The sequence below is a fragment of the Hemiscyllium ocellatum genome, chromosome 42 (assembly GCF_020745735.1).
Source record: "Hemiscyllium ocellatum isolate sHemOce1 chromosome 42, sHemOce1.pat.X.cur, whole genome shotgun sequence".
In the NCBI taxonomy this organism is placed as follows: domain Eukaryota; kingdom Metazoa; phylum Chordata; class Chondrichthyes; order Orectolobiformes; family Hemiscylliidae; genus Hemiscyllium; species Hemiscyllium ocellatum.
The window spans coordinates 21,764,636-22,341,351 of NC_083442.1; the positions used below are offsets into that span (position 1 = coordinate 21,764,636).

The 576,716-nt window shown below is 42.8% G+C and overlaps 2 protein-coding genes across 6 annotated transcripts; one reads left to right on the top strand and one right to left on the bottom strand.

The window, feature by feature from the left end:
- Nucleotides 1-1,742: 1,742 nt before the first annotated feature.
- On the bottom strand, nucleotides 1,743-84,547 carry LOC132834644 (neuroplastin-like). Its single transcript, XM_060853545.1, has 8 exons — nucleotides 84,356-84,547; nucleotides 40,834-41,008; nucleotides 34,342-34,436; nucleotides 28,092-28,225; nucleotides 26,551-26,824; nucleotides 8,503-8,527; nucleotides 4,585-4,659; nucleotides 1,743-2,875 (listed from the first exon to the last, which is right to left on the bottom strand). Exons 1-7 carry the CDS (start codon nucleotides 84,447-84,449, stop codon nucleotides 4,599-4,601), a joined length of 858 nt encoding a protein of 285 aa, XP_060709528.1. The 5' UTR covers nucleotides 84,450-84,547; the 3' UTR covers nucleotides 1,743-2,875; nucleotides 4,585-4,598.
- A 23,855-nt stretch (nucleotides 84,548-108,402) lies between these two features.
- Nucleotides 108,403-455,050, top strand: cd276 (CD276 molecule). Of its 5 annotated transcripts, XM_060853772.1 has the most exons (9): nucleotides 108,404-108,742; nucleotides 114,027-114,128; nucleotides 177,301-177,476; nucleotides 243,356-243,697; nucleotides 245,564-245,860; nucleotides 355,964-356,098; nucleotides 400,525-400,560; nucleotides 412,208-412,243; nucleotides 454,045-455,050. In XM_060853772.1, the coding sequence occupies exons 3-9, from the start codon at nucleotides 177,389-177,391 to the stop codon at nucleotides 454,065-454,067; spliced, it is 957 nt and encodes a 318-aa protein (XP_060709755.1). In that variant the 5' UTR covers nucleotides 108,404-108,742; nucleotides 114,027-114,128; nucleotides 177,301-177,388; the 3' UTR covers nucleotides 454,068-455,050. The 5 variants fall into 5 exon arrangements, with proteins under 5 accessions (XP_060709758.1, XP_060709755.1, XP_060709754.1 ...); XM_060853775.1 differs by lacking the exons at nucleotides 114,027-114,128; nucleotides 412,208-412,243 and adding an exon at nucleotides 413,754-413,789 and having other exon boundaries at nucleotides 108,403-108,742; XM_060853771.1 differs by lacking the exon at nucleotides 114,027-114,128.
- Nucleotides 455,051-576,716: the final 121,666 nt, after the last annotated feature.

Sequence of the window (576,716 nt, forward strand, 5' to 3'; positions counted from 1 at the left end):
TTGTGGATGAGTGCCATGCCTCTAGGAATTCCCTGGCTGTTCTCTGTCTGGCTTGCCCTATGATAGTAGTGTTTTCCCAGTCGAATTCATGTTGCTTGTTGTCTGAGTGTGTGGCTACTAGGGATAGCTGGTCGTGTCGTTTCGTGGCTAGTTGGTGTTCATGTATGCGGATTGTTAGCTGTCTTCCTGTTTGTTCTATATAGTGTTTTGTGCAGTCCTTGCATGGTATTTTATAAACTACATTAGTTTTGCTCATGTTGGGTATTGGCTCCTTTGTTCTAGTAAGTTGTTGTCTGGTCGTGGCTGTTGGTTTGTGTGCCGTTATGAGTCCTAGGGGTCGCAGTAGTCTGGCTGTCAGTTCTGAAACGCCACAAACGAAGCTGCATCAGGACACTATTCAAAAGAGCTACAACACACTGCAGTACACCAGAACTGCGAAAAGAGGAAGAGGAACACCTATACAAGGTATTCGCCAAAAACGGATACCCGCGCAACTTTATCAACAGATGCCTAAGAGATAGACCACGGAACGAGGACATGCCACAACCAAAAGGACTAGCCACACTACCATACATCAGGAGCGTTTCAGAACTGACAGCCAGACTACTGCGACCTCTAGGACTCATAACAGCACACAAAGCAACAGCCACGCTCAGACAACAACTTACTAGAACAAAAGGAGCCAATACCCAACATGAGCAAAACTAAATGTAGTTTATAAAATACCATGCAAGGACTGCACAAAACACTATATAGGACAAACAGGAAGACAGCTAACAATCCGCATACATGAACACCAACTAGCCACGAAACGACACGACCAGCTATCCCTAGTAGCCACACACTCAGACAACAAGCAACATGAATTCGACTGGAAAAACACTACTATCATAGGGCAAGCCAGACAGAGAACAGCCAGGGAATTCCTAGAGGCATGGCATTCATCCACAAACTCCATCAACAGACACATCAACCTGGACCCAATATACCAATCACTACAGCTGACAGCTGAAACTGACACCCGGAAGCGGCAAGGACAGACCACTATAAATGCCGGAAGAAACATCAAAGAAGCGCTTCGCAGGAGGCTCCACAGCACTGATGATGTCTCCTAGCCAGGGGACGAAACGTTTGCAACAAAAACTTCCAGCTCGGCGAACAGAACCACGACAACAAGCACCCGAGCTGCAAATCTTCACACAAACTTTGAACATTTAACTACAATGTCCTCATTTTAGCAGTTGACTAGTTTCATGCAAATAACCTAATTTTCAACACCATTGTTAAACACAGTAGGTCAACTGATTTTCACAGATCAACACATGAATCAGACAAGTAACCAGCGAATTTGTTTTTTGCGATTTTGATTGAGAGATAAATATTGACCAGACCAGTGAAGAGAATTCCTCGAAATAGTCCCTTGGGATCATTTACATTCATCAGAGGACAGATGTGTCCTTGATTCGGCATACCATCTGACAGACAACATCTCAAATGCTGCTGCAATCTAGATTATACCAAATCCCTGAAGTGGGGAATTAATGCACAACCTTCTATTTCAGAAGCGAATGTTGCCAATGGAATGAGGAGGAAAGATGGCTCAAAACAGCCAATCGCTAGTTTATGGTTTATAAACACAAACATTTCTAGGTTAGATACAGGGGAAGTACACTGAACAAATTACTTGACCACAGAATTTCTTTCCCTGCATGTATCAAGAATAAAAAACTCAGAAGATTAAATTCTAGTATTGGCTGAAGATATTTAATGATACTTTCAGGAAATTGTGGCTACTTCAGGCCAAGGCCAAATGTTACACTGCATACTGGGGACATTAGGGTTTAATCAAGACGTCAGTGTCCAGACTAGCTGGTTATCAAAGAGCATTCCCTGAAGATTCCTCCCCAATCTCTTCTCAAAAGGCAGCACCACACAATTAAATGCAATGTCCTCATTTCAACCCTTGACAAATGTCATGCAAATAACCCAGTTTTCAATGTCATTGTTTATTTTTAAAAATCAGTGGGTCAACATACTGTACATGGAGTTAGATTAATGATTATAATAACCACAGGTAAATGTGCAATCTCATGCATTTACACACCCAAAATTACTTTGGAAAGGAAGTCACAACATTAAAGCTTTATTAGTGTCCAAACAAAACGCAGGGTGGATTTCAGAACAGTACTTTGAAAGGAAAACAAAAGAGATGGTTAATAAATTACTTGTTCAAGCTTGCATAGGACACTACCATGCAATGACTGTGCTAGAATGTAACACCAAGAATAGGGCTTATGAAATGGCAGTGGAAGAGAGATATATATTTTAGCCTTAAATTTCTATCAAATCAGTGCAATAGGACTATACATTTCTTTATATGCTTCTGATTTGCCGGACACTAATATTTGCAATATATACAAATTCAAATCAAATGTCATGTGAGTGACAGTTATTTAGCAAGTGTTCCAGTACAGAGTGAAAGGAATCATGGAGTTAGGGAGCGCCACATGATGAGTAATGTATGAATGAGCACACAGGAAATAATAAACACTGCATGCATCCACATAAACAGAATCGCAGGAAGTGAAAGGAGTGGCGAAGGGGGTGGGGGAAGACATTCAAGCATCAATAAATAGCATATCAAGCGCCCAAAGTACACTCTATCAATTTGAAATAATCAGAAATAAATTTGCGAAGCAATCTTCTTAATACTTTATTCTTCAGAGATTGAATAAGGCAAAACATGCTTCACACAGCCATCTTATTCCTGCTGAGACAGCGGGAAGATCGAAACCCATCCATTCAGACCAACAATCTCCAGAGTCCTTGACTGATAGCCATGCTATTTGATAATGACCTTCAGAAATTCAAAGTTCTGTAAAGATGCATAAATAAACCAGTTACTTCTTAGAATGCTCACCACACTGAATGACTTTATGCACAAAAACTTACTGGTTTAAGCTAGTTAAAAACCTCAAAAGTAATTGACAGCATAAACAAGCAGTCTCATCAGGGCAAGACTGGCTGTAAGCCATTAACTGCCTTGTCTGACCAGCATCAATACTTTGTAAATTTAAGAACTGGCAGTGGTGGATTAATATCACAGTTTACAGGAAACACTACGGTAATAAGCAGCACTTAGGGCAGGTGATAAGGCTTGGTGCAAAAACTGATTACTTAGGGTTTCAATTGTGACTGTTGATTCCTGCAGGAACTACTCAGATTTAGTAATTGACTGTCCAAATAAAGTACAAACAGACTGCCGCAAGAACTGCTCCTCTGTTAATGTTGCATCGTATCACGAAGCAATGGTCTCAAGAATGTTGTATTTCAGAAAGAAATGTAAGCAGCGGGGCAGAAAGCACTCACCCCCAAGAGGCAAATACAGATTCCTTTTACCACCAGCCATATTTAGCAATACAATAAATATGGGCATTCACATTCATTAACAGTCAAAAAATAAAATAGGCACTGTTTTGATCAGTGATCAAAAAAATCAGGGTTCAGATAACTACTGTAAAATGATGCTTAGTAAAGGCATTGCCTCCAACACAAAATCTTGATAATTTCAATGTTCTCAACTCACCAGTACCTTTGTACAAAAATACAACTGGCAGTTGTGATCTCACTTCTTTTAATTCAATAAACTCTACCTTATTACTTACAGAAGAGCCCCAAAACCAGAGATTAAATCAATGGATTGGGTTATGCCTCTGTCCAAAGGGAGAGCAACAGAGGCTCAAAGAAATTAGATAGATTATTCAGGAAGGATCATGATGCAGCGAGGAATCTTTCAGACAGGAATCAAATATGAAGATAAATCAGTCAAAGAATAATACCCTGGAAACTAGAATTCAACAGATTGCAGATTGGCAAACAGTTCTCATGGTGAAGGTACACACAGCAACCAATCAAAATTGTTTACCCTAAAGTAATTTGATCTACTAAGTCCAACTGAATAACAGCTTTTAAAAAAAAAATCACTGATGCAATTCTGTGTCACAAACAAAACATTATCTGTAGATTTCAAGTGGCTACAGTAAAATTATGAAATGAGTTCATTATGAAATCAACCAATTCCGAAAGAGGTCAAGAGAAATTGAGGTTTAGAGTCTTGGACCTCATGATGTAATCAGAAGTACAAGAGAAATCTGTAGCTTGTGAAAATCCCTCATTGTCACTTTTCAATTAAGAGTCTGTTCTCATTCCATGCTTTCAATTCCAGAATTCTGAAATATTGATTTGCCCCTTCTTTCACTTTCCGTGCTCTCCCATGGTTGCCTCACCAGTCAAAACAGTTCTACACAGTGGAATGTAAAGATTTAAAACAGTCATGTAGTAAGCTGCAGAAATTGCTAAAGTAGCTCAGCATCTATGAACAGATAACACACTGAATCTAGTGACCTTTCTAGAAACATTAACTCCCTGCTCCGGAGAGAGTTAATCCCTTTTTTTCAAAAAAAAAGTGACTGGAAAGCAAAGATAAAGTGTACAATTTGCTCTCTGCTAATGTTAAACCCAACAAATGTCAAATAACGTCAGATACAAGATCTAAGAAAAATTCATGTGACAGAAGGAGCATACCTGATAACCAAGGATTAGTTGGTGTTTCTCTGACGCAGGTTCTTGTCTTTATGATTGTTTGTGGAATTGGTTTTCCTGTTGGAAGTTACATAAAAGTTAACAGGTATTTACTGTACTCATTATACTTAGCACAGATCAGTCTTTGCTGGAGATGATGCAATGTAGGGAGACGGCAAGATAGTGGTAAAGTTGCTAATTCAGAATTCCAGGCTAATATTCTGGGGTGAGGAGATTTTAAGTCATTAAAAATCTAAAATAAACTAAAGCTGGCCTAATGACAGCCATCTAGCCACTGTTTTTTAAAATGGCAATAAACAATCTGGTCCACTAGTGTCTGGCATCTGCTATCCTTACCTGGTCTGGCCTACATGCCACCTAAAGATCCACAGCAATGTGGTTGACTCTAGCCCTCTGAATAATTAGGAATGAACAATAAATGATAATGCAGTCACTCAGTGACACCCACATCCATGAATGATATTTAAAAAGCTATTTTTAAATTCAAAGACTTGTTTACTTTCAGATCTTTAAGAACGTTGTTCAAAACTCAAAATGTTCTTGTGCATTTTGAGGGGAAAAAAAAATCAGCTGAAAGTACAGATAGGAATGAAGATGAAGCAAGGACATTTTATGGTTACTGGATGATTGGATTTGGACAAGTCTGCATTCAACCACTCTCCCAGAGTGGTCAGAGAGGTCAGAGTTACAATAAGTTACTAGATGCACCAAATTTTTATTACCTGTAATCAAAATTTGCGAGAGTGAAATTTTTTTTTTTAAAAAGAAGTGCCAATCACTTGCAGTGTCCAGGTAATGCTTTCTTAAAACTAATAACAGTAACTTGTAAATCTGAAATTGGTTTAGATTTTGTGATGAAATTTAAAACTTGATTCAGTTTCACTTATTGCACTTGAACAAAGACATAGCGTGTGAAGTGACTGTTTGTGGATTTGACAACTTGGAGTTTATTTTTAAAGAAGCTAAACTAAAGCTTGTGGCATCAGCCTGGACTTCAAATGCTGTGCCTTAATGAAGGGGCACATCGGCTGGCTGGTTTTGCAATGCAGAGTGATGCCAGCAGCGTGGGTTCAATTCCCATGAGTTGAAGTCACCATGAAGGTGGCACCTTGACCTCACCTACCACCTAGGTTGTGGAAACAGGGTCAACTCACCAGTTCTCGCTGATAAGACAGCATCTGGACAATGGTGACTTTCACCCTGCTGTTTTGACCCACAAATGCCCAGTTGCTTCTCTCCTATCAACCCCTCAAAGAAAGCAGCACCTCATTTTTAGTCCAGAATAAAAAAAAGCCCCCGAATCAGCATTCTTGATTAGCAACTTCACCTATTCCACAAGCATTGTGGATAGCAAAATATTTCATGATATAAGTTAGTAACAATTTAAAAATTAAGTCTAAATTCCAACATTTTCAAATTCAATAATTTCAGATAATGGATGATCAAGTATTGCTGAACTTTGAACGGGTCAGTTTATGCTCATGATCAGCATAAGATTTACTATTTTCCCCTCCACAACTGAAGTAGTGGACAATCTGTGGTCAGGTTGTTATTGCTCAGATTGCTGCAGCCCAGGAAAAACTTGGGCTCAAATCTTCCACGTACCTCGTTCCACCATCAGTTCAATGTTTGGCCTCACTCCACATCTTACATGTGCAGTTTCTTAAGATCTAGCCTACGTTTTTTTTAAAAATAATGAATTAAAGAACATTAGGTTGATTGCAACGACAATGCTAATCCAACAATCCTTCCCAATATAGTGACCAAAACTGCTTACCAACAACTTATTGTGTAAAAGTATGGTGGTTGACTGGAGTGACCAATAAGAAACAAAGAATTACAAGAAGATGGAGTACTGGGCTAATGGTCGGATACTTGGTAGTGTGGAAGAGCAGAGGGATCTTGGTGTCCATGTGCACAGATCTCTGAAAGTTGCCATCCAGGTAAATAGTGCTGTGAAGGCAGTATATGGCGTACTGGCTTTTATTGGTAGAGGAATTGAGTTCTGGAGTCCTGAGGTCATGTTGCAGTTGTAGAAGACTCTGGTGCGGCCACGTCTGGAGTAGCGTGCAGTTTTAGTCGCCATACTATAGGAAGGATGTGGAGGCACTGGAACGAATGCAGAGGTGGTATACCAGGATGTTGCCTGGTATGGTAGGACGATCGTATGAGGAAAGGCTGAGGCACTTGGGGCTGTTTTCATTGGAGAAAAGGTTTAGGGGTGACTTGATAGAGGTGTACAAGATGATTAGGGGTTTAGATAGGGTTGATCATGAGAACCTTTTTCCACATATGCAGTCAGATATTACGAGAGTGCACAGCTTTACATTAAGGGGTGGTAGGTATAGGACAGATGTTAGGGGTAGATTCTTTACTCAGCGAGTCGTGAGTTTATGCAATGCCCTGCCAGTAACAGTGGTGGACTCTCCCTCTTTATGGGCATTGGATAGGCATATGGAGGATAGTGGGCTAGTGTAGGTTAGGTGGGCTTGGATCGGCGCAACATCGAGGGCCGAAGGGACTGTACTGCGCTGTATTTTTCTATGACGTAGTGACTAGGCTATAGCAGTGCTTCAAATGCATCGTCAGGTTTTGATGAAGAGCTACTGAATGCAATGCAGTTTATTTTTCAATTTATATACAAAGTGGAGAACAGACCAGGCTTGGAATGTGCTTTTATTGTTTAAGACATTTAAAAAAAAAAGCACAATTCTAGTAAGAAACATTTGTTTGCCTATTTGCTGATGAGACATTCAGCAATTTTCTAGAAAAAAGGCAATTCTATGAATGTACAAGGCCAGTCATGTTAATAGAAAACTTTTATAGGATAAAGCAAAACTGAACCAGCATATACCATAAAAGATAAAATCTAAAGCATCCTGCAGAAAAACGTGAAGATTGAAAGAACTTAGGCAAAAGATGCACATGACAAAAACAGTAACAGCAAACTATTTCTCAATAGCAGCAAACAAATCTGAAGAAATATGGTATGCATGTTCTATTATAAAATCTGTAAAAATATTACACTGGGGGATCATGAGAATGTTGATCAAAGTTTTGCTGAGGCCAGCATAAACAGTCAAGATGATAGGCTTACAAACTCCTGAAGGAGTTCCCCAGTGTGCAAGTTACTTGGTAATCTGCATCGCAGACCTTGCATCTAAGCGGTTGGGTTTTAAAATATAATTGACATGAGAATGAGTTAACCAGGCATCTTTAGCCTTTGTTTTTTTATTTTGCTTGAGAGTTGGGGATGGGGTTGGTTGGGGAGGATGCCCATTACTTCAGTTGGCTGGTTTGCGATAGTGTGATTAACACAGTTGGTTCCAACTCCTGCACAGGCTCAGCTTATTTTGAAGCCCTCTTCTTCTCAATCTTTTCCCTCACTGGACAGGTGGTGACTCTCAGGTTAAACAACCAATCATTTCTCTACACCGAGGGGACGGCCCTATGGTACGAAGGACCAGGATGACTTTACTAGAGTCTTAAAAAACCCAACAATTCCACAAGTTTTCCTACTGACCACGTGAAAACGTGCAACAAATCAACTACGAAAGCAAGTGTGATAAAAGCACAATCTTGGCCAGGCAGTTTGGGTTTAAATTCCAACTCAGACTAAGAAGTGAACAATTCAGTATTCTTTGGGAAAGAAAGGCAAGAAATCTCAACTAGGTGCCTAATGGGCACAATACAACTGCTCCCAATAAAACCAGCAGTGAACTGGCATCCTCACTTGCTGAAAAGTGAGGTGCATTGATGAGACGAGATGGAGGAAGGTCTATTCAACTTGTAACCCACACTGAACCTGACCCGAGTGTGCCCATTGCAGCTGGTGCTGGACAGCAATGTCACTTTATAAAAAGTACCTTATTTAAATAAGGTTATAAATTTTATACTCACATTGGTCCAGAAACTGGCTCATCATCTGCCTCAGTCAGATAGTCAGGACACAGGTGACAGGGAAGGTAAAGAAAAAAGGAAACAAAAAAGGAGCTATTAGAGATTAGCACAAAAACCCATCTGTAAACTGCTAGCACCAGTTGGCTTGACTTTGTCAGCTCAGATAAACTTCAACGATGTAATTGTTCATGGAGTTAGTCTCTAAATCATTACATTCAATGGCAAAAAAATGTTATTACATGGTTGGTTAACACTTTGAGGCTTGTCATGAAATACTGCAACTATAGTGGACAGATTGTGTAAGGTACATGTTCATCTTGTCCCCAAGTTCCAGTGGTTCACTCTCATAGACCAATGAGAAGACGTAAACCAACAACTGATTGTGAAATCCTGTTCAATACTTTTTTTCCCTCTAGATTTTGTTGACCTGAACAAAAATGTGTTTTATTTATAGGGTGCAAAGATTGAGATAGTATACAAGGGCTTTGCAGTGAGACCAAATCAGAGACAGAACCTAGTTGCCACTAGACTAAAAATGACATCAAATTTAAACAGTGACCAAGAGGGGTGTTGGGGATAAATATTCTGATCTTATGTATAGCTGAAGGAAGCTCAATGCTTTAAAAGGCAATAACAGAGTTTGCATCTGTGTGCAATACCACTCTACAAGGGCAAAAACGGAACGGAAAGGGATGGATGGATCAAATACATCCTAGCTTGGAGCATGTTTTGATCACCAATTCTACTAAACTGTCCACACAGATATAGGACAAAAAGCGTTTAAGTACAAGTACAGAATGGAGGATCAAAACATTTCAGATCATAAGATTACAATCTATCATTTAAGGATAAGATAAAAGGGCTGTAAACACATATTCCAGGATTGAGGGCTCACACTACTAAGGTAGTGCAATACCCTGGACAGTGTATGGTATTAGCAAAGATATAGTTAAATAGTCTTCTCCAGAGCAAGGGACACTTTATTTAAGTGGGCCAAAGCTAATATTTCCCCTTTAATAGAGGGCTGAAGAAATAAGAAATTTCAAGCTGCGTCTGTAATGAGTAGTGTTAATTTGATCATTTGCATTTATGCTAATATTATAATGAATTTTGACAAGGCACTAGAACCAAATGACTGAGATGAGATTCCTTTGGCTCAGGTAATCCAAAGTTACTCAAATCTTTGATGCATTGATTTCATATACAATAAGTGCAGAAATCAAAGGTAGGATAAGACATACATGAGTGAACCATGAGATGTTTTACTTGTACTGGAATCAGAATGATGCATTGCATTGGAACACATTCTTGATTGAAAGGTATGATGTTGCAATTAAAAACCTGAACACACACACACACACACACACACACACACAGTGGATCATGTGGTACTGTATCTCAAAGACCTGATGATTCATACATGGTTACAACTGCATGCATGTGCTCTGATGTTTAAAAGTAATAAGTCAGGTTAGAAGAAAAAAACAATTCAATATCCTAGAACTTGGTATTTGAATGCACCACAACACTTAGACAAGTTTTAGTGAATTTTTTTTAAAAAGTGGCAGGTCGTGTAGTGTTAGTTATTTTGCTAAAATCAGAAATAAACAAATTTCATTTTTATTTATCAGATGGGTAATGCAATAAGGTCTTTATTTTTCTTCCCAATCTCTTATCTAACCAACTTATGGGAGCACTTGTATTCTTTAAAAATAATGATCTTGCATTTTTTCAAACTTACTGAGGGAGGAGAAAGAATTTGATTTTATCCTTCAAAAACCCTGGCTTTAATAACTTCAAACAACATTTAAAATGGCAAAAAAAAGGTTTTATTTTGGAAGGAAAGGTCAGACAGTTAACAAAGGGCCTTTGATAATGGATGTTTCAAGTTTCTTGGGTTCAAAGAAATTATGTGGCATAGACTTGGTTAGGCAACAAAGACCTACAAAATCTTTTTTTGTTGGACAAGCCCTGTGTTATGTCCACTAGGTTAAGCAGGATTCCACAAGGTGTCTGGTATACATGAAGCAAGTATGGAAATTTATCGCAACGCAGCCACCTGACAGCACGCACCAGGAGTAATGGCAACATTTCCAGGGCTACGAAAGTGCCATTACTCCATCTGTACCTTGAGGCACGGAGAGAAGCCACCGCCAGCGCACAAGTGACTGGGAAGACCAAAAAAAGTCAAATCACAAACCAACAGCTCACAGCCGCGAAACACCAGCAACACACCAGTGACCACAGGTCTCAGTCACTGGCAAGGACGTATTTATAAAACAGTGTACAAAGAAAACTAAGACCAGTCAGACAACCAGACGTCAGTGCCGCAGAGAATACTGAAATTATATACACTGTTTATGTATATCAAGAGATGCATCAGGAATTGAAACAAGTACACAGACTATATAGTTAGTTTCTCCCCTCTACCACTTGTTTCTTAAACCCAGAGTTTATAAGTAGATTCTAAATTAACAAAGAACTATATGACTTTTGATAGGACAAGGCAATTTTCTGTATCAGAAGATTTTCATAGCAAATTAAAAAGCTGCTTTATCACTCAGGAAAACTGACTTTATGATAGTGAAATGGAGAGATTTTAAGCTCTGAGGGAGGGAGTCAAGGCATATATAGTATGATACTTCAGCAAAAAGAAATAAGTGAGCTAATTAGGTTATTAAATTTGGTTATTTCCAATCCAAGTTGAGGGCTTGTATAAGCATTGCCACCAATCTAAGCTCCCAATAAATGCACAGTTGCAATGTGGATCTTTAAAAAGATAGCATATTTTTAAGGCAATCTACTAAATCACAAGTGCCCCCAACTCTTACAATGGGAAACCTCCAGCACTTTGCACACGATCAGATTGTGCTGTGGCAGAGCTCAGCTCATCCACTGAGACTTGGCATTAAAATCAGTTAAGTGTTAGTAAGGATACTATTAATATGGGCAAAACTACATCTATCCAAATTAAACCAAAATATCATTCCCACCTCAAGAAAGGGCAACTGTATAATAAATGGAAAAACATACAAACCCATTAATATACACTAGATAAAAATATCTGAACATTATACTTTCACTAAACCCCAACATCTTGCTTTGAACTAAGGGCTCCTGCTGTGGCTGACAATTAACTTTAGGACTTTTTGAATGAATCCACTTCAAGAATGGCTGTTAAATTTAACAGGCTTATATAGGGAGTTCCATTAAGAGAGCTATTTTGAATGACATGCAACATAGTTTTTTTTTTATATAAGGCAATTTGCACAAAAGGAACTGGTCACATTTGAGAGATCACCATCGGGCACTCCAATTTTCAAAATTGGAATGATAAGTAAACAGAATTCATTCTCTCTCTTCCCCCCCGCCCCCCAATAGAGGAAATAAACATGCATGCATGAAACATCAGGAAAAGATCATTTTGGGTATGAAGCAATTCTTAAAATTGGGATCTACGCTAATGAGAATTAAAAACTGGGAAGACCAGAGAAAAGAACACTCATTTCAATAATGCATCGATTAGAATGGTTTCCCCCATTTTCATTCCTGTTGAATTTGCTCCTAGTTCAGTACTTACAACAGCCATCTGCCATGGGACATGAGATCCATCAATAACCCTGATACAGACTAATGTAGCAAGTGTCTTCATCATAAGTCATATAGTTGCAGAAAGGAGAGCTAGTTCAAACCTAAAGAGAAATCAGTTTGCCAGCCAGAGTTCTGGCCAACTCCTACAACAACCCAAGTAGAGAAACAGAACAGACTAAACCCAAAAAACGCAGATTTTGAAAACAAAACGACTACAAATCCAGAAACGGCAGCAGGAAAAACTGAATGGAAGATACGAAAAAAGTTGCGAACGTGGATGAGGACTTGGAAAAAAGTTTTAACATCATGAACTGATGCACTTCAGACTTGAAGCTGAGAAAAACAAACTCGAGCATGCAATTCTCTCACTTACCACCAGTTTTAGGGTATGATGCAATTGAGAGGGAAAGAAAAGAAGTCACAATAACCGACAAATATCAATATTAACCATAGTTCTAACCTAGAAAGTTAGTTTGAAGTGGGTTTATGTGGAGACCATCCAACCCCGTAGAAACAGTTACTGGGAAAATTGCCTGTACATCTGAATGAGATCACCATGTAATTTGGAGTAGAAGTGATTGGAGAGAGCCTGTATATAACAAGGCTTCTCTTTGAAAAGCGTATGCATAAAAGTTTAAAATCCTTGCTTTATTTCCCACAAAGAACTACGCAGGCTTATTTGAGAGAACATATTTTAAAAGCATAACTTTTTTTGTTTCAACTTAATTGGTAAGCCTATAGCTTTGAACTTTGAATTAGAAATCAAAACAATTTGGTCAAAAAATTGTCTTCATAAGTGTGCCTGTCCTGCCCAAATAGAAGAATAAATACAAAATTGTGAATTCTTCTATAGCCTATTAAGTGTAAATCCTAACCAAAGCTGTGCATTTGCAGCTCTTCACAGTTACAATCCACTTCCAAGAAATCCACCTTGATGCCAAAATATTATATACTGAAACACGGGAAGTTAAAATGGTAATTTAGTAGTCATCGTTCACTTGGAATTTGATGAGCCTCAAACCAAGTCTGAAAAATATTAAACTATGCCATGTAGCTGCAGTGAAATAGAAAAACCTAGTAATACTCAGCTGGTCTAACAGTATGCATGGAAAGGGAGGTCAAGTTAATAGTTCATCAGAAAGAATTCTGGAAGGGCAGAGACCCAAAATGTTAAACCTGTTTCTCTGTACACAGATACTGTCAGACCTTTCCATTATTTCTAACATGTTCTGTTTTTATTACAGACTACCATCAGCCATAATATCTTGCTTTTGCTTTATCTGCAATCTCCTTTGTAAAAGCAAAATAATGTGCATTCTGGGAACCTGAAATAAAAACCAAAAATGCTGAAAAGTGCTCAACAGCTCAGGGAGCAGTGGAGAGAAACAGGTCATTGAGCCAAAATGTTAATTCTTTCATCAGAAAAATCAATTGTTAGTGTTACCACTCTGACCTTGAAGGAGTCATGAATTAATAATTCAGCCACAGTTGCAAACACAAATGCACATATTTTAAATGCTCTGCTATTAGTGTGCTTTCAATCCCTCGAGATGTACTGCATTAGTTCTGCCATAAAAGCAAAAAAAAAGTCCTTAAAATTTAATTTAAGGAATTATTGCAAATAAAGTTCTCCAGATTTCTCCATTTCCGCTTTAATGCTTGGCATGAATTATTATTTTTAAAAACCAATAGGCAATTCACATTTTATAAAGATTGTCAAAAAGGAGGAGATTTAATGCCCAGGATTGCAATCTGTTACTTTTAATGAATTGAATCAAGCAAGCAAATGTAGAGGAGTAACTCATTATATTCAAATCTAGAAAAACATGATTTAAAAATTACTCCAAGTAATGTTTGAGCGCAAACCTGGATCCACAACTCCTAAATTAGTTACCTTGAAATAACGAAGTGGCAGGACAGAGAGGAAATGGTCCAGATGTTTCTGAAAATGGTTTATGGGAACATAGGACTCTGGATTAGGCCAGTGTGCCCTTTCACTGTGCTCTGCCATTCACGAAGATCACAGCTGATTGAAGTTGAAATTACAATCCACTTTGCTGCCCTCTCCCCCTGCAGTCCTATATGACAATTATTCCCTTGTCCACTAACAATCAAAACAACTCCGTTTTGAACAAATTCAATAACCTAGCTCCTGCTGCTTTCTCAAGATGACAATTTCATAGACTAAACGATTCTCAAGAGAAAGGCAGCTTCTCATCTCATTCTTAAAAGGGTGATCTCAAGATTAAAACAAATTCCTTAATTCTAAACCCTTCCATAAAAGTAAATATCCACCTGGTATTCCCCTGATCAAGTTCCCTCAGGATATCATGTTTCAATAAGACTACCTTTCATTCTTCTATACTCCAATGGGTACAGGTTCAATCCTTTTCTTCGTAAGAATTGCTTCTTTTCTAGGAGTTGAATGAACTACAGGAAACATTTCTCCCTCCAAAAATAGATTAAATCTATACAAAACAACATGCCAGATGACATCTCAAATATCCTTTAAGGTGCAACAAAATTCCCTAGTTTTAGAACGCCTTCCTCTTGAAATGAGCAAGATTCTATTTGCCTTCCTAATCACTTGCTGTACCAGCATGCCAATATTTTGCATGTACCAGAACATCCAGATGCCTTTGTAAAGCCAAGCTCGACAATCCCCTTTTGAATAACAATGTGGTATTCCATTCTTCCTCCCAAAATGGAGGAATTTGCATTTGCCCACATAGGGCCCTTCATTGTTTTGCACACCCACTTAACCAAATCCCCTGTATACCCTCTTCCTCCTTACCAAAAAAAACTTTCCTACCTATCTTAAGATCATCAGCACCTTTAACTATTACATTCATTTATACATCTCATTGATACAGATCGCAAACTGTTAAGACCCAGTACTGACTCCTGTGTTGCTGCACTGGTTATAATTTGCCAGCCCAAAACATCCACTTATCCCTACTCTATTCCTCATTAGTTAATAATCCTTGATCCATGCGAATGTTTCCTCTTGCACTATTTGCTTTGATGTAGTACTAATTGAATGCCTTTTGGAAGTCCCAGCAAACATCTACAAGCTCCCACGATCCACCTTGCTTGTTACTTTAATTAATTTCAGATTTTTTTTTGATAAACATAATATGGCTTTGTCAAGTGAAATTAAGTTTCCTTGATAACATGATTTTTGAAGTGCCCATCCATAATGTCCTTAATTATGAATCCTAGAAACTTTGTGATAAATATTACAAGATGAAAAGATCTCACATTTTACCGTTCGCAAAGAAACCTCACTTTTAAGCAAGGTGACAGCATCCAGGCTCTATGCAGATTGGTTAAAGAAAATGCAGGCTTTACTGGGTCAGATGGGAAAACTGATGGCTTCAAGTTGAAGTGCTCTATCTGTATAGTAGGCTGTGCTTTCTGTAATAAGTCTGGAGTCATTTTGATTAGAGTGTTTGGATAATGGTACAAAATAAAAAGGTACTTGGCTGTAGGATTTTGAAACATGAATTGATTTGCTCTAAAACAAAAAAGCTTCCCAGAAGATTAATAAAAACTGATGAGATTGTGTGAAATATTGCTAAAAATGGTCCTTCTTGCCCTAATTTCTTCAAGTATACTTTCCTGAATTTTGATAATTTATAAGTTTAATTTCTAAAAGTTCAAATTTATATTCTATAATTCCTTCAATAATTAAAATGACTTCATTTGTCTTGTTTTTTGGTGTTTGAAATTGATCTAGTTATAATATCTTTCAGTGTTTGAGTGTATCCCAGAGAAGTCATTGCACTATGCAAGAACACTGATGTGGCAGGAATGTGACCTTTTCCACACTTGAACTTAAAAGTTACCAAGATGAGTATTATTTTAATATCCTCTTAGTTCCCTTTAAATGCAGCTCCTCGGTAACCATTTTGATAGGGTCACTGAAAATTCTGAGGGAAAGGAATCAGTTTTCTGTTGATAATCCAGTCTAGAATAACTAGATGCAACAACTCAAAAAAAATAACATTCTTGCTGAAGAAAATGAAATGAACAAGCTTTCAGATGAAAATAGAAATATTTTGTCACTATCAGATCATCATATTCCAAAACATAAAAATTCAAAGTAACAATATTAATAAGTGTTCAAAATACTCTATGAATGCACTATAATCTTTGGCTTATAAATAAGAGATTTGGCCAATCTATTTTGGTTTTGTTGCAATAATGTAAAATCCATCAAAACTGCGCAACCTGGAACATAACATCAAGCCTTCATTATCTCAATATAAAATTTTGTTCAAAGGACAAATAAAGCAACTTGCACCCATTAAAAAGGGTATGAATTAAATTTCTTATTCCACATTCTCTTACGATGGCCATCCAAGATGTCTGAGAAATGGAAGCAGGAAGTCCAGAGATCTGTGCTGTTCACATAAAAGTTGGTTAATGCAATGTCAGGAAATAATCAAGAGTACAAGCACGGAAGCTCATGTTTTTCCACACAAGATTTTAACTAGAGAATAAACTAGCTTTAACAACATAGGGTGTGGAGTAGGCATTCAGCCGCTCAAGCTTGTGATGTCCTTCAGATGGATTAAGGCTGATTTATAACTGAGCCCCATTTACTTGCATTGGTTGTTAGACCATGACCTAACAAAAAAAAATGTAATTACTCTCAGTTTTAATTTTTCAATTAAGTCTGCCTCAACAGCTTGCTTTTTTGAGGAGATAGATGTTTCAGATTTATGAAAAAGTGCTTCATGCTTTCACTTCTGAATTACCTAGTTTTAATCTTAAGATTACGTTTCCTTGCCCTGGACTTCAGAGAAGTGCTTCTGACCTTTTTCTCACTGACACTTCCATTCACTGCCTGAAAATTGTCACAACTCCTTGGAAAGCGGTTGGGTTAGCTTTTCGGTTTACTTCGGGGTGGCTGTGGCAGTGGAGGAGAGAGAAAGAGACAAAGAGAGACAAACACAGAGACAAACAGAGAGGGATGAGAGGACGGAGGAGAGATTCAGAGAAAAAGACAGTGAGCGTAATCGGTTTAGTTTGGTGGGAGGGGGCCAGTCACTGCAGCCTCAGAACACATGATGCCATTTAGGGTCCCACACTGGTATCTTGTAAAATCATAGATAGTGAATCATAGAATCCATACAGTGTGAAAACAGGCTCTATGGCCCAACAAGTCCACATGATATTAGTTTTGCTGGTAGTACCTAATGGATCCATTAGGTTCATTAGTCACTGTTTAAGGGTGTTGGTAGGTTTGTGGGCTACCATGATGCTAATGGGTTGGAGTAGTCTGGAAGTCAGTTCTGATATGTCTTTCATGTAACGTGACTATAGTTTTTGGTTGTATTGTCTGATTGTTTGGGTTTGTTTCTGAGAAAGTCGGCAGATTGTGTTCATTGGGTACCTGTTTTTCTTGATATTTTTCTTCTGCTTCTAGTTCTTGGGTGCTGCAGTATGATGTAACTCCTTCAAATAATGTCTTGATACAGGTTGGTTTGAGGGTGTTGGGATGATTGCTTCTGAAGTTAAGTATTTGGTCTGTGTTTGTTGGTTTTTCTGTAGATGCTGGTTTGAAGCTCTCCAATAACTGTACGTTCAAACTGTCACATCAAGGAATGGAAGGCTGTTGTCATTCTCCTCCTCTTTTGTGAATTTTACGCCTGTCAGGATATTGTTAGGGCATTGTACGTTTCCTCTAATTTGTTCCATTTTGTGATGACAAAGTTGTCATCTACGTATGGACCCAAAGTTAGGGTTAGATAGATTGGAGGGCAGCCTGTTCTAGTCCCTGCATTACAGCTTCCATAACAGCGCTGCATCAAGACATTATTTCAGTGAGTTACATCATGCTGCAGGACCCAAAAATTACAAAAACCAAGAAGAAAAATATCTATACAGCATTTTCAAGAAAAACAGGTACCCAATAAACACAATCCACTGATTTCTCAGAAACAAAATCAAACAGGCAATGCAACCAAAACCTATAGCCACATATGCGTTTGATGTAAGGTAATCAGAAATGACTTCCAGACTACTCCGACCCCTTGGCATCATGGTAGCCCACAAACCTACCAACACACTTACTTATACAGCGACTAATGAACCTAATGGATCCATTAATACTACCAGCAAAACTAAATGCCATTTACAATATACCATGAAAGAACTGAAAAACACTAACATCGGACAAATTAGTAGGAAACTGGCCACGAGGATACACAAACACCAACTGGTCAACAAAAGACATGACACACTAGTTTCCCTACATACAGAAGGAAGGACACCACTTTGACTGGGACAACACACATATCCTAGGACAGGCGAAACAAATACATGCTTGAGAATTCTGACAGACATGGCATTCTAACCAAACCTCCATCAAAAGACACATTTAGATCCCACCTTCTTTCCCTTGGGAAAAAAAACCCAGAAGTGACAGCACAAACTCTAGAAACCAAGACCTATAAGTAGAGAGGGGTGGGACATACCACCAGCGCTTCACCAGAGACTCTTACTAACAATATCTAGTGGATGTAGGTTTGATCGCTGAGCTAGTTTTCAGATGTTTGTCACCATTCTAGGTAACATCAGTGAACCCCTGGATAAGACACTGGTGGTATGGCCCACTTTCTATTTGCATTTGGATTTTCTTGGGTTGGTGATGTCATCATTTCCTGTTCTTTTTCTCAGGGGTGGTAAATTGGTTCCAAATCAATGTATTTGTTGATAGAGTCTCAGTTAGAATGCCATGCATCTAGGAATTCTCGTGTGTATCTCCATTTGGCTTCTCCTAGAATGGGATGTGTTGTCCTTCCTCATTGGTATGTAAGGATACTAGTGATAGTGCATCATGTCTTTTTGTGGCTAGTTCACGTTCATGTATCCTGATGGCTAGTTTTCTGCCTGTTTGTCTCATGTAGTATTTGTTACAGTTCTTGCAAGGTATTTTGCAAATGACATTAGTTTTGCTTGTTGTCTGTATAGGGTCTTTCAAGTTCATTAGCTGCTGTTTTAGTGGATTTGTGGGTTACCATGATGCAAAGAGGTCTGAGTAGTCTGGCAATCATTTCTGAGGTGCCTTTGATGTAGGGGAGTGTGGCTAGGATTTCTAGATGCATTTTCATCTGTTTGGGTTTGCTGCTGTGAAATCAGCAGACTGTGTTCATTGGATACCCGTTCCTTTTGAATACATTGTGTAGGTGAATTTCCTCTGCGCTGCAGTGTGTGATGGCCTGTTGAAATAATGTACAAATGCAGCTTGATTTGTGGATGTTATGCTGATTACTTCTGTAGTTCAGCATATGGTTGGTATCTGTTGTTTTCCTATAGATGCTGGTTTGAAGTTCCTTATTAGCTGTTTTCTCTACTGTGATGTCTAGGAATAGCAGTTTGTTGTTGTTTTCCTCCTCTTCAGTGAATTTTATGCCAGTAAAGGTATTATGAGACATAGGAGTGGAAGACAGACCATTCAGCCCATCAAGTTCACTCTGCCATTCAATCATGGCTGATGGGTATTTCAACGCTACTTACCCGCACTCTCCCCAGATCCCTTAATTCCTTGAGAGATTAAGAATTTATCAATCTCTGCCTTGAAGGCATTTAACATCCCAACCTTCACTGCACTCCATGCAGTTAATTCCACAAGCCTACCACACTCTGACTAAAGAAACGTCTCCTAATTTCCATTCTAAAGTGACCCCCTCTAATTCTAAGGCTGTGCCCACAGGTCCTAGTACCCCCACTTGACGGAAACAATTTCCCAACATCCACTCTTTCTAGTCCATGCATTATGTTGTAAATTTCTATTAGATTCCCCCTCAACCTTCTGAACACTAAACAATCCCAGGATCCTCAGCTGTTCATCATTTGTTAGACCTACCATTTTAGGGATCATCGTGAATCTCCACTGGACACACTCCAGGGCCAATATGTCCTTCCTGAGGTATGGAGCCCAAAACTGGATACTATTCAAAATGGGGCCTAACTAGAGCTTCATAAAGTCTTAGTAGCACCTCACTGCTTTTACATTCCAATCCTCTTGAAATAAATGACAACATTAACCACAGACTCAACCTGCAAGCAAACCATTCGACAATCCTGTATTAGCACTCCCAGATCCCTTTGTACTTTGGTTTTCATGAATTTTCTCACCGTTTAGAAAATAGTCCTTGCCTGTATTTTTTTCCCCAAAGTGCAAGACCTCACATTTGCTCATATTGGATTTCCCCAGTCATTTCTTGGACTATTCTCCTAAACTGTCTAAATCTCAATTATTGATGGCTTTAGAAGGTATTAGTGATAGTCTTGAAGGTTTCTTCTAATTTTTTTCATTTCGTGATGACAAAGGTGTCATCCACACAGCTGAACCAAAGTTTGGGTTGGATGGTTGGCAGAGCTGTTTGTTTGACTTGCTGCATTACTGCCTGTGCTAAGAACCCGGATATTGGAGATCCCATGTGTGTCCAATTGGTTTTTCTGTAGATTTTGTTGAAGGTGAAGTGGGTGGTAAGGCTCCACTGGCTTGACAATACTGTCCTTGCTGATGAACTTGGTGGTATATTTGGTGCATCCTTACATTTAGATAAGGAAGGACATCACTTCGACTGGGACAACACATCCAACCTAGACTGAGCCAAACAAAGACACACGAGAATTCTTAGAAGTATGGCATTCCAACTGGTGGTGATGTCATTTCCTGTTCATTTTTTCCAGAGGGTGGTAAATTGGGATCCACGTTAACATTCCAACCGGAATGCCATCAAACAAACACGTTACCATGGATCCCATTTAGCACCCACTGGGAAAACGAAAAAAGAATATCACTACAGGAAAATGACATCACCAATCCAAGGAAACAAAAACAGAAAATGGGCCACACTACCAGTGCATCATCCGGAGGCTCACAGATGCTATCTAGTATGGTGACAAAAACGTCTGAAAACGAACCTTCCAGCTCAGCGAGGAAACCCATATCCAGAACCTCAACCTGAGCTACAAATCTTCTCAAAAATCGCTAGCTCAATAGTTTGCTACCTTTTGCAAACTGTATTGTTAACTCCTCTTAAAAATGATGCATCGTCCAAATTTTCCCCCACTAGCATTAAATCCTGTACTTAGGAAATAAAAAAAAATCCTCTCCAGTTGTGTGAACATGTTTCAGGATGCATGTTAGTTAATATGGAAAATAAAGAATAAGTACATTCTTTAAATAATTCTGATCAGAACTAACAGATTTGTTCATGACAATGAAGAAATTTCATTAATGAATTCATGGTGAAAGGAAGAAGGCAGATGCCATTTAGATATCCAATTACTGCATTTTATATCAGTTACAATTTAGAAAAACAATGACCAACCAAATGGACAGCAACTAACAAATCTTCATTTCTTCATAAAATAGAATCGATGATGAATGCAGGGTTGAATATAAATTTGCTTTCAGGAATTAGGTTAATAACTACAAAATATCTTTCTCCAAACCCATTTACATAAAATTACAATGACCTATATTGGATGTTTAAAATTATTTCCCATCTATCAACTCCACACTCCTGTCTGACCTATCACCTTCTCCCTCACCATCTACCTATTGCATGCTCAGCTACCTTCCCTGCAAACCCACATCCCTCCCATTTACCTCTCAGCCCCCCAGGCCCACAAGCCTCATTCCTGCTGAAGGGCTTAGGCCAGAAACCTCTATTCTCCTGCTCCTCGGATGCTGCCCGACCTGCTGTGCTTTTCCAGCACCATACTCTTGGCTCTCATCTCCAGCATCTGCAGTCCTCACTTTCTCCCGCTTGATACAATTTTCAAAACAAATTTATACAAATGGTTCAGTTAAAATGATCAAATACTGCATTTTATGGTCTGACAAAGTTAACATTAACTATTGTAGCAAAATGAATGTTACTGTGTCATTATTGAATGGTACAGCTTTTTCATTTTAAAAAAAAAGTGTTTTACTGGCAGAGAATGGTTCATTTGTATCACAGTTCCTTAACTTTCTGATGCAAATAACAGTTGTTAAGCATTTTCTATCAGATGCACAGACTTTAAGGGAGACATTCTCAATGTAACAAGTCAATCCACTCAAGGCTCTTCAATAACTAGGATGTTTAAGTCGACAGAAACATAATAAAACCACACAAGTTTACACCTTTTTGCCAACTAGAGAAAGTGAACATTTAATCTCAACCTTCAATGCAAGTGAATCACTATTTAACAGCTAGATTTCAAATCTGTTTTCTAAATTGAGGACTTTGCGAACAACATTACACAATGGAATAAGACCAGTTTTTGTTATCTGAATAATATTAATTTTTGTGTCTGATATATTTGGATCTTCAGAATATAACATGAAAAACCTTCCAATGTAATCATTAGTTTAGCAAAGAAACTTGCTAGTATTTCTAATATTGTAGGAAGTTTAGGAGTTTGCTGGTCATTCAACCAGCTTCACTTGAGCTTCCAATACCAAATTATGACTAATTACATCTGTAGATTTGCAAGGATTGTAATAGCTTTGCCCCAGTATTAAAACCGGTGTGAACATCAGAGGATATGAAAACTTTTCAATCATAAAAGTTACTTTAAAAATGAACTACGTAAAACTCCATACCAAAATTCAATGCCTGGAGTCAGGGAGGGTGCCAGAGGACTGGAAAATGGTTAACGTGACATGCTGTTTAAAAAAGGAGGGAGTCAAAAGACAGGAAGCTATAGGCTGGCTAGCCTGACCTCAGCTGTTGGTAAGATTTGAGAGTCTATTTTTAAGGATGAGATTACAAGTACTTGGAATAGCACGGTAAAACAGGGCTGATTTAACACTGCTGCGCCAAGGGGAGGTCACGTCTGACAAATCGGTTGGAATTTTGTGGTGGTGATAAGAAAGCAGGACAAAAAGAGAGCTAGTGGATATAATCTATTTGGACTTTCAGAAGGCTTTTGATAAGGTGCCACAAAAGGAGGCTGCTAAATAAGATGAACGCTCAGGGTGTTAAACAGCAAGGTACTGGCACGGACAGAGGATTGGATGACTGGCAGAAAAGAGTGTAGGGATAAAAAGGTAGCTTCTTCAGGATGGCAGCCTATGACTAACATGGTTCTGTAAGGGTCCATTACATATTAAATATGGATCAAGGAACTAAAGCCATCATTGCTAAGTTTACAAATGATACAAAAATAGATGGAGGGACAAGCAGTGTTAAGGAATTGGTAAGGCTGTAGAAGGGCATCCATTGGCTAGGAGAGTGAGCAAAGTAGTGACAGATGGAATACTATGTGGGAAAGAGAGATTATGCAGTTTGATAGGAATAGTAGTGTAGAATATTTTCTAAACAGGGAAAGGCTTCAGAAATCAGAAGCACAAAGGGATTTGGGAGTCCTAGTTCAGTATTCTCTTAAGGTTAATACAGGTTTAGATGGCAGTTAGGAAGGCAAGTACAAAGCTAGCATTCATTTTAAGACGGTGAGAATACAAGAGCAGAGATGTACTGTTGAGGCTGTAAAAGGCTCATCAGATCACATTTGAAATATTGTGAACAGCTTTGGGTCCTGTATCAAAGGAAGGATGTTCTTGTATTGGAGGGGGTTCATTGCCATCTTTCTATATTTCAAAAGCTTGAACCAACTGGTCTCTTCCTGCCACATATTTTTACTGTACTTGATCCTCTTCCAAGTCTGCCACTAATTTCCTTTATTCACAAATTGCTAAACCTAAAGTTCTTAAAATGGACATCCAAAAAGGGTTCATTCATTTTTTAGTTCAATTAATACTAATTTGTTTTTCACAGTAATGCAGTTTGTTTTACTATAATCACAAAGCGACACAAAACAGTGAGGCTGCACACAAATTGCATATCTTTTGTCCAATTAACTGGATACTTAATTATTTTATCCAAACATTGCAAAATATCCCCAACTACAGATTTCTCCAAAATTGGAGATTATGCAAATAAATTCTCACGATTCAAAACTTTATATTACATTGTTAAAGCAAAAAATGAACTGATACATAAAATAGGTCCGACTATGATTTGAAATGCTCTGTGAATTTAGACAGACCTCCTATACCTTTCAAATTAACCCACTTGTTTATACAAAGTAGAGATTCAAATTCTGTTGGATAGTATTTCCTTGAGCAAAATTAAAATACTTTCCAAGGGATTAATATTTGATGCTACAAAAAGTATCAGCTTTAACCAAACACCTAGGAGGTATGGTTTGCAAGTGTACAGATGACACCAAAATTGAAATGTAGTAGACAATGAAGGTCACCTCAGAGTATAAAAGGATCTTGATCAGGTGGGCCGAGGATTGGCAGATAGAGATCAGTTTAGATAAATGCAAAGTCCTGCATTTTGGAAAGACTACTCAAGTCAGGACTTATACACTTAAATGGTAAGGTCCTGTGGAGTGTTGCTGAACAAAAAGACCTTGGAGTGCAGGTTCGTAGTTCCTTGAAAGGGGAGATGCAACTACATAGGATAGTGGAGGTGGAGTTTGATATGCTTTATATTGGACAAAGCATGGAGTATAGGAGTTGGCTGGTCATATTGTGGCTATATAGGACATTAGTTAGGTCACGGAGTTCAATCAGTATTCAGTTCTGGTTTCCCCGCTATAGATGTTGTGAAACTTGAATGGGTTCAGAAAAGATTTAAGGACATTGCCAAGGTTGGAGAGAGGCTGAATAGGCTGAGGCTATTTTCTGAGCATTGGAGGTGGAGACTTGACCTTATATAGAGGTTTATAAAATCTGAGGGGCATGGATAGGATGAATAGCCAAGGTCAGTTCGGTGGGGTAGGGAAAACTAGAGGGATTAAGTTTAAGGTGAGAGGGGAAAGATTTAAAAGTGACTAAGTAGCAACTTTGTCCCAGAGGGAAAGGTGTGTATGAATAAGCTGCCAGAGGAAGCAGTGGAAGCTGGTACAATTGAAAAGGTACAAAATTTAAAAAGGCAGCTGGATAGCTATATGAATAGGAAGTGTTTGGAGGAATATGGGAAAAATGCTGGCAAAATGGGACTAGAGTAACTGGACAAGTTGGACTGAAAGGTCTGTTTCCATGCCTTCTCTGTGACTCTATGACCTAACAAGAGAAAACAAAACAACCCAAGTAGAGCACATAACTAAAATATCATATGGTTTCATTCATTAGCTACACAAGCAATTCTTAATCTTTTAATTTAATTGCCCCAAGGTAGATTTGCTATTTTTCTCCATGTCTTCACACTGCCTTTTTATAGCAGGTCTCTTCAACGATTTCACTGGTTACTACATTTAGCCTATACTTTTGAGATTGTACCTTTATGGAGATGCATCCAAATTGCAAGTCAGACCAACGTTCTGTGTTGACAGGAACAAAATAACAACCCAGAATGACAATATTCACTTCAATGTCACGTTTTGCATTATTCACACAGTTGAACGAGACAATGAGCAATGCTGCCTTCTATCCTGTATGTTTTGCAACTTAGCCAAAGTATTATCAGACAGCATTCTCGGTGCAACAATACATCTGTATTTTAAAGGGTGCAATGCTCAAGAGTGTAACGTTCTAAGTGAGATCTGCAGTATTAATTAGCTAAATAGTCTGAATATTCCACAAAACAAGGCAATCAAATGTATTTGCCTCAATGAAAGCTTCGATTTTTGCTATCTTAAGTACAATGCAATAATGACAGACACGTATATACCTTAATAAAAAGAAGTGAAAAGAGCATTTAGAAGCATACAGGTGGATCAGCCACATAAGTATTTATATAGTATTGTTAACTTGGAAAAACATGCCAAGATGCTTTACAGGATCAGAGGGAGAAGGCATAACAGGCAGAAAAGGAAGTGGGTCTTAAATAACAAACCTAAACTCAGACGCAAAAAAAAGGCATCAAGTTTCATCTAGTATGACCATATTTTCAAACCAACCTTGAAAACTGCCCTGTGAAATACTTGGATCAATTTTTCAAATTAGTTGAGACTGACTAGTGATCAGGATGCTTCATTTTTGAAAATCCAGTATTCCAGACTACAATACTTAAATGGAATTAAGTCTCAATCCATTCATATAAATAAATACATTGTGACAGCACATAGAATCTTCTTTGTACTAAAGACTCATTCCTGAAAAATGTTCAAAAAACTTAGTGTCCATTTTGTTTCCTGTTGAAAATCTAAAATTATTGGTTAGTGAAATGACCCAAATTTGAATAGACATTGGGTAAAATTCAAAAAGGTAAAGTTAACTATAGTATACTCACTAAATTGAAAATAAAATCTCAAGAAAGGAAGAAGCTTTTAAAATTGTAAATGGATTACGTACTTTTGTTCTCTAATTAACCCATTTAATACTAGAGACAGCAATGAAAAGTAAAGTATTTAAAGCACACTAGATTATGTTAGTATCAAATGGGTTAAGTGCTCAAAAATAAAGCAAAACTGTATTTGAAGAAAGGGACTTACCATCAGGGACTTCATCTGGTCGCTTTCGTTTCTCATATATGACAATGATGATGACCAGAATTAAGATTTCTGCAACAACCCCTAGGAAGGGCCACAGTGGTGCCAGATGGCTACGAACTCGCAAAATAGTGACAACAAAAGAGTGTCCAATGTAATTAGAAGCGTTACACAAGTATTCGCCTGGATCATCCTGAATGTGCAGGTTCTCAATGATCAGCTCTGAGTAGTTGCCCTTGTTTGTGATGAAATAGCGACCAGTAGCATTATTCAGTTCCTACAAGGGATGATGAGAAATGAAATTAAAGTTGACTAAATCGCTCTTTTTTTTAAAAACTTGGGAGTTTTGCATTTTAAAGAATATCAGTTCCAGTACATTGCAGAAAGAATTGATCCTCATGTGCATGGCTTGCAAACAATTCAGTATCACTGTGTGCTAGGAAAACTCAACATTTATTACAATTAAACTTATTGAAAAAAAATGTGAAATGGAGGAGAAGAGTAGAAGAATAAAAGGGATGCCAAGTGTGTTTATCCAACAGGCAAAAAGGCCTCCTAGCCAATCACAGTTGATGGCTGCAGATCTTGAGTCAATGCTTTCCAGACTCTGCCCTAAACAACGTTTGCCTCTGTGAATCCTGAATTCTGGTTGGTTACGTGGCTGCACGCATCACCTATATACCGTCACTGATAAATGCCCATGTATATAAACCCAAAAGGGTTGAATGACTTCCTTCTGTGCCATAACACCTTCATGATTCTCTCAGAGATACCAAAGACCATTTGTCCCTTGTTTATCCCATCTTAAAAATGTTTTCACGCTGGTTTTCTGTAAAACTAAATCAATCAATCATTTGCCTGTTTTCAATTATGTGCTAATCCCTACATTGAGGCATCATGGTGGCACAAGATTGCAAACTGCTGCCTCAGTGCCAGGGACCTGGATTTGATTCTAGCCTCAGGGTGATTGTGTGTGGAGTTTGCATGTTAGGTTGATTAGTCATGCTAAATTGCCCAGAATGTCCAGAAATGTGCAGGCTAGGTGTGGATTATCTATGGAAAAGACAGGTTATGGGGTAGGGTTGGAGCCTGGGTGCAATGGTCTTCAGAGAATCAATGTGGACTGGATGGGCCAAATGGCCTGCTTCCACACACTATGGATTCTATAATTCTATGATCTCTATTATTGAGCTCACCATCTGAATGTTAAGTGGTATGCACACAAAAGTGAAGCACATTTTCTGAGTCATTCAACTAAACCCAAAGACTTGTGACTGTTTCTATCCTTAGTCTATGTACAACTTAACAAGATCCAGCAGTTTCTCCCCCACATACTGCAAAAGCATTCACTTTTACACATGTAAGCACTGCCTTCTCCCTCACTTTCCCAATACCTAACTGCACAGTATTCAACTTATTATGACTTCTCTTAAAGAGAAATACAACTAGTCTGATTACACTACCATTATCCAGTGAAGGTTTTGAATTCAAGAAAGCAAAACAGTAAAAACACTAACCTTAGTGAAATTTAACAGTGAGCTTACCATAATTTCATTGTCCACTTTCTTGTGCCAGGTCCAGACAGGATATGGATATCCTACAGACTTGCAATACATGAGAGCACTTTGACCCTCATTCTTATTCTCACTCCTTTTATGACCAACAATTTCAGGAAGTGCTGGAACAGAAACGAGTGATAATTAGGACATTTTTAACGGAAGAGGTTAGCATTAAAAAGGGAAATTTAGAGAAAGGAAGGAAACCAAGAAGAAAATCTTAGCACCAACTAATGATGCAATTTCACTGCCAACATTTTTTTGAGGAGTAGAGAGACATCAGTTTGCAATCTTGTCACATTGTAAGTTAAACATACATTTCAGTTGTTTATGTAACTTAATCTCAGAAATATGACTTTATCCTCCCAACTGGCCACAGACTGTGCAAGTTAAGCCAAGAGGCGATAAAAAAATGGTTGAACACAACTTCAAATATGCCACTCAGTACGTAGCAAGAGAAATGTTATTTTCCATATTTGGAAAACTGAACAGCAACTTGTGGGCTTAACATCAGCTTACGTCTCCATCTGGATATACAGTCCCTTTATTCCTCAGTTTTACTAATGGTCCTCTATGATCTGTTGCAGTGTTCCCTTCTACCCATCAGTAAAATTCCTTGTTAAAAGAACAAAATTTCTGATCAAATGAATGATGAGCATCTTCCAGGTCAAGCACAGATCTGAACAGGACAGAATCACTTGCAATGCTAAGACATCCAAGGCTATGGGCTAAATGCAGGGATTACAATAATTAGGTGGTTGTTTTTGACCACAAATGTGATGGACTAATGAGCCTTTTCCTGTATAGATCTTCATGATTCTATGATGAATTTGAAGTGACATAATTCAAATTATGTTAGTTCAATTTGGTGTAGTTTTCCTTCAACTGCTTAATTTACCAATTTTTTTTCCTTTCCTTCCCATAAGGGAATAAGACAAACACTAACAGCAGGACATTTTAAAAGTCAACAATTAAATGCTACTGTCATGGTTCAGCTTTCTTTCCTGCACTAACTGTTCTCAGAACCAACTGTTAGCAACATTTAATTATGGTTTCTTCAATATTCCTCAAAACAGCCAAGGGAATATCAATAGATTATGCGCTAAAATTCCTTGCATGTTATTTACAACCTACAGCATAGCAAGACAGAATACAACACTGCTCGTTTCTTGGGAGAACTTACAGTTGCAAGCTTGTAAATAAGACAAATCTCAACTGAAATCAGATTTCCTGCCAGATTGCGAGAAATACCTAGTCTAAAAGCCTCAAATCATAGGTATGAGACACCCAAGCATAAAGAGAGTCATGTGAACTGCAACATACAGAATTATGTAGAGCATAGATTCCCATACAGTCTGGTTTCAGAGGACCTGTTACTACCATAACTATTGTTTAATTAATACTGCTTAGTCTGCCTCAATACAACTTTACATCAAGTTTGCAGACATACACGTGTCTGTCCTTTCCTCCCACCCCTTCAAAATCATACTTCATACTTCCATGACCTGATAAATTTCTCAAAAGGTTGCAAAAGCTTTTTCTCTCTCCATCAGCTCATCAAAAGCTATTGATCCCATTTTAATTTACATAAACATTAAATAATCAGGCCGCATGCTGTATATTGTTTGTCACATCCTACCTAGTACCTTTTTTTAAATTTTACATGTTTATTTGATTTCCTAATGAAATGTACTATTCTACCAGACATTCTGGCAATGAAATTTCACCTGAGGTCCATATTGGATTTATGAATGACTTTCATAAATATGGCTCCTAGTTGTAGACATGCAAAGGTTAACTGTGTCTTATTTGCATCTACCCTCTCAATACTGAATGCGATCTTTAAGATTTAAACTCCCATATTGTTATCACCCAGTCTTCAAATATCTTGCAGACTAGCATGTTCTCTTCAACATTCTCCAAACTGGTTTTAAAATCTCTTCACGCCTTTTCCCCCACTCAACATGTGTCATCCTCCAGCCTTCCACCGCAGCCATCAATGACAAATCCAGCTATTGATTTGTTATCGCTCATGACCTCTATTCCTGTGATGGCAGTCATGTCAATCAACTACGAAATCCTGAGTTTTACAACAGACGAACTGCTTTCAGGATTTTAAATAATGTTTTCAAACATTTAACAGAAAAACCTCACTGCAACATTTCATTATAATTTATTACTAGCACGAATATGCATGAAGTTCCCAATTTCAAATAAGTGCTACTCATCTATCGTTGCTAAAGTATCTTTGTGAACTTTATTTCTTTTAGCAGTATTTGCACCACTGGGGCAACAGCACCATGTTGTCTGAGCAGTAGAGTGGATGGGCAACTGGAGAGGAAAATGGGGAAGGAGGAACGAAAGCAAATAACGATATAGCTTGTAGTATAGAAGCCAGAAGAATAATAATGCAGCATTACTACACAGAGAGAAAGGCCACATGATCCTTTGCTGCTTTAATGTAAAAATAATCTCACTGTCTCAACTTTCCCAGAGAGACCCACATCTGGGTCTGTCAATCATCTCGAAGATAAAACTATTACTTGTCTCAAATCAAATCACTGTGTTGAAGACTAATATGCTCCATGAGCCTCAAATAAAGAAATTTCTCTTAACATCTGAGGAACAATGTTTAACGAGCAACATTGTCACTGACTCTCTAATTTACTGCAGCATTCAATAGCAGAGGTAAGCACAATTCCAGGTAACAATTTTTAAAATGACTGCTTTTGGGATGTGTATAACACTGGAATATAATGGTCATTAATCAGAATTAATTTCATCAATGGAGTCGAATGTGACTAGTTATCTTCCCTGAAGAGCATTAGCAAACTTGTCCAATAGCTTTCACAGCCTCTTTTCTCCCCCAGTATTGGCCCATATTGAATGAGCTGAGTTACAAACAGCTGTGATGGGATCTGAACACAAATCACTGGATTACTTGTACAATAATGATTTGACTGCAGTTATATCAGTTAATACATGGTGACAATGAATCAATGTTTGAGGGCTACAACATTTATGAAGGAAGAGGATACCATTAAATTATGAAGCAGTCATGAGCTAACATTTAATAAAAACCACCAAATTAAAAGATGCAATTTTTAAAGTAATATAATAATCACTAGATATGCAACTACAAACAGCAAAATTAACATAAACCCAGACACCAGAAAGAAACCAGCATGAAATATTCTTGAATTGATGGAACACCTCACTTCTGTTAAGCCAAATCACAAAAATCACTAGTTTTTAAATATTAAAAATAACCAAGCAGTGAACATGCCCTTGTTCATATATACATTGGCCCCACTTAGAGAGCCCTTGTCCCAATTGATATTTTCTTAGTGGTTTCGCTTGACAGAAAAAGGAGCATAGAATACGTGCGTCTCCCATCCTTCAGTCAAGGAGGGAGTATTTCAGAATCTGCAAGCCAGATGCAGCCCTTGCAAGCCTCTATTGCAGCTTTTAAATGATTGAATACATTTTTGTCCTTTGCATTTTGCTTTGCTTAAAAGACAAGAATAGAAACCAGTGTTGCACAATTTGACACAGTAGTGAGTTACTTAAAGCAACACCAAAAAGATTAAAATGGCATGTGCTATGTTCCTCATTCGTGCACGTCAGAAAGCGGATTCAACAGCTTAGCTATCCACATCATTATGCAATGGCCATCTGTCACTGAAGGCTTCCAAATACAAGCAAAGGATTCAAAGAGCATTCAAAAGTCGGACTGGGCATGTTTGTTTCAAAGCTAAAATTGCTGCAGTTTTTAAACCCACGCATAGAAGAGTATCAATTTTTTGCTATCAATGATGATGCCAATCAGTTAAGGTTTTATAAATTTTAAAAAATTACTTCAATGATCTTACCCCTTACAGCAAGAACAGTCTCACAAAAATACCTATCATTAAAATGTGCAGAAGCAGGCCATTTGACCTTCCTGGTCAATGTCAGTATTTATGCTCCAAATGAGGCTACTTTCACTTTACATTAATAAGTTCAGGTGAAGTAACCTTCAAGTCTTTCCTCTCAGATGGATCGAGCTTCTTTTGTATATAGGAGGAAAATTCCAATTTACTTGAGGCACTGAATTAATGCAAGATTTAGATATACGCATTATTATAATCATTTGCGATTGATTTGCCATCAATATCTTGCTTCATATTATTTATTTCCTTGGCTCTCATCCAAGTAAGTGTAGATAGCTGAAGCAGAATTCACAGTAACTTGCCAAAAGCAAGCCCACTCACACTGCAGCATGCAAATGACCAACCAAGCAGCACAAAGGAACCTGTTTGCTGAAAACCTGTGAGCTGTAAATGTTTATTACACAAGATCACTTCCCCAAAATCACTAAATACTTATTCCAGTACACAAGTCAAGTTTTTTTGGGGGGTGGGGTGGGGGAGATAAGAAATCCTTGAAATATTTTTGATAAAGTTCTTGCTTCACATTCAATTTCATAAAGTTAAAACATTGCTTCCAAATAGATGAAGGGATGAAAAAAGGAAGGGGTGGAGGTAAGTTAAGCTTCACCCACAGACCAAATTTAAATTAGGTCCAACATTTACAGAAATTGCAAATGAGGGGTATAAACAGTGGAAATAAAATCAATCAATCATGCATTTTAACATAGACAGGTGCAACATGATCAACTTGGGTTTCATGTACAAATATGTAAGATTCTGTTCTCAAGAAAGTTGAACAAAAGAAAAACAAAGAACTGTGGATGCAGGAAAAGCTCATTAGCTCTGGCAACATCTGTGAAGAGGGATCAGAATTAAAGGTTCTGGGTGCGGTAACTCTTCCTTAGTTCTAAGCTTTTCCAGCAACTTCTATTTTTGTTTTGTGCATGGGAAATAATGTCTCACTAACTTGATTGAGGTTTTTGAAGTAGTAACGAAGAGGAATGATGAGGGCAGGACAGTGAATGTGATCTGCATGGACTTCAGTGATGCATTCAACAAAGTTCCTCATGATAAATTGGTTAGCAAGGTTGGAGCACATGGAATACAGGAAGAACTAGCTTGAAGATACATGACAGAGGGTGGTGGTGGAAGGGTTGCCTTTCAGACTGGAGGCCTGTGACCAGCGGTATGCCACAAAGATTGGTGCTGGGTCCACTGCTTTTCACCACTTATATAAAATGATTTGGATGTGAATATAGGAGGTATAGTAAGTTTGCAGATGACAAAAATTGGAGATGCATTGGACAGTGAAGAAGATTACCTCAGAGTACAATGGAATCTTGATCTGGCTGAGGAGTGGCAGATGGAGTTTAATTTAGATAAATGTGAAGTGCACATTTTGGAAAGGCAAATCAGAGCAGGACTTGTACACTTAAATGTTAAGGTCCTGGGTAGTGTTGCTGAAACAAAAGAGAGACACCTTGGAGTACAGATTCATAGTTCCTGGAAAGTGGAGTAGCAGGTACGTAGGATAGTGAAGGCGGCGTTTGGTACAGCTTTCTTTCATTGGTCAGAGAATAGACTATAGGAGCTGGAAGGCCATGTTGCAGCTGTACAGGACGTTGGTTACCGTGAGAAATTCTTGTCTCCCTTCTACTAGAAGGATGTTGTGAAACTTGAAAGGGTTCAGCAAAGACTTACAAAAATGTTGCCAGGTTGGAGGATTTGAGCTACAGGGAGAGGGTGAATAGGCTGGGGCTGTTTTCTGAGAGGTCGAGGGATGACCTTATAGATGTGTATAAGATCATAAGGGGCATGGATAGGGAAAATAAACAAGGCCTTTTCCCAATGATGGGAGAGTCCAAAACTAGAGACCCTGGGTTTGGGGTGAAGAGGGAAAAATTTAAAAAAGGGACCCGAGGGGCAACTTTTTCATGCAGAGTTACATGTATGGAAAGAGCTGCCAGATGAAATGGTGGAGGTTAGTACAATTACAACATTTAAAAAAGGCATCTGTATGGGTAGATGAATAGAAAAAAGGTTTAAAGAGTACCAGCAAATGGAACTAGATTTATTTAGGATATCTCATCGGCATAGACAAGCTGGACCCCAGGGTCTGGTCCCGTGCTGCATAGCTCTATGACTCTAGTAGCTGTAGGACTGGACGAGGGAGAGATCGGGGAGAGCAAGACCACAAAAGGAACTTGATAGCAAGGATGTGAATATACAGCTAAGACATTGGTGGGCTGGAAGCCAGTGGTTTGTTAACTAGTGCAGAGATAAATGTGAGAGTATGTCGTGTTTCCTACAAAGAGTACATAGCTTACCTTTGACTTCAATGGAGACATTGGCTGAAGGCGAGTTTTCAAACATGAAGATGCAGTGATACTCTCCAGAGCTCTCAGTTTTAGGTTTGTTTATCCTGAATTTCAAAACCAAGATTTTAAAAAAAGCTGAATTATTTTTGTACAGATACTGTAATAGTATTCAAGTTACATATTTCAATCATGGTAAACAAGACACTGAAAAATTGCAAAATCTCATAAAACATATTTAGCATGTGAATAAATATATCATAGTTATCAGCAATGCTACTTTATTTTAAAACTCTCAAATATAAGATCGTGCAAAATTAGAAGCCACATCAGAATATGGCTCATGTTGAAAAACATAAGTGCTGTTCCTATTTTAAAATCAAAACTGTTAACGAGGCCACTCGTCTGCTTAGAAGTAGTCCCGAAATAGATGCACTGAAGACCCAACAAGTTTCCAATTTTAGTTTAACCCACAAAGGATTTTTTGAGGCTTGATGAGTGTCACATGAGATTTTCCAGATTTGAGCAGTTACAGGGTTGGGTCTTTTGTCTTACAATGGAGTTGACAGTCAACTTTCAAGACAGCAAAAATTGTTCCTACTGCAAGAAAAAAAAAACCACCAAATTATCTGCTGCCTCCTTAAAACCTGCCCATTTTATGCAGCCTTTTCAGAGATTTTGAAGGTCTTAGCTGCAAACCACATCCACAGAGAAGTTCTGAAGTCAAGGATCACTGGAAAATTGCATTTCCTTCCACACAATATGTATGGAGGACACTTATGGAGTTTGGAAGCTCAAAAAAACAAAACTATCTAATTTATGAGAAGTCCATGAGCATTGTGCTGGGTCTATTGAGACGTGAAGATCATTACAACAGGGAGGTGCAAAATGATTTGACGCCTCCAAGCATCTTTACCAGATGCTGTACTCTAACCTTTTACTGCAATCATTCATAACAGGGTTCTGTTCTGCAAAGAACAGTTGACCACTGCATTGACCAGAATTGTCTAAATGCGGATGATGGATTACATTACCTTTTCCATTGGAGAAAGTGCCATAATGCATTCAAAATGGTCAAGTGTTAGGAAATCCTATATTTGGTACTGTGAATTAAATATACAAAGTACTCTGATACTGGAAAGAAAATTACCTGATTGTTGGATTTTAAATTATCTGTCCCCTATATTAACTGACAATTGGTTTTAAAATGGAAACCCAAGTTTTTGTTCATTCAGTTTCGGGATTTTACGGTTGCAAACCAATGTTTTGACCACCAAGATATTATAAGCGTTTGCCAAAAATAATTTCAAGGAGGTGGTCAATAAGTGTTCTATTGACACAGCTGCTCAATGGAAGGATAGACAGTTTTACAATGTTATTATAACAATCAGCCTTTGACATGGTTTAATTAAATGGATATTTGTGTATACAACTTAGAAGCCATTTGTAGAATTAAAATTTCTATGGGCAAGCAGTCTTTTTTTTAAAATTGAACTAAAAAGTTTTGATTGTCACAAGTTTACTTTTTCCACTTGCATTAAAATAATTTCTATTGTCATTGCACAATTCCAAAGGAAAGTACACCGTGCTGACTGGGCAGGTGACATGTGGGATATGTGGGCTATGGAGGGATTGTTAAGGGTTCAATGGTGTTCTGGGGTATACTTTTTAAAATTTCACCTGTGGAATATGGGTATCGCTGGTTGGCCAGCATTTATTGCCCATCCCTAGTTATCCTTGAACTGCTGCAGTCCACATGCTGTAGGTTGACCTACAAAGGTCTTCAGGAGGGAATTTTGACCATGAAGGAATGGCAAAACATTTCCAAGTCAGGAATGAGAGTTGCTTGGAGGGGAATGTATAGGTGATTGTGTTCCCATGTAGCCGCTGCCCTTGTCCATCTAGATGGAAGTGGCCATGGGCTTGAAAGGAGCTGGCCAAGAATCTTTGATGAATTTCTGCAGTGCATTTTGTATATAGTATACACTGCTGGTGGAGGGAGTGAATGTTTGTGAGGCTGGTGCCAATCAAGAGGGCTGCTTTGTCCTGAATAGTGTCAAGCTGCGAGGGTTGTTGGAGATGCACCCATCTCGGCAAGTAGGGAGTATTCCATCACAATGTTGACTTGTGCCTTGTAGATTGTGAACAACTTTTGGGGAGTCAGGTGGTGAGTTATTCACTGCAGTGTTCCCAGTCTCTGATCTGCTCTTATAGCTAGTGTGGTTCTATTCAACTAAGAGAAAGTGAGGACTGCAGATGCTGGAGATCAGAGTCAAGAATGAGGTGCTGGAAATACACAGCAGGTCAGGCAGCATTCGAGCAGAAGAATCGACATTTTGGGCAAGAGCCCTTCATCATACCTGAAGAGGAGCTCTTGGCTGAAATATCGATTCTCCTGCTCGAGTGCTGTCTGACTTGCTGTGCTTTTTCAGCACCCCCCTCTCATCTAGTATGGTTATATGGCAAGTCCAATAGAGTTTATAGTCAATGGTAACCCCTGGGATATTAATAATGGGGGGAAAAAAAAAATCAGTGAATGTCAAGGGGCAGTGGTTAGGCACACCAAAAATAATAGGAGCTAAGCTGCTGTCTAAGAACTGGGATGAATCTACTTGCCTCCACCCTCCCCTCTTGCACTCCTGAAATCGACTGCTGTTCCAAAATGCATCACAAATCTAAATCCTGGGTGGAAGAACAAAAATCCAGGCAAACTCAGTCAAATGCAAGGAGAGTTTTTTTGGAAGTTCGTAAAGTGCCCAATTTACGTTGCACTCAACTGATACAAAACTCCAGCCTCGTGTATGAAAATACCAGAAATGATCCTAAATGGTCAGACAGTAACAATTCTGTGGTACAACGTCACATGCCCAGAAGGCCACATTTTACATCCTATCCTTGTACTTCTGAGGAAAGGTCACCAAACCTGAAATGGTAACTAATTCCGCTTCACAAATGGACCAGACTTGCTGAACTTTCCCAGTAATGTTTCTCTACCCTTAAAATAAAATGCTCAATGGTAGCGCAACCACAGAATTTGGGGAGAGGATGTTGGACAGGTGTGGGCATCACTCTCTCTGAAGTATGCACGGCAGCAAGAACGACTGTTTTGGGACGTGTGCGTGTGCATGTAGAGGGTTTGGAAGGAGGCTACAAAAAGCTATTGGGTTTCAGAATCACGACTGTTAGGAATTGACCTTCAACTAGATATCAAGGAAGCACAATTTAGCTATGGGAGCAATCATTTTAAACACCTCTATGTCCAGGGAAAAGGCATATATTCTCGCTCTCTCTCTCTCTGAATACTGAAATTCAGACACTGTGGAAAGGAATCAGAACAGAAGAATATTTTCCAACTGCAAAACTAAGAACATCAAAATTGACTACTTAACTGCCAATTTCAAAACTACCAGTGCCAACTGTTCTTGGTGAATAGTTCACCAGACTAATTCACCTTTTGATAAACCTTTTATCTTGGACTCTCATTTCTATTATGTTGTTTTACGTTTACTGCTCTAGCTGAAACACTTTTTGCTAATTTGAGAAATAGCGATTATATTCACTCCTTTTAAAACAAATACATTTAGCTCATGGAGAAATGTAAGCAAAGGGAATGTTTAAAAGTTAACTGGTGATCAAAGGCGGGGGGGGGGGGGGGGGGGGGGGGGTGCAGGTGAAAAACTGCCAGTTCATCCCTTCTCAGCCAGGAGCTTTACAATTTGGGGCACCCTGCCTGAATTATATCATTTTGGGAACCTCTCAAGGTCTGGTCAGAATACCAAACATGGTTGAAGAGTATTGTTGAAAGAACATTTAGTGGAAGCACTTATTAGGACAATTCACAATACCACCAATGAAAGGGAAACCTCCCCCCCCCCCCCCAATATTTATACCATACGAGAAAAGACCATGAATTGGTTGGACTCTGATCAGTATACACATTAACTGCTACAGTCTCCATGGCAATGCTGACCAGCTGTAAACTGCCAAGCTTACACGTGACAACAAATAAATCAAGTCAATTCAGGAGTGTTTCCACCGATTGGTCAGGTCATCACCCTGAGAAATAAAGCAGTCGATGACAAGTTTATTCTGTCCGCAAAGAAAGCTTTTGCAACCTGAAGCAGTCCATCAACAAGGCAGCAAGATCTGGAACACATTCAGGCTTGGCTCCTAGTTACATTTGTGTTAGGAAGTGACAACTGTCAACAAGAGATACAGTCAAAGAGTAAAATTATGTTGATATTCTAGGGCATGCCAATATCAAGGAAGAGTGTGTTGGGTGTCTTGAACATTAAGATAACTAGATTCCCGGATCTTACAAGATATGACCCAAGATACTGAGGGAGCCAAGTGAGGAGAGTGCTGGTGCCTTGACAGAGTTCTTTGTATTCACTTTAGCCTCAAGTGAGGTCCAAGAAGACTGGAGTGTAACCAATGAATGAATGATGTTGCTTTATTTAAAGGAGGGCAACATAGATTATCCTGAAAATTTAAAATTTGTTGAGCTTTATACTAGTGATAGGCAAATTATTGGAAAAGATACTTAGAAATAGGGTTTACTCACTTTTGAAAAGAATGGACTTATTAGGGACAGCCAGCATGGTTGTGTGCATGGGAGGTCTTCCCTCACAAACCTGATTGAGTTTCTTGAGTAAGACAAAAAAAGATGATTGAGAGGGTAGGACAGTGGATGTTGTTTTCACAGATTTTACTAAAACGTTTGATAAGGTCCTACATGGTAAGCTGGTCATATATGACTAAGTCATTGAGATCCACAGTGAGTTGGTAAATTGGCTACAAAGCTGCCTGGTCATAGAAGACAGAGCATAGTTTTGGATTGGAGGTCTGTGACCATTGTTGTCCTGCAAGAATCAGTGCAGAGATGTGTTTTCAGAGAAAATGATTTAGAGATGAATAAGTTGGTGAACTGATTACAAAGTTTGCACACAAGAATATTGATGGACTTGTTTATAGTGAGGAAGGTTGTCAAAGGATACAGCAGGATATACATCATTTGGATACAGAAATAGCAGATAGAATTTAATCTGACGGGTAAAGCATTTTAGGGCATCAAATGCAAAAGGAAAGTATATAGTAAATGACCAGACCCTTAGGAGTTTTGATATTCAAAGGGATCTCCGTGAGCTATGGACATGTATCCTGAGAGCGGCAACACAACTGGATAAGGAGGCATACGGCATGCTCCTTTTGGTCAGGGCACTAAATATAAAAAAGTTGGCAAGTTATGCTGCAGCTTTAGAATGCTGAAATTAGGATATATTTGGAGCACGGTGTACAGTTCTGGTCACCACACTACAGGAAAGATGTAGAGGCTTTGGAGAGAATGTTGCAGGATTGGAGTGTACTGATTACAAGGAAAGGTTGCACAAATTTGGATTGTGGTCATGAAAAAGTGTCAGAGCCTAATGTGAGCTGGCGAAAGTACATAAAATTACCAGACATGGATGGGGTGCATAGTCGGAGTTTCTTTCCCAGGGTAGAAAGATCAAATACCAGGGGCCATCAATTTGAAGTTTTTTGGGGGGCAGGGGACACGTTTAGAGATGTCCAAGGAAAGCTTTTTTTTGAAAACCCACAGATGGCAGTGGGTACATGGAATGTGCTGCCAGGGGAGATGGTAGAAGCAAAGATGATAGCAATGTTTCAGAGGCATTTAGAGAGAGAGAGACACACATGAACAGGCAGGGAATCAAGTGAAACAGACGATATGCCTGCAGATGGGATCAATTTAGAATGGGGTAGTGGCTGGTGGAGACAGACCAAGAGGCCTGTTCTTGTGCTATACTGTTTTATGTTCTAACTTTCAACAGCATAGTCATCACTGAAGGTTCCATCTTTATGACCCTAGGGATTACCATTGACCAGAAATGGAGTTGGTCTAACCATGTAAATACTGTGGTTACAAAAGCAACTCAGACTGCAAACTCTGGTGAGGGCCTTTGCTTCCCACTTCCCAAAACCTGTGCAACATTTAGAAGACAATCCAAGAGCGTTATGGAATACTTGTCTTGCTTGGCTGATGCAAATCCAACTCAATAAATTCAACACCATGTGGATCAAAGCAATCAACCTATTTAGCACCCTCCATTACATGAAATTTTGACTTAGTCAACAACAGCACAGCCTGTTGCATCAACAAGATGTATTGCAGCAACTTGTCAACCTCCTCTGACAACAACTTCCAAACCAAGGCCTTCTACCAGTTAGATGGGCAAGGAGATCCCCTTGATGTAACACACCATCCACAGACAGATAACAATGCAGACCTGAAACTTAAAAATGCTTGCATTCAAGTCCATTCTCTCAGACTCTACAAAACACATCCTTACCATAGAAACTACTACATCTCTAGTTAATGCATCAGAATTTATCCCCAACTTCTTTGATTTAGAGATATGAAAAAAATGTTTAGTTATTTATTCATGCCTTAGTTTCAAAATTCCACCACAACTGTTTACATAAAACTGAAGTCTTAATCCTCACTTGTACTCTGTGCTGTTTGCACCGGAAGAATTCCTGGTCCCAGCAATCTCTTCTCCATCTTTTATCCAATAACTGCCATTGCTGGGAATTGGTGCGAAGGTTAGGTTACAATATAGGATGATAGGTGAACTTGAGGGTTTTAAAACAACGTCTTCAGATGGTGAGATCTTTGGCTCTAAAATACAGACCGAAATAAAAGCTGTTAGTGAACATAAAATTGGTGTCAGGCAGACAACAAATACAGCCAACTCCAGCCACTTGAAAACACAACATTCTTCAAAATGGACTGCATTATTTGTTTCTTACATAACCATTATGAAGGTTTTGCCTGTCAATCAGTTGATAAATAACCATTACTAAAGCCAGAAAATGTACAGCATGGAAACAGACCGTTCAGTCCAACTTGTCCATACCAACCAGTTACCCTAAATTAATCTAGGCCCATTTACTAACATTTGGCCCATATCCCTCTAAATCCTTCCTGTTCATATTGCCAACCAGATGCCTTCTAAATGTTCTAATTGTACCAGACACCAAGCTAAATTTTTTGCTGCATAAACAAACTATTCACTATTAAGTGCAGTGTTGGATAGAGCTCAATGTAATGAAGCGTTTGCAAATAGTTAAGTTCAGGACAGATTTGCTGCTCGCAGTTAGGGTGAGACTGAGAAAGCGGACACTTCAGGGCTACTTTCTATCTACAAAGCTAGAGAAAAAAAAATTGTTACCAAAAACAAACCATGGTGAAAACCAGCAATAGCACATCATTCATGTCACACTGGCTTTCCTGAAAGTCAAGTCTTCACTTACTAATAATGAAATGAGATTGCAAAAAAACAACAGACTATTGATGGATTTTAATAGCACTCAGGCCAACAATGAATTAATCCCCGAGCAGAGAATGAGCAATTTCATAATGAAAAAATATACATTAATAAGATTTACCGTCTCTTTGTAGCAAACAGATTTTTTTTTTTTAACTTTTAATTTGCCTATTCCAATATAGTTGCAAAGACCCTCTGTTCCCAAAAGTGTTAAATAAAATTTTAAACAAAATTTGTCTGGTATCGATTGGGAACTTTGGAGGTGGATTTCATAGAGTATTGTTCAAGGAACTGGCTTACAAAAAGTTGACAGCAGATGAAGTTTTAATTGTAATAAGAGTTATGATGCCAACAGTTTTAAAAAAAAGAGGAATATGGATAGAAAGTGCACTCAAATGATCACTACCTCATCAGCAATTTGTATTCAACCAAGCAGGCAAATAGTATCAAAATCTTATTTATAAAATTAGGAACTGCCTGCAAACAATCTACAAGAATGGTCCTCAGCTCCAGGTGCAGTGGAATTAGGAAAGGTAAGCAAGCAGATTCATCCAGCTTAACAAATGTAAAAAAAAAGGGTTTTGCCAAGTCTGACCATCAGGGCTGCTCATGGGATGATCTGGGGTCTGCAGTAGATTTTTGTTACTCATCTGACATACTCCTGCAGGTAGAGCTGTACTTTAAAGTCAAGTACCCATTGCAAATTAAATTCTTCAGGTGAAAAGTTCCAAAAAGAAGTGAATTGGTCTTAAACGTTAACTGTTCCCACCTTCAAAAGATACTGCCAGACCGGTTGCTTTCCTAGCAAATTCTATTTCCATTTCAGATTTTCAGCTTCGAGTTGTTCATTTTTATCCTCAGTTATGGGTTAGTCAACTTTACGATCGAGGTCAGTAACGAGCTTACCAAACTACATTTATCTTTTAAGAAAAGTGATGGGTATGAACCAAGTTCCAGACATTTCACACAATAACGAAACTCCCATGCAATTTAAATAGTCAATGGCAAGACCCATAAACCATTAAATGGGCATTATTCTTCCGAATTGAGGCTGAGAGACTAAAATAGTTACTAACAGTTGTGATTGAAAGCTCAGCTGGAAACAAATAAGAGTGCAACCCTGTACCAACTGTTGTGACCATCCACTTGTGCAAATTAGGAGTAGGAATAGATCATTCACCCATCAAGCATACTTCACTATTTAGAAAAATCACAGTTGAATAAATTGCTGAACTGTTTCTCTTTACCACTAAACCCTTTGACTCCCTTATCAATCAAGGACCTATTCATCTCTTCCTCATAGGATGATCTGGGGTTTGCTGTAGGTTTTAGTTGTTAACCTGACATGCTTCTGCAGGTATAGCTGTTAGAATATACCCCGTCACAGTCTAACTTCCCCCACTGTTAAAATTAAAACCCTTGTGTTATGACTGATCAGAACACAGTGCTAGCACAGTTTTTCCCACCTTTTCCCTGTACTGGTGTCAATGTTCCATCAATTGAAATCCACTTCTCATGCACCAAATTTTGAGACACCTGTTTACCTCCACACCCATAAGAAATAGGAACAGGTACAAGCAGTTTGGTCCCTTGAGTATATCTACTATCAAAAGGATCATGGCTAAACCAACACTCCTCACGTCCACTTTCCTAACCTTACACCTTAACCTTTTTTTCATCCCAATCATCCTTGACTTGATTGATTGATATTGGCTCCTAATTTCTCAATATTACATTTTTGAAGTTCTCACTATAAAGTTTAAATTGCTCTAACTTTTACAACACGATTAACACTCCCACTCTCAACCTTTCTATGCCTACCCTCTGAAATCATAGTTCCTCCACCTGCCTCCTCTTGACCTTGCTCTCTGCAAGGGAGTCTTCCCTGCATAAATCTCTCTGCCATCTTTTTATCCTTACTGCTCTTCACAGACCCATTTCCTTGCTCGAGCACAATCAGTCTGCAAATGTACTTCCTTTAAGTGCCCATCCCAATTTCTTTTTCAAAGAAGTTGCTTTCATTTCTGTCACCACCATGGGCAGTGGGTTCCAAGTCATTACCAGTTGCATTTTTAAAAGTTTCTTCTCATCCCATCCGCACAGTATTTGACCAAAACTTTGCCTGAGAACCCAAAGTTTTTGCACCATCACCTTTTATTGATGTTATTGAAACCAATCAACTCTTTGTTATAAGTGGGTTTTCCCTTCGGATTGCCCAGAATCCGAAGTAACAGATTCCAGAAATAAACATGCTTTATGTCTCATTACCAAGAAAATTCAATTTATTCACACAAATACAAGTTCTACACCCTGTTCCGTTGTCATGATTAATATTTGTTTCTAAACATTTTTTTAATCCTTTTTTCTGACATGATTAGCAATTTCTTATGATTGAACTGCACAATCAAAATATAGTTCATCATTATGCTAAGAAAATCACTAAGTTTAACAGTGGAAGTTATCCTTTTATATTAGCATTTGTATACTTGATCTCTCAATATAGTTGTAACCTCGAGTTGCACTGCAGAGAGATCACTGATGAATACACTAATTAAGAGGCAGAATCTCTTCATAATTTAGCTAAACCCTGCGTACATTAGTTTTACGTTGGACCCAACTAATTTCAATCCAATTTCACTCTCTGCCCAACTCATCACTATTCTTGCCTTATAAATTGAAGTGTAGAGCAAGTCTTCATCCAATTTCTTCCTAATATTAATAGTCTGTATTTTTAAATTCTCTTGTGGGAAGTGGGCATTGCTGGTTCACCAGCATTTATCACTCGGCCTTAGCTATGTTATTAACGCATTTTAAAACATTCATTAGCCTTTGTGCGAAAAATATTTTGAATTGCATTCCCATTTACTTCATTGAAAGTTTTTAATTGTTTTTCAGAAATAAAACAGAAAGTGGTAATCTTCTTTTCAATCAGTAAATTAAACACTGAATTTGATGCATCTGGACAGAAGAAAATTGGATGGGCAAAATTCTGAAAACACCAACAACTCAAAACTGTAGTCATGTCACAGGTCAAAGTTAACCAAATCATTTGGTTATTTGTTTCCTGTAAACCTACATGAAATGCTTAAAAATAAACATGTTTAAACTTATGCAAAATAATTTCCAAGTAATTTAGCAGCTTTATAATTTACTTCACTTTTTCTATATATTGGATCACATGACAGGCATCATAACGGACTGCAAAGTAGAGGGAACACACGTTCCAATTCTGACCATTTATTTTGAGATCAAAAACATGTTATTTGTCCATAACGAGCTGAGCTTCGAGTGTATGGAAGGTAAACCACTTTTTTTTTGGCCTTTACGGAGTCTTCAAAAGTTAGGTCAACTTTGCAAACACAATAGTTCAAAATTTTTTGTCTTTCCACTGATCTTTTAAAGTTTCCAATGCAACCCAAAGTGGAATGGGCAGTACAGGATCATAATCTCATTCATGCCCATATTATATGAAGAAATGTCTTTATCAGTTGCAGAACTGTATGCTTTTTGATACTTGTCTACTTATTAAAAAAAATGACTCAGCATTCTTTTTCCACACAGGAAAAAGGTCACAGAAATGTCAATATTTGAACTGGAACTTCACACTGAATAATTCATATTTGCCACTGTGGTATTTCTTAATTTAAAAAGCTTCAACTTCTGGCAGGTCAGCAGAAATTAACCTTTTCTAGATTTCTGAATCGCAGCCACAATTGAGTGAATGGGGATACTGCATGTATTTCAAGAACTATTTTTAAAAATCAAAACAAATTATGGACATTGTAAAGAAGTGATCCTTTAAAATTCAGATGAGAAACACTGACACCAAATGTGATACTAGTGCAGAAAACAAATCTAAAAAGAATGATTACTTGGAATACAAGAGATGAATGGGTGTTGTCAGTACACATTCTAATCGTTAGGATAGGAAAGCAAGTGAAAACAGAGGTGGAGTTGTGGTGGTGTGTTTGTTAGTTATAGGAGAAACGAAAGAATGGGAAAAAGAGGATAGGAAGGACAATTTTCAACAGGATCATTACTTTCAATGCCTACTCACCACTCCGAATGGCTATTCTCCTCACTATTTTTGATAGCATTAATTTATCAATACTACTGAAAAATTAATGCAAGCTGCAAACATAAACGCAATTACTTTGAAATATAACTTTTGCTTAAAAAACCAAAATCATAATTGGCAATATTAGCAGAGAAGTATTTAATGGATTTCTATGACATCTGTCCGTTCATCATTTTAAATGCAGATATTAATCTGCAAGTTTTCCATGTTGAAAAGTACAAAACTTGTAGCGAAACAGCCCAATTCTGTGCTTTTAAAAGCAAATTAAGCTCAATGGTCTACAGCACAGAAGTTTCACATTGTAGCATGAACTTCAGTTACATTGAAGTTTTAATTATAGGCAATCATTTTCTAAACTAGTACTCTTATCTACTTCCAGAATGCTCTGTTCAGAGAAGTGAATTTTTAGTCTTATTACAGTTAAAACTGTATGAGGAGCAAATGGAAACAGTTCAACTCTTAGATATCTCACTTTACAGTACCTAAAATTGCTCGACTCAGGCTTGCACATTTTGCATTAGTATGCATTCCAAAGACCTGCATATCAACATGAAAGTGGTGAACAATTCGAAAAAAATGAAAGTTTCTGAAAAGGGCTTCTTGGTAGAACTCCAATCATTTTCATGGAATCACTCAAGACATTTGATTGCTGAACCCAATCACTAATATAAATAGTGCTACCAGATTATGAAGAGACCAGACTACAGCTGCTATAAGCTAAAGCAGAATACATATGTCCAAAGATGCACGGGTCAGGTGAATTGGCCATGCTAAATTGCCCGTAGTGTTAGGTAAGGGATAAAATGTCAGGGTATGGGTGGGTTGCGCTTCGGTGTGGACTTGTTGGCCGAAGGGCCTGTTTCCAAGTAATCTAATCTAAAAAAAGCTCTCTTAGGAAACCTCAGCACGATAAATACAGAGTAGCACTTTAGTTTTACAAACAAATAAACAGCAGCCCTTATTTTTCCTTGAAGTACAAGAATATCTATACCCTTGGTAAACATCAACGTTAAGTTTCATTGGTAATATTATGAGTTACTGTGGCTATTAGCTTAAAAGGGCTTATAAAGTTAGTTATCCCCAATGTTATTAATTCAGAAACAATGCATGTTGGCTTTTAATTCCTAGCCCCCTCTACCTCAGGAACTAGGATGAAGTCCTCTGCATTCGCTTTAAACAAAATGACATTAAATACAAAAAAAAAGGTGAGAGAACATTATTCTCCCTAAAATTTACTTCTGAAAGTCAAAAAGTCAAGTCAAAAGAACAGCAGTTATAAAAAGGGAGAAGAACAGAGTAAGGAAGCACATGGTGTGGTCAGTAGAAGAAAGGAGGGGGGAGGGAAGGAGGGAAAAAAAAAGGGGGCGGGGAGAACCTACACAGTTAATGCCTTTGCTGTTTGGAATTCATGTAAAGCTGAACATCGGAGTGCATCTGGGAAAATTAACAAACAGTGAAATTGACAACTGATCTTGGAGGAACTGTTTGGGCAGAGTTCATAGCACAGAAGCAGATAAAAACAATACTTAAGTGGGACCTACAGAAAGTCTGCAGGAGTGAGTAGAGTGGGTACTTTCTTGATTATATGCTTTATGAGATATGCCCCTTGATTAAATTTAAATATAAGCCATAACTATTTAACCTGGGACAGTGTTTTGTTGAGGAATAGGTATTATGTTCTGGGTCTGTAGATTGTGAAAGAGCAAAAATGGCCTTTAGTAGAGAGTGATATGTGCGAGTTTAAAGAGAGTTTAATGGTTAGTGAGGATTATATCTGCCATCAATGCTGATGGTTGCAAATCTCATCAGATCGATTGGATTGGTTGGAGAGACAGTTAGAAGCAATGAGGAATTTGCAATAGCAACAGTATGTGATGATGGCAGTTATAGGAAGGGGTTTTGGGAGGGGAAAGAGAATGGAGTCTCAGATAACCCGTCTATGTGACTGTGTAACTCCAGGAAAGATAAGAGGTCGGCATCTGGTGCAGGAGCCTTCTGTGGCTATACCCATTTCAAACAGGTATGCTGTTTTGGAAAGTGTAGGGGGTGATGGATTCAAGGGGAATGTAGCACAAACAGCCAAGTTTCTGGTATTGAGACTGGCTCTAATGCAACGAGGAGTACGTTGGGTTCCAAGAAATCAATTGTGTTAGGGGACTCTAGTCCAAGGTACAGACAGACGTTTCTGAGGACAGCAGCAAAAAAAAAAATCAGAATGGTGTATTGCTTCCCTGGTGCCAGGATCAAGGATGTCTCAGAGGGTGCAGAATGTTCTCACAGGGAAAGAGGGGCCAGGAAGAGGTCATTGTCCAATTTGGAACCAAGATATAGGAAGGGAAAAGGTTGCGATTCTGGAGAGAGATTACAGAGAGAGAGTTAGGCAGGAATTTTTAAAAAAAGGAGGTCCTCGAGAGTAGTAATATCTGGATTACACCTAGTGCTATAAGCTAGTGAGGACAGGAATAGGAGGATAGAGCAGATGAATGCATGGCTGAGGAGCTAGTGTATGGAAGAAGGATTCACATTTTTGGACCAATGGAATATCTTCGGAGATAGAAGAGACCTGTACAAGAAGAATGGTTTGCACCTAAATTGGAAGGGGAATAATATACTAGCAGGGAAATTTGCCAAGGTGGGGAGAGATGGTATCCAGGGAGATAGTGTGGAAAAAGATCAATTTGAGACACAGTTTCCCAAACAAACCAAATCAGAGCAGGCAGGGACAAGGTAGGACTAATATGTTAAACTGCATTTATTTCAATGCAAGGGGCCTAACAGGGAAGGCAAATGAACTGAGGGCATGGTTAGGAACATGGAACTGGGATATCATAGCAGTTACAGAAACATGACTCAAGGATGGGCAGAACTGGCAGCTTAATGTTCTAGGATACAAATGCTACAGGAAGGATAGAAAGGGAGGCAAGAGAGGAGGGGGAGTGACACTTTTGATAAGGGATAGTATTACAGCTGTGCTGAGGGAGGATATTCCTGGAAATACATGCAGGCGAGTTATTTGGGTGAAACGGAGAAATAAGAAAGGGATGATCATTTATTGGGATTGTATTGAAGACCAGCTAATAGTTAGAGGGAAATTGAGAAACAAACTTGTAAGGAGATCTTGGCTATCTGTAAGAATAATAGGGTAGTTATGGTAGGGGATTTTAACTTTCCAAACATCAACTGGGACTGCCATAGTGTTAAAGGTTTAGATGGAGAGGAATTTGTTAAGTGTGTACAAGACAATTTTCTGATTCAGTATGTGGATGTACCTACTAGAGAAGGTGCAAAACCTGACCTACTCTTGGGAAATAAGGCAGGGCAGGTGACTGAGGTGTCAGTGGGGGAGCATTTGGGGCCAGTGATCATAATTCTATTTGTTTTAAAATAGTGAAGGAAAAGGATAGACCAGATCTAAAAGTTGAAGACCTAAACAGGAGAAAAGCCAATTTTGACAGTAATTGGCAAGAAATTTCAAAAGCTGATTGGGGGCAGATGTTTGCAGGTAAAGGGACGGCTGGAAAATGGGAAGCCTTCAGGAATGAGATAACAAGAATCCAGAGAAATATTTCAGCGAGGGTAAAAGGAAAAGGCTGGTAGGTATAGGGAATGCTGGATGACTAAAGAAATTGAGGGTTTGGTTAAGAAAAAAAAAGGAAGCATATGCCAGGTATAGACAGGATAGATCGAGTGAATCCTGAGAACAGTATAAAGGAAGTAGGAGTATACTTAAGAGGGAAATCAGGAGGCCGAAAAGGGGACATGAGATAGCGTTGGCAAATTGGATTCTCCTTAATTCTAAGTGTTTTTACAAATACATTAAAGTCAAATAGCTAAGGAGGGAAGAGAATAGGGCCCCTCAAAAGGTCAGCAAAGCAGCCTTCGTGTGGAGCTGCAGAAAACTGGAGAGATACTAAACGAGTATTTTGAATCAGTATTTACTGTGAAAAAGGATATGGAAGATATAGAAAGTAGCAAAAAAGATAGTGGCACCTTGCAAAATGTCCATGTTACAGAGGAGGAAGTGCTGGATATCTTGAAACACAAAGGCGGATAAATCCCCAGGGCCTGATCAGGTGTACCCGAGAACTCTGTGGGAAGAGGCGATTGCTGGGCCTCTTGCTAAGATATTTGTATCATCAATAGTCACAGGTGAGGTCCAGAAGACTGGAGATTGGCCAACAGGGTGCCACTGTTTAAGAAGGGTAGTAAGGACCAGCCAAGGAACTATAGACCGGTGAGCCTGACCTCGGTGGTGGGCAAGTTGTTGGAGGGAATCCTGAGGGACAGGATGGACATGTATTTGGAAAGGCAAAGACTGATTAGGGTTAGTCAACATGGCTTTGTGAGTGGGAAATTATGTCTCACAAACTTGATTTTTTTTTGAAGTAGTAACAGAGGATGGATGAGGGCAGAGCAGTGGATGTGATCTATACGGACTTCAGTAAGGCTTTTGATAAGATTCCCTATGGGAAACTAGCTAGCAAGGTTAGGTTTCACAGAATAAAGGGAGAACTAGCCATTTGGATACAGAACTGGTTCAAAAGGTGGAAGTCAGAGGGTGGTGGTGGAGGTGGAGGGTTGTTTTGACTGGAGGCCTGTGACCAGTGGAGTGCCACAAGGATCGGTGCTAGGTCCTCTACTTTCTGTCATTTACATCAATGATTTGTATGGGAGCAAAAGAGGTACAGTTAGTAAATTTGCAGACGACACCAAAATTGGTGGCGTAGTGGACAGCAAAGAAGGTTACCTCAGATTACAACAGGGTCTGGACCAGATGGGCCAATGGGCCAAGAGGTAGCAGATGAAGTTTAATTCAGATAAATGCGAGGTGCTGCATTTTGGGAAAGCAAATCTTAGCAGGATTTGTACACTTAAATGGTAAGGTCCAAGGGAATGTTGCTGAACAAAGAGACCTTGGAGTGCAGGTTCATAGCTCCTTGAAAGTGGAGTCGCAGGTAGATAGGATAGTGAAGGCGGTGTTTGGTATGCTTTCTTTTATTGGTCAGAGTATTGTGTACAGGAGTTGGGAGGTCATGTTGTGGCTGCAAGGACATTGGTTAGGCCGCCTTTGTAATACAGCGTGCAATTCTGGTCTCCTTCCTGCCAGAAAGATGTTGTGAAATTTGAAAGGGTTCAGAAAAGATTTACAAGGATGTTGCCAGGGTTGGAATATTTGAGCTATAGGGAGAGGCTGAACAGGCTGGGGCTGTTTCCCTGGAGCGGAGGCTGAGAGGTGACCTTAGAGGTCTACAAAAGGTATGAGGGGCATGGATAGGATAAATAGACAAAGCCATTTCTCTGGGATCGGGGAGTTCAGAACTAGAGTGCATAGGTTTAGGGTGAGAGGCGAAGAGATATAAGAGAGACCTAAGGGGCAACGTTTTATGCAGAGGGTGGTACATGTATGGAATGAGCTGCCAGAGGATGTGGTGAAGGCTGGTACAATTACAACATTTAAGAGGCATTTGGAGGGTATATGAATAGGAAGGGTTTGAAGGGATATGGGCAGGGTGCTGGCAGGTGGGACTAGATTGGGTTGGGATAACTGGCCAGCATGGACGGGTTGGACTGAAGGGTCTGTTTCCACGCTGTACATCTTTATGACTCTATAAAGAGATGCACCTTCGACTGGAAGCCAGCAGTTTTGAATCTATTCAGTTATGCCAGTTCAGCAAGTATGCAAATTTACTTGTCCTTCTTTCCAAAAGAAACTACACTGACATGACATTAAAGCAGCACTTTACATGGCAGATTAGTTGAAAGCTTTCAACAAATAAAACAAAAAGTAAACAACCTACTGCTTTTAGCACATTAAATATACACTAGCCAAAATACACTACTTTCTATAATGTAGAATACAACTTTCCAGCACAGACTCTTTAAAATGAGATTTTGGAATTTGCTGGTTAGACCAGTCAGACTTTAAAAATAGTTCAACCTCAAACTCTTACTGACGTCTTATGCATTCTGCCCTAGAAAAAAAAAGAGCAGATCAAATTTAAGAATTCATGAAGCTAATTTTATTGACAGTATCACCATTGAGCCTATTAGAATATTAAATATTTCACATTTAGCTTGACTTGGATTAAATATGAAAGGTCGATAAGTTCAGTTCCTTAGCCATTTTTAGAATGGTTTTCAGGATTGTGTCACTGCATCATTTTTTTCCTACCCATGCAGCCACGGAAACCAATTAGCATTCAGAGCACCTCCCTTTGCAGTTCGTTGTGTCGTCTGTCCCACATCCAACACATTACGTAAGAATAAAGCTCGCTCACACACACACAAACACATCAGTACTTTCATGGCTGGCCATGGCTGCTTTGAAAGAAAACCAATCTGATTAGGTTTGCATCTCAAGCACACTCAAAGACTCATTACAAAGACTGATGATAACAAAACTGCTCAAGCTATTGTTCATGGGCAAATGGGAAGGTGGAATATTAAGCAGGTAAGGAACTTGTGGGACAAACACATTACAATGGTTAACGTAGGCAGAGTAAAGTGACTTGAATACCAGGATTTTTTGAACAGTAAAGTTACACAACTAGAGGCATCATGAGGAAAGGTAAGACAAAGGGCATTATCCAAGGCATTTCTAGACTACTAAGGGGAGTGCAGGTCTACAACATCATAAAATGGAGAAGGTGGTGGGAAAAATCTTTTTTAAAAAAAACGACAACAGGAAAAGGAGCAAGGTCTTGTTGACCAGCAGGAACTGCTATGGTACCACTATATGTAGTACTCACTTGGTAGGATGACAACAGTGGCTTGGGCTCGTATCCAGGTAATGGCTGGATTTTGTCGGAGATCGTTCCGCCTGGGATCGTTGCTGGCCCTGCACTCGTAGGTCCCCGTATCTTCCAGGGCCAACCTAGTGACACGCAGCACACTCACTCCATTGCTGCCGTAAGCTGTGTTTATTGAAACCCTCCGTTTCCGAGCACCATCCCATAGCTGTATGAACGAGTCGCCCCTGTTGACCTCAGCGTACCACCACTGGATCTCTGGTGTGGGGTTCCCTACTACATCACAGTACAGCTCAATGGTGTCGCCTGTCAGCTTAGTTTCTGACAAGGGTGACTTGACAAACCCAGCTGGAGGGATGGCAGTAGAAATGTAGTGATAGAGCAATCAAAGAAACCCTAAACTCTGAAAATATTGTTAACTCTAGACAACTTCAAACAAAAAATGGTTTAATTCTAAATTAGCTTAGAGAACAAAAGAAGAAAACAGCATATAATTTAACGAGAACAAGTCACAATGTTAGGTACAAAAATGGATAAAGGGTACATAAGAAATGTGGAGTATGAAAGTAGTAATTAGTTTTATAGTTAAGGCTTCCTTGGTGAAAAGAATAATTGTTGGCACTCAGAAGGAAGAATATCCAACAGATTACATAGGACAAAATATTACCAAACAGAAAAGAGGATAATAACCTTTTTGAAAATTTGTGAAGTGCACAGGCTCAAGTATAAAAGAAACCAGGACAATGATGCTTGCGGTGTTTGTAACTGGCCACATGAAGACATTTTGAAATTTGTAGTTTAAAAATGACCAGCAGCTGACATGGTTCTTTACTAAATCACTACATGTAATGGTTGGCTTTTGAGGATGAATTACCTTAAGTAGACTGGAAAAGTATCCAGAGCAGAAAAATTCAGCAACTTCCCCAACAGTGTTCTTTTTAACTCCACGAAATATACCCAACTCCATTATACCTCAACATCAAGAACAGACAAACAAACCACTTGATTCATTTTATTGCACTGGGAAATCTAACTAGAGGTATCCCATCTCCTTCCGAGTATCGAAGAATTGGGAAACAACGATGTGATAAAAGCTTTTTGGAGAAGCAAATTCAGATATTCTACACAATTGTTAACCTGACCAATTATATCTCTACACATACTGTATTGCTTGCAACATTCACTGTACTGGAGCGTACAAAGCACAGTCACAAGTAAAGAGAAACCAAAGAAAGGTTTTACAAAATCAAAATTAAGGTTACAATAACTTTGTCAATAAATTATAGTATTGTGCATACAGACTGACTACGCCCAATTTTTGATCAGTTTTTTTGAGCACATTCTAATGGAAATCTAAACTACAATAAGTAAAAATGATGTGTAGGGTCTGGCCAATAGATGGTAGATTAGAGCAAGTTCCTAAATTCTGGTCTGTGACCCTTGGTACCCACTCTTACAAAGAAAAAAAAAGCTATGAACTGAAATTTACTAGCCGAAAGATATTTTCAATTAGGGGGGGTGTAGATGGAGGCCATTTCACCTGTGACTGCACCAGCATTGTTTATTTTAAAAAAAAACATTCCTGCCTTTCTCCCATTATCCTACAGTTTAATAAATGATCCAAATAGCCTCTTGAATGGCTACACTGAACCTGCCTCAAACAAGCAGAGTATTCTACACCCTAAGAGAAAAAGCTTCTCAACCCATATTTGCTTCTTTTGCAAAAAAAAACAAACTATGCTCAATAGTCCTCAATCCTTTCGAGTGAAGACAGCTTCTTTCCATCTATTTTGCTCAATTTTGAAAGTGTCTGTCAAATCTGCTTTTACTCTTCTCTGAGAAACAGTCCCAACTTCTCCATTTTTTTTCCATAATGGAAGTCCTTCATCCCTAGAACTATTCTCATAAAGCTCCTCTGTACTCTAATGCATTCTCATCTTTTTGTAGATCATGATGATTATAACAGTATGCAGAACTCCAGCTGTGATCTAATCACTGTCCTATAATAATTTCAACATAATCTTCTTGCTCTTGTCCTTTTATGTCCCATTAATGAAATCTACAAAATTATATACTTTATTAACAGCTCTATGTGTCCTGCCACCTTTAATGACTTATCCACATTTACAACTAGATCTTTCTGCTCCTGTACACAATTCAAAATAGTACTTGCTTTTAAAGACAAAAAAAGTTTCTCAAGGCTAAGATCACGTTTTGAGATGATACAAGCCAACACAATTTCGTATTTCCATTCCTAATAAGTCACCAATTTTTGTACTATAAGCCTGGTTCTAGGTCATTTTCGAAACATCTGAAAAGTTAAAAGTAAAAGAACCTCAGTGAACAGCTACACTTGTATTTTCTGCTTTAAAGTCTTTGTATTCAAGTGCTCAAATGACAAGGGTTAGATTGGGGCTGAGTTCAGCAGCATTGGAATTTTAATTTTTTTTTCTTCTCAGGTTACAAGACAAGTTGATGAGGGTCAAGTGGTGGATGTTGTGTAAATGGACTTCAGTAAGGCATTTGATAAGGTTCCCCATGGTAGGCTCGTTCAGAAGGTCAGGAGGAATGGGATACAGGGAAATTTAGCTGTCTGGATACAGAATTGGCTGGTCGATAGAAGACACCAAGTGGTAGTGGAAGGAAAATATTCTGCCTGGAAGTCCGTGGTGAGTGGTGTTCCACAGGGCTCTGTTCTTGGGCCTCTACTCTTTTTATGAATGACTTGGAGGAGGGGATTGAAGGATGGGTCAGCAAGTTTGCAGATGACACAAAGTTTGGAGGTGTCGTTGACAGTATAGAGGACTGTTGTAGGCTGCAGTGGGACATTGACACAATGCAGAGATGGACTGAGAGGTAGCAGATGGAGTTCAACCTGGATAAATGTGAGGTGATGCATTTTGGAAGGTTGAACTTGAAAGTGGAGTACAGGATTAAAGACAGGATTCATGGCAGTGTGGAGGAACAGCAGGATCTTGGTATGCAAGTACATAGATCCCTTAAAATGCCACCCAGGTGGACAGGGTTGTTAAGAAAGCATATGGTGTTTTGGCTTTCATTAACCGGGGGGGACGGAGTTTAAGAGCTGTGAGATCTTGTTGCAGCTCTATAAAACTTTGGTTAGACCGCACTTGGAACACTGCGTCCAGTTCTGGTCACCCTATTATAGGAAAGATGTGGATACTTTGGAGAGGGTTCAGAGGAGGTTTACCAGGATGCTGCCTGGAACGGAGGGCTTATCTTATGAAGAAAGGTTGACTGCGCTCGGACTTTTTTCTTTGGAAAAAAGAGGAGGAAGAGAGGGAACCTAATTGAGGTGTACAAGATAATGAGAGGCATAGAGTTGATAGTCAGAAGCTTTTTCCCCAGGGCAGAAATTGTTAACATGAGGTTAAGATGTTTGGCGGAAAGTATAGAAGAGATGTCAGAGACGGGTTCTTTACACAGAGATGAGAGAGCATGGAATGCGTTGCCAGCAGCAGTTGTGGAAGAGAAGTCATTGGGGATATTTAAGAGACTGCTGGACATGCATATGGTCACAGAAATTTGAGGGTTTGTATATTAAGTTTATCTCGCATGAGGATCAATGGTTGGCACAACATCATGGGCTGAAGGGCCTGTTCTGTGCTGTACTGTTCTATGTTCAAGTCTGTTCATGGACTAATTTCTCCCATCTCTAACCTCCCCAGACCCACAATCTTCAGCGGTTTTACTGCTCCTCCAACTCTGGGCATCTTTGCTTCTTTCATTTTAATTAATATCTGGATAACCATTAAACCAGCATTTTTAAGTCAACAAAATATCTGGAAAACATCAAGATGAATAGTTATACACTAAAACCTGGTTGGGCTTAAACGCAAGATTCAACCTCTGTTTAAACTTCCAACACACCCATGAAAAATTTGCTCATGAACATAATTACAAAGTCAGTCTGAAAAGGAGGGACTGTTTTGTCAAAATCTCAATATGAAGACAAAAACATAAGATGACGGCAAAGCATCACCTCAAATAACTGATTTACTAGGAGGGAATAAACAGGTACCATTAATCTCTTTTATGCCTGTAATGCCCTCAGGTCGAGGTCATCCAATGACAGTGTAGGCTTCACATTCAATTTGTTTCCCCTAATTGCTGACGCTAATATAGAAAACCCCCCAAAAAAAATTGCAATAAGATACACAGGGTGACATTTTTGAAATCCTATTCTAACAGGTGGATTTAATATTCCATTCCTTCAAATCCAGAATATAGGATCTAAGGATCCCATATCCAAATCCTGCAATTGCTTGGCATGAATCTGCAATACAATATTGTCCTCGACAAGGCATTATTTAGCAAAGTAATTCCAACGCTACGGCTCAACTATGGTGGTAACAGGTAGAAAGAAAACAGTACCTGAGTGCAATAAACTGAATGCTCATCCGAGACTAGGCGGAAAAGAGGACTTTAATCTGCAATTTGATAGGTTTGGAGCTACTTTTAAAACAGCAATAAACTGAATTCCAGTTTGTTAATGAAAGTGATGGGCTGGAGTAACAGATTCAAACTTCAGGGAACACCAGCTGGGCTTGCTTAGCTGGAGGATACTCATCTGCTCAGTCATGTAATTATTTATGGGAAGGAGCACGATGTTTGAAACTGAAAACATGGACAAAAAAAAACAGACAGGTTCCGTCAAACAAGAATCCATCCAAGCAAGGGACCTATTTGGAGTGATCAATAGATTGACCAGAGGGCATGTACCAACCATGGTCAATATGCAACTGAAGTTCCCTGGCCTCAGATCAGTTAGAAAAGTGCACTTACCTTGTGATTGGCTATACTTCAGAAAACTGACTTCTTCAGAATGCTGGCTGGATTGAAAGGAACAGCTTTGCAGTGAATAAATTCACTAAGCAATGGGCTGAAGGGGTTGCTTCCACACTCTAGGGAATTCTATAATTCTAACATATGGTCCAAAGTTCATTATGTTGCTTTAAACTGATCTTACTCGTACATTTTTCCTATCTATTATAACATTGCTTTCAATCCATTTCTTGGTTACCGTTTTATGGAAATCTGAAAACTTAATCACTTCAAGTGCAAAATTTTGCTATCTACACAACCCAAATGACACTGACATCACTATGCAACAGCTAGAATGGAGCAGTTGAAACCACCATATTTTATCTCCACGAAATAAATCAGTTGCCTTGACTCTGCTTTTTCTTGTCAACTCTTAACATCAGTGCATGGATTAAAAATTTAAAACAAGCAAGTAAACCAAATGAACCAGGTCTACAAAACCCTTCCTGGGTTCAACACAGATGGGAGAAATACTAAGTGAATATTTTGCATCAGTTTTTATTGTGGAGAAAGAAATGGAGGCTAGAGGATAAACTTTGATGCTTTAAAAACAGTGTACATTCCAGATGTAGCAGCTCAGGAGGTCAGAGAATATAAAAAGGTGGATAAATCTCCAGGACCTCATCTAATGTATCACAGAATGTTGTGAGAAGTAAGGAAGAAAATTCCCCTTGCAGAAATATTTGCATCTATAAACTACTGGTGAGGTGTTTGATGACCGGAGGATGACTAATGTTGATTCTTTGTTTCAGCAAGGTTAAGGAGAAACCGGGGACCACAAAGCAGAGAGTCTGACTTTGGTTGTGGGTAAGTTGTTGCACGTGATTATACAAGACAGGACAGGATTTTATGATCATTTCACTAGGAAAAAATTAATTAGGGGTAGACAGCATGGTTTAGTGCAAGGAAAATCTTGTCTCTCAAACTTGATTAAGTTTGAGGAAGTTATCAAAAAAGGTTATTGATGGCAGAGCAGTAGACATTGTTCATTTGAATTTTATTAAAGTCTTTGACAAGATTCCACATGATAGACTAATTAGCAAAGTTAGGTTACATGGGATTCAGAGTCAGCTTGCCCATTAGATACATATTGGGTTATGTAGGAGACAGTAATGGTGGAGTGTTGCTTTTCAGAATGGAGGCCTGTGACCAGCAGTGCTCCACAAGGATAGATTCTGGATCCTCTTTTGCTTGTCATTTATATAAATGATTTGAATGAGAATAGAAGGCATGGTTAGTAAGCTTGCAAATTACAAAGTGATCTTGATCAGATGAGTCAAAGGTCTGAAAAAAAAAAATCAGATGGAGTTCAATCTGAATAAATACGAGGTATGCATTTTGATGCAACAAACAAGGATAGGCCTTGTGCAATTAATGGTTGGGCCTTGGGTAGTGTTGTACATCAGAAAGTGGAGGTGCATAATTCTTTAAAAAGTTTGTGACACATCTAGACAGGGTGGTTAAAAAGGCATTTGGCACACTTGCCTTCATTGCTCAGTCCTTTGCGTATCAGAGTTGGGACGTTATATTAAGGTTGTACAGTTCATTGGTGACGCCTCTTCTGGAATACAGTATCCAGTTCTAGTGGCCCAGTTATAGGAAGGATAGTATTAAGTTGCAGAGGGTTGAGAAGAGATTTAGCAGGATCTTCTGGGACATTTTTCCACTGGGGTCTAAGAGATTAACAGGGTGACCTCAAAAGTTTATAAAAGTAATGAGAGGTATTGACAGTTGATGGTAGTTGTTTTTCCCTCCGATGGGGAATTTCCAGATGAGGGGGTACATTTTTAATGTGAGAAAACAGATTTAGAAAAGGCATAAGAAGCTTTTTTTTAAAAAAAAACAGAGGGTGATTCGAGTGTAGAATGAACCTCCTGAGGAAGTGTAGAATTACAACATTTAAAAGGCATTTGGAGGAGTACATGAATAGGAAAGATTTGGAGGGAAATGGGCCAGGAGCAGTCAGGTGGGACTAGTTTAGTTTGGGATAACATTTGGCATGGACTGGATGGACCGAACGGTCTGTTTCCATGCTGTATGGCTCCATGATTCGATAACTATGACTCTACAACCTGATAGGTAACTATTCACGCAGTAGGTGGTGTGTGTGTGTATATGGAACGAGCAGTCAGAGGAAGCGGTGAAGTAGCTACAATTACATATTAAAAGTATCTGGATAGGTACATGTTGGCAAGTGGAATTCGGTCAGGTCGGTATGTCTGGTCGCAGATGAACTGGACCAAAGGGCCTGTTTCTGTGATGTACGACCCTATGACTCAAACTCTAGGGATACAAGCAATTATGATGAGACTCAGGAGAAAAACTTCAGACAAGATGGAATGAGTGTGATGAGGGACAACAATTAGATTCCCTGTTGGAGATAATCACTGCCTGTCAGTTAGGTGGTACAACTGTGACTTGCCACTTGGCAGCCAAACTCTGAATTATTGTTCAGGTGTTGCTGCAGTTGAACATTGACTGTTTCAGTATCAGAATTGAAACCGATCATCATAGTGGCCACGAAGCCACTGTCAATTGTTGCAAAAGCCCATCTGGTTCACTAATGTCCTTTTGGAAAGAAAGTCTGCCATCATTACTTGATCTAGCCAAGATGAGACTCAGCAATTCATCTGGCTCTCCACTTCCCTCTGAAGCCAATCAGAATTTTTTTTATTCCTTTCAAAAAATGCATCCTCAGGATCTGGACATTAGTTCTGAAGTCAATATTTATTATGCAGCCCTAATCGTCAGTGGACCATGCAAAACAAATAAAACGTTGCTAAAGACAGCCAGTGAGAATCATGGCCAGAGTAACTGAACAAGAACAGATTCTTCAATCGGATGCACGTTTACTCCCTGATAAGAATTTGGTCCAAGTAAATATGCATTATAAAAATATACATTAAAAAACTACTTGGGCAACATGCCAAAAACTAAATTTCAGTAATGATACACCTTACCCAAAATTATACCAATTCGTACTGAATTTGCATTTTTATTCTGTTAATTTCCTATCAATATTGTTACTTATTCTTCACAACTCTGTTGGCACTCTATCAGAGAGTAACGACAGCACACATGACACTGAGGTTCTAACTGTACGGAATAATCAACAGGCAAAAAAAAACAAACACTTTCTGCAAATCAGGTTTCAAGTGATCTGAAATTACAGCTCAAAACTCCTTTTAAAATTTGACTCAAATGGAATAGAGGAAAAAAATATTCCACAAGGTTTTTGTTCCCTCAATTTCTCTGATTCTTTCTAACAGGCTACAAATTCTCACTCTGAGGCTGGTCTGTTTGTAGAACTTCTCTTGAATGGACTTTGTGTTAGTAATATTAGTGATTCCACCTGCAGGAGTACAGGGGTACAATCTCAGAATGGATCACATTGGGATTTTGAAACTAAATCAGTCTCAGCCACTAAATTACTTTGATTTCGGTCCTAATCGATGGCTTCCATGGAATGTTCAGAAATTGCTTCCATGGAAGAGTTATTCACTAGTTTATACTCAAAGTATGTCGCAAATGAAGATTTAACCCCTACATTCCTGACTGTTCTGAGCAGAGAAGTGGCTAAACAATTCCCCTCCAGGACACTTACCACCTTGACTTTGAAATGTTCCTTCAGTACTACTGGGTCAGAATCCTGGATTCTCTTCCTGTCTGTATTGCGACTTTACTATAGCACATGGACTGCAGCAGTTCTAGACGGTAGCTCACCACCTTCTCAATGGGAATTAGGGACAGGCAACAAATGCTGATCCAGTCAGCGCACCCCATGTCCCATGAGTGAATTTTAAAAAGTCAATCTGTAATATTTCCAATCAGGCTGGGTGCAAATATAAAAAAAAACACTACCCACATGGGCAGCCTTTAATAGCTCTAGATCAGATATAAAGAACAAGGACAGGAAAAAGGGCTAGTCACAAAATCAGAAATTACTGGAAAAACTCAGCAGATCGAGCAGCATCTGTGGAGAAAGTAGAGTTAATTCTTCAGTAAACGTGACCCTTCTTCAGAACTTCAGAAAGGGTTAGTCATCTCCGATCAAGGAAGCCTAAAAATTGCTGAGATAGTCACCCAAATTAGAGTTGCCCATATATAGTGGGTTTCATGGTCTTAAAACATCAGTGTTCTTTGCAGCCAATTAAGCATTTTTATTAAATGAAGTCTCCAGTGCAATTTAGGAGACATGACAGCCAATATGTGCACAACAAATTCCCACAAACAAATGTGAAACCGATCAGATAAAATGTTTCTGCTTACTGTTCCAAGTGAAAAATATTAGCTAGAACACAACTGAACTTGTGGCATATTATCTTACACATTGCCGAGAGAACGGACAAGTTTGAGTTTGATGTCTCATCCAAAACGCAGCAACAATAACGCATACTCTCTCAGCACTGCACTGAATGGTCAGTCTAGACTTGTGCACTCAACTCTCTGCAACGACATGAAACCACAAGCTTCTTCTAATGACATATGGTTAGAAATATAGGTTTGATAAAGAAGTGTAATCAATAAAGGGTATGGCACACATGAATATTAACAATATTTAAAGATACAGACATTAAACATTAAGAACCCCATTGCACTTAGCAGGAAAAGCATATCGTCAAAAAGTGGACTTGGAGGCAAAAACATGTACTGTATGCTATTAATTAAAATGTTCAGCACAGACAATAAATACAAACAATAGTCTAAATCACTAAATTTGAAAATTGAAAAGACTTAGCAATATCACACCAGTGACAAAGTAAAATGCTAATTTCAGAAGGAACACAGCAACCATTCAACTGATAAAATAATAAAAAGGAATGATCACATGACAATACCTTTCAGAAATGGATAGATTACACAGAAAAAAAAATCCATACTGATAAGTTAGATAAAATTTTGCTTTAAACATGATGAGTATTCTATCCTAAGGGTTGCTAGACTTTTATTGTTACTTATTCTTTGACACTCCCAGACATTTTCAGATATTCTTGAATAATTATAAATAGGGAATGTTCAGATGAATCTCACTTTTGTTCAGTATATTGTACTTGAATTTTGATCATACTTCTGTGTAACATTTGTTACCTAGTACATTAACAAAATAGGATGCTCAGGAAGGCACCTCAATCAATTGACACTCTCGATATGCCATTCTTCCTCAAAAAAAATCTTTGCAAATGAACTCCACTTAACCCCAGCTTTTGTTTTTTATTCCAAGATTGAAGTAAGGACAAGAGGAAAGGAATATACAGATACAAAAATGAAACATTTTTGCTGATAAACATTTAATGATGATTCTTCAAAAATTGAACGAATAGGAGAGATGAAACAATATAAAAATGAAATAGATGAATGCTCACAAATTCATAAAGCAATCTTCACCAAATAATTAAGAAATAATACATCACATGAAAATGGCAGGAAGCATTAGAGTTGGCATCCACATTTGAAAAGCAGGAGGAATAAAATTATAATAAAAACAAGTCTTCACTGAAATTTCAAAAATAAATTTTCTCCCATTTTCTTTGTAATTGTGGATAAAATTTAACGTAAAACTTTGCTTTAAACATTATTGGTATTCTATCCTTAAAAATATTGCTAGACTTTTATTGCCACTTCTGCTTTGACATTCAGACGTTTTCAGATATTCTTGAATAGTTATAAAATAACACCAAACTAGAATCTACTATATTGTATTACAACTGACTTTAACACAGCAGCTCACCTGTTCACTTAAAAATGGATCACTTGTCAAGTTCTGTAATAACTCAGACAATGCTAATTTTAATTTTTTCCTGTTACAACTGAAATGAATCTGATCTTTTACACACTTTTCTACTTGAAGTGTATCTTCTGAAAAAATCCCACACCCTTAAAATATCTAGGGCATGCGTAGCACAGCTAAGGCTTCTTAAAATTAAAGAAGCTATTGGAAGATGATTATATTCTGCTGAAGCTTTTTCTCCTGAGGGATAATTATGTTAATCTTGCAAGCCTAAAACTCTATACATTTGTGAAACTGACTAGTTTCAAACTCAGGAGACATATGTTATCAAGGAAAATGCGTGATTCAAGTTAGAAGTTAAAAACTATAACCCCATACATCCTGATTCAAAAGTGCTACCAAGGGATCCATAGCCACAATAAGCTGAGTCTGTTATTCAAAAAAAAAATACTGCCATGAAACGTTTGTTACGTAGTACAGTAACAAAACAGGAGCTGTGGGAGGCATCTCAATCAATTAACACACTCTAAATGCTGTTCCTCCTCAAATAAGAGAACTCCACTTAACCCCAGGTTTTGTTTTCAGAATATATTAAATATCACTGCCCATTTATGGTAGCTTGAGGTAGCAACACTTCTGACACTGGCTTGTATACACTGCCTGAAGTTCTGAAGCATGAGGCAGGTCTGAAGTGACAAATACCAGGTTCAACACAGTAAAATTAGCTTAATCTGAGTTTCAGCAACAAGTGTACATGTCTTCCAAGCACCTTTGATAGTTAAATATATCTGGATTTAACAAAAAACTATTCTCAAATTGTCAAAAAAATCAAAAGGTCTTTCCTTTCTATTGTACGTTGAGTCTTAAAATTTTTATAGTACTTTAACCAAAACTTGTGAAACAAGCACAGTTACAATTGCGAACTTTTGTGCTGAAGTTAGTTTGAATATCCAGGTACTGAATAATTTCTTCCTCCCAAACTACCAGTTCAAATAACTGCATTGATGTACATCATTATAGCATGGCTTGACTGAAGAGAAATCTGGATAAACATAAGGAAAGGAAAAAAGATTAAAACAAAAGATGGGAGGAAGGTCGACGTGCTGCATAAACACAGGTGTCGACTTAAAGCAAAATCTAAAGACTTAGGGGTCTGGACCAAGTAATATTTCAAGAATTTCTATTTTTATTTCGTGTTTCTAGCGACTTCAGGTTTATGCCTGTATATAACAAATGAATCCCTTCCCATCTCTTAATTTAATCCTATTAACACAACTTATTGATTACGAGCATGGACTAGATGGGATGAACGCCCTATTTCTGCATTGTACACACACATAGCTTCTTATTTAAGAGAGACTAAATTGGTACAATCAGCTAGCTGAGTTCAAACATACCACTCTCTGAGAAGGTATGTAAAGAAATTTTATGATCACTTACAAATGGAAAAACATTAGGAAAATTTTAGGGTGATTAAGATGATCAGAAAAGTAGCCTATTCAGCCCTCGTAGTATTTCAATCAATTTTCAAAATAAATTGCAGCCCAAAATCCCTTATAATTGGTGTGCAAAGTTTACTGCCTCTTATTTATTGTTATAGTCATAGAGTCAAAGAGATGTACAGCATGGAAACAGACCCCTTGGTCCAACTCGTCCATGCCAACCAGATATCCCAACCCAATCTAGTCCCACCTACCAGCACCCGACCCACATTCCTCCAAACCCTTCCTATTAATATACCCATCCAAATGCCTTTCAAGTGTTGCAATTGTACCAGCCTCCACCACTTCCTCTGGCAACTCATTCCATACACATACTACCATATGCGTGAAAACGTTGTCCCTTAGGTCTCTTATTTCTTTCCCCTCTCACCCTAAACCTATGCCTTCTAGTTCTGGACTCCCTGACCCCAGGGAAATGACTGTCTTTTTACCCTATCCATGTCCCTCATGATTTTATAAATCTTTATAAAAGGTCACTCCTCAGCCACTGACGCTCCAGGGAAAACAACCCCAGCCTGTTCAGCCTCTCCCTATAGCTCAAATCCTCCAACCTGGCACCATCCTTGTAAAATATCTTTTCAGAACCCTTTCAAGTTTCGCAACATTTTGATTGGAAGAAGGAGACCAGGAGCGCACGCAATATTCCAACAGTGGCCTAACCAATGTCCTGCACAGCTGCAACATGACCTCCCAACTCCTGTACCCAATACTCTGACCGATAAAGCATACCAAACGCCTTCTTCACGATCCTATCTACCTGCGACTCCACTTTCAAGGAACTATGAACCTGCACCCTAAGATCTCTTTGTTCAGCAACACTCCCTCAGTCCTTACCATTAAGTGTATAAGTCCTGCTAAGATTTGCTTTCCCAAAATGCAGCACCTCGCATTTATCAAATTAAATTCCATCTGCAATTCTCAGCCCGTTGGCCCATCTGGTCCAGATCCTGTTGTAATCCGAGGTAACCCTCTTCACTGTCCACTACACCTCCAATTTTGGGGTCATCTGAAAACTTACTAACTGTACCTCTTATGCTCGCATCCAAATCATTTATATAGATGATAAAAAGTAGAGGACCCAGCACCGATCCTTGTGGCACTCCACTGGTCACAGGCCTCCAGTCTGAAAAACAACCCTCTACTGTCTATCTTTGAGCCAGTTCTGTATCCAAATGGCTAGTTCTCCCTGTATTCCATGAGATCTAACCTTGCTAATCAGTCTCCCATGGGGAACTTTGTCGAACACCTTACTGAAGTCCATATAGATTACATCTACTGCTCTGCTCTCAATCTTCTTTGTTACTTCTTCAAAAAACTCAATCAAGTTTGAGAGACATGATTTCCCACACACAGCCATGTTGACTATCCCTGATCAGTCCTTGCCTTTCCAAATACATGTACATCCTGTCCCTCAGGATTCTCTCCAACAACTTGCCCACCTCTGAGGTCAGGCTCACCAATCTATAGTTCCCTGGCTGGTCCTTACCACCCTTTTTAAACAGTGGCACCACATTAGCCAGCCTCCAGTCTACCGCCACCTCACCTGTGACTATCGATGATACAAATATCTCAGCAAGAGGCCCAGCAATCTCTTCTCTAGCTTCCCAGAGTTCTCGGGTACACCTGATCAGGTCCTGGGGATTTTTCCACCTTCACCCATTTCAAGACATCCAGTACTTCCTCCTCTGTAATATGGACATTTTGCAAGATATCACCATCTACTTCCCTATAGTCTATATCTTCCATATTCTTTTCCACAGTAAGTACTGATGCAAAATACTCATTTAGTATCTCCCCCCCCATTTTCTGCAGCTCCACACAAAGACCACCTTGCTGATCTTGGAAAGGCCCTTAATGTATTTGTAAAAACTCATTGGATTCTCCTTAATTCTACTTGCCAAAGCTATTTCATGTCTCCTTTTTGCCCTCTTAAGTATACTCCTACTGCCTTTCTACATTCAGAATTCACTCGATCTACCCTGTCTGTAACCTTACATATGCTTCTGTCTTTTTCTTAACCAAACCCTCAATTTCTTTAGTCATCCAGCATTCCCTGTACCTACCAGCCTTACCTTTCACCCTAGCAGGAATATACTATCTCTGGATTCTTGTTATCTCATTCCTGAAGACTTCACATTTTCTAGCCGTCCCTTCACTTGCGAACATCTGCCCCCAATCAGCTATCACAAGTTCTTGCCTAATACCATCAAAATTGGCCTTTCTCCAATTTAGAACTTCAACTTTTATTATTATTTTAAAATCTAATAGAATTATGGTTGCTGGCCCCAAAGTGCTCCCCCACTGACACCTCAGTCACCTGCCCTGCCTTATTTCCCAAGAGTAGGTCAAGTTTTGCACCTTCTCTAGTAGGTACATCCACATACTGAATCAGAAAATTGTCTTGTACACACTTAACAAATTCCTCTCCATTTAAACCCTTAACATTATGGCAGTCCCAGTCGATGTTTTGAAAGTTAAAATCCCCTATCATAACCACCCTATTATTCATACAGATAGCAGAGATCTCCTTACAAGTCTATTTCTCAATTTCCCTCTGACTATTTGTGGGTCTATAATAAAATTCCAATAAGGTGATCATCCCTTTCTTATTTCTCAGTTCCACCCAAATAACTGCCCTGAATGTATTTCCGGGAATATCCTCCCTTAGCACAGGCTGTAATGCTCTTATCAAAAATGCCATCCCCCACCTCCTCCTCTTCCACTCTTGCCTCCCATTCTATCCTTTCTGTAGCATTTGTATCCTGGAACATTAAGCCGTCAGCCCTGCCTATCCCAGATTATGGACCAGACTGAATGCCCTCAAAATATATTAAGATAGTCTAGACCCTAACTTTTTCTTATTTTAAAGGTAAGTTGAGATAGTGTTCCAGATGCAATTTGATTGATTAAACTACCCAGCATTAAGCAAAACATTAATTGTTAAAATACAGACAAAACAAAAATAAATAAGAATTGGCTTAATGGTAGCTCTATACATATATCAACTACTACTGATTAAATGTTTCAATATAGTAGCACTCCATAAACACACTCTGGGCAAAGGTAAATTCAGAAAGAGAGGTTGTCTCTCACGCAATTCTATGGTCCAGTAGGGATAAAAAACCCAGAAAACAGTAGCAGGCAGAGGCCACTGCAGCTTCCAAACACAGCTTCAAGATCCCACTGCTACTTAAAAACTAAAACTAAAACTCCTGGTTCTGTGGGAACTTGACCCCACCCATGATTAAAAAATAAAGCAAAGGAACAGCAATGTACTGCCAAGTCAGGGTGGTGTATCGTTTGGAGTGAAACTTGCAGGTGGTGGTCTTTCCATCAGCTGCTGTCTTTGGCCTTTAGTTTCGGAGTCTTTGGGATAGGAAAGTGCCTTGGAGAGTTGTCATGCATTTTATAGATGATACACATTGTCTCCACTGACCACAATGACAGCAACGAACATTAAAAGGAGAGAGATGGTTCATAAATAGAAGCATTGAACAAAAAAGCTGGGAAGAATGCTGATTTTTTTTTAAGCTGGTTAGATTCTAACCAGCTCCAGTTCTGGTTAAAATACATTAAGAAGGTCCTTAGAGAAACAGGAGATTTATCAGAAAGGCTCAGTGGAAAGTAAAAATTAAAGTTGGAAAGTCTGAATTGTTCTCACTGAAGAAAAGGATATTTGAGGGAAGATTTGACCAATGAACAAGATCATTTATGAACAGATTTGGCCAAGAAAATGAAGGAATCCTTACCATTAGTTAATACATCTGTGACATCTAGTACTTGCACTGAGGTTTTGGGTAAGAAAGGCAGGAGTGAAAGGAATGTTTTTGCAGAGTACAGTAATGATCTGAATTTCACAGTCCAAGAAATGGTGGAAGCAAAAAGTCAATGACATGAAAGCCACTTTAGATGGGCGCAAGAAAGAATACATCACAAGGGCTAAGAATAAGCAGAAAAAGTGACTTGATCAGAGCACGCTGTGGAGAGTTGATATGAATTTGTTGGGCAAAGTAGCCTCCTCCTGTGCCACACAAAGCGACCTCCTCCTGCTGTCCATATCTGTCAAGGACAGAAACCCTCATTTCCACTATTCAGTTCAATTCTTTTGATAACATTTAGACAACGGATGTAACAAGGTCAAGAGCCAGTTGGCCTGATGGATCCCAAAGAGAGCATCAGTGAGTTGGCTACTGCTGAGTAATTGCTCTTGATTGCACCGTCAAGAAGACCTTCCATTATTTTGCAAATGATTAAGGGTAGACTGATGGGACAATAACTGGTCAGATTGGATTTGAATTTACAGAGGTTAAAGCATGGAGAAAAAAAAGTTAGAGGATGGTTTGTTCATGGTAGTAAAAGGTAAAGTATTATTGGGATTCACAACTCAGCCTCACGGGGATTAGATTAGATTCCCTATTGTATGGAAACAGGCCCTTCAGCCCAACAAGTCCACACCAACCCTCCAAAGAGTAACCCATCAAGACCCATTTCCCTCTGACTAATGTACCTAACACTATGGGCAATTGAGCATGACCAATTCACCTGACCTGCACATCTTTGGATTGTGGGAGGAAACCCAACAGACAAGGGGAGAATGTGCAAACTACAGACAGAGAGACGCAGGAATTGAACCCAGGTCCCTGGCACTATGAGGTTTCTCAATTCTTAGCTAGATTGCTTATTAATGCTGAACTAATTCACAGTACTGTCTTAAGGTCAGGTGAAAAAATGAATGACATGCAGGACTAACATTACACTGAGATATTCGTGTCAATTGCTGTTATTACAGAATCAACAGCATTCAATCCTGTATCACTTCAAATAATAAACTGTGGGGGTGGCAATGATGACTTTCAAACAAATAAAGTATTATAAATCTAAACAGTTGTGTATTTTTAAAAACCTGCACAGGATTAACCAAAAGCACGAAGCTGCCATAAAACAAAAAAAAGAGTCAAGCTCAACATTGCTATACAATTAATTTCTATTTAGCTGCTTACTTTGCTTGCTTGCTCAGAATCCTGCAGTTTCATGTTACTGAAAAGACATTTTCTAATCAGTCAGTAATTGCTTTGTGAGCACAGAGGGAAAACTAAGAAACCGAGTAAATATTTCATGTGATATTGGAGCTCAGCAGAGGCTCTCTACACATTTCTCTCCTCTGAATCATTTTATTTTGTTGGTGCTTTTCCTGATGGCTTGCGTAACACTTCATATAATTCAATTTGCTAAAAATTACAAACTGCCAATAAACAGGCATTTATAAAAATTTCTAAGAGAAATTTTTTTCACAGAAGACAGAAAGCCAGCATAATTTTTCAATACAGGATCAATGTTTTTAATTACTTGGAGTTAAAACCACTATGTGTTAATTGGTATTTTTAGAATTTCACTCAAGCTGTTCTTCCAGATGCTCAAAAGGCACCCTGGGCAGAATCAAATGAATGGATGCAAAAAAAAATCTTCATGTCCTCAAGTCCAAAAGGATTTCTTTAAACTGCAAGGGGAAAATATTGGATATGACATTGATTAATGAGGGTTAACCCCATAAAAATGAGGACGAATAATAAAAGCTTAAAGTGGGGTTAAGTACATTAGAAATCAATAGGGAAATCTAGTTAATAAAGACCATTTATAGAACCAGTTAATTTATTCCGATTCAAGAAAGCTAGTTTGTTACAGGAAACTATTAACACAGAGGCAAGGTTGAAATGCTGGTGAGGTGGACTCAATCCTGCAAAAGGTGTGACACGATTAGACTAGCAATAACCTTTTTGAGTGTTTTTTTTTCTAAAGCAGAAGTGTTAACGTCTTTGTATCATGTCAGGTAAAGTACCACCAGAGAAAGCTCTAGGGATCTCAAGGCTGTGAAACTAGTGCAGGCTTGAGAAAGGAGGTCAGTGAGTTTCTGTGAAAATGGTCTTAATGTCTCGAGGAATTAAGGGCTATGGAGAGAATGCGGGTAAGGAGTTCAAATGCCCAACCATGATTGAATGGCGGAATGGACTCGATGGGCCGAAAGGTCTTACTTCCACTCCTATGTCTTATGGACAAAGGGATAAGACAAGGGATGTTAGACACCTCTGCCATTTTGGAACGTGTAAAACGATGTATTTGACTAAAAAGACCATTTTTACCATGGAGTAATATACTGGCCATGCAGTGTACAATGGACTAATATCTGAGATTTCTTGCTGAGGACAAAGTTCTTTGAAGTCCTCTCTGGGGTGGTGGTCTTCCAAAGTATTGGCAAAATAAATGATCTTAAACTTGCACCCGAGATTGTTGTAATCTACCTCAACAAAATCAATTCAAATGAATTAATATTTCAAATACCCCACCAGTATGTTCCCTAGCACTCAGCCTCTAGAATACTCTCTCTATTCCTTGCTGCTCCTTTAGACACTCTTTAAAACCTATTACTTGACCAATAACTATGCTCATGTGAAGTATCCTATGCAACTTATTCCATTAAACCCATTACAAAGTAAAATCAGAAATGAAAGCAGTATGAATAAATGAAATCACGCTCATACTTTCTCTGCTTGAAACCTCAGTAAAATGCAAGTTAACCCCTTACTAAAAAGTTTTTTTTAAAATAAAAACTGTATGGGGGCAGCTAGAAAATGAAATTGGCTCCACTTGCAGGAGATATTTTACATGAATTTACAGAATTAAGCAAGACAGACAGATGAATACATGAATAAATTTCTCTCTGCAATGATCCAGGGCCTGGAGCATGGTTTCTGCCATTTACAGCACTGAATGGGAATCTATACTAAATGCAAACAATTAAAATGTTAAATGATTGTTCAATATAAACTTAGATAAATCCAGCACATTGTAAATCTACATTTTCAAACAAAGCAAACACCAACCTGTGTAGATTATATTTGCATACTGTATGCTACCTCAGACTTCAAACATGTAAAAAAAGTGAAAGGCAGAGGTCAAACACTTGCAAGATTTCAAAGCAGTCAAGATAATATGAAGGCAGGCCTAAAATGCAAGTATATTTGCTCATTATTGCAGAGCAATTTGTCAGAATACTCTTGGCTGTTGGGGCTCAGAGGACAATATAGAATTTCTAATGTTTCTCCCACTCTCTGCAAGCTGACATATCAAATTAAAGTTGAAGTTGCAATTTCTAAAGTAAAGTAATTTCTAAACTATTTGCCTTATCCAGTTTAATCACAAAATTGAAGCTGAGGTTTTAAATTAAACGCTACTTTCTGTATCCCAAGTAATGATTTAAAAGCCATTCTGAGCCATGAGACATATTCTGTTTCAAAAATGTTGTAGTTAAAGAGCATACACAAAAAGGTTCCGATTTTTCTGAAAACAACATTTTAAGAATAATAAGTTGTTAATTGAGCACAAAAGCAGCCAGAAGGCTGTAAAAAAAAGTTATGAATTATGAATCGCCACAAGCTGTGGCAATTTCAACGTCTCTGCCGATAACATCACAAAAAGACCATCTCTTTCTTCACTTCCCCTTGAGTTTCATTACATTGCTATTAAGTTTACCACAAAGTTAAGTCTAGTAATTATCAGTATACATCACTGTTGTTAATAACTGGTAAACAACCTCTTGTCCAGTAAATAAGCAATAAGTGTATTTTATCCTTACAGGTTGCAAATTGTTTTGTTTGGAAAAACTTTTTTTTTCCAAATTCTTAGGTTTTCCCACTCACTTTCTGCATGCGATGTGACATTAAATTAAAAGAAAAATTGGCAAATTCACCCTTCTCTTTAACCTTTTTGGTTAGAGGTCATATACTGGTTGCCCCAATGTTCGCCTACATTGCCAATAACCTAGTAGCAGGCACTTGCAGAAATTCATGAACAAAATTTTTTGAAATCCAAATTTGCAATGGGCAGTCTAACAGGGAACATACCCATTCACCAATTAAAATCTAATCCTTGATGGCGAACTGTGAGCAAAACCATTCAGTATATAATACTTCAATCAAGTTTGGGTGCGAGAAATACTCGAGAGCCAGAAAAGTATCAACAATGGGCTTATTCAGCAATGTGGAAGCAATAGAAAGAAACAAATGACAATAAGTCAGTCAAGCGGCAGAATATTACTCCTGTGATTGAGAGTTCAAAACTTATGTTAGTCTACATTTGAGAGAACAAAAGCTAGAACTGCACTGCAAGAAGTTTCATTTTTGCTCAAATAGAAACAAGGCAAAACTTCACATCCACATTATTTCACTCTGCAGAAATGTTTAAAAGACTATTACAGTATTTTATTACCTAGAAGTACAAACAACTATGCTGGAACCGTTGGTTGCAAAACATCAGTTATCAATGAATGCTTGTTCTTGATCACTTCTGCAAAACTCGAAGACAACTAGATGAAACACTGCTTCAATACTTAAGGATTAGTGCTGTATCAAAACAAAACTCCATCACTTTTGTAATCTAATAGATTCCCCGCTCCACCCACACACCTAAGAAACATTTTCAAATTTGATCAGTTATTAGGTTGTTCCATCATTGGGGAAAAGATTGAATTTTGCCATAAAGTATAGTCGGTTACTCCTGAAGCATGTCAACTATAATTTTTATTAAAATCACCCGCCGATTCTAGCCAGTGCTGTATTTTGCGAAATTTAAAAAAAAAAGGCAACATTTACTAAAAGCTGTAAATGAAAATAAACTAAATATAACTACAGTATGTGAAAGCCTTAGCTATGACTAGGGAATAAGGCAAAATACTGCAATAAATTTAAAATGAATCAAGTTGTACTTTGGATAATACTGTACCTGTTTACTTATCCTCAAAATAGATTTACCACAAAATGAAAGGATTTGTACATATAGATTAAAACAAAAATCATTTTTATGAAACGCTGTAACTGTTACATAACAATGACCAGAGTGATTCAGAAACATTGCACTGATCGATTCTACAATATAACAAAGCACCAGTGAAATATTTCACAATGTTACTGGACAGATAGAATGTTAACATTTAAGTACAAACATTTCACTGTTTCTTTTCAAAATAACTGCAATAGCATTGTGTGCTGTGTTTACATGGTACCCAATGCAATTTTACACTTCAAAATTACAAACTATGAATCAGTGATTCCACAAATTGGCATGCTCCAAACAGTCAGATTCAAACCCCTTGCTGTTTTTTGCTCTCACTGTATCACCCAGCTCCTACACTACACTATTTTGGTTCATCAAACACACAAAATCTAGCTCTGCTGCTTTGCTACCAGCACAACATACCTTTGGCTCATCAGCGAGACCAAATGGAGTGCAATCAAAACAAAAATACCTCCAATATATTAAATTAGCTTCCATCAGCATAAGTGCAATGAAACTTCAAGTCTGTACTACCAACAGCACAGTCAGCAATTATTTTTAATTATAAGTTACTGTTAAATTAAAGAGTCGTTTTCTAAAAAAATTTGGATGCTAAAAGCACCATAATTTAGCTGGCACAAACAGCGAATTAAACCAGCAGCAATTCTGGTTACAGGGAGTGAAGATGAAAGGGCTATACAAAAATGGACATGTTACAGAAAATATTGAATTGTGAAAATTCACTCATTCATCTTCCAATCTTTGAAAACCACAGGCTCCAGCTGGCTTATCATTAGATGCAAAATCCACAGCCATCTGTGGGATTCAACTGGCCATTTCTCACACCAGCCTGCCTAGCAAGAGTGCATAACCTTGAAACTTAATTTGGTTTTCAGTGTCTTTATACATAAATGATTCAAAAGTAAGGCAGCATATCCATCGTAAGCAAGATTTCTGGCTGATATTTTGCACCAGTCTGGCTGCATTCTAACTGCTCCCCCAGGTGAGGTTTACTGCTTGAGAATTTGAGCTTTATAGACTGTATGGTTCAATATGTCAGATGCAATGAGACCAGAAAAAAGGAGCCATTCAGGACTTTTAGTTAAACATGTTCTCAAACCCCCTCCACCCCACTACCTCAAATGATTGCCTACTTAGCAGCCACAAGCAGTGCTATTGTTACCCTGTCGTCCCTTTAAGGAGAGCAAAAAGCCTGAAGTGATTCAAATTGCCGCTCTTAAACAACATAATTTTGTAGCTTTGATACAGCTCGTGCCAATTCTGATCAAAACCCCCTCTCTCTCAGGCTGTGCAGCCAACATTTGAAGGCCAAGCTAGACTTTTAGAGAGGGTACCACATAAACAGAGCAAAAACATTCAGCTTTCATCTCAAAAATGCAAACTTCAAATGTGAGTCAGGTTCCCATTGCTGGAAAGATAAGATATAAAACTAAAAAAAGAAAAACAAGCATGGTAAATCCTCCCCCAATGAGACAGACGAAAGGCCGGACCATTGGGTGCTGCAGTCCTGAATCATACATGCAGAGCAGTGACCAGGAGGACCAGAATTTTACTCAGGGAGGGAAACAGTTGGGTTTTCCAACTATACACTGTCCAGCATTAGATGAAATTATAAGCAAGAGTTCATCTATATATGGACATTAGGGAAAGACAGACAAGGTTTGGTTTTAAAGTCTCTCATAACCACCTTGTAAACATTCTTCATTCAACACCATCCATCAATTGTAAGCTGCTGGAGAAATGTATTACATATGGAGGGATGCACACACAAGCATCACTATACTTAAGATAGAAAATGCCAAAAGCAAAATAATTAGAGAAACAATACTTCTGTTGAAGTACCAGGAATTGTAGCAAATACATTGTGCATTTTTTTCAAACTCTAAATATAAACTAAAAACTGAATATGGAGGAGAAAGTGAGGTCTGCAGATGCTGGAGATCAGAGCTGAAAATGTGTTGCTGGAAAAGCGCAGATCAGGCAGCATCCAAGGAACAGGAAATTCGACATTTCGGGCATAACGTCAGGCATTCCTGATGAAGGGCTTATGCCCGAAACGTCGAATTTCCTGTTCCTTCAATGCTGCCTGACCTGCTGCGCTTTTCCAGCAACACATTTTCAGCTAAAAACTGAATATGCGCAACTATCTGATGTGCAGTAAGTTAGGTGAATGGTTAATGTTTGCCTGAAATGGCCAAATTACATTGGTATTATAACCACAATAATACCAATGAATTAGGGTGAGGGGTTTAGCACCTTAAAGGAATTGCTGCATTGCTATGCAGGTGGTGAATATCTTTGAACCACAAGACTAGATTTCAAAGTCATCATGACAGATAGAAATCATCACCAAAATAATTTTTCAAAAATGGCATTACAATGCCTATCAGGATTCAGATGAACAGCTTGGCTTGGAATGAGAGATGGAACTGATCAGTAAATCTGTTGTTAAAGTGTTTAAAAACTCTGAATTTCCTCAAGTACTAACTGAATAACCATCCAGTATATTTTATATCAACATCCAGTCACAGCTTCAAACATGAGTTATATACTTTTAGAATACCAAACTTGTTTTTCCCTTTGTAGAAAATCTCATCTATGAAAAAATTAACTGGCTTGGAAAGTGAATAAAATACTAGTTCCTTTGGAAATAAATTGCCTCCGTTGAAGTAGTAAGTATGAACAGCTGTAGCTACCCAGACAATTTGACTGTCAAAATGGAGTATAATGACAGAGCTCTTTTGTGCAACTGGCTGAAATACTCTAAAATCCAAAACATTACAGAGGTATGCACAACTGTGGAGCAGCCCCACAAAGGGAGAGAATTTTTTTTAAGTGTACTCAAAGGACCATGCACATTAATTGATCTGACCATTTCAGCCTTTACAGCTATTGGTTGGGTTTTTTTAGTTCACTCTTGGGACATGGATTTCACTGACTGAATAAACATTTATTACCAGATCCTAGTTGCCCTCAACATGGTGGTGGTGGTGGTGGTGAGCTGCCTTCTTGACACTCTCCAGTCCAAGTGCTGTAGATTCACACAGGGAGGGAATTTCAAGATATGGTGAGGTGACTGGATGTGGTGCTCAATGAGCTGATTTGACCTGGATGGTGTCAAGCTTCAACTGCTGTGAACTACACCCATTCAGGCACCTGAGGAGTATTCAGCACACTCCTGTCATGTGCTCTGGAGATGATGGGCAGGCTTTAGGAAGTCAGGTGGTGAGTTACTTGCTGCAGGATTGACCTGCTCTTGTAGCCACTGTCTTAATGTGGTGAATCCAATTCAGGTTGTGGTCAATGGTCACTCTCAGGATGTTGTCAGTAAGGAATTCAGTGATGGTAACACTATTGAATGTCATGGGGCTCTGATTAGATTCCCTCTTACTGGAGATGGTCATTTCCAATGAAAAAAAACAATCTAACCATTTTAGCTCATTGAACATTTCTTCTGTTTTTAAAATCTAATTTAGTTTGTGCTGTTTCCAGTACCTTGGTTTAAAAAAAAAACCCACCAAATTCCACAAAAGAAACAATAGACATCATATTTCATAGAGAATCCCTAGTGTGGAAACAGGCTATTTGGCCCAACAAATCCACACTATCCCTGCAAAGATTATCCTACCCAGACCCTTTCCACTACTCTACATTTACCTTGACTAATGCATCTAGCCTACACATCCCTGAACACTATAACCATGCTAAATTGCCCAATTTACCTAAACTGCACATCTTTGGATTGTGGGAGGAAAGTGGAGAACCCGGAGAAAACCCATGCAGACATGGGGAGAATGCGCAAACCCAACACAGACAGACAGTTCCCAGAGGCTGGAATTGAACCTGGATTCTTGGTGCTGTGAGGCTGCAGTGCTAACCCAGCTGCCCTGTAAAATGTCATTTACAATGACATTTTTAATTAACCAAAAATGGCAATAAATATTCTAAAGTTTGCAATGTTATAGAGAACATTAAAAATCTCATGGGTTAAAACATTGAGATTTCCTTAATCCTGTTGAAACTGACAAAATAAACTTATTTTGTTAAAAAGAAAAACCTTCCCTAACACAAACCATTCAGTCATGTAACAAAATGAAAAGTCAACAATTTTCATGATATCAAAATAGGTTTACATGGGAAATAAAGAATTAATTTTGCTAAGTTTAAAAGATTTGGCTTTTCAACTCAGATGATTTCCTTTCCATTCTAACAAATACGATGGGAAAAATATCATACTGAATTAGTATTTTCACATTTTTAAATTCATCTCTGCATCTCTAGATCCAACTATAATTTTGCTGAAATGGTTATCAGACAACACTAACATGGTCTCATTTTTCTTTGTCATAATGAAACGTCTGTCAAAGGAACAGGAGAAACAAAGTATGTGACCTTCTGCTTTTCAAAATCATGGTTTACCTTCAACCTAAAGTTCAGTTTCCCAACCTCTGACCGTATCCCTAAGTGCCTAAAAACCAATTGCAGCCTTGAATATACTCAAAGACTGAGCATCCATCATCCACCTAAAATAGAAATTTCCTATCATTCTCAATTTCCCTTGAAGAACTAGCCCCTCATCTCAATTCTAAATGATCAACCCTTAGATTGTGCAAAGCTCGTTGATTCAAAAATCAGAGAAAAAAAGAGATCACATCCTGAGAGCGAGACAAGGCCCGAGTGTATAGTTTGGAGAATTTCAAAACAACGTGGGAATTCTGAAGGGAGGTGCTCGTTTTCTTTCCAGCTCATAGTTTGCAAGTTTGTTTTAAAAAAAAAGAGCTGGATAAACTGAAGCCCAGAATCTGGGGCCCAGCACGAGAGCAACATCACAGGTAAACCATCAATTCACTGGTTGTTGAAGCTACTAATTTGACTATTACAGAGGCTACTTTCAGATTGAACGTAAATAGGAGAAATATTTATAGGTTAGAAATGAAAAGACCAGTATGAAAAATCAAATCAAGAATTAGGTAATTAAAAGAGAGATGCCAGGTGAGGCGATGCGTTGTAACCGTACAATGTGGGAGTTGGTGGACCCCATTTTGATTCAGAGAGACCACACCTGTCGCAAGTGTTGGTTGCTTGAGCAACCTTGGCACAGAGTGGATGAACTGGAGTATAATCTTTGAGTTGTAATTATAATCTTAGAATCAGGATGGGAGAGTTACCTGGATGCTGTATTTCACAAGGCAGTCACACCCCTTAGATTAACTACCTTGAAAGTGGTCAGGGACTGGAGAATGTGACTAGCAACAAGGCATGTAGATGACCCAGGAGTAACTGCTGAAGGAACCTCAGCTTTTAAGCTTGTCTAACAGCTTTGAGATTCCTGCTCCCTGGTGAGAGTGGCACTGAAGGGAGGACAAGTTAACTGACCATAGCACCGTGGCATAGAGAGCCATTCAAGGGGGGGGGGGGGTGAAAAAAAAAAGAGAAATGTAGTTGTAATTAGGGATAGTTTAATCAGGGAAATGGGCAGGACAGAGTCCTGAAGGCTGTATTGCTTGTTTGGCTTCAGGATCTCAATGAAGCTGCAGAGGCTCTTGAGAGTGGAAGGGGTAAGAACGAGTTGTTGCAGTCCATGTAGGTACCAACACGGGTCGAAAGAGATACTGCTGAGCAGCTAGGGATTAAACTAAAAAGCAGAACCAAAAAGGGTAATAATCCTGGATTACTACCAGAATCATGAGCAAATTGGCACAGTCAGTAAGAAGAAAGAGGTATACATGTGGCACAAAGATTGGAGTGGGACAAATAGGTTTGAATTCAATGGACATTGCCAACAGGACAGTGGAAGGAGGGAGTTGGTCCTGGTGAATTGCATAACTCTGGTTGGAAGCAGTTTTCAGTTGCATGGAAAATTATGGAATTTGTTCCAGGATGGAGGGAGGGCTCAGAGGTTATTAAAGTTTCCAGAACAAGTAATAGAACATAAAGTATAGAAAGAGTCAGAATTCTAATTTCCGGCACAGCAGATAAAGGACAACTATGAGAAGGGGCAGGGTTGAGGATGTTGTAATTAAAAGCATGTAGCATATGAAATGGGGGTTGGGGGTGTGCATGTGCATCTGTGTGCGCATGTGGGGGAGGGGTCCACATGATGCAACCAAGGCTGACAAGACAGGTAGCATAAAACCGTACAATGTCGAGAAGACTAGTGAGAAGCCAGAGGATTGGGACACCTTTAAAAACTAGCAGAGATAACTAATAAAAGAATGGCAGGGTGGAGAGAGGAAAACACATAAGAGTAAGCCAGCTAGCAGTATTAAAGAAGAGCTTTTTTCTAAGCCAGCTAAATTGTTAGAGACAGGCAAGAGTTGAAGAGTGGACATTAGAATGCTAGAAAACATGGCTGACGAAGTAGTAAAGGGAAACAAATGGTGGAGGAATTGAACAGATACTTTGCATCAGTTTTCAATGGAAGACATCAACAAGGTACCAAGACTTCAAGAGGGTCGGGGTCAGTGGTGAGTGTAGTGGCAAACACTAAGGAGATGGTGCGGGGAAGCCTAGAAGTCTGATGGTGGGTAATTTACCTGGATCAGTGTTCTGAAGGAGATAGAGGAGTTTGGTGGAATTACTACAGTAAGGGAAGATGCCAGAAGACTGGAAAGTGACTAACGTAACCCCTATTATTTAGGAAGGGAGGCACATGCAGAAAGCCAAAGGCTGGTTAGCCTAATCATTGTTAAGGTTTAGAGTGAATTAATAAGGATAAGACTGCCTTATTTTCCATGCACATCTGCAAAGTCAGCACAACTTCTTCAAAAGGAGATCACGCCTGACAAAATTAATAAATTCTTCGGGGCTGTGACAAGCAGGTTAGACAATGGAGAGCTACTAGACATTATCTATTTGGATTTCCAGATAACATTGACAAGGTGCTAAATACGTTAAGAGCTCATGGTGTTAGGGACAAGGTATAGTATGGATAGAAGATTGGTTGACTGGCAAAAGGCAGATGTTAGGGATAAAGGAGTCTTTCAGAACGGCAGCCAGTGACGAGTGGCATTCTACAAGGGTTCATGTTTGAACTATAACTGTTCACGATATACATTAGTATCTGGATGAAGAAACTGTGGGAATTGTCACTGTGTTTTGAGATGACACAAAGATAGGTGGAGGGCAGGCAATGTTGAAGTAGTGAGAAAGCTGCAGGATTGGGAGAGGCTAGGAGAGAAGCAAAAGAAGTGACAGATGTGGGACAAGTGAGGTCGTGCACTTTGGCAAGAAGAATAGAGTTGTAGACTATTTTCTAAATGGGTACTGTTTTGGAAATCTGAAGCACAGAGTTGGGAGTCCAGGATTCTCTCAAGGTTATCATGCAGGTTCAGTTGGCAGTTAGGAAAGCAAATACAATGTTAGCATTCATTTCAAGAGGGCTCGAGTACAAGGGCAGAGATATACTCTGAAGCTATGAGGGACTTTGCTCAAACTTGATTTGAAATATTGTGAGCGGTTTTGGATTTCTATCAAAGAAATGATGTGATGGCATTGAAGAGAGTCCAGAGGATATTTACTAGAATGATCCCAAGGATAAACGGCTTGTCATATGAGAGCAGAGGACTTTCGGTCTGTATTGGGAGTTCGGGGGAGGGGGGTGGAGGAGGAGGAAGATCTGATAGTATTCTGTAATTTTTAAAGGGACTTTGATGGAGTTGACATGGAGATGATGTTTCAACTTGTAGGAGAAAGCTAGAACCTGAGGGCACAATGGGAAGGATTGACCATTTAAAATAAAATGAGGAGGAATTTCTACCGCCAGAAGGTGGTTAATCTGTGAAGCTTGTTGCTGCAGAGTGGAGGCCAAGTCATTGAGTATTTAAGACAGATTGATAGGCTCTTGATTGGTAAGGGGATCAAGGATTATGGGAAAAGACAGGAAGATGGCATTGAGAAAAGCATCAGCCATGACAGAATGGCAGATCAGCATCAATGGGCCAAACAACCTAATAATGCTTCTGTATCTTAGCCTGACAATGCCAGTCTAGAGAAACAGCCTCATGTACCCAATCGGGCCTCATGGAATCTTATTAATTTCAATTAGGATAAAATTTTCATTGTCACATGTTAAGACTGGAAACCCCCAAACTGTGCTATGCTAATCTCTATGCCATATACACAACAGGAGTTTAAAGGATCAGCTCACTACCACCTTGAGCAACAAATCTTTGCCGTGCAAGAATCCATGCATTCCAAGAATTTATTTTTTTAAATATTATATTAAAACATTACTAAAAAGGTGTTTTTAAATTTTAAAATAAAAATTTACTGCATAACTCCTTTAAATTCAAAAAAGTTTGCTATCCATTTATAACTAGGCATAATGATTCACGTGGACTGTCAAACTTTGTTTTTATTTCAGGAAATGATTTTCAATGTTCCACGATACCTTTCTTTTCACCCAGGAAGACTGTATATAAATAGCCTTGGTGACATCTCTAAGACATACAGGCTTAACATCCCCTGGTCAAAACATCCTGGATCGTTTTCAGGATCACTTTGACCTTGCAATGCCTCCACTGTCTTCCTGAAGATGATGCTGAATTACATGAATTAACATCCTCTTCAAGCCCAAGAGACAAAACTGACAAGATAGAGGAAGGTAGTGGAAACGAATGAATCCGTCGTGCTTCTTAAAAAAAGTACTCCGAGTCAGCCTATAGAATTTTCTCAATTTACATACTGCATTTGAGATGATTAAACCGTGAATCTGCACCATGATTTAAAGGATAATGTATTTGCAGGACAAATATCTAGTAAATCCTTTACAGTTAGTTTCATATAATTTCTACTGGTACTATTCAATTACTTCCAGTGTATTTGCTACCTTTCCTTAAGTTGCATAAAAAGCAGTAAATTGTTGACTTGACATAACTTTATTGATATCTCAAGCATTTTAAAAATAAATTTCCTTCATTTCACATCTCCAAATTTTAAGTCCCTCAATTGCAGCAATGAACAAATGTCAAAAGGGAAATTATGAGAGCTTTTGTTCCCTTTAGTAATGTATTGCATTCACCACTTACAACTCAGGCACAGCATTCTGCAAGACAAGCTCAAAATGGAAAACAAACAAGCAAAAAAAATTAAAAAGAAACACCATGTTATTACAAACTGTCCCCTTCAGAAACACCTGGTACTGAAGCATAATTTAAAAATAAAACAGCTGGGTCATTAAAGATGGGGGTGGAAAGGAAGGATTTTAGAGCAAATACAGCACTAAGTTTGCATTTGTTTGAGCTGGTAAACATAAATAATATTAAACATGTATTAACAGTTAACAGTCACTGCAAAAATAAAGAGCAATTTTCAATAATTTAGAATGATTGGCAACGTAATTAACTTGAGCATTCCCAGTTAGAAAACTTAAGCAAAGTAATTCAAAATGCAGTTGAATTGAATGTACTAAACACTGACCAACGGTATACCTTAATCCTTTGCTTCTATGACCACCCCTCATTTTCCCCCCATGGAAACTGGCTTTGACTGTTAAAGAATAAAGACTCTATTCTTCCTCTCCTCACTTCCCTCCTCCAAGGAAGGGGACACAGATATTGCTCTTACCAACTCCACCCCCAGAAAAAAAACCAAGTCAAGCCCAGCCCTTACAGCAGGGAGGACGAGGGTCAGAGATTCTGCTCTTACACACTTGGGAGCAGGGACACTGGAACTGTCCTAGCCCGAAGAACACCATCTTTACTCCCATCCTGTGCTTGAGAGCATCTGCTCTTTCCTTACACCCACAGGAGAGGGGTACAAATCCCCCTTAAACATCCTAGGGAGAGGTAACACTAGCACAGTTCTACAAAGGGCAGCCACCTAATGTGTCAGGGCACTGGCCAACTTATACCCTAGGGAAAAAGGCAGACATGGGCCCCTACAATTTCCCCCACACCCTCAAATTCTGAGGATGGGGCACTGGATCTACACTTATCCCCTGAAGAGATGGGGCCAGAATCTGTTATTACTTGATGGGGGCAGCACAGTGACTCAGCGGTTAGCACTGTTGCCTCAGAATCAGGAACCTAGATTCAATTCCATCCCCATGCAACTGTCTTATATAGAGTCTGCAGTCTCCCTGCATCTGGGTGGGTTTCCTCCAGGTGCCCTAACTTCCTCCCTAAGTCCAAAGATGTGCAGGTTAGGTGGCTTGGCCATGATAAATTGCCCACAGTGTCCAGGGACGTGCAGGTTAGGAGGATTAGCCATGGGAAATGTGGGGATGGGGGATGCAGGTCTGGGTGGGATGCTAGGGTCAATGTGGACTCGATAGCCTGCTTCCACACAGTAGGGATTCTATAATTACTGTCCCAGGAAGGTCCTGCTCACACACCATAGGGATAGGGGGCACTGGCCCCACTCCTACCAGGCAGAGGGGGCACAGGAGCCCTTTTTACTCCCCAGGAGGGTAGGGGAGACAATACAGGGTACAAGGCCCTCTTTTATCCCCAGGAAGGGAGGGGAGAGGAGGGGAGACATGGTACAGTGCCCCCTCATAACCCCAGCAGGGGAGACAGGTTACAGTGCCCCCTCAAAACCCCAGCAGGGGAGACAGGTTACAGTGCCCCCTCAAACCCCCAGCAGGGGAGGAGAGGGGAGAGGAGACAGGGTACAGGAATCCCCCCCTTACCCCTAGGAGGGGAGGGGAGGGGAGACAGGGTACAGGAATCCCCCCCTTACCCCTAGGAGGGGAGGGGAGGGGAGACAGAGTATAGTGCCCCCCCTTACCCCCAGGAGGGGAGGGGAGACAGAGTATAGTGCCCCCCCTTACCCCCAGGAGGGGAGGGGAGACAGGGTACAGGACCCCCCCTCCTTACCCCCAGGAGGGGAGGGGAGACAGGGTACAGGACCCCCCCTCCTTACCCCCAGGAGGGGACGGGAAGAGAGTGAGAGTGAGAGTACAGGCGCCTCCCCCCCATCATTCCACCCCGGGCCCGGACACTCACCGTTCTGTCCGCGGGCGGGTGTCAAGCTGAGGCTAAGCCAGAGCAGGGCGGACACAGCGGCTCCGAGCCAGGCTGGGCCCCGGGCCGTTGCCATGGTAATGCTGCTCGCCGTTCACTCCACCGCCACCCTCCTCCCTACTCGGTCCGCACCGAATGCGGTTCCCCCTCCCCCACCTGCTGATTCTAGATGAACCTGCTCTCGCGAGAGTCAGCACTAGAATGCGCGCGCAACCAGCGAACCTCCGACTGCGACGTTTAAATGGGGAGCGGGTCTCAGACCCGACCATTGGAGGCGCAGCGGAGCAGGTTTCCACACCCAGCCGCAAGAAGGTGCAACGGAGCAGGTACCATTCACGGCCACAGGAGGCGCTGTAAAGCACATCCCAGACCCACCCACAAGAGGCGCAGTGGAGTTGGTTCCACACGTGGCCATAGGAGGCGCAGTGGAGCAGGTCACAGGACATAGCCTTAGGAGATACACTGGAGCACATCCCAGACTCGGCCACATGAGGCGCAGTGGAGTACATCCCAGGCTCAGCCACATGAGGCGCAGTGGAGATGGTTCCACACGTGGCCATAGGAGGCGCAGTGGAGCTGGTTCCACACATGGCCATAGGAGGCGCAGTGGAGCAGATCACAGGACATAGCCTCAGGAGATACAGTGGAGCACATCCCCGACTCAGCCACATGAGGCGCACTGTCGCCAGGCCCAGGGACACTGTGGAGCAGGTTCCAGACCCAGCCACAGGAGGCACAGTGAGCAGAGTTTTTCCCAAGGGCTTTTGCCTGGAACATCAATTTTCCTGCTCCTTGGATGCTGCCTGACCTGCTGTGCTTTTCCAGCACCACTCTAATCTTGACTCTGATCTCCAGCATCTGCAGTCGTCACTTTCGCCTTATACCCAAGTTGACTTCTCCACCTCTTGATGCTGCTTGGCTTGCTGTGTTCTTCCAGCCTCCGGTTTTTCTGCTTTGGATTCCAGCATCTGCAGTTTTTTTTGTCTCTAACTAGATTCCAGATCCAGACACAGGAGGTGCTTTTGTCAGGTCCCAGACCTGCAGGCCTCAGGTCAGATCCCAGGTGGCAGTGCAGGCAGTTTTCAGACCCAGTCTCAGGAAGCACTGTAGATAACATCCCATATCTAGCCACTTGAGGTGCTGTGAAGCAGTTTACAGACATGCCATGGAGCCAAGTAGAGTCGGTGCCACATGTGGGTAAAGGAGGTGCAGTGGTGAACATCACAGACACGATCACAGGGAGGCACCATGAAGCAGGATCCAGACATAGCCATAGCAGGCGCTGTAGTGTAAGTCCCAAATCCGCACTCAGCAAGCGTTGTTCCTCGACCCAGCCACTGCCACAGGAGGCTCAGTGGAACAGGTTCCAGGCCTGACCACTGGAGACACTGTAGAGCAGGTTCTAGACCCTGTCACAGGAAGCACTGTAGAGCAGGTTCTAGATCCTGTCACAGGAGGCACTGTAGAGCAGGTTCTAGATCCTGTCACAGGAGGCACTGTGGAGCAGTTCTGGACCCAGCCACAGGAGGCACTTTGGTAGAGCTGAAGGATTTGCCACATGGGGTGTTACTCACCATCATAACTTGGAAACATATTGCCGTTCCTTGATTGATACTGGGTCACAATCCTGGAATCCTCTAATGGCATTGTGGGTGACCTACATCAATGAACTGCAGCAGTTGAAGAAAGCAGCTCATCTTCACCTTTTCAAAGGGCTGTTCGGGATGGGCAATAAACCCTTGTCCAGTCAACAACATCTAGTGAAATAATTTTTGAAAAATTGGTTTCCCCTTGGGCCCCCATTATTGTCCACATGATAGTGACTGCTTTTGATCTGAATATGATGTGTGGAATCACACTAACTGGAACACATTCCTTGGGCAGCAATCTCCTGCCTTCACAGCTAATGGGATAGACAGTCTTTCTTTGCTTGTCCTGCTGTTTTGAGAACACACATTGTCACCTGAGGTGGTGTTACCAGGAACATAAAGCACCTGACGGCATTACAGGCAGCCCCTTTGTGGCAAATGGCTTAAAGTCAATTTGTACACAAGTTGGATCACAATGCAGGACAGGGTAAAATAGTGGTTTATAAGTATAGGAAATGTTCCTATGTGGTAGACTTTTTTAATGACCTCCAGTATGGGATTGTGTTTTGAAATGCAAGAGTTCGTAACTCAGACATTCATAGATCGAGTTCCCCGCAGTTGAGATTGTCAGAAAAGATAAACTTTGTACCACATTATGGTGATGAACTGCAATGAGATGGCCACCATTCCATGCCTGCTGCAGGAGCTCTGGTGCTGTTCCACATTCTACTACAGGATGTTCTACGGTACTGTTCCTTCCATCTGAGTTTTCCTCAATACCACTCATCAATACAGTTTTTCACTGGACGCTTGTTAAAAATATTTGAAACCATACCTGCCGTAGGAAATTAAGTCAAAACAGAAAATTCAGGCAAGACAATGAGTGGTGACAGACTGAAGCATTAACTTTATTAGAGCAAACTATTGCTCTGCAAATAAAGCATGTTGGAAATCACAGCGGGTCAGGAAACATCTGTGGAGAGTGAGCAAGCTAATGCTTTGAATCTCGCTGACTTATGTTTCAGGAATGAGATGAAGGGCTCCTGCCCAAAACGTTGATTTTCCTGCTTCTTGGATGCTGCCTGACCTGCTGTGCTTTTCCAGCACCACTCTGATCTTGACCCTAATCTCTAGCAGCTGCAGTCCTCACTTTCATCTAGGTACCTATGTCAGGTCTAATGTAGTCTTCAGGACTCAACATTAGCTTGGTCTCTCTCTCTCTACAGATGCTGCCTGACCTGCTATGATTTCCAGCATTTTCTTTTTCAGCACATGTACTTTGTTTCTTCTTTTACTGTAATACTCTGAACTAATGAGTGTTCCCAGCACTTCTTTTTCTTTCAGATTCCCAGTATCAGAACTATTTTGCTTCTGGTAAGAAATTAAGCTTCAGTGATTAAAAGATTAATCAACATATATTGTGAAAATTTCATCTTATACACTTACTGTCATATTCCTAATTATAAATTCCCAGGTCTGTGTTCCAATAGAAACTGCCCTTGTAGGATGGTGGTTAATATATTCTTAGTGCCATGCATATCACTTCACCACTGATAGATGGATACAATTGTAGCAGCACCTGTTGAAGGTGTAGTTATACTTAAAAATATAGAGTTGAGAATTTGTAGTCTGCATCAAAAATAAACTCAGGATAAATGGCTTCAAAATTGAGATTGAATGCTGCCGCTCAGTGATTCTGTATTCTTGTGTTATTTTATGCTTAAATGGGTCCTGAAAACATGTGGTGACATTAGGAAAATTGGCTTATCTAAGTATATACACTTTTCTGATGAACATTTAACTTTTCCCAACAGAGCAGCAGAAGAACCTTTGAAAGAAATTTCTTAATGGTGGGTGGGGGGGAGTGGTTTCTCATAGAGAGCTATAAAATTCTTACAGGACTAGACAGGGTAGATGCAGGGAGGATGTTCCCGATGGTGGGTGCATCTGAGGATTCAGGATGGACCATTTATGATGGAAATGAGGAGACATTTCTACACCCAAAGAGTGGTAAGCCTATGTAATTCAGTACCACAGCAAGCAGTTGATGCCAAAGCATTTAATGTATTCAAGAGGTGGTTAGATATAACAGTAGGGATGAATGGTATCAAAGGTTATGGAGAAAAGCAGGATTAGGCTCTTGAGGTTGGTGATCAGCCATGATGATGATGAATAGTGGAGCAGCCTTGAAGGGGTGAATGGCCTCCTCCTACTCCTATCTTCCATGTTTCTATGTATAGACAGGAAATAATGATATTCCTGAGAAGCTAGTAGATGGAATGCAACTATCGTGCAATTTTATAAGTAATTTCCAAGTCTTCCACACTGTAGCATGTAATTTATAATGTGACACATTCTATATGATAATATATAATCTCTATTTTATGATGAACACGTAATCTAAATTTAACATGTAGTCTGAAAAGCAGTAACATATTTCTCCTTCATGATAGACATCTTGTTGTTTAAAACCAAACTTTAAGTTAATCCTTTGTCTTCTATGAACCCTTTCAAGGAGTTTGATGTGATATCAGCATGGAGGTCCACAGAACTGGCAACTCATGTCGTCATTGTTGGTGCTGTAGGAATGAAATGAAACAACTTTAACTATAATACACTAATAATTTGGAATGGATAAATGTTATCTCTAAGTTTCTAAGCTTGATAGGACATTAAATCAATTTTACAGGGAACTACCTGAGAATGAAAGTGAAAGTTTGTAAAACTGAAGAGCCTTCACAAGGCTGCATGATAATGCAAAGGCATTAAGGGAGCAGACTGAAATGATGATGTATGAGAGGAGGTGGTACTTAACCACAGTCCTAAATGCCCAGACGGCAGTTGAGAGTCAACCACATTGCTGTGGGACTGGAGGCACATATAGGCCAAATCAGGTAAGTTCAGATTTCCTTCCCTGAGGGACATTCGTGAGCAGAGATTGGTTTTACCAATAATCACAGAAGTTTTATCGTCATTATTAGACTCTTCACTGAAGTGTGCTACACGCACAGTATTTTCAGGCTATTTAGAAGTTGAAAAGGATATTTGCAGAGATTTGTTGTCCTATTTATGATGAGGATCTGCAATACAGGGACTGAGATAGTCAATGACAAGTGAACTGTAAAATCATTGTGATGAAATGTGGTAATTAAGGTTATACATTTTCATGCCACCTAATATCGGAGAGAGGCCATCGTAGATTGTCACCAAGTTTGCCTGCTAGTTTATGTTTGTAGCATTAGGTCTGTAATTGTGGTACCTTGAAATGACTGTTTTATTTCCATGGAGGGGAGCTATAACAGCAGTTCCTACTTGCTTTCCTCTGGGTAAGTTGGATTTTGTCAGATTCTTCTTGAAACATGGCTGAACCAAGTTTCATTTCCTGTCTCCATATGGACTAGTAACTGCAATGTTTTCCCCAGAGAGGTGGTCTACACTCCAGAGATTTGTAAGGCCATTTTTCTAGGGAATCCCTGTATTGATTTGTCCTGACTACCTCAACATCTTCTACGCTGAGAGAGTTCCTCACGGAGACTGGTTTGGGGATTCTGTAGTCATCCATGCAGAAGGTTTAGACAGCCCATCAAAGCTGAATTTTCTCAAGGGTGGTTTCCAGCTTCTGAGATACAATGAGGAACCTGGTTATTTTGTCCTACTATCAAATTCTCATGATAGATCTTTGGTGTGTTTTGTGGAAGCATTCCATAACTTTCAATATAGTATGAATTCTTTGACGTAACATGTTGCCCAAGACAGGAATTGAACCTGGGTCTCTGGCGCTGTGAGGCAGCAGTGCTAACCACCAAGCCACTGTGCCAGCCCATTATTCCATGGCAGTTTGTAATGCGTGATATATCATGTAATCAGCAATGCAACATATGCAGTCAATTCTTCTACACATGATGGTTCCGTTCTTATGCAACCTCACGCTGTACAAAAATCGCGCTTTAGAAACAGTGTCTTCAATTTGTCAATCGCCTTACAGCAAATTCACGTAGATACAACACTTATTACAACAGAATGGACCTGAGTGCGGTAATGCAATCTGTAAGATATCATATAATGTGTAATACAAATGTAATCTGTAATGCAATAAAAATGCTGCAATGTGGTTTTAATCTGTAATGTAATGGGTAACCTATAATGCAACACCTATTTTATAATTTATTGAATATTCTTTTATTTGCCTCTTCTATACTTTACATTTAAGAATCATATTTTTGTATTTATATTGAGTAGGAACCCCAAACTCTTTGCAAAACTAACCACTCATACAAATAATCAATGGTATACAGTTGATGTATTTGTTCCTGTGGCTTGTGATTCTCTCTGTCTTGACGTTCACCACTGTGCATTAAGGTTTCCTAAGAAAATAATCAATTTTGCAGGAAGCTGCTAAATGTACAGTAAACGTGTTAATGAAGTGGAATTTCTGAGTTTTGGCAGCTTGCAAACGATTTCCCTCAGCTTAATGTGCTGAGGCCTGCCAAGGGAGTGATGCCATGAGTAAATAATGCTGCTCTGGCAGAAGTCTGACCACAGACACCCTGCTCCGCCTAGTACCCAGCCCTCAGTCTGTTTGTGATAGTCATTATCACATCTGTGAAATGAGTAAAAACATTCTAATGCAGTCTGACAGGGATTTTTGCTTAAATTCTGTTCAAAACTGTCTGTAATGAGCTATTTTTATTTTATAAGCTGTTGATTGCGTGAGGAGCATAAGCAATAACAGAGTACTATATTGCTGCCTTGCAGCCAATGGGAGTCACAGGTTTTCATTTACAGGTCTTTGCCATAATTTGTAAATCATCCAACGTCAACTTACATTTGGAAAAGGGTCAATAGGGTGGAACGACAATAGTCAAGAGCGTGGTGCTGGAAAAGCACAGCAGGTCAGGCAGCATCCGAGGAGCAGGAGGGTTGATGTTTCAGGCATTATCCCTTCATCAAAAATGTGTAAATAAAGGGTGAATTGATGAAGGAATATCAGCCTTCATGGAGTCAATTCAAACAAAACTTGGGATTATCCCATATCTGTCATCACAACTGATGTTAGTTATCGCTTTTATGATTTGTCAACAGATTTGTAACCTGCCTAGATATGAACGCTGGAAACATATGAACATACAAATTAATAGCAGGAGTTGGCCATTCAGCCCCTTCAAACCTGCTCTGTCATTCAACAAAATCATTGTTGATCTGATTCTAACCTCAGATCCAGATTCTTTCCTAGCTCTCATAATATTTAGCCTTAAATCTTTAATCCCTTGCTTAACAAAAATCATTTTCCCTGTGTGGGGGAGTCCAGAACTAGGGTTTAGGGTGAGAGGGGAAAGATATAACAGGGACCTAAGGGGCAACCTTTTCATGCAAATGTGGTGCTTGTATGGAATGAGCTGTCAGAGAAAGTGGTGGAGGCTGGTACAATTACAACATTTAAAAGGCATCTGGATGGGTACATGAATAGGAAGGGTTGAGAGAGACATGGGCCAAGTGCTGGCGAATGGAATGAGATTAATTTAGGATATCTGGTCGGCATGGACGAGTTGGACCACGAGAAGGGTCTGTTTCCATGCTGTACAGTTCTATGACTCTGCCTTAATAATATCCAAGGACTCTGCTTCCACCACCTTCTCTGGAAGAGTGTTTCTAAGACTCAGACCCTCTGAAAACAAGAAGAAATTTATCTGATCTCAGTCTTAAATGGGCAATCCCTGATGTTTAAACACTGCCACGTAGTTCTTGCTTCTAAAAGTGGAAGGATCATATCTACATTTACTCTATCCTCAGCCTTCAGGATTTTATATGTTATAAGCTAGTCACCCTTTTTTAAAAAAAAACTCCATCAAATACAAGCCTGACCTGTCCAACATTTCCTCATAAGACAACCTGTCCATTCCAGGTATTAATCTGATGTTTTATTATTCCTTAAATGAGATGATCATTCCTCTGCACAATTCTTCAGATGAAGTCTCACTCATATCCTGTAGAAATAAATCACAACATCCCTACTTTTGACCTCAATATTCGTTCAAAAACAAATAGGGTTCACCCTGAATTGATTTAGAGATTTAATGACTCCGTGCCCTTGGCGCCTGGATGTTTATATTTATTTATTCAGTTATCTCTTCTCCTCCATGGAACATTTCCTTACTTAGTCATTTGTGAAATGCAGGACAAACTATTCAGAAACTATTACCTTTCAGCATCCATTTATTATTCCACATATACATGCTTATTTTGTCATCATGTCTTTGTTTTCATAAAAAGTGGCTGTGCATTATTATATAACAGTTTTACGTTATTCTTTCATGGGACTTGGGCATCAGTGGTATGCCAGCATTAATTACCCATCCAAAGTTGTCCTTATGAAAGTTGGGGTGAGCTGCCTTCTTGAATTGCTGCATATAAGATTATGAAAGGATTGGACACTCTGGCAGCAGGAAACATGTTTCCGCTGATGGGTGAGTGCCAAACCAGAGGACACAGCTTAAAAATACGGGGTAGACCATTTAGGACAGAAATGAGGAGAAACTTCTTCACCCAGAGAGTGGTGGCTGTGTGGAATGCTCTGCCTCAGAGGGCAGTGGAGGCCCAGTCTCTGGATTCATTTAAGAAAGAGTTGGATAGAGCTCTCAAAGATAGTGGAATCAAGGGTAATGGAGATAAGGCAGGAAGCAGATACTGATTAGGAATGATCAACCATGATCATATTGAATGGCGGTGCAGGCTCGAAGGGCTGAATGGCCTACTCCTGCACCTATTGCCTATTGTCTATTGTTGTAGGTAGCCCTGCTATACGATCAGGGAGGAAGTTACAGGTCTGAGACCCAGTGATACTGAAGAAATGGCAATGTATTTCCAAGTCAAAAAGTGTGACACTGGAAAAGCACAGTAGGTCAGGCAGCATCTGAGGAGCAGGCGAGCTGATGTTTCAGGCATAAGCCCTTCATCAACCGGGTTGGGGGGAGGGAAGCTAAAGGAATGAAATGGTTCCCAACTTAAAGTTGTTGAACTCAATATTAAGTGGTTGTGGGTTTGGATGGTGCTGTCTAACGATCTTTGGTGAATTTCTGCAGTAATTTGTAAGCTGTGTTTGCAAGGCAGGCACAATAAGGTGATGTCTTACTTGGTATCAAGATAACTTTGAAAGCACAAACCAACCCTGCAACCTCTACCAGTCAAAATGGTAAAAGCAGAAGGTAAGTAGGAACACCACTACCTCCAAGCTCCCCTCTACGTCACACTGCATCATGAACTTATATACCTCCCCCCCCCCGCCCCCCAGCCTCCAGCTCCACCCCCTCCTATTTATCTCTCTGCATCCTTGGCTCACAAGCCTCATTCCTGACAAAAGGCTTTTGCCTGAAACGTTGATCCTCCTGCTTCCCAGACGCTGCCTGACTTGCTGTGCTTTTCCAGCACCACACTCTCGAATCTGATCTCCAGCATTTGCAGTCCTCACTTTCTCCTTATATCCTTCATTGTCAACTGGGTTCAAATCCTGGAATTCCTTAACTCACCATACTGTGGCAGCACCTTCACAACATGGAGTGTAGAGATTCAAGTTGACAGCTCATCATAATATTCCAAAGGACAATCAAGAGGGTCCAACTAATTTTTAATGGTCCCAACATTCCAATAACAGCAGGTGTTTGTTAGCTGAGTAATTTGTAAACTGGTTTTGTAATTTGGCATGATACTAACATTGTGGATTCAACTTCTGTATTGATTGAGGTCACCGTAAAGACCTTGTTTTTTCAACCATATCTTTCTCTGAGGCACGGTGGCTCTTAGATGACTCATTCCCGAGCCATGCACATTCTCCGTGTGTCTGCGTCAGTTTCCTCTGGGGATTCTGGTTTCCTCCCACAGTCCAAAGATGTGCAGGTCAGGTGAATTGGCCATGCTAAATTGCCCATAGTGTTAGGTGCATTAGTCAGAGGGGAAATGGGTCTGGGTGGCTTACTCTTCAGAGAGTCGGTGTGGACTTGTTGGGCTGAAGGGCCTGTTTCCACACTGTAGGGAATCTAATCTAAAAAATCTCTCTCCGTTGAGAGAACAGCCAATGGACCACTAGGACTATGGAAAGTTTTCCACCACCAATGAATAAGTGAAGGAAATGAAACTTCTTTTCTGGAGTTTTGTCTGTTTTTTTGACATCTGATAAAATCAGCAGAAAACATTTTACATGAGTTAACTTTGGACTTTGTACAATTTGTGTTCCTGACTTCAACAGATGGGCTGAATAGCTAACACAATTCATCCACAATACAATGGTAGCTTTGATATTGACTGTTGCCATACGTTGCCCAAGAGGCAGGGTCTAAACCATCTTTTGATGAGCTGTTTCTTGTTTCTGAAGGTGTATATACTCTTTCACTGAAATCCCAGATAGCTGAGTCAAATGGAGGTTAAAATCAAGATGCATAAAAGCGACATTTGAAACCAGAATGAATCTGAAATAACTTTTCCTTTTTAACACCTATCTCATTTCAGCTACCTGACTCAGAAACTATCGATAGAAGCAGGGCCAATGAAAGAGAAAGTTTGTTTGTGTGACAGAGAGTGAAGGAGCAAAGCAAACAGCGATACAGAGGAAGAAAAAAAATAGAGAAAAACAAAGAAAGAGACAGGGAAAAACCGGAAAGAGAGACAGAATGAGATAAAGAAGCGATCGAGAGAGACAGAAAAAGTGATGAGGAGGCAGTAGGAGAGCAACATAGAAAGATGCGGAGACATACAGAGACAGAGTTGGAGAGAAATAAATGAAGAAAGAGTAAAGAAGGCAGAAGAAAAGACAGTGAAGGAAAACTTTGAGGTAGAGAGAGAGACGAAAAGAGACATAGCTAAATGAATGAACTGGCTCAAAGGTAGAAGACAGGGGATGATGGTGGAAGTGTTACTTTTCAGACTAGAGGCCTGTGACCAGTGGTGTGTGGGTGCTGCTTTTTGCCATTTATATAAATGATTTGGATGTGAAGTTAAGATTAGATTACTTACAGTGTGGAAACAGGCCCTTTGGCCCAACAAGTCCACACCGACCCACACCCCTACATTTACCCCTTACCTAACACTACAGGCAATTTAGCATGGCCAATTTACCTGGCCCGCACATCTTTGGACTGTGGGAGCAAACCGGAGAACCTGGAGGAAACCCACGCAGACACGGGGAGAATGTGCAAACTCCACACAGATTCCTGAGGCGGGAATTGAACGCGGGTCTCTGGCGCTGTGAGGCAGCAGTGCTAACCACTGTTCCACCATGCCGCCCTAAGAGGTATGGTTAGTAGGTTTGCAGATGACATCAAAATTGGAGGTGTAGTGGACAGTGAAGAAGGTTACGTCAGATACAAATGGGCCTTGATCAGATGGGCCAATGGGCTGAGGAGTGGCAGATAGAGTTTAACTTAAATAAATGTGAGGTGCTGCATTTTGGAAAGGCAAATCAGGACAGGACTTATACACTTAATGGTATTGTCCTGTGGAGTAATGCTGAACAAAAAGACCTGGAGTGCAACATTATAGTTCCGTGAAAGTGGGGTCATAGGTAGATAAGATAGTGAAGACGGAATTTGGTATAGAGTCATAGAGGCCTGTCACAAAGCTGGTTCATTTTTTCTAAAAGCTTTTCTCAAGATAACTGTGTCCTTGGTTTTGTTCAGAGAGGTAATACACTGCTCTCAGTTCCAATTAAATGGGTTTGGTATAGAGATTAAAGGGTATTGAGAGGCTTTTTTGTTAAGAGGTAAACAGATGAGACTTCAGGCCAAAGTGGTCATGTTTTAGAAGTGACCTGTATAACGATAGAGGAGTGGTCAGCTCTAGCTAACAGAGCAGTTTATATCAGTTCAGAACTAGGTGGGCATTCAACAGTGAGCTGTGTGGAAGCGCTCTCTCTCTCTCTCTCCTTCTGCTCTTCTAGCTTTAACCTGTAAGCATCTGTTCCATTTTTTAATCCTGTTTTTCAAGAGGGTTTGCTTATTGGGACTGTTGTGAATATTCGGAACAGCATAATTAAGTCTAGTTTGGATAGACAGAGTTCTGGAGGGGTTCTTGTAATAAATTTTTGTTTGTTTTAAAACCTGGTAGTCAACCTAGCTACCTCACTCTGTGTAATTTTCACTGTACACTTACCAAAACAAATTGCAAAATTATGATCTGGGTGCCTGCTTAAGAGTGTTCTGAGTGATCTGGCCTAGTCTATTACAGATTGGAGGCTCTTTGCGTGATTTTAAACAGTGAGTGGTGCTAGTGTCTTTAGTTTGAGTGTTGGTTTGGTTGGGCGGACAAAGCTTGGGATAGTAATGGCTCTTTCAGTTGCCAAAAATTTTCTGGAAGTGGATGCAGTGACTTTGGAAGTTTTGCAAAAGGTGAATAAGACCAAGCTACAGGAATTAGCAGAGAAGCTGGAATTGGACTTGCCTGCTTCTGTGAGGAAAGGAGAGATAATTACAGCAGTAGGTCAGCATTTAAATCTTTTGGAGAAACCATCAGAATCTATAGAGATGGCAAGGAGTCAGTTGCAAATGAAGCAGCTAGAGTTAGAGGTGAGAGATAAGGAAAGGGCAGCAGAAATGGAACGGTTTGAGTTATGATTAGAAGCAGAAGAAAGGGAGAAAGAGAGCGCGGGCAAAGAAAATGCGAGAGCTTTTGAACTTCAAAAATTGGCACTTAAAAAGGAAAGTCAGCTTAAAAGGCTAGAGGTGAAGGCTGAGGGTAGGCTCAGTGAGGAAGTAGTGCAAGCTCATGTGGAAGAGCAGAGAGCCAAAATGGCAAGGTTAGCACCTGAAGTGGCTGATGATTATGAGCTGGTCCATAAAATTCAGTTTGGCTTCCAAAATCAATTTCAGTCCATGAGGGGTAGAAATTGGGGCGTAGAGAAATCCTCACGTAGAAAGGGAAAGGTGGATCTCAGTGAAGATCATAAGGATAACTTAGCACAAGTCCCCTTGAGGGGGACAATGAAGTTAAAAATCTCCGGTGTTTTCATTGTTATAAAGTGGGCCACATGAAATCACAGTTTTGGTGGGCTAAGAGAAATCCAGATGTAGGAAAACCAGACAAGCCTGGAAGTTCTAGGAACAAAAAGCACAAGGGAAGTTAGACAACTGCCTCAGAGTCCACCAGATGATCAGAGGATTAAGGAGGAAGTGCCAGATCTCAGTAAAAAATATACATGCAATGATAAAGTTTATTCACACAGGCCAGGAGTAGCAGGTAAAGAGGTTACAATATTAAGTGACACAGGATCCTCTCAGTCTGTAATACTGAAGGATGAGGAGATTTGCACTCCTGAGAGACTACTGCCAGAAAAGGTTCTGGTAACAGGAATTCATGGTGAGACAAAAAGTGCTCAATTATGCAAAGTAAGGCTAGAGAAGTCCAGAGAAGAGCAGAAAATTTGCTGTAGGAGTACTGGACAAACTCTCAGCTCCAGGAATTTGTCCTTGTAAATGATATAGCTGATTCACCAGCATGCAGCCCACGCTAGTTGAAAATTCAATGGAGACGCAGGCAAGTGAAGACATGAAGGATGTTTCTCCAGGAATTTTCCCTGATTGTGTATTCACAAGATCACAGAGGCACATGCTGAAGCAGGAGAGATCAAAAGGCACAGAGAAGGAGGCTGACATAGCTTTATCAGAAACTTACTTTGATCAGATAAGTGGAACAGAGAAGGAGCATATAGGTAAACATGCAAATATCTTTAGCTCTGCCAAGCTGATTGAATTACAGCAGAAAGATAAAAATTTAAAACAGTCATATCAAAAGACATTTACAGAGAAAGAGCGTGAATGCCTTCCTGTGCGTTATTACTTAAAAAAATGATGTCTTAATGAGGAAATAGAGACCATGTATCAAGCAGATGAGAATTGGCAGAGATTCATCAAATTGCTTTGCCAGTAGGGTATAGAAAGGAGGTGCTGCGAGTGGCATATAAGCTACCACTTGGAAGTCATTTACGGGTGAGGAAAACACAGGCTAAAATACAGAGACATTTTTACTGGCATGGACTACGCAAAGATGTAGTTGAATTTTGCCAGACGTGTCACACATGTCAGCTAATTGGAAAACCCACAAGCAGTAATAAGACCCACACCATTAATTCCTATTCCAGTATTTGAGGAACCTTTCACAAGAATCTTGATTGATTACGTGGGTCCCCTACCTCAAACAAAAAGTGGGACTAAGTATTTATTAACAATAATGGAGATGTCAACTAGATTTCCAGAGGCAATCCCATTATGCAACATCACAGCAAAAATGGTTGTCGAAGAATTACTTAAATTTTTTTTAACTAGATATGGACTACCAACAGAGATCCAGTTAAATCAAGGATCAAATTTCACATCCAAACCATTCAAGAAAGTTATGGATAACTTGAGAATAAAGCAATTCAAATCTACTGCGTACCATCCGGGATCACAGGGAGCACTAGAGAGATGGCGTCAAACACTAAAGTCCATGCTGAGGGCTGATAGTCAGGATTATCCAAATGATTGGGATACGGGAGTTCTGTTTGTACTTTTTGTGATCAGAGATGTACCGAATGAATCGACCAAATTCAATCCATTTGAATTAATTTTTAGGCATGAAGTAAGAGGACCATTAAAATTGATTAAGGAGAAATCAATAAGTCAGAATTCAGAGACCACCCATTTGGACTATGTGTCAAATTTTGGAGAATGATTAAATCGAGCTGGAGAGTTGGCTAGACAGCATTTAAAAGTATTACAGCATACAGTGAAACAGAAGACGAATAAGTAATCACAAATTTGAAATTGGGCATACAGTATTGGTGTTACTTCCAGTAACAGGGGAACCTTTAAAAGCAAGGTTTAGTGGACCATATCAAATTGAGAGGAAATTGAGTGAGGTGAACTACTTGATAAGGACTCCAGACAGGAAGAAATGTCACAGAGTGTGTCATGTGAATATGCTCACAAAGTATTTTGACAGGGAAGGAAAGCAAGAGGAGAAGGTGTTAATGATTACAGCACAGAAGGAAGAACCAAGTTCAGAGGATTTCAAATTGGACATTGCTCAAATCAAATTGAACAATGAGGAAGATATCAAAAATTGGAATAAATTATTGAGTTACCTTCCACAAGGACATTGAAATGACTTGAAAGACTTATTACTATCACATGGGGAGAAATACGGAAATAAACTGGGAAGTACTAACCTAACTGTGCATGATGTAGCTATAGGAGAAGCTGTTCCAATTAAGCAAGTTAAAAATCACACAACACCAGGTTATAGTCCAACAGATTTAATTGGAAGCACACTAGCTTTCGGAGCGTCGCTCCTTCATGGGGCAATTATGGAGGACGCAATTGTAAGGCACAGAATTTATATTGTACTTTGCTCAAAAACTGCATAAATTCATGTAAAACTCTTATCTCAGAGAAAGAACATAGGGGGCTAACACTTTCAACATATTGTCTAGCTAACACCAATTGTTACAGCTAACCTGAGAATGCAACTTTTAAAAAAAGGTTTTGTGATTTACACATGAAAGAAATGAAATTATCATGGTATTCGAACAGTTGAAAGACTCAACACAAGGTATTTTTCAAGGTATAATTTCAGTTACATCACACTGTAAATTTTTTGCTATAAATTCCGTGCCTTACAATTATGTCCTCCACAATTACCTGATGAAGGAGCGACGCTCCAAAAGCTAGTGTGCTTCCAATTAAACCTGTTGGACTATAACCTGGTGTTGTGTGATTTTTTTAACTATGTACACCCCAGTCCAACACCGGCATCTCCAATCCAATTAAGCAACATCCTTATAGGCATAACCCTCTAAAGTTGGCACAGGTTTGGAAGGAAATAAAGCGCATGCTCCAAAATGGCATAATCGAAGTGAGTTACAGTGACTGGAACTCACCCATAGGCATGGTGCCAAAGCCAGATGGTCCCCAACGGTTATGTGTAGACTGTCACAAAGTCAACACCATTACAAAGACTGATGCATATCCAATTCCACAATTGGAGGACTCTGTCGAGCAAGTGGGATAAGCAACTTACATTTCTAAGTTGGACTTGCTAAGAGGCTCCTGGCAAGTACCTCTGTCAGAGAGAGCAAAGGCAATTTCAGCTTTTGTAACACCAAATGGACTATATCAGCTCAAAGTCATGTTGTTTGACATGAAAAATGCTCCAGCCACATTACAGAGACTGACTAATAAGGTCATTGCAGGATTTCCCAAATGTGTGGTGTATATTAATGACCTGGTGACTTTTGATCATTCATGGAAGGAACATTTACAGCATTTATTGCACTTGTTCGATCGACTTCGGAAGGCAGGCTTGGTGGTAAACCTAGCTAAGAGTGAATTTGCCAAAGCCCAAGTCACTTTCCTGGGCCATGTTACTGGACATGGACAAGTGGCCACAAGGGATGCGAAAATGAAAGTAATTGGAGAATTTCCCACATCATCGACAAAAAGAGCAGTATTATGATTCTTGGGATTGAGTGGATTTTACTGAACATTTAGATTAGAGATTACTTACAGTGTGGAAACAGGCCCTTCGGCCCAACAAGTCCACACCGACCCGCCGAAGCGCAACCCACCCATACCCCTACATTTACCCCTTTACCTAACACTACAGGCAATTTAGCATGGTCAATTCACCTGACCTACACATCTTTGTGACTGTGGGATGAAACCGGAGCACCCGGAGGAAACCCACGCAGACACGGGGAGAATGTGCAAACTCCACACAGTCAGTTGCCTGAGTTGGGAATTGAACCTGGGTCTCTGGCGCTTGTGAGGCAGCAGTGCTAATCACTGTGCCACCGTGCCGCCCACGAACTGTAGCAGTGAGGCTGCTCCACTCAGTTTCAGTGGATAGTGGACTGTCAAATGGCATTTGACAGCCTAAAAGCTGTGTTAACCACTGTCTCAGCCACACTGGATTACACAAAACCTTTCAAGGTGGCTATCGATGCCAATGATGTGGGTGTTAGTGCAGTGCTCCTGCAGGAGGATGACAAGGGAATGGAAAGATCTGTTGGGTATTTTTCCAGGAAGTGAATATTCATCAACAGAAATATTCAACGGTGGAGAAAGAGACTTTGAGCTTGGTGTTGGCATTACAACATTTCAGTGTTTACATTACCAGCAATACATCTGAGACAATTGTATACACTGATCATAACCCATTGACATTTGTGGAAAAATTTAAGGACAAATATGCCTGACTGTTTCGATGGAGCTTGTTGTTGCATCCATTCAGTTTGACAATTGTGCATGGGGCAGGTCATGAAAACATGAATGCCGTTGCGTTATTGAGACTCGAGTGAGACACAGAGGCGTTCGGTGGCGGGTATGCCACGGCCTGAATTCACACATAGTTTTACATGTTTGCATGTTTATAGTTCGTATAGTGGATATGTGTGTTTTGACTACTAACTGGGTTTTTGAAGGGTTTTAATAATAAAGCCATCATTTGGTATTGATGATGCATTGTGTTTAAGGGAGGGTGGTGTCACAAAGCTGTTTTCTTTTCCAAAGGTGTTCCTTTTCTGAAGGAAAGGCGACTTTTAGAATACTGCATGCAATTCTAGTCTGCTTGCTATAGGAAGGATTGCCTGAGTTGGAGGGTTTGATCTATAGGGAGAGGCTGAATAGACAGGGGCTATTTTCTCTGGAGTGTTGGAGGCTGAGGGGTGACCTCAAAGAAGTTTATAAGATCATGCAAGGCATGGATAGGTGAACATCCAAGGTCTTTTCCCTGGGGTGGAGGAGTCCAAAACTACAGGGCATAGGTTTACAGTGAGGGGGGGGAATGTCTAAAAGGCCTAAGGGGCAACTTTTTCAAACAGAAGATAGTGCATGTGTGGAATGAGCTGCCAGAGGGAGTGGTGGAAGCTGGTACAATTACAACATTTAAAAGGAAACATGGGTGTATGAATGGGAAGGGTTTAAAGAGATATAGGCCAAATGCTGGCAAATGGGACTAGATTAATTTAACATATCTGATCGGCATAGGTGAGTTGGACTGAAGGGTCTGTTTCCTTGCTGTACATCTCTATGTTTCTAATAAAGGGGCAGTGAGAAGAAGCAGAAAGAAAGATGAGAAACATTGCTGATTATAAGCCAATAGAAGGAGCTGTTTCACAAAAAAAGGTTAATAAAAATATTAATTTTCAAGAGGATATGTGTAAGTTGATTTGCAATGTAACTGCATGGTTGTTCTGGCACAGCTTTATAGAGTGAGTGGCCAACCCACAGCCTGAATCAGCTAACACAAAACAGACAGAGGTGGGAGTCAGTGAAAGGACATCCTGCCCTCAACCCGTCATAGTATATTAACCAGGAAAGTGAGGACCTGGAGGAAATGAAGCAATCCCTCCAGCTCACTCAGTCAGCCATATCTGCAATATCATGAGATCCGTGCCAGTTGTGAAGATATAACTGGTTACATGTCTCTGACATAAGTAAAAGATGACACCCAGACATGTGGAGAGGTCGTAGATATTACACTAGAGAGCTGTGTTTGAGAACCTACTGCACACAGATGTCAATAAAGAGTGCTACAGTACATTAGGAGTTGGAGAGCCTCAATTAGTGATAAGGAGCCAGTAGCCTCAGGGACAGTGTACGTGCAGACATCTACAGCCTAGACCAGTGCCTCAATAAGCAGATAGTGGTATTGGATTAAAGCACAAGATAAAGTTATTTAGTCACAGGTAATAATCAAGAACAGCAGTGTTCAGGCAGACCCTTTTAAAACAAATTCAAGGGTGCACATTTGCAAGGTGACCAGGCATAGGATCTGGATGACTTTTTTTGTCTTTACCAATATTGTTGGTGTAATTCTAGTGCACAATGCATTCACTATTTTGAAACATGGAAACATTCATTTATGTCTGTACAACCACCGCAGTCCCACAGGATTGAGGCTGTCTGGCTTCTTCTCCACTTGAATGTGTTCTGAGATGGCAGAGAAATCCAATGCATGATCCATAGATTCATCCTCAGGCAAGAAAGGGATAATTAGAGCATTGAGGTTAGTGTGAGGTCAGGAGGTTTGTGTCGTCTCTTGAATCCTTGACTCTCATTTCTGGGTGTCGTCAATGAAGTCTCTCAAAATGTGTGGTACCTTTCCAAACAAACAGTCTCCATTTCGGCCAACATGGACTGCTTTGTTGGGCAGTACTTTGTTGGGCGGCACGGTGGCTCAGTGGTTAGCACTGCTGCCTCACAGCGCCAGGGACCTGGGTTCAATTCCCGCCTCAGGCGACTGACTGTGTGGAGTTTGCACGTTCTCCCCGTGTCTGCGTGGGTTTCCTCCGGGTGTTCCGGTTTCCTCCCACAGTCCAAAGATGTGCGGGTCAGGTGAATTTAGATTAGATTAGACTTACAGTGTGGAAACAGGCCCTTCGGCCCAACAAGTCCACACCGACCCGCTGAAGCGCAACCCACCCATACCCATACATTTACCCCTTACCTAACACTATGGGCAATTTAGCTTGGCCAATTCACCAGACCCGCACATCTTTGTGACTGTGGGAGGAAACCGGAGCACCCGGAGGAAACCCACGCAGACACGGGGAGAACGTGCAAACTCCACACAGTCAGTCGCCTGAGTCGGGAATTGAACCCGGGTCTACAGGCGCTGTGAGGCAGCAGTGCTAACCACTGTGCCACCGTGCCGCCCATAGAATTGGCCATGCTAAATTGCCCGTAGTGTTAGGTAGGGGGTATATGTAGGGGTGTGGGTGGATTGCGCTTCGGCGGGTCGGTGTGGACTTGTTGGGCCGAAGGACCTGTTTCCACACTGTAAGTAATCTAATTTACTTTGACACTTCAAAGTGCTTCCAATCCAATGAGTTCTATTTGGAATCAAGGCCAATATTACCCTATAGGCCCATGAACAAGGGCAAAGCCTTCCGTGGGTGTGTTTTTTTAACAAAGACTGGAAAAAAACTGTGCTGTCATGAACTTGAGTTGGCACACACATCTGGAGACAGAGCCAGGCAAATAGATAAAAAAAAGTCTCCAGGTGTTTCCACAAGCTAAATGTTAATTGCAGTTATTTTGAAGTTATGGGGCTAGTCATCCTGTACGTGGGTGTGACAGGTCTTTGGGGAGGGATGCATCATTTTTTGGTAATGTGTCAGAATTGTATTTTCCATGGCGTATTAATTTTATAAGAAAAAGTGAGGACTGCAGATGCTGTATTAATTTTATACAGAGTAAAGAATAAATGGATGGAAGACACTCATTATTTGAGCATATGAAGGGGACAATTTCATCCCTTAGAGACCCTAGCCCCACAATTTGAGCCGTCTGGTTGAAATTCCCTCTGAGCGATTCTAGTCCGTATGGAGGAGGTTACCATATGGACTGCTGCTGCTTCCCATCTTCACCAACCATCTGGACACATCAGGGCAGTTCATCCTGCTGCCTGAAGGTGGCGTCGATCACCAATGGCAGGATCTTGATATAGAAGATTCCCCCTTGTGCTGTCAGAGGTTTGACAAAGAAGGAACAAAATAGTAATTCAACAACCAAAAGGTCAAGATGACTGACAGACTCACACACCACTTGCATTTGCTGTAACCTTGAGGAGTCCATATCCCATTTTTAAAAAAATTTATTCATGTGTGCTGAGCATCACTGCTGAGTCAGCACACATCACCCATCTCTAATTGCCCAGAGGGACGCTATGTGTTGACCACATTGCTGAGAGTCTGGAGTCACATATACACCAGACCAGGTAAAGGAAGCAGAATTCCCTCCCGAATCATTGGTGGTCCCTTGCCGACAATGATGGCTCTCTTCCACTCTCAGGGTGAGTCTGTAGGTGCCTGTACAGATTGATGCAGCTACCCCATGCTCTGTTACATTTAGGCAGATGGTGGTGATGGGATAGTATGGATGGGCATTGGTGTGGCAGCGCGCTCCTTACACTGTTTCTACCGCTTTTTCCTGACGGCAAGTCTCGAGGAGCTTCCTGGATGCTCTTCCCCCACTTTGGATGGTCTTGGGCCAGTGATTCCCAAGTGTCTGTGGGAATGCTGCAATTCCCCAGTGAAGCCTTGAGGGTATCCCTGAGGCCCTTCCTCTGTCCCATCTGGGGCTGGCCTGCTGTTTCGGAGTTGAGAGGAGAGCACCTGCTCAGGGAGCCTCATGTCGGTCATGGGGATGACGTACCCAGCCCATCGCAGCCGATCAAGGACGGGGGTCAGTGCCTCGATGGTGGGGATGTTGGCCTGGTCCAGGACGCTGGTGTCGGTATGTCTGTCTTCCCAGTGGATTGGCAAGATCTTGCTCAGGCAGCGTTGGTCGGACTGCTCCAGAGCCTTGTGGTATCTGCTGTAGACAATCCACATCTCAGAGCCATACAGGAGGCTGGGAATAATGTGCAATGACAAAGCTAACTGTCATTCCCAGGCAGATTTTCCACGAATCAGCTATTACGAGGGGGCATAGCTTTAAATTAAGGGGTGGTAGGTATAGGACAGATGTTAGGGGTAGATTCTTTACTCAGCGAGTCGTGAGTTCATGGAATGCCCTGCCAGTAGCAGTGGTGGACTCTCCATCTTTATGGGCATTTAAACAGGCATTGGATAGGCATATGAAGGATAGTGGGCAAGTGTAGGTTAGGTGGGCTTGGACCGGCGCAACATCGAGGGCCGAAGGGACTGTACTGCGCTGTACCTTTCTATGTTCTATGAATGCAAAAGCTCACCTCCTAACAATCAAATTAACTGATATTACCTTATATGTAGAAACAGATATGGATAGAGGAAAATAGCTCTGCTAGGTGGGGAGTCTAGAATTGGAGGATGTAGTTGAAATACCCTTTCCGAAGTGAAATTTGGAGAAACATACAAAGGATGGTGAAAGATAAGACATTTCATGTCTTTTATTCTTGGAATGTAGGTGTTACTGATAAGGCCAACATTTATTTCCCATTCTTAGTTGCTCTTGAGATGGTGGCAGTGATGCAGCAGCTGAAGATGGTAGGGCCTATGATACTACACTGAGGAACTTCTGCAGAGATGTCCCAAGGCTAAAATGATTGACCTCCAACAATCACAATGTGCCATGTACATTTGCAACAAGTGTAACTTTCTCCACCCCAATTCCCATTGCCTCCCGTTTTGCTCGGTTTCCTTGGTGTCACACTCAGTTGGAAGCAGTCCTGACATTAATGGCAGTTGCTCTCAACTCACCTCTGGAATGGAGCTCTTTTGTTCACACTTGGAACAAGATGCATTGAGTTCAGGAGCTCAGTGACCCTGGCAGAGCCGAAACTAAGTGTCAGTGAGCTGTATGTGCCATTTGGTGGCACTATCAAAACATCTTCCACTGCTTTCCTGATAGTCAAAAGTAAACTAATGGGGTGCTAATTGACTAGATTAAGACTAGAAGACATAGAAACAGGAGTAGGTCATTTGGCCCCTCAAGCCAGGTCTGCCATTCATGGCTGATCTGACATTCCTCATATCCACTTTGCTGCTCTTTTCCCATAACCTTGATTCCCTGACTAATCAAGAATCTATCTACCTCAGCCTCAAATCTCCACAGGACCCTGCGACACTGGATTCTTCAGGAAGAGATGGAGACAGATGACCCCCTCAATGCAAAATAATGAGAGTAAAAACAATGTCTGCAGATGCTGGAAACCAGATTCTGGATCAGTGGTGCTGGAAGAGCACAGCAGTTCAGGCAGCAAAATAATGAGAGCTCAGACTGTGGGATCTAAATAATCTTGTCCTGTTGGCATGTTCCTGATCGATAATGTTCTGCAAATAAAGACAATCATGTTATAGAGTATAAGAGCAAGAAGGTAATGTTGAAGTTTTATGGACCATTGGTCTGCCCACAGCTCTAGGGAAGGATGTTATAACCTGGTGTTGTGTGATTTTTAAATAAATATACACAGTTGTTTAAGAATGTTTTTGACTCGACTCCCAGGCGGCAGTTGCTCTGCCTGTTCAATTGTATTTGCTGCTATTTCCCCTCCCAGAACCACATCCCAATTATCTTCAGCCCTTGTCTCTTTCCATTGAGGCGAAAGGAGGGATCTCACTCACCCTGCAAGCCCCGGGCTAGCTCGGGAGAAAAGGCAAACCGAGAGTACCAACTTTTGCAGAAGACTTAGCTGCTGACTCGCCGAAACTGCGAGAGGTTGTGAAAGACTCGGGAGGGTCAGCTGCATCCAGGCGTATGTTCCGGTCGACACACAGACAGACCACAAGGGGAGGCGCGGGGAGGGGGGAATGAGGGACAAGGAATTGAGATTTATTGCAATTGACCTGAACCAGTCACAGCCTTGCAGGAAGTCGAATAGACTGGAGTGGGTACAGAGGAGCTTCATCAGGATGTTGCCTAGGGGTGGAAAAATTGACCTATAAGGAGAGACAAGATAGATTCTCTTTACAGCATAAATGATTGAGGTGTATAAGATTATGAGGGCTATAGTTTTAGGGCGAGGAGCAGGAGATTCAGAGGGGATTTTGTGAAAAAAAACGTTTTGCACTCAGTGGGTGGTGAGAGATTGTAATCACCTTCATCCCCACCTCCATCCACCTATTGCACTCTTAGCTACCTTCTCCCCAGTCCCACCCCCCCACCCACATTTATCTCTCCACTACCCCCCAGGCTCCAAGCCTCATTCCTGATGGAGGGCGTTTGCGTGAAACGTCGATTCTCCTGCTCCTCGGATGCTGCCTGACCTGCTGTGCTTTTCTAGCACCACTCTAATCTTGACTCTAATCTCCAGCATCTGCAGTCCTCACTTTCGCCTAGAATCTGGAATGCACTGCCTGGGAAGGTAGTGGATTCTGCAAACCTTACAACCTTCAAAAAATATTTGGATGAGGAATACCATTAAAATTCAGTGATGTGGGACAAACGCAGGAAATTGGGATGAGCGCATTTTCAATGGTAGTTCTGTAGGTGAAGACTCGATGGGCCGAAGGACCATTTCCTGGCTGCATGAATCGATGTCCCGAGGGGCTCAGCAATTTTACTATACACGCGCCTGAAATAGGACTATTGAAGGCTCATATTTAAAATGTAATCTTTCTGACAAGAAGCAGTCTCTATCGCCATCGCTGGCAAGTTCTGCTGGACGGCAGAATCTTTTATAAAGTTGTGAATTCATGCCCCGTACAGAATGAGAGAGTTGAACGATAGAACTCACATTTCCCCCACTCATCCGGACGAAGTTTAGAATTGAAATCCCACCAGTTACAAAAAAAACTAGGCTCCCACCCGCCTTCCTCTCCTGCAAACCAGCGTTCAGGACACAAGCCGCCTTTCTGGAAGAGGTATTCAGTTACATAAAGGAAGCTCGGATGAAATGTGCTGGCTCAAAGTGTAGGCGGGGTCAGCTTTCGCGTTTAAAAAAAAGGAGGACAGAAAGAGGGAATGTGACCCAGAGAATCCCACCCACTTCTGCAGGAGAGGGAAACTACTTCTCGCTGTGATTTTTCAGCGACCAATGAAGGGCAACTCAGTCCAGTGTGGTGACATCACCGGCCTAAAGAGGGTCTATTCGACTTCCTGCAAGGCTGTGACTGGTTCAGGTCGATTGCAATAAATCTCAATTCCTTGTCCCTCATCCCCCCCGCCTCCTCTTGTGGTCTGTCTGTGTGTCGACCGGAACATACGCCTGGATGCAGCTGACCCCCACCGTGTCTTTCACAAGCTCTCGCAGTTTCGGCGGGTCAGCAGCTAACTCTTCTGCAAAAGTTGGAAGTCTCGGTTTGCCTTTTCTCCCGAGCTAGCCCGGGGCTTGCAGGGTGAGTGAGATCCCTCCTTTCACCTCAATGGAAAGAGACAAGAGCTGAAGATAATTGGGATGTGGTTCTGGGAGGGGAAATAGCGGCAAATACAATTGAATAGGCAGAGCAACTGCTGCTTGGTAGTCGAGTCAAAAACATTCTTAAACAACTGTATATTTATTTAAAAATCACACAGCACCAGGTTATAGTCCAACAGGTTTAATTGGAAGCACACTAGCTTTCGGACCGATGCTCCTTCATCAGACTATCACCTAGTGAAGGAGCGTCGCTCCGAAAGCTAGTGCTTCCAAGTAAACCTGTTGGACTATAACCTGGTGCTGTGTGATTTTTAACGTTGTACACCCCAGTCCAACACCGGCATTTCCAAATCGTGCATATTTATGAACTCGTAAAGCAGCGTGACTTTTTCTTCCCCTGCAGTCGTGATCCTTAGCATTCTATCTGTCAATTTGTTCAAACATTCCCCTCCCTCCTCCTCTTGCTAGATTTCAATAAATTCTGAATACATTTAGATATTACTTTTTATATTTCATTCATGGCAGCATATGCCAGTCATCTAATAGGGGTTGGGATGTTTCATGAAGAGTGGGCAGTAGCCAAGTATTAACTTTGTTCTAATTCAACAGGTGTGAAACAAGAACAGAAATTGCTGGAGAAGCTCAGCAGGTCTGGCAACATCTGTGGAGAGAAAGCAGCGTTAACGTTTCGGGTTAAGTGACCCCTTCCTCAGAATTTTTTCTTCCCTAGCTGCCATCAGTTCTGAGGAAGGGTCACCCAACCTGAAACATTAACACTGCTTTCACTCCAAAGATGCTGCCAGACCTGCTGAGCCTTTCCAGTAATTTCAGTTCTTTTTTTCACGACTGCTGGATTAGAACAAAGTTAATACTTAGCTCTTCTGTCTCTTCCTCATGATAAATTCCAACCCCCTATTAAATAGGTGACTGACATATGTTGTCATGAATGAAAAATAAGTAATATCCAAATATATTTGGAATTATTGAAATCCAACAAGAACAGGAGACCTTTTCTTCTATCTGTCATCAGTTCTGATGGTCATTTGCCCTGAAATGTAACTCTGATTTCATTCCAAAGATGCTGCAAGACCTGCTGAACGTTTCCAGCAATTCCTGTTTTTGTTTCTGATTTACAGAATCTGCAGGTCTCTTGGTTTCCTTTCTCAGCAAGTATGAGACTGTTGGCACAGTGATGCCAGGTTTTGTACAGATGCCCAGACTGATTGATCGCTTTTCTGAGTTCACTGGCTGGCCTTTCTTCAGTTGTTGCCTCGTGTAAGATTCACTGAGCAGACAGTGGGAATGGCATTTATCTAATTGAGTCAGAATACTCTTTCCAGCAATGGGACTGGAGATGTCCCTTGTGGTCCTTCACTGTGTCCAGGCCCCTACCTGTTAGTTATGAAGTACTTTCAGACAACCTGAGGTGATGAAATGAAACATTCGACTGAAGGATCATCGCAGGTAGGAGGTGTTAGATTGCAGATTAATCATTAGAAATAGGTTTTATTGTCACATCTACTCAAGCACAGGGATACAGGAATACAGTGTAAAATTTACAATGTTGTCGTTCATGGCACCATCTTAGGTACAGGATACCTAGGTACAAAACATTAGGTAAAAGGTAGACAAGTAAAGAAACAAGTTAAAAGATCAGCATTTCAGATCTGATCAGTATAAAGTATTAAATAAGAAATAAAATGAGACATTCCAAAATGCAGTCCTTCTTTGGATATGGGCCCCCAGTAACTCCATGCTGCATTTTCCCTATGAGGGCTTGATTTCTCTTTCTCCTGTGCTGAGCTTGATCTCACGATCCCCACGCCTCAGTCTCGCAAACCATCCGAACCCCCAAATGTTTCCATGATTCTGCTGACTGCCAGAGGTCCATCCGGGCACACCAACCTCCATGCAGCCACATGATCGAATGGAATGGTAGATCAGGTTTGAGGGGCAGAATGGCCTACAGTATCTAAAACAAAATCTTTCCTTTATATTTCTGATCACTTTCTCTTTCGTGATTTTGACTTGTTTGTATTGTGTATACTCAAGTCTGGTGGCAACTTGAGTCTAATTATGGATTGCCCCTGTTGTTGTTGGGTACAAGAATATTGTTGCAAAGCTGGTATGTGCAGGCACCCCAAGACATTACACACCTATCCCTCAGCAACCGGTGTGTACTGCTTTTAATTGTACCATAGACATGGGGCGTATAGTGATGGTACTGCAAGGGACAAAGATATTTGGGTTGCTGTTGTTAGTATTTTTGACACCCTGGTATTATAAAGTGCTCATTCATATTAAGGCAGAGCACTATTCTGGTATTGATGTTCCTGGATATACACCAGGTATGTGACTGTTACTATATTTCAAGAGTAAATTTTTATGACCTTTAACTAGTTGTTAAATACTGAGTTGTACAGCTTGGAAACAGATCCTTCGGTCCAACCAGTTCATGCTGAACATAATCTAAAACTAAACTAGTCCCACCTGCCTGCTCCTGGCTCATATTCCTCCAAACCTTTCCTTTTCATGTACTTATCCAAAATGCCTTTTTAACATTTTAAGTGTGCCCACATTAAGCCATTGTGTCATTTTTGTGTGGCCTGTTGCGTAGTGATAATATCACTGGACAGATACTCGGGCTAATGCTTTCGATAGGCAAAAGTGAGGACTGCAGATGCTGGAGATCAGAGTCTAGATTAGAGTGGTGTTGGAAAAGCACAGCAGGTCAGGCAGCATCCGAGGAACAGGAAAATAAAAGTTTTGGGCACAAGCCTAATGCTTTAGATAGTTTCTGTAACATTTTGCTTTTACTCAGCAGGTCTAGTGGCATTTAGAGTGAGAGAGAGAGACTTCTCTTCAGAACTGAAAGACAGTGGGGAAAAAGACGGTTTTTATCAAGTTGACAAATGAGGACGACATGAAAATGGAATAGACTAAGGTGCTCAGAACATAGGTGAAACAGATTGCTAATATTGCTTGTCGTAATGGGAGAGCCCACAGATAAGGGAGCAGTGAGGCCATGGAAAGTTTGTTTACAACGATTAAGGTAGTTGAATTCACTCAAAAATCCCCCAAGACTGGTTACAATTTGATTCCTGAAAGAATTATTACACCATAACATATGATTTCTACCAAAATCTTTGCCTGTTTAGTTTGTTTCTTCAAGTGGAATATCATTGTAAAACTTTTATTACAACTGTTCTTGTCAAGCTAACGGAGGGGGAAAAGTTTAAATTCAGCAATCATTCTATTTTAAAACTATGACCCCCTTTGTTTGGAATGTTGACTTTGTTGAATCAGTGCAAGCCTGGGCAGGCTGTGCACAAAACACACCCACCATCTGCAGTTTTCTTGTATGGTCTTAGACTCATGACTGCCTGGTTGGACAGTTCGCTAGTATATAATGGGCACTGTCACTATTCTGGTGCCAGATCTCAATCTTCAGTGTGACCAAACAATTGGTTCTTAGGATGGAAGATCCAAGTCCCTGCTGATTTTTGTCAGGTTGTGAGTGGCCAATGGCTTAATGTTGTGCCATCCCAGTTAACTTTAGCATAAAACACAAGCCACAATCTTTCACAAGTCTTTTTCAATATTAATAAGACTAAATTTTTTTTAATGGCTTTGACTGGAATGTTCAGGGTACAGATAAACATGTCAAAGTTGGTACTTTGAATGCGCAATGGTTGTGGAGATTGGCCATCACAGAGTTGATATTTCTTTAACAAAAACGGAAATTGCTGGAAAAACTCAGTCAGTCTGGCAGCATCTGTGGAGAGAAATCAGAGTTAACTTTTCGGGTCCAGTGACTCTTCCTTAGAATTTGCAGCAGTTTCTGTTTTGTTTCTGATTTCCAACATCTGGATCTCTTTTGTTTTTTTTAATTTGTTCTTTCCAAACTCTGATTCATAAGTTGCTTCCGGGTCTTTAGTGTTGTTTTGACCCAATCCTGTTCTGGGATGTAATCACTCTGTTACATGGGCTCTTCCCTTCCCTGCCTCATGAGGTTGTAAAGATGAAAAAGGTGATGCTACTGTTTGTGAATTCAAATCTGGACTGAAGCGCCATATTGCCAAAAATTTCACTCTTCAAGCTCAACTACTCAATGAAATTTGCTTGGCATTTGTACTGCCAGCATGGTGTTGCTGCAGTGCAAGAGTGCCAGTCTACCTGCATTCTTAACAACGTAACACCGTGTTACAAAATGACCAACACCATATAAATGCAGGAGTTGTGTATAATGGGCGATTGTGAATATAGGTCAAGTGGTCTGCATTTGAAACACAGGCACCTGTAAAGTGTTTTGACCTTTATTGGAGTCCATACATAACTATTCACATGTACCTTAGCTTTATCAGGAGAACGTAGTTTGTTATTGTCACTAATGCAGCAATCCCTCAGTTAGTTCACCCAGAATTAAAATGTGATAACTGACTCTGAACAACCAGCTTACATTTCAGGGATTGCAATGTTGTCTTGTAAAGATGATCAATTAGGCCAGTGGTTCATCTAGGAAAATTAAAACTGACTTCCAGATTAAGATTTTTTTTTCTAATCAGCCTGTTCAATGATGTTATTCCAGATCTCCGGAACAGGTGGGGATTTGAACTTGGGCCTTGAGTGGTATCAATTTAAGAATTAATTTGTTTTAACTAATTCCAGTGTTTCACATATCGCTGTAAGGATAATGTTATGCATTTTTGGTGAGCATCTCGATATGATCCTTTTTTGCTTTCAAGGGTAAGAATATCTTGGTAGTGTGGAAAGTTATGTCTAGAAAGTTAGCAAAACACTCATTTTCTGAAGGTAGTATTCCTTTTTAAGGTTGGGTGCTCAACTTAGTTGGTGAGGGCTTTTGATAGCTGAGGCTAAAGCTGAGGCAGATGCTGTAAATCAGAATCTAGATTAGAGTGGTGCTGGAAAATCACAGCGGTTCAGGGCTTTTGCCCGATTTCCTATTCCTCAGATGCTGCCTGACCTGCTGTGCTTTTCCAGCACCACTCTAATCTAGACCCTGATCTAAACTCTGTTGATAGCCAAGCATTTGAAGAGTTGGACTTGCAATTTGTATGGAGCGCTTTAGCCTCCGATGTGGAGCACTCAGTATGCTGAAGTTTAGGAGGGGAATATTGGCAAACACTGAACGTCTGGCTCTCCAAATCTCCCCATCAACCACTAATTGTAAATATGCAGGAAGGTAGAGTCTGGCTCAACTTGAAATGGTGATATTAAAGTGCTCTTTTATTTTTCTCCCCAAGCAAACACTTGAGGGCAAGAGATTCTCGATGCCAATGATTGTCTTCAATGGCTGGGAACCTTTGAGCGAGCAGCCTTCATCTTGGGGTATCTACAGCCAATGGGTGAGTCCCATTGGTGGCAGCTAGTCAGAAAATCAGCCCATCACTGCTTGTTTTGATTTGGGACGAGTGTCTTACTTTGGGCAAGATATTGGAGGATGCACGTTGAACTAAATCTACACTTGTCCCTGTGTGCGTGCTCTCAAATTCCATAAAAGATCCCAAAAGAAGAGAAACAGTGTTTTCCCTGGTATGATGGCCAATATTTATTTCTCGAATATAATCAAAATAGAAGATAGTTTGGGAATTTTTCTGGTTGCAAACTGGCTGAAGTATTTCCTACATTGCAACAACGACCAGGTTTCAAAAGTATTTTGATTTGCTCTAAAGTGTCCTGGGGCTTCTGAGGCTATGAAAGAAAACCTGTCTCAATACAGCATTATCTCTGCATTGCCAGCTCTTAATGCCTTTCCTGTGTCAGGTAAACAGAGTTTTAACCTGAAGTAACTGCAGCAATTGCTTGCTGATAATCTGGGAGCCGTGTCTGTCTGATATTGCTGTTTGGATTAACATTCATTCTGCAGTATTTCAGTTAACAATATGGTTTTCCACTTCTGATCATTATACAGTAAACTCCTTTTGAAACGCATCTTTGAAGATGTCAGGTACCAACTTGTCTTTAATGAATTGCAGATAGTGGTCTGTTCAGTGACATTTGAAACCTCCGTAAGTAGTTGCCGACTTCTGCATTGAGTATAAGATGTGAACAACTGGTGTGGGTAGTTGTTATTTTGCAAAAAAAATGACCATAATTTCACTAACTTAATGTGGCACATGTTATTGCATACATTCATTATATTAAATACCTTCTAATCATAATTAAAGCATTTATGAAGCTATCAAATACATTGGTATTTGATGCAAAGTATTAATCAAACTCATTTTGAGTCAATTTGTCTATGACAATTGTAAGGTGTTGCTAGATCAGAATTGACACTTTAGCTTTCAGATTCACCCCTCCAAATCAAATTATCTTCCTGTCCTTTGATTTGAATATTCTGCATGTTTTTGGACAAACTCTGGACAACAGGCACATTTACACACACTCTTTTTAAAGGCCTATTCTCTTTCAACTCTCCACCCAGTTCATTTGATGCAAACAAGATTTCTGAATGACTTAGTGAGGATTCCATTCAAAGTATATCGACAATGAACCTTCTGTTATTACAATAATGTGCGTATATTTCTACATTGGTGCCTTTTGATCTCATCAGTTCTTTGAGATGTGAAAGTGTTAACCTATATATTTTGCGTAGGCCGCTATGACAGCTATTCTGCACACTTTTGATCTATAACTTCAATCACGTTTTTTTTCATTCAAAAGATATACTTTAAAATGGTTTCTTGGTGAACATTTGATTTTTTTTAGGTTTATTGTTTTGGAAAAATGCTATAGAAAATGCTATGGGTGGCACTGTGCTTAGCACTGCTGCCTCACAGTGCCAGAGACCCGGGTTCAATTCCCACCTTGGGCGACTGTCTGTGTGGAGTTTGCACATTCTCCCTGTGTCCGTGTGGGTTTCCTCTAGGTGCTCCGGTTTCTTCCCACAGTCCAAAAGATGTGCGGGTTAGGTGAATTGGCCATGCTAAGTTGCCCCTAGTGTTAGGTGTGGGGGAATGGGTCTGGGTGGGTTGCACTTCAGAAAGTCGGTGTGGACTTGTTGGGCCAAAGGGCCTGTTTCCACACTGTTAAGTAATCTAATCTTAAAAAAAATTGCACTCTAATTTCATTCAGTTGGACATGCAGGTTAGCTAAATGAGTGTTTAATGTTTGGGGTCTTCTCATTCTGTGGCTTTCACCGGGACGTTTTTTTGAGCCTGTCCATTCCACAGTTCGGTTATTGGGCAAATTGGAATTAATGAATGCTTCATCCATATTGTTGATGTGGTGTAATTGGTGCTTGTTTTTTTTTTCTGTTTGATAAATTGCTGGATAACAAATTTGTTATTTTGGCTCTGGATCTTTTGCTAATGTCAGATAGATTTTCTGCTGCAACTTCAGGCAATTTTATTTCTTCAGTGGAACTTAGTTTCCCATATATTTCATCTCATCTGCAAATTTGGTTGTCGGACCTTTTTTATCTGTGTATCCAAACCATTTACTATGGACTGAAGCTAATTGGGGCACAAGAACTGAATACTGTGGAACACATTGTTACATTTTGTTAACCAGAAAAAATCCTCTAATTTACTCCGATTCTCTGCTTTTTATTGGTTAGTCAATCTTTTATCTGAGCTAACAAATTACTTCTAACCCCATGTGATCAAACCTTTTGTGCTGCACCTTATCAAATGCCTACTAGAAGTCTAGTTATACCGCATGCACAAGACCCTGTTGTCTGCTTTGCTTGTTATCTCTCTTTTTAAAGAGCTCTAGTGAATTAGTTAAAATTAGATTAGATTCCCTACACTCTGGAAACAGGCCCTTCAGCCCAACAAGTCCACACCGACCGCACATCCCTGTCTTCATCAATGGTGCTGAGGTGGGGAGATGGTCAATAGCATCAAGTTCCTGGGAGTGAGGCTCACCAACAATCTGTCGTGGTCCACCCACATCAACATGATGGTCAAGAAAGCACAATGATGCCTCTGCTTCTTCCAAGAGGCTAATGACATTTAATAATTCTTAGGATGCTTCCTAGAACATGCATCTATATCTGGATGTATTGTAGAAAGGTATGGCAACTAGTCTTCCCAAGGCCACAAGAAGCTGCAGAGAGTCGTGAACATACCCCAGTCCATCACGCAAGCCAACATGGGGACAGCAAACACAAGGGGACATAACTTTAAAGTGAGAGGAGATAGGTATAAGACAGATGTCCGAGCTAGTTTCTTTAATCAGAGTATTAAGGGTATGGGATGCTTTGCCTGTAACGCCAGTAGATTCGCCAAGTTTAAGTGCATTTAAGTCGTCATTTGGACAGGCATATGGACGTACGTGGAATAGTGTAGGTGGAATGGGCTGAAGATTGATATGACAGGGCGGCGCAACATCGAGGGCCGAAGGGCCTGTACTGCGCTGTAATATTCTATGTTCTATTCCATCCATTGACTCCATCCATACATCCCGCTGCCTCGGGAAAGCAACCAACGTGATCAAAGACTGCTCCCACCCTGGTTATACTCTTTGGGCAGAAGATATAAAAGTTTGAATACATGTATGAACAGATTCGAGAACTGCTTCTACCCTGCTGTTATCAGACCTTTTAACGGACCTCTCAAATGTTAATGTTGATTTCTGTCTCTGCACCTTCTCTGCAGCTGTAATGTGGTGTTCTGCACTGTAATCTGCTACCCTGATACACTTTGTGTGGAATGATCTGAAAAGCTACACTTGTTTCTGTGTCTCCGTATACATGACGACGATAAATCAAACTCAAAGGTTTGGTCTTGGGCACCTTTCTTCAAGTTGATTCCTTCATTAATATCACATTTCCTTGTAGCATGGATATTTAACAAGTTGACCACTATTAAGGCTGTTAGTTTGAAACCAGCTTCACACTTCATTTGTCTTGTTGGAGGACACCTTTCTGTGTGGGATTGGTATGTGGGATCTGTTCTGATGAAGGTGTACCTTTTTACGTTTACAGAAGGCTGTGTACCCTCTCAATACAGGAGAAAGTAAGGACTGCAGATCAGATTCAAATAGTGTGGTGCTGGAAAAGCACAGCACATCAGGCAGCGTCCGAGGAGCAGGATGAAGGGCTTATGCCCGAAGTGCTGACTCTCCTGCTTTTCAGATGCTGCCTGACCTGCTGTGCTTTTCCAGCACCACACGTTTTGACTGTTGTCTCAACAGCCAGTATTGCCTGCTTCATGCTGACTACCCAATTATAAGGTGTTTGTAAGTGAAATATCCGCGGAGGCTGATTACAGATACGAGCATAGAACTTTCATGGCTGAAAAGTGCAGTGGTTTGTCAAACTATATATCAGGTGTCTCCAAAATCCGAACTTGGAGGCTTGGAAAAATGAAGGCCTCTTATGCTTGATGTCTCAACTGTGCTGTATGAGTAAGATATTCTAGGGCACTTGCAGAAGCATTGTTCTTGAATTTTCAACACTAACCCCTATCCTAACCATTTTAAGGATGCACTGGGACCAAACGTTTGTAATTTTGAAATACTGTCTTCAAGGTTGAAAAAAACAAGGAGAGCAGTTTGGAGATGACTTGGCAGAGTTTAGCACTGAGGTAGCAAAAGATTTAGCCAATGATGGGGACAAATGAAATTGGGAGTGGACAAGAGGCCAGAATTGAAGAAATGCAGAGAGTTCTGGTAGATTCCAGATTGGTTGAAATTATACCAAGGCAAAGATTTGAAATTAATTTGATTTTTTTTTTCATATCTGAGATATTGCATAAAACTGAAGAGATAACTGACATTCTAGTACTGTTGAACTATACTGCAGTTTCAAAAGCAACGATCCAAGAACTTCTCATTTCCGCTGTGTGAAGTAGGCTTGAGCAGCTAATGTCCTGTTCATCGTTTCTGGATATGCTGAGCATCAATTATTGTGCAAAGTCCGTGGGTGCATTTTGTTTTACCATGTTAGAGAATGGCAAAATCGCGAAGGATTCAAGTTTATCCACAAAGAGCTTTCCAATAATTTCTGAGACTTTCATAGATTAAAGGTGTCGTGGACACTAATAGTTAAGATAAAATAAAACAAAGAACTGTGGATGCTGCAGATCTGAAGCGAAAATGAAAACTCAGCAGGTCTGGCAGCATCCGTGGGAAGAAAGCTGAGTTAATGTTTCGAATCCAGTGACTCGTCTGAAATAGTAATCGTCCAGGGTTGGCCACAATTCAATCGTGTCTGGTCAGCTGGGGCTCAGCTGAAGGAAATGACTTCAAGAGGTTATTTAAAGATGTTATCTGAAAATGTGTATGACTCATTCTCAGCTGCAGGTGCCTGAAGATCCCATACATAAATGATCTAACTTCTTTGCGCACTATACATTGAATAAGACCATAAGATGTAGGAGTGGAAGTAAGGCCATTCGGCCCATCGAGTCCACTCCGCCATTCAATCATGGCTGATGGGCATTTCAATTCCACTTACCAGCAATCTCCCTGTAGCCCTTAATTCCTCATGACATCAAGAATCTATAAATCTCTGCCTTGGAGATATTTAGCGTCCCGGCCTCCACTGCACTCTGCGGCAATGAATTCCACAGGCCCACCACTCTCTGGCTGAAGAAATGTCTCCGCATTTCTGTTCTGAATTGACTCCCTCTAATTCTAAGGCTGTGTCCACGGGTCCTAGTCTCCTCGCCTAATGGAAACAATTTCCTAGCGTCCACCCTTTCCAAGCCACGTATTATCTTGTAAGTTTCTATTAAGTCTCCCCTTAATCTTCTATACCCCAATGAATACAATCCCAGGATCCTCAGCCGTTCCTCGTATGTTAGACCTACCATTCCAGGGATCATCCGTGTGAATCTCCGCTGGACACGCTCCAGTGCCAGTATGTCCTTCTTGAGGTGTGGGGACCAAAACTGGACACAGTACTCCAAATGGGGCCTAACCAGAACTTTATAAAGTCTCAGTAGCACAGTGGTGCTTTTATATTCCAACCCTCTTGAGATAAATGACAACATTGCATTCGCTTTCTTAATCACGGACTCAACCTGCATGTTTACCTTTAGAGAATCCTTGACTAGCACTCCCAGATCCCTTTGTACTTTGGTTTTACAAATTTTCTCACTGTTTAGAAAGTAGTCTATGCTTTTATTCTTTCTTCCAAAGTGCAAGACCTCTCATTTGCTCACGTTGAATTCCATCAGCCATTTCCTGGACCACTCTCCCAAACTGTCTAGATCCTTCTGCAGAATGTGTTACCTTTTAAGTCATAGAGACCTACAGTTTTGTTTGGCTTATAGAGTCTGTGCTGGTCAAAAAACACCAATTGTTATCCCATTTCTTGGCACTTGGCCCAAGAGACACCTATGCATTTATAGGCCACCTCAGCAACCTGAGGTAACTTTAGGTCACCTAAAGCTGCACCCTGCATTTTTTTTTGTCTTTTTTTTGATTTAGTGAATGTGTTTGTCTTTAGCCTCCAGTGTGCAGCAGTCTTTATAATGAAACTTAATATTTTGCTAGGCTTGGCAGAGATGAACCCAGAGATGAGTGAATTGTTTTGCAACAGCTGCTCTCTCTCCATTCATCCGACCTTCCTTCTGCTCCACGTTTGGAATGTGAAACTAGATGAGGGTTTTCAAGCTATGAATCTCGACTTCCATGAGATGAGATTTTAAGGCTATCATCTCTGAAACAGCAGTGGCTGCTGTGAAGTTAGGACTCATTGTCTGATAGTTGAGAGACCTCGTTTAAATGTTTGTTTTTTTTTCAAATAGGCAGTTCTGCCCTAATGGAGTGCTTTTTGAGTCCTGGCTGCTGCTGCCAAAAAAACGTGGGGGGGAAAAAACCTGGCTGGCACGGTGGCTCAGTGGTTAGCACTGTTGACTCACAGCGTGAGGGACCCAGGTTCGATTCCAGTCTCTGGTGACTGTGCAAACATTATGCAGACATTCTCCGTGTGTCTGTGTGGGTTTCCACTGGGTTCTTTGGTTTTTTTTTCCACAGTCCACAGATGTGCAGGTTAGATCGATTGAAAATGCTGAATTGCCCGTAGTGTCCAAGTGGATTAGCCGTGGTGGGGTTACAGAAAGTGGGTAGAGGGCTGGGTTTGATTGGGATGCCTTGGTGAGGGTCAGTGCAAACTCAGTGGTCAGAACGGTGTCTCTTTTTTTTTCCACACCGAAGGGATTCTATGAAAAGGTAGGTATCTTTCTTCAAACCAAACTAAACTAGTCCCACATGCCTGCACTTGGCCTATATTCCTCCAAACGTTTCTTATTCTTGTACTTATCCAAATGTCTTTCAAATGTTGTAAGCGTACCTGCATCTGCCACTTCACCTGGCAGTTCTTTCCGCTTACTAAGCACCCTCTGTGTGGAAAAAGTTGCTCCTCTGGTCCTTTTTAAATAGACAATAAGTGCAGGAGTAGGCCATTCTGCCCTTCGAGCTTGCACCACCATTCAATATGATCATCCTTAATCAGTATCCTGTTCCTGCCTTATCTCCATAACCCTTGATTCCACAATCCTTGAGAGCTGTATCCAACTCTTTCTTAAATGAATCCAGAGACTGGGTCTCCACTGCCCTCTGGGCAGAGCATTCCACACAGCCACCACTCTCTGGGTGAAGAAGTTTCTCCTCATCTCTGTCCTAAATGGTCTACCCCGTATTTTTAAGCTGTGTCCTCTGGTTCACCCATCAGCGGAAACATGTTTCCTGCCTCCAGAGTGTCCAATCCTTTAATAATCTTATATGTCTCCATCAGATCCCCTCTGTCTTCTAAACTCAAGGGTATACAAGCCCAGTCGCACCAGTCTTTCAGCGTAAGGTAGTCCTGCCATTCCAGGAATTGACCTCGTGAGCCTACGCTGCACTCCCTCAATACCCAGAATGTTTTTCCTCAAATTTGCATACCAGAACTGCACACAGTACTCCAGGTGTGGTCTCACCAGGGCCCTGTACAGCTGCAGAAGAACCTCTTTGCTTCTATACTCAATCCCTCTTGTTATGAAGGCCAGCATGCTATTAGCCTTCTTCACTACCTGCTGTACCTGCATGCTTACCTTCATTGTCTGGTGTACAAGAACACCCAGATCTCTCTATACTGCCTCTTTACCTAAATTGATTCCATTTAGGTAGTAATCTGCTTTCCTGTTCTTGCTACCAAAGTGGATAACCATTCATTTATCCACATTAAACTGCATCTGCCATGCATCTGACCACTCCCCTAACCTGTCCAGGTCACCCTGTAATCTCCTAATATCCTCATCACATTTCACCCTGCCACCCAGTTTAGTATCATCGGCAAATTTGCTCAGTATTGCTAATACCACCTTCTATATCATTAACATATATTATGAAAAGCTGCGGTCTCTGTACTGGTAGCTGCGGTACCCCACTGGTCACTGCCTGCCATTCCAAAATGGAGCCGTTAATCACTACTCTTTCTTTCCTATCAGCCAACCAATTTTCAATCCAAGTTAGTACTTTGGCCCCAATACATGCACCCTAATCTTGCTGACTAACCTCCTATGTGGGACTTTATCAAAAGCTTTCTGAAAGTCCAGGTACAGTACATCTGCTGGATCTCCCTCATCCATCTTCAGAGTTACATCCTCAAAAAATTCCAGGAGATTAGTCAAGCATGATTTCCCCTTCATAAATCCATGCTGACTCTGACCTATCCTGTTACTACTCTCCAGATGTCATAATTTCATCCTTTATATTAGTGGTGGGAAATATGCTGGAGTCTGAGGTCAGACTAACTGGTCTATAATTTTCCTGTTTTCTCTCTCCCACCTTAAAAAGTGGTCCAACATTAGCCGCCCTCCAATCCGCAGGAACTGATCCCGAATCTATCGAACTCCTGCAAATAATCACCAACGCAACCATGATTTCTCGAGCCACCTCCTTCAGTATTTTGGGATGTAGACCATCAGGCCCTGGGGACTTATCAATACCATCCTGATTCACCCAGTCTACCTGCATGTTGAAATGCCCCATAATAACTGTAGTAACATCTTTACGACAGGCCAATTTCAGCTCCTGATTCAACTTACATCTAACATCCAGACTACTGTTTGAGGGCTTGTAGATAACTCCCAAGAGGGTCTTTTTACCCTTAGTATTTCTGAGCTCTATCCACACTGACTCTACATCCCCTGATTCTAGGTCCCCCCCCCCCCCCCCCCCCGCACAAGGGACTGAATATCATCCCTTACCAACATGGCTACCCCACCCCCTCTGACTGCCATTTTGTTCTTATGATAGCACATGTAGCCTTGAATATTTATTTCCCAGACCCTGTCCACTTGAAGCCACATCTCAGGTATCCCCACAATATCGTATCTGCCAATTTCCAAAACAGCCCCAAGCTCCTCCATCTTATTTCTAATGCTTCGTGCATTCATGTATAGTATTTTTAATTTGTTACTACCCTCACCTTTCCCATCAACTCCTATTTCCCTCAACCTTCCAGCAAGATCCCTTTCGGAGTTTTCTGCCTCATTGATACAGTTGTCTTTCTTGACTTCCCTTGTTCCAACTTTCCCTTCAATTTCCTTCTTTCTCCTCTCACCTTAAAATTTGCCTCCTAGTTTTGAACTTCCCTACCTTAGGGAAAAGACTTTTGCTATTCAACTTATCCATGCTCTTCATGATTTTACAAACCGCCATAAGATCACTCCTGATTTTTAGTCTGGGGTCATTTGAGATCTAAAATAGTAGCTCATCAGGGTAAGATTTGGGAAGCATTGTCTAGACTGCTGTTGAAGGTAACAACTCGGGATATCATCATAGATTCCTGACGGTATGGAAGATGGCCACTCAAACCATGGAGTCCACCCAACCCTCTGAAGAGCATCTACCCCGACCCACCTCATTCCCGTAACCCTGCATTTCCTATGGCTAACCCACCTAACCTGCATATCCCTGAACACTATGGGGCAATTGAGCATGGCCAGTCCACATATCCTGCACATCTTTTGACTGTGGTAGGAAACCAGAAGACCTGCAGACAACTCCTGCAGGCATGGGGAGAATGTGTAAACTCTACACACAGTCGCCAAAGGTTGGAATTGAACCCAGGTCCCTGGCACTGTGAGGCAGCAGTGCGAACCATTGAGCCACCGTACTGCCCGTCCGATTCTCTTGTCTTTCTAATCACTTGAAATATGTTTCCCTTTGCATGCTGCAGTCAGTATTCTGTGGGTTCATGAGAGTCAACTATTCTGAGAAATAATGTTTTGTGAGACATAAATATGTATTGGATATTGTACTATTGTGGTCTCTACTTGGATTGTAGGGTGCACCAGGAATGTTCAAGAATAGATGATTGGTTTGAATACTGCGCAGAATCTGTTTATTTTACCCCATTTTGAGGTCTCGGCCTTGTTTTGCCCAGTACAGAAGGATTTGAAAGTTGAATAGGCCATGAACCTTGGATAACCATCAGTCTCTCCAGAGCACCAAGTGATCAACCTACCTTTGTTTGTTGTACAAAGTTAACAATCAGACAACACCAGGTTATAGTCCAACAGGTTTAAGTGGAAGCACACTAGCTTTCAGAGCGACGCTCCTTCACCAGGTGATCAAGGAGCGTCGCTCCGAAAGCTGGTATGCTTCCACTTAAACCTGTTGGACTATAACCTGGTGTTGTCTGATTTTTAAATTTTGTACAACAGTCCAAGACCGGCATCTCCAAATCTTGTTTGTTGTATGCTGGTCAATTGAATGCCCATGTGCTTAGTTCAATTTTATAGTGACACAGAATTGTCCAGCACAGAAACATCCCCTTTGGTTCAACCTGTCCATGCTGACCAGATGCTCTAAATTATTATCTAGTCCCCTTTTGCCAGCATTTGGCTCTTATCCCTGTAAAAGCTTCCTATTCATGTACATATGTTTTGAGGTAACCGACACTTCATGTTGTAAAGTATTAGGGGATGCCGTGGGGTTGTGAAAGGCATTATACAAATGCAAGCCTTTCTTTTCTGTATTCCATGTGGAATTTGAATGTTGGATAACATCAAGTAGATTTTAAACTCCTCCCATCTTTTATCATTTGGATAGGCATAGTGTCATGCCTTCGCCCTGCACTCACTACTTTGATGTGTCAGCCATTATTCAGTTGTGATGTGGAAGTGCCAGTCTTGGACTGGGGTGGACAAAGTTTAAAAATCACACAACACCAGGTTTTGTCCAACAGGTTTATTTGGAAGCACTAGCTTTTGAGGCACTGCCTCTTCATCAGGTGGATGTGGAACAGGACCATAAGACACAGAATTTATAGGAAGAGGTAATGGAGCTAAACAAGCAACGTTGCAGAGTGGCCAAGCAGAGGCTGATGTCCAAGTTCGACACCCATGGGGATGGCCTCAAACAGGACCTTGCGTTCATGTCACACTACAGGTGACCCCACTGCACCATTCTCTCGCTCTCTCTTCCCCCCACCGTCTGTTTGTTTGTCTCTCACTCATTCACTCTCACTTGACACACATGCACCTCCCACGCATGCGCCCACCCACATGCATACTTTACCAAGCTTTCACTCACACACCCATATGCGCTCACTTGCTCTGTCTCTCCTGCACGTATACACTCATGAGTTTAAGGGGTGAATTTGTATTTGCAGAATTACATTCTCTTTTTTTGCTCAAAAACTATATAAATCCATGTAAGATTCTGTAAGTCCCACTTCAGAAATAGTCTAATGCAACAGACAGACTTTAACCCTGCACCTTTAATGCTTTGTCTATCTGAGCTGAAATGGCACCTATTGTTAGAAAAACTGCAGCTATCTTGAGAATGAACTTTAAAAGGAGTTCTGGGATTTATATGTTAAAGAACCAAAACTAGCATATCCCATTCTACAAGATGAAAGACTTGATCTAAATTTGCTTAATATATCATTTCAGCTCATTTCACCCTTTTACTATAAATTCTATGTCTTATGGTCCTGTTCCTAACAACCTGATGAAGGGGCAGCGCCTCGAAAGCTAGTGCTTCCAAATAAACCTGTTGGACTATAACCTGGTGTTGTGATATCTAACATTATTCAGTTGATAATACTCTTACGTTGGATTCACGAGACTGTGTGTTCACTCCAGCACGTGAACACACAAATCAATGCCAGCACTCCATTGGATGCTGTACTGATAACGTACTGTATAGTGTAAGCTTTTTAATCTTCACCTACATTTAACACTAGAATTGGGAATAAACTTTGCATAAACATGGCCTCTGAAAATTGTGCCAGATCAGAGGCAAAGCAGAGATTGTGGACAACAGCTTATAACCCACCAAGCCACTACACTGACAGGCTAGAAAACCTGGTCCATCAACATCGCAATTAGTTGCTGTACTAGTTTTGGTTGTGTCTGACATGTGTTTAGGTTTGCTATGCCACATTCTCAAATAGGCTTGCAGTGCACTGCGAACATGAATGTGGAATGTTAAGAATATTTGTGCACCTCACCCAAAATATAAACTATTGCAACAGTTAGTGTTCTGTTTTTTGGGATGTTAAGGCCTGCTCGAGATTTATAACCCAGTTTTGAGGGAAGGTCATAACTGTTTACAGACTGGACCCACAAAAATCTTAGCGTTCACTTCCAGCTTTCATTCCAATGGTTCTCTTTAATTTTCTCTTCATTTTAGAAGAGATATTTGTGAAGTTGAGTGTTCAGTTACGGTACCCATTTTCATTGGCACTGTGTTTTATTCCCTTGTTCTTATTGTTGGTGAGAGTTGGTTGGGAGATCTTGCTGCTCTTCTTCGAATAATGCTGTGCGATCATTTTGGTTTTTCTGAATGGTGAGTAGGAGACTAATGGCTCATCCAAAAGCCATGTAACGATCCCTGAGCTCTGTACTATCACTTCAAATTGAGAAATGATCATTTTGATGAGTAAATGTACCATCAGCTACATTTTCTTTTGCCACCCTTTCAGTGCTTTAAGAGAATAATTCCAATGCTAAATTCATAAAATAAGGATATGGAGGAGGATTGTTTATTGTGCACGCAGGATTCTTATGAATTGCAGCTAAAATTAAAATCAATTGAAATCTTTGTTCTCCCAGAAGCAACCAAATAACTTCTCTGCCAGCTTTGGAAAGGGTTCAGTAGAGGGTTACTAGGATGTTGGTTGAAAATGCGTTGCTGGTTAAAGCACAGCAGGTTAGGCAGCATCCAAGGAATCCTGATGAAGGGCTTATGCCCGAAACGTCGAATTTCCTATTCCTTGGATGCTGCCTAACCTGCTGTGCTTTAACCAGCAACGCATTTTCAACTGTGATCTCCAGCATCTGCAGACCTCACTTTTTTTACCCTTACGAGGATGTTGCCTATGAGGAAAGGCTGAGGGACTTGAGGCTGTTTTCATAAGAGAGAAGAAGGTTGAGAGGTGACTTGATTGAGACATAAGATAGGTTTGTCAGTGAGAGTCTTTTTCCTCTGGCAATGGCCAGCATGCATTGACCTAGCTTTAAATTGAGGGGTGATAGATATAGGACAGATGTTCGAGGTAGTTAGAGTAGTTGGGGTGTGGAACGTACTGACTGCAACAGTAGTAGACTTGCCAACTTTAAGAACATTTAAATGGTCATTGGATAGGCATATGGATGATAGTGGAATAGTGTTGGTTATATAGGTTCCACTGGTCAGTACAACATTGAGGGTACTGTACTATAATATTCCATGAGAAAGTGAGGACTGCAGATGCTGGAGATCAGAGCTGAAAATGTGTTGCTGGAAAAGCGCAGCAGGTCAGGCAGCATCCAAGGAGCAGGAGAATTGATGTTTCGGGCATGAGCCCAAAGAAGAATTCCTGAAGAAGGGTTCCTGCCCAAAACGTCGATTCTCCTGCTCCTCGGATGCTGCCTGACCTGCGCTTTTCCAGCAACATATTTTCAGTAATAATATTCTACGTCCTAGAAGTTTGTGTGGTCCTGAGATCTCATGAACAAAGCCGCCTGGAGCTATGCTCTTGGTAGGGTCACTGATGGCGGTAAAGTAGAGGGTGAGCTCCCTGACAAAGAGCAATTCAACCAAGCCCTCAGCAGTGAAACAGGTCGATCAAGTTACTTCGAACTCAACAGCTGTGAAGGCGGGCGAAGGCTGCAACAAATCCATTACCTCCAGTCATTGTTGTCTTCATGCTATTGAAATCAGTTGGTTGATTTGTGAAGTATTATGTGCTTCTTGGAGTGCATCATCAAGTACACGTTAAATAAATATACATGCGGGCGTCTTCACTCTATGGGCTACTCGCTTTTCTGAATGCCGAGCCAAATATACACTGACATTCGAATAGTCTGCCCAATTGTGTTGGTTCATGAAAGGTTTTGGGTTTTGTTTATTTAAGTGAGGTTTGAGTGGATACACAAACCACTTCTCACTTGGGAAAAGAGAGCAGTTTGTGCCCAGAATGCTGATCACGCCACGAATGGAAGCTGTACCTCATTGTCATTAATACTGGCATTTCTTAAATAAGCTTATTTTCCGTGAATTGCACTCAAACTTTAGTGTTGGCAGGAACTGGGTGGAATGCATCAGAATGCGGTAACAGAGGCCCGGGGCTCGAGGAGGGGTCTGATATGCTTAGGTCAGGCCAGGAGTAGCTCAGGGGCCTGTGGGTTTTATCCTTGTCCTTGATTGCTGTGGTCTATGTTATGGGTACACTTGTGAAAAATTGGATATAATTATGCCACTTGTCTGTTTCGAAAAGGAAGAATCTTGGTCACGTTCTATATTGATACTGTCTGTGCAAAGTTTAAAAAGTTGAAACTTGCTGAGTTCATTCTTTTTTATTTTGATTTGGAAGAATTTCCTCAACATGGAATTGTTATAACACCAGAGATGGCTATTTATCCCATTGTATGTGCACCAGCTTTTCGAATGAGAAATTCATTTTGTTCCACGCTCCTGCCTTGTCCCTGTAACCCTGCACATTCGTCTGTAACAAATGGCAATCAAATTACATTTTGAATGCTTTGGTGGAGTAAATCTCCATCACACTCCCAGGGCTTTTCAACCTTGGACAACTAGCTTTGTGAGAGAATTTTTATCTCATAGTTTTTATTTCGCTCACCAATAACTTGAAATCAATGTTATCACCTTCTTGATCCTTTCTAATTTGTATGAACAATTCCTCCCTATCTGTGCAGTCCAGACCCCTAATAGAAACCCAGAAAAGAAGTGCAGGAGTAGGGCATTTGACCCTTTGATTATGCACTACCGTTGAGTATGATCATGGCTGAACGTGCAATCACAGTATCCCACTCCCACCTTCTCTCCATATCCCTTGATCCCTTTAGGCATAAGGTCCACATCCAACTCCCTCTTGAATATATCTCTGGTTATAGTCCAACACGTTTATTCGGAAGCACTAGCTTTCAGAGCGCCGCTCCTTCATCACCACCTCCGAAAGCTAGTGCTTCCAAATAAACCTGTGAGACTATGATCTGGTGTTGTGTGATTTTTAACTTTGTCCACCCCAGTCCAATACCGGCACCTCCAAGTCTTGCATATATCTAATGAACTGGCCCCAACAGCTTCCTGTGGTAGAAAATTCTACAGGTTCACAACTGAGTTAAGAAATTCTTCCTCCTCTCAGTCCTGAGTGGCTTACTACTACTTCTGAGGCTAATGATTTTGAACATCTCAATCAAATTTTCTATCAGCCATCTTTACGGCATGAAACAGCCCTAACTTCTGTGCTCTATCTATGTCACTGATGTTTCCTCTCCTTGGTACGATTTTCACAAGCCTCGCTTGTTTTGCAGGCTTTTCTTTGTTTTGGGTTCACCTTTCCAAAAACGAAGCTTGTCCATTTAAGATAATTGTCAGGAAACATCTTTCACATAAGTAATGGTCAAATCCTGTAATTTTCCTTCTCCTCAAAAGGTTGTGCGTCAATTGAGAGCCTCAAGCCTGTGTGTTGTAGTGATTGTGATAAGATCAGCCAAGTGGACCTTATCGAATATGAGCCCCTTGATTGAAACAGATTAACAGCCCCAAAAAGGGAGCCCTGGCTGACAGATATAAATAGGAGTGACAGAAGTTCAGTTCACTCAGAGCTGGCTCTGAGGAAGCCAGACTAGTGTCAAACACCATGCACATGTGAATAAAGAGTGACTTGGTGAGGGGTACCAGCCTCTCTGGATTTATTTCATGTGTGACCAATTTTTGTTGGGCATTTTGACAAAACCTGAGTCCATGAGTGAAGGTGCAGATAATCTACAATTGAATTGAATGGTGGAACTGATTGAAGGGGTTCAGTGGCGATTTTATCCTGTTGCTATATCCTCAAAGGAACATGAGAACAGGAGTTGGCCACTCACCCCCTCGAGTCTGCTTTGCTGCCCAATTGGAACACGGCTCATTACCTGTGGCGATCCCACTTACCTGCAATATCCCATCTTCCTTGATATGATTACTTTACAGAAATCTTCTGTTTTCTGACTTGAACCTGCTCAATGGTTCAGATTCAGACTGTTAGTGGCTCAGTGGTTAGCACTGCTGCCTCACAGTGCCAGGGACCCACGTTAGATTCTACCTTTGGTGTCTGCCTGTGTGGGTTTCCTCTGGGTGCTCTGGTTTCCTCTCAAAATCTGAAGGTGTGATGGTTAGGTGGATTAGCCATGCTAAATTGCTCCATCATGTCCAGTTTAGTGGGATAAGCTATGGGTAAAATGATATGTGGAATTATGGGGATAGGATTTTTATATTCTTCGGCGGGTTGGTACAGACTCGATGAGCTGAATGGCCTCTTTTGGGATTCTGTGATTCTCTTTCAGCCAAGAAACAAAGGCAAGTGCAGTCTCTCGTGTACCACTGCTTATCTTGGAGTTTATTTCTGTTATGGAGATTTTGGTCCTTTTTCAGTATTTATACCCTAGCTGGCCTCAGCTCTGACCACCATCCAGTCTCTGAGCTTGCAAGTGATCCGAACATTTTCAATGAAAGCAAACAAGTTTGTGTGTCTTTTGGAAGTCTGTTTAACCTGGTGAAGCTGCAGAGCAGGAGTTTTATGTTAATAATTGCCACAGAAAGAATTCAAAAAGGAACTCTCTATCAGAAAATCTATTTCCGTATCTCAAAGAAACATTGATTTGTGATCTAGCTTTGATGAGAAGATTAGCTGAGGCTTCTTGAAGAGAGGAAATTGCTGTTGTCGGGAAGTTGTTTATTCAATGAGCTTCAGTAAGCGAATTTATGTTTAAGGCTGCATTAATGCTGTGAATCGAAGCCTTTTATTAACAGTTCAATGACTGGACTTATTAGGGACACTGAAATACTGTTTGATGCTGAAAATTATTTTGAACCATGTATAAGGTCGCCATGTATCTATGCAGGTACACAGTAGATACATGAGTCGGAAAGGTTTACAGGGATATGGTCCAAACCCAGACAAAAGAGACGAGTTCAGTTTAGAAAACTTGGTTGGGATGGACGAGTTGGGCCGAAGGGCCTATTTCGATGCTCTGACTCTATCCATTGTATTTATGATAGAAAGTGAAGTTTCTACTTCAGTTCTGTCATGGAAAACCTTGTCAGGTTCAGCCATGACAGTGTAGCAAACTTTGAACCTGAAGGAGTACAGTGAGGAATATTTTATGATTTCTTTTGCACAACTCTGTGAAATCTGCAATTGTTTATAAAGATGTCTGAAAGGACTTTTAAAAATTTGGAGCAAGTTGAAGGGGATCGATTATAATTTTCATGGATAACAATACTGGCACGTATGCTGGGCAGCATAGTGGCTCAGTGGTTAGTACTGCTGCCTTACAGCGTCAGAGACCAGGTTCAATTCCTGTCTCAGGCACATGTCTGTGTGGAGTTTGCACATTCTCCCTGTGTCTGTGTGGGTTTCCTCTGGGTGCTCCGGTTTCCTCCCACAGTCCAAAAATGTGCAGGTTAGGTGAATTGGCCATGCTAAATTGCCCTTCGTTAGGTGAAGGGGTAAATGTAGGGGAATGGGTCTGGGTGGGTTGCTCTTCGGATGGTCGTGTGGACTTGTTGGGCCAAAGGGCCTGTTTCCACACTGTAAGTAATCTAATCTAATCTAATATGCCCTGCTGAACTTTGACCTGGAAACAATTTCAATGAAAAAGAAATTGAAAAAGATGGTATGTGGCTGGCACGTACAAAAGGAGACTTACAAACAGAGGGGTGCTTTGAGCAGAAGAGTTGGAGAGTGAAGTTGATTAGCACAGACACAAATATAAAGAGAAAGCAAGCAAAGACAACAGGCAACAGAGTCCATTTCTGGTCACCCAATTATAGGAAGTGTATTATTAAGCTGGAGAGGGATCAGAAGAGATTTACCAGAATGTTGCTGGTAGGTTTGAGGTATAAAGAAAGGCTGAGACTTTTTTCCCTGGAGCATTTGAGGTTGAGAGGTGACCTTATGGAGGTTTATAAAATAATGACAGGTATAGTTAGAGTTAATGGTAGTAGTTTTCTCCCTAGGATTGGGAATTTCAAGACAAGTGGGCATTTCTCTAAGGTGAGAGGAGCAAGATTTAAAAAAGACAAAAGGGGCAAATTGTTTGCATGGAGGGTGGTTTGCGCGTGGAATGAACTTCCTGAGGAAGTGGTGGAGATGGGTACAATTACAATGTCTAAAAGACATTTGTATAGGTGCATGAGTAGGAAAGGTTTGGAGGGAGGTGGGACTAGTTTAGTTTGGGATTATGCTTGGCATGGACTGGTTGGACTGAAGGGTCTGTTTCCATGCTGTTTAACATTATAATACGGAGGAATATTGTGAGGCAGAAAGGAAATTGCTCTCAGGAGGTCAGATTTTCTGTTTGGCAGGAGGAGAATTAGGACGGATTGGGGTATTATGCAAACTGGCTAAAAAGGTTCCAAATCTGTGAACAGCTTGATGCTAATTGGATGTTTCCTAGAAATGGCCAACCTGTGAACCAGTGTGTTATTTATTGGTTGGTTATAATGGAACCCTGGAGTGTTACACCATCAAAACTGACATGACCCAAACAGGCGAGGTTTCATAGAAGTCTGAAAATTGTACTTGTGAAACTCCCTGTGAAAGCTGTTGGCCAGGCGGGCGCTTGACCCTCTCTGAAAGGACAACACGTTGTCGAACTGTGTACATGGAGCCACATCGGAGTGGATTGCTGACTCCTTGGCGTTGCGTAAGACCTGTATTGTGATGATTTCAAGTTAAATTTGCCATTTTGTAATTTGAAATGTCGCTTGCTTGTTAGAATGTAATTTGCATTGAATTCATGCTAAATGTATAGGGTGGCATGGTGGCTCAGTGGTTAGCGTTGCTGCCTCTCAGTGCCAGGGATCCAGGTTCAATTCCAACCTCCGGTGACTGTCTGCCTGTGTGGAGTTTGCATGTTCTCCCCGTGTCTGTGTGGGTTTTTTTGCCAGGTGGTCCAATTTCCTCCCACAATCCAAAGATGTGCAGGTTAGGGTGAATTGGCCATGCTAAATTGCCCAGAGTGTTCAGGGATGTGTAGGCTTGGTGCATTAGCCACAGGAAATGCAGGGAGAGGGGATGGATGTGTGTCTGGTGTGCTCTTCAGAGGATTGGTGTGGACTTGTTGGGCTGAAAGGTCAGTTTCCACACTGTAGGGATTCTTTTCTATGAAATGTGGAATCTTTGTTGATAATTACTTAATTGGTGGGCGTAACCTTATATTGGTTTGCTGTTCCTCTGTAGGTATTTAATGGATTTACAATCCATAAGTCAGTGCTTTCCAAATGTTTTTGCAAATTGACCTCATTTTAAGATTTGAAAATTTATGTGACCCAAGATACCAACAGAAATGAGCAGCAGTAAAGCTGTGTGAAATGATTAAATTTGATGTGTTGTAGATCCAGACACAATTATGTGTTATAAAGTATATTGACAAAAACGACCTTTTTTATATACTTGTGTAGGTTTCAGTCATGCTCTCCATATTGCCCAGGGGTAGACAACTCAGGGAAGTTCCTCTCCCGACAGTAATCATACTCTCTTCCAGCCCTGCCCTGATGCCCTCTCTTTTGTCTCCTCCTTTGCCTAACCTTCCATTTTGTTCATGAAGAAACATAGATCAAAGCTTTTCCGTCACAGTTTGAGGGATTTACTAGCTGTTGAGAGAAGTTAACAAGTTGCTTATTTATAGAGTCCTAGAGATGTACAGCATGGAAACAGATCCTTCGGTCCACCTCGTCCATGCCGACCAGATATCCTAACCTATCTAGTCTCATTTGCCAGCACTTGGCCCATATTCTTCTAAACCCTTCCTAATCATATAGCCATCCAAATGCCTTTTAAATGTTATAATTGTACTTGCCTCCATCACTTCCTCTGGCAGCTCATTCCATACAAGCACCAACCTCTGCATGAAAAAGTTGCCCCAGAGGTCTCTTTTATATCTTTCCCCTCTCACCCTAAACCTATTACCTCTAGTTCTGAATTCCCCCACCCCAGGGAAAAGATTTTGTCTCTTTATCCTATCCATGCTCCTCATGATTTTGTAAACCTCTATAAGGTCACCCCTTAGCCCCTAACACTCTAGGGAAAACAGCCCCAGTCTATTCAACCTCTCCCTATAGCTCAAATCCTGCAACCCTGGCAACATTCTTGTAAATCTTTTCTGAACCCTTTCAAGTTTCATTAGATCCTTCTGACAAGAAGGAGACCAGAATTGCACGCAATATTCCAAAAGTGGCCTATTCAATGTCCTGTACAGCCGCAACATGACCTCTCAACTCCATGTTCTGACCAATAAAGAAAAGCATACCAAATGCTGCCTTCACTATCCTATCTACTTTTCCAAGAAATATGAGCCTGCACTCCAAAGTCTCTTTGTTAAGCAGGACTTAAGTGTGTAAGTCCTGCTCTGATTTGATTTTCCAAAATACAGCACCTCACATTCCAAGATGGCAATTGGGGGAAAAAAATGTGGCTGTGAGAGTGGCTCCTTTTTTATTGAGGTATTTTAGGTGTTGAACGTCGATTCCTTTAATTCCAGGAGGAGCAGTTACATATTTTGTATGCTGTTGCATTGTCTTGGAACTTTGGGGGAAAAAAAATCAGAAGAAAGGCACTTTTAAAAGGAAGAAAGACCGACAAAAGGCAGAGAGCACTTGGTTAGTAAGGGGGAATGAGAAAGTTGCTCACTTAACCACTGAGCCACCGTGCTACCCAATCATCCCATAAAGTTTTAGTAAAACTTTGAAAAGACCATAATCCTAAGTAACTGTGTTTCCAAATCTTCCCTGTGGAGCTTTATCAAACTTAAAATCCTCAAGTGTCAAAGAGAGAGATTTTCTTATGCAGGCAGTGTCAGCAGGACATCACCACCTTGTTACTTCCTGTGGGGCATCGGAGTATGGCTGCCTGACACACTTGTATTATATTTTCAATGTGATTCACGTCGTCGAATGCTTTGAAATATTTTAATGTGGTGAAGCAAGATGTAACTCTGCATGTTGTTATTTGACGTAACCATAACAACAGTAGGCTGGAGGAGCCAACTAGGTCCTATGATTCAGAGAATGTGATCCAGAGCCAAATGAAATCCTTCTGTGCTGTAAACGTCAATGCTTAGTGGTGGTGGGATCACTTGATACTTTTTGACACTGTTAAGCACTGGTTTTTAGGTGCAGTTTTTCTTGTTCATTTTTACCAATTTGTGAAATAAACAAAGCAATATGTTTGCATATGGATAACCGCGAGGAAGTTTACAATTGGTCAGTGTGTACATTTGGTGTGCAGACAAGTACAGATTCCGTTTTTTCACGTAAGGTGGGTTTAAATCCTTCTCCATCTGTTTAGTAATCAGAAACAAATGCCGGAAGTGGTTTTGAGTTTTCTTTTAAAATCTCGGTTGACTTCAAAGATATGCTGCTAGGTTTACTGCAGTCCTCTTCTGTGATGTTGCACTGTTCTGAATTTATGGTTTGCTATTAATCCTGAATCAATACTTGTATCTGTCCAGCTTCCCCCTTACTCAGCATGTTTTGTCATGAGTGAAGTTCAAAAGTATTACATTTTCTAACTGCTGTTCAGGAAGCCAGCATTAGGAGAGCATTAAATTGGATTGTTTGGTGTCGAGTGAGGTGCTCATTCACTCTGCCTTAACAGTGATCATTCCAATAAAAGTAGCCACTGTGGGAGGAATTGGGTATAATGTTTTGCCTCCAGCAAGGTACTTTGCCTGATGTGGCAGTCTTGTGTTAGCTCCTGTAATATAAGCTTGGCGTGGGTGTTGTGACATCCAGAAGATTTTTTTTTACAGTTGACTATTATGTACAACCATTATACTCATGGGCACGTAAATGTCCGGGCTAATGTTTAGCTTATTGATTACGGTAAAGCAGCATTGAAGACCTCACTTCCAATAGCATGCCATGCTTCAAGTGATCCCTGAGCAAGATGGAGTCTGACACCTTGATTTCCTCTGGTGACATATGGCGATAATATAATGAGCAAGTCTCTTGAAGGGACATTGACATACTGACCATGAGGCCATAACACAAGACAACCCTGCTTAACATTTCACTGAGGATGCTAAGTTCTTTATCTAAGCCAACTTAGATGTTCTAATTTACCTAGCTGTTCCCATCTTAAACAAGGGTTATGAGAGTAGTTTCTTGGAAGTGTTGCAGTGACAAGCCATTGTGCTAGTTGATGTTTGTTGCAAATTGTCTGAACACATCTATAACTCGTGGGCCACTTCTCATTTGGAACAATACAAACGTTGATTTCAAGGTCTTTACAAACCACAGGGACCTGTTCAGTGAAAGGTAGGAACAAGTACAAAAAAAAATTAGCCTGGGTCTGAGTTCTAGCATATAAGGCCAGAGAGAAAAGTTTGAAAGAGCAAAGAATGATGTGCATTCATTCAAGACCTTGTATGATCTCAACATCTCAAAATACCTCTGAAAAGCAAAAACTTGTATTTAAATAGCACTTTTTTTTAATATAAGGACATGACTGGTGCTTCACAAGCATATCATAAAGCAAAAAGTATGACAATAATCCATATTTGAAATACGTGAGGCGCTGGAAAAGCACAGTCAGTCAGGCAGCATCCGAGGAGCAGGAGAGTTAACATTTTGGACATAAGCCCTCCGTCGAAGAGAGTGGTTTTACAGCGTGGCTTGTAAAGGAGGAAAGGGAAGCAGAGAAGCAGCTGAGATGCAGCGGTTATGGGAATGTACATCAGATCAGGGTTAGAAGAGGGCAAATATTTTGGAGGGTGGAAAGTCTGGTGGAGATTGCAGTGAAAACCTGGAGGCCAAGACACAGTGGATAGTCAGTAACTTCGTGGGAAGGTGATCAAGAGGCCATCAGATTGACCTTCTAGACAAAACTAGGTCTGACAAGACTTGACTGGGGACAGGAGTGAAACTGGAGAAAGATGGAAATTCCCAGCTAGTGAAGGTAAAGAACATGATGTGGTGCTAACTCCGCTGTACTATATTGATGCACAGATCTCAGCTAATGCTCTGGAAATATGGGTTCAAATCCTATCATTGTATCTATTGGAGGTTTAATTCAGCTAATTAATACATCTGAAATGTTGAGTCGTGTCAGTAATGGTAACCTTGAAATTAACATCAATGGTCATAAAACCCATCTGATTCACTAGTGTCCTTTGTAATTGGAGGAAATCAACTATCCTTACCTGGTCTGGCCTGCCTATGCTCCCAGACCCACAGGAATAGGGTTAACTCTCATATGCCATGTGAACGGGAATCAATGGCCTAGTGGTATATTGCTGGACTGTTAACCCAGACATCCAGATAAAGTTCTGGGGACCTCGGTCCAATTCCCCCCTTGGCAGTTGGTGGAATTTGAATTCAATAAATACCTGGAAATAAAAATCTAATGATGACAATGAATCCATTGCCAATTGTCATATAAAAACCATCTGGTTCGCTAATGTCCTTGAGGGAAGAAAATCTCCCATCCTTACCTGGTCTGGTCTGCATGTGACTCCAAACCCACACCAATGTGGGTGATTTTCAAATGTCCTTTGGACGATTGGGAATGGGCAGCAAATGCCGCTTAGCCAGTGATGCCCTCATCTTGTGACTGAATAAAGAAAAAAAATGGCCTAACAAGCCACACAGTTCCATGGTAGCTAGGGATGTGCACAAACATGGACCTTGTTCATGACACTCATTTCCCAGTGGGAAGGGGGAGGCATCAGATGATGTCACCTTGATTGTAGTGACCAAGAATTCATGAGCCCATTGCCCTCCACCCTTTCCTCCACCAAGCAGTGAAGTCATTGTCTTGTCTGCCTTGATTTTTATTTTGTTGCAATTTCTGGAGTGAGGGTTGAACCTTCAAGCTTCGGACTCTGAGACTGGAGACCTCCCATTGAGCCTGTGGTGTGCAGAACAGTTTTTTTTTCTTGTTCTGTATGGTGGGAGCACTGTTATTCTGAAATTTTTATTTCCTTTATTTTTCTAATTTGTTGCTATGATTTTGTACTTTTGAAGTTCTGAAATGCTGGACTTTTATTTTGCTAATTTTTCTTCTTTCAGAATCTGTACCTTTTTTTATACCTAAAACGCCGCCATAAGTGGTGACTTGTAAAATTTTCACTGTACTCATGTGACAGTAAAGCTAATTTAATTCAAGAATGTACAGAATCCTAAACAGCAAGTCCAAGTATACAATCTACAGAATGAATGAATAAACGTAAGAGCTAGGATGAAATGTGTAAAATATACTCTCAAATCACAAACATAATTGAGAACCCGATACACATAGAATAGTGTACATCATGGCATTATTTTTTGAAGCCCAACTGAACTTCAAACAGCCACTGCAACTGGCTTTGTCACTGGAAAATGCAGCAAGTGGAGCATATGAGTTATAGGATGGTCCAATGGAAGTAGACACCCTCGCCAATCCGACTGAGCTTGAGGAATACCACTCAATTGAAGGCAATTGCATTGCCTCACTCAGGACACATCCTGAACAGAAGGACTCTAGATCAGCCCACAGCAAAACCCCAAAACAAAACCAGGGCTGGCAAGCCATTGCAGTTGCTGCTGATCGGCGGACTTGAGGCCGTGAAAGAGTCCCACTAGACCTAAATGGAATATGAGAGCTCATAGGCTAGTATATAACAGTCAAATTACTCAGCAACATCCAAATCAGAACAAATGCTTGGTTCAATGGTCCCCTGGTTCTAATGGAGTTCAGTATTGGTGTGGCTGTTTCAGTGATCACAGAACCAGTCTTCAAAGTTCACTCTGGACTCCAATCGTTAAGTTTGCACAAGACCTCAGTTAGACTGAGAACCTATACCAGGGAACCTTTACAGGATAAGGGTATAACTTTGGTCCCGGTCTTGTATGAGAAGCAACTGATTCAAGCTTGATGAGGAAAAATTCATTTTGATTGGCTCAACATTTTTCGATTAGAATTCTGAACTCTGAATTAAACACCTAGATGTTTTTTCAGGGAGGTCGAGGTACTATCAGGGAAGCCATGGCCACATTTCATGTTGACCCAGGTAGCAATTCCGTGACTCTGCAAGGCCCCACCAGTGCCATTTGCATTGTGTGCAAAAGCAGAGGCAGAAATCAGGAGGCTGGATAGCAAAGGAGTCATGAAGCCAGTAAAGTTTGTGGAATAGGCAGCACTGGTATTACCAGTTGTGAAGCCCGTGGGGTCAGTTTCTTTTATTGGGGACTTTAAAGAAATGGTAAACAGCTTCTTACCGCTAGATAAATATTCAATCTATTGTGCTGAGGATTGATGCGCACACAAAGCTGAGGGGAAGCTGGACATAAGTCATACTAACCTGAAATTATGGTTTGAGAATTCCCAGAAATTAATTGCTGCAATTTAACACTTATAAGACTTTGCACCAATATATGAGACTGCGCAGGCTGACAATACCCAAAATGGCAATCTTTCAGCCGATGATGGTGAACATTTGACGAGATCTACCTCAAGTCACCATTTATTTCGATGACCTGTTAAAGCAGGGAAGCTCATTAAGAAACACTCAGAGAACATAGTCCTTAGATATTTCTCCCAGGTGGGCGTATACCATGGAAGGGAATAATGTGTGTTCCACGTGACCTACTTGGGCTACAGAGTCGACAAGACTGGGTCACAACTCGGAAGATAAAGTGAGGGCGATCAGAGGTGCCCTGGTTCCCACGTCTGTACCAAGCTCAGGTCTTTCCTAGGGCTGGTGAATTATTACGGAAAGCTCATACATAACCCTGGCCTCCATCCTCGCACCTTTTGCATCAATTCCTGAAGAAGGGTCTGCCTTGGAATCGGTTGTGTCGCCAAGCTATCGCTTTCAGAGAAGTGAAGAAACAGCTATCATCCTCTAAGGTGTTGGCACACTGTTATCCCAAGTGAGATCTGAGATTGTCATGCAATGCCTCTCCATAGGGCACTGGGGTAATATTAGCTCAGGTGGCCCAGTGGAGAGGGACACCCCACAGTGAATGCATCCAGGATTTTCACTAATGCATAGTGTAAATACACCCAGTTAGAGAAGGAAGGTTTGGTGGTCATATTTAGTGTCAGGAGGTTCCACCAATACTTTTGTATGGATGCAAATTTGGAACAATAATGGACCACAAACCTCGACTAGATATTTAAAGAGGACAAGTAGGAACACCATCTGGAAGGCCCAAAAGCAACCATGGCTGCTTTGAGCTGCCTCTCACTGGCAGATACACCACCAGTGGTGCTACCACTGGAAGATTCTGTCTTGGTTTTAAATATTCTGGACACACTCTCAGTCACCGCTGACGATATCAGATATTGGACACAGAAAATTTGGTCCTGGCAAACCTGAAACGACTGGTGGTGATAGGGGAATCTCAAGGGCCGTCACATCTAGAATTGGAACCTTTTTGGACCTGGACAGACAAGATCACAGTAGAGGATGGAATATTATTATATGGGGCAAGAGTGATTGCCCTGAGCAAAGGTCACTGTCAGCTACTGGCTGAACTCCAGGGTCATCCAGGAGTTTTTAAATGAAGAGGTTACATTTGGTGGCCAGGATTGGATGCAGACATAGCTGCGGAAATAGTGCCACCACCCAGAGGGCAAATAAGAACAAAAATTACCATCAGCTCCCCCCCACATTTATGGAATTGGCTGGGTAAACCCTGGATTTGGTTACATGTTGACTACACAGGCCCTTTCAATGGGTTCAATGTTAATAGTCATTATGTCCAGCCAAAGTGGCTAGACGTGCACAGAGTTCATTCGTCAAACACAGGACTGACTATCAAAAAGCCGTGCACCTTCTCTTCCTTTCTTTCGCTCTTTCTTTTTTACTCTCGCTCTTTTTTTCTCTCGCTCTCTGTGTTAAGCATTGAAGATACCTTTGGAGTCTGAGAGTGTCGCTGTTTTGATGTCTTTGCAGTCTGAAGAGAATGAATTTCTTCCGAGATGCTCCGGGTGCAAGAAGTGAACTACTGTGAATTCTGTTGCCTGTATCCAAGGCAGGTTTGGAGGAGCCTGACCCGGTGCTAAAACATCTGAGGAGGAGCTTAAAAAAAGTCTTGGTTCTTTAGGGAAAGTGAGTTCCCTGACTGGGACTGTTTTTCGGACCCAGTCAGGGAGCCCTGGCTGACAGATTAGAAAAGGAGAGTGTCAGAGGTTCTGTTCCCTCTGAGAGCTGGGTCAGTGTTAAGGATTCACCACATGTCAAGGACCCATCATTTTGTGACGGGATACTTCCTCTGTGCAGTCATTTTCATTGACCTTGTTCATATCCAACTTCTGTCTGTTTAAACACTGTTCCCTGGTAATGATGTGTCTGCAGAACCTTTTTTTGATCAGGAACCAACAAGCAACTAACTTGCAGGCTGGTCCTCTCGAATAAACTAAGCTTCTTTATTCCATTTTCCAACTGATCCCCACAGTCCAAAAGTCATCAATAGCTTATGGTTCCCAGTTCACTGCTTCAAACTAAAATTGATAAAAGAATAAATTCCAGTGAGGGTTCTAACTTCAATTAGGGTGGCCACATCTTACCAGAGCTTCCCTTGAGAGAAGTGTGGGCAAACTTCACAGAATAATATAACTGCAAAACATAAAAGACCATTTGGCTCATCTTTGTTTGAGCTATTGTATCATTCCCTGCTCTTTTCTTTATAACCCTTCAAATTTCCATCCTTTCTTTTTATTGTTGTCATACTGCGTGCAGTTCTGATCACCCCACTATAGAAAGTTTATAGTTAAACTGGAAAGAGTGCAGAAAAGATTCACCCGGACTGGAAGGTTTAATAAGGAGAGGCTGGCTGGGACTTTTTTCCCTGGAGCATAGGAGACCTGAGGAGTGGCCTTATAGCAGTCTATAATGTCATGAGAGATATAGTTAAGGAAAATAGCCATCAGCTGTTCCCTGGAATAGGGGTGCCCAAAATTAGAGGGCATTGGTTTAAGGTGAGTGGGGAGAGACACAAGGGTCCTGTGGGGCAATTTTTTCACTTAGAGAGTGGTGAGGTCTGGTACAGGCTGCTGGATGAAGTGGTGGAGGCAAGTACAATTTTGTTATATCAGAAACATTTGGATAGGTACGTGGATGGGATAAGTATGGAGAGATTGGCCTGCATTTGCTCCATATGAGACAAGTTAAATTGTGAAAACAGAGCAATGTGGACAAGTTGGGCTGAAGGGCCTGTTTCCATGTTGTAAATCTCTGATTTTTTGACTTCAGTTTGTTTTGGATATGAAAAGAGGATAAGAAAAGATTAAACACTTTTTTTTTCTGTGAGAGATGCTGTCACTGTTTTGCCTGGATTTATTGTTTAAAATCTGAACCAAAAGGTGATATTTGAACAGGGCAGCTTGATCCTAGTCTAATAAGAATGTGAATTAGCAAGAAGGAGATGCCTGAAGTGTATTGTTCTTGACATAACTGGAATAACAATGGTCTTTGCTGTCAGTTCTGTATCTCCAAGTGCAGTGCCATTACACTGGAGTGTCTGCCAGGTCAGAGAACATCACTAAACTCATGACACAGAATTGTTTGTCATCAGAAGTGAATTTTTGATATATTACAACCGGATGAGGACTAATTTTGTATTCAAAAACATTAAATGTTAACCTCATTGGAAGAGTTTTGTATAATTTCAGTCCTGCAATATAAATTAGTTCCAGCTGTGGCTTGATTAAACCTCCTTGGCTATCAGGCTATTGGGAAGAACACTTGGCGTTCCATCATAACAGCCCTATTATTCCATTATTTCACTCTCTTGGGTTGATGACAGCTGCTATTGTTTCATGAAGTGATGTCAATTTCAAATATAGTGCACAGCTTTGTTCACAGTGCAGGTTTTCGCATTGAATTTGATGACAAAGACCAGAATACAAGTGTTTTTTTTTCAATTTCTTTTTGCTGTGAATTTGGCACTTTTCATTGTGAAAGATGTCATTGATGTAGGAACTCCTATTTTTAGCACCCAGAGTTGGGTGTCAAGCTCCCTCCTAGCAGATATAGCAGTGACTGGTTACAAGAGTGGATAATTGAATCATGGTGTTTGAGCAGGTTCCTGTTCTGTAATACTTAGTCATAGCAAGTTTTGAGAAAATTTGTAACTCTGGTTGAGGTTTTAAATGTAGGTTTGCTCACTGAGCTGAAAAGGTTCATTTCCAGACGTTTCGTTCCCTTGCTAGGTAACATCTTCAGTGGACCTCGCGCGAAGCAATGCTGAAAATTCCTGCTTTCATATTTATATGTTTTGGGTTTCTTTGGGTTGGTGATGTCATTTCCTGTGGTGAAGTCACTTCCTCTTCCTTTTCTGAGGAGGTGGTAGATGGAGTCTAACGTGATGTGTTTGTGGATAGAGTTCTGGTTGGAATGCCATGCTTCTAGGAATTCTCGTGCCCATCTTTGTTTGGCTTGTCCTAGGATGAATGTATTGTCCCAGTCGAAGTGGTGTCTTTCCTTATCCACATGTGAGGACACTAGTGAGAGAGGGTCATGTCTTTTTGTGACTAGTTGGTGTTCATGTATCTTGGTGGCTAGTTTTCTGATCGTTTGTCCAATGTAGTGTTTGTTTCAGTCCTTGCATGGTATTTTGTAAATGTTGTTAGTTTTGCTCATTTTTTTATATAGGGTCTTTCAAGTTCATTAGCTGCTGTTTTAGTGTATTGGTGGGTTTGTGGGCTACCATGATGCCAAGGGGTCTGAGTAGTCTGGTAGTCATTTCCGAGATATCTTTGATGTAGGGGAGAGTGGCTAGGGTTTCTGGACGTGTCTTGTCTGCTTGTTTGTGAAACCCAAACATATAAATAGAAAGCAGTGATTTTCAGCATTGCTTCGCGTGAGGTCCACTAGATGTTACCTAGTAAGGAAACAAAACGTCTGGAAATGAACCTTTTCAGCTCAACGAGCAAACCTACATCCAATACTGAGTCATGTCTGCTTGGGTGACAATAGTAGCCTTTTGGTGACATAAGAGCATTAGAACTAGGAGCAGACATAGGCAATCTAGCCCTTTGAGCCTACTCAACTAATCAATAAGATCATGGCTGATCTTTTCTTGGCTTCAGTTCCACTTATCCACCCTCTCACCATAACCCTTAATTCCTTTACTGTCCAAAAATTTATAATCTTAGCTTTAAAAACATTCAATGAGGAAGCCTCAACTACTTCACTGGGCAGGGAATTCCACAGATTCACAACCCTCTGGGTGAAGAAGTTCCTTCTCACATCAGTCCGAAATCTGCTCTCCCTCTTGTCCTAGTTTCACCTGCCAATGAAAACAATTTCTCAATTCCATCTTGTCTATTTCCTTCACAATTCTATGTTTCTATAAGACTCCTCCCCCCCCCCCATTCTTCTAAATCCCAATGAATGTAATCCCAGTCTACTCAGTCTGTCCTCATAAGCCAACCCCCTCGACTCTGGAATCAATCTAGTGAACGTCCTCTGTACCCCCTCATGTGCCAGTCCATCCCTTCTCCAGTAAGGAGACCTAAACTGTATGCTGTACTCCAGGTGTGACCTCACCAGCAGCCTATACAGCTGCAGCAAAAGCTCCCTGCTTTTAAACTGCTTCCTTTAGCAATGAAGGTCAAAATTCTATTTGCCTTTTTAATTACCTATTGCACCTGCAGACCAACCTTATGTGAATCATGCAAAAGGACACTCCGATCCCACTGCATGCTGCAATCTTTTTTACCATTCAAATAATAGTCCTATTTTACTGTTCTTCCTTCCAAAATGAATGACTTCACATTTATTAATATTATACTCCATCTGTCAGACCTATGCCCACTCACTTAAAGTATCTATGTCCCTTGGCAAAGTTTCAGAGTTCTTTACACACTTTGCTCTGCCACTCATCTTAGTGTCATCCGTAAACTTTGGTAAATTACACATGGTCCCCAACTCCAAGTCATCTGTGTAAATTATGATTAGTTACAGTCCCAACACTGGTCCCTGAGGCACACCATAGTCACTGATCGCCAAACAGAAAAGCACTCATTTATTCCCTCTGTTTGCTTCCTGTTATTTAACCAATCCTCTATCCATGCTAATACTTTGCCCACAACACCTTGCATTTTTATCTTCTGCAGCAGCCTTTTGTACAGCACTTTGTTGAATGCCTTTTGGAATTCTAGATGCACCACAGCTACTGGGTTCCCTTTGTCTACCATGCTCATAATATCTTTACAGAATTCCAGTAGATAGGCATGATTTGCCCTTCATGAACTTATGCTGCGTCTGCCCAAATGGGACAATTTCTATTGAGACGTCTTGCTATTTCTTCCTTGATAACAGATTCAAGCATTTTCCGACTACAGAAGTTAAGCTAACCAATATATAATTCTCCATCTTTTGCCTACCTCCTTTTTTAAACAGTGGCATCACATTTGCTGATTTCTAATCTGCTAATACCTGATTCCCCAACCTTGGGAAAAAGACTGAGTACATTTACCATATCCATGCCTCTCATGATCTTATACACTTCTATAAGGTCTTTTTTTTTAAACGAGTGCTGATTATTTCTTGAATTTATTGTTTTTGAGGAGCTACAGTTAGGGAACCTGTAAATCACTTCAATCAATTTCTATTTTCCTTAACTATCTCTTATCCTCACTCAGTGATTCTACATTTTGATCTTCTGGACAAGAATAATTTCTCACTACTATATTTCTTTTATTCTTTATTAATAGAGTTACCCAGCAATCTCCTTTCTAACTTTTTGAAAGTGTCAAATATCTTTTGAATATTCAGTTGTTAGCTTTGGTCACCTTGTAACCATGTATCTGTATTGGTGATCATGTCTTGGCCATTTATTTCTATTTGTGCTATCAATTTACTGACCTTGACATGAAGTGCTTTGTGCTTTAATTCTGTCCTTCTTACTACATTTTGGTTCTTTGAGCGCATTTGCTGGTGCACTCTTATGTTTTTATGTACTATCCTGTCATACTTGGATGATCTGGATTGCCACCCTGTACCATTGCCTTTAGATTTGTCCTTTCTCTTTAACATCCCAAATCTTTGTGCACAACTTAGTCTTCTCCACAAACCTAGCTATTTGGTTTTCGGGTGCATTAGTCTCAGCGTGGCTCAAATGAGGGCAGTCCCAATGGAACAGATCCCTCTTTCCAAAGTATTGGTACCAATGCTCCATGATTTGAAATCCACTTCTTCCCACACCAACCTTTTGAGCCACGCATTTAAATGTCTCTGATTTTATTTACCTTCCAGCAATGTACTTGTGACTTGGGAGTAATTCAGAGATTTATACTTTCCGTGGTTATACCTTTTAATTCTGCTGTTGCTCTCAGTAGCTCCTTGTTCGTGGTTCTACCTATACTGTTAGTGTCTACATGGGCCATAACAACTGGATCCTTTCCTTCCCACTCCAAATTGCTCCACAGTTCTGAGGATTTGTCCTTTAATCTTGGCATCGGGAGGCAACACAGAGCTCTGAAGCTGTGATCCATGATGCATATTGCTCTTTTATGCAACTACATTGCTTCCAAGCTCCCCACACCAAATAGCCCCCATAACCCTGGTGCTGCGGTCCCTTTGTTCATCCTCCGTGCAGTCTCTGTTCCTGTCCACAGAGACCAGAAGAACGTTGAACCTGTTGGACAACTGCAATTGCTGAGATTCTCTTGGGGCTAAGTCCTAAGAATGAATGGTAATGTGTTGTCACTTGGGCTCTACAGTGACCAATACAGTGAAAACCTCCAACTATCGCTACAAACTGGTGCCATGTTGAATAGTTTAGAATAAAAAAAAAGCTGAAAGAGATTCCATCTTTGTTCTGTCGCCTCTGCCATATGTCCTGAGCAATGACCCCCTCTGCTGCCTGCACCAGACCCACCAATTTTGGAGTCGCTATTCTTCCATCTCTTTGTTGAGCCCACCTCGCTTGGGTTGGCAATGCTATGTTGGACCTAATACTCGCCCTGATACCAGGAACCCCTGGCTCCACTGTCGCCTCCTCAACAATAACAAGGAGTCCCAGGCTCCAGGCCTACCACAAGCAAGATCCACTTCCTCACTGATAATCAGGAGTCCCCACTCTGGGCCTACCAGAAACAGGAGTCACCACCTCACCATTAACCAGGTGTTCCAGGCTCCAGGTCTACCACAACCAGGAGCCCCTGCTCCGGGTCGACCGGAACCAGGAGTTACCGCCTCACTGATCAGCAGGAGTCTTCAGTTCCGGGCCTACTGCTACCAGGATCCACTGCCTCACCGATTACTAGGAGTCTCCGCTCTGGACCTGCCGCGGCCAGGAGTCCTTGGCTTTCCTGCTGCCACTGCCTTGACGATGCCTGGAGTCCCAGCTCTGGGCTGACTGCAACCAGGAGTCCCTGGCTTTGCTGCCAGGTCAGACTGCAGCCTTGTCACGTGCTTCCCTCCTCTGCAATGTCACCTTCTCTGCCACCATGAAGAAAAAGAAGAAAAAAGGATAAAGAAAGAAGGGAGGAAGCAACCAGTCTGGAATGGACAGGCTTAGGACCCCAAAGACTGCCAACTTTGCCGGTGCCGCCATCTTGGTCCCTGTCCACAGACCAGATCTGAAGTACCTAACCGTGGGTGGTGTGACTGCCTCCTGTATCCAGGTAACTTTTTTCCTTCCTGATGTATCAGTGTCCAAAGTTCTGCAAGTGTTATGAATGCACGTTTTCTGCATTTAAGTGAAATTTGCTCCTGCCATATTTGAAGAGGTGCACTATCTATTCAAATAATATGTTAAATAATGTCTGTTAAAATCTGCAAATATGTTTCATGCAAATGTGCAAAGTATGTACCTAACTAGTTTCACACAACACTTCAAGGCTCTTGAGAGAAGTAATGTTCATGGGGTTTTGGATCAAAGCAAGTTTACTTGTTCTTTGTTGCATATTATAATAATAATAATAATTATTATTATTGCATGTATATGGGTGATTTCAGACACCAATATTTGCAGAGTTAACGGTTAATGAATTGGGGATACACTAGTGTAAGTCAATGGGAAGCTGTCTCACCTTTTGAATCAGAAATCTGACTTCAAGTCCCACTCCAGGTAAGTCAAGAGTGACACTTGAGGGGTGCTATACTCTTGGGGGGGAAGAGGGGTATCATCTTTCTGATGAGATGTTAAACTGAGGCTTGATCTGCTCTCTCAGGTGGACAAAAAGCTTTCTCTTGTGATAAAGGACAGTGGTGTGTCCCTGCTGACTTGGTCAATATTTATCTATCTATCCATGTTAGTAAAGCAGACGATCTGGTCATTATGACATGTTTATGGGAACTTACTATGCACACGGACAGCTTTATTTCCTAATTACTATAGTCATTGCATTTCATTGAACTGAATGTTGGGATACCCTTAAATCATGAAAGGTGCTTGGTAGGTGCAAGAACTTCCCTTTTATCCACCTGGGACTATTGGTTTATGAAAAGCAAACACACTGATTTTGCAGTTGATTCTTTAAAGGATGATCAAACTGCTGCACTTGTTTTTCTAGTTTCATTCCTCGCTGATTATCAGGAATTCCATTCTGTTGCATGTAATAAAATTCCACTGCTTTATATCTGCATTAGTTCAATATTTAGTTTTCTCTGCGCTCAGTCCTCCCACCATTCATGAACAGACAAAGTAGGAACTGCTGTATGAGGCGAAAGCCAGCTGTGGAATTGCAAGAATAGTGGTTGGGTGAGTGTGGGGAAAGTGGAGGGTTGAGGTGGCTCTTAGATTTAGAAATGGAGCCCAAATGCTGATTTATTGCTGAGTGCATCAAACAGTTTCTGGTCTCTGACCAGGAGCTGAGGTGGTTTCAGGTCAGTTCAGAATCCTGGCAGAATGCCCATGTCTGGCGTGCTTAATGTTCCAGTGTTGACACTGCATTCAAGAAAGTGTGCAAAAACGATAAGTACTTGGGAAATCACATGGACTATAATGTGTGATCGCTCCTGCCGACGTGGCTGCTATTCTTATTGGATAGATATGCAACTCTGGTCAAATACTTAGAGTTCTCTTATCAAGGCTTTGTTAAGGTAATCAAAATAAGCGTTCATTCTGGGTGGAATTTCCGTACAATTTACAGTATACAGTCACAGAATGTCACCAGAGTTAGCATTCAGATTTTGTGGTGGTACCAATTTGGGGTCGGAGAAGCTGAAGAATTCAACCTCCACCCCAGACCGTCCTAGAGTGTAGGAATTTGAATAGGGTCTCCAAGTACTCATTTAACATCTAATGTCTGACATTTCTCTCTTGTGCACTCTCTGTCTGTCTGTCTGTCTGTCTGTCTCTCTCTCTCTCTCTCTCTCTCTCTCTCTCCTCTTTTTTTTTGCTCCTGACTCTCCTCCCATATGTGTCTGTGTGTCTCTATCCTTTCCCCCGGCCTCCAATCCATAGCAGTCTGCCCTGCAGACCTTGCAATAGCCTGCTGAGTATGCTGGGGTGTCGCACTGCTGCAGACTTCTCCTTTTATTTTGCTTTGATTTTTTTGTTCGCACCCATTAATGAACTTATATAAAAGGAAATTAGTAACATGTGTTGATTTAAGGGGAAGCTTTAAGTAATTGCTGCGGAATTGGTGAATATTGGCTTGTGAGCAAATATTTTCTTGAATCAAATGTTCCTAACTATAAAAGCAAGAATGAATATGGCACTAAACCAAGACTTTGTCTGCTCCAGTAAATAAAAGAGCTTTGAAAATCTCCACAACACTATTTGGTAGAGAGCAGGAACAACATTCATTGCCATCAATCTGTTTATCTGGTGCTAGTTGAGAAAGCAATATGGCCACTCCCTGCTCCTACTTGGATAAATACTTTGCCATTGCTGGAGTTCCTGAGCGGTGGCCCAGGAGATAGAGCCAAGATTGAAGGCACAACCCAATGAGTGAACTAATCACTGAGGCAGGCTTAAATATCCTAACAAAGTCGGATGCGTTAGTGGCTTAGTGGTTGGAACTGCTGCCTCACAGTGCCAAGGACCTGGGTTCAATTCTAGCCTCAGATGATTGTGTGGAGTTTGCATATTCTCCAGTGTCTGCGTGGCTTTTCACCACTGGGTGCTCCGGTTTCCTCCCACAGTACAAAAATGTGCAGGTTAGGTGGACTGGCCATGCTAAACTGCCTGCGTGTCCAGGGATGTGCAGGCAAGGTTGATTGGCCATGGGAAGTGCAGGGTTACAGGGTTAGGTGGTGCAATGCTCTTTGGAGAAGTGGTGTGGACTCGATGGGCCGAATGGCCTTCCTCCACAATGTAGGGGTTCCTAGATTCTCTGACAGTCATTAATGAAGTTACCAGGTCCTAGCAATCCAGTGCCTGAAACTGAGGCAACATCTTTGTATGTTGTTTTATGGGTGAGGTGGCGGTGTAGTGGTCATGTCACTGCCCGATATTTTAATGCTTTGAGGAGCGTGAGTTCAGATCCCAGCTTGAGAAGCTGATGGGACTGAAGTTGAATCCCAAAGTTGTGACGGCTGGTATCAATGGTGACAATAAGGCTATGATTGAATGATGTGAAGACCCCATCTGGTTTATTGTTTTCCTTTTCAGGATGGAAAAGTGCCATTTGTACCTGGTGTGGGGTCTTCAAACCTCAGATAGCTGCTCTTTGAAATGGTCCAGTGAGGGTAATTAAAGATGGCCAAGTAAGGTGGACTGCAGCAGTTCAAGAAGGCAGCTCACCACCACCTTCTCAAGGACAGCTAGGGACAGGCAATAAATTCTGATCAACCAGTGAGTGCCAACATCACAAAAATGAATTTTCAAAAACTGCTAACTTTGCCAGCGACACCTGTGAAAGAACAAAGCAAAAATTTTGGATTGTTACTTGAAAGTTCTGGTTTTGAGATTGGGGAAGAAAAAAATGTCATACTTGCACGCTGCTTGGGGGAGGTGTGGAAAGAATCATAGAATCCCTACAACGTGGAGGCAGGCCATTCAGCCCATCAAATCCATGGTCATCCTCCAAAGAGCATGCCACCCAGGTCAACCCCACCAACCCTACCCTGTAACCCTCCATGTCCCATGGCTAATCCACCTAGCCTGCACACCCCTCTGCACTTATGGGGCAATTTAGCACAGCCAATCCAGCTAACCCACACATCTTTGGACTGAGAGGAAATCCATGCAGACACGGGGAGAATGTGCAAACTCCACACAGATAATAGCCCGAGGGTGGAATTGAACCCTGGTCCCCGATGCCGTGAGGCAGCAATGCTAACCGTGAGGCACTGTGCTGTTGAAACAAAATTGCAATAGGTAACATCACAAAAAGTTGAAATAAATGTGTTTTTTAAAAAATCTGCAAAAGCATAAATGATTTATAAAATTGCCTTCTGTAAGCAATGAGCTTTTTGCTAGTAACATGCAACAGGACAGAAAAAGCCCAATTAGAGTGTAATTTTAATCAAAGTACAACTGCTCAATTAATAATTCTATCTTGCTGGGCAGATGGAATGGAATTACTATATTCCTAAATTTACACAAACAATTAATATTGGTCTCAATGCTGACTTCCATGGAGAGTAAAATTGGCAGTACTTGTAAAATCAGTGTTCACTACAACCTCCCCTGCAACAGATAGGTAAGGCTAAAATTCCCACTGACCTATGCTGCGAAAATGGTTTAAAATTCGCACTCTCACCGTACCCTATTTTGATGTATCCATCTCCGAGAGCTGCACCATCTTTTTGGAAAGGCAAAACAGAATCCGTGGAAAACTCGTCTTGCCGATGACTTGGAAATTCCTTTCTGAGCCCTGTGTGTAGCCATGTTTGCTGTCAATTGGAGAATGAGCATCAAGCACAGAATCCTGGAGAAACTCCCTGTAGGTCTGGCAGTATCTGGAGGAAGAAACAGAGTTAATGTGTAGAGTCCAGTAACCCTTTGTCAGAACTCAGTTAATATTGGTCTCGCTTGGATTTCAATGGAGAGTGAAATGGGTATAACCTGCAAAATCAGCGTTCAGTCCAGTTTCTCCTTCAACAGATAGATTAGGCTCACGTCTGAAGACATCATATCAGACTCTGTACTCCCTCTCTTCCTCTCTCTGTACAGATGCTGCCAGACTTGCTGAGTTTCTCCACCATTCTTTGTTTTGTTTCAGATTTCCAGCATCTGTGGTATTTTATTTTTATTGGATTCCCTACAGTGTAGAAACTAGCCCTTCAGCCCAACCAGTCCACACTGACCCTCCGAAGAGTAACCCATTTCCCTCTGAATAATGCCTTAACACTATGGGTAATTTAGCATGGCCAATTCATCTGATCTGCACATCTTTTACTGTTGGAGGAAACCGGAGCACCCGGAGGAAACCCATGCAGACACGGGGAGAATGTGCAAACTCCACATAGACAGTCAGCCAAGGCTGGAATTGAACCTGGGACCCTGAGGCTGATGTGCTAACCGCTGAGCCACTGTGCTATATTTTATCTTTTATATGGGAGGCAATGATGTAGTAGTATTATCAGTGGATTGTTGATTCAAAGACCCAGATAACATTCTGAGGACCTGGGTTGACCACAGCAATGTCGTTGACTCTTAACTGCCCTCTGGGCAATTAGGGATAGGCAACAAATTGCTGCCTAACCAGCAATACCCTCTTCCCCTGAATATATATTTTAAAAAAAAAGAGCGCACCACTTGGTGACATACTCCTCTTCTCCTTTCTGTGTTTGGAGATCTGCTCACTCACAAGAACTTGACCAGCTTCTGTCAGTGAAGAAAATTCCTAACCCCTGCAACTGTCAGTGACTTATCCCAAACGCTGAGCTAACTGAGGTAAGCATTCTTCCGAGGTTTAATCTAGTTTGGCGTGTCAATGCCGTTCTGCCTCCTGGGCTTCCCTAGCCATCAACTGAAGTCAATTGCTACCAAGTCTAATTCATTGACATTTGAGCTGTCAGTGCTACTCTGTGTTGCTCTTTACTTTCTCCAAGTAACATGCCCTGGCTCCCCTATCCTGGTAAGCAAGGGCTCTGAAACTCCCCTGTTAGTTCAGTGACCCGCTTCAGAACCCTTTCCAGAGCTGATATCTTCCTGATGAGATCAACCTCGACTTGGTCTGCCAACGGCCTTGTGCAAATAATTGCTTCATGTTTAATCGTCCTGGCAATCAATCTGTTTACTTTTACAACAGAACCGTGGCATTGAGGATGGACTTTCGATGACTCATACATGATAATGCTGAGGTCCTTCTCTTGCCCTGCTGTACCTCGTATACACTTAACACTTGCCGTGTCATGCTATACTTGACAAGAAATGCAGCATTAATTTCTACCAATAGTGTCTTTTCCTGTAGATATTCTGTCAATATTACAGTGAATGATTCAAAAGCTTCATCCCATTAAGGTTGTATTTTTTTTAATGTAACTGAATGAAATAGCCTCTTGATCAAGATGTTAATAACAATGTGTTTCTTTAGCTGAATATTTCCAACCTTTCAGTGTGAAATCTGAGCTGACACTCCAAATGCGGTATTGAGGGTGCACTGCAGAGTTTAAGATGCCATCTTTTCAGATAAGAGATTAATTTTTGATTCCACTTTCGGTGCTCAGAGCCCAAAACCCACCTTGTTTCACTCGTGTCATTTCAGAGAGGCTGCTGTGAGGTTTGGCCTTAATGAGACTCCAAACTCTCAGCAATCTGGCTGGGTATTAGCTGCCCTCTGAGATGGCCTGGTCAGGCCAATCCACTGTATTTAAAGACAGATTTGAATCCAGGTAATGGAAATCTTGGACAATTGATTAGCGTCCTCTGTAGCCTCCTTTTTTTGAAGAAGGCCTGCTGTGTAAGATTCAAGTCAGGCACTTAAGCTAATGTGTACCTTGTCCATGATCGAGTACACCCAGGGGGCAGAAAGTCCCATTTCCCCCAATGACCTGCAATCCAGTCAGAGGATGGAAGTAAGTGATCACTGTTAGCCCCCCTCCCACCATCGGTGGTGACAGTTGCTGGTAATGCACGACCAGAGGCCTAGGTGGTGGTGTTGGTTGTTCTGGGAGGGGTGCAATGTTGGAAAAGCTGGAAGAAAGTTCTCTCAGTGAACTGAGTCAACTGCTGAAGGATGGTGTGCCTTTCAGCGAAGGCTCCACCCCTAACCACTTGGAGCCCACAAGCAAGCATGACAGGGTTTGCTTTAACAGCTTCCAACAGGAGTGGAACGAGAACTTTAAAGGTCCCCAACGGTGATGGTCTGGGAATATCCTCAATGAGTCTTCCTGTCAAACCTCATCACAGCAGAAGTATGGCGGCATCGGATTTGCCTATGTACATCCTCCTCACCAAATAAATGTCCTCCACCTCCCAACTCACTTTGGGAGAGAGAGTACTGAATTCTACCACACCACGGCAGCTTGCTGCCATCTTCACAAAGGCAGCATATCCTCAACGAAATTGGAAATATCGAAGAGCGCTGAATGATTCTCTGTGTCCTGATGAACTACGGGTCGCAGAATCACAGAATCGTTCGGTGGCAGAAGGAGGCTGTTGACCCATCGTATCCTCATCAATTTTAATCCTGATCTCCTGCCTTTTCCTTGGGTCCTGCACACCATTTCTATCCAAATAATCGTCCAGTGCCTCAATTGAACTTGCCTCAACCAACTTTCCAGGCAAGTGGATTCTATACCCTAAAGACTTGCTATGAGAAGATTTTATTTTTCCTCAGCTTTGCTCCTTTTTCATATCACTTTCAATCTATGCCTTTTTAACCTTTTTTCCTTATTTGACAAGTGGGAACAGCTTCTCCTTAGTTACTCCATCCAGCCCACTAATGGTTTTGAAAACCACTATCAATGTATCTTCATGAGACCTGTTCATGATATCATCACTATGACTTGAAAGTTTTTAAAACAAAGTGTCCATCTCCATCTTAACTCGGGTCACTTGAAGCATTGTGTTGATGGAAGCCACTCTTGGTGCTACTCATTGTAACTGAATAGCTAAGTGCTAGCCTGGACATTGAAGTACCTGTCCACCTATGTTTAAATATAACAGCGAGCTGTAATAAATGTTCTTTTGAATCTTTCAATACCATGCCACCCACGTCTATTTCATATGTTATGGGAGGGAACAGAAATATTGCAGTAGGGTAAAGGATGATCCTAATCCAAACCTAACTCTGCTGGAGGCTAAGTGCATATTTTGACAAAACTGTCATTGTAAAAAGGCTATTTTGTCCTGGGTTTTATTGATGGAGGTCATAAAGGCAGAGGTGCTGAACTGGCTACTGAAAATGGCTTAAGCAAATAACTTAAGAAGTCTTTAGGTCTTTATAAAACAGTTGTAACAATGGAAGGGGAGTGCCAGCTCTCTCAGAACAGGCTTTCTTTTTTTTTGTAAACTGTAACAGTCAGGAGCTGTTTGAGTCCCAGAAAAGATGGAAGCTTCAGTAAATGATTCCTATCTGCTACTCTCTCTGAAATCTCTGTCGATGTTATTTCCTCCTGGACTGGAGAATGGCATGTAAGAATCAGTGTCTGAATTTGCGTTTTTGCCAAGGGGTGTGTTTTATGGGATGTTACTGGACTGGAACTGTTAATTAGTAATAGGTACTCTCTTTGTTATTCAGTTAAGTTTTTCCAATGGTTAAATTATCCTAAATTCTTCTTTCTTTTGTCTTTGTATTTTTAACTGTAGTGTTTATATAAATTGTGTTTTGCTTAATGTCGAGTAATTTGATCAGTCACACCACATTTGGAACACAGCACTCCATATCTATCTTTTAAAATAAGAAAAAAGTTTAGGGTCTCGGCTGCCTTAAAATATTTTGAGGGGGCTTGGTCTGGCTCATGACAGTATCAATTGAAAACTGGCAAAGTAGCAGCAAGATTTAAGGCTGATATCTTTATGGCTCTATATTGATAGCTGGACCTCCTCTTGAAATTTAGCAATTTCAGGTCCAGTCCTAGACTCCTTGAGATGGGCTGAAATTCTGGAATGTACTCCTCTTCAGATGCAGCATGACAGAAGTACGAATGAAGAAGATTTGGCCATAAATCACTAAAACATGTTCCTATATAATCATTGTTTTCCATGTGTGGCATGCGGTATTTGCAGATCAACCACAGAAAAGTATTGTTCCACACAGTGGCTTTTATAAGATTCACCAGGCAACAGCTACTTTCCGGCCCAGTGGGTCTTTTTTATTTTAACGAGTAATCGGTACTTTTTGAAGTTTTTTGTGCTGTGATTGTTCAGGAGTGCTTTTCCAGTTTGAGGATCTGGTTGTGATTCATTGCGTATAAATAGCCTTTGATTGAATGAGCACATCAGCCATTACAGTAACACAGCAAGATGACGGGCAGGAAATGATTGATTCAGCTTGTCCCCCACAGTTCTGGCAGCCTCTGATGCATGAGATTTCTTGGTGCTACTCTTGGCAACTGGGTCTTTATCTTTCCGGACTTTGAAAATCCCTCCTTGCCTTTCTCCCCTCAGATCTCTCGTCAGGGGGCTTTATGTCGGATTATGTTTTGATGCTCCCCCTCTGAATCACCTTGTGATGCTTCACTGTGATAATGGCGCTATGCAGAATCAAGTTGTTGCTCTTATGCCTCACAATGCGACAGGCTTGAACAGCCTACTCCTTCTCCTATATTCCTGTTGCTCCAGCCACTGTTGTTCTCTTTTTTAACTGAGTTGAATCAGTATCTGTTTACAGCTAGACTTCGTGAACCTAAAGGCACAGGCCATGGATTAATCTGTCCGAGGTCACAGCATGACATGTTATTCTCCAAAAAGCATTGATCTTTTGTGCACTGGTTGAAGGATGCTGCAGGCATTATGCTCAGATGTCAGACAAGAAAGACCATGAGAATGTGAAGGATAGAAGGAAGGAGTTTCTGTATTATTATTCCTGAAAGGCTATAATACCACAGATCATCTGAATCCTTTTGTTCAGTGTGTCTGTACTTGGTGTCTGAAGTCATCATACCGCATGAGCTTTATAAAGTAAAATGCTCTGTATATTCATTCCTATCTGTGATGAGCCAACTACAGGGAGAGGGAAAAGAGGGTGATGGGTGGGGGCGGGGGGGGGGGGGGGGGGGGGGGGGGGAAGGTTCTGTGCGCATAATGTGTACGAATGTGCAAGTGTATGTGTATATGTATATGTTGTACTTTACCTGGCTGGCATCTCTATTTCAATTACTTAGTTCAATGTGTTGTACCCACATTATGTGGGAGCTGTGGATGCCAATGGAATTCTTAGAGGCCACACCTATAGCAAGTGTTGGTTGTTTGAGAAACTGAGTTGATGAGCTCAAATCTGAGCTTCAAGCACTGCCACGATAGGGAAGGTAGAGTTACCTGATACTGTGTTTCACCCCTTAGATTAACTAACTTTAACTCTCTAAATTGATCAGTGGTCAGGGACTGGAGGCTATGACAACCAGTGAGGGATCCAGGAGTAAGTGCCAAAGGAGCCTCAACCATTGAGCTTTGAGATTCTTAGTTCCTAGTGTAGATGAGAGTGGGGGCTATAGGGAGGCTGAGCAAACTAACCACAGTACCATGGTATAGGGAGCCTTCAAGAAGGGGAGGAAAAAAGGAATGTGGTAGTAATTGAGGGGATAGACACTGTTCTCAGTGAATAGGATCATGAGTTCTGAAGGCTGTGGTGCCTGCCTGGTGCCCGGGTTCACGATATCTCATCCAGGCTGCAGAGGAACTTGGAGTGAGAAGGGAAAGGTCCAGTTGGTCATGGTCCACCTAGATACCATCGATTTATAGGTGGAAAGAGGTTCTGCTGAGGGAATGTGAGCAGCCAGGGCTAAATTTAAAAAGCAGAACCAAAAAGGTAATATCCCAGGTCTGCCACCTGAGACGCAAGCAAATTGGCACAGGATCGACCAAATTAAAAAGGTTTGCGTTGGGGAAACGTGTTCAAATTTGAGACATTGGCATCAGTACTGGGGAGGGAGGGAGCTGTTCAGACAGGACAGGCTTCACCTGAACCATGCTGGGACCAGAGTCTTGGCAAATCGTACAACTAGGGCACAGTCAGTCGCCTGAGTCGGGAATTGAACCCGGGTCTCAGGCGCTGTGAGGCAGCAGTGCTAACCACTGTGCCACCGTGCCGCCCACAAGCTGAGATGAGATGAGCTGAGATGTCATGTACTATGTATGAGAACCTTAAGTATCTTGAGAAGGTGACTAAAAGGAAGTTCTGGGATTTATAAATTAATGAACTGAAACTGCAACCCCTTCTAAAAGATGAAAGACATGACCGCAATCTAGGCAGGTGAAGGGCTTATCAATTTTCCTGCTTCTCGGATGTTGCCTGACCTGTGCTTTTCCAGCACCACTCTAATCTTAACAGCAATCTAGGTTTGTTCAAAATATCATTTCAGTTGCATGACACTAACCTTTTTGCTATAAATTGTGTCTTATGATCTTGTACTTCACAACCACCTGATGAAGAAGCAGCACGCCGAAAGCTCGTACTTCCAAATAAACCTTTTGGACTATAACCTCGTTTTGTGTGATTTTTAACTTAATTAATCTTATGACTAATTATCAAAGTGTTCCAAAATGGAGGTAGCTTCATTAATATACTGCTTGGCCTCCTAGCTCATCCACACGTTGAAATGTCTGACCTTTTGTCTTCTGTCCTGATCCTTGCCTGAGTGGCTGTGATCCAGGTGTCAGCTCCAGTGAAGATTTTGCCAACATTCAGTTGGGGCTGGGGGAACAGCACCAGAGCTAACTCAAATCCTGCCCTTGGCCAATCTTCACCTGTTTCCTTTCCTGCTGGGCCACTGGGATAGTAAACAGGTGTGAGGAACCTGGCCGAGAGTAGCTTTTCATAAAACGGTCTTCCTTCCTCCATCCCCGGCCACCAATGACTCATTTTGCTCTCCTACCTCTCCCTTTTCCCTGTTTAGTCAGTTGACTGATTACAGATGGAATTATGGCTTATAAAATTTGCAATGTAAAGACATCAGGACTGTGAAGACTGGACTTTGAAGAGTACAACTGAGGTAGGCATCTGCTTTAATAAAATGAACTTAAAAGTACAGATGTGACAAAATCTTCACATCCATTCCCTAAAATCCCATGTTATTCTCCTCTTCTGAATGCTTGCAGACTTGATGAATGTTGATATTTTAAAGACAAAATTTGCCACAAGTTGCAACAGTGAAGTATTGATATTTTTTCTGCATTTTAAACGTTGGCTTGAACCCAACACTGGATGTTCCAATGACCTTAAGGAGATGTAATCTTCTAATTGGGGAATCACAGACTGGGTGTGGTTAACAGTTGACCACTTGACATCATTGGTCAACTGACTACATTGCTTTTGCAATTTGCTTTTTTTTCTTCTTACGTATGAAGTGTTCAAGTGCTATTTACAATGACACTGTCACTTTTAGTTCTCCTCCGCACATGCTAATCCTTTTCAAACCCTCGACCAGAACTGGAGCACATATCTGTTCTTTCTAATCTAATGGTCTCGATCTTTGCTTGCAACTTCAAAGGTTGTAGATGACACAAGACTTGGAAGCATTATAAACTGGGAGGATTAGATTCTCTACAGTGTGAAAACAGGCCACTGACCCTCTGAAGAGTGACCCACACTCCTACATTTACCCCATGCACCTCACATTATGGGGCAATTTAGCATGGCCACTTTAGCTGACCTTAGGATTGTGGGAGGAAACCAGAGCACCTGGAGGAAACCCACGCTGACACAAGGAGAATGTGCAAACTTTACACGGATGGAGTCACCCGAGGCTGGAATCAAAGCTGGGCCCCTGGTGCTGTGAGGCAGCAGTGCTAACCACTGAGCCACAGTGCAGCCCCAATATTGTGGAGCTCTGAAAGGACATTGAATTTCATCTACCACCAATGTGGAGAAGTGTAAAGTGATGCTTTTTTGTATGTAGAATGTTGAAAGACAATATAAAATATGGTGTGCAAGTCTAAAACTTTCGGATATATAGCTCCAGATTCCTCTGCCTATGCACAGATCATTGCAAGTGGCAGGACCAGTAGAGAGAGTTGTTAATAAAGCATACAGTTTCCTGGACTGTATTAATAATGGTATAGCACATAATTGATGTATTAACTTGTGTCTGACATTTGTTAGACCTCACCTGCAGTATTTGGAACAGTTTTGAACACCACACTATGGGAAAGACCTCTGATAGTACAGAAGGGATTTACAAGAATAGAGTTTCTCAATCCTGGAACCAGTGACGAGAGTTATGTGAAGAGATTGGGATTGTTGGTTTTTGGAGCTCTGTTGGAGGTTTACATAATTGTAAGTGGACTGGATAGAATAGATATGGAGAAACTGTTCCCGATCATAAAAGGAACAAGAACGAGAGGATGTAGATTTGCAAATGGAGGAAATGTGATGCGGAGGAATGAAACACTTCGCACAGTGAGTAGTTTGGGTCTGGAATGCAGTGCGTATAAATGCGATGGAGGCAGGTTAAGTTGAGACATTCAAGAGGGCATTGGTTAGAATTAATGTGTAAGGAAATGGGGGACAAAGCAGGTGATTAGCATGAGGCAATGATGCTCCTGGGAACAGTCAGTGGGCCGAATGGTCTCCTTCTGCACCATAACATTTCTGTAATTCTGCGCAATGAGCTTTCCAAAGTGGGGGGTCAGGGCCCCACGTGGGGTCACAAGCTAAAATCTTGGTGTCACAAGATCTGAGAGAGTGATGGCTATAGTGGGCCTCCAATGATATCCTAACAGCTGTACTCCCTTTCCAATGGGCTGCTGTGATCTCTGGCCTTATTGAGGATTTGGGCCTATGATCAACTCTCAGGATGGAGAAGATAGTTCGGGAAGCGCAGCTCTATCCAGCTAGTAAATTGGGATAACAAGCTCCCCCAATAAGGAAGTTATGCTGAACCTTGGAAGCACTTGTGAGGACTCAGTTGAAATATTGGGTTTAATTCCGGAGCCACAATTTGGGGAGGAATTTTGAAGCCTTGGCTAGGGTGTGGAGGAGATTTATTTGGATGGTACCAGAGATGAAGGGCCCCAGCCATGCGGAGAGGCTAAGAGAAGAACAAATTGTTGGAGAGACTCGGCAGGTCTGGCAGCCTATGTCGAGACAGAAACAGAGTTAATGTTTTGAGCCAGGTGATTCTTCATCATGTGGAGAGGCTGGGATTCTTCTCCGTCCGATTGGGCAAGTACTTGAAAGGAAATTCTTCTCAATGTGAAAGGGAAATAGTAAATTAAGTAGCTCAAGCAAACAAGCAACATAACTGTGTTAAGCCAAGTAGTCTCCATTTGTGCTGTATCTTTTATTCTATTCTCAAAAAGGTACTTGCACTGTTCATTGCTAAGTGTAAATACCTGTAATGGACTGAGTTTGTATAGAATCCCTACAGCGTGGAAACAGGCCCTTTGGCCCAACAAATCCACACTGACCCTCCGAAAAGTATCCCACCCAAACCCACTCCTACATTACCCCTAACCTACACATCCCTGAAAACTATGAGCAATTTAGCATAGCCAATTCAGTTAACCTGCACATCTTTTGGATTGTGGGAGGAAACCCACGCAGACACGGGGAGAATGTGCAAACTTCACACAGACAGTCACCTGAGGCTGGAATTGAACCTGGGTCCCTGGCACTGAGGCAGCAGTGCTAGTCACTGAGCCACCTCATCATTATATCTACCATTTTAAAGTAACAACTTCATAGTGGATTGAGGCACGTGGGGAGATTCTAGAGTGTGGTGCTGGAAAAGCGCAGCAGGTCAGGCAGCATCTGAGGACCAGGAAAATCAACGTTTCAGCCATAAGCCCTGAAACATTGACTCTCCTGCTCCTCGGATGCTGGCTGACCGGCTGTGCTTTTCCAACGCCATGCTCTCGACTCTGATCTCCAGCATCTACAGTCCTCACTTTGTACTAGCAGATGGTGAGATTCCTCTTTTGAGAAGCTCACCATTGTTGGTCATCTTTACACACCAAAGTTGGGATAATCACCTTTAAAATGTGTCTCTGTCTCTTGCGTGGAAAACCAGTGCTTTGTGTTTGTACTAATAACAATTAGTGACATAACCCCTGTCCTCACATGCGTTTTAACAAAGGCAAGAGATGTACAAAAGTCCAATCTTCTTATATTCTTGAAAAAGTGTAGCTTGCATAAAATTACTGCAGAAATGCAAACCTTGTTTGCAAAGTTAAATAGATTTGGCAACTTGTGAAACCAGCAACACAGTGTATCTGGAAGTATATGCTATGCGCCAGTGTTATACCTGCTGTGAAAAGACTATGGTTCGGTTTAACTACTGTGGTGCTGTAGCGAGGGCAAGCATTATGTATTTATAGTACGCCAAGAATAACCAGAAAATGGTACCCTTGCAATATTTTTTGGGATGGATCATCAATTATGTTGTAATCCTATAATGAGGAACAGTGCTCAATTCTGCAAAACACGTGTGCTCCTTGGGTGGTTCAGCAAACTTAGCCAGTGAGTTGTTCAGCCTCGTGGACCGATGTCTAGTCTGCATTGTACAGCTAATCACAACCCGATGACAATTTGAAGCACCAGTGTTGGCTTCAGGATTTAAGGTGAGGAAGGGAAACATGGGGAAAATGTCAGCTCCTGCTCGCTCACTCCTGATTGGAAGCCTTCATGTTAATGACAAGGAAAGGTGGTGCTGTGTGTCTATTCATTCCCTTCCTGAACCTACTTTCATCACTCTTTTGCCAGCCCCCTCTATTTTAATATACAGCACGGAAACAGACCCTATCATCCAACCAGTCTGGTTGGATAATCCTGAACTGAACCTGCCTGCACTTGGCCCATATCCCTCCAAACCTTTCCTATTCATGAACTTGGAGAAAGTGAGGACTGCAGATGCTAGAGACCAGAGTTGAAAAATCTGGTGCTGGAAAAACACAGCAGGCCAGTCAGCATCCGAGGAGCAGGAGAATCGACATTTCGGGCATAAGCCATTCTTCAGGAATTCATGAACTTGCCTAAATGTCTTTTAAACATTGTAACTGCGCTCACATGCACCACTCCCTTTGGAAGTACACTCCACACACTGTGATAAAAAAAAATTACCATTCATGCCTTTTTAAAATCTTGCTCCTGTCACCTTAAAAAATGCCCCCTAGTCTTGAAATGCCTCATCCTAGGGAAAAGACCTGCCATTATGAGCTGTCTTTCCTCTCTGGCAAGACTTTTGGGGCCAGTTCGATGGTTGAGTATGTTCGAGACTGCGATTGATAGATTAAAACTTCAAGGGATGCTGGGATAAGTGGTGGTGAAGAAGAACAGCTTCAATGAGCACACTGAATGGCGGAATGGGTTTCAAAGGCTGAATGGCCACCTTCCTGTTTCTGAGACTCGTGTTTGCGATGTTTTTCTCCATTTGAGACCGTAACCGCAAGTGAATAAAGTCAGTGAAAGCTGGATGTACTCAGCGGTTGCAGAAACATTTATGAAGACAGAAACAAGAGTTCATGTTTCAGGTCGGTGACCCATTGTCCAAAACGGAGTCTGGCCTCTTGGTAATGTCCCTACCTCAAGTCTTACTTGTTCCAGAGATGGTCCCCGAATAGAAATGTTGAGAATTGTGATGTGTTTTAAGCAAGCCAGGGAAAGGCACGGCTGAGAACAAAGGGAAAGCTGGGGACAGATGAAAAGCAAGAGAGATTAAATGTTGAAGAGATGACTTGTACAAGGCAGCTTGAGACTAGAAAAGTAAGAAAAGATGTGTATTCAGGAAGCATAAACCGGAAACGTATGATCCTGCCAACAGCTGCATTGCAAAAAATAAACACGGAGCTCATGGACTGAAGTTGTTGAACTCTATACTGAGACTGAAAAACTATGAAAGGCTGAGATAACAGGTGAGATGTTGTTCCTTAACTTCCATTGAAACGGTGTGGGAGACTGAAGATGGAGGGATCTCGGAGCAAGCACAGCATTAAAATGCCTGATTAGGACTTTTGGGTCACTGATGTGGATGATGAAGGTATCTGTGTTTGGTGCCCATAATGCTTGATGTTTGGGGCAGCACGGTGGCTCAGTGGTTAGCACTGCTGCCTCACAGCGCCAGGGTGCCAGGTTCGATTCCAGCCTCAGGCGACTATCTGTGTGGAGTTTGCACATTCTCCCCGTGTCTGTGTGGGTTTCCTCCGGGTGCTGTGGTTTCTTCCCACAGCCCAAAGATGTGCAGGTCAGGGGAATTGGCCATGCTAAATTGCCCGTAGTGTTCAGTGGTGTGTAGGTTAGGTGCATTAGTCAGGAGTAAATGTAGAGCAATACAGTCTAGGTGGATAACTCTTTGGTTGGGCTGAAGGGCCTGTTTCCACAGTGGGAATTCTATAATGTAGATAAGACTGCACCACCAGCAACTAAATGGAAAGGAGTGTTAGGGAAAATGGGGAAAACGATGGGATAACTGTGAATTTTGATTGATTTAAAACATGAGGATACAGAAAGTAGGGAGCAGGATAGTAGCAAACTTCATGGGACCATTGACCGATAAATTGGGCAGTGGGTGCCATGAAGTGATGTGCTTTGAGAGGTTGAACAGACCAATAGTGTCATCTAAATGATAGTGAAGAGGGTGCGAAAGTTTGGAGGAACCTTGGGATGAAGGGGTTCAGAAGAATTTGGCAGGTTGAGGTAATATCTGGACTGCAGGACTGAATGGGGAAACTGTGTTTCCGAAAGCAGACACCGAGTGAGCCAGGACATTTACCCTCCTGTTCTGAATGGGTCGGTGTTAGACGGGACATAAGGCAGTCAGATTCAGAAGGCTGTATAAGAGCGAGAACAGAATGGCTGTTTGCTCTCTCCAACATGTGTTTTGAATCACCTTCCTGACAACAATCTGCTTCCTGCTTGAATCCCACTCCGTTAGGTTGCTTTGCTTGACAGGTTTGCAATCTGCCCGGATGCAATGCCAGAGGCTCCAGATGCATTGTAGAGTTTACTATTTTGCTTCTATTGTCAGAGCTCTATCTGTTTTTCCCAGTTTTCTTTCCTGTGGTCCTGAATTGGCCCTCTGCCATTTTGGAATCTAACTTGACTGCGACTCACCAACCTTGTACACCCTGTCTAATCTGGAGAGGCACACTGCAGCCAAGAGAGTGGGGTTTAGATCTGCTGGGCATAAACCACCCTGTGACTTTCTCCCCCCTCCAGAGCTGTCAACAAACTGGGACAATGTCTCACTTTTTTTTTATATGGGGTATGAGGTCCAGGGTTTGCAGTGGGAAATGCAACTAAGTTGTAGTGCACTCATACTGGGTCTCTACCTACTGCGATAGTCACGGTGAATTTCTGCTCCATTGAAGGTCAATTTTGGGAAGCATGGATTTAGTCAAGAGTTGTCTCGCTCCTGCTGTCAGATAAAGGATGCACAGTGATGCAAAACCTACAGCACCATTCCTAATGAATCCCTTGTAGCAAAGGTTCCCGTTTTAGGAAGAGAACATCAGCTCCTGCCCTCTTTGGAGGGGTCCCTGTCACTTGACATCTTCTCCATGATCATACAGTTTCTGAAGGTAGGAACATCGAGTCATACAGCACAGAAATAGGCTCTTTGGCCCAACTCGGCGAAAATGTGGACTACACGATGCTGGAGATCAGAGTCAAGATTAGTGGTGCCGGAATAGCACAGCAGGTTAGGCAGCATCTGAGGAGCAGGAAAATCAGGATTCCTGGTGAAGGGCTTTTGCCCGAAATGTTGATTTTCCTGCTCTTTGGCCCAACTTGTCCATGCTACCTAGATTTCCTAAACTGAACTAATTCCACTTGCCAGCATTTGGCCAATATCCCTCCGAACCCTTTCTGTCCCTGTCCAAATTCCTTTTAAATGTTATAACTGTACCTACCTCTGCTAACTCCTCTGGCAGCTCATTCCATACACGCACTACCCTCTGCGTGAAAAAGTTGCCTCTTAGGTCTCTTTTAAATCTTTCCCTTCTTACCTTTAAGCCTGTGTGCTCTAGTTTTGGACTCCCTACTCTGGAGGGAAAAGACCTTGTCTATTCACCCTCATGATTTTATAAAACCTCCCATGAGGTCCCCCCTTAGCCTCCGCTTCAGGGAAAACCGCCCCAGCCTGTCCAGACTTCCCCAATGACTCAAACCCTCCAATTCCAACAACATCCTTGTAAATCTTTTTCTGAACCCTTTCACAACATCCTTTCTCGAGGAGGGAGACCAGAATTGCACACAATATTCCAAAAGTGGCCTAACACTGACCAACAAAGGCAAGCATACCAAATGCTTTCTTCACTACCCTGTCTACCTACGACTCCATTTCCAAGGAACTATGATGCATAAGCTTCTTTGCCATTTGAGGTCAACGTGACCAGTTTCATCGTTGGTAAGAATCCAATGAGTGTGCAGTTGATCACAAAGACAGATTTGTGTCCAGGGGGTTCTGCAGTTGGATAATGGAGCCACCTTAGTGGTTCTGTGGGGATGGTTCCTTGTTCTCATTCGGACTGAAAGAGTTCAATGACCAGGCGTTGACCTCCAGCCTTAAAGACCCTTGTGAAGATAGCATTTGCTCTTGGAGATGATGCATTGTGAAGAAAGGGTATGGAGAGAGTACACAGATGTGGAGGGATTGAGGGATCTTGGAAAGCATGCAAATAGATCTCTGAAGGTTTCTGGGACTTATTGAGGGAATATAACAAATTAAAGATGGGATCTTGGGCTTCCTTTAAATTATTGAGTACTAAAGCAGGAAAGTCACCCTGAACCTTTATAAAGCTCTGTGAGGCCACAACTATTTATATTGCATCCAGCTGTGGTCACCACACTTTAAAAAGGATGCCATAGTCTTCAGAATAATTCCATGGATGAGGGATTTTAGCTGCAAGGTTTTAATGGAAAAGCTGGGGATTGTCTCCTTGGAGCAAGGCAAATGTTTGGGAAGAGCTTTACAATTTGAGAGATGGATAAGAAAGGCAAATAGAAACTGTTCTCTTTTAACTGACTGAACAATGGCTAGAAGTAAGGCAGAGATTTAACGCTTTGGTTAAGAAATGTAAGCCCGATGCAACTAAGAACATTTTTATGTAGTGAGTGCTCATGAGCTGGAACTCGCTGCTGATCGGGGTGGTTGGAGCAGAGACGATTAGAAGGAAATTTGATCAGTGCTTAAGGAAAATAAAATTAGAGGGGTTAGAATAGGTGAATAGGATTGACTGGATTGCTCTGCAGTGAGGTTGCATGGGCCGAACGGGCTGGATGGCCTCCTATTGCGCTGTAAAGACATTGATTCTTGGACTTTAAAACCTCCAACTGTGTGATAATATTTAAAATCCTGTTCTCTGGATGATAAATCTGAATTTTTAAGCTTGCTGTATACACGGGCTCCAATATAGCTTCTCTCACAGCAGTAGCGCAGTTCCAATACCATGTAATAGCTTAGATGGATGACTTTGTGGATTGCAATTGAGTCTGTGAGATCTACTGCAGATACAGCCCCTTCATTTAGTGAACAATGTGATAATAAATCATATCACCAGATGATACTGCATTCCTTTATCACAACAGGAAATAAGTTGGATGGAAATTGATTAAAAAGTGATTAAGGTGAGCAAGAAGAACTATTCAGAATTGCAGCAAATGTTGATGCTGTTTCTGTCCCTAAGGAATAAATTAATATATTTGCCCTGCTTTAGGTACTGCTTTAAATTTATTACACATGCTGTGTTTCTTGTGTTACGTTGCATAATAAAATGAAGCAAAATAAGTGGTGTCTTTCCCACGTAGAGAGAGAGAGACTTTCCTATTGAAAAACAGCATTCACTTCAGTCCCACAATCATTAAGAAAGTGGAAAAATTATGGAGTAATTCTGTCTCCAATTTCCTCAAGCCATTCCTCCCCCACCCTGAACCTGTTCATGTATCTGTCTGAAAGATTGAAAATGCTCAGCAGCTCAGGCAGCCTTTGGGAGAGAGGAACTGAGTAAGTGTTTTGTGTCACTGAACTATCTGTTGTTGCGTCGGTATCCATCACATTCTGTATTCTAGTTTATTCCGTACTTTTCAAGTTTGTAATATAAAAAGCTGTTGTATCATTACTTTGATCAGCTTCAATGCACATTTGGAATTGGATTTCTCTAGGTATGACTCCAATGTGGGCAACCCTGAGTTCAAGAACTGCCATTAGGGTAACTTGCTGTTTCTCGTGTCATAGCTTCCATCTTGGATTCCTTTGGATTCCCCCAGCTGGTGTGGATCGAATCTGGACACTGAATAGAGCTGAAGGGCTCACCGGGCAACGATTATTGTTGCAATCAACCCTGACTTGTACACAGTAAAGCAAAGAGCTAATTGTGTTGCCTATCAAGCCAGCCTGATCCTTGATAGATATTTGACTTGCCTGATGATAATGATACGAAGGCATCACAATCGGCATATGACTTTTGAAGTACCTAGGCTGAAACCCTCATTGCACGACTGAGGGAACGCTACCCTGTCAGAGGTGCCATTATTTAAAGGATACGTTCCATCCTGTCTGCCACTTGGGGCAGATGTGAAATATGATTCTAGATTAGTGTGGTGCTGGAAAAGCACAGCAGTTCAGGCAGCATCTGAGCAGCAGTAAAATCGATGTTTTGGGCAAAAGCCCTTCATCAGGAATATCCCGGGGGATTACATCGAAGCGAAGTCGGAGTGACTAGCTTCTTGGACATTTTGAGAGGAATTAACCATTGCATATGACTTCAAGAAGAGCGGGCCGGTTAGCTCAGTTGATTGGACAGGTATTTGCGATACTTTGTAACACCAATAATAAGGGTTCAGTTCCTGAACTGGCTGAGGTTACCATGAAGGTCCAAGGCTTGGTAACCCTCAAGTTACTAGCTGTCTGCCTCTCTAATGAGAGTGGCCCAATGTTTAGCTACTTTAAGAAGTTTTTCACGGTCATGGGTTCAAATTGTTACATGAGGTTGTTAAATCTGCTTGATTTATTGCAAATGCCAAAATATGAAGTGGCATTGCTGTTAGTGCAAGTGTTATTCTTGCTCTCAACCTCCCCCTACAGTATGTCAGTTGGACATTTAGCTCTTTTGAGAAACTCAGATTTCTATTCATCATTTGGACTTCCCTGGACAATAATCAACTTGTGGAAGAGGTAGCTTGTGTTTCCCATCCTGCCTGTTCCTTCCTGACAGGATCTACCACAAGGGTGAGCAAGTAAAGAAGGATGCTGCGTTTAACTTCCGAAACTCTGGGTGGTCTAGAGGGGATTGTTAAACTGCAGATAAGGTCACTGGAGTCGTGGCTTCTAATGTGTTTCTGGTCAGTATGCTGGCAAAACTTCCTGTCCCTATTGTGATAGAGTATAAGCAGATGTTGCTTGACTTCAGCCTCTAGTGTAGCTTTAGGTTGACAGTGCTTTAACGGCCAGTACCAGTAAATCTCTCGCTTGGATATAACCATCACCAACTAAACTTGAAGTCAGCAAATTTCAGCTTGCTAAAGTAGATGAACCTCTGATTTGCAAATTAATAACCGGAAGAATCCTGAATACAGCCTGTAAGTGAAACAACTACTCTATCGTGTTCTCCCCCTTTCTCAGTTGTGTTAACCAAGCAATGTATTCCTTATTTTGTTTTAAATCTAAGCCTATCGATTACTGTGTTATGTGGCACATAGAACAATTGTTGCAAATCTAACCTCTGCATTTGTTGCAAAACCATGGGAGACTGGTTAATGTTGGTCATAAAATGATTTTTGATACCAATTAATTACCATATTTGGACTGCAGCTGTGCTGATCCAGCACTACGTTGTTTCATTACAAACATCCATGTCTACAGGAGGCCTCGCTCTATCCACTGTGCTAATGCAAGATTCCTGATGAAGGGCTTTTGCCCAAAACGTAGATTTTCCTGCTCCTCAGATGCTGTCTGACCTGCTGTGCTTTTCCAGCACCACTCTCATCCAGATTCTGATCTTCAGCATCTGCAGTCCTCACTATTGTCTAATGCAAGTGTGAACCTGTTCATTACAAATGATTTGCCTCCATGAAATGATAGACAATTTAAACCATAGTAAAATGCTAGGTCTTTGCTAGTAATTGCAATTAAATGCTGCAATCTTTTGAATGCAACATTTGACAAAAGTAAATGATTAGATTAGATTAGATTACAGTGTGGAAACAGGCCCTTCGGCCCAACAAGTCCACACCGACCCTCTGAAGAGCAACCCAACCATACCCATTCCCCTGCATTTACCCCTTTCACCTAAAACTACGGGTAATTTATCATGGCCAATTCACCTAACCTGCACATCTTTGGACTGTGGGAGTAAACCAGAGCACCCAGAGGAAACCCACGCAGACATGGGGAGAATGTGCAATCTCCACATAGTCATTTGCCCGAGACAGGAATTGAACCTGAGTCTCTGGCGCTGTTATTCAGAAGAACTAATGGAGTATTTGCGTTTAACTACAAGTGCAGGGCCACTGAGTGGCAAAATCTGTGCAAGTCTATGAATCTAAATTAGAGGAAAAACGTTGCATTAATTACAACATTGTAATATCTTCAGGATGTCTCGAAGTGTTTTTCAATCAATTAATTACTCTCGAAGTGCAGTCACTGTTTCCCTCCAAACGAATGTTAATGGACAATGTATGCCTGAGGTCTGTCAGTGAGAGAAATGATCAATTCTTGATGGCATCAATTAAAGTAAGGTTCTTGGCAAGACATCAAAGACATTTCTTGCTCTTTCTACAGTGCCATGGGATGTTTTATGTATGAAATGAATAAGCCAGCGGGACCAGAGTTTTATCTGAATGCTCTGGTATTGCTGCCATTCCTTTGTACTGAAATGAAGTTTTAATCGAGATTGTCTGCTCAAGTCTTCAAGTCCACTCTATTTATGGACCACTATAACCAATGCTTGATGTTTTATATCTTCAAGTCATTTCCTTTTACCATTTCCTTTCTGGAAAACTATTAATGTTAGATTTACTTCCAAAATATAGACTTATATCTTGAGAGAGAATTTCTATATTTAAGAATTCAGATGCACACAACTTGACTGACTTAATTAAATCGTTTGAACTTCTGACGATTGTCGTGGCCAGTGCATGCTACAGTCCAATGTATCGCAGACAAAGGCAGATTAGATTAGATTACTTAGTGTGGAAACAGGCCCTTCGGAGGGTCAGTGTGGACTTGTTGGGCCGAAGAACAACCCAACCAGACCCATTCCCCTACACCTAACACCACGGGCAATTTAAGCATGGCCAATTTACCTGACCTGCACACTTTTGGACTGTGAGAGGAAACCCATGCAGACATGGGAGAATGTGCAAACTCCACACAGACAGTTGCCTGAGGCTGGAATCGAATCCGGGTCCCTGGTGCTGTGAGGCAGCAGTGCTAACCACTGAGCCACAGTGCGCCCATGATGTAGGGAATGTGAAGCATGAGCCAAATAAAAGACCTTTGGAAAGAGTGGGTAGGTTTCTGAAAAATCAGTGACCACACCGACAGACAAACTTTGACCCATTTTTTTCCCATGACAAGAACATGACAGACAAAGTTGTGAATAATGACACTCCTATGACAGTGATGCAGAATGGAGTGCATATGGAAGGTAACTGTGACTCATCACCAGCTTTCTGGAGCCTTACAATTGATTATGGACAGCTTTGCTGACAGGTATTCCCAGTTGTCCTGATTCACTATGGTTTGATGGTCCTCTCGTTCCATGGAGGAGTTTGGTGTTGTTGAAGTGGAATTGTGGAAAGCAATGCCTTCACTTTGAGTTGAACAACAACAAAATAACAGTTGAGGTCAACAGCATAAGAATTAGGTCTTAGTTTGATAATTACAGTTTTGGAGGCTTTAAGACTACTAGATTAGACTGCACTCATTGATAATAACTATGTAAGCATTAATTCCATTTGTTGGACATGACCTCCCAAGTCAAGAAGGCACAACAATGCCTCTTCTTCCTCAGGCAGCTCAGGAAATTTGGCATTTCCATAAAGGGCCCTCACCAACTTTTCCATTCTGTCCAGGTGCCTAACAGCCTGGTACGGCAACAGCTTTGCCCAGTACTGTAAGAAACCACAGATGGCCATGTGCACAGCCCAGACCATCATGGAAGCTTACCTTCTATCCTTGGACTCGAGTTACAATTCTTTTTGCTGTGGAAAGGCTGCCGACATCATAAAAGACCCCTCCCACCCCTGTAATGCTCTCTTCCAACCTCTTCGGTTAGGCAGAAAATTGAATAGATGCACTAACAGGTTCAAAAACAGCTTCTTCACTGCTGTTATTAGACTACTGAATGGATCTCTCCAACTTAACATAACATTGATCTTGCTAATGTTGACCTTCTGTACACAACCTGCGTAGCCATAACCTTCTATGCCTCATTCTGTCTAAACATCCTGTGATCTTTATATCGATGTTTGCTTTGATCTGCCTGTACTCTTCGCAAAACAAAACTTTTCACTGTACTTGTTGAGTTGCAGGTAGATAGGATGGCGAAGAGGGTGTATGTTATGCTTGCCTTTATTGGTCAGTGCATTGAGTTGGGCGGTCATGTTGTGGCTGTACAGGACATTGGTTAGGCCACTTTTGGAATACTGCATTCAATTCTGGCCTCCCTGCTATGGGAAGGATGTTATGAAACTTGAAAGGGCTCAAAAAAGATTTACATGGATGTTGCCAAGGTTGGAGAGGTTTGAGCTCCAAGGAGAGGCTGAATAGGCTGGGGCTGTTTTCCCTGGAGTGTCAGAGGCTGAGGCATGACCTTATAAAATCATGATGGGCATGGATAAGGTAAATAGACAAAGTCTTTTCCCAGGGCTGGAAAATTAGAGGGCATAGGTTTAGGGTGAGAGGGGAAAGATTTAAAAGGGACTTAAGGGACAGTGTTTTCATGCAGAGGGTGTTGCATGTATGGAATGAACTGCCAGAGGAAGTGTTGGAGGCTGGTACAATTACAGCATTTAAAAGGCATCTGGATGGGTATATGAATAGGAAGGGTTTAGAGGGATATGGGCCAAAAGCTGGCAAATGAGACGAGATTAATTTAGGACATCTGGTCGGTATAGGTGAGTTGGATCAAAGGGTCTTGTTTCCATGCTGTACATCTCTATGACTTAGGTACATGTGATGACAATAAATCAGATCAAATCAAATAAGTAGACATTTGTAAAATGTTTGCAACTTTATTAACCCAGTCACTCTCTGCAGTTCACTGAAATGCTAATAGACCGAACGTATATCATTTTACATCTAATGTTGGTAATGAATGGTCCCTTGTCTTCTAACACAGTTTCTTCTAAACTGCTTCAATAATGTGGTTTCACAGCAACTTCAGATGACCAGTTTCTGCCATTCCAGTGTCCTCTCTGGGCAAGGGTGACGAATGTATGTCAAACATTGACCACTTTTGGGTTTCAAGTCAGGCAGCTACAAAAACTGGATTGAAGCTCTTCCGTTGTGTCACCATGTGCTCAGATTCAAAATAGATTGGTCGAGGAGAAGGCAATGTCAAGAGTTGTCTTCCAACTTTGGCATCTTCAGAACTTTGTTTACTGCATGTTAACACTGAATACTACTTTACATGGTAAAGTGAGATTTCCACGGCTCTAATCTTTATTCCAGTTATTGCTAGGAAGGACTCTAATGTTAACTTTTAACTTGATTTTTCTACTTATGTTAAGAATGATGGTAATGCTTTACTTTGAAATTTTTGTTTCTCTGTTAGTACTTGCACCGAGGTACCTGTATTGGTGCCGTATATGGTGATATTGTACACTTTTCACTCTACTCCTATACTTGAGTGCATGTGACAATAAAACTTAAATCAACTATTCTCTGAACTGTATCTTCTGTCTTCTTTCTGTTTATTTGATTCTGTCCTCGCTGTACTATACAAGTCTAGGGGGTGCAGCTTTGTGAAATCGCCATTGGGTCCTCACCAGACATTACTCATACATTTTCTTTGCCACCCTCCTATCTGATGTGAACAGGAAGTTTCTGCGTTGTCAGTCAAGGATGGTCCCACAAAGGAAGCATGTGATAACCTTCTGTAGTATTTCTAAGCAACAGTATTGTGAATGCACAGCTAATTAAGGTGTCATTAGGTGATAATGACATTATGCCTGAAGATTTTTTTTTAGGATCGTTCTCAGTTCGTTGTCCCATTTCTTATCAGTGGCTTCGTTTCTACTCGAGACAGAAAAGCACTTTCATTTATATAGCGCCTTTCATAACCTTAGAATGTCTCAAATTTCATCGCTAATTGAGTACCTTTTGAACTGTAGTCACCATCGCAAAATAGGGAAATACAGCAGCCAATTCTCGTGCAGTAAGCTGCCATAAACAGTCTGAAATTAAATGAACAGATGATCTGTTCTAGTGACGTGGATGAAGATTAATATTCTTAGGAAAATAGTAGAATTCTCCTTCACTTTCTCAAATTGCCATATGATATTTTTATGTTCTTGTCATCTGTCCAATCCTATTCTAAAAATGAAATTTGTTACTGCTTATGCTAGTAAATATATCAAAAACTCACTACTGTAAGACCACATCATGCACTTGTAATTCCAACTGTTAAAATACTTACAGACAGCATCACTCTCTTGGATATAAGTGCTCAAGGTCTGTATGATTTTAAAGCATTGCTTATTCACTGAAATATGTGCGTTAGCCCCATTGGGAAAATGCAAGTGTTCTTTGAAACAAGTTCCAGGCAGTCAGTCAGAGTTGAAAAACTATTATGGCTTAGAAGCAGAAGAGAAAGTGATAGTCTTTAATGCAGGGAGCCCATAAAACAGGTAAATCTTTGCCACGCTTGTTTTGAAGTCAAAGGCTTATCTTATTATTCAGAAAAAGAATTGTGTCAGACTTTAAGAGCTAACTGTGTTCCAGTGTTAATTGTTTCCCCACTCCCTGGATGCGGCCAGACCTGCTCAGTTCCCTTTGCTTTTTGCAATCCCAGATAAATTTATTTCTGTCTTTCAGCTCAGATTACCGGCCTTCATAGGGTCATAAATAAAAGCAAAGCCCTATCTGTATTGCACTGGTTATATAAAGAAATGACCCTGGATGATCAATGGCGTACGATTCAAATTCTGGCTCATTTCCCAAGATGTGGGATGTGTTTCTGTTGAGCATCTGGTTGACCAGCACGACATTTCTCTCCAGCTATGAGGGTGCAGTGCTGGAAACTCTCCCCTCCCCTCTTCCCTGTTTTTAGCAGAATGTGGATTGTCATATGTCACTGACGTCGAAAGGTTTAAATGGTGGCACGGTGTCTCAGTAGTTAGCGCTGCTGCCTCACAACACCAGGGACCTGGGTTCGATTCCAACCTCGCGTGCCTGTCTGTGTGGAGTACACCTGTTCTTCCTGAGTCTGTGAGAGTTTTCTCTGAGTGCTCTGGTTTCCTCACACAGGCCAAAGATGTGCAGGTTTGGTAGTTTAGTGTCCAGGAATATGCAGACTAGGTTGATTGGCCATTCTAAAGGTGGGATGATGGAAATAGGGTAGGGGTCTGCGGATTAATGAGATGCCCTTTGGATGGTCAGTGCAGACCCAATGGGCCAAATGGCCTTTTTCTACACTGTGTAGGGATTCTGTGATTCAGCGGATCTGGAAATGGGTGAGTAGGGCTCTGAACGATAGGCATCAAGGCAGGATTTTCTGCTTCGGTGCCTGAGTTTAATGATCAAGTTGATGCCATGAGGCCAGGCTAGGAAGGTTATGATATTTTACAGGAGTTTGAAGGAGTTTCCTTTGCCTTATGGATGAGGAATCTTTATATGGACTGTCTCCAGATGTTCTCCTATTCGCTGTGCCCATTTGGTTAATGTACCCACTAGGAGCAATGGGGATGTCCATCTTGCTTACTTCTGAGCTATTCAGTGTTGGACTATGTTTCACGTTTTCAGTGTCTGTCTGAATTAGCTACCATCAGGAATGGCAACTTCAGGGCTGCTATGAGCCAGAGAAAGAAAGAAAATCTTGCTTTTATATAGCACCTTCCCAACCCAAGGTGATTCCAAAGCCAGTTGAGAACTTTGGAAGTGGGGTTGTTGTTAGAATGTATGAAATGCAGCCAGGGAGGCGATGGCCTGGTTGGTATTATTTTGGAATGTTAACAGAGAGAGCCAGGTATTGTTCCTGGGGACCTGGGTTCAAATCCTACCGCAGCAGGTAGTGGAATTTAAATTCAATTAAAAATCTAGAATTAGGAGTCGAATATTAACCATGAATCCATTGCCGATTGCTGGGAAAAAGATGTTTGTTTCGCTAATGCCCTTTAGGGAAGGAAACTGCCATCCTTACCTCGTCTACATGTGACAGCAATGTGGTTGACTCTTGACAGCATTCTGGGCAATTAGGGATGGGCAATAGATGCTAGCCCAACCAGCAATGGCCACTTGCCATGAATGGTTTAAAAAAAAAAGCAAATTTGTGTAGAGTTAACTGACACAAATAACTGTGCCCATAATAAAACGATCTTGTTTTGATGGGATATTGGATAATCCCTTTGAATGGCAAAGCAAACTTGAGGGCTAAACAACATACTCCCATTCCTGTTTCTTATGGATATATATATATTTGAGAATAATAAATAAGTATTTCCTCAGAGAGAATTTCTATTCTCTTCTTTGCCATGAGATCTTTGATACTTACCTGAGAAAGCAGATGGGCTTTGGTTTAACGGAGACATTTTTTTGCATATCTTTCTGCCCTAGGAATTATCCCCTTCTGACTTAGACACTGGAATTCTACCATCTCAGCCACTGCTGGCACAGAGTATTATCCTGTGTACAGCACTGGACTCGAGACTTTGACCCTTGCTTGTAAACTCCTGTATGAAGCACAACCTCATGTGACCAAATTGTCACGAGTGGCTGTTCCTTGTAGGACCGTACCCAAGTGCAACATGGAGACCATCATGAGGTGAAAAGAGTTTTTGTTTGGTAAAAGAATAGGAAGAAAAGGTGGATTAAGTTACAGATCAGCCACGATCTTATTGAAAGTTGGAATAGGCTCAGTGGTCTTAGTGACTGATACAGGAATTAGAGTCAATCTTATTGTGAAATATTTCCATGGCCTAAATTCTGCCAACTTTGTAATGTGGACATTATTGCTACAACATCAGTTTATTTGTCTTGCCCACAGGCATGAAGCTGACCTTTATGAGAGGTTCCTGACTGCAGGACTGTGATTGAACAAAGTGAATAATCTGAAGCCAGTTTCCTCGCTTTTTATGCCTGATAGAACACTTGACCCAAAGATGTACAATGCCATCTTGTCTGTGTGCCTCGTGATGTATTTGCTGCTGGGAAGCTGTAGAGGTAAGACCTTAATTTCACACTGCAGTAGCATGTTGACACTCACGGACCATTCACCCATTGTAACTTCAACAGCTTCCTCATTTCCCCTTTCCCCATCTCACCCGAGTTCCAGCTCAGCACTGTCCCCGTGACTTGTCCTATCTGCCTATCTCCTTTTCCACCTATCCACTCCACCCTCTCCTCCCTGACCTATCACCTTCATCTCCTCCCCCACTCACCCATTGTACTCCATGCTACTCTCTCCCCACCCCCACCCTCCTCTAACTTATCTCTGCACGCTTCAAGCTCACTGCCTTTATTCCTGATGAAGGGCTTTTGCCCGATTTCGCTGCTCGTTGGATGTTGCCTGAACTGCTGTGCTCTTCCAGCACCACTGATCCAGACTCTCGGACTCGGGTCCATATGCAGCAATGGTAAATGCAATGCAAGAACATTGAGAGTTTGGGTGGGAGCAACCGAACGACAAAGATATAAAGTTGGACCTTGTAACCTGGCAAAGTGGATCACTCACACCTTAGAAATGTTTCTATCGGTCTGAAACTGTGCAATATACATTAAATAAAAGTGCAAAAACTTTGCTTTTGGTTACATCTGTTAGGAGAAAGTGAGGACTGCAGATGTTGGAGACCAGAGTTGAAAAGTGTGGCGCTGGAAAAGCGCAGCAGGTCAGGCAGCATCCGAGGAGCAGGACAATCAACGTTTCGGGCATAAGCCCTTCTTCCTGAAGAAAGGCTTATGCCCGAAACGTCAATTCTCCTGCTGCTCGGATGCTGCCTGGCCTGCTGCGCTTTTCCAGTAACCACGCTTTTCAACATTGTTGCATCTGTACCATACTACAGATACACAATCCTTCATTCGAAATGCTTGGGACCAGCTGGTTTTCGGAATTCAGAATTTTTCGAATTTCAGAATAAGTGTCAGTTTGATGGTGGAATTTTAAGAAAACCTTTTCAAAGAATAGACTTACTGTGAATAAAACGGTCCCTGAAACATAATTGAGGCTTGCCAGTTCTGCACCACACCTCTATGCATCTGAGTGACACGCATCGAGTGGGTGTCGACTTGGGTTAACTGTTTGCATGCCAAACAACCTTGTTAAATGAGGAAAAACAACCTTTGGACTTTGGAGCTTTTCGGATAAAGGTTTGTCTATCTGTACAGAGCACGTTAATGACCCTTTGTATAAAGAAAGACTTGATGCATAATAATGTAAAGATTAATATGAATTTGGTTCACACCAAATGATAGAGAAATAGTGAAAGATGTTGGATATTGTAAAGGTTCCAGGCCTGACAATATTCCAGAAACATCCATTAGCTCTACCACCGACACTCAGTAACAAGAGTGTGTACCATTTGCAAGGTTCACTGCAGAATTTCAGGAAGACTCCTGAAGACAGTGCTTTCCAAAACCAGTATCATCTGGAAGGACAAGGGCAGCAAATAAATGGGAACAACTCCACATGCAAGGTACTTCCCATCCTAACTTGGAAATATAAAGCCGTTCTTCACTGTGGCTGGGTCAAAAATCCGGACATTCACTCCTTAACAGCATTGTAGGTCTACCCTCACCAAACAGGCCACGGTTGTTCAAGCAGACAGCTCACCACCACCTTCAGATCCAACTAGGAACAAGCAATAAATACTGGACCAGTCAGCGAAGCTCTTGAACATATGAGCAAAAACCACTGAATGTATTGACACAGACTTGGTATATGAGTACATTCATGTAGTGGTTATAGATGCATACAATACCACGTTCAAAAAAAAAGCTAAGTAAAACAGATAAGGAAACTAGGACCAGAAGGAGATGTTGATTGGAGTTATGTGAAAAGTCTTGTGTGGAGTTAAAACACCAGCATTGTTAATCTGACCCAGCAAGTCATACTTCAAAATTATATTAAGTTAGATTAATGTATATTATCTAGACGCTTCCTATTTCCCAACTGATGTAGAGATTCACCAACAGGTTTTTTTTTAATGGCGTGGCTTCCTTCATGAACCTTAGAAAATCTTGATAAGGGAAAGTTGTCCATTTGTACTGTCTCTTTCAGTTGTAATTTCTGGTGCATCATAAACCAAGCACCCCTAGAAGCAGGCTATTCAGCCCATCAAATCCACACTGACCCTCCATATAGCATCCTACCCAGACCCACCCCAACTCTATCCCTGCATTTCTCATAACTAACCGGGGGCGGCGCAGTGGCTCAGTGGTTAGCACTGTTGCCTCGCAGCGCCAACCTCGAGTGACTGTCTGTATGGAGTTCACACATTCTCCCTGTGTCTGCGTGGGTTTGCTCTGGTTTCCTCCCATAGTCCAAAGATGTGCAGGTTAGGTGAATTGGTCGTGCTAAATTGCCCATAGTGATAGGTGCATTAGTAGAGCGAGTAGGTGAAAGGGTGGGTTACTGTTCAGAGGGTTGGTGTGGACTTGTTGGGCCGAAGGGCCTGTTTCCACACTGTAGGAAATGTGATGTAAAAACTAACCTGCATATCCCTACAAACTTTGGGCAATTTCCCATGTTAATCCACCTAACCCAAACATCTTTCGAATGTGGGAAGAAACTGGAGCGCCAGGTGGAAACCTCCCCAGGCACAGGGAGAATGTGCAAACTCCAAATGAGCAGTCATCTGCGGGTGGAATCGAACCTGGGTCCCTGGCGCCATGAGGCAGCAGTGCTAGCCACTGAACCACCCCTTAAATAAAAAAAAGATCCTGGGAGAGGGAGACAAAGGAGACGAAGTAAGTCTAAGGCTTATGAACTGGAAAATTCCTCTCTCTTCGCTCAGGGCACTTGAAGCCAAACCAGGAGATCACAAAGGCCATTCACATCTCTCGATTGACCGTTTACCAATCGCCTCTATGGAATGATTTTCTTCCCATCACAACCGAGTTCAGCGCTCGTGACAGTATTCCATGGATTTATATTCACTACACAAACCAGCAATTTGATTAGTAGGCCCACTTTTCTTTGGGAAAAGACTTCTCTTAACATTTATGACATCAAATGTAGTTTATACACAGCGCACTCTGGAAACCAATATTGCAGTTTCCTTGCTGTATAAACCTTAGTCAAAATGCTCCTGTGTCTATGTTTTTAAAGTTGAGTATCTTGCTGGACACCAATGGTCCAAACCTCCTCTGAACCTTATTTTCTAAAGCTTCATTATCATCCATTGCATGAATCTTAGAGGCAGCCAAGATAATTTGTGCTTTATTAGATTGGAATGTTCATTGCAAATTTTCTTTCTGAAAATCCCCGAAGAGAATAAAGTTGGTTTGCATTCAGAAACTTGAAGTTGAGAGGTGTCGTTGCTGATATGTTTCTTCTCTGCTATGATTTAGTAAACAACGATCAGCTCTATAAGAGAGTTTCAGGGCTATACTGTTGAGAGAAGACTTTCAGTAAGCACAGTGTGTACAGTGATAGCCCTGGCTCCATAGCGTTCTCTTGGTTTCTCTCAAACTTGGGGAGGGTTGCGTAGAAAACCTATGCACTACACACGGTTGCAAGTTCATACTTCCTATTGGTCAATCTCCATATATGAGATTCCTCTTAAATGCAGGAGAGATAACCACTTCTAATACTGAAGTAGCAACCTATTATCAGTTTTGGGAAGAGTTCATTGTCTTGGGTCGTATTACTCTACAAAAGAGTTTAAGAACTTATGATAATCTTTCTTTCAACTACTAAAGTTGTAATAACAACTTGAATTGTTATCGGACCTGATAAATGCTGAGCCAGTTCCGCTGAATTTCGCAAAAAGAAAGAGGTAAGGATTCAGATAAACAAGGGATTGAAGGAGAGGTTTGCTGGATAAGTTTTTTTTTAATGAGAAGGGAGAAAATCACAGTGAGATGGTGTTAGAGGGATTGGGTCCATAAAGTTGACGTATCAAACACTATTGAAGATTGCGATGTTGAGAAACCTTTCTTATTTTGAACTGAAGGCTGATAATATTGGCAATATCATTATCAGTTGCTCAAAGGAACACTGAAGGTATGAGTAAAGTTACCTCATTGCAGTTGTATAGAGCTTTGAGTGGACTGTATAGTTTTGGTCCCTCTATCTAAAGATAGATAGATGTATTTGCCACAGAGGAGTGTAATGGAGGTTGACCAGTCTAATCTCTTGGATGGCAGGGTTTGTCTGATGAGGAAAAATGGAGGAAACTGGTCCGTATTCTTTTGAGTTTTGAAGAATGAAAGGTGATTTCATTGAAACTTATGAAGCTCTTCTATATATCACAAAGTAGATCTAAATAAGATGTTTCCCCTGGTGAGCATAGAACCAGGATGCATACTCTCAGGATTAGGGTAGCCAATTAGAAAATAAGATGAAGACTACCTTCTTCACTGAGAGGGTGATGAATTTTTGGAATTCTCCACCACAGAAGGCTGTGGAAACTTCATCGTTGAACACATTCAAAAGAAATCAGTCGATCCCTGGAGACTGATAGCATGAAAGGTTAGAGAGAGAGTACAGGAAAATGGCATTCAGGTAGATGATCAGCCATTGTTTAATTGAATACTGCAACAGGCCTGATGGGCTGAATGGCCTACTCCTACTCCAATGTTCTCATTCTACTCGGTTTATATTTTGCTGTTGTGAAATGATTTTTGGGAAAAATAGGCACTAGAGCTGCAGAGTCCGGTTCAGATCCGAATCTGAACACAATAAAATCAAGCGTTGACTACACCCTTAGGACATCCATTTCACCATGTGGGATGAGACTCACAAGGTGGGTTTGGGCCAAGTTTGGCATCCTGGGTGTGTTACTGGAGCAGGTATGTTTCCGCTTTGGGAAAAGTGAACTGTCCCACTTGCTATCCCGTAACTAGTTCCAGAAATGTCGAGCTGTGTGCATGTGCTTATGTGTGACATAATATGGAGCATGCTCATTTCCAACTGAAAACAATTTGCAAGTACCCCTTTAAAGGCATTTTCCAAACCTACAACAACTGTCGTCTAGACAGACTAGAGCTGATGGATTGGGAAGGTGCTATTAAGGACAAGGGCAGCAGATACATGGGAACACCACCCCTTGCAAGTTCCTCTCCAAGCCATTCATCATCCCGACTTGGAAATATACCATTGTTCCGCCGCTGGGTCAAAATCCTGGAACTCCCACCTGAAGGACATTGTGGGTCAACCCACAGTATGTGGACTGTAGCAGTTTCAAAATACAGCTCAATGCCACCTTCACAAGGGCAATTAGAAAATCAGCAATAAATGCTGGTCAAGTCAGTGATGCTCACATCACATGAAGGAAAGTATAATATAATGCAGGTCTCACTGATTTATCAGACAGCAATTTCATCTGTCCTCCTTTGTCATAGCCCAGCAGCTGCCAAAAGTAAGAATGATGCTGTAATCTCAATGGTTTTGTGATGTTTTTCAAATTTGAAATAATCCTTTTTGCTGTTATTACAGTTTGCTATAAATCATCAGATTGAACTATCTGCAGTTATCACATCTCACCAGTGTTGATTCTCAGCTTTCAATCCCTGGTGTCTTTGCTTTCCTGACCTTTAGAATGTTTCCAGTTTTCTTTTAAAAGTATAGCGTGTGTTTATAAAATTAAACATAATGGAGGGTAAAGGCTGAGTGGAAGACTATAATTCCAATGGCATTACTCATAAATCAGTCAAACTTTTTTTCTGCGACTCTCAATTAAATAAACCCATTAATGTTTACGGTGGTTGTCTATAATCACAGTACTTATGCCAAGGGTATATTTTCTTCTGTATACTTAGGTTGGGCTTTTTTTTAAAAAAGAAAAAGTGTTAGTTAGAGTTAGTTTACTCTCTTCTTGCTTCATAGCAAATGGAGATGAATAATTTTCGAATAATTCCGCTCGCTTGATTTTCCCACAATGGATTCAATAGCATTGTTTGAAGCTCTTTCTAAATGTGGCGATGGGGATCAGCTAAAGGACACAGATTGAAGACAATTAGCAGATATCCAGGGTTGAAAATGAGGAGAACCTGTTTTAACTGGTGAGATATGCAGGAGGATTGCAGAACATGATTCAACTGTAACATCTGAAAGAGAATTGAATAATAAGTTGGAAAGGAGAAATTTTCAAGGCTGTGGAGAAAATAGGGAATGGAGCTAATTAGATGAGTCTTTTACAGAACCAGCACGGACTCGATGGGATGAATGGCTTCACTGATTTATCTGAGGAAAGGGAAAGCGTCAACACACACAAAAAAAAAATACAGGGCTGGATTTTCTCCTGCCTTTTAATTCAGGTTTATTTAACTTGCCAATTCCAGATATCAGTTATAGAGTCAAGCAGCACGGAAACAGACCCTTCGGTCCAATGTGTCCATGTTGACCATGTTCCCAACTAAACTAGTCCCACCTGCCTACGCTTGGCCCATGTCTCTATAAACCTTTCCTATCCATGAAGTTATCAAAATGTCTTTTCAATGTTGTAATTGTACCTACATCCACCACTTCCTCTGGCAGTTCACTTCACACACAAACCATACTCTGTATAAAAGTTACCCTTCATGTCCTTTTTAAATCTTTCTCACCTTAAAAATATGCCCTCTAGCTTTGACCTCCTCCACCCTAGGGAAAAGACTCTGGTCATTCACCTTATCTCTGCCTTTCAAGATTTTACAAACCTCAACAAGGTCACCCCTCAACTACCTATGCTCCAGAGAAAAATGTCCCAACCTTTCCAGTGGACGGCACGGTGGCACAGCAGTTAGCACTGTTGCCTCACAGCGCCAGAGACCCGGGTTCAATTCCCACCTCAGGCGACTGTCTGTGTGGAGTTTGCACAGTGTCTGCGTGGGTTTCCTCCGGGTGCTCCGGTTTCCTCCCACAGTCCAAAAAAAAATGTGCAGGTCAGGTGAATTGGCCATGATAAATTGCCCCTAGTGTTAGGGGCAGGGGTAAATGTAGGGAATAGGTCTGGGTGGGTTACGCTTCGGTGGGTCGGTGTGGACTTGTTGGGCTGAAGGGCCTGTTTCCACACTGTAAGTAATCTAATCTAATCTAATATAATCCTGGCAACAGCCTGGTAAATCTTCTCTGAACCCTTCCAGCGTAATAATATCCTTCCTATAACAGGGCAATGAGAACTGCACACAGTACTCCAGAAGAGACCTCACCAACGTCCTGTACAACCTCTACATGACATTCCACCCCCTTGCCTAATGAGAAAAGGTTGCGCAGATTGGGCCTGTACTTGGAATTTAGAAGAATGGGAGGTGATTTAATTGAAACCAATAAGACCTTGAGGGAACTTGAGAGGCTGCATGCTGAGATTTTTTTTTAAAACAAGGTCTGGATCAGAAATGGGGAGGGGGGAGGGCACAGATTTAAAAAAAACTGTGCTTCCATTTAAGATAGGGGTGAGGCAGATTATTTTCCTTAGAATTGGAAGTCTCTGTGGCTCACTTCTCTAGAGAGAGTGGTGAAAATGAAGTTGTGGAATATTTCTAAGTCAGAAGTGGAGAATAAGAGAGGCAGTGGTCATTGGAGGTAGACATGAATATGGATTTAAATATAGAACATAGAACGTTACAGCGTAGTACAGGCCCTTCATCCCTTGATGTTGCACCGACCTGTGAAACCAATCTGGAGCCCATCAATCCTACACTATTCCATTATCATCCATATGGTTATCCAATGACCATTTAAATGCCTGTAAAGTTGTCGAGTCTACTACTGTTGCAGGCAGTGCATTCCACACCCTTACAACTCTGAATAAAGAGCCTACCTCCGACATCTACCCTATATCTATCACCCTTCAATTTATAGCTATGTCCCCTCGTGCTGGCCATCACCATCTGACGATAGAAGCTCTCGCTGTCCACCTTATATAATCCTCTGATTATGTGTGAGGACTTGATAGGTTCTGCCCTGATCCTGTTTAAGGGCACAGCAGTCTCAAGTGGCCAAATGGCTTACTCTGGCTTCTATTATGTATATTCCTACATTTTCTTTCAAAAGCAATAGAATTGAATAATTTGTAAATAACCCAGAACATCATCATTCAGTTTGCAAAAAGCAGTAACAAATCAACCTTGGGAAATGCCTAAGTGTTCAAGGTTCTATCTGTCCGACTGCAATTATTGGTGGCAGAGGTGCATGGAGCTATCTTACCAGAAGTTCAATCGCTTAATGAAGGCCAACAAACCTTTTAATTTCCTGATTGCTCGCTGCATCCGCATGCTAGCTACCAACAAATGACCTAATGACCTCTATTATGATAATACCTCTCTTGGAATATCTTTGCAACTGATGTGTTTCAGCAACGAATCTGTGCTTGTCCCAGGAGAACTGTGGCTGTCACTTGTCACAAATTTGTTCTTAATTCTTTGCTCTTTGATATCATTGCTTATAGGAGTTAGATTATTGTCTCTCTTCCCCTTCTGGATGAAGACCTTCTGCTCAATGTTGACTCTCCTGCTCCTCGGATGCTGCCTGACCGGCTGTCCTTTTCCAGCAGCATACTTTTTGACTCTGATCTCCAGCATCTGCAGCCCTCACTTTTTCCTTTTCTACAAAAATCCCTACATTCCTGTGTCGAAGGTTGAATTGAGGGTGCAGGTCTCTTGGCATTTTCTGCTGTCTTACTGATACCCATTCCACATCTGAGAGTTGTCACTTTAGTTTGCCACTTTATAAACATGGGTATCACAATATAATGGTGCAATATTTCTTCCAAGGTGAGAGACATTGGAGTGTCTTTGTCCAAAATATGTTGGTAGCTAGCATGCGGATGCAGAAAGTTAAAAGGCATGTTAGCCTTCATTGTTGGAGGATTTGTGTACTCCTGGAGTGTGTTTGCCTTATTGCGGTTGTATAGGGCTTTGAGTGAAATGCATACTTTTGAACTTTTTGTCTAAAGAAGCATATATTTGCCACAGAGTAGTGTAACAGGTTCACCACGTAAATCCCTTGGATGGCAAGGTTTGGCTTGTGAGGAAGAACTTTTCCCAGAAATAGTGCACTCCTAGTTGTCCAAGAGAAGATGGGGGTGAGCTGCCTTCTTGAAATCCTGCAGTCCCTTTGTGGTAGATACACCCACGATGCCATTGGAAGGTAATTCCAGGATCTGATTCATCAGCCTGATTCCTGATGAAGGGCTTATGCCCGAAACGTCGAATTTCCTGTTCCTTGGATGCAGCCTAACCTGCTGTGCTTTAACCAGCAACACATTTTCAATTCCAGGATCTGACCCAGGAACAGTAAAGAAACTGTGATATGTTTCCAAGTCAGGATGATGAGTTGGACAGCAACTTGCAGGTAGTGGTGTTCCCATGTATCTGTTGCCCTTGTCCTTTTAGGTGTTAAAGATCATGGGTTGGCAAGGTACTGTTGGAAGAGCATTGATGAGTTACTGCAGTGCATCTTGTAGATGTACACGCTGCTGCCACTGTGTATCAGGGGAGGGGATGAAGGTTGAAGGTAGTGGATGGATGCCAATCAAATGAGTTGCTTTAACCTGGATGGTGTCAAACCAATTGGGTGTTGTTGAAGCTACATACATCCAGGTAATTGGGGAATATTACTTTATATTCCTGACTTGTGCTGAAAATGTGTTGCTGGTTTTTAGGCAGCATCCAAGGAACAGGAAATTCGACATTTCGGGCCAGAGCCCTTCATCCTGACTTGTGACTGAATGGTGGACAGGTTTTGGGAGACCGGAGGTAAATTACTCACTGAAGAATCTCTAGCATCTAGTCTTCTCTGGTAGTCACAGTATTTTAAAGCTAGTCCAGTTCAGGTATTGAACCTCCCTATGGACTTGTAAACCACAGATCTCCCATTCTGCTTGTAAAATAAGAAAAGTGACTACCAAAGATGATATTGGATCCAGCACTTGTACAAATTCACCTCTAATTTTAAGTGGAGGCATTGACCAATTGTATAAGAATCTCATGCTCAAACTCCTGCGTAGTCTTACTCCTATTTCTCTTTTTCTAACTTGCTGTAGCCCTACAAAACTCTGAGACCTTTGGGGTTCCAGAGTTCTGGCAGCTTGCCCACCATCTACTTATCTGTTCCATCATATACTTGGTTTCAGCTGGCTAGGTTCTAACTTGGAATTTTCCTCTCCTTCTCTCTTCTTTTAAGATGCTCCTCAAAGCCTGTTCCCCTTTACACTAAGATTTTGGTTACTACTAGTGCTCCATTCTCAGCCTCTTTTGGTGTCAGTTTTTGTCTGATTTGTGTTTCACTTTCTTGAAAACACTAATTGTAGCTGTCTCAAAAAATGGCAGAGCAAGGAATTTGATGGAGGTTTTTTTTCAGTTTTTATATTTTAGTATTGGCAGCAGTACTAACTATTCATTCAAGGCATCTAAATTTAAACACAACATACACTTTGTCCTTGTTTACAGTAAAATGGGTGGTATGTAGTTTTACCTTACACATTCTGAGTTATTACTTTGCTTAGGCAGTGCAGTGTTTCAGCTAAACTACTCCTTTTAAAACTGCTGTGTCTAATTTCTATAATTGAATGTGGTTAGAGGTCAGAATCTGTTTGCTGTGGGAGATGTGCAATTGGAATGTTCTCATGCTTTCCTGGGCTCTGAGTTGAACAGAGGGAACGCAGCAGGCAATAATCAGTGTTCTTTCTCTTATAGCTTTTCCATTCGGCCCATCGAGTCCACACTGACCTTCTGAACAGCATCCCACCCAAACCTGTCCCACCTTACCCTCTGAAAAAAAGTCATCTAGACTAGAAACGTTAGCTTGCTCTCTCTCCAGGAATACTGCCTGATCTGCTGTGATCTCCAGCATGTTTTGTTTTCAGTACAGATTCCAGAATCTGCAGCAACTTGCTGCCACCTGATAACTAGGAGTTGTTTATTTACAAATGGCTACTGATGAACCCAGAATTGATCTGACCTCCTGATTTGTAGTAGACACAGTGATGATTTTATTATTACCTTCTGCAGGGTATTTGTACCTGATGAATTGCCAATGTTATGGAAGCTTACAAAAATAAGAAAGACATGGCTAATGCAGCACTGAAGGATTTGATACAGATTTCTTAACTTCTAGTATCTACATGTATTGCAGTGACAGGCACTGCTGTGACTGGTCTAGGACTAAGCACTTGGGTTACAAAATGCACATGCTTCCCATGGTGTCATGCTATACGTGGTCCCAGTAAGATGGAGACTGAGACCTTTATGCTCTCTGGTCACATACAGTAATAGTTTATGTTTAATGATACCATGTGTTAGCTATTTCTATTCATCTCTATTTGTAATAGTTCTAATGAAACGGAAATCAAATATGTCATCTCCAGCAGGACTTTAGATCATTAAATGCAATGGAAATCTCGTTTTGTCCAACATGTAGCTTTGCTTTAGTCTGATTTGGCAGGGATTTCTACTGTTGGTCTGAGCTGCATTTTGTTAAACTGTGTTGACATACAGGCCTCTGGATACACAGCCAGTTGCTCCTGACACTGCAGGTAGCACCAGGGGAGTAGTTTCAGTTTTATCAATGACCAGTGACGGCTTGGTATGCAATAACGACGGTCAACAAAGCCATACCACAGTGCTGCTTAAAATTAGAATATTTTAGTCACGATAGCTGCTTTATTAAATTTTCTACAAAGTAGTCCTCATGATGACCCACTTTAGCAGGTGCTGGGAGTGTTTCCTATTAGCTAATGGCCTGCAGTACAGCTGTTAATCAGTGGATTCCTATAATTTATTTAAAGACGTGTCAAATTTGAAGGATTGAAGGCATCAGTGACCCAGAGGGAGAAATGTTGACTGTCTTTCGTTGGATTTAATTGTAGCCCTTTGTGAAGAAGCAGGGAATTGATTTTGTAGAGAGGATCACTTTACACTCTCCCTCCTCCTGAATGATTTATATTATAGATCGAATCTCCTCTTGTAAATTAGTTCTTAAGTTTTTTTAGAACTGATGACTTGGCAGCACAGAAATGTTATCCATTGATAACTTACTCAGAGGCTGACCAGGTTTTCTGTGGAAGTGGACAAGAAAGGAGTTCAGGCCGAAATGAGATCAGCCGTGATCGTGTTAAAGAGCAGAGTCGAGGGGCTGAATGGCCGACTCTCCTGCTCTTCTGAGGCATTCTCCATGTGAAGCTAGATGTGAGTGATCGATGTGAAAATTTTCCAGCAGCATCCCACCACATGTCACTTCCCAAGAAGCGAGATGAGGAGTGATAGGAAGGTCAACCCACATGGAGTCATTAAAGAAAATTACAGCTAATCAAAGACCATTTTGGGCTTCTTGTCAAATATCGGGAATTTCCCACACAGACACTAGGCCGGTTGTCTGGAGGTGGCTTCCCAGTGGAAGCAGAAGGTCACAGCACTCCAGGTTGGATTTGAAGCCCTCCTAAAATGGCTGACTGACTGTGGGAGTGGGGGGATTCCTGGTGGCTGAGCAGCTGGATCTGTTTTTAGGTAAGTGGCTTAAAAAATTGGAGAATCTTTCTCTCTCTCTTTCTTGCAGGGTCTTGGCTGACTCATGCCAGGGTAGCAGAGACATTACTGGACTGGTACACTGATTTAACAAGGCAACCAGAGCAACAGTTTAATAATCTGATGCAGTCATTGCAAGTAATAACCAGACATTAAGTATAAAGGCTGGGAGGCAGGTCGAAGGAGGTTTAGTAGATTTAGGTTGGACAAGATTGATACTGGAAGATTGATACTGGAAGATTGATACTGGAAGATTGATACTGGAAGATTGATACTGGAAGATTGATACTGGAAGATTGATACTGGAAGATTGATACTGGAAGATTGATTCAATAGCTTGGAATGAGCGGGTTGTTGAGAGTGAACAACAGGCTGGGCTTGTTTTGCACTCGAGTTGGGGTGATGTTATAGAATTTTATGATACTGAGTGATCTCCACAGGATGGAAATAGATGTTTGCTCTTGTGGGCAAGTGCAGAATAAGGTTTAAAGTTAGGACAGACATAAGGGGAATTTTGTTTTTCTCTCTAAGATTATTACAACTTTGGAACTCTCGGCCTTAGAAAGGGACAGAGGCAGGGTTGTTGGATACACCTAAAGCAGAGATGGATGGCTCCTTGTTAGCCAGGGGAACTTAGGGTTGTCGGTCCACATGGAAATGTGGAATTCAGAACATGTCCCGGTCAGCCATGATAGTATTGAATAGTGGAGCAGGCTCGAAGGACTGAATGGCCTACTCCTGATCCTAATTCATATGTAAGATGGCTGTTACCTCCCCAGTCCTTTGGTGAGTTGGTGGTCATAAGTGTATCGCCCTGTTTTGTAACTATTCCCCTCTTCACTTCCTCTTAGAGTCAGACAGCACAGAAACAGGCCCTTTGGTCCAACCAGAGTCAAAAAGGTGTGTGGTACTGGAAAAGCACAACCAGTCAGGCAGCTCTTCAAAGGGCTTATGCTTGAAACGTTGACTCTCCAGCTCCTCGGATGCTGCCTGACTGGCTGTACTTTTCCAGCACTCTGATCTCCAGAATCTGCAGTCCTCACTTCCTCCTTTGGTCCAAACAGTCCAAGCTGACCATATTCCCAAACTAAACCAGACCCACCTGCCTGTGCTTGGCCCATATCCCTCCAAACATTTCCTATTCATGAACTTATACAGATGTCTTTTTAACTTTGTAGCTGTATCTGCATCCATCACTTCCACTGGCCGTTCATTCCACACGTGAACCACACATCATGTCAAAATAAGTTGTCCCTTGTGTGCTTTTTAAAACCTTTCTCCCCTCACCTTAGGAATAAGCCCCCTAGTTTTGAACTCTCCCATCCCTGGGGGGGAAATCCCTTGTTATTCACCTTATCTATGTGCCTCGTGGTTTTATAAACCTCAATAAGGTCACCCCTCAACCTCTTACACTCTTGTGAAAAGAAAAGTCCCATCCTATGCAGCCTATGTTTATAAATCAAACCCTCAGCTCTGGAAACATCCTGGTAAATCTCTTCTGAACCCTCTCCAGTTTCTTCTTCTTCATCCTATAAACAGGGCAACCAGAACTGTCCAAGGTTGTAATTTACTACCTGTCCTTAATTTCCCTAGAGGTACAAGAATGTTGCCAGGGCTCTAGTGTCTGAGTTATAGGGGAAGGTTAGACAAGCCAAGACAACTTTCTTTCAAGTGTAGGGGGAATCTTCTAGAAGTGTATACGATCATGAGAGGCATGGATAGGGTGAATGCACTGAGTCTTTTTCCCAGCATTGGGAAATCGAGAACTAGGGGGCATCAGTTTAAGGTGAGAGGGGAAAGAGTAAAGGGGAACCTGAGGGACAACCATTTTTACACAGAAGGTGGTGCACCTATGGAATAATCTGCCTGTGGAAGTGGTTGAGGCGGGTGCATTAACAACATTTAAAAGGCATTTGGACAAATAGATGGATAGGAATGGTTTAGAAGGATATGGGCCAAGTGCAGGGAAATGGAGTTGGCGTGGATGGACATTTTGGTCAGTATGACCGTCTGGGTCATAGTACTGAAGAAAAGCTCTCCCCAATGTCCTGTACAACCGCAACATGACGTCCAAACCCCTATACTCAAAGGTCTGAGCAATGAAGGCAAGTGTGCTGTCTTCCTTCAAAGGCATTTCTTTACACACCTCTAATTCTACAAGACTTGCATCTGAACCATGACCTGATCTTGGCCATGAGGTATCCCCTATTGCCCACGTTTCCATTTGGTTCCTCCATGATTTCTTTGCAGCATTTTTCAGTAGATACGATTTTAGGCAATTTGGACTACACGTAATGGCAGAATACTATTTTTGGATGAATGATTAAGATGAAGTCCTATCTCCTCGTTGGAAGGGTGTAATGGGGAAAATGGCATTCTGGATGGGAAGAATGAGGCTCGGTTCACTCAAAGCCAACCATTTTGGAGGGGAAGGAATTTTTAATCAACTGATGCTTGCTTCAGACTTCAGAATTGATATTTACCACTTTGTAAACTGTAGCGAGTTCTAGTGTTGACCATTTAACCCACAGATTTGAACCATCACAGATTCTAGTGGGTCACTACTAGGGCAACAAGCAACACCTTTCTAACCAGTAGCCTATTTACTTTTCCCCACTGCAGTTAACCACAGTTCTACGGCCAACTGTTTGTCTTGGTCTAGATAAATAACTTTAATAGGTCATTGACTGAGGAGTAAGGATGAGATGGGCTTATCTTAATGATGAAAAGCAGCAGGGTCACTGCAGAAAGCTCTAATAGGTTTCACGGTCTATGTGGCTGGTATGATACTGAATGGGGAAAATACAACTTTTTCAGTCAAATTAGGTTTTGATGGATGAAAGATATTGTACACCAACAGAGGCTGGAAACTGGGGAGAGGAACAAGTGGAGTGGGGGTTCAGGAAAATAAGAAATAGTGGGTGTTTGAATTTCTAGCTGTGTTCGAAATACTTTGCAACCCTTCTGCTTGTATGTCCCAATGAGGAAGAAGGATTGTAGAAAGGCGATCAACTGATCACGGTTAACCAGGGAAGTTAAGGATAGAATCAAACTGAAAGGAAAAATATAGGGCATGACAAAGATTGTGGTAAACTAAAGGAATGAGACAAGAAGCCCACAAAAAAAAAGACATAAAAATGATGGAGGAAATAAACTGAGAGCGAGTAATGTAAAAACAAACAGTAAGAGCTTTTTTACATGTATAAAAGGAAGACAGGGACTACAGTGATCATAATCTTTTTAGAGAGTGAGGGGAGGCAAATGGTAGAGGAGTTTGCATCAGACTTAGTAGTCTGAATAGCATTCCGCAAAGTATTAATTAATGAAGGAGAAATGTTGAGGAGGGCGTGTGTGGGGCAGGAAATGAATAGAATGACTATCACTGGAGAAAATGTAAAAGGCAGGGCAGTACACACCCTGTGAGTGTCACAGGGATCAGTGCTGGGGCCACAATTATTTACAATGTATATTAGTGACTTAGAGGAGGAAAGCGAATGTACTGTTGCCACGTTTGCAGATGACAAGTAATGGGAATGACAGAGTCTACAGAGGGATAGGGACCAGAAACATGAGTGGGCAAGAACGTTGGCAGATTAAAATATATTGTGGGAAGATTAGATTAGATCCCCTACAGTGGAAACAGGCCCTTCGGCCCAACAAGTCCACACCAACCCTCCGAAGAGTAACCCACCCAGACCCATTCCCCCGACTAACATACCTAACACTATGGGCAATTTAGCATGGCCAATTCAGCTGACCTGCACATCTTTGTGATTGTGGGAGGAAACCGGAGCACCCGGAGCACACCCATACAGACACGGGGAGAATGTGCAAACTCCACTCAGACAGTCGCCCGAGACTGGAATTGAACCTGGGACCCTGGTGCTGTGAGGCAGCAGTGCTAACCACTGAGCCGAAAGCTGCTGCAGAGGTGGATTTTTTTTTGATATTTTGGAAAGACAGCAAGAAAGGAAGTGGTGATGCAGTGGCTCTTTTAATAAGGAGTGGAATCAGTACAGTCATGAGAAATGATCTTGGATTGTGAGATAACATTGCAGAATCAGTCTGGGGGGAGTGGTATGACATCGGAAAAGAACAAAGTCTGTATTGGAGTGGTTACAGTCTCCCTGATATTAGAATTAATAATGAGGAATAAGTGGAGTTTGACAATGGATGCATGGGAAATTTGAGTGCACCCTTGGGTACCTGTTACATGTAAGTTGGATATCCAAGGGCAGATTTTCTTTTGTCGTTTAAATGCAGAAATGAGGCCAGGAAACGAGTCGACTGGACTTTTCCACGAAAGCTGAACTTGGGCATTGAACACTCAAGAAACTTAAGTGGGAAGAGGTATCTCTTCAATCTGGGGACGTGGATATCACTGGCAAGATCATAATTTATTAACTATCCTTACTTTCCCTGGTGATACAAGAATGTTGCCAGGACTCCAGTGTCTGAGTGGGGTGGGGGGTCAGACAAGCTAGGACCTTTTTCTTTAGAACGTAGGTGGGATCTCAGAGAAGTGTATAAAGATCATGAGAGGCATGGATAGGGTGAATGCACTCAGTCTTTTTCCCAGGGTTGGGCAATTGAGGACCTCAGTTTAAGGTTAGAGAGGAAAGAATAAAAGGGAATCTGAGGGGCAACTTTTTTTTTTTACACAGAGGGTGGTACGCATATGGAATGAGCTGCCAGTGGAAGTGGTTGAGACTGGTACATTAATAACATTTAAAAGGCATTTGGACAAATACATGGATCAGAAAGCTTTAGAAGGATATGGGCCAAGTGCAAGGAAATGGGGTTGGCGTGGATGGACATTTTGGTCGGTATGGACCAGTTTGGGCCATAGGACCTGATTTCTTGCTGTGACTGTAAGTGCTGGTGAGCTTTGTAAACAACTGCAGTCTGTATGTAGTTTTGAGACCTTCTCTATTTATATTTTTCTCTTTTTTGGGTTTGGAATTGAGAGTCAAGGTTGAGAGTTAAGCTTTAAACAGCAACTTGTTTTAATGGAGAAGAGACCAAAGATAGATGTTTGCTGTTGGGAGATGCAAATTGATTATGATACTAAGGACACTAGACAATCTGGCACTGAGCTGTTGTTGTGTTCAGGGGTGACAGCTTATTGGATTTTGAATTGGCCAATCATGGGAGGAGCGCGCTAACAAGCCAATCACAGAATGTTGGTTGAAAAGAGTAGAGAGAGAACTGGTTCCAACTCCGCTTTTAGCAGGAGACAGTGAGGGTTTTGGAGGCTTCCTGAAACTGTTGCTTAGTTTTACTCTCTTCCTGTAGTTTTCTATCCATTTATTGAATTGTTGAATGCTCTGGGTAAAGAATTCCACTCTGTAAGACATAAATAAATATTTCGAGAAGTCTGCTGAAAAGATTTGCATTGACCAGCAACTTTGCAAGTTATACCATTCTAGTTACCTATGAATAACCCACTGTGTAAGGACTTCCTGAAGGCCTGACATCCATCTTTGAAAATTACTTATTGAACTGGGAGTTTGCATTTCTTTTGTTTGCTTTTTAGTTTATCCCTTAACTCTGTCTGTGCGCAGATATGACCAAGAAAGATTGGGCTGTAGATTATAGATATTTAATCAGATTACCTTGTTACTGATCCGTGTCCTGCCACAGTTGCATTAAATTGTTAATATTTGTTTAAAGTTGTAAACTTGGTATTTGTGATTTGTACCATCTGGTTAGGAAAAACTGGCCAGTTTGGAAGGATTATTGAATGTTTTATTTTCACTGTGTTGTGAACCCAGTGACAGTGTGCCTGCTTTGATTTGGCGGGCTATCCCGATGTTGAACAGCGTACACGAATAGGGCTTGTTAGAAAGGAGGTTCCAGGATTTCCAGGTACAGTGCAAATATCAAAATGACATTACGAAGCCATGAAGAAAATTAATGGGCAGCTGGGGAAAAAGTATTAATTGGCAAACTAAGATATTAAATCTGAAATCTCTTTTAATTAATCTGTTTTGTAGTTGTATGTTCAACAATCTCTTCAGAGATATTTTTCATTCTTTTATTGTTTGTTGAGTGTTAGCTTCCAGTTTGTCGGTTGGAAGTGCTAATTACGATCATGTGGCTGGTTTAGGTTTAACAAATAACAATGAGCAGTTCATTAGGGACAAATAAGATTCGGGATCTTTTCTCTTAAAAAAAACAAAGTGACCTTTAAAATTGTGAAAGAGTTTGACAAAGCAGTTGTAGATAATTTCTTTTTGCCTGTGTGGGAGACCAAAACATGCATGATTCTGTCAGATTTATAACCAATCAGGAATACTTGAAACTTAGAGAGGAATCAAAATTGTAGAACTTGCTACCTCACTGTGCCAGGGACCTGTGTTTGTTTCAACCCACAGGGGCTGTCGGTTCTCCTCATGTCTGCGTAGGTTTCCTTCGGGTGCTCTGATTTCCACCCACAGTCCAAAGATTAGGTTAGGTAATTGGCTATGCTAAATTGCCCCATAGTGTCCAGGGTATGTAGGCTAGGTGGATGAGCCATGGGATAGGGTAGGGGTGTAGGTCTGGGTGGGATGTTCTTCGGCGTGTCGGTGTGGACTCAATGGACTGCTTCTGCACTATAGGGATTGTATTATTGAATATGAGGAGCATTTGAGTGTAATAATGCTGACTTAATTAAGGGGCAGTTAGTTAAGTACATGAGGGAGAAAGTAACAGAAAGCTGTGCTGATATGGTGAGATGAAGTAAGCTCAGAGGAGGCTAAGTGTCTATTGACAACATCCAATGTTCAGATTAAAAACAAGTGCTACAAATGTTTGGAACTGAAACTTTTCATGGAGTTTCTGATCAAAATTCATGGTCTTTGTAGATAGATTTCACTGGTTAGTTACCGACTTTTCAAAATAATGATTTTTTTTTCCAAATCAGTCATGGGAATGAGGGCACCACTGGCTAAACCAGCATTTATTGCCCCTCCCTAACTGCCCAGAGGGCAATTGAGAGTCAACCACATTGCTGTGGGTCTGGAGTTTTGTGTAGGCAGTTTAGGATATTAGTGAACAAGATGGATTTTTCTGTCAATTGACAATGGATTCATCAGGAGACTCTTAATTCCAGATTTGTATCGAATTGAAATTGTTCCATTTTCCAAGGTACAATTGGAACCCAGCTCCCCAAACCATTCCCTGGGTCTTAGGATTAACAGGTCAGTGATAATAGCACTAAGCTGTCACCTCTCCTTTTAAAACCCCTTTCTCCTGAAGCCCAGCACTTTCTACATTCCTCATTGCAGTCCCTCACCGGCTGTCAGAGTACAAGCGATTCTGGAGGCTTCGTCTTTATGATGTCCCACGTTCACTAACTACACCAAGCTTTCCAAATTGTCTGGAAAAATTGTTCACGTTGAAAATAATAGCCCAAATCTTCTGGGCAGCAGCAATGTGGGAGTTGCTGTCAAGCTGGTAAGTTCACAAACTCTAGGCTGCTGCTCATTTTGTTTGCTCTCAGGTGAATTCGACCCTGGGTCTCTCAAGTGCACAGTACAGCAGTCAGGCTGAGAGAGTACATGATTGCTCAGGACAGTCACTAGGTCTGTGGGTAGTTGGACTGGAGCCGTAGTTGGGTCTAGGGTTTGGTGGGTGATTGGGTGTGGCGGGAGCTATTTGTGAGCGGCAAAGAAGGGTAGATTGGTGGCTGGCAGGAATAGGTCCAGGAAGGGGATATGAAATAACTGTACAAAAGGCCACTACTATTCTGTCACCAATTTATTTATTTACATATGCAGTGTAGCCAGCCAGCTAGCTCAGTGCTAGTCTCTGAAGTCCGGATACCCTCTGGACTCCCCGGTTTAAAAAAAATACGAGTTAATGAACTGGCTTATAATTCATCCAATTCTTCCCCTCCCCCCCCCAAAACAAACTAGAAACCAATAGCAACAGTAACACACTGACACCTGGCCAGCAGAGTCAGTCCCCTAAACTGAGGGGATTTTTGTTTTTAAAACAATACAGTTTACAATTCAGTTAATATTAACAACTGTACACAAAGAAACAGCAATTTTATAAAGGGAGAGGAGCAGCAAAGCCAGGTCCCAATCAACCAGTTTTCAGGAAAATGAGGACAAACCTCAAATCCCAGTTTCAGTCATCATAAAACAGTATGAATGGCAAGTATGTATAAGACAGTCCTATTACACAGAAACAATGCATAAAATACAAACACCCCCAGCAACCCCCCAATCCCTCCCATCTTCCGACCACTCTAAGGCAGCCCATCCCTACACCGCTTCCAGCTCTCGGTCCGCCCTATGCTCCTTCTGGAGCTCGGCCACTCTGACACCTTCCTGCCACCTCGAGGACAGCCCATCCTGATTACCCCTTCTTGACATGAGAGCTCTCAGAAAGGCCTACCCATCTTCGGCTCTTGGGGCGACTGGTAACAGGGCAGCCTCCCCACTTTCTGGTTCACAGGACAGCCGACCCACCCTCCAGCTCTCAGGGTGACAGCTTCCAGGACAATCTATCAGCCTTCCGACTCACAGTAAGGCCAGCCAGACCCGGGAACGCACAAGACAGTACAGGTGATAACCCCAACAAGCAACAAGTCAGAGTCAATTATCAGCAAACAGAGTCCCTTCTAGTACAGAGTTCATAATAAACCGTTCTGTTCAAAATGTACAGGAACAGAGTCCACTCCAGTACATAAGGTGCAATGCTGGAAATATAGAGTCCACTCCAAACCACAGGGTCCATTGCTAAAAACAGAGTCCACAACAGAGGGCAGAGTCCACTCCTGAAGGCAGAAAATGCACACCTCACAGGTGTTCAGCCTCCATCAAGCCCAGGCCCATCCAGAGAGAACTTGGCTCACTCACAGGAACACAGTACATTGTAAAGGTGCAGTTAACTGACAGGGGTTTGGTCCACTCCCAAAGGCAGGGTCTACTCCCAACCTCCAGGATGCAGCAAGTGCTCCCCTCCTTGCGCACACACACAGAGATGTTCAGTCTTTACAGAGGCCCAGTCCCAGGGTCAGGCCTACCCACAGGAACAGCTCATTTATTAAGATGTATTTTCTCACAAAGGCTCAGTCCAAACACCAAAAAAAGTGAAGACACATGCAAAAAAAAAACCAAAGAAAACTAGAGTCCAAGGGCAAAGCCCTGCCACAAAATCAACATTGTCCTGGGTTCAATTCCCACCTGTCTGTGTGGCGTTTGCACATTCTCCCTGTGTCTGTGTGGGTTTCCTCTGAGTGCTCCCATTTCCTCCCACAATCCAAAGATGTGCAGGTCAGGTGAATTTGCGATGCAAAATTACCCACAGCATTAGGTGCATTAATCAGGGGTATATATAGGGTAGGGGAATGGGTTTGGGTGGGTTTCTCTTCAGAGGGGCAGTGTGAACTAGTTGGGCCAAAGGGCCTGTTTCTACACTGTGGAGAACCTAATCTAATCTAAAAACACAGGCTGCAACCAGCCTCTGAACCAACAGTGTCCCTAATGAGAGCTGAGTTACACCTGAAACATGTTGACTGTGTAAATCAGGCAGTTTAGAAATCAGCTACAAACTGGCTATATAATTCAGCCAGTTCAGGTCCCCCCCCCTCCAAAAAAAAAACAGAAACCAACAACAACAGCAGAATCACACTGACTGTGGCCCAACCAGCAGAGTCAGTCCCTTAAACTGAGGGGATTCTAAATCTCCTGGTTATATCTGTCAGCCAGATTGGGTTTGTTAACCTGGGACAATCGAGGATCTCATTGTCATTAGTGGTTCCAATCACTACAAGCTATAATTGAGTCAAGGATTTGTTGGGAGGTCAGAGTGTAACTGCGGGATGGGGGGAGTTGTTGATGGAGCAGTTAGGTGTTTGGGGGTGTTAGTTGAAGAAGTCACTTGTCAATTTTCCAAGTTTTAATCTGAAATTTCTTGGGTAACTGTTGAGGATGTACATCCAGAACCAAACTGACATAGAATGTCCAGGGTGCAGGACAATTACCTATGAGAACTTTTTGGGCAATTCCCTTGGAGGTCTGTGTGTCTGGACATCTAGTCGGCCCCGATGCCCACTGTCTGGCCTACAATGACCAGGTGTCCGGGCAATTTCCTCCAGTGTTTACAAGTGTCAGAATTGAACTGGCCCAATTGTTGCTTCCCTCACCATCCTCCCAGGTCCCAGAGGTCTCTGTGCAGGCTCTTTCTGGTCAGAAATGTCCTGTAAAATAGTCTGGTTTTTTAAAAAAAAACAGATTTGAAACTACTTTGCTTTCAAGAGGAAGGGCTTGTAGGATAAATGGATAACATTCATTCCAAACACACAGAATGAAGCGTGCACATCCTCTTTCAACCACAGGGTGGCACTCCAGTTAAAGGAATAGGGACATTGCTCAAACCAGTTTTGCCACAGCCTCCCCTTTGTTCCACATTCAACCTCATTTAAACAATTGGAACTAATGTAACTAAGGGCATCAGCAAGAACAAAGCAGTGGTATTCATTATCTGACCTGCAAATGCAGCAAGGGTGATCTGAGAGAGAAAATAACTTCTTCACACCGTGAGTAGTTAGGGTTTGGATTAAAATGAGGTGGAGAAGGTTCAATTGAGGCATCCAAGAGGGAATTGAATGATTGTCTCTTTTTAAAAGATATGTAAGGTCTTTCTGCCAAAGTTAAGTGGGGGTCCATTCAGTGATTGGAGCCCCTGTTGTCCAAAATACATGTAAATAAAGTTTTGTATGAGTAAAAATTGCCTCTGGATAGAGTCAAACTCCAATAATTGTTTGTCTCTTCATATGCAACTGCACAGAACCAAACTCTGCTCGGGACTGTGTGTGTGTGAAGATATTTTATGAATAAAGTATGTTTTTGAAAATTGAAGAAAAAGTAGAAATATGGACGAAAAGCAGGACATTAATCCGAGGTAGTAATGTTTGTTTGAAGAGGGAGTGCAAACACAGTGGGCTGAATGGCCACCTGCCACCTCTGTGAGAAAAGCTCATGTATTAGAGATCAGCATGCAATATCAAATAAATGTGAGAATCAGTGATTTTGACCCATTTAGTAAAAATGTTGGTTTATGTACTCTCTGGGCCTCAGCATTCACCAAACATAGAACTGTACAACATGGGAACAGGCCCTTCAGCCCACTACTTCTATGTTGACCATAATGCTATTCAAAATTAATCCATCTGAATGAAACTGGCCTGTATCGTTCATGACTCCTGCCCTCTGGTCCTGCCTATTATTCTCTGTCATTTTATTTTCATCAAGTTCCCCTTTGAATAGTCAATCATTGACCACTATTCTGCCAGACATTTGCGGTCAGAGAGATTTGGATGTCCTTGTGCAGGGTTGTGACAGAATATTGTACATTGTTATCAAACATTTAAAATGGCTGCCCTGGGTCCTGCTGCCTAGGCTTCATGGCTGTCTCAGTCCCAGTTTTCCATTGTGTACTCCACAAACACACAGGCCCACTCCTGATGACCCAGATGATCAGGCCGTTTAAATGTTCTTAAAACAAAAACAGCACCGAACACATGCTTATAATCGAAACAAAGAATGGGAGCTGAGGGGTAACCTCATAGAGGTTTATAAAATCATGAGGGACATAGATAGGGTAAGTAGTCAGGGCTTTTCCCCAGGGCAGGAGAGTCCAAAACTAGAGGGCATAGGTTTAGGGTGAGAAGGGAAAGATATGAAAGAGAGCTAAGGGCAGCTTTTTCCATGCAGAGGGTGGTGTACGTATGGAATGAGCTGCCAGAGGAAGTGATGGAGGCTGGTACAATTACAACATTTAAAAGGCACCTTTTTGGGTCTGTAAGCAGAAAGTCCTGCTAAGGTTTGCTTTCCCAAAATGCAGCACCTCACATTTATCTGAATTAAACTCAATCTGCCACTTCTTAGCCCATTGGCCCAACTGGTCCAATCCTGTTGTAATCTGAGTCAAACTCCAATAATTGTTTGTTTTTTCATATGCAACTGTACAGAATCGAACTGGATGGGTATATGAATAGGAACGGTTTGGAGGGATATGGGCCAGGTGCTGGCAGGTGGGACTAGATTGGGTTGAGATATCTGGTCGGCATGGACGGGTTGGACAGATGGGTCTGTTTCCATGCTGTACATCGCTATGATTTTGGATCAGTGGTGCTGGAAGAGCACAGCAGTTCAGGCAGCACCCAAGGAGCAGCGAAATCGACGTTTCGGGCAAAAGCCCTTTATCAGGAATAAAGCCAGTGAGCCTGAAGTGTGGAGAAATAAGCTAGAGGAGGGTGGGGGTGGGGAGAGAGTAGCATAGAGTACAATAGGTGAGTGGGGGAAGGGATGAAGGTGATAGGTCAGGGAGGAGAGGGTGGAGTGGATAGGTGGAAAAGGAGATAGGCAGATAGGACAAGGCAGATAGGCGGGGGAAGGGGAAATGAGGAAACTGGTGAAGTCCACATTGATGCCCTGGGGTTGACGTGTTCTGAGGCGGAAGATGAGGCGTTCTTCCTCCAGGCGTCTGGTGGTGAGGGAGCAGCAGTGAAGGAGGCCCAGGACCTCCATGTCCTCGGCAGAGTGGGAGGGGGAGTTGAAATGTTGGGCCACGGGGCGGTGTGGTTGATTGGTGCGGGTATCCCAGAGATATTCCCTAAAGCGCTCTGCTAGGAGGCGTCCAGTCTCCCCAATGTAGAGGAGACCGTATCGGGAGCAACGGATACAATAAATGATATTAGTGGATGTGCAGGTAAAACTTTGGATGTGGAAGGCTCCTTTAGGGCCTTCGATGGAGGTGAGGGAGGAGGTGTGGGCACAGGTTTTACAGTTCCTGCGGTGGCAGGGGAAAGTGCCAGGATGGGAGGGTGGGTTTTAGGGGGGCGTGGACCTGACCAGGTAGTCACGGAGGGAACGGTCTTTGCGGAAGGCGGAAACGGGTGGGGAAGGAAATATATCCCTGGGGGTGGGGTCTGTTTGGAGGTGGCGGAAATGTTGGCGGATGATTTGGTTTATGCGAAGGTTTGTAGGGTGGAAGTTGAGCACCAGGGGCGTTCTGTCCTTGTTACAGTTGGAGGGGTGGGGCCTGAGGGAGGAGGTACGCGATGTGGATGAGATGCGTTGGAGGGCATCTTTAACCACGTGGAAAGGGAAATTGCGGTCTCTCAAGAAGGAGGCCATCTGGTGTGTTCTGTGGTGGAACTGGTCCTCCTGGGAGCAGATACAGTGGAGGCAGAGGAATTGGGAATACGGGATGGCATTTTTGAAAGAGATAGGGTGGGAAGAGGTGTAATCCAAGTAGCTGTGAGAGTCAGTGGGTTTGTAAAAAATGTCAATGTCAAGTCGGTCGTCATTAATGGAGATGGAGAGGTCCAGGAAGGGGAGGGAGGTGTCAGAGATGGTCCAGGTAAATTTAAGGTCAGGGTGGAATGTGTTGGTGAAGTTGATGAATTGCTCAACCTCCTCGCGGGAGCACGAGGTGGCGTCAATGCAGTCATCAATGTAGCGGAGGAAGAGGTGGGGAGTGGTGCCGGTGTAATTATGGAAAATGGACTGTTCTATGTAGCCGACAAAGAGACAGGCATAGCTGTGGCCCATGCGTGTGCCCATGGCTACTCCTTTGGTCTGGAGGAAGTGGGAGGATTAAAGGAGAAGAACGCCTGGAGGAAGAACGCCTCATCTTCCGCCTCAGAACACTTCAACCCCAGAGCATCAATGTGGACTTCCAACAGTTTGCTCATTTCCCCTTCCCCCACCTCACCCTAGTTCCAAACTTCCAGCTCAGCACTGTCCCCATGACTTGTCCTACCTGCCTATCTCCTTTTCCACCTATCCACTCCACCCTCTCCTCCCTGACCTATCACCTTCATCCCTTCCCCCACTCACCTATTGTACTCTATGCTACTTTCTCCCCACCCCCACCCTCCTCTAGCTTATCTCTCCACGCTTCAAGCTCACTGCCTTTATTCCTGATGAAGGGCTTTTGCCCGAAACGTCGATTTCGCTGCTCCTTGGATGCTGCCTGAACTGCTGTGCTCTTCCAGCACCAGTAACCCAGAATCTGGTTTCCAGCATCTGCAGTCATTGTTTTTACCTCGTACATCTCTATGACTTTATCCAAAGGCAATTCTTACCCGTACAAAACAAGAATATGGGCCAAATGCTAGCAAATAGGACTGGATTAATTTAGGATATCTGGTCAGCATGGATGAGTTGGAACAAAGAGTCTGTCTCCATTATGTCTGTAACTGCAGACGTGGGAAATCCCGAAACACAGGGGAACAGAAATTGCTGTATCCGTGGTGAGAGAAAACAGTTAATATTTTGAGTCCAATGACCCTTCTATAAAATGGCAGAATCTTTTCAATAGAAAGGGGCATTCAGCAGCAAGTGGAATCCTCACAGGAGCCTGACACTAAGGTGTGGGTCCCACAATAACAAACAGTCTCTGATGTGACATCCTGGACTGATCGAAACTTGGTGCAGGCTGAATCCTTTTTATACATCGTACACGTTCCCTTGTGATTTGTTACTGTATTTTGATGATTGTGTGTTTGTTTTGATTTCTCACTCCCATACTCTGTGTCCACAAGCCCCGAATCGGGAGGTGATGGTTTCGTGGCAAGTCACTGGACTAGTAACCCAGCTAGTCAGGCTAATATTTTGGGGACAGGGGTTCAAATCCTGCCATGGCAGTTGCTGGAAGTTTGAATTCAATAAAAGTCCGGAATAGGAAAGGAATGCTAGTCTAATGGTAGCCATGCAACCACTGCCGATTGTCATTTTAAAAAAAAACTGGCTCATTTATGTCCTTTAGGGAAGGAAATCTGCCATCTTTGACCTGGTCTGGCCTACATGTGACTCCAGAACTACAGCAATGTGGTTGCCTTTGTTGCTTTGATTGAAAGAAGGGTTTCAGGTAAACAGTACGTGACGGTCTGGTGACCCCAGGCAGCGTTCAAAGCCCTTTACGCAGTCACAGAAATGTTGCAATGCGGAAGGAGGCCATTTGGCCCATCACGTCTCTACAGGCTCTTCAGATGAGCTTCAGTAGCAAGTGCCAGTCTCGTGCGATCCTTGCACATTGATCCAAGTAACCATCCAGTGTTTCATCTTGAATGCCGCATTTCAACCTGCCTCCGTGACCGTTCCAGGCAGTGCATTCAATATCCTCACAACTCACTGTGTTGCATTTGCTCCTTCTGCACATTCCTGTAAAGCTATGCTCGCTCGTTCCTTTTGCATGTGGAGACAGTTTCCCCCTATCTGCTCTATCTAGCCCACTCATCAAACTCTACCATAGCCCTCATTGCTGACCTCTCTCTGATTAGTGTGGTCTCAATGTCTTCAATCTATCCATTAACTCATTCCTGGAACCATTCCCGTAGGTCGGGTGAACTTTGGGGCGGGGGAGAATGCCCCAGCTCCAAACTGCCTACATTTTTCTTTCAATTGTAATACCCCAGAGGAACCCTCCTGCAATGTTGTCAGCACACACTTTCATTTGTGCCACTTTGATCTGCTGCTATCGAGAGTGTGATGCTGGAAAACAGGTCAGGCAGCATCCGAGGAGCAGGAGAATCGACGTTTCAGGAATTCTGATGAAGGGCTTATGCCCAAAATGTCGATTTTTCCTGCTGCTCGGATGCTGCCTGACCTGCTGTGCATTTCCAGCACCACACTCTCGACTCTGATCTCCAGCATCTGCAGTCCTCACTTTCTCCTCATGGATCTGCTGCTGTTCAGATTCTCTGAGTCTATGAATCCACTAGATGGCGCCAGTTGTCCACTTGAAGTGCCCTTTCTTTTGAGGACAAGGTAATGGAATCTTTCACCAAACATTGGTGCGTTTTGAGTATTTAAGCAAGAGCTACTTGACAACTTAGTCTTGTGGACAGGCCAAGTATGAAAGAATTGAAAAGCATTTTGAACAATTCATTCATGGGATGTGAATGTCATGAGCGAGGCCGGTGTTTTTTTTCTCCATTCCTAATTCCTTAAAAATGATGGTGAATTACCTTCCTGAACATTTGCAGTCCACGTGCTGAGATTTAGAGTGTTCTATGATTCTTTTCTTCCCTAGTTTTCTCCCCTTTTTTCCTGGTGCATGCTTTTAGGCAAAGCGTTCACGTGGGATTAGTAATGAAGTACTTGTGAATTCACTGACTCTCATTACCCTCAAGTTCTGTCTTCCTGCTGAATGGATGGAAATCATAGGTGTCAGACAGAGAGCTCCAAGCTGCAGGAAACCTCCTTTAGACAGGACGAGGTGTTTGAGTGGGTGTTCATAATGTGCCCTTGTGATCCAGAGCCATTTGTAGTCGCACATCTCAGAGTTTTATTTAATATTCATTAGGCAACTTGCTTCAGAGCAGCTGTCATCACTAAAACTGAGATTTATAATTTGAATGTGTTTCTGAAGTGCTGTCTGAACTCATTTTAATTCATTCCAAATCTAAATTTTATTCTTTGAGAGTCCTGTCTCATCAGTGGTGTGTCTCCAGTGCCATTATGACATCCAATTTAATATTTGGAAAGAATGAATTCTTCATAATTTGATGCTTTAAGTGCTGCACTTCATAAATTGGTCATTTTCCTTGTGTTGTAGTGTATGTGCTTCTGTTTGAGCACTGCTTATTAGGTAATGTAATTGAGAAACTCAAGCAATACCTAATAAAAGTCATACAGAGAACAGCCGTACATTGTCTTCCTCCCAACACACCTTTCTTTACAGAGAGACATTTCACGTATTTCCAACAACTATCTATATCATTTGGTGACCCAATTTTCTACTTGCGCTGATGCTTGTGCGGACTGCAGATGCTGGAGATCGGAGCTGAAAATGTGTTGCTGGAAAAGCGCAGCAGGTCAGGCAGCATCCAAGGAGCAGGAGAATCGACGTTTCGGGCATGAGCCCTGAAGAAGGGCTCTCCTGCTTCTTGGGTGCTGCCTGACCTGCTGCGCTTTTCCAGCAACACATTTTCAGCTTTGAACTCCTACCTGACCATCTCCTCTTGACATTCAGTGTAGTATTGTATCGCCACAGTCTTACCAGACCAGAGGGGCTGCTCTGTCATTAGTGAGAGAAGCGACTGGTGGTGATTCAACCTGAGGGTCACCAGACCTCAGGTGAGGGAAGAGATTGAGAAGGAGAGTCCTCCATGGTAACCCCAAACCGATGATGGGAATTGAACACACGCTGTTGGCATCACACTGCTCTGCAAACCAACAATTCCAGCTAACTGAGCTAAACCGATTCCCTTGACATTGCAGTATTCCACACCATCAACATCTTGATCAGAACCTGAAATGGACTCGCTGCCTCATTACTTGGGCTACAGGAGCAGATCAAAAACTGGGAGCTCACATTCTGCCCCACTAAATATCCAAGTCTTAAGGAGAAGGTTGGATAGACTGGGACTTTTGTTCCTTGCAACATAGGAGATTGAGGGGAGACCTTGTGGGAGGAAACCCGCGCAGACATGGGGAGAATGTGCAAACTTCACAGTCGCCCAAGGCTGGAATCGAACCCGTGTTCCTGGCACTGTGAGGCAGCAGTGCTGACCACTGAGCCACCATGCCACCCCATTTGCTTACATTACTATCTTTGTTTGAGAACAGGGTGAGGGGCCATAGCCAATACTGCTGCATGTTTGGCTACTACCCAGCTTCATGTGTTTTAAACATTTAATTGTTAGAGGAAGAATCACAGATGTACAGCATGGAATCAGACCCTTCGCTCCAATTCGTCCATGCCAACCAGATATCCTAAGCTAATCCCATTTGCCAGCACTTGGCCCATATCCCTCTAAACCCTTCCTATTCATATACCCATCCAGATGCCTCTTAAATGTTGTAATTGTACCAGCCTCCACCACTTCCTCTGGCAGCTCATTCCATACACGTACCACCCTCTGTGTGAAAACGTTGCCCCTTAGGTTCCTTTTCTAGGTTTAGGGTGAGAGGGGAAAGCTATGTCCTCTAGTTCTGGACTCCCCCACCCCATGGAAGAGACTTTGTCTATTTACCTTATCCATGACCCTCACAATTTTATAAACCTCTACAAGTTTACCCCTCGGCCTCAGAAAGAGGAAGCTTGTTTTACCAAGGCCTGAGGCTTAATGAATGATATGCCCTGAGTGGTTCAACTTGCCACAGTTTTCAGGGGTAAATTCATAGGCATGCTGGCCAAAGCTCTGTTAAAGATGATGAGGCAAGGCTGCAACAGGGTAGGGTAGATTTAGAATGAAGTCGGGAATGTGATGCTGGAAAAGCACAGCCGGTCAGGAAGCATCTGAGGAGCAGGAGAATTGATGTTTTTGGGCAAAAGCCCTTCAGGAATGAGTCTGGGAGCCTCAGGGTGGAGAGATAAATGGGAGGGAGTGGGACTGGGATAAGGTAGGTGAGAGTGTGATAGGTGGATTTCACCAATTTACCCTCCTCCCCACCTCACCCCCAGTTCCAACCTTCCAGGTCTGCACCATCCTCATGACCAGTTCTGCCTACCCATCTTCCTCCCCACCTATCTGCTTCACCCTCCCCTCTGACCTATCACCTTTACCCCCACTTCCATCCACCTGTTGCACTCTCAACTCCCCCACCTCAGCCCCATGCCCCCCCCCCATTTATCTCTCCACCCCTGAGGATCCCAGCCTCATTCCTGATGAAGGGCTTATACCCCAAACGTTGATTCTCCTGCTCCTCGGATGCTGCCTGACCTGCTGTGCTTTTCCAGCACCAACTCTCGACTCCGATCTCCAGCATCTGCAGTCCTCATTTTCGCCTAGACTTGGGATGAAACCTAGAGGTCTGCGTCACTGAGCCGCCGGTGACTATTTTCCTCTGGCGTGTTTGAATTGGCAATGACTGGATGCGACCAGCGAGGTGAAAAAGGGACAGCAGAGAGAGGAGGGCAGACCTGAGCTAATGAGACCTGGAGGCAGCACCTGTGGAGCGAGATGCTGGACGGTGAAGACATTTTTGCCTGCATCATCGCTGAGTAGGAAAAAAAACTAGGAACGCCACTTTTCATTTCAGCCAGTGATGAAATTCTGTTTTTGTTTGGAAGCTTTGAAATTTTTGTCTTTTGGTCCTTGTTAAATCCCTTTTGCAGTGCAGAAGATCACATTGGAAGCAAGCCCATGGTCATCCGATTATTGGAATCACATAGTCTTATAGCACTGAAACAGTCTCTTCGTTCCAACTTACCCATTCTGACTAGATATCCTAAATTAATCTAGTTCCTCGGGTTCCTGTTCGGAGGGATTTGGATATCCTTTTGCGTAAATCACTATGGGATGCAGGGCTGTGACAGAATTTCTTAAAATCTGTCAAGAATTGTTGATATTGTGCATAGTTATCAAACGTTTAAAATGGCAGCCCTGGGTCCTGCGGCTTAGGCTTCGTGGCTGTCTCAGTCCCAGTTTTCCATTGTGTACTCCACAACCACACAGGCCCACTCCTGATGACCCAGATGCTCAGGTCGTTTAAATGTTCTTAAAACGAAAACCACACCAAACGTTAGAGTGAGGAATGGCCAATCTGTTTGTAAGCGTCTCAGTTCTTCTCCATTCCAATCTTGAAGTGTATATTTTGTTCAATCCCCCACCCTGACCAGCTTCCCCTTGCTGAGTTAGGACGGAATTCAATTCTCAGCAGAATGCACTTACATTGCGGTGTTGCATAAATGGTTGTGACAGTTTCAGAGAGCTGTGAATGACCTGTGTGCACCCAGCAACCCTATTAAACATTAAACATTTGGGTTCCTTTCCAAATATTTTTGCCTGAAAATTCATCACTGAATATTCTCTTTGTGATTAAACGAAGCCTGTGCGTGTGTTGCAGATGGTGTTGGGTTAGGGGTTTCAGTAAATTAGGAGGATTCAGTAAATTGTCTCATTGGCAGGAACCCAGTTATGTAAATTATAATAAAAGCAAAAGCAAGTCAAACCCAGACTTCTTCAAAGAAAGCACTTTTCCAACTGAGTATACGTAGAGAATAAAACCAAATCAGTGCTTGTTAGCGAGTTTTGAGAAGATTTGTAGCTCAGGTTGAAGTTCTGGATATTTGCTCACTGAGCTGGAAGGTTCATTTTCGGACGTTTTGTCACCATTCGAGGTAACATCTTCAGTGAGACTCCGGCCGAAGCACTGCTGATGTTTCCTGCTTTCTATTTATATGTTTGCGTTTCCTTGGGTTGGTGACGTCATTTCCTGTGGTGACATCATTTCCTATGGTGATGCCATTTCCTGTTCTTTTTCTCAGGGGGTGGTAAATGGGATCCAAGTCCATTTGTTTGTTGATAGAGTTTCGGTTGGAACGCCATGCTTCTAGGAATTCTCGTGCATGTCCCTGTTTGGCTTGTCCTAGGATGGATGTGTTGTCCTAGTCTCCGTGCTTGTGGTCAGACCTTGGTTTTGCAATAAACAAGGTTGCACCATGGAACGGGTGCAGTAATGTGCATTGAAGTTGTAATATTGGGAAAGACCTCATGAGAACTAAGCTGGAGGTATGGAGGCTGAAGAGAAAGGATGGCAGTATAAATGTATGCTGGATGGGGATGTTGTTGACTCACTGGTGCCATGGGAATGTTGCTGCCCTGTAAGAAGATCAAAAGAAAGAGGAGCGGGCCATTCGGCCCCTCGAGCCTGCTCAGCCATTCAATAGGATCATGGCTGGTCTGACATCGCAAGCGTCCGCTTTCCCTTGTGCCATAAGCCTTGATTTCCTGACTGATCAAGAATCTACCTATCACAGCCTTAAGCAAGAACTGTGAGCCCCCCCCCCCCCCCCCCCCCATAGCTCTCTGTGACAAAGAGTTCCAAAGACTCAACTCTCTGAGAGAAGAAATTCTTCCTCATCTCAATCTTCAAGTGGGGCCCTTTTCGTCTTAGGAGAAAATGAGGACTGCAGATGCTGGAGATCAGAGCTGAAAAATGTGTTGCTGGAAAAGCGCAGCAGGTCAGGCAGCATCAAAGGAGCAGGATATTCCTGAAGAAGGGCCCGAAACGTCGATTCTCCTGCTCCTTTGCTGCCTGACCTGCTGCGCTTTTCCAGCAACACACTTTTCAGCTGTTTTCTTCTGAGGCTATGCCCTGTGGTCCTAGACTGTCCCATGAGGAGAACATTCTCTCAGTATTTCCCCTGTCAAGCCCCTTAAGAATCCAGAGGTCCAGGCTAATGCTTCACAGACATTGTTCCAATCCCAATGGGGCAGACGGTGGAATGTAAATCTGGAATTCAAAGCTGGTCTTGGTAATGGCAACCATGAAATTGCCAAAAAGAACCCCGTCTGGTTCATCAATGCCTTTCAGGGAAAGAAATCCACCATCCTTACCTTGTCTGGCCTACCTGTGACTCCAGACCCACAGCAATATTGTTGGGTCATAACTGCACTCTGGCGAGGCTGTGACCCAGTGGTGTTATCACTGGACTGTTAATCCAGAAACCCAGGGAATGTTCTGGGGACCTAGCTTCGAATCCCGCCACGGGTAGATGGTAGAATTTGAATTTAATAACTATCTGGAATTAAGAATCTCATGATGACCATCCTCAGTTGTCGGAGAAACCCATCTGGTTCACTAATATCTTTCATCATGAGCACTGCTCTGGCTTATATGTGACTCCAGACTCTCTGCAATGTGGTTAACTCTGAAATGCCCTCTGTGCAATTAGGGGTGGGCAATAAATTCTGGCCGAGTCAGAGATGCTGTCATTCTGTGAATGAATAAAGAAAATAAAAAATTGGCCTAGCAAGCCTGATCCAGGTCAAAGGCAATTGTAGTGGTCAGCTGTATGACAAATATGGACCTTACCAGCAACTCTCACATCTCTTGAAAGAGTAACTTTAAAAAAAAGAATGCAACTCCAGTTAGATTGGAAAGATATTACTCCATTGGCAATGACTGATGCACAAGCCTAGACACTGTATAATTGATGAGATGAGTAAGAGGTCTTCACTGCATTTTCATATAGGGAATACCTAACACTTTATCTGGAGAACATTCAGAATATAATCATTGAATCACTTCCCCGCTGAGTTGCGCATCGACTGTAATTCTTGATTAATTACCAAGTAAATGAGATTTAAAATCAGAAATGAAAATACAAAATGCTGGAAAATATTCAGCAGACCTGGCAGCTTCTGCTTAAAGAGAATGTTTCCTATTTAATTTTGGAGCTTTTGAAGCCACAGTAAGATGAAGCTGTATGTGCTCAGTTGGAATTGTACCATAATCTATGTTGCCCTAAAGGTCCAAGTTTAACAGCAGCCTGAGTGTGTCCCTTCCATTTTGATTTCAATGAACTTTCAATCAGAGTGTGGATATTATGAAGCTATTGCAAAGCAAGAACAAGATGATTGAGACTTCATAATCACAAGATTGACATAAACTGTGTGGATCAGGAAATCCTATCTATCCATTCATTCTCCAAAATCAGGTTGTAGGTTTGCTCGCTGAGCTGCTGAGTTTGTTCTTGGACGTTGTGTCACCATGCTGGGTAACATCATCAGTGAGCCTCCGCTGAAGCACTGGTGTCCTGCCCCACTTGCTATTTATGTGTCTCGGTTTATTGTGGTGAATGATATCATTTCCGGTTCTGTTTCTGTGAGGTTGGTAAATGGGGTCCAAATCCATGTGTTTGTTAAAGGAGTTATAGTTTGAATGCCAGACCTCTAGGAATTCCTGCATGCGTCTTTTATTTTAGCCTGTTCCAAGATGGATGCATTGTCCCAGTCGAACTGGTGTCCCTCTTTGTCTGTGTGTATGGATACCAGTGATAGTTGGTCACGTATTCTGGTGGCTAGTTGGTGCTCATGTATCCTGGTGACTAGTTTCCTACCTGTCTGTGCATTGTAATGTTTGTTGCAGTCCTTGCAGAGTACTTCGTATATAATGTTATATGCATACAGATAAAGAGGGATACCAGTTCGACTGGGACAGGCTAAACTAAGACACACACGGGAATTCCTAGAGGTTTGGTGTTTAAAACAGAACTCCATCAGTAAACACAGTGATTTGGATCACATTTACCAACTTCTCAGAAAAAGAACCGGAAATGATATCACTCACCACAACAACCACAACAGATAAATTGCAAATGGGACAGAAGACCAGCTCTTCACCGGAAGCTCACTGATGATGTTACCTAGCATGGTGACGAAATGTCTGAAAGTAAACACACCAGCTCAGTGAGCAAACTGTCAACCTGATCCATAACTTGAACTAGAGATCTTCTCCAAAATCTCATTCTCCAGAATTTCTGGCTGTCATATTACAGCACCTTAACTGACTGAATCCAGCTCTACTATTGTTCCATATCTTGCTGTGTTACTGTATTGATAGGTTTATAGAATCATGAGGGGTATGTGTAAGGTGAGTGGCAAGTGCCTTTTGCCAATATGCAGGTTTCAAGACTACGGGATGTATTGTTAAGGTGAGAGGAGGGAGATTTAGAAAAGACATAAGGGGCATTTTGTTTTTAACAGAGGGTAGTTCATGTGTGCAATGAACTTCCAGAAGAAGTGGTGGACAAGGTGTAAAAGACATTTAGATAAGTACATGAACAGGAAATGTCTGGAGGGATATGGGCCTCTGCAGGTAGGTGGGACTAGTTTAGTTTGGGATTGTGTTCAGCATGGACTGGTTGGAGCAAGTGGTTTGTTCCCGTGGTGTATGACTCTATGACTCCATTCCAGACCAGACAGGTAGTGTATCTAAAGACATTCGACTTGTGACATTCTGGCTTCAAAGTACCTGTCCTTTGGCTTCAGTTATTCTCCTACTGCAATGGCCATCAGTGTAGTGTGTTCAGTTATGTGCCTGTAACAAACAGTACATCAATATGCATAGAAAACCCAAACTATATATAGGCCTGGTGTAGCAATGTGAATAGTTAATATTGTTAATAAACTTCAATCCATCTGATTCTGTAAATACCTGACCTTTGTGGTATATGGACAAGGGCTAATTCAGTACCAATCCAAATCACACAAGTCGTGGTGTTTGATGTGAGAAACCACTTCAATTCTGTTGCAAACGATTATGCCTGCATATGAAATAACCCTCTTGGTGTCTGTTTTCTATTGGCTTCTGCTCTGACTACTTGTTCTCCTGACCTAGTTAACTTTTAGTTAGGGCTTTGTACCAATCTTGCATTGTACTGAGTGAAATTGAAACCACATAGTGGTGTATAGTATTTTGACCTGATTAACTTCACATATTATGATAGACTGTCACACACAACATGGACGCTGGGGAAAAATAGGCACAATAGTAGAGCTAGATTAAGTTAGTAAGGTGGTAGTGTGGGGGTATTAAGAAAAAGAGGGATAAAAATTAATAGGAGTGTTAAACAGTCTGCTAAGAAAAAATAATTATGATAGATTGTCAAGTTTGGCAAACGTTGATCTATTTTGAGTCATCTTCTGGATTGCACAGTATGAACGACTGAACAAATGCTTGTCGGTAGGTAACTCCTTCACATCAAGTGTCCCTTTCTAGTTAATAATTAGGTGTGAAAGATCAGCCATCTATAGCATTGTTGCTTGTATTTATGTAAATACAGTAAAAGGGTGTGCAAGTCCCCACAAACCAGAGCCATTTAATTACATAAATTATTAAAAAAGAGATGATATAAACCAAAAGTTATTTTCTGGTCACTCTGTGGCTCTTTGGTTTTTATGAATTGGCTTCCTCAGAATCTACCCTGAAGTAAGGACTGGATCCACAAAACGGACAGCTGTTGAAGCCTCCGGCCACTACCTCCAGGACATCTGACCGGTTCCACTATGTCTCTGCCGCCAAAGTCCCCTCATCGTCACCAGGACGAACGAGAAGGACTCACCAAGTCGGCAGTGTCCAACCAGGAAGCCGGTGAAATTCTAGCTGCCATCAAAGCCCAGAGACTGTCCACACCCCTGTGGACTGGCCCATGGCCCAACTCCCTAGGATCATGACGTCCAACTCACGACGCCACCACTGAGGAAATCGCCAAATCCCCCACAGCCATGAGGAATGACCTGCTGTTTCATTCCCCTGCAACCCTGCTCTTCCACCTCGGCTGCAGAAAGAAGAAAAGATAAATTTGATAAGAAAGGTAAAGTTAAATAGTAAAAGAAAAGGAAGGGTGTGGCCGGTTGGGTGAGAGGGATTGGACGAGCCAGGAGCTAGAACATGATCTAACATGTTGCCTCCGCCATCTTGTTTGGGAATCTCCAGACCACGTTGTAATGGAGATTTTCCTATCGGGCTGAGGCATACACTCTATGTCTGTCCTTGTATTATGGGAGCACAGACTTCAAAAACAGTTGGATTACTGTTCCCAAAATCTTGACTGATCCACCCTTTGAACAAAGCTCGATCAAGTGGCAAATTTAAGGAGTCATAGAGATGCACAGCACGGAAACAGACTCTTCGGTCCAACCCGTCCATGCCGACCAGATATCCCAACCCAATTTAGTCCCACCTACCAGCACCCCTCAAACCCTTCCTATTCATATACCAACCAAATGCCTTTTAAATGTTGCAATTGTACCAGCCTCCACCACTTCCTCTAGCAGCTCATTCCATACACATACCACCCTCTGCGTGAAAATGTTGCCCTGTAGATCTCTTTTGTATCTTTCCCCTCTCACCCTAAACCTATGCCCTCTAGTTCTGGACTCCCCGACCCCAGGGAAAAGACTTTGTCTAGTTACCCTATCTATGGCCCTCGTAATTTTGTAAACCTCTATAAGGTCACCCCTCAGCCTCTGACACTCCAGGGAAAACAGCCCCAGCCTGTTCAGCCTCTCCCTGTAGCTCAAATCCTCCAACCCTGGCAACATCCTTGTAAATCTTTTCTGAATCCTTTCAAGTTTCACAATATCCTTCCGATAGGAAGGAGACCAGAATTGCACGCAATATTCCAACAGTGGCCTAACAAATGTCCTGTACAGTTGCAACTCCTGTACTCAATACTCTGACCAATAAAGGAAAGCATACCAAGCGCCGCCTTCTCTATCCTATCTACCTGCGACTCCACTTTCAAGGAGCTATGAACCTGCACTCCAAGGTCTCTGATTTCAGTGACACTCCCCAGGACCTTACCATTAAGTGTATACGTCTTGCTAAGATTTCCTTTCCCAAATTTATACAGCACATTTAATAACTGCAGGTCATCGCAAAGCATTTCACAGTTAATTAAGCACATGGCTCTTATGAAGTATGGTCACTGTTATAAAGTCAGGAATACTGGATCCAGTTTGTGACTAGTAAATTCCCTAAAACAGTAATGAGTTTAAGTGATGAGATGGTCTGTTGTTGATGGGTGAAGTATTGATCTGGATAAGTGGAGCATTCCCTCTCTTTTTGGAGCGTGGCATGTGCAGGGATGTCAGAACTGGGCTGAGGTTGTGGCGAGGACATTTGTGAGGCCCCTTCTGGATAAATGTCTAGTTCTGATCACCCTGTTACAGGAAGGATATTAATAAATTGGAGAGATTTACCAGGATGTTTCCAAGAAAGGAGGGGTTGAGTTATATAAATGGACCGGAAAAGCTGGGACATTTTTCCACTGGAACATAAGAAGAGGTTGAAAGGGCGACCTTATTGAGTTTTATAAATTCATGAGGTACATAGATAATGTGAGTGACAAGGGTCTTTTTCCCAGGGTGAGGGACTTCAAAACTAGGAGGCATATTTTTAAGGCAAGTGGAGAAAGATTTTAAAAAGATATGAGGGGCAATTTTTTTTTTAATATGCAGAATGTAGTTCGTGTGTGGAATGAACTGCCAGAGGAAATGTTAGATGTGGGTACAGTACAATGTTTAAAAGACTTTTGGATAATTTTATGAATAAGAAATGTTTGGAGGAATATGGGCCAAGCATAGCCAGGTGGGACTAGTTTAGTTTGGGATTATGGTCTGCGTAGACTGGTTGGATGGAAGATTAGATTCCCTGCAGTGGGGAACAGGCCCTACAGCCCAACAAGTCCACGTGACCTTCCAAGGAATAACCCACCCAGACCCATTCCCCTACTCAATATTTACCCCTGACTAATGCACCTAACACTACGGGCAATTCGCGTGGCCAATTCACCTGGCCTGCACATCTTTGGATTGTGGGAGGAAACCGAAGCACCCAGAGGAAACCCATGCAGACATGGGGAGAATGTGCAGACTCCACACAGACAGTCACCTGAGGCTGGAATCTATGATTCTAATTCACTGTAAAGCTTTATGTGAGGAGTGAAAAGTGAAAAAAATTGGTTTCTATTCCTTGCACATCATCCACCAACGATGTTGTACAGCTTTTTTTAAAAGAATTAGAATCCCTACAGTGTGGAAACAGACCTTCTGAAGAGTATCCCACCCAGACCCATTACCCTACCCTATTACTCTATATTTCCCCTGAGTAATGCTCCTAACCTACACATCCCTGAACACTATGGGCAATTTAGCATGGCTAATCCACCTAACTTGCACATCTTTGGGCTGTGGGAGGGAACCAGAGCACCCGGAGCAAACCCACGTAGACACTGGGAGAATGTGCAAACTCCACACTGACAGTCGCCTGAGGCTGGAATTGAATTGTTCTTGGGGAAATGGTAATGTTCCTCCTCTGAACCAGTAGGTGCGCATTCAAGTCCCACCTGTCCCAGACGTGTTGTAACGTGACTGAGCAAGTTGATTGAAATATCCACAATTTGTTGGTGTGGATTCTATTCAATGTACCAGTTTCTTAACAGAGATGAGCCACACTGACAGGTGAAGGAAAGCTGAATAAAATTTCCCTTTTGACCTGCAAAGGTCAGGTAACAACACTAACCTGTATTTCCTTCTAGCATCTTTTAACTTACTAAATGTCCTGAGTTGCTTCATTTGAATGTTATAAAACAAAATAGGACTCAGAGTCTCTCTCTCTCTCAGTTGTTAGGTCAGGTGACCAAAAGCGTGGTGAAAGAGAAACATTGTACGAAGTGTCATAAAGGATGGATTTCAGAGCTTGGGCCCTTAGCAACTGAAGGCACAGCCACTGAAGATGGAGCATTTTCTAAAAGATCCCTCTCTGGATATGGGCACCACTGCCTGGACCAGCATTTATCACATGTCCCTGGTTGCCCTGGTGATTGTGGTGAGCTGCCTTCTTGAATCACTACAGTAGCTAGATCCACAATGCCCTTCGGGAGGCAATGGCAGGATTTTGACCCAGTGATAGTGAAGGAGTGGCAGTAGATTTCCGAGTCGGGATGGCGAGAAGCTTGGAGGGGGATGTTGCAATTGGTGGTGTTCCCACTTATCTGCTCTCCTTGTCATTCTGAAAGATAAAATCACACAACATCAGGTTGAAAGTATCTAGTTTAAAAAAAAAACCTGTTGGACGATAACCTGGTGTTGTGTGATTTTAACTTTGCCCACCCCAGTCTGACACTGGCATTTCTTATTTTGTCCTTCACAATGGCATAGTTGTGAATTTCAGAATTGGTTTAGGGAGCCTTTGTGACCTCCTCGTGTCTCTTTTGGATGGGACACACTGCTGCGACTGAGTATCAATGGCGGAAAGTTGAATGATTGTGGATTGCTTTGTCCTGGATGGTGTCAAGGTTTCCTTGCCGCACCATCCAGGCAAGTGGCAAGTATTCCATCACACTCCCAACTTCCCAAAGGTCGAACTCGAATGCTGAATATAGGATTTAAAGACAGGATTCTTGGCAGTGTGGAGGAACAGAGGGATCTGGGTGTGCAGGTACATAGATCCCTCAAAGTTGCCACCCAAGTGGATAGGGTTGTTAAGAAAGCATATGGTGTTTTGGCTTTCATTAACAGGGGGATCGAGTTTAAAGCCGTGAGGTTTTGCTGCAGCTCTACAAGTCCCTGGTGAGACCACACTTGGAATATTGTGTCCAGTTCTGGTCACCCTACTATAGGAAAGATAGAGGCTTTGGAGAGGGTGCAAAGAAGGTTTACCAGGATGCTGCCTCCACTGGAGGGCTTGCCTTATGAAGAGAGGTTGAATAAGCTCGGACTTTTCTCTCTGGAGAGAAGGAGGAAGAGAGGAGACCTGATCGAGGTATACAAGATACTGGGAGGAATAGATAGGGTCAATAGTCAGAGACTTTTCCCCAGTGCAGGATTGACTGGTACGACAAGTCATAGTTTGAAGATATTAGGAGGAGACATCAGAAGTAGGTTCTTTACACAGAGAGTTATGAATGCATTGCCAGCGGTGGTGGTGGAAGCAGTGTCATTGGGGACATTTAAGTGACTGCTGGACATGCACATGGATAGTTGTGAGTTGAGGGGTGCGTATGTTAAGCTGCTATATTTTACATTAGGATTAAATCTCGGCACAACATTGTGGGCCAAAGGGCCTGTTCTGTGCTGTACTTTTCTATGTTCTATGTAACGTGTGCCTCGTAGATGGTGGGCAGGTTTTGGGTAGTCAGGAGGTGAGAGTTCCTCAGTTAAAATCAGGGACACTGGAGACCAGAGTTGGGCAGTGCAGATATTTTCCAGGATTGGAAAACCTGGATGGAAATTTGAACATGAAGTTGTTGCTCACCTGGGAGCCAGTGGCGGTTGGCGAACAGGGGCGATAAGCGAGTGTGATTATTAATTAGGAGGGCCAAAGAAATCTTCGCTCTACTGATCCAATCAGCACTTAAATCTCCAATCTTCCTGGTTGATGACCGCCTTGAATTGCTTGTGAGCTTCCAGGGAATGTGTAGATGTGTACAGGGTCCCAGATTTAGATTTCCAGTCTGAGAGGTTGGAGTGAGGAAGAGCTCCCACTGTGCTGTGCCTTGAGGCTATTTGCTGCTTGGTTCAGCCACAGTTACGAAGCTGTGCAAGGTTGGAAGTTGAAAGAGAAGTACTGAAAACAAAATAATGTTGGAGATCACAGCCGGTCAGGCAGCATCCATTGAGAGTGAGCAAGCTAACGTTTCAAGTCTAGGTGAGATGTGTTGGACAGAAAAGTGGGAAGCTGTTCCTTCACAGGAATAGACTTCCCCTGATTGATATTTCTCTAGTCACTTAACTCTGCTAATTAAATAAATGCTTGAAATTCGGTCTGTATGTATGCTAAATGCTTACAAAGCAGCTGTTTGATCAGAAGTATCATTTAAGGGTTAAACTCAATGAAAAGAATGGCACATGAGGATTTTGGAAAGAGAGACATGGCACATTGTCGGCAATGGTGGCTCAGTGTTTAGCACTGCTGCTTCACAGCGCTAGGGGCCCAGGTTCAATTCCAGCCTCTGGCAGCTGTTTGCATGGAGTTTGCACATCCTCCTTGTTTCTGTGTGGGTTTCCTCTGGGTGCTCCGTTTTCCTCCCACACTCCAGAGATGTGCAGGTTAAGCGAACTGGCCATGATAAATTGCCCATAGTGTTCAGGGTTGTGCAGGTTAGGTGCAATAGTCAGGATTAGATATAGGATAACAAGGTAGGGAATGGGTCTGAGTGGGTTACTGTTCAGAGGGTTGGTATGAACTGGGCCGAAGGATCTTCTTCCACACTGTAGCGATTATATGGTTCAGAGGCAGTGGTTGGTGAGCCTGGTTTATATGAATAAGGTTCTTCTTCATCATCATCATCATCATCATCATCATCGGTCCATTGTAAACGAGGATCATCATGATACTGCTTTGTTGAGTGTTCTCGATGAGATTGAGTTTATGTCACATGTGGTCATCAGTAATTCATTAGGAAACACTCGTGCTTTTGAATCAGAAGATGCAGATCCCACTCTATAGAGCTGAGCACATATTCTGAGCTGACTCTGCCCAGTGCAATGATGAGGAGTTGATGTACTGTTGAAGGTGTTGATGGGATGAGTTTTCATGCTGAGTTCCCATCACCCATCTTGGGTCACAGATCCCATGGCATTGTTGAAATCGGTGCTTGGGGAGTTCTTCTCGCTGTTGTGGTCAATATTTGTCGCTTGATGACCATCAGTGTAGCATCAAACCTGGGCATTATCACGATATTAGGAGAAAGTGAGGATTGCAGATGTTGGAGATCAGAGTCGAGAGAGTGGCACTGGAAAAGCACAGCAGGTCAGGCAGCATCCGAGGAGCATGACATTTTGGGCATGAGCTCCTGCTCTTGAAGAGCTTATGCTCAAAACATCGACTGTCCTGCTCCTCGGATGCTGCCTGACCTGCTGTGCTTTTCCAGCACCGCACTCGTTATTACAGTATTGTCTGTGAGTAGATCGATGCATTTGCTACTTTGCAAGAGTGACTTTGGGAAGCCATAACCATCCTCGGATTTGCTGGTGTCAAGATTCCATGAAACCAGTATCCATTCCAAAAGAATTCCTGCCCACTCTGTGTGGGCTCAACTAAATTAAGTCTCATTCAGATCAGTGGTTTCTGGGTTCAGAGGCCAAAACCAGATGATTTTAACAGGCTGGCACGTACGGTGTGGCTGTAAGCAGGAAATGGAAGCAAGATAAAGCTCCGTGCTCCCTTGAGTCCCACGCACTGAACTTTGAACTCAAGACTCTCCCGTCCTGCCCTCCAGCTGTATCCCTGGATTTCCCTCGGTGTTCACGAGTTGACGAATTGCAGCCTTGTGGTATTCTGAGTGGTTCTCTGTGGGGTAAAGGATGCCCATCTGTGACCACCTTTTGAGTGAAGAAATTTCTCTCCATCTCCATTTTAAATGAGCCCCTCCTCCTAGACTCTCGTCAGGGGACTACACACTCTAAGCATTTACCCTGTTGAGCCTTCACAGAGGTTTATGCATTCGACTGAACAGCTGTACAGATGCAACTCCTGAAGGGAAGTTCTGCCAGTATGCCTCCTGCACTCACCATCTCCGAACAAAGTGCACATTTGGCTGATTGATCCTCACTGTACAGAGAATGTCTCTGATGCAGAATGCCTTGCAACAAAATTCATTGGACTACAAAATCTGTTTGTCTCAAAAAATGTATTTTCATACTGGAACAGAATGTAAATATTTCTGTACCTAAAATTAAAGCCTCGTTCTGTTTCATGAAGCCATTCCGACTAAACAGTTAATAAATTGAATCAATGAAATGTGTGGGCAAACATTCACTGCTAACTTGCCGTTCTCATTGTTAACTATTCCTTTGCACTTATGGTTTCCTGTAGCTGAGCATCAGAGTGCTCCAACAGGTTATGGACACGTTAGGCTGTTTAATGCCTCATAACTCCAAGCTGAGCTGAATAAATCTGTCCTTCATGTGCAGCACATCTCATTTGTGGAGTATGATGCATGAGAGAGAATTTATCTCCAGGCAGATTCCAGCCACTGAGTGAAAGAAGGCTCCAGCCTCCTACAATGGCATTGATAGTATCATTTTGGTGCCATTAGGCTGCTCTGGTCGTTACCTTCATAGCATCTGAAATGAACGTATGTAAGATGTGCTGTGGCCAATATCAGAAAAGCTATTTCACTGGAAATGCCGCGTTAGCTCATATTGTAACGGGAAATCAGGTTATTCGGCTTATCAAGTCTGTATTAATGCTTTTCACTACACTCCTCCTAATCTCCGAAACCATCTCAGTGAACGCTAACGGGGAATAGTATGCACTGTTGTCAGGCCCTTCGGCCCACCCAGTCTGCACTAGTTGCTCTTCTGATCCCCTTTTCCAGTACCTCGTCCAAAGCCTTAGATGCCCCCATGCCATTTATCTCTCAGCCCCCCTAGGCCCCCTCCACAATCCTGATGAAGTTCTAATGCGCGAAATGTCGACTCTCCTGCTCCTCGCATGCTGCCTGACTGACTGTGCTTTTCCAGCACCACACATTTTGACTCTGATCTCCAGCATCTGCAGTCCTCACTTTCCCTTATATACCTTGATAATCCAATTGCACATCTAAATACTTCTTCAATGTTATGATGGTTTCCAGACTCCTACTTCCATTACAGTGAAAAGGATATCCTCACAATCCTCTCTAAACCTCTTGCCCCTTTACCTCAAGTCTAGGCTCCTTGGTCATTAATTCCTTCATCAAGTTTGAGTATCAGGTTGATATTCTGCTCCTTTTTTTAATCATCGCCATCTGAGAGTTATAGATTTTTGCTAGGGTTTTCCAATCCTAACTTCAGAAAGGCAGAGAGTGCTTTAAATTGAACTGCTTTTTTATATTGTGTTGTTATGATGGGGAAAGAGGAGCCAGTTCCTTTTTCAATTTCTGATTGAATTTGATTTATTATTGTCACTTACTGAAATGCAGTGCAAAGTATTGTTTTGTGAGCTATCCAGACAAATCAATTACATAAATGCATCAAGGCAATAGCACAGAATGCAGAGTATATTATACTTGCAGCAAGGTGCAGAGCAAGATCAACTCTACTATATGAGAGGTATGTTCATGAGTCTGATAACAGCAAGGAAGAAACTGTTCCTGAATCTGTTAGTACATGTTTTCAAACTTCTGCCTGATGGAAGAGAGTGTAATTGGAATGGGAGAGGCCTATGATTATGTAGGCTGTTTTCCCGAGACAGCGGGAATTGGAGTCAGTGGAAGGAAGGATGGTTGGCATGATGGACTGGGCTGCGTTCACAACTCTCAGTAATTGATGTGACTTTGCTAAGTGTTCATTCACGAACACACTGAAAAACTCCGGGGCAGTTAAGCAGCTTTTTACTGTGATCAATGTGTAGCTGGGTAGCTAGTGGAGATAGGAGTGGGATTGATCTGGAGGTTGAGGGGAGGGGTATAGGCTGCTGGGTTATGGTCAGGTCAGGAGAGTGAAGGAAGGGGTGTAAGATGGTGGGTTTGAATCAGGTCAAGTGGGTGAGGGAAGGGATGTAAGGTGGTGGGTTTGAGTCAGGTCAAGTTGGGGAGGTGGGGATGGGCTTTGTTTGGGGGTATAGTCAGATTACTTGGGATTGGGAGTTGAAGGGTTAGGGTTTGGATGGTGGCGTAACCGAGTGTTATTAAGTCAGAGTTATCCAGGAGTTAGACTAGGTTGTTTCTGTCTAAAGTTTACAGGCAACTACCTAGCTTATTGAAAGTTGCTCTGATCCCAGGCAAATGGGGATTGGTTTATCACATTCCTGAGTTGTGCATTGTAGGTGATAGCCAATTGGAAGTCAGGAAGTGAGTTACTTGCTGCAGAATTCCCAGCCTCGATTGTAGCCACAGTATGTATTGTTGACACTTCAATTTGGTTTCTGGTCAATGTGACCCACAGAGTGTTGACATTTGAAGATTTGGTGATAGTAATGCCATTGAATGTCAGGTGGAGATGGTTGATTCTCTATTATTTACAGCTGGTCACTGTCATATCACTTGCCTGATGCAATTACTTTTGTCTCATCAACCCAAACATGAATGTTGTTTAGGTCTTGATGCATTTGGACAAAGACTTTTAGTATTTGAGGAAGTAGGAAAGGTGCTGAGCATTATGCAACCATTAGCAAATATCTCCACTCCTGACCTTATGATGGCAGGAAGGTCATTGGTGAGGTAGTTGAAGGAGATTGGGCCTTGGATGCTGCTCTGATGAGTGCAGTGATATCCTGGAACTGAGATGACTGACCACCAGCAATCGCAGCCACCTTCCGCTGAGTTATTATCACTCCAACTTTTACCTTCTGATTACTATTGATGTGGGGCTTGTTTAAGCTTCTTTACTCAAAGACGAAGCACCCATAACTCTCTGTGGACTGGAATTCTGCTGATTCACAATGCTCTGAGCCGAGAAATTTCTCAACTCTCTCTCAAATGGATGTGCCCTTAGCATAAAATTATGAATCTTAGATCTAGCTTCCCTAGTCATGAGAAGTTTCAGACTTGTCAAGTTCACTAGGAGTTTTCTCCTTCTTTATGTGGTCACACCTTGTTCTTCTAAACTCCAGAGAGGGTTTAAACAGTGTAGTGCTGAAGAAGCACAGCATAGCATCTGAGGAGCAGGAGAGTCGATGTTTCGAGCATGAACTCTTTATCAGGAATGACTCCAGCAAGTATGAATTCAATTCATCTTTGGAGGATAATCCTTGCAAATCTAGCAAATCTAATAACTTGTTTAGCCAGTGTATTTAATTTTTGGCACAGGTTACAAACTTGTGGGTGATAGTCATCCATTTGGCAGCCAAACAATCTTTGATAAATTGATGCACAAAAGACAACTGAGCAATATTGTGACTTGATAGATTGGCAGGACGATGAGAATCAATACCTATTGGTGTTGATAGCAGTTGTAAATAATTGCACGGGTCCAGTCAGCAGAGGAGTCCCTTAGGAATTGGTGTCAGTATTACCCTTCTTTACCTTCGTCCTCATTTGTGGGCGGCACGGTGGCACAGTGGTCAGCACTGCTGCCTCACAGCGCCAGAGACCTGGGTTCAATTCCCACCTCAGGCGGCTGACTGTGTGGAGCTTGCACGTTCTCCCCGTGTCTGCGTGGGTTTCCTCCGGGTGCTCCGGTTTCCTCCCACAGTCCAAAGATGTGCGGGTCAGGTGAATTGGCCATGCTAAATTGCCCGTAGTGTTAGGTAAGGGGTAAACGTATGGGTGGGTTGCGCTTCGGCGGGTCGGTGTGGACTTGTTGGGCCAAAGGACCTGTTTCCACACTGTAAGTAATCTAATCTAATCAGTAATCTTGATGAATGTGAAACATTATCTTCTACAGCCAGACGTCTACCTTGCTCCCTCATTGGGTAAGACATGAATCAGAGAATAGTTGCAAGGCAAATGGAGGTCTTTTGGCCCACTGTGTCAGCATAGATGTCTAAATGAGCATCATGTGACTTGGCAACACTCTCTCCTGATCTATCAGTGTAACCTTCCATGCCAGACCATGTGTGAAAGCCTCCTAAGCTGATCTACTGCAATATACTGTGATCTGTTTATCTAACTATAATGCTTATCAGTTTAACATTTTTTTTCTAACTTATACTATGGATCACTGTAAAGTAATGTAACTTTTCTTCTTTGATTTCTCTATTTTGTATCTAAAATTTATACCAAGGTATTTTGTACCTAAGATGGTGCCATGAAGAGTGACATTGTAAACTTTTCACTGTAGATCTGTACTTGAGTACACATGACAATAAACCTTAATCTAGAGTCATAGAGATGTACAGCATGGAAACAAATCCTTTGGTAAAACTTGTCCATGCAGACCAATCTAATCAGGTCCCACCTGCCAGCACCTGACCCATATCTCTCCAAACCCTTCCATTCATACACCCATCCAGATGCCTTTTAAATGTTGCAATTGTACCAGCCTCCACCACTTCCTCGGGCAGCTCATTCCATACATGCACCACCCTCTGCATGAAAAAGCTGCCCCTTAGGTCTCTTTGATATCTTTCTCCTCTCACCCTAATCCTATACCCTCTATTTCTGGACTCCCCCAGCCCAGGGAAAAGGCTTTGTCTATTTATTCTATCCATGCCCCTCGTGATTTTATGAATCTCTATAAGCTCACCCCTCAACCTCCGACGCTCTAGGGAAAACAGCCCCAGCCTGTTCAGCCTCTCCCTGCAGCTCAAATCCTCCAACCCTGACAACATCCTTGTAAATATTTTCTGAACCCTTCAAATTTCACAACACCCTCCTGAGAGGAAGGAGACCAGAACTGCACACAATATTCCAACAGTGGCCTAACCAATGTCCTATAGAGCCGCAACATGACCTCCCAACTCCTGTACTCAGTTCTCTGGCCAATAAAGAAAAGCATACCAAATGCCACCTTCACTACCCTATCCACCTGCGACTCCACTTTCAAGGAGCTATGAATCTGCACTCCAAGATCTCTTTGTTCAGCAACACCCCCTAGGACTTTACCATTAAGTGTATAAGTCCTGCTAAAATCTGCTTTCCCCAAGTGCAACACCTTGCATTTATCTAAATTAAACTTCATCTGTCACTCCTCAGCCCATTGGCCCATCTGATCAAGATCCCATTGTAATCTGAGGTAACCCTCTTCACTGTCTACTACTCCTCCAATTTTGATGTCATCTGCAAACCTACTAACTATTCCTCTTATGTTCACATCCAAATCGTTTATGTAAATAACTAAAAGTAGTGGATTAGCACCAATCCTTGTGGCACTCCATTGGTCATGGGCCTCCAGTCTGAAAAACAACCCTCCACCCCCCCCCCCCCCCCCCCCCCCCCCCCCCTTCTTCTACCTTCGAGCCAGTTCTGTATTCAAGTGGCTAGTTCTCCTGTATTCCATGAGATCTAACCTTGCTAACCAGTCTCCCATGGGGATCCTTGTCGAACGCCTTACTGAAGTCCATATAGATCACACCCACCGCTCTGCCTTCATCAATCCTCTTTGTTACTTCTTCAAAAAACTCAAATCAAGTTCGTGAGACATGATTTCCCATGCACAAAGCCATGTTGACTATCCCTAATCAATTCTTGCTTTTCCAAATTCATGTAAATACATCTAAATCTAGCATTTTAATTTAAGTATTCATCTAATGCCCTCAAGTACCCTGATTGAATCTACCTACACCACACTTTCAGGCAGTCTAGATCTAACTCACTTTCTGGATGTAAAAGCTTCTTCCTACATCACAATTGCTTCCTTTGCAAATCACTTTTAATTCTGTGCCATCTCATTCTTGATTCAGTTACTAGTGGGAATGGGTTTTTTTTCCGTGTTTACTTTGTCCAGACCCCTCATAATTTTTGAAAACCATGACCAGATCTCCTCTTAGCCTACTGCTCTGCAAGGAAATTAGATCCAATTTCTCAAATCTGTCTCTGTGAGTGGACATTCCACATCCCTGCGGCCGTTCTTGCAAATCTCTTCGGTGCTGCCTTCATTCTGAAGTGTGGTATACAGAATTGTACTCCATACTTCAGCTGAGGTACAATTAGTGTCATTTACTGATTCAGTGTAACTCCTTGCTGTAAGCCCTATTAATAAAGCCTAGCCTAAGTTTTGAATATTTCAGTATATTCTGATTATAGGATCACTGCAGGTAGTGATTAGTTTAAACAGATCCCTCTGCACCTGACATTATTCATCCTTAGCTAGTTGTCTTCCTTGCCTCAGTATTTGCAATGCTCAGAATTCAGAAATGTCTTAACTCCGCAGAGTATTCAATGCATGGAGAATATTTATTCGGAGAAGCTTCAATTCTTTTCCTTACCAGATGTTTCACCAGCTGCTTTCTTTGTGACTAATTAACATACCATTAAGTGAATTTGCTAGGTCTCTGTATCACAGATGCACTGTTGTGTGAAGAAATATTTATCCTCATCTTCAATTGTACTTGATGCTTGTTAATTTTACACTTTTTTGCTGTTCCGTCCGTGCTCCATTGACTAACCTGCATCCTGTGCACATTGGTCTTTCCTCTCAGTACTTTGCGATTGACAATTAAACATCCTTTCAATCCACTTCACTCCCCTGAAGAAAGTGAATTGGCTTGTGTGAATCTCTCTGGATGATTTGTGTCCCTAAATTCAGGCACCATTTCCTTCATTTAGAGCTCCTTCCAGACATCATTATCTTGGATTTCACAGTGAAAACAGACATTTACCTTTATTATCCCCACATCTCAAATGGATCCTTCGACATGATGGCCAACTTCAATTAGACTGCAAGGCCCAGGGCCAAATTTGACTCTTAAATCAAAATATTCTGCCAAGTAGCAGTAAACTGCAATCTCTATTTACTTTGGAAGGGAGCAAATACCTCTGTGTGATCAGGCTAAAAGTAAAGTTGCATTTCTTTACAATGAGGAAATTATACAGAAGCATTAGGTACACTTCAAGTAACTGCTAATATAGTTTGAGTACACACACTGTTTCAAACCTTTTAAAGTCCTTTCCAAATCATTAAGCTGTGGCTCTGGTCATTTTAACTGCTAGAAACTTCCATTGAAGTTTCTGTGGTAAAGCAGCCCCTCCTGGCACCAGGCAGTCATAGCAAAGGACTTGGTTATAGAATCATAGGGCAGAGTTTTCATAGAGTCATATGGCAACAGACCCTTCGGTCCAACTCATCCGTGCCAACCATGGTCTGGTATCAAACTTGTCCCACTTGCCTGTGTTTGGCCCACAGGTTTGCAAATCTTTCCTATACATATACCACTTTTAAATGTTGTAACTGCACCAGCTTCCACCACTTCCTCTGCCAGTTCATTCCACATACAAATTACTCTGTATTAAAAAGGTTGTCCTTTGTGTTGTCTTAAGTCTTTCTGCTCTCATCTTTACAATGTGCCCCTCCTTATTTTGAACTCCCTGACCCTTGCTATTTACCTTTTATAGTTTTTTGATTTTTTTTTCCTTTCAAAGTGATAGGCAATGGCGAACCCTAGTGAGAAAACCCAGTATTACCCACATATCAGCTCATTTAATAGGTAAACAAGGGCAAATAGTTTGTCCTATTTAAGGGTTCAGAAGCTGCTGACCAATCAGAGGCTGGTAGCTTCTGAGTCTTAAAGTCTGCCATTCCAGGCCTATTCCCTGAGGGAATCACTGGAAAGAAGATTAGATTAGAAGGTAAGTTCTTTTTTCCCTTCTTGAAGTTTTGGGAATGGGGTTGGGGGGCTCGGTTTTGAAAGCAAAGATAAAGAGAGTGCCTTTCAGAAACCCTTTCTGTTGCCCCACCGGTGTACTGCAGATTGCCCCTAGCAGGGGCATTAAGCCCTGGACCCAAACCCATCAGGAAGAGGTCCCTATGGTTTCTCATCTGCTGGTGATTCAGGACATTGGAAAGGTGGCAACTTGATACTCTGAACATGGCTCTTAATTGAGCAATGGTGGTAATCGTGGAAGGTTCCAATGGGCCCCTCAGTGGGTGCTTAATTATGGAAGTGTTCAGAAGGGTGAGGTTGCCTATTAATGTACCCTTCTCGGTACCCCACCCGAGGGAGGGAAAAACCACACCCAGAGTGTAGTTCAGCACAGAACAAGCTCCTTGCTTCCGTTGGTTATGCATCCACTCCTTTTGACTTCAGGCTGGTTCTTTCTTTTCCCCTGCCCAACAACCTCTCCATCAAATGTATCGTACTTTTCTAAAAAAGCCAACATTGGAAAGTAATAGAAAAACTGCTGTCAAAGGATAATTAGAATCCCTGCAGTGTGGAAGTAGGCCATTCAGTCCATCGAGCCCACCTCTGAAGAGCATCCCACCCAGATGCAATCCCTACCTCTAACCCTGTAACCCTGCATTTCCAGGGGCCAATCCACCCACCTGCACATCTTTGGACTGTGGAAGAAATTGGATGAAACCCACACAGATGGGGGAGGAATGTGTAAACTCCACACAGACAGTCGCCCGAGGGTACAATCGAACCTGGGTCCCTAGTACTGTGAGGCAGCTGTGCTAACCACTGAGCCACCGTGCAGTGCCCCCCTCTATGTCTTGAGTCAACTGGGGAAGCTTTGCTCTGAAGTGAACATTGTTTGGATTGAGGGGAGCAGCACATTGGAAGATGGGTAATTTGGAAACACTTCCACCTTCTTCGCCTAACAGACGACTTCATTGTCACTCATTTGTCTGAACATAAACTATTTCTGCCATAAACTGTGACTGTTGGCAGTCGATTGACTCATTGGTTCATGTACTAGGCTGCCTCAGGATGGGTCCACTGTCTGATAAGACTGCATGTGGGGCACCCCTTACTGACTTGGCCACACACTATGTTTTCAATGCCTTCCCACACTGTGATAGTGTGCCGCATCTCAGGAGCATAGTTATCCACAGACGGATGTTGCATCCTTTTGGCCTGTTTTGTATCACTGTTTGACCCATTACCAATTTCTGCATCATTTATCTATCCAGTTGCTTATGGTCTATAGAGAGCTAACTCTGTTGGGAAAGCCAGTTTGTTCAAAAGAACAACTTTCTTGCAAGGGGTGCAATCTGTTATCTAAGTTCTGAGGAAGGCAAAATGAGACATAAGGTTTGAAGCATAGGCTGTTCAGCGTGCTGACCATGCATAATAGCCAACCTAGCATTCACTGCTGGCACAAGGTTGCCATGGAATGATCAGTGACCCCTGCCCCCTACACACAGACACTGATACACATGACAGATGACACACAATACTGACCCACACATGTCACATGATATGTCTCTCGCATACACACAGATGGTACATGACATGTCACACACATGTCTGTCACATGGTGCATGCCACATGCACATCTCACATTACATGATGTCACACAAGCACACCTCACACACAGCACATGACATGCCACATGATGTCACCCATTCACCTCCCTCTCATGGCATGTCACCTGCATGTCTCTCATGCACACCTCTTTCACATGTGCTGCACATGCATGCCACACGCGTGTTGCACTTCAAACCTTCTCTGACCCCGTGGGTAGCTGCCTTGAATGTCCTCAGGAGATGTCCAAGCACATGGAGGTCTTCCATCATTCCCATTCTCGTCAGCCCCCAGTGGTCAAAGATGGTGTACGTGAACAACCAGATACTGAGATGTATTACTTCCAAGTCATGGGCCAGAGGCTGTGCAAGACTAAGACAACCTGTTTTGACTGAGACAAATGGCCTCCTGCTGTGCCTCAGTACATAATTAGCTTTATTGATGAAAGCCGCCCATCGACTATGTACTTTGGATGGTCAATAATTGCACTTCAGCTCCTTCATCAATGTCCAACTGCAATGAGGAAGGGAAATTTCTGTTGGTTTCTGAGATTCTGTATTTGCATTTGTGGAAGGTGAGGACAATGAGCATCCTTCAAAAAAAAAGGCCAAAGAGTCTGCCATTTATATCCTGATGACTTGTAATCACCGGCTGGGTAGCACTTTGAAAATAATCAATGTTGTATGAGATGTTTAAGAACGTACGCATGCTGTGTTTCTGCATTGGTACCAAAAATTTGTCAAAAATATGACAATTCTGCAACACAGGGATTTTCCATTTTAAATTCATAATAAGTAAAATTGGCACCTTTTCATGAGGATGTTCTATTTTGTTGAAGTGTTTCAATATTTCCAACAAGTGCACAAATACTGAATCTGACTTCCACTTGTGTCAAAGCATGGACATAATGGGAAGAATGGGTTTTATTCTGCTGTAGATTTCTGTAATTGAAGGAGAGCAGTGATTTCTTGAGGCAAAAACGTTCTTAAAGTGTGGTTTGCGTTTCTCAGCATTGGAATTGGAGACTATTGCATATCTTTGAAGAGATAGCACAGAAACAGACCTTTGGGTCCAACTCATCCATGCCGACCAAGTTTCCCAAAACTAAACTAGTCCCATTTTCCTGCATTTGGCCCATACCACTTTAAACCTTTCCTATTCATCAGTCTGTCCAAATGTCTTTTAAATAGTGTAATTTTACCTGAGTCAGAGCAAGGCACTATTGGATTATTTGAAGAACCAGCATGGATAGGACAGCCAAATGACTATGGAAAATGAGAGTTCATTGCAAGAAAGTAAACTATATTTAATCAATGTCTCCCTGAGAATGTAGTCACGTTTGTATTGGAAGATGCATAGTCCCATGTACTCCTTCAGCACTATACCTGACCCGTGATATTTTAGCCACCTCTAGTCACAGTATCCATCTAAAATGTCAATAGCTTCATTCTCTACTTTGCTGGCCCCTCACTCTCAAATAGAATCCCTACAGTGTTGAAGCAGGCCCTTCGGCCCCTCAAGTCCACACCAACTCTCTGAAGAGCACCCAACACGACCCCCTCCATTTCCATGGCTGACCTGAACATCCCTGGACACTATATAGCATGGCCAATCACCTAACCTGCACATCTTTGGACTGTGGAAGGAAACCCAAGCAGACACAGAGAGAAAGTGCCAACTCCACATGGTCACCCGTGGATGGAATCGAACCTGGGTTTTTGATGCAGCAGCGCTAACCACTGAGCCACCATGCTGCCCATGTAGGGCCATCTAGGAAATATCCATTTCACATAACGTCGAGACTGGATATGGCTGTACAGCTGGCTTTTAAACCCTCATGGTTGACATTCCAAACAGAGTTTGTGACTCTATTGTGAGAGCCTGCTATGTCCCTGGACCTCCATAGATAGATGAAGTTAGAATTCAGATTACTGAACTCTCTATTCACTGCTCATGAGACTCTGTTTTGAATTAGAGTCATAGAGATGTACAGCATGGAAACAGACCATTCAGTCCAACCCGTCCATGCCGACCAGATATCCCAACCCCACTTGCCAGCACCCGGCCCATATCCCTCCAAACCCTTCCTATTCATATAACCATCCAAATGCCTCTTAAATTTTGCAATTGTACCAGCCTCCACCACATCCTCTGGCAACTCATTCCATACACGTACTATCCTCTGCGTGAAAAAGTTGCCCCTTAGGTCTTTTTTTATATCTTTTCCCCTCTCACTCTAAACCTGTGCCCTCTAGTTCTGGACTCCCTGACCCCAGGGAAAAGACTTTTGTCTATTTATCCAATCCATGCCCCTCATAATTTTGTAAACCTCTATAAGGCCACCCCTCAATCTCCAACGCTCCAGGAAAACAGCCCCAGCCTGTTCAGCCTCTCCCTGTAGCTCAGATCCTCCAACCCTGGCAACATCCTTGTAAATCTTTTCTGAACCCTTTCAAGTTTCACATCATCTTTCCAATAGGAACGAGACCAGAATTGCACGCAATATTCAACAGTGGCCTAACCAATGTCCTGTACAGCCGCAACATGATCTCCCGACTCCTGTACTCAGTTCTCTGGCCAATAAAGGAAAGCATATCACTATCCTATCCACCTGCGACTCCACTTTCAAGGAGCTATGAACCTGCACTCCAAGGTCTCTTTGTTCAGCAACACTCCCTAGGACCTTACTATTAAGTGTATAAGACCTGCTAAGATCTGCTTTTCCCCAAGTGCAACACTTTGCATTTATCAAAAGTAAACTTCATCTGTCACTCCTCAGCCCATTGGCTCATCTGATCAAGATCCCATTGTAATCTGAGGTAACCCTCTTCACTGTCTACTACACCTCCAATTTTGTTACTTCTTCAAAAAACCCAACCAAGTTTGTGAGACATGATTTCCCACGCACAAAGCCATATTGACTATCCCAAATCAGTCCTTGCCTTTCCAAATACATGTACATCCTGTCCCTCAGGATTCCCTCCAACAACTTGTCCAACACCAAGGTCAGGCTCACCGGTCTATAGTTCCCTGGCTTGTCTTTACCGCCCTTCTTAAACAGCGGCACCATGTTCACCAACCTCCAGTCTTTTGGCACCTCACCTGTGACTATCGATGATACAAATATCTCAGCAAGAGGTCCAGTAATCACTTCTCTAGCTTCCCACAGAGTTCTCGGGTACACCTGATCAGGTCCTGGGGATTTATCCACTTTTAACCATTTCAAGACATCCAGCACTTCCTCCTCTGTAATTTGGACATTTTGCAAGATGTCACTATCTATTTCCCTACAGTCTATATCTTCCATATCCTGGAGAAATCAAATTCAATTGGATGGATCAAATGCACCTCGAGTGACCGCATAGTGGAATACCTGCTGAATAGAGCTCTCTAAATCCAAATAATATTGATCTTACTAATGTTGATCTTGCTTTATGCACCTCCTCTGCAGTGCAATCTGTCTGCCTTACTCTGTCTAAGCACCCTATGATCGGTATATCCTTGTTTGTTATGATCTGCCTGAACTGCTCACAAAACAGAACGTATGCCCGTACTTATGTACACGTGACCACAATAAATCAAAGCAAAACAGAAATTGCCAGTGAAATTCAGCAGGTCTGGTGACAGCTGTGGGAATACCTGCATTCAGTTCAGAAGCCTGACCCTGAGCCTCCAGTCGATGGTGTTTTAATTTTTTCCTGCTTCCACTTCTGCTCTGACTTTCTGGTCCTTAGCCTCCTAGCAAACCCAACACAAGTGTCAGGAGCAGTTCCTCATCTTTCAACATGGCACTTCACAATCTCCTTGCCTTCACGGCCAGGTCTGCTGAGTTTCTCCAGCATTCTCTGTTTGTTTCAGATTTCCAGCGACTGTGGTATTTGCTTTTATGTCAGCATCTACACTGAGGTCTGCAATTTCAGATTGGAATTTCAGTGGTCGTGCATTTTGACCACATCTGAGGTTGCTATTTGTAGCGCCTCTAGGCCTTGTGTTTCTTCACTTGCCCCGCATTCATCTCCTTTAATTCATGGCAAAGTTGGATGGTTTGGAGAGTGGGATGTGGCCTCCTGCAAAATCTGCCCAGAGACAAGCACATGTGACCTGGTTGGCGTGGGGAAAGAGCCTAAGTCAAAGGTCTTTGCAAGTAAAGTGCAACTTTTAATAATTGGACACAGTTTCCATGCATATAGACTCTGTGTTAATCCAAAGAGTAGGAAGAAGACCCATGAAAGGTGGGTCTTTGCAGGTGGCATAGTGGCTCAGTGGTTCGATTCCAGCCTTGAGTGACTATCTGTTTGGAGTTTTCATGTTCTCTCTGTGTCTGTGTGGGTTTCCTCTGGGTGCTCTTGTTCCTTCCCAGCATCCAAAGTTGTGCAGGTTAGGTGGATTGGCCATGCTAAATTGCCCCATAATATCCAGCGATGTGCAGGTTAGATGGATTGGCCAGGGAAATGCAGCATTTATAGGGTAGGGAGGGATGCTCTTCAGTGGGCTGGTGTGGGTGTGATGGGTAGAACGACCTGTTTCCATACTATAGGGATTCTATGATTCTAGGTGTTTCTATGCCCGGTAGAGAAAAGACTATTTTTCAATTAACCACCAAGCAATGTGTTGGTGAGAGTAGGTTGCCCCTTCAAAGAAACATAGTTTGTGGAGCTTTAAAAGGGAGGGGTTTCGTAGAGGGTACCTCACTATTAGGAGTCCATTTAATTATGCTCAGAAGATTGAATACGTGACTGTATTTCAGACACGAGATGATTCACCCTAGTGTGCCAAGGTGAAGAGATCCTGTCAGGGTGGCATGGTGGCTCAGTGGTTAGCACTACTGCCTCACGGCACCAGGGACCCAGTTCGATTCTAGCCTCGGATGACTGTGTGGAGTTTGCACATTGTCCCTGTTTCTATGTGGGTTTCCTCCAGGTGCTCCGATTTCCTCCCACAGTCCAAAGACGTGCAGGTTAGTTGACTTGGCCATGGGAAATTGCCCATAGTGTTCAGGGATGTGGAGGTTAGGTGCATTAATCTGGGTAAAAGTAGTGTAGCAGAGTAGGGCAATGAGTCTGGGTGGGTTACTCTTCAGAGGGTCAGTGTGGACTTGTTGGGCTGAAGGGCCTGTTTCCACACGATAGGGATTCTGTGTTATGGTATGTTGAACTCACAAATAGCTTTCTACCGAGAGTGTGGTGCAATGCATGAGTATACTATGGACATTTCAGTTCTGTTGAGAAATAAGTGGGAAATACAGTTTCTGTAGTTAAGCATAGTTGCCTATTAAGTAATGTTTAGTCGGTGTTCATGTTAATTTGTTGCAGTGAAAACCTTAAAATGTGAAATTTTGTGTGTGGCCCTTTGCTTTGGTCAGAAGAAAATTGATATTTTATTGGTCTCTCTGGGATTCACACCACCCACTGCTATCCTTTTTAAATTCCTTGTACCATTTGCGATAGAATCACTTACCTTCAAGCTATTCACAAGTGATCTCTTTTGTTCCGTTTCACCTTATCGCCTTCCTTGCTTTTGTACTTGTTACAGCTCTTTGCCTTCCAGTTCTGAATTGTTAACTCTGTACGCTTTTTTTTGTATTTTTTGATGTTATTTCATTCAAATTGCAATGAAGAAAACGGAGTCTGCCTTAGAAGCACACATTAAAAGCAGGAGCCCTGACAGGATTACCTGTCTGTATTGGATGTAGAGTTCTGTGCGTTTGACTGATCTTTGCATCTGAATTAGTAATATATGGACTCTTGGCAATGAAAGACCACTTGGGAATGGCAAGAAAATCTGCTGTTCTATGCTAATTGTATGGGTTTTATCCCCCGTCCGAAATATTATATAGCAACAAAAACAAACTGCGGATGCTGGAATCCAACGTAGACAGACAGGAGGCTGGAAGACCACACCAAGGCAGGCAGCATCAGGAGGGGAGGAGTCGACGTTTCGACTTGCTGAATATTGCATGGCATCTTTGCGAGGGGGAGAGGGGGTGGTGCTAGTGGTGTGGTGAGTGTGAAGTCCTGATTTTTTTTATATATAGTGTGGGAATTCTGGTGTTTTGAGATATGTTCTTTATCTTGGCTTGTAGTTCTTGTGAAAAAACTTCAGAGATGAGGTGATGGTGCCCAAAAGAAAGGCAGACCGATGTCAGGATGCCATCAAATGTTTGCTAGTCAATGATTCACTTCAAGTGTAAAAGTTGAAAAGTGTGGTGCTGGAAAAGCACAGCAGGCCAGGCAGCATCCGAGGAACAGGAGAACCGACGTTTCTGGGATAGCCCTTCAGGAAACGAAACGTCGATTCTCCTGCTCCTCGGATGCTGCCTGGCCTGCTGTGTTTTTCCAGCACCACGCTTTTCAACTCTGGTCTCCAGCATCTGCAGTCCTCACTTTCTTCTTTATCAAGTGTAAAAGGTCAAGGTGAAGTCGCCATAATCCTATCAAACTATTAGCTGCTCTGTTATTAAAGAGAGAGAGAGAGAGAGAGAGAGAGAGAGAGAGAGAGAGAGAGAGAGAGAGAGGACTAGTGGTGGTTTAACCTAAGGGTTACCTCGTGAGGGGAGATGTTGAGAAAGAGAGTCCTTCATGGTAACCTCAAGCAGTGTAGGAATTGAACCCACTCTGTTGGGCGTCACTCTGCATTGCAAACCAGCCATGCAGACAACCATGTAATGTATGAATCAATGTTGTCCATTTGCACCCAAGAATAATCTTGTGATGACCAGTTTCCTGTTCTGCTGATGGGGGTTGATGGATACCTTTCACTCCCATCACTCGAGGTGTGATGACCCTCAGGTAAAACTAGTTCTTCTCTCTCATCACTCACTCACTCACTCATAGCAGAGCAGCCTATGGTCAGGTAGAACTAGATTGACTTTGCTGTGACCTTGTAAACTTAAAATACTTCACTGACTGGCACACCCTTGATGGAATTATAGGCAAGATTAGTCTACGTTTATTAATCCCATGGGATCTGTTACGCCTACATGAAAGAGCGGATGGTGTCTCAAAGCGTGAAGATAACACTTCCAAACATTGAGGGATTGACACACTGTTACAATGGAGCATCAGCTGGGTTTTTCTGTTCTCCCAGATCCTGCGAGTGTCAAGTCCTTTCAACAGAGTTTCCGTATCGCTTTATATTATTCAGCACTAGTTTCTTGAAAATGTTCCCACTTAGCACACGAGTCTGCATGCTGGCTCCTCGCAGGGATCAGCCGTTGGGTCTTGTTGCCGGGTGAGTCATGAAAAATGTAGGGCATTGAAAGCTGTCTCTGTCAGGACATCGGAAGCTGGAATTAATTCATGATGGGCTGAGAGCTTTTGGCTGCATTAATAATTAAGCTCATCCAGTCTCTTTCAAAAAGGAAGAAGGCAGGACATCGTCGAAATGCAAAGGACTAAGGATTATTTGAATATCTGAGTCTGCTTTCTGCAGCTTGTCTATCTGTCGGTCAGCATTAATATGTGCTGCATGTTTGTATACCATTTGAAGCAAAAGTTTATTTGGCAATGGTTGAGTATTTGCAAGCTTCAGTTTATAGCTTCTGCCTTGAAGCATTCAGGAGATGATCAGAGTTACAGTGACCTCCTTGACAAACCCCTTGACTAATTTCGGTCCGAAAGGATTTCTGCAGGCTGTATTCCTTACCCAATCTCAAGTTAATTTTGACCTATTTTATCACTTTTTTCCAGATTACTTGTTTTTGGGAAAAATGCTAATACAGTGATGCAGAAGTTTTTTTGGGGGACGGGGAGAAATGAACCAGAGCTTCTGTGTTTGCCCATCAATGTTCCCACCTCTCGATCTCAATTTCATAAGTGGGTGGTGATTGTTGCAGTTTTGAGTGTTTGCGATTGTTCACTGCTGCCAACTCTCCTTTCTAATGAACTGTTCAGACATGCCATTATTCGCCTGCTCTGGAGCAGGATGGTAGTTGAACCCAGGCATTCTAGCCCAGAGGTGGGGACACGATCAGTTCACCACAAAAGTCCTTTAAACAGAGCAGTTAACAGATTATGGATAGGGATAGGATTCAACTTCACACATGCAAAGCTCATTAGTTGAGCAGTCCACTGCATAAACCTCTCCGCTACCCTGTTGCAACTTTCTATTTTTTTCCGATGGTCTGTCTAATTGCGATGGAGGATCGACCACTATAATGTCTTAAAAGTCATAAAGCTTTTATAGTATGGAAAGAAGCCCTTCAGCCCATTGTGTCTGCACTAGTCATCAAGCATCTATCTGTTTCTAATCCCAGTTTCCAGTTCTTGGTCCGTAGCCTTGTATGCGAGGGTGCTTCAAGTGCTCATGTAAATATCTTTAGGGCTCCCCCATCCACCATCCTTTAGGTGGTGAGTTCCAGATCCACACAGTTCTCTGGGTAAAAGCAAATTTTCAAGTCCCCTCTAAACCTTCTGGTCCTGGCCGTGAAGCTGTGAGCCCTGGTTATTGATCCCTCTACTAAGGGGAAAGGTTTCTTCCTGTAGTGCTGTCTCTGACCCTCAGCCTGCTGTGCTCTGAGGAAAACATCCCTAGGATATCTAGGCTGTAAAAAGATGAGGCAATAAATTATGTCTTGTGATAGCAGTAGGTACAATTATTATCACATGTTAGGCATATTTCCAACACTCAGGAGCCAGGTATGTCACATCTGTCTCCATCAGGATCTAATGCAAGACTAATTTGTTTCCTGAGACTGTGTGTCGTCATTAGATTGGGTGGAGCTCAATACAGCTCAATATTAACTCTTGATTACCTTACACAATGTTGAGCAGTAAAATACTGCATGGTAAAAGTAAGACCTTCAGTAATTAGTGTCTTTGCAAATTTTGGAATGTTCCAAAGCAGTTTACAGCCAATGAAGGACTTTTTGAGATGTCAGAAATCAGTCACACCAGTTTTGTCCAACAAACTGATTTGAAATCACTAGCTTTCCAAGTGCTGCTCCTTCGTCAGGTGAAGGGGAGGGAAGTGCACCTTTTTGAGATGTAGTGGTGACTGTCTGTGTGGACATTCTCCCCATGTCAGTGTGGGTTTCCTCTGGATGCTTTGGTTCCCTCCCACAGTCCAAAAACGTGCCGGTTAGGTGGATTGGTCATGCTAAATTGCCCTGTAGTGTATAGGTGAGGTAGGTTAACTATGGTAATCATTAGAATGGAATCCCTACAGTGTGAAAGCAGGCCAATCGGTCCATCACATCCAAACCAACCCTCCGAAGAGCATCCCACCCAGACCCTCCCACTACCCTATCCCTGTAATCCTGTATTTCTCATGGCTAATCCACCTAGCCAGCACTTTGCTGGACACGATGGGCAATTTTAGCATGGCCCATCTACTTAATCTATGGGAGGGAAACCAGAGCACCCAGAGGAAACCTGCGCAGATAAGGGGAGAATGTGCAAACTCCGCACAGACAGTCGCCTGAGGCTGGAATCAAGCCCAGGACCTTGGCACAGTAGGGCGGCAGTGTTAACCACTAAGTGTGAAGTTAAGGGGATAGGGTGAGTTGCTATTTGGAGGGTCGGTGCAGATTCAACTGTCCAAATGGCCTCTATCTGCACTATTGAGGTTCTATGATTCTATGAAAGATTGTAATGAACTTGCACGCAGCAAGCTGCCTCAAATAGCAATGTAACCATGGTTGTCTGGTGGTGTTGGGCGATAAATATTAACCAGGATAGGGGGAAGAACATTCATTCTCCTTTTCAAAGTGGGATTGTTTTGAACCATTTGAGTGGCAAGGCCCCACAGATCACACCTGGACAATGGGATATGTCAGAGGAAGGTGACTTCACCAGTGGATTTCTTTGTCCTCTGTAAGTACTATGCAAGGACCTGCCACCAGGGCAGTCACTGGTTAGCAGTCTGAAGTTCTGGGCTCGCACTGGAGTCAATCTATCATTGTCTCACTCCTATCAATCCAGTGAGGCAAGAGTTTCGAGAATGATTGATTGCGTCCGTAAAATTTGAGCAATTTCTCAGCCCTTGAAGGACAAGAGATTTACTTCTTAACAAATGAGAATGTCCACTGTGTTCAGGGATGTGTAGTTTAGGTGCATTAGTCAGGGGCAATTTAAAGTAATAGGGTAGGGGAATGGGTCTGGGTGGGATACTCTTCGGAGGGTTGATGTGGACTTGTTGGGCCAAATAGCCTGTTTCCACACCGTAGGGATTCTATGAATGCAGTTGAAATGTGTTTTTCTTTTTATCAATGAGTGCTTTCTTTCCTGAGCATCATGATTTGTTCTCTGGTAAGGTTGAAGATTGTGGTTCTGTGCATTTTGCACCATAAACTCATTGTGAACAGTTTGGAGTGCATCTCTGCAGGGAATTAGCACTGGAGGAACAAGCTGTCATTGCACTGATATTATCCCAGAGCCTCCAGGTATTTGCCCCACATGGTAGCACTAAGGATTGCAAAACTGAAGTCCGAAAGAACTGGAAGGGTTAAACGTTCCTTTTGAGTTTTCTCAAAAGTGTGCGGATGCACTTCGTATGAGGTAACATGCCGCCACCCATCTCCCCCCACCGACTGGAGAGATCATTCACCCAATTCGCTGTCAATAGCCATGTCTAAGAGCTAATGGTGAGCAATGATGAGCATCTTGACCTCTCACAGGCCTTAACACTGCTGGTCATTCAGTGTAACGCTAACAGCTTCTAGGCCCTTAAGCCTACAGCTCAAGGCCTTCTTGGCGCTGGATTCTGCTGTTCAGAGCCATATCCTTACCAGCCATCTGTGCGGCTGATTACCCCCAGATGAGGCAGTTGGAGGATAAACTCCCACCATCCCCAACCCAACAGGCAGGACACTATGGAGCCTGGACGGGAAACTAGTTGATCTTTCTGCCTGACTGGTGAGCAAGGAGGTGGTGAGTCAAGGTCTTTATGTGGCTATTAATTGACCATTTAAGCACTTCTCTCATCCCTGACAATTTGGGAAAATTGCCCTTGACCCTCCTTGACCCACTTGATTGGTGAGGTGGCATGAAACAGGTGAGTTTCTCTCCAGTGCCAACTTCCCCAAATATTGCCCCCCTCTTGTCAACTCCCAAGAGGGAGCATTTACTCCCTCTGTTCCTACGTTCTCATAGAGCAAAACATTTTTACTGCTTGTAAAAACAGGGGGCCCTTTTGTGTCCCAGAAGTGGATCCTGTGGAAAATGTCCCTTCTCCAATATTGCTTTTAAATAGAAAACAGAACAGTGACCCAGTTTTTTTTTTGCAGATCGTGTGAGCTGTTGTTGCCGTCCTTGCTGATTAGAGACTGGGAGGGTAAAGTTGAGCCTGGGAACTCTTAAGCAAGGCGAGATGGTCAAGAGGGACTGAAATGAAGTAAGGAGAGGGGGAAATTTGTGTTTTTGTGCCAAGGCAGCGGCCAGGGTCACAGAGTGGCAATCAGTAATCCCCCTTGCAATCTACTATCCAGCTGCTCTAGAAAGTAGCACAGTTCACTGTTGTCCATGGAAATGGAGAGGAGGAGGGGTAATGGGTGGATAAAAAGAAATGATTTGATTGAATTGTGTGGAAAATAAAAGCCATTCACCCACTTTCATCCACTTTCAGCCACTATGGATAGCTGATTGACTGACTAAATTAATAATGAGCTATTTGTTTAATTATTCATATCTTCTCTTTGGAATTGCCAGCTGGGAGACACTGTGAGTAAACCACAGAAGCAATTGTAATTGAGGCTAATGTGTAAATAACATAATAGTGGTCATTAAAAGAATTGACAGCATAGATGATGGCCACTCATGAGCTGTTTCTGCCCCAGATGAGCCTTCTCCCATCCTACCATTTACTATAATGAACCATTTCACTCTGCTTTCTCTCTGCACAGATGCTGCCAGGCATGCTGAGTTTCTCCAGCCATTTCTATTCTTTTGTTTCTGATTTCCAGCATCTGTGGTTCTTTGTTTTTATTTAGGATCAACCTGCTTGGTTGTGATTTTGTCTGCTTATTCTAATGGCTAGAGGGGGAGGTGGTGACCTAGTGGTATTATCGCTGGTTAATCCATACACCCAGGTAATGTTCTCGGTTTGAATCCTGCCACGGTAAATGGTGGAATTTGAATTCAATGTTTAAAAAGAAATCTGGAATTACGAGTCTGATGATGACCATGAATCAATTGTTGAGAAAAGCCCATCTGGTGCCTTTAGGGAGGGAAGCTGCCATCCTTACCTCGTCTGGCCTACATATAAATCCAGACCCATAGCAATGTGGTTGACTTTTAACTGCCCTCTAGGATGGGCCAATGCTGGTCTAGCCAATGGTGCCCCCATCTCGCGAGTGAATAAAACACAACAAATCTAACAGGGACTCAATATTTCCCTCCTTTCCCTTCTCCTACTAATCCTTAAATATGAGTGTGCATGCAGAGTCTGACAGAATTCTCACTCTGGTTTTTTTTTAACCATCCCCAGGAGTCTTCAAGATCCAAGTACCCGAAGTCCCCGTGGTTGCCATCTTTGGAAAAGACATCACCCTGAACTGTTCCTTCACCACCAATGCCACTTTCTCCCTGGGCGACCTCAGTATCATTTGGCAGCTCACGGAGACCCGGAAGATGGTGCACAAGTACCCACACCAGCCGGACCAGCAGGCGGACAACTTTGTGAACAGGACAGCGCTGTTCACCGAGGAGCTGGAAAAGGGCAATGCTTCTTTGCTGTTGAGGCATGTCCGGATTGAGGATGAGGGCAGCTTCACCTGCTTTGTGAGAATTAAAAGCCACCAGAGTGCTTCCATCATGCTCCGATTGGCAGGTACGAGAATGTGACATTGTGCCCACAGCAATGGGGTGACCTACATCGGCTCCCAGTGTGATATTGCCACCACTGAAGCATATCCTCCCTACTTTGTGCAGTTAATTCCCTCATGACAAATGATAGCATCATTCCTAATTACTACTTGTACCTGCATACTAACACTTTGTGATTCATGCACAAGGACACCTAGGTCCCTCTCATATCTCAGAGCTCCGCAATGTCCCAAAATGATGATTTTTGCATTCTACACATCAAAATGAACAAATCCACATTTTTCCACATTATGCTTCATTTTCTAGTTCTTTATTCACTCACTCATCTTTTTTGCATCCTCCTCTGTCCTCTTTGCTCTTGATTTCCTGCATATTTTTGTCATCAACAAAATCAGCAACAGTACCTTCTGACCCGTCATCTAAGTCGTTTGTATAAATTTGTGACTAGTTGAGGGTCCAGCTTTAATGTTCATGGCACTTCCTTGGTGACATATTGTGAAACCTGTAAAAGACCCATTAATGCCTCCTCAATGTTTCTTGTTAGCCGGTTAACTTTCTCTCCACGGCAACATGCTACCCAGTCACACCATGAGCTTTCATCTCTTCAATATCCTTTGATATAGCACCTTATCAAATGCCTTCTGAAAATCCAAGTATAGTGCATCTGCCAGTTCCTCTTTATCCACATTATGTATTACCTTTCCAGTAGATTCTGTAAACATGATTCCTCTTTCAGGAAATCATGTTGACTCTGCCTGATTATCATGAACTTCTCCAAGTGTCCTGCTATAATGCCTTCAACAATAGCTTTGAACATTTTCTCTATGACAGTCATTAAGTTACGTGACTTGTAATTTCTTGCTCTCTGTTTCTCTCAATTTTTCTGAGCAAAGAAGCTACATCTTCCAATGTAATGGTGTCATCCCTGAATCAAGGAGGTTTTGGAAAATTAAAACCAATGCATCACCATTTCACGAGGAACCAGGGGAGCTGCTCCTCACTGGGCATTGCTTGTCACAGTGTGGGCAGAATTAGAGAGTCATAAAAAAAGATAGAAAGAAAGAAATGTGAAGTAGACCAGCTAATATGACATGATAGAATTTATAGAAATGTCTTCCAAGAAAGTAACAGAAAGTGTTCAGTTTGATATATGTCTGATTACCACATTTTGTTGTATTTAATCTTGAAACTATAATAAACAGTGTAATAAAGACTAAGCCTGAAAACATTCTCTGACTCATGGACCTGACTCTCTTGAGTCAAACGTCTGAAAGTGGGCATAAAACCACATGAGAAATGTAAAGGCTGGCTGACAGGAAAGTGGAATTGAGACCACAACCAGGTCTCAACCAGGCTAAGCAGCCTTGAAGGTCCAAATGGCATAATCCAGCTCCTGTATCTCTGACGCTATTTGTCTTGCATTCACCAAGACAAATTCAAGAATGCCAGATTTTGAAATGTGGAAGTCTCGCTTTTGGCTCGATAAGTCAAATGTCAGCGTTAGTCCATTGAGCCCATCAAGACTTCTCCGCTATTCAGTCATGACTGACAAGTTTCTCATCCCCATTTTTCTGCCTTCTCCTCATAACCCCTGATCCCCTTGACAATCAAGAACCTATCTATCTCAGTCTTAAATACACTCAATGACCTGGCCTCCACAGCCTGCTGTGGCAGTGAATTCCATAGACACACAGTCAGTAAAATTGAGATAAGGAATGAAATGAATATAAGATGGTGTTGATTGGACTGGTCAGGACCTGGAGAAATACTAATGGCCAAATGGCTGCAGAGAAGTCATGAAGTACTTTTGGAATGAAACGTGTCGGACTGGTTGAGAGTATTTGCCTTACTTATACTTCTGTTGTTTCAGCTTCTTACTCCAAACCCAACCTGCACTTGGAACCCAACAAGAATCTCAAGCCTGGTGATGAGGTAGCCATTGCTTGTCACTCTTCTGGCGGTTACCCCCAAGCTACGGTGCAATGGCATGATGGGAAAGGGAGCAATATCACCGAGAATGTCACCACTTCGCAGGTAGCCAATGAGGAGGGTCTGTTTGATGTCCGCAGTGTGATCCGGGTGATACTGGAGCCCAACAGCACGTACAGTTGCCTGGTGAGGAACGAGCTGCTGAATGAGGAGACCCAAGCCTTGGCAACCATTACAGGTCAGTTGCACACTGCTGTCGCCAACTTGGCGATCTGAGGTCTGCAAAATATAATAGGACATTGTAACAGCACAACTTTCACAGCATCCATTCCAATTACTGTGAGCTGCCTCCAAGGAGTTCTGAAGTGTTTGAAACATCTGTTCATCCATTCTGCTCTGCAGTGAACCAGCTGAAAATCACTCAACATCACAATAGGATATCGGCAAAAACATGTTTAGAAATTTTGATGGGCAATTTTTTTTCTTTTTAGAAGGGAGAGTGCGGGAAAATGCGCTGTTTCCAATTTTCTAACCATTTAAACCCATTACAAGTGTGGAAAATGATGGCAGTGTGGCAGAAGCCTTGCAGTATCTGGATGAGTGCGATTAGTAAATGTTATCTCTTCAAATGTTTTCATTTATAGCTGGTTACAACGTTTTCCTAGACTTTTGTGAAGGCTAACATGGTAGATCTTTGGTAAAGGAGTTGAGTGCATTTACTGTAGATCAGGTAAGTAAGGAGGAACTGTTTCCACTGGCAGACAAGTCATAGAGTCATACAGCCAAGAAACAGACCTTTTGGTCAAACCAGTCCATGCCAAACATAATCCAAGACTGAACTAGTCCCACCTGCCTGCTCCCGGCCGATATCCCTCCAAATCTTTCCTATTATGTACTAATCCAAATGTATTTTAAATGTTGTAATTGTACCCACGTTCATCATTTCCTCAGGAAGTTCATTCCAACTTGAGCTACCCTCTGAGTAAAACATTTGCATGCCATATCTTTTTTAAATTGCTCTCCTCTCACCTTAAAAATGTGCCCCGAGTCTTGAAATCCCCCATCCTAGGGAAAAAGACAACTACTATTAACTCTATCTATACCTCTCATTATTTTATAAACCCCAGCCTATCCAACCTTTCTTTCTCATTCAAACGTTCTGTACCTGGCAACATCCTGGTAAATCTCTTCTGAACCCTCTCCAGCTTAATAATATCCTTCCAATAACCGAGCGACCAGAACTGGACAAGTTGGTAACGAGAACCCGCAAGTTTTTAGATCAATGTTTTATGGAAGGAGTTGATATGCTCTGGAAGTTCACTGCCTGTGAAAGCAGGGTGGGAGAGTGGAAGCAGACTTAATGCAACATTTGGAAAGGAAACATGGGAAAGTTATGGTGTAATGCCAAGGGAGTGGGACTAAGTAGATAGCTGGACAGAAGAGCCAATATAGGCACAGTGAGCTCAATGATCTTTAGTGCTGCACCAGTCTGTATTAAATGTTAGAGGTGGCTAGCTTTACAATTCAGAATATACCTCTCATTTCACAGACCTTTCTCGTTTGCTTGAGTCGACAGCCAATGAACTGAAGAGGTTTTGCAACTTAATACAGTTAAATCTACCTTAATTTAACAATTGGAAGCTTTTAACCAGAAATCTGCAACAAAAGGAATTGTATAAACAGCTCAATGTTTGCTGAGAACTGTGATTCTATTTAATTAATTGGATTCTGAAAACAGCATTTAACTTTGTCCAATCAAAGTAGTTTCACAGTGTGTTAGATTAAAACTATAGAAGGAAGGCAAAGTCTTTTTTAAAACACAATTAAATAGCAGGATTGCTTTGCAATGTATTTGTACTGGCCTTGTCAGATTAATGTTAACTTGAAGGATTGACAGATTTAACCTTCAGGTTCATTCGTCCATCATTCATCTTGTCCTTAAGTTAGGAGGACAAGGCTATATGTGTGCCTATTATTGGTTAAGTGTATGACCTCCCTAACATGAAATGTCATTGACTTAGCAAATGTTAAATAAGCGAAGGTGACAGTGATATATTTGCACGTGCCCTGTGTTAAACTTGAATTTGAATGAAGACTTTACCGGACCTGTCCTGGAAATCACCTTTCAGTTGAAGGTAGAATTCCGTTTCTGTTGTTGTGAATAGCCATGGGGTTCAACAGCCAAAGAAATGGAGGTATGTATTTTATTTCATGATATCACTGGCAAGATCAGCATAGGTTGCCCATTCCTTAACTGCCTTGCTGTGTGTCTAGAGTCACGTGTAGGCCAGGTGACATGAAATTGGCAGATTTCCTTCTCGAAAGAACATGAATGAATCAGATGTGTTTTTACAACAGTCGATATTGTCTTGGTCTCCATTACGGAGACTAGCTGTTGCTTACAGATCTTTGATTTATCAACTTACTTTATGAATTAATGGATTTCAGATCGATTCAAACTCGAGTCCCCACAGCCTCTGTCTGGACTATTGGTTCACTTTCGTTCCCATTATAGCACAGTCTCCACACGTACATAATGGAATTTAAAGAGGGAAAGCATCTGACGAGCACTTCAGCATGGGGGTGAACACTCTTTGATTTTTTTTTTCTGGATCCCTTTCATAGCAGAATGAAATAATGAATGATTCCACTCCCCCCTCCCACCACTTCAGAGTTCCACCTGTCAATCGGTGTAAAGCTGAGGCCAGTGGGGATAGGTTTTAAGACATGGAGGTCACACCAGCATTGTTGGAATCCAAGAGTAAAATGCGAAAGAGTAGTCAAGGAATCAAAGCTTAGTCCTGTGGAAAACCACCTGGAACTAAGAAGAAGCTGTAGAACTCGAAGGTGACTAAACAGTCTTCAGTGTTTTCATACCATTTATCTTTCAATCATGGGAGATCTTGCTTTAAAAGTGAGCATATACCCTTTATCTGCTTCCATTGTTGATTTGCTTCCAATGTGGATGATTTTAGAGTTAAGCTGTGGGAACTGGTGGCATTCCCCCATGACACTGGTCACTTGCACACTATTACAGTTGTATGATTCACTTGCAAAGATGCTGTTCCTTCACCATTCAGAATTTTTGTTGAGATACAAGTGATGGAGTTTAGGATGCAAAAATGAAAATATAACTACAACAAACAAGGGAGGCGTGATGTGGCACTGGTGGTTTAGTCATTAGCACTGCTGCGTCACAGTGCCAGGAACCCAAGTTCAACTCCAGCCTTGGGTGACTGACTGTCTGAGTGGTGCTTGCACATTCTTCCTGTGTCTGTGCGGGTTTCCTCTGGTGCTCCGGTTTCCTCCCACAGTCCAAAGACGTGCAGGTTACGGTGGATTGGCCATGCTAAATTGTCCGTAGCAGGGATGTGTAGGCTAGGTAGATGAGCCATGGTAAATGCAGAGTTACAGGGATGGGATAGGTGGGATGTCTTTGGAGGGTCAGTGCAGACCCGATGGGTCGCATGTCCTTATTCTGAACTGTAGGGAATTTGATTCTAAAAGCAGAAAATGCTGTGAATGCTCAGCAAGTCAGGCAGCAACTGAAATAAAACTTTTGTTAATGAGCTGCTCAGAATTTAACTACTGCTGACATTCTTTTTTTTACAATAAAGTTCATTGGTGTGCAAGTTCTTTTTTCAGTTCTGTTGTCAGATCAGCTGTTTTGAACTGCAACATATCCATTTCTGTGACCCAGACTGTCATTGTGCTATGCCTTGGATTTTTAAGGTTGCAGCCTAATATTTCAAGGTGACTGCCTTGAGAGTGACCAGAGAAGGTTATAGCTGCTCAAAACAATATAGCACATTGGAAGTCACCTTAGAGATGAAGGGGAAAATTTCCAGCCTGATCATTGATACGTGCAATTAGAGATACCGTTGTCCTACATCGTTCCAGAAAGGTTGTCAGCCAGAACTGTATGCACTTCAACAGAGATTGAAATCATAGCTGTGTGGGAGTTAGTTATCATTGTAATGTGCCATCACATGCTGACTGACTGAGGTTCTCCCTGAAGACTGGCGTCTTGCTGTTGTGCAAATGTTCAAAAGTCTATTTTTACAGAACTGTAGGAGTTCTTTGCTAGTTACCATGTGTTAGTGGTATTGTAAACACAGTGGGAAGATTTCCTCTGCCTGACCTGCTTTTGATTAGCAGTGGTCAACATGAAGAAGTCTTTTATTTTTCTTGTATGCTATCTTCATGATACCATTAACTTGCAGTGGCCAAAGGGATCTTTCTCCTACAGTGACAGATTGAACAGAAATTCTTCGCTTTTTTATGTTGAGAGATCTGCTCATATGAACATGATTAATTGTGAGCTAGCTTTGCATATTGAGAAATTACAGATCTGGCAGGATTAAATTCAACCTGGTGTACTGGGAAAATGACACACATCCCTTATACCAGTTCCAAAAATTCAAATTTGCTCATGTCCGATATACTAAACCAATATAAAGCATGCAGGTGATCCAATTCTGAGCACCAGCTCTAGGAAAGCTTTAGAAATGAGTTCTTGCCTCTTCCACACTTATGGACAAGCCCTTAACACTATGGCAGCCCCAGTCAATGTTTAGAAAGTTAAAATCTTCTACCATAACCACCGTATTATTCTTACAGATAACTGAAATCTTCTAACAAATTTGTTTCTCCTTTTCCAGCTGACTGCTGAGAGGTCTATAGTACAGTCCCAATAAGGTGATCATCCCTTTCTTATTTCTCAGTTCCACCCAATGAAGTTTCCTGGACATATTCTCAAAACAGGAGAAAGTGAGGACTGCAGATGCTGGAGTACCAGAGTTGAAAAATGTGGTGCTGGAAAAACACAGCAGACCAGGCAGCATCTGAGGAGCAGGAGAATTGACGTTTTGGGCATAAGCCCTTCATCACCGATTTTATTTTTACCTGAAGAAGGGCTTATGCCCGAAACGTCGATTCTCTTGCTTCTCGGATGCTGCCTGGCCTGCTGTGTTTTTCCAGCACCACATTTTTCAACTCTCATCTTCTCAGAACATCTTCCCTAAGTACAGCTGTAAGGTTATTGCTAATCAAAAATGCCACTCCCCCTCCTCTCTCGTCCCCTTTCTATCCTTCCTGTAGCATTTGTATCCTGGAATATTAAGCTGCCAGTCCCTTGTTTTTTAACCATGCCATGAGTTCCTCTGCCTTTCCTGCTGGGCCTCTTGCGTTGAAATAAATGCAGTTTCATTTATCAGTCTGCCTCGTTCTCTGCTTTGTTCCTGTCTGCCCTGACTATTTGACTTGCTCCTTTTCCCAACTGTACCAGTCTCCGACTGATCTCTTTCCTCACTATCTTCCTGGGTCCCTCCCCCCCCCCCCCCCACCACCACCTTACTAGTTTAAATCCTCCCAAACAACTCTAGCAAATCTCCCTACCAGCATATTAAGCCCCTTCCAATTCAGGTGCAATCTGTCCTCCTTATACAGGTCACTTCTAACCCAGAAGAGATTCCAATGATCCAAAAATGTGAATCCTTCTCCCCTGCATCAGCTCCTCAGCCACATATTCATCTGCTCTATCCTCCTATTCTTACCCACACTGGGTCATAATAATCCAGATTACTACCCTTGAGGACTTCCATTTTAATGTCCTGCCTAACTTCTTATATTCTCTTCTAAGAATCTCATTGTTTTCTCTTCCTGTGTCATTATTTTCAATGTGTACAATGACCACTTGCTGGTCCCGCTCCCTTTGGAGAACATTCTGCACCCTCTCTGAGATTTCTTTGATTCTGATATCAATGAGGCAATTCTGATGTGTCTCTGTCGGCTTCAGAAATGTCTGATCTGGAGAAATGGGCAGCATTCCACTGCTCTCTCACCATATGTTTTATAGTTTGTGGAGAGCTTTTAGGGCATTGAGGGGCAATCCACTTGCTGCAAAATGCACACAGAGTTCGTGTAGCTCCAGCAGTACTGCAGCAGTTCATGGCATTTATGGTGAGTCAGTGAAGTTTTTCAATGCCTCCATATTATGAAGTCACAATCGTCCTGTTTCTCTGGCATGTTTTATTGTGTCAAAGCTTCTGATTACACAGCCGAGCATAAGCGTGTGAGGAGGTGGTGAAGGAAATTGTCAAACAAGCCACTGTGAAGTTTAACACACAGGCTGTTCATAACTCCTACATTTGTGAAATGATGAGATGAGAACTTACAGACTGCTCTTGTTTATTGCCGTCATTATTTATCATTGGAAAGATTGGATTTGAATGATGGCTGCAATCTGGTGTATCATGTCAAACCAATTAGAAGCTGAAATTTGGCTGTATTTGATGAGAGAAAAATGATCCTGTAGTGATTACAATGAGGTCAGCCAACTGGACATCATACAATATGAATTCCCTGATTGGGGCTGCTAATCTGGTCCAATCAGGGAGCCCTAGCTGACATAAAAAGATTGTGTGAAAGTTTCGGGCCAAGTGACCCTTCCTCAGGTGTTTTGAGGAAGGGTCACTTGATTCAAATGTTATCTCTGATGTCTCTCCACAGATGCAGACCTGCTGAGCTTTTCCAGCAATTTCTGTTTTGTTCTGATTTCCAGCATCTTTTAAAAAGGTTGGGTGTTAGGGATGCTGCCACTCTGGTGCCTGTCTGTAGATGAGGCAGTACCATAGTCAGGGACTGTCCTTGTATAAATAAGGGGTGATCTTGTGACAGGATTTCTGTCTCTGCGGAGTTATTTCTGATCCCTGGCCTAATTTTTACAGGGAGAAAGTGAGGTCTGCAGATGCTGGAGGTCAGAGTTGAGAGTGTGGTGCTGGAAAAGCACAGCAGGTCAGGCAGCATCTGAGGAGCAGGGGAATCAACGTTTTGGGCATAAGCCCTTCATCATCGATTTTTTTTTAACAGTATCCAGTTCAACACTCTGCCCTTAGCCAGACATTTTGGCAAAAAAAAGGGAGAAGGAGAATGAATTTGCTTAACTTTGAGGTTTAATTTGGCTACTTCAGATGCAATGAGATTGCTGAGGTCTTCAATTGGCAAAGCAAACTTCAAAAAGTCTGTAAGTTGTTATTGCATGAGAGTTGTGCCCATTCTTTCCCACTCTCTCCTACGTTCCCTCACACTTTTAATCCAGCGTCATGCTTGTTATTTTCATCCAGAAGTTCTATTGACAGACCCGGGAAAGAAAACCTGTCATGTTCCCCATGAGAATATAATGCCAGTCATAGCTCAGTTGATAACGCCCTCAGTTCTGCTCAAAGGTCTCGGGTTCCAGTGACTCGGGTGCAGCTGTCTCGGCTGATGCTGCAATGCACCGTGATAGGCATGCTGCACCGTCAGAGGACTTTGCTTTCCAGGGACAGACATTCCTGCTGAGCTGTGTATGCAGAAACACCATATTGTCCCACATCAAAGTGAAATGAGGATGTTTTCCCTGGGTGGTGACTGTCTGTTCCTCACAAAATGACTGCAGGACCTGGCCATGATCACGTTGTTGTTTGTGAGACCTTGAAGAGCGGCAGTCCCATCTTCTGATATTACAGCAGTGACTGTGTGTCAAGAACGATTGCCTGTAAAGGGCTGCCACGCACTGAGGTCACGTATAAATGCGAATTCTTTCTTTGAGTTAACACTGACTTGACAGCTTTTTAGCGCATCCTTTGAGGCTGTCCTGTATGAGCATATGTTGTGAGACATTAACATTGAAAGAAGTATGGCGGTATGAACAAGGTTCAGAATGTGGCATTGCTGAACTCACCTGGCTTTCTTTTTTCACTTTCTGCTATGGTGGTCTGGCAAATAAAAGACTACATCATCTATTTTTTTGACAATGAATATAGTTTTTGGGCTGATTTAAACTGAAATGAGCTGCCTGGGAGTTGAGGGGGAATGAGTGAATGAGAATGATTTTGCAGGAAGTGAGGAAGGGGGAAAAGTATCAGAAAGGCCTTTTTAATTTTCACGCATATTCACGGGAAAGTAATCTTATGGTTTCTCCTATTCTCCCAGTTCCATTTCATTGTTGCTGACTTTCCCTCTGGTGCCTTATCCAATTCAACATGTTGACTCTAGGTTATCAGTCTTTGTAACGAGAAAGGCAATTGTAAGAATTTGGTGGACACATGCCTTATCTTAAGCACTAAATGTACAAACACCAGTTATAAGGAGAATGAGATAGAGGGGGCATTATGGAGGGCAGCTGATTTTCTCTTGTTTCCAGTTATTGTGTTTGTCCATTGGAAACTCATTTGGACAAATTTCTAAAGGATCATGTGAAAAAACTGGATTCAGTCAGAATATGTGATGTGATTCCTTTTTTTTATTGAAATGGATTGCTCATCACAGCTGATCCAGATCTTAGAGCACAAACTTATTTTTGTGCACCTTCAGTGTTTTAATACTTCACTTTCAAACAGGACAGTGATTTCAACAATGTATATATAGAACAGCACAGTACAGGCCTTTCAGCCCTCAATGTTGTACAGGCCTTTTATCCTACTCCAAGATCAAATGAACCTACATACCCAACATTTTACTGTCATCCATGTGCCTAGCCAAGAGTTGCTTAAATGTCCCTAATGTATCTGACTCTATTATCACTGCTGGCAGTGCATTCCACGCACCCACCACTCACTGTGTGAACTATTCAAGGGTTTTGTTTGTACTCTGTTTCAGTCCAAGATGAATGAGATGCATATCAGCCTGTGTGGGTGAAAATGAAGAAATGCCTGAATAACATTGCCCTTAGTCTTTTAAAGAATATGGTAAAACAAGAGTGACGATATGTATGATTCTGTAAGCTGTCAACGGACATATGTGAATAGAGACAAAAAAAAGAACTGCGGGTGCTGGAAATCAGAAACCAATGAAATTGCGGGAAATTCTCAGCAGGTTTGACCATAAGACCCATAAGACATAGGAGTGAAAGTAAGGCCATTCAGCCCATCGAGTCCACACCGCCATTCAATCATGGCTGATGGGCATTTCAACTCCACTTACCAGCGTTCTCCCCGTAGCCCTTAATTCCTCGAGACAACAAGAATCTATCAATCTCTGCCTTGAAGACATTTAGCATCCTGGCCTCCACTGCACTCCGTGGCAATGAATTCCACAGGCCCAAGACCCTCTGGCTGAAGAAATGTCTCCGCATTTCTGTTCTGAATTGACCCCCTCTAATTCTAAGGCTGTGCCCACGGGTCCTAGTCTCCTCACCTAATGGAAACAATTTCCTAGCGTCCACCCTTTCCAAGCCATGTATTATCTTGTACGTCTCTGTTAAGTCTCCCCTTAATCTTCTAAACTCCAATGAACACAATCCCAGGATCCTCAGCCGTTTGGCAATGAATGTGGAGAGAATTCAGAGTTAATGTTTCAGGTCCAGTGAGCCTTCTTTGGAACTTTGTTGCAGCAGACCTGCTGAGATTTTCCAGCAATTTCTGTTTTTGTTTCAAATATGTGAGTGTGATTTGTTCCACAAACTACGAAAGTTTGCTTGTACATTGTCTGTGCTCTGGGGACTCTGCAATTTTGACTTGCCCAGGAAAATGGGGACAATAACGGTGTCCTGTAAATACAGGTAATGTTAATACCTTTAACTGTTCTGATTGCTGTGAAATCTGCCCTCTTGAAGTTCATCTAACTGAATCACTCCACATTGCTAGCAGTGTCTTCAACTTCCTAGACCCTGTACTCTGAAATTCTTTCTCTGAACCTCTCCATTTGATTATGTAAGGTTTTCAAGATCCACGAACAACCTTGTTATGATGTCTCAGAGCTGCACATCAATATATATAAGTAGCACTGTGTGAGCGGAGTTAAAACAGAAAACTTGATTAGGGATTAAAACTTGATTAAAACAGAAAACTCTCTGGAAGACTCATATAAGCACCAGAATAGATTAGTCTTTACTGCATGTAACTATAAATGAGAGCCTGCGATATTAATGATTACCATGAATAGCAGTATTTGATATTAATAATAAATAGTTAGATGAATTTGCTACTGCCATAGAGAAGTATGAGTGGATAATTTGAATTGGCAATGATCTCTTATCAGGTACTGTAGAATCCATATGGGTGTATAACAAGAGGACAATATACTGGCGAGAGCAGTCTACAAACTCCCCAACAGCTGTTTTATACGACAGAGAATATATCAAGAAACAAATTAGGCATGTAAAAATGGCCAAGCATTAATCATAGGTGACTTTAATCTTCATATAGATTAGGAATATCAAATTAGCAGAAGTACCTGGAAGGATTCATAGAAAGTATTTGTTCCAGGAAAGTATTCCAATGTGTCATGGATCCAACCAGGAAACATGCTATTCTGAATCCAGTACTGTCAAGCAATGAGGCTGGTTTAATAATGATCTTTAGAGTAAAGGATCCCTGGCTAGGACAGGAGCCTGTAGATTGGTATAATTCAGTATTAAGTTTGAGAGTGAGAAACATAGATTAGATACAACTGTGCCATACCTAAATAAGTGCAGGAACAAAGTTTAGCAGAGATGACAGTGAGGAACAATAGCAGATGGTTAAGAAAACAGTTTATGACGTAGAACAAAAGTATGATACGTTAACGGTCTAGATGAAGGAACTGAGGCATTGTGGCTAAGTTTGCAGACGCTACAAAGATAGATAGAGGGACAGGTCGCTTTGAGGAGGCGGGGAGGCTGCAGAACAATTTAACAGGTTGGGAGAGTGGACAAAGTAGTGGCAGATGGAGTACAATGTGGGAAATTGAGGTGATGCACTTTGATCGGAAGAATAGAGACATGGACTATTTTTTAAAAGAGGAGAAAATCCAGAAGTCTGAAGTGCAAAGATACTTGGGAGTTCTAGTCCAGGATTCTCTCAAGATAAACTTGTATGCTAAATCAGTAGTTAGAAAGACAAATACAATGATGGCATTTATTTTGAGAGGACTTGAATATAAAAACTGGGATGTACTTCTGGGGCACTATGAGGCTCTGGTCAGACCACATTTGGAATATTGTGTGCAGTTTTGGGCCCCATATCTCAGGAAGGATGTACTGGCCCTGCTCAGCGAAGGTTCATGAGAATGGTCCCAGGAACAAAAAGCTTAACATATGAGGAACGTTTGAGAACTCTGGGCCTATACTCAATGGAATTTAGATGGATGAGAGGGTATATAACTGAAACATATCGAATGCTGAATGGCCTGGACAGAGTGGATGTTGGGAAGATGTTTCCATTGGTAGGAGAGACTCTGACCTGAAGGCCATAGCCTTAGAGTAAAGGGAATGGAGATAAAGAGAAACTTCTGCAGCCAGAGAGAATTCTTTACCTCCAAAGGCTGTGGAGGCCAGGTCATTGAGTATATTTAAGATGGCGATAAAAAGGCTCTTGAGTATTAAGGGTTACAGGGAGAAAGCACGAGAATGGAGTTGAGAAACTTTCCAGCTATGATTGAATAGCAGAGCAGACTTGGTGGGCTAAATGGCCTCATTTCTGCTCCAATGTCTTCTGCTAGATTCTAATGAGAAAGAAGAATTTTAGAAAGGGGGAAGAAACCAACCTTAGTCAACTAAGGAATTTAAATATCGTTGGTAATTATTCACTAATGAGTAGGATTATCCATCTAGGAAATTCCTTGTCACTGGTCATGGGTTCTGTGGGTTCTTGTGTAGCTATTGAGCTTGACCCTAGAGCCACATCTGCAACCACACATTTGGCAAATGTTTCCAGGAGGGTGGAATTGATCTTTGGCCTTAGATGTTTGGATCACTTTTAAGGACAATTTCTTATTGGAAGAGAAACTTACAACATTGTCAAGATTAGTAACAAACCAGAAAGTTGTAAAAGCCGACATAAGAAGTTAAAAAAAATAAAGTTTAGTATCTCCCTCTTTAATATTAGAGTAAGCTAGACAGAAATATTAAAAAAAAGATTATTACCCACATTTCCCTCTATGTGAAGAAGTTGCCCCTTAGGTCCTTTGTATATCTTTCCCCTCTCATCCTAAACCTATGCCCTTTCGTTCTGGGCTCCCCCAACCCAGAGAAAAGACCTTGTCTATTGATCCTATCCATGCCCCTCATAATTTTGTAACCTCTATAAGGTCACCCCTCAGGCTCCAGAGAGAACAGCCCCAGCCTATTCAGCCTCTCCCTATAGCTCAAACCCTCCAACCCTGGCAACACCCTTGTAAATGACTCCATTCAAATATATACAATTGGAAAGTCAGGTTAAAATTAACATAAACCCTGCAGAGAATGAGGCTGGGAAGTAATAATGGGAAGTCACAAAATGACAGGAATGAATCTGTCTTCATGGTAGAAAGCACCAGTAGTCATTCAATGATATGTCATAATGAAGGGACTAAGCTGAAGAGGAGGAAAGCAATAATTAGAGGAATGTTTGTTAGGAGGAGGTACAAGGAAAGCTAATGGGGCTAAAGGGTGTGGACCAGATAGATTGCATCCTTGGATGTTAAGTGAAGTAGCTTCAGAGTGAGTAGATGTTCTGATTTATATTCTTCCAAGAATCCTTAGATTCTGGAAGAGTGACAGAGGATTTAAAACTGCTCATGTAACACCCTTATTAAAAAGTGCAGGGAGATTAATAAACAGTAACCAGAGGCTACTTAATATCTATCATTGGGCAAATGTTAGAGTCCAATATAGGTGATGCAATAACAGAGCATCTATAACCATATAACAGCAGAGTTGGCGTGGGTGCTTAAAGGAGTAATTAGCCTAAGAAATTTATTAGAATTCTTTTGTGGAGGTAACAAGTAGGATATATGAAAGTGGACCTGTTGACTACAATATGTTTGGATTTCAAGAAGTCGTTTGCTCAGATAACTTACATAAGGCCACTTCATAAGAACTGAAGGTGTTTTGCCAGAATGGCAACATGTAACCAATGGAGTTCCACAGGGATCAGTGCTGAGTCCATAATTGTTTGCAATATGTATTAATAACTTGGATGAGGAAAATGGAGATGATGCAAAGAGTCTACAGAGGGATGCAGACAGGTTAAGTGAATAGGCAACAACTTGACAGCTGTATACAATGTTGGAAAATGTGGGATTCTGCACTTTGGCAGAAAGAAGAGTAGAGCTGAATGTTATGAATGGAAAGAGGCTGCGGAAACATGCAGCGCGGAGGGAATGGTGTGATCATGTGCATAAATCACAAAAAGCTAGCATTCAAGTTCACTGGACAATAAGGAAGGCAAATTGGCTGTGACCATTATTTCATAGATGAGGAGGAAGTGTGGACTGCAGAATTGAAAAATGTGGTGCTGGAAAAGCACAGCAGATCAGGCAGCCTCCAAGGAGTAGGAGAGTTAACGTTTCGGACATAAGCCCTTCATCAGGAATTATGGCAGGGAGGGCAGTGGGTATTGGTAGGGTGGGGGTGGGGGTGGGGGTGGGGGGAGGCAGCTGAGAAATGTATAGGAGGGTGGGGTTGGGGCTGGGGCAAAGATAGCTGTGAAGGTGATAGGTAGATGCAGGTGGGGATTGATGGTGATAGGTTGATTGGAAGGGTGCAACGGATAGGTGGGAAGGAAGATGGACAGGTAGGACAGTTCAAGAGGGTGGTGCCAAGTTGGATGGTTGGATCTGGAATGAGGTGATGGGGAGGGGAGTTTTGGAAACTAGTGAAGTCGATGTGGTTGGAAGGTTCCAAGGCGGAAGATGAGGTGTTCTTCCTCCGGTTGTCAGGTCGCTTGGATTTGGCGGTGGAGGAGGGTCAGGACTTGTATGTCTTTGGTGGTGTGGGAGGGGGAGTTGAAGTGATCGGCCGTAGGGCAGTTTGGTGCATGTGTCCCAGAGATATTACCTAAAATGTTCCACGAGTTAGTGTCTTCTCTCCCAAATATAGAGGAGACCACAGCGGGAGCAACGGACACAATAGATGAGGTGGGTGGACGTGCAGGAAAATCTCTGCTGGATGTGGAACGATGCTTTGGTGCCTTGTACAGAGGTGAGGGGGGAGGTCTGGGCACAGGTTTTACACGTCTTGCAGTGGCAAGGGAAGGTGTCAGGTGTGGAGGGTGGGTTGGTGGGGAATGAGGACCTAATGTGGGAATCATGGAGGGAATGCTGATAAGAGTGGGGAGGGAAATATGTCTCTGGTGGTGGAAGGGTCTGACTGTAGGTGGCGGAAATGGTAGAGGATAATGCACTGTCTCCAGAAATTAGTGGGATGGAAGGTGAGGCCCAGGGGAGTTCTATCCTTGTTGCGGTTGGAGGAGTGGGGTTCAAGGGCAGGGGTGAAGGAAGTGGACGAGATTCACTGAAGGACATTGTTGGATCATGTGGTCCTTGAAATAGGAAGCCATCTGGGCTGTCCTGGAGTGGGATTACTCCTCCTGGGAACAGATGCGGTGGATGCGGAGTAATTGGGAGTAAGGTATCCTTTCTTTCAATTCCTTCCTCCTGGTTCTTTGCTTCCACCAAGGACCTGGGCCTCCTCCACTGCTAAATCCAAGCCACCTGCGACTGGACGAAGAATGCCTTATCTTCAACCACACGGCATCAACACCGACTTCAACAGTTTCCAAATCCCTCCTCGCACTTCATGCCAGATCCAACGCTCCAACTCAGCACCGCCTTCTTGACCTGTCCCACATGTCCATCTTTCTTTCCACCTATCTGCTCCAACCTCCCCACCAACCCACCATCATCACACCCCACCTGCATCTATCTATTGCCTTCCCAGGTACCTTTCCCGCCCAACCCCCACCCTTCTATGTATCTCTCAGCCCCCTTCCCCCCCCCCCCTCGCATTCCTGATGAAGGGTTTATGCCCAAATGTTGACTGCCCTGCACCTCGAATGCTGCCTGACCTGCTGTACTTTTCCAGCATCACACAGTTATTTCATAAGGAATTTAGTAGATGATAAGGAAAATAAATGCTGAAGCTATGCAAGGTGTATTCAGACCCCAGCTGGAATACCATGACCCATTTTTATCCCCTTATGTAATAGAATATATGCTGGCATTAGGGGCAGTCCATATACGTTTCACGAGATTTCACTGGGCGTGGAAGGATTTTCTCAGGAGGGAAGCTGAGCTACTACTTATTAAGAAGATTGAGAGAAGACTTTCTTAAAATACCTGATTCTTAGATGGTTTGACAGGGTGGGTGCAGCAAGGTTGTTTCCTAATGTGGGAGACTCCTGGACGAGAGGACGTAATCTCAGAGAGTGAGGGGTTACACATTTAAAATGGAGATGAGTGGGAATTTATTTTCTGAGGGTAGTGAATCTGTGGAATCCTTTACTATGGAGGGCTGACATAGCTGGCTCACTAAGGACATTCAAGGTTGAGATAGACTGGTTTGTAATCAGTCAGGGAATTGAGGGTTATGGGGAAAGATAGAAAAGTGGAGTTGAGGATTATCAGACCAGGAGAAAGTGAGGACTGCAGATGCTGTAGATCAGAGCTGAAAATGTGTTGCTGAAAAAGCGCATCAGGTCAGGCAGCATCCAGGGAGCAGGAGAATCGACGTTTCGGGCATGAGCCCTTCATCAGGAATGAGGAAAGTGTGCCAAGCAGGCTAAGATAAAATGTAGGGAGGAGGGACTTGGGGGAGGGGTGTTGGAAATGCGATAGGTGGAAGGAGGTCAAGGTGAGGGTGATAGGCTGGAGTGGGGGTGGGGGCGGAGAGGTCAGGAAGAAGATTGCAGGTTAGGAAGGTGGTGCTGAGTTCGAGGGTTGGGACTGAGATAAGGTGGGGGGAGGGGAAATGAGGAAACTGGAGAAATCTGAGCTCATCCCTTGTGGTTGGAGGGTTCCTAGGCGGAGGCGCTCTTCCTCCAGCCGTCGTGTTGCTATGGTCTGGTGATGGAGGAGTCCAAGGACCTGTATGTCCTTGGTGGAGTGGGAGGGGGAGTTGAAGTGTTGAGCCACGGGGTGGTTGGTCCGGGTGTCCCAGAGGTGTTCTCTGAAACATTCCGCAAGTAGGCGGCCTGTCTCCCCAATATAGAGAAGGCCACATCAGGTGCAGCGGATGCAGTAAATGATGTGTGTGGAGGTGCAGGTGAATTTGTGGCGGATATGGAAGGATCCCTTGGGGCCTTAGAGGGAAGTAAGGGGGGAGGTGTGGGCGCAAGTTTTGCATTGCAGCGGATGCAGTAAATAATGTGTGTGGAGGTGCAGGTGCAGCGGATGCAGCGGTTATCAGACCAGCCATGATTTCATTGACTGGCAGAATAAATTTGATGGGCTGAAAGGCCTACTTCTTATCTTGAGGTTTATTATGTTCCAGACGTTGAATAGGAAGGGAATAGTGCTTGGACTCTGTTGACTTTGTAGACATGGGTAGAAATCTTCTAAGGAAGAAGACACCAAATTTTAATGAACACTTTGAGCAACATTAGATTTTGTACGTTCATGAATGACGTCATGTTAATGGGATTTTCACATCGCCATTTACACCTAGTCAGCATGAAAATCTTCCCATTGGACTCTCTATTAAAGCAGTTCTGATTATCTTCCCCAAGATTCAATGATGATGAAGGATTTACTGGAGGAAATGATAAAATCTTTATTTGAATGTGACCTCTTTTCCCATCTTCAGGCTTTATGTTGGCGGCTCAATCAGTGAATTCTAGAATTTCACAGCAATGAAGGAGCCTAAGAAGAAGGGTATTGGATCTTGAATAATTTCTGAAGAAGGGTTATTGGACCTGAAATGGTAACTCTGCTTTCTCACCACAGATGCTGCTAGTTCTGCTGAGTTTTTCCAACAATTTCTGTTTTTGCTTCACTCAGATGATCCCCGATATGGACGGATTGTCTTAATGAACAAAAGTTAAGTGTGGGTTTTCTCCGGGTGCTCCAGTTTCCTCCCACAGATGTGCAGTTTAGGTGGATTGGCCAAGCTAAAATGCCCATAATATCTAGGGGTGTGCAGGCTAGGTGAATTAGAATTAAAATTAGAATTCCTACAGTGTGGAAACAGGCCCTTTGGCCCAACAAGTCCACACCGACCCTCCGAAGAGTAACCTACCCAGACCGATTCCACTACCCTATATTTACCCCTGACTAATGCACCCAACCTACACATCCCAGAACACTATTGGCAGTTTAGCATGGCTAATTCACTGAACATGCTCATCCTTTGGATGGTGGGAGGAAACTGGAGTACCCAGAGAAAACGTACGCACACGGGGAGAATTCCAGTTGCCCGAGGCTGGAATTGAATCCGGGTCTCTGGCACTGTGAGGCAGCAGTGCTAACCACTGAGCCACTGTGCTGCCCAAAAAGCCATGGAAAATGCAGGGTTAGGGTGGGGGTGGGTAGGCCTGGGTGGGATGCTCATGGGAGTGTCAGTGTGGACTTGATGGGCTGAATGGCCTGCTTCCACACTGTAGGGCTGCTTTGATTCATTGATAAACAGGTTGGGACTTTACTCACTCTAATTTAAAAGAATGAATGAAAATCAATTGAAACATGTTGGATTCTTAAGGGGCTTGACAGGTAAATGCTGAGAGGATGTTTCCCCCTCATGGGAGGGTCTAAGACCATAGTCTCAGAACAAACGGGCACCGACTTAAGACAATGATATGGAGGAATTTCTTCTCTCAGGATTGAGAGTCTGAGGAATGCCTTGCTATAGAGAATTGTGCTGCAGAGTTTTTGTGAATATTTAAGGTTGAGATAGATTGTTGATCAGTACGGGAGTATGAGGAAGAGACAGGAAAATGTGTGTGAGGCATTCGTGACCAATAAAATAGTGCTGGCCTGTGTCAGCATTTCTTGAATGAATACAAAGTACTTGCAATTCGTGAACTGAGTAAGACTGCTGTTCTGCATTGTGTGTTATGATTTGTCATCTTCCTTGCAGAGTTCCTCTCTTGCGTCTACAGGCCAATGCGTGCATTCCTTTCCTATCCAAGGCCAGTAGGATCTATACCCTATTCCCCCTCTAGCATCAGGATGTCCACCCACCCCAACATATAAGTCAAGCGAGACTGTTTCTCATGATTATGTGCGAGCGATTGCATTCAGGTAGTGACATTAACATAGTGAGACATTGCAAGGAGCTTCACTAGCACTTCATCAGACAAAATTTCACATTGCACCACGTCAAGATGTCACAATCAATGGCAAAACATGTGGCCAAAGAGATGGATTGGTTTTCAGTCCTTGCACGCAATCTTAGAGAGTTTGCAAATTTTCCCAGTTGGTACTGCTAGAATATGTGGTGATCTCACACTTGGGAACCATCAGGAGAACTGCAATGGATTCAGAATTAATTTCCATGACTCTGCATTGTTGACTAATGATGTGAAGTGAACCATGCATTGTTTGTTTTTTGTCCATTTGATAAATAATTATTCAAAATTCATGATGGATAAACACTTAGCCAGCTCCTGCGATCTTCCATCAATTTTTGTGAGAAATTACCATTCACGGTATGAAACAACTAAAAGTGCAGGAGTGGGAAGCATTAAGTATCTAACATAAATATGGTGTTATGCCTAACATAAAACATTTTAGCTCAAAGCTAAAAGGCTAGATTCAATTTTAATTCCAATAGAAATTTTAATGAACAGTAACCAAAGGCTCAAGTTAATAAAATGTATTATGTCCTTCCCCAACATTATAGTCAGTCTGACTTGTTTTGATTTGAACTTACCACCCAAACTGCTTAGTGTTATTGTCTACTCGTTGATCACCAACTGTTGTCATAGTGACCATAGGGTGATTCTAAATTAAAAACTAAACAATGTCCACCCTTCCAAATCTCACTCCTCCTTTTAAGATGCATTTTCAAACCAATCTCATTGACCAAACCTTGTGGTGACCTTTGACCCAGAAGCAGTCCAGTAAAGGAACATTTTTAATTTCTCTGAAATGCCTGTGGAATCTGAAAGCTTGCAAAGGAAAAGCCAAGAGTTTGCATCAGTTATAAAATGATTAGTTGTAATTTTTCTTGGCTAATAAGAAATATTGGTCCATCTGTCCTGACAACACATAACCATAACCATGCAGTGTTGACCAGGGCGAAGCTGAGCTAGAAATGTTGTAGTCGGACACAAAGCCAAGCTAGAGAGTGTGGCAGTGATCAGTGTGTGAGGAGACAAACTCACTGCCTTAAAGAACAAAGGAGAGCTGCAGAAGAGAGAACACAGCAGGCATATTAACAAGGAGTTGTGTGTAATATAGTTTAACAGGACAGAAGTTCTCACATCCATCTTGGCATGAGGCAAGTTGAAGAGCTGAAGGGACCATCTCCGCTTGAGGGCACAGGAGATGCATGGTGTCAAGCTAATGTGAGCCTTTTATATAAAGGCTATATTTCTGATATTTTTGTTGCATTTCTGTTCCCAGTAATTCACTGGGAGTCTTTCTTTTCCACCTTCACAGCTTTAAAATTCAGCAGTTTGAGGACAGGGTGAAGTTATCTATAGATTGATGCAGGCTCCTAGTTAGTACCCTTGCCTGTAATCTGACAATGAATAGGTTAGCTTATTCTGGGTCAAATAACAGAACTGATAGCCATGATTAAATGCAAACAGTGGCACAGCGGTTTACTTGGATCTGTTATCAACCGTACTTCTTATTCATGGTTATCTTTATTTCCAGTAATCACTGCAAACATCTCCATATCATTCCACAAACAGGTGCCTTTATCGATGCATTTGTATGCCCTTGTGCGTTGTGCCTCTGACTGTTCTCGCAATTCATTAATCTTTGCAACGTCTCCATCGTAAATTTTACACAGGTTCCAGATATCTGACGTGCTGCTAATTTTGGAGAAGGCAATTTGAGTGATAAATTGGCTTATTCCAGGGCAGTGACAGTTAATGACTCTTCACCTGAAGAAGCCTTGCAGAGATTGTGGCTTTGAGATTTTCGCCTTTAATGGGAATCATGCATGCAGCACTGAACTGCTCAGAGCTCGAGCTGTTAGTGTTCAGCTTCTGATTTTTGGCTGCACCTTTTAAAATATAGCCATCACTGTTGTAATCTTCAAAATACAAGATTCTAAAGAGATACTTCTGAGAGGTTGAGATAAAGATATTTCTTTGCTTTAGGAATAAAATGAGTTTAATGTCTCTTTCATTTTCCACATTGTGTTTTTTTAGTCCTCCAATTTTGGGCTGGTATAGTATCCAGTGCCCATTTCCTTTAAGTGCAGTACGTAAGGGAAAGAGGTAATTCAATGTGCAACTTTTGGGAAATCAGTGCAGATCAGCGGCTGATCTCTGTCCGGGTTTAAATTCTCCCTCTACTCAAACTGCAGGAATGTTCCCTTCTGACCACTTCGGGATTATTTGGGTTTTAAGCATCAAACAAAAAAAGTAGTCGTTATCCAATACGTTTTTGGCAATTTAATATAAGTTTTGTCCCCTGTTTGAGGTGGCACACTTAAAATCAAAATCTTGGAACTCCCTAAGGGCATCATGCTGGTTCAGTGGTTAGCACTGTGGCCTCAGGGACGCAGGTTTGATTCCCGCCTCGGGCAACTGTGAGTGTGGCGTTTGCACATTCTCCCCGCATCTGCGTGAGTTTCCTCCGGGTGCTCAGGTTTCCTCCCACAGTCCAAAGACATGCAGGTTAAATGGATTGTCAATGTCGAATTGCCCCAAAGTGTCTAGAGATGTGCAGGTGGGTTAGCCATGGGAAATGCAGGATTTGATTAGACTAGATTAGATTACTTACAGTGTGGAAACAGGCCCTTCGGCCCAACAAGTCCACACCGACCCGCCGAAGTGCAATCCACCCAGACCCATTCCCCTACACCTATAACTACAGGCAATTTAGCATGGCCAATTCACCTAACCTGTACTTTTTTAGACAGTGGGAGGAAACCGGATAGGGCGTGGGTCTGGGTGAGATGGTTGGGCTGAATGGCTTGCTTCCACTCTGTAGGGATTCTATGATTCTCCCTTGCTAACAGCTCTGCGGGCGCAGCTGTACCACTTAGACTGCAGTCACCCAAGAAAGCAGCTCATCTCCAACTTAATAAGGATGCCAACATCTGAAAGTCAAATTAGAAGATCTGTAAATGATAAAATGTGCAGAATCACTGGCAGGAGGCAGGAGAATTGCACACGGAGCATTGTTCACTCAGAGAGCTGGTGCAGATCTGGCTTCCTTCTGCAATGCATCAATTCTGTGATTTGTTTTTGTGTCAAAATAATTAATCGCAGTGCTTATAGGAACCCTCTACTGAAACCACCAACAGCAACTTCTGCTGAACTCCTGCACTGAAGAATCCATTCCCTCCATCAAAAGCAGGGTGAAACGAGGGAGTATAGCCTTACATTTAGGGCTAAGCTGATGAGGGGTGATGTCAGGAAGCTTATCAACAGACAGAGGTTGATGGGAATCTGGAACTTTCTGGCTTCTCAAAATGCTGTTGAGGTGTCAATTGAAAATCTCCAACTTCTGATGGAGGTTTTGTTTGTTATGGGGATTATCCAACTCAGATATCTGGTATTTTAAAAGGGATTAGAGTCATACAGTCCTAGAGCCCTACAGCACAGAGAAAGGGCCTTCAGCCTAAACTAGTCCATGCTGACCAAAATGTCCAACACACTAACCCCATTTCCCTGGTCTTGGCCCATATCCTTCTAAACTTTTCCTATCCATGCATTTGTCCAAATGCCTTTGAAGTGTTATTAATGTACCATTTTCACTGGCAGCTCATTCCATATGCGTACCACCCTCTTGTGTAAAAATGCAGCCCTTCAGGTTCCCTTTTATTCTTTCCCTCTCACCTTCAACTGATGCCCTCTAGTCCTCAATTCCCCAACCTTGGGAAAAAGACTTAAGTGCATTCACCCTATCCATGCCTCTCATGATCTTCTACACTTCTATAAGATCCCCGCTCAGTCTCCTATGCTCCAAAGAAAAAAGTCCTAGCTTGTCCAACCTTTCCCTATAACTCAGATTATATCCTGGGATGTGGGTGTCATTGATGAGGCCAGAATTTGTGGCCCATCCCTAATTTCTCTTGAACTGAGTGTTTTGCTTGACCATTTCAGTGAGAGGTTCAGAGTCAACCATGTTTCTACAAGTCAGTAGTTATGTGTAGGTCAGGCCACGTAAGGAAGGGAGATTTCCCTCCCTAAATGGATGGAGATCTGTCATGACTTAATTGAATAGCAGCACAGGCTAAAGGGCCAAATGGTCTATCCCTAATCCTGTTCACTTTCATAGTTACATTTAACAATGACTATGACTCTGTGTGAATCTGTGAACAGAATGCCAACTTAGGTTAGTGTACAATGCAGTCTTGTATTGGAAACAAAAGCTGTGGGAACCATATTAAGACTAGTGTACAAGTTGAATGCTGAAAAGGAGAGGAGAATGGACTTGCATCTTGATGTTCAGATATTTGCTTAACAGGCAGATAACTCACAGGGTCAGCTGATGTGGATAAAAAGTAAAAAAAACTCAGTTGTTTCTCATATCAAATTTTAACTAAGATACCTGAAGGATTAACTATGGAAACGCCTTGCAGAGGGAGAAAGAAACCAGAGAGAAGAGATTAGAATTAGGTTTTATTGCCACATGTACTCAAGTACAGGAGTACAGTTACCTGCAATGCTATCTGAGGTATAAAGTAAAAATCGAAACTGTGGAAGCTATAAATCAGAAACAGAAACAGAAATTGCTGGAAAAGCTCAGCAGGGTCTGGCATCATCTGTGCAGAGTAATCTGAGATAATGGGTTGAGTGACCCTTCCTCAGAACTGATGGGAGCGAGGGAAAAAGTTCAGAGAAGGGTTGCTGTGTAGGTGTAGGACTCATTTTAGTGGGTGGCACAGTGGTTAGCACTGCTGCCTCAAAGCGCCTGAGACCCGGGTTCAATTCCCGACTCAGGCGACAGACTGTGTGGAGTTTGCACGTTCTCCCTGTGTCTGCGTGGGTTTCCTCCGGGTGCTCCGGTTTCCTCCCGCAGTCCAAAGATGTGCGGGTCAGGTGAATTGGCCATGCTAAATTGCCCGTAGTGTTAGGTAAGGGGTCAAATGTACGGGTATGGGTGGGTTGCGCTTTGGCGGGTCGGTGTGGACTTGTTGGGCTGAAGGGCCTGTTTCCACACTGTAAGTAACCTAAACTAATCTAAATTTTCAGCAATTTCTGGTTTTGTTCGGTACAAAGTACCTAGTTACAAATCTTGGGTATTAAAACCGATTAGGTACAAAAATAGAGAAATAAAGAAAAAGCTAAAAGTGCTACAGTACAGTTCTTAGTATAAATTAGGAAAATAAACAAATAAAATAAACATTACAGCCCTTCTATAGCTTGCAGCCACTCTGTGTGGGGGGCTTTCCACACATGGTCTCACTCTTGCCCCCTGCTGGGCCAAAGCCAACTGGGCTTGCAAGCCACTGACCGCCCCTGTGACAGGCTGAACACACCGCGCTCCAGTCCACCCACTGACCGCACCCTGTGACAGGCTGAACACACCGCGCTCCAGTCCACCCACTGACCGCACCCTGTGACAGGCTGAACACACCGCGCTCCAGTCCACCCACTGACCGCCCCCTGTGACAGGCTGAACACACCGCGCTCCAGTCCACCCACTGACCGCCCCCTGTGACAGGCTGAACACACCGCGCTCCAGTCCACCCACTGACCGTCCCCTGTAACAGGCTGACCACACTGGGCTCCAGACCACTGACTGACTGTCATCTTTGACAGACTGACCACACTGGGCTCCAGTCCACCCACTGACTGCCATCTTTGACAGGCTGATCACACAAGGCTCCAGTCCACCCACTGACCACCATCTTTGACAGGCTGACCACACTGGGCTCCAGTCCATCCACTGACCACCATCTTTGACAGGCTGACCACACCAGGCTCCAGTCCACCCACTGACCGCCATCACTGACAGGCTGCACACATCGGGCTTCATTCCACCCACTAACCATCCCCTGTGACAGGCTGACCACACCGGGCCCCAGTCCACCTCCTGCCAACTGCCCCACTTTGGGTTCAGTAGTATCACATTCAAGTTCTTTTTGAGTCCATTCATAACATTGCGTTTCATTTTGATGATTTGTGGGTTTGACCATTATAAGAAATTGAACATTGAGGGTTGCTGAAAAGGACACATTTTGTTCAGTCAGCACCCTCCTCGTACATAATGGAATATGGTTTTCTCTTTACGTTAGTAGTTTCTGTCAAGTGTTCAGATGAACACAAGATTAAAACTTTGATGGAACATGTCTTTTGGCTTGTCCACTACAATAGCTTAATGGCATCTAAAAGGAGACATGAAGTTGAGACTTATTCAAGCACATATTCTTCAAAAAGAGACACTTATTTATACAGCATGACAAGAGGCTGCTGATTAAGTTGAGCTGTGGTTGGCATGGCGAGGCAGTGGAAGCTATTAGTTGTCAGTCTTTACCCAGTTTGAGTTTAATCAGTTAACAGATCAACTTTGTTCACCCAGACATTGCAATATTCAGACTACATTGTCACTCTAGATCATGGGTGATCATCTCCTCAATGCCATTTTCTAACATCATTCCATATTCCCTAATGTCTTTAGTCTCCAAGAAAGCTATGGATCTCTGCCTTGAACCTGCTCAATGAATGAGCTTTCAAGGCCTTTTTGGATAGAGAATTCCAAAGATTCAATCACCCTCTGAATGAAGAACTTCCTCCTCAATCGCAGTCCTAAGGTAACCTCCTATTCTGAAACCATGTATCCTAGTGCTAGAGTGAGTATCCAAAATGAATCACTCTATCACGTTCTTCAAGAATGATTTAACTTTCAATGCAATCATGACCCATTCTTCAAAACTCTAGGGAATACAGTCCCACTTTCCTTAGTCTCTTCCCAAAGGGCAATACTCCCACTCCAGAGATTTATGGCACTGTCCCTACGTCAGGTATATCTTTCCTTGGATGAGGAGGCCAAAATTGTAAGCAATATTCCAAATAAATTCTTGCCTAAGTTGTACACAACTGTGGCATTACTTCTACAACTATACACAAATCCCTTTGAAACAGAAGGGTCTGTTTCCGTGCTGTACATCTCTATGACTCTAAATACTGAAATACTGTATACCTTCTAATTGTTTGCATATATGTTTCTGTTAGCTTTTCATAAAATCACAGATGTGTTACTGTGCAGAAATGACATGTCTTGCTCAGATGGGCTGGTTTTGAGTGATTAACGCCTTGATGCCGGGCATGTTGGCTTGAGAAAAGACAGTGATGTTGGACAGTCGTCTCTTGTTACCTGAATTTGGAGAGTCTTGCAAAGGCATCACTGGTGGGTCTTTGAGGTGCCTGCTGTAGGTTGTCCAAGGATCTAATGCACATAACAACAGGGGGATCATTGCCGACCAGTGTTTTGTTCTCTTCTGCACAGACCTGCAAAGTCCGTGTGTGCTTGTGAACCAGACATTAGTGTGCCAATCACCATGCATGGATCCTCATCAGCTGTGCATAGAACTTTAAAGAAGTCTTACTGGCCATCAAAACAGAACAATAAGTCTTTGGTTTGACACCCTGGTCCTCAAATACTCTTTTTTCTCTCTTTTATTGATTGAAGTTGGCATATTGGAAGCAATAATGAATTTGGTTGTCTGTTTTCATTCATTGAAGTAAGTCTCCGAGATTATGGAAACGGCCTGTATTTTCCAGTATTGTATCATTGATCTGAATTGATGGGTACAGGTACGTAGAGGAGGAACTTCAGCTTTCTGCATTTTTTCCTGAAAGGCTTATTTTTCTGTGCATTTCAGAGACGGGGTTGATAATGGCCTGGAACTCTGTTTTCGAGTAAACACCCAGACGAGAGTTAACCAGGCACTAGGTGGCAGGGTGAAATGTGATGAGGATGTTAGGAGATTACAGGGTGAGCTGGACAAGTTAGGTGAGTGTTCAGATGCATGGCAGATGCAGTTTAATGTGGATAAATGTATGGTTATTCACTTTGGTGACAAGAACAAGAAGGCAGATTACTACCTAACTGGAATCAATTCAGGTAAAGGGGCAGTACAGAGAGATCTGGGTGTTCTCGTACACCAGTCAATGAAGGTAAGCCTGCAGGTACAGCAGGATGTGAAGAAGGCTAATAGCATGCTGGCCTTCATAACAAGAGGGATTGAATATAGAAGCAAAGAGGTTCTTCTGCAGCTGTACAGGGCCCTGGTGAGACCACACCTGGGTACTGTGTGCAGTTCTGGTATGCAAATTTGAGGAAAGACATTCTGGCTATTGAGGGAGTGCAGCATAGGTTCACGAGGTTAATTCCTGGAATGGCAGGATTACCTTACACTGAAAGACTGGATCGACTTGGCTTGTATACCCTTGAGTTTAGAAGACTGAGAGGGGATCTGATTGAAACATATAAGATTATTAAAGGATTGGTCACTCTGGAGGCAAGAAACATGTTTCCGCTGACGGGTGAGTGCCGAACCAGAGGACATAGCTTAAAAATACGGGGTAGACCGTTTAGGACAGAGATGAGGAGAAACTTCTTCACCCAGTGGCTGTGTGGAATGCTCTTCCCCAGAGGACAGTGGAGGCCCAGTCTCTGGATTCGTTTAAGAAAGAGTTGGATAGATCTCTCCAGGATTGTGGAATCAAGGGTAATGGAGATAAGGCAGGAACAGGATACTGATTAAGAATGATCAGCCATGATCATATTGAATGGTGGTGCAGGCTCGAAGGGCAGAATGGTCTACTCCTGTCCCTATTGTCTATTGAAGCCCTGTGATTGAGGCTGGAGTGACTTCGGTCTTTGTCTAACCAACCCAATTTTCAATCCAATGTGTAAGTTATCTCCATGCCTTTTTGCTGGAGGTGAAACGCAGCAAAAAATATGGTTTTGGGGCATGGTCTTATTTGATCCCAGTCGGTGAGATGGACTCGGTGATATTATTCATTGCCCACACAAAAGTGGGCTTTGTTGTCTTAGCCGTCGTTTATTGCCCCATTCCTCATTGCTCAGAAAATCGTCAACCGCATTGATGTGGGTCTGGAGTCACATGTAGACTGAACCAGGTATAGGCTGCAGTTTCATGAAGAAAGTAAGGTTTTTATGATAGTCAGCAATGATTCCATTCAGTTTAGATTTTCCCACATAGTGTGGAGAGATTCAAACCCATGCCCCAGAACATGGGTTTGGGTTGCTACTCCAACAATATTGCCCCTACACCACGGCCTTTCTTGGTTCAGGTGTTGAAGATTTGAGCTTGCATGTCATTATGGAGTAGATGCAAAGCAGGAATGTGATGGAATGTTCTTCATTGACCTGGATGAGCACAAGACCAATGATGCTCATGCAGCTTGATGTCATCGATGACAAGGCAATCCATTTGATGATGATCCCATTCACCAACTGAAACCTTCTCGTCTCCTGCTGCTATTATGCAGTACCAACAGCACTGTGCCCGATCTATGAGATGCACTGCAGCAAGACAGAGGTTCCTTCAGCAGCACCTTCCAAACTCTCAACCTCCACTAGCTGGGAGGATAAGGGCAGAAGCAACACTGGGATATTACTATCTAGAAGTTAACCTCCAGCTCATACATATCCTTATTCAAATTCCTGAGCTTTCCACTTAGCCGCACTGTGGGTGCATGTGGACTGCAGTTGGCCAAGATGATGTCTAACCACCACCACCCTCTCAAGGGCAATTTGGAATGGGCAATAAATGCTGATCTTGCCAGCGGCACACTCAACCCAAGAATGGGAAACAGAAGAGAACAGATCACCGACTTCATTGTGCTTATCTTCATGATATCTGCAAATACACTTCAGAAGCATTAATATTGGCTGAAAGGTGCTTTGGGACATTGTGATGTGAATGATGGTGTATAAATAGCACGTCCTTTTCTTTTTTTTAAAACTCTTTGGCAAATAATAATGCAACTCTGAAGGAACAAATTCACCGAGAAGCTATCTGACAAATTGATAAATGAATCGAAACCACAGTTGGAGGCGAATGTTGGCGCGTCACTGAAGTGTACAGCACAAAGACGAATTGCAGTCTATTGTTTCAGGCCAATGATGATTCAAGTTCAAAAATATCTTATCATTTGGCTTCGCTCTGTAAACCTGGTCAGGATGCAATCGTGTCAGTGGCATGGCGAGTAATATTCACACCACATAAATGCCAGGCGATGAACATTTCTAGCAAGTGAAGGTTTGATCATTTTCCCCCCTCATGTTTGTTGGCATAGCCATTGTCTGCTTCCTTACCATTGACATCTTGGGGGTCACCATTCATCAGGAACTCCTTCTCCAATAGCACTGTGGGAGTACTTACACCACATAAACTTGCAGCAGGTCATCTGCATGGGTATATGAAAAGGAAGGTTTCAGAGGGATACCATAGGCTAAGTGCTGGCAAATAGTAGTAGATTAATTTAGGAAAGCTGTTCAATGTGGACGAGTTGGACCAAAGGACCAAAGGTCAGGCAGCATCCGAGCAGCAGGAAAATCGGCGTTTTGGGCAAAAGAACTTCTGCTCGGATGCTGCCTGACCTGCTGTGCTTTTCCAGCACCACTCTAATCTAGACTCTGGTTTCCAGTATCTGCAGTCCTCACTTTTGCCAAAGGACCAAAGGTGAAAATGTATTGCTGGAAAAGCGCAGCAGGTCAGGCAGCATCCAAGGAACAGGAGAATCGACGTTTCGGGCATAAGCCCTTTATGCCTGAAACGTCGATTCTCCTGCTCCTTGGATGCTGCCTGACCTGTTGCGCTGTTCCAGCTACACATTTTCACCTCTGATCTCCAGCATCTGCAGACCTCACTTCCTCCTCAAAGGACCAAAGGGTCAGTTTTTGTGCTATACGTTTCTGTAACTCCACAACACGACTTACCGTCATCATTTTGGAGGGCAGGTGGGGATGGGCAATAAATGCTGAGCTGGCTAACTTTATGTCAACATATAGCATAATTAAGTGTCACCTAGCTTTAGATTATAATTTTATCTTTAAGTCAGATATGGTTGTGAGCTTTCTTTACTGAAGCAAAGCAATTATTAATGATGGGAGAGGATTTTGTTTTCAGTTTTGTAACACAAACCACATGAAAGAGGCAGGGTAACCATTGGGGAGTCATCGTAATTGCAGGATTTTTTATCAGCCACAGAATCAGCAAAGCTAAACTGATCCATGAAAATAACATCTCTATAAAATTATTTAGCAGCTTTCCTACACAATAAACATGCTTGGTAAATTTGATGAGTTGTAGCGATGCCAGTTCGAGCTGCCATAATGGATGATTCTTCTTCAGTTCATACTGAAATGTTAGTCTCAGAACAAAGAGGCATCAACTTAAACTGAGCTAATGAGGAATTTCTTTCTTTTGTCTTCATTCATGGGATGAGGGCATTTCAGGCTAGGCCAGCATTTATTACCCATTCTTAATTGCCCAGAGGGAGTTCAGTCAACCCCATTGCTGTGGGCCTGGAGTCACAGGTAGGCTAGACAAGGTAAGGATGGCAGTTTCCTTCCCTAAAGGGCATTTGCGAACCAGGTGGATTTTTCCAAAGGTCGGTAATGGATTCATGGTCATCATTAGAGTCTTAATTCCAGATTTCTATTGAATTCAAATCCCACCATCTGCCGTGGTGGGATTCAAACCCATGTTCCCAGAACATTCGATTGGTCTCTAGATTAATAGTCCAATGATAATACCACTGGGCCTTCACCTCAACTCTTCTCTGAGAGCCTTTGGAACCCCTTGTGAGAGAGAGCTATGTGAGCAGAGTCCTTGTATATATTTAAATCTAAGTCTTGATCAGTGGGAAAATTGAGGGTTTTGGGGGAGAGGCCCAAAGGTGGACATGAAGAGTTTTTGATCAGCCATGATCCTATTGAAAGGCAGAGTAGACTCAAGGGGCCAAATGGCCTGTGTTCCTATTTCTTATGAAATTAATTTCTACTTTTTTTAAGATCTTTCAGGATGTAGGCATCGTTGGGGATCCACCATTTGCTGTCCCATTCTGCAATGAAGGTGATGGTGAACATTTCATTGGTGTTGCAATTCATCATGCCTTCAGCAAAGGCATTTCAGAAAGCAGAACTGACACCATTGTGTAGGCAACGTGTACAGCCACACTATACACAGCAAACATCACAAAGTCACCCGATAGAATGACCCGTCCATTAGAGTCCGGGTGGTGAGGCTTGAGAAAAGAACTTTACGTTGGAAAGAGAAAACTTGTTCCTTCTCTTCAAATAGTATTTGGTGTCTGGCATAACCATATATGCATTAATAATGACTACACTGTAGTAAATAATTCACAAATTGAGAAAAGGTTTGGGATGATCCCGAGATATAAAGGTTAAGTCTGAATTCTTTTTTTCTCTCTCGTTTCACAGAGAAAGACAGGTCTTCGGAGAACAGCATATCCAAACATAGGCGCTTCTTAACAATGTAGCAGTTCCTCAGTAGGGCCCACATGTGACTCCAGACCCACAGCAATGTGGTTTACTCTGAGCTGCCCTCTGGGCAATTAGGCATGGGTAATAAATGCTGGCCTGGGCAGGGATGCCCTCATCCCATGAACTAATGCAAAAGAAAGAAAATAGAAATTCCTCCCTATCACGGTCTTAAGTTGATGCCCCTTTGTTCTGAGGCTGACATTTCAAGTTCAGTATGAACATAAGAAGCATTATGGCAGCTCTGCATCTCATCAAATTTACCAAGCATGTTTATTGTGTAGGAAAGCTGCTAAGTAATTTTATAGAGATGTAATTTTCATGGATCTGTTTAGCTTTGCTGATTCTATGGATGATAAAAATCCTGCAATTACTCTGACCCCCAATGGTTACCCCGTCTCTTTGCCGCTGTTGTGTTGCAAAACTGAAAGCAAACTCCTCTCCCATCATTAATAAATGCTTTGCTTCAGTAAAGAAACAAGTGCGGTCTTGCCATCAATTTTCACAGAAGACACAGCTGAATCAAAGTCAATACTGTAAATGCAAAACGAGAAAGGATGATGTGCATTTAAAGCAAACCTTCACAGCCTCAGCATCTCGCAAGGTATTTTACAGGCAAAGATTACATACCTCACTGTTGTCATGTTAAAATTGCAGGAACCCAGTTTGTATGTAGTAAACTCCCACAAACAGCCAATATGTTCACGATCAAATAATTTGTCCTTGTGACATTGCTTGAGGGCTAAATATGGCTGAGAAAATGAAAGAGAACATACCTGCTCTTTTTAAATAGTGCCGTGGGATCTTTTATACCACTGCCTAATAAATCAAAGTCCCGAACCTGAAATAGTTGGAAAAGCTCAACAGGTTGTGAAGAGCAATCTGTGTTAAAGTTTCGGGTCGAGTGACTCTTCCTCAGAGCTGATGGTGGCAATTTATACAAATGGGCATTTCCTAGCTCAGTTCTCAGGAAGGGGACACTTGACCTGAAAAGCTAACTGTGATTTCTCTCCACAGATGCTGCCAGACCTGCTGAGTTTTTCCAGCAATTTCTGTTTTTGTTTCTGATTTACAGCACTTTCAGTTTTTAAATTGAAGCCCTGCTTGCTTTAGCATCTCAGTCAGAGGGCTGCGTCTGCAATTATGCTGCAGTACTCCATGCAGCTCTGGGCGTTTCAATCTGCATTGTGGGGTGGTCAATATTTATCTTTCATGACCAAGTAAACAAATTATATGCTCACTATCACACTGCTGTTTGTGAGACCTGTATTTGACTTGCCCACCACATTTCTTGCATTAGATTTACGTTATTAGCTGCCAATCTCATTGGGATATTATTCTGGAAAGAAGATCTGTTGCCAAAGTTTTACCTTTCACTTATCAGGACAAATGCAAGAATGCCAAAATTTCAAATGAACACAGCAGTTTGTACTATGTGGGAAAAGGATGCTGGTTGGCAAAGTCAGCTCTGTGGTATTGCCTTGGAGGAGCTGGAGTTCAAATTTGGCATACTTGGGTTGGTCCTGATCAGTGAAAGAGGAAAAGTATTGGGAATGGGTGCCTCTCTTTTCAGGATACCTTGAGCTTGGCTGTTTGGCAGAATAGAGAGTGGGGATAAAAGGGTCCTTCTCAGGTTGGCAGCTGGTGACAACTGGTGTTCCTCAAGGCTCCGTGTTGGGACCACAACTTTTCACTTTATACATTAACAATCCAGATGAAGGATTGAGGGTACTCTGGCTCAGTTTGCAGATGATACAAAGATAGGCAGAGTGACCGGTAGCATTGAGGAGACGGAGAGGTTGCAGAAGGATTTGGACAGATTAGGAGAGTGAGCAAACGAGTGGTAGCTGGAGTACAACATGGGAAAGTGTGAGGTCATACACTTTGGTAAGAAGAATAGAGACATAGACTATTTTCAAAATGGGGAGAAAATTCAGAAATCTCAAGTGCAAAGAGATTAAATTAGATTACTTACAGTGTGGAAACAGGCCCTTCGGCCCAACAAGTTCACACCGACCCGCCGAAGCGCAACCCACCCATACCTCTACATTTACCCCTTACCTAACACTAGGGTAATTTAGCATGGCCAATTCACCTGACCTGCACATCTTTGGACTGTCGGAGGAAACTGGAGTACCCGGAGGAAACCAGTTCAATCCAGTTGGGAGTTCAATCCAGGATTTTCTCAAGGTAAACTTGAGTCAGTAGTTACGAAGGCAAATGCAATGATAGCGTTTATTTTGAGAGGACTTGAATATAAAAGCCAGGATGTACTTCTGAGGCTCAATAAGGCTCTGGATGACATTTGGAGTATTGTGTCCCGTTTTGGGCCACATATCTCAGGAAAGAGCTACTGGCCTTGGAGTGTGTTCAGAGGAGGTTCATGAAAATGGTCCCAGGAATGAAAAGCTTAACATATGAGGAATGTTTGAGGACGCTGGGTCTGTACTCAATGGATTTAGAAGGATGATGGGGGGGAATCTAATTGAAACATACAGAATATTGAATGGCCTGGACAGAGTAGATGTTGGGAAGACTAGGATCCGAGGGCACAGCCTTAGAGTAAAAGGAAGACCTTTTAGAACGAAGATAAGGAGAAACTTCTTCAGCCAGCGAGTGGTGAATCTATGGAATTCACTGCTTCAGAAGCTGTGGAGCCCAGGTCATTGAGTATATTTAAGACTGAGAGAGGTTCTCAGGTTACAGGGAGAAAGCAGGAGAATGGGGCTGAGAAACTTAACAGCCATGTTTGAATAGCAGACCAAATGCAATGGGCTGAATGGCCTCATTTCTGCTGCTATGCCATGTGGTCCTATGAATGCAAATCTTGGCTGTTTGTACTGTTTGACATTTGCAAATTGGATCGGATGGTCTGTCTTAACAGTTCTGATCTCTTGCATTTACAAGGTTCTCTGCATTCTGCAACTGCAGGTCAGGTTTGTGATCCTAATATGCGATCAGAAAATAAAATTCCATCGTAAGGGTAGGTCACTCACGCTGAACCTTCAGTCTGTCTGTGTTAGTTTGCCTGCTGCATCGCTAATTCAACATGCAATTACATTCGCTTTCCTGTCTCAGCCTCAAATTTAAATCGCTGATTATTTGCGCAGAATGAATACACTCTGATTCCTGATATGTTTTGGTAATTTACTTTTGATTTCCAACGACCCCATAAGACTTGCCATCTAATTCCAATGCAAATTCAGAAATGTACAGGGTTTCTGATGTACTCTTCAGTGACAGCAATATTGAAACCAAGCAGGGAGATTTTCTGAACATCGCGTACTTGTGGGAAATAGGAGAGTCGCATGGTCGGGGGAGCAGTAAGCTGATCATCCAGTGCTAAGGACTGAGTCCACATTCAGACTATTCACACTATGTGTGATCGACCAAGACTCTGGGATTTGAACCAGATGTTCTGCTCCATGTTAAGTGTTTGGGTTATGAGGCGAGGAATGATCGGATCATCCCCAACTTGCTGATATCTATAAGCTGGGCTTTGGCATTGAGACCTGTTTGTTTGTTCAGTCCTGTAAGGTTTTAGAATATCTCCAGCTGGTGTATTGGTTGAGCATGCCTGAATTTTAAAGGTGTGCGGCAAAATGAGCATTAATACTGTTGTGTTCTCGTGCATCTGGAGAGGCAAGTCAACAGGATGGGAATGTGGGGCTGACCATTTTACTGCTGTTTCGAACTTATTGTCTTGTGAGGACAAACAGAAAAATGGCAACACCCACCTATTCAACTTGCTGCACATTACAAATTGAAGGAATGTGGGAACGTCTGATGCTGACCGTGTCTGTACAGTCCCTCATAGTTTGAAATGCTCTCGAAGAGGAATTTGTATCTTTTGCTAAGTTGTACGAAAAAATTAGTCTTAAATTTTTATCTATGAAAAGGATACATTGTTGGCAGGAACAATTCATAAAAATGTTGCGTTGAAATTGTCCTTAGAATTAAAATTTGCATAATTTAGTGCATTTACAGACTGCTTCCATCTGCATAGGGTCAAACAGACCCTTTGGTCCAACCAGTCCACCCTGACAATCAACCCAATCTAAACACGTCCCAACTGCCTGTGCTTGGCTCATATCCCTCAAACATTTCTTATTCATGTAATTATCCAACTGTATCAGCATCTACCAAATCCTCTAGAAGTTCACTTCACACAGGAATGACTCTGTGTAAAAAAAAAAGTTGTCCCTCATGTCTTGTTTAAATTTTTCTCCTCTCACCTTACAAGAAATATGATCCCAATCTTGAAATCTCCAACCCTAAGGACAAGACACCCTGCATTCATCATATCTATATTCCTCTATAAGGTCACCTCTCAATCTCCTCCACTCCAGTGGAAAGACTCAGCCCATCCAGCCTCTCCTTTTTGTTCACATCCTCCATTCCTAGCACCATCCTGGTAAATCTCGTCTGAACTCTCTCTGGCTTAATAACATCCTTCCTACAACAAGGTGACCAGAAGTGGACACAGAACTCCAGAAGATGCCTCACCAATGTCATGTACAACTTGGTGTGAAGCTTCTCATCCCCTCTGTTTCTTAAAGCTGAACATGTACTGTCTGGTTTTGAAAGTGTGGATTCACTGCACTGAGTACTTGTCAGTTGAAGCTAATCCATTCCTGCATTGCTAACTTGGCTGCCAATTCTTACCAAAAACGCATTTGTAACATTGCATTCAGCAATAGCCTATTCTAATGCTGCGTTTGTTGCACTAAATGGTACTGTGTCTTGGCTAAGTATTCATTTATTTCAAAAGCTGTTGTTCCCTGATGCTGAGTCAAGCTGATGGGGATGTGACCAGCCAGACTGGCATAAACTCTGTAGACCTGTCCTCCACAACTTTACTCATAAGGCGTTTTACATCAGCTCGGAATTTAAAAGAGAGACTCAGTGCACTTAAACATTTAATACATTTCATGGAAGATTCATGAAACAAAATTTGACACTGAGCCCCTTAAGGAGTTAGTAGTATACTTGACCAAAGAGAGAAGTTTTGATCAATGTTTTACAGGAGTTGGAAGTGGAGAGATTCAGAATACAGGCAGCTGAAGGCATGGCCACCAATGGTGGATTAATTAAAATTAGTGACATGCCAAAACCAAGATTAGCGAATATGCATCATGAGGACATTGCATGAAGCCTATATATTATTCTATATCTTTGGTTGAAGACTTGAGAAATAAAGAATTGCATTGATGTAGAATCTATCCAAACCTCCTAAAACACTTTACAGACATCTAGACATCTGGTGTAATGTAGGAAAAGCGACAGGCAGCTTACATGGCAGCAAACTCTGTTGTCATTTTTATTTATTCATTCACGGGATCAGGGCATCACTGGCTAGGCCAGCATTTATTGCCCATCCCTAATTGCCCAGAGGGCATTTGACAATCAACCACATTGCTGTGGGATCTGGAGTGACAATGTAGGCCAGACCCGGTAAGCATGGCAGATTCCTTCCCTGGAGGGCAAGAGTGAACCAGATGGGTTTTTCCTGACAATTCATAATGGTCGTTATTAGGTTCTTAATTCCACTTTTTTTTACTGAAGTCGAATTCCACCATTTGCTTGTCTGGGTGAAATTTGAACCCAGGACCCAGAACAATAACTAGGTCAATACTCTAGTGATAGTACTACCAGGCGAAAGTGAGGACTGCAGATGCTGGAGATTAGAGTCAAGGTTAGAGTGGTGCTGGAAAATCACAGCAGGTCAGGCAACATCTGAAGAGCAGGAAAATTGACGTTTCAGGCAGGAGCCCCTTCATCAGGAATCCTCATGAAAGGCTCCTGTCCGAAATGTCGATTTTTTTTCCTGCTCCTCGGATGCTGCCTGACCTGCTGTGAAAATACTACTAGGCCATTACTGCCTCCCAAAACATTACTGTTTCAGGGTTAAGTAACGAATAGGGCACTGGAGAGAGAGCCCCTGTCTTTAGTGTTGTAGAATCTCTCCTGGCCACCTAACTTGGCATGCTGAACATCTCGCTCATCGGCATTATTTGCAGCTGTTTGATTTTCTGAAAAGAGCTGGCGAAGGAAAGACTCATTCTTTTAAGATTAGACATGTCTGAGCTTTGTAATTACTTTCCATTTTCAAAGGAATTAGATTAAGGTTATTATCTCAGGTGTTGCTTCTTCTTGTCTCATGTAATTTACACTGCATCAATTTCACTAACTGCAGCAGACGCTTGATGCTAATCACAGCCCAGCTCCCTGGAATGAGTTTGTCCTCGACATGAATTGTTGCACATTTTGAACATCATTCTGGGCCCCGAGTTGCGGTGCTACCATTATCCTTGTATTTATTCTTCCAGGTAAAGTGAAGCATGCCAGCTTGGCTGTGCTGGTGGCACTCATTGCTAACATATGAACTGGAGGCCATTTGGCCCCTCGCTCTGATTCTGCCATTCAATATGATCAGGATGTGACCTTGACTCCACATTCCCATCGTGGCTTTGATTCCCTTGTTAGTCAAGCATCTCCTTTCCCTCTTGAAAATACTCAGTGCCCCCCCCACCTTCACCACCTTTAAGGCCCAGCAATTAACAAAGCAAGGCCTCATGAATCTTAAGAACTCTCTGGGACAGAGGGGAAGAAACATTCTCATCTTTCTTAAATGGGAAACCCCGTGTTGGTAAACAGTATCCAAGCCTACCTCGTAAGGAGAGCAACATTTTTAACTTGCACCCTGTCAAGACCCCTCATTTCTGAAAGCCTGAAGATTTATAGAGTCATGGAATCCCTACAGCGTGGAAGTGGGCCATTTGGCCCATTGAGTCCATGCCGACCCTCTGAAGAACATCCCACACAGACCCACCCCTGACCATATTTCTGTAACCCTGCATTTCCCATGGCTAACCTGCCTGGTCTGCCCATCCCTGGACACATGGATCATCCACCTAACCTGCACATCTTTGCCCCACTCCCAGAATTTGTTATCTAAGTTGACACCAGTGCTGTATAGCCCATGATACTGCCTTTGTTACAAACTGTACGTCTGTTTGGGGGAATCTCATGACCTTATGAGGAGAATGGTGCTGAGTTTTATTAGTCCAGAATTTCCCCTTCATCCATGAGAACGTCGTGGTATTTGGGATCTTGCTGCACACTAAATGTCACATTTACCTACCTACCACAGTAATCCTGTGGCTACAAAGTGTTTGACATGTGATTGTAAAAATGGCAGATTTTTCTTTACTGCAACGAAGTTCTTCTCTGTTCAGTGGTGAGTGAATCCATAGTTGTCCATCCATAGTTGTATTGGAGAAGGTGTCACCACCTTGAATTGTTATAGTCCATGTGTTGAAGATTCTTCCACTGCATACAGTTTTCTATCTTGGCTAACTGATTCCTTGCCACTGATGTTTGGATATATAGGAGGCATTGTTAGTAAGTTTGAGGATAACATCAAAATTGGTTGTAAAGTGGACAGTGAAGAAGGTTATTTAAGAGTATAATAGGATCTTGATCTTGGCCAGTGGGCCAAGGAATGGCAAGTGGAGTCTAATTCAGATAAATGCAAGGTGTTGCATTTTGGGAAGACAAACCAGGCAGGTCCTACACACTCAATAGTAAGGCCTTGGGGAGTATTGTCAAATAGACAGAACCAGGACTGCAGATACATAGTTCCTTGGCATCACAGGTAGACAGGGTGGTGAAGAAGGCATTTGGCACGCTTGCCTTCATCAGTCAGAGCACTGAGTACAGGAGTTGGAACATTGTGTTACAACTCTACAAATCATTGGTAAGGCCACAGATACAGTAGTGTATACTTCCTGTCTCCCTGCTATAGTAAGGACATTATTCAACAGGAAAGGATGCAAAACTGATTTACAAGGATATTATTGAGACTGAAAACTTTGAGCAATAAGGAGGGGCTAAAAGGGCTGGGACCTTTGTCCATGGAGCATAGAGGTTTATATAAAAAAGGAGGGGCATAGATAAGGTGAATAGCCAAGATCATTTTCCCAGAGTAGGGCAATCTAAAACTAGAGGGCACAGGTTTAAGGTGAGAGGGTAAAGATTTAAAATGGACCAGATGGGCACCTTTTTCACACACAGGGTGGTGCATGTATGGAATGAGCTGCCAGAGAAAGTGGTAGATGTGGGTACAATTAAAAGACATTTGGATAGATAAATGAATAGGAAAGATTTAGAGAGATATGGACCAAATGCAGGCTAATAGGACTAGTTCAGTTTAGGAAGGCTGGTCTGTAAGGACGAGTTGTGTTGAACGGTCTGTATCTGTGCTTTATCACTCTGTGACTCTCATTCACATTCTCCAAAAGGAGGCAACACAAGACACACCAATAAGTTCTAAGTTCTCCGTCCATGAAGCTGCACTCTTTTGGCTTTGCCTTGTTACTTGCTGGGCCTTCAGGCTGTAATCTGATGTTGGCGCCAGGGTCCCACCTGCTGGTTGGAGAACCAATGGGAAGCAGGAATCTCCACTGGAATTAAAAGGTCAGCTGTTGGGCCTTACTCAGGATTTGGACCACCCAGACTTAGAGCTCGCTAGTCTGAGGCTAGCATCTCTTCATTGTCTATCGGTGCCTCACCTATTGGAAACCTTAAGATTGCTGAGCGGCCCTGGCTCACAGGGGAATAAGGGCAGGATGAGGATTGATAAGAGAGAGGGTCTCTGACTGGGGTTGGGGAGGGGAAAAGAAGAAATGGCATGGTGGGGGTGGTTGCTCATTGTGGGTGCCTTTACTGGTGCCAGGTCCTTTCATAAGGGACTGAGCGCTTCAGAACCCATTTTGGGTTCCTTGTGCGATGACTGCTCTGAGTCCTGTTGTTGAATGGCAGTGGATTATGAACCTTATAAGAAGTCTTAGAAAGCCTTATCCACTGGGGCATAAAAGACTAAAGAGACAACTTGATTGGACTATCTGAGGGAAATTAAAAAGGTGGATGTACAGACAATATTTGCTTTCATGGGAGAATCTAGAACAAAAGGTTGCTGCTTAAAAATAAGGGGCCACCCACTTAAGAGAGATGTGCGTAGAAATGTTGTCTCTTCAAGGCTTGAGAGTCTTTGAGGTTTTGCTCCCCAAGGATCAGAGCTTTGAATATTTTCGAGGCAGGAATAGGTAAATCCTCGGTAAGCAGAGAAGTGGAAGTCTATATTGGGGTTTGATGGGAATCTCGCTTGGAGGTTACAGATGATCAAACACAATCTCCTTTAAATGGCAGAGGAACCTCAAGTCCCTAACATGTCGGTTAACTGCCCACTTAAGTGATTCGGTGGGTGTCCAGGTGGAAGGTCATCAGTGAGCATTCCCACTCTGGAGTTCATTGGGATAGAGGCTGGAAATTGGTAGGTTTCCACAATTATTACTTATTAAACCTTCCCTGGGGAATTGATTTAGCTGGCTGAATTGTTGGTTTGCAGACAAGTGTGATGCCAACAGCATGGGTTCAATTCCCATCACTGCTTTGAGGTTATCATGAAGGACTCTCCTTCTCAACATCTTCCCTTATCTAAGGTCTGGTGGCTCTTAGGTTAAATCATGACCAATCGCTTCTCTCTACTGAGAGAGCAGCCCCTATGGTTTGGTAAGACTATGATGACAACAGCTAACCACCTCCCCCCTGTCATTGGGTGGGCATCATATCCAACACCCCTGCCTCAAATACTGATATTCACAGAGAAAATCAGATCTACGATGGCAGTAGAGTAGGGCTTCTGTTCCTGAGTTTGTCCACTCCAACCACTTTGTTTTCCCCGTCTCCCTCTTGTTTACTTACCTTGTCCGAAGCTTGGATGGCATCAGCGGTGCGAGCCCAGGACACAGACCTCAAGCTGGGCCCAGCCCGGAGGGAAGTCAGCCCCTACAGAACCTAGAATCGGCAGCTGCTACGTTGGCAGAAGTGATGTCGGTGACTTGGGCCCAGCTGCCAAAGATGGTGACTGGGGATTGGCGAAGCGATGGTGGAATGTCATCACAATGACATTGATGATGTTGGCTTAGACCAAACTCTGCTGTTGGTCAGTGTGTGGTGCAGGAAGCAGTAGAATCATAGAATCCCTAAAGTGTGGAAACAGGCCATTTGGCCCAACAAGTCCACACTGACCCTCCAAAGACTAACCCAACCAGACCCATTCCTCTGCCTTACATTTAACCCTAATTAGTGCACCTAACATACACATCTCTGAACACCATGGGCAATTTAGCATGGCCAATCCACCTAATCTGCACACCTTTGGACTGTGGGAGGAAACCAGAGCACCTGGAACAAACCCATGCAGACACAGGGAGAGTGTGCAAACTCCACACAGACAGTTGCCCAAGACTGGAATCGAACCCAGGGTACCTGGCACTGTGAGGCAGCGTGCTAGCCACAGGGCCGCTCACAAATTGGCAACTATAGATATCAAAGTGGTGGTGGAAGGGCATCGTGGCGACATCGATGAGGTTGGCCCAGACCCAATGTGCTGTTGGTTATCCGGTGCAGGAGGCAGTGGAGGAAGGGTGTCGGCCCAGCGGCAAAGATAGCCCCTGAGGATCAGCAGCTTTGAAGTTGATTGGATCCAGTGTAGACAGCAGCAAAGTGCTGGCAGAGCTCTGACACCCCAGCATCGTTGGTGGTGATGGGCTGGCTCAGGACTGATGGTCTCTCTTCAAGCTATATCTATCTTCCTTTTCTTTTCCTCATTCCTAAACTATTCAAAATGATCCTGGTTTGTGATGACAAATGGAAGCTTTTCGCTGTATTGTATTATATTCTTTCTGTAATATACACGTGACAACAAAATCAATTAACTTTGAGCGACTTCATAACCCTTTGGAATGCAGTTATCTTTTCACTATCCAAGTAACTAACATAGTCACTTGCCTGATATTTCTTCAAGCGATTAATCTGTGTAGGTGCTGGTAATTAGCAGTTCACTCAGTGACTATGCCAACATTTACATGCATGCTGTCATCTGATGTAATTGATATTGATGGTGGGGGGATGCCCATTTCTTAGCATTCAATGGCTGACCTGGCGCATCTCCCACTCTTGCATCTTTCATTGTGTGTGTTGGAGGGATTTACTTATTGACCTGCAAGCTCTTTGGCTGCATTGTGAATGCACCTTCCTTGGCCATCGAATCCTGGAGTGAGGCTTGAACCTGGAACTACTGGACTTGAGGCAGAGTTGCTCCCTGCTGCACAATAAGGGCACTTCGATCTGTGTGGGCCTCGACTCAGAATGGCCACTTTCAGGATGGACGTTTGTGTACATATTTGCCACATGTTTTATACCAAGAATTATGAAGGCTTGCATGTTGAAAATCAATAATTTGTCAAAGATTTGATTAGACTCAGACAGGTGACTGATGACTGAAACAGTGATCATGGGACGCTCTCTCTTCATGACCTCAGTTCTTTACTTGGTGAGACTTGCAGGCTTACTGCTCGTACAAGTGGTTCAGGAAGGCAGCTTACCTTCATTTCTTTCCTGGGCAATAAAGACTGGTCCAGCCAGAGATGCCAGTGTCCCTGGAGAGAATCCTAGGTTCTCAGTGCTGGTGGAAAAAGTGCATGTATACAGAAGATTTTTCCTCAATTCAGTAGACTTGAGTATCTATTTAAATGCACTCAAATCTTCTCACAGAACTAAATAAGACACAAAGGCCACATTTAATGCCCTGAGACTCAGTCTGTGTTATATTGTTGGTGATGGAGACCTTGAATCCGGTGGAAATCAGGTACGGACTCGGTCACCTACCCACCTCTGCCCTGATTAATTACCTGATTTGATCCAGGTGACTCCAGGCCCACACAGTGTAGCTGACTCTCTGAAGTGGCCTGGAAAACCACTTGGGCAACGCATGAAGCGACAACTCCCATGCCATGAAGGAACTTGTCCAACCGGAGAGTTGATTTCCTGCTTACAGGAACAGGTGGATGGGCTATAGTCAGATTGGCACGGAGGTGAGCAGGACAGGGATCCCGTGAGATCTCAGTGATCCACAGGCAAGGGCAAAATGTGACCAGGAAATGGTGAGCTCCTGCACTTGTGACAGCCAGCCACATCTGGAGATGACAGCTGACAATATAAGACCATAAGACACAGGAGTGGAAGTAAAGCCATTCGGCCCATCGAGTCCACTCCACCATTCAATCATGGCTGATGGGCATTTCAACTCCACTTACCAGCATTTTCCCCGTAGCCCTTAATTCCTCGTGACATCAAGAATCTATCAATCTCTGATTGATAGAGGATTGATTGATATCCTGGAGGTGCACTTGTTGAACTTCGATAGAAGTCGGAAAGCTTCCAGACTTGTCCTTTCCGGTGGATGTTCCACTGAGACTGGAAGTTGCTGCTAGCATCATGTGGGCAGTGATGACCAACAGCAGCTACGCATTAAAATGCAATTGGCCGATTCCTCATTTTAATCAATCGGGAACAGAGTTACCTGAGACAGAGTGCTGGCACTGTGTGATAAGGGGTGTATCAGACAGTGTAAGTAATTACTGAAGATGTCAGGACAGACTTATTATCATTTATTAAAATCAGATTGATAAACAATCTTCATTTGTTGATATGTGAAACAGGATAGAGTGCCAATGAAGATAACAAAGTGTCGGTGGTAGTTTGATTGGTGTAATTGGTTATACCAGTGAGGAGAGTTGCTGCAGTGTATGTGGAACCATCTGTCCACATTACAGCACACACTTCAGCACAGTCCCCAACTGTCCCCATTTGCATATGAATTTCAGTGCTTTATTCATATTTGTACGTGATTGCTCTATCTTAAAATGTCCTGTAAGTCTATAATGGCTCATCCTAAATGTTTATGTCTCAAGATACTGCAGTCAGAGGAAGGTACTTAAGTTGCTTTGTCATGTTTCTCTATCACAGGGTTTAAAACCTACTGTACTTTGCTCTATACTGATGTTGGCTCATTACAGGGTATAGCAATTGTCATTTATAGACAGAAAAGAGAGGGTTGCATTTATACAGCACTTTGTATAATGCCAGATGATTTACACCTAACCTATTACTTTTGACGTATTGTTATTTGTGGTAATGGAGGAAATGTGGCAATATGCATTTAGCAAGATCCCACAAACGGCAAAATTATACATATTTTCAAGGTGAGTGGAGAGATTTAAAAAGACATGGAGGCAATTTTTTTTACGCAGAGCGTCACTCATGTGTGGAATGAACTTCCTGAGGAAGTGGTGGATATGGGCACAATTACAGCATGTAAAAGACGTTTGGATAGATGTTTGAATAGGATAGGTTTGGAGGGATATGGGGTAGAAGTAGGCAGGTGGGACCAGTTTAGTTTGGGATTATGTTTGGCATGGACTGGGTTGAATCGAAGGGTTTGCTGCCATGTTGTATGACTCCATGACTCTCTGACCAGCTTATCTGTGTTTTACACTCGAATCTTGAGAGGAAGCCTTGAACTCTACTGTCTGGCGAAGAGGTTGAAAGTTCACTCAGGGAGCCAAAACTTCTATTGATGGTTTCTTTGTTCAGTGGGCTGAGTCCAAGTGGAAAAGTCCAGGTCAACTTCTAGCTAGGATTTCACTTTTTACTTTTAGGAATGTGCAGCGTACAACAGAAAATGCAAGTTCGGGATATTTGATATACTGTTGAGCAGTTAACTGCATAGCAGTAAAACATAAACATGCTCACTACAGTTTTCTTCCCTTGATTTATACATTTATAAAAACTGTAAAATAATGATAAATGTAAGTACTTGGTTGGTTGAGCATTCGAGATACATGAAGAAGTAAAATGAATGTTCTGGTGAGGTATCACATTTTCTTGATTGTAGTTGCTAAGTCAAAGTCTAATTGTAAGGAATTATGTTCATTAGTTCTCGACAAACTCTGGTAAAATTTTCCACTTCACGGTAAACATTTCAACAGGGCTTGCTGCAATTTGTAAAATAGTGCTGATGCTCTGCTTCTGAATTGAAGATTCAGCTTAGGGCTTTTAGGAGGGGGTTGATTCAATCAGCAGAATCTGTACAGAGATGGTTTGGAGCTTTCGATCACTGTAACAGTCATGGCAGTTGGTACATTGATTAATTTTCAGAAACATTTCCAAGAGCACAGTGTAAACAGAGAATGGTGAGTGAGCCAGTCTGAGTCTTATTTTCATATTTTCACACAATGAGATATCTAAATGGTTAAGAGTACTCAGTTAAGAGGCCATTGGGTCATAATTTGGATAGATTAGATTCCCTACAGTATGGAAACAGGCCCTTCGGCCCAACATGTCCACATTGACCCACCCAGACCTATTCCCCCTGACTAATGCACCTAACACTATGGACAATTTAGCACAGCCAATTCACCTGACCTGCACATTTTTGGATTGTGGGAGGAAACCTGCAGACACTGGGAGAATGTGCAAACTCCACACAGACAGTCGCCCAAGGCAGGAATCAAACCCAGGACCCTGGCACTGTGAGGCAGCAGTGCTAACCACTGAGCCACTGTGCTGCCCAATGACATGTACGGATACAGGGAAAGGCAGCAGATTGGCATTAGAGAATAGGAGTGGGCATTATTGGATGAATGGCTTCCTTGTACAATTCTGTTATTATGTCGCTGGAATCAAAGAGTGAGAGATGAACTGGACGATGCAGTGAGTTAGCAGATCGCCCGAATGCCTTTACAGGCAGATGGTAGAACCATCCCAAGCTGTCAGGTTAAATATAGGGTTTTGTATGCAAGCAATGATTAGGGATAGTCAGCATGGTGTTGTGCAAAGGAAATCGTGTCTCACAAACCCGAATCAATTTTTTTGCGCAAGTAACCAAAAAAATTGAGGGCAGAGCAGTAAACATTGTTTATAGATTCCTGATGAAGAGCTTATACTCGAAACATCAATTCTCCTGCTCCTCAGATACTGTCTGACCTGCTGTGCTTTTCCAGCACCACACTCTCGAATCTGATCTCCAGCTACTGCAGTCGTCACTTTCTCCCCATTGTTTACTTGGACGTTTAATAAAGCCTTTGACAAGGTTCCACCTGATTGATTTTCGTGATTAGTCTGATCACATGGGCTTCAAGGTGAGCTTACCTGTTGGATGCAAAATTAGCTTAATGATAGGAGACAGATTGGTGGAGGAGGGTTGTTTTTCAGACTGGGCACCTGTGACCAGTGTTCCACAGGGATCAGTGCTGGGTCCACTTTTGTTGGTCATTTCTGAAGAAGATTTAGCTGAGAATATAGAAGGCATGGTTAGTAAGTTTGTGGATGACCCCAAAATGGCTGGTGTAGTGGACAGTGAAGAATGTGAGCTCAGATTACATTGAGATCTTGATCAATTGAGCCAGTGGGCTGAAGAGTGGCAGATGGAGTTTAATTTGGATAAAGGTGAGGTTTTGCATTTTGGTAAAACAAACAAGGGCTGGACTTATACGATTAAAAATGGGGCCTTGGGCGGTAGAACAGAGAGACCTAGGGGTTCAGGTTCATACTTCTTTGAAGTTTGTGTCACGTGTGGACATGGTGGTTAAGAAGGCATTTAGCATGCTTGTTTTTGTTGCTCAGACCTTTGAGTATAGGAGTTGGGACATCATTTTGAAGTTAGACAGGATGTTGGTGAGGTATTTTCTGGAGTACTGTGCCCAGTTATAGGAAAGATATTATTAAGCTGGAGAGGCTTCAGAAAAGATTTACCAGATCCTGGGGCATCAGAGATTTGTCCATGATGACTGAGTCATGAGTCGATGAGTGGCATTCTCACCTTCGCATCTGGAGTTTGTGGTTTGAGCTTCAACCCAGAGACTTGGTTGTAATCCAGACCAGTGCCCTGCTGCAGGGTTGAGGGAGTGCTGTACTGTCAGAAATGCCATCTATTGAATGAAACTGAGCTCCTTTTCAATGGATGTAAAAGATTATGAGATGCTATTTGGGGAAAGAGTAAGACGACTTCTCACCGAAGTCCTGGTCAAAACTTAGCCCTCAACTGACATTCCCTCAAACAAACAGCCCAGTCAGTGTCCCATTGCTGTTAGTGGAATCTTGCCTTGCATAGGTAAGGTGCTGCGCTTTATAATTATAATGGTGACTATACTACAAAGGGTATATGTAATTGGTAATAAAGCCCTCTAGGACATCTTCAAGTTGTGAAGGAATCGGTTGAGCTCAGTTGGCTTGATTGTTGGTTTACAGTGCAGTATGATGCCAACAGCGTGAGTTCAGTTCCCATTGATGTTTTTGAAATTACCATAAAGGGCTCTCCTTCTCAACCTCTTCGCTCACCTGAGGTCTGGTGATCCTCCGGTTAAATCACCACCAGTTGCTTCTCTCTCTAAGTCCCTATGGTCTGGTAGAGTATGGTGACACAACAGCAACATAGTTGTGAAAGATGCTATATGAATGAAGATCTGTCTTTATTCCTTCTCTTTTGAGTGTCGGATCATTAAATTTGCCTGGACAAAAACACTGCGAGAAAGCACAAGGAATAATTGATGTGAAAATCCAAGAACCATGTTGGTATGGGTAAAGCTGTTTTTTAGCTTTGAAGAACTTTTTGACATCAGGAGAGACTTTTCTATTACTTCTGACTAGAGTAAATAGTTGGGCTGATACATCAAGGACATATCTGCTACATCCAGGATGTCGTTTTGAGGTTGCTCCATTTCTCATTGGTGTCCGTTAAAGAGGAATATATGTCAGAGGCTTCAGAAAAGATTTACCAGATCTACCAGAGATTTGTCTAGGATGACTGAGTCATGAGTCGATGAGTGGCATTCTCACCTCCGCATCTGGAGTTTGAGGTTTGAGCTTCAACCCAGAGACTTGGTTGTAATCCAGACCAGTGCCCTGCTGCAGGGTTGAGGGAGTGCTGTACTGTCAGAAATGCCATCTATTGAATGAAACTGAGCTTCTTTTCAATGGATGTAAAAGATTATGAGATGCTATTTGGGGAAAGAGTAAGACGACTTCTCACCGAAGTCCTGGTCAAAACTTAGCCCTCAACTGACATTCCCTCAAACAAACAGCCCAGTCAGTGTCCCATTGCTGTTAGTGGAATCTTGCCTTGTATAGGTAAGGTGCTGCTGAAAATGTGTTGCTGGTTAAAGCACAGCAGGTTAGGCAGCATCCAAGGAACAGGAAATTCGACGTTTCGGGCCTGAGCCCTTCATCAGGAATGAGGAGAGGGTGCCAGGCAGGCTAATATAAAAGGTAGGGAGGAGGGACTTGGGGGAGGGGCGATGGAGATGTGATAGGTGGAAGGAGGTCAAGGTGAGGGTGATAGGCCGGAGTGGGGTGGGGGCGGAGAGGTCAGGAAGAGGATTGCAGGTTAGGAGGGCGGTGCTGAGTTCAAGGGAATCGACTGAGACAAGGTGGGGGGAGGGGAAATGAGGAAACTGGAGAAATCTGAGTTCATCCCTTGTGGCTGGAGGGTTCCCAGGCGGAAGATGAGGCGCTCTTCCTCCAACCGTCGTACTGTTATGTTCTGGCGATGGAGGAGTCCAAGGACCTGCATGTCTTTGGTGGAGTGGGAGGGAGAGTTAAAGTGTTGAGCCACGGGATGGTTGGGTTGGTTGGTCCAGGCGTCCCAGAGGTGTTCCCTGAAGCGTTCTGCAGGCAGGCGGCCTGTCTCCCCAATATAGAGGAGGCCACATCGGGTGCAGCGGATGCAATAGATGATGTATGTGGAGGTGCAGGTGAATTTGTGGCGGATATGGAAGGATCCCTTGGGGCCTTGGAGAGAAGTAAGGGAGGAGGTGTGGGCGCAAGTTTTGCATTTCCTGCGGTTGCAGGGGAAGGTGCCGGGAGTGGAGGTTGGGTTGGTGGGGGGTGTGGACCTGACGAGGGAGTCACGAAGGGAGTGGTCTTTGCGGAATGCTGATGGGGAGGGAAATATATCCCTGGTGGTGGGGTCCGTTTGGAGTTGGCGGAAATGACGACGGATGATGTGATGTATACGGAGGTTGGTGGGGTGGTAGGTGAGAACCAGTGGGGTTCTGTCTTGGTGGCGGTTTGAGAGGCGGGGCTCAAGGGCGGAGGAGCGGGAAGTGGAGGAGATGCGGTGGAGGGCATCGTCGATCACGTCTGGGAGGAATCTGCGGTCCTTGAAGAAGGAGGCCATCTGGGCTGTACGGTATTGGAACTGGTCCTCCTGGGAGCAGATGCGGTGGAGACGAAGGAATTGGGAATATGGGATGGAGTTTTTACAGGGGGCAGGGTGGGAGGAGGTGTAGTCCAGGTAGCTGTGGAGTCAGTTGGTTTATAGTAGATGTCTGTGTTGAGTCGGTCGCCCGAGATAGAAATGGAAAGGTCTAGGAAGGGGAGGGAGGAGTCTGAGACAGTCCAGGTGAATTTGAGGTCGGGATGGAAGGTGTTGGTAAAGTTGATGAACTGTTCAACCTCCTCGTGGGAGCACGAGGCAGCGCCGATAGCCCTCTCTACATTACAGTGGTGACTACACTACAAAGGGTATATGTAATTGGTAATAAAGCACTCTAGGACATCTTCAAGTTGTGAAGGAATCGGTTTACCTCAGTTGGCTTGATTGTTGGTTTACAGTGCAGTATGATGTCAACAGCGTGAGTTCAGTTCCCATTGCTGTTGTGAAATTACCATAAAGGGCTCTTCTTCTCAACCTCTTCCCTCACCTGAGGTCTGGTGATCCTCCGATTAAATCACCACCAGTTGCTGCTCTCTCTAACGAGAGAGCAGTCCTTATGGTCTGGTAAGACTATGGTGACACAACAACAACATCGTCGTGAAAGATGCTATATGAATGAAGATCCGTCTTTATTCCTTCTCTTTTGAGCGTCAGATCATTAAATTTGCCTGGACAAAAACACCGCTAGAAAGCACAAGAAATAATTGATGTGAAAATCCAAGAACCATTTTGGTATGGGTAAAGCTGTTTTTTTCTTTGAAGAACTTTTTGACATCAGGAGAGACTTTTCTATTACTTCTGACTAGAGTAAATAGTTGGGCTGATACATCAAGGACATATCTGTTACATCCAGGATGTCGTTTTGAGGTTGCTCCATTTCTCATTGGTGTCCGTTAAAGAGGAATATATGTCAGAACCCCTCTGTAGTGTGTGGTATGTGCCCTGTGTTGCAAGGAGTGAGCTTATTGAAGCAGATTACATTGAACTAAATGATAAAAAAAAACACGTTCTTTGCAAAAGAAATAGAATTGAAAGTGATGAAGGAGATTTAATTAGCTGAGCGTGACCTGAGGGGAGCAAATTTCTCTTTTAGCTCCATTTTAGGTGCAACACTGATGATGGGGTTGAAGCCAATAAAAGCGATGAGTAACATGTTAAGAGAAGGATTTTCTTTTGCTGAATTTCCAGCACTTACTGGCGTGATTCTCTTCATCAGCTGGGCTTGCCCCCAAAACCCAGCATGTCAGGAGTGTTCCACTTCAAGGCTGACGTACGAGGAATCATTGCCTCTTGGTCCGATAGCTACTGCTAATTTACGAATGATAATAAGGCTGTGTTTCCTTTTAAATCAAAACATATCTGTCACGGCAAGTAAGCGCAAAGCTTTATACTGCACCACAGACATCCTTTACCTATTAAAACAATGACAGGGTGAACTTGTCCACAGGCTACACACCGTGAGCGAGTAAGAGAGAGAGAGACAGACAGGTGACGTTGCCTTGGCAGTGTATTAGAACAAAATAGCCTTTGAGAATGCTCAAGAAGTAATAACATGCCTGATTCTAACCACATAGTCATTAATCTAGAGAGCTAGATCTGTCATTCACTACTCCATCCTTCTTCTCTTTACCATTTCTTGCTTTGCATCTCTGCAACCTTCCCCTTGCTTCAGAAGTTTATGTGCCTGTAGCATGGAATTATTTTTGGTGGATTTCTTGAGCATATTTTAGGGACAGACAGTTAATGTTGGTATGGACAGTGACCACTTGCATTCTGTGAGTTAATGATAAATAAAAATGGATGTGGGTTTGCTCGTTGAGTTGGAAGGTTCACTTTCAAATGTTTCGTCGCCATACTAGGTAACATCATCAGTGAGCCTCCGGTGAAGCACTGGTGTTATGCCCCGCTTTCTATTGTGTCTTTAGGTTTCCTTGGGTTATTGATGTCATTTCCTGTGTTGGTGATGTCATTTCCTGTTCTTTTTCTTAGAAGATGGTAGATGGGGTCCAAATTGAAATGTTTGTTGATAGAGTTCCAGTTGGAACACCATGCTTCTAGGAATTCTCATGTGTATCTCTGTTTGGCTTGTCCTAGAATGGATGTATTGTCCCAGTGGAAGTGGTGTCCATCCTCATCTGTATGTGAGGTTACTAGTGAGAGTGGGTCATGACTTTTTATGGCTAATTGATGTTCATGTATCCTGTTCTAGTTCTTTGCCTGTTTGTCCAATGTAGTGTTTGTTACAGTTCTTGCAAGATATTTTGTAAATGACATTCATTTTGCTTGTTGTCTGTATGGGGTCATTAGCTGCTGGTTTAATGTATAGGTGAGTTTGTGGGTACCATGATGCCAAGAGATTTGGTCGTCTGGCAGTCATTTCCGAGATATCTTTGATGTAGGGGAGAGTGGCTAGGGTTTCTGGGCGCGTTTTTTCTGCTTGTCAGGGTTTGTTGCTGAGAAACTGGTAGACTGTGTTCATTGGTTAACCATTCTTTTTGAAATGATGAGTGATTTTCCTCTGTTCTTTGTAGTTCTTCTGTGCTGCAGTGTGTGGTGGCTGATTGAAATAATGCTCTAATGCAGCTTTGTTTGTGAGTGTTGGGATGATTGCTTCTGTAGTTCAGTGTTTGGTCCGTATGTATGGTTTTCCTGTAGATGCTGGTTCCCAATTGACTGTTCACTCTCATGTGACATCTAGGAATAGCAGTTTGACATCACCAACCCAAGGAAACCTAAACACATAAATAAAAAGCAATACATAACACCATCACTTCACCGGAGGCTCACTGATGAGGTGATGAAACGTCTGAAAATGAACCTTCCAGCTCATCAAGCGATCTTACATCCAGAACCTCAACCTGATCTACAAATCTTCTCAAAACTCGCTAGCAAATAAAAATCTATATCATTGTCTAAAACAAATTACGGTACATTTTTATTTGTTACATTCTTCTCCTGTAAATCGTCTCGTTATGGACACAATGATGCCCAGACCATTTGTCCAAACAACGCTCCTGACCCACTCACACTGTGTTGTCAGGGCAAGTAGTTTGGCATCCATTACCAGAGGATCAGAAATGTCCTGGAATGGAACATTAGGAAGAGAGGGACCTTATCCCTGTCCCCATTTCAGTTTCTTTCCACAGCCATTGAACTCATCCCTATGACTGTCATTTATCTCCTATTGAATGGGTGGCTCAGTGGTTAGCACTGCTGCCTCAGTGCCTGGGGGACCTGAGTTCAATTCCAGCCTCAGGTGATGGTCTGTGTGGAGTTTGCAATTTCTACCCATGTCTGTATGGGCTCCGTCTGGGTGCTCTGGTAACCTCCCACAGTCCAACGATGTGCAGGTTAGGTGCTAAATTGCCCTGTAGTGTTCATGGAAGTGCAGGCTAGGTGGGTTAACGATGGTAAATCTGGGGTTATGGGGATGCTGTTTGAAGGGTCAGTGCAGACGCAATGAACCATGTGGAAGGCTTCTCAGACAGCATCTTCCAAATCAATGACCACTGCCATCAAGATGGACAAGGGCTACAGATAGGTGGGAACACCACCTGGCTGCAAGTTCCCCTCCAACTCGTCCTGACTTGGGAACAGATGGCAGTTCCTTCAGTGTCATTGGATTAAAATACTGGAACTCCCTCACCTAACAGTAGGTAGGCTGACCTAATCCAAACAGACAGCAGCGGTTCAACAAGGCAGCTGACCACCATCTTCTCAAGGACATCTCAGGACAGGTAATCAATACCCGCTCAGCTGGTGATGCCCACATCCCATGAATGATTGAAGAATCAAGCTCATTAACAAACCTAATTGACACCTCATCGCTGCCAGCCATATATCCTGTGTCAGCTCTTTCCAACTTAACTGGGGAGTCGGGGGGGCGGTGAGAGGTCGCGGGGTGTGCAGTTTTGCTGCCATGCAGGGACAGGCACAGGATCTGCCCTGGGATTGGTAGGGGCCTGTCATTATGGTGACAAGCTGCATAAATTCTGTCCATTAGTGACCTAAATTTTTTCCTTAACCATCCAAGCAAACACGGTGTGCAAAGAGATGGCGAAAATCACAAGAGTTAAAACTTGACGGCTGTGGGAAAGATTGAAACAGAACAGAGACTGAAGTCACCAAACGTAATGTCAGTTTTCAAGCATTCGAGGCCAATGTATCATGGCATATTTGGCCTGAAGGTAGGTCGTTGGAATACATTTTAATTTAAAGCCATTTATTGCAAGCTATCCGATAATTCATGCAGCACATGGCTGTAACCACTTTTGTTCGGAGCAGACACATTGGGAGCAGGAGTAGGGCAATCAGAACCTCGGGCCTCCTCTGCCATTCAATAAGATCATAGCTAAACCTCATTCTCCCCGTGTCTGCTTGGGTTTCCTCCGGGTGCTCCCGTCTCCTCCCATAATCCAAAGATGTACAGGTTAGGGTGGATTGGCCATGCTAATTTGCCCCAAAGTGTCCAGTAACTTGTAGGCTAGGTGCATTAGTCAGGGGGAAGCGTAGGGGAATGCGCTGTGTGGGTTACTCTTCAGAGGGTTGGTGTGAACTTGTTGGGCCAGGTGCCCTCTTTCAGCACTATAGGGATTCTATGATTCAACCATTGGGAGGAGAGTATATAGTCCTTCTCTGAGTTCTGAGGAAAGGTCACCGGAATCGAAATGTCAACTCTGATTTCTGTTCACAGATGCTGCCAGACCTGCTGAGCTTTTCTAGCAATTTCTGTTTTTGTATCTGATCTGCAGTTCTTTTAGTTTTTATATCGTCCTTCTCACCTGACACTTCAGACTGTGTTCCCATTCAATTGGACTGCACTGAGAGCGAAGGTTTGCTGTCTCAGGGTCACACAGTAAACTGAAACCAGCTTGTTTGGGAAATGTGACACAATCCTCTGACAACTTCCTGCGGTTTAAGCCTGGAATATCCTCTGTATCTTTCCTTGCCCTTCTATCCCATTTTCCTCCTGTAAGACACCCCTTGAAGCCTGCCTTTTTGTTCAAGCTTTGGGCCATTTGACTTGATTATGTCATTGTGTCATATTTTGTTTTATAAAGGTGGCATGGTGACAGCACAGTGGCACAGTGATTAGCACAGCTTGCCTCACAGTGCCAGGGACCCGGGTTCAATTCTGCCCTCAGGCGACTGTCTGTGTGGAGCTTGCACTTTCTTCCTATATCTGTATGGGTTTCCTCTGTGTGCTCCGGTTACTTCCCAAAATCCAACGATGTGAAGGTTAGGCGGATGCGAATTAGGAAATGCAGGGTTACATGCACTTCGGGGGTGGGGTCACTGTGGATTCGATGGGCCGAATGGCCTGCTTCCACACTGTTAAGGATTCTATGAAAGCTCCTGTGAAGCATCTTGCAATGTTTGTTACATTAAAGGCACCGTATGAATATAAACTGCAGCTTCTCTCGATGGCTGAGAGCATTAATGTAGCCCAGTGTTTATCAACTGACAAAATCAGAGAATGGGGGAGAGAGTACTAATGGGAATCTGTTTCTGCAGCAATTTGGATTGTCATCAAGCCTCTGGCGAAGGGGCTGATTTGCGAAACCAAAGATGGGATTACGTTATTGTCCCTTGCTCCCAGAAAATGTGTTCTTGCGGCTTGATCGGACAAATGACTGATGCAATTAGATGTTATTGTGAGATGCTTACTCCCACTCCAGTTTGCAGATGCAGTTAAGTGCTAACAAGAGACCTGGCAGTGATGTGGTACCGGTGCCAGGAAATGTCTGGCGTGGTCATTGTTTGCATATAAAGGCTGCTCATTTCCGATGGCAGTGTCGGATTTGAGTGACTCAGTTGAGTAATTGCCACTATTTACAAATGTGTGCCACTCCTGTGCTTATCGCACATTGTGCCCCCAGTGTCACAATAGAAACATGTTGTGAGGAAAGTTTGTTGGGTCGTTCCCTGCCAGGTTTGAAGCCATTGGGCAAGGTTAACATAAAATTGCTTGAAAAGAATACCCAGAATTGCCTGGAGAGGAACAATAACCTTTTCAATGCTATTTCTCCCCCCTTTATTGTGAATTGGCAACAATGCTACCAAGATAATGGTGCATCTGGCACATCCATGAGCAATGAGCAGGCAATCCATCTCCTGTAAGGATTGAAAGATGATAGAGGTGGCAATAGGGTGAATTGAAGTCAAACCAGAAAAATTGGATTGAGAAAGAGGAAAAAGAAGAGAAGAAAAGAAAAATTATTTGACATTTGAAAGAAATATCAATGCAATTTACTACATGGAAATACCACAGTCTAAGTTGTTCCCTCTGGGTCAGAGTAGTTATTTAGGAACACAAGTCTCCTCATTAAACAGATACTTGCATTGTTGGGATGGGGGCACTAACTCAAGTGGTAAGTTGAGTGGGTGATTTAATGCATAGAGGTAGACTAACGGTGAACTGACACAAACCGTCAGTTACTTGAAGTTGTTTGTAAATCTGTTCCTTCACTTGAAGGTGATGGTCTCCATCAACCTTGCTGATCCCATTGGCAGCATTCTCTGAGGTGATGTGTTGCTGCTGTGGAAGGAGGTAGGGCCAGGCAGCCAGCTAAAATGATAGTGTGGCAAGTGGTAGTCTGTCGTTTATTGGTTTTATTGTGCATGTGCAGTGACCACAGTTCATATTGGATGCTTAAACTTGGTGAAACATGATGACTGTCAAAGAAAGAAATTCTGTCTCCAAATGGGGATCAAATGCAACTTGGAACTGTTGGTATTCCCCTGTGGTAGATGGTGAGGGTTGTGCATTTGCAAGGGGCAGATGAATGTCTTTGGTGAATAGCTGCAACATAGCTTGTGGATAGCATGGTGGCTCAGTAGTTAGCACTGCTGCCTCACAGCGCCAGGGACCCAGGTTCAATTCCGGCCTCTGGGACTGTCTTTGTGGAGTTTGCACATTCTCCCTGTGTTTGTGTGGGTTTACTCTGGATTCCTCCCACAATCCAAGAATGTGCAGGTCAGGTGAATTGGCTATTCTAAATAGCCCATGGTGTTCGGTGTGTGTAGGTTAGCCATGGAAAATGCAGAATTATGGGGATAGAGTAAAGGTGTGCGTTGTAATGGGTTGCTCTTCGGAGGGTCAGTGTGAACTTGTTGGGCCGAATGGTCTGTTTCCACACTGTGGGATTCTGTGATTCTTGAGCATTTTTGGAGCTGTGCCAGTGAGACTGGAGAGTATTCCAAGACCCTCCTGAGTTGGATGTGGTAGAACAAGTTGAGGAATCAGGAGGTAAACCCTATCCACAGAATTCCCAACCACGAACTCTTTGATTTTAGTGACTACAGAGTTCATTCATCATTAGCCATTATCATGTTGAATGGTGGAGCAGGCTCGAAGGATTGGCTAGCCTATTCCTGCTCCTATTTTCAATGTTTCTAGGTGGCTTGGCCTACTTGCTCCTTAATGGTGTGACCTCTATGACATTGGGAGATTTGTTGGTTTCTCCTGATCTACTCTATCCATCCCGCTTGTGATTTTGAAAACTTATTTTTTTCTACCCAACCTCCCCATCCTGGCTCTCTCAGCCTCCACACTTTGGCCAGGCCTCATCAGTGATCTGGACCTGGCTTCAGTTTGGCCTCAATGCTCCTCCTCTCTGGGGACTGCGAAGATCTGGTGCTTCGAGATTGACAGCTTTGTAGGATGGGTCTGCCTTCCCAGAGGGGTGAAGCTCTCGCTCTGAGCCAATGAACGGACGGCTGGGGGAAACAAAATGGTTGCCAGGCAGTCAACATTTTGGTTGCCAGGATCCCGACCCCGACAGTTTAGTTGGGGAACACAGAGCCCTGTGAATCAAACTCAATAGGGTTTGGTGCGTGGGAAGAGCTTTCCTCTGACATTGGACATGAAATCTGGATACAGTCCATAAAGTTGGGGCTAGAATGTAATGATACAGTGTTAGTTTGTGGCTGTAAGCTAGTTATCTTTGCATTGGCCCACAGAAACGTACTATTGCATTTTTAAATCGGCGATCGTTTCTTGAAGCCTTCTGCCATTGAAAGTTTCTCCAAGTGCGGCAGGACTTTTTATTACATGTAAACTTTCCTAGATATTTTTAATTGACTTATTCAAACATGCTACAACATAGCTTTGGAACAGCTGGGACTTGAACCTGGGCCTTCTGTCTTAAAGGTAGGGATGCTACCACTGCACTACAAAACCTTTGCAACACTGAGCTAAACTGACCTGCATGATCATCTTATTCGGCAATGTCTCAATTTTAAAAAGGTCAATCTGATTTACAGATTTCCTGAAGGTTTCACCACCACTCTCCTTCTATTGTGCTGTGCAACCCCACAACTCTGCAATGCCTGCGATTCAGCCTCCTCCTGATTTTGCCACATCACTATTGCAGCTGTCCCTTTGGTTTCCTGGGCATGAAGCTTTGGAATTCCCTCAACATCCCCCCTGTGCTTTCAGATAGTTCTTAAAACTGACCTCTTTGACCAAGCCTTTGGTGATCTGACTTAATATTTCCTTTTATGACTCTGCTCCAAACATTGTTGGATAACACTCTTGTGAACTGACCAGGGTATCAAAAGTGCCATAAAAATGCAAGTTGTTTCTGTGTTATTGTAAATTGGATTTGAAACACAGCTTTCAGTGCTTTTGCTGTGAGTACTACAGACTGTACCTCCCAAGTCAGGCAGCTTTGTGACCAGTCTTAAACCAGATCAGAGAGTTTGTCAGACAATCGACATTGATGCATAAACACTTTAACAGTAAAGACCTCACCTTGACTTGTATCAATTGGAGGCCTAATGGATAAATGATTTTCCACTTGCACACTGAAAACAGGGTTCAATAGACAATATGTGACAAAAATCAATCCCAATAAAGATTGGCGCAGAATGTCAGAAGCCTCTACAGTGAAGCCTGGAGATACTACCAGATCAGAGGGTGCTGGATTTGGGAAGTATAACACATTGTAAGACTGAATTCAGGGCTGTTACCTAGTTCGCGCTCCCATTGTTAATTGGTGCAGTCATTTGTAAATAATCATTCTGCAAATGATTAGAAGGTGCCTGTTTACTTCTGTAAACTCCCTATGTGAATGTTCCCTTTAGAAGCCGAACATTGGTAGGATCGCAAGTATTCTCCTAATCCCTTTCTGAATGCTCAACAACACAGGATGGAAGAGCATCCATTAAAAGACTAGTTGGGAAGGGATGGCAGAAAAACATCAATTTATTCCAATGTAGTCATAATACTAAAATATTCATGAATACACATTCCTGTTTCTGTTATAATAATGGTTGATATCAGTAACAGAAAAGCCACTAGGAGCTCCCATCACTGTTTATCTGGAACACATTTTCCCCAGAGCATGAATTTCAGTTAATTTTATTGCTCTTTAAGTAACATGGCTTTTTAATAATAGTGGATATTTGTTTTTTGCCTTTTGCTGCAATATTGCTATTTGCCATGATACAAAACATATTCCAGAAGCGCTAACTATTTTTTGTTTAAGCTGCTTTTCAAGCGATAACATCTCATAATCATCCTCCTCCATTTCTTCAGACACCCAAGGGATAATGAGTACATCGGCTGGTTTGTGAGTCAGCCATCAATTAGCCTTCAAGATGCCAGACCTATATTATGCTTACGTGGAAATTCCAACCGATGTTCCAATCTTGAAGTACTGGGTCCAACATGGATTCGTTAAAATGAGATAAGGGGAAAATTATTACTTCACCTATTTAATGGGGAGAGCATTTTCCCTTTCCCTTCATTGGGAAACTCTGTGCAGTTTGAGTGTGGACTAATACTACTTATGTAAGAGATTTGAACCATTTTCTACTGGATGCTTCAGGGCAGAAGCATGCTGTTGTTTATTAATGCGTACTTCGCAATGTGATATTTTTTTCATTTTCAGGCATTGCTGTTTATGAAGTTCTAATGTTCCCATTACTCATGGACTAGCCATAATATACCCCATGCCAAAAGAAATCTTGTTTGTACCTGCAAAGCACCTTCACAAATTGAAATTGGGACTTATAGAATATCATTTTCACTCATTTTAGTTAGAAATAACAGAGCAAGTCAATATGGATCTTTCATACTCCCCACCTAGCTGTAAATTATTGTGGACAATTGAACTAATGTGATCTAATGACTTGGAGTATGACATTTAGTTGTGAGTATTGCTACAACATGGTAATTCTGCAATAGTCCATTAATTCTGGATTCTAATGAAAAAGACAAGGGTTGACTATAACATGCTAATGCTGTTGAACCAGAAAAGCTAAGTGGTTTGAGCATCTTGCCTTCAAAGAAATGTCCTCCCGTTGCTCTATTTACACACGTATAACATAACTTATGAGCAGGAGCAAATTAATGTGCATGCTGGAATCTGTACTGAAAACAAAAAAGTGTTGGAGATCACGAGAGGTCAGGCAGCATCCATGGAGAGAAAACAAGTTAACATTTTGAATCTAGATAACTCTTCAACAGAACACTGATGATGAGTCAGCTAGACTCAAAACATAAGCTTGCTCACTCTCCATGGATGCTGCCTGATCTGCTGTGATTTCCAGCATTTTTTGTTGCCATAAATTATGGGCATACTGATAGCATCCTCTCTGGATCAGATAACCATGAACAGACAATCAACCTAAGGTTATCCGAGCTCCAGCTGCTGTGCCCTAATTTGCACTAAGTCCTGTTCCCTCATCAACCCTGTGCTGCCTGATTCAATTGTCACTCAGTCAAGCAATTTCTTGATTTTACAATTCTCACCCTTGTTTATAAATTCTCTCCCGATCTCCTTGAAAATCAAAACCCATTGAGTTGTCTGTCTTTAGCAACTCCTCTTGAGAAACAGCAGAGTTGAGAGAGTTGGCTTATTAGGAGAGTTTGAGTAGACTGGGACAACAGTCATCGGAATTTAGAAGAATAACAGGTGATCTTACAGAAATGTATAAAATTATGAAGGTAATTAATATGTAGATTCAGGGAGGCTGTTTTCACTGGCGGGTGAAACTAGAACTAAGGGGCATAGCCTCAAAAAAAAACAGGGTGCAGATTTAGTGCTAAGTTGAGGAGGAATTTCTTCACCCAGAGGGTTGCGAATCTGTGGAATTCCCTGCCCAGGGAAGCAGTTAAGGCTTCCTCATTGAATGTTTTTAAGGCAAAGATAGATGGATCTTTGAACAGTAAAGGAATTAAGGATTATGGTGAGAGGGCGGGTAAGTCAAGCTGAGTCCACAAAAAGATCAGCCATGATGATATTGAACGGCAGAGCAGGCTTGGGGGGCCAGATGGCCTACTCCTGCTCCTACTTCTTTCATTCTTATATTTAATCACTCCACCACTGATGGTCTCCCCTTCAGTTGCCTTGACTCCAAACTCTCCAATATCCTTTCCATCCTTCTCTTCCTTTCTGCCTTGCTGGAGGCACACCTGGGAATTATCTCTTTGACCAAGCTTTTTGTACTCTGACCTAACAGCTCCCACTAAAGATGTGAAATAAATTCTGAATTATGTGTATTTTTGGTAACATTTATTGGGCTTTTGGCTTCTGAGTTGGTAATATGGTAAGTTAGTTGTGTGTAATTAATGTAAATGTTTTTATAGCCATGATAATTTCTTTTAAAACAGTTTTGAGACTTAGCTTTAGAAGTAGCATTTGTGTGAACATTCATAAGGGTATACAACTGAACATGATAAGCAGTCTCCAATTTAGAAGGTCTGGACAGCTGTTTTAAACTTAAGAGAAATACAAATAGTTTAGAGAGATGTTTTTTTTCTACTTTTACTTTGATATTTGGGTATTCCTGTGAAACCCTTGGATGAAGGTGGCTGCGTTACCCAATTCTTCTGAGAAGGAAAGGAAAAGATAAAACCAGATTAATTTACAGTAAATTGTTTGTCAAAGGCCCAGAAAAAAAGTGCTAGGTTAAAACCCTGAAGAGGTTACTTAAAGGTGGTTACGTTTCATCTCATGTATATAGTCCCTCAGGGAAGAAGTTATCTGCAGTTGTGGTCTAGAAGTTAGTCATAAGTGACTTAAATCTATCCAGATGTTAGAAACAGACACTCTGGGGTGAATGTATGAGTGTGTGTTTTGGTTACTAAATAAAAGCTGTTGATGTTTCTCTTAAATTTGTTAATGAGTGGTGTGGGATTATTGGGATTATACTTTTACAATGTTTCTCAAAATATTTGAGTTACAAGGAGATATAGAACATGTTATGGTTCTGTTTGCCGAGCTGGGCATTTGTGTTGCAGACGTTTCGTCCCCTGTCTAGGTGACATTCTCAGTGCTTGGGAACCTCCTGTGAAGCGCTTCTGTGATGTTTTCTCAGACATTTATAGTGATTTGTATCTGTCGCTTCCGGTTATCAGTTCCAGCTGTCCGCTGCAGTGGCCGGTATATTGGGTCCAGGTCGATGTGCTTATTGATTGAATCTGTGGATGAGTGCCATACCTCTAGAAATTCCCTGGCTGTTCTCTGTTTGGCTTGTCCTATAATAGTGTTGTCCCAGTCAAACTCACGTTGCTTGTCATCTGAGTGTGTGGCTACTAAGGATAGCTGGTCATGTCGTTTCATAGCTAGTTGGTGTTCATGGATGCGGACCGTTAGCTGTCTTCTTGTTTGTCCTATGTAGTGTTTTGTGCAGTCCTTGCATGGGATTTTGTACACTATGTTGGTTTCGTTCATGCTGGGTATTGGGTACTTCATCCTGGTGAGTTGTTGTTTGAGAGTGGCTGTTGGTTTGTGTGCTGTTATGAGTCCTAGTGGTCGCAGTAGTCTGGCTGTCAGTTCAGAAATGTTTTTGATGTATGGTAGTGTGGCTAGTCCTTTGGGTTGTGGCATGTCCTCATTCTGTTGTCTTTCTCTTAGGCATCTGTTGATAAAATTGGTGATGATGCACAAAGGAAGTTGCATCAAGACACAGTTCAAAAGGGCCACAACACACTGCAGTATACCAGAACTGCAAAAAGAGGAAGAAGAATACCTGTACAATGTATTCGCCAAAAACGGATACCCCCGCAATTTCATCTTCAAATCGTCTCCCAAACTTTGAAGATATAGAACATAGAAAAGTACAGCACAGAACAGACCCTTTGACCCACCATGTTGTGCAGCGGTTTAATCCTAATGTAAAATATAATAATTTAACCTTTGCACCCCTCAACTCACTGCTATCCATGTGCATGTCCAGCATTCACTTAAACGTCCCAATGACTCTGCTTACACTATCATAGCTGGCAATGTATTCCGTGCATTCACAACTCTCTGCGTAAAGAACATACCTCTGACGACTCCTTTAAACTTCCTCCTAATATCTTCAAACTATGACTCCCTGTACCAGTCATTCCTGCCCTGGGGATAAGTCTCTGGCTATTAACTCTATTTATTCCTCTCATTATCTTGTATGTCTCGATCAGGTCTCCTCTCTTCCTCCTCTCCAGAGAGAAAAGTCGAGCTTATTCAACCTTTCTTCATAAGGCAAGCCCTCCAGTCCAGGCAACATCCTGGTAAACTTTCTTGCACCCTCTCCAAAGCATCTATCTTTCCTAGAGTAGGGCGACAAGAACTGCACACGATATTCCAAGTGTGCCCTCACCAGGGACTTGTAGAGCTGTAGCAAAACCTCACGGATCTTAAACTTGATATCTTGGCTTATTTTTTTTAATCTTAATTTCTGTAAATAAAATTCTTCAATTTTAGTAGAACAAAAACTGTAGCATTGTCTGGTTATCTTTCAACAAGAGACTATTTTGTTATATCCAAAACAAAATGTGTGATCTATCAAGCCAGGTTTTAGAATCGTGTAGTGATAATCATCTGGGGTCACAACTAAAGAATAGGTTGATATTGTCTATTTTAGTTACTTTGAAAGCAGGTAAAGGAGGTCAACCTAGAGATTATAAGACAATGATGATCACAACCATGTTAGATTAGATTAGAATGCCCTATAGTATGGAAACAGGCCCTTCAGCCCAACAAGTCCACACCGACCCTCCAAAGAGTAACCCACCCAGACCCATTCCCTTACCCTATATTTACCCCTGACTAATGCACCTAACACTACAGGCCATTTAGCATGGCCAATTCACCTGATCTGCACATCTTTGGATTGTGGGAGGAAACCAGAGCACCTGGAGGACACTCACGCAGACACGGGGAGAATATGCAAATTCCACACACGCAGTCACCCGAGGCTGGAATCGAATCTGGATCCCTGGTGCTGTGAGACAACAGTGCTAACCACTGAGCTACCGTGCCACCCCAGTACATACATGATATTGTCATGTAATAATCAAAAATAATAAGCTTCCCCATGTTAGTCACATTACATGACTTGAAGAATTTACCATTTTAATATCCTCTAGCAGTTTCCATTTATCAGCAAGCTTAAAATTGTTTTTATACAGATAAATTCTGCAACATTTTCTATTGAATCTGTATACATGACTGAAATAACTACAGACTCCAGATCACATCTACAAATCACCCTTTATTTATACGGGGAGAGTCCTTGACACTGCTCCAGCTCCCTCAGAGTCAGCTCTCAGAGTGAACAGAACCCTAATTGCTCCTGTTTCTATCTATTAGCCAGGGCTCCCTGATTAACAGCCCCAATCAAGGAACTCCTCTTCTGAGGTCCAGCTGACTGACTTTGTTACAATCACGACAATGACTAATTCTGTATTTCAACTCTTCTTACTTTGTCTAGACTTCAGTGAGGTAAACCATGATAAAGAAAGCTATAAAAGTAGGACCAATAGGCGTTGCAAATTATAATTACCAGACAAATCATTGTTGCATAAGCAATTCACATGGATTACTTCCCTGAAGTTATTCTTCAGGTTATTCTTGATTTGTGTAAACATGAAGGCATGAGAAAAGAAAAATGCTGTTGTGTTTGACTTACAGAAGAGTTTGATGATGATCCAAAGGCTGGTGCTTGAGGAACAGTTGTTGTGTCTTCTCTTTGATTTTCTAGTTATAAATAACAGGTTTTTTTGAGATGCAGAATAGCTGTTGGATCAGTGAAGTTTGTTTTTAAAAAAGAAAGTCAGCCTTAGTGCGTATTCATAGCTGATGTTGTTTTACACACACACACACACACACACACACACACACACACACACACACACACACACACACACACACACACATATATATAGATATATATTCACATGACGCAATGGTTTAAGAGGAATGTCGACCATCACTTTACCAGGACAACCGAGAAAATGCAGGGGTTTGCTTCTTGCCCTATCAGCTGAAAATGAATTTTAACTTTAAACAAACATTTCATAGTAGCCCACTCTTCATGGGACATGGATGTCATTGGCAAAGGCAGCATTCATTGTAATCTTATTTGCCTTTGAATATATCGATCTGCTAGGCAGCTTCAGAAGGCAGCCAAGAGTCAATGACAAAAACAACAATTGCTGGAAAAGCATCTGTGGAGAGGAAGCCAAATTAACATTTCAGGTCGAGTTACCCTTCCTCAGAACTGATGTTACCTAGGTAGATGTCAGTTTATGTATTGAAAATAGGGTGGGAGGGGGGAAGGGGTACGGAGTAAATGATAGGTGGGGAAAGAGCCCAAAGAGAGAGAAGAACAGTTGGACAGACAAAGGGGTGGGTAATGATCTGGTGAGGAGGATGAATAGCTGTTAGTGGCTAACAATGGGTTGTGTGTAATATCACAACTATGTGATAACATGGTCTGCTGTGTGGGGATTCGAATAAGGCCATGGGAGAGCTCAAGCCCTACAGTGATTGTACTTGATACTGAATCCACAAGGCTGCAGGGTCCCCAAGTGAAGAATGAGGTGCTGTTCTGGATCGTTGCTGGGGCACTGCAGCAAGCCTGAGACAGAGATATTGGCCAAGGAGCACGATGGTGTGCTGTAGTGGCAGACAACTGGAAGGTCAGGGTCTTTCTTGCAGGCAGAACGCTCCATTTCGCCAGTGTAGAGGAGACCACATTGTGAACAGTCAATGCAGTAGGTGTATTGTGCGAAATGCAAGCAAAGTGCTGCTTCAACTGGAAGTTTTGTTTTGGCCCAATGTCAATGACATTGCTGTAGGTTTGGAGTCACACACAGGCCAGCCCAGGTGAGGATGGCAGATTTCCTTCCATTAAGAGCTCATAGCATTAGCCTGGGCATCTGAATTTGGAGTGCAGTCACAATCCCATTACTGCATCATCTTCCTCCATGTCTTCCTTCTTTTCTACTCAAGGGTGACTCATGTCAACTTCCTCAGCAAGCCCAGAACTCAGTGGCTTGAACTAGTGCTGGTTAATCTACTTCGAGAGACGCAAAAATTGATGCATAGTTTGAACATAAGAGCTTGAGCAGGATTTGACAATTCAGCCCCTCAGGCCTGCTCAGCTGTTAAATATGATTGATTTGACTTTGATTTTATTGTCACGTGTACTCAAATACTGAAGTACAGGAAGTCAGTGAAAAGTGTATAACATCACCACACAAGGTGCCATCTTAGGTATAGTTAAACATGACAATTATTGTGGTACAGGGACATCTTTTAGTTTTAAGTAGAGAATAAAGAAATAAAACTGCAAGTTCAAGCATTACAGTCTGTCTTCCGTGCTTAGCTATGGGCACTTCACTTCAAGGAATAGCCAAGAGATCAGAGGTCCATACTGAGGGAATGCCAGGCTGCGAGACTGCCACATACAGCCGAGAGACTGCCACATACAGCCAAGGGACCACCATGCCGGGCTGAGAGACCACCATGCCTGGCTGGGAAACTGACATATACAGCTGGGAGACCACCATGCCAGGCCGAGAGACCACCACGTATAGCCGAGAGACCATCATGCCAGGCCACTGAGTGATTATGGCTGATTTCAACTCCCACTTTCCTGCATTCATCGTATAATCCTCCAATCCATTAAAAGATGGATGATATGCCAGTTGGGGATTGAAAAGGCAACAGATCACTCTGAGAAGTCGCGCTTCAGAGGATTATTTTTCATTGAGTCTGTGCTTGTCATTGAGGAATCCATGGATATTTGGCCGATTCAACAAAGACACTGATTAAAATCTGATTGTGCCCTTCAACAGACTTCTGTACATTTAAGGTTAAAAATCACACCCCACTAGGTTATAGTCCAACAGAGCAGCACTCCGAAAGCTACTGCTTCTAAATAAACCTGTTGGACTCTAACCTGGTGGTGTGTGATTTTTAACTTTGTCCACCCCAATCCAACACTGGCTTCTTCACATCATGACTACATTTAAGGGGTGCTATAACTGAATAGTGGACTGCATTAATTTACTGGTGGGCCCAATTGAGCATAAAGGTTAATTAATTAATTGACACAATCTGTTAATCTTCCACTCTCTGGACATTGTCCTGGCTGTTAACTTGATAAATTTTGCAAAATACTAATAGATTGACTACATTGGTCTTAATCTGGATACTGTTTGATACTTGCAAACATCAGAAAAGTATTGTACTGACGCCCTTCGGCATGGAAGGAGGCCATTTGGCTTCTGTCTTCAGCTGCTCTTCAAATTCTAATCTCCCGCTTTCTCTCCATACCCTTGCACATTATTTTTATCCAGATAATCTTTCAATGTCTTCTTGAATTCCTCAAATGAATCTACTTTCACTATACCTCCAGGCTGTCCTTTCAGTTACCTTATGAAAGAGCTTTTTCTTGTACCAGCCTCTCCATTCCTGATGAAGGACTTTTGCCCGAAACGTCAATTTTCCTGCTACTCTGATGCTGCCTGATCTGCTGAGCATTTCCAGCACCATTCTGATCTCTGCCTTGATTTACTTTGCCGTGCTTACCCAGTATGTGTGACTCCGGATCCACAGCAATGTGTTTGACCCTTGCCTTCCCTCTGAAGCTGCCGAGCAGATCGATGTGTTCTAAAGTAGATAGCACTACAACAAATAGGTGAAACTGAGGACTGCAGATGCTGGAGAATCGAGTCGAGAGTGTGGTGCTGAAAAAGCATAGCAGGTCAGGCAGCTTCCGAGAAGCAGAAAAATCAATGTTTCTGAAATGAAGGGCTTTTTGCCCGAAACGCCAATATTCCTGCTTCTCAGATGTTGCCTGAGCTGCGTGCTTTACCTGTTCTGGAGCACTACAACAAATGCTGACTTTCAATGCGATGTCAATATCCCTTGAAGAGTGGGCTATGATGAAGTATTAAGCTTGTTTTTTAAAAGTTATAATTCGTGTATTTGTTTTCATGTGATAAACAGGCAAGGGTTTAATTTCTTGCCCTTCCCAAGGTGTCCTGAATAAAATGAAGGCAGGCCGACTGCTGAAACCATTTGCTGAATGTATTTGGATGAATATTGGCTGTGATGACCCACTAATATTGGACTTTTTCAAACCAAACCTCACTTGAAATTTAAGTTTACTGTATTGCAGTTGAATTGAGTGGTTTCTTGGCTATTTCAGTAAGCATTATGTTGGTCCTGGAGTCACATGTAAGCCAGACCAGGTACAGATGGCAGATTTCCTTCCCTAATCAAGCCAGATGGGTACTTAGTACAGTCAGTCTTGGTTAGCTTTTTGTTAAATTCAAATTTCACCATGGGATTTGAACCTTGTTGTTCAGAACAATGGGCCAAGGTTCTGGATTGCTAGTTCAATGACATTACAACTACCCCACTGCTTTCCCCATCTGGTATCACTGCCGACTGTGCCGCCATGATTTCTTGTGTTGAGCAGCCTGGTACGTACAGGCTGGGCTCCAGACTGGGTGCTTGGCACTGGGAGGGTGCCTGCTGTGTGCCAAGGAGGGAAATGTGGGGTGCACCCCCTCCGTGAGGGAGAAGGCCGAGGTACTGTGGCTTTTCTGTCAGGTGTAAGGCTGAGCCCAAGTTCTTAACGGGTATGATCGAGGGGGGGTCAAAGGGCACACAGACCAGCCAAGCTTGTACTACCCGCCTCCAAAAGTGTGGGGTGGATGCTCAAAAACAGAAAACGCTGGGAAAACTCAACAGGTCTGGCAGCGTCTGTAGAGAGAGAAACCAGGGCTAACATTTCCAGTTCAGTGACCCTTCTTCAGAACTTCAGGGAAAGGGTGGTGTATCAGCTAAAGATGGGATGGGGGGGGAGGGGAGAGGTGTAAATAATAAGTGGAGATGAAGCCGAACACACGTACCAATCGTTCCCTAGCTACCATCAGTTCTGAAGAAGGATCACCGAATCCAAAACATTAACTCTGCTTTTTCTCCAAAGATGCTATCAGACCTGCTGAGTTTTCCCAGTGATTTCTGGTTTTGTTGCTGATTCCCAGCATCCATAGATGTTTGGTTTTTTTGGGGAGCATGTCTTAGGTGGCATTCCAGTAGTTGGACTAATGGACCCCTGATCATCACCTGTAGTTCACGAGACTGTGGCTTTTCCATCAGTTATAAGGCTGAGCCCAAGTTCTTAATGGGTATGATTGAGGGGTCAAAGGGCATGCGGACCAGACTGGCAGGTAGAGAAACCAGATGAGCTGTTGGACTGAGTTCTCCCTATTAGATTTTGATTTTGATTTATTATGGTCACAGGTACCGAGATGCTGTGAAAAGTATTGTTTTGCATACTAACCAGACAGATCATACCTTACATAAATACATCAGGGTAATGGAACAGAATGCAGAATATAGTGTTACAGTTCCAGAGACGGTGAAGAGAAAGATCAACTCCCATATACACGAGGTCTGTTCAGAAGGCTGATAACTGCTGGGTCAAAGCTGTTCTTAAATCTGCAGGTACATGGTTTCAAACTTTTGTATCTTCTGCCTGATGGATGAGAGTGAGAGTATAACCAGGGTGGGAGAGGCCTTCGATTAAGTTTTCCCGTGGCAGCAGGAAGCATAGACAGAGTCAGTGGACGGACTTACATAATAGACAAGAGAGAGCTAGCTTTTCATGCTAGAGTCTTGGCAGGGGAGGGAATGCATGGGAAAAGAACCAGGCTGAAGAGAGATTTGTTGGAAGCTCTTCACCATCTTGTACTTCTCAATGTTGGACATTCAACTAGGGAAAACGGCAGGCTGATGTTTCGGTGAAAGTTGCTTGCACCTCCCTGGGGAAAAGATGTTTTTACTTTCTCTTTCTAAAGAATTGTAAGCCATGTCCCTTTTCTGCTTCACTGTAAAAGCCATGGTTAAAGTCAGCCCAACATATTTAGAGTCATGGAGTCCTGGAGATGGGCTCTTTGGCCTAAACTGGACCATGCCAACCACGCCTATCCACACTAACCCCATTCCCTGCACTAGGCCCATATCCTTCTAAACCTTTCCTCTCCATATATTTGTCCAAATGCCTTTTAAAGGTTGTTAATGTACCCACCATTTGGATCCGCTGCCTCACTATCTCTGGTGACATTTGGTGGTCTTGCTGAACTCGCTTCCACCTTGTGCTGAGTCATTGAGTTAAAAGTGTGGAACTGGCATGTTGTTGAAATTTGGGTGTGCAAGCCCACAAGAGCCACCAACACTTTCTTATGAGCACGTCTTACCTCTGAAATGGCCAGCACAGAATGTAACTATTTGCTTTCACATGACAATATAAATTTTGATGTCTGCATACCCCTAAGGGAAGCTACTTACAACAGCAGCAGGGGCTGAAAGATTAAAAAGCAGGGTTATATAAATGTGAACAGAAGATTAGCATACATTAACACCATCTAATTATACTTCTATCAGAAAGCTATTGAGATCAGGACATGTATATCTCAAAGCCGTCGGATTCCTTGGTTTTGCTCTGATTTCTTGTTGGCTTCAGTCAAGCACTTCTTGACAATACTGAAAGTGCCTTCAGATCCCTGGAGTTTGAAGCCAGACAAAACTCAGCTGACAAGACCTTTCCCGTTTACACTTGTTTGATGAGTGAACAATGCCACAGTTGGTATCAGAAGGGGTTTTCTGCTGCTTATGAGGAAGGGCATTGTAAGACAATGTGAACTTTGTACAGAATTATCGTTTGGGACTTGCATAAAGAGACGGTCAGACTATATTGGTCTACCAATGCCCACACTTGTAAATTTAAATAAACCTGGTTAGATTAGATTAATTACAGTATGGAAACAGGCCCTTTGGCCCAACAAGTCCACACCGATTCTCTGAAGAGCAACCTACCCAGACCCATTCCCCTCCACCTAACACTACGGGCAATTTAGCATGGCCAGTTCACCTAACCTGCACATTTTTGGACCGTGGGAGGAAACCAGAGCACCCGGAGGAAACCCACGCAGAGAATGTGCAAACTCCACACAGACAATTGCCTGAGGCGGGAATTGAACCCAGGTCTCTGGCGCTGTGAGGCAGCAGTGCTAACCACTGTGCCACGGTGCCGTCCAACCTGTTGGATTATAACCTGGTGTTGTGTGATGCCAAGTAGCACAGTGGTGGCAGCCAACATTTGTAATTATTTAAATGATTGGGATGTGAATATAAGAGTTATGGCTAACATGTTTGCAGATGGCACCAAAATAGTTGGCAAAGTGGACACAGAAGAAGATTGTCTCCGAGTACAATGGGTCTTGGTCAGATGGGCCAAAGAGTGGCAGATGGAGTTTAACTTAGTTCATTGTGAGATGTTGCATTTTTGGTAAGGCAAACCAGGGCAGAATGTATCCAGTTAATGGTAGGACCCTGGGGAGTGTTGCCAAACAAAGGGACTTAGGGGTGTAGGTGCATAGTACCTGAAAAGTGGAGTCACAGGTAGACAGGATGGTGAAGAAGGCATTTGGCACACTTACCTTCATTGATCGGAACATTGAGTACAGGAGTTGGGACGACATGGTGCAGCTGTACAGGACTTTGGTGAGGCCTCATTTTGAAAACTGCGTATAATTCTGGTCATCCTCCTATCGGAAGGATGTTGTTAAACTTGAAAGGGTGCAGAGAAGATTTACAAGGACATTGCCAGGGTTGGAGGGTTTGAGTTATAGGGAGAAGCTGAATGGGCTGGGGCTGTTTTCCCTGGAGTGTCGGATGTTGTGCAGTGACCTCATAGAGGTATATAAAATCATGAGGGACATGGATTGGGTAAATAGCCAAAGTCTTTTTATAGGCTGGGCGAACCCAAAACTAGAGGGCATAGATTTAAGGTGAGTGGGGAAAGATTTAAAAGGGACCAGAGGGGTAACTTTTTTAGGTAAGGTGGTGCGTGTGTGGAACAAGCTGACAGAGGAAGTGGTGGAGGCTGGTACAATTACATTATTTAGAATACATCTGGATGGGTATATTACAGTGATTTGGGCCAAATGTTGGCAAATGGAACTAGGTCAGATTGGAATATCTAGGAGACAGTGGAGTCTACAGTTGCTGGAGATCAGAGTTTGAGAGTGTGTGCTGGAAAAGCACAGCAGGTTAGGCAGCATCCGAGGAGCAGGAAAATTAACATTATGGGCTGGAGCCCTTCATCAGATGTCAATTTTCCTGCTCCTTGGATGCAGATTGGGATGTCTGGTCAGCGTGGACGAGTTGGACCAAAGAGTCTGTTGCCTTGCTGTATAACTCTGACTGTATGTGGAGAGGAGGAAAAATAAATGGGACAAAAAAAAATGGGGAGTTGAGGCAGATGATACATCACAATCTAGTATGGTGGAATAGGCTTGAGGGGCTGAATGGCCTCCTCCTGATCCTGTGTTTATAAAAAGGGGAAGACTAATAGAATAATAGTCCTCACACAGCGCCTTTGCATCGCAAGTGAGGGAACTGCAGCATTTCTCCATTCACCTACTCTCTTCCCATGGGTCCAGGACCCAAACCACTCCATCCAGGTGAAATAACCATTGCCTTGTATGTCTTTTTCTTTATTAGATCGTATTCACTGCCCACAATGCAGTCTCTTCTGTGTCAGGGAGATCAAAAGCAGATTTGGCAAACTCTTTGCCGAGTGCCCTGTTTTGTCCATAAGTAAGCTGAGACCTCCCAGGTGCCTATTATGTCAATTCTCGGCCCCGCTGCCAGCCATCTGCATGACCCCAATGACCCTCATTGTAAGCTTGAGGAACTGACATCTCCATTTGTTTTAAACTGGCTCAGTCTACAGAACTCACCATTGACTTTTGGAATTTCAGAATGTAAATTCTGCCCCAGTCTTTTTGAAAGGCTGCTCGTTATTGGTGATGATTCTCCTTTTCTGCATCTCTTCTGGACCTGTTTTTCATTTCTTTGATTTTTACCGTTATCTTGTCCCTTTACACCACAGTCCCTCATGCTTTCTACTTTATCCCAGACCTTCCCATGAGTCCTATTCCTCTCTTACACTATCTCTGCACTTTCACAACAGACTGTAATGTGAGCCCTTTGCTGGGCAGTGTCAGAGGGGTGATTCAGAGTCAACTACTCTCTTGTGGATCTGGATGGGGTGTATTTCACATGTAGGTCACACCAGTGGTGCACCCGATAGTTTTGTTATGACAAAGGCTCATACATCATCACTGAGGCTACGTCACCACTGAGGCTAGTTGTCAAAATATTAATTGAAATTAAAGTCCATTCTCTGCCATGGCACACATTGTAACCATGATCTCAGAGCATTAACCCAGGCCTCTGGGTAATTAGTCCAGTGACGATGTCACTATTTCCCTCTCCACAGATTCCTCATATTTTCCATGCAATGGGAAGCAGAGTGGGGTTTGTTGTGGAGACGGCTACAGTAGTCCATTTGCACACACTATGTCCATCTGACTGCATCGAGACCAAGCAGGCAGCTCATATGGGCTGGTGAATGAGGGATAAATGTTGAGATTTGCAACAGGAAAACCTCGCCTGTTTATGGAAAACTCTTCATTCACAAGCATGGACCTGGCAAGAGTTCTTTATTTAACAGGAAAGACTTGACCCTATTGACAATGCAGCATTCCCTCAGTACTGCACTGCAGTGTTAGCCTCGGTTGAATTTCAAATCAACTTTTTATTATCTGCATCAGGAGGGACAGGATAACCAACTTTATAACTGGTAGCATGTTGTTTTTAAAAGCCTCTGACTATCATTGGTCCACCTTTATTGTCATCGCTAGAAAACACAATTACTTAGGCATATATCTTTGTCATTGAAGATTGATTTAGGGCATAAATTTAAGATTTGTTGCTGGAAATCTAAATGGAGCAGTTTGAAAAATTGCTTTCGCTCTCAGAGGCTCATTCACATATGAGCGGTATTTATCACAAATGGAACATTTGAAGCTGCATGAATCAGAAAATTGATGTGACAATTGGATAAGTATCTGAGAAGTGAAAGGGTTGGTGTCTCCACAAATGCAGAAGGCACAAGTCCCACTGCTTTTACTCAAGATGGGGCTGATCTAACGAAGATTGAAGGAAGTAAGGTGTCTCAGTTGAGCAATTTTCCTTCCACAGCACGGTATCCGTTTGCAATAGCTCTGATGTCAATCTGACTGAGTTTAACTTAGCACAGCTCCATTGTGCTATGTGCAGATACTCAGGATCTTGCAAGCTTTGGTCAAGTGTGTGTTGGGAAGGAGCTACATTAGCAAAGTGCAACTGAATACAGGACAGTGAATAAACCATATAATATTTCATCAGGAGAAACATGCATTAATTGTGTACCATAATACACTGAGAATTACTGCCCTTTAATGCACAAGTAAGGGGTGACACACTGGCTCAGTGGTTAACGCTGCTGCCTCACAGCGCCAGAGACCTGGTGATTCCAACCTCAGGTGACGGTGTGAAATTCATACATTCTCCCCATGTCTGCATGGGATTCCTCTGGTTTCCTCCCACACGCTAAAGACATGCAGGTTAAGGGGATCGGCCATGCTAAATTGCCCATAGTGCCCCGGGATGGGACACCTCGGATCTTAGAGCTCCATGTTGAGGAAGGTGGAACTGGATCCCTTCTTAACTTCTCTCATGCCCTCAGTTGGTCACCTCTAGACTAATTTAACAATGAATTCCTTCCCTAGTGAATACCATTCTTCCAGATCCGTACAAACCTATGTCTTAAAGGAAGTAAACTCAACCAGGCTTTCTTGAGATAATAAAGAGTGATTTTATTACTCACTAAATGTGAGAATAATTAGTGATTTTCAAAGAGTGGATAGTTGAACATTGCAGCTGTTCGAGTAGAAGTTACTGGTTGCATTAATGTTGGTAGTCGAAAAGTGGGTTTCATGATCCTTAGTCTTGTAGATTGGTTGAGATTCTGTGGTTGTGATTAATTTTAGTTGTGATTGAATTCCAGCATTCATTTTGAGAGAGAGTCCTTCTGTAGTCTGATTTCCTTTTGTTTAGCTGCTAGCTGGCTGACCTCTAACACTCAGAGTGATAGGTCTTTACCTGAAACATAGAGGTGGGTAATTCTTCGACACTGACCTTCGTTGGCGTTTGAACTAATCAGGTGCCCTCCAAGAGTCAGTCTAGTAAAGTTGAAGTTGACTTTTAACCCCTGTCCCTGTCCTTCAATGGAAATAAAAACATAAAATGTGTCTGCATTTTGAGACATAACGTGCAGGTGTTGTCAGCCTCTCAGTATCTGAAGTAAGTCTTATTTTGTGAAGTTTCTATGATACTGTGAGGTGTCACATCTCATCAGTCCCACACAGAAATTTGCCAGCCAGTGACTGAATTTCCACCTGCAGCCGTGCTGCATAATATTTGACTCAAAACATGATGACTCCAACACCCAAGGCAAAAATTCCCTAATTTATTCCACTTCCTGATGGGATGCCCTAAATTCTAAGCTCTAAAGCTTATTTGTAAGGAGGGTGGGGCTGTTTTTTTTTATGTCACTCACTTGCTCAGTTGGTTACATGTAGGTTAGTTGTTCTGAGGAAGGGTCATGCAACCTGAAACGTTAACTCTGATTTCTCTCCACAGATGCTTCCAGACCTGCTGAGCTTTTCCAGCAATCTTTGTTTTTGTTTCTGATTTGCAGCATCCGCAGTTCTTTTGGCTTTTATTGAATTTCTTCCCTTGTGGATACCAACCCCAGTGTCTTAAAAGGGGTACACTTAGGCTTTCTTGAGGTCACAGAGAGTGATTATTACAAATTAAATGTGAGAAGTGAAGGAGACGTTTGATATGCTTTTCTTCATTGGTCAGAGCATTGAGGTTAGGAGGTGGGAGGTCATGTTGCGGCTGTACAGGACATTGGTTTTGGAATATTGCATGCAATTCTCGTCTCCGTGCTATAGGAAGGATGTTGTGAAACTAGAAAGGGTTCAGAAAAGATTTACAAGGACTTGCCAGAGTTGGAGGGTTTGAGCTACAGGGAGAAGTTGAATAGGCTGGGGCTGTTTTCTCTGGAGTGTCAGAGGCTGAGGTTTAGAGATTTATAAAATCATGAGGTGCTTGGATAGGGTAAATGGATAAAATCTTTTTCTTGGGGTGGGACAGTCCAGAACTAGAGGGCATAGGCTTAGGGTGAGAAGAGAAAAATTTAAAAGGGACCTAAGGGGTCAACATTTTCATGCCGAGTGTGGTGCGTGTATGGAATGAACTGCCAGAGAAAGTGGCTATAATTGCAGCATTTAAAAGGTATCTGGATGGGTATATGAATAAGAAGAGTTTAGAGGGATATGGGCCAAATGCTGGGAAATGGAACGAGATTAGGTTTGTATATCTGGTCAGCATGGATGAGTTGGACCGAAGGGTCTGTTTCCGTGCTGTACATCGCTGTGACTCGTAAGAATTAATAATTTGTCATATGCAAATGGATTAGAAGGGAAAGGTGAGTCCCTAATCCTAACTTCCCCTTTTTAAAAGAAAGCATATTTTGGAATTCAGGGCTAAAAATACATGTATTTTGGGATTCAGACCTACTATTGTGACATTAACTCTCATTCTCTCTCCACAGATGCTGCTGTTCAGTATGTTGAGTTAAACAATGTTTGTCACTGCATATTAGTCACTCGAGTTATAAGGAAACTAGTTTTGCTCTCTTTGGAAATGTGAAGACATTGACAGGTTATCATTCAGGCAGCTCTCCATTGTTCATTGCAGCAAAGAGTTCAAATACCTGAGAGATAAAGGAGGTAATGAAGTCAGGTTAAATTTTTACAACTCAATGCACATATTTTTGAAACCACCTTTCACAATGTCTCAAAACATTTTACAGTCAATGAAGCTCTGGAGTGCAGTTACTGTTGTGATACAGGAATTGCAGCAACCAATATTTACATAGTGTGAACAGCAAAGTGATAATAATCAAATCATTTGGTTTAGATGTTAGTTAAGGGCTAAAAATGGAACACACATCAAGAAGAACACCCTTCCCCTTCTTCAGAACTGAGTGATAGGACTTTTACATCCACTTGGGAGAGTGGATAGAGCCACATTTGAAAGGCAGCAGATTGTACAGTTCAACATTCTCTCAGTTCTGCAATTGAGTATCAGCCTTTATTGTGTGGTCACGCCATAGAGTCATCCAGCAAATTAACAGACCCTTCAGTCCTATTTGTCCAGGTTTCCCAAACTAAACTAGCTCCATGTGAATGCATTTGGCCCATATCCCTTGTTGTGGTTCTGCTCGCCGAGCTGGAAGTTTTTGCTGCAAACGTTTCGTTCCCTGGCTAGGGAACATCATCAGTGCTGTTCCGGGTGTCAGTTTCAGCTGCAGTGATTTGTATGTGGGGTCCAGGTCGATGTGTCTGTTGATGGATGTTCTTGCCGTTTCCGGGTGTCAGTTTCAGCTGTAGTGGTTTGTATATGGTGTCCAGGTCAATGTGTCTGTTGATGGAGTTTGGGGATGAATGCCAAGAACAAACCAATATAAATACCGGAAGAAACATCAAAGCAGCGCTTCACATGAGGCTCCAACAGCACTGATGATGTTCCCTAGCCAGGGAACGAAACGTTTGCAGCAAAAACTTCCAGCTCGGCGAGCAGAACCACAACAACGGATACCCGAGCTACAAATCTTCAATCAGATTTTAAAAGGCCCATATCCCTCTAAACCTTTCCAATTCCTGAACTTATCCAAATGTCTTTTAAATGCTGTAACTGTCCCTGCATTTACCACTTCATCTGGCAATTCATTCCAAATATGAACCACCCTGTATGTGAAAAGGTTCCCCCTCAGGTCCCTTTTCAATGTTTTTTCTTTCATCTTAAAATTGTGTCCCCTGGTTTTGAACTCTTCTACCCTAGGGAAAAGACCTTTGCTATTCATCCTATCTGTGCCCCCCTCATGATTTTAAAAACTTCTGTAAGATCTCCCCTCAACCTCCTACGCTCCCAGTGGAAAAAAGTCCTGACCTATCTAGCCTTTCCTTATGACTCAAATGCTTCAATCAGGTAACATAGTTATTTTGTAGATGACACCAAAGTTAGAGGTGTAGCAGACAGTGAAGAGGGTTACATTAGATTACAACAGGATCTGGACCAGATAGGCCAATGGGCTGAGAAGTGGCAGATGGAGTTTAATTCAGATAAATGCGAGGTGCTGCATTTTGGGAAAGCAAATCTTAGCAGGACTTATACACTTAATGGTAAGGTCCTTGGGAGTGCTGCTAAACAAAGAGACCTTGGAGTGCAGGTTCATAGCTCCTTGAAAGTGGAGTCACAGGTAGATAGGATAGTGAAGAAGGCGTTTGGTCAGAGTATTGAGTACAGGAGTTGGGAGGTCATGTTGCGGCTCTACAGGACATTGGTTAGGCCACTGTTGGAATATTGCGTGCAATTCTGTTCTCCTTCCTATCGGAAAGATGTTGTGAAACTTGAAAGGGTTCAGAAAAGATTGACAAGGATGTTGCCAGGGTTGGAGGATTTGAGCTATAGGAAGAGGCTGAACTGGCTGGGGCTGTTTTCCCTGGAGCATCGGAGGCTGAGGTGTGATGTTATATAGGTTTACAAAATTATGAGGGGCATGGATAGGATAAATAGACAAAATATTTTCCTTAGGGTCGGGGAGTCCAGAACTAGAGGGCATAGTTCTAGGGTGAGAGGGGAAAGATATAAAAGAGACTTAAGGGGCAACTTCCTCTCGCAGCTCATTTCACATATAAGACCAATTGTGACTAGCGGGTAAGTGCTGCATTTTCCTTGTTTGTTTCTTTAGATTTAGTTGGTTTTTGTTGTTTTTTTTAAGGAAAGCTTACTTTTAGAGGGATGGCAGTGCAGAGAGGGCAATGTTCCTCTTGCAACATGTATGAGGTGAGGGAAGCCATTAGCGTCCCTGCTGAGTACACTTGCAAGAAGTGCACCCATCTCCAGCTCCTCCAAACCCGTGTTAGGGAACTGGAGCTGGAGTTGGATGAACTGCGGATCATTCGGGAGGCAGAGGAGGTCATAGATCGGAGCTATAGGCAAGTAGTTACTCCGAAAGTTCAAGATAGATGGGTGACAGTGAGGGGGAGTGGGAGGAGGAAGCCAGTGCAGGGACCCCCTGCGGTCATTCCCCTCAAGAACAAGTATACCGTTTTGGATATTTGTGGGGGGGATGACTTACCAGGGGCAAGCAACGAGGTTCAGGCCTCTGGCACGGAGCCTGGCCCCGTTGCTCAGAAGGGTAGGGTGGAGAAAGGTAGAGCAATAGTTCTTGGGGACTCGATAGTGAGGGGTACAGACAGACGGTTTTGTGGGGGCGACAGGGACTCACGTTTGGTATGTTGCCTCCCAGGTGCAAGGGTACGTGATGTCGCTGATCGTGTTTTCCGGGTCCTTAAGGGGGAGGGGGAGCAGCCCCAGATCGTGGTCCACGTTGGCACCAACGATATAGGTAGGAAGAAGGGTGAGGATGTCAGACAGGCTTTCAGGGAGCTAGGTTGGAAGCTCAGAGTTAGAACAAACAGAGTTGTAGTCTCTGGTTTGTTACCCGTGCCACATGATAGAGAGTCGAGGAACAGGGAGAGAGAGCAGTTAAATGCGTGGCTACAGGGATGGTGCAGGAGGGAGGGATTCCGGTTTCTGGACAACTGGGGTCCTTTCTGGGGAAGGTGGGACCTCTATAAAAAGGATGGTCTACACTTGAACCTGAGGGGCACCAGTATCCTTGGGGGGAGGTTTGCTAGTGCTCTTTGGGAGGGTTTAAACTAACTCCGCGGGGGCATGGGAACCAGGACTGTAGCTTTAGGGTACAGGACCTTGAGTGTAGGGAGGTTAGGAATAATGCAGCGATCTCTAAGGAGGGTGCCTGTAACCAGAAAGGTGGATTGAAGTGTGTATACTTCAATGCCAGAAGTATAAGGAATAAGGTAGGTGAACTTGCAGCGTGGGTTGGTACCTGGGACTTCGATGTTGTGGCCATTACAGAGACGTGGGTAGAACAGGGACAAGAATGGCTGTTGCACGTTCCAGGGTTCAAATGTTTTAGTAGGATCAGACATGGGGGTAAAAAAGGGGGAGGCGTGGCATTACTTGTCAAAGACAGTATCACAGCAGTGGAATGGACGATGGAAGAGGACTTGCCATCTGAGGTAGTTTGGGCTGAGGTTAGAAATAGGAAAGGTGAGGTCACCCTGTTAGGTGTTTTCTACAGGCCTCCTAATAGTCCTAGAGAAGTAGAGGATAATATTGCGAGGATGATTCAGGAAAAGAGTGAAGGTAGCAGGGTGGTTGTTATGGGGGACTTTAACTTCCCAGATATTGACTGGGAGAGCTATAGCTCGAGTTCATTAGATGGGTCGGTGTTTGTACAATGTGTGCAGGAGGGTTTCCTGACACAATATGTCGACAGGCCAACAAGAGGGGAGGCTATATTGGATTTGGTTCTAGGTAATGAACCAGGCCAGGTGTTAGACTTGGAGGTAGGTGAGCACTTCGGGGACAGTGACCACAACTCGGTGACTTTTACTTTAGTGATGGAGAGGGATAATCGTGCGCCGCAGGGCAAGAGCTATAGCTGGGGGCAGGGAAATTATGATGCAGTGAGGCATGACTTAGGTTGTGTGGATTGGAAAAACAGGCTTCAAGAGAAGAACACTAATGAGATGTGGGGACTGTTCAAGGAGCAGCTACTGCGTGTCCTCGATAGGTATGTACCAGTCAGGCATGGTGTAAAGGGCCTTGTGAGGCAGCCGTGGTTTAGTAAGGAATTGGAGTCCCTTGTGAAAGGGAAGAAGGCGGCATATGTAAAGATGAGGCGTGAAGGTTCAGTAGGGGCGATTGAGAGTTATAAGGTAGCCAGGAAGGAGCTAAAGAGGGAGCTAAGAGAAGCGAGAAGGGGACATGAAAAGTCTTTAGCTGGTAGGATTAGGGAAAACCCAAAGGCTTTCTATAGGTATGTCAAGAATAAAAGGATGACTAGGGTAGGTATCGGTCCAGTCAAGGATAGTAGTGGGAAGTTGTGTGTGGAGGCAGAGGAGATTGGAGAGACATTAAATCAGTACTTTTCATCAGTATTCACTCAGGAACAGGACACTGTTGCTGATGTGAATATGGAATCACAAATAATTAGAATGGATGCCCTGGAAATATGCAGGGAAGAGGTTTTGGGAATATTGGAAAGGATGAATATAGATAAGTCTCCTGGGCCTGATGGCATTTACCCCAGGATCCTATGGGAAGCTAGGGAGGAGATAGCAGAGCCATTGGCCTGGATTTTTATATCGTCGTTGTCAACAGGAATAGTACCAGAGGACTGGAGGATAGCGAATGTGGTCCCATTGTTCAAGAAAGGGAGTAGGGATAGCCCTAGTAACTATAGGCCAGTGAGTCTGACTTCAGTGGTGGGCAAAGTCTTAGAGAGAATGGTAAGGGATAAGATTTATGAACATCTGGGTAGGAATAACGTGATCAGGGATAGCCAGCATGGTTTTGTGAAGGGCAGGTCGTGCCTCACAAACCTTATTGAGTTCTTTGAGAAGGTGACTAAGGAAGTGGATGAGGGTAAAGCAGTAGATGTTGTGTATATGGATTTTAGTAAGGTGTTCGATAAGGTTCCCCATGGTAGGCTAATGCTAAAACTTCGGAGGTATGGCATTGAGGATACATTAGAGGTTTGGATTAGGAATTGGCTGGCTGGAAGGAGACAGAGGGTAGTAGTTGATGGATTATGTTCATCTTGGAGCGCAGTTACTAGCGGTGTACCACAAGGATCTGTTTTGGGACCATTGCTTTTTGTTATCTTTATAAATGATCTAGAGGAAGGACTTGAAAGCTGGGTAAGCAAGTTTGCGGATGACACAAAAGTCGGTGGAGTTGTGGATAGTGAGGAAGGAAGTGGTAGGTTACAGCGGGATATAGATAAGTTGCAGAGCTGGGCGGAAATGTGGCAAATGGAATTCAATGTAGCTAAGTGCGAAGTCGTTCACTTTGGTAGGAATAACAAGATGATGGATTACTGGGCTAATGGTAGGCTACTTGGTAGTGTGGATGAGCAGAGGGATCTTGGTGTCTATGTACACAGATCTCTGAAAGTTGCCACCCAGGTAAATAGTGCTGTGAGGAAGGCATATGGTGTACTGGGCTTTATTGGCAGAGGAATTGAGTTCCGGAGTCCTGAGGTCATGTTGCAGTTGTATAAGACTCTGGTGAGGCCTCATCTGGAGTATTGTGTGCAGTTTTGGTCGCCATACTATAGGAAGGATGTGGAAGCTTTAGAACGAGTGCAGAGGAGGTTTACCAGGATGTTGCCTGGAATGGTAGGAAAATCTTATGAGGAAAGGCTGAGGCACTTGGGGCTGTTCTCATTGGAGAAGAGAAGGTTTAGGGGAGATCTGATAGAAGTGTATAAGATGATTAGGGGTTTAGATAGGGTAGATACTAAGAACCTTTTACCGCTAATGGAGTCAGGTGTTACTAGGGGACATAGCTTTAAATTAAGGGGTGGTAGGTATAGGACAGATGTTAGGGGTAGATTCTTCACACAGCGGGTTGTGAGTTCATGGAATGCCCTGCCCGTATCAGTGGTGAACTCTCCTTCTTTATGGTCATTTAAGCGGGCATTGGATAGGCATTTGGAAGTTATTGGGCTAGTATAGGTTAGGTAGGATTCGGTCGGCGCAACATCGAGGGCCGAAGGGCCTGTACTGCGCTGTATCCTTCTATGTTCTATGTTCTATATGTACCCACCTACTGCATGAAAAAGTGGTGGAGGCTGGTACAGTTGCAACATTTAAGAGGCATTTGGATGGGTATATGAATAGGAAGGGTTTGGAGGGATATGGGCCGGGTGCTGGCAGGTGGGACTAGATTGGGTTGGGATATCTGGTCGGCATGGACGGGTTGGACTGAAGGGTCTGTTTCCATGCTGTACATCTCTATGACTCGATGACTATGACTCTATAACATGCTTGTAAATCTTTTCTGCACCTTTTCAAATTTACTAATTTCCTTCCTGTAGCAGGACAACCAGAACTGAGTACATAGTACCCCAGAAGTGACCTTATCAACTTTCTGTACAAATGCAACAGCTAAATCTCTTCAGTGAGACTTTTTTCCTGTACTTGGACTGCCAAAAGCATTTGATGAAGGTGCCACATCAAAGATTATTGTGAAAAAGAAGAGTTTACAGTGTAAGGGGTAAACATAAAGGCATGGATAGAATATTATAGCTAGCTTACAGAAATTAGAGTCAGCATGAGTGGTCATTTTCTGATTGGCAAGATGGTGTGCCACAGTGCTAAGAGCTCAACTGTTTATGGTTTGTGTAAGCGGTTTGGATGAAGCAACCAAAGTTATGGTAGCTAAATTTGCTGATGACGCCAAGATAGGAAGGGAAATAAGTTGTGAAGGGGTCATAGGAGGCTACAAAAAGACAAAGGTAGATAAAGTGAGTAGGTAATGATTCTGCAAATAGAGTGTAATGTACAAAAATGTGGAATTTTTCATTTTGATCTTCTCAACATTTACCCTGTCGAGCCCCTTAAGAATTCTATACTTTTCAATGTGATGACCTGTCATTCTCCTGAACTCCAGTGAACAGAATCCTAACCTGATTAGGCTGTTCTCATCTCTGACCCTTGACTCTTGTAACAGAGCATCTCATTCGTAAGTATTTGTAAATCGGGGACTGCCTGCAGATGTGATGATCTTGTTGTTTAAGCAAATCTCAACTTTATGAATGAACTCTGATTTCTATTTGCCATTTAAAACTGTCACAAGTAAAATGTCTTGCGTTATTGTCTTCCTGTTTATTGTAACTTAATTTGAACTGCTTGATATCCCCTCTGAGAAAACTGGTAATTTTAGTCAGTAACTCAAAAATAAGATCAAAGCTGTGGGCAATGTACTGAAAATTGTAACCACAGGAGGGAATTGCATATAACAAGCAGTGTCATGGATTTTGCCTCTGAAAGGAGACATACTTTGAAAGAGAGAGTATAGCACAATGTCTCAAAGCAATACAATCTCAAAGCAATTTTACACGATGAAGTGTAATTCTTGCTGTTGTGTAGGAAGGCAGTTTGCACAGCAAACTCCCATAAGCATCAATGTGACAATGACCAGACCATCTATTCCTGGGTTGTTGATAGGCAGATCCTGGGAACAGGAACCACTGCTTTCCCAGTTTTCCATTCCCCCCCCACTCCTCTCAAATCCCATAACACCCATGTTTATTTTCGTGTCTCTCTCTCTACTGTGTGTGTGTGTGTGTGTGTGTGTATAAAAGGAGGACTTCATAATGGGGTTAGAGTTGTAACTGGCAGGGTTGTATGACAACAATTCATAATTATTTTTCTGTACTTAGAATCTGTTTACCTGTCATAAATAGTCATTTGTGTTAAGTACCTAGTACATGCATTCAGTCAATTTTGGTTTAAAAACCGGGGTATTCTGCGAACTTCTGGAAAATCTTTAACTTTTGTGCCAACTCTGACAATGGATGGGGCTTGATTTCCCGTGCACAATCCTAGTGCGGTGTAACAGTATGGAGCATCTTGAAATGTATTTCTATGTCAGAAATTTTCTTTTGCTTCTGGGTTCTAACTCAATGTAGTCTGCCATGGAACTGTGGCTTGAGTTCATTATGCTTTTGGCAAAAGTTGTTTGTGATTCACAGTTTGATTACACATGTTATCACAAGACTGTTAGAGCTCTGACTGCCTCAATTCTCTTGACATAGAATCATAGAAGCCCTACAGTGTGGAAATAGACCATTGGACCCACCAAGTCCACACTGACCCTCCGAAGAGTGTCCCACCTGAGAACCAGATCCCTAACCCTATCTCCCTATCCCTGTGTTTCCCATGGCTAATGCACCTAGCCTGCACATCTCTGGACACTATAGGGCAATTTAGCATGACCAAGCCACCTTACTTGCTCATCTTTATGGGAGGGAACCAGAGCATCCAGAGGAAACCCACACTGAGATGGGGGGGAATGTGCAAACTCCACACAGACAATTGCCCAAGTGTCGAATTGAAGTCAGGTTCTGATGCAGTGAGACAGGAGTACTAACCACTGATCCACTGTGTCATCCCAAATCATGTGACACATCATCACTTGACACTGGCAGCTTTGTTATACTTCATTGTACGTGCTTCTGTTGTTAATCCTATTACTCCACATTAAAGATGCAAGTTGTTGTTGCGTGTGTTTGTTGAGACAAGATAGGCCAGCTCATGGTAACTTATAAGTGCGGGTTCTAAGAATTCAAACTGATTCATGCCTGACCAGGGGCAGCTGATGCTTGTATATTGTGATGGTTTTCTTATCAAATGGTAGAACACATACACACAGTTGAATGGTCTCCCCTGCTTATGTTCACAATGAGCAGAGGTCAGTCAGGCCGAATGGGCTGCTCCTGCAATAAAAAATGGAGCAGCTTAAAACCGGCTAAGGAGGAACACGTTGACAAAGCATTTTGTCTTGCACTCATCAGGACAAATGCAAGAATGCCAAATTTTGAACAATCATGTATACTACGGGCGGAAAGGGTGCAGTTTGATTGGCAAGACCACACTGATTGGCTGAGGTATTGACATGGAAGAAGCAATAGGGAACCAAAAACTCCCCAAGAGCCGAAAGAGATCCAAGGTTTGAACCTTTGTTTGCAGGGAGGGGTTTATGAGTGAAAGGTTCCTGACATTTTGTCAGAGTGTTTGCTTAGTCGTGTGGTGGATGAATGCATAGGAGTGCAGGCAGCGTCAGGCTAAAACTCCACTCAAATTGGTTTGAAGTAAGACAGTATTTACTGTTGCACATTTAGTCTGGGAAGGTGATTTGAAGCTAAGGCTGTCAAAAAAAAATCCTGCATTGCCTTCAATGGTGAGGCCTTTAAAATCTAAGCCCTGAGCTCTGGAATTCCTCCTTGAAACCTCTCCATTTCTTAATGCCCCAACACACAGTCTAACATCTACCTCTCATGTTAGCACGATGCTAATAGTTGTGCTGTCTTCCTGTACAGCACTTTGGAACTGTTTTACAGTGTTAAAGGGGCTAGGTGCTATATAATCGCTGGTTTTTGTTGGTTGCAAGAATGATGACACATTCTCCGGATGAAGTTTGCTGGCACTGGCCACCTGAGAATTAACAATAAGGTAGTGGGCGAGTTACTAAGGGTTATACGGTTCAGTGGTAGTGTCCCAGCAAGAGGCAACCCCATCCCAAAGAATTAGGAGAAAATGGGAATTGGTGTGGGTGTAGATGGGAAGAGCTTTTTAATGTGCTTAATAGTCTAGTGGTATTATTACTAGGTTGTTCATCCAGAGATCCAGGTAATATCCTGGATACCTGAGTTCAAATCCCCCCACGGCAGATGGTGGAACTTGAATTCATTAAGTACCTGGAATTAGGAATCTAATGATGACTATCAATCGATTGCTAGAAAAACACATCTAGCTCACTAATATCCTTAGAGAAGGAAACTGCCATCCTTACCTGGTCTGGACTACATTGTGATTTCAGCAATGTAATAGACTCTTAACTGCCATCTGGACAATTAGGGATGGGCCATAAGTGCTGGTCAACCAGTGAAACCCTCATCCAGTGAATGAATCAAAGAAGTGACAGACTGCCTTTGGCACAGAGCACTCATTAAGACAAGGAAGGGAATTAGTGAACTGTTTATCCCTGTATAATATTAAGATGCAAAATTTGTAGTCAACCTTTTCAGAGATGTGGATGAAAGTTTGCTCGCTGAGCTGGAAAGTTAATTTTCAGACGTTTTGTCAGCATACTAGGTAACATCATCAGTGAGCCTCCGGTCAATCACTGGTTTTATGGTCGCTTTCTACTTGTGTTTAACTCTCCTTGGGTTGGTGATGTCATTTCCTGTGGCGATGTCATTTCCCATGTTGGTGAAGTCACTTCCTGTTCTTTTTCTCAGAGGGGGATAGATGGGATCCAAATCAATGTGTTTGTTGATAGAGTTCTGGTTGGAATGCCATGCTTTTAGGAATTCTCATGCATGTCTCTGTTTGGTTTGTCCTAGGATGGAAGTGTTGTCCCAGTCGAAGTGGTGTCCTTCCTCATCTGTATGTGAGGATACTAGAATCATGTCTTTTTGTGGCTAGTTAATGTTCATGTATCCTGGTGGCTAGTTTTCTGCCTGTTTGTCCAATGTATTACAGTTCAGTTTTCAGAGATGTTATGGCACACCTTTGGAACAGATAGGATTTGAACCCAGGCCTCCTGGTTCAAAGTTAGGGATGCTACAATTGTGCCACAAGACCCTTATTGTTAAGGTGCAATTATCTTCCTGCTACGACATATATCCTGAGATCAATCAGAAAGTAGTTGCTGTTTTGGAATGTTTAGAGATTGACAACTCCTTGGAAAAATCATTGATCTTGCTCATTGGGAAATGGTTCTTTTTATCTCATTTGTACATTTTATACAATGTCGTTCAATTCCCTACCTCTCTAACTGGCCCTAGTTTTTGTGTCAACAGTGGCTCACTTGATGAAACTCACCTCTGAATCTCAAGTCCCACTCTCGGCCTTGAGCTCTGAACTCAAGGCTAACATTTAGTTGCAGTGAGGGAGTGCTGCACTGTCAGAGGAGCAATATTTCTGATGAGAGGTCAAGTTAAAGGCCCATCTGTTTACTCATGTAGATCAGAATCCCTGATACTGCTTCAAAGAAGAGCACAAGAGTTATTAATGGTGTCAGATGAATATTTATCCCTTGATAACATTTTAAGAAAAAAATTAATTATTATTACATTGTTGTTTGTGGGAGTTCCATGTGCACAATAGCTGCCATTTTTCCTACATTGCAATTGTGATTTTATTTTAAAGGTACTTCATTAGCTGAAAAGTCTTGACATTATCTGGTGATCAAGAAAAGGTGCTATATAAATGCAATGTGTGTATCTTTTTGCTCCATAAACAATGCCAAGTACAGTCAGGATTTTGCATTGTTTCAAAGGTGATGCTGCTTATTTGGAGCATTAAAATAAAGCTCATTCCTTATGACGCACCAAAAGACGTTACTAAGATATAACTCTCACTCATTTGTCACACAATATTTACTCTGGAGTCCTTCTCTGTGACATTAAGTGTCAGATATCTGTAACCCCAAATGTTAGGCAAAGGTTAAAAGGCATTTTGGGGATTCTGTTACGCTTTCCAAAGACAGCTTGTTACCACTTTCTCAGGGGCAACTAGGGATGGACAGTAAATACCTGTCCTGCTATTGATGTCCCCCTCTCAAAGCAATTTAAGTGAAAGATTAGAAGTTGTTCCTTCTGCAGAGTCAGGTTCTATATAATCATTCCATTAACTGCTGATTTACAAGCCTTCAGACTTTGCAGTAACCATGGTAACACAAGTTAATTGTCACAGTCAAGACAGTGAGAGAGAATGTGTTCATTCCAGACTGGTTCAGTTTCGGTATATACAATGCCGATCAATGTTTTAACTGTAGTATTTTCAGACAAAGAATTCTGGTTCTGTGAAATCGATCTTCTTTTCTTGATTATTGATGAAATCCTCTTTTATTTTACTTCATTGGTCTAATCGTAGAGTTCACTCATTTTAGAGAGGTATTGTCAGGTCCCTGGGCTTATTGTCAGGTCCCTGCTGAAGGTTTTGTTTTGGAAATAGTGAAGGCAATGGCTGCTTGTATGCCTTTTCACCTCAATCTTCTTGTAGGCTTCCCAAAGACATCACCTTGAACAATCATGTCAGGCTCACTGAAGTTTAATTTCTTGGGCGGCACAGTGGCTCAGCAGTTAGCACTGCTGCCTCATAGCACCAGGGTCCCAGGTTCAATTCCAACCTTGGGTGACTGTGGGGAGTTTGTACATTCTCTCTGTGTCTGTGCGGGTTTCCTCCGGATGCTCTGGTTTCCTCCCACAGTCCAAAGATGTGCAGGTCAGGGTGGATTGGCCATGATAAATTACCCATAGTGTTAAGTGCGTTGGTCAGGGGGAAATGGGTCTGGGTGGGTTACTCTTCAGAGGGTTGGTGTGGACTGGTTGGGCTGAAGGGCCTGTTTCCAGACAGTAGGGAATTTAATCTAATCTAATCTAATCATGCGCAGTGAAGGGTCAGCCTGGATAAAAGCTCTGCAAAGGGACATGAACGCACAACCTGCTGATTCAGTGATGCAAATGTTACCACTTCACCATGGTTAACTATTGCTGGACATATCCCTCCCTGACTAGGAAGTGCATGGAGACATTTTGCTACTTCGTTCTTTACTCAGAGTTGTGAAAATGTAGCACTTGCTGCAATGCGGAGTAGTTGAGCAGTAGATGAACTTCATGGGAAGCTTGAAAAGTACTCGAAGGAGAAATGAGGTGGAGATGCCGGTGTTGGACTGGGGTGGACAAAGTTAAACATCACACAACACCAGGTTACAGTCCAACAGGTTTAATTGGAAGCACTAGCTTTCGGAGCATCGCTCCTGAGGAAGGAGCAGTGCTCCGAAAGCTAATGCTTCCAATTAAACCTGTTGGACTATAACCTGGTGTTGTGTGATTTTTAACTTTGAAGGAGAAAGGAATACAAGGCTAACTCCTTCTCGCATTTTGGGCAGGTTTCATTTCCTCCACAGGGAGAAAGTGTGCAGGAGATCAGAGTCGAAGAGTGTGGTACTGGAAAAGCACAGCAGGTCAGGCAGCATCTGAGGAGCAGGAGAGTCGAAATTTCAAGCATGAGCTCTTTATCAGGAGTATCCTCCACCTTGAGCAACTTTGCCATCAGCTTCCTGGTTCCTATATCTGCCTCTGTTCTCTCCTCTAAAATACTCCTCAAGTCTTAACCTTTTGGTCTCCTATCATATTAGCTCCTTATCACATTAATTGTGTTTGATTATGCCCTGCGAAGTGCCTTGGATTCTTTTACTGTCCAAAAGGTGCTATATAAATGCCAGGTGCTTTTTGTTGAGTTAGAAGGAACAGACAGAGGGATTGAATTCAAGAGTCGTGAAGTGATGTTGCAGCTGTACAGGACTTTGGTTAGGCCACATTTGGAGTACTGTGTGCAGTTCTGGTCGCCTCACTTTAGGAAAGATGTGGAAGCTTTGGAGAGGGTGTAGAGAAGATTTACCAGGATGTTGCCTGGAATGGAGAATAGGTCGTACGAGGATAGGTTGAGAGTTCTCGGCCTTTTCTCGTTGGAACGGCGAAGGATGAGGGGTGACTTGATAGAGGTTTATAAGATGATCCGAGGAATAGATAGAGTAGACAGTCAGAAACTTTTTCCCCGGGTACAACAGAGTGTTACAAGGGGACATAAATTTAAGGTGAAGGGTGGAAGGTATAGGGGAGATGTCAGGGGTGGGTTCTTTACCCAGAGAGTGGTGGGGGCATGGAATGCGCTGCCCGTGGGAGTGGTAGAGTCAGAATCATTGGCGACCTTTAAGCGGCAATTGGATAGGTACATGGATGGGTGCTTAATCTAGGATAGATGTTCGGCACAACATCGTGGGCCGAAGGGCTTGTTCTGTGCTGTATTGTTCTATGTTCTATGTTTTTATGTTCTACATAGGTGGTGTTGGGGAAAGTGCAATATAATGTGGCTCCATGTTCGTTTATAATAGATTGCAGCATAGCTCCCAAAAGACATAAATCTTTATTGAAATGTTTATTTCGCTGGCCAAATTTTGGAGATTTCTGATTAACATGGTCCAGCTATAATTGCACTTCTGGACACCATCATCTCTGTTTATAATCGTTTTCCACGGTGCAGAACATCCAAAGTTTTGCTTCAAGGATATTTGCAACTGAGACATGAAGATTATAAACTTTGGTTGTCACATCTAGAAGATAGTAACTAACATGAGAGGGAAATCATCGGTTCCCTACAGTTTGGAATCAGGCATTTGGCCTATCAAGTTCACACTGACCCTCTGAAGAACATCCCAGCCTGACCCCCATGCTATCCTACACATCCGTGGGTATTACAGGGCAATGTAGCAAGGCTAATCCACCTGACCTGCACATCTTTGGACTGTGGGGGGAAACCGGAGCACCCAGAGGAAACCCACACAGACACAGGGAGAATATGCAAACTCCACACAGACAGCCGCCCGTCTGCTTGTAAGATTAAGAAATTGGAATAGGTATCATTTTTGTTCCATTGTCGTTACTATGAATATCCTGGAATTCCTGACTCTAGACCATAATAGGTGCACCACCAACCTGAATATTGCAATGTGTTCACCGAGGCGGCCTAAGCCCAACACAGCCTGCTACAAGCAATAAATACAAACTCGACAGCCTAAAGAATACATGAGAAATATTCTCAGCTGCTTTGCTTTACAGAGAGCATTGCAATATTCTGGAATGCTACAGGCTATAAAATGATGTAGCTTATTTTATAAAATCTCATTGCACTGTCAACGAACAGAAAGTTCACTGTTGATTGTTCCCTTTCTGTTACCTGAGCATGTTGGAAAGTGTCAATATAAATCACAAGGTATCTCCATCTTGTCAATACAGCAGTGTGCTGGAATGTAAATAGGTGATTAACTGGCTCACTGATATTCAAGGTTGCTTAGACATGAGTTGGATTTGCAATTTCTTGTTTTTTTTAAAATTATTCATTCATGGGAAGTGAGCTTTGCTGGAAATGCCTGCATTTGTTGTCCACCCTTAATTGCCCATGAACTGAGTGGCTTCTTAAGCAGAATGTTCCAATGTTGCTGAACCCTCAAGAGTGGAAAAAAAAGTCCCCTCAACTCTATCCTAAATCGATTGAGCCTCTGGGCAGGCTATTTCAGAGTCACTTGTAGGCCAGACCAGGTAAGGAGCACGGTGGCACAGTGGTTAGCACTGCTGCCTCACAGCGCCAGAGACCCAGGTTCAGTTCCTGACTCTGGCGATTGACTGTGTGGAGTTTGCACATTCTCCCCGTGTCTGCGTGGGTTTCCTCTGGGTGCTCTGGTTTCCTCCCACAGTCCAAACATGTGCAGGTCAGGTGAATTGGCCATGCTAAATTGCCCGTAGTGTTGGGTAAATGTAGGGGAATGGGTGGGTTGCGCTTCGGCGGGTCGGAGTGGACTTGTTGGGCCGAAGGGCCTGTTTCCACACTGTAAGTAATCTAATCTAATCCAGTCTAATTTCCTTCCATAAAGGATATTAGTGAACTACAGGGTTTTTTAAAGCATTTTTGGGCACAGAGGATAATGTACAGGCAGCTCTGGAGAGGTCCCGGTGCACACACTAGCTAATTAGATCCCTTGAAGTGATTCAGTTGCGTTCCTATTTTATACTTGTGTGTGGTTTCTATGGAAGTCAAGGTGGGGTGATGGTGGGGTTGAAGGAGAGATCAGGACCCTGAGAAAGAATGGAGGAGTGTTATGGTGTGGAAAAAAAGCCGGACAGGAGAATGGGAGGAGCTGCTTTGATTTCCTAACCCCCTCGCCACCAACCGGCCTGATCCCACAGTCCAATCTGCTCCCTCCTACCCCTTCCCCGTTGCTCTTCAATGACCCCATCTCACTGATGCTGGAGGTCTTTTCTGCTACTGAACCCTGTTTCGATGTCGCTCCCATCCTATACACATGCACGATTTGCGCAATGACATAGGGGGTTTAGAACTGTGCATGTGAACATTTCTGAGTTAGCACCCAGCCCCACAGTTTCAGCGACAGCAAAGACTGCCTTTTCAAACAATCGGTGAAAGAATCATAGAATCGCTATAGGGTTGAAAGTGGCCATTCAGCCTGCTGGGTCTGAACTGACCCTCCAAAGTGCATCCCAAGTAGACCCACCACCCCATCCCCATAACCCCACATGGGGTTTTTCCCATGGCCTATCCACCTAACCTGCACTACTTTGGACTGTGGGAAGAAACCAGAGGAAACTTGCACAGACAGTCACTTGAGGGTGGAATCGAACCCAGATCCCTGGCAATGTGCAGCAGCAGTGCTAACCACTCAGCCTTGGTGCTGCCAGTGGTCATCATGGTTACCATGTTCTTTTACTGATTTCGAACTCCACCATCTGCGTCTCCCTGGAACATGAGTCTTGGGTTCAAAATAACTAGCGTTACCACTATACAGCCATATCCCCTTCTCCAGCTCAAACCTATACACATTCATAGAATTACTTTGCGGCATAAAAACAGGTCCAAACATAAAATGGTGGAATGTGCAACAAATTTAATAGGAATGGCATAGTTTTATTTGGTTCACTTTTATTGATAGTGTTTTAATAATGTGGTCTATGTGGACTTCAGCAAGGTCTCACATGGCAGACTGGTTAAGAAATGAATAGCCCATGGGATCCAGGACAGTTCGGATAAATAATGGGTTTAGTGGCTGGAAAGCAGAGGCTGATGGTTGAAAGGTGATTTTGTAACTGGTTCCTCAGTGCTAGGTTCCTTGCTGTTTATCAATTAATCATCTAGATGTGAAGGTGGGAGATATGGTCGGTAAGTTTGTAGATAACGTGAAAACTGCTAAGTGAGGTGGGAAAACGGGCTGAACAGCAGCTCTCCTGAAATGTGTAATGCGACGCCTTTTGGGAGGATTCAAAAGGCAAGGGCGCACAAGTTGAATGGTAGGACCCTAGGTAGTATAGAGGATCAGAGAATGCGTATGTCCATAGGTCCAAAAAGGCAGCAGGGCAGCCAGCTAAGAAGGCATATGGGATATGACTTGACCTTTTCATCAAGGCATTGAACAGAGGAGCAAGGAGGTTGTGATGGAGCTGTATGGGGATGTTAGGCCATAGCTGGAACACTGTGGCGTTTCCAATTGCCACACTATTGGAAGGATGTGACTGCATTTAAAAAAGGGTGAAGAGGACATTCATCAGGATGTATCCTGGTCTGGAACACTTCAACTATAAGGGAAACTGAGGTTGCTTTCCGTAGAGCAAAAAAAGGTGAGGGAGGGGAATTTGTTTGAGTTATTACACCAAGAGGAGTATAGTTAGGGAGAAAATTTCCCTTTCGGAGCGGGGTCAAAAGCTCATGATGGCTTTAAAAATGTCCAGGTTCGGGCACAGGTCAGGCACAGGGCATGATGATCAAGCTTCATTGTTGCTTGTTGTTTTTGATGGTAGTGAGTGGGAAATGCTGGCTTAATATTAATGTCACTGCAGTAAACCCCAGGTTAAAGCCTTGGAGAGACCAATTCAGACCCCGTGACTCTATAACTTTGGAATGAGATCTAGGAGCACAATGTGCAGTTTTGAGCTCTCTGTAAATGTGTTGAAAGAGGAGGTTCACTAGACTGGTAGCTGGGTTGAAAACTGTGTGCCAGAAAAGCACAGCCAGTCAGGCAGCATCTGAGGAGCAGGAGAGTCAACATTTCAAGCATCAGCAATGATAAAGAGCTTATGCCCAAAACGTCGACTCTTCTGCTCCTCGGATGCTGCCTGACCTGCTGTGCTTTTCCAGCACCACACTTTTTGACTCTGATCTCCAACATCTGCAATCCTCACTTCCTCCTTCCTGAGAGCTGGGTTGTTTGATGAACAATGGTTGGACGTGTTTTCACTGGAGTTTAGGAAAGCAAAGGTTGATTTAATGGAAGTGTATAAGATCCTGAATGGTCTCAACAAGGTGGGCTTGGAAAGGATGTTTACTCCAGCTCTGGGGGCACTGTTTTAAAACTTAGCGTTGCTCATTCGGATCGAGGAAAGGGGAAGTTTCTCTCACAGGGTTTCTGCACTTTGGGAACTCTGCCTCAAGAAGGTGGGGCTTTAAATATTTTTAAGGCAGAGCTCAATAGATTCTTGTTCAACAAGGGAATTGAGTGTTATTGGCTGTTTATGGGATTGTGGAATTTGTAGCACTAACAGACCAGCTCTAATGAAGAGTCATCTCAACTCGAAACATTAGCTTGCTCTGTCTCCAATGGATGCCTCCTGACCTGCTACGATCTCCAGCATTTGTTGTATTCAGTACAGATTCCAGCATTTGCAGTCATTTGCTCCTACGTTGTGTTTAAACGACTGCCACAACTCTTTCAGGAATGCCTACCCTAAAAAGGTTTGGCTCTTCCCTTGGACAGAAATTCCAGTTGTCTCTTTCACCACTCGTATCTTTGTTGCTTTCCACTTCACCACTGGCATTCGACAAGTGTTTGCCAAAACCAGCTTTCATAGCCATGTTTCCTTTCTCAGCGATAAGGACAGCATTTCACCTGTACCTCCTCCAGTCCGGTGTATTGTACTCGCTGCACCCAATGTGGCCGACTCTACATTGGAGAAACCAAACGCTGACTGGGTGACTGCTTTGTGGAACACCTCTGGTCTGTGTGCAAGCATGATCCTGACCTTCCCGTAGCTGGTCATTTTAACACAGCGTCCTGCTCACATGTCTGTCCTCGCCACGCTGCAGTGTTCCAGTGAATCACAGCGCAGCCTGGAGGAACAGCATCTCATCTTCAGACTGAGCACTTTACAGTCTTCTGGACTCAATATTGTGTTCAATACCTTCAGATTGTGAACCAACTCCCATTCCTTTCCTTTCCTTTTAGCATTATTTGTTACATTCTCTGTCCTTATGTCCTCTCTCCCCTCCCTCTCCACCCCAATGGGACTGTATGTCCTATCTAGTTTGTCAGGTAAGCACGCCATTCTCACATTCCGATCATTTAATCTAAATTATCGACCTCTCTTCTCCTCCAGTACCTACCACCCCAACCTACCTCCCAACTATAGAATAAATGCTGTCCCCTTCACACTTCACGTCAGCTCTGATGAATCTGGACTTGAACGTTAGTTTGTTCTCTCTCTCCATGAATGCTGCCTGACCCACTGTAATCTCCAGCATTTGTTTTCAGTACAGATTCCAGCAGCCGCATTAATTCACTCTTACACCTATAATCATGTTGGATGGCACAGCGGGCTTGAAGGGCTGAATGGCCTCCTCCTCTTAATTACTATGAGCAGGATGTACTCTTTCACACAATTAGTAGCTGATCAGTTGGAATGTGCATCTCTGCACCTCCACTGACTGCCCCTCCAAATTCATGGTAAGATGTCAGCCATCTTACATTTTCAAGGTCTTGAAGGACTTGCAGATCGAGTGCCCCTTTCTCCGATGTAGCTGCAGTGGCAGATTTCTGCTGCTTTCTCAGCGTGGGGTGGGAGGGTCTCCTGTAGATGCTGGGGTCTCTCCCATGTCCATGAAACAATGTGCTCATACTCTCAGCCCATTAACTTGATTATTCCTTGGAAAGCCATGGCAATTGGCAGTTTCTGATATAACTTGAGATCGGGGCTCATTTGATCCCAACATCGACAAAAAGTCTACTGCTCCTATCTCCATTCAGGAACTCTCCCTAGACCTCACAGAATCACTGGATCGTCAAATCGTTAGGTTGCGGTAGGAGGCCATTTGGCCCATTGTGACTGCATCAGCTATCCCCTCTCTGTTCCTCTCTTGTAGCATCACCACCCATCCTACGATATCCCAGTCCTTTACTCATTCTGCCAAATCTCCTTGTACACCACGTTGCTCCGCCAGCCCATAAGAAATAAGAATCAGGAGCAGGAGTAGGCCACTTGTCCCCTTGAGCCTGCTCCGCCATTCAATGGGATTGTGGATGGTTGTTTTTGTGGACTCAACTCCATTTACTTGCTTGCTCACGATAACCCTTAATTCTTTTATTGTCTATCCCTCCAACCTTCTATCCATCTCTCCCAGATGGGAGTGGGGCTATGGATGAGCATGTGCCTAATTGGAGCAGTACTAAGGGAGGGCTTGGCTACGTCAGGGATTGAGTACTGGCTCTCTGTAGAAACAGTTCATCGAGTGCAATACACCCACCTTCTCCTCACGGCCCTGCACATTCTCCTTTTCCAGGTAAGACTCCCATTTCCTCTGCAAAGTCTTGATTGAACCTCTCACATACTCATGCAACACATTCCAGCTCCTAACTGCTTGCTGTGTAGAAGAATTTTTCCATATGTCTCCATTACCTCTTTTGCAAGTTACATTAAACCTATGTCCTCTCATTCTGAATCCTTCCATCAGTTAGAACAATTTCATAGAATCATAGATCAAAGATTGCCTATAATGTCTTAACAGGCCATTTGGCCCAACAAGTCCACACCGACTCTCTGAAGAGTAACCCACCTAGTCCCATTCCCCTACCCTGTTACTCTATATTTACCCTGACTAATCACCTATCCTACATAGTTGAGAGAGTGGTGCTGGAAAAGCACAGCTGGTCAGGCAGCATCCGAGGAGCAGGAGAATTGACATTTCAGGCATAAGCCCTTCATCAGGAACTCGACTCTGATCTACAGCATCTGCAGTCCTCCCTTTCACGTATCCTACACATCCCTAGATGCTACGGGGTAATTTAGCATTGTCAATTCATCTAACTGCACATCTTTGGACTGTCGGAGGAAACCGGAGCACCCGGAGGAGACCCATGTAGACACAGGGAGAATGTGCAAACTCCACACAGACGGTCCTTCAAGGTTGGAATTGAACCTGGGACCCTGGTGCTGTGAGGCAGCAGTGCTAATCACTGAGCCACCCTACCGCCTTCAGCCACCGTGTTGCCCTCATCCACCTATCTACCCTGTCTGCATGATTTTGAACACCTTAACCAAATCTGCTCTGAATCTTCACCTCCCCAAGACAACGAGTGCCAGCTTCTGCAATGTCAGAAGGTAACTGAAGTTTCTTGTCCCTGGGACCTGATATTCTCCTGAATGCTTCCTGTCATTTATGGGAAGGGTGAATGGCCTGTTTCTGCATTGTTATGGAGCAGAGCAGAACCTCTCAAAATATTTTAAGAAGGTAGCCTGGACCCTAATTTTTACTTATTTTAAAGGTAAAGCTGTGTTCCAGATGACATTCGACAGGTCAAACTGCTCGATGTTAAGCAAAACACAATTTATTCAAACACTTCGATATAAAGGAATATAAAGAAAGAAGAACTTAGAATACCTTAACAGAATATTGAAAACCTTAACAGAATAATAAATACAATACTTATTACTAATTAACTGTTCCAATATAGTAGGATCCCATAAACACAACCCTTAGCTGAACTCAGCAGCAAGGAGAAACATCAATCTGGACAAATGCGAGATGTTGCATTTTGGTACAACAAACAATGGTCAGTTTAAACAATAGTAGGGCCTTGGGTGGTGTTGTAGAACAGAGGGACCTTGGGATGCAGCTACACAATTCTTTGAAGTTTGTGTCACATATGGACATGATGGTTTAAAAAAGCACACTTGCCTTCATTACTGAGTCCTTTGAGTACAAGAGTTTGGACGTCATGTTGAGGTTGCACAAGGCTTTAGTAAGACCTCTCCTGCAGTACTGTATCCAGGACTGGACAGTAACACCCAGTTATAGGAAGGATATTATCCAGCTGGAGAGGGTTCAGAAGGTTTGAGTTATAAATGTAGGCTGGGACCGTTTTCACTGGAGCATTGGAGACCAGAGAGGGTGACCTTATGGAGGTTGAGATGCGATCCGATTGAAGTTTATAAAATAATAAGAGGGACAGAGAGAGTTAATGGGAGTTGTCTTTTCCCTTGCATGGTGGATTTCAAAATTACAGGGCACATTCTTGAAGTGAGAGGGGAGAGGTTTAGAAAAAACGTAAGAGGCGATTTTTTTTACACAGGATGGTTCGCATTTGGAATGAACTTCCTGAGGAAGTGGTAGATGCAGGCACAGGTACAAGGTTTAAAAAAGCGTGTAGATAGATGCATGAATAAGAAAGATTTGGAGGGATATGATCTAGGAGCAGGCAGGTGAGACTAGTTTTATTTAGACGTGAACTGGTTGGACCGAAGGATCTGTTTCTGTGTTATATGACTCTATATCAAGTAAAGACTCAGAGAGTAGCAGCCAGGAGACACTTAGTGCAGTTTCCAAACCTGTTGTCACTCCAACAGCAACTGCTTACAGCCAGAACAAGCTAAAAGTTGGAAATCCCGGTCTGTGAGAGCTGGCCACACCCATCCGGGCTGCTTCTATAATTCCAACTTAAAAAAACCCCAAGGCCTCCCAAGCTCTTTACGTTACCACAGACTGCTCAAAGTCTTTTGTTCAATCTCTCAAAAGAAACCAGGACAAAATACACCTCTTAAAGCTACAGCATCACCATTGTCTGCTATAGGTTGAGGATTCCTTTCTATCCATCATCAGCCTCTTGCTGGATCATCTCTGTCCCTCATCTTCGGAGGTTATTTTACAAGGCCATGTTTTCAGATGCCCCAGCTCTGTTCACGTTTTGCCCAGTATTGTTTCTCCTGATTCTCCCACAAGCGTGTGAGCATCTCATTTAAAATCCCCTTCATTCTGTTAGGCAGTGATGTTTGACCGTGGTCACTGCTCTTTGAGAACAAGTAAGAAATCTTTGATGAAGTTTGAATGAGGTGATTGCTCCCTGTGACACGCGCTGGCTCTCTGTCTGATTGTCCTCTGAAACAGCTTCCAACTCCTGATTAAGACATCCTGACATCTGTGCATAAGCAACACTTTTGTGCTGAGCGAGCACAGTTTTATCCATAAGGATGAAATAGTGCTGCCCTGACATTCAAAAAGACTCTGGGCATGATCATTGTGGAATATTGGCATCCAATCAGCATTATTACTCTTGCCAGGCGTACATTATTTTGAAGACCGTGCTCCAAATAAATTCTTGTCTGCCCATTCCTAATGACCAGGAACTGCGGCACACTTAACACTTAATGGAGCATAAATAAAAAGGCTTGCATTTATGTAGCACCTCTCAAATCCTGAGGCATACCAAAGTCCTTTTGCCGCAGTACGATGACTGTTTGCACTGCACACACCTGCAAGCTCGTTTGATTTATTATTGTCACAGGTACCTAAGTACAGTGAAATGTTGTGTTTTACGTGCAGTACAGCTAGATGGTGCCATACAAAGATCATAGGGTGATTGTATTCTGCACTCTATTCAATGTTATGGTTACAGAAAAGGTGCACAAAGAGCAAGATCAACATTAATTTTGAAATTTGTGAGGTCCATTCAGAAGTCTAATAACAGTCGGGATGAAGCTGTTCTTGAATGTGTTATAGAACATATAGAACATTACAGCGCAGTACAGGCCCTTCAGTCCCTGGTGTTGTACCAATTAGAAGCCTATCTATCCTACACTATACCATTTTCATACATATGCTTATCTAATGTTCATTTAAATGTCCTTAAAGTTGGCGAGTCTACGACTGTTGCAGGCTGTTGGTACGTGTTCACGTTTTTGTATCTTCTCTCCTGTGGAAGAGGTTAGAAGAGATTATAACGGGGGTGGGAGGGGTCCTTGATGATATTGGCTGCCTTTCCCAGAAGTATAGGTGGAGCCAATGGATGGAAGTTGGCTCCTATGGTGGACTGGGCTGTAGTTCACAACTCTCTGTAGTTTCTTACACTCCTGGGCAGAACAGTTGTCCTGCCAAGCCGTGACGCATCCAGATAGAATACTTTCTGTGGTGCATCTGTAAAGGTTAGTGAGAGTCCTTATGGACATGCTGAATTCGCTTAGCTTCCTGAGGAAGCAGAAGAAGATGATAGTGGCCAGATGCAAAATTCTAGTCGTGGAAGGCTGTTTCCCATTCTTCTTTCAGTCTAACCTCCAATTTGAAAGACGGCATCTGTGTTAGTGCAGCACTGAAGGAGCAAGCAATACCAGTCCTCCTGTGCGATAACATCTTGGGGTGAGAGAACTAAATAGAGATGGTGTCATTGCCAGTCAGGATAGTGTTTTCTTTACCCAACATGGTCCCCTCAGATGCTTAATAAACTATAATTTCTCAGTGTCTGAATTGGACTCACCGTCAGCTGTATGGTAATTAGAGGGTAATATTGTCTGTGTACCATTGCGGTTCTGGGGGAATTTAATTAAAATATATGGTGTTTGAATGAATGCCCAATAGATGTGCAGGGACCAGGCAAACTGCAGTTTGTTCGAACAGTACGCAGCATGCTACTGACTTGATAGGGTGTAATGATTAGAAAAAACAGCAATGCATTTTGCTAAAGTACCAATTAACTCCATTAGGATGTCACCTTTTATATAATGATTCTTTTCCTGAAAGATGTCATCATGCAGTAATTAAGCTGTTGGCTAGCAAGGCTGGTGAAACTTCCTTATGTGCAAGCTCATTCCCTGAAGGGAGAGAATGACCGAGGGGAAAGAAATATAGCTGGTCCTATGGAGTCCAAGGCTCAATGGTCAATTAATTGCCCTCTCATATTTCTGAATTTGTATAATTAGCACAATTCAGCGCTGGTTATAAAATAATAAAATGCATGAAGAGTAGGGGGAGAAACATTGATTGGGAGAACTCATTTTGACCACTTAGATATCTGAGTCTCAGCTCAGAAAATCAAACGCTTGAAAGATAAATTATGATAGGAGTGAATTGTAATGGCGTCCTGGCAGGTGAGGCAGGTTGTCAGGCACGGGCAACCAATGTCGGTGACAGTGAGCGACACTCACATCCCAGCGAAAGAAAGTGTACGTTTCTGAAGTTTTTTTACAATTCATTTACAGAATGAGGACATTGCTAGCTAGGCAGCATTTATTGCCCTTCCCTAATTGGTCAGAGGGTAGTTAAGAGTCAATTACGTTGCTGTGGGTCTGGATTCACATGTAGGCCAGACCTGATAAAGATGGCAAGTTTCCTTCTCCTAAAGGACAGTAGTGAACCAGATGGGTTTGTCTGGCAATCAGTCATCGTTAGAGTTTTGACTCCAAATATTTATTGAATTGAACCCAAGTCCCTGGAACATTACTTGGGTCTCTGGGTTAATATTCCAGTGATAATGCCACTAGGTCATCATCTCCCTGTAGTCATCCTGTACGTTCCTGAGTGATGCTGCTTGAGTGAGCTGCTCTTCATTGGGAATGGCTGATTGGGAATTTGCCCTCACATCCAATGGGAAAGGCCAACAACAATATGAAATTTTGGCCAATTGATGGACAATGATCCCTTTAAAACTTTCTTTGCTGTGTAGAGCTCAGTTCAGTGATACTCATTTAAAGTAGCTATGTACGGGAAGTAACTTGAAAGAATGAGTTTGAGGGCACCGAATATGGTACCTTTATGATTGCTGTACAATGTAGAGGGACTACAACCCACGATCACCTTACTAAACAAGAACCTCTGACTCAAATAGATTCATTGGCCTGCACTGTCCTCTGTAATTCCACAGACACACCACCCTCTGGCTGAAGAAGTTCCTCCTCATCTCCGTTCTAAAAGGTTGGCCCTTCACTCTGAGGCTGTGTCTTTGGGCCCTCGTCTCTCCTACTCATGGAAACATCTACTCCACATCCACTTTAATCAGGCCTCACAGGATTAGATTAGATTAGGTTCTATTCGATTCCCAGCAGTGTGGAAACAGGCCCTTTGGCCTAACAGTCCACATTGAGCCTCCGAAGAGTAACCCACCCAGACCCATTACCCTCTGATTAATGCACCTAACACTATGGGCAATTTAGCATGGCCAATTCACCTGACCTGCACATCTTTGGACTGTGGGAGGAAACCGGAGCACCCGGAGGAAACCCACGCCGACACAGGGAGAATGTGCAAACTGCACAGACAGTTGCCTGAGGCTGGAATTGAACCTGGGACCCTGGTGCTGTGAGGCAGCAGTGCTAACCACTGAGCCACCGTGCTGCCCCCTGTATTCTGTAATTTTTGTGTGTGTGGGGGTGGGGGGGGGGAGAGTGTGAGTGTGTTTGAATGTAGCGGGTGGGGGGAGAGGTGTGAGTGTGTATGGAGGTGGGGGAGGGCGGATGTGTGGGTGTGTTTGTGTGCAGGGGGTAGGGGGAGGGTGGGTGTGTTTGTGTGGGGTGAGGGAGGACAGGTGTGTGGGTGTGTTTGTGTGCAGGGGGTAGGGGGAGGGCGGGTGTGGTTGTGTGGGGTGGGGGAGGACAGTTGTGTGGGTGTGTTTGTGTGCAGGGGGTAGGGGAGGGCGGGTGTGTTTGGGGTGGGGGAGGATAGGTATGTGGGTGTGTTTGTGTGCAGAGGGTGGGGGAGGGCAGGTATGTGGGTGTGTCTGTTCAGGGGGTGGGAGAGGATGGGTGTGTGGGTGTGCAGGGAGTGGGGGAAGATGGGTGTGTGGGTGTGCTTGGGTGCAGGGGGTAGAGGGAGGGCGGGTGTGTAAGAATGGGGAGAGCGTATGTTTGTATGTGGGTGGGTGGGTGGGTATGTGTGTATGTGTCTGAGCATTCCACTGTTGCACATTCCATTGCAGTTTCACTTGAATAGGTTGTAACTGTGACAAATTTGAGCTATTTATGTTATCTCGGCTATTCAGTGCTCTTGCCTTGTTATCTCCTTGGATATTCACAGCTTGTAAATTTATGCACCATTATCTGTACATTTTTCAGTTTAATATAAAGAAAAATGATTGATGCATCAGTACAAAATTAATATGCACCCCCTGAAAAGAGACTGGAGCTCAATATCTTAAAGGGCAAAACACTGACTTTGTTTGAAACCTGGTGCTTTTAAGTGATGACCCTTTCTCCTTTAAAGAACCCCACTTATGCCTGTGGGTTCTCACTCACATAGGCTCACACATGCTGCAAGCAAGAGTTCCACATAGAATGTGCTGACACCTATTCAACCACAGAAGATCTCATGACTGTGCCCAATTCTGTTTGTATCTGGCTCAGACCACGGGGAAGGCATTAGAATAGAAATCCTGGCACTTCTTACTATTATTTTATCTGCTGTAGCTTGGACCACTGAAACCAATTGCAAAGCCCAGGGCAGAGAGCTCTTGTGGCACAGTGATAGTGAACCTCTGAACCAGGAGGCCCCAATTTGAGCCCCATCTGCTTCAAAGGTGTATCATACGTTTACTTCAACAGGTTCATCAGAAATATCTATAATTCAGGCCACCAAGGCCAACTGTGGTAGTCTGAACATGTGCCATCTCGGCTGAGATTAGCCAGCATGACCCAAATCACATTTTGGACCTTCAGACAGTGAACTTGGCTGAGCTCTTCACTGTACTCATGAAGTTAACAATTTTAGCAACTTTCAGAACATTGTGAAGTATTGGCAAAACTTGGTCATCCAATCCCTACAGCTTGGGAACAGTCTATTCAGCCCACACTGACCATCCAAAGAGCATCCCGGTCAACCCACCCTCTCCCTGCATTCCCCATGGCCAACCCATGTATCCCTGGGCACTATGGTCAGTTTATCCTGGCCAATCCACCTATTTTGCACGTCTTTTGGATTGGGAGAGAAAACCAGAACATACAGATGGAACCCATGCAGACTCGGGGTGGGGGGGGGGACATGCAAACTCCACACAGACAGTTGCTTGAGGATGGAATCAAACCCGGGTCCCTGACATTGTGAGGCAGCAGTGCTAACCACCAAACCAGCCACTTGGTCCAGTTATGGGATTCGAACTCATGACCTTCAAAGCTGAGCAGCTTTGAAGTGTGAGGAGAACTGAGGCTGGGATTTTGAGGAGGCTCCTTTTGAAGTTGTGCAGTTGGGCAGGGGTGCGAAGGAGAGGGGTTGTTGGTGGGGAAACGAGGTGTAACAATGAAACTTGAAAGTGGAAATGTATAAAGAAATCTTTTTCGGCAGTGAGGCAGCGATGTAGTGTCACTGGCTGAAGCAATCCACATAAATGAGCAGCTGATGACAAATTTACCAGAAGAGGTTGTGGTACAAGTCATGTTCAGGATGCTGAAGCTAAACACTTGACATGACAGAAGCAGAGGTCAGTCCAATCCACCTTTTCACTTGGATGCCTGCCTCTGACCTGAGATGTTATGGGCATTCTCTGTACAATTACTCACTTAAACCCATCAATCTCTGATCTTGCATCAATTCTTAAATCGTGTGGAATTTTCAGCTCCCAGAGATTAACCTCAGCTTCTCAAGACTCTGCGCATATTTGAAATCTTTCATTCCTGGCACCAAACCAGTAAAACTGCTTTGTATCCTCTGCCAAAGTCTTGTCACCCTTTGTAAGGTTCAGTGCTGAGAGCTGAACGCGGTACTCCAGTTCAGGCCTAACCAGTGTTTTATGAATGTTTAACATCATTGCTCTTGTGTTCTATTCCTCTATAACTGAAAAATAAAGATTTTTTTTAATAGCCTCATATCACCTCCTGTTATTGCAATCCTTGAATCTTGCCTCTCCTTTTCTTCCTCCTAAAGTGCATCATCATCTCTGTACTGCCTATTTGCCAGTATTTTCATCCTGAGCTCAGTGTTTAATTAAGCTGGTCTGATCACACATTCTTGTACCGTGCTTCATTGCTTCACCTTGTGGGTGGAACTAGTACATCAAATGACTGACTCACACAGGCAGGAAAGATTCCATATGAATCTTGGGACTCTGGCCCTGTAAGCATGAATCTTCTCGAATAGAATATAAACTCTACAATGTGGAAACAGGCTATTTGGCCCAACGAGTCCACACCAACCCTCCAAACATCCCACTTCGACCCATCCTCCCTACCTTGTAACCCTGCATTTCCCATGGCTAACCCCCTGCCCTGCATATCCCTGGACTCTCTGGGACAATTTAGCATAGCCAAGCCACCTAACCTGCATATCTGTGGATTGTGGGAGACAATCCACACAGACAGTGGGAGAATATGCAAACTCCACCCAGACAGTCACCGGAGGCTGGAATTGAACCTGGGTTCCCTGCTGCTGTGCTAACCACTGAGCCACCGTGCCACGTTATAAGTTCAAAGTTCAAGTGGTTTACTTACAGAACTTAGAATTAAAGCAATCTTTGTGAGAAATGAGATGGACAGGCATTAAAACCTAATATTACATGGAGGTCTGTTTCTCTTCTCCTAATATTTGTTGACGAGCAAGATCGACAGTATTGTACATCTCCGGTTTCTATCACTCCACCTGCTCCTGGGCCCCGAAGTTTGGAATTCTGTCCCTGAAGCACCTTGCCTTTCCATTTCTTGCTCCATCTTTACACCCTTATTAAAATCAGCCTCTTCAATCAAGATATTAGCCATCTGCCTCGATATCTCTTTGTGTCCTAGTGGTTTAATACGTTGGAGGTGCTGTATAAAAGTTCTTACTGTGGCCATCTTCCTGAGTATATGTTGAATAGTCTCTGTCTCTCTGTCTCTGTGTCTCTGTCTCTCTGTCTCTCTGTCTCTCTGTCTGTCTCTCTCTCTCTCTCTCTCTCTCTCTCTCTCTCTCTCTCTCTCCCCAACTAAAACAAATCATTAACCTATCCTTGCTAACAAATTCTGTTTCTCTCTTCAAAATGTGTGTCTGCTTCCCTCCAGCTGTGGATTTCATCTTCTTCATTTGGGTTATGTAAAAATACTATTCCAATAAATTTCAGGCATTTTAAACTCAGTCTCAGATAAATGAGAGTCCCCAGCACAATAAATACTGCCTCTAATTTGACTCTAATCTTGTAATCGTACCCTAAGGAGCAATAAGAGTGGCAGGACTGGGAATGGACTGCAAGCTATTCCACTGAGTCACAAAGGATGAATTGCATTTTAGTCAAAAAAAGATTTATATGTGTAACAAATTCATTCAGGGATATAATTAAATGTTCAATAATAATTTTATTTAATCTCTGTATCTGATGGTAACTAGCTGTCTTCATTAAAGTATAAATTGCCCACCCCGCCAACTAGTTATGACAAAGTTCTTGGCAGAAGCCAGCTCTCTTAACTTGCGATCAAAATACCAGCAAAGTGAAAGAGAACAGTGGAGCTGCTGCTCCATAGAGTCACACAGTCAATTAGTAAGAATCCGGTCTTAAAAGCTCGTCTCAATAATGGTGACCATGGCAGCCATCACTGATTGTCATGGAAACCCATCTGGTCCAGTAATTGAAGAAGAGCAAAGAACTGCAGATGTTGGAATTCAGAGACAAAAAGAGAAATTGCTGGAAACGCTCAGCAGGTCCAGCAGCATCTGTGGAGAGAAAGCAGATTTAACGCTTTGGGACGAGTGACCCGTCTTCAGAGCAGAAACATTAGGGAAGTAAATCAGCAGTCCTTACTTGCCTGCCGATGTCTGAAGTCGCATGACATTAGGTCTCAAAAAATGCATGGCCTGTAAGCAGTCAATGCAGACAGTCAATCCAAGTAATATTTTGTAAGTTCCACTTTGGGAATAGAACCAGTCTGACTCAAGATTGGGATACAGACAGACTCGAACCTATACCTTTAATGCATTGTCTGAGCTGAGCTAGAGTCATGGAGATGTACAGCAATGAAACAGACCCTTCGGTCCAACTCGTCCATGCTGACTAGATATGTCACCTTTTGTTATAAAACCTTAAGTTATCTTGAGAATGTGACTTAAAAGAAGTTCTGGGATTTACCTAAACCATCAAACCCATCCTAAAAGATGGAAGACTTAACAATCTAGGTTTGTACAATGTATCTTTGTATTGTTGTAATCTTTTGCTATAAATTCTGTGTCGCATGGTCCTGCTTCACAACCACCTGATGAAGGAGCATCACTCTGAAAGCTAGTGCTTCCAAATAAACCTATTGGACTATAATCTGGTGTTGAAAATGTGTTGCTGGTTAAAGCGCAGCAGGTCAGGCAGCATCCAAGGAACAGGAAATTCGACGTTTCGGGCATAAGCCCGATAAAGGGCTTATGCCCGAAACGTCGAATTTCCTGTTCCTTGGATGCTGCCTGACCTGCTGCGCTTTAACCAGCAACACATTTTCAGCTCTGATCTCCAGCATCTGCAGACCTCACTTTTTACTCTATAATCTGGTGTTGTATGATTTTTAACTTTGTCCACCCCAGTCCAACACTGGCTCCTCCAAATCTTAATTTCTTTTGATACTTTTTTGTAACTCAAAACGGTGCCAGACTGTGGGACAGAACACTTTTCACTTTGTCTTCCTTGACGTATGTGACAGTAAAATCACTCATTACCACAGTCGAACAGCTTTAAAAAGCTTATGTATTCTGTGGGTCCACTGCGTCTCCTGACTTGGGGATTCCTTCAGGACGCATTGACTCCCAACATGGACTTCAAGTTGATTGCAATGTCAGCCGAAATCCCCTCTGCTGCAAGAGAACAATTGTCTCGTTCTTTGGGAAACTTCTAAAGGTGAAAGGTGCTGGATTGGAAATTGAAATCCTGTCCTGCTAGATTGATTTCCCATGGTTATCTGCAGTTTCAGCGCAGTTTTGATGCAGGAGATGAGAAAGGATCCCAATTTACCGTACTGACTTCTTCTTTCACCATTAGAGGCACCAATGATTTTTAAAAGGTTTGACATTGAGTTTTTAAATGGACTGCTCGAGCAGTTGTACAGGATGGCATTGTGCTTGATTTGCTAAGGGAGAGCTTTGGCTTAATTAATACAAAACAGCAGACACCCACGCACAATCTGCTATTATTGATGTGCCCCTGTGTGGAAGCTGCAGTTTTAACACCTAGTGTCTCGGAGACCAGGGAAAGGCACAATTGCTACCAGATAAGCCAAGTGTAGCAATGGAGGGATTGCCCTGTCTTGATGTGAGCCTTTAGGGGCAGAATGTAGCAGGTACGACCTATGATTTTGTTCCTGTACATTTTCATGATGACACATCGTTTTTTTTTCAATAGTCCTGTCATCTCCAAAACAAAATGCTCGCGCATGTCTCAGTTGTTTCAGTGTTTCATGCCTGCATTCTTGTACTCCAACAACAACTTGCATTCACATAGCAACTCCGAGGTGGGTAAACTTCCCCGGGCGCTTGACAGCGGGGTTATCGACTCTTAGCCATGACCAAATGCATGCGGGTAAATAAAAGAGAGGAGTAGATTTTACAGAGTATAATGAAGAAGAGAAAGACAGAGAGATGCAAATATTTATGTAGGAATTTCCAGAACATTGAACCCCTTTTAGAAATATGGCTAGCAGTAATCGAGTAATGAAAAGTGTGATTGGGAAGGTTTTGTATCCTTAGAGGTTTACGTGAGGGGAAAAGGAATATATTGTTGGGAGGATGTGCTATTTGCCTCTCTGAATTGAGGCTGGGCATATGAAAGTTTGTACAACGTTGAGGAAGTGCTATCCTGTCATCCGTGTCATCTTTTGAACCAACTCTGAGACTTTAGCAATTGCTCCTTGTAGCATTGGCAACGCTCATGACACCACCGGAAGAAGAGAGCTCTATCCTTGCCATTTGTCCACTATTCCCGCTTTTCCCATTCATATGATTCAAACTTTCATTTATGTAACATTAGGATAAAAGCCACTGTAGCCTGACAAGACCGTTTGAGAGAGAGAGAGAGTCGACTGATTGTACTTTAACCTGAGGGTCACCACACCTCACGTGGGGGATGAGGTTGTGAAGGAAAGCCTTCATGGTAACTTCAGCCAGTGCAGGAATTGAACCCACGCTGTTACTCTGTGTTGAACACCAGCCATCCAGCGACCTGAGCTGATTGACCTCTTTCATTTATGAGATGCCTGTGGGACAGGAAAGTTTAACACCTGTTGCTAACTTCATGCTCTATGATAAGTTGGAACTGCACAGCAAGAGGCCATTCAGCCTATTTTGTCCATGCCAGATGAATAAATGAGCTGCCCTTCTAATCCCATACTGTAGCACCTGTGTTATAGCCTTTTTAAAAAAATTCATTCATGCAATGAGGGTGTCACTGGCTAGACCAGCATCGCTAATTGCTCAGAAGGTAGTTAAGAGTCAGCCATGTTGCTGTGCGTCTGGAGTCACAAGTAGGCCAGTAAGGATGGGAGTGTCCTTTCCTAAAGGACATGATTTGGAGATGCCAGTGTTGGACTGGGGTGTACAAAGTTAAAAATCACACAACATTAGGTTGTGTGATGTTTAACTTCCTGAAGGACATTAGTGAATGAGTTAATTTTTTTTCCCTGATAATTGGCTATGAATAGATCTTTCTAAAACTGAATTCAAATTCCATCATCTGCCAAGGCAGGTTTTGAACCCGGGATCCCAGGACATGAGATGAGGTTCTGGATTAATACCACTAGTTCATTGCCTCCCTGTAGATCATGTGGTCTTTAAGGTCTCAACGCTTCAGGTGCTGATCAAGGTTTCTTTCACTTGAATTGAGGGCTTCTGTCTCAACCACCAAACTGGGCCGTGATTTCCAGACACCCACAACCTTATGGAGGAAAGGATTTTCCTCATGTTCCCTCTAATCCTTCTACCAAACCAACTTTAATCTGTGCCCCGGTAAATTACCTCTCTGCCCAGACAAGCCCGATTTCCTTGTCCATCTTCTCTATTCCCCTTTGTTATTTTGTACATCTTGATTAGATCAACCCTCAGCCTCCTTGTTGTCACAAAAATAACCTTGCTGTGAACAATCTCCCCTCGTAGCTGTACACAAAACTACTTCTGTAGCCTAGCCAGTGTCTTGTATAGTTCCAGCACCACGTTCCTGCTTATGTTCAATACCTCACCCAGTGAAAGAAAGCATTCCATCTTCCATTCTCCAACTCTTTTTATTCTCATGCATACCATCTTTAGGGACGTACACTCCAAGGCCTCCCTACTACCTCTACCCTCTCAATCCTCTCCAGTTTGTTGTGTGTTCACTTGCTTTGTTTGCCCTTCTGAAATCTACAATTCCTCACTTCTCTGAATTCTATTCAACATTATTTCAGCCAAATCATTGATCCATTCCTGCATTGATAGCCACCCACTTCAAAATCAACTATGCAGCCATTAATGTGTGTCGCCTGCATACTTCCTGTCATAGCTCCCAGCTGATCTCAGTGGCCCTAATGTGGAATTGGCCATTTTGGTGAGATGCAGGAGGGCAATTGGTCTTCCAGAGATCAGTGTGTCCGGTATTCACGAGACTAGTGCAGAAGTTAGGGGGCAGCATGGTGGTTCAGTGGTTAGCACTGCTGCCTCACAGTGCCAGGGACCTGGGTTCGATTCCAGCCTCAGGCGACTGTCAGTGTGGAGTTTGCACGTTCTCCCCGTGTCTGCGTGGGTTTCCTCCGGGTGCTCCGGTTTCCCCTCTCAATCTAAAGATATGCAGGTCAGATGAATTGGCCAAGCTAAGTTGCCCATAGTGTTCAGGGATGTGTAGGCTAGGTGCATTAGTCATGGGAATGTAGAGTAATAGGGTAGGGGAATGAGTTTGCGTGGGTTACTGTTTGGAGGGTTGGTGTGGACTTGGGCCAAATGGCCTGTTTCCACATTGTAGGGACTCCATGATTCTATGAAAATGGAGGAGAGAGACAAATAAGCCAGAAGATTCCTGGGGGAAGGAGTTGGGGACCACGTGTGGTGTGTCTCTGCACATGAGACTAATATGAGCAACGTGTGCAGAGGACAGTAAAACCTTGCAAAGGGACATAGATAGTTAAGTGAGTGGGCATAGATCTGGCAGCTGGAATACAATGCTAATAAATGTGAAGACATCCATTTTGGTAGGAGTAGGAGTAACTCCCCAACTCCAAATCATCTGTAGAGTTACTCTACAGCACTGAGGAATGTTCACTGTGGCTGGTCCTTTTGTACTTCAGACAGATTTCCTCCCACTTCTCTGAATCCAACAGTAACAGCATAACCTTCTGTTCAAGGTATAAGAATACTTGGACGAGGAATCAAATGTGGGTTGTCGGCCACACCAGGAAAGCTGTCACTGAGCTCCTCTATCTCACTACAGCTTCTGGTACTCACTGACTTCCTTTTCTCTGTCTTTCTTTCTCCCCCTCCAGGGCAGCATCTGAAGTTCCCCGTGGTGGCCTTATGGTTGACGATCGGTCTCTCAATTTGTCTGCTGGGGCTGCTGGCCGCCCTGGGATACGTGTGCAGACGGAAGATCCGGCAAAGCTGCGAGGAGAACAAAGCGGGTATGTTCAGTGCTCGGGCTCCCTGTCCCTCTAACTACCCCCCCCCCCACCCGCTCTCCTTCCCCCGCCCCCACCACCACTGAAAACAGTGCGGCTTTCCCAGGATGGCCTGGGAAGCAGACTGACCTCTTGACCTCCTTTGCACCACTAGCACCGCCATTAGTCAGCTGAAAGACCAAGACAAAGGTCATTACATAAACCCCACACTAGCTGCAAATCTCTGCTCTTCTCCAGTGATCGGGAGCCACTCAAGTCTTGGAGGGTCTGTCTGTCAAAGAATCCACGTGACTCCTTCCTCTCTCTCTCTCTGATGAGAAGCCACGTGCTTGAACAAGATTGAGTGCGTAATTGCACTTTCGATGGGGGAAAGGGGGATATGTTCAGGAAATGGAACCTTTCTAGGTTTCGCCAGAGAGTCAAGGCTGCCCACAATTTTGAGTTTAAACCGAGGGCCAGTTCCTGCAGCAAGTTCTTTCTGACTAGTTTAAGGTAAAGGCCTTGCTTGACCAATCTTGCAGATGTTCACATCTGTGAATGTATTCAGAATTAGCTCCATAACAGCACCACAGAAAATGACCGCATTACAGATTGTAAATTGTGGCGAACCAGCCACGATGTGGTCAAAATGACAAAGTATTTGCAGCAGAGAAACAGGTCGTTCGGGAGGTCTTTTGGTGCAGTGGGCAGTGTTCCTGCCTCCAAGCTAGAAGCTCTGGCTTCAGGACCTACTCCTGGACTTGAAGGCGAAGGAGCATGTGTTCATAACAAAACCTCAACAGATGGATTAACATGCTGGTGAATCTTTTCAGGGTGATAAGGCTGGGAGGGAGCCTTCTAGTCAGCCATATTCTGCCGATGGACTGGTGACCTGTTTCAGGAAAAAAGTAGCCACAAAATGGACATTAGCTCATGCTAGTACCAGTGCGTCATTTCTCAAGTAAGGAGACCAAAATGTCATGTAGTACTCTAGGTATGACCTCACCAGCACCCATTACAGCTGCAACCTAACCTCCCTGCTTTTAAACTTAATCCCTTTAGCAGTGAAGGACAGAATTCTATTTGCCTTCCTAATTACCTGTTACACCTGCAGGCCAACCTTCTATGATCCATGCACAAGGACACCCAGGTCCCTCTGCACAGCAGCATGCTGCAACTTATTACCATTCAAATCATAGTCCTTTTTACTGTTACTCCTACCAAAATGGATATCTTCACATTTATTAGCATTGTATTCCAGCTGCCAGATCTATGCCCACTCACTTAACTATCTATGTCCCTTTGCAAGGTTTTACTGCCCTCTGCACACGTTGCTCATATTAGTCTCATGTGCAGAGACACACCACACGTGGTCCCCAACTCCAAATCATCTGTGTAAATAGTGAACAATTGTGGCCCCAACACTGATCCCTGGGGCACACCACTAGTCACTGATTGCCGACCAGAATAGCACTCATTAATGTCCACTCTTTGCTTCCTGTTCGTTAACAAATTCTCTACCCATGCTAATGCATTACCCATAATGCCTTGCGTCTTTATCTTCTATAGCAGCCTTTTGTGCGACACCTTGTTGAAGGCCTTTTGGAGGTGAGGTTGCAGCTGTAATGGGTGTTGGTGAGGTCATACCTAGAGTACTACATGAGTACACCACATCTATTGGGTCCCCCTTGTTCACCGTGCTCTTGATGTCTTCATAGAATGCTAAAACATTTGTTTAGCGTGACCTGCCCTTCACTAACCCATGCTGCGTCTGCCCGGTGGGACAATGTCTATCTAGATATTTTGCTATTTCTTCCTTGATAACATTTTCCTCACTACAGAAGTTAAGTAAGCTGGTCTATAATTCCCCATCTTTTGTCTACCTCCCTTTTTAAACAGCGGCATTGTTTATCTTCTCATAGACCCGTCGCTACCTATCCCCCAATCTCTCTGAAAAACCCACGACGAAACACACCTCTTAAGACTACAGCATCGTCACACTTTGCTCAAAGGGTAGTGACCCTGTGGAATTGTCTGTCCACAGAAGGTTGTGGAGGCCAAGTCACTGAATATGTTCAAGCAAGAGAAACATATTTAGGTTTTAAGTGCCATGAAGGCTTATGTGGACAAAGCGGAAATGCAGTATTGAGGTAGAGAATCAGCCAGAATCATGTTGAATGACAGAACAGACATGAAGGGCCAAATGGCCTACTCCTGCTGCTAGTATCTGTGTTTTTCAGAGTGATGCAATGTGGTCAAAGTACTAAGAACTTATGGCAAATACAGTTCAAGAATACTATTGATGATATTCCGGTGAAGATTGCAGAATCAGTGTGATAATTGGTCTGACTCTTCATTCCCTGACACTCCAGCTCAGAGTAGGTAAAATTTCCTGCAACAAATTAATCATTGTATCTGCTGTATTACACTCTAGGGTGAATCTGTACAGCAGAATCCTGCGTGATTAGCTTTTTAATTTGTATTTTTTGCTGAATTAACTATGTTCCACCTTTTGACTAGAGCATTCTAATCAATTTTCTAACTGATCCAGAAAGACAACAATGGCATCAACAGATTTTCACAGTTGCCTTTATGTTGAAGAACACACTGGATAAATCTATTTGTGTGGGTGATGTTCAGGGGTGCATTAGTACAATTGCTGCAATACCAATTGAGATGTCCTCCCCACACTCCTGGAACCAGGTGGTACAAGCCTAGTTGCTCTGCATGCCCTCTGACATAGATTAAAGTGGTGCTGGAAAAGCACAGCAGGTCTGGCAGCATCCGAGGAGGAGGAAAATTGACGTTTCGGGCAAAAGCCCGTCATCAGGAATAGAGGCAGGGTGCCTGCAGAGTGGAGAGATAGATGAGAGGGGGGTGGGGAGAAAGTAGCATAAGAGTACAGTAGGTGAATGGGGGTAGGGATGGAGGTGATAGGTCAGAGAGGAGGGTGGGGGAAGGTAGCAAAGCGTACAATGGGTGAATGGGGGTGGGGTGGGGATGGGGATGGAGATGATAGGTCAGAGAGGAGGGTGGGGAAGGTAGCAAAGAATACAATGGGTGAATGGGGGGGTGGGGATGAAGGTGATAGGTCAAAGAGGAGGGTGGAGTGGATAAGTGGGAAGGAAGAATTCTCCTTCCCCTACTTCATCCCAGCTCCAGCCTTCCAGCTCAGCACCGCACTCATGACCTGTTCTAACTGCCTACTTTCCTTTCCACCTATCCACTCCACCCTCCCCCCCGACCTATCATCTCCATCCCCAGCACCCTTCACCTATTGTACTCTATGATACATTCTCTCCACCCCCAACCCCCTCTCATCTATCTCTCCACTCTGCAGACACCCTGCCTCTATTCATGATGAAGGGCTATTGCCCGAAACATAGATCATCCTGCTCCTCGGATGCTGCCTGACCTGCTGTGCTTTTCCTGCTGCTTAATCTAGACTCTGGTTTCCAGCATCTGTAGATCTTGTTTTTACCTATGCCCTCTGACCTCTCAAACGCGCGCATGAAGAACTTGGGCTCAGCTTTACACCTGACAGATGGACACCCCTGCCCTTTCCCTCACAGGGGGTGCACACAGCAGACACCCTCCCCATGCCAAGCACCCAGTGTGAAGTCCAGCCTATATAGATCATGGTGCTCAATGCAAGAAATCATTGTCACACAGTCCACAATGATACTAAACAGACCAAGCAGTGGCGCACTTGTGCTGTCACTGGGCTAGAAATCCGGAACCACGGGCCTGTGTCCTGAAGAACAAGGTTCGAATCCAACCATGGTAGGTGGTGAAATTTGAATTCAATAAAAATTGGGATTCAGTAGTTCATCCAATGGTGATGTTTGATTGTTATCTCAACAATTATCTAGATCACTAATGTCCTTTAAGGAAGGAATTCTGTCATCCTGATTTGTCTGGCATACATGTGAGTCCAGTCTGCTGCCTGGATGACTAGGGATGGGCAATAAATGCTGGTCCATGAATGATGCCTACATTCAATGAATGAATCAAAATTAAATAGTGGGAGTCCTGCTTCGATCCTTCAGACTGAGAAAAGAAATATATGATGGCGAAAAAGAAAGGCTAGATCCAACTCTAGCAGTAGCCCTACTTTCACATACACCCACTATGATAGTATCTGCTGGTCATACGTAGACACTGATCAGTGTCCAGGGGACCGCAACCTTTGTAATCTCTTTGTCCGTTAACAAATACCAAGAGAGAGCATCCTTCTGACAGATAAGGGAGTTATAGGCCAGGGGAGCAGGCTGAAAAGTGGAGTTGAATCTGTAACAAGATCAACCATGACAGCGTCCGGGAATGAAGACCATTTATCCCACGGATTCTGAAATCTTCATCGGAATATCATCAATAGTACTCTTGAATTGTATTTACCATAAGTTCTTAGCTCTTCCTTTATTGCTATAACAAATTTATTAAAATATTTGATGCTTGGCTCCAACCATTTGACAATCTAGGGTTTACTGACATTGAATTTTTGCCTTTTCCTTGCTTCCAATCCTTGGTATACGTAATGATAGAAGCAAACATGACTTATGCAATACCTAAATAGTTAGCACAGGATCTACTGCTCTGAATGCAGAACCTGGAGTTGTCTCTACCAGGGAGGCAAAACTCAAGAAATCCACAAAGCTCTGAAGAGTCATCAAGGCTGCTTTAATTTGGAAAAGAACTATAACGCATGCCTGCTGATTTCACAGATGCACAGCCAGAGATATGTTTGTAAATTGAAAATGATGCTGATAAATGCACACTGAAGTAAATAGTCCTCATGATGAGTGTATGAGATTGGGAATTATAGAATTATAGCTTTTAGGATTTGTTATTTGTTAACGGACAAAGAGATTACAAAGGTTGCGGTCCCCTGGACACTGATCAGTGTCTACCTATGACCAGCAGATACTATCATAGTGGGTGTATGTGAAAGTAGGGCTACTGCTAGAGTTGGATCTAGCCTTTCTTTTTCGCCATCATACTTTTCTTTTCTCAGTCTGAAGGATCGAAGCAGGACTCCCACTATTTAATTTTGATTCATTCATTGAATGTAGGCATCATTCATGGACCAGCATTTATTACCCATCCCTAGTCATCCAGACAGCAGACTGGATATCCATAGGCAAACTAAACGATTGCATTTAGCAACTGTCTGCTGTACAGTCAATACTTACTAACATATGTCTTGACTAACGTAAGCAAACCTTTAAGAAAGACATTAGATGTTTGTACCGAGTCGCTCCTTTTTCAGTTCCCTAACCCGTTCTTCAAACAAGATACCATTGCAGGAACAAGAAAAGACTCCATTATCTTTCTCTCTGTAGATAAACAGGATTCAAGCAAAATTACCTTTACCTCCATTCTGCACGTTCACAGTGTGCCCAATCAACCTTACGTTACTGTTAACGGACCAGACCAAACCCTCAAAATATATTAAGAAGATAGTCTAGAGCTGAACCTTTTCTTGTTTTAAAGTTAAATGTAAGGTGTTGCACTCGAAATGCAATTCAATAGGTCAAATGACCAGATTTGAAGCAAAACCCACTTTATTCATCCACTATAGTTAAAATACAACAAAAGAGAAACATACAGAAAAGATTTGGCTTAGTTGTAACTCTATCAAAATGCTTAACCAAATAAGCGATACAGTAACTATTATTAATTAACTGTTCCAATATATTAACATCCCGTAAAAATACCTTTGGCAAAAGGCAAATTTGGAAAAACAGTTTATCTCACATGTAACTCCAGCAGTAGGAAGAGAACGCCCAGCTTTTAGCTGTAACCGTGAGAGGGAAAAACAGTTTCCACGTCCAGCTTCAAGACCTCAGCAACTGCTCTTGAAAACCGAAAAAGCGAAAAATTGTGGTTCTGTGGGAGCTTAACCACACCCATTCAGGCTGCTTCTATTGTTCCAACTTTTTAAAAAAAAACCTCAAGGTCTCATAGACTGTTTACTCTAGTGGCTCTGCGTAGACAGCTTTGTGTATCTGCCTTAAAACTTTTCTTCAAAATAAAACAGGACAAAATATACCTCTTATAGCTATAATATCTCCACATTACATTCAGAGCATCTTAGGAATAACAGAACTTAAAGGTTTTAAGGTCAGCAAGGAATTGTGCAGTTTTTGTTTCCTCCTTTACACTTTCCGAATAAGAGGTATGTCTCTCTCAGGGTTTTTAGTCTGTGAATGTATCTGCCCTAGAGAGCAGTGTCATTTAATTTATTCCAGGCAGTGTTAGATTCTTAACAGATACAGAAGTTGTAGGCCAGAGGAGCAGGCTGAAAAGTGAGGTTGAGCCTGTAACTAGATCAACTGTGACTTTGTTGATTGGCCTAATGCTTTTCCTAAATCCGATTTTTAAGGATATGTGGCCAAGGGGAATGGAAGGGGCAGCAAATGTCTGCTCACAAAGTCTCAGGCATCATTGATTCTGGGGAATGGAGGACAATTAATCAGGTATGGGATGGGGACCCTACAGTCGTCTTTCATTCAGCTCAATTAAGTCCAAGATAGGATAGCTAGTGAACAGACTTTCTGCCTTGATGTCAATAGAGTGAAATTCTAATTGAATGTTACAACCTGCCTACTCTGTGTACTTCCTGTTGTGCTCCCTATGCACAGACCAATATCTTCAGCAGAATGGCGTCCCCAGTGGCCCACACTGGAAGTGTGTGCCCACTCTGAAGTCCATTTTTGGGGTCACTGTCTCCGCTCATAGCACCAATAAGCATCAAAACAGGTGGAGCTGGAACATAAGAACGTAAGAGCTAGGAGCAGGAGTAGGCCATCTGGCCCCTCAAGCCTGCTCTGCCCATTCAATAAGATCATGGCTGATCTTTTTGTGGACTCAGCTCCACTTACCCACCTGCTCACCATAACCCTTACTTCCTTCACTGTTTAAAAACCCATCTATCTTTGCCTTAAAAACGGAATAGCATCAACTGCTTCATTGGGAAGGAAAGCTCAGATCTTATAAATACTAACGCCTCGTCTTTCTGTGTCATTTGTGTGGTTCAATTCAACTAATTTAATAACTTTTTGCTGAGACCAATTTTTATTTATAGATTTGATATACAAGTGAATAATTTATTGCAGACACACATGCATAATGTATGGTTGAGACGAAACCAATCCTTTGAAGAGCCCACAGAGTTTTTTTTTATTTCCTCGGATTTTGGGGCTAAACCAAGAATAAAATGATCAAAAACTCCACATCAAAGAGCTTTTCAAATAAACGTGGAAGTGGAATTGGAACAGCTCCCAAGAATATACTCGTAAACTCTTGCGTACAAGAGATAATGCACTGATTGAAGCTGTGTAATGATTGTAAAGTCAGGGAGCTTTATATCTTTACTTCCTGAACTACCCACAGACCAATATAAACTTAAAACAGACCTGAAACAAAAACAGAAATCGCTGAAGGAACTCAGCAGGTCTGGCAGCATCTGTGGGCAGAAAGCAGAGTTAACATTTTGAGTCCAGGGCTACTCTTCATCAGGACTGTTAGTAACTGGAAAACTCTGGTGCTTATGTCAGGAGAGAAGGAGAGATGTGGGTGGACATCGATCCCAGAGAGACAGAAATATGAAAGGGATAGGTAACCAAGGCGATAATGGATAGTAGGTCAGGACAGAAGGAAACAAAAACTGAAGAACAGGGGCTGCTGGAAATCAGAAATTGAAGTAAAATGTAACAGGTCTGGCAGCATCTATGTAGTAAAAGCAGAGTTAATGTTTCAGGTTCAGTGACTTTTCTTCAGAATTACAAGTCAGAATTAAAAATTACACCATTGGCATTTCATGGTTAAATAATCTATTATTCTGTCAACATTTCCAATAGAGTTAAGTTGTTCCAATTTCTTTATTTTGTTATATTTTAACTGTAATGTATGAATAAAACCGAGAGACGATGAATATACACAAATGTAAATCTAAGGAAATATTGCTTAAAGGTGGAAAACCCACTGAATAATTTAAAATATAAGCAATTAAAATATCACAAAAGAAAGAAGAAATTGGAATAACTTAACTCTATTGGAAACATTAACAGAATAATAGATTATTTAAGTATTAAACACTAACTGTTCCAATATTGTAAACACCTCCTTGGCAAAAGGCAAATTCAGTAAAATAGATTACCCGACAGGAAATTCTCTAGTCCAAGAGGGAAAAAAGTGTGTGGTGCTGGAAAAGCACAGCAGGTCAGGCAGCATCCAAGAAGCAGAAGAATTGAAATGTCGATTCTCCTGCTCCTCGGATGCTGCCTGACCTGCTGTGCTTTTCTAGCTTCACACTCTCGACTCTGATCTCCAGCATCTGCAGTCCTCACTTTCTCCAAGTGGTAAAACGTCAAGAGAAACGTGTGTGTGAGAGAAAGAGAGAAGAGTAGTGAGAGGTGCACTGCAGCTTCCATCTAGCTCCAAGACTCCAGCAAATGCTACTAAAAGACTAAAACTAAAATTCCTGGTTCTGTGAGAGTTGGCCACACCCATTCAGGCCTCTTCTATTGTTCCAACTGTAAAAAAAAATTAAGCCATTCAGCCCATCGAGTCTGCTCTGCCATTCAATCATGGCTGTTAAGAAGAGGTGGTAAAAGCAGATACAAGAACAATGATTAAGAGGCAACTTGACAGATACAGGAATGAACAGGGAATTGAGGGATACAGCTGCATAGAGTCAAAAGGTTTTAAGTTTCGAAAGGCGCCAAGTGTCAGCGCAGGCCCGATGGGCTGAAGGGCCTGTTCATTGCTGTTGTATTCTTTTTTCCTTCCTTGGGAGGGTGGAACCAGGACATGAGGGATTTGAGTATGAAGATGGGAACTTGCAGGCAGGTTACTGAGAGCTGGATTGGTGGGTGAATAGGGTGCTTGGTCACAGCTTGGCTTGCTGAAAAGTGAGAGGAATGGTGGAGCCAACCTGTGATACATAGGAAAAAGGTGCGGCATGGTAGCTCAGTGGTTAGCACTGCTGCCTCACAGTGGCAGGGACCTGGGTTCGAATCCAGCCTCTGGCAAGTGCCTGTGTGGAGCTTGTACATTCTCCCCGTGTCGTGTAGGTTTCTTCCGGGTGCTCCAATTTTGTCCCACAGTCCAAAAACGATGTGCAGATCAGGGTGAATTGACCATGCTAAATTCCCCATAGTGTTGAGCGATATGTAGGTTAGATGCATTGGTTAGGGTAGAGGAATGGGTCTGGGCGGGTTACTCTCCAGAGGGGCGCTGTGGGCTCGTTGGACCAAATGGCCTGTTTCCACACTGCAGGGTATTCTACATCGTCCAAGTGGGAAGGTGCGCTAGCATTTCTGGGATGCTCATTGACTCTCCATCAAGCTTCCTGCTCAGCATCCAAGCTGCATCCTTGGCTGTCCATTTCAGGAGTCGCGACATGATGGTGGGAAAGAAAATGTTAAACTGATGTCATTTGATGACTAAATGAGATGTTAAAGTAGCTGTTCAGTTGGTTAATTAATGAGTCAGTATTTGCAAAGGTGTGAATGGGGGTCATCAATCTGCTGCCTAAGCATTCGTAATTAACTAATTGAATTAAAATTATGTTTATCAAATACATAGCAGCATGAGTGGAAATAGTGGGTGGGGGGGGGATGTGAGCGTGGAATACGATCAATCTGAATGGATTAAACACAGTTAAGCTGACGGTGATGTGAAGCAGATGGCACATTGAAGGGCACTGACAAATTTCTGTACAATTCTGCTGAATAATTCAAAAGTGGAATTGGGAAAACATGTAATTGCTGCTGAGCTGTCCTGCATTAGCAGCAGAACATTAAAACTTATTTGTTTAACATACGCAGCGTCAACTGTGTCTCAGTCAAGATCTGTGTATCAAGATCTCAGTCTTGTCTGAGTGGTAAGTCTGTGAGTTCAAGTCTCATTCCAAAAACCTAACAGATATTCTAACCTGACACTGCACTTCATTATAGAGTGCCAAGTGCAGCACTCTAGGATGTTCGTCTTTTGGATAAGTCATTAAACCAACATCCTTGTTAATTACATTGTTAAAGGCTTGTTATTGTCATTGTTAAGATCAAGAGAAGCAGCTAGTGTGAATTAATTGCAAGTGAGGACATACAGGGACTCGTAGGGACCCCAGGGCTCCTTTGCTGCAGTGGTAGATCCCTACCTGGTGGCTTAGTTGTTAGCACTGCTACCTCATGAGACCTGGGTTTGATTCCAGCCTTGGGCAAATATCTGTGTGGAGTTTGCACGCCCTCCTTGTGCCGGTGTGAGTTTCTTCTAGGTGCTCCAGTTTCCTCTCACAGTCCAAAGCTGTGCTGGTTAGGTGGATTGGCCATGCTCAGTTACTCATAGTGTGCAGGCATGTGCAGGTTAAGTGGATGAACCATGGAAAATGCAGGGTTATAGAGTGGGGGCTGGTGTAGGTCTGGGTGGGCTGCGCTTCAGAGGGTTGATGTGGACTCAATGGGCCAAATGGCCTGCTTCCACTGTGAAAGGATTCCATGATTCTACCTCTGGGCCAGGAGGCCTGTTCAAGTCTCATCTACTCCAGAGGTGTGTAATAACAGGTTAATTATCTAGTAAGCACTTTGGGGTATGTTGGATGAGAGCTATGAGACTGAACAAGTCAGTAAACTCTCTTCATTCCAGAAGTATCTGTGTTTTCTACCTCACCAGCTGATTTGGAGTCTATTAACAATCCTGCCTTCCCTCTTAACTGTAACCTAGACCAAACTTTTTGTTGCTAGTTTCAGTGTCGTGTAAGTAAACTTGTATTTCAAAACAGCATGCATGGAACTTGTCGAGAGCACGGTGCTGGAAAAGCACAGCAGGTCAGGCGGCATCCGAGGAGCAGGAGAATCAATCAGCTCATTCCTGATGAAGGGATCTTGCCTGAAATATCGATTCTCCTGCTCCGCAGATGCTGCCTGACCTACTGTGTTTTTCCAGCACCACACTCTCGACTCTGACCTCCAGCATCTGCAGTCCTCACTTTCACCAATGGAACAACTTGTGTCTGCATGTTGAGAATGTAACATTGCATCTTCATGTATAAACATGCAAATATCAATTTGAACTCTTAACACTAAATTTCAAGATGCTGAATGCCAAGTGTCATCTAATTGACAGAAGATTTTTCATTTGTAAGCTCCACAAGCTTGTCTTGAATGCACCAATATATTAACTTCTACGTCAGGAAGTATTAAAGTTTTAACGTGGTTTGAATAGTTTGCTATGTAATGAACAGAACTGATCATGATGGGAAACCTTAATTTTGCAGAATTATTTGCTGTTGCTTGCCGTTTGCAGTGAGGAGTGGACAGACGACCTTAAAGTTTAAACAACAGGACCTTTAGCCACAATACTTCAAGATGATATGCAAAATGAGGACCTGAGATCCTGGCTGAACCAGCTTAGGAGAAAGTGAGGACTGCAGATGCTGGAGATCAGAGTCGAAAGTGTAATGCTGGAAAAGCTCAGCAGCATCCGAGGAGCAGGAGAATCGATGTTTTGGGCATAAGTCTGTTGAAGGGCTGATGACGTTCCTAATGCAGGGCTTTTGCCTGAAATGTCGATTCTCCTGCTCCTTGGATGCTGCTTGACTTGCTGTGCATCACACTCTCGACGCTGCATCAGTTTAGTAAAACATGACAAATGGAGTGACTTCTGTAATTTAGCTGTGACTGGACTGGTGGCTTTTGAAGAAAAACAATAATTGAATTGTTTAGCTTTGCATTTGATCCTCTCCTATTTGAGCAAGTCCCTTTAATTGAACTTGTAACTTAGCAAGAACATTAGTTGTTCTTTGTTATTGGCAGATTTATACAGAATAACTTAGTAATACAGCTGAAATAGGCCATTTGTCCCATCTCATCTGTGTTTATACTGCACACAACAGTCCTCCTACCTCTCTCTTCAGCTAACTCTAGCTGCATATCTTTCTATTTCTTCTTCTTCCTCCTGCACTTAAGAGGCATAGAGATGTACTGCAAGGAAACAGACTTTTTGGTTCATTTAGTCCATGCATGCATCCAGATATCCTAAGGTCATCTAGTCCCGTTTGCCAGCATTTGGCCCATATCCCTCTAAACCCTTCCTATTCATATACCCATCCAGATGCCTTTTAAATAATGCAATTGTACCAGTCTCCACCACTTCCTCTGGCAGCTCATTCCATACATATACCACCCTCTGCATGAAAAAGTTGCTCCTTAGGTCCCTTTTAAATCTTTCCCATCTCACCTTAAACCTATGCCATCTAATTCTGGATTCCCCGACCCTGGGGAAAAGGTCTTGGCTAATCACCCTGTCCATGCCCTTCGTGATTTTATAAAGCTCTATAAAGTCATCCCTCAGCCTCCGACCCTCCAGGGAAAATAGCCCCAGCCTATTCAGCCTCTCCCTGTAGCTCGAACCCTCCAACTCTGGCAACATACTTGTAAATCTTTTCTACACCCTTTCATTTTTAACAACTTTTCCAAGTTCTTAACAATTTTAAAACTTCCAAGTTTTATGGGTGGCACGGTGCCTCACATCGCCAGGGATCCGGGTTCAATTCTAGCCTCGGGCAACTGTGTGGAGTTTGCACACTCTCCCTGTGTCTGTATGGGTTTCCTCTGGGTGCTCCAGTTTCCTCCCACAATCCAAAGATGTGCAGTTCAGGTGAATCGGCCATGCTAAATTGCATAAAGTATTCAGGGAAGTGTAGGTTATGTGCATTTGTCAGGGATAAATGTAAAGTAATAGGTTCGGGGAATGGATCTGGATAGGTTCCCCTTTGGAGGGATGGTGTGGACTTGTTGGGCCAAGTGGCCTGTTTCCACACTGTAGGGATTCTATGAATATCCTTCCAGTAGCAGGGAGACTTCCTCAAAAATGTACCAACTACTCCAGCTGGGAATATGTGTCAAATTTAAGCTGATCTCTGGGTGAAGATTAGATTACTTGCAGTGTGGAAACAGGCCCTTCAGCCCAACAAGTCCACACCGACCCTCTGAAGAGCAACCCACCCAGACCCATTCCCCTACGTTTTTTACCCCTTCACCTAACACTACGGTCAGTTTAGCATGGCCAATTCACCTGGTCTGCACATTTTTGGAGTGTGGGAGGAAACCAGAGCACCCGGCGGAAACCCACGCAGACACGGGGAGAATGTGCAAACTCCACACAGACAGTTACCTGAGGCGGGAATTGAGACCGGGTCTCTGGTGCTGTGAGGCAGCAGTGCTAACCACCACACTGCTCACAAAATGTTGCTCTTAAATTCCTCTTGAGCTTAATAGTGCCTATCTTGTATTTACAGCTTCGAGTTTAGGTGTTGCGGTAAGCTTAGATATATCCTCTGTGCCAAAGACTCCCCCAACCCGTCAGGCTACTGCTGATTCCTGAAGAAAATAGTCCCATCCTGCACAAGTTGATTGTTCTGATATCATTCTTCCAAACTTAATTTGCACCTTCCGCGTCAGTGAGTCTGTTTCCCTTTTTATAATGTTGAGACCAGAACTATGCACCTTCATCCTAAGTGTAATCTAAACAAAGCTCTGTGCAAGTTTAACGTAACTTCTCTTGTTTATATGCCTTTTCTTCGAGAAACGAGCATGTAAGCTGTGATGTATTGTACACAGGCCTCTGAAGTATACAGCTTCATACTACTTTAACTCAAGTACTTTATATTGTTTTGACATATTCCCCTCTATACGATATCCTGACATTTTCCTATGACTAATGTGACTGAATAGAGTACTGCTCTGTGCAAGTGGTGAAATAGATGTGCCCCTTCACTGACATAATTTGTAAGGCATCGTTCTTGGAAACAGTGGTGTTTTGATTGCTTTCTGGAAAAGAAATTATGTTTGCCCTTACGCACTGCAAGGAGATAAATAAATATTAGCTCCACCTTCCAAATAAATTCCTGCATGCAACACAGGATATCTCATCTGTTTACAAATACTTTTTGTAGTAACATGGAAAATATACAAGCCATTAGAATTAGTTAAATTAATTTGTATTTTTATTAATTACCTAGGCCAGTATATTACTTACTACTAGTAGAGTCAGCTCAAGTTGCTATTTTCACATTTGGGATTTTACTCCCATATTACTTGTATTTGAATAGTGGAATAGCCAATACCAGATTTATTTATTATTATTCATCTTGTTTGCTGTTCTGCTCCTCTGACCATAAATACAATGCTTGTAATGCCATCTATTTGAAACACATTGCAAGGTGCAACTCCAGCAGCTTGCATTTTGATGCCAGTGAAGACAGCAAGATGTGTTCAGAGAATAGTAATTGCAACAGATCTACTGTTTCTAAGGTAATAAAGTGTCCCTAGGGGCTTCAAGGGAGCATTATCAGGCAAAGGTCAAAGAAGGAGAATTAAAGACACCACCAGCTTGTCCAGGGTGGCAGCATCTATGGAGGATAGAGTGTTACAAAGACAATTGCATAGCGATGTCCAGAGCTTGAGACCCAGGCAGCTAAAGGCACAGCCACTGATGGTGGGGCAAAAGAAATCTAGGATACACTAAGTGCCAGAGTTGGAGAAATATGGAGGAATGCAGAGTCCATGGAAGTTTATTGCATATTCATTCTTGGGATAGGGGTGTCGTTATGTGGGCCAGAATGCATTTGCCATCCCTGTTTGCTCTTGAGAATGTGGTGGTGAGCTTCCATCTTGAATGCTGAAATCCATCTGGTGTGGGTACACCCACAGTTTTGATAGGAAGGGAGACTTATAGAGCCAGAGGAGGTAACTGAGATCTTGGAGGGATTTGAAAATGAGGCCTAGAGTCTTGCGCTAAATAATTTCTAAGCTTAATTTGATGTAAGGGTGACGTGCTTGAGCAACCAAACGCTTAAATATAACAACTTGGATTGCATTTCTACATAGAATTTGTCTTCCATCTTGGCTTATTTTGATATTTAATGCCACAAACATCTACTTTCTTTCAAGGCTTTTGAGAAAACTGGTTTCGCTGTGGCATTTTGGCCTTGGTTCCAGCCATGGAAAGGAATGGCATAGAACATAGAGTTTGAAAACAACAAGGCCTGAGCATTTTGTTATTAGCTTGTCTCACTGTCAATTGTAACAATTCCTTGTTCATTTCATTCCACCTATTGCAGAAAGGATATTATTAAACTAGAACCAGTGCAGAAAAGATTTACTAGGACGTTACCTGGTTTGGAAGGTTTGAGTTATAAGGAGAGGTTAGAGAGACTGGGACTTTTTTCCCTGGAGCGTAGGAGACTGAGGGTTGACCTTATAGGGATTTATATAGTCATGCGTGGCATAGATAATGTAGATTGCCAACAGCTTTTCCCCACGTTGGGAGAGTCTAAAACTAGAGGGCGTAAGTTTAAGGGGAGAGATACAAAATATTTTTCACACAGAGGGTGGTGAGTGTCTAGAATGGGCTACCGGAGGAAGTGGTGGAAGTGAGTACAGTTTCATAATTTAAGAAACATTTAGACAGGTACACGGATGGAATAGGTCTGGAGGGTTATGGATCAAACACATGGGACTAGTTCAATTGTGAACAACTGGGCTCCATGGACAAGTTGGACTGAAGAGCCTGTTTCCTCGCTGTAGACCTGTATGATTCTATGTATAGATCAGGAAGTTAATAATAATAGATGTGTCAGGCGTTTGATGGATATATAAGTATCTTGAGCAGGTTCGGGATTTATTATAGATTACAACTGGAAACCATGTAATGCAAGCTAATGAATATTTATTAACTGTTTAGAAAGTTAGTCCAGCATACCTCTATTAGTAGCAGCTTCAAAAATGACCCAGTACAATGTCACTGATGATGTTTTCTCGCTATTAGCAACTATTAATCCCTTATACTGCAATGTATTAACCAAAAAGATTGGTTAGATGGCTTCCCATCAAAAGTATGCTTCTAACCGTGAGTTAATTATTGCAAGTTAAATTTGATGGATTAGAGCCATAAATGACCTGATTTCCAGGTAAGGTGGATGAGTCTGAAGTAACTATTCTGTTCGCTGTGAGTAACGGTGCTAAATAGCAAACTTGTTATTTGGAAATTGCATTGTTATCGCCACACACCCACACTGCAAACAAACTCTCTCTCCTCCCACGCCATCAATATTTAAGTTTGTTGTTGAATCGCCATCCCTCATTGTAAGAAAGTTTGGGGTCAATGTTTCTATATGGCCCGTCAGTGACTATTCTCAAAATGGGAAGGAGGTGATTGCACTGGAGGGACTGCAGAGGAGATTCACCAGGATGCTGCCTGGGATGGAACATTTCAGTGATGAAGAGAGGCTGGAAAAGCTCAGGTTGCTTTATTTAGAGCAGAGAAGGTTGAGGGCGGACCGAGATTAGAGTGGTGTTGGAAAAGCACAGCAGGTCAGGCAGCGTCCGAGGAGCAGGAACATCGAAGTTTCAGGCAAAAACCCTTCATCAGGGTTGATAAAGGGCTTTTGCCCGAAACGTCGATTTTCCTGCTCCTCGGATGCTGCCTGACCTGCTGTGCTTTTCCAGCACCACTCTAGCCTAGACTCTGATTTCCAGCATCTGCAGTCCTCACTTTTGCCTGCCTAAGGGTGAACTAGTAGGGGCAAATAAGATCATCAGGGTAAAGGTAATAGAAAGCAGCTAATCCCTTTGGTTGACTGATCAGTAACAAGGGGACACATCTTTCAAGTGAAAAGTAGGCAGCTTAGAGGGAAATTGAGGACAATCTTTTCTCCTAGAGGGTGGTGGGGGATCTGGAATGCACTGTCTGTGAGGCAAGAAACCTCACACCTTTAAAAAGTACCTGAATGTGCACTTGATGTGTCACAACATTCAAGACCATTGGCGTAGTGCAGGAAAATGGGAGGAGAGCAGGCAGGAATGTATTTATTAGGAGTGCAGACTCTATGGGAATCTTCTCTTCTGTTTAATCCTGAGTGTGTAATCATCTGAGAAAATATCACCGGTAGCAATTTACTCCTGATAATGGAGGAAAATAGTTGGCTCAGCCTGAGTCAAAGTGGGAAGTCTATTCATGGAGCAATTTAAAACCGTTTTTTTTCCCTTGTCAAGATATTCCTTAATCATCCTATTCAGAAGTATTATTCAGCAGGACCTGAACCTAAGCCTTCTGGCCCAGAGGCAAGCACACTACCCATGTGTCTCAAGTGTCCTCTCTTCTGCCTATTGGCTCAAGTTGTTATCCTCATTCTCCACATGTTCAAACACTTGTCACCTTGGTGATTTCAAATTAATTTGCCAAGTGCACATGGAATGGCAACAATAGACTGTATCTGTCATATCAGAACTGAACAACAGCGTCTGGTTTGCCTCTTCTGTGTTAAATGACTCGTTAAAGTAAATGTGAGTTGCAGCATGATCATCTTTGACATCTTCCCTGCAGGTTTCGCAGGGTCTGATTGTGGGGATTCTGATGCATCATCTCAGTTGTTTCAGTCACAGAGCCTCTTGCTGTGTAACAAGTGGAGAGTATTAACACACAGGTTACAGCGTCGTGCAACCATTTCAACACACAGGTCAGAATTTTATTGCTGCCCCCCCCCCCCCCCGCCCTTCCCCCTAGGAGGTTTTAATTTGAAAGCGAGGCTCATAATTGCAACATGTGACCTCCAAAACCCCTGTCTGCACGTCTTGACCTGTCTCCGATTTCATGGTGGGGAGGAGGGGAGCAGTGTTGGCGATCCACAGTCTGGGCATCTCATCTGCCCTTGGGACCGTTGAGGTCCTTTAGTGGCCATTTAATACCATTTCATTGTCCCATTCAGTCTCCAGCCCAAAGTGGATCAGCCCTCAAGATCAAAACACTGGGATAGATTGGAGAGTTGAGACTGTTCCCCTTGGAGAAGGAGATTTGATAGAGGGATTCAAAACCATGAATGGCAAGATTGTGTTGATAGGGAGAAGCTGTTCCTGCTTGTAAAAGGAAGAAGAATGAATGGTGATTGGCTTAAACTCTGTGTGGGGTATGCACATTCTCCCTTTATCTACATGGGTTTCCTCCAGGTGCTCTGGTTCCGCCCACAGTCTAAAGATGTTCAGGCTAGATGAATTGTCCACGCTAAATTGCCAATAGTGTGTAGGTTAGGTGCATTAACCAGGGGTAAATATAGAGTAATAGGGTAGGGGAATGGGTCTGGGTGGGATGCTCTTTAGAGGGTTGATGTGGACTTGTTGGGCAAAGCGGTCTCCTGTTTCTGGCTGCCACATCTCGGAGCTGTGGTCTTGGCTTGGCGTGGCCATCACGGGTTTGGTGGTCTTGAGTGGAGGTCTCGTCAGTGTGGAGATCTTCTTTGGGGGCAGCTTCCAGTTATTCTGGCATCCATCATCTTAATTGACTTTCCCCGAACTGAGATCAATCTGAGGGGAACCCTGTCTTCATTTTTACCTTTTTTCTCCTTATCTATGACTTATGTCACTAATACTGGTGCTGTAGTATGGAGACTTATACTACTTCTCACTTTTCTTTGGTAAAAATACAATTGACAAATTGTTATTCTATTCTATTATCTTTAATGAACTTCAGTTTTAGACTTCCCACTGGAAGAAACACCTCATCATCTAGCCTTGCAAGATTCCTCACAATCTTCTGATTTAAAAAAAAATCATTCACAGGATTTTCACTAGGCCAGCATTTATTGTCCATCCCTAATTGTCTGAAGGCAGTAAAATGTCAACCACATTGCTGTGGTTCTGGAGTCACATGTGGGCCAGACCGGGTAAGGATGGCAGTTTCCTTCCCTAAAGGATATTAGTGAACCTCAATGGGTTTTTCTAACAATCAGCAATGATTTCCTGGTCATCATTAGATTCTTAATTGAATTCAAATTCTGCTATCTGCCATGGTGGGAGTTGATCCCAGGTCCCCAGGGTATTACCTAGGTCTCTAGATTAAGAGTCTAGTGATAATGCCACTAGGCCAACGCAGCATCGATGTTACAATCAGCTCAGCTGTCATTCTTCGAAACTGCATTAAGGGTTGGTCCAACATGCTCAGCCTCCCTCTGATAGGACACACCCTTTCATCCCATACTGTGTTAGTGTTGCTCCCTTGAAGCATCTCAATCCTGCCATCTGGTGCCAACGCTAATTGGCCGATGCTATACTGTCAGGCATTGCTGAGATTCCTGACCTCCAGTTTACTCCCCAGCAGTAATCCTGTCAGGGTTGTGGTTGGATTTTGATGCTGGCTGTTGGTTCCAGAGCATTTCTCTGGCTTGCCGTCATGAGAGCTTGGCTGGACATCCTGCGCTGAGAGAGGCACCATTTTGGGGGGAGTGCTGACTAAACAAAGAGAAGGACAATATTGCATACTTGAAATCATTACAAGCAGCAGAATATGCTGGAATGCAAAGTGAGCAAAGCAATTGTTACCATTTTTCTTGCCTTATCTTGCTGTTTGATGTTACTTTTTCCATTTTGGCCACATGCTTAAGATCTAAAATCTGGAATTTTGCAATCTCCTGAACCTCCTGGGAATGACATGACAATAGAAAACTCCTGATTTCTTTTTCAAAGAATCCCAGCAGTGTGGAAACAGGCCCTTTGAATCAACAAGTCCACACCAACCCTCCGAAGAGTAACCCACCCAACCCATTCCCCGAAATTTACCCCTGAATAATGCATCTATCTGAACACTATGGGCAATTTAGCATGGCCAATTCACCTAACTTGCACATTTTTGGATTGTGGAGGGGAAACCCATGCAAACAGGGGGAGAATAAGCAAACTCCACACAGTCACCTGAGGCTGGAATCAAACCCGTTCCCTAGCACTGTGAGGTGGCAGCGCCAACCACTGCAACACGCTGACACACTATGATAATGGGTTTGATGAAGTCTGCTATTGTATGCATCACGCCTTGGTGCATGCATGTGTTAAAATCATCCACATATTTGCCGAGAATTCAAAATATGTGGTTTTCGACAATTGGCCTTGTGTCAATGTCAGGGAGCAGTACACTTGTACAACTCCCCCTGCGATCCATCAGTGTTAAAAATGGTGTTGCTTTGCTACACCATTTCTCCCCAATGATGTGAGATTCATAAATACAGTGGCAAGTTTGGTAAACCATGCCACACTGCAGCTTGACTGCTAATTGCAGTATTAACAAGGTGGCAGAAGCTGATTCTTTTCAAAGCAAATGATCACTTTTTTTCTAATGGAAATATAAGAATAATCATAGACTGAATGGTTTAAAAGTGTGAATTATGCCTTTCTGTCCCAATCCAATTGTCCCAGCCTTTCAACCACACTTTATCTGAAAACGACACTTGGTCTAAACTCTGCCTGTGCAGTCCCTTGTACAAGCAAGTAACTAGTCCATGGAAAACAATCCAGTTATTCCCTTGTGTTGTCCACCCTTTAAATTAAGCACGAGGTGCAATCCTGGAGTCTTATCTCAACAGGCTCAGCAGCAGCACCATCCCAGTAGTAGGCAATGTTCTCCTGTTTATTCGGTGTAAGGTGTAATTTGTTTGAGATGTAAAACTGAGTAAATCACAGTTCAATATGAGTCAGCCAAAGCAGGGGAACAGTGTGTCTCGGACAAATGGTAACATTCCTCGATTAAATTCCTCCAACACCTTCCGATAATTGAAATGACGTTCCTGGTAGTGATGTGAATGTTTGATTTTTATACGCGCTTAATTCTTTTGAGTTAAAACAGTCGCAGAAAGAGGGCAGTACCTGAAACATAGAATGACATCAATGTGCCACAATCTGAAGAGGATCATTTTGCGCCCACCACATGCCAATTTTGAAGAATCTGCTGGTTAAGGCCATAAGATGTCAAGAAATAGGAACAGGAGCAGGTCATTTGGCCCCTCGAGCCTGTTCCGCCATTCATTAAGATCTTGGTTGATCCAACATTCCCCACATTAACTTTCCTGCCTTTCCCTAATCCTCAATTCTCCTACCCATGAAGAAGCTATCTATCTCTGCCTTAAATGTACACCATGACTCTGCTTCCACGGCTCTCTGTGGCAAAGAGTTCCAAAGACTCTCAACCCTCCGGGGGAAATTGAGGACTCTGGGCCTGTACTTGATGGAGCTTAGACAGATGAGGGAGGAGTCTGATCAAAACTGACAGAATGTTGAGAGGCCTGGATACATCTTGAAATGTAGAAGATGTTTCCTTGAGTAGAAGAGAGTAGGACCCATGGGACATAGCCTCAGAGTGAAGGGATGATTCTTTAGAACTGAGATGAGTAATTTCCTCAACTCATGCGTGGTTAATCGGTGGAACTTATTGCCGTGCAGGGCTGTGAAGGCCAAGACATTGAATATATTTAAGGGATATGTAGATTGGTAAGGAGATCACAGAGCTGTAGAATCATACAACACAGAAACAGACCTTTCGGTCCAACTCGTCCATGCTGACCGGATATCCTCACCTAATCTAGTCCCATTTGCCAGCACTAGGCCCATATCCCTCGAAACCCTTCCTATTCATGTACCCAGCCAGATTTCTTTTAAATGTATTAATTGTACCAGCCTCCATCACTTCCTCTGGCAGCTCATTCCATGTACGCACCACCCTCTGTGTGAAAACGTTGCCCCTCAGGTCCCTTTGTAATTTTTCCCCTCCAATCCTAAACCTATGCCCTCTAGGTCTGGACTTCTCCACCCCAAGGAAAAGACCTTGTCTATTTACCATATCCGTGCCCCTCATGATTTTATAAACTTCTATAAGGTCACTCCTCAGCCTTCGACGCTCCAGGAAAAACAACCGCAGCCTCTCCCTGTAGCTCAAATCCTCCAACCCTGGCAACATCCTTGTAAATCTTTTCAGAACCCTTTCAAGTTTCACAACATCCTTCCTACAGGAAGGAGACCAGAATTGCATGTAATATTCCAAAGGTGGCCTAACTAATTTCCTGTATAGCTGTAATATGATCTCCCAACTCATGTACTCAATGTTTTGTCCAATGAAGGAAAGCATACCAAACACTTTCTTCACTATCCTATCTACCTGCAATCCCACAGATCGAGGGCTAAAGAAAGAATGTAGGAGAATGGGTTCAAACATTACCATGATCGAAGGGGCCAAATGGCCTCATTCTGCTCGTCTATCTTGTTGTCTTATGGTATGATCACTACATGAAACTTGTTTACTGCTGACCTGCTTTGAAATTTTATGCCTCCAATTTAGCGAAATAAACGTAGTATTTGATAGCCTTTCCCAGAAAAAGGACGCAGCAATTATGTTGTAAAGGTTACTCACGGCAAAAAGGCAGCGGGGAAAGGAGACATTAGAGCTAAGTCACTAAACCAGTACCAAGCTGAATTTGTCATTATTTCCTTTGCTAAGCCATTAAATATAAGATGGTTTAAGTTGTGTGCAGGAGTCAGATCATAGACAACAATGAGTCTTCCATAACTTGAGAATACAAAATTGGACTTGAGCTAAACGTATCGCGGTGGGGTTTCCATGGTTACAGTCTTTGGTCATGTACCTCAAAAGCTGTTCTTATGTAAAATGTTGAAGATGGGTTCTGTAAGTAAAATGTCACTATTTGTGAGCCAGCTTATGATCAAAGTGGTCAGAGAAAGCATGAAAGTCTTCCTCATCCACTTCTTTTCTTCAGAACATAACCCATCTGTAAATCAATCTATCATAATTTCAAGGCTTCATTACTTGGACCATCTTTTAATTCCAAATTTATCACTGGATTGAATGTAAATACAATCACTATATTTGAATCCCAGTCCCTAGGGAATGAATGGACTTGCATTTGTATAGCACCTTTTATCACTTTGGGGTGTCTCAGTGTATTTTACAGCTGATGAAGCACGGAATGAGCTACTGGAGAAATTGATGGAGGCTGGTACAATTACAACATCTAAAAGGCATCTGGATGGATATATAAATAGGGAGTTTTAGAGGGATATGAATCCAGTGCTGGCAAATGGGACTAGATTAGGTTCGGATAACTGGTTGGCATGGAGGAGTTAGACCGAAGGGTCTGTTTCCATGCTGTACATCTCTATGATTCTATATCTGTGTGGCAAACTAGTACAATCTGCACAGCTAAATATTCTGAATGTACAGATAAACATTCCTGATGAAGGGCTTTTGCGCAAAACGTCAATTTTCTTGCTCCTCGGATGCTGCCTGATCTGCTGTGCTTTTCCAGCACCACTCTATTCTTGACTCTAATCTCCGGCATCTGCAGTACCCACTTCTGCCTAGATAAATAAAGGTCCCTTCTGAGCAGAACAAAAACAGAAATTACTTAGCGGGTCTGGTACCTTCAGTGGAGAGAAAGCAGAGTTAACATTTCGAGTCCAATAACACATTATAAAGTATGTAAACAGACTCTTCAGTGCAAATTGTTCATGCAGTTCAGATATTCTAAATGAATCTAGTCCCACTTGCCAGCACTTGGACCATATCCTTCTAAATCCTTCCAATTCATATACCCATCCAGATGCCTGGTAAATGTTGCAATTGTACCAGCCTCCACCACTTCCTCCGGCAGTTCATTTCATACACGTACCACCCTCTACGTGAAAAGGTTGCCCCTTAGGTCCCTTTTATATCTTTTCCGTCTCACCTCAAATCTATGCCCTCTAGTTCTGGACTCTCCCATCCCAGAGAAAATAACTTATCTATTTACCCTATCATGCCCCTTACAATTTTATAAACCCCTGTAAGGTCACTCCTCAGCCTTCGACATTCCAGGAAAAACAGCCCCAGCCTGTTCAGCTTCTCACTATAGCGCAAACCTTCCAAGTCTGGCAACATCCTTGTAAACTTTTTTTGAACCCTTTCAAGTTTTATAACATCCTTCCGATAGGAGAGAGATCAGAATTGCACACAATATTCCACAAGTGGCCGAACCAATGTCCTGTACAGCTGTAATATGACCTCCCAACACCTATGCTCAATCTCTGACCAATAAAGGAAAGCATACCAAACATCATCTTCACTATCCTATGTACTTGTGACTCAAGGAACTATGAACCTGCAATCCAAGGTCTCTTTGTTCAGCAACACTCCTTAGGACCTTACCATTAAGTGTATAAGTCCTGCCCTGATTTGCCTTTCAAAAATGCAGCATCTCACATTTATCTAAATTAAGCTCCATCTGCCAATCTTTAACTCGTTGGCCTATCTGATCAAGATCCTGTTGTGCTATGAGGTCACCTCCTTCACTGTCCAATACACCTCCAATTTTGTTGTCGGCTGCAAACCTATTAACTATACCTCCTATGTTCGCATCCAAATCATTTAGATAAATGACAAAAAGTAGTGGACCCAGCACTGATCCTTGTGGCACACACTGGTCACAGACCTCCAGTCTGAAAAGCATCCCTCCACCACCACCCTTTGTCTTCTGCCTTCAAGTCAGGTCTCTATCCAAATGGCTAGTTTTCCATGTGGTCTAACCTTGCTAACCAGCCTACCAAGAGGAACCTTGTTGAATGCCTTTCTGAAGTCCATATAGATCATGTTCACTGCTCTGCCCTCATCAATCCTCTTCATTACGTCTTAAAAAATCTCAATCAAGTCGGTGAGACATGATTTCCCACTCACAAAACCATGTTGAATTTCCCTAATCAGTCCTTGCTTTTACAAATACATGTAAATCCTGTCCATCAGGATTCCCTCCAACAACGTGTCCACCCTCGATGTCAGATTCACTGGCCTATAGTTCGCTGGCTTTTCCTTACCACCTTTCTTAAATAGTGGCACCACATTCGCCAAGCTCTGGCACTGCATCTGTTACTATCGATGATGCAAGTATCTCAGCAATCACTTCCCTAACTTCCCACCGAGTTCTAGGGTACACCTGATGAGGTCCTGGGAATTTATCTACCTTTATGCATTTTAAGATATCCAGCATCTCCTCCTTTGTAACATGGACATTTGTTTTCAAAACACTTGAAAGGAATACCATTGTAAAAGTACTTTCTGTTACATTATAATAAACTACAACAGAAAAGAAGCACAGTTATCATCAATCTGCGTGGTCCATTTCTTTAAATGGATTTGACGTTAACTTCCCAGAAACCGTAACAGAAAGAGATGAAACCAATAAAATAGTGCATTATGGAGGAAAGGCTCAACATGTTTTCACACAAAGTGGTCTTTTTTCCTGAGCCTGCACAATGCCCTTAATATGTCACTTGTCCATTTCTGCAGCTACTCTGAAGTGTATTTTACGGGGAACAATATTTTATGTTCTGCTTCCATGTTGAGTATAAACTGTATGTACTGTGGCTTCTCAGTTCCTTACCTGCAGCAGGCGGCATTTTAACTGTTGTTTGCATTTCATGATTATCGCGCATGCAATGCCACTGAACCGGAATGGCTGGTCATTATCGCAGTGCACAGTTTGGAGGCCGCATTGCTTGCATTACAGCAGTGTTTACATTTCAAAAGCAATTAATTAGTTATAAACCATTTTGGGATACCAAAGATTAAAATAAAGAAACATTTTTTCCTCTCACAACACAAATTGACATAGCTGTCTTGTCCGTTGACTTCAGAATGGCATTTCTGCTTTCAATCTCAACCCAGTCTCTGTAAGAAGTGTTATTAGGCAACTGTAGATTCCCAAATAAAACATTATATTGTTGTGAAAACTGTAGTAACTTACTTTTAAATTGCCACATTTCTCTTTTCACCATCTGTGTCCAGTTATGTCTGGGATCAGGGTGGACAGAGACTGCAGGCTGTCAGTAAACTTCACCTTTTAATGAATATTATATTCTAACTGTAAACAGGACAAGACTTTACACAAGGCTTCTGCATAGAACCATCTCCCAGCAGTTCTGGTAGTCAGAACCACATACAGAAATTGCTGGCAAAACGCAGCAGGTCTGGCAGCATCTGTGGAGAGAAAGCAGAGTCAACTTTCAGAGTCCAGTGACATTTATTCAGAACACACTGGACATTTGTCACTGGACTTGAAATGTTAACTCTGCTTTCTCTCCTCAGGCGCTGTCAGACCTGCAGATTTTCTCCAACAATTCCTGTTTGTGTTTCAAAGTTCCAGTATCTGTTTCCAGAATTGCGGACACCTCTTCCTTACAAGGTTGATATTTCACTTGTTGCCATGAAATCTCAAATCGATGTTCTATGTTCTCATTTTGAAGGCTGACAGAGCATCTGCTTCCTGACTGGGTATGCCACTGTGATGCCAGTTTGAGGGGTATAGCCAGGGATGGTGAAGGTAGTATGATTCTCTGTCAGGCTGTTGTCTGACTCATCTGTGAGTCAGCTCTTCCTATTTTAGCACAAACTCCCAGATGTTTAGTGGGTCAACAAAGTTGAGCCTGCTATTATAATATCCAAAGACTAAAGCAACATTAGGTGGTTCATTCGGTTTTGACCCTGCTCTTATATTTCATAGCAGTTTGACAAAACTGAGTGGCTTGCTTGGCCATTTCAGAGGTCAGCTAAAAGTGCAGGTTCATAGCTCCTTGAAAGTGGAGTCGCAGGTAGATAGGACAGTGAAAAAGGTGTTTGGTATGCTTTCCTTTATTGGTCAGAGTGTTGTGTTCAGGAGTTGGAAGGTGATGTTGAGGCTGTACAGGACATTGGTTAGACTACTGTTGGAATATTGCGTGCAATTCTGGTCTCCTTCCTATCGGAATGATGTTGTGAAACTTGAAAGGGTTCAGAAAAGATTTACAAGGATGTTGCCAGGGTTGGAGGATTTGAGCTATAGGGAGAGGCTGAATAGGCTGGGGCTGTTTTCCCTGGAGCATCGGAGGCTGAGGGGTGACTTTATAGAGGTTTATAAAATCATAAGGGGCGTGGATAGGATAAATAGACAAAGTCTTTTCCCTGGAGTGGGGGAGTCCAGAATTAGAGGCATAGGTTTAGGGTGAGAGGGGAAAGATATAAAAGAGACCTAAGGGGCAACTTTGCTATGCAGTGGGTGGTGCATGAATGGAATGAACTGCCAGAGGAAGTGGTACAATTGCAACATTTAAAAGGCATCTGGATGGGTATGTGAAAAGGAAGGGTTTGGAGGGATAAGGGCCTTGTGCTGGCAGGTGGGACTAGATTGGGTTGGGTTATCTGGTCAGCATGGACGGGTTGGACCGAAAGGTCTGTTTCCGTGCTGAACATCTCAATGACTCTATCTGCAGGTCTTAGTTCTGGGAGTCATGCCACTTTACATTATTGCTGAAGTAGTGATCTTATTTGCATATTAACATTGCACTATGAAAAATGTAAACTCGCAAAGCAGCCCTCGATTATAATTCGGATGCTACTTTTCGTTGTTATATTTGATTTGACATTTGAGGTGCCGTATGGTTCTATGCAATATATGATCAGTAAACACTCTGTATGCATCTGGAAGGTTTGTAATGGACTTTGGGAGGGGTCTGGTCTGTTCAACCTTCAACACTATTCTTCTTTTTCTGAAGGATTTAACTTTGAGCTTCACCTGCTCAGGAATAGTATTCAGAACTGAATCTCAGTAGTGTTTGCTGCCAAAACACACAAACATAAAGCATTGCTGATTGTTTGTGGATGTGCATAAATGTCTGATTCCAGCAAGGGTAATGGCCTGTAGCAAGAGCATTGGCTGATGTTTAATCTCTACCATAGTTCCAGCTGAGCTTAGCTAACACTGTAGTTGAATTTGAGCTTGCTGGATCAGTGTGGCTAAGATGCTAACGTCTCAGGAGGAACTCAATGGATCCAAATGATCTGTGATCCAAGTTAGCTCATATTTCAAGGGAAACACAGAAAGGCAGACGGCATCATCCCTCCCACCCCAGTTACAATCTCTTCTAACCTCCTCTGTCGGGCAGAAGATACAAAAACACCCGTGCCAACAGGTTCAAGAACAGCCTCTTCCCCACTGTTGTTAGACTTCTGAACGGACCTCTCAAACCTAATGTTGATCTTGCTCTTTGTACACCTTCTCTGCAGCCATAACTGTGTGTTCCTCACTCTGTTCAATCACCCTGTGATCTTTGTGTGTTATTGTCTGCCTGTACTGCACACAAAACAAACCTTTTCACTGTACTTAGGGACATGTAACAATAATAAATAAAGACTAAAAATCACACAACACCAGGTTATAGTCCAACAGGTTTAATTGGAAGCACACTAGCTTTCGGAGCGACGCTCCTTCATCAGGTGATAATGGAGGGCTCAGTCCTAACACAGAATTTATAGCAAAAATTTACAGTGTGATGTAGCTGAAATCATACATTGAAAAATTGATTGTCTGTTAAGCCTTTCATCTGTTAGAATACAGTGATAGTTTCACTTCTTTCATGTGTAAATCACAAAACCTTTTTATATTAAAAAGTTGCATTCTCGGGTTAGCTGTTAACAATGGTGATAGCTAGACAATATGTTGAAGGTGTTGGCCCCCTGTGTTCTCTGTCTATGCCATGATATTTAGATTGATTCTAATCTAAAAAGTGAGATAACGGAGTTCTACATAAATTCATGCAGTTTTTGAGCTGAGTTCTACATGAATGTATGCAGTTTTTGAGTAAAGTACAATGTAACCCTGCAAGTACAAATTCACCTCACAGAATATATGTGTGCATGTGGATCTTTGTGTGTGTGTGTGTGTGTGTGTCTGGGTTGGGGGTTGTGAGTGTGAGAAAGTGTATGTGTGTGTGTGTAGTGAGTGCAGAGTGTCTTAAGTCTGTGAGGGGGTGCATGTGTGAGTGTGGGAGTGTGTGTGTCTGGAAGGGTGTGTGTGGGTATCTGTGTGCGCATCTGTGTATATGTGTGTCCGTGTGTATGTGTGTATAGGAGTGTCTGTGTGTGTGTGTGAGAATGTGTGTGTGTAGGGTATCTGTGTGTGTGTATAGTGCAATGGTGGTCACCTGTAATGTGACATGAACCCAAAGTCCCGGTTGAGGCCTCATTTCTCATTTCCCCTCCCCCCACCTTATCTCAGTCCCAACGTTCAGACTCAGCACCGCCTTCTTGACTTGCAGTCTTCTTCCCAACTTCTTTGCCACCACACCCTCTCCGGCCTATCACCCTCGCCTTAACCTCCTTCCACCTATAGCATTCCCAATGCCCCTCCCCCAAGTCCCTCCTCCCTACCTTTTATCTTAGCTTGCTTGGCACACCTTCCTCATTCCTGAAGAAGGGTTTATGCCCGAAACGTCGATTCTCCTGCTCCTTGGATGCTGCCTGACCTGCTGCGCTTTTCCAGGAACACATTTTTCAACCCCCAACCCAGACAGATACGCACACACACGGACAGACAGACAAAGACCCACATGCACAAATATATTTTGTGAGGTGAATTTGTACTTGTAGGGTTACATTGTACTTTGCTCAAAAACTGCATGCATTCATGTAGAATTCTGAGCTCAAAAACTGCATGAATTTATGTAAAACTCCATTATCTCACTTTTTAGATTATAATCAATCTAAACATCATGGCATAGACAAAGAACACAGGGGGCCAACGCCTTCAACATATTGTCTAGCTATCACCATTGTTAACAGCTAACCCGAGAATGCAACTTTTTAAAAAAAAAGGTTTTGTGATTTACACATGAAAGAAGTGAAACTATCAATGTATTCTAACAGATGAAAGGCTTAACAGACAATCATTTTTCAATGTATAATTTCAGTTACATCACACTGTAAATTTTTGCTACAAATTCTGTGTTAGGATTGAGCCCTTCATTATCACCTGATGAAGGAGCGTCGCTCCGAAAGCTAGTGTGCTTCCAATTAAACTTGGTGTTGGCATCTCCAAATCATGGCTCCTTCATCAGTGTTAGTCCAACACTGGCATCTCCACATCATAATAATAAATCAAACCAAATTAACTGTAGACTTTTTCTCAACGGGCAGTAGTTTCTTGAATTATTCCTGGGTATTTCCCCTCTGTTACCAATGTACAGTATATCTTCCAAGTTAATGTGATGAAGAGCTTCCTGGCATGACCTCTGAAGTCAGCCTTTGCTAGTTGCACGCACCATTGAAGATGAGAAAAGGTAATGGTTTTGATTTTTGCTTGTTAACCTATGAACAAGATTTCTCAAAAATGAATAAGTAGATTTCAATGAAACTTGATACACAAATAAGGCAGAGTCCCAAGGAAGAACTGATAAGGATTTTTTTTTAAAAAGGATACTTTAGAAGATAGAGTATATTGACTTTCTTTAAACAATGTTTAGTATTCTAGTAGGTTGATGACTGTTTTCAATGGTTGTGCTGTGGTGAAATACATTCCAGCCTTCAGAGCATGAGCTGGGTTTTCAGTTCAGGTTGTTGGATGTGCATTGGCCCAAATCATCCACAATGAAATAGAAGCTTTTCCTGAATGGATTTTTTTTAAAAGGTGTTATCATTACACAGCATCCATCAGACAGGGAAAAGGTAAGAGTGAAGAGGTCACTGTTGAGATCAACTTTGAGGTGTAATTATAATTATGTCTAATTGTTATTAGAGAGGTGACAGCCTAGATATTATTGCTGGACTTTTGCTCCCGATGCGGTCTCTTCTACATTGGAGAGACTGGACGCCTCCTAGCAGGGCGCTTTAGAAAACATCTCCGGGACACCCGCACCAATCAACCACACCGTCCTGTGGCCCAACATTTCAACTCCCCTCCCACTCTGCCGAGGACATAGAGGTCCTGGGCCTCCTTCACCGCCACTCCCTCACCACCAGACACCTGGAGGAAGAACGCCTCATCTTCCGCCTCGGAACACTTCAATCCCAGGGCATCAATGTGGACTTCAACTGTTTCCTCATTTCCCCTTCCCCCACCTCACCCTAGTTCCAAACTTCCAGCTCAGCACTGTCCCCACAATTAGTCCTACCTGCCTATCTTCCTTTCCACCTATCCACTCCACCATCCTTCCTGACCTATCACCTTCATCCCCTCCCCCACTCACCTATTATACTCTATGCTACTTTCTCCCCACCCCCACCCTCCTCTAGCTTATCTCCCCACGCTTCAGGCTCTCTGCCTTTAATCCTGATGAAGGGCTTTTGCCCGAAACGTTGATTTAACTGCTCCTCAGATGCTGCCTGAGCTGCTGTGCTCTTCCAGCAGCACCAATCCAGAATCTGGTTTCCAGCATCTGCAGTCATTGTTTTTAACCTTGTTAATCCAGAGACCCAGATAAAGTTCCGGAAACAAAGTTTTGAATCCCACTGTGGCAGATGGTAGAATTTACATTTGATAAATATCTGGTATTAAGAGTGTAATGATGACCAGGAGTCCATTGTCAATTGTCGGGAAAACCCATCTGGTTCACTCATGTCCTTTAGGGAAGGAAACTGCCATCCTTACCTGGTCTGGCCTACATGTGACTCCAGACCCACAGCAATGCAGTTGACTCTTAACTCCCCCCGGGCAATTAGAGATGGGCAATAAATGTTGGCCCAGCCAGTGATGCCCTCATTCTGTGAATGAACTTTTAAAAAATATGTTGACTAAATATAACGCTGTACAGGGTGACCTCTTCACTCGTTTGGTCTTGTGTTTCTTGTCCTCTGCTGGCATTCGTCCAAAGTGGTTTATGAATATTTTTATTTTCTTTACTGTTGATAGTCTTTTTTCTTCCTGCAAAATCCTGCTCCCACATCTCTTTTATCAGATGAAAAGTCTAGTTAATCATTAATTAATCAAAGGATATGGGGATAAGGCGATGATCAGATTGGCCATGATCTCATTGGATGGCAAAACGGACTTGACGGGCTGAATGGACTCCTGCTCCTATGTCTTACGGGCTAGTCTGTTCACATAACAAAGATTGACAAAGATTGCATTTTTTGCTGACAATATGGGCATATTTTTGACAACGGTAGAAATTGTGCAATTCTCAATAGTCACCTTCTTGTAAAGTCTAAGAACATTAAAACGAAAAAGGTTGCCTATGTCAGAAGATGCTAACTAAGTCCTTTACATTGATCAGAATTTTAAGAGACCAACAAGGTAAGAATAGCAATCCACCCATCTTCAAATCCGTCCTTTTGATTCAGCGAATAAATATTTATGAAATTACTAAAAGGTCACTTGCTATGAGGGGAGTGCTCAAAACAGTATTATTGTTCAATATTGTGCCATAGAGTTTTAAGCACAGGGCTGTCTCTATCCATATAATCCAAATGCCATGCTGTTTCCTCACAGCCTGCAATTTTCTCCCTCCTTCCTTTCAGACAGTGCATTCCAGGCTGTAACAAGATTGAATGCAAGGTGCTTATCGACCCCCATCGGCCTCTCTTGCCAATTAATCTTAAATCCGGTTCCTATTCTGGAATCTATTTTTCCTCCTTTACTTGATCAAAGCTTTTCACAATCTTGTAAGGCACAATTTAATCTTCCTTCAATTCTTTTTAAAAATTATTTCACAGGTTTTGCCTTGTCAGTGTTATTGTCCATCCCTAATTGCTCTTGAGAAACTGGTGGTTGTCAGTTTGGATCTGAAGCAGTTGGTGAGATAAAGCACCACCTTTGCATCTAAAGTTGATTGACAGCTCAATCTTATTGTTCCTCCCATTTCTCTCAATCCCTACATATTACATGTTATCATATTTTCAAATCAACCTTGTCCAGAGATGTTATGACACCCCTCTGGAGCAAGTGGGACTTGAGGTTGGGACACTACCACTTCCTGAAGAAGGGCTCATGCCCGAAACGTCAACTCTCCTCCTTGGATGCTGCCTGACCTGCTGCGCTTTTCCAGCAACACATTTTCAATACTACCACAGCACCATGAGATTTCTATGTAATATGTATATTTGCTGAGCCAATCAATAACCATCTCCTGTTAGGAACATAGGAACATGTAATAGACCATTCAACCACTCACGCCTGTTCCACCAATCAGTGAGATCATGACAGATCTGTAGCCTAACTCTGTGCATCTGCTGTAGTGATTGTAACAAGGTCAACGAGGTGGATCTCATAGAATATGAGTACCCTGATTGGGACTATTAACCCAATCAGGGAGCCCTGGCTGACAGATATAAACAGGAGCGTCAGGGGTTCTGTTCACTCTGAGAGCTGGCTCTCAGGGAGCTGGATCAGTGTCAAGGACTCTCCACATGTAAATAAAGGGTGACTTGGTAATGGGATACCTGCCTCTGTGGGATTATTTCACCTGTCTTTGGCTAATAACCCTTAATACATTTGCCCACAAAAAACTTATCCATCTCCGATTTAAAATTGATACGTAGCTTCAAGTAAAGGCATGAACAAACTAACCAATACGATTTAGCAGACAATTAACATCTGAGTCAAAAACAGAAGTTGCTGGAAAAGCTCAGCAGGTCTGGCAGCGTCTGTGAAGAGAAGTCAGATTAACATTTCAGGTCCAGTGACCCTTTGTTAAATTCTGAGGATGGACTCAAAACATTAATTCTGACGTCTCTTCACAGACCCTGTCAGACCTGCTGAGCTTTTCCAGCAACTTCTGTTCTTCTTTCAGATTTACAGTTCTTTTGGTTTTTATTTAATAACCGAATGGTGAACTGCCATCTTTATCTGCTGCAGGCTATGGGTGGGGCTGATGAAATTGAGCAAGGGAGTTCTATTCAAGGCAGTAGGCAATTTATTTCCCTCAACAAATATCATGAGCCATCACCACAGTGTCGTCATCTGTTTATTGGAGTTTGTCGTACTCAAATTCACTTTTGCATTTCCTGTATGAGAATGGTGGTACTTGAAAATAATTTATTTGGCTGTAAAGTATTTTGGGATGTCCAGTATGACAGAGCCTATATAAATGTAGAATTTTTTAAATACTATGCATATCATATTCAGAGAAGAATTCCATGCTGTGTTTCCAGTGTCATGTCAAGGTGATTGGCCTCTTAACATGGCTTCATGATATCTTCAGTTCTTGAAAAATGTGGTGCTGGAAAAACACAGCAGGCCAGGCAGCATCCGAGGAACAGGAGAACAGATGTTTCGGGCATAAGCTCTTCTTCAGGAATGGTCTCCTGCATCTGCAGTCCTCACTTTCTCCTCCTTCATGATATCTTCAGTTAATTGATTGGTGCTTTCTGTTTTTGCTGCCAAATGTATTTGACATCAGGTTTGGGAGGACTCAAGTTTTAACAACTTACGTTTAACTAAGGAATGTGGGACTTAGCAAGAGAAGGTCACTTGGCTCACAGAACCTGATCCTTGGCCAATTTGAGTGTAATCTCAACTTCAAAGATACTTCAGAAAGAATTGATGAGGTATAGTGGTAGATGTATCTACACTGACTTTAGCAATGCCTTTGACAAGTTTCAGAAGGAACTTAATTTGGATAAATGTGAGATATTACATTTTGGTAAAAGATACAAGGCAGGCCTTATTCAGTTACATTCCTGATGAAGGGCTTTTAGTCGAAACGTTGATTCTCTTGCTCCTTGATTGCGGCCTGACCTGCTGTGCTTTTCCAGCACTACACCCTTGAAAGTTAATAATCACACAATACCAGGTTATAGTCCAACAGGTTGAATTGGAAGCACACTAGCTTTCGGAGCGACGCTCCTTCATCTCCGAAAGCTAGTGCTTCCAATTAAACCTGTTGGACTATAACCTGGTGTTGTGTGATTTTTAACTTTGTACACCCTAGTCCAACACTGGCATCTCGAAATCTTGAAAGTTAATGGTAGGGACCTGGGTAGAGTTATCGAACAGACAGACCCAAGGGTTCAGGGACATATGTGCATCACAGGTAGACAGAGTGGTTAAGAAGGCATTTGCCTTCATTGTTTGGATCTTTGAGTCTAAGAACTGGAATGTAATGTTAAAGTTGTACAGGACGTTGATGAGGTCTCACTTGGAGTTCTGTGTACGGTTCTGGTCACCCTGCTGTTGGAAGGATATTATTAAATCAGAAAAAGACTTAGCAGGATGTCACCAGGGATAGAAGGTTTGAGTTATAAGAAGAAGCTGGATAGTGTAGGACCTTTTTTTTCCTGGAGCGTAGGAGGTTGAGAGAGAACCTTGTAGAGGTTTAAAAAATCATGACAGGCATGAATAAGTTGACTAGCAAAAGTCTTTCCCTAGGATGAAGAAAATGCAGCACAAGGGGGCATATTTTTAAGGTGAGAGAAGCAACTTTTTCATACAGGGATTGGATCATATGTGGAATGAACGGCTAGAATAGTTGCAATGTTTAAAAGATGTTTGGGTAGCACCATGAATAGGAAAGATTTGCATGCTGTATGACTCGAATTGACTGCCTGCTACCCACAACCCTTGACTCCTTTGTCTGATGAAAATCTGTCTAACTCTACCCTGAATATGTTCAATGAGCTGTCCTTAAACGGTGTCTGGGCGAGCAGAATTTCGCACACTAACAACCCCGAGAGAAAAACAATCTCCACATTTCCATCTTAAAAGCAAGACCTCTTATTTGTACAGTTCTCATCTCTCCCATAGGGGAAACATCCTCTCAGGTATCACCCTTGTGTTAAAACAGCAAAGGAACATTGCTTTTCCACTGACGTGAAGTTCAGAAATGTGAAGTGTAAAACAATGACAGCTTTTTAAGCAGTACTCTGGCGAATGCTGGAAAAGCAAAATCAAAAACAAAGACTTTTTCTAGTATGTGTGTTACAACCGAAAAATTTGAATACCTAGTAGTTCAAATTGTGGACCATTGTATTCTGCTCATTGTAGCAAATGCTTTACAATCACAATGTTAGCTGACCTCTCTATTTACTGCAGAAGGACCTGCATTTTCTATTGTATTAAAATCGGCAGCACATTTTTGTTCATTGCTGCTAAAAATCTGCTTGGAGAAACTGTACAAAAAGTGACTGGAAATGCAGAAATGAGATTTTTTTTCTCTTTCATTCATGGGGTGTGGATGTTGCTGACTCAGTCAGTATTGATTGTCCATCACCTAATTGTCCCTTCAAAAGGCAGTGGTGAGATGCCTTCATGGAATCATAGATCCCCGATAGTGTAGAAGCAGGACATTTGGCCCATCACGTCCATTTGAAGAGCATCCTTCTCAGACCATCCCCTCCCTATAACCCTGCAGTTCCCATGGCTAATCTTCCTAGACACTATAGGCAATTTAACATGGCCAATCCACCTAACCTGGACACTTTTGGATTGTGGAAGGAAATCCAAAGGTGGATAGATTTTGGAGTCCTTGCACATCGAGTCATATAGCACAGAAACAGACCCCTCGCTCCAACCAGTCCATGCTGGGCATAATCCCAAACTAAGCTAGTCCCACTTGCCTGCTTCTGGCCCATATCCCTCCAAACCTTTCCTATTCTTGTGCTTATCCAAATGTCTTTTAAATGTTGTAACCAAACCTACATCTACCACTTCCTCTACCAGTTAATTCTGCACAGTGACCACTCTGTGTAAAAAAAGTTTTAAATCTTTTAAAATATTTCTCCTCTCATCTCAAAAATATGCCCCCTAAATCTTGAAGTCTCCCATCCTAGGGAAAAGACAATTACCATTATCTCTACCTGTACCCCTCATTGTTTTATAAACTTGTATAAAGTTGCCTCTTCATCTCCTATATGCTAATGGAAAAAGTCCCAGCCTATCCAGCCTTTCTTCATAACTCCCATTTCCGGCAATATCCTGGTAAGTCTGTTCTGAACCCTCGCCAGCTTAATCATATCCTTCCTATAACAGGGCGACCAGAACTGGACCCGTTATTCCAGAAGAAGCCTAATCTGTATACGAGTTTAACAGGTAATAGGGAAGGCAAATGGATTGTTGGCCTTTATTTCAAAGGGAATGGAGTGTGAAAGTAGTGAAGTCTTGGTCGAACTATACTTGTCAGGCCACACTTCAAATACTGTGAACATTTTTGGTCTCTTTATTTAAGGAAAGGAATTGGAGGCCATCCGGAAAAGACTCAACATGTTGATACTTAGGAATGCAGGATTTTCTTATGAGAAGATGTTGAATAGGTTGAGTCTGTACTCATTGGAATTTAGGAGAATGACAAGAGACCATATTGAAACATACAAGATTCATCAGTGGCTTGACAGGTCCTGATGAACCTATCCCAACAGTCACTGCTTCAGAGGCCAGATCAGTTTTCCTTCATGTGAATCTAAGGAAAGCGATGGGACTAGATGGAGTACCAGGCCATGCACTCGGAGCGTGTGCAGATCAGCTGGTAGAGGTCTTCTCGGACATCTTCACCCTCTCCCTGCAGCAGGCCACTGTCCCTGCCTGTTTCAAGAGGGCCAACATCATCCCCATGCCTACGAAGGCTCATGCAGCATGTCTCAATGACTACCACCCAGTGGTCCTAACTTCAGTGCTCATGAAGTGCTTTGAAAGGCTGCTCATGGCATTAATCAATTCCAGCCTTCCCCCTACTCTTGACCCACTCCAATCTGCCTATCGGACCAACAGATCCACGTCAGATGCCATATCACTTGCCCTTCACTCCTCCCTAGAACATCTTGACACCAAGAACAGCTACGTAAGAATCCTACTCATTGACTACAGTTAGCCTTCAACACTATTATCCCCTTAAGACTGATTATTAAACGTAGTCTAATCTCAGACTAAGCCCAAATCTTTGCAACTGGATCCTCAGTTTCCTGACCCACAGGCCACAATTAGTGAAGATTGTGGACAATATTTTATCCTCACTAACACTCAACACTGGAGCCCCCCAGGAGTGCATACTCAGCCCCCTACTGTACCCACTGTATACCTATGACTGCATCGCCAAATACCAGATGAATGCCATTTACAAGTTTGCTGATGATGCCACCATAGTCGGTCAAATCTCAGATGGCGACGAAATAGACTACAGACGGGAGATGGAAGACCTGGAAAAATGATGCACTGAGAACAATTTAGCTCTCAATGCCAGCAAAACCAAGAAACCTATAATTGTCTTTTGGCGGAATGTTACTCATGCCCCCCACTACACATTAATAGCACAGAGGTAGAATGAATGGGGAATGTCAAGCTCCTAAGAGTGGTTATCCACAACAAGCTTTCTTGGACTCTTCATGTGGATGTACTGGTTACAAAGGTCCAAAAAAAGTCTCTTCTTCCTCAGGCAGCTCAGGAAATTTGGCATGATGGTGAATGCACTTGCCTATTTTTATACATTGCCAGGGTGCGCCATTGAGAGCATTCTGGTAAAAAGTGAGGTCTGCAGATGCTGGAGATCAGAGCTGAAAATGTGTTGCTGGTTAAAGCAAGCAGGTCAGGCAGCATCCAAGGAACAGGAAATTCGAAGTTTCGGGCCAGAGCCCTTCATCAGGAATGAGGAGAGGGTGCCAGGCAGGCTAAGAATAAAGGTAGGGAGGAGGGACTTGGGGGAGGGGCGATGGAGATGTGATAGGTGGAAGGAGGTCAAGGTGAGGGTGATAGGCCGGAGTGGGGTGGGGGCGGAGAGGTCAGGAAGAGGATTGCAGGTTAGGAGGGCGGTGCTGAGTTCAAGGGAATCGACTGAGACAAGGTGGGGGGAGGGGAAATGAGGAAACTGGAGAAATCTGAGTTCATCCCTTGTGGTTGGAGGGTTCCCAGGCGGAAGATGAGGCGCTCTTCCTCCAACCGTCGTGTTGTTATGTTCTGGCGATGGAGGAGTCCAAGGACCTGCATGTCTTCGGTGGAGCGGGAGGGAGAGTTAAAGTGTTGAGCCACAGGGTGGTTGGGTTGGTTGGTCCGGGCGTCCCAGAGGTGTTCCCTGAAACGTTCCGCACGTAGGCGGCCCGTCTCTCCAATAGAGAGGAGGCATTCTGTCTGGATGTATCACTACCTAGTATGGCAACTGTACCATTCAAGATTGGAGACGGTTACAGAGAGCCTGGACAATCACAACGAATCCATCTACCAGGCCCGCTGTCAAGGAAAGGCAGCCAGCATTCTCAAAGATCTATCCCACCCTGGCAATGTTTTTCTACAACCTCTACTATCGGGGAGACGGTACAGAAGCCTGAACACACGCACCAGCCGATTTCGAAACAGTTTCTACCCTACTGTTGTTAGAATGCTGAATGGAGTCATAAACTCTTAACATTCGCCTGTACCTGTGTTTTTGTTTTTGCCGCTGTTTGCCTATGATTTACTATTTAACTCTGTAATCTGCCTGGATTGCTTGCAAGACAAAGCTTTTCACTGTGCCTTAGTACACGTGACAATAAATTCCATTCAATTCAATTCGACAAGATAGATGCCAAGAAGTTATTTCCCCTCTTGGGAGAATCTAGGACCAGTGGGTATAATCTCAGAAAAAGGAACTGACCAAGTAAAACAGAAATGGGGAGGAATTACTTTGCAGAGGGTAGTGACGAGCTGGGTTATTCAGCATATACAAGGCGGAGATAACCAGATTTTTAACCATTATGCGGATAGAGCAAGGAAGTGGGTTTGAAGATTATCAGGTTGACCATGACCTCAGTGAATTGCGGAGCAGACTTGCTGAGCCAAATGACTTATTTCTACTCCAGTGGTATCAAAAAGAAGTTCTAGGTCAGAATCTAAAGATCGACTTTCAGAATCCAACAGGCTTGCATGAAGTATGCTGCATGAAACCAATTAGATACACTATCACCCCTCAACCAACTCCACCCCACTGGCCCCCCCGACTAATTCGATCACCCCAAACCCAACCCTACTAAACCCTCACCCGACCTGGGTCCCATACACTTATCCATTCATTCACGGCTCCATTACTCCCTCCCACAATCCCTCCCTCCATCAGACATCCTGGCTGAAAATTCGAAAGGGGTCAGGTCACTGAACTCTTTGTGAGCAGTGTGAGTGAGCTCTGAGTCAATGCTGTCGAGACGTTCTGGATCATTAGTTAGTCAGGAGACTGGTCAGGATGTTGCAGATTGTTACAGTTCCAAGCAGTTCTGATCATTTTTTTCACTGTGCTCCATATAACTTGAAAGGATATTTGACTGGAACAATACTTTCTGTTCCACCATTTATAGAACAATCGATCAGTGACTGTATTTCAATAGAACTGCTCGTATAACTCCTTGGCTACATTTACTGAAAATACACATGTAGTTTAAGCTTGGTAATAATGACGGTGTGCAGTCTAATCTTAAAGATATTTATAGCTGATCATTGCATTTAATTGATTTTCTTATCTTTATTTTGCCAGGGTTTCCTATCAAGTGAGCATTTCTCTTCAAGTGCTACTTTATTTTCATTCTTGAGCTGATAAATATTCAAGTGGGAGAAGCAATTAAACCAATCCAGGGTTACACCTGCCCTGTTCTGTGCACTTTTGTCCATGTGTGTCTGTATGCATTTACAGCCCTATGTAGATGTGGATGTATTTCCCATGATATGATTCATAATGGCAACAGACATAACAAGAGCATGATTAATCCAGACATGACGAGTTGAAGACTGTACTCTGCCAAGCCTGACGTCGACTATCCAGCATTTGCAGTCCTCACTATCTCCCAGAATGTAGCATACTCTGATCGGAGCTACCTGTGCCTTAAGACCATAAGAAATAGGAGCAGGAGGAGGCCATTCAGTGCCTTGAGCCTGCTCCACCATTCAACAGGATCAGGGCTGATCCAACACACTTCACATCCACTTTCCTGCCCTTTCCCTGTAACCCTTGATTCCCCAACTGATCAGTCAAGAATATATCTCTCTCAGCCTTAAATATACACGAGGACTCTGCCCCCACAGCTCTCTGTGACAAGGGGTTCCAAAGACCCACAACCCTCTGAGGGAAGAAATTCCTCTTCAGTCTTAAATTGGTGCCCCTTTATTCTGAGACGGTGTCCTCTGGTCCACAACTCTCCCATGAGGAGAAGCATCCTCTCAGCATTTACGAATCCGATATGTTTCAGCGAGATCACCTCTCTCATTCTTCGAAAATACAGTGATTAGAGTCCCAACCAGTTTAGCCTTTGCTCGTTATAGTTCCAGTTCCCATCCCAGAGAGTTGAGATGCAAAGATCCAAGTTAATGTTCCAATGAACTAGTGAAGGGAGCTTCGCTTTAGGTGATGTCACTATTTGGGTAAGGAATTAAAGGGACTGCCCTTCCTGGCATTTCATCTGCTCACGCTGTGAATGTAGAAGATCCAGTGTCATTACATCAAAGTAAAGCCCCTGTGTCCTGATCAATATTTATCCCTCCACTATAACAGTTGAACAGAATGATCATGTCCTGGTCAGGTTGGTGTTTGCAGGAACTTGCTGTGTGTAAATTGGCTGACACGTTTCATACATTGCAATAGTGAATGCATTTCTTGTAAAGTGCCTTGAAGCATACAGATGCTGTACATTTTTTTCAGAATTCATTTATGGTATGTGGGGTTGGCTGACTGGGCCAGCATTTATAGCCTGGCCAAATTGCCCTTAGAAAGGGGGATGCTGCTATCTTGAACCACTGCAGCCCACATGGTGTAGTCACACTCAGTGCTGTGAGGGAGCGAGCTCCAGTATTTTGACCCGGCGACCGAGACATAATGTAATTTCAGATTGATGTGGCTTGGAGGGCAACTTGCACGTGATGGTGTACCCACCTTTCTAATTGAATCCTAAAACTGTAAAGATTTAACTAACTAGTTTGAATTATGGGTGTGGGAAATCCTTGATTTCAGCATCTAATTAGGTGAAAGAAGCATCTGATTGAGATCTTCCTATGTGGCTATGCTGCGATCTTTAAAGATCTTGACAGCAATGACTCAATAAGTAACGGTGTAAGTCAGAATGGTGTAGACTTAGGGTCCTCAATGTTTGGAGCCCGTTCTGTGTTTAGTTAGCTGAGCCAGAGAGTTATGACACTGATCGTGACAATATTGAGATAGTGAGAGGAAATGAAACTGGAAGCTATTGCCTCTTCTGGATGTCCTGTGATTCCAATTGTAAATGAGTTTGAAGGTAGGTTCAGAGTTAACTATTAAAACTCCTCCTAGTTTTAAAAAACAGAGAATAAAAGAATAATCTGCACATCCACAATCCTATCCAAAATCCTAAAGCATATCCAATAAAACATATGCTAAGATTTGTCATCGTAATGCAAGAAAAATGGCAGTTAATTTTCACACAGCAGAATTCAACAAACAGTAGTAAGATAAAAAGATAATTTGTTTCGTGAGGTGAGTGTTGGCTTTGGTTTCTGTGCTCGAGTCCTAGACTGAGACTTGAACCTCTGACTTTGAGGTCAGAGTGCCATATGTTGACCAGGAACATGACATACCAGAAGGTGGAAGATCGCCTCCTACCCCTGGCTTGAGTCACCATGTTGAGGAGCTGAGGGGGAGAGAAGCTACAAAAATACTTTACGATCAAAGGAATAATGTCAATTTGTAGCAAATACATTTTACTAAGAGCTATCCTCCCAAATGTCCCTTCTATGAATTCATTGAGTATTAATAAGTAAGTTAGGATTGATTTTGATACACTGGATTAGTACAGTCTTCAACTCGTCATGACTGGATTAATCACGGATTTGTCATGTCTGTTGCCATTATGAATAAAGCCAAGCTGCCAGGGAAAGTAATGACCTAGTCGTATTATCACTGGACTATTAATCCGAGACACACTGGGGACTTGGGTTCCAAACACTCTGTAGTAGATAGTGGAATTTCCATGCCATAAATATCAGGAATTCAGAGTCTAATGACCATGAAACTGTTGCCACCTTTGTACACACCCATCTGGTTCACTAATGTCCTTGAGAGAAGGAAACTGCTGGCCTTACCAGGTCTGGGCTACATGTGACTCTTAATTGTCCTCTGTGTGATTAGCGATGGGCAGTATGCTGGCCAGGTTAGTGTCACCCACAGCCTGTGAAGAATTGAAAGAATTATAGAAGCTGAAAGACCAAGTGTTTCCTGTCTCATAAGGGAGAGTGAGGAAGATGGCAGCCCAGTGAAAACCAAATGTGAAGAAATGTTTAACAGCTGAATTCTGTTGTTTTCCTGCCAATATTTTAGCCACTCTACCATGAATAAGGTTCACACACAAAAAAAGTTCCAGAATTAGCCACAAGGCCCTAACCTACCAACGAAAGGTCTTTGGAAGAGATTAGTATTAGAATGATAATTCTATTGCTAAACGCAAGGTTTGTGAAGGTTTGTAGCTCAGGTTGAGGTTTGGGGTGAAGGTTTGCTCGCTGAGCTGTAGGTTTGATATCCAGACGTTTCATTACCTGGCTAGGTAACATCATCAGTGGTGACCTCCAAGTGAAGCGAAGCCGTTGTCTCCTGCTTTCTATTTATATCTTTCTCCTGGATGGGGTTCCTGGGGTTTGTAGTGATGTCATTTCCTGTTCGTTTTCTGAGGGATTGATAGATGGCATCTAGATCTGTGTGTTTGTTTATGGCGTTGTGGTTGGAGTGCCAGGCCTCTAGGAATTCTCTGGCATGTCTTTGCTTAGCCTGTCCCAGGATAGATGTGGTGTTCCCAGTCGAAATGGTGTTTTTTTTCATCCGCCATCCAGGAGAAAGATATAAATAGAAAGCAGGAGACAACAGCGTCGCTTCACTTGGAGGTCGCCACTGATGATGTTACCTAGCCAGGTGATGAAACGTCTGGATATCAAACCTACAGCTCAGCGAGCAAACCTACGCCCTACACCCTCTATTGCTAAACGTCACAAATGTGGCCATCGTTTGCATGTAGCATGTATGGGTTTTAGTCCAACTAAAATGGACTATGCCTGCTTTTGTTAAGCTAAAACAGCTAGGAATGAGCAGCCCAAACATCCCTTTGATATTGCAAGAAGTTGATTCATCTTGCTGCAGCTGGACAAGGTGTTGGTAAGGCCATACTTGGAATACCACATACACTTCTGCTATAGACAGGATATTATTAAATTAGAAAGAGTGCAGAAAAGATTTACGAGGATGCTACCGAGACTGAAAGTTTTGAGTTATACGGAAAGGCTGGATAGGCTGGGACTCTTTATCTTGGAGTGTGGGAGGACGAGAGGTGACTTATAGAGGTCTGTAAATTCATGAGAGACATTGATAAGGCAGATAGCCCACAGCTTTTCCCCATGGTAGGGGAGTCTAAAACTAGAGGGAGTAGGCTTAAGGTGAGAGGGGAGAGATACAAAAGGGTCCAGAGGGATAATTGCTTTTGACACAGAGGATGGTGAGTGTCTGGAACAGGCTGCCAGAGGTAGTGATGGAGGCGAGTACAATTTTGTCATTTAAGAAACACTTAGACAGGTACATGGATGGAATTAGTTTGGAGGGATATGGACCAAACACAGGCAAATGGGACTAGATTAATTGTGAAAAGTGGGCGGTATGGACCAGTTGGGCTGAAGGGCCTGTTTCCATTCTGTAACCTCAATGACTCTAAGGTCCAGAAGTAACAATAGAATATTTATCAATGCCAACAAGTCATGCTCCATGCTGTCATGCCTTTGCTCTTTGAACATGTGAAATACAACTCAGTGACTTTCACTTAGGGACCAAGCACTTGCAACTCCAGCATGATTTGGTAGGTAGGAACTAAGCTACTTAGTTTTCAATCAGTATTCTCATCAATCCATGTTAATTTACATTAACTAAATAAATCTTATTGTTTACTTGCAGAAGACGATGCAGAAGAAGAGACAGAAGCAAGAACAGGTAGGTTAACAAGTAACTGTATTAATTGTGGTACATACAATGCTAACATGTTAACATGTGTTATATCATCAGCCACAGCTCTATACTGTTAGCATTCCTGAGGTAACTTGCCCAGATGACCACTGTTTACTTGGAATGATAGATGGTGGAGTGGATTTAGTGTGGCCTTGCTTAAATGAAGGGATAATAATAGGCCTAAAGGTGGTCAGTGCTTAATACCAGTGATGGAGCAGGTGACTTTGTTTGAGTACCTAAGGCCTTTCCTGATTCAGGGAATAGACCTCGCTGATATAAGTAGAAACCTGATTGCTATTTTTGGGTCAAGTGCAGGTTGAGTTCCCTGCAATTTGATTTGATTTATTTATTATCACATGTACCGAGGCACAATGAAAAGCTTTGTTAAGGAGCAGGTCATAGTAAGCAAGGATGTACACAGCAAAAAGGCATCGACAGAAGCATACAAGTTACATTGCACAGGGTGTGTGCACTAGACAGGGTGTGCTGCCTCACACCTGGGTTCAATTCCCGCCTCAGGCGACTGACTGTGTGGAGTTTGCACGTTCTCCCTGTGTCTGCGTGGGTTTCCTCCGGGTGCTCCAGATTCCTCCCACAGTCCAAAGATGTGCGGGTCAGGTGAATTGGCCATGCTAAATTGCCCGTAGTGTTAGGTAAGGGGCAAATGTAGGAGTATGGGTGGGTTGCGCTTCGGCGGGTCGGTGTGGACTTGTTGGGTCGAAGTAATCATCTAATCTAGACGAGATCAACATTAGCAAGATCAGCATTATTTGAGGCTAGAGAGTCCATTCTAATTCCAGCCGAAGAAGAAATTGTTCCTGAACCTGCTGGTGCATGTGTTCAGGCTTCTGTCTCTTCTGCCTGATGGAAGAGGTTATAGGAGATCATTACTGGGGTGGGAGGGGTCTTTGATGATGTTGGCAGCCTTTCCACAATAGTGTAAGTCCATGGATGGAAGGTTGGTTTTTGTGATGGTCTGGGCTGTGCACACTAACTTCTCTAGTTCCTTATGGTCCTGGGCAGAGCATATGCTGTACCATGCCGTTATGTATGACAGTATACTCTCACTGGTACATCTGTAGAAGTTGATGAGGGTCCTTGTGGACATGCCGAATTTCCTGAGCTGCCTGAGGAAGAAAAGGTGTTGCTGTGCCTTCTTGACTGTTGTATCTACATGGGAAGTCCAGGACAAGCTGTCGGTTATCGTCACTCCAAGGAACTTGAAGAGAGAGCACCCAGCAATTGCAAAATCTTAAATTATTTCCAGCTAATAACATACTTTTTGAAAAGTGTAATCTCTGTTTAATGTAGGAAATGCTGCAACAAAACTACGCACACCAAGATGCTGTAAATGGCAATATGATTAGGACTAGATTTACAAAAATCTATAAAAGGCATCCGGCTATAAAAGGTACAGTTCTAAAGAGATGCAGCAGCCCGGGGAGCTCAGTGCATATGTTCACAAGTCACTGAGGGTCGCAGGACACACTCAGAGAGTTACAATATGGGAGCCCAGGCTTTAATAAAAGCACTGTGGACTCGTGAGCAAGAAGATTATGTTGATCTTGTGAAAGGCACTGGTTCATTCTCAGCTGCACTATTCCATCCAGCTCTGAATACCAGACTTTAGGAAGGATGTGAAGGCATTAGAAAAGATTTATGAGAATCCAGGGATGAGAAACTTTCATTATGGAAATAGGTTGGAGCGATTAAGAATTGTTTTCACAAGAGCATAGTAGTTAGGAGCAGGATTAGACCATTTGGCCCATCAAACCTAATCCATCAATTACTATGATCATGGTTGATCTTGGGCTTCACTCCATTTTCCTGCCCACTGCACCTTAACTTTTGATTCCCGAAGAGATCAACAATCCACTTTTTAAAACTCATTCATGAAATATGGACATCTGTGGCAGCACGGTGGCTCAGTGGTTAGCACTGTTGCCTCACAGCGCCAGGGACCCGGGTTCGATTCCTGTCTCGGGCAACTGTCTATGTGGAGTTTGCACATTCTCCTCGTGTCTGCGCGGGTTTCCTCCGGGTGCTCCGGTTTCCTCCCACAGTCCAAAGATGTGCAGGTCAGGTGAATTGGCCATGCTAAGTTGTCCGTAGTGTTAGGTGCATTAGTCAGAGTTAAATGTAGGGGAATGGGTCTAGGTGGGTTGCTCTTCGGAGGGTAGGTGTGGATTTGTTGGGCCAAAGGGTCTGTTTCCAAACTGTAGATAATCTAATCTAATCTATTAGTAGGCCCAACACTTATTTCCTACCCCTCATTCGCCCAGTGGGCAGGTAAGAGTCAACAACATTGCTGTGGGTTTAGATTCACATGCAGGCCAGACCAGTTAAGGAGGGCAGATTGCCTTCCCTGAAGGGCATTACTGAGACTGATGGAACAACAGTCAGCTGATGCCGGAATATCTTGCTGCCAAAATATTTTGCGTCCAAACTTGTTCTCATTACTTCCCTGCAATTGAAGAGAGAGCATTTAGCAATGGCAAGCCTTAAATCATTTCCGGCTAAAAGTCGCCATTAGGCCAACTATTTTTTTTAATTTCACACTTCTATTGAATTCAAATTTCACCATCTGTCATAGTGAGATTTGAACGTATGTCTCTAGCACATTAGCCTGGAACTATGGATTACTAATCTAACAAAGATGTGGAGGACTGGGGTGGACAAAGTTAAAAATCACACAACACCAAGTTATACTCCAACAGGTTTATTTCGAAGTACTAGCTTTCAGAATGCTGCTTCTCATCAGATACCTGATGAGGGAGCAGCGTTCACAAAGCTAATACTTCCAACTAAACCTATTGGACTATAGCCTGGTGAATGATTTTTAATCTAACAATGTTACCATTACACTACTGACCCTAGCCTTAACTGTAAGTGACTCTCTACAACCCTTTGGGATGGAGAATTCGAAAGAGTCTCAACTCTTGAGTGAAAAGAAACCTCCTCAACTCAGTCCCAGACAAGTAGTCTCTTATCCTGAGAGTGTGCTCCTGTGTTCTCCAGTTCAGGGATAAATCTCTCAGCATTTGCCCTAATAGGATTAAATGACTGTTTGTTTGTTTATGAAATTATTTGAATAATTTAAACAGAACATACAAGAGTTGGCATTTTATAATCTACTAGTGGCTTAATACCGATGTTGACAGACCCATAATCCAGAGACGTGAGTTCAAATCTTAGATTCTAAATTAAATTCTTGAAATGAAGCTAGGCTACGTTGCTCATGATGATCCATCTGGATTTGTTATTAAGAAAAAATAATATTGTTCCCAAATGTGTTTCAGGGAAGGCGAGTTGCTGTCACTGCCCGGTTTTGGCCTTTGTGCACTTTAATGCGGTTTATTTCTAACTGCCCTCTGAAGGGGCCTAGTTGGCCATTGGGCCTTGCATAGAGATAGGCAATGAAGGTTGGTGTTGCCAACAATGGCTGCATTCTCATGGAATAAAAAAGAAAGTGAGATGTTTTGTTCAATTTTATGGAAAAAGCTGACACTGTTATTGAATGTTGACCTCTAGTAGATTAGTAGAAAATATCTTAGTCAATGCCTGCCATAAAACTGTAATCCCCAGTCGATCCTTGCCTCACAATGGCCTGCTGTGTTGCTCATTCAATTTTTATCTGGACTCAGTTTTGTAATGAAGGATCATGGGATCTAATGCAATGTTGTGTCGACTGAAATATGACTCTTTTGTAAATGAAATGCTGACAGCTGCAGCACACATCATAGTCATTTAATGCCTTGGAGCAGTTAATCAGCGTCACCTCCAAGTGAGAGCAGACAACTGACGTAAAACATAGTCGAAAGCTCCCAAGGCATGAGAGCGGGAAGTTCAGTTTTATTTCCAGCAAAAAGCACTTAGTGCCAGCTTCCTTTGTTTTGGCAAAATGCAAATAAATTGGATGTGGCCATCATGATGTTGATAGGGATGCCATTAAGCGTGTCAGTGTTAGAAATACACATCTCTCCAGGGGAGACGATGTTTTCTAATCAACCTGTTCAGGGATGTTATGACACGTCTCCAGTGTAGGTGGGGCTTGAACCCAGGTCTCCTGGCTCAGAGGCAGGGCACTACCACCTCACCAGCAAGAGAGAGGAAGTGAAGCTCACTTCGTGGAGTCATAGAATCCCTGCAGCGTGGATCAAGGCTCATTGACAAATTGAGGTCCAATAAAGGACAGTTGAGTACACTTTGAGGACCCTCTGAAGAGAATCCCTACCTTCTCCCTGTAACCCTGCATTTTCCATAGCTAACCAACTTAGCCTGCATAAAACTGATCACTGCAGTGAATTTAGTGTTGCCAATCCACCTGACCCGCATTGGTTTGTATTGTGGGAGGAAGCTGGAGCACCCAGAGGAAACCCACGCAAATACAGGGAGAATGTGCAAACTCCAAACAGGCAGTCGCCTGAGGCTGGGATTGAACCTGGATCCCAGTTGCTGTGAGGCAGCAGTGCTAACCACTGAGCCACCCTACTTCCTGAGCTGCCACCAGAGGACGCGCCACAGTTAAAGCTACACCCAATGGCACAGAGGCATACCATTCAGCCCGACCAGTCCCTGCTGGGCTCCACTTCTGCTTCCTTCAATCCTTCATCATCACGTTCAATGAGAACTAGCCAGCGGCTATGAAACGTGACACAACCATCTCATCGCTAAACCAATCAAAACACAGCCAAGAGAAAGAAAACCTTGTACTTTTGTATTCCGTTTTTATGGAGTTGGTTCCAGATGTCGGCTGTTTGTTTGCACAACAACCCTCAACCCTATCGGTCTCTTCTCAAGCGTACTCAACTGTCCTTTATTGGACCTCAATTTGCCAATGAGATGTGACTGAGTAATATACTTTAACCAGCACCAATTATGTATGTGCACCAAATTGGATCTTTCTGAAGGAATTATGACAATATCCTGAGAGGAGGAAAGGGAGAGCTCCAAGGTTAATTGGATAAGTCAGTTAGCTAGCGGTGAGTGGCAAATAACATTTTCACTGCTGCATTATCAATGGTGAGTTTGAACTTGCTTGTGCATTTACTTTTATTCATCATTAAGTCAACTGCGCAAATCTGATTTAAATGTTTTCAAAAGCTTCACAGCAGAATTGAAATTCAGTTAATGGAAATCTTTGAACTCTGGAACGTGTGTGTGAGTCAGTATAATTCTCAATGAGATGCTTTTCCAAATCTAAAGATGAGCTTAATGCTGGTAAGGATCTCCCTGTTTACTATCTGCGTTATGAATAGTCCATTAGTTGGGAGAAGAGGGTGAATTGAATTGCAGGCAAAGTGACAGTCCAGCTCTAATGTTAACTGGTTTTGACTGGTGTGGAACGAAGCCTGGTACCTATGTTACTAACAACGGTGGACCAATGGTTTTCCTCAGCCCTGTAATCTCCAGACTTTCTTTTTTAACAAAGAGCCAGCAATAGTGCCATGATTTATTGATTTAACTCTGTCCCTGCTGTTTTCCTAAAATATAGGCCTTTGTCTGGGTGTTAATGTACCATCGAGAGGGAGGTTGGATCAATTGGTTGGGTGGTTAGTTGGCAATGCAGGGTGATGGAAACAGCATGGGTTCAATTCTCAGGACTCTCCTTCTCAACCTTTCCCCTTGCCTGAGGCGCGGTGACCCTAAGTTTAAACCAGCACCATGCATCCCTCTCAAATGGAGGTGGCATGATGGCTCAGAGGTTAGCACTACTGCCTCATAGTGCCAGGGTCCCAGGTTTGATTCCAGCCTTAGGTAACAGTCTGCGTAGAATTTGCACATTCTCCCTGTGTCTACATAGTTTTCCTCCAGGTGCTCCAATTTCCTCCCACATTCTGAAGATGTGCAGGTCAGGTGAATTAGCCATGTTAAATTGTCCATAGTTGTTAGGTGCATTAGTCAGAGGGGAGTGGGTTGCTCTTTGGAGGGATCGGTGCGGACTTGTTGGGCCGAAGGGCCTGTTTCCACATTGTAGGAAATCTAATCTAATGAAATGAAAGAGCAGCCCCGTGCTCTAGGTCAGATTATGGCTACTTTTAGTAATAACATTAGCAAATTTGCTGATGATACTAAGCTGGGTGGCAGGTTGAAATGTGAGGAGGATGTTAGATTACAGGGTGACCTGGGCAGGTTAGGTGAGTGGTCAGATGCATGGCAGATGCAGTTTAATGTGGATAAATTGGATTACTTACAGTGTGGAAACAGCCCCTTCGGCCCAACAAGTCCACACCGACCCGCTGAAGCGCAACCCACCCATACATTTACCCATTACCTAACACTACGGGCAATTTAGCATGGCCAATTCACCTGACCCGCACATCTTTGAACTGTGGGAGGAAACCGGAGCACCCGGAAGAAACCCACGCAGACACGGGGAGAACGTGCAAACTCCACACAGTCAGTCGCCTGAGGCGGGAATTGAACCTGGGTCTTTGGTGCTGTGAGGCAGCAGTGCTAACCACTGTGCCACCGTACCACCCACCAAATGTATGGTTATCCAATTTGGTGACAAGAACAGGAAGGCAGATTACTACCTAAATGGAATCAATTTAGGTAAAGGGGCAGTACAAAGAGATCTGGGTGTTCTTGTACACCAGTCAATGAAGGTAAGCATGCAGGTACAGCAGGTAGTGAAGAAGGATAATAGCATGCTGGCCTTCATAACAAGAGGGATTGAGTATAGAAGCAAAGAGGTTCTTCTGCAGCTGTACAGGGCCCTGGTGAGACCACATCTAGAGTATTGTGTGCAGTTCTGGTCTCTAAATTTGAGGAAAAACATTCTGGCTATTGGGGGAGTCTAGAATAGAGTGGTGCTAGAAAAGCACAGCAGTTCAGGCAGCATCCGGAGAGCAGTAAAATAGACATTTCAGGCAAAAGCCCTTCATCAGGAATACAGGCAGAGAGAAGGGTGGAGAGATAAGTGAGAGGAGGGTGGGGTGGGGAGAAAGTAGCATAGAGTACAGTAGGTGAGTGGGGGAGGGGATGAAGGTGATAGGTTGGTGGGAGGGTGGGAGTGGATAGGCAGGTAGGACAAGTCATGGGGACAGTGCTGAGCTGGAAGTTTGGAACTAGGGTAAGGTGGGGGAAGGGGAAATGAGGAAACTGTTGAAGTCTACATTGATGCCCTGGGGTTGAAGTGTTCAGAGGTGGAAGATGAGGCGTTCTTCCTCCAGGCGTCTGGTAGTGAGGGAGCTGCGGTGAAGGAGGCCCAGGACTTCTATGTCCTCAGCCGAGTGGGAGGGGGAGTTGAATGTTGGGCCACAAAGATGTTTTACAAGGATGTTGCCGAAGTTGGAGGTTTTGAGCTATAGGGAGAGGTTGAATAGGCTGGGGCTAATTTCCCTGGAGTGTTGAAGGCTGAGGGATGACCTTATTGAAGTTTATAAAATCATGAGGGGCATGGATAGGGTGATTAGGCAAGGTCTTTTCCCAAGAGTAGGGGAGTCCAAAACTAGAGGCCTTGGTTAAGGTGAGAGGAGAAAGATATCGAAGGGACCTAAGGGGCAACATTTTTACATTGAGGTGGTGCATATGGAATGAGATGCCAGAGGAAGTGGTGGAGGCTGGTACAATTACAACATTTAAAAAGTGTTTGGATGGGTATTTGAATAGGAAGGGATCAGTAGAATATGGGCTAAGTGCTGGCAAATGGGACTAGATTAATTTAGGACATCTCGTCAACATGGACAAGTTGGACCAAAATGTTTGTTTCTGTGCTGTACAATTCTATGACTCAATAACACCTCCATTTGAAAGATGAGAAATACTGTACTTATTTTTTATTCACTCATGGGACGTGGGCATCTCTGGCTGGGCCAGCATTTTATTGCCCATCGCTAGTTGACCCTGAGAAGGTGGTGGTGAGCTGCCTCCTTGAACCATTCCAGGGAGGTAGACCCACAATGTCCTTAAGGAGAGAACTCCAGGACTTTGACCCAGTGACACTAAAGGAATGGCAATATATTTCCAAGTCAGGATGGTGAGTAGCTTGGAGGGGAACTTGTAAGTGGTCATATCTGATTGTAAAAAGCAGAGAAAAGCCATAGTCTCCTCTAATCTTTTGGCTTTTCAGGTTCAACAACACCGTAATGGCCGAACATATCCAATTCTCACAGTCTATAAGTACATGTTTTTCCACCAACAGAGAATGGTTATGGTTCTTGATGTGTGTCCTGAAAGGGCCTTGGCAGTAGATTCGATCATGGCTTTTAAAAAGGGGATTGCTTAAGCACTAAAGGGAAACATGTTACAGAGAGATGGCAGAGCAGGGAAACTAGCAGAGGGCTAATATGGCCAAGGTAGACCAAATGGCCTCCTCAGAAATCTAACTATTCTGTGATAATACAGCAATGTTGACGTTAAGAAGGAGGATGTGTTGGAAATTTTGAAAAACACGAGGATACATAAGTCCCCTGAGCCAGACAGGATATACCCAAGGTTACCACTGGAAGTGAGGGAAGGGATTGCTGTGCCTTTGGCAATGTTCTTTGTGTCCTCACTGCACACTGGAGTTGTACCAGGTGATTAGAGGGTGGCAAATGTTATTCCCTTGTTCCAGACAGGGAATAGGGATAACCCTGGGAATTGCAGACCAGCCAGTCTTACATCGCTGTGGGCAAATTATTGGAGAGGTTTCTGAGAGACAGGATTTATGATGATTTAGAAAAGCATAGTTTGGTTAGAGATAGTCAGCATTGCTTTGTGAGGGGTGGGCCATGCCTCACAAGTCTTAATGAATTCTTTGAGAATGTGACAAAACACATTGATGAAGGTCGATCAGGGGATGTGGTGTATATGGATTTTAACAACGTGATTGATAAGGTTCCCCATGGTAGGTCCATTCAGAAAGTAAGGATGTGTAGATAACAGCGACATTTGGCTGTATGGATACAGACTTGGCTGGCCCATGGAAGATGGAGGGTGGTAGGAGATAGAAAGTATTCAGCCTAGAGCTCGGTGACCAGTGGTCTTCCGCAGGGATCTATTCTGAGACCTCTGCTCTTTGTCATTTTTATAAATGACTTGGGTGAGGAAGTGAAAGGATGTTTTAGTAAGTTTGCTGCTGACACAAAGGTTTGTGGAGTTGGGGATAGTGTATAGGATGCAACGGCACATTGACAGGATGCAGAGCTGGGCTGATAAGGTATGGATGGAGTTCAAAATGGAAAAGCGTGAATTGATTCATTTTGGAAGGTCGAATTTGAATGCAGATTACAGTATTAAAGGCAGGATTATTGGCAGTGTGGAGGAACAGCGGGATCTTGGGGTCCATGTCATTAGATCCCTCAAAGTTACCACCCAAGTTGATAGGGTTGTTAAGAAGGCATTTGGTGTGTTGGCTTTCATTAGCAGAGGGATTGAGTTTAAGAGCCATGAGGTTATGCTGCTGCTCTATAAAGACCTGGTTAGACCACACTTGGAAGCTTCAGAGAGGGTGTAGAGGAGATTTACCGGGATACTGCCTGGACTGGAGGGAACGTCTTATGACGAAAGGTTGAGGGAGCTAGGAGTTTTCTCATTGGAGCGAAAAAGGATGAGAGGTGACTTGATAGAGATGTACAAGATGATGAGAGGCATAGAGTGGATACTAGAGACTTTTTCCCAGGACAGAAATAGCTATCACGAGGGGCCATAATTATAAGGTGATTGGAGGAAGATTTAGGTGAGATGTCGAGATAGGTTCTTTGCACAGAGAGTGGTGGGTGTGTGGAATACACTGCCAGTGGTGGTAGTAGAGTCAGATCCATTAGGGACTTCTTGGATAAGCATGTGGATGATAGTAAAATGTATAGTATGTAGGTTAGTCTGATCTTAGAGTGGGATAAAAGGTCACCACAACATCAAAGGGCCTGTACTTAACTGTTCCATGTCTTAACTAGAGAGCAGACAGCATTAAAGCAAAACTAATTGGAAGAGGGAGCCAAAAGATATATTCTGGATTAGTGGTGCTGGAAGAGCACAGCAGTTCAGGCAGCATCCAAGGAGCAGCAAAATCGATGTTTCGGGCAAAAGCCCTTCATCAGGAATCCCAATTCCTGATGAAGGGCTTTTGCCAGAAACGTCGATTTCGCTGCTCCTTGGATGCTGCCTGAACTGCTGTGCTCTTCCAGCACCACTAATCCAGAATCTGGTTTCCAGCATCTGCAGTCATTGCTTTTGCCAAAAGATATATGTTAAACACAGGTAGAACATTAAAAATATTCTATGGAGTATATGGTGAGAGTAAAATAACCGGGAGCAACAGAGATTGTTATGGTTCGAGATGAGACCAGCCTTTTAGACTGCTACACGACATTCCAAAATTTCATGCTCTAATATAAAGCTATCAGCATCACCTTTATCGTAGAATCCCTACAATGTGGAAACAGGTCATTTGGCCTATCAAGTCCACACTGACCCTCTGAAGAGCATCCCACTTACACCCAGTCAGCCCTACTCTATTCCTGTAACCCTGCATTTTGTTAGGTAGAAGTAGCACTCAGGCAAATGTGAGATGGAAGTAACACTAAATGTTAGATAGAAGTAGCTCTCAGGCTGATGTGGCCAGGGGGCCCCAGAGGGGAAAAAACAGACACGAGGTCTGAGGAAGATAATTGAACCAGTGGAAAAGTACTGAAAGAGCAGTAAAACTTGAAAAAACAGAACAAAGGGGCCATCTGGTACATAGCAAGTTGAGCTAACTGATAGCCGAATAAGGCATGTTAGAACACTGATAAGAGACTGGGGCCAATGGCAAACTATAGAACCGACCATTACCAAATAAGGGAACGGTGCAGGAATAAGGGGGGTATAAGAATAAACAACTTAGAACAAAGGGGTAGAAGGCGCCTTCTCCAGCAAGTCTGATACCTTGCTGTAACTCGATTCTCTCTCGAATAAAGCAGTCTGTTTCTTAGAATCTGACCCGGTGTCTCATTCCTCCGAAACGAACACGGGGACGGTAGAACCGTCCTAACAATTTCCAATGGCTAAATCCACCTGGCCTGCACACCGTGGGGCAATTTGGCATGGCTCACCCACATAGCCTCTACATCTTTGGACTGTGGGAGGAAATCAGTGCAGACACAGGGAGAATGTGTGAACTCCACACAGACAGTCACCCAAGGCTGGGATTGAATGCAGGTCCCTGGTGCTTTTAGGCAGCAATGCAAACCACTGAACCCCCATGCCATCTCTTTATTCACTCGCTTTGTGTATAGGATCAATCAAATATATGGGTGTGTTATGTACAGTATCATAAGTAAACATTGAATCCAGGCTGGGTATAAAGCTGTGAGTCTGTAACCTTACTGTTACAAAAAACTTGATTATCTTCGTGGACTGTATTGCGTGAACTAATATATAGTAGCCTCAGAAAAGCACCCAAAATGATTATAGATTGAGGCAAATGCACAAATACAGTTCAAGCATGAGACAACTTAAAGAACAAAAAATATTCTATGGAGTATATAGTGAGAGTAAAAAAACCGGGAGCAACAGAGATTGTTGTGGTTCGAGATGAGACCAGCCTTTAAGACACCTTAAAATGTGAATTGATTTAATAGTCAATGGAGTAAGACTTTGTGAAATAATGTAATGATGCCCTTTGACAAAAAGGGTCCTTGAATAAACTGTCTTTTGACTTTTACAGTAATGAAGCCTTTGGAACATGCTAATGATAACGAAGGTAGGACTGGCTCTTTTTATTCTTGCATCTTCATTGAACATCATGGTTTTCTGAAAGCAAACAAAACCCTCTGTCGAAGTTGCCAGAGTGGGACATCCAGTTCTGCTGGGATTGTTGGTACCTTTGATTTTAATCTGTGGAATCTAGGGCCAGGCTATCAGAGCTATCCTGGCAAATGGTCAACGATAGAAGGGAAAGGAGAGCGAGTTGCCACGCTAACGCATGCACTGGCAGATTTCCATGGATTGAGTTGAAATCCATGTTCCAATTCTCGGGGAGGTGGGACTATTAGAAACTGGATGGTATACACCTGGGCCAGACTGGAACCAATGTCCTTGGGGGTGCTCTTGATCATGCTGTTGGGGAGGGTTTAAACTAATATGGCAAGGGGATGGGAACCAAATGAGGTGGTTAGTGGACAGGAAAGAGGTAGTAACTAAAACCCGTTAAGAAATAGATAATGTAGTCAGCATGACTAAGAGGAAGGGTAGGCCGGGAGCAAATGATGAAAGCAGAGGGACTGTTGGTCTGAGGTGCATTTCTTTTAATGCAAGAAGGATAGCAGGTAAGGCTGAAGAACGTAGGGCTTGCATTGGTACCTGGGAGTATGATGTTATTGCTGTCACTGAGACTTGGTTGAGGGAAGGGCATGATTGGCAACTAAATATCCCAGGATATCGATGTTTCAGGTGGGATAGAGAGGGAGGTAAAAGGGGGTGGAGGAGTTGCATTACTGGTCAGAGAGGATGTCAAAGCTGTGCTGAAGGAGGGCACTATGGAGGACTTGAGCAGTGAGGCAATATGGACGGAGCTCAGAAACAGGAAGGGTACAGTAACAATGTTGAGACTATACTACAGGCCTCCCAACAGCAAGTGTGAGATAGAGGTACAAATATGTAAACAGATTATGGAAGGACGCAGGAGCAACAGGATGGTGGTGATAGGAGATTTTAATTTTCCCAACATTGACCGGGATTCACTTAGGGTTAGAGATCTAGATGGAGCAGAATTTGTAAGGAGCATCCAGGAACATTTTCTAGAACAAGATATAAATAGTCCAACTCAGAAATGGGCCATACTGGTCCTGGTGTTGGGGAATGAGCCCGGCCAGGTGGTTGAGGTTTTGTTGGGGGATTACTTTGGGAATAGTGATTATAATTCCATAAGTTTTAGAATACTCATGGACAAAGATGAGATTGGTCCTAAAGGAAGAGTGCTACATTGGGGGAAGGCCAACTTTACCAAAAGTCAACAGGAGCCGGGGAATGTAGATTGGGAGCAGCTGTTTGAAGGTAAATCTACATTTGATATGTGGGAGGCTATAAAGAGAGGTTGATTAGAGTGCAGGAAAGATATGTTCCTGTGAAAATGAGGGATCGAAATGGCAAGATTAGGGAACCATGGATGCCAGGTGAATTTGTGAGACTAGCTAAGAGTAAAAAGGAAGCATACGTAAGGTTTGGGTGACTGAAGACAGATGAAGCTTTGGAAAAATAAGGAGGAATTACAGTAATGAAGCCTTTGGAACATGCTAATGATAACGAAGGTAGGACTGGCTCTTTTTATTCTTGCATCTTCATTGAACATCATGGTTTTCTGAAAGCAAACAAAACCCTCTGTCGAAGTAAGGAGGAATTAAGAAGGCTAAAAGGGGTCATGAAATATCCTTAGTGAGCAGGGTTAAGGAAAATCCCAAAGCCTTTTATTCAAATATAAGGAGCAAGAGAGTAACTAGGGCAAGGGTTGGCCCACTCAAGGATACACGTGGAGGCAGTGAAAATGAGTGAGATTCTTAATGAGTACTTTGTATCGGCATTCACCAAGGAGAGGGACTTGGTGGATGTTGAGGTTAGGGATAGATCTTTGATAACTCTAGTCGGCATAAGGAGGGAGGAAGTGTTGTGTATTCTAAAAGGCATTAAGGTAACAAGTCCCCAGGTCCAGATGGGATCTATCCCAGGTTACTGAGGGAAGCGAGAGAGGAAACAGCTGGGGCCTTAACAGATACCTTTGCAGCATCTTTAAACAGGGGGGTGGTCCCAGAGGACTGGAGAATTACTAATGTTGTGCTCTTGTTTGAGAAGGGTAGCAGGGATAATCCAGGTAATATTAGACAGGTAAGCCTGATGTCAGTGGTAGGGAAGCTGCTGGAGAAGCTACTGAGGGATAGGATATATACCTATTTTGAAGAAAATGGGCTTATCTGTGATAGGCAGCATGGTTTTGTGCAGGGATGCTCATGTCTTACAGACCTAATGGAATTCTTTGAAGAGGTGACAAAGTTGATTGGTGAGGGAAGGGATGTAAATGTCATATACATAGACTTTAGTAAGGCGTTTGATAAGGTTCCCCATGATACGCTGATGGAGAAGGTGAAGTTGCATGGGGTCTAGATGGATAGAGAAATGGTTGGCAACAGGAGACAGAAACTAGTAGTGGAAGGGAGTTTCTCAAAATGGAGAAGTGTGGCCAGTGGTATCCCGCAGGGATGTGTGTTGGCACCACTGTTGCTTGTGATATACATAAATGATTTGGAGAAGGATGTAGGTTGCCTCATTAGCAAGTTCGCAGGATGACACTAAGATTGGTGGAGTAGCAGATAGTGAAGGGGACTGTCAGAGAATGCAGCAGAATATAGATAGATTGGAGAGTTGGGCAGAGAAATGGCAGATGGAGTTCAATCCAGACAAATGTGAGGTGATGCATTTTGGAAGATCCAATTCAAGAGCGAACTATACAGTAAATGGAAAGGTCCTGGGGAAAATTAATATACAGAGAGATCTGGATGCTTAGGCCCATTGTACGCTGAAGGTGGCAATGCAGGTTAGTAGCGTGGTCAAGACGGGTATTGAGTACAAGGGTGAACAGGTCTTACAGTTGTATAAGACTTTGGTTCAGCCACATTTGGAATACTGCATACAGTTCTGGTCACCATATTACCAAAAGGATGTGGATACTTTGGAGAGGGTGCAGAGGAGGTTCACCAGGATGTTGCTTGGTATGAAGGGCGCTAGCTATGAGGAGAGGTTGGGTAGATTAGGATTATTTTCATTGGAAAGAAGGAGGTTGAGGGGGTCCTGATTGAGGCCTACAAAACCATGAGAGGTATAGACAGGTTGGATAGCCAGAAACCTTTTCCCAGAGTGGAAATTACAAGAGGCCACGACTTCAAAGTGAGAGGGGAAAAGTTTAAGGGAGATATGCATGGAGAGTTCTTCACTCAGAGGGTGGTGGAACTCATTGCCAGAAGAGGTGGTAGGGACAGGAACGATGTCATCATTTAAGATGTATCCAGACAGATACATGAATAGGCAAAGAGCAAAAGGATACAGATCCTCGGAGAATAGGAGGCAGGTTTAATTAGAGGATCTGGATTGGCGCAGGCTTGGAGGGCTGAAGGGCGTGTTCCTGTGCTGTAATGTTCTTTGTTCTTTGTTCAAGTCATGTTGCAGCTGTACACAACATTAGTTGGGCCACTGTTGGAATATTGCGTACAATTCTGGTCTCCTTCCTATCGGAAAGATGTTGTGAAATTTGAAAGGGTTCAGCAAAGATTTACAAGGATGTTGCCAGAGTTTGAGGATTTGAGCTACAGGGAGAGGCTGAAAAGGCTGGGGTTGTTTTCCCTGGAGCGTCAGAGGCTGAAGGGTGACCTTATAGATGTTTACACAATTATGATGGGCATGGATAGGATAAATAGACAGTCTTTTCCCTGGGGTGGGGAAGTCCAGAACTAGAGGGCATAGGTTTAGGGTGAGAGGGGAAAGATATAAAAGGGACCCAAGAGGCAACTTTTTCACCCAGAGGGTGGTATGTGTATGGAATGAGTTGTCCGAGGAAGTGGTGGAGCCTGGTACAATTGTAACATTTAAAAGGCATTTGGATGGGTATATGAAAAGGAGGGTTTTGGAGGGATATGGGCCGGGTGCTGGCAGGTGGGACTAGATTGGGTTGGGATATCTGGTCGGCATGGGCGGGTTGGATCGAAGGGTCTGTTTCCATGCTGTACATCTCTATAACTCAATGACTCTAGGTCAGGGGATATGGTGTTCAGGTGAGAGAGTTTTCCAAAAATGACGGCACTGAAAGCAGCCTTTGCAAAACCTGCAGGAGCACAGGAGAAACCAGCGACTGAGATATGCACAAATAGACTTGTCTTCATTGAGAGATGGGTTAAACAAAATGATTGATCCAATTGTCTGGGGCCATTGTGCAGTAAAAGCTAGTGTTCCTTGTAGGACATCATTTATTCATGATAAGATAAAGCCTTCCTGCGATGTATGGCCATGAGCAGAAATGAAGGTCTTGACTGTTGTTCGTGTTTTAATCAGTTCATTGTTCCTATTGATTGCTTATGACTGCAGTAACACCACTGTTCTTCCATTATGAGTCTGCAGAGTAAGTATTTGCAATTTCTTTTCCACCTTCAAGACAGGATGAAACCAACATAATCTCGATACTTGGAATTGATCAATTCAAAGGTGTCCAATCTCTGTCTTATTGGGTCAAAAAGGTAATAATGAGGGTGGCATGATGGCTCAGTGGTGAGCACTGCTGCCTTACAGTTTGCACGTTCTCTCTGTGTCTGTGCAGGTGTCCTCCGGGTGCTCCAGTTTCCTCCTACAATGTTGTGGTTCTGTTTGCGGAGCTGGGAATTTGTGTTGCAGATGTTTCGTCCCTTGTCTAGGTGACATCCTCAGTGTTTGGGAGCCTCCTGTGAAGCGCTTCTGTAATGTTTCCTCCGGCATTTATAGTGATTTGTATCTGCCACTTCCGGTTGTCAGTTCCAGCTGTCCGCTGCAGTGGCCAGGTCGATGTGCTTATTGATAGAGAGCTTATTAAGACCATAAGACATAGGACTGGAAGTAAGGCCATTTGGCCCATCAAGTCCACTCCGCCATTCAATCACGGCTGATGGGCATTTCAACTCCACTTACCAGCGTTCTCCCCGTAGACCTTAATTCCTCGAGACAACAAGAATTTATCAATCTCGGCCTTGAAGACATTTAGCGTCCCAGCCTCCACTGCACTCCGTGGCAATGAATTCCACAGGCCCACCACCCTCTGGCTGAAGAAATGTCTCCGTATTTCTGTTCTGAATTGACCCCGTCTAATTCTAAGGCTGTGTCCACAGGTCCTAGTCTCCTCGCCTAATGGAAACAATTTCCTAGCGTCCACCCTTTCCAAGCCATGTATTATCTTGTACGTCTCTATTAAGTCTCCCCTTAATCTTCTAAACTCCAATGAATATAATCCCAGGATCCTCAGCCGTTCCTCATATGTTAGACCTGCCATTCCAGGGATCATCCGTGTGAATCTCCGCTGGACACATTCCAGTGCCAGTATGTCCTTCCTGAGGTGTGGGGACCAAAACTGGACACAGTACTCCAAATGGGGCCTAACCAGAGCTTTATAAAGTCTCAGTAGCACATCTCTGCTTTTATATTCCAACCCTCTTGAGATAAAAGACAACATTGCATTCGCTTTCTTAATCACGGACTCAACCTGCATGTTTAAAATTGATAAAATTGTGCTTATTGATAAAAAATAGAGAACACACAGAGGATCATCAACGCCACACTCACAGGAATCCAATTCACTGGAGAGGAAGAAAAGGACAACCAACTCACATTCCTAGACGTGATAGTACAGAGAACACTGAACGGAGAATTCACGACAAAGGTATACAGGAAAGCCACACACAAAGACCAAGTCTAAACGACGAAAGCAACCACCCCAACACACACAAAGGAAGTTGCATCATTTCGCTGTTCAAAAGGGCCACAACACACTGCAGTACACCAGAACTGCAAAAAGAGGAAGAAGAACACCCATACAATGCATTCGCCAAAAACGGATGCCTGCGCAATTTCATCAACAGATGCCTAAGGGAAAGAAAACCGAATGAGGACATGCCACAACCCAAAGGACTAGCCACACTACCATACATCAAAAACATTTCTGAACTGACAGACAGACTACTGCGACGACTAGGACTCATTATAGCACACAAACCAACAGTCACTCTCAGACAACAACTCACCAGGACTCACCCGATATGCAGCATGAGCAAAACCAATGTAGTGTACAAAATCCCATGCAAGGACTGCACAAAACACTACATAGGACAAACAGGAAGACAGCTAACGGTCCGCATCCATGAACACCACTAGCCACGAAATGACATGACCAGCTATTCTTAGTAGCTACACACGCAGATGACAAGCAACATGAGTTTGACTGGGACAACACTACTATTATAGGACAAGCCAAACAGAGAACAGCCAGTGAATTCCTAGAGGTATGGCACTCATCTACAGATTCAATCAATAAGCACATCAACCTGGACTCAATATACCGGCCACTGCAGCGGACAGCTGGAACTGACAACCGGAAGCGGCAGATACAAACCACTATAAATGCCGGAGGAAACATCACAGAAGCGCTTCACAGGAGGCTCCCAAGCACTGAGGATGTCACCTAGATAGGGGAAGAAACGTCTGCAACACAAATTCCCAGCTTGGCGAACAGAACCACAACAACGAGCACCCAAGCTACAAATCTTCTCCCAAACGTTCCTCCTACAATCCCCAAAGCTGTGCAGGGCAGGTGAATTGGCCATGCGAAATTGACCATAGTGTTAGGTGCCTTAGTCAGGGGTACATATAGGGCAGGGGAATGGGTCTGGGTGGGTTACTCTTTGGACGGTCGGTGTGGACCTGGGCCAAATGTCCTGTTTCCATACTGTAACAAATCTAATCTAATCTTACTGTGATCCTCAGAGGCAACGTACACCATCCACCACTGATGTCATCACTTTGCACACTATCCTCCTTCTCTTGCCAATCTTTAGTAGGTGTCTTCACACAACAACTAGGAACAGGAGTAGGCAATTCAATTCAGCCCCTCAAGCCTGCTTCGCCAATTAATACGCTCATGGCTCATCTCAAATTTACAATTATGGAAGTGTTTGACGGCATAAAAATACGTTGTTTCCATTTATGATGAAGACCAAAACTGTAAATATCACAAGGGAATTCAGGACAAACAAGTGAGTAATGAAAATGTGGAACCCACCACACCAGAGAATGGTTGAGCTGAATTGTACTTAAGGGAAAGTATGTACTGGAGAAAGGAATAGCAGGGATATGTTGATAGGATTAGGTGAAGTCACTCTCAGGCAGCAACTCACCAGGACGAACGACCCGATACCCAGATGTGTAGGGAATGGGGGAGAGAAAGGATTGAAACTCAAAAAGCATCCATGATCCCACTGAATGGCAGGGCGGGCTCAATGGCCTCCTCCTGTTCCTGTTTCTGACTCCTTATGTTCAGAAATAATCAACATTGTGCAATTTTATTCTCTGGAAATGAATGCCAAGATTTGCTTGCAAATTGTAAGTTGTATTTACAAAGCAATAATCAGCTTCTATATTGAGTCTTTACTGCAGTAAAACATTCCAAGCTCCTTTACAGGAATGTCAGTATGCAAAATTTGAATCGCTTCAGGAGAGCTTTCAAAACAAAAGCTTGATCATAGAGTCATACAGCACGGACTGTTCGGTTCAACTCATCCCTGCTGACCAGACAATCCAATCTGACCCAGTCCCATTTGCCAGCATTTGGCCCATATCCCTCTAAACCTAAGCCTGTTAAATGTTATGATTGTACCAGCCTTCACCACCTACTCTGGCAGCTGTTTCACACATGCACTACCCTCTGCGTGAAAACATTACTGCTCGGGTCCTTTCTTAAATCTTTCCCCTCTCACTTTAAACCTATGCCCTCCAGTTTTTGACTCCCCCTATCCATTCCCCTCATGATTTTATAAGCCTCTACAAGGTCACCCCTCAGCCTCTGACGCTCCAGGGAGAAAAGTCCCAGTCTATTCAGCATCTCCCTATAGCTCAAACCATCCAGTCCCACAACATCATTGTAAATCTTCTCTGCATCCTCTCAGGTTTAACAACATTTTTCCTATAGCTGGGTGACTGAAATTGTACACAGCATCCTAAATGTGATCTCACTAATGTACAGCCACAACATGACCTCCCAAGTCCTATACTCAGTGTTCTGACCAATGGAAGTAAGTGTGCCAAATGCCTTCTTCACCATCGTGTCTACAGTGGTCAAGGAGGTGTATGTAAATGAATGCCTTAAAGAGGAGAGATTCATGAAGGGAACTCCAGAACTGAAAGTCTACGTGATTAAAGGCTTGATCATTAGAGGAATGAAACTTGTCAATGTGTAAGAAGCCAGGATCATTGGAGCATAAAGATGTCTCAGAGAGTTGGAGGGCAGGAGGAGGTTGCAGAGACAGAGAATGATGAGGCCATGAAGGATTCAGAAATGGAGATGAAGCTATTACCAATTGGAAGCCAATGCAGGTCAGTGAGTACAGGACTGATGGGTGACTGATTTGTTGCACGTTCAGACATGGGCGGCTGAGTTTCGGGTGAATTCAACTTCATGGAAAATGGAAAGCCAGCTTGGAGAACATTGGAATAGCCTGGCCTAGAGGAACAGCAACAGTCACGACTGTTTGGGCACAGTGATATCACGGAGCTGCAGGTGGTGGTGTTGTGCGTTTTAGATATCCAAACAATGCAAAACTGACACGAGTTTATTTATCAGAGTTTTAAAATGTCTCTGCAATCATGCTGACCCATCACCTTCTGTGTTGCCTCTTTACTTTGCTCTGAGTCCATATCCAGGCTTAACCAGTCAAGCACAGTGATAATCAAACATAGATTGGTTACAAGACAATCATAATCAAATCCAGAACTTGAATTGAATTGAATAAGTAGCATAGATAACAACTGAATACCAAGGTCAGATTGAAGAGTGGGGCTAATATGTGGTTGCAAGCTCATCTCAAATTAACCATGTCCCAAAGGGGTCTGCCTCAGCTTCAGGTGGTGGTCAAGCAGAAACAAATTGATGGCTAAGGCACAGAGGTGGTGCCAGGGACTGAAACCAACAGCTTTTGGGTTCCTCAGTATTTAGTTGGAGGCGATTTCTACTCATCTGGAGATTGGATAAGCAGCATGAGAAATTGGAGACATCAACAGAAGTGGCAGTGAGAGTGACAGTGAGATGGGCTGATTCTTGTATCCCTACATGTGGAAGCTGTTGTCAGGCACAGAATGTTGTGGCATGTGAATGGACCTACCTTGATCAATGAACAATAATCTGCTGATGGTTCAATGGAGTAATGAGTCTGGGCGTCGGGGGATATTTCAGACAAATATCTTCAATATTACACTTGAGGTTTTTTACAAAAAGAGCAATAATATGTCCCTTTTTGATCCTGTGCAAAAATGAGACATGATTTGAACTGAGCTGGGGATTTATGCTGTCAGAGGGGCTCTGATAAGAATGAAGCTTGACATTTTAGAACATCCTTGTCAAATGATCCTTGGCATTCGGATCAAGGTAAGGCGCCATAACAATTTTCAAAGTAGGGATATTTTGCAAAAAAATGATGCAAGTAGCACAGAGCTATCAATTGGCAATTAAAGCCAAAAATTAAGGTAAACCTTCACAACCTTTTAAAAGAAGTTAGTTCCTGATGTATGGACATCTTTGACAAGGCCAGCCGTTGCTCCCGGTCCCTAATTGTGCAGGTTTCCTAATTTGGCTGTGCCATTGAAATGCTGCAATGCTGGTGAAGTCACTGGGACAGCACACAACTTTGATCCAGCGCGAGGAGTTGAGACACGTGTCACACCATCCCCAGCCTCTAAATTTCTCTCGACACCACGGTACAATATTAGTTTGACTGTCCGATTCCTTCTACACAATCCCCACACAAATATTCCTTTAGCCGAGTAGATAATTAGGTAATTCTGCCCAACCTAAAATATGTACACAACAGGGAATATACACCTGTGCAACTGAGATTCATAAAAGTAGCACAAATATTATTTTTGCTTGGCTGAAGGAGGAGTAATTGGGTCATTACTGGCCCTTAGGGACTCATTAGTATCTCTCACTTCAGTTGTGCCAACTTTGATCATCTCAAGGGCAGTAATACTACCGTGCTGTCTTGAATAATTATTTTGTTTTTGAGTCAGTGTTTGTTATGAACTCAAGGCATTTGAACAACCTGTGTAGATTTTCGTCAGCACTTCCATCTTATTGAGCTTTCCTACTGATTAATGAGGATCTGAGCTCATGGTAACATTTGCAATGATAGCCTTGCGATAACAGATTGGTAATAATGAAGTTCTACTGAATTCTCCTCTTGTCAGGATTCCAGATTTATCGATCCAAAGTTCTAATTTTGTATTCTCTCCACTTAATGCTCAGTATCAGTTCTCCCCGTTATGGAGTCAACTTACAAAAGCAATTGAGATTCTATCAGGAACGTTGTGATCAGAGACCCACCAGAATAAATCACCAGCAATGAAAGCTTCAAGCTATTCCTCAGCTTGTGTGATTGGCTATCTTTTCTCACCCCTGCCTGTTGCACTCATGAGAAACTGGTCTTTCACAATTCCATTAGAATTCTTTTGACTCTCTGTCACAAATTGGATCTGTTGTGCTGTTGCTTCTGTTCAGAAATAAGCAGGTGCAGGAAGCAAAAAGGTAAAGTCCACCGTCTCTCGTTAGAGAGAGGTAGCTGGTAGTAGTTTAACCTGAGGGTCACCCCATCTCAGACGAGGAACAAGGTTGAGAATGTGGGATCTTTGTGTTGATCTCATCCAGTGTGGGAATTGAACCTGTTCTGCTAGTATCACAAACCAGCTGTCCAGACCACTAAACTAACTGATCCACCTGTATATTTATCTTGTGCACCAGTTTTATATGGAAAAGGATCTCGGCTGGGGCTCTGATTAGAATCCTGCTTTAATACATGGGAGGTCACTTACATTGAAGGCTCAAGTTGGTGCACTATTGAAACTCATGTGAGGAAATGTGATATGCAATGAGGAAACTATATATCTATATGTTGCATGTATTCAAAACTGTTAGTTACCAATTTTGATCATTTGAATGAAACAACTTTGTACAGAACATGGAGAGCATCAAATACAGATCTATCAATTTACTTGTTTATCTTTGGATCTCAAGCTGTTTTAGAACAGAATTATTGTAACATCTAACTCAATGTTAATTTCATTCTTTCGACATCCCTGTATGCCCTTGAACTAAATGGCTTGCTTAACCATTTCAAGAGGTCAATTCCAATGGGTCTGGAGTCACATGTAGGTGGGATCAGGTAAGGATGGCAGATTTTCTTCCCCAGAGGGCAATATTGTAGATACTTTTCACAACATTAGGTGACAGTTGTCATGGTCACAATCACGAATGTCTTGCTTTATATAGATTAGATTCCCTACAGTGTGGAAACAGGCCCTTCGGCCTAACCAGTCCACACTGACTCTCTGAAGAATAACCCACCCAGACCCATTTCCCTCTGACTAATGCACCTATCACTACGGGCAATTTAGCATAGCCAAATCACCTGACCTGCACATCTTAGGACTGTGGGGAGGAAACTGGAGCACCTGGAGGAAACCCACGCAAACACAGGGAGACTGTGTAAACTCCACACAACACTCGCCCCAGGCTGGAATCGAACCTGGGACCCTGGTGCGGTGAGGCAGCAGTACTAACCACTGAGTCATCGTGCCGCTCTTAAAATTGAATTTAGATTCCCTACAGTATGGAAACAGGCCCTTTGGTCCAACAGGTTTACACCGACCCTCCGAAGACTAACCCATCAAGACCCATTTCCCTTTGACTAATGCACCTAACACTATGGGCAATTTAGCACGACCAATTCACCTGACCTGCACGTCTTTGGATTGTGGGAGGAAGCCCACACAGACACTGAGAGAATCTGCAGACTCCACACAAGTCGCCCAAGGCAGGAATTGAACACAGGTCCCTGGCACTATGAGGCATATCCAGATTTATTGCCTGAACTCATTCCATTAGCTGCTATGGTAGGATTTGAACCCATGACCACAGTGCAATAGCTTGAATCCTTTGTTATTATCACATGTACTGAAATACAGTGGAAAGTATTGTTTGCGGGCTATCCAGACAAATTATATCATACATAAGTACATCAGGGTAATAGAACAGAATATCGAATGCACTGTTACAGCTACAGAGAAGGTGCAGAAAAAAATCACCTTTAATATAGGAAAGGTTTGTTCAAGTCTGATAACAATGGGGAAGAAGCTATTCCTAAATCTGTTTTTAAACTTTTATGTCTTCTGCCTGACTGAAGAGGGTGTAACTGGAATGGGAGGGGCCTTTGATTATGCGGAACAAATTGAGAGTATGTGGCATTGAGATAGAGAATAGTCCATGAATGGCAGACCAGGCTTGCAGAGCCAAATGACCTACTCCTTGTTTCCAAGTTAACTAGCCCAGTGACATAACCACTGCACCACCATCTTTTGTTCAAGGTAGTACTTTCCTCATCCATTTCTTCTCCAGTGTTTATTTTTCATAGATATGTTTTCTCAAGCTTTTGCTCTTTTGTTTCCAGAACTATGTCTGTCAGCAGTGGGCTTCCTTATGAGTAGTCTGTCATCCAAGATGTTTGGGATAAGGGAGCCATTTTCCAAGGATGCCAGGCCATAAGTAAAACTGAGTGCTGGTACAGATTAGCATCTTAGGAGGCTTCCCATCTCAAAGCTTGCAGATACGACAGCACCATCAGGACCAGGTCAAATGTCAACATCCAAGCCATCATCTGGCCTACTGTCAATATTATCACACAAAGGAAAGAGTTCAGGTTAACTCTACCATATGCATTCCTTGAACATTGACATTCTAATATTTGCAATTTTAGTTCAACTGTATATTTCCAACATGCATAACCATCCTGTCAAATTGGGCACCAGGTATAAAGGCTTTCTTGGGAGTATAAATGGTGTGCAGGGCACAGTAACAAAGACAGAATTAAGCTAGTACTCCATCCAAGCAATAGAGACTCGAAGTGAAGCTAATGTTGCATTTTAGTATCTTTAAGTTCTTCATTTCTAAGTCTTTGCACATTCCTTTGTGTTCCAGTTAAAGCCCAGACGTTAATCGTCACCAAAACAACTATTCACCAAAGTGGGCTGAGTTGCAATAATTGTGTTGCATTCTCTCTGTGCTTCTGTGAGGCTTAACTAATTCAAAAGCTGTGCTAACGTTAAAATAGCCATATACTGGGCCATAATTTTCTCTTTTGCACTTCAAATTTGTAAGAAAGATCAATGGAGCCTGCAGTATTATCCTCCTTTTAAATGAAAAGGCTGAACTTCTAAACAATTGTTGGTGCCTTGACTACCATCTAACCTGATGGGCTGAATGGTCTGCTTCTGCACCTACAACTTAATATATGCCCTGCACTTCAGCTCCTGGGTGAGATGATCCACAAGATTAGGAAAGCCAGGTCAAATTGGGCTGGGGATTATAGGCATGTGTGCCAGAGGGGCTTTAGAAATTCCTTTCCATGTCTCTTACATGATGGAATGACTTTGACCTTTCTGCATTATCTACTGTTTTGAAGATTCATAACCTATCATCATTATTATTGTGGCTATTATTATTTGAGAACGTGGTTTCTAACATGGAGGAAAGATGTTTAGTTTTTCAGTTTTGTTAAGATCTAACTTTTTTTTAAAAATAAAGTTTGAAGTAATTACACACATAAGACTGTAAATTGCCTCCCTTTCATTGGATGGGAAGCATTTTCATTTTGTTCCCAGTTCAGATGAAAGGTCACAGACCTATCACCTTCACTCCCTCCCTCCACAATGTTTGTGTACCCCAAGTTAAGGAATGAGTGGGCTAAGTTAATGGGTCGTTGTAAGGGTCTCTCATGAATTTGCAAGAGTTGTCTGATTGGAAACGGATTGCAGCCATGCCAGCTGAGTAGTGGCCTAGTGGTATCATCCTGACACTATTAATCTAGTGACCTAGGTACGTCCTGGGGACTGGGGTTTGAATCCCACCATCGCAGATTGTGAAATTTGAATTTGATAAATATCTGGAATCAGATTGTCAGGAAAAAAATTATCTGGTTCACTAATGTCCTTTAGGGAAGGAAACTGCCAACCTTACCTAGTCTGGCTGACGTGTGACTCCAGACCCACAGCAATGTGGTTGACTCTTGACTGCCCTCTGGGCAATTAGGGTTGGGCAATAAATACTGGCCTAGCCAGTGATGGCCTCATCCCACAAATTATTTTTATTTAAAAAAGAGCGAGAAGCTTTAATATGGAGATGGGTTGACTCCTCACTGAGGTTTGTGCATCCATAAAGGTATTGCTGGGATAGATTAGATTAGATTACTTACAGTGTGGAAGTGCCTTTCGGCCCAACAAGCCCACACCGACCCACCCAAGCGCAACCCACCCAGACCCATTCCCCTACATTTACCCATTCACCTAACATTACGGACAATTTAGCAAGGCCAATTCACCTAACCTGCACATTTTTGGATTGTGGGAGGAAACTGGAGCACCGGAGGAAATCCAAGCAGGCACAGGGAGAATGTGCGAACTCCACACAGACAGTAGTCCGAGGCTGGGATCAAACCCTGATCCCTGGCGCTGTGAGGCAGCAGTGCTAACCACTGAGCCACCATGCAACCCATGTTTAGTGAGTAACTTCCACAGGAAAGAGAAATACAAATAAAATCTGTGCTGTATGAAGCCAGGATTCACTAGGGGATTGAACTTATTAGTTGGGATTTTAACATTGTATCCCTGCTAGAGTTTGTTTCCCAGTCAAAGTTCAAGAGAGGATAATTCAGTAAATATTTCACTAACAGTAACTTTTGCAATCTACCATACAAGAATGCTTGCTCAAGTGATTCTTGTGTATGTTGTTAACTGAGAGGTTTAAAAGACCATAAGATATAGGAGCAGATTTTGGGCATTTAGCCCATTGAGTCAGCTCTACCATTTGATCATGACTGATATGTTTCTCAACCGCATTCTCCTGCCTTCTCCCTGGAAGCTTTAATCCCTTCACTAATCAAGAATCTATCTACCTTTTTCTTAAATGCACTTATTGTCTTGGCCGTCACAGCAGTCTGCAGCAATGAGTTTTGCACAATATCTGCTCTCATTGCTGAAGAAATTCCTCATCTCAGTTCTGAAGGCTGAAGTTTACTCTGATGCTGTGCCCTTGAGTCTTACTCTTTTCGACTGGTGGAAACATCTCCTCCAATTCTATTCGATCCAGATCTCTTACTACTCCGTAAGTTTCAATTAGGTGCCCCCTCATCCTTCTAAATTCTAGACCCAGAGTCCTCAATTGCTCCTTGCATGTCAGGCCCTCCATTCTGGGATCATTCTTCAGAACATCCTGTGGACATCCTCCAAGGCCAGCATGTGCTTCCTTAAAGACGGGACCCAAAATTGCTCACATTATTCCAAATGCAGTCTGAACAGAGCCTAGTACAGCCTTACAGGCACGTTTCTACTGCCTTGAAGTACCTGTACCAGTGAAGTCTGTTCAGCTGACTTGACATATTATTGTTGAGTGATCGCCAGATATTATGTTAGATTTGCCTTGCATCTGTTGGGCATAGGAATGAGACCATGCAAATTCATTTCATTTAGAACTCCGAGCAGCTGTTTGTAAAGGGAGCTTGGCTGAGACACCATCTGTCTCTACTGGATTCAAACCAAAGTCCTCTCATTATTGAGCACAGCAAGGAACAAAGAAATGACAGTCACTAGAACAAGCGTGGACCCGGAGCCAAAATTTCTAGCCTGTCCTAGTGTTGGAAGATGGGTGAAAGTGGAGTCAAACATTATCCTTCAAAATATCATTGCTTTGAAGCATGGTTTGCATCAGCATTACAGCAAACGACCTGACCCACAGTGTTGCCATGAACATTGTGAAAGGATAATATTGGTTGTGCAACAGTAATAATAACATAGAGGCTAGCACTGCTGCCTCACAGCACCAGGGACCCGTGTTCAATTCCTGCCTTGAGTGTTTGTCTGTGTGGCATATACACATTCTCCCCATGTCTGTGTGGGTTTCCTTTTGGTGCTCTGGTTACCTGCCACAGTCCAAAGATGTGCAGATTAAGTGAATTGGCCATGGTAAATTGCCCATAGTGTCAGGTGTAAGTGTAGGGTGGGTTGCCCTTACAAGGTTTGGTGTGGACTTGTTGGGCTGAAAGGCCTGTTTCCATACTATCGGGATTCTAATCAACCTGGGTAGTGTGATGATGCTGTCACTTTCAGATTATTTTGTCCCAGTTTCCTTCTTTGAAGAGAGGTCATGGGGCAGAGGGAACGAGCTGTCTCAAAGAAAGTAAACAATTTGTGAGTCCTTGGGGTTTTTTGAAAGTTGGAGTAACCGGCTCTCACAGGCCAGGCTTTCTAGTTTATTTTATTGTTTTTAGGTTTAGTCTTGAGCAGAAGCCTTTTGGGGGTCTCAAAAGAGTCAGAAGCTTCAGTAACTGTCTCCCTGCTGCTACTTCCTTTGAATTTTATCTCGATATTTCTTTTCTTCTGGGTTTGGAGAACTGTATGTGAGAATCTGTGGCTGAATTTGCCAGAGGGTGTGTTCATGAGACGTTACTATATTGGAGTTATTAATTAGTTCTAGGTACTTTATCTATTTTTGTGTTAAGTTTTCCAATAGTTAAGTTATTCTAAATTCCTCTTTGTTTGAATTTTAACTATGTGTTTAAATAATTTTTTATGTTGAGTAGTTTGACCAGTCACATCTCTCTGAAACATGCCACTTCATGTTTATCTTCCTACTAAGAAAAAAATAGGGTCTAGGCTACCTTCTTCAACTATTTTGACGGGGGTCTGGTCTGATCCATAACAGGTAGCTTAAACTTTCTGTTTACAGAGAATGTTCAGTATTGTTCCAGAGAAGTTTGAGGATAAGGCTTTGACCACAATGTCTCTTCTTTGGAACTGAAACTGTTGGTAATTCAGTAGGTGCTGATCTATCAATAGCACACACCCTCCTCTTCCTCAAAGTACTAGTCATTATTCAGTAGTAGCTGTGGTTGGATATAACATTTGAATCTTGAACAATCCCTGCTCCCCAAAGCTTTCCTAGATTTTAGTTGTGCCAGACCTTACAAATTCAAAATTCTTTATGAATGCACCAGTTTTCAAACATCTTCGATCCGTCTCCAATGTTTTCAAATGCTGTATGCCAAAAGCTCATTGGAGCAATGTGCAAGATCAACAGGTCCTTGAGGAGCTCCTCTAGAGGTGGCATGATGGCTCAGTGGTTAGCACTATTGCCTCACAGCGCCAGGGACCCTAATTTGATTCCACCTTCAGTTAACTGTCAATGTGGAATTTGCACATTCTTCTCGTGTCTGTATGGGTTTCTTTTCCTCCTACAGTCCAACGATGTGCAGGTTAGATGGATTGGCCAGGATAAGTTGCCTACAGTTTCTAGGGATGTGCAGGTTGGGAGGATTAGCTATGGGAAATACAAAGGTGGGTGGGATGTACTTTGGAGGGTTGATGTACACTCGATGGGCCAAATGGCCAGCTTCCACAGTGTTGGGATTCTAAGACAGTCAGTAGGAGATGGGGGGAGGTGCAGAAATCACATGTCCCAGTGCTACAATTGGCCCAGGCTTGTGACCCCTGACATAGGACTTTGGGGGCTTTTGGGCTGCACCTGACTGCACACTGGTGAAGCCTGGACAACTATGACTCGGCTATGATGAGAGGAAAACACTGTTAATCAAGCCTCACTACACTACCAGTCACACCATTAGTAGAGATGTGTCAGCTTAATGACAAATGGCCAATTGCTTCTCTGTGCCAACAATAGATGTCTACAAAGTCTTATTTAATGCAATAAAATAATATGTTTATTGTCAACAAATGTATTCTGAAAGCAAGTGGCAAACTTTGGTTAATACCTGAACAAAATCACTAATTAAGCTGTCCTGGAATGTGCTAACTCCATTAGCACACACTCTTTGTTCAGCCAATGGCGTTCATGTTGGCTTGGCCATACATATTGAATGAATGTTGGCTGAATGCCCAAAGACCTTCTGTATAGTGAGCCAGCATAACGTCCAGGGCATCTATACCTTTGCTCTAAGGACATTTCCAGCTAAGAGGTAAAGATGGCTGAATGACCAATGCAAGGCTATTGATGGCTATGACGACTGCTAGAGTTTGGAGCAGAGGGCTTTGGAAGATTCAGGAAGGAAGGAACCGTTTAGTTGGCTAACACAACCCAGAGAAAACTGAGGCCAGTGAATCACACACAAACTCAGCCCGCTCTCTTACTCGGAGTGTCCTTACAGACATGTTGCCTGAGGAAGAAGAAGCGTTGTTGTGCTTTCTTGATCATCACATCTACGTGGGGCATCTAAGACAGGTTGTCAGTTATCAACACTTCTAGGAACATGACGCTCTCGAACCTCTCATCCTCAGCTCTGTTGATGTATTCTACTCCTTTCTTCCTGAAGTCAATGATCAGCTCTTTTGTTTGGTTGAGAGGGAGGTTGTTATCATTGAACCACAACACCAAGGCCTCTATCTCCTTTCTGTATTCTAACTTATTGTTTGGTATCTGTCCTACAATGGTGGTATTCTCAGCTCCTGAGCTGTACCACAGCTGCTGGATGTAGAGTTTGCACCACTATGCAAACCATTGCCTTACAAGAAAGAAAGGCTGTCACAATCTTTATACCTTTCATGAACAACCTTTTATCAAACATCAAAATTAAATGTAATCATTGATCGAGCATTGGCTGTCATTGCCAGAAAGAGAGTTCCAAGTTTCTACGATCCCTGTTGTGTATGAGGGTTTCCTAATCTCATTACGGAAATCTATTTCATATATTCTTCTACCTGACCCCAGGGTCTGCAATGGTGTGACTCTCAAAATCTGGCAAGGATGCTGGGAAAAGTTGACTGGAAATGTGTGGCTGTGGCAGCAACCTTTCTAGAAACATCTGGAAAGTTCCCTGGACCTGCATCCCCCAAATACAAATAGGCTACGTGGTGAGAAACTTAATAGCTGGAGAATTTTGATTAAATCATCTCTTAATCTTTTATGTTCTGTGGAGTAAACATCATAGGGACTTGGCCAGCATTGTAAACATCAAAGCCTTTTAACACTTTTATTTTATTCATTGATGAGATGTGGCCATTATTGGCTGGGCCAGCATTTAATGACCATCCCTTGAGTTGCCGACTTGAATAACAGCAGCCCTTCAGGAGTAGGGATGACCACATGCTATTAGAGAGGGACTTTCAAGATTTTGAAACCGTAACATCAAAGTCATAGTGATGTAATTCCAAGTCAGAATGGTGTGTGCTGAAAGGGGAACTTGTTGAAGGGTGTAATTGTTTTTTACTTCCTGTAAAGAAGCATGTATTTCAAACAAAAGGAGTTCTCTCAAACTTTACATCCTCCTTAAGAAATGTTGAGATGTCTCATGACACCAGCTTATAATCCAACAGGTTTATTTGAAATCGCAAGCTTTCCTAGTGCTGCTCCCATCTTCACCTGATGAAGGGGCAGCACTCCGAAACTTGTGATTTCAAATAAACCTGTTGGTCTATAACCCGGTGTTGTGTGACTTCTGACTTTGTCTACCCCAGTCCAACCTGCACCTGCACACCACTAAACATTTAGATGGGCACTTGCAAAGTCAAGACATACAAAGCCAAGTGTCATGTGCTGAAAAATGGGATTTGAATAGTTAGCTGGTTGTTCTCTGACCAGTAGAAAGTGAGCTGATGACAAGCTAATGCTCAAAATGTCGATTCTTCTGCTCCTCGGATGCTGCCTGAGTGGCTGTGCTTTTCCAACAACACACTTCTTCTCTGACCAGTGCAGACTCAATGGGCTGAAGAGCCTTTTTAGTGCTGTAGATGTCTATGCCACCTTTCTAATAGAGAAGTTTTTCCATTCCTTTAAATGTGGTGATAGATGAGTAAATGTTGAAACCATTGGAACAATGATGAATGGGCTTGACACATCATTTTGGCTACTCAGCGAAAAAGTCCACAAAGCAAATCCAGTTACAGTAGAGGGCACTTCAACCTGCAAAGGTGATTGTTTTAACAAAAAGAAAAATGTATTCACGATGCCTTTGTTAAGTAGCTGTTGGCACAGTTTTGTTCAGGCTGCACAAAGTGGCAGTCCAAATTATAACTGCACACTGAGAGGAGGTGAATATCTCAATTTTACAGCATTTCCCTTGGCACGCATCCTTTATACCGGGAAGTGAATAAAGCTCTGATTTTAAATAACAATTTATTAAGAACCAATTTCTGCAGAGCTGCGGGGTGCAGATTAAGCAGAGAAATAGTTTTTAATACAATTCACGAGTTGGGTGGTAATTGTTGAATGTTATCTAACCCAATTTCATTTTTAAACATATACTCGTCAATTTCGCAAAACTTTCCACACTGGGGCTCTTGGCAAGCTAGAGCGAGGTTAAAGATTGTGAATTAATTCGATCGTTTTAAAGCTATTTTTTGGATTTCAGAGATAAATTCCTCTCTTGATGTGTGTAATGAAGGAAGTGGACCTAAATTTGTCACACTGTAATTACACATTATCCCCAGTGCTGGAGCTGCAGCTTTATAAATGTGCGCATTGGAACTTACAATTTGAAAAAAAAATGTTGACTTGGAGTGAGTGCAGATTCAAGATTTTTAATACGCCTGTTGTACATTTAGTTAGAGACCCAGGTTTGGTTCCAGTCTTGGATAACTGTGTAGAGTTTGCACATTCTCTCCACGGGGTCCCTATGGGCTCCGGTTTCCTCCCACAGTTCAAAGATGTGCAGGTTAGGTGGATTGGCCAGGATAAATTGTCCAAAGATTTACAGGTTAGGTGGGAAACACAGGGTTGCAGGGATAGGTTGGGTCTGGTTGGGATGCTCTTCAGAGGGTCGGTGTGGACTCAATGGGCCAAATGGCCTGCTTCTGCACTGTAGGCATTCTGTGATTCTCTTCTACGATTCTGTAGTTCAATGGGTCGCACTTGAGGGCAGTCAGGAGATTGAAGTAAAGAGTTGAACACTCAAAGCAGCTGACAGATGCAGTGCTGATGAGATACTGCAGTGTCAGGGGTACTGACTTTCATGTAGGTGAGGCATTAAACCATTATCTGCCTTTTATAAAATAGCATGCAATGCTGTTGTGAGGTTCTGCACTTTGTCAGGAAGAATAGAAGAACTGAATACTATTTAACTGGAGAAAGAATGCACAAAATGCTTTGGACATCCTCATGCCTAAATCACGAAAAGCTAACAATCAAGGGTAAAGCAAGAGTATTGTACGCTTTTATATTAAAAGGGATTGGAGTATAAAATAGAGAAGTATTGCTAAAACTACGTAAGAGACTCATTAGACCACGGCCTAGAACACTGCAAACAGATTTGGTCCCGCTATCTAAGGAAAGACATACTGACCTTGAAGGCAGTCCAGAGAAGGTTCACAAAGTTGGTCATGGTGTAGGGGAACTGTCATATGAGGAGATGTTGACTAGGTTGGCTGTACTCATTGGAGTTCAGAGGAATGAAAAGTGACCTTATTGAGACATACAAAATTATTGGGGAATGATTGGATGGTTACAGAAAGGTTCTTTCCCTTTGAAGGAAAACCTAGGACCTAATAATATCAGAGTCAGGGGTTGCTCATTTAAGAGAGAGATGGTAAAGAATTTCTTTTGTCAGAGGGTAGTGAATCGATGGAATTCTGAACTACAGAGAGTTATGGAGGCTGGATTGTTAAGGACACTCAAAACCGAGAGAGACAGATTTTTAATCAGTAAAGGAATCGAGAGTTCTGGGGGATAGGCAGGAAAGTGGAGTTGAGGATTATCAGAGCAGAGCAGACTCGATGGGCTGAATAGCCTATTTCTGCTCCTATATTCTCCGTTTGACAGCCTAACAGTGGAGTACTTCAAAGAACAACATTGCCTTAACTGAAATTATCTCTTAACCATCATCACTGGCCCAAATTATCACATTACTGTTTGGTGAATCTTGCTGTTTGTATAACTGCTGCTGAGTTACCATTAAGTAGAGTTATCATAGAGTCATTCAGCACAGAAACAGACCCTTCGGTCCTACCAGTCCATGCTGAATATAATCCCAAACTAAACTAGTCCCATCTTCCTGCTCCTGCCCATATCCCTCCAAACATTTCTTATTCCTGTACTTATCCAAGAGATACATCATAGACTATAAGGTACTTTGATTGTCTTGACGTCATGAATGATACCATATAAATGTGAATATCTAAAATCTATTCCTACATAATCATATGCATACTCTATTTTGACTTATTACTGTTTTGAACATCACATAATAACATTTCCTGCAACATGCCTCTGGGTAGCATTGGCTAAACTTGCTTGGATGAATGTCCTGATGATGATATATTTTTAAAATGGAAGCAATCTAAAAATTGGTCTTGACATTTTCTCAAAATGGGGCTGTGAGTATTTCCCTTTTGCACCTTGTTCCAATGTGGGATTGTCCTTGGGAAGAAAGACTAATGATACACCATCATGGGAATTGGGCCTGGAACAGGAGATACATCAGATAATGGGGCCTAGCACTTTAGGGGTTAATTGTGCTTGGGTTTTGGGGGAACGGGGTGCAGGTGCCAAATAAGGGGCAGCAAGTGATATCTGTCTCTGTCGCTGTTAGGGACTGCATTGTCCTTGTAGTTTGTGTGGATAGCTAACTCACATTTATTCTGTGCCAGAGAGCATCAGACACTTGTTTTGAGATTTTCTGAAATGGTTGGTTAGCTTAGTTGGCTGGACAGCTGGTTCGCAATGAGTGACACCAACAAAATGGGTTCAGTTGCTGCCTGGTTGATGTTACTATGGGGGGCTTTCCTCAACCTCTCCCCAAGTCTAAGGCATGGCGACTCTCCGGTTAAACCACCACCAGTCATCTCTCTCTCTCTCTCTCTCTCTCTTTCTCTCAAATAAGACAGGTCTGGTAAGACTATGATGACTTTTACCAAACTATTCCACCTTCTAAAGACCTATAGTCAGGCTGCTTTTCTCCCTCCTTAAAAAGGTATAAACATTCATAAGGTAAAAGACAAATTATCCAAATTTCTTTTGTCTATTTTGTTCCTTCTTCTTCACGTTTCTTTCTGGGTATACAGCAGTATATTGCTCCGGGAATTGATTCTATGATATTGGTTGTCTTCCATTCCTCACGTACAAATCTGGACAATGGGTTTCAGACATCTGCTCAACCTAGTGGGTGTGCCATTAAGCTTCATCTTGACATTGTCAATTATTCATCTGTGGAAACTTGGCAGCACCAACCCTCTCTGTCATCCAGCCTTACTGTGACTACCTCAGATCACTCCTTGCCAAGGTTAGATACAACACAAACTGAAGGTTTAACCTTGTATTCTTTCTTGTCTGGAAAGCTCCATATCTCACTGAACAAAGGGTCAACCAGGAGGTATTCAATATTAATATTTCATGATTTACAGGCAAGTGTTTGACTATCAATTTGAGCTGCACCATTAATCATGTTGAATTTGTAATGACAACTGAACAAATACTTAGTTTACATTCTGTATACTGTATGATCTGATTTCATTCATGATGTGATGGTTACCCAGACTGTTAGAGGGTTTATTTCTGAGATTACGTCTTCTACCAAATAGCGAAGAGAGAGAGCCAGAATATTTAAGGAATGCTTTGTCTAGTGATGCTTGTAAGAAAGAGAGGGATCAGTAAAGATCTGGAATGGAAAGGCATAGCAATATATACACACTGTTAGAAATTTTACAAGCATCACAATAAGTTACACTGCTGATTTAGTTGTGGACAGTTTTGTGTGACATAGCTAGATTTTTGAGAAAATGGAATGAAGTTACTGAAATTAACTTTAGTTAACTAATTAAAATTAATGAAAAGTGAATTAGAAGCTTCTCCTATAAAACATTCATACTTGATCCCACCCCAACTGCAGAAATAAAAGTTTAGTTTGGGTTCATTCTACACAAACTGGTCAGGTATTCGACTGAATAATTGGACCTAGAATGGGGTAATGTTTCTCAAACTGTTGAAAAATGCCTTACTTTGCTTTTGTATGGAATATTTAGAAGATGTAAAACATTTAAAATGATCATTCCAGACCCATTTAGTTCTGGGGACTTGGATTCATTGTTGATGAAAGTCAAATTCAATTAATAAACGGGGTATTAAAGTTGTGACTGCAAAACTTTTATCAATTGTTGTTAAAAAAGAACATCTGTTCACTAAGGCCCTTTAGGAAAGGACGATATGTCTTTCAGGGAATGATTCTAGTTTTACAGCAATATCATTGATTTTTAAATGCTGTCTGAAATTGCCTTGCGAGCTACTCATAGGAAAATCGCTGAGGTATATCCTCTCCTTAAAGAGCAGGACATATCTAATCTGGCCTATCAATCCACTCATGATTATCAGGCTGAAGTAAAGGGTAGTCAGCTGTGTTATCAAGTGACACTTGCTCAGCAATAACCATCTCACTCACATCTAGTTTGATTTCTGCCAGGGTCAGTCATCACCCAACCTTATTACAGACTTGGTCCAAACATGGATGAGAAAGCTGAACTCCAGACGTGCCCTTGACAACAAGGGCATATATGACCACATGTGGTCTCAAAGAGCCTGAGCAAAACTGGAGTCAATAGGAATCGGAGAAAAAAAATCTTCTGGGTTGAGTCACACTTAGCGCCAAGGAGGATGGTTGTGGTTGGTGTCAGTCCCAGAATCATATAATCTAGACCTAGCCATCAATTATTTCATCAAAGACCTCCATCAAAAAGTTGGAAGTTAGAATGCTTGCTGACGGTTACAGGATGTACAACAACATTCACAAATCTTCAGACACGGCAGTCCAGTCCTTCTCTGGCAAGATCTGGACACCAAGCTTGGCAGAACACATGGCAAGTAACATTAGTGCCACACAAATGCCAAACAATCTCAAACAAAACATCTTCCCATGACTTCTGAATTTTTGCCACAATCAACACCGTGGGTGGGTTAGCATTGACCTGAAATGAAAGAGACTGGCCACATAAATATTTTGGCAACAGGAGTAAACGGTAACTTGAGTTAAATATATGTGATCCAGAGGGACCTTGACTTGGGGAGGATGTCTCCTGTTATGGGAGAGACTTGAACTTGGGGTCACTGTTTTTAAAAGAAACTTAAAGCAGATGATGTGAATTTTTTTTCTCACAAAGGATCTTGAATCTTTGTAACCTTCTTACTCAAAAGAAAGTGGAAAAAGTCTTTGAATATTTTTAAGACAGAGATGGATAGCATAGGAGATGAAAGATTATTGGGGGTAAACAAGAATGTGGATTGCTGCTTACAGTCAGGTTTGGAGACTTTAAAGAAAAGGGTTTTGTGATTGACACATGAAAGAAGTGAAACTATCACTGTATTCTAACAGATGAAAGGCTTAACAGACAATCAATTTTTCAATGTAGAATTTCAGTTACATCACACTGCAATTATTTGCTATACATTCTGTGTTATGATCGAGCCCTCCACAATCACCTGATGAAGGAGCGTCACTCCGAAAGCTAGCGTGCTTCCAATTAAACCTGGTGTTGTGTGATTTTTAACTTTGTACAGTCAGATCAGTCATCATCCCATTAAATGGCAGAGCAGACTCAAGGAGGTTGAGTGGATGGTGTGGTGGCTCAGCGGTTAGCACTGCTGCCTCACAGCGACAGGGACCCGGGTTTGATTCCAGCCTTGGGTGACTGTGTGGAGTTTGCACATTCTCCTCGTGTCTGCGTGGGTTTCCTCTGGGTGCTCCGGTTTCCTCCCACAGTGCAGGTCAGATGAATTGGCCATGCTAAATTGCCCATAGTGTGAGGTGCATTAGTCAGAGGGTAATGGATCAGGGTGGGTTACTCTTCGTTATGGACTGGCTGGGCCAAAGGGCCTGTTTCCACACTGTAGGGAATCTAATCTAATTGGCCATGCTAAATAGCCCATAGTGTTCATGGATGTGTAGGCTAGGTGAGTGAGTCATGGGGTAAAAACACCATGCGTATTTACGAGAAGAGGCTGACTGGGTCTTAATGGATGCTCTTGAGAGGTACATGCAGACTCCATTGGCCAGATCGTCTCTATCTGCACTGTTTGGATTGTATGACAATATGGCTGCATTGTGTTCCTTATCTTATATAAGAACAGGTCAGAGGCTAGGAATGCTGCAACACCTCATCTCCTGTCCACAAGGCACAAGTCAGGAATGATGGGAGTGCGTGATCTAATTGTCAAGTACATTTTACAATGAGAAAAAACTGTAAAATATAGCAAAAGATTTTTCCACTGTCACTATGGTCCAGTGCCATTTTGAATAGTGTTAAGAAGAAGAAGAAAAAAAAATGGCAAGATATAGCCTTAAGAAAGTGCATCAATCCTGAGCTGGCATCAGAGTCGCATCTCTCGTTATTGGGTCACCCCATTGTTGGTGCCATGATGCCTTTCCACCGTTGCTTTTAGCACCGCCAGCGCTGAACCCAACCAATGCTGATCCTTAGGCCCCATCTTTCACCGCTGGGCCTACTTCACCAATGTCACCTCCACCAATGTAGCAGCCACCGATTGCCTCCCCAGGTCCCGTGCTCACCCCAGAAAAGTGCATAGGGGCTCACTCACCACCACCACAAGGTCTGCATTGGGCCCAATCCATGCTGGGGTTCCTCGCCTCTGCCAGTGCCATCAGAGGTCAGGAGAAGAGGCAAGTAAAAAGAAAATGGCCCACTTGCCTGGTGGAATGATGCCTCCACAACACTTGGATTCCCTACAGTGTGGAATCAGGCCCTAAGGCCCATCAAGCCCACACCGACTCTCTAACGAGTAACCCACCCAGGTCCATTTCCCTCTGACTAATGTACCTAACATTATGGGCAATTTAGCATGGCCAATTCACCTGCCCTGCACGTCTTTGGACTGTGGGAGGAACTCCACACTGACATGGAGAGAATATGCACACTCCACACAAGACAGTTGCTCAAGGCTGGAATCAAACCAGTTATCTCTGGAGCTGTGAGGCAGCAGCGCCACCCTTGAGAACCTTGACATAATTTGACATTGTCCAGGACAAAGGCAGTCTGTTCGCTTGGTACCCCATCCACCACCGACGCACCATGGCAGCAGTATGACACCATCTCTTTGATGCACTGCAGTAACTCAACCAGGCTTCTGTCTCAGCCCTTTCAAAATCCCTGATATCTGCCACCTAAAAGGACAAGGGCAGCAGCTACATGGGAGCACCACCCTCTGTACGTTCCCCTCTTAGCCACTCACCGTCCTGACTTGGAAATATATCACCGTTCCTTCACTGCCACCAGCTTGGAAGTCCTGAAACTCCCTTCATTATAAGATTGTGAGTGGGTGGGCGATGGGTGGACACAGTGGCGAGAGATGTGACTCTGATGATGAGTCATTGATGAGCCATCTCAGGACTGATGCACTCTTTTTAAGCTATATCTTGCCACTTTTTTTTCTTCTTCTTAACACTATTCAAAATGGCACTGGACCACAGTGGCAGTGGAAAAGCTTTTCCACTGTATTTTACTGTTTTTCTCACTGACAATTAAATCATTCATTCACTGCTTGGAACTCCTGGAACTCCTGTCATAATAAGATTGTGAGTGAATCTACAGCAATTCAGAAATGTGACTCTCAACCAACTTTCTCAGTGGACGATAAATGCTTGGCCCAGCCAGTCATGTTCACATCCCATGAATGAGTTATAGAGTCATGCAGACGTACAACACGGAAACCCTTTGATCCAACCAGTCCATGCCAAACATAATCCCAAGCTGAATAAAAACCAAAAGAACTGTGGACACTGTAAATCAAAAATAACAAGAGTAGTAGCTCGAAAAGCTCAGCAGGTCTGGCAGCACCTGTGAAGAGAAATCAAAGTTAATGTTTCAGGTCCAGTGACTCTTAGAACATAAAACATTATAACACAGTACAGGCCCTTCGGCCCTCGATGTTGCGCCAACCTGTGGAACCAATCTGAAGCCTATCTATCCTACATTATTCCATTATCATCCATATGTTTATCGACTGACCATTTAAATGCCTTTAAAGTTGGTAACTCTACTACTGTTTCAGGCAGCGTGTTCCATGCCCCTACTACTCACTGAGTAAAGAATCTATCTCTGACGTCTGTCCTATATCTATCACCCCTCAATCTATAGCTATTTCCCCTCGTGCTGGCCATAACTATCTGAGGAAAAAGGGTCTCACTGTCCACTCTATCCAGCCCTACGATTATCTTATATGTCTCAATTAAGTCACCTCTTAACCTTCTTCTCTCTAATGAAAACAGCTTCAAGTCCCTCAGCCTTTCCTCATACCAGGCAACATCCCAGTAAATCTCCTCTGAACCCTTTCCAAAGCTTCCATATCCTTCCTATAATGTGGTAACCAGAAATGTACACACTCCGAGTTTGGCTACACCAGAGTTTTGTACAGCTGCAGCATAACCTCGTGGCTGTGAAACTCAATCCTTCTCCCAATAAAAACTAACACACCGTATTCCTTCTTAACGACATTATCAACCTGGGTGGCAACTTTCAGGAACCATTCTGAGGAAGCGTTACTGGACCTGAAATGTTATTTTGATTTCTCTCCACAGATGCTGCCAGTCCTCCTGGGCTTTTCCAGCTACTTCTGTTTTTTGTTTAGAATCCCAAACTAAACTAGTGCCACCTGCCTGCTCCAGGCCCATGTGCCTCTAAACCTTTCCTATCCATGTACTAACATTTGCAGTCATACTTGAATCATTCAAGATAGAAGATCTTGCAGTTCGGTCAGTCATGTGCTTGAGGGCGTGTTGGCAATGGAAGGTCATGTTGTGGTCCAACAAGTTGATAATCATCCTGCGAACACTTCCCCAGTATTCCCAAAAGGAAATAAAATGTGTGCGAAAATGTGGAAGATTCAAAGTAATCCCACCAGTCTATGTGAAACAGTTCCCAAATTATTTAAAGTAACTCTGTCATCAAGAATAGCATCAGTCACAATGTCAAGCTTCAACTACACACCGTGTGGGCGGCACGGTGGCACAGTAGTTAGCACTGCTGCCTCACAGCGCCGGAGACCCCGGTTCAATTCCCGACTCAGGCAACTGACTGTGTGGAGTTTGCACATTTTCCCTGTGTCTGCGTGGGTTTCCTCCGGGTGCTCCGGTTTCCTCCCACAGTCCAAAGATGTGCAGGTCAGGTGAATTGGCCATGCTAAATTGCCCCTAGTGTTAGGTAAAGGGGTAAATGTAGGGGTATGGATGGGTTGCGCTACGGCGGGTTGGTGTGGACTTGTTGGGCCAAAGGGCCTGTTTCCACACGGTAAGTAATCTAATCTAAAAACATAAAAACAGTTAACGCGGAGGGAAAGATTGTGCCTCTTAATTAGGAATTTCAGAATGGTCAGTTTGGAAACTCTTGAAGTCAGAGCCATTTTCCAGTAGGTTTAGTTTTTCAGTGCTTGGCTTGATTGCTTACAATACAAATTATCTTGGTTTAAAAAAATAGATGAGAGGGTATTAATTTCCCATGACTGCACCTTTTCTACTGTGATAAATTATTCTCTTTTGTTATCATTCTGTTTTGAAGTACAGGGTTATTTTACTTAAAAAGGTTTGCTGGTAGGTAGTTTTTTTTTGAATGAAGTTGTGGAGTTTGGCCAGCATTTATATGCCATCCCTATTTAGTGTTTTGAGAAGATGGCAGTGAACTGCCTGAATCTGGCCAGTCACAACTGACTCAACGATGACCATATCTGTACAGGCAACAGAGTCTCATCATTGCAAAAACCTAAAGGACTGAGGGAAAGAGAAATATCTAACTTGTGGGCTGGCCTTTGAATCTTGTTTCCCTTGTCTGTATTATTTTTCTAGGAGAAAGTGAGGACTGCAGATGCTGGAGATCAGAGCTGAAAATGTGTTGCTGGAAAAGCGCAGCAGGTCAGGCAGCATCCAAGGAGCAGGAGAATCAACATTTTGGACATGAGCCCGAAGAAGGGCTCATTCCTGAAGAAGGGCTCATGCCCAAAACGTCGATTCTCCTGCTCCTTGGATGCTGCCTGACCTGCTGCGCTTTTCCAGCAACACATTTCCAGCTCTATATTATTTTTCTCCCTGTAATAGTACAGTGTGTGTCTGTGTGTGTTCTGGACCAGACCAAACCCTCTCAAAATATACCTAGGCCCTAATTTTTATCTTATTTAGAGGCAAGTGTAAGGCACTGCACTCAAGATGTAATAAACTCATACAACTCGTCAGGCAGAGGTTACAGAAGTTTGAACACACGCACTGACATATTCAAGAACAGCTTCTTTCCTGCCATTATTAGACTGACAAATGGACTCTCTAACTTCAAATAATGCTGATGTTGCTTTGCACACTTCCTGTGCAGTGTAACCTGTATGTCGCTCTGTCTAAGCACCCTATGATCTACATTTCCATGCTTACTAAGATCTGCCTACACTGCTCGTAAACAAAGCTTTTCGCTGTATTTAGGTACAAGTGACTGCAATAAATCAAGTCAAACTACCAGGCTTTAAGCAAAACACATTTTATTCTTACACCACAATTTAAATACAAACAATCAAAAAGAATTGGCATAACTTTAACTCTATTGAACTACTTAACAAAACAATGTTATTTAACTACTGCACAACAACTATTCTAAAATAGCTGCATCCCATAAACACACCTTTGGCAATGGCAAATTCAGTAAAAGAGATTTCCCCACATGCAATCTCCTCCAGGCCAGGAGCAGGATTGTCAACAAAGTGAATCTAGCAACAGAGGGAGGACTCAAGCTTTTGGCAGCAGCAGCAGCAGAGAGAGAGCTGCATCTAGCTGCTTCAACTCCGAAACTCCACCTTCAACAACTGAAAGTAAAACTAAACCATGGGTATGAGCCTGGCTCCACCCATTCATGCTTTTTTTTTCTAATTTTAAAAGAAGACAAAGCTCTTCACTCTGCTTTCCATGGAGCAGACACCTCAACCCTGGATTTACAACACCCTTCTTCAAACAAAAAGGACAGAACAAAGCCTTCTTAAAAGCACATGTTGTCACAACGTGTCTGTGTTTGTATTTGGGGCTTTAGAGTGGAATTCTTTAAGTAGCACTGTTCTTTTTAAAGGAAAGTATGTTACAGTTAATAGGGTTGGTTCTACTGCTGCTGAAGAAACCTAGACAGCTTTTGCCTTGTGTGGCAATCAGGTTTTGCTGGTCTCACAGAGATTTTAAAATATTTATACATTCTGTGATGACTTGGGGATATGATTATTGTTACATTATTCCCCATTAAGTTGGAACAAAATTTTCAGGGCTCCCTGCTGACGTCTTTTAAACTACAATGACATCCAGTTGAATTAATGTAAATTGTGAAGAATAAAAGGACAACCATCAGGCTTCTCAGACAAAAATAAGATGGCATTTGAAGCAGCTACAATCTTCTTGCAGTTTGAAGAGATGCCACTTGCAAGAGATAACAAAAGCTGCATTGCCTTCTATATTGCTACCCCTGCTTTAATCTGTGTCCTTTGTCTCTCACTTATAAATGTTCCTTCTTGTGATCTCTCTTTTGATTAATGAGCTTTCTTTAACCAAAATGCATGAATGTCCTCAAAGGTAAGGCCAGCAGACCAGAATTGTACTGATAGTTCTGTGTCTCTTTCTGATCAGAGATCAGCACATGTACATTCATATCCAAAAGTAATTTTAATGTTCAGGTGGATCCATTATGGCACTGTGTTAATGTTACAAAGTTATAGTCTTATGATTCACCAGGATACTGGTCTATAAGGTTCAGACGAAGAGTCTTGAAGGTACAACTCTGCTTTCCCCAGTATTGGTGCAATTTCTGAATGAATCCAAACTCTTTTCTCCCATTCTGCCGTATGTGCCACACATTTAACTCTCTGATCCTGTGTAACCGATGTCAGTTTGCTTGTGGGTCAGGTGATAATTCAGAGATTGTTCCCTCTGCAATTCTGCTTTATTAATCTGGTCCCCGGTTTCTCATAATCCCTATGCAAAACCTCATGCCTCATCCTATCTGTGTTGTTGGCATCCTTATGGACTATAACAACTGGGAGCAACAAGCTCCCAGAAACAGCAATTGTGTGTGTGTGTGTGTGTGTATGTATGGAATCTTCTATATTTACCCGAGCTGATACCTGGGGCATGCTTTAGCAGCTCATCTGGCACCTCTGACCGCGCAGTGCTCACTCAGCAATGCACAGGAGCATAAAAAGGTGACGAGTTCCAATCCCATTCTGGAATTAGAGTGCAAAAATTTAACCTGCACTGTAACACGAGGGCAGCAATGTGTCAATGGAACTGAATTTTTGATGAGACTTCACCTAAGGATTATCAATTAGCTCAGATAGCCAAAAGATCTTTAAAAATCTTTGAAGAATACTTTTTAATCTTTGTATCGTTAGCACAGTGGCAGAGATCCGAAGTAATCCATCTGAACATTAAAATTACATTTGGATATCAATGTTTCTGTGCTGACCTCTGCTCAGAAGGAAACAGGGAACTATCAGTACAATTCTGGTCTGCTGGCCTTACCTTTGATGACATTCATACATTTTGGAAGAAATTGGGCTGTACCAAGTACCACCTCCACATTGAGCATTATAGCTTTAGAGGCTATAATTTCTTTTTATTCATTCATTTATATATGTGCATTCATGGCTAGACCAGGATTTAATGTCCATTCCTAGTTCCCTAGAGGGCAGTTAGGATTTGAACACATTGCAGTGTGGCAGAAGAGGGTACTGCAGATTAGAGTCAAGATTAGAGTGGTGCTGGAACAAGATGAAGGGCTTTTGGCTGAGACGTCGATTTTCCTGTTCCTCGGATGTTGCGTGACCTGCTGTGCTTTTCCAATATCACTCTAATTCTGACACATTGCGGTGTGTCTGGAATCATACGTAGGCCAGACCCAAGTAAATTTCCTTTCCCTAAAGGGCATTAGTGAACCAGATGTGGTTTTCCCCTGATAATAGTTCCAAATGATCGTTCAACACTTAATTCCCGATTTTGTTACTCAGTTCCAATTCCACCATCAGATTTGAACACAGGCTCCCAGAATGTTATCTGGGGGTCTCTGGACTAATAGTCTAGTGATAATACCACTAGGCCATCACCTACCGCAGCTGGCCCAGATGATCAGTGTTGGCCAGAGGTTGACCAATGGTTTCTCCTTCTGGCAGACTACATTTTCTGCCATCTGGTCATTTCTGTGTTTCTTCCAGGCCCCAGTCAGCGGTGAAGTATCAACTCTGCTCCCAGTGAAATCATGACTACAGATATCTTAACATGTGCCAAAATAACATCAGCAAATTCCTTTCTGTTAGCAATGTTAAGAGGAAAAGTAGCTCTTTACTTATTTGGGGAAAAAAATGAAGTAACAATGGTGCGATTGTGAGGAAAACCATAGTACAAGACTTGGGAAATCATGGAATCCCTACAGTGTGGAAGCAGACCATTCAGCCCATCAAGTCCACACCGAGCCTCTGAAGATCAACACACCCAGACCCACCTCTGCTGCACTATCCCTGTAACCCCGCATTTCCCATGGCTATTCCACCTAGTCTGCACATCCCTGGACACTACAGAGCAATTCAGCATGGCCAATCCACCTAAGCTGCACATCTTTGGGACTGGGCAGGAATCCCACAGAGACATGGGGAAAATGTGCAAAACACTCTCTCTCTCCCTCCCTCCCTCTCACTCATCCAAGGATGGAATCAAACCTGGCGCTTTGAGGAAGTTAAATAGCATGCTGCTCCACGTAGTAAGATTCTTTAAATTGAAATGACTCAAAATTTAAGTCTCCTCATTCTGACACATTTCCTTTGTTTTCAACCTTTAAAGAATGGTCATTTGGTGTGCGTGTTGTGGAAGTGATCTTAAGAGGAATATTCTTGTTTGATTTTCCTCCATTATGATTACCACTTAGGCGTGCGCCAACCCTTTTTCATCAGAGGGAGGGCACAGTCAATCATGCCAGTCTCTGTAGCTGCTGCCACTCATCATTGGCATTGACTAATTGAAGCAACCATACAAGCTGCTGCCTCTGTGAGTTCTTGCAGAACTTTTTTTCTCCACTATATCCTTAGGAGTGACAGGATTGCACGTAGGCTTAACCAAGACAGACTTCACGACTTGTCATTCAATGTAAAGCTTGCAATGAATGGACTTTTGCATCTGTGTAGCGCCTTTCACACCATCAAGCAATCCAGAGACACCATCTGGGCAATTAATTACTTCGAATATGCGGTCACCACTGTGATATGGCAAATTTGACAGCCCATCTCTGCACTGCAAGATCATACATGAAGCAGTCACCAAATAATTTGTTTTTCACAAAGACCTGAGGATAATACCCCTCCTCCCTCTTCAAAAAAAGGTCTTTTATTTCCATCTGTGCAAATGGACACGGCCTTTGCAATCTCATCCAAAGAATGGTGGCTCTGACATCCCTCGGTACTGTTCTGGGGAGTCAGCCAGGTTTATTGGCTCAAGGCATCAAAGTGGGATATGAACCCACAGCTTCCAGACCTTTTCAAAAAAAAAGTCCAAGGCTCTACAAGCTGTTTACGTTACCACAGACAGTTCTGCGCCTACTCTTTCTTAAAGGAATCCAGAGCTGAAAATGTGTTGCTGGTTAAAGCACAGCAGGTTAGGCAGCATCTCAGGAATAGGGAATTCGGTGTTTCGAGCATAAGCCCTTCATCCTGATGAAGGGCTTATGCTCGAAACGCCGAATTCCCTATTCCTGAGATGCTGCCTAACCTGCTGTGCTTTAACCAGCAACACATTTTCAGCTCTGATCTCCAGCATCTGCAGACCTCATTTTTTACTAAAGGAATCCAGGACAAAGTACACCTCACAAAGGCACAACAGTCAGTAATTCATTTTAGGTATAATTTAGAGGTAGTAAAGAATTGCTTACCAGGTAACAACCTTGTTCTGTTTTACTTTAGTCATGCTTGGATTGCTTTTTACTTAGTACATGTCAGTTATACCCTATTCGTTGAAACTTTTGTTAAAGGATGTTTTAGATTACTTTGAGACTCCAGATAGGTTCTCAGTTAACTCTGATCAGATTGACTCTTCATTCTTCAAGAGCACCTTCAACATAGCACATTGTGTTGAGGTGTTTCAACAGGAGTGCTAATAAACATAACCCAAAAATGTTCCGAGGGTTGACCAACCAGGAGCACCTTAAGGGAGAGAACAGAGAAATGAGGTTGAGGGAGAGAATTCCAGAGTTTAGGGACCCAGATGGCTACCACTGAGTGTGGAGTAATTAAAACTGGGATGAGCAAAGTCCAGAAGTGGAGGATTGAAGAGATCTTGGAGGATTTCAGCTGGGTCCTTTTGCTGTGACTTGGATAGGTGAGAAGTCTCGTAACAATTATGAGAATTTTCAAACAGAAACATTGGTGGAACGGGAGGCATTGTGGGTCACTGGACACAGGTGAGGTGGGTGGGATATGTTGAGATATGGGAAGCAGCATTTTAAATTAGCTCAAGTCCATGGAAGGTGGAAAATGGGAGATTGGAGAGATTTTTACTGAGTAAATATGGGGAGAAAGTAAGAGGATTATCAGATCATTGAATGGCAGAGCAGACTCGATGGGCTGAATGAAAGGCTCTGGCCCGAAATGTCGAATTTTCTGTTCCTTGGATGCTGCCTGACCTGCTGTGCTTTAACCAGCAACACATTTTCAGCTCTGATCTCCAGCATCTGCAGACCTCACTTTTTACTCGATGGGCTGAATGGCCTAGTTGTGCTGCTACATCTTATAATCTTTTAAAGATGGATGTGCACACTGCTCTGTTGTTAAGGTGGGGCTCAGGACACATTCCTGAAGTCAAATAGGAATGGACAATGCATGTGTATTTCCCAAATCCCACGAATGAACAGAAGAAAATCGAGCGCTGACGGGTTGTCCTGAGCTGCTGGACTGGGATTTGATCCAACCTACAGTAGCTGGGAGTATGTTTCAAGTATTGGATCATTTTGTGTCAAGCAATACTTGTCGAATTTATCTGCTCTTTCGTTTGTTTTTTTTTACCCCATTGAACAATCTCCGTCCTTCGATTTACTTATTGGAAACTGGTGAATAATTTAGAAACTCTCTTCTGGTATTTCTCTGCAAATTGATTTCTTGATGTGACATTCCATTTTCTTCCCTGCATGCATTTCTGTTTATTCATTCATGGGATGAGGGTGTCACTGTCCAGGCTTTTATTGCCCAGAAGGTAGTTAAGTCTCAACCACATTGCTGTGGGTCTGGAGTCACATGGAGGCCGGACCAGGTGAGGGTGGCAGTTTCCTTCCCTAAAGGACATTAGTGAACCAGATATGTTTTCCCCCAATAGTTGGCAGTGGACTATTGCTCATCGCTTATCATTAGACTCTTAGCTCCAAATTCTACCATCGGATGTGGCAGGATTCAACCCAGGTTATTATCTGGATTAACACTCCAGTGATAATACCACGAGACCATCATTAACAGATAGTGACGCCAAGGTACTATTACTGCTCTAGTAATCAAAGACCAAAGTTCTGGGTTCAAATCCTGTCATGGCATGTAGTTTTTCAAAGTCCCAGTAGGGATTGTTCTGAACTGTTTAGAAAATAATGCACTGGAGGGGAGGGTGTTTTATCATCCCCTTGGGGTGGCATATTTTAATCTGATGATAAGTTTATGTGTGATACTCAGCGCATCCCTCCCCCCTCCCCCTCAAAATTCAATCTGAGGTTGAAGGCCTATCTGATCATCAAATGAGGTAGGCATGTGCCCTTATCCTGTCACCACTCCAACGTCTCCATGATCATTTATGGAAAGCAGCGGCCTAGTGGTATTCTCACTGGACATTTGACCCAGGTAATGTTCTGGGGATCTGGGTTCAAATCCTGCTGTGGGCAGATGGTAGAATTTGAATTCAATAAAAATCTGGGATTGAATATCACATGATGCACATGAAACCTTTGTCAGGAAAACCCAACTGGTTCACTAATGTCCTTGAGGAAAGGAAACTGATATTCCCCTGAAACTGCCAAAAAATTGGCTCTACTAGGAGATTTTCCTACACTTGAAGACATTGTGCAGAATTTTCCCAAAGTCTAACAACATGGAGTGCAATGAAAACATTGGGGGAATACTGCGAGAATGGAGAGAAAATTATTTTCTTGATATTGAGAGAGAAATAAAGTCCGTATTTCACCTTAGTGTTTCATTAGCTGGATAAAAATGTGGTGAATAAGCCAAAAAGATCCTATTTGAATGGATTAACATCTTATTACTAACTAATCTGGCCTTAATTTTGATTCCTTATTTCCCCAAGTATTGGCGAGAAATGTAGATGCCAATAATTTCTGATTTGAATGACAGTTACCTGGCAACTTGCTGGTGCCTACTCCAAGTCTGTCTTCGCCAGTCATCCCTAACCACTCAGGGCAAGCTCAGTGGACGACAATAGGCAATGTTCTCTGCCCATGGATCTCAGCATCAGCACCAGCCTCAGCACACCACAATTCTAACTAACTTATAATATAGTACTTTGGAGCTCATTAACACTGATGCTGCTACTGGACGACTGTGCACAAAGGGAAAAGTATCTGTCTCCTGATTCGGATCAGGATGCAGCTTAGGGTTCTTAGATTCCTTCATGCCCATTCACATTGCACTTACTTGGAATCTCGCAGTGAGGATATGGTCCTATAGGAGGTAGGACAAAATGGATAGGGGGGGCTGCACAAAATGGCTCCTGTCTTGGTAAGTTAAATTGCAAAACAACAGTTATTTCTAAATTGCAGCTAGAGACAAAATAGTTCCCTATGCCTATGTGACGACCTGCAGCTAGTCCTTAAAGCAATACAAATAACTAACCACCAGCATGAAGAAGTAGGTGGATAAGATGAGGAAATACTAACTACATTTGCAAGCTGCGAGTCTTCATAGAGGAAATACTAAACGACATTTTGCAATCTTTGTAAAGGTGACTTAATCAACACTATTGGTTCAAGCTACTACCCATGAAGTGATTATAATTTATTGATTGGTTGTTACTTTGTGATCATGCTCAGTGTCTGATGATGATTAACGTAAATAAACCTTATGCAAGCTCTGTAAGGTTGTTGGATTCTTTTGATGGCCAAGACATTTTCCTACTTCTGGGTGAATCAGAGTCTGCCAACCCAGCGCTGGAACATACAATAAACGATTGTTTGAATATTGCACAAAGAGTTGTTTACAGGTGCATTAATTGACCAATCGCAGATCTAAGTGACCCATCAGCAGCATCTCTGTCTTGCCTTTTAGCATGGGCACAACGTCGGGCAGCTTCTCACGTTTGACAGCACCAATCAGTCAAGGAAGCAGAGACATTGCTGGACAACACAGTGTTCTATAATGTCACACTTTTCTTAGAGTCATACTGCACAGACACAGACCCTTTGGTCCAACCAGTCCATGCCAGCCATAATCCCAAACTAGACTAGTCCCACCTGCCTGCGCTTGGCCCATATCCCTCCAAACATTTTGATTTCATGTACTTATCCAAATGTCTTTTAAACATTGTAACTGTACCCACATCCACCACTTCCTCTGGGAGTTCATGTCACATACAAACCACTCTCTGTGTAGAAAAAAAAATTGCCTCCATGTCTTTTTTAAATCTTTCACCTTAAAAATATGCCCCTTAGTTTTGAAATCCCCCACCCTAGGGAAAAGACACCTGCCATTCACCTTATCTATACCCCTCATGATTTTATAAACCTTTATAAAGTCACCTCTCAACCTCATACCCAGCCATGAAAGAGGTCCCAGCTTATCCATCCACTCCTCATAACTCAAACCCTCCATTCCTAGCAAAATTCCTGATAAAGCTGTTCTGAACCTACTCTAGTTTCTTCCTATAACAGCATGTGCCAGCAGCTTCATCCAAACACCTGAGTCTGAAAGACTTGATGTCTATTACTAAGGGGCATGCTTTTAAGGGGAGAGGGAGAAAATTCAAAGACATGAAGGGCAAGTGTTTTACACAGAGAGTCGTAGGAACATCACTGCCAGGGGTGGTGGTGTTAGCAGATATGACAGGGGCTTTAAGAGACTTTTAGATAAGCCCATGAAATGCAAGAAATGATGGGATATGGACCAAGGGCAGGCAGAAGGGATTACTTTAATTTGGCATCATATTCAGCACAGCTTTGGCCCATTCCTGCATGTACAGTTCTATGAGAGTAGTCCTTAGTCCATTCAGGCAAGGAGCTTGTCCATACTTAGCCAGGAAAGATGGTGAGGTGAGTGGGAATACAGAGAGCAGGAAGGTTTGTGGTTTGGTGTGAGTGACTACCATTGAGGGAAGATGCTGCATGAGTATGATAGGTGTACATGACAGAGACAGGGTAAGTATGAGGTACCAGAGAGAAGTTTCTATCATGTGGCCGTGCGACACAGAGAACTTCCTTGTGATGTTGCTACACATTCCCCTGAACTATAAATACCCCACGGGCTGAGTTGGCTACTTCAACCAGGCCAGCAATGTTGGAAGTGGCACACAGCTGAGATTGAATGGTGGGAGACAAACAGCTACAGATGCTGGAATCCAAAGTAGACAGGCATAGGCTGGAAGAACACAGCAAGCCAGGCACATTGGCTGCCTCAATTTCTCCACTCACCCTCGCCCACTCCAGCCTCACCCCCTCCAAAGATTTTGCTGGGATTGAGTGTTGGAGCAGGGCAGGTTCAGAGAGCAGAATTGGCTACTTTTGCTCCTATTTTCCATGTTTCTATGGTTATCAACATCCTCTTTAGACCCTACCACGCTCCTCCACCATGAATATTTAATTGGCTTGCTGCTATGTGTTGGGGGTGTTAGGATCTCAGCTGATGTTATTAGTGCATGAATAAGAAATCTGGCTTGATTGAACATATCCTGATTTGTTTTGGTTTGAACAAAGTGGTCTCTTACTGAAACATATGCAAACAATGCTGCAGACTGTGTTCTCATTAAACAAAGGTCTATGACAAAGAAATGATCAAATAGAATAAACCACACTACTTACTTATATTCCAACTTCAAAGATTTTAAACACACAGTAATCCCATTAATCTGAAAATGGTCCTTTATAAATTGCATAGAAACTGAACAGCATTTGTATAGTATCCAAAACAGCACACACACAATCCTCATACCAGCATCTATATATTTAACACCCTGATAGTTTTAAGTCATTTGTGACTTCAACTTTTAGATTGGAACTGCAGATATTTCTTCCAGAGCTATTGAACACCTGAAATGGACTTAGCTTTAAGTATCCTCTTCAGGGTTTTATGCTAACATTTCTGGTTAAGGACTAACATGAACTCCTCACTCTAAGGTAATCTAGTTTACTATATATCTTTCCCTTCTAGGGAGCACAGTTCTACACAGCCACTCTTATCCAAGGACTTCACAGGATTTCTCTACTCAAAGTCAAAGTGAAACTAAAAGAGTGTCTCTCTCAGCTATGGGTGTTTCCCATTACCTGTAAAAAAAAAACAATAAATTCCAGAACAACCTTGAATTCCCATTACTTCTAATAAAAAGTCACAAGCATTTTAAATAAATAAAAGTAGTGCACACAAAATTATTCACTCTAAGCCAAGCCTCACAAACTGCTTTGAAAAAAATAATCGCTATGGCAACAGAAATGTTTACAATTTAATTATTAACGTCAGACACACAGGAAACCGACTTCACCTGACGAGGGACCTGCACTCTGAAAGCTTGTGATTTCAAATAAATCTGTTGGACTGTAACCTGGTGTTGTGTAATTTCTGATTTTGTCTACCCTAGTACAACACCGGCATCTCCATTTCATGGCTTGTAAATTGAACAGAGAGCAGCATTTGCAGGTCGCCCATAGAACATAGAACAATACAACGCAGAACAGGCCCTTCAGCCCTCGATGTTGCGCCGACCTGTGAACTATTCTAAGCTCATCCCCCTATACTATCCCATCATTATCCATGTGCTTATCCAAGGATTGTTTAAATCTGTCTAATGTAGCTGAGTTGACTACATAGGCAAGCAGGGCATTCCACGCCCTTACCACTCTGAGTAAAGAACCTGCCTCTGACATATGTCTTAAGTCTATCACCCCTCGATTTGTAGATATGTCCCCTTGTACAAGCTGACATCATCATCCTAGGAAAAAGACTTTCACTATCTATCCTATCTAATCCTCTGATCATCTTGTACGTCTCTATCAAATCAACTCTTTGCCTTCTTGTTATTAGATTCCCTACAGTGTTGAAACAGGCCATTTGGCCCAACAAGTCCACACTGACCCTCCGAAGAGGAACCCACCCAGGCCCATTCCCCTACATTTACTAATGCACCTAACACTATGGGCAATTTCCCATGGCCAACCTACCTAACCTGCACATCTTTGGATTGTGGGAGGAAACCATAACACCTGGTGACACACGGTGAGAATGTGCAAACTCCACACAGACTGTCGCCTGAGGCAGGAATTGAACCCGGGTTCCTGGTGCTGTGAAGCAGCAGTGCTAGCCATTGAGCCACCGTGCTGCCCCTCCATATATAGAGAAATTGACAAATGGAAAGTCCCATGTTATCTATCCATGGTCCCACTGCTCCCCAGATTTTGCTTAGTGGTATTTGTGCCTTAACTGCTTCTAGCTTGCATAGTGCTATCCATCCCTGCTTGGATTTGTTCAAAATGAATCACCCTCTTTCTCTCTCTTTCTCCTTTCAGTGGAAGAGGAAGTACTTGAATGACAAGAAAGAAAATCCGAAGCAAGTCAAGAACCTTTCCACAAGTGCTTTGCCATTTTGCTGCCTTACTTCATGGCTGTCATTGTTTAAGCATAACCCAACTGACCTAAGGCTGGGATTAACCGAGATCACAACTGCCATTGAGCTAAATTCTTTGTCCGTCTAGTTGTTTGACCAGACTGTTTGCTCCAGTTGTCCTGGGATTTGCTGCAGATGCCACTATCTGAAAGCTAATATTATGTCAAAAATTAAGGATGTATCTAATTATGTTTTGTACACATTTAACTGATCTGCTGTCAGTTCAATGCCTGAAGAACCCAGATCCTTGTTCAGAATGTCAGACAGTCTGAAGTGGAATGATATTTTTCAGTGATATTTTTCATCTATAGAGTTGAATTGTTCTATTTTTGGCTTGTGATAGTGACTTTATTGCTGTTGAATACACATATAACTAGCTGCTGGCTTTGAAAGAACATTTGTGCTTTTTTTTTCCCAGTCAGTCATTCCAGTTGTTAAGTAACAGCTTTCATTTCTACCACTGTAAATCATTCTGAAGTCTTCACGTTTCTATTTCACGTGGGAACTCCAAAGAGCCACGGTACAGGTTTTGCGGCTGTAATGACAGTGAATCTGCCTGTGTTCACCCTCATTATTCTGCTGTGTAACACAATAATGGCTGGAGTCCACACACGCACAGAATGACACAGAATTCCAGAAGTTAATGTCAGTGATTCCAGGCTTGACTTGAGAGTCCGCTGTTGAGGACCACCTCTGTCCCCAGACAGCAATTAATGAATTGACGTCTTGTGTTGGTAGTCTTGCTGTGAAAACCGTTGATTCACGTTGGATGAGGCATAACTGGGAATTTTTACTGTGTACTAACTTCAGAATCATTGCCAAACACCTCAATGGTCCTAAGAAGCGAAGTTGATATTTGTGGGAATGTAAAACGTCTCCATTATGAATAAAAAGGAATTTGCATTTTTCATATTTTCTTCTTTCAAGTTTGTTTATATAAATCTGAATCCACTCAATAAGTTGTTTTGTGAAAATGTAAATTGCAAATGAAGGATCACATGCCTTTAACAGTCTACTCTGCTGTCTGTGGAGTTACATAAGTGTGATTGGCTGCTCACCTTGCTTGCTGATGTCACGGTTGCCTGGAGATGCTTGTGACTCAAGTCAGACTTCAACACTGGCTGTCAAGGAAGGGGGTTTACCGCAACATAGAGATCATGGTCCCCATAGTGGTTTTGCTGCTGCATAATCAAGACAATTAAAAGTGAACAAAATCTAATAAAAAGTAGCATCTTCATGCCAATTCTTTCATCTTGATGGAACGGGCCATATTCAGGATATGAGAGACCCATAAAGGGACCATCTATGAAGTGGACGGAAATCAAGGTTTCTATCGCACCCTCCTTCATCTCCTGGCTAGCCTCCCCTGCAAGTTCTGAAATATTTTAATTATAGAGTCATACAGAAAGGAAATAGACCCCTTGGTCGAACCAGTCCATGCTGACCATGTTCCCCAACTAAACTAGTCTGTGTTTGGCCCATATCCCTCCAAACCTTTCCTATTCATGAACTTAGGAGGAAGTGAGGACTGCAGATGCTGGAGATCAGAGCTGAAAATGTGTTGCTGGAAAAGCGCAACAGGTCAGGCATCATCCAAGGAGCAGGAGAATCGATATTTCGGGCATGAGCCCGAAGAAGGGTTCATTTCTGAAGAAGGGCTCATCCCCGAAACGTCAATTCTCCTGCTCCTTGGATGCTGCCTGACCTGCTGCGCTTTTCCAGCAACACATTTTAACTATTCATGAACTTATCCAAATGTCTTTTCAACATTGTAACTGCACCCACATACATCACATTCCCTGGCAGTTTATTCTACACATGAACCACCTCTGTGTAAAAAAAAAAGTTCACCTTCATGTCCTTTTTAAATATTCCTCCTCTCACCTTAAAAATATGCTCCCTAATTTTGAAGTTCCCCCCACCCTGGGGAAACGTCCCTTGTCATTCACCTCATCTCTGCCCCTCATGGTTTTATAAACCTCAGTCAGATCGCTCCTCAACTTCCGAAGCTTCAGTGAAAATAAAATCCCAACCTTTCCAGTCTATTTTCATATCTCAAGCTCTCCATTCCCAGCAACATCCTGGTAAATGTTTCCTGAACCTTTTCTAGTTTATTGACATCTGTCCTATAACAGGGTCACCTGAACTGGACACAGTACTCCAGAAGACGCCTCATCAATATCCTGTAGAACCTCAACATGACATCCCAACTCTTATACTCAGAGTTCTGAGCAATGAAGGCAAGCATGCTAAACACCTTCCTAACTACCCTGTCTACCAGTGACACAGACTTTGAAGAATTATGTACCTGAACCTTTAAATTCTTACAAATGGAAACCACTTATCAATGCGCAATAAGCTGCAGGTAAATCTGCATGTCCTCATGTACAGAGGAACCCCGATTCTCCAAACGCCTTGGGCGGGGAGTATTTCATTTAGGTAATCGAATGCTGAATAACACAGTTTAGCCAAGCATCAGGACCTTGCGATCTCGTCTGGATAATCCGAAATGCGGATAATCGAATGCTGGATAATCGAGGTTCCTCTCTATCTGTTTGGTTGACTATCAAACAGAATGGGCAAAGGAATTGACCCAACGTGCTAATCATTGCAACATTTTCACACAAGGCTTAAGTCGAGCAAGGTGTTGCATTAAATAATTCCTGTGATTTGATTGTTTGTATCATTGTTATAAAAGTTCAATGTGTGCCATCTCTTCATTAGATTCAGATGATGTCTGAAACAGTGAGAGAAAAGCTCAAAACTATACTAGCGAGGATCCTGCAGTTGAGGTAGTTTATATGGACTGAAATAAGGAACATGACCAAGTCCCACATGGAAGGTTGGTCGAGAAGATAAGAACCCATGGAATTCAAGGTAAATTGGACCCAAGAGTGCACAACAGGATCAGTGTTTGCTGTTTGTCATGTAGTTAAGGCCTTGAACGTGAATATAGAACGTACAATTAGTAAGCTTGCAGAAAAATTGGTGTTGGTGTTGATAGTGAGGAGGGTGGTCTCAGGCTGCAGTCTGACATCGATCAGCTGGTATATTGACCAGAGCAATGGCAGAAGGAATTTAATCCTGATATGTATGAGGTGATGCATTTTGAGAGATCTAATAAGGGAAGGATATACATAATGAGTGGTAGTTCCCTGAAGAGTACAAGAGGCAAAAAGGGACTTTGGTGTACAAGCCCATAGATTCCTGAAGGTTTCAGCACAAGTAGATAGGTTGGTGAAGGGGGCATATATGATGTTAGTCATCATCAACCAAGACATAGAAAATAGGAGCAAGAAAGTCTTGTTACAACTTTATAAAAATGAGTTAGACCACAGATGGAATACATGTGCAGTTGTAGTCACCACACTATCAGAAGGCCATGTTTGCACTGGAGAGGATGCAGAGGTAATTCACCAGGACATGCCTGGGATGGAAAGTCTCAGTTGTGAAGAGAGATTGGATAGGCTGAGTTTGTTTTCCTTGGAGTCGAGAAGGCTGAGGCAATTGACATATCCAAAATTATGAGGGACATAAACAGGATAGATAGTGAGAATCCTTTCCCAATGGCACATGTGTCTAAGACTGGAGGACGTAAGCTTAAGGTAAGGAACAGGTGGTTGAGATAAGATCTGAGGAATTTTGTTTACCCAGTTGTGGTAGATACATGGAACATGCTGCCTGAGAGAATGATGGAGGTAGGTACTCACGATATTTAAAAAGCATCTTAAAATGGCAGGGAATAATAATGCGCGAACTGTAGCTAGATTAGTGTAATTGCTGTTCATTGATGGGCATAGGCATGATGGGCCAAAGGGCCTGTTTCTATCCTGAATGACACTATAACTCTTCATTGCACAATTGCCTGAGCTCCATTAAATCTGTAAACAAAAATAGAAATCGCTGGAGAAACTCAGCAGGTCTGACAGTACCTGTGGAGAGAAAAACCGTTAGTGTTTTATGTCCTGTGACCCTTCTTCAGAACACCTGAATCTGCAGATGCTACTCTCTATGTCTTACTCAGACAGTATGTTCTGAAGGGCTGGTACTTAATATTCTTAAAGAATCAACAGTGAAGTTAAGTTATAAAAGTGGAGAAGAGAGACTTAGATCTGCTCCCACTATTATTGCAACAAAGACCTCTAATACAGTGCTATGATGCCACACAACCTGTGATATTACCATGTGTCTTGTATTGCAGTGCCATTGTACTGTATGACTCATTGTTTCACTGTGAACTTTAATTTCACAAACGCTGTAATTAAATGATGACATAGTTAGATACCTGAAAGTGCAATTGAAAAATTATGAATGTTAATAAACAGTGCAATATAGTAATCATTTCTGTAATGTCTGCATTTTTAATAGATTCTTTCTCGAGGTTAGACTTGAAGGACATCTGATATTTGGCTGTCCAACAGATCTGGTTGTATTGTCAAGGCGATATTGCATGCAGAATGATAACAGTCTTACAGAGCTGGCTCAAAGCCAAGTTATCTGACTGGAAATGGGTCCTGGGGAAATTGGATTAAGCGAAACACTACGATGTTAAATCTGGGAGTTTAGTTCGTACAGAGATTGGTTGATCGTTCTTTTGTTCTGCTTGATACCAGGCTAGTTTCCAACCAACATGGTCCCAGATGTGTGACTGTGTCACCTAAGCATCTCTCTGACTCCTGCCTCTCTTTTAGAATCCTTCTTAACTCCAGTAAGTTGATCACATTCTTGGCCACTTTTCTCACTTTCTCAATTACATTTGTACCATAAAGTCATTCAGCATGGAAGAGGCCCTTCGGCCCCTCAAGTCCCTGCCGACGTATGTGCACGAATCCCACTTTCCAGCATTTGTCCTATCGGTATTCGTACTTGATTGTGCCTCTGGGCACTGCGGTGAGGGCTGCTTTTTCAATGTTCGGGGCAGTATTTAACTCAACACCAAGCTTAACTGTTGAAGTCTGTCAGGACAGTGGTAGAGCAGAAACCTTGGCTCTGTGCATTTCCTCAGTCCCGTGCAGAATTGTTGTTAATCTCCTGCCCCAGTTAGAGCAATAGGGTGGGAGAAGTCTCAAAACCCTTTTGCAACTTCCATGCCTAACGCCTTAGCACTGGGCAGCCCTCATAATTTGTCTTTAAGCCGTCCCTTAACTGTCCCAGTGGAAATTAACGTTCTCAGATTGTTCAATTGGAAATGTGTATGGTCTGCAAATGAGTCTCTTATTTAAGAATTCAATGAACAAGCACAGCAGCTATTAAAGGCACCAGCTAGTGAGGTCAGTACAGGGCTGTGAGTTCTGATTAAAATGGGCATGACAAAGCTACCAGGAAATGATTGAATTGTGCCTGATAAAAGTCAAGAATAGATCCAAGAATAGGATGGAAATTTGAGTGTCAGGTCATTTCTGATGCATCATAAATGAGTCTCTGAATGGGGCAGTGTTTGTAATACCACTCAAAACATTTCTTTTGAAGCCGGCTCCCAACACTTTGATCCACAAGTAAAAAGATGCCACTTTGTATCGAGCGGTCCTCTCTATTTGGCCCACAGAAGCTCTCAAAGCATCCCGTGAGAAAAGATGATGTGAATTACTGTTGTAGTGGAGCTAATGGTTTCTGTGATGATGAGAGAAATGAAAGAATCTTCTAAATGCAGCCTCACAGAAAAGGTAGACACTTTAGTGCCTGAGTCAGTCAGATCCCGCATCCCCCCACCCCACCCACTGACCCTTTCTGAGTCCTGTCTTTATGTCTTTTGTGCACTTTAGAACGTAGTACATTACAGCGCAGTACAGGCCCTTCAGCCCTTGATGTTGCACTGACCTGTGAAACCAATCTAAAGCCCATCTAACATACATTCTTCCACTATAATCCATATATTTATCCAATGACCATTTAAATACTGTTAAAGTTGGTGAGTCTACTACTGTTGCAGACAGTGTGTTCCATGCCCCTACTACTCTCGAAGTAAAACACCTACCTCTGATATCTGGCCTAAATCTATCACCCCTCAATTTAAAACTATGTCTCCTTGTGCTAGCCAGCACCATGAGGAAAAAGGCTTTCACTGTCCACTCTATGTAAGCCTCTGATCATCTTTATGCCTCTATTAAGTCACCTCTCAACCTTCTCTCTAATGAAAACAGCCTCAAGTCCCTCCACCTTTCTTCATAAGACCTTCCCTCCACATCAGGTGGCATCTTAGTAAATTTCCTCTGCACCTTTTCAATACTTCCACGTCCTTTCTGTAATGCAGCAACCGGAACTGTACACTATACTCCAACTGCGGCCACACCAGAGTTTTGTACAGCTGCAATATGACCTCATGGCTCCAAAACTCAATCCCTCTACCAATAAAAGCTAATACACCGTACGCCTTCTTAACAACCCTATCAATCTGGGTGGCAACTTTCAGGGATTTATGCACATGGACACTGAGATCTCTCTGCTCATCCACACTACCTCAGAATCTTACCATTAGCCCAGTACTCTGTATTCCTGTTACACCTTCCAAAGTGAATCACCTCACACTTTTCTGCATTAAACTCCAATTGCCACCTCTCAGCCCAGCTCTGCAGCTTATCTATGTCCTCCTGTAACCTGCAACATCCTTCAGCACTGTTCACAACTCCACTGACCTTAGTGCCATCCGCAAATATACAAACCCATCCTTCTACATGCTCATCCAGGTCATTTACAAAAATAATGAATAGCACTGGCCCCAAAACAGATTCTTACAGTACCCCACTAGTAACTGAACTCCACGATGAACATTTCCTATCAACCACTACCCTCTGTCTTCTTTCAGCTACTCAATTACGAATCCAAACAGTTAAATCACTCTCAATCCCATGCCTCCATATTTTCTGCAATAGGAAACCGTAGGGAACCCTATCAAATGCTTTACTGAAATCCATATACACCACATCAACGGCTTTACCCTCATCCACTTATTTGGTCACTTTCTCAAAGAACTCAATAAAGTTTGTGAGGCATGACCTACCCTTCACAAAATCATGTTGACTATCCCTTATCAAATTATTCCTTTCTAGATGATAATAAATTATATCTCTCATAATCCTTTCCCAACACTTTCCCCAGTTGAAGTAAGGCTGACTAGTCTATAATTACCAGGATTATCTCTACTCCCATTTTGAACAAGGGGACGATATTTGCTATTCTCTAGTCTTCTGGCACTATTCCTGTCGACAGTGATGACATAAAGATCAAAGATCTGCAACCTCCTCGCTAGCTTCCTAGAGAATCTGAGGATACATCCCATCTGTCGCTGGGTATTTATCTATTTTCACACTTTTCAGAATTGTTAACACCTCCTCCTTATGAACTTCAATCCTGTCTAGTCTAAGAGCCTGTATCGCAGTATTCTCCTCAGCAACATTGTCTTTTTCCAGTGTGAGCACTGATGAAAAATATTAATTTCGTGCCTCTCCTATTTCCTCGGACTCCACACACAACTTCCTACCATTGTCTTTGACTGGCCCTAATCTTAGGTCCTCACCCTTAACAATTTCTCCTTTGAATACTCCCACTTCCTCCACACCAAAGGGGTAGCCATGGGCACACGTATGGGCCCAGCTATGCCTGTCTCTTTGTTGGCTACGTAGAACAGTTGATCTTCTGTAATTACACCGGCACCACTCCCCACCTCTTCCTCCGCTACATTGATGCTGCATTGGCGCCACCTCATGCTCCAGCGAGGAGGTTGAGCAATTCATCAACTTCACCAACACATTCCACCCTGACCTTAAATTTACCTGGACCATCTCTGACACCTCCATCCCCTTCCTGGACCTCTCCACCTCCATTAATGATGACCGACTTGACACTGACATTTTTTACAAGCCCACCGACTCCCACAGCTACCTGGATTACACCACTTCCCACCCTATCTCTTGCAAAAATTCCATCCCATATTCCCAATTCCTCCGCCTCCACCATATCTGCTCCCAGGAGGACTAGTTCACCACAGAACACACTAGATGGCCTCCTTCTTTAGAGACCGCAATTTCCCTTCCCACGTGGTTAAAGATGCCCTCCAACGCATCTCGTCCACATCCCGCACCTCCGTCCTCAGACCCCACCCCTCCAACCGTAACAAGGACAGAACGCCCCTGGTACTCACCTTCCACCCTACCAACCTTCGCATAAACCAAATCATCCGCTGACAATTCCGCTACCTCCAAAAAGACCCCACCACCAGGGATATATTTCCCTCCCCACCCCTTTCCGCCTTCCGCAAAGACCGTTCCCTCCGTGACTACCTGGTCAGGTCCACGCCCCCCCTACGACCTACCGTCCCATCCTGGCATTTTCCCCTGCCACCGCAGGAACTGTAAAAACTGTGCCCATACCTCCTCCCTCACCTCTATCCAAGGCCCTAAAGGAGCCTTCCGCATCCATCAAAGTTTTACCTGCACATCCACTAATATCATTCATTGTATCCATTGCTCCCGAAGTGGTCTCCTCTACATTGGGGAGACTGCGCGCCTCCGAGCAGAGCACTTTAGGGAACATCTCTGAGATACCCGCACCAATCAACCACACCGCCCCGTGGCCCAACATTTCAACTCCCCCTCCCACTCTGACGAGGACACGGAGGTCCTGGGCCTCCTTCACCGCCGCTCCCTCACCACCAGACGCCTGGAGGAAGAACGCCTCATCTTTCGCCTCATCTTCAACCCCAGGGCATCAATGAGGACTTCAACAGCTTCCTCATTTCCCCTTCCCCCACCTCATCCTAGTTTCAAACTTCCAGCTCAGCACTGTCCCCATGACTTGTCCGGACTTGTCCTACCTGCCTATCTTCTTTTCCACCTATCCACTCCACCCTCTCCTCCCTGACCTATCACCTTCCTCTCCTCCCCCACTCACCCATTGTATTCTATGCTACTCTCTCCCCACCCCACCCTCCTCTAGCTTATCTCTCCATGCTTCCAGCTCACTGCCTTTATTCCTGATGAAGGGCTTTTGCCCGAAACGTCGATTTCGTTGCTCATTGGATGCTGCCTGAACTGCTGTGCTCTTCCAGCACCACTGATCCAGAATCTGGTTTCCAGCATCTGCAGTCATTGTTTTTACCTAGTCGATTTTAACCCTACGGCGAATCCTCTTGCAAGGATGCCTGCCTTGAAGAAGTTTTCCTCCTCTCTCTACAAGAATCTCAGGGAGTCCCTCTCCCACTGCAACTCCCAGGTCATTTCCTCTGCCCTGAAGCTCTTCAACCATATCGTGAAACAAACTCGGTACCACAGCCACATTTGCTTCCTCAGTGCCTGCCTCCGTAACCAACTCATCCCACACGGACTCCGAACCACCTTTAAACCAGCAGAGTTCGGACCCGAACAGGACAAACAGTACGGACTACAGATTCAAAAACACCAGCAACGGTTCTCTTTCAGGATCCTCCGCTCCACACTTGCAGCAATGAGCCGGCACCTAACCTCTCTACAGTCAGCCCTGCCTCAGCTGAGGGCCACACTATCTCAGAATTGCAAAGGACCCATTCTGTACTACATCCTCAGGAGAATTCATACTCTCAACAAATAGTACTTCAACTCCATCTCAAACATCAAAATCTGTAAGTACAACAAACTTTTATCCACCCACCTCCATAATCAGCGCTCCTCAAACATTCCAGAAGATTCCCCTGGCCTCGGAAACGCCATTAGCCATGCGGCTGATGTAGCTTCCACCCCACGCTGATTGATGATGTCACTTCCGCCCCCATCATGGCCACTCCCAAAGCCACTTCCGGCCCTCACATCATCGCTGATGCCACACGCTCAGTGACTTCCGTCACCCCTACTGCCGTGTCTGCCACCACTTCCGCCCCCACCACCTGCAGTCTGCTGACTCGCCCCACACAGACCCCACTGTCACTATCCCCACCCCCCAGAACCCTGAGGGGCACATTAAACCTGCTCATGACTCCACCCCCATTCCCCCCACCATCACACCCACTCCAGGTACTGGCTCCGGCCCCACTCCCAGCTCCACACCCACACCAGATCCCAGCTCCCAGCCCTGCCGAGTTTTTACCATCCCTCCAGACCTCCCCCTTACTGAGGACGAACGATCAGTCCTAGCAAAGGACTCACCTTCATTCCCCTCCATCCACGCATCAATGAATTTAATACACGCCGTGACCTCGAACAATTCTTCCGTCGCCTCCGCCTCCGAGCTTACTTTCACATTCAGGATTCCCGCCCACCTTTCGAGGACCCCTTCGCCCACCTCCAACACACTGCATCCACCTGGACACCCCGCGCTGGCCTATTACCTGCCCTCGACCTCTTCATTTCCAACTGCCACCGGGACATTAGCCTCCTCAACCTGTCTACCCCCCTCCACAACTCTAACGTCTCACCTTCACAACGCGCAGCCCTCCAATCCCTCTGCTCCAATCCCAATCTCACCATGAAGCCAGCGGATAAAGGGGGTGCAGTGGTAGTCTGGCGCACTGACCTCTACACCGCTGAAGCTAAATGCCAACTCGAGGACAACTCTTCCTACTGCCTCCTAGACCATGACCCCACCCTGCATCACCAAACCATCATCTCCCAGACCATACAGAAACTCATCAGCACAGGAGATCTCCCACCCAGAGCTTCCAACCTCATAGTCTAGGAACCCCGTTCTACCTCCTTCCCAAGATCCACAAGCCTGACCACCCTGGCCGATCCATTGTCTCAGCATGCTCCTGCCCCACTGAACTCATCTATACCTACCTCGACACTGTCCTATCCCCCCTAGTCCAGGAACTCCCAACATACATTCAAGACACCACCCACGCCCTCCACCTCCTCCAAGACTTCCGTTTCCCCGGCCCCCAACGCCTCATCTTCACCATGGATATCCAATCCCTCTACACCTCCATCCGCCATGATCAGGGCCTCCAAGCCCTCTGTTTTTTCCTCTCCAGATGTCCCCAACAGTACCCTTCCACCGACACTCTCATTCGTTTGGCCGAACTGGTCCTCACCCTTAATAATTTCTCCTTTGAATACTCCCACTTCCTCCACACCAAAGGGGTAGCCATGGGCACACGTATGGGACCCAACTATGCCTGTCTCTTTGTTGGCTACGTAGAACAGTTGATCTTCTGTAATTACACCGGCACCACTCCCCACCTCTTCTTCCGCTACATTGATGACTGCATTGGCGCCACCTCGTGCTCCAGCGAGGAGGTTGAGCAATTCATCAACTTCACCAACACATTCCACCCTGACCTTAAATTTACCTGGACCATCTCTGACACCTCCATCCCCTTCCTGGACCTCTCCATCTCCATTAATGATGACCGACTTGACACTGACATTTTTTACAAACCCACTGACTCCCATAGCTACCTGGATTACGCCTCTTCCCACCCTATCTCTTGCAAAAATGCCATCCCGTATTCCCAATTCCTCCGCCTCCGCTGTATCTGCTCCCAGGAGGACCAGTTCCACCATAGAATACACCAGATGGCCTCCTTCTTTAGAGACCGCAATTTCCCTTCCCACGTGGTTAAAGATGCCCTCCAACACATCTCGTCCACATCCCGCACCTCCGCCCTCAGACCACACCCCTCCAACCGTAACAAGGACAGAACGCCCCTGTGCTCACCTTCCACCCTACCAACCTTTGCATAAACCAAATCATCTGCTGACATTTCCGCCACCTCCAAAAAGACCCCACCACCAGGGATATATATCCCTCCCCACCCCTTTCCGCCTTCCGCAAAGACCGTTCCCTCCGTGACTACCTGGTCAGGTCCATGCCCCCCTACGACCCACCCTCCCATCCTGGCACTTTCCCCTGCCACTACATGAACTGTAAAAACCTGTGCCCATACCTCCTCCCTCACCTCTATCCAAGGCCCTAAAGGAGCCTTTCACATCCATCACAGTTTTACCTGCACACCCACCAATATCATTTATTGTATCTGTTGCTCCCGATGCGGTCTCCTCTACATTGGGGAGACTGTGCTCCTCCTAGCAGAGCGCTTCCAAGATACCCGCACCAATCAACCACACTGCCCCGTGGCCCAACATTTCAACTCCCCCTCCCACTCTACCGAGGACATGGAGGTCCTGGGCCTCCTTCACCGCCGCTCCCTCACCCCCAGACGCCTGGAGGAAGAACGCCTCATCTTCCGCCCCGGAACACTTCAACCCCAGGGCATCAATGTGGACTTCAACAGTTTTCTCATTTCCCCTTCCCCCACCTCATCTGTCACCATGACTTGTCTGGATTTGTCCAACCTGCCTATCTCCTTTTCCACCTATCCACTCCACCCTCTCCTCCCTGACCTATCACCTTCCTCTCCTCCCCCACTCACCCATTGTACTCTATGCTACTTTCTCCCCATCCCCACCCCCCTCGAGCTTATCTCTCCATGCTTCCAGCTCACTGCCTTTATTCCTGATGAAGGGCTTTTGCCCGAAACGTCGATTTCGCTGCTCGTTGGATGCTGCCTGAACTGCTATGCTCTTCCAGCACCACTGATCCAGAATCTGGTTTCCAGCATCTGCAGTCATTGTTTTCACCTAATCTTACCCTGGTCATTCTTTTATTGCTGACATACCTATAGGAAGCTTTAGGGTTTTCCTTGATCCTACCTGCCAAAGACTTCTCATGTCCTCTCCTGGCTGTTCTTAGCTCTCTCTTTAGGTCTTTCCTAGCTAACTTGTAACTCTCAAGTGCCCTCACTGAGCCTTCACATCTCATCTTTTCATAAGCCTCCTTCTTCTTCTTGGCAAGAGATTCAACTTCTTTAGTAAACCACAGTTCCCTCGCTCAGCCACTTCCTCCCTGCCTGACAGGTACAAACTTATGAAGGACAGGCAGTAGCTGTTCCTTGAACAAGCTCCACATTTCAATTGTGCCCATCCCCTGCAGTTTCCTTCCCCATTCTGTGCATCCTAAACCTCCCCTAATTGTATCATAATGCCTTTCCCTCAGCCATAACTCTTGCCCTGCAGTCTAATACCTATCCCTTTCCATCGCTAAACTAAATGTAACTGAATTGTGGTCACTATCACCAAAGTGCTCACTTACCTCCAAATCTAACACCTGGCCTGGTTCATTACCCGGTACCAAATCCAATGTGGCCTCGCCCTTTGTTGGCCTGTCTACATACTGTTTCAGGAAACCTTATTGCACACATTGGACAAAAACTGACCCATCCAAAGTTCTTAAACAATGGCGTTTCCAGTCAATATTTGGAAAATTAAAGTCCCCCACAATAACTACCCTGCTACTTTCGCTCCTATTCAGAATCATCTTTGCAATCCTTTCCTTGACATCTCTGGAACTTTGTGGAGGCCTATAGAAAACTCCCAACAGGGTGACCTCTCCTTTCCCATTTCTAACCTCAGCCCATACTACCTCAGCAGACGAGTCCTCATCAAACGTCATTTCTGCCATTGAAATACTGTCCTTGACTAACAATGCCACATCTCCCTCTTTTTTACTACCTTCCCTGTTCTTACAGAAACATCCAAACCCCAGAACCTACAGCAACCATGCCTGTCCTTGCTCTAACCATGTCTCTGAAATTGAAGTCCCAAGTACCAAACCATGCTGCAAGTTCACCCACTTTTTCCCAGATGCTCCTGGTGTTGAAGTAGACACCCTTCAAACCACCTTCTTGCCTGCTGGTACATTCTTGTGACCTTGAAACCTTATTTATGACTTCACTACTCTCAACCTCCTGTACACCAGGGCAACAATTCAAGTTCCCACCACCCTGCTGAATTAGTTTAAACCCTCCCGAAGAGCATTAGCAAGTTTTCCCCCCAAGGTATTGGTACCCGTCTGGTTCAGGTGTAGACCATCCTGTCTGCAGAGATCCCACCTCCCCTAGAATGAGCCCCAATTATCAAGGTATCCGAAACCCTCCCTCCTGCACCATCCCTGTCGCCAGATGTTGAACTCCTCTCTCTCCCTATTCCTCACCTCACTAGCATATAGCATGGGTAACAAACCAGAGATAACAACTCTGTTTGTTCTAGCTCTAAGCTTCCACCCTAGCTCCCTCAATTTCTGCTTTACACCCCCATCCCTTTTCCTACCTATGTTGTTGGTGTCTATGTGGACCATGACTTGGGGCTGCTCCCCCTCTCCCTCAAGGATGCCGAAAACACGATTCGAGACATCACAAACCCTGTCACCTGGGAGGCAACACACCAAATGTGAGTCTCTCTCATTCCCACAGAACCTCCTGTCTGTCTCTCTAACTATGGAGTCCTCAATGACCAATGCTCTACTCATCTCCCCTCTTCCTTTCTGACCAACAGGGACAGGCTCTGCCAGAGACCTGTAATCCATGGTTACCCCTGGCAAGTCGTTCCCCCCCACAACAGTATTCAAAATGGTATACTTGTTATTGAGGGGAACGACCACAGGGGATCCATGCACTGTCTGCATGTTCTCTTTCCATCCCCTGACTGTACCCCATCTGCCTTTTTCCTGTACCTGAACCAATTTTCATTGTGTTCTTTTTCAATGTAGTCAGTAAACTTTGAGATCTTACTCTGTGTTTACAAGGAAGGCCAACTTGCGTTGAAACTAACAAATGAAGCCAACTCCCAAAAGTCATGAAGAGAATAGCTAAGCTATAAACGGGAAGGTTCTTGGAAGGTATGGTTCTCGAAGAGTTAATATTGAAGCTGCATTAAGCTCCACGCAATGTGGATGGAGAAGCAGCAGTCCAGTATGAGAGCCCAATGAAGACATAAGTGCCATCGTTGGCTGCTGATTACCTTTGTTATTATGCCTAACTAGTCAAATATAACTTGTACCAAAGGAACTGCCACTGTGGTATGGTTTCAACCTCGGGTCAGGTGTTTGTGTCTGATGTGGCAATGCTTATGTTAGCTCCCAGAATATATGAACTAGACTTGGTGATGTGGTATTGAAAGATTCAACAGATATTTATTATAGCTCCTGAGATACATATATTATTGTAGCGGATGTTGGTGAGGCCACTTTTGGAGTACAGTGTATAGTTCTAGTCACCCTCTATGGGAAGGATATTATTACGTTGGAGAGGATGCAGAAAAGATTTACGAGGATGTTACAGGGACTGGAGGGTTTGAATTATAAAGAGAGACTGGATAGGCTGGGATTTTTCTCACTAGAGCACAGGAAGTTGAGGGTGACCTTGTAAGGTTTAGAAAATCATGAGGGGCGCGGATAGGTTGAATAGCAAAGGTCTTTTTTCATAGGGCAGGGCAGTTCAAAACTGGGGGAGCACATTTCAAAGGTGAGAGGAGAAGGATTTAAAAGGGATCCGAGGGGCCGCTTCTTCACAGAGTGGTTCACATGTGGAATGAATGGCCAGAGGAGTGGTAGATGCAGGTACAGTTATAACATTTAAAAGACATTTGGACAGGTACGTGGATAGGAAAGGTTTAGAGGGATATGGACCAAAGGCAGAACAAATGTAGCTACAGTAAAACCTCGATTAGCCAAACAGGTTAGGCAGGGAGTACTTTGTTCAGATAATTGACCATTCGGCTAACTGACCTAATCATAAACAAGTGGTAATTTAGGAGTGCTGGTTATCTGAACATGCCTTGGTTATCCAGCAATGCATGCCAAATACTGTTCAACTGATAACTGAATGCTGAGTTGCCTAATGCCGTTTTATGGGACCTTGAGATCTTGTTCAGATAAACCGAAATTTGGATAATTGATGCTTGGATAATCAAGGTTGTACTGTAGTTTAGTATGGGAAACCTGGTCAGCATGAATGAGTTGGACCAAAGAGTCTGTTTCTGTACTCTATGACTTTATGAAAGAGGTGGTTCACTGCATGAACTAATGTTAAGTTATTTGATTATCTTCTACCATTATTATTTAGCTAGGCCCTTAGGAACAGATACCGGGTTCCAGCCTTGGCTGCCACAAAGACATGCTGTAACATGTCCAAACACATTGAACAATTTTTTTTCAGTTAGGAGACTTCCTGGCAGCACTCTAAGCCTTTGATTCTAAGCCAATTACAAATGGGACTAAGTCAAATGAAGATTTCAGAACAGAGGCAGATTAATTTTGTTTATGTAAAGGTCTTAAGGCACTGGTACAAATACCGATAGAAATAGGTAAGATAAAGATCAGTCCTAATCATAACTGAATGATAGATGAGACTCGAGCAACTGGATGTTTTACTCTAGTTCCAATATTCCTAAAAAAATATAAACAGTAGTGCTGGAAATACTTAAGCAGGTCTGCCAGTGGACACAAACAGTGGAGAGATAAACAGAGTTAACATTTCAATCTTATATTTTGTTCCTCATACAGAATTCCTGTGCTCTGACTGGATTGGTAAGTAGCGGTTCAATTTCCCTGAAAATCTCAACCAGACAACCTGCAGGTTTGCAGTTATAGAGAATACCTTGACTTGTTCTTCCTGCATCACGCTGCTATTTGACCTCCCTGTGGTTGAAGGTCATGTGGTGTAATCCTGGCTACTTCAGTCTTAAAGCAGGAATGCAATAGATACTGTTATTATGACTTCTTCAAAAGAAATTCTTTCTTGCTACTCTTTCTCCTGGTTTGATGGAAATATTAACCAGTCCATTACAGTTAGGGATGGGTGGGAAGGTGGGGGACTCTTGAATAATGAACACTGTGTACACAGATACTTACGAAAGTGATCCCACAATAGTGTGTAATTTTAACGATCTGACATGCGAACATTTTCCGAGCTGCTTTATATTGTCCTGCATTGTGTTCCAACTTGCATTCAAACCAACTTGCAAATGGATTCCAGAATGGACCCTTGTTCAACCCGGGAACTGCCTGTAGTTACCTAAGTTAGAAGGACTGAGCTGAGAAAATAAGCAGAATCTTACCAATCCAACTGCTGCCCTTGGAGAGAAATTATATTTTTGTGTAACCTTATCCAATTGTGGCAACAATGGTAAACTCTAGTAGTTTTTCTTTATTTATTCATGGGATGAGGGGGTTGCTGGCTAGGCCAGCACTTATTGCCCATCCCTGACTGGCCTAGAGGGCAGTTAAGAGTCAACCACAGGTTTGGAGTCACGTGTAGGTCAGACCAGGTAAGGATGGCAGATTTCCTTCCCTAAAGGACATTAGTGAGCCACATGTTTTTTTCCCCCAATGGATTCATGGTCATCATTACTCTCTCAATTCCAGATATTTATTAAAGTCAAATTCCACCATCTGCCGTGGCAGCATTTGAACCCAGGTCCCCAGAACAATAACGGGATCTCTGGATTAATAGGCCCCAATAATATCACTAGGCCATCACCTCCCTATGTATAAGCATAGTACATGAAAGGACAGGAAAGCAAGAGCCTTTGGTTTTGTGTTTATCAAGATGGGTGGAATTCACTCCCACCAACAATTTAGTGGGTCTCTGGCACATCATGAAACACATGTATTTTTGAAAATCTGCTAGCCTACACAGTACTTAATAACTATGGACAGCCTACTGTCACCTCTTTGCTTCTAGTTCTGCTGAAAGGACATTGATCTGAAATGCTCGGTCTTTCTGTTTTCCAAATGAGACGTTAAACCAAGGTCTTACAAGCTGTGGGTGTGAAAGGTCCCATGGCATTATGCTGAAAAGTAGCAGGGTACTTATCCCCCGGGGTAATAGCTGTTATGTATTCCTCAATCACCAAAGCTAAAACAGATTATCTGCTGACTATCACATTGCTGTCACAGGAAGAAAGTATCATTAGAAATACACAACGGGTAAGTCTGCTTTTGTGGAAAGGTGAAGACGGACTTAAATTTCACTTAAAATCCCCACAGTGTGGAAGCAGGCCATTCAGCCCATCAAGTCCGCATTGACCCAACCCACAGTATCCCTGCATTTCCCATGGGTAAATCACACATCCCTGGACACTGCAGGCAATTGAGCATGGCCAATCCGCCTAACCTACACATCTTTGGACTGTGGGAAGAAGCCAGAACACCTGAAGGAGACCCACAGGGAGAATGTGCAAACTCCACATGGACTGGAGTCCTGAGGCTGGAATTGAACCTGGGTCACAGTCATTGTCAGTCAGTAGTGTTAACCACTGAGCCACCATACTGACTTATCTCAGGCCACAAAGTGTGTCAGAGCTGATGCAGTTGAGCTGATTGTGAGATCTTGCTGTGCACAAATTGGCAGCCATGCTTCCTCCAGTACAACAGTGATTTTGTTTAACTGAACAACAATGACTCTACCAGTCCTGTGTACATGCTTAGTATTGCTAGCATTTACCTCTTTTGCCTTGTTTCATTTTTATTCTGCATTTCACAACCCCCACATACTCAATTTCAGTTTTGTTGTTGATAGCTATTCAGGAAGTGTACGGTATGTGATCTCTTGGGCGTGATTCACTGATCGTTCTGTTTATAAATCACTCATCCACATCTATACACTTGTATAGCCAAGGCCTCGTAGAGGTCAATTTTCAAAGCTGCCTCCAAAAAAAAACATGATGAGTTTTGACAGTTTTCAGCTGGGTGGCTTGTATGTGGCACATCCTCAGGGGGACATCAAAAGGACCTCATCCGTACTAATATCTCTGCCTGAGGAGACTGAAGTCTCACTTGTCTGTCTCCCAGTTCAATTATCTCCATGTGAAGAACTGAAAAAAATTAACCAATTGGATACTGACATGTGTTTTTCGTAGTTTTATGAGTTTTTTTTGACAAAATATTTATTTTCTACATGGTATTTATCAAAAATGCCATGTTAATCATTGAATAAGAAGGAGCCTGACATCTATACCTGTGATACAAGGCTTTGAACCAAAACCAATATTTCCTAAGATTAAAGTTAGATTTTTAATGATTTGGAGGAGCTGGTGTGGGACGGAGATGGTCAAAGTTAAAATCACACTCCAGGTTATAGTCCAACAGGTTTATTTTGAAGCACTAGCTTTCAGAGCACTGCTCCTTCATCAGGTGATTGTGGAGTATAAAATTGTAAGACACAGAATTTAAGGATGTAGGCTTGCTCGCTGAGCTGGTAGTTCATTTTCAGACGTTTTGTTACCATACTTGGTAACATCTTCATTGAGCCTCCGAATGAAGCACTGGTGGTGTAGCCCGCTTTCTATTTATATGTTTGAGTTTCCTAGGGTTGATGATGTCATTTCCTAGAAGCATGGCATTCTAACCGGAACTCTATCAACAAACACATTGACTTGGATCTCATCTACCACCCCCTGAGAAAAAGAACAGGAAATGATGTCACCACAGGAAATTACATCACCAACCCTAGGAAACTCAAATATATATAAATAGAAAGCGAGGTACACCACCAGTGCTTCATCCAAAGGCACACTGATGATGTTATCTAGTATGGTGATGAAATGTCTGAAAACAAACCTTCCAGCTCAGCGAGCAACCCTACATCCAGAGCCTCAACTTGAGTTACAAATCTCAAAACTTGCTAATAGAATTTATTGGAAAAGTTTACAGTGCGATGCAACTGAAATGATATATTGAAATTAGATTTTTAATGTTAGCCTTGGCTTTGGTCATGATTCACTCATACTATTGATCCTGAAAAGAGACTTTTCAATTCTTGTGCTTGTTGCTTTTTGAGATCTTTTGAATTATGGAATAGTATCAGTAAGGTCATTCTGCTATAACACAACGTTTCTCTGCAACCTCATGTTAAAGAAAATCACACTGCAGAAGACTGCTCTAGAAAATTGTGCTGTACAAGATTGCTGTAGAAAATGGCTAGACCCATTCCCCCCGAAATGTCGATTTCGCTGCTCCTTGGATGCTGCCTGAACTGCTGTGCTCTCCCAGCACTACTAATCCATTCTGTAGAAAGTTTGTGTTATCCAAACAACATCCACAATTCATCAATTGTGTTATAGCCAATTCATGCCTTAAAGCAGAATGACCTGTAGAGAAGGGCGCCATTTGGTCTGTCATACAGCACAGAAACAGACCCTTCGGTCCAACCAGCTCATGCCAATCATAATTCCAAACTAAACTAGTCCCACTTGCCTGCACTTGGTTTTTATCCCTCCAAACATTTCTTATTTGTGTACTGATCTAAATATTTTTTAAACGTTGCAACTGTACTTGCACTCATCGCTTCCTCTGGAGTTTCATTCCACACACAAACCACTCTCTGTGTAAAAACATTGCCCCTCATATCTTTTGTAAATCTTTCTCCTCTCACCTTAAAAATGTGACCCTAATCTTGAAATTGTCCATGCTTTGGGAAAGATACCTACTATTCACCTTATCTATACCTTTCATTATTTTATAAACCTCCATAAGGTCATCCCTCAACCTCATGTCCCTGCTTGCTCTCTGTAAGAGCAACTCACCCGATCTCACTCTCCCACCTTCTCCCTGATGCCATAAGACCATAAGATATAGGAGTGGAAGCAAGGCCATTCAGCTCATCAAATCCACTCTGCCATTTAATCATGGTTGATGGGCATTTCAATTCCACTCTCCCTGTAGTCTGTAATTCCTTGTGAAATCAAGAATTTATCAATCTCTGCCTTGAAGACAATTAACGTCCCACCCTCCACTGCGTTCCGGGGCAATGGATTCCACAGGCTCACCACTCTCTGGCTGAAGAAATGTCTCCTCATTTCTGTTCTAAATTGACCCAGTCTAATTTTAAAGCTGTGCCCATGGGTCCTAGTGTCCCCGCCTAATGGAAACAACCTCTCAGCCTCCACCCTTTCTAAGCCATGCATTATCTTGTAAGTTTCTATTAGACCTCTCCTCAACCTTCTAAACTCAAATGAATACGATCCCAGGACCCTCAGCCAATCATCATATGTTAGGCCTACCATTCCAGGGATCATCCATGTGAATCTCTGCTGGACACACTCCAGTGCCAGTATGTCCTTCCTGAGGTGTGGGTCCCAAAATTGAACACAGTATTCTAAATGGAGCCTAACTAGAGCTTTATATTCCAACTGTCTTGAGATAAATGACAACATTACATCTGCTTTCTTAAGTATGGACTCAACCAGCAAATCAACCTTTTGAGAATCCTGGACTAGCATTCCCAGATCTCTTTGTACTTTGGCTTTAGAAATTTTCTCATTGTTTAAAAAATACTCCTTACCTGTATTCTTTTTTCCAAAGTGCAAGACCTCACACTTTCTCACATTGAATTTCATCTGCCATTTCCTGGACCACTCTCCTAAACTGTCTAAATCTTTCTGCAGCCTCCCTAACCCCTCAGAACTACCTGCCTGTCCACCTAACTTCGTATCATTGGTGAACTTCACCAGAATACCCCCAGTCCCTTCATCCAGATCATTAATATATAAAGTGAACAGCTGCGGCCCCAACACTGAATCCTGCGGGACCCCACTCATCACCAGCTGCCATTCCAAGAAAGAACCTTTTATCCCAACTCTCTACCTTCTGTCAGACAGCCAATCCCCAATCCATGCCAGTAGCTCACCTCGAACACTATTGGCCCTCACCTTACTCAGCAGACTCCCGTGAGACACCTTATCAAAGGCCTTTCGGAGTAAGAATTGCCCTGCAATTCTTTTCAGAGAGTTGTGCAAGTCCTTATTGAAAGCCTCGATTGGATGTGCCTCTGAACAGCCAGCACATTGCAGAACCCTCGGCATAAGTGACACTAAACTGAGTGGGATTGAGAAGGACGCGGGGAGACCTGAAGCTGATTTAGACAAGTGAGGATTGTGAGTGGCATGGGCAGCAGGAGGCTTGGGGCAGATATGAGGAAAATCTCTTCATCCGGAGGGGTGGTGGGGGTTTGGAAGGCACTACCTGGAAAGTATTGGGTGGGAAACTGCAGAACTTTTCTAACACACTTGGATGAGCAGTTGAAGTATCATACCGCTCAAGGCTTATGGTCCTAGTGCAGGAGAGTGGGACTGTTGTAGGTGGTAGTATATTTTGGCAGAACAGACTCGATGGGCTGAAGGGTCTCTTCTATACTGTAATAATCTATGACTCTAAGTTGAGTGAGTAGGCAAACGTGTTACATAAACCATCCAATGTGTCTAAATGTGATGTTATCCAAATCAGTGTGAGAAACAGAAAGGCAGAGGGTTGTATAGAACATCGAACATAGAAAAGTACAACACAGAACAGGCCCTTTGGCCCACAATGATGTGCTGAAGTTTAATCCTAATGTAAAATATAATAACTTCACCCATGCACCCCTCAACTCACTGCTATCCATGTGCATGTCCAGCAGTCACTTAAATGTCCCCATTGACTCTGCTTCCACCACCACCGCTGGCAACGCATTCCATGCATTCACACCTCTCTGCTTAAAGAACCTACCTCTGATGTCTCTTTTGTACCTTCCTCCTAATATCTTCAAACTATGACTTCTCATACCAGTCAATCCTGCCCTGGGGAAAAGTCTCTGGCTATTGACTCTATTTCTCTCATTATTTTGTACACCTCGATCAGGTCTTCTCTCTCCCTCCTTCTCTCCAGAGAGAAAAGTCCGAGCTTATTCAACCTTTTTTCATAAGGCAAGCCCTCCAGTCCAAGCACCATCCTGGTAAACCTTCTTTGCACCCTCTCCAAAGCCTCTGTATCCTTCCCTTAGTAGGGCAACTAGAACTGGACACAATATTCCAAGTATGGTCTCACCAGGGACTTGTACAGCTGCAGCAAAACCTCGTGGCTCTTAAACTCGATCCCTCTGTTAATGAAAGCCAAAACACCATATGCTTTCTTTAAAACCTTATCCACTTGTGTGCCAACTTGTACTTGCACACCCAGATCCCTCTGTTCCTCCACACTGCCAAGAATCCTGTCTTTAATCCTACATTCAGCATTCAAGTTCAAACTTCCAAAATGCATCACTTCGCATTTATCCAGGTTGAACTCCATCTGCCATTTCTCAGCCCAGCTCTGCATCCTGTCTATGTCGCGCTGCAGCCTGCAGTAGCCCTCTATACTATCAACGACACCTCCAACTTTTGTGTCATCTGCAAATTTACTAACCCACCCCTCAACCTCCTCATCCAATCATTTATGAAAACTACAAAGAACAGAGGCCCAAGAACAGAGCCCTGCGGGACCCCACTCAACACTGTCCTCCAGGCAGAATACTTTCCATCTACGACCACTCTCTGCCTTCTGTCAGCCAGTCAATTCTGAATCCAGATAGCCAAATCTCCCTGTATTCCATACTTCCTGACCTTATGAATGAGCGTACCATGGGGAACCTTATCAAATTCCTTTGCTGAAGTGCATATACACCACATCCACTCCACAACCTTCATCAACCTGTCTTGATACCTTCTCAAAGACCTCAATAAGATTTGTGAGGCATGACCTGCCCCTCACAAAGCTGAAAATGTGTTGCTGGAAAAGCGCAGCAGGTCAGGCAGCATCCAAGGAGTAGGAGAATCGACGTTTCAGGCATAAGCCCTTCCCCTAGTCGTTGGATGCTGCCTGGCCTGCTGCGCTTTTCCAGCAACACATTTTCGGCTCTGGTCTACAGCATCTGCAGTCCTCACTTTCTCCTGCCCCTCACAAAGCCATGCTGACTGCCTTTAATTACACTATGCTTTGCCAAATAGTCATAAATCCTATCCCTTAGAATTCTTTCCAAAACTTTGCTGACCACAGACGTAAGACTGACTGATCTGTAATTGCCAGAATTTCCCTATTACCCTTCTTGAAAAGAGGAACAACATTCGCCTCCTTCCAATCCTCCGGTATGATTCCCGTGGAGAGTGAGGAGGCAGATATACTCGCCAGCAGCTTAGCAACCTCCTTTCTCGCTTCCCAGAGCAGCCTGGGATAAATCTGGTCTGGCCCTGGGGACTTATCAATCTTAATGTTTTCCAAAATTTCCAAAACACCAACTTTATCAATCTTGATCCAGTCAAGACTATCCCAGCTCTTTAAAGTTTTCATTTACAACAAGTTCCCTTTTCTTGGTGAAAATCGAAGCAAAAAACCCATTTTGGGCTTCCCCGATCTGTTCAGACTCCACGCACAAGTTCCCTACGCTATTCCTGATTGGCCCTACCTTCTCCCTGATCATTCTCTTATTCCTCACATATGAGTAAAATGCCTTTGGCTTCTCCCTAATCCTTATTGCTAAGCCTTTTTTCGTGCCCCCTCCTGGCTCTCCTCAGTCCATTTGTGTGCTCCTTTCTAGCAAGCCTGTAATCCTCTAAAGCTGTGCTAGATCCTTGCTTCCTCCACCTTATGTAAGCTGCCTTCTTCCTTTTGACAAGACGCTCCTCTGTTCTCATCATCCAAGGTTCCTTAATCTTACCCCTTCTTACCTGTCTCAGAGGAACAAATTTGTGCATCACTCGCAACAACTGCTCCTTATCTCCACATGTCTGCTGTGCCCTTTCTGTGGAACAATTGCTCCCAGTGTGTACTTCCCAACTCCTGTCTGATAGCATCATAATTTCCTTTTCCCCAATTAAATATTTTCCCCTCGGTAATTGCTCCTTTCACTTTCCAAGGCTATGCTAAATGCGAGGCAGTTGTGATCACTGTCACCAAAGTGCTCTCCTATTGTGAGATCTGACACCTGTCCTGGCTCATTGCCGAGCACCAAATCCAAAATGGCCTCTCCCCTCGTTGGCCTGTCGACATACTCAGTAAGGAAACTCTCCTGAATATACGGGCGGCATGTGGGCGGCATGGTGGCACAGTGGTTAGCGCTGCTGCCTCACAGCGCCTGAGACCCGGGTTCAATTCCCGACTCAGGCGACAGACTGTGTGGAGTTTGCACGTTCTCCCCGTGTCTGCGTGGGTTTCCGCCGGGTGCTCCGGTTTCCTCCCACAGTCCAAAGATGTGTGGGTCAGGTGAATTGGCCATGCTAAATTGCCCGTAGTGTTAGGTAAGGGGTAAATGTAGGGGTAGGGGTATGGGTGGGTTGCGCTTTGGCGGGTCGGTGTGGACTTGTTGGGCCGAAGGGCCTGTTTCCACACTGTAAGTAATCTAATCTATACCTGACAAAAACGGCTCCATCCAAACCATCTGCACTTAGGAGGTTCCAATCAATATTGGGAAAGTTTAAATCATCCATAACAATAACCCTGCTACTTCTGCCCGCCTATGAGTTCTTCACTTTCTCTACTGCTATTGTGTGGTCTGTAGAAAACCCCCAATGCAGTGGCTGTTCCCTTGCTGTTTCTAACTTCCACCCATACTGACTCAGTAGTCAAACCTATAAATGGTGATGCATTCAGAAATGTTGATGTACAAAGGAATATTGGTATCCTTATAGTCAGTCAATGAAGGAAGACAAAAAAACGTTGCAAAGAACTGCAGGCGCTGGAAATCAGAAACAAAAACAGAAACTGCTGGGCAAACTCGGCAAGCCTGGTAGGATCTATAGAGAGAAAGCAGAGTTAACATTTCTGGTTTAACGGCCCTTCTTCAGAACAGTGAAAGTAGACAGGAAGGTGAAGCAATCAGTTAGAAAGGTAAATGCTGTATTGGCCTTCTTTGCAAGAGGGTGTAAGTGCTGATATGAGGGATGGCCAGCGAAGACAGATTGGTTCAAGTGGATGAGAGTTTAAAGGGATAGACAGGGATCTGATTGAAATGTATAAAATGCAAAAGGGTCTGAACAGTTTAGATCCAAGGAAGATGTTTTCCCAAGTTGGGGCAATCTAGATGACACAGTCTCAGGATTTTAGGGCAACCCACTTAGGACTGAGATGAGAAAGCATTTCTTCACTCAAAGGGAAGTGAACCTGTGGAATTCTTTTCCACAGAAGGCTCTGCAGGGCAAGTTACTGAATATATTTAAGTCAGAAGTCACATGACACCAGGTTACAGTCCATCATGGTGAACCTGACAAGCGAAAAGTGTGCGAAATCTTGAGATTTTAAATAAACCTGTTGGACCTGGTGTCACGTGGCTTCTGACCTCGTCCGCTCTGTCCAACACTGGCACCCCCACGTCATGAATATATTTAAGAAAGAGTTAATGTTCTAATATTAAAGGCACTAAGGGGTATGCAGAGAAGGCAAGAATATGGCACTTAGATGGGGGAACCAGCCATGATCACACAGAATAGTAGAACAGGCTCAAAGGGCCAAATGGCCTACACCTGCTCCTTGCTTCTGTATTTCCATATAAAAATGTGCTTTGGAAAGATGGGCACTGCAGGGAGTGGAGTGCATTATTTCCCCCTCTAACTCTATTTTGATTTAATCCCTGCCCTCCCCTTCACGGTTCGATCGGGCAGCATTGCCCTTTGAGGTGAAGGGCACTGCTTGTCACTGGCCACTCGGGTGTTTCCTTTCTTCCTGGTGGTGGAAATTTGAATAAAGATTCATGCACCTTGTGTCTTTCACTGTGTCCCACACCTGCACACACCCAACATGGGTGCTAGGGGAAAAAATAAGCACGACCGCAGTTAGGCGGTCGTATGGGGGGGGACAATGTGCTTCATTTTGCCGTTGTTTATTTTTTTGAACATTTTTTCAAATCCCTGATTCCCCATCCTGCTTCTGTTTCTCCCTGTATACTCCGTCCTCCTGCTTTTCAACATCACGCTCATCAAATCCCATCTTAACATTCTGCAGGGACAACAATCCCAGCCTCTCCATTGATACTTTCCATCCATGGAAATATTCTTGTTAATCTTTTCTAGACTCTCTCTAAAGTCTTCACAGCCTCGCGCTTTGGACAGGGCGTGATACTGCAGCTGAGAATGAACCGATATTCATTCCTGATGAAGGGGTTTTGCCCGAAACGTCGTTTTTCCTCCTTCTCGGATGCTACCTGACCTGCTGTGCTTTTCCAGCACCACTCTAATCTAGACTCTGATCTCTAGCATCTGCAGTGCTCCCTTTCACCCAATGTTTTCTACAGTTTAACATTATTTCCTTGCTGTGCCTCTACTTATAAAGCCAGGAGAACTTTATTAACCACTTTCTTAACAAGTGCTGTCACCCCCGTGATTTCTTTTAAAAACATTTTTCCACAGAATTTTGAGGGATGGAAAAAATGCAGGGAAGTAAATTAGAAGGCATTTATTTTTGCATGACTCACTGATGTGCAAAGTGCCAAGTTACTTTGTACTAATGACAAGTGGCAGAGATTGGAATATGACAATCCACGCAGAACTGTTGCTGTTTATATTCACTTGATGTTTGTGAAATGATGTCACTTAATGATATCTGCCTGACCTCAGCTTGCTAAACATTTACTCTTTGAAAAGATGTAAAGATGTAAACCCAGTCAGTGCGCAACTAGGAGCATTATTGTGTGAGCTGAATTAGTTCATTGGGTAAAAGCAGAGTACGGCAGCTGCCGGAAATCTGAAACACTGGAGAAGCTGAACTGGGGTGGCACAGTGGCTCAGTGATTAGTATTGCTGCCTCACAGCACCGGGGACCTGGGTTCAATCACAGCCATGGGTGACTGGGTGGAGTTTGCACATTCTCCCCGTGTCTGTGTGGGTTTACTCCGGGTGCTCTGGTTTCCTCCCACGGTCCAAAGATGTACAGCGTAGGTGTTAGGTGCATTAGTCAGGGGTAAATGTAGTGGAATGGGTCTGGGTGGGTTACTGTTCGGAGGCTTGATGTGGACTTGTTGGGCTGAAGGGCCTGTTTCCACACTGTAGGAAATATAATCAGGTCAGGCAGCATCTGAAAGAGTGACTTATTGTCACATTATCTTGCAACGTGAAGAACAGTAAAATACAATGAAAACTTATTCAATTTCACCACAATTTGGCATTCACATTTTGAATTAGTTAAGAGTAATGGGAAAGGAAATAGAAAGATCTAGATTAACGAGAGTCCATCAGTCTTGAGCTGGCTCATCATCAACGATGCCTACGTTGCTGTCCCTCCTCCACCGCCGTCTATACTGGACCCAACCAATGCCGAAGGCGCCAATCCTCAGGCACTATTTTTTGCCGCTGGGCTGATTCTCCACCGCCATTGTCTTGTCGTCCCCTGCACTGGATCTACCAACATCAGAGTCGAGTCTCTTGTCACTGCCCTAGTGTTAATGTGGTGCCCTTGCCCACTGCTTAGCTGCTGTCAGTGCCAGATCAACCAGCAATGAAGTCACCGATCCTCAGGAGAGAATAACAGCGTGAATCATTCGAATTTGGTTTGACTCTCCTTCATCGTTTATTTTTGGCACATCCCTGTAAGTGAAACTCTTGTGTCTCCCACAAGACTGATACTATCTGTACAAAGAGGATACGGTGCACAAAAATGCTGTTTAATCCAGCAGGTCTGCGCAGACAAAAACAAAGATTAGCAGCAATGCTGCTCATGATAAACCTCGCTAAGACCATCCTCTTCCACTGTAGGAAACTTGTGGCTCAGTGGTTAGTGCTGCTGCCTCACAGCGCCAGGGACCTGGGTTCGATTCCACCCTCAGGTGGGAGTTTGCCCATTCTCCATGTGTCTGAGTGGGTTTCCTCTCTCTGTCAAAATTTGTTCAGGTTAGGTCGATTTGCTATGTTAAGTTACCTATCGTGTCTTGGGAGGTGTGGGTTAGTCACGGTAATGCAGGGATAGAGTAGGCCTGGATGGAATGCTCTTCAGAGGGTTGGTATGGGCAGAATGGCTGATGTGTTTGTTAGAAGAAATCTCCTTCCTGGTCTAGCTGGAAGAAAGAATTTCTTGTAGTGAATAAATTATAATTGAATGTATGTTGGCAACTAGATATAGCTTGCTCTGATTTTATGGACATTGTTGCAGAGATTTTGTGGATGACCAGATGTTAGGTCTCAGTCCTACTATATGACTTGCATGGACTTTGATTCTCTCACATAATTTGCTATCCTTTTGTTTAGCTTGTTGTAAGAGGCTCAGTTAACTTGGGTAGCTGGCTAATACCAACAGTGGAGGTTCAACTCTTGCACTGGCTGAGGTTACCATGAAGGACTTCTTTTCTGTATTCTTCCCCTTGCCTGAGACTTGGTGACCCTTGGATTAAACCAACATTGTCTCTCTTTCTCTCTCTCTCTCTCTCTCTCTCTCTCTCTCTCTCACTAACAAGAGAGTTCCCCTATGGTTTAGTTGGACTATGGGTAAAAAATGAGGTCTGCAGATGCTGGAGATCACAGCTGAAAATGTGTTGCTGGTTAAAGCACAGCAGGTTAGGCAGCATCCAAGGAATAGGAAATTCGACGTTTCGGGCAATCCTGATGAAGGGCTTATGCCCGAAATGTCGAATTTCCTATTCCTTGGATGCTGCCTAACCTGCTGTGCTTTAACCAGCAACACATTTTCAGCTTTAGTTGAACTATGGTGACTATACCATTCAGTTTGTAGTTAGTCACTCACTTTGGCCTGGTTTGACATGATTCATTTTCATATTTTATTGAGTATTCAAATTAAGGATTAATGCTACGTTTGAACCCCATTTTAAATATACTATACCTCAGTTGGTAAAGATGAAAGCAAGATCATCATAATCACTCTGAGGTAATGGCATAGTGGTATTATCACTGGACTGTCACTCTAGAAACCCAGGTAATGTTCTGGGGACCCGAGTTCAAATCCTGCCACAGCAGATGGCAGTATTGAAAATCAATAAATATCTGGAATTAAGGAGTCTAATGATGACCACAAATCCATTGTTGGAAAAGCCCTTCTGATTCACTAATGTCCTCCAAGGAAGGAAACTGCCATCCTTACTTGGTCTGGCCTACATGTGACTCCAGACCCACAGCAATGTGGTTGACACTTAAATACCTTCTGGGCAATAAATACTGCCCTCAGCCTGTGAGTTAATTTTAAAATCTCTGATGGGTCAAAGCTTGTGCAATAACTATACATGAATGAAATAATGTCACCACAGTTGATGTGCTGTGAACTAATTCAGTTTGCTCGCCCTACCTCCCTTCAAATGACTGAGCATTAAACCCCAACCTGCCTTTAAATATAAAATAAAATTAGATTGATTTTTTTGACCATGTTGAACTATTTTTACACCGTCCTTTGAGCTGAAAAAGGAAATATAGTATTGTGATTGCAACTGAACAAACAACATACTTTGTTGTCTTAGCCAGCAGCTGTAACAGGCTGTTTCAAACTCTGTATTACCATAGTAAGGAGCTCATTTAACCTTGGTTAAATGAACGTGAAGTAATTTCTGAATCCTAATTCATCTTAATTGCTTTCATCCAATGTCTGCACAACATCATTCACTACAAGTTATTGTAATCTGCCTGAAAGGGTGGTGGAAGCAGGTTCAATTTTAACTTTTGAAGTAGAAGTGGACACATGTTGGAAATGATAAACTTTACGTTTAATTCATTTATGGGACATGGAGCTTGTTGGTTGGGCCAGCATTTTTTGCCCATCCCAAGTTGCCCAGGGGGCAATTAAGGATCAGTCACAATCGCATTGCTGAGAGTCTGAGCTCACATGTAGGCCAGACTTGCTAAAAATGGCAGATTTTCTTCTCTGAACAGCACTGTAAATCAGATGAGTGTTTATGACAATGGTCAGCATTCAGTCACCTCTTTATTCCAGGTTTTATTAAACTCAGATTTCACCATCTGCCATAGTAGGACTTGAACGCCTATCCCCACATCATTAGCCAAGAGTTCTGATATTACTACTAAGCCACCACTTCCCCTTTCTGTGGGAAAGGAGTAAGGGAGTGGGATCAAATGGATAGCTCAACCAAAGAACAAACATAGGCACAGTGGTCCTCCTTCCATATGCCATTATTCTACAATTTTACACATACCCACCTTCTTATCATCACTATCAAGATACTGGAACTCCCAATTTGTGCTGAACCTGATAGAATGCTGTCCAGAAAGATTAGAACAATAGAAACAGGCAATGGGCCAGATGGTCTTCTTCTGCTCTGTAACAATTCTTTGATTCATTCAGTGTGTGCTATAAGGAGGGGCCAAATGAACTGGGATTATTTTCCCTGGAGCATCGGAGGCTGAGGGGTGACTTTATAGAGATTCATAAAATCATGAGGGACATGGATAGGGTGAATAGTCAATGTTTTAAACCCAGGATAGTGGGGTCCAAAACTAGAGGGCATAGGTTTAGGGTGAGCGGGGAAAGATTTAAGAGAGATGTAGGGCAAATGTCTTCATGCAGAAAAAGTGGTGCATGTGTGGAATGAGCTTCCAGAGGAAGTGGTGGAGGCTGGTACAATTATAACATTTAAAAGGCATCTGGGTGGGTATATGAATAGGAAGGGTTTAGAGGGACAGGGGCCAAATGCTGGCAAATGGGACTAGATTACTTTGGGATATCTGGTTGGCATGGATGGGTTGGTTTGAAGGATCTGTTTCTGTACTGTACATCTCTATGACTCTATAAGAAGACATATAGCATCTTCACCCTTCCAGCAAACAGGTTGATTTTGATGTCAGGTGTGCCTTAGTTGTCAGCTTGCCCCTCTGCCTGGTCCAAGTCCCACTTTGGGGCTTGAGCACCAAGTCAAGGCTGACACTGCCATGCAGTAATGAGGGAGTTGAGAGTATGGTGCTGGGAAAGGACAGCAGGTCAGTCAGCAACCGAGGAGCAGGAGAATCAACATTTCAGGCAAAAGCTCTTCATCAACATTGAGTCTCATTCCTGATGAAGAGCTTATACCAGAGACGTCGATTCTCCTGCTTATCGGATGCTGCCTGACCTGCTGTGCTTTTCCAGCACCACACTCTCGACTCTGATCTCCAGCATCTGCAGTCTTCACTTTCTCCCAGTATTGAGAGAGTGCTGCACTGTCAGAGGGGCTGGGAGTGCTGCACTGTCAGAGGGGCTGATTTTCAGATGAGAGGTTAATAAGTCCCATCTACCTTCTCTGCTGGAGGTAAATCCCATTGGAATATTTTGAAGAGGAGCTAGGGAGTGATGCAAAGTGTGGTGGCTGATATTTACCACAATCAATGTTACATTAAAATATACACCACAAATATCTATTCATTCCCACAATCCTGTTTGATGTTTGCTGATTATCTGCCATTGCTCCTGCACATTGCAACAGCGACTTTATAATTCCTATACGATCTTTTGAAAGTCCTTCATTGGCTGTACAGAGCTTTGAGGTCTATGATCGTCAGGAAACGATGCTATATAAATGCAAGATTTTATTGTTCTTAAAAAAAGCATCCCACTGAGTTACAGCATGAATTGTACAGTGCATATTTAATTTCAAAAGGAAGAATTATGCATAAATCCAACTAGTTCTCGAGAGTAAATGAGCAAACCATGGTAATATTTATTTGTTCCTTTGTCTCCAATATTGAACTCTTGTTTCTACCCTGCTTAAACATCAACATTCTCTCTCCTGGGTGAAATACCAGCCAGGGATTCCTTCTACCTATGGAATATTTGAGGACTTCATTCCTCCTGGATAATGAGAGCAGAGATAACATTTCTACAGCTTCTTTTTCAAGGAGGAAGGAGGCAAAAGCCTAATGGTGTTATCCCTTGATTGTTCATCCAAAGACCCAGGTAATGTTCTGCAGACTCGCGTTTGGTATGGGCCCAATGGGCCAAATGACCTGTTTCCATGATGTTATAATTCCATGAATTTGCGCAGCAAGCTCCCACAAAAAGCAATGTGGAAATGATCACAACAGTTGCATTTGCATGAGGGAGAAATGGTGATCAGAGATGCTTTGAAGGGAATTGTGCACAAAACGTAGAAAGCTAGCACACAGGAGCAGCATGTAACCAGGAAGGCAAATGGAATGCTGGCCCTTATTTCAAGGGGGTTGGAGTGTGTAAGATTGAGAAGTTTTACTGAAACTGTACATGGTCCTGGTGAGACCACATCCGAATACGGTGAGCAGTTTTGGTTCCCTTACTGAAGGAAAGGTATCATTTCATTGGAGGCAGTTCAGAGAAGGTTCAATGGGACGTTCCATGGTCTGGAGGGATTGTCTTTTGAACAAAAGCTGAACAGTTTTGGGCTATACTCATTCGAGTTCAGAGGAATGAGAGACGATCTCATTGAAATATATAGGATTCTTAAGGGGCTTGATGTCAAATGCCAAGACGCGGTTTCTCCTCGTGGGAGAGTCTAGGACCTGAGGGCAGGTCTCAGAATAAATGAGTGTGAATTTAAGACTGAGATGAGGAGGAATTTCTTCTCTCAGAGTGTTGAGAGTATTTGGAACCCTGGCTATGGAGAGCTGTGGGGGCAGAGTCTTTGCCTATATTTAAGTTTAATGTGGATAGATTCTTGATCAATCGGGGAATCAGTGGTTATGGGAAAAGGGCAGGAAAGTGGACAAGAGGAGTGTTGGATCAGCCATCCTTTTGAATGGCAGAGCAGACTCTGGGGGCTGAATGGTCTACTCCTGTTCCTATTTCTTGTGGCCTTTTGGTTGTAGTGATTGTAACAAGTTAGCCAGGTGGACCACATGGTTCCTTGATTGGGGTTGTTAACCTGGTCCAATCAGGGAGTCCTCGCTGATAGATATAAATTGGAGCGTCAGAGGTTCTGCTCACTCTAGGAGCTGGTTCTGAGCTAGCTGGGTCAGTGTCTTATACACTGTCTGCACGTGTACATAAATGGTGACTTAGTGATGGGATACTGACCTTCAGGGAGTTATTTCACTGGTCTTAAGCTCTTAATCATGGGATATTTTACTATACAGGACATTAGTTTGGCTACTTTTGGAATACTGCTCGATTCTGGTCTCCCTGCGGTAGGAAGGATGTTGTGAAACTTGAAAGGGTTCAGAAATGATTTACATTGATGTTGCCAGGGTTAGATGGTTTGAGCTATAGGGAGAGGCTGAATAGGCTGGGGTTAATTTCTCTGGAGCATTGGAGGCTGAAGGGTGATCTTATGGAGATTCAGAAAATCATGATGGACATGGATAGGGTGAACAGCCAAGGTCTTTTCCCCAGGGTATGGGAGTTCAAACTAGAGGGCATAGGTTTATGGTGAGAGGGGAAAGATTTAAAAGCAATCTAAGGGGCAACCTTTTCACACAGAGGGTGGTGCATGCATGGAATGAGCTGCCAGAGGATGTAATGGAGGCTGGTACAACTACAACATTTAAAAGGCATCTGAATGGATACATGAATAAGAAGGGTTTAGAGGGTTATGGGCCAGAAGCAGGCAGTTGGGACTAGTTTAGTTTGGGATTATGGTCAGCATGGATGAATTGGACCAAATGGTCTATTTCAATGCTTTACATCTCAATGACTCTAACCACCAAGGTAAGTCTTGGAACAAGGCAGAGAGAGCACCGTTGACAATGCAGAAATCCCTGAGTAATGCAGTTGAAACTCTGCAAAGAGACTTGAGTCATAACCGTGTGACTCAAAGGTGAAAGTGTTACTGACAGAGTCATGGCTGACTCTTGTATCTTCTGAATGGAATGTTAACCCAAAGTTACATCTTCACCCTCAGCTGGACATAGAAGACCCCTTAGCATTACTTATAAAAGAGCAGGTGTTATGGACCAGGTGTTACGGACCAGTCAGCAACCGAGGAGCAGGAGAATCAACATTTCAGGCAAAAGCTCTTCATCAACATTGAGCCTCATTCCTGATGAAGAGCTTATACCAGAGACGTCGATTCTCCTGCTTATCGGATGCTGCCTGACCTGCTGTGCTTTTCCAGCGCCACACTCTCGACTCTGATCTCCAGCATCTGCAGTCCTCACTTTCTCCCAGTATTGAGAGAGTGCTGCACTGTCAGAGGGGCTGGGAGTGCTGCACTGTCAGAGGGGCTGATTTTCAGATGAGAGGTTAATAAGTCCCATCTACCTTCTCTGCTGGAGGTAAATCCCATTGGATTATTTTGAAAAGGAGCTAGGGAGTGATGCAAAGTGTGGCGGCTGATATTTACCACAATCAATGCTACATTAAAATATACACCACAAATATCTATTCATTCCCACAATCCTGTTTGATGTTTGCTGATTATCTATCATTGCTCCTGCACATTGCAACAGCGACTTTTATAATTCCTATACGATCTTTTAAAAGTCCTTCGTTGGCTGTACAGAGCTTTGAGGTCTATGATCGTCAGGAAGGTATCTTAAGAAGGTAGCCCAGACCCTCATGTTTTCTTATTTTAAAGGTACATATGAAGTGCGTGTTCCAGATACAGTGCAGCTGGTCAAACTAATCAACTGTAAGCAAAGCACAATTTATTTAAACCTGGTAGTTAAAATACAAACAAAACAAAGAAGAACATAGAATAATTTAACTATTGGAAAAATTATCGGAATTATAGATACAATGCCTTTAACTAATAAATTGTTCCAATATAGTAATGTCCCATAAACACACCCCTTGGCAAAAAAAAGGCAAATTCAGACACAGGTTCTCAGATGCAGTTCTCCAATCCAGGAGGAAAATAAAGCCTCAAGACTGATTTCCGAGAGAGGAGCAACCAGGAGACATTCAGTGAAGCTTCTAACTTTGTTGATACCCCAAACATTTCTCCTTAAAACTAAATCTAAAAACTTTAAAAAAAGAGAAAAAGTCTGGTCTGTGAGAGCTGGCCACACTCAGGCTGCCTCCATTGTTCCAGCTTCAATTAAAAAAAAGCTCAAGATCTCACATATTGTTTACTAACCTTTGCTCTACAACCTCTCTTTAAAAAGAAGCTGGACAAAATAACTTCTTAAGGTCTCACCATTGTAATACAGGGGAGTCATTCCGGGTACCCTGAGCTGATCAACTAACCTCAGTCCACCTACCTTTGTAGTATATAAGCCTGCTATGCTTTCCATATTACAAATGAGTATGCCCTACTTAGAGGCTTCAAAATACATTCCTAAGGTTGTGAAACGCACAATATAAAGCAGTGTTCGTTCTTTGTCCTGTTGCCAGTCTGGCTTTCCTTATACAATTGCCGAATAGCCCTAATTCATCTTTTAATGAGGCTGCTTCCTCACTGCCCTCTTCCGCACATTGTCTTCATTATCTCCAAGCTTTCCTTGCACTCTCTCCTCAGTCTTCCCTTATCTTGACCATTATTCCCAATTTAAATCAAATGAGCCTCATCACTCATTTTTATCTCTGGGCTTCATCAGTTTTTATTCATTGAAGTTCTAATTAGGTCATTTAGTGAAGGCTCAAAAACTGCCAATAATCCAAAGCTTCACCTTGTAATGTATATAATGGAAAGGCAGCATTTCATTGAAGGTTAATGTGAAATGTGTTCAGTTCCAGTGCAAGTGCAATGTTGGTTGGGGGGGAGGAAAAAAAAACACATCATGGACATTGCTTTAATTAAACAATCTTAATTTTAGCATCACTGGTGCATTATCTGTACTGGCAATCTATCTTAAAGATTATTGATAAGTGGCGACCTATCTACCCCATTTGTTTTCTTCAACTATACACCATGAGAATAGGAAGAGAAGTAGGTCATTTGGCCCATTATGTCTGCTCCTTCGATGAGATCATGGCTGATTTGATTACCCCACCTTAATTTTCCTGCCTTTTTACCATGGAGGACTATTGAGGATCGTCATTAAGTCTATTCAAGGCTGAGATAGACAGATTTTTAATCAATAAGAAAATCAAGGATTGTGGTGAAATGGCAGGAAAGTGGAGTTGAGGATTATCAGATCAGTCATGATCTCATTGAATGATAAAGCAGGCCTGATGGGCTGAATGGCCTACTTCTGCAAATGTGTTGCTGGTCAAAGCACAGCAGGTTAGGCAGCATCTCAGGAATAGAGAATTCGACGTTTCGAGCATAAGCCCTTCAAGGGCTTATGCTCAAAACGTCGAATTCTCTATTCCTGAGATGCTGCCTAACCTGCTGTGCTTTGACCAGCAACACATTTGCAGCTGTGATCTCCAGCATCTGCAGACCTCATTTTTTACTGAATGGCCTACTTCTGCTCCTACTTAATAATTAAAGATTCAACAACCTGAGTGGCACCCTGAATGCTCGTGTGCATCCAATTAAACCCGTTGGACTATAACCTGGTGTTGTGTGACTTTTAACTCCTTATTGCTGTACTTTGTGATTCAGAAACACTGGCAGAATTCTGAAAGGGACAGCCAGAAGTGATAGCAAGTGTGAAGAGAAAGCAGAGTTAACATCACGAATCCGATCACCCTCCTTCAGAACAGGGTCTCTCCACAGACCTGCTGAGTTTCTCCAGCAATTTCTGTTTTTGTTTCCGCTCTTCAGCATCGGCAGTTCTTCGCTTAGTTATGTTGTGAGAGTAAATATGTTTCGAAACTGGGAAGGCTGGTGTTTCACATTACCAGATTCTTAGCAAGCACAAGGACAATGAAATAGGCAGCGAGAGAAAGTCATCTGGTTTAACTACTCTCTTCCAACCTGGTTTGTGACAGCTATCAACTCTCTCCAGCTTCTGCATTGCTGCCTGACCATGGACAATGGTTTCAGAGAAAGACAGTTTTAAAAGCCAAATCCTCTCTAGTCGGAAATATCTGAGTTAAAGTGTATGGAGGACTGGCAGGAAGGTGAAGCTAAGACCACACATAATGTGCGAGCCAGAGAGCAAGTTGTGAAAAGGGGGGAGTATTCCAGATGTTGTAAATGGTCACAAATTGCTCTCATTGCTCAGGCTGCTGTAAAATAAGATTCATGTCGAATCAACTAAGAATAGAATGTGAGGTCACAAGAACTATGAACAGGAAGACACCATTCTCTCCATACTTCAGACTGTGTTGATCTAATTCTGGGCATAATTCCACCTTTGTGCCTGTCTCCCATCCCACTTAACCCCCTTAAACTGTTGAACTCATCCTTGAATGTATTCAATGAGCTAGCCTTCACCTCTCACTGAGATATAGAAGTCTAAAGACGAACAACCCACTGAAGCGATTCTTCGTCATGTCCATCTACATTGGGTGATTCTTTGTGTTTGAACTGTGCCCCATCATCCTAGTCTCCCTCATGAGGGGAACCATCCTCTCAGCCTCTCATCAATCTGTCAAGCCCCTTCTGAATGTGATGTTCCAATAAGATCACCTCTCATTCTTCTACACTCCAGTGATGATAGGCCCAACATTTCTTCAAAAGTAGCATTTAATTTTCAGGAATTGAAATTCACTTAACAAATCTGGAATTTCAAGTTAGTCACCAGTTATAATGAACATCAATCATTCTAAAACCCCATCTAGTTCACTAATCTTTTTTAGTGAAGGAAATTTACTATCCCAACCTAGATTGGCGTATATGTGACCCTGACGTCAGCAATGTGGTTGACTTCCAACAGCCAATAACAAACTGTTCAGTTTAAGGACAATTAGGGATGGGTAACAAATGCTGGTTTTGCCAATGTTGCCCACATCTCATGAAAGAAGAGTGAAAAAGTATCTCCATTTCCAAGATTTGGCACGGTGGCTCAGTGGTTAGCACTGCTGCCTCACAGCACCAGGGACATGGGTTCAATTCTCATCCTTAGGTGACTGTGTGGAGTGTATACATTCTCCCTGTGTCTGTGTAGGTTTCCTCCAGGTGCTCCAGTTACCTTCCACAATCCAAAGATGTTTGGGTTAGCTGGATTGGCCATGCTAAATTGCCCCATAGTGTTAGGGGATGTGTAGGTTTGGTGCATAAGTCAGGTGTAAATGTAGAGTGGTAGGGGAATGGATCTGAGTGGATAACTCTTCAGAAGGTTGGTGTGGAATCGTAGGGCTGAAGGGCCTGTTTCCACACTGTAGGGATTCTATGATTCCATTGCTAATTACTTGCTGTGCCTGCATACTAATTTTCTAATGATTCATGTGCCATGATACCAAAATCCCTCCATTTCCCAGCATTCTGTAATCTTTCTCCATTCAGATAATGTTCTGCTTTTTTTACTCCCACTGCCAATTTAAACAGTCTCATGTTATCCCACTTCATTTTCCATTTGTCACATTTTGCCCACTCGTGTAATTAATCCTATGTTCCTTTGCAGACTCACTGTCTCATCCTCACACATTACTACCTACCTTTGTATCAGCAGCGAATTTGACTACAATACACTCCTTCTCTTCATCTACAATTAAACAGTTCAAACCCCGGCACTGATTCCTGTGGTGCACCAATATTTACAGTTTGTCAACCTGAAAATAATGGCTTTCTGTTTCCTATTCATTAGCCAAACCAAAACAACATCAGCCCTCACCTCCCCAAGACTCTGAAGTAGTCGCTTCATCACTATGTTAATTGTCCATTAGACTTGCCGTAGTTAAGGTTAATCTCGCAATTAATAGCTAACTACTTTTTTAACGCGCTGATCATTTTTAAAGATTATTATGCAACTTCTGTGGTTCGGGAAAAGAACAATTAAAGACTTCTCATTCCTTCAGGGTACTGGGGAATGATAAAAATGCCAATTTAAATCTTTTTTGTTTATTTTTCTTTTATGCCTCCTTTTCCTTTTTTCTCGATCAGTTTTCCCTATCATTGTTTTTCTTTCTGAACCTAACATAATACCAACACTAATTCACTCACTGTCTCAGTCCATCCACATTTTAATTGTAAGTATGGGTGGAGTTACAGTTGATACGAGATATTATCTTAGCCCCAATTCTGACATAGAGTCATACAGCACAAAAACAGATCCTTTGGTCCAATCAGGAGAAAATGAGGACTGCAGAGAGTGGGCGGCACAGTAGCACAGTGGTTAGCACTGCTACCTCACAGCGCCTGAGATCCGGTTCAATTCCCGACTCAGGCGACTGACTGTGTGGAGTTTGCACGTTCTCCCCGTGTCTACATGGGTTTCCTCCGGGTGCTCCGGTTTCCTCCCACAGTCCAAAGATGTGCGGGTCAGGTGAATTGGCCATGCTAAATTGCCCGTAGTGTTAGGTCAGGGGTAAATGTAGGGGTATGGGTGGGCTGCGCTTCGGCGGGTCAGTGAGGACTTGTTGGGCTGAAGGGCCTGTTTCCACACTGTAAGTAATCTAATCTAATCTATTCATGAATATGCTGGAGATCAGAGTAAAAAAGAGTGGTTTTGGAAAAGCACAGCAGGTCAGGCAACATCCGAGGAACAGGAGACATTCCCAATGATGGGCTTATGCCCAAAATGTCGACTCTCTGGCTCCTTGGATGCTGCCTGATTTGCTTTTCCAGCGCCACACTTTTTGATCCTTTAGTCCGTGCTGAACATAATCTCAAACAAAACTAGTCCCAGCTGCTTGCGTCTGGTCCATATTCATCCAAACCTTTCCTATTGATCTACTCATCCAAATGTCTTAAATATTGTAATTGCACTGGCATGCACCACCTCTTCAGGTAGTTCAATCCACACGCGAACCACCCTCTGTGTAAAACATTTGACCCCCATGTCTTTTTTAAAATATCTCTCCTCTCACCTTAAAAATATGGCCCTAGTCTTGAAATCCCCCTAGTATTGAAATGTGGGCAGCACATTTTTCATGCTAACTGGCATGACTGTAAACCGGTACAGTTCACTCGGTGTCCCAAAAGCCGAAATTCCCTTTGCTCTTTCGGATAAAGGTAACTGTCAGTATCCTCTGAGCAAGTCCAACTTTGAAATATAAGCTGCTTGTCCCACCTTCTCAATATAGTCTTCCAAATATGGAATAGGATATGAATCAAATTTTGTAACTGCATTGACTTTGCGATAGTCCACACATAATCATTGGGTACTGTCTGGTTTTGACACCATTACCATGGGTGAAGTCCATTAACTCTATCTATACCCCTCATTACTTTATAAACTTCTATAAAGTTGCCTCTCAACCTCCTATGCTCCAGTGAAAATTTCACAGTCTTTCCACCCTTTCTTTCTAACTCAGACCCTCCACACCCTGCAACATCCTGGTAAGTCTTTTCTGAATCCTCTCCAGCGTTATAATATCCTTCCTATAACTGGACGGCTTGAATTGGACAAATCTTCCATCTTCTTCAGTTGGTAGCACCCTCACTTTTCAATCAGAAGCTTATGTGATCAGACCTGAGCACAGAGTTCCAATGAACTTGAAAGACTCTATACAGACAAAGAGCAAAACTAATGACATTTACAAAATACCATGCAAGGACTGTAACAAACACTACATTGGACAAACAGGCAGAAAACTAGCCACCAGGATACATGAACACCAACTCGCCACAAAAAGACATGACGCTCTCTCACTAGTATCCTCACATACAGATGAGGAAGGACACCACTTCGACTGGGACAATACATACATCCTAGGACAAGCCAAACAAAGACATGCACGAGAATTCCTAGAAGCTTGGCATTCCAACCGGAACGCTATCCACAAACACATCGAGTTAGATCCCATCTACCACCCCTGATAAAAGGAACAGGAAGTGACTTCATCACAGGAAATAACACCACCACAGGAAATGACATTACCAACCCAAACATATAAATAGAAAGCAGGAATTCTCAGCATTGCTTCACGTGAGGTCCACTGAAGATGTTACCTATTAAGGTGACGAAATGTCTGGAAATGAATCTTTCAACTCAGCAAGCAAACCTACATCCAAAACAGAGCTCCAGGCTAACACTCCAATGATGACTGAATGATTTCTGCACTGATGAAAATGATGGCTTTTACATGATATGTTAAACTGAGAACCTGTTTGGTCTCTTAGGTTGACATAAAATATCCTGTGGTACTATCTCAAATAAGAAATAAAAGTTTTCCTTGGTTTCCTGCCAATATTTATTCTAATGTTACTATCATTAGATCTCATTAGATCAGATGAATAAAAATAAAACTGCGATTTTTGGGAATTTGTTGTGTGAAAATTGGTTCCAACATTTTCTACAATTGAGAAGTTCTTCATTGGTTGAAAGTTTTTTCTCATTTCTTGAAGGTTTCCTAACTGACAGGAATATTATGAAATGCTCCATTGCAATGAATTTCAATCCTTATTGAAGTAAAACACTGGCTTACAGTAATAAAATATATTTCAATGTATCTTTGTATTAAATTCTTCGGTCTACTATATATTGAAGATCTTTTTACAAGAGGTTGGTTGATGCTATTTTTAAATTAGCGTGTCCGATTTGATTTGAGAAAGTTGCATGTTCCAATCATTTCAGGCTCATGCTGTTCGAATGTAAATAATCTCCCGGAGATTTTCGGTATGGGTGAGTTGGAGTGAAGGATCTGTTTTTGTGCTATATATCTCTATGACTCTAAATACTGGACATCAAAGGCAGTGTGGTGGCTTCGTGGTTAGCACTACTGCCTCACGGTGCCAGAAACCCAGGTTTACTTCCACCCTTGGGTGACAGTCTGTGTGGAGTTTGCACATTATCCCCGTGTCTTGGTGGGCTTACTCTGGGTGCTCCGATTTCCTCCCAAGGTCCAAAGATGTGCAAGTCAGGGTGGATTGGTCATGCTAATTGCCCATAGTATCCAGGGATGTGTAGGCTAGGTGGATTGACTCTGCACAATGCAGGGTTACAGGGATAGGGTAGGGGAGTGGGATATACTTTGGGGGTTATGTGGACTCGAAAGGTTGAATGGCCTGCTTCCACACTGTAGGGATCCTATTTTCAACAAAAACAAGGTTTCTTATCAATTGTTTTAACATTAAGTGGAGCAACCTCAATCCCATAAGACCATAAGACATAGGAGTGGAAGTAAGGTCATTCAGCCCATCGAGTCCACTCCGCCATTCAATCATGGCTGATGGGCATTTCAATTCCACTTATCCGCATTCTCCCCGTAGCCCTTAATTCCTCGAGACATCAAGAATATATCAATCTCTGCCTTGAAGACATTTAACGTCCCGGCCTCCACTGCACTCTGCGGCAATGAATTCCACAGGCTCACCACTCTCTGGCTGAAGAAATGTCTCCACATTGCTGTTTTGAATTGACCCCCTCTAATTTTAAGGCTGTGTCCACGGGTCCTAGTCTCCTCGCCTAACGGAAAAAATTTCCTAGCGTCCACCCTTTCCAAGCCACGTATTATCTTGTAAGTTTCTATTAAGTCTCCCCTTAATCTTCTAAACTCCAATGAATACAATCCCAGGATCCTCAGCCGTTCCTCGTATGTTAGACCAACCATTCCAGGGATCATCCGTGTGAATCTCCGCTGGACATGTTCCAATGCCAGTATGTCCTTCCTGAGGTGTGGGGACCAAAAATGGACACAGTAATCCAAATGGGGCCAAATCCCTTTGGGGTCATGCCCTCAAATGCCGTGAGCATTGTGTACGATACATTGTTTGCATGAAAAGCATGTCTGTCAGACAATTATCTAATTACATGATGGCTCACTGATGTCCTTCATGGAAGAAAATTTGCCATCCTCACCTGGTCTAGTCCACATGTGACTCCGTTGCTTCTGAAATGCCTGTTATATCAATCGCATCAGTCTAAGAAATGAAACTGGTCGTTCCCACCCGGCATCAAACTGGGGGTGGGGGCTGGTGGTGGACGGGGCGGATGGAGTGGAGGGTGGGGTGGTGGGTGCTATTGCCAAAATTGAGAGACATGTCAAACAACAAACTGACACAGTTATACTCAGGGAATCATAGCCTACAGACCAACTAACATCGCTATTCCAGCATACGTCTTGTCCCATCATCAGGACAGACCCAGCAGCGATGGTATACATTCGGGACGAAGTTACCCTGAGAGTCCTCAACATTGACTCTGGACCCCATGAAGTCTCATGGCTTCAGGTTAAACATGGGCAAGGAAACCTCCTGCTGATTATCACATACCATCCTCTCTCGGCTGATGAATCAGTCCTCCTCCATGTTGAACATCACTTGGAGAAAGTGCCGAAGATGTACCCTGGGTGAGGGGTTTCATTGTCCACCACTAAGTCTGGCTCAGCAGCAGCAATCCTGATCGAGCTGGTCGGTTCCTCAAGGACATCGCTACTAGACTGGGTCTGCGGAAGGTGGTGAGGGAATGAACAAGAAGGAAAAACATGCTTGACCTGATCCTGACCAATCTGTCAGCTGCCGATGCATCTGTCCATCACAGTATCGGCAAGAGTGACCATCGCCCAGTCCTTGTGGAGACAAAGTCCTACCTTCACATTGAGAATATCCTCCATTGTGGCACCATCACTGTGCTAGATTAGATTACTTACAGTGTGGAAACAGGCCCTTCGGCCCAACAAGTCCACACCGACCCGCCGAAGCGCAACCCACCGATACCCCTACATATACCCCTTACCTAACACTACGGGCAATTTAGCATGGCCAATTCACCTGACCCGCACATCTTTGGACTGTGGGAGGAAACCGGAGCACCCGGAGGAAACCCACGCAGACACGGGGAGAATGTGCAAACTCCACACAGTCAGTCGCCTGAGGCGGGAATTGAACCCAGGTCCCTGGCGCTGTGAGGCAGCAGTGCTAACCACTGTGCCACCGTGCCACCCGTGCTAAATGGAGCGGACTCCAAACAGATGTAACAACTCAAGACTGGGCATCCAAGAGACGCTGTGGGCCATCAACAGCAGCAGAAGTGTACTCCAGCACAATCTGTAACCTCATGTCCTAGCATAGTCCCCACTCACCCATTACCATCAGGCCAGGGGATCAACCCTTGTTCAATAGAGAGTGCAGGAGGGCATGCCAGGAACAGCACCAGACATACTTGAAGATGAGGTGTCAACCTGGTGAAGCTACCAATCAGGATTACTTACATGCCAAACAACATAAGGAGCAAGTGATTGACAGAGCTAAGCGATCCCGCAACAAATGGATCGGATCTGAGCTCTGCAGTCCTGCCACATCCAGTGGTGAACAGTGGAAGATAATTAAGTAACTCATTGGAGGAGGAGGAGGCTTCACAGGTATCTTCATTCTCAATGAGGGAAGTGCCCAACATATGAGGGCAAAAGATAAGGCTGAAGCTTTCACAGCAGTCTTCAGCCAGAAATGCCGAGTGGATGATCCAACTCAGCCTCCTCCAGTGATCCCCAGCATCACAGATACCAGCCAATTTGATTCACTCCACATGATATCAAGAGACAATTGGAGACACTGGATACTGCAAAGGCTATGGGCTCTGACAACATCTTGACAATTGTACTGAAGTCTCATGCTCCGGAACTTGCCACGTGCCTCACCAAGCTGTTCCAATACAGTTACAACACTGGCATCGATCTGACAATGTGGAAAGTTGCCCAGGTAGGTCCTGTACATAAGAACAGGACAAATCCAATCGGACCAATGACTGCTCCATCAGTCTACTCTCAATCATCAATCAACTCTCAATCATCAGTTAAGTGATAGATGGTGTCATCAACGGTGCTATCAAGCAGCACCTGCTCAGCAATAACCTGCTTGGTGATGCCCAGTTTGGGTTCCCCCGGGGCCACTCAGCTCCTGACCTCATTGTAGTCTTGGTTCAAACATGGACAAAGAAGCTGAATTCCAGAGAAGAGGTGAGAGTGATAGCCCTTGACATCATGGCTGCACTCAATCTAGTGTGGCATCAAAGTCCTGGAGCAATACTGCAATTAATGGGTATCAGGGGGCAAACTCTTCCATGGTTAGAATAATACCCGACACATAGGAAATGATTGTGGTTCTTAGAAGTCCATCATCTCAGCTCCAGGAAATCTCTGCAGGAGTTCCTCAGGGTACTGTCCTAAGTCCAATCATCTTCAGCTGCTTCATCAATAACCTTCACTCCATCAGAAGGTCAGAAGCGGGGATGTGCGTTGATGATTGCACAATGTTAAGCCCCCCTCAACACTTCTGAGATACTGAAGCAGTCAATGTTCAAATGCAACACAATATGGGCAATATCAAGGCTTTGGCTGAAAAGTGGGAAGCAACATTTGTGTCACAAATGCCAGGTAAAATTACCATCTCCCATAAGAGATGATCTAACCTTGCCATTCCACAATGTTGCCATCATTGAATCCTCCATTATCAACAACCTGGGGGTTTATTATTAACCAGAAACTCAACTGGACTTGCCACATAAACACAATGGCTGCAAGAGCAGGTCAGAGACTAGGAAAACTGCAGCATGTAACTCACCTCCTGACTCCCCATCCACCATTTACAAATCACAAGTCAGGAGTGTAATGGAATACTCCCCACTTGGGTGCAGCCACAACACTCTAGAAGCTTGACAGCATCCGGGACAAAGCAGCCTGTTTGATTGGTACCACATCCAGAAGTTTCTTACCCTTCCACCACTCACACTCAGTCGCAGAAGTGTGTAAGATCTACAAGATGCACTGTAGAAATTCACCAAAGATCCTTAGACAACATCTTCCAACTAGAAGGACAAAAGCAGCAGATACATGGGAACACTAGCACCTGGAAATTTCCCTCCAAAAATGCCTCTCACACAATTCTGACCTGAAAATATATGGTTGTTCCTTCATAGTTGCCAGGTCAATATCCTCAAAGGCCTCCCCAAGTGCATTGTGGGTTAATCCACAGCAGGTGGACTGCAGCGGTTCAAGAGGGCAGCTCACCCCCACCTTCTCAAGGATGACTAGTAACAGGCAATAAATGCTGGCCCAGCCAGCAACACCCACATCCCACGAGGGGAATTCTTCATACTATTACAGAACATATATCTATATAACACTTGTTACCTTGCATCACATCCTTCGATGATATATATATCAAATCATTCACATATTCAGCAACAGGTGAATCAGTTTCGTAGACCACATGTACTGTAAAGCAATATCCCAATAGTACTGAAAAAGGGACCCATTTTTCTCCTAGTAAACTCCACTTTTTTATGAGAGACCCCACCCACCATTGCCAAGTGACAACAGAGGGGAGGATGAGGCCCTTATGTGGGTATTTATTACCCCCTAAGAGCTTCAATTGATGGCAAGACCATCATTGAGCCTTAACCAAGACTCAGGTAGAAAGGGAGTGGGGTCCTCACCCAGCATCATCCCGCATGATTAAATGGCCCATGCCACTAAATAGGCCACAGTGCAAGAGGTCAATAAATTCTCCCCATGATTCCACAGAGTGGAGGTATGTGCTCCAACATCTGAAAGGCTCACTCCTGTTCCTATGTAAATCATGTAAAACATTCCAAAATATATCAACAGGTTATGGAAGGGTTAAGGAAACTTGCTGTGGCATTGTGTTTGATACATATTGGTTAAGATAAGCTTCATGGTTGGCCAAAATATCCCCATCATGCTCTCAGTTCTATGTTCGCTGATGTATCTCTGTTGGGCGTGTTTTATCTATCAATGTGTATTCTACGGAAGTGTTCAAATCCAAACCATCACTGTCCCTCAATGTTATCAGCATGGGAATGAGGCTGATTGCATGAGTGCAGTGAAAGCTTTATAAGTCACCACTTATGGCACCATCATAGATACAAGGTGCTCAGGTGCAGGATTCTTAGGAATAAATTAGAAAATTAAGGAACTAAAAAGTCCAGCAATACAGACCTTCATGTCATCTTAGATACAAAAGGTACCTTGATACAAAATCTTATGAGTAAATTGAGGGGTGATAGATTTAAGACAGATGTCAGAGACAGGTTCTTTACTCAGAGAGTGGTAAGGGCGTGGAATGCCCTGCTTGCCAATGTAGGGAAATTTAAACAATCCTTGGATAAGCACATGGATGATGATGGGATAATGTAGGGGGTCAGGGTGAGAATAGTTCACAGGTTGGTGCAACATTGAGGGCCAAAGGGCCTGTTCTGCATTGTATTGTTCTATGTTCTATGCTCTAAATTAGAAGAATAAAGAAATTAAAAGTTCTGAATTGCAGTTGCTTCTGAGCTGAAAAGACAAAGCTGTCAAGTCCAAGCTGGGCTCAGCCTCCCATCTACTGGATTTACCTCAAAGCTCTCAAGGCCAGGAGTCCGACCTGGCTTCACCTCAGGGATGGGAGTCCATGAGGATGATGATGATGAAAATCAGTGCTGGCTTTAATTTTAATTTGAATGGCACCAATCTCTTCTAACACACTGACTGAAGTATTGGGTTGAATATATGGATAGGAGAGAGTGGGTGTTTGTTTATGGATACGCAACAGTCACTAGCTAAATCGCCCACTTTACATTTAGGAATAACTCAACAAAATACTATTATCGATAACTGGGTTGAAAAATTGAGCTAAAATAACCCAGATTGGAGATTCACAACTGTATGAAATAAAAGACACCCAGGAAATTAAGTCATGAAATTTTCTCAGCCATTGTATAAAGATGTTGGAAATAGAACAGATGTCCCACAACATAACATAAGTCCTCACCTGTACTGACAGTTATGAGAGCCATTCTGCTTTTGCAAGGTTTAATTCGAGTTTGTCAGGTTCTCCAGGCTGGTGGGTTTTAGAAAGGCTGGATAATTTTGGCAGCCAGTTAGATCCATTTCGGCAAGAAATTTCCTCATTTCATTGACAGCTGGTGCTATTAACATCAGCCATCATTGTTAAGGGATTCACTACCAAATCCACGCTCCCTCATGTGGTGACACAGGACCAACTGAATTTATAATAACAAAACCTGCTATCGACTCTTTTCATGTTGGCAGGATGAGAGTGAATAGCTTGCTGTGTGTGATTGTAAGATGAGCTGCAGACTCTCAAATCCTTTCAAAGCAGGTACAGTATTTGGCTCACACAGTAACCACGGTTAATGAGCATAGTAATAGCATCTTCAGCATTGTGCATGCCATGGCATTCTTTGGGGTGGCATGGTGACACACAGTGCCAGCGATCCAGGTTCAATTCCAGTCTCAGGTAACTCTCTGTATGGAGTTTGTACATTCTCCCCATGTGGGTGCTCTAGATTCCTCCCACAGTCCAAAGATTAGCCGTGGGAAATGTAGGGCTATAAGCTAGGGGTGAGTCTGGGTGGGATGATGGTCAGAGAGTCAGGGTGGACTTGATGGTCTGAATGGCCTGTTTCCACACTGTAGAGATGCTATGATTCTAATGACCCAAGATGAGCAGTTTCGAGAACTGCCTTGGACTAATTTCCTCCTCTCTTTTCCTGAAGGCACTGACGCTTTGGTCCAATCTAACACTAGGATTGCCAGCATTCTCAATTGGCACCAAATTTCCACCAACTGAAATTTAACCTTGCATTTGGGTTGTGAGCCTTTCATAATGAAAAATAAATCATAGAGACATAATTTTTAAAAAGCCATAATGGCATTTGTAGCATTCCCTACCTATTGCTACTTGCCCTTAAATTGCCTGCTTACCATCGCAGTTACACATTACTCTGGGTTTAGAGTCAGATATAGGCCAGACCAGGTAAAGTCAACAAATCTCCTTCCATAAAAGGATATATATGAATCCTGGCGCTTTTTTTAACAATTGCTGATGGTTGTCATGGCTACCATTACTGCCAATAACTGTCTAATCCATGGTTATAAATGTAGCTTTACCTTTGACATGATGAGATTTCAACTCCTCCCTTCCACTCTGCTGAGAACGTGCAGGTCCTGGGCCTCCTCCCCCACCAGCCGACGCCTGGAGGAAGAATGCCTCATCTTCCGCCTCGGAACACTTCAACCCCAGGGCATCAATGTGGATTTCACCAGTTTCCTCATTTCCCCTCCCGCCACCTTACCCCAGTTCCAGCTCAGCACCGTCCTCATGACCCGTCCCAACCGTCCATCTTCCTTCCCACCAATCTGCTCCACCCTTTCCTCTGACCTATTACCTTCACCCCCATCTCCATCCACCTATTGCACTCTCAGCTACCCTCCCTCCAGCCCCAAATATCAGTCCACGCCTGAGGCTCCCAGACTCATTCCTGATGAAGGCCTTTTGCCCAAAACACAATTTTCCTGCTCCTCCAATGCTGCCCGACCTGCTGTGCTTTCCAGCACTACTTTAATCTTGACTCTGGTCTCCAGTATCGGCAGTCCTCACTTTCACCATGATGTGATTTGAATCCCTATCCTGAGAGTGTTAGCCTGGACCTGTGTATGACTAGCCTAGTGACATTACCACAGCACTGTAACCTCCGTAAAATGGGCAAATATAAGAAAATACCATCTGCTTCTTCGCTGAGAATCGGGTAAATGAAAATGGAAGAGTCTGTGCACTTACTCATTAATTTAAGAAGGCTGCAGGTTGAGGGTCAGGTATGAGAGAGGGGAGGTTAAAGGTGAAAGTTCAGCTTCTGGCATATGTCAAATTTGAGATGGCAATCCCATTCCAAGAGCTATTACAGCCCAAATGGAAGGTTCAATTTCAGTTTGTGAAAGCACGGTGCCAATTGAGAATGCTGGCAATCCTAGTGTTGGATTGGACCATGGGACAGTGCCACCTGGAAAAGAGAGGAGGAATTTGGCTCAAAGCTATTCGCAAATCTGCTTGCCTTGAGTCATTCCTGATGAAGGGGTTACTCCTAAAATATCGATTCTCCTGGTCCTCGGATGCTGCCTAACTGGCTGTGCTTTTCCAGCACCATACTCTTCGACTCATCATTCAAGAATGACATAGCATGCACAGCACTGAAGCTGCCATTAATATGCTCATTAACCATGGTTACTCAGTCTAAGTGGGTGTCCTTCAAACATGAGCAACCATCATCCTCCACTGTTATCATGTTTTCTAAGGAATGGCTAGAACATGGATTCTATTACGTCGCTAAGCAGTGAAGGAGTATAACACTTGAGGAAAACCTAGATAAATATGTCAAAGAAGGAATAGAAGGAGACTTTCTTGAGGATGAAGAGGAGTGGGATTAGGCACATGCAATGAATGAACACCAACGTAGACCACTTGCTGTTTAATCCATGCTATTCTATGAGAGATGTCATAGCTCAGAACAGGTCCATCCTCACCCAACGTAAACATGCAGTTTGCAAAAGGGTCACTGGATAGCAGCCAACGGCTGTAGTTTTGCTTGGCTTTTCCCTCTGGCAAGCCTGGAGGTTCTAGACTAATTGTAGTCTCCTCACTGCTCCCCCCAGGCTGTGATCAGCTAATAAGAGTATTAGGTTATCATTTCTTTCTTTAAGCATTAGTCATACTCAAGCCAAATTTGGACATTTAATGAAGGCAACTTCATACTAAGTAGAGCAATTTACTCTAGGGTGCTCGGTTCTGTAATAATCATTTCTTCAGATTGTAAAATAGTGCTCAAAGGAAATTTTACTTCAAAATGTCAACAGTTTGAGTACTCCTGTTCACCAAGGGTAATTAGAAGGCAGATATGATTCTGTTGAGTTTATTTTCAAATACCTAATTTGCCCTGAGATGTTCATGATGGCTTCAATCATTTGAGAAGCTCAAAACCGAATCATGCAAATATGGTCATCATCAGCAAATTTCACGTTAACTGCACAAATATTTTCAATCATGTTTTTCTTATCTCCTCTCTCAGCATTATTTTTCTCTAATCTCTGCGAAATGATAATTTATTATTTTCCATTGCTCTGGTGGGTCAAGGGTCCTCTGCAGTTTTAATTAATCCTTCTTACTGACTTACTGGTGAGGTGTTAAGACAAATTAGCAACCGCGAGTTGTTTCGTTAATACTTTTACTTCAGGGTCCACTGCTCAGATTTTAACTCGCACCAAATCCTGTTCACCCAGTGCTCCATGATTTTCGTTGGTTCCAAGAACCTTAAACTTTTGCAAATTGTTGTCCTTGTTTTCAAATCCTGTCATGTCCTTGTCCCCCACTTTCTTTGTAACCTCCATCAGCCCTATAACCCCCCCCGAGATCTCTATTGTCCTTCAATGTGGGCCATTTTTCATCCATGATTTTCATAACTCGGCCATCCTTTCAACAACCTACATCCTCAGCTCTGGAACATCCAGACTGGGTCTCTCCAACGCTCTCTAACCTTTCATAACCCTCCTTACAACTAATTGCTTTGACCATTGTCTATCCTACCATCGTGTGACTGGATGTCAGATATTGTCTGACAGTATTCTGGTGTCCCTTGGGGTGCTTTAGTCCATTAAAGGAACATTATAAAATCGAATGTTATTGTTAGTTGTCAAACCACGCTGGAGTTTGCTGGATTTTTTTCTTGCCAGTTATCTGACCATTGATCGATTTTCTTACAAATGGTGCACTCTTGATACATGGGCAGCCTTGAGGCATTTAGTGAGCAATTCCTGTGGTTGATCTTCAGAAAGTGGTATTGGGTTTCCTGCTCAATCTGTCAGTGTTCTGCAGGTACACCAGTAGTGCTGCCAGGTAGGGAGTTACAGAATTTTGACCCAAAGAGATTAATGAAGCAGACAATATATGTCCAAGTGGAGGCAGTGCACACCTTAGGGTGGAACCTTGAGCTTCTAGAGGATAGGACACTGGCGGTGAGAAGGTGACTGGACACTGAAATTAGTTCTGACCAGAAAGCTCTGAGCTGGACATTCTCAACCTATTGCCAACTGAGACTGCTGATTGGTCAGTTACGGTCATCTTTTCACTGTTTCTAGGAGTAACCATGTTCTGACTGGTGACCTGCATGGTTAGTCAGAGGGTAAAGTCCATCTGTTAGCTAGGGGCTGGGAGGGTTCCTTTAATTAACATCTGTCAAGGGTCAAGATTAGAGTGGTGCTGGAAAAGCACAGCAGGTCAGGCAGCATCCGAGGAGCAGGAAAATCGACATTTCAGGTAGGAGCCCTTCATCAGAATGAAGGGCCATTCCTGATGAAGGTCTCCTGCCCGAAACATTGATTTTCCTACTACTTGGATGCTGACTGACCTGCTGTGTTTGTCCAGCACCACTCTAATTACCAGCATCTGCAGTCCTCACTTTTGTCTGTCAGTGCTTGTTTGAGAGTGTGGCTGAAAGCCATTTCCATTGCTCCCACCAGCCGACACCAGTCTCAGTTGCTATTTCAGTAACATCCACAGTCTTCCCAATGGCAGTACCAACTGGGAGAATTGTGGGTGCTGGAGGCTGGGATATCTGCACTTTCACCCACCCCCCGCAGAGGACTTAATTTCAGAGGGAGGCCCGCAGTTGCCCTCTAAATTTCCTGCCAAAAAAATGCAGGTCTCTCTCTATAGAGTCAGCCCAAGTGACTTGCTACCTTCTGAGGAAATGGGCAAGACTTCTGATGAAAGTAGAAAACCCCTTCCTTGTTGTGAAGCATGTTGGTGTGTTTCCCTCTTCCTGACCATTAAGATGTTTAGAACAAACTGTACATTTCAATGTAGTTGCAAAGGTAATAGTTTAATTTCTTGGTAAATTTAACAATTTGGGTTTCTTTACACTGCAAATTCCTTAAATTAAATCATTTACCACACTGTCCTTATTCCTTGTTGGGTAACACTTGTTTGGATACAGAACTGGCTCAAAGGTAGAAGACAGAGGGTGGTGGCAGAGGGTTGTTTTTCAGTCTGGAAGCCTGTGACCAGTGGAGTGCCACAAGGATTGGTGCTGGGTCCTCTACTTTTTGTCATTTACATAAATGATTTGGATGCGAGCATAAAAGGTACAGTTAGTAAGTTTGCAGATGACACCAAAATTGGAGGGGTAGTGGACTGTGAAGAAGGTTACCTCAGATTACAACAGGATCTTGACCAGATGGGCCAATGGGCTGAGGAGTTTAATTCAGATAAATGTGTGGTGCTGCATTTTGGGAAAGCAAATCTTAGTAGGACTTATACACTTAATGGTAAGGTCCTAGGGTGTGTTGCTGAACAAAGAGACCTTGGAGTGCAGGTTCATAGCTCCTTGAAAGTGGAGTCGCAGGTAGATAGGATAGTGAAGAAGGCGTTTGGTATGCTTTCCTTTATTGGTCAGAGTATTGAGTACAGGAGTTGGGAGGTCATGTTGTGGCTGTACAGCACATTGGTTAGGCCACTGTTAGAATATTGCATGCAATTCTGGTCTCCTTCCTATTGGAAAGATGTTGTGAAGCTTGAAAGGGTTCAGAAAAGATTTACAAGGATGTTGCCAGGGTTGGAGGACTTGAGCTATAGGGAGAGGCTGAACAGACTGGGGCTGTTTTCCCTGGAGCATTGGAGGCTGAGGGTGACCTTATAGAGGTTTATAAAATTATGAGGGGCATGGATAGGATAAATAGACAGAGTCTTTTCCCTGGGATTGGGGAGTTCAGAACTAGAGGGCATAGGTTTAGGGTGAGAGGGGAAAGATATAAAAGAGAGCTAAGGGGCAACTTTTTCACACAGAGTGTGATATGTATATGGAATGCACTACCAGAGGATGTGGTGAAGGCTGGTACAATTGCAACATTTAAGAGGCATTTGGAAGGGTATATTAATAGGTAGGGTTTGGAGGGATATGGGCCAGGTGCTGACAGGTGGGACTAGATTGAGTTGGGATATCTGGTTAGCGTGGACAGGTTGGACCGAAGGGTCTGTTTCCATGCTATACATCTCTATGACTCTATGACTCTATCACTCTGCAAGAATTTTATTACTCGTAACACGCTGGGGAAAACTCAGACACTATTGGACATTTCACTTGTTTATTGCATCTATATTTGATGGCGAATGGAACTATTGTGTGAAGAATGTGCAGGAATGCTGTCAGTGTGAAAGAGACCTCTCCTCATGCTGAGACTGACTGAACACTGCACCATCACTTAAATCCCTAAATTACTTTCAATTAATTTCCTCCTCTCCATTACCAGTGTGAGCTGTGTGGCAATCATTTCATAATAAAATAATCGCAATATTAACGCGTAAATTAATTGTCCAATTACAAAGCACACTCAGAAGACTCATTATATTAATTTGAAATTAGATATATGATTAAAATCCCATTATCAGGATATAAATAAAAACCACATCAACCCTAGTTTACTCCAAATTGTGCAAAGCGTACAGTGTTAGTCATCAACTCAATTAAAACCGCTTTAAATAAACTTTTGCTAAAGAAACAACTTGCATTTTCACTGCATTTTGCACCTACACATACACAAGATGGATGTCGTAGTATAAGCGCTATTGCTGTACGACAGTGGCGTGGGGGGGGGGGGGGGGGGGGGGGGAACAGAAAAAAATGGAACTGGGGTGTAAGTAAAGAAAATATACATAACCAGAAGAAAAAAAAATATACAACCAGGAGATTAGAATCTTCTCAGTTCCGTGGACTGACTCTGAGCTGGCCAGACACAGCTAGTATACTGTCCACAAATAAAAGAAAAATAAAGAAAATAAAAATAAATAATTTGCAAGCCTCCACTGTCAGTTCATCTCTTCCTTTGGTCTTCAGTGTTCTATTTGCTTTTTCACTTTTGATTGTTTTTCCTTCGTTTTCAACTCCTCCGTTCTCCATTTTGTGTCTTCAGAGAATAATGTTCCTGTTCCTTGCTCCGGGGTTATTGACATAGATATACCGCAGGGAGAGGTAATAGGACCCTTGCTATTTGCTATGACCGTTAATGACTCGGATGTGGATGTAAATGTATAATTAGCATGTTTGCAGATGACATACAATTGACGGGGTTTTGATAGTGAGGGTAATGGTCTCAGGTCTAGTTGATGCGTCCAGGCAGAACCTGGGCAATCGGCGGCATTAAGAGGTATCTGAGGGCCTAGAGCGACACCAGAGGGGGGTCTGCTGGCATGTGGAGGGGCAACTGGTGAATCCAGATGGCAGTGAGTGGCAAGATGGCAGTGTACAGGTTTGGGGAGTGAGAGATCGGGCCCAGTGTGGGGAGAGAGAGTCGAGCCCAGTGTGGGGAGAGAGAGATCAAGCCCAGTGTGGGGCGAGAGAGATCGAGCCCACTGCGGGGAGAGAGAGAGAGAGAGCGAGCCCAGTGTGGGAAAAGAGAGATTGAGCCCATGCGTGGGGTGAGAGAAATTAGGTGCAGTGAGGGGAGAGAGAGAGATTGTGCCCAGTGCGGGGAGGGGAGAGAGAGATTGACCCCAGGGTGGAGTGAGAGAGATCGGGTCCAGTGTGGGGAGAGAGAGATCGAGCCCAGTGCGGGGAGAGAGAGAGATTGAGCCCAGTGCGGGGAGAGCGAGAGATCGAGCCCAGTGTGGGGAGAGAGAGAGATTGAGCCCAGTGCGGGGAGAGCGAGAGATCGAGCCCAGTGTGGGGAGAGAGAGAGATTGAGCCCAGTGTGGGGAGAGAGAGAGATTGAGCCCAGTGCAGGGAGAGAGAGAGATTGAGCCCAGTGTGGGGAGAGAGAGAGATTGAGCCCAGTGTGGGGAGAGAGAGATTGAGCCCATGCGTGGGGTGAGAGAAATTAGGCGCAGTGTGGGGAGAGAGAGAGAGATTGTGCCCACTGCAGGGAGAGCGAGTGATCGAGCCCAGTGCAGAGAGAGAGAGATTGAGCCCAGTGCGGGGAGAGAGAGATCGAGCCCAGTGCGGGGAGAGAGAGATTGAGCCCAGTGTGGGGAGAGAGAGAGATCGAGCCCAGTGTGGGGAGAGAGAGAGATCGAGCCCAGTGTATGGATAGAGAGATTGAGCCCAGAGCAAGGAGAGGGAGATTGGGCCCAGTGTGGTGAGGGAGGGATCGAGCCCAGTGCGGGGAGAGGGAGATCAAGCCCAGTGCAGGGAGAGAGAGAGAGATCAGGCCCAATGCAGGAAGGGAGAGATTGAGCCTTTGTGGGGGAAGACCAGCATGAGGCAACTGGAGGACCACAGCTGAAGAAGGACTGTAATTCGTAACTTTTAACATTACAGTTCTTCGGTATAAAGTAATAAGAAAGAAAAATAACATTATAGGCAATTTAGCATGGCCAATGCACCTAACCTGCATATCTTTAGACTGTGGGAGGAAACCCACGCAGACACAGGGAGAATGTGCAAACTCCAAACCTGAGACAGGAATTGAACCTGGGTCCCTGGTGCTGTGAGGGACCACTGAGCCACTGTGCTTTTTGGATTAATAGTCAATGATAATACCAATAGGCCATCACCTCCCTGACCTTTTGACCAACAGGAGCAGGCACTGGAGATTGAAACTGTCCAAAGAAGGTTTGCTGTTCAAAGTGAGTCTCAGTCATTCTGGAAATATGGCCAGTCAAATACAGTTGTGATTGCTTCAATATAGTGTGGATGAACCACCTCCAGTCGGCACTTGTTCTGCCATTTGCTTTTCAGAAGCTTCTGAAGGCAACCAATGGATAATAAACTTGTCCAATCTCCTCTACACATCAGGAGAGTAGGATTATATATCAGCATCAGATCAAGAGGCTCAATCAGCCTTGAGAGATTACAACTGTTGGGAAAACAATGACAGGGTTCTTTTCACTGGAGTGTAGGTTCAATGGTGGCTATAAAAATCTTCCAATTAGAGTCATAGAACCATAGAGATAAACAGCACAGAAACAGACACTTTGGTCTAACCTGTCCACGCCGACCAGATTTTCTAAATTAATCTAGTCCCATTAATCTAGCCACTCACCATCTTGAACTTGGAAATATACCACAGTCATTGGGTCAAAATCCTGGAATTCCCTCCCGACCGGCATTGTCGGTCAACCTACAGCAAATGGACTGCAGCGATTCAAGAAGGCAGCTCACCACCACCTTCTCAAGAGGCAAATAGGGATGGGCTATCACTGCTGGCCAGCCAGCGACGCCCAAATCCCACAAATGAATAAAACACATTTTCAGCACTTGAATCCGATTCCCTCTTAAACCCTTCCTATTCATATAACCATCTAGATATTTAAATGCTGCAATTGTACTAGCCTCCACCACTTCCTCTGGCAGAGCATCTATGCACACACCTCCCGCTGCAGGCAAAAGTTACTCCTTAGGTCCCTTTTAAATATTTCCTCCCTCACCTTAAACCTATGCCGTCTAGTTTTGGACTCAACCATCCCAGGAAAAAGACCGTGTTTAGTTACCCTATCCATACCCTTTATGATTTTATGAGTTGGTGAATACAGTGAAGATATTGTTGTAGGGGACCAGAACTGGGAGTCTAAATTATAAGACTATTCCAACTGGAGTCCTCGTAGAAAGTCTTCCAACTAGAGAGCAGTTAACATTTGAAACTTGCTATCACATGGAATAATTGAGAAAAATAGCATATATCTGTTTGAGGAAAAAGTACATATTTTAAAATGTACTCATGGGTTTGAGTGTTACAGGCTAGGGTGGCATTTATTGTCCATTGCTAATTGCCCTTGAGAAGGTGATAGCAAGGTGCCTTCTTGACTTATTGGAATTCAGATACAGCAACAGTGCAAAGAGAATGCCAGGATTTGTACCCAGTAATAATGAGGTATGGGTAATGTATTTTGAAGTCAGGATAATGTGCACTTTGAAGGGAAATGGGGAGGTGATGATACTCCCATGCATGTAGAATCCCTTTGTGCAGTAAGAGGCCATTCAGCCCATTGAATCTGCACTGAATCTCTGAAGAGCATCCCATCCAGACTCGCCATATCCCCATGACCCCACATTTCCCATGGCTAACCCACCTAGCCTTGGACACTATGGACAATTTAGCACAGCCAATCTACCTAACATGCACATCGTGCACTGTGGGAGGAAACTGGAGCACTAGGAGGGAACCCACCTTGACACAGGGAGAATGTGCACATTCCACACAGTCAGGCGAGGGTGAAATCAAATCTGTGGGGAGCAGTGCTAATCTTTGAGCCATGGTGCCGTATAGAGTGCACATTTGGAAAGTGCTGTTCATGGAGCCTTTCCTGGATGCTAAAGTGTACCTTTGGAATGTTACACACAGCTGCCAGAGTGCATTGGCCTTAGAGGGAGAAAGGAATGGAAAGAAATGCTCTGGGGTTGGATGAGATAGGCAGGCTAGATGGATCCTAAACACTACATGGACCAGTTGGGCTGAATGGTCTATTTCTGTGCTGTAAATTATATCTAATGTTGTAAATGATTGGAAAACATGGCAGACTAAGACTAGGAGGAGATAGGCAAAGGAAATCACAAACATTGGAGACATACTGAGAGAAAATCAGGGAAAAGTATTAAACACCACCACTTGTAAATAAATAATGATGCATAGCTTTAATAACACCTACAATAGGTAGCACACTGACACATTAAAATGTCAATGGGGATTGACACACAGTGAAGTGGATCTAATGAGCAAGCTGCCTGACATTTCACCTGCCCTATATGTAATACAGGGCACAGGTCTTAAAACATTTGGGGATGGCGTAACATCTACCCCCATGATTTATTTGATGCAAAATAATTGTTATCATGTAACCAACAACCATATTGCTATGGCAACATCCCACAAAGAAAAATGATAATAGGATGAGAAATGTGCCTGCAAGAATTAGTTGAGAGAGGTATATTGACCAATAGATCATCAAAATGTCCCTCTTGATTTGATTTTATTTTTCATTGGAACATGTACTGAGGTACAGTGAAAAGTTTTGTTTTGTGTGCAGTACAGGAGAAGTGCATGAGGGTAATATAACAGAGTGAGGGATACAATGTTACAGCTGCAGAGAAGATGCAAAGAGAGTGAGATCAACATTAAACTTAAAATTTGAAAGGTCCATTCAGCAGTCTAATAACAACGGGGAAGAAGCTGTTCTTGAATCTGTTAGTATGTTTTTACAAGCTTTCATATCTTCTGCCCGATAGAAGAGATGATAACCAGGGTTGGGCAGGGGGGAGGGTAGGGGTCTTGGATTTTGTTGGCTGCTTTCCTGAGGCAGCAGTAAATATAGATCGAGTCAATGGAAGGAAGACTGGTTTGGATGATGGGCTGTGTTCACAACTCTCTGGAGTTTCCTGTGGACTTGTAAAGAGCAGTTGCCAAACCACTCAGTGATGCATCCAGGTGGAATGCTTTTCATGGTGCATCCCTAAAAGTGGCTAAGAGTCTCTTCCTTGAGTATAACAGTGGGATCTTTAGCATGGAGTAATGAGTGCATTCATGAGGAGGGGGATTCTCATACATGAGCCCTAGAATCAAATATTATAATATACTCACTATATTGTGTAATAATTGTATATGCATCTTTGCACAATAAGGCCACTTAAGAGTTTAGGACTCGCATACCAGCCCATTTGCTATAAACTTGTCCAACAAAACAAACCGCAAGGTCTGAGTTAAGTTCCACTTACTCTAGAGGTGTCTCCAAACAGTAAGGGGAGGTAATAGCCACATGGTATTATCACAGAATACCACAAAAACAGATATGAGTCACTCTGTCCTAAATCATTTTCATCGCCAACATATTTATATTCTTCCTTGAACAAGGAGTCCAAAACGACACACTGTGTTTGAGATGTAGGATCACCACTATCCTGTATAACTGAAGCACACCATCCTTACTTTTACCTATAATTCATCTCATTATAAAGGGTATAAAGAATACTTATTATAAATTATTCAGATCAGCAACCTCTCAGTTAATCAAAATCGACAACCATGTGTTCCTGACGATGTTTTCTTCCTGGTGCTTATCCAACTAAATTAGTAACATTTACTGTCCATTTTCAAAACACGGAAAATCACTGGCACAGAAGTCCATTCAGTCTATCTTGTGTATGCTAAGAATCTCTTCCTCAGGAATTCCTGGTGAAGAGCTTATGCTCGAAGCATCAACTCTCCTGCTCCTCGGATGCTGCCTGACTGGCTGTGCTTTTCCAGCACCACTCTTTTTGACTCTGATCTCCAGAATCTGCAGTCCTCGCTTTCTCCTATGCTAATCCCACTATCTGCCTTTACAGTTGATTAGAGTTTTGAATAACTACCGGAAGTCTTTTTAAATGTGAGGAAACTTTCTTCCTTTACCATCCTTTCACACAGCTCCAGATCTCCACTACCCTTCAGATGAAAATAAATCTCCTCAATATCTCTCTAATTTTCCTGCCAGATACTTCAAATCCACACTCTTGGTTATTGATCTGCCTGCTAAAGGAAATAGATTCTTATTATCCACTCTTTCAGGTCCCTCAAACATTTATACACCTCAATTATATTTCCAGTCCACCTTGTCTGTTCCAAAGAAATCCATACCAACCTTTCCTCACAGCTGAAGTTTTCCATTCCTACTAGATACATTTCTTCTGTCTAATGGGGTGACTTGTGTTTTATACATTTCTAACACAACATTCTTGCTCTTACAGATATTTTAATCAATCTGTTCAGACATCTTATGACACATATCTGGAACAGATGGGACTTGAATTCAGACATTCTGCTCAAAGATAGAGTCACAATAATTATTCCACAAGAGCCCTCATCAGCTTTTATTCACTGGCCTATGGTCTATAACAAAAGCCTACTCTATGTCTTTGTCCTTACATTTATCCATTTGTCCCATTATGTTCAGGGATCTGTGGGTGTGCACTCCAATGACGTTCTGTTCCCCTACAGAGTCTTACTATTTACTGCTTCTTCCTGAATTGACCCAAATTCAGCACTGCACAAGAATGAACTGCATCTGCCTCTGTTCTGCTCACTGATGCTGCCTTCCTGCATCTCCAGCCTCCCCATCAACCAAATCGAAGATTGTGGATCACCTGCAAACTTGTCTATCACACCTTTCTACATTCAGGTCTAAATCATTGAGAATTGCAATGAATAGCGAGTCCTGGTTCATGTCAAACTGGTGGGGCTTCAGTGTCTAATCTAAACTGATAGTTCAATGCTTTCCTGAAGTAGTGCTATATTTCAAAAGGAGCATTGCTCCAGGTGAGATGATAAGGTAACATCAACTTGGGTTGTCAGTAAAGACTGATAGCAGTATAGAGATTTCCACATCAGTTACTTACACTTGGCATCATCAATAGGGAACCAGCTAGTCATTTCTTTCATCTTTCATCAGAATCTGTTCTGACAAAAGGCCATCAGACGTGAAGCATTAACTCTGTTTCTCTCTTCATAAATGCTGCCAGACGTGCTGAGTTTCTCCAGCATGTTATATTTTTGTTTCACATTTCCAGCACCCACAGTTCTTTGTTTCAGTCATTTGTCCTGCTGCTGTTTGCAGTCTCTTGCTCGGAACAAGCTAGCTAAAGCATAGAATCCCTACAGTGTGGAAACAGGCCCTTTGGCCCAACAAGTCTGCACCCTCCAGAAGAGTAACCCACTCCCTCCCCTATATATACCCCTGATTATTGCACCTACACCTCCCTGAACAAAATGGGCAAGTTAGCAAGGCCAATTCACCTAACCTGCACATCTTTGGATTGTGGGAGGAAACCCACACAGACAAAGAGAGAATGTGCAAACTCCACACAGACAGTCACCCAAGGCTGAAAATTGAACCTAGGTCCCTGGCGCTGTGAGGCAGCAGTGCAAACCTCTGAGCCATCATACCAACCAAAACACTTTGGTCATCAAAATATGAAAGGTGCTACTGAAATATAACTCATTCCTTCTTTCTCTGATGTTATAAAACACTGGAAAACATGTCACTTGCCATCCTTGCCATTTTGTACTTTTAATATCATCATAGCTGACCTTATAGAAATTTATAACATCATGAGGGACAAAGGTAAGGTGAACAGCAAAGATCTTTTGCCCAGGTTAGTGGAATCGAAAACTGGAGGGCACAGATTTAAAGTGAGAGGGGAAAGATTTAAAAGTGATCTGAGGGGCACACAGAGGGTGATGCATATATGGAGTAAACTGATAGAGGAAGTGGTAGATATGAGTTCAGTTACAACATTTAAAAGAAATTTGGATAAGTATACGAATAGGAAAGGTTTAGAGGGATATAGGCCAAACACAATCAAATGGGACTAGTTTAATTTGGGAAACCTGGTCAGCATGGATGAGTTGGACCAAAGAGTCTGTTTCTGTGCTGTATGATTCTATGAGATTATAGCACAAGAGAAGACCATTCTACCCATTCTGTTTGGTCTGGCCCTCTGAAGGAGCAATTCATGTACTGCCACACAATGTTAGATTGACAAACTTTTCAGTTTCATTTCAAAGAGTTTAAACAATCCAGTCTTGTCACGGAATCATAGGACTGTACCACACAGAAGGAGACTATTCGGCCCATCATGTTTCCAATGGCCCTTCGAAAGAGTCATTGCGTTTAGTCCTACATTCTTGCTTTTTGCCATCAATCCTTTAAAGTCTCTCATCAGGTAACTGACCAACTTCATCTTAAAATCATTTATTCAATCAGCAAAACCACTAGGCAGACTAGCTCTCGAAGGGAGATTACCTATCCTCCTCACTTGATCTCTGTCAATGTTGCTAACTCCCTGGCGACGGGTTTGAAACACATTTTCCAGCAAAAATAATGGGTCTCTCTCTCCATTTCTATCTGAGCTGCCATCAGGTCACACCTTAAGCTTCTCTGATCCATGGACAGTAGTTTTATCTTTTCCAACTTTTTCTTCATAACTGAAATCCCTGATACTCATTTACTTTGTCGGGAGTTTGAACTCTTCTCAAATATAATGCAGTCAAAACATGTCAAAAAACTCTGCTTAAAAGATTCGGGTGGAAGGATCAGCGAAAGGTCTTTTCATAATGAGATTTCTTTGCTAAGTGTGTCAAGCTGCATTTGAAAGCAACATTCAGAGGGCTATCTGCATAATTGCATCCCGAAGTTTTGAAAGTAGCTTTCAGTAGGAGGTCTTGTCAGCCCACTGAGAGAAACTGTGGCCCAGGATGCCACAGAAACTTTCTCTCAGTTCTAAGTACACCACTCCTTAAATGAGGTGACTCATACAGAATCCTAACTAGTTGAACGAGGAATCTTCCATTGCATCTTATGGCTTTGCTGTGAGAGACTGCAAGGTCCTGACATCAGTGAGGGTGAAAATAAAGTTACTTCCTCAGGTAGAGTGAGCATTGAGATAACTGGATTGTGAGTCTGTGTTAGGGACACAAATCCTCAAGTGTTAAATCTACACAATCTGTTTTAAATGGACTCATGGGAACTGCTAATTATTGTTACATGTGTGAGATATTTTGACAATTTCTCATGCTGACTGTTGTAAATATCTGAAGTGGAGGAAAGCATGCAAGGGTTTGGGGAGTGGCAGTACACAAATTACCCTTTCCGAAGGCCAGACCAGAAAAGATGGGTAGAATGGTCTTCTCCTGTGCTGTAATATTCCGTGAGAACATTACAAAATTACTAAAATTGCCAAGGACATCAGGTGATGTGTTTTTGGCTATGGTTTATATCTCCAGAGAAGGAAAGCAGTTCTTATATTGTTATAGCATCTTTCACTTTCTCCTAACCAAAATGTTTCATATTCAATAAAGTATTATTGATGTGGAGTTAATGTTGGGACATAGGAAATGTAACAGCTCACTTTGCATTCGGCAGAGTGTAATGAACAGCGGTGAGAGGAATGATTTTTGTTTTGTTGTGTAGTGATCTTGGTAGAGAGGTAAATAGCCCTGAAATTAGGGAGAGCTCCATTGTTCTGTACAGTTTAAATATATCTGTTGCATCAACCAGAGCAGAAAGGCAGAGCTTGGAATGAACATTTCATCTGAAAGGTGTTGCATCCAACAATGCAGCACTCCCTCATTACTGCACTGGAGTGGCAGCCTAGGTTTTGAGTTCCTGTGTCAAAACTGGAACCTACAACTTTCTGACTCTGAGGTGAGATTGCAAGCCTTTGAGGAACAGCTGACAAACATGTCAAAGAAATAGTACACTCGACATGGAAAGTGTTCACGATGGTCTTGTGGCACCGCAGTAACATCCCTACCTTTGGACTGCAAGGTCTGGGTTAAGTTCCACTTACTCTGGAAATGTTTCAAAACACCTAGGGAAAGCAATGACCAAGTGGTATTATCATAGAATCCCTATAGTGCGGAAGCAGGCCATTTGGCCCATCAAGTCCACACTGACTCTCCAGAGTGCATTCCATCCTGATCCCCCCAACACACTCCACCATCCTCGCACCACACTCCACCACCCTCCACCACCCTATCCCTGTAATCCAGCATTTCCCATGGCTAACCCACCTAGCCTGCACATCCCTGAGTAGTATGGGCAATTTAGCACAATCAATCCACCTAACTTGCATATCTTTGGACTCTGGGAGGAAACTAGAACACTTCACTGCTGTGAGGTAGCAGTGCTAACCAAAAAGCCAACGTATTGCTGGACTGTTAACCCAGAGACCCTGATAAAGATCTAGGGACTCGGGTTCAAATCCCACCATGGCAGATGGTGGAATTTGCATTCAATAAACACCTGGAATTAAAAGTCTAGTGCTAACCATGAATCCATGGTTGATTGTCCAGAAAATAAAAACATTGGGATCACTATTATCCTTTAGGGAAGGAAATCAGCCATCCTCACCTGGTCTGGCCTACATATGACTCCAGACCCACAGTAATGTGGTTGATTCTTAACTGCCGTCTGGGCAACCAGAGATGGGCAATAAATGCTGGCCTTATCTTTTGAATGAATAAAAAAAATCCAAACAGGTTCATTGCAATAGTTAGAAAGTGCTGATGGATTGTTTGTGCTTCCCTAGTGATTGGTCTCATCCAAAGATTTGGGAAAATTACTCACAAAATGAGACTTGGAAGCAACATCTGTACTTGTTAAGGAGCAAGGAAAACTCATGTTGGATAGTAAGAAATCAAAATAATGGATATCTTCAGTTAGACCTGAAGGTAATGATCTTAACAAAAGGTAGGAGTTGAAGGAATCAGCACAGCAATGATTGACATAAATAATAGAGGAGAGCTCCCCAGGATGGAGAATGGATGCAGTGATTATTGACTGATTTCACACAGGGTTGTCATAGTTGTGATCTTCAGAGGAGCATAGATTAAAGGCTGACAGTAATTGGACTGTTGGAAGAATGACTTATTGTTAACATCAGGAGCACGTAATGGTAAGGCGAGTGATGTGTACCTGAGAATTCCCCTGTTTAAAGATACCCAGTATAAGCAGATACTGAAAACTCAATGAATAAATAAAGCCTTCGAAAGAAAATCACAAACGTTGTTATCAGCGATCTGACAACTTGAAACATTCGAAAAATAAAACACAGAAGGACACAGACCAGAGAATGCATACTTTCACTGGCATCAAAATTTAATCTCAATCCCTTCAGCATGCTGTATATATTTCGATCAGTCTATCCACACCTTACTTTGGAAGCCACTTGCCCCCAGTTGCAAGTCAACCACGTACCTTGCACTTTGCAACTAGTTGCATAAACACATAGGCCAGAATTCACACAACATAAGGTCCTGATGAAGGGCTCATGCCTGAAACATCAACTCTCCTGCTCCTCAGGATGCTGCCTGACCTGCTATGCTTTTCCAGCACCACATCTTTCGACTCTGACATCAGGTTATAGTCCAACAGGTTTATTTGAAATCACAAGCTCTCAGAGCAGCTGGTGAACTATAACCTGGTGTTGTGTGACATCTTATCTCATCCAGCTGAGTACAACATCAGCACCTCCACATCAGAAACACATAAGCAGAAGGTGAGCCTTCAAGAATCCCAGTGTAAATTGGTGAGTGAGAGATATTGAGTCACTTTATTAGGGTTCACAATGAATAACTAAAGAGCAATTTTTCTTTGCTCTCAGGTAGGTTAATTATTCAGCACTGTGACAGTTATTCTTAATATTTCTTGAGACTTACTTTAACCGTCATTCTATGCCAGTACAAATCCCAATTAGAATGATCAATACGCTTGGCATTAGTCACTAATTGTGTTCTTAAGTCAGTTCTAACTTTACTATCAAGGTGAGTTGTTCACAAAGAGGCAGAAAATGATAAACACTGGTACAGCTATTAACTGCATGAATAATACAATAGTCCAAACTGTAAGCACAAATTATTTAATTAACAACTTGCAGTCATGTAGTGCATTAATAACATGATCCAATGTCCTACATAAAAAAAAAATTGACAGAACAAGGATTAGTAATGGACGGTTTTCATGTTGAACAAAGGTTTCTAGTGGGGAGGGGATTCCAGCTGGGTTAACATAAAGACCACTGCTTAGCTTGGTGTATATTAATGACATAAGTTTGGGCCCGCAGACCACAATGTGAAATTTTGTCAACATCGCAGAGGTTAGAGATATTATGAGGAGAATCACGCTGAACTTCCAAAGGACAGTGAGAACCTGGTGAAACGCGCAGTCATGTGGCAGGTTGAAGTTAAATGCAGAGGAGTGAGGAGTGATTCATTTTAATGGGATTGGGCACTGTGATTGTTGACTGATTTTATTCAAGGTAATTATCTTAGCAATAGCTGGAGGTTTCAAAGTATCTATATAACAATGACTGGTCTAAATAATGGGGAAGAACTTCCCAGGATGGAGAATGGGCACAGTGAATATCGACTGGTATTACACAGGATTGTCACAGTTGTTTGCCAGGAAAGGATAGATCAGATACTGACAGTGATTGGACAACAGGAGGAGCCAAGAGCATCAGAAAACAATAATGGTTGCTCACCTCAGACCTCCCCTGTGTGGAGGCACCCAGTATAAGCAGATACTGAAACGTTAATGAATATTTAAAAAGGTTTTGAACAGAAGTCAAAATGATATCTGTGATCCAACACAACGTTCAACCATTGAGAACTGAAATGGGAGGGCTAATTGAAGTGAGACCATAGTGTGGGTTTTGCCTTTCGACAAGATATATGTGCCTGATGTGGCAATGCTTAACTTATGTAAGAACCAGACATGGGCAATGCGGTATTGAAAAAGTCAACAGACAAATCTTATCGCTTCTGTTACATGCAAACTTCAGACACAGTTATGACTCTCATTTGACAAAAATAAATACTTGTCATTTCAGTAGATGTTTGTTGACCAGAGTCCATAGATGATCTTTTTTGCAAAATGATAGCTTTTGCAATGTATAATTATCAATGTTAAAAACCACACAACACCGAATTATAGTCCAACAGGTTTAATTGGAAGCACTAGCTTTCGGAGCGACGCTCCTTCATCAGGTGGTTGAAGGAGCAGCATTCTGAAAACTAGTGCTTCCAATTAAACCTGTTGGACTATAACCTGGTGTTATGTGGTTTTTAACTTTGTACACCCCAGTCCAATACTGGCATCTCTAAATCATTATTATTATTATCAATGTATTAATCATTTACATCATTTAATATTTGTTCCACTTAAACAAATTTAACTACAGTATAGCCATTACGTTAAAAATGTCTCTTTTGTTAAATTTCAACAGTGACTACACTTGAGATGCTATACGAGTGTGTGTCTTTTCTGCATCTTTAGCAGGGACGGGCATTGCATATATTTGCAGGAGCTGAATTCAGACAGTAATTGAATCCACTAACCTGGTGTGATAACCTCAGGGCATCCATTATGCTTCAATCTGCATAGGCCAACTGTTGTGGAGGTCAGTGGGAGGTCAACATGTTTTGCTGAGGTTTAAAAAAAAAGTTCTTGCCCCAACTACCCACGCACCACTGAGGGAAGGTTTTGTGTTTCTGGATTGCTCCTATTGTGAAGTAGGAACAATAACCTTTTCCCTAATAGACTGAGTGGAGTTTTTGGTTCTTTCCAAATGCTTTTTAACAAGTCAATGCACAGCGAGAGAAGGTAGCAGGGTGCTTGGCAATTTAAAGCACTCTTATTACCTATTCACTTGAAAAAGGACAGATTTTAAATGCGGCTTTGGCTGAGCTTTGATCCTCTTACTTGGTCTGCTACATAAGTCTGTGTAAAGCAGGCACAATGAATCCAAAGCATATAACACATGAATCAGCTCCAGTTCCCACTGAAGTGAGTGGGTAGTGTATCCTTGTGAGCTGTTTCACTGTCACACCAGCTGTTTAAAGTGACACCTCACTGGCTTTATTCCTGCATTTTTACTCAGATTACTTCTATCTGTTCTCCCACACGGTCGCAGTTTCATTTTCTGACTGGCCTTTAAAATTAGGTTTCAGAATGTGTTGCACACACTACATAAAACATTTGATGGAAAACATGGGGAAGTGATGGCTTAAGTTGCCTTACTGCTGCATCAGTAATTGAGCGACTCAGGTAATGTTCTGGAGACCTGGGTGTGCATCCCACCATTAATTAATCCATTAAAGTTTGGAATCAAAAGTCGAACGATGACCCCATTTTTTTTTCTTAACAAAGTGTTCCAGTCAATTTGTGTTTCCATTACCCAATGTCTATTCAACCAACCACTCTTAGATTCATAGAGATATACAGCACAGAAACAGACCCTTCGGTCCATGCTGGGCAGATATCCTAAATTAATCTAGTCCCATTTGCCAGCACTTGGCCCATATCCCTCTAAACCCTTTTTATTCATGTACCCATCCAGATGGGTTTAAATGTCATTATTCTAGCCTCCACCTTAAACCTACACCCTTTAGTTTTGGACTCTCCTACCCTAAGGAAAAGACCTTAGCTATTCACCCTATCTAGGCTCATCATGATTTTATTAACCTCTATAAGGTCACCCTCAGTCTCCAATGCTCCAGGGAAAACAGCCCCAGCCTATCCAGCCTCTCCCTATAGCTCAAACCCACCCACACTGGCAACATCCCTATGTGAAGAAGCAGACTTTTTTTGAATAGAGGTAGTATTATTCCATTGCTGATTGTCGTTAAAAACAAGGTACAAGAAAAAAAAATTGAAAATTCATCCTGGGACATTGTCAAGATTCTAAAAATGAAGTGTTACTTCCAGAGCATAAAGTGTATCCCCAGTAATTTTCACAACAAATCCTATTAATCGAGAATAGATCTCTCAACCAGATCCTGGAGGACAGCAAAGATCAAATGGCACGAAGATTACCATGTTTGTGTTGTGTCTGATGCATTGAGGTGTTGAAACAATGCTATAAAATAATCCAGTTTTCCTGCAACAGTTGCATGAAGGATGAACCTATTTTGGTCATGCAATGGGATCTTGGATATAGTCCTGGAATCCACATACATTCCTCCCATTGTGTCCACACTGACCCTCCAAAGAGTGTCCCACCCAGGCCCACCTCCCTACCCTAGCCCTGTAACCCTGTATTTCCCATGGCTAATCCACCTAGCCTACACATCTCTGGATACCATGGGCAATTTAGCATGGCTTAGACCATCTAACCTGCACCTCTTTTGACTGTGAGAGGAAACCCACGCAGATATGGGGAGAACATGCAAACTCCCCACAGACAGACAGTAGCACGAGGGTGTAATTGAACCTGGCCAATGGTGAGGTAGTAATGTTAACCACTGTGTCACCATACTGCAAATGTCATTGTGTAAGTATATTCTGTAGGGCACCTTATTCTGAGAACAATGTGGCAAGTAAGTCTCATTTCATAGAATAATCGACCGATACTGCACAGAAGTAAGGGAGGCAGTGGCTGAGTGCTGTTATTGTTGGACTGTTAATCTAGCGACCCAGTAATGTTCTGGGGACCCAGGTTTGAATTCTCTCATGGCAAATGGTGGAATTTGAATTCAATAAAAAAAAATCTGGAATTAAGAATCTAATGATGATGAAATCCATTATTGATTTTCAGGAATAACCCATTTGGTTCACCAATGTCCTTTAGGGAAGGAAACTGCCATCCTTACCCTGTCTGGTCTCCATGTGACTCCAGATCCACAGCGATGTAGTTGACACTTAACTGCCCTCTGGGCAATTAGGGGTGGGCAATAAATGTTCGTCTAGGCAGTGGTGCACTCAACTCCTGAATGAACGAAAACAAAATGGCCACTCTGCCCATTCTTGAAAGAGCGAGCCAATTAGTTCCCCTCTTTATTCTTCTCCATAATACTACAAACTATTTCCCCTTCTATTATTAATTTTGGTCCTTCTTGAAAAAATATCCTTCGATGCTATAAGACCCTATAATTGCAGAATGCAGTACAATAGCTGTACCCTCTAGCATTCATCAATAGAACATCAGACTTTTCTGTAACTAACTTTAAATAGCTAATTATGTGTCATTTCTTTTTAATGCAGCAAATTGAGATGATTGATGGTTTTCATCGCTATTCCTATTTTTAGAGCTTACTTTAGGCTTAGCTTCAAATGATGATCCTTGAGCTGACATGGTAGCAATTTTGGCTCATCATTCCCATTATCCATAAGGTTATGCTCCAAACTCATCAAATGTAAAAGATATCCTTTCATGTCATTGATTAATGGCAAAAAATCCCAAATATTCTTGATCCATTTGTACACAGCTATTCACTTGTTTGAAATGGACGGAACACATGTGTATTCTTTTCACAGCCCAGCTCCAAGGCCATGATCATCATATCAATCCAAGATAAAGGGTCAAAGTAGACACAGGCAGAGCTAATAGGTAGCAACGTGCAAATGAACAAATTTGGAGAATGCTTTAGGCTGTACCATTCATACACAAAACCCAAAATTCTCAGTGTGACTCTTATGGAATCATACAGGATAGAACCAGACCCTTTGGTCCAACCAGTCCTTGCTGACAATAATGCCAAGCTAAACTAGCCCCAGCTGCCTGCACTTGGCCCATATCCCTCCAAACCTTTCCTATTCATGGACTTATCCACATGTCTTTTAAATGCTAGTACTGTACCCAAATGACATTACTTGCTCAAGATATTTTAAGATGGCAGTGATGGCAAGGTAGGCAGCGTTTGGACTCCTGGACTCATCTGCTTCAGGCAGCCGCTTCCTCCTTTCTTTCCTTACCCTTTTTGTCTTCTTTCTTTTTTTTTCATCTTCCTGTTGGTGGCAGCAGAGAAGGTAACATTGTGGAGGAGAGTGACCAGAGCGGGATTCTTGGCAAGGCCTTTGCTGCCAACTTGGAATATCTTGAGCAAGTAAATGGTAAGTAATGTCAATTTAAGCTGTAAGTAGTGGACAATATTGGTTGGGGAATAAAAATTGGGTTCATCTTGATTGGGGATCAAGTTGAGAGTATTACTGGTTGGACAAGAATTGGACAATAGTATTGATTGTTGGTAAATGCTGAGTTATATTGAATAGGTATTAGCAGTGAATGGTAATGATTGAGAGTAAACAGTGAGTAGTGAGTGAATAAATGGTGAGTAATATTAGGTGAGGTGTTCCATCTGATTCTTTAAGGTTTTTGTCCCACTGAGTTGGATTAAAATTGTACCTTTAGTACTTACATTATGCAATCTTCAGGACTTTGAGTCACCTTCTCATTCTTTGCAAAGGGTATTTCTGGCCTTAGGAAAAAGGCAAAGAACCTAGCCTATAATCATGTGAAGACACAAGGAAATTGTATGTCAGCTGCATAGTGACTGTGCACAAGAGCATATTCTTACCTCCTCGAACTAGGACAGAACTCACGGCCTGATAACCCATTAACCACCAAGGGAGCCAGGCTCAGAATGAGAAGTCCAAACATCAGCGAGGTGGCAGCTGAAGTAGTGGTGGTGTGGTATACCCAGAGCGGGGACTCCAAGCATTGGCAAGGCAGAGCCAAGGGCTCCTGGTTGTGGTAGGCCCAGAGTGTGAATTCCTGGTTATGGGCAAGGCAGTGGTGGCAGCTCCTGGTTATGGTAGGACCAGGGAAGGGGGGTCTCCTGTTTGTCAGTGCGGCAGAGGCAGCAACAGAGCCGGGGGCTTCTGGTTGCAAGATAATTGTGGGTCCAGCATGGGACCCAGCATTAGCAGCCCGTCAGCGGGGTGGACCCAGTGCTGAAGAGATGGCGCCTGAAGTGTGGTGACTCTGACGTTGGTAGGTCCAGTGCAGGCTGCGGTGGGGTATGAGAGCAGGTATTATTGGTGGAGAAAGTGAGGTCTGCAGATGCCGGAGATCAGAGCTGAAAATGTGTTGCTGGAAAAGCGCAGCAGGTCAGGCAGCATCCAAGGAACAGGAGAGTCGACGTTTCGGAAATAAGATGTGGGGACAGACAGAAAGGCACTGCTTCTCCACTGATGCCAAGTTCCGAGCTGATTCCTGAAGAAGGGCTTATGCCCGAAACGTCGAATCTCCTGTTCCTTGGATGCTGCCTGACCTGCTGCGCTTTTCCAGCAACACATTTTCAGGTATTATTGGTGAGCTGGCTCAGGGCTCAGGAATTGTGGTGGAGGGCCTGATACAAAGATGGACTTTCATTCAGCTTTATCTTTTTATTCTTAAAACATTCAAAGGGCTTGACTGCAGTAACATTTGCAGCTTTTCACCGTGTTTTAATTGTGTTGTTTATTGCAGCACATAAGTGACAATAAATCATTATTCATTACTCTTTTATAAATGTGACTCTGGTTTCTCCCCAACTAATATTACTCACCATTTTTCCCACTCAATATTACTTCCCAATTAATATTACTGTTTAATTATGCCCTAACCAATACTATTCCCCGACTTATTCCCAGTCAATATTACTTGCTATTCATTCCTCATAACACAACTCACTATTTGCCCTCAACCAGTATTATTCACTAATTACACCCTGATCACTGGATGCAAAACACTTTCAGAAATATAATGGTTGTAAAAATGAAGTGTAAGTGAAAGTATTTTTTGTTTTTGTTTTATCTAATATGACCGAACATTTACTTCAAATGGGGAATAAATTAGAGGGAAAGAGGGTAAAAGGGTAAATCAGAATTATGTCACATTCTGTCAGTTTTCTGATGGGGTAATTTAGATGATAGTTACTCCATATGTCTAAATGCCGAACTCATGAAATTACCTTTTTCAGTACTTAAACGCAACAGGAGCTCTTTGACTGAAAAATTATACTTTAGCAAAGGTCAGCGGCATAGATGCGCCAAACATTTGTACATCAATGCGCATTGTTACCAGTCAGGAAGTCCTGAAAAAACAGTTAACATTTTGCCAGACCTTCAATGCATCATCCAAAGGACTTTTCAAGGTAACGAGAAACTTCACGGTTGAGGTGACAGCATTGTAAAATATATATTCCTTAGGAAGCATCATCCCCAGCTCTCTGATGATGGCTCTACTAACCTATATTTTTCAGCACAGTCTAAGTGAGAGCCTCTCACTGGTAACCTAGATGTGAATTGGTGTATTAAATCTAATTGCTCCCATTGTTCACAAGGTTGTGATCCAAACTTACCAAAAATAAAAGATATCCTTTCGTGCCAGAGGTTAACGGCACATTATGCGTTCTGCTACATTTAACAGTATACAGAAACCATCAAAAATAAGATAACAATAAAATGTCAAGGGCTTAATTAGTGGGCTATATATTCTCTCAACCGAAGTGGCAAAAAAAAACCCAGCTACTATCTATGAGCTCTATATGAGGCCTGACACTCCTATTTGTGTTGGGTAGATGTTACAAACCTATCAGCTTCATTCAAGCAAAATGGAGGAAAGATACAGACCGGGTTCTGACACGTGAATAGATGCATAAGATGGAAAGAGATTGCAAAGCCATTTGGAGACACTCCTCATCTGAGATGTTCCTTTGCTAATGTGGCTAATGTGCCAATTATAATCATTTTGTACTTGTTAGAATAACTGCAGTGCACAGTGGAGGCTTAAACACCAGATTTGTTTACTTGACTCAATGTTGGAGGAACAAATCAATTGACTTTTGTCTCTTTGTTAATAAAAGAAATCCCAGAATACGCTACAGAGGATTGTTGGATGGACAGTAATGGAAGAAACCTGGACTTTCTGGGCAACAACAGCTGGAGGTGACATATCAATTCTAATTTACCCTATGGAAGCCACCTGTCTGATTATATTGAAAAGTGCAAACATATCACAACATAACAAACCTTCCATTAAAAGAAAAAAGTTATTTTGATTTGAAAAAAAATTGCTCTTCTGAAGATACATTGGAAACATTTTTTATGGTCTACTAGCTGTGGACTTTTCACATGAGACAATTGTAAAGAACAAAAGAAAAATGTTTGTAATTCGCTGCTTCTTTTCTGACTCACATTAGTGACTGGAAGACTGCATTCCATTTGCACTTCACAATATAGAATCATTGAGTCATAGAGATGTACAACATGGAAACAGACCCTTTAGTCCAACCTGTCCACGCCGACCAGATATCCCAAACCTATCTAGTCCCACCTGCCAGCACCCGGCCCATATCCCTCCAAACCCTTCCTATTCATATAGCCATCCAAATGCTTCTTAAATGTTGCAATTGTACCAACCTCCACCACTTCCTCTCGCAGCTCATTCCAAACCCGTATCGCCCTCTGTGTGAAAATGTTGCCCCATAGGACTCTTTTATATCTTTCCCCTCTCACCCTAAACCTATGCCCTCTACTTCTGTACTCCCCAACCCCAGGGAAAAGACTATGTCTATATATCCTATCCATGCCCCTCATAATTTTGTAAACCTCTATAAGGTCACTCCTCAGCCTCCGATGCTCCAGGAAAAACAGCCCCAGCCTGTTCAGCCTCTCCCTATAGGTCAAATCCTCCAACTCTGGTCACATCCTTGTAAATCTTTTCTGAACCCTTTCAAGTTTCACAACATCTTTCCGATAGGAAGGAGACCAGAATTGCACGCAATATACCAAAAGTGGCCTAATCAATGTCCTGTACAACCTCAAGTACTTGGCATTTTATCTCAAAATAGGCCTGCAATTCACAATCAGACCATATAGGCACTATCCAGAACTTCACTTGAAGGACAGGTCAAAATATTTTGGTCGAATTCTCTCACTTTACAAGAAAACACCAACCCTGGCAGTTAAGTCACACTATTGAGAAATTCCTTCAACCAGTCAGATGACAGAATCAGAGCTCAATCAATCAAAACTGAGATACTTGACCAATCAATTTCCAGCAACCAGTGAAACTTGACTATATGCCCTCCACCAATCAGTTCTCAGATTCTTCTCAGTAGAGATCTGAATTATACTTGAAATAACTGACAAAGGAGGAAATGAAGAATTTTTTTTTAGTCAGGATGTCGTTCTTGCCTGGGTTGCAATGTTTGAAAGTGCAGAGAAGTCGAATTTAAATATAGTGAAACAAAAACAGAAATTGCTCCAGAAACTCAGCAAGTCTGGAAGCATCTGTGGAGATAGTAATAGAGTTAACGTTTTGGATCCAGTGGCCTTCCTACAGAAAACATTGTGTTCTCAAGCTCTAGTTCTAGTTGTGAAGAAGGGTCACTGGACCTGAAACATTAACCCTGTATCTCTCTCCATACATTGATATTTGCTGAGCCTGCTCCTCCAGAGAGTTGTTTAACTGCCCTCCACCATTCACAACTGGATGTGTTAGGACTGCAGAGCTTAGATCTGATCCACTGGTTGTGGGATCGCTTAGCTCTGTCTATCACTTGCCACATTTACTGTTTGGCATGCAAGTAGTCCTGATTGGTGGCTTCACCAGATTGACACCTCTTTGTTCGATGTGCCTGGTACTGGCCCTGGCACATCCTCCTCGACTTCCCTTTGTTGATTCTCTGGCTGAATGGTGTTGAGTGGTGTTATATCGGGCCATGAGGTCACAGATGATGCAATGTTGTTGATGACCCACAGCACCTCATGGATGCCCAGTCTTGAATTGTTCGCAACCTCCCCTTCCCCCCCCACCTGCCAATCTCTGCTCTGGGACACACCTCCAGGACTCAATACCCCCCCCCCCCCCCCCCCCCCCCCCCACCTCCACCTCCCCACATTTGGCCTGGCCTGGGACTCACCTCTGGGACTTGCAAGCCCTTCCCCACAGCACCCGTCCCAACCTCCCACTGCCCTCCACTCTGAGACACACCTCTGGGACTTGGTCCCCCCACATCTAGCCTGGGGATAGAGAAATTGCTGGAGAAACTCAGCAGTGCTGGCCCCATCTGTAGAGACAAAACAGAGTTAACATTTCAAGTCCAGTGATTTTTCTTCAGAACACAAATGTTAACAATGCTTTCACTCCTAAAGAAATATCATGTCTGCTGTTAAAATCTATTGCCAAGTTATACACTGACTCTGTAGACTATGAATATTAAATGCTGTAAAACACAGCAGTTAAATAAATGTCAGACAATTTGTATGATGAACATATGCTTTGAAACTTAAAGCTACAAAGGACAGTATTAGAGGAATTTATAATCTTCAAAACTGACCACAGAACGTACCAAACAGATATTGTAGACACTTCGTAATATGAGTGAGCACATACTCGTTCTGGGGGTATTAAGGGCTGTAGGTAATGTTTTAAACTAAGTGAGTGTGGAGAGTTAGTGTTGGTTGGAAAATGATAAAGTCAAAGGTAAAGGCGAAGATAGAGTTGCAGGTTAACCATGGGTTGACTGTTATCTGAAAATATAAGGAAGCGGCAGAATAAGTGAATGTCATATTGTACCAAGAAATCATAAAAGTGTATGTGAACTCAATAATATAGCAAACCTAAAGACTTTGTATCTGTAATACATGATGCATTCACAATAAGGAAGATGGACTAGTGACTACTTTGTAGAACACCTATGTTGTTCTGTCTGTTAAAATGACCCTGAGCTTCCAGTTGTCTGCCACTTCAACATGCCACTGTGTTCCCTGCTGAAAATGTGCTGCTGGAAAAGCGCAGCAGGTCAGGCAGCATCCAAGGAACAGGAAATTCGACGTTTCGGGCATAAGCCCTTCATCAGGATGTTTCCTGATGAAGGGCTTATGCCCGAAATGTTTCCTGATGAAGGGCTTATGCCCGAAACGTCGAATTTCCTGTTCCTTGGATGCTGCCTGACCTGCTGCGCTTTTCCAGCAACACATTTTCAACTCTGATCTCCAGCATCTGCAGACCTCACTTTCTCCACTGTGTTCCCTGGCCAACATTTCTGTCTCGGACTTGCTGAAGTGTTCTTGTTCAGGCTCAGGGCAAGCTGGAAGATCAGAACCTCATTTCCTACTTGGGGAATGCGGAGATTGGAACCAGGGTGACCTCATCGACCATGAGGTTGTTCATGGAGTTTGTTACTCTTTGTCAGTCTGGAAAGCCCTGTGAATCAACTGCGCCTTTACAGATGGACTGTGTCTCTGTGAGCAGACCTGGGCCTCTGTGGATGGATCAGGCCTCTGTTGAGACTGGAAGAAAAATTAAAGTATAACCAGGAGATTAGAATCTCCTCAGTTCAGGTGACTGACTCTGAGCTGGCTGGCCACAGCTAGTGCACTGTACTTATGTATGCAAAGGGTGATTGGATGACAAGATACCAGCTTCAGTGCAGTTATTTCAGGGACCCTGCAGCCTTCAGGACTCAATATCATGTTCACCAATTCTAGGGCCTGAGCACCTTGTCTCATGACCTCTTCCAACCCCTACAGCCTAGGCCCTGTCATCACATGTGATATATATATCATTTCAGTTGCATGACACTGTAATTTTTTTGCTATAAATTCTGTGTCTTATGATCCTGCTCCACAGCCCCCTGGTGAAGGAGCAGCGGTCCAAAAGCTAGTATTGCAAATAAACTTGTTGGATTATAACATGGTGTTGTGTGATTTTTAACTTTGTCCAGCCTAGTCCAACGCCAGCACCTCCAAATCATGGCTTTTAAATGTTGTAACTGTAGCTATATTTACCACTTCCTCTGGCAGTTTATTCCACACATGAACCACTCTCTGTGTAAAAAAAAAACTGCCCCTCACGTCTTTTTAAAGTTTTTCTCCTTTAACCTTAAAAACATGCCTCCCAAGTCTTGGAGTCCTCCACTGTGGGAAAAAGACACTTACAATTCACCTTATCTATATCCCTCATGATTTTATAAACCTCTGCCTTCTATACTCCAGTGAAAACAATCCCAGCATATCCAGCCTCTCCCCATCACTAACACCCTCTTTTCCAGCAACATCCCTGTAAATCTCTTCTGAACTTCCTCCAGCTTAATAATATCCTTCCTATAAGTAAAAACAAGGATTGCAGATGCTGGAAACCAGAGTCTGGATTAGAGTGGTGCTAGAAAAGCACAGCAGGTCAGGCAGCATCCGAGGAGCAGGAAAATCGACGTTTCAGGCAAAAGCCCTTCATCAACAGGACAACAAGAACTGGACAGAGTATTCCAGAAGAGGCCTCACCAATGTCCTGTACAACTTCAATTTGGTGTCCGTAACATAACTTTTTCTTCTTCCCTGATTGAATATTAACCAATCCTTTGTCTGTCTAACTTTCTTGATCTCTCTCTGCACTCTGTCTTGACCTATTCGCTGACCCCTTAACCCCAACCTCTGCCATCAGCATAAAACACCACCTTTTTTTACAGAAGTTGCTGGAAAAACTCAGGTCTGGTAGCACCTGTGAAGAGAAATCAGAGTTAACTTTTCGGCTCTGGTTACCTTGCTCCAGAATTTGAGTTCTGAGTAAGGGTCATCAGACCCGAAAATTTAGCTCTAATTTCTTGTCACAGATGCTACCAGACCTGTTGCACCTTCCCAGCAACTTTGTCTTTTTTTCTGATTTACAGCATCCACAGTTCTTTCTGTTTTTTTTCCACGTTTTCCTAGCTGCTATAGTTCTGAAGAAGGGCCACTGGGCTCAATGATCTGCTTTCTCTCCACAGATGCTACCAGACCTGGTGAGTTTCTCCAGTAATTTGTTTCTATTGCGTCAGCCTCCACAGAGCGCTGACTACAGAAGCAGCAGTAAACTCAGTAACATTTATGCGTTCTGAAAGAGCATGAGGCCTACAATATTTTAAAGTCTCCCAGCTTGTTTCTTTTACAAGTTCACAAGTACAGAAACTCAACCTGATAGCGAGAAAATAACACACAACCCTATTTCAGATCTGCTACCTATTTCAGATCTGCTACATAATCTATCTCATTAGGGAACTTCAACAGGTCCGCAATTGTACTTTTTCCTGAAATAAACCAAATGCCTGATTATGATCCATTCTTAATTGCTAACAGACCCTATAACAGCTATTCACTCTCCCAGCCAGATTGTCCAACTGTTCTTCTCTCTCCTTGTGCTCCTTCCCCACCTATTACTCACTCCTTAACCCCTTCACCCACTCTACCTTCTGCATGTAAACCAACACTTTCCTCGCCACTGGGACAAAGTGAGCACTGCAGATGATGGAGATCAGAGTCAGAACGTGTGGCGCTGGTCAAGCACAGCTGGTTAGGCAGCATCTGAGGAGCGGGAATTCCTGAGGAAGGGCTTTTTCTCGAAACATCAAGTCTCCTGCTCCTCGGATGCTGCCTGATTATCTGTGCTTTTCCAGCACTACACTCTTCAACCACTTTCCTCGCTACCATCAGTTCTGAGGAAGGGTCACTCAACCCAGATTATTAAGTCTGATTTCTCTCCACAGATGCTGCCAGACTAGCTGAGCTTTTCCAGCGATTTCTGTTTTTGTTTCTGATTTCCAGCCTCTGCCGCTGTTTCAATGTTTACACAGATAATGTTACTGTGTTTGTAATTGTTAAAAAGCACACTACTCATTGGAACTTGATCTTCTCTTTGAGTGCATGAGAATGTGTGACGCAGCATTCAACTTTCATGAGAATGTGTGAAGAAACAAAACTCTTCATTTAAACCCACAAAAGCATGCTGCTTTTCATGATTTGAATGCTTTCCACACGCCATAGCTGAGAAATACACACATCCTTTCTCAAGTCCAAAACTAGCTGCTTATGGATAGATAGGGAGAGAAGTTTATTAGAGGTTTTGTTCTCTCTGGCTATAACTATAAGATGATACATCATTGGAGTGGAAGTAGGCCATTCAACCCATTAAGTCTACTCCACCATTCAATGAGATCATGTGTGATCTAATCATCCTTAATTCCACTTTCCTGGTTTTTCCCTATCTCCCTCCACCAGACCTCTACAGCCCTCTGTGGTAGAGAATTTCACACATTCACTATCCTTGGAGGGAAAATATTCCACCTCATCTCTGCCTAGTCCTAATTTTCTCACAGAGGAAATAAATATTCCACATGTACCCCGTCAAGCCCTCTAAGGAACCTGTCTGTAATGTAAGGGAAATGTAGCAGAAATGTGTGAAGGCTTGGAAGCTTGTTGAGGTAGGTCATCCTGATATCTGTAGATTTGGATTAGGAAGAGTGTCCATCCACCAATCTTTCCAACTGTGTGTTTTTTTGGGACTTACCCAACTACTTAAGGTAGACCAGCTTCAAATCAGCTTTGAAACTTGGATCTTACTTGATTTGTTTGTAGATAGCATAAATGAGTAATGAATTGAAACCTGGGGGGAGATGTGAATATTGTATAACTGCAATGACCTGGGGTTGTGGGTTGGATGGGGGAGTGCAGAGCAAGTGATTAACACTTGGAAATGAGGTGAAATATTTTCTCTCAGAGGATAGCAAATCTTTACCTCAGAGGGCTGTCGAGGCTGGGTCGTTAAGTATGTTCAAGGCTGAGATAGATGGGGGAAAAGCCAGGGAAGTGGCATTGAAGATAATCTTCACTGAATGGTGAAGCAGTCTCAGTGGGCCAATGGCCTATGTCCACTCTAATGACTTATGGTCTTATGGTTACAACCAGAGGGAACTAAAACTCTAACATGTAACTAAGAACCTAGCTCAGCAGGAAGCAGCTCACTACCAACGCCTTGAGGTAATAAATGACGACCTATCTAGCAAAACCCATGTCCCATGACTGAATAAAAACAATTGTCAGTAGTGATCAAGTGGTGGTAGAGAGATACTGAAGAGAGAAACAATAGTGTAGAGTTTGCGCTATTCCTAAACGTGGAGAAAGTGAGGACTGCAGTTGCTGGAGATCAGAGTCGAGAATGTGGTGCTGGAAAAGCACAGCAGGTCAGGTAGCATCCGAGGAGCAGGAGAGTCAACATTTTGCCCAAAATGTCAATTCTTCTTCTCCTCCGATGCTGCCTGACCTGCTGTGCTTTTCTAGCATCTTTCTCTTGACTAGTCCTAAATGTACACAGTTATTAGAATAAGCAGTGACATCTTGGTCTTCAGGTGATCTGATTCTCTTTAGCAATGTATCTCTTAGAAGACTACACAAACATTAACAATGTGAAACACATTGAACACCAACTCATTGTTCAAACTTCTGGTAACAGAATTGGAAAACTCATGTGAAAGATGTCCGTGTGAGAAACAGAAGCTGCCACCCACTCCCAAGACTAACTGCTCATTTTAAATAGCAACGACATCACTGACAATTTACTTTGGATAAACTTGTGGTGTTGCACTGATTTGGGCGACTTTGATAAAGTACTGGGACCCAAAGGAGTCCATTCTGTTTAGTACAAAGTGTCAAGTTAATGGAGAGCACTGCAAATTCTATCAAGTTCACATTATACTTGCCTTTGGACTTGATGCTGCATCTTGATATATTTGTCACCTTGAAAGGCAAAAGTAAGCGCTAATGTTGGTAACTGTTAGATCGTCATACTATTCGCAAAGAGCTAGGAACTAATCCTTGTGTGAAGATATACCCTTAGGGGCCACATTCACTATCGCACTGCAGTCATGCACCAAGTAGCAATGTGACATCCCATTGATCACACAGAGAGCCGAGAAAATATACAATTGAGGGAATTCTAGCATTTTGAGTCTAAAGTGGGATTCTTCCTAACGTTTGGGAGCCTAATAGTAAGAGAAACAGAGTCTAAGTCCATTATATTCATTGATTAGTAGATTAAATTCAGTTGGCCTGGATTTATCCTTAATATTATTCACACTGCGTGATGCCAAGTTATATATTCAGTTAATCTGCCTGATTATTGGCTGCATCATCCAACTGAGACCTCCTAATGTGGAGCCTAGGGCAAAGGAGCTGTATATTGACAATACAGCCAATCATACCACAGGTCAGAAATCCTCAAAGATGCTGTAATCACACAGTGCTCTGTGTTGAATGCACTCATCTATATAAGGCGCTGCTTAGGGCATAACTAGGGTTTTCTGTACTGTTCTAGTCACTGCATTACAGGAAGGGCATAATTACCCTAGAGAGAGTACAGAAGAGAGCTACAAGAAATGTTATGAGGGCTTGAAAATTGCAGCTACAAGATGAAATTGGATAGGCCAGGGCAGTTTTCCTTAGAACACAGGAGGCTGAGAGGTGAAAAAAATGATGAGTGGCTTGGTTACAGTAGCAAATGAAGACCACTTCCCCCGTGTGTAGATATCAATTACTAAGAGTGACAGACTTTTATTTATTCACTGGATGTGGTATCTCTGGTTAGGCCAGCATTTATTGCCCATCCCTAATGGCCCACAGGACAGATAAGAGTCAACCACATTGCTGTGGGTCTGGAGTCACATATAGGCCAGACCAGGTAAGGATGACAGTTTCCTTCCCTAAAGGAAATTAGTGAACCAGATGGGTTTTTCCCAACAATCAACAATAGATCCATGGTTATCATTAAATTTCAGATATTTCTTGAATTCAGATTCCACCATCTGTCACGGCAGGATTTGAACCCAGGTTCCCAAAACATTAACTGGTGTCTGGATTGACAGTGCAGCAACATATCGCCATTGCCTCCCGAAGGTGGTTGATATTGGTGGGGGGGGGGGGGCATAAAGCAAACACTTCCAGTCAGGGAGTGGTGATGTCTGAAATTCTTCAACTGTCATTTGGTGGTTGAGGTAAAAACGTTCAATTCATGAAAAATGATCCAGCATCTGGGCTTTTAAATTGTTTTTGGTGTGACTCAATGGAACATAAGGCCTCTTCGGTACTATTCAACTCCATGACTCTATAACCTGCAAAGCTAGGACAAAGTACTGGGATATGAAACTAAAATAGGCAATTTGTTTATTCAAAGTAGACAAGCATCAGGCTGGATGAATACAACAAGCCAGGCCACATCAGGAGGTGGAGAAGTCGACGTTTCGGGTCTAACCCTTCTTCACCTTTCTTTCCTCTCTGACTACTTTATTCAGCTAGTATAAACAGAGTAGGCTAAATGATCTCTTTCTATCATCGAGTCATAGAGCCAGACAGTACGGAAACAGACCCTTTGGTCCAACCAGTCCATGCTGACCATAATCCCAAGCTAAACCAGTCCAACCTGCTTGCTCTTAGCCCAAACATTTCTTATCCGTGTACATATCTAAATGTCTTTTAAATTTAACTGTACCCACATCTGCCACCTCCACACACAAACCACTCTCAGAGAAAAAAAAGTGCCCCTCATGTCTTTTTCAAATCTTGCTCCTCTCAGCTGCACTCTCCGAGCCAATGTCCCTCCAAACCTTTCCTATTCATGCACTTACCCAAATGCCTCTGTAACTGTACCTGCATCCACCAACGCCTCTGTTCCCAGCAATATCATTGTGAATCTTTTCTGAACCCTCTCCAGCTTAATAATATCCTACCTCTAACAGGGCGACCAGAACTGGATTCAGTACTCCAGAAGTGGCCTCACCAGTGGCCTGTACAACCTCAACGTGACATCCTAATTTCTATATTTAAAGGCATCTTGTCACCTTTCTGTGGTTCTATCCTTTCTCACTTTCACATGTTCAGGATATTTTCAAATATCCTCATAGCCAATGGATTATTGCTAAAGAGACCATTGATAGTTGCTTTTGGGCAATTTAAGCCATCTTGTCAAAAAAAGATACCTTTCTGTCTTGTACAAGATTCTACTGTTATCTTATTTCAGAGCGCATGAAGCATAATGCGAGAGGGATGAGAGTATCATGAATGCTTGCAGAGCAACTGTGTCTTTTGTTTAACCAGGAAGACGAGTGTTAATCCAGAAGCAATCTGTTGGTCGTGTTGTTTAAAGGGATGGTACGTAGCATGAAGCAACAACAGCAAGCTTAAAATTGACACAGCGCTTTTAGCCTAGTCACATGGTCACGAGAGGATTGTCAAGTAAACTTTGATGTTAAGTCAAATAAGGAGATATTAGGGCAGATAGTGAAATCCCTGGTCAGAGAGGCTGGTTTTATACTACTTCTGGGTTCAGGAGACAGTTGGTAAACACTGCAGGAATTATTTGATGCATGGCAGCATGGTGGCTCAGTGGTTAGCACTGCTGCCTCACAGTGTTAGGGACCCGGGTTTGATTCCACCTTTGGGTGACTATCTGTGTTGAGTTCTCCCTGTGTCTGTGTGGGTTTCCTCCCACAGTCCAAGGATGTGCAGGTTAGATGGATTAGGCCACGCTAAATTGCCCATATTGAGGGATGTGTAGATTAGGTGCATTAGTTGATGGAAATGTAGGGGAATGGATCTGTGTGTGTTACTCTTTGGAGGATTGGTGTGGACTTGTTGGGTCGAATGGCTTGTTTCCACACTGTATGGATTCTATGAATGACTTTACTTATTTAAATCCAGTAGATACAAACTACAGACAGGTCAAAACTCCACCTCTGCCATGAGGCTGCAAGATTGGCACCATCAGATGCCAGTGATGGTGAAAGCTGTTATTTACACACTCATATTAACCCTTTAGCCCATGGGTTTTAAAGACTACCCTAAAGGATGAGAGAGGGAGAAAGAGAAAAGGAGACGTGGAGAGGGTTTTTTTAGGGAGGGGCTTCCAAACTTTAGGTCCTTGGCAGCTGAAAGTGGGGCCACCAATGGAAGAGTAATTAAATCCGGAATGCACAAGTCCAGAACTGGATGAGTACAAATATCTTGTCTTTTGAGGCTGGAGGAGATTACAGAAATATGAAGGGACCACGCCATGGGGGGGGGGGGGGGGGTCTGAAATTTAGCAAGAGGACTTCCACATCAAAGTATTACTTAGCTGGGTGCCAGTGGAGGTCAGTGAACAGAAGGTAGAAGGGTAGGTGAGTGAGAGCAGGTGCAGATAAGGACACAGGCAACAGTGTTTTAAATGACCTGAAGTTTTGAGGGATGACAATGGGGAAGACCAGTCAAAACTGTGTTGAAATGGTGATGCTTGAAGGTATCAAAGGAGTGGATGAGAATTTTGGCAGAGGATGAGGTGGGACAGGGACAGAGTACAGCCATGGTATTAAGATGAAAACATGGTGTTAGTGATGGGTGGGAGTTCATTTTGAAGTCATACAAGTCATTAAGCTACAGCCTGATTCAGCCTCAGACTAACGTTAGGAAGAGGGGTGTACTCAGTGGGGAGGGAACAGTGTTTTTGAGAGGGATTATAAATAATGACTTCGGTCTTTCCAATGTTTAGATGGAGGAAATTTCTGCTGACCCACAATGGAAAGGAAGATAAACATTTCATGTTTCTGAAATGGTGCTGGAGGATCACAGAGGGTGGGGGAGTGGGTAGAGTGGAAAGGCAAATAGATTGTCCTTCTTCACAGCCTGCTCTCTGTGCATCTTCTCTGCAGCCATAACATTGTATTCCTCGCTCTGTCCCATTACCATAATGCACTTTGTATGGGATGATACTTCACGCAAAACAAAACTTTTCACTGAACCTAAGTACATATAACAGTAATAAATCAAATCAGAAAGAAGTGATAGATGCAAAGCCACACTGCTTGTTCAGTGATACCTGCTTTATTGAGGACCAAATTCCACCCCCATCCTCTCCTCTGCTCACCCAACATGATCCCTTCTTTGAGACAGATGGTCATATCTCACTTGAGAAGCACGAGTGCAAAAGCCAGACGAACTCCCTATGGGTGTTACTGAAGGAGTGCTACACTGTCCTCGGTGCCACATGTCCAGTGAGTGTTTGAATGGGATTGTCTCTCAGACAGGGGTGAAGCTGGAGGAACTCTGTGGTAATAAGCAGCAGCTCCTTTACCTACAAACAGAAAAGGTCACTGCTTCCTGTCATGGAAGAGAAAGAAATCTCCTAGCAACAAGTACGGGCCTGAGAGATTTTTATCTTGTGCTTCACCATTCTGGGTCTTTTGGGTCACATGAAACCAAATACAAAATCTACCAGCAAGAAGAGTAGATTTTCTGCATGAAATCACATTTCACTAGAAACTATATTTATCTAACTGACAGCATGCACATGAATGCATTATTTAAACTGGCCCAGAATCATTTTGCAGAAAAACCCACTTAAAACAACACAGCCAAATTGAAAAAGCAATCTTATGATCAACATCCATTTCTTTTCATAAGGTGGAAATTATAGGTTCTGCTAATTCCATTAATTTACTCTCAGTGTAACATTTCCTTAATTGGAGAATTGGCAGCAGATGAAAGAGGTTTTTGCGGGGAAGTGATGATACCATCACATCAGTTGTCTCTGTGCTAAAGCCACAGATCAAAGTCAATCAAAAGATGTGAACTTTTCAGCTGCAACCTTTCCCAGCCAACAATTCTTTCTTTTTAACTGTAACAGTTAAGGTGAAAGTAGGAAGAAGAAGTTTATGTCAAATCCAAAGCCAGGCTCCTATTTAAAGGGAGGTGATGGCTTAATGGTATTATCACTAAGCTGTTAATGCAAAGATCCTGATAATGTCCTGGATGCATGGGTTTGAATCTTGCCAAAGCAAATGGTGGAGTTTGATTTCAAGAAATGTCAGGAATTAAGAGTCTAATGGTGACCATTGTCAGGAAGAACCCATCTGGTTAACTAATGTCCTTTCGGGGAGGAATCTGCATTCCCTTCCTAGTCTGGCCTACATGTGACCCCAGACCCACAGCAAGATGGTTGACACTTAACAGAACAGTTAAAGATGGGTAACAAATGCTGGCCTGACCAGTCATATCCACGTGAATGTTTCTAAAAATCCAAATAATAGAAGCCCAAATTGGCCACTGAGTCTGCACCAACCTGGCAAAGACCATCTCACCCTGACCCACCGCATTCAGCATTGTCAATACACCTAACCTGCACATCCCTGGACACTTTGCAGCAATTTAACTCAGCCGATCCACCTAACCTGCACATCCCTGGACACTTCGGAGCAGTTTAGCTTGGCCAATCCACCTAACCTGCACATCTTTGGCCTGGGAAGAAGCCAGAGCACCAGGAGGAAGCCCAGACAGCCAAGGGGAGAATGTGCAAACTCCACACAGCTGTTATCCAAGGCTGGAATCGAACCTGGGTCCCTAGCACTGTGAGGCAATAGTGCTAACCACTGAGTCAGCAATAGAGGAAGAGGGACACAGAGAAACAGGAATAGGAGGAGAAATGAAGAAGCTTGACTTTGATACCTTTCATGTTTCAGTAAAGGAGAAAATGAGGACTGCAGATGCTGGAGATCAGAGCTTAAAAATGTGTTGCTGGAAAAGCACAACAGGTCAGGCAGCATCAAAGGAACAGGAGAATCAACGTTTCGGGCATAAGCCCTTCTTCGGGAATGAGGAGAGTGTGCCAAGCAGGCTAAGATAAAAGGTAGGAAGGAGGAATTGGGGGAGGGGTGTTGAGTATACGATTGGTGGAAGGAGGTTAAGGTGAGGGTGATAGGCCGGAGAGGGGGTGGAGGTGGAGAGGTCGGGAAGAAGATTGCAGGTCAAGAAGGCGGTGCTGAGGGACTCATTGAGATCCTTGTAGAGGGAGGAGTAGAGCTTCTTCAAGGAAGGCATCCTTGCAAGAGGATTCGCAGTAGGTTAAAATCAACTAGGAGAAAGTGAGGACTGCAGATGCTGGAGATCAGAAATGTGTTGCTGGAAAAGCGCAGCAGGTCAGGCAGCATCAAAGGAACAGGAGAATCGATGTTTCAGTAAATCCCATTCAGATTATTTTGAAGGTGTAGCCAGTCATTTTCTTGGCCAATCTGGCGGCCAACTTGCTCACAGCAGGTTCCAACAAATAGCAATGAGATGATGAGCAGACCATTGACAATTGTCTTGGACATCCCAACTCCACCAATGTACACATAAATGTTATGACCTCAGGGAGGAGTCACTGATATTGGACAATGGATCTTAATCCTGATTGTAGAGGGAGCTCCAATCGAGTAAATTAAGAAGGTTTGGCTGCTTCTAACTGCAAGGGTCAAAGTTTACCTTGGGGGGGATAAGCAAGCACAGGACACTATAGTTACAAAAGTGATACTGTTGATGCATGTTAGTGGTTGCTGAGTGACGCCAATGACGTGGATTCAATTGCTGCACCATCTGAGATTACCATGAGAGATTCTCCTTGTTAAGCTCTCCCCTCACTTGAGGCATGGTGACCCACAAGACAGATCATCACCGGCTGCCGCTGTCTCTAGTGAGAGATTAGAACTATGGTGACTTTACCTTTACGCCTATTTATTAATTTCGTGGTAGTACCGAGATAGTTATGAATTCAAATTGTTTATTTACATGACCTAAAACATCTTCTAAATTTGTGAAGTCAGAGTCTTGAGCACTATGTCACATCTGTCACTCTCAGATTTTCTCTCTGACATCCAGGAGTCTTGATGTGGAGCAGCTGGATTTGGACGGGAGTGTAAAAGTTAAAAATCACACACCATCAGGTTGTAGTCCAACAGATTTATTTGGAAGCACTAGCTTTCAGAACGTTACTCCCTCATCAGGTAGTTGTGGAGTATAAGATCGTCAGGCACAAAATTTTTAGCAAAAGTAAAATAGTATAAAAGTATAAATAGTAAACTTTGCTATAAATTCTGTGTCTGACGATCTTATACTCCACAACTACCTGATGAAGGAGCGTCACTCCGAAAGCTAGTGCTTCCAATTAAACCTGTTGGACTATAACCTGGTGTTGTGTGATTTCTAACGTTATCTAGGAGTCAATCGCTTGTTCTTTCCAAGGTTGAAGCAATTAAATGCTGGACAAGGATCAGCAAACATGATAACCAGTGGCAGGAATCATTTGAATGATCAACGCAGAGCAGCAAGCTATGGAGTTCTTTATCTGTCTGCTCCAAAGCAGGTATGACCCGTAGTAACATGATAAGCATTGCAGATAGAACAAGGCAGCATGTCAGGAATTCATTTCAGCTGTAACACGGATCAAACTTCATTTTGTTGGTGCCGACTCAGCTAACCTCCTGCTCTTGACATATATTCCAAGTATTTACAATTTGATACGTATTCTGTTTGGTCGCATTAAAACACATGCTTCCCTTTGCCATCAGAACCTGAAGTGGGTCTTGAACTCAGAGCTGCTAGTGTGCGGCAGACTCATTACTTTCTGTGCCCCAGAACCTGCCCAACCATCCCAGTGGTACAACCATTTCTACTCAACTATTAGAAATGGCACAGTTGAAACAGAACCTGTAATTATACCCTTTACTTCTCTTCCTGGAGTAATTCACATTAAGAGCATCATTCACCAAAAAGAAAGATATCTATTACTTGTAAAAGGAAACTGAATAGACAGGGGAAAGAAAGGACAGGTCTAACAAAACAAAAACAGATCTACTGGTCCAGATGTCTCTCCTGTGTGTTTCCTGTTAAATAACCAGTTCCTCCTTAACAACAGTGATTACACTCAAGAGTGATTAATTGAGCACAGGATATCCTGAGGCTGTGAACAGTGTTTTTATTTTGCAAGTGAAAGGGAAATGCAAACTAGAGTTGACCCATTCATTGCCATCCCTTTCTATTTTCCATTAATGCCTGGCCCAGATGTTCCGATCTGATGACTGTCATTGCTGCAGTGTAGACCGGAATCATGGAATCCCTACAGTATTGAAACAGGCCTTTTGGCCCAACAAGTCCATAACGACCCTCTGAAGAGTATCCCACCTAAGCCCATTCCCCATTACACTACATTTACCCCTGACTAATACACCTAACCTACATACCCCTGAATACTATGGACAATTTAACATGGCCAATTCACCTGACCTGCACATCTTTGGATTGTGGGAGGACACCCGGCCGGATATGAGGAGAATGTGCAAACTCTACACAGACAGTCACCTGAGGCTGGAACTGAACCCAGGTCCCTGGCGCTGTGAGGCAGCAATACAAACCACTCTGGGAGCATGTGGAAATGTCGATTCATGTGCTGGGACCATGTGGAAATCCCAAGGCAGCTGAATTCCTGGGAATTGCCTGGGACAGTGAGGCCTCTTATTGGCAAATACCGGCAATGCATAACCCTCAGAAAACATTCTGAGTTAGAGTTGGGGACTTTGGTCCAATGATGTATAGGTTAGGGTGGATTGGCCATGCTAAATTGCCCATAGCATCCAATGATGTGTAGGTTAGGTGGGTTAGCCATGGGAAATGCAGGGTTACAGGGATAAGGTAGAGTGGTGGGTCTGCATGGGATGCTTTGGAGGGTTGGTGAGGACTTGATGGGCCAAACGGCCAGCTTCCATGCTTCAGGGATTCTAGGACTCTACAATTCTATAAGATACTAGGGAAGCAAGTTTGTTTGGGGGGCAAACAGGGAGTCAAGGAGGATGGAGTTTGGTTGGGGTGGGGGGTGTAGAACCATTTGGGTGGGAGTGTCAGAGGGCAGTCAGGTCAGGGGATTGGGTGTGAGGCCTTGTATGGGGTGACAGAGACTTTGGGGCCAGGGAGGCTAGGATCAGCATGGGTGGTAAAGATGGATCTGTTTGTATTGGGGATGGCTTGTTGGCAAGAGGTTGGATGGGCGAGTCAGGTGGAGTCTTGCGTGGGAGGCTGGCATTTTGTTCTGGGGGAAAGTGTCGTGTGTAGAGAGGCTGAGTCCAGAGGGGTGGCAGGGGAGTGGGTGGGGTTGTTGAGTTGGGTTCCGAAGGTCATGGGAAGGGTCGTCAGGCGGGTCAGTTTAATAACTAATCAGTAGTAGGGGGCATTGCCTCTCACCTTTCCTATCTAGTCAGTATGTTACCTTCCTCACCCATACATATTCCCTCAAAAATATTAAATAACATTAAATGTTAAAGTATATAAGACAATCCACTACACTTGGAATTACAACTTTTTATTATCCAGCACCTATGAGACCAGGAGTGTGCAGATTGATCAATTATTCAGGATAATCAAGACACCCACACAATCAATGTGAAAACACACACCAAGTAATGGAACTGTAATGCAGGGGGTATACACATCACTGTTATACTTTATTTACAGCATAAATCACCTAAATAATAATGCGACTTTGCCTTAAATAAAACTTAACAGCAGAGAGTCTTCTCACTCACACCCTCAATTGACCACTTGGACATCATTAACCCTCCGAGGAGCATCCCATCCAGACCCAACCCTCTACCTCATCCCTGCATTCCCAATAATCATAGTTTTTGACTCAAAATTGGATCAACTGGCCATTCGATTGAAGAAAATGTATATATACATTGAGGTAAGTAAATTTAAAAATGACAATAAATGGACAGAATGATGAAGTTCACTCACGGTATTTGTGGTATATCACTTTTGCTGGTTTATCGAGAGTGCCGGTTCATGAGGTGCCACTTAAAACAAAGTCTGCTGTGTTAAATCATCGTGACAGTAAATCAACAAATATTTTACATAGCGTATTAAAAAATAAAAGTTATATTCAACATTCAAAATAAATACAACAAATACTAGAAAGCTATGTAATATCTTCAAAAGATTCATTACATTTATTATAAAATCCCTACAGTGTGGAAGCAGGCCTTTTGTCCCATCATGTCTACACTGACCCTCCAAACAGCATCCCACCCTATAACCCTGCATTTCCCACAGTTAGCCCATCTAGCCTGCACATCCCCGGAATCTATGACAATTCTTCATGGCCAATCCACCTAACCTGCACATCTTTAGACTGTGGGAGAAAGCAAGAGCACCAGGAGGAAGCCCATGCAGACACAGGGAGAATGGGGCGGCACGGTGGCACAGTGGTTAGCACTGCTGCCTCACAGCGCCAGAGACCTGGGTTCAATTCCCGCCTCAGGCGACTGACTGTGTGGAGTTTGCACGTTCTCCCCGTGTCTGCGTGGGTTTCCTCCGGGTGCTCCGGTTTCCTCCCACAGTCCAAAGATGTGCGGGTCAGGTGAATTGGCCACGCTAAATTGCCCATAGTGTTAGGTAAGGGGTATATGTAGGGGTATGGGTGGGTTGCGCTTCGGCGGGTCGGTGTGGACTTGTTGGGCCGAAGGGCCTGTTTCCACACTGTATGGAATCTAATCTAATCAATGTGCAAACTCCATACAGACAGGGTGGAATCGATCCAAGGATCCTGGCACTGTGAAGCAGCAATGCTAGCCACCGAGCCACTGTGGCACCCCCACTGTTCTGGATAATCTCTGAGTTGTTTGCTGCTGCTCTTGACAGTTATTCCCCAGTGCTTTGGCATCAAGGAAGTCATAGCCTCACCCCCTTGGAACTGTATCAGGTTGAGACAGAAGGCTGGTAATGAAGGCATCCACAAATATCCAGACATGGAAATCTGCCTGAAAATCAACACTCACATTACAGTGGGGAAAATGGAAAGACAAAATGCCAGAAATCAAACTTCGGATTCCTGAAGAAGAGCTTATGCCCAAAGTGTCGATTCTCCTGCTCCTTGGATGCTGCCTGACCTGCTGCGCTTTTCCAGCAACACATTTTTTCAGACCAGAAATCAAAGCAAGGCTGAATTTTCTCTGATGCCAACACTCTCCATTGCACTGCTCAGAAAGTTTGAGGTTGTAGACCTCTATGGTGTGTAATTGAAAATTGTTTGTACTGTGGTGGTTTATGATTGGTAGGTAAACATTGAAGGTCTTTTAAGTTTTCTGTTCAGAATAGAATCTCTACAGTGCAATAAGTGATGAGTTGTCCCATTGATTCTGCACCAATTCTCTATCCTAGTCCTGTATTTATTATGGCTAATCTATCTAGCCCATATACTACAGGCAATTTAACATGGCCAATCCACCTTACCTGCACACAGAATCTCTACAGTATGGAAGCAGAGAATTTGGTCCATTGAGTCCACAATAACCCTCTGAGGAGTATCCCAGCTGGGCTCAACCTTATCCCTGGAATCCTAAATTTCCCACGGCCAATCTACCTAACCTGCACATCTTTGGACTGTGGGAGGAAACTGGACCACCCAAAGGAAACCCAAGCAGATGTGGGGACAATATGCAAACTAAGCACGAAGAGACACCTGAGGGTGGAATCGAACCCAGGTTCCTGGCACTGTGAGGCAGATGTGCTAATCACCGAGCCACTGTGATTAGATTAGATTACTTACAGTGTGGAAACAGGCCCTTCGGCCCAACAAGTCCACACCGACCCGCCGAAGTGCAACCCACCTATACCCCTACATTTACCCCTTACCTAATACTATGGGCAATTTAACATGGCCAATTCACCTGACCCACACATCTTTGGACTGTGGGAGGAAACCGGAGCACCCGGAGGAAACCCACGCAGACATGGGGAGAACTTGAGGAGGAAGTGAGGACTGCAGATGCTGGAGATCCGAGTTGAGAGTGTGGTGCTGGAAAAGTACAGCAGATCAGGCAGCATCTGAGGAACAGGAGTATTGACGTTTCCTGATGAAGGGCTTAGGGCCGAAACATCGATTCTCCTGCTCCTCGGACGCTGCCTGACCTGCTGTGCGTTTCCAGCACTACACTCTCGACACTGCCCACATCTGTTGTGACAAACTGTGCTGTAAGGACACAAGCACTAGCTGCAATCCCCATGTCTTTTATTCACTTTCAATCTTCAAACTTGTCAGGCTGAGGTGCAGGAACATACCGGGGAACAAACACCTCAGGCTGATAAAGCCACTCCCATCCTACGCAGATGACTTCAAAGCAACTTGTGCTTGACTAAAGTGAAAAATGATTCTGGAGAGCAATAATAAAAATGATTAAAACACTGTCATCAATGTAACACTACTTAGGCTTTAAGGCATGAGTGGCTCAGGCATTTAATTTGATTTATTTAGTCAATGCGCAAATATTGCTTTGCCCCCTGACCTGTTCAGCCAATACATTCTTTAACTTTGTCTACAAAGAGCAGACCCAAAAAAAGATTATAATGTAAAACAGATCAAATCTATACAAAGTTTATTGCAGTGACTAGGCACCCAAGGGCACAGCCTCAGGAGTGAAGGGATGACCCTTTAGACCTGAGATGAGGAGGAATTTCTTCAGCCAAAGGGTGGGGAATATTTGGAACTCATTGCCACAGTGGGCTGTGAAGGCCCAGTCATTGAGCGTATTTAAGACAGAGATAGCTAGACCCTTAATTGGTAAGGGGATTAAGGGCTGTAGAGAGAAGGCAGGAGAATGGGGTTGGGAAACATATCAGACATGATCGAGAGTGGAACAACCTCAATGGGCTGAATGGCCTAATTCTGCTCATATATCTTATGGTCTTATCAGATGGTTATTTGAATATTAACAATATGGAAGGGTGGGGGGAAAAGTTGGGAGAATAGCACTTGATCATAATGCTCATTCAGAGAGGCAGTACAGACATTAAGGGTCAAATAGTTTCCCTCTACACTGTAACACGTGCATGATTATGTGGTCAGATAAGATTCTTACCTGAAGTAGCTTGTGTTTATATCATATTCTTTATGCTTCACAGGAAACTATGTGTTTTTGAAGATAACACCCTGTTATAAGTTGGGAAATTGAAGACGCCTATTTACAATTGAGCAAGGTTCCATTCAGAAAAATGAAATAAAAAGCAGGCCAATGTGTTTTACTGATAATGGATGTGGGATAGTTATCGGCCAGGACACTGAGGTGTGGTATTCTGCCCATCTTTAAATAGGGTTAATGTTGCAGAATGGACTTAATCCACAAGACCAGACCCGTAGCCCATCAAACCTGACCTGCCATTCAGTATGATCATGGCTAATTGAACACTTCAATGCCTTTAACTCACCTAATCCTCATATCCCTGTCCACCATTGGTCAACACAAATCAATCAATCTCGACCTTAAACATACCGAAAGGCTGAGCTTCTGCAGGCCTCTGTGATTGACATTTCCAAAGGTTCACAAACCTCTCCCTATCTCAAACCGACGGAGCTTCTCCCTGTCTTTAAGATTGTGGCCCCTTGTCTGAGATTCCCCAACTAAGTCACTTTGAGAGGATCGGTGGACCCTCAATTTGCTGTCTCAGCCATTTCAACACCTCTGACAGTATGGTACTTCCTCATCACTGCATGGAACCAACAGCCTGGATTATGTGCTCAAATCACTGAAGTGGATCTTGAACCCACAACCTTCTCTGACTCTTAAAATCATAGCATTATCAATGGGTTAGTCCCTTGGCTCAAACCGTGTAAAAGGGGATATCGTGTAATTTTTAATTTCTCTATTTTTCTAAGATCTTATAGCTGAAGAAGCTATCCCTGGGTACCTGAGAACAAAGAACAATACAGCACAGGAACAGGACCTAAGGCCTTCCAAGCCTGCGCCGCCACATTTTATCCTTCCACATTAAAACCATCTTCACTGAAAGGATCTGTATCCTCTATTCAGTTCCTATTCATGTATTTGTCCAGGTATTTCTTGAATGCTGCTATTGTGTCTACTTCCACCATCTCCTCTGGAAGCGCGTTCCAGGCACTCATTGCCCTCCAAATGTGTGAAAAACCTGCCTCGCACATCTCTGTTAAACTTCCCCCCAACCCCACTCCTTGAACCTGTGTTCCCCAGTAATTGACCCCTCCACCCTGGGAAAAGCCTCATACTTTCCACTCTATCCATGCCATTCACAATCTTATAAACTTCTATCAGGTGGGTCCTCAACCTCCTGCGTTCCAGTGAAAACAAACCCAGTTTATCCAAGATGGTTCTATAAATGGTGACATATAAACCTTTCACTGTGCTCATTTGAGAATGCGTGGCAATAAAGCTAATTCTAATGCTAATGTAAAATGGTGCTCTGCTAACACAACAATAGTAATCTCTAGGAGGTAAAATGATTTAATTGGGGCGGCACGGTGGCTCAGTGGTTAGCACTGCTGCCTCACAGTGCCAGAGACCCAGGTTCAATTCCTGCCTCAGGTGACTGAGTGGAGTTTGCACATTCTCCCTGTATCTGCGTGGGCTTCCTCCGGGCGCTCCGGTTTCCTCCCACAGTCCAAAAATGTGCCGGTTAGGTGAATTGGTCATGCTCAATTGCCCGTAGTGTTAGGTGCAGGGGTAAATGTAGGGGAATGGGTCTGGGTGGCGGGTCGGTGTGGACTTGTTGGGCCGAAGGGCCTGTTTCCACACTGTAAATAAGTAATCTTAAAAAAAAGCATGCATTGTCAAGTGAGCAATTCTCAATGCACTTACAGACGGTAGAAGTGAAATTTATGGGATTGTGCATTACACATGTGTTCACCAGCAGGAGCTATTGTATCGACTGTTTAGTAAACAATTGGGCTTTCAGCTCCTTGTTACCATACTGGAGTAATATATGTTTGCTCTCTTGCAGGCACACAGGAAGAAATGACTGAGAAGAAAATCTTAGTTTGCCTTCAACAATTCTAGGCAGCACACCTGAGGAGAGAGCACTGTCCTTGAAAGGAGGCTCGCTGCAGAATGCTAGATGAGTTAAGCTAAGGAGCCGACAAACAAAGCTTATATTCCCTGTAATTTTGAGAGTTAGGTAGTGAATTGATTCAAGTTTGAAGCTATTAAATGGCACAGAGAGGGTTGATGGAGAGAAATTATTTCCACTGGCCGGAGGTTTGGGTTTTCAAACTGAGGCATATAGCCAAAACTTAGCGGTAAAATTCTAGAGGTGAAATGTGGAAATATTTTGAGGCACAATGGTTAGAATTCTTTCTCGAAATCAGCCTAAGGCTGACATGGCTAGAGATTTTTTTTTCTTTTTCAATTTTCTTTTTTTTTAAATTTCTTTTTTACTTTTTAAAATAATTACCCCCACACTACCGCCTAACTGCGGTGTGGCTAGAGATTATAAGTGATATGGTGCACATGTGATTCTAAGGATTGGAATTACGACGCATTCGCGATCTGATTAAAGCTGAAGATTCAAGTGTTTAATTTATTTTTAATCACTTGTGGGATGTGGGTGTTGCTGGTTGGCCAGTATTTATTACTCATTCCTCGTTGCCCTTGAGAAGGTGGTGGTGAGCTTCCTTCTTAAACGTCTGTGGCCCACCTGCTGTGGGTTGACCCACAATGCCATTAGGGAGGGAATTCCAGGATTTTGATCAACAGTGAAGAAACGCCGATATATTTCCAAGTCAGGATGGTGAGTGGCTTGGAGGGAAGCTTGAATGTGGTGGTGTTCCAATGTATCTGCTGCCTTTGTCCTTCTGCATGGAAGTGGTCATGGGCTTGGAAGGTGCTGTCTGAGGATGTTTGGTGAATTTCTGCAGTGCATCTTGTAGATAGTACACACAGCTGCTACTGAGGGTCAGGGGTGGAGGGAGTGGATGCTTGTGGATGTGGTGCCAATCAAGTGGGGGCTACTTTGTCTTGGATGGTGTCATGCTTCTTGAGTGTTGTTGGAGCTGCCCACATCCACAATGGACGTCCTCCTTCCATTGGTATGGACAGTATCTCCTGTCCTTTTGAGGCAGGGAGGATATTTCATTGGACAAGAGGGTGGTGACTGAGCAATTGGCTGCTCCTTACCACCCTGTCAAAATCAAAATGAAAATCGTGGTTCTTGGTTTTCTCTCCAACACCTTTCCTGCCACCTTCCAGCTTCTACCATCAATTAAGGACCTTAAAGATCTCCTAAAGGCTTGATCCTGGTGCTGTTGGTATTTGTCCAGTGGTGGATGCTGCTTGTCGTCTCCCTGGGAGAGCTAGGGGTCAGCAGGATCTCTTGTTCAGAGACCATCAGGAAATGGGGGCTAGTGATTACAGCCCTGTCCTTGCTGTCAATCTCCCTATGACCCCTAAGTGCACAACTCCCCACCCCATGAGGCCTCTTCTGCCAATGCTGTGCCTCTGTACAAAGACCTTTGATGGATATTATTGTGGTGGGAGCCATGCCTCCCCGATGGTACTGCTATAAGACCTTAAGACACGGGAACAGAAAGTGACCATTCAGCTCATCGAATCTGCTCACTATTCGACACACTCATGCTTGATCTGATAATCTTCAACTCCACTTTCCCGCCTTTTCCTCTTGACTCCTGCCATAGTCCATGATCCCTTTCAGCAAAAATCTATTGACCTCAGTCTTGAATACACCTCATGATCTACCCTCAATGGCCCTCTTATAAGGACTTTTATAGGTTTACTACCATCTAAAACAAGAACTTCCCCCTCATCCCCATCTTAAATGTGCAACCCTTTATCCTGAGATTATAATCTTTAGTTCTAGTCTCCTCCCAAAATGGAAAACAACCTTCCCTCATCTGTTTTGCCAAATGCCCCAGGAATCTTGCATGTATCAATGGGGCTGCCTTTCATTCTTCTAAATTCCATTGAATCTAATTAACTCAATCTCTCCTCATAAGATACTTGGTGTTAGCTGAGTGAACCTTCCCTGCCTTGAGGAGAAAGTGAGGACTGCAGATGCTGGAGATCAGAGCTGAAAATGTGTTGCTGGAAAAGAGCAGCAGGTCAGGCAGCATCCAAGGAACAGGAGATTCGACGTTTCGGGCATAAGCCCTTCTTCAGGAGGGCTTATGCCCGAAACGTCGAATCTCCTGTTCCTTGGATGCTGCCTGACCTGCATTGAGTTGTTTTAGTTCTTTGAGCCTTTGGCTTTGGTTTTTGTACCTATCGTTTTTACAAAACATTTTCAAAAGTGAATTTCCGCCATAAGTTTTGCCAAATTAATTACAGACAGCATAAATCATTTTTACTCCACCTTTTGTGTTAAGGGCAGGATTGAAAAGCGTATTTTCTGAGCGATTAATCACACAAGTAAGGTTTCCATTCATATTGCACAGTTCATGATCTCAGTACATTGCAAACAATGATGTACTTTGGAGGGTAGGCACTGCTGCCTGTAAAAATTTGGTTTCCACAAAATACTCTCAATCATGGGGCGAGAGCAAGCTAACATTTTGAGTCCAGATGCCTCTTCATCAGAGCTCTGGGTTCATGTAGACTTGAAACGTTAGCATGCTCTCTCTCCACGGCTGCGGCCTGACCCGCTGTGATTTTGGGCATTCTTTTTTGTTTTCAATACAGGTTCCAGCATCCACAGTAATTTGTTTCTCCTTTTCGATCTCTCCCTTTGCCTGAGGCAAAGTTAAACGAGCACCACTCATTTCTGTCTAACGAGAGAGCAGCCCTACAGTCTGATAGGACTACAATGACTTTACCTTTACCTTTTACTGTGGAAACGTGACTGGCAATTTGCACATGGCTAGTAGCCACAAACAGCAATGAACAGATAATCTACGTTCAGAAATGTTTACTTGAAGAATAAACATTGGCCAGGATATAGCCAAGAACTTTCTTTGGACTTTAAAAAAAAATTCATTCCCAGAGTGTGAGCTTTGCTTGGGAAGGCAATATTTATTTGCCAATCCCCGATAGTGAGCTGCTTTCTTGAACTGCTGCAAGTCCATATGCTCGAGATACACCCACAGTGTTGTTGGGAAAGATTCTGTTCCTGGAACAGTGAATTAGTTCCAAGTCAGGGTAGTGTGTGGCTTGGATAGAAACCTGCAGGTGGTGGTTTTCATATGTTTCTGCTGACAAAGTACTTCTCAGTTCTCGAGGTCATGAGGTTGGAAGTTGCTTTTGAATGAGCAAAGTTGATGCAATACATAGAGTCTTGTAGTCATAGAGATGTACAGACCCTTCAGTCCAACTTGTCCACGCCGACCAGATATCCTCAGCTAATCTAGTCCCATTTGTCAGCATTTGGCCCATGTCCCTCCAAACCCTTCCCATTCATTTACCCATCCAGGTGCCTTTTAAATGCTGTAAGTGTACCAGCCTCCATCATTCCTCTGGCAGCTCATTCCATACATGCACCACCTTTTGCATGAAAACGTTGCTCCTCAGGTTCCTTTTGTATCTTTCTTGTCTCACCTTAAACCTATGCCCTCTAGTTTTAGATTCTCTCACCCCAGGGAAACGACCTTGGCTATTCACCCCATCCATGCTCCTCATGATTTTATAAACTTCTATAAGGTCAACCTCAGCCTCCAATGCTCCAGGGATAATAACTATTCAGCCTCCCCATAATAGCTCAATCCCTCTAACACTGGCAACATTAACATAAGTCTTTTATGAACCATTTCAAGTTTCACAACACCCTTCCTATAGCAGGGAGATCAGAATTGCATGCAGTATTCCAAAAGTGATCTAACCAATGCCTTATAGAGTCGCAACATGACCTCCCAACTCCTAAACTCAATAAAGGCAAACATACATTTTATAGATGCCACACTGTTGCCACTGTGGATGAAGTGAGTGTTTAAGTTGGCAGATGGAGTGCTACTTAAGCCAATTAGCGAGAGTATTCCATCACATTTCTGACTTGTGCTTTGTAGGCAGGCTCTTCAAAGATTCATCATTGGACTGGACATGTCCTCAGCCAGATCCATAAACTGCAAATCTCCACAGTTCTTTCTGTCCCTTTTTAATATTTTGGTGTCTTCATTTATAAAGAACTAGTGACCTAGCTTTATGCTTTAACAACAAAGTTAAAAATCACACAGCAGCAGGTTATAGTCCAACAGGTTTATTTGGAAGCACTAGCTTTCAAAGCGCTGCTCCTTTGTCAGATAGTTCCTGATGAAGGAGCCGCGCTCCAAAAGCTAGTACTTCCAAATAAACCTGTTGGACTACAACCTGGTGTTGTGTGATTATAAATTTTGTCCACCCCAGTCCAACACCGGCACCTCCAAATCTTAAGAACAAACATTAGTTTATTGTAAAGCTATTGCTGAAAGTCAAAATGTTTAAGATGATACAGTTACTTGCTAAAGATACAAAGATTAAAAGTAAGTATGGACAAACGAGACGGTTAAAGATGAAAGTAAAGATGAAGCAGCCTTTGTTTTTGAAGTGAAGGGGTTGAAAATGTTAGCTCATAATTTGGCAATGGCTTCTGTAGTGAACTAATTGGATATGTTTTTCAAAGGTGCACTGAACGGAACAGGGTCTGGGAGGGAGTGAAGGCTTTTTTATTTGACTTTTATGATATGGCATGTTGTGGCTCTTGAACATCTGTACAGAACAGCAGATGGTTTACCTTCCTCAGTTTGAGAACCTTTTCCTGATGGTCTCTCAGGATGAAGCTTAATGTGGAGGCTCACAGCCTGCCTTGTCACAAGGAAAGCAAAATGGCTGCCATCTTAATTTCAAATCAGACCCTGCTCCACAGTGTGAAAATAAAATCTGGATTTTCCTGTGGTCCCCTTGCAATTCTCCTGTTCTTTCAGGAACTTTGTATTCTCACACCTTCAGAAGGAAGTATTGTGTTAGTCCAAGGGTTGATTGAATTCTAAATGTGGTCTTTTATAATTTATATTAGATATACATTTCAATAGGCTTCTGATCCTATCCAATGGACAAAATTGTTGTCAGCTGTGATCTTCATCATGAAAGGGCTTTTGGAACTTAATTTAGAAGTTTTTATCAAATTACAGATTTTAAAGCAGATGTGTTCTTTTAACAGAGTTTTGCACAGTTCTGGCAAAAGTCAGGCAATGAGTTACTCTTGAATTTGTAGTTGCAGTATTGATGTGTCTGGTGCAGTCTAAAAGTAATCTGTTGCAGTTGAGAGTGCAGATTGAGGCAGTGTTTAACATCTTCTCTGAAAGACCATGCACCCAAATGTTACGGAGTTAAATTTAACTTAGATTAGGCTTGAATCTCTGGAATGGATCTTGAATCCATAACCTTTTAAGTGTTACAGATTCGTAGAAGTCCACAACATGGGAAAAAAGCTCCTTTAGTCCATTGATTCTGCGTTAATTAAAAACAACCACTTAACTATTCTAATTCCATTTTTCTGCACTTGGTCCATAGCCTTGGCATCACAAGTGTACATCTAAGAACTTCTCACATGTTTTGAGGGTTCCTGCCTATGCCATTCGTGCAGGCAGTTAGATCCAAATTCCCAACACCCTCCGAGTGAAAAAAAAACTTTCCTCATATCCTCTCCGAATCTCTGCCCTTGCCTTAAATCTACCACAGCCATTGATGCATCTATCAAGGGAGAAGCTTTTTCCTGTCTTTGCCTCTCATAATTTTATATCGTAATCATATCACCCTCTCAATCTCGTACACTCTAAGGAAAACAACCTGAGTCTATCCAATCATCCTTCACAACTAAAACTCTCTAGGTCAGAACTCAGAGCATTATTAGATTAGATTCCCCTACAGTGTGGAAACAGACCCTTGGGCCCAACAAGTCCACACCGACCCTCCGAAGAGTAACCCACACAGACTCATTTCCCTCTTACTAATGCACCTAACATTATGGGCAATTTAGCATGGCCAATCCAATCTAACGAGCATATCTTTGGACTGTGGGAGGAAACCAGAGCGCCCGGAGGAAACCCATGCAGACACCGGGAGAATGTGCAAACTCCACACAGATGGTCACCTGAGGCTGGAATCGAGCCTTGGGACCCTGGCACTGTGAGGCCATGGTGCTAACCACTGAGCCGCCGTGCCGTCCCACTGAGCCGCCGTGCCGTCCCACTGAGCCATCGTGCCGCCCCTGAGTTATCCATTGAGTCTAACATCTAAAGTGTTTAGGTTCCATGGCATTGGCTCTCTAGATTGGTTAATACATTCTGAAAGATTTAACTACACTTGCCCCTGGACGTTTTATCGTTGGTTGGTTGCTATCTTCAGGGTAGGCTGGTTTCATCCCATAGTCCAAAGATATGCAGGTTAGTGGATTGGCCATGCTAAATTGCCCCATAGTTTCACATAGGTTAGGTGAATTATCCATGGGGAAATGCAAGGTTATATGGAATAAGCCTGGGGGGTGATGAATCTGTGTGAGATACTCTTTGGAGGGTTGGTATGGACTCAATGGGCTGAATGGCCTGCACTGTAGTGATTCTCTAATTCTAAGTGCTTAAAGTACGTTAGACCTTTAGGTTGTTTTTTGATCTTAGAAAAAAACCTAAGCACTGCAGATGCTGGAAATCAGAAACAAAAATTGAAATGTCTGAGAAAACCCAGCAGGTCTGGCAGCATCTGTAGAGAGAAAACAAAGCTAATGTTTCAAATCGAATGACCCTATGCCTGAACACCTTCTGCCATGTTCTCACCCCCAACCCCACACACTAGGCCTTGGTATCAGATTGGCTGCTACCACAAACAGTCTGTCATCATCCTCTAATGGTCCCATTTTAGCAGCTATTCATTTTCCCAGACTGACCTCTATCCATTCCTTCGCCTGTCCAACTACTGTTCCTTCCGCTGTCTGGGTTTCATCTCCATCTATCATTTATTCTTCCCCCTACCCCACCCCATCTTCAGTGTATTTACCAACCCTTTCTGAGCTACAATCACTTCTGATGAAGGGTCACTGGACCTGAAACATTAACTCAGCTTTCTCTCCACTGGCGCATCCTGATCTGTTGCATTTTCCCAGCAATTTCTGTCCTGTTTTCAATCGGAAAATTTGGATTGCAACATGAAAAAAGTACATAAAATGTATCAATCAATGTTATTATATCAAACATGGAGAGTTGATGACATCAACTGCTCGTATAGCTATGTAATGCTGTGAAGGTTAATTCCTCCAGGACAATTCCAATGAAATGTGATGCATGATGTTACTTATATGATTTCAATATAGCATTGATTTGCATATAAATAATTCCAAGTGTTAAGTCACAGAAAACACTCACGCATTTCTTCCTAATGTAACACAAGCCTTACTTTGTGAGTATAATGATTTTATTAGTCACTGAACAAAACTCTGTAAATGATAGGTAGCTAACCAATCCAATTTATGTCAGCACTGATAAAATCTGCATCCCATAGAAGTTGCAGAATGTGTGCAGAAGGCATGTTGTATTGTTCACATTTTTTGCCACACTGTTAAGTAGTGTCTGTTATCTCCTGGTGCTCTGGCTAACATCTCAGCCTCACCCATTGTCCACCCTCTAGCAAGCAGTTTCCTCGGTGCAGGCGTTAACGAACCTGTTATGATCTCCGATTTGATTTGATTTATTACTGTAATGTGTACTAAGGTATAGTGAAAAGTGTTGTTGTCTAATGTGCTTTACAGGGTTAAAAATATCACACAACACCAGGTTATGGTCCAACAGGTTTATTATGAGTGGCACGGTGGCACAGTGGTTAGCACTGCTGCCTCACAGCACCAGAGACCCGGCTTCAATTCCAGCCTCAGGCGACTGACTGTGTGGAGTTTGCACATTCTCCCCGTGTCTGCGTGGGTTTCTTCCGGGTGCTCCGGTTTCCTCCCACAATCCAAAGATGTGTGGGTCAGGTGACTTGGTCATGCTAAATTGCCCATAGTGTTAGGTAAGGGGCAAATGTAGGGGTATGGGTGGGTTGCGCTTCGGCGGATCGTGTGAACGTGTTGGGCAGAAGGGCCTGCTTCCACACTGTAAGTAATCTAATCTAATCACTAGCTTTCAGAGCGCTGCTCCTTCATCAGATGGTCCCAATCCAACACCCGCATCTCCAAATCATGCTTTACAAAGACCTCCTTAAATTTCAACTGATTCAAATGTGGACTTTCCAATATCCTGCACCACATCTTCAGGCCAAATCTTAACCAGAAATCAGCAGACTGTGATTTTTTTTTGGTGAATTTCATGGGGGATGCAGTTTCTCTCCATGTGGTCTAGCAGGTTTTCTCATGCTACCTTGTCAAACTTGACTCATTTTCTGAGCTCCAAGGGCACCAATTCATTGTATTCTTCTACTCACCAAAGATGTAACTAAAGCCACTGCTAGAACATCCTCTCTTGAACTGAGAGCATGGTAGTGGTGCACCCAGACAAGCACTGGTGCTCTGGAGCTGCCCTGCATGGTTCATTTCATTTGCCCTGGCAGACAAAGGAAAATTGATGTCTTGCTTTGTGGAGAGGGAGCTGGAGGTCCGACTGGACAGGGTAGTGCAGAGGAGGTCACGACACCCGGCCATGCCGTCCAGGTGAGTGCAACGCCCAGGGTCTGGAGGATCACCCACCAGTGCAGCGTGAAGGTCTGTGCTTTATTCAGGTATGTGCCACCACCTTCTCTCTGCTCCCTCACAGAGAATGTAGAACAGTACAGCACAGGAAAAGACCCTTTGGCCCAGATGTCTGTGCCGACCAGGATGCTAACCTAAACCAATCCCAGTTGCCTGCATACGATCCATATCCCTCTATTCCCTGCCTGTTCATGTGCCTGTCTAATTGTTGCTTGAATGCTGCTGTTGTATCTGCTTCTATCACCTCACCTGGCAGAGCATTCCAGGTATCTACCATCCTCTATGTGAAAAACTTTGTTCACACATCTCCTTTAAACTTTCACCCTCTCACCTGAAACCTACGTCCCCTCATAATTTGACATTTCTACCCTGGGAAAGAGACTCTAAATATAGTCCCTATCCACACCTCTCATAATTTTATACACTTCTATCAGGCCACACCTCAGCTTCTGATGCTCTAGTGAAAACAATCCAAGTTTGTCCAATTTTTCATACTCACTAATATTCTCCAATGTAGGCAACAAAATGGTAAACCACTTCTCCACCCTCTTCAAAGCTTCCACATCCTTCCTATAGTGCGGTGACCAGGATTGTGCACAGTACTCCAAATGTGGTCTAATCAAAGTCCCACACAGCCTAAATTACACGCACCCTATCGCTACTGCTACGCCGACTTCCAACCAAGGCGCACAGTGTACCACTCTCATTATTGCATGCAGCATCTTCCCTCACACACTCTTGCCCATCCTAACTCCCCACTCCGTTGTATTTGTCTTAATTCACTCATGGGACAAGGGTGTTGCTGGCTGATTAACATTTATTGTTCATTTCTAGTTGCCCTTGAGAAGGTGGTTTATTGGAACTGCTGCAGTCTACTCACTGTAGTTCGACCCACAGTGCCATTAAGGAGAGAATCCAGGACTTTGACCTAGCGACCGTGAAAGAACGGCAATTGATTTCCAAACCATGATGGTGGGTGGTTTGGAGGGGAAGTTGAAGATTTTGGTGTTCCCATGTATCTGTTGCTCTTGTCACTCTATTCAGAAGTGAACATTGGAAAAAGTGAGGACTGCAGATGTTGGAGATCAGAGCCAAAAAATGTGGTGCTGGAACATTGGTATAGAAAGTGCTGTACACACTATTGCTACTGAGCCGGTGGTGGAGGGAATGGATGCTTGTGGGTGTGATTCAAGAGTGTGGTGCTGGAAAAGCACAGCAGGTCAGGCAGCAGCTGAGGAGCAGGAAAATCAACGTTTTAGGCAAAAGCCCTTCATTCCTGATGTAAGACTTATGTCTGAAACGTCGATTTTCCTGCTCCACGGCTGCTGCCTGACCTGCTGTGCTTTCCCAGCATCACACTCATGAATCTAATCTCCAGCATCTGCAGGCCTCACTTTCGCCTCGCTTGTGGGTGTGATGCCAATCAAGCGGGCAGCTTCGTCCTGGATGGTGTCAAGCTTCTTTAGTGTTGTTGGAGCTGCAGCCATCCAGGCAAATGGGGTGTTTCTAATCTCATATGCGCACTGCACTGCCTACCCAGTCTTTCAGGACACCTCATCACTTCTTCCTACCTGCACATGGAGTAACAACTGTACCACCAATTTTCGGCTCTCTTTCTTCCTCCATTTGTCTCATTTCAGTAGCAAGAAGCCCATAATTGAGAGATCCAGAATCAATAACTGAATGCCCATGGTTGGTTTGTCACCCGCTACAAGGAGAGGTTCCTTTCATTACATGGGGAGGGCCTAACTAACTCATGCCGAGATGTTGAAATCTCCATAGAGTGTGAGAGAGAGAACAGGAGTTGGGCAGACAAAGGAGTGGATAATGGTGGAAGAAAAGCTGTCACTGGGGATCCTCAGTGGATGACAGTGATGAAAGCAGTCTATGTGATGACAGGACCTGGGTTTGGGTGTTGGGTAAATGTCGTTGAAGAAGGTGCTCAGGCCATAAAAGTATTGAACTCGATATTGAGCCCTGAAGGCTGCAGAATTCCCGAGCAGAAAACGAGGTGCTGTTTTTCCAGCTTGTGCTGTGCTTCATTGGAGCATTGCAGCAAGCCTGAGACATGGATGTTGGCCAGGGAACAGGGTGGGGTGTGAAAGTGGCAGGCAGCTGGAAGCTCAGGGTCATTTTTGTGGACAGAAGGAAAGTTGTTCCGCTAAATGGTCACTCAGGTACATTTTGTCATCGTGATGTAGGAGAGACTATTTCTGGTTTTGTTTCAGAGGCATTGCCCATTTCTGTGCTGCTCTCCCATTATTATCGCTGTGAATTTACTCTTAACATGCCCAAACCTCCAGCCCTTGTTCACAGTGTATTCTCTCTTTTGCCTCCTGCAGGCATTTTGTGGCATCCATGAAACCAGTCCCACAAGTGGTCTCCTTCTCTGCCTATGAGAAAGGAGCCATGGTTCCCTCAATCCCTCAGAAGGGAATGTGGAGAGAGAGTAGCAAGAGAGAGAAAGAGAGAGAGAGAAAAGGAGTGAGAGAAAAAGAAAGATAGAAAGGGATTTAGGGGTGCATACACACACACGTGCACGCACACAGAGAGAGAGACACAGAGACACACACACACACACACACACACACACACAGACACACTCCCTGACGCCCCATCTTTCGAAGTCCTCTGGAACATTTTCAGGTGTCCTTTCTGCATTGACAACAACAACAGCATAAATTTACGTGGCACCTTTTAAAGTAGTTAAAATTCCCTGTGGTGCCTCACAGGTGACAAAAAGCTCGTTGAAAAATGAAGTTTACAGCAGCATTTGAAAGGAAGAGGAAGAGAATGATGAGGTGAAAGTTCAAAATGTGGTGGAAATTGGTGCAATTGCAGCATTTAAAAGGAATCTGGATGGGTATATGAATTGGAAGGGTTCAGAGGAAAGTGGGCCAAACACTGGTAAACAGGACTAGATTAATTTAGGATGTCTGGTCGGCATAGACGAGTTGGACTGAAGGGTCTGTTTCTGTGCTGTACAACTCAATGCCTCTATGAATGCAAGAGGAATGAAATCATTGACAAAATATGCTTTTTTTCAGCAAAACCTGTGCCAGCATTATGAGTGAGCAGCGTTCCTGCTGATGAAGAACAGGAAGACACAGGAGCAGTAAATTGATGAGCTCCATTGTTGTTTACTGAGATGCACCATTCGAGAAATACGTGACTGAACCTCCCCAGTCGGATAGTAACCACGTAAAAAGACCTGGCAGATTGTTCCTATGGTGACTGGATTGCAGCTTATTAAAAGAGTTGGAAACTAAAGCATCGAACTGAGGATATAAGCTTTCACACAGTCTTATCTATAAACACATTGTGTAGCCGGCTCAGAAACTACTGGATGCATTTCCCTGTGTTGCATTGGTGTTGCTAACAGCAGCAGACTGCTATTCTATTCATGAGGTTATAATTGATTTTCTCGAGTTACAAACAGCTTCCAGAGGAGAGTGTGGAGAGGGCTGTTTGCTCGAAAAAGTAGAAGACTATTCCCCGAGTCCATTAAAGTACAATAAGAAACAATGGGCAGCTGGAGTCAGTCACAAACACAAAGTTAACATATTCCTTGATTCACTTCGAAACTTTCACTCAATTGTACAATTGACTTGCATCTACACAGCTTCCATCCTCTATTACTTATTCCTCAGTTCAGCACCTGTTAGTACACTGCTTTCAAAACAAACCTGTTGACAATTTGGCTTCTCACGACTGAATTCTCAGAGCATTTTCTGTCTGTGTCCTGATGAACTGATCAGGTGCCTGTTTGTGATGCAAGCCCTATGTTAACATGAAGGGTCAAAGAGAAAACCACAGGCTTTCCCAAAGATCCCGCTGTAAAGTTCACATGCCATGCACATAATAAGCTTGTTACAGATATATATTTGGAAGTGCTTTGGCTTGGTGATAGAATGCTTGCTTTAGGATAATCACAAAGGAAGGAGGTCACTGACAGTAAATACGTGATAGATAGATACTGCAAACCAAGCAGAGGCTGTGGCCAGATATGTGCCAATGATACAAATATGACTGATGCTCATGACAACCAGACAACGCACTGCAGTACAGACTGAATCATCTGACCCATTTACTCCATACCAGCTCTATGCTAAAGCAGCTCAGCCTGACGCATTCCCCTACAATTTCCTCCTGTGCTCTGCCATTGTCTGTTCAAGTCATTATTGAATTCTCTATAAGACCATAAGGTTTAGGAGCAGAATTAGGTCATTCTGCCCATTGGGTCTGTTCTGCTATCGATCATGTCCGATATGTTTCTCAATCCCATTCTCCTGCCTTCTCTCCATAACTTTTGAGCCCCATAACTGTCAAGAACCTATCTATCTCTCTCTTAATTTGGAGATGCCGGTGTTGAACTGGGATGTACAAAGTTAAAAATCACACAACACCAGGTTATGGTCAACCACCTGATGAAGGAGCAGCGCTCCGAAAACTAGTGCTTCCAGTTAAACCTGTTGAACTATAACCTGGTGTTGTGTGATCTCTCTCCTAAGTACACTCAATGACTTAGCTTCCACAGCCCTCTGTGACAATGAGTTCCACAGAATCACTACCCTCTGGCTGAAGAAAATCCTCTTCATTTCAGTTTAAAATGGTTGTCCCTTCACTCTGAGGTTGTGGCTTCATGTCCTCGTCTCTATTCCTAGTAAAAATATCTTCTCCGTATCCACTCTATCTGGGTCTCTTCGTATTCTGTGAGTTTCAGTCAGATCCCCCACCTCTTATCCTTCTAAACCATGTCAAGTACAGACCCAGAGTACTCAAGCCATCCTCATATGACAAGCCCTGCATTCCTGGGGTCATTCTTATAAGCCTCCTCTGGAATCCCTCCAATGCCAACACCTCCTTCCTTCGGTACAGGGCCCAAAAATGCTCACAATATTCCAAATGCAACCTGACCAGAGCATTATGCAGCCTCAGCTGTACACTTCTACTCTTGTATTCTAACCCTCCTTAAATAAATGCTGACACTGCATTTAACTTCCTCACTGCCAACTGAACCTGTACGTGAATCTTAACAGAATACTGAACTAGGACTCCCAAGTCCCTTACTGCTTCAGATTTCTGAAACCTTTCCCTGTTTAGAAAATCATTTACAACTCTATTCCTTCTACCTCATACCTTCCTGCATTATATTCCATCTGCCACACCTATGTGCACTCTCCAAGCCTGTCCAAATCCTTCTGCAGACTCCCCGCTTCCTCAACACTACCTGCCCCTCCACCTCCCTTTATGCCATCTACAAACAATGCCCTCAGTTCCTTCATCCAGATTGTTAATGTACAACATCAATAACTCTGGTCCCAACACAGACTCCTGCTGAATCTCACTAGTCACCAGCTGCTATCCTGAAATAGACCTCTCTATCCCCACTCTCCACCTTCTGCCAGTCAGTGGATTCTCTATTCATGCGACTACCTTGCCTCTAATAGTATGGACTCTTACCTTATTAACAGTCTCCTTGTCAAAGGTCTTCTGAAAATTCAAATAGATCTTGTCCACTGACTCTCATTAATCTAAATTACTCATTGCCTCCTCAAAGAATTCTAACTGATTTGTCAGGCATTGCCCCCCCTCCCCCCTTGATGAAACCATGCTGACTCAGCCTTATTTTACCAGACACATCCCAGATGCAACCCTCCAGCTTGACACCGACTTCCTGACCTGGCCCACCTGTCCGTCTTCCTTCCCATCTGTCTGCTCCAGCCTCCCCACTGAACTATCTCAATCACCCCTCCACCTGCATCTACCTGTTGCTTTCCCAGCTACCTTCCTTCCAGCCCCACCCCACGCTCCAATTCATCTCTCAGCCCCCTTCCCCTACCTCACATTCCTGATGAAGAGCTTACGCCCAAAACATTGACTGTCCCGCTCATCAGGTGCCACCTGACCTGCTGTACTTTTTCAGTGCCACACGTTTTGACTCTGACTCTCCAGCATCTGCTGTCCTCGCTTTCTCTCACTACCGAGTACTCCGCAATCTCATCCTTGATAATGAACTCCAAAAATCTCACCAATAACTGAGGTCAATAACTCAGCCTATGGAATCCTCCTTTCACAAACAGGGGTGTTACATTAACCATTTTCCAGTTTGCTGAAACCCTCCCTGGCTCCAGCAATTCCTGAAAGATTACCATTAATGCCTCCACAATCTCCTCACTTATCTCATTCAGAACTCTGAAGTGTCAGCTGTCTGGTCTGGCTGATTTATCCATCTTCAGACATTTCAATTATCCCGGCATCTTCTCCTTAGTGATTCACCTCTGCCCCCTGACTCTCTTGAAGTTCTGGTATGCTACAGCTGTCTTCCACTATGGAAACAGATGCAAAGAACCTATCTAATTCCTCCACCATTGCTTTATTCCCCATTACTGTTTCTCCGGCTTCATTTTTCAGCACTCCAATGTACTCTCTTTTCTTTCTCTTACTTATTAGATGTAGAAACAAAACTCTTGCAATCTTCTTTTACATTGCTGACTTACTTACTGTCATATTTCTTCTTGTCCCCCTTTATTGTTTTTTTAGTTATCCTCTGCTGGTTTTTAAAAGCTGCTCAATTCTTTGGCTTCCAATTAATCTTCACCACATTGTATACTTTCTCTTTTGCTTTCATGCTGTCCTTAACTTGCCTTGTCAACCATGGTTAGCTCATCCTCCTCTGAGTATTGTTTTTCTCTCTTCTGCTGTTCCTCCTGAATTATCCACAGAAACTCCTTCCATTGTTGCTCCATTGTCATCCCTGCAAGACTCCTCTCTCAATCAACTCTAGCCAATTCCTCCTTCATGTCTTTCTAGTTTCCTTTACTTAATCGTAATTCCGTCACATGTGATTCCAGCTTCTCACTCGCTAACTAAAGGGTGAATTAGGTGGCACGGTGGCTCAGTGGTTAGCACAGCTGCCTCACAGTGCCAGGGACCCGGATTCAATTTCAGCCTCAGCTGACTGTGTGGAGTTTGCACATTCTCTCCATGTCTGCTTGGGTTTCCTTGGGGTGCTCCGGTTTCCTCCCGCAATCCAAAGGTGTGCAGGTTAGGTGAATTGGCTATGGGAAATTGTCCATAGTGTTCAAGATGTGTAGGTTAGGTCAGGGGTAAATGTAGAGTGGTAAGGGTCTGGGAGGGTTACTCTTTGGAGGGTCAGTGTGGAATTGTTGGTCCAAATGGCTCTTTCCACACTCTCGGGAATCTATGAATCATTATGGTCACTGGCTCCTTGGGGTACCTTTACCTCAAGCTCCATAATCAATTACACATTACGTCTCATTACACATGCCCAAAAGCAAAATTGCCTGTTCCCTGTGGGCTCGACTACAAACTGCTCCAAAGAAAAAATCTCACAGACGTGCCACAAAATGCTTTTGTTGAGATCCCCTACCAACCTGATTTTCCAAGTCCATCTGCAAATTGAGTCCCCTATGATTATTGTAATAGTGTCTTCCTTATGTGCGTTCTCTATCTCCTGATTTATTTTCTCCCCCTCATCCTGACTACTGCCAGGAGGCCTATATATAACTCACATCAAGGTCGTTTTGTCCTTTGCGGTTCCTCAACTCTACTCACCCAGATTCTGTGACTCTATGTCACTCCGTGCTATTGATTCAATTTTATTTCTTACTAACAGGGCAATCCCATCTGCCTGTCCCTTCAATAGGGAATGTATCCTTGGATATTTTCTTCCTAGCTCTGATCCCCTTGTCTCTATGATATCCACAATATTGTACCTGCCAATTTCAATCTATGCTACAAGCTCATTTACCTTGTTTTGCATAATGTGTGGATTTAAGTACAACTCCCTCAGAAATGTGTTAACCGTCTCTTTTCTTATAGATGTTCTCATAGACCTGGTTATGTGATTCACCAGGACTCTGGGCCCAGCGTGATTCAGGTGGAGCCTGGTCCATTGGAACAGCTCCCTCCTTCCCCACGACTCATGCCAACATCCCATTCATTCAAGTCTATTTCTGTCCGATCTATCTTTGAGCCATGTGTTTACCTCTTCAATCTGTTGACCCTTTCCTAATTTGCTCATGGCTCAGAAAGTAATCCAAAGATTAGTGAGTTTTGTGAAGATTTGTAGCTCAGGTTGAGGTTCTGGATGTAAGTTTGCTCGCTGAGTTGGAAGGTTCATTTTCAGACATTTCATCACCATACTAGGTAACATCGTCAGGAGGCCGGAGGTTCACTGATGATGCTCCCCAATATGGTGACAAAATGTCTGAAAATGAACCTTCCACCTCAGCAAGCAAAGTTACATCCAGAATCCAAAGATGATTACCTTTTTGGTTATGCTTTTTAAATATAGCTCCTAGTTGTTCAGATCCCCTCAGCAGAGCCCCGTTCCTCTTTCTGTGCTATTTTGCTGGTACCTAAGTGGACCACAACACCTGGATTTTTCCCCTCCCACTCTAGATGCATCTGCAGCCCAGATGAGATATCCTGAACCCGGGCACCAGGCAGGCAACATAGCCTTCAGGACTCTCATTCCTGGCCACAGTGAACAGTGTCTATTCTCCTGACCACCGTTCCATTTCGCTTTTGTCCCCCAGCTATAGAAAGTCACTGTTGGCTTTGTCATGCACATAGAACCATAAAATCCCTACAATGTGGTAGGAGGCCATTTGGCCTATCAAGTCCACACCGACCCTCTCAAGAGCATCCCACCCAGACCCACCCCATCTCTGTAGCCTTACATTTCCCATGGCCAACCCACCTAACCTTTGGGCTGTGGAAGGAAACCAGAGCACCCAGAGGGAACCTACGTAGACATGAGGAGAATGTGCAAACTCCACACAGACAGTTGTCTGAGGCTGGAATCGAGCCCAGGTCCCTGGAGCTGTGAGGCAGCAATGCTAACCACTGACAAACCATGCCACCTCTTTGCATTGTGTTTCAGATTCTAAACATTCACTGCTAAATAAAATGGTTCTTCTTTAAGTTTACCTCTGGTTATTTTCCCAAGTACCCCTGATTCTCATTATTAGCATTAATGAGAATGATTTCTCCCCATTTACTTGGTCCATGATTTTGACCACGTCTGTCAAATCTCATTTCAGTCTTCTCCCTGGAGAACAATTCCAACTCCTCCAATCTATTCTTGTAATCAAAGACAGTGGATGAAGAGTGGATACTGGCAAGAAAAACAAGGTCTGAGGAAGGTCCTCAAACCTTCTAACCCTACTCCATCACCACTCGCCCAGAATCCAAAATGGGCTGACCTCAGGAGCTAGTGGTAATGAAATAAAATAACCTTTTAACTATCTAAAACATCTCCCACTACATAGACTTGGTAGTGGGAAAAAATTTGCATTCGTGAAAACATCAAAGTTTTTCCATCGGAAAAGTTTATTCTCTTATTAAAAGCAAACAAGCTTCTGTATTGCTAAAAGCAAAATAATCTGAGCCAATCATTTTCCACTTGCCAAGCCATTTGCAAGTACCCATGTAAAGAGTAACATTTCATAAGTTTTGAGAAGAGAGTGTTGATTAGTTGGGCAATTTAAAGAAAATGATGAGTGATGAGTGCAAGGTGAAAAGCTATCAACAATATCAATCTTTTATCAGTGATATTGAAGTTATACACGACCGCAGGATGACTTCAACAAATTTCTGTTCAAACAGCTAATTTAGTAATATCCCTTTATTCTGTCAATCAAACTGTGAATTCAGAATCCCCTGCTGAGAAAATTCCAGTTTTTAGAAAGCATTCATAAAGAATAATTCTTAAACATTGTCAACAAGGAACTCTATGGAAACTGTTTTAATAGATGCTACACCAACTGACCTGTTGATCAAGGAAGTCCAGAAGATGTTTTCTTATTAACAATAACTGGTAAGTGCAGCTAGTATTCTTCACAATTTGATGAATTAATTATTTAAAAAGCATTGTATTATTGAAGTTATACAGAACTTATCTGCTATTCAAGAGAGTTTACACATATTCCATTAATTTATGATTCTCATATGCTGGGTTAAGGCCTAGCAGCTAAAATGGGGTCTATTTTAAAGAAACTTCCAAAGCCTTGCTGAATTTGTGTTTCCCTCCTATGTGAATTGCGCCCCATCTCTTTCTCCTCCAGAAAACAAAACAAAATCAGAATCTTTTGGATAAGAATAAACCCACCCATCATCTTTGAAGGTCCACAGATTCCTTCCAGCTTCCTAAAAATCTGGCCCTAACTAGGGAGGAATGGCATCGCAGTGGTTAGCACTGCTGCTTCACAGCACCAGGGATCTGGGTTTGATTCCATCCTCGGATGACTGTCTGTCTAGAGTTGGCACTTCCTACCCTTATCTATGTGGGTTCCTCCCACAATTAAAAGTTGTGCAGGTTATGTGGACTGGCTAAATATGCTAAATATCCCCTTAGTGTCCAGAGATGTACAGGCTAGCTGGTCGAGCCACGATAAAAGCCCCATGTGGTTATGGGGATGGAGTGGGGGAGGTCAGTCTGGTTGTGTGGACTGGCCATAGGAAGTGCAGGGTTACAGGGATAGGGTGTCTTCAGAGTGTTGGAGCGGACTCAATGGGCCAAATAACTTCCTTCCACACTGTGGGGATTTGATGATCAAATGATATCACAGGTTATGAAAAGAAGGTCAAAGGGCTTGTATAAAGGGACACATAAAGAAATGTAAGGTGTGTCGAGAGAAGGTAAGATTGGCAAAATCATGACCAGAAATTCCAAACATCCAGATTATAATGTAATTATTCTTCCACAATAATATACATTGAAATCAAACTCAACACTGCTCTACCTGTCAGAGTCAGGGAATGTTGGTTTTAAGTTTTAAAGTCGACACCAGGAATGACAGTCTTTAAGGAGAGTTGTTTTCCCTGCTAGATTTGTGATGATGCTGTCACTTTACAAACGTTGTTTAGTGTACTTGGATTTTTCAAAGACAGGAGTGTAAAGGCAGATGTGCTGAGGAGTCTAGGGAATTTAACAGTTTAACAATGAAAAGAGAGTAAAAACAATGGCTGCAGATGCTGGAAACCAGATTCTGGATTAGTGGTGCTGGAAGAGCGCAGCAGTTCAGGCAGCATCCAACGAGCAGCGAAATCGACGTTTCGGGCAAAAGCCCTTCATCAGGAATGGAAAGAGAGTAGCCTGTTTTCCCAGTTCAAATTTTTTCTAGTTTTTTTTAGCTGTAGCAGCTGCAAGATCTTTGAGTCCAGAAGAGTTGCAAGTTTCGGTAAAGAACTCCTTTGACTTTCTCTGAAATCTCTTTAGGAATGTTGCTCCCTCCTGCCTGTAAGAATCTGTGTTTGAATTTACCTTTCTGTCAAAGGGTATGTTTATGGGATGTTGCTGCATTGGAACAGTGAATTAGTTAAGTTGCTGTATTGGGTCAGTTAAGTTTTCCAATAGTTAATTTATTCCAAGTTCCACTTTCCTTTGTTTGTTTTTCAACTACATTGTTTAAGTAAATTGTGTTTTACTTAAATCTAAGTGGTTTTCCAGTTGCATCACACCCAGAACACCCACTTTACATCCACCTTTGGGATGGCAAGGTGCCTCAGTGGTTAGCACTGCTGCCTCACAGTACCTGGTCCCAGGTTTGATTCCAGCAACTGTCTGTGTGGAGTTTGCACATTCTCCCTGTGTCTGTGTGGGTTTCCTCTGGGTGCTCCTGTTTCCTCCCACAGCCCAAAGATGTGCAGGTCAGGTGAATTGGCCATGCTAAATTGCCCATAGTGTTAGGTGCATTAATCAGAGGGAAATGGGACTGGGTGGGTTACCCTTCGGAGGGTTGGTGTGGACTGGTTGGGCCGAATTGCCTGTTTCCACACAGTAGGTAATCTAATCTTTAAAATGAGAGACGTTAGGGTTTAGGCTACCTTCTTGAAATATTTTGAGGGGCTCTAGCCTAGTCCAAAACACTCCCAATTGCTTTTTCCCTCAAAAAATACGACGCCCACTGGCTATTCATGCAGAGCTTGTTTACAGACTCTCAAAGAAAGAAGCATTAGGTTTGTTCCTGAGGGAAATTAGGGAAGCAGGTGTCTTATCATTCACCAGTACAGTTGTATTTAATTCAATGAAGCAGATTTGGCAGTGTATGGTATGGTCTGCTGCTGTGGAGAATTGAGTTAAGATACAGATCAGCTAAATGGTGGAATGGGCTCAAGGATCAATAGTTTGCTCCTGTTCCTCTGCTATATTCGGAGGCTCCAGTGTTGCAGTTGGTGGAAGCAAGTTCCGCATATAAACCCCCACAGCTCTATCTATTCAATACACGTACAGATGGCGATCCTTTTATACTGCTCTACTCATAAGAACACAAGAGATCAGAGCAAAGGAAGGCCATTCAGCCCATCAAGGCTATTTCACCATTCAACATATTCTTGGGCTTCAACTGGCTTTGCTGTCCACTCCTTATATCATTTGATTCTCTGAGAGACCTAAAGTATATCAATCCAGCCTTAAATGTATTCAACAATAGCGACTCCCATGAGCTTCTGAGGGATAGAACTTGAAAGATTTACAACTTTTTGAGCAAAGAAAGCTCACAGTTATAATGACTAGCATCCTATCCTGAAACTGTGTCTCCATGGTTGAGATTCCCTGATCATCATTGATCTAACCATGCCTGAAATAACTCCACAGAGGCCAATATCCCGTCGCCAAGTCATCCTTTATTTACACGTGCACAGTACTTGACAATGGTCTGGCTTCTCTCAGAGTGAGCAGAATCTCTGATGCAAAATAAAAACCTAAAGAACTGCGGATACTGTACATTAAAAACAAAGACAGAAGTTGCTAGAAAAGCTCAGCAGGTCTGGCACCATCTGTGGAGAGAAATTAGGTTGGGTGAAATGATTGTTGCTCAGAATTGATGATAGCTAGGAAAATGTTGGTTTATATGCAGAAGATAGGGTGGGGGGAGGGTTGACTAGTAAATAATAGGTGGGGATGGAGCCCAAAGAGAGAAGAACAGTTGAACAGTGAAAGGAATGGATGATGATCTGGCTAGGAGGGTGACGATCTGGCTAGGAGGGTAAATAGCTCTTAGAGTGAAATGTTAGTGGCTAACAATGGATTGTGTATAATAACAGACTATGTGTTAACAAGGCCTCGTGCGTGGGAGTTGAGGTAAGGACATGTGAGAGCTTAAGCCCCAAAGTTATTGAACTGGATATTGAGTTCCAACAGCTGTAGGGTCCCCAAGTGGAAAATGAGGTGCTAACACCTCATGACATGAACCTTTGATGCTCCTGTTTATATTTGTCAGCCAAGGCTCCCTGATTGGACCAGGTTGACAGTCCCAATCAGGGAACTCATATTCTATGATGTCCACCTAGGTGAGCTTGTACCAATTACCAGAATGCCCTTTCAGAATCTTGTACATTTTCATTGAGGTCATCTCCCATCTTTCTCAATTCCATTGATATTTTAGCCAGTGATTAGTGAGCATTTCATCACTACAAGATACTGCTGAGTAGGGAACACTTAAAGAGCCTCAAAAGACTGTTAAACAATCTCTTTTATTATTTCATCTGGGGAAATAAAAAACCTTCACAGTTTGGATACTTACCTTGATCACTATAAAGTGTAATGCAGGCTGGAATTAACTAACTCAGCAACTTAAAAATAGATCCAGAATTAGCCTGGAAATGAACAACAAATTAATAACTCTGTGATTAATGTATAACACATCCAGGGACTTGTGGCTAATTGCAAATTAAATCATTACAAAACACCACAGGCTGCTGCGCAATTTGTAGAGTTCCACCAAAAGTGGACTGGCTAAACAGCAGCTGAAAACTGTGTTGCTGGAAAAGCGCAGCAGGTCAGACAGCATCCAAGGAGCAGGAGAATCGACGTTTCGGGCATAAGCCCTTCTTCAGGGCAGCCCATACACAGCTTTAAAATTATTGATTAATTTAGGGTTAATACGTAACCCTAAAGAACATTTCCAGCAACAAAATCTTTCTTCTTGCCATGTATGAAACTGCTTCAACTCAGAAAGTGAATAATTACTAAGGTGCAGTCTCATTCTCACAGGTAGCAATTGTTTTTTAGAGATTCCATAAATTGAAAAGTTCAAAACACTTTTGTTACTATCCCCCTTTCTCACCCTCTAACCTTTCTTCTTTTCATCTCTTTCTGTGCTTAATTTAACACTAATTGACTACTTCACTTGTTTCTTTATCTGTTTCGTTGTCTATCCTTGTAAATTATTGCTTGAGGAGACAAAATTATTAGACCCAGATGACCTGGTGACCTCTCCACAACGTTAACAATTTGCAATTTTGTCACTGCATCACTGACATCCATGCAATGCTATGGAAAATTGCCCAGGTATGTTCTGTACACAAAATGCAGGACAAATCCAACCAGGTCAATTACTGCCCCATTAGTCTGCTCTTGGTCATCAGTATAGTGAAGGAAGGTGTCATCAATAGTCAGCGCTTAGCAACAGCCTGCTCATGGATGTTCAGTTTGGATTCCACCAGAGATAATTAGCTCCTGACTTCATTGCACTCTTGGGTCAAACATGGGCAAAAGAGCTGAATTCCAGAGGGGAGATGTGAGTGATAGCCCTTGATATCAAGGCTGCATTCGACCAAGTAGAAAGATTGGAATTGGGGCAACCTCTCTGTTTGTTAGAGTCATACCTGGTATATAGGAAGATGGTTGTGGTATTTGGAGGTCAGTCATCTCAGCAGCATGACATTGCTAAAGGAGTGCCTCAGGGGAGTGTCCTCGGCCCAACCATCTTCAGCTGTTTCAACAATAACCTTCCCTCTGTCATAAGGCCAGAAATGGGGATGTGCACTGATGATTGCATAATGTTCAGCACCATTCGTGACTCCTCAGATATTGAAACAGTTGATGTTCAAATGCAGCAAGACCTGGGCCTACAGGTGGCATGCAATGTAAGTGCCAAGGAAATGCCAGGTAATGACCATCGCTAACAAGAGACAATCTGACAATCATTGATAAGTCAGTGCAAATATATGGTGCTTGTCCAGATTTTTAGACTTTAATCATGGAAAGCTATAGCATATATCAATGGAAATTATACACAATTTTGCCATTTGTGTCAGTAAACCATTGGTAGTTGTCAACCATTTTCACAGGAAAACAGATGCAAGCTCTTCCAAAGGGCAGCACTCCTTCAGTATTTCCCTGGGCAAGTCAATGTGCATTAGGAACTCAAGACTGTCTCTGCTGGGATGTAAAGAACCCTTTAACATGGAAACAGGGTGTTAACTACTGAGCCATATCTCTCTTGTACTAAATGCTTTTAAGTAGGTGCAGGCCTTTGTGAAATCTGGTTACTTACCCACATTGGCAAAATCCTTTAATCCTATTTAAATAGGGGAGACTCAAAGCACAGTGCTGTTCTCTGTTAATGGAAAGACGTGCAGGTTGCATTTGGAATGCAGGATTTAGCTCTCAGTTGTTATCAGAAATGTAATCTGATTGAAAATTATACATAAAGAAGAGATCTCTGCTGTTTCAGCACTGAGCTTGATTAATATCACCCCAGGGAGAGAGAGAAAGAGATGTGTGTATCTGGCTAAGACTGAGATGGTGTTCATGATAAGATTAGGGATCTTACAAACAGGAATAAATCAGTGAATAGTGGTCAGTAACAACACTTGCAGCAAAAGTAGTCGGTCATAGAGAACAATCTCAATGGTGTTGCATTCATCAAAGGCTTTGAGGAAAGCAAATATAGAAACTGCTCACAAGACAAAATGGAGAAAGGTAACAGAGTGTAAAGGAAACAGAGTGTAAGACAATTCCCAAATCAGAACTTTAATTGCAGAAGTGTTTACTGGAAAATGACATGAGAATAGTTCGATATTTGTTTTTGACTGGCGCAGAGTCGATGGGCTGAAGGGCCTTTTTTCTGTGCTGTTGACCTCTATGACTCTATAGCTAAATAAATCAGAGGAGCTTCAACAACTGGCAGTGCTAAGCTTCATAGAGTAAAGATCCTTCCATTTATTTGTACAGCAGGGAAGTAAAAATGTAACATGCTACAGGCAAAAAAAAGAAATGCCCAAAGAGTGTAGAACATAGAACAGTACAGCACAGGAATGGGTTCTTTGGCCCATGATGTTGTGCTGAGCGTGACGCCAAATTAAATGAATCCTTCCCTCTGGCCTTCGTCTGTATCCCCCCATTCTTTGCATATTCATGTGCTTATCTGAAAGTTCCTTAAATTCCGCTATCATATCTGCCTCCATCATCACCCCTAGCAGTGTGTTCCAGCGCTTACCACTCTCTGTGTACAAAACTTGCCCCTCACATCTCCATTGAACGTTCCCCCTCTCACCTCGTATTAGATATTTAAACATTTCTCTCATGCAAGGAGTGATTAGGACTAGAATGGGATGCCTGATAATATGGTGGAAGTCGGTCTAATTGAGGTATTCAAGAGGGAATCAGATTGTTATCTGAAAATTAAGGAAAGATGCACAGGATTACAGGGAGCAGCCTGAGTTGTGGCCCTGAAGAGTTGGTCCTTCAGAAAGCCAGCAGAGTCAAAATGGACTAAATCGATTCCTTTGGTGCCACTAACATAGAAACATTGAACATTGGAGCAGGAGGAGGCCATTCAGCCCTTCGAGCCTGCTCTGCCATTCAGCACCATCATGGCTGATCATCCAACTCAAAAGCCTAATCCTGCTTTCTCCCATAACCTTCAAACCCATTTACTCCAACCACTTTATTTAGCCACCCCTTGAATGCATTCAATGTTTTGGCATCAGCTACTCCCTGTGGTAATGAATTCCATAGGGTCACCACTCTTTGGGTGAGGAAATTTCTCCCCATTGCTATCTTACATGGTCCACCCTGAATCCTCAGACTGTGACCCCTTGTTCTGGTCGGACCGACCATCGGGAACATCCTCTCTGCATCTGCCCTGTCTAGCCCTGTTAGAATTTTAAAAGCTTCAATGAGATTCCCCACCTCATTTGTCTGAACTCCAGCGAAACCATCTGATCAATTGAGTTGTGTGAAGACTTTAAAAAAAAATGGCATGCAGACCAGCTTACCTCCCTAGCGATAGGTATTGCTCCCAGGTCATTTAAATTGGAAACTATTATTATATAACATGCTTCAAAGTAAGGTATTGTGAATCCTAATGCCTGTAGGAGCTACAGTGAGGTAGCTGGATACAAAACAGGAACACACTTCCCACAAATGGACTGAAGCCATGATACATATGAAACCACCACGATAAATTGATTGT

Coding starts and splice junctions, on each gene's coding strand:
- cd276 (XM_060853775.1), top strand. CDS start 177,389: ATGCCTGATAGAACACTTGACCCAAAGATGTACAATGCCATCTTGTCT. Junction 243,698..245,563: donor CATCATGCTCCGATTGGCAG/GTACGAGAATGT, acceptor CTGTTGTTTCAG/CTTCTTACTCCAAACCCAAC. Junction 400,561..413,753: donor AGAGACAGAAGCAAGAACAG/GTAGGTTAACAA, acceptor GAGGAATTACAG/TAATGAAGCCTTTGGAACAT.
- LOC132834644 (XM_060853545.1), bottom strand. CDS start 84,449: ATGGCAACGGCCCGGGGCCCAGCCTGGCTCGGAGCCGCTGTGTCCGCC. Junction 8,528..26,550: donor ACCAGATGAAGTCCCTGATG/GTAAGTCCCTTT, acceptor TGACTGAGGCAG/ATGATGAGCCAGTTTCTGGA. Junction 4,660..8,502: donor GAGCCAGTTTCTGGACCAAT/GTGAGTATAAAA, acceptor AACTTCCAACAG/GAAAACCAATTCCACAAACA.